Raw genomic sequence first — 534,126 nt, 5'->3', positions numbered from 1 at the left:
AGGTGATGGGCATTTAGGAGGGCATGTGATGTAATGAGCACAGGGCAACTGTGAATGCAACTGATGAATCACTGAACTCTACCTCTGAAACTAATAATACACTATATGTTAATTAACTGAATTTAAGTAAAATGAATTTTAAATAAAGAAGTAAAACTTGGGTAGATACAGGCAAATTGCCCTCTAAAAATTTGTGTCTGTTTTCAGACTACCCCCTCCCCAGGTTTTCCTGTGCCTTCAATGAGGGGTTTAGGGATTTAAAGGTCCCCAAAGTTTTTCATCTTTATTGCTCAGCTAATAAAGTTGTGGTGGTTATTTTTGTTTTCACATGTAGTTCTTTAATTATGAGTGAAGTTGAGTGTTTTTATATGGCTTTTGGCTGTTTATATTTCTTTTTATGTGACTTGCCTCTTCCTGGCCCTTGCCTGCCTTTCCTACTGAGACATTCGTCTTTCCCTTACTCATTTTTAATTATGTTTTGAATATTAGGGAAATTAGTATCTGCATGTTTAAAATACATGTGCTAGGAATTGGAAATGATCTCATGCTACATAATTTCTAATGTCAAAGGGATCCCTCTGTAGGCCTCAGTGTCCAGAACAGTCTTACATCTATGTGTGTGCACCTGCTTGTCCTAGGGGAGCCCTTCAATGGCCAACTGGTAACAGATGGGAGGAGCCAGGAGGAGAGAGAAGACAAAGAGGAGACAGCGGAGAAGGAAGATGTGCGCGGTGGGGCACCTGAAGTGTTCACCTCAGAATCCGCGCAGACCTTCCCAGTCAGGCATCCAGATGGGTTTTCTTCCCATCGACCGGACAATTTGGTGCCAGCGATGCCACAGCCCCCACGGCGAGGCCGAGACCACAACTGGAAGCAGCTGGGGACAACGGAATGCTCGACAACCTGTGGGAAAGGTGAGCTAGAGTGTGGGTGAGGACGGTCTGCAGATCCCCAGGTGAGGAATGTGTGGCTGGGCTCGGGGGACATGGCAAATCCTCCCCTCCTTGAGCTTGGCTAAGAGATGGGTCATTGGTGTGGTATGGTCCCCCCCCCCCCCCCCGCAAGACCACTCTCAAGCTTGATGGTCCATAAAGAGGACTTGCAAGACTCAGAAGAGCTGCTGTGCTTGTGGTTACAACTTATTAGAGTGAAAGGATACAGATGAGTATCCTCAGGGCAAAATGCACATGTGGCCAAGTTCAAGAGAAACCAGGGGCCAGCTGCCAAGTGTCCCACCCCAAGATTGTGGCACACGGATGCTCAGAATTCTGGCGATGATGGGTGACAGCAGGACCCAACATGGCCAACCAGATAAGCATCTCAAGGTTTGATGACCAGGGGCTCATGTGGCTCAGCTACACAGGCATGTAGCCCCCACATGACTGACATTAGCTACTCAGGCTTTAGCACCCAGAAGTCAAAATGAGAGAGAGAGCCTGGCCCAAGATCTCAGGCACAGAAACAGGCACACAGCCAAATCATATTATTGGCATGAACTGTCTTGTCAAACGGACACAGTGTGGTCCAAACATAGAAAAACACTCCTATCAGCAGAATATTCCATGGGCTCCAAGGTGGTCTCCAGCCCTGCTCAAGGGCCAGTCGTGAAGAAGGCCTTTCTTTGGAGTGTGCAGGGTTTGAGTACCCAGGGCCTGCTGAGTTAACTCTCTCCTGCACCTTGTTCACCAAGTTTACGATCTAGAAGTTGATGTGTACTTACACAAATAGCAGGTAAAGCTCATTCTCAAATCTACGATTCCAGAAAAGAAAAGCACACTCACTGGGCTTGAGGTGTGAGCTGGCTTTTACAGTCACCAACACTCACAGCTGCCCACCACGCTCCCTGTAAAATCTTCACCCCATATCGTCCCATTTTTCCTAACCCATCAGCTAAGACCCCAGGGATAAGCCTGCAGCCCAGCCAGGCCAGCTCTATGGACTCCTTGCAGGAAGGGAGACCACACACCAGAGGGAAGAGATGGTGTCTCTCCGAACAAAAGAAAAAGAGTTGCAGGATTTGGGAGAAGATGAATGGAGTTCAGGTGAAATTTAAAGAAAGCCACGTGTTGATAGGCTCAAAGCAAAGCATGGCTGCGTGCAAAGGGGTCAATATCAATATCATCCTGAACTGTGAAGTGGATGCAGGGCCCTATTTCCTTGAAAACTCCAAAGTTAAGGTGGGCGTGGGATGAGGTGTTCCAGAAGCCCCTTAACGAACATCTGGCACCTGGGTTCGAAATTGATGCTGAGAAGGTGGGCTAGACCCGCAGCTCAAGGATATGCCTGTGACCACCTAGAAACTCCGATGCAAGATGCGTGTGGTAACAGCCTCCTGTTTGTAAGGAAGTCCTATTTGCAACCCTATAACCACTGTCCTTGGAGGTGAGGGGACCACAGAAATGGGAAGGCTGTATCCCAAGAAGTCCCTGCTGCCGGGAAACTGTGTGTGATACCAAGACTATTGGTTTGGGGAGTTTTTTCTTTCTTTCTTTCTTTCTCTTTCTTTCTTTCTTTCTTTCTTTCTTTCTTTCTTTCTTTCTTTCTTTCTTTCTTTCTTTTTTTATGAAACTTGTACCCAATGGCACAAAATTCAGGAACTTTGAAATAATTTACACCTGGGAAGTTTTCACAACCGCCTCTAAAGCCTTTATCTTTTTCCCAAGAGCACTGGCTTAGCGGCTTTTGAGAACAGAATTTAGGTGTTGGGTTTTTCATGAGGGCTGGAGCATCTCCTGCCCGGAAGCCCTGCCAGTTCCATGATGGCTGAGAACTGGTGCGCTGACTTATGGAGCTGATCCTGTGCAGATATTATTGTGCTTTTACTGAACACGTGTGCCACGAATGTGGAATGGAGATTCATTGGACTCATCTCTTTTTTAAGCTTTAGAAGGGAAAATTAAATGGCTATAGGATGTGTCTTACCAGAGGCTTAAGGTAATTACACATTAAGGCCAAAACCATTTTAGTAAGGATCCATCCCTGGGAATATAGAGGTAAACAGTGTGAAACGCAGTTGACATAGGAACCCAGGATCCAAGTGCGTTATTACTGAATTTTCCACCACGTAGTTAGTGGTGCGACACCCACCAGAGGAAGCGCATACATTGTGCTAGGTACACAAAGGGAAAGTCATAGAAATAAGAAAAATTGCCATCATGTAGTTTTATATCAAGGATGACATGTGTAGAAGATTCTCTTCCCTTTCATGTCTGTAAAGATCGCCTGGCCCGGCCTTTCCAGTAGGATGAGATGTCGCCGTGATCAGAAACCATCAGGCATTGCCTTGTGGACTGAATAAGATAAAGAGCAAAGCGTATGCCGTTGCCCGCTCACCCTTCATGCTGCTCACACGGTCCTGTATTCACCGAATAGATGCCACATACCCCGAAGGTCATTCAGCGGGTCTCTATCTGTTCTGTATGAGGCATGATGCAGGGACCCTATTTCCAAAGATTCTGGTTATCTTTCCCCAGTCTGTGTGATCCACACTGACCTAAAACATCTGCCTCCCTTACTATACCCTCTGGTGTGGGACCAGCAAACTGCTTACACCACGCAGTCTAGCTCAGATACACCCCTTCTGTGAAGCCCTTCCTGATTCTGCAAGGCACAGGTGGGCACTTATTCCATAGGACCTCACAGCGATTCGGGCACAGTTTTGTCCCAGCTCTGCTTGGCTTAGCTGTCTCCATGCGTGGACCCTTTGCACCGCCTGTGCCTGGGGTTGTAGCCAGCACACAAGGAGTCACTCCTCAGGTGTTTCTTGAATTAATGAATGTATTGTCAAGTGGGGCACATAGAGCTATTGGAAAAAGTTTAAGAGTAGTTTTCACATCACTGCATCCTGGATATGCAAGGCTGTTATTGCCTTACTGTGTTTTATCCATAGCTTAAAGAATGTGGATGGATGTATTCGAAACTGAAGAATCTTTTCTCTAGATTTCCATATTATTTTGTTTAATGTTCTTAATATAGTCTTTCTCCTTTGCATTGTGGACACCACACACACACACACACACACACACACACACACACACGGCATCTGCCACCCAGATGGCTGGGATACGTGCATCCTCTTCTTTACCCCAAAAAACAGCACAGTTTCTCCAGTCCAAGAGGTGCCTTGGAAATAAAACAAGGGCAGAGCTATATTTTCCCCCTGGCCCTCCCTTCTCTCATACTCCTGGCTCTTTTGCTCTCCACTTGACAAATGGCAGCAGCCCATGGATGCCCCTCCTTTGCTCTCTGTGAGGTTTGCTCCCAGCAGTGATGGCTGAACCTGCAGGGCAGATGAGACAACGTGGGTGCACCAGGTTTAGCTCAGCAGTAGTGACAAACATGCCAGGGCCAAGACCTTCTGAGCCTACTAGGTGCCATCTTGCTCCTTTATGCACAACCCAAACCCATACCCTCTGTGACCTCACCATTTGTCCCTACATTTATCCCAGTCCTTCCTGGTGGGGCTCACCAGACCACATGCTTCCATGCCCTTCAACAGCCCACTCACAGTATCACCAGAAAGGGGTCCTGCCACTGGCAGCCCAGAGTGGCTCATACTCCAGCTGGCCATTGCCCAGACCTCTGTCGAGTCAAACTTTTGGTTTGGCTCAGTTGATTCCTGGAGTTCCAAGACGAGGATGACTTCATTTTCTTCTTGTCCCATATTTTGTCCCTCTCTCCACAATGCCTCACCAGCCTCTACGCTGTCCTCTGAATTCACTGACTTGCCTCATTTAATATCTGCAGATTACCTGTGGTACAGTTCCCTCCTCCGGTACAACATTCCTCTGTTCTGATCAACCCATGCAACATAAAACCCAACCAAAATGATCCCAGATTTTTTCCTGCTGCCTGAAGCCCAGCCAGCACCTCACCTCATGGCCTCATTCTTGCTTGCCAGCAATTAGAGGCGTAATTGAATGGCATGCTGTACAATGAAGAGATGGCCAGGTGCCATTTCGAGTGACAGTCTCCCTCTCTGCAGAAATCAAAACTGATTCAAAGAAAGAGACCATTGTGGTCACTGGAGTCAAGAATTATATTTCGGGTGTTTTCTCACCATCAGAGAGAGAGCCTCTGAATTTATGTCCTTGGCTGAACACTGGACCTGGACCATGGACAAGTGTGCTGTAACGGCAGTAAGAGAGTGGGGAAAGGAAGTGGCCATGTGCAAACAGCCCTAAGCAGGACCCATCTCTCCAAGGCACAGAGCATTCCTATGGTAACCTGTATCCTTTTAGCTAAGGACATTCAATTGCTCCCTCATTTGAGTGCCATGTGGTTGGGGTAGTAACTTTTGCTTTCCAGTCCACAAACTTGCCAGCAGAAAAGCTAAACCCACAGGGTCTGAAAGGACAAATAATAAGATTTTTACTTAATCCCTTAATAGCTGGGTCCCAACTGGGTACCCTGCAAGGCGTGAACGGAATCTTACTCATCTTTGTGAGCGAGCACAATGTGCTTAATGTTTGTTGAATTTAATTAAAAATCTCTTCTTAAATGGAAGCAGATATGTCACTGGACAAAATTTAATTCCACAGAAGTTTTTGCTTCCTATTAATTTTACAGTCTGGACCACTTTTTACTCCACTAATGATTATACTTAATTGAAACATTATTTTAAACAGTGGTCTCCAGTTATAGCTACATTATAAATTTTTGTGGCCAGAGTAGTTTTGAGACAAATGATCATTTCAGATTCCAAACTTGTCGGACCAACTGTCAAGCTTCCTACAAGAGCTACCCTCTGGCTCAGGAGTCACACGAGATCCGCTTAAGCGAGCATTGACAGCATTGACACGCTTTTCATGGCTGAGGAAATATTAAGACAATTTATGTTCAAAGTTATCCCTCCGGTTACAAATTAAATTGTATTAAGTTGGAAATTCGGAAACTCCAAATGCCTGGCCCATTAGCAACAGAGCTAAGAGAAAACTGTAGGATAAGTGATGGTGTTTTGCCCCACAGCAATCGTGTAGTGGCCTAGACGGGAGGCTGGCGGGGGGACAGTGTGTTATTTGTGTAGAAACATCTTTTTCAGACAGTTGCATGGCCTGTTCCCCGGTTACCTTTCTCACCCCTTACACAGCCGTTGGTAATACTTCCGTGCTGCCACCAAGGGGCAGCAGAGAGACAGGAAGGCCGAATTTGGGGCGTTTTGTTTTTTGAAAGCTAAAGATTCCACTGAGGGGGGGCACTTGATGGGATGAGCACTGGGTGTTACGCTATACATTGGCAAACTGAAATCCAATTTAAAAAATTAATCAATTTAAAAAAAATAAAGATTCCACTTAACCGATTCTGACTTTTTCTCCAAAATAGATGTACCCACCTTAAACCAGTGAAATTTATCCATTTTATTTTTTTTTTGAAATTTATCCATTTTAAGCCGTGTATTTCAAACAAAATGACAACAGAAACCCTGAGGCATTTAGTATGATTTTTTTTTTTTAGCAAAGTAATAAAAACAAATATTAGGCCCCTGATGAATATCCGTTCGGCATTTTTATTGAGCAGTTGTCACTCTGCTAGGTACTGTCGCAGTGATGAACAAGAATTAGTGCTGTCCCTGAGAAGCTCACTGTCCTCTGGGAAGCAGATCTACTCAAATAATGAAAGGTGCCATTGGATCAGTGTTCCGTTAGGGGGATGTGTAAAATGCTTTACAGGGTAGGGCGAAGCCAGCTGCTCTTCCAGCCCGCCTTCAGTCTCGTCACTTCTCTGCTTCAGCCTGTCTCTTATACACACCAGGCACATGCAGGCCAGGGTGGGGGCACTTTTGCTCCAGTCCAGCTGCCTGGTCATCCCCCTCCCTCCGAGACACACATGCACACAGCTGCCCAAACCCAGCCTTTCTCTAGGATCCAGCTAGACCCTCTGGGAGCCTTTCTCTGTGATGTCTCTGGAAAACCTCCAAACAGTTATCATTTGCACTCATTTTATTTTATTTTTTTTGTTAAAAATTTTATTTATTTATTCATGAGACACACACACACACACAGAGAGAGAGAGAGAGAGAGGCAGAGGGAGAAGCAGGCTCCATGCAGGGAGCCCAACGTTGGACTCAATCCTGGGTCCCCAGGATCAGGCTCTGGGCTGAAGGCGGTGCTAAACCGATGAGCCCCCCAGGCTGCCCTGTGCTCATTTTATAGTCACTCTCCTGCCTAGTGATATCTGGAACTATTACGAAAATTGTTTTTATCTGCCTTCAGCCCTTTCCAACCATGTGACAAATGGCAGCAGCCCATGGAATTCAAGAAACACCTGAGGAGCGTCTCCTGTGGCTACGACCCCAGGTGCAGCCAATGCAAAGTGTCCACAGAGATTATAAACTCTTTGAGGGCAGTAACCATTCCCACTCCTCTTTGCACTCACACTACCTGGTCTAGCCCTTGTGGGGGAGGTGCGTGTAAATGTGTGTGTGCACGCGCGCCTTATTCTAATCCTGTGGCCTCTCTTCATCAGCACCTGGATCTCTGTACATCTGCACCCAGAGCCCAACATTCAAGTGGGTGGGGCCGTCCTTCAGAAGTTCTCCTTGTCCTTGCAGGATCGCAGTTCCCTATTTTCCGCTGTGTGCACAGAAACACCCACGAGGAGGTTCCTGAGAGCTACTGTGACTCCAGCATGAAGCCCACCCCCGAGGAGGAGCCCTGTAACATCTTCCCCTGCCCAGCCTTGTAAGATAGTCTCCCTGGGGAGGCCGCCTGTTAGCGGGTCACTTCTGGCTGCTTGTGCATAGGACCTTTTTTTATTAAAGATTTTATTTATTTATTCATGAGAAACACAGAGAGAGAGGCAGAGACACAGGCAGAGGGAGAAGCAGGCTCCCTGAGGGGAGCCTGATGCAGGACTCAATCCTAGGACCCCGGGGTCATGACCTGAGCCAAAGGCAGATGCTCAACCGCTGAGCCCCCAGGTGGCCCTACATAGGACCTTAGTAGCAGATATAAAATCTGTCTGCATCTGATTTAGAACATGAGACTCGGCCTGGGCATGAACTGCAGTCTGTTGAGCAAGCGCACCAGTCTCTGGGGATGCATGGGGAAGCCTGTAGCCTTTAGCAGTGAGCACACACCTTTGGTGATTGGGAGCAATTATGTGTTAGCCTGGTGAGGGAAGCGGAGAATCACAATCCAGCGTGGCCGGTGTTGTGGGTGAGCTGTGAACAGAGAGAATGAGGGTCACAAATACATGGGCCAGGAGAAGTCAGGAGAAGTGTCTGGGGGGAGGTCTTGGGCTGCTTATTGAATGATAAAGAGGACACGTCCAGGAAAACAGAGGGAAGGGGCCCCCAAGAGGGTCCCGACATAAGTTTCAAAGTAAGAGAAACATTCTCCTATGTATTGTGTGTGCTGATGCCTTATTTAACTAAGTGACAAAGCAGGACATCAGGGGAGGACCGTGAAACTGAGTAAGTAGCTCGTGAAAAATAAAGAATGCTGGGTCAAGGCTCCTAAGTCCCAACCTGAGTTAATGTTCTACAGGGTGGAAAACTAACGTTCGGAGTTGGGGGGGGTAGGGGGGGTCTTTTACTAGATAAAAATCACCTGCACCCTCTCAGTTTTCTTTCATTTTCTAAAACTGGGCCCTCAAAAAAATAAAAAATAAAATAAAACTGGGCCCTCATCACTGGTAGCTAGCATGTCAACCAAGTGACACTCCTTCATGGAGTCCGATGGCCCTAAGCACACCGTTAAGCAGTGCTCCAGGGTGAGGACTGCCCAGAAGGACCCTGATGGTCCTGTGTAGCCGGTGGGGGTCAGGCTGTCTTCTTGCTGACTGAAGGTGACATGTCCCTGTCGCGCTCTCTCGTTCCTGAGCTAGCTGGGACATCGGAGAGTGGTCTGAGTGCAGCAAAACCTGCGGCCTGGGCATGCAGCATCGCCAAGTTCTATGCCGCCAGGTGTACGCCAACCGCAGCCTGACCGTGCAGCCCTACCGCTGCCAGCACCTGGAGAAGCCCGAGACCACCAGCACCTGCCAGCTCAAGATCTGCAGTGAGTGGCAGATCCGGACAGACTGGACCTCGGTACGTGGGGCTCCCCCTCCCAAGACTCACTGCTGTCCCCCCACCCAAGCCCACCGCCAAGACCTCACTCAGGACAGCCCTGAAGTCTCCTAGAGGGACCCCATCCCAGGGGGCTCTGGGGGGGACTGTTTTGCAAACCATAGGATCTACCAATAGCACAATGGAGTTAAGGCTGGTTTGTATCAGCCACCCACAGCCGAATTTAAGGATGAGCCCCTGGGAGCCATGTGCACACAGGTCTCCTCTGTCCCATGTGTCATGAGAAGCCCACTCCTTCCAAGCTTGCACCCCTGTTTTGCAAATGACAGAGCTGAGGCCCAGAGCAACAGGTAGGACATCCAAGGTCTTAGAGAAAAGGTGGTGAAGTGTTCAGGGCTGGGATCCTCCCCACGTAGCATGGCATTGTGGGGGTCTCACCACAGCTGTCCACTCAGGTGGCAGGTGGCAAGGATGAGGGCACAGAGCTCAAGAGCCCCCTCCCCCTGGAGGTAACGCTGCCCATCCCGCTGACATGTTCCTCCTGTTTTAGTGCTCAGTGCCCTGTGGAGTGGGACAGAGGACCCGAGACGTGAAGTGTGTGAGCAACATTGGGGACGTGGTTGATGATGAGGAATGCAACATGAAGCTCCGGCCGAATGACATTGAGAACTGCGACATGGGACCCTGTGCCAAGAGCTGGTTCCTCACCGAGTGGAGTGAAAGGGTGAGTGTGACAGTGGGCAGAATGGGTTTTCTGCAGCTGGGACCACCGTGTGCCCAGCTGATGGGCAGCAAGTGTCTGTTGCAGGCACCCCAACACCACGGAGGTGAATCACTAGCTTAAGAATCCCAAGGGGAATTTCTGACTTTGGGGAAATTCCTTCTGTCCTTATACAAAGACCCAGGGGCTCCAGAGGTGAGCAGTGGATGTGAAAGAATTAGTTCTCCTTCATGCTCCATGTGAATATTAAATACTGAAATACTAAATCAAGTGAACAATTACATCACACCTCTCACGTGTTTGGTGAGTGCCTGGCATCTAAAAGGCACCCAGCAAGTGGCAGGCCCCTTCCTCCTTCCTAACTCAGCACAGTTCACAGACCGTTCCCCTCCCCAGTAGACTGGCCTCCTTGGGGTCCTTAGCATCAGCTGTCAGCGATGACGTCTGAAGCATATTAGTTATATGTGTGCACCAGTTACCTGTGTGCAAGGAAACCAGCAAGAGCTAGAGTTCATCTATCGAAGATAAAACTAGGGGCAACTGGGTGGCTCAGTTGATTAAGCATCCAACTCTTGGATTTTGGCTCTGGTCATGATCTCAGGGTTGTGAGACTGAGGCCCATGTGGGGCTACGCTGGCCATGGAGCCTGCTTGGGAGTCTCTCTCTCTCTCCCTCTCCCTCTACCCCTCCCCTCCTTGCTCCCATGCATGCATGTGCATGCTGTCCCTAAAAAAAAAAGATTTATAAGGATTCTGGAGTTGGGTCATGGTGATGGTTGCACACAGTGTAGATGTAATTTATGCCACTGAAATGTACACTTAAAATGATTAAAATGGTAAATTTTATTGTATGTATTTTGCCACAATAAGAAAAAAGGTGCAGGGAAAAGTACTAAGCAAAATTCCAGAGCGTATCTTGGGGTCGGGAGGAGAGAGCTAGAAGAAGATAATGAGTTTCATTCCTTTTCTTATGGAAGCTCCTGACTGGCTGGCAGTGGGAGAGGCCATCAGGAGATTGCTCTCGGGGCAGCAGACTGGCCCCCATGCCCACAGTTTGGTGGTTTGGGTGTCAGGATTCTCTAGAGCCCTTGGAAACTTGAGCTGTCAACAGGACTGGCTGGCTCTGTCTTCAGTACCTTTCTCTCGGTTGGGCCCGGTGTGCACCTTAGAGTCCCTCACTGTGCTCCCAAACTGTAGTGTGCCTACAGATCACCTGAAAACCCACACACAGTGCCTAGCCTGGGTCAGCGCCAGGAGGTGGGCCCAAGAATCTGCCTTCCTCATGGGCTCCCAGGGGGCACAGAGGCCACTGGTCCAAGGGGAAGAGAGGACTAGGCTAGTTCACAGAACCTTAGGAAACAGCTCAGGAGCCTCCTCTCCCCCCAGCATCGTGTGAACAACGGGGCGACATGTCAAGTTCAGAGGAGTAAATCTCCACGTGTCACCATCCCGCCACATGGGTGGATTCCTCGGCCAGCATCCTTTCTGACTGCTTCTCCCTCTCGCTCTGCTGTCCCTCTGCTTGTGCTTTCACTCTCTCGCTCTCCGTCAAATAAATGGATAAAATCTTGGGGGGGAAAAAAAGGTTGGGCAAAAATTATTTTTATCACATATACAAAAAAAACCTTACATTAAAATGGCTGTATCCTGTAATATAAAAGTTTGTAATACAAACACACAATTTATCATACCAATTGTCATGAATCAAAAGGAACAAGATCATTTGAAGTCTAGAGCACTTAAGTCCTTTTAATCCTTAATACATTATGGGACACCTCATAAAGAATATGCAGGGCCTAAGGTAATTTCATCTACAAATGTTCAATGACTCATACATCCAAATAGACTGAAGCTTGGAAATTTTTCTAAAGGTTCACATTCACTAGAGGAAATGCAAGGTTTGGAATGCTCATGTGAAGATTAAAATGGCTGAAATTATTTTTTCAGTAAATGCTTCCTCATCTTCAGCAATCATTATTCTAGAATATAAAGAGAATTGTTTATATTAACACAAACAGTATAATCAAAAGAAGGCTATATACAAAGATAGCGCAGGACAACTGAGTTTATAATACATCTCAAATATTTCATCTAAAATATTTAATCATCATCCCTGGGGGGCTCAGCGGTTTAGCACTGCCTTTGGCCCAGGGCGGGATCCTGGAGACCCGGGATCGAGTCCCACGTCGGGCTCCTCACATGGAGCCTGCTTCTCCCTCTGCCTGTGTCTCTGCCTCTCTCTCTCTCTCTCTCTCTCTCTCTCTCATGAATAAATAAATAAAACCTTTTAAAAAATAAGAAATAAATAAAATAAAATATTTATAGTTTTTATGAGACTACAGATTTAATAACTTATCTCTACTTAACAAATGGTAAATAGCCATTTTCTACTTCTTTAATGTGTAGTTGCAAACATGTTGTCTCAAAAGAATTTTTCACTTGAATAATATGCACTTCCAATTAAAGACCTAATGTAGTTATGGATAAAAAAATGTTCACTTTTCCTGGTCATAAAGTAACATATAGCATCATAAAAAATATTTAAAAATCAGACGAGCATACCTATAATCTTTTCATTAGCAGATAATAAGTTAAGATTTTTAAACTATATTGTCAAGCTTTTTTCTACTCATACATACTTTACATACATAGTGTTTTTGTATTCATACATATTTGAAGGACACAAATCATAATACTATGTCTATCATTTTGTAACCTTTTTTCACATATGTATTTATTATAAGCATGTTAATGACATTAAAAACCTTTAAATTATGAATTTTTTTAAAGGTTTTATTTATTTATTCATGAGAGATACAGAGAGAGGCAGAGACACAGGCAGAGGGAGAAGCAGGCTCCCTGCAGGGTGCCCGATGTGGGACTCAATCCCAGGACCCTGGGATCAGGACAGGAGCCAAAGGCAGATCCTCAACTGCTGAGCCACCCAAGTGCCCCTAAAGCATGACTTTTAAGTAGACTAAGCTATTGTTTGCCTCCTATAACTGAATCAACCCCTATTTTTATTTCCTCTCCAACAAACACTTGTAAATTTCCCTTTCATGTAAATTTGTTCCGCATCATAACCTAAGTACTTGCTGGATCTAACACTTGTCTTAAAATTCCAAATAAAGGAAAGAATGAGCACTTTATTCTTCTGTTTAGGGAACTTCTTTGTTCTTTTTCGGAAAGATATCTTAAGCCATATCAATTTAGTGCTATGATGTAAATAAGTAGGTAATTTTGCTTTATTGACCCCCAGAACATAACATTATTCCCGAATGTTCCCACTTGGAGTAGATGAGTGGGAAGGGGGTGTGGGTGGTTTTCAGGAAGGTGCACTGGCTTCGGCAGCACTTCCCCCAGGACTTATGTCTTATTATACCTCGAGCAAGCTGCTCTCTGACCCTCTGTATCCTCATTGGTAACTGCTGAATGAGCATTAAAGGGATGACATATTTGAAACCATGACCTCCATGAGATTGGGTACCATGAAATGAGCCTCTGAATCACCAGTTAGCTTCACAAAAGGGTCAGTCCCCAGAAATGACCAGCTGGTGCAGTCTTTCATACGTGACTTGTGGTTTTATATAAAAGTCAACCTTGTTAAGCTTTAGGCTGAGCTATCCCATTTTTTTGCCATTGGAATAAACATGTATTGAGCACCTAATAATGCCAGGCGTGAATGAGATACAGCCTCCACGTAAAGAGGTGAAGGGGGAGAGATTAAAGAAAATGTGATTGAAGTGTACAAATACTTAAGGATCCAGAAGACATCCTGTTGCCCAATTTAAAATAAAATAAAAAATAAGAAATAAAAATAAAAAAATAAAAATAAAATAAAATCAGTTGGGGCCCCTGGGTGGCTCGGTTTGTTAAGTGTCTGACTTCGGCTCAGGTCATGATCCCAGGGTCCTGGGGGCTCAGCAGGGAGCCTGCTTCTCCCTCTCCCTCTGCCTGCTGCTCCACTTGGTTGTGCTCTCTCTCTCATTCTCTGTCAAATGAGCCAATGAAAGCATTGAAATTAAACTCATTAAATTAAACTCTACCTAATTGAGTTGAGCTTGTGAACTCAAACCTGATTCTTCTCTTAAACTTCCAGGGCTATGTAGTCTTTCTGACTCAATGACTCATCATAAACACGTCCTTGCAGTACCTTTAACTGAGGGTGGGCCTTAATCAGAGGCATCATTTACTTCTTAGTTCTGTAAATCAATGGACAGGTTTAAACACATGGGCAACATTTAGTCACAAGAGAGAAAAAAAAAACTTTTAGAAAATCCACCAGCCTCAATTTTGTAACACCTAGTATCTAAGGATGTTTTCCAGAAGAAATAAGATGTTGTACTTTCTGTTACTTAATTACAGAAGATGATGTGTGAACCTGAAGTTCAGGAATAGCCATGAGAGCTTTGTAGTCAGTCCTGAGAGGGCCAATTGGGCCAAGTTTAGCATTCAGCGGTCTATGGAGCGAGAAGACAATCCTCACCACACAGTTGCTTGGAAATTTCATACGTATCTGTGTTTGGTCAGCCCAGAAGTTCAGCGAGGAGCCAGGTCCTTTTACCAAGAGGATTTGGTCCCTCTTGCAAGCACATCCTTCAGGGGCGATGAGTGGGAGTGTTTCAAGGCCTGGCTTTAAAAGGTGGTCTCTGCTGCCTGGTAGAGGCCCATCGTTCCCCTCATTCCTGCTGAGAGGCTTCCCACACCTGGGCCAGTGTGGATAACTACTTCCAAGTTGAAATGCCTTTGTGCTGCTGTTGTGTAATAAGGAGAAATCCCTTACAGGCTCATCCTTCTAAGGCTCTCTCATTGGCACTTGGTCTGGGCACCTTAACATTCTTTTAGGGACACCTGGGTGGCTCAGTGGTTGAGCATCTGCCTTTAGCTCAGGGCATGATCCCCAGGTCCTGGAATCGAGTCCCAGATGGAGCTCCTCTCAGGGAACCTGCTTCTCCCTCTGCCTATGTCTCTTCCTCTCTCTCTATGTCTCTCATGAATAAATAAATAAAATCTTAAAAAACAAAAAAACCCTACATTCTTCTTTTAAATGAAGCACATGAAGGTATGTAGAAATATTCCCAGATGTGAGTATGTTACTTGGTTTGGAAAGCAGAAATTAAGTTAGGTAAATGAAAATTACTTGGGAAGAAATATTCTTAATGTTCAAAACAGGAAGATGACTTAATTTGCCTTGCATTCTTCAGGAGGATTTAAATATCTTGAGTGTTTAAAGCTAGGAAAGAGACCAGATAATATACAGCTGAAACAAAAAGCCCTTTAGCCTAGAACATTCCAATTATTGTAGCAAAGGATTTTGTTGTTGTTGTTGGCTCACATTCCAAATAAGAAGGCAGATAGAGTGCAAGTCATGCAAAGGGTTTGTGAGCCTATAGGGAAGGGAAAAAAAACTTTCCCTCTACCCTAAGTTCTGCAACTGAAGCCTGCATATTCAACTGACAAAAGCCAACACATTTTAGCTAATGTTATTTTTTTGCACATGGCACAGAGAGCCTCATAAGACAGAAGTAAAAAATCCCAAAGACACAATTAGACTTTAGGGCTTTTATACCATTTTAACAAAGATTGATAAATTTTGAAGAAGTGACTAGACAAAGGAAAGGGGTTGGGGCTTCTAGAGGAAATAAAATACAAGAAAGTGGCTTAGAAATATATGGGGAAACTAACTGAAGATAAGGATTATTTGGGTAAAGTTTGTTAGTTTAGACTCATCCTGGCATCAGCTCCCCAACACTGATTATAAAAATGTCCTCTTCTTCCTGATACTAGGTGGAAATTTCCCACAGGAAGTTCATGCTCTGCTTTTAGGCAGGGATAGGGAGGGCAGAGAGCCCTTCCTGGATCTGATGTTTCTCAAGTGCCTTCCATTCAAAATAGGTCAATGTAGTATACTTTCGGGTGACATGTTCTCATCCCCTTCAGGCGCTTTGCTCTGGAGTTTCCTCCTTGAGGAGGCAGGCCCAGCCCAGCAGTGGTCATGTAAATGTTTGGTTATTCATCCAGGCTGTGACTTTACAAGACTAGATAGCAGGGACCCCTGGGTGGCTCAGCGGTTGGGCGTCTGCCTTTGACTTGGGTGTGATCCTGGTTCAAGGATCGGGCCCCACATCAGGCTTCCTGTGGGTAGCCTGCTTCTCCCTCTGCCTGTGTCTCTTTCTTTCTCTCTCTCTCTCTCTCTGTGTGTCTCTCATGTATAAATAAATAAAATCTTAAAAAAAAAAAAAAAGACTAGATAGCAATGTACAAAAATGAAAATGGCGGGATCCCTGGGCGGCCCAGAGGTTTGGCACCTGCCTTTGGACCAGGGCATGATCCTGGAGACCCGGGATCGAATCCCACATCGGGCTCCTGGTGCATGGAGCCTGCTTCTCCCTCTGCCTATGTCTCTGCCTCTCAATCTCTCTCTCTCTCTCTCTCTCTCTCTCTCTCTCTCTGTGTGTGACCATCATAAAAAAAAAATGAAAATGGCAATTTTGGTAAGGAAACAAAGTGGTATGTTTTTCTTTTCTCAAATTTCATTTAAATGATGTCACTTTTGTTTATTTTTTTTAATAATCATGTTGATAAAACAAACATTTTTTAAGGGAATACCCAGCAGAAACCCTTAAGATGGGCTTTGGTTGTACTCTAAAGGGTCACTTTCAGAGTTGGAAGGTGCTGGTGACAGAAGAGAAACAAGCAAGGAAGGACCCAAGTCTGTATTCATTTATTCAACTGATATTCATGGATTTGCCCATGGGTAAGGTGCTGACCTGAGAAGGAAGTAAAGATGCTGCAATAGTCCCTGCCTTCACTGAACCTGCTTATATAAAGGAAAAAGTACGGTAGGACATAAGTCACTTTAATACAAAGGAAGACAGTAGGGTGCACAGTGCCTTGAGAATTCTGAGACTGGGAAGAATATATTTGTCAGTGAAAGGAGTTTTCACAGAGGAGATGGCATTGGAGCTGAGCCTTAATGGATTTTGATGTGTCCTGGTAAAGGGGAAGACCCCTCTAGGCAGATGGAAGGAACAGTATGGACAAGGAACAATGAAGGCTTCATGAGATTGGGAAATGGAGGACCCTGGCTCTGTCCAGCATGAGCTGTATGGGAAAGAATAATGGGAAGTTAGCTTAGAAGACTGAGGTTGACTGAGGTGGTCTTATAGGAAAGCTTGAATGCAGGTGGGGAAGTCCATGTTGGAATGGGATGGCATCAGAGGGATTTTCAGCACAGCATTCCCAGCTTCTGAAAGCCCAGCAAATTAAAAAAGGTGGTGAAGCTAAGCAACAAGCTGTGACCACAGTCCAGGGGAAGAATATTAGTGGTGCTGGGAACTACAGGCAAAAAGAAACAAGACAGGAAAAATGTGGTGAAACCAGAATCTGTGAGACCGGACATTTGGCTAGATGTTGGAAGCAAAAACTCAAAAGAACAGTCAACTTTTGAATCCTTCTAGAGATTTGATCACAAATTGGAAAACCAAGAGTATCAGTAGTGATGGTGGTGAAGGTGGTGCTCCACTGTTTTACGTGTTGTACGTGAGGTGTCTGGGAAGGACTCAGACAAAGAGGTCCAGAAATGTCTGAACATACAGAATGAGAAGCAAAATTAGACAGCATTCCAAAGTATTTCAAGACAGATGAAAAATGCTCCTCAAGCTTTGGGGTATGACAGGAATGAGTTTAGTAGGCCCTAGATGAGGGCAGAGTATGGCTGTAGGACAGAAATCACTGGTGGTTATGTGGCTTTAAGTGAGGACCTTAACTCAGTTTCTCTGCCTTAGAGTGGGAATACAGAACTTGGCCCTTTAAAGCCCCTCATACCATGTATTGAGCACTTGCTATATGGAAAGCACGTTATTCATTACCTGTAATGTGTTCCTATGCCAACCATCCAGATGAGCATGCCAGAGGTGGAAGGGGCTGGGTCCCTTGCCTCAGGCCACCCAGCCAGGAGGGATATTAACACTGATGTGTTTGGTTCCCAGGCCAAGTTGTCCCTCTATGGGGAGCTGTCTCCTAATACTGTCACAGCTGTGGCCTTCAGGGACTAGGACCACCCTGCCTTAATATCAGGCAGCCATGTTGAGGTGATGGATTTCACTTCCCCAGCTTCCCCAGAACAGCCCAGACTCCCCAGAACATGCCCACATGTTCATGCTCTCATTCCTCTGCTGCTGGATATATTTTCAAAAGCAAAAGTCGAGACAGATCGTCTGACAAGTCTATCAGTTGCAACAGTGGGACAGGATATTTGGAATGAAGACTCTCCCAGAAAATCTAAAATGGGGGTTTGACCTACTGATAGCCTACAATGGATGGAGTAAGCTGTGCGTGAAAGTAGTCAGAGACTCCTGGGTGAAAGAGTTGGTAGGGAAAGAGATGTTCAGTCCTCCTCCACATCATTAGAACCTGCGGGGGCCTCCCCTCTAATGTGCCCTTCTCCTGTCTTGCAGTGCTCAGCGGAGTGTGGGGCTGGGGTGCGGACACGCTCAGTGGTGTGCATGACCAACCACATCAGCAGCCTGCCCCTGGAGGGCTGTGGGAACAACCGGCCAGCGGAGGCCACCCCATGTGACAACGGGCCCTGCACGGGCAAGGTGGAGTGGTTTGCAGGGAGCTGGAGCCAGGTGAGTGGCCGGAGCTGGCTGTGTTTGTCTATCCCTGGTAAGAGATGGCATACATAGCAGAGGGGTCAGGAAACAGGATTTGGTGTATCCCAGGTGTCCTGGGTTTGAATCCCAGCAGTGCTACTCGTGGCCCTGGAGAAGCTGCTTACGCTCTTGAAGCCTTGTTCAGGCAACAGTATTTCTTGAACACCTACTACACACTTCTAAGTGCTCGGAATATATCAATGAGCAAAGCAAATATCCCTGCCCTCAGGTAGCTTATGATCTAGCATGGTTTCTCTGTCTATAAAACATTGTTAACAACCACACTGTGAGGTTATTTTTAGAAGTAATGTATATGAAGAATGTAGTACAGTGCCTGACATACAACAAATACACAATAAATCATAACTGCTGCTGCAATTATTGTTGTTAATAAAGCCCATTTTGTCTATATTTGAGTGTCAGATGCACAAACAGATAGGATCCATATCCAAAGGAAGTAAAACCACGATCTCAAAGAGATACCTGCACTCCCGTGTTCATAGCAGCATTATTCACAGTAGCCAAGTTCTGGAAGTAACATAAGTGTCTGTTGATAGATGGATAAGGAAGATGTAAGATAGATGTGTGTGTGTGTGTGTGTGTGTGTGTACATACATTATGGATGTCTTATGTGTGTATACACACACACATTACAGCATATGTATTATGTGTATATATATATATTCTGTACATATAGAATGGAGTACTATTCAACCATAAAAAAGAAGGAAATCTTGCCCTTTGTGACAACATGGGTAGACCTGAAGGACATTATGCTAAGTTAAATAGGCCAGGCAAAGACAAATAGTGCATGGTATCACTTATATGTGGAATCTGGGGAAAGAAAAAAAGAAGCAGAACTCAGGGAAACAGCAGAATGGTAGTTGCCAGGGTCGGGAGGGTGGGGACATGGGGAGAGGTGGGTTAGAGTGTGCAAACTTTCTACGATGAAGGAGTTCTGATTCTAGTATATAACATGGTGACTGTAACTGGTAATACTGTATCACTGAAATCTGCTAAGAGAGTAGAAGGGAAGCGATCTCACATGGTACAAAACAGGCAACTCTGTGAGGTGATGGATGTGTTCATTAACTTGATTGTGAGAATCCTTTCATAACGCATATGTACATCAACTCATCATTTGTACATCTTAAATATATTGCAATTTTATTCATCAGTTATACCTCAGTAAGACTGAAGGGAAAATAGAAGCAGATAAAGGAAAAGTTGAGGTTGTTCCTTATAAAGAACAGATAATACTGAATATTTTAATAAAGTAATTTCATGGATCAATTGATTTTTTTCCTCAGTATTCCAAAATTGAACGCAGAAATGTGGAAAATATCATTCCTTCTTACTGCCCCATTATGATTGCCATTAGTACTTTGAGTTCTAGGACCACTTAGCACTGGCTCTTGGGGCTGGCTGGTTCTCCAAGGACTTTTTGGCTGATGATCATGAATCATACATTATCAGGGTCTCTGGCTCCATCTAGAAGTTGATTTCTTTTAAGTAGCTTTAAAAACAGACCCTGAAAAAAAATTGACTGCCCGTCCTTGTAAGCTGATATAACCCCCTTGGAAAGCAATTTGGCAATAAAAGTCAAGAACCATAAAAATGTTCATTTGCCTTAACCAGTCACTTCACTTCTGGGGATTCATTTTAAGGAAATAATTAACAGAAGGGGAAAAAAAAGGCTTTTTTAAACAGAAGTGTTCATGACAGCAGGGTACGTAGGGATATTACAGTGTATCATAACTCATTAAAATATTATGTAACAACAACAGTGATAATTAGGGAGACGTAGAAAGTACACATGATATAGTGACAAGGGAGAACCAGAATACAAAAATATAGGAACTTTATCTCAGCCGCTGCAAAGAATGGATTTTTATATGAACAACATGGGAAATGTTTTCTTCTCAAATTTCCTTTAATGTTTTTATAATACAAACTGTCAAACATAGAAAATTCAAAAAGGAAGGGAATTCAAGTACCTGCAGCACTACCCGAGTGGCTGCCGGAGTCAGGCATAGCTGATAGCTGGTCCTGGCTCTGTTTCTCTGTGGTTCTTCTGACTTGAGGCAACAACCTCTCAGAGCCTCTCTCCCCATCCAAACATAAGGATGAGAATATCTACTAATCTATATCGGTTCGTTTTCCCCATGTTCATTATTTTATCTGCCAGCTGTTTCTATGTCATTATTGGTAGCAAAACACCTAGGACTCAAATCCCAAAGATAATTCGGAGTAGGCCATATTGCACCAAATATCCACAGAAATGAGGCAAAGGGAAGAGCCCTGTGGGAAATTGTGACAGCATCTACACAGTGAAGATAGGCAGAGCAATTCAACTTGAACGTCTACCAATCTCAAAACCAATCCTACCTCCCCAGAGGGGAGCAGGATTCAGGTTCTTTTTTGCTTGAGGGCCTCCTGTGGATTCCAGACCTAACTCGGAGAACTGAGAGTGATGTGAATTTGGGTGAAGGCAGTGTTTGTTTCTGCTAAGTTTAGAAACATGGCATTTATTACCTGGTTGTCCAAAAGGGTCAGGCTGTGATTGAATGTGACGTGGTTTCAGTCCTGGATTTATAAGGGTGTTGGAGCCTGCTGTCACCTCCCTACCCTGGGAATCTGATGTTATCCCCAAAGAAAATGAAGTAGTGCGTGCTTATTTCTTGACACTAGAATGAGGATAAATGTCCCTTCCATCCATGTGGTTTGAGTGGTAGTTGGCATCCAGAACACCCCACTAGCCTGGTCACAAGTGACCGATCCAGGGTGGACATGTAACCCAGGCCAAGCCTAGGAGAGTCCTTCCCTGGGACTTGAATGTAGACTTAAGGGAAGAGACTCTCTGGGAAGTTGTGAGCACAGGTGTTTCCAGTGGCCTTGTTGAGAGCTTGTGGAGAAAACCAGCCCAAGAGAATAAGACCTATCAAGCTTAGGGAGTCTTTTTTCTATCTAGAGCCAAAGTAGCCCAATTCCTACTCTTTAGGTATTCCACCAATATCTAGATTCATGCCTCAATGGATGCACAGATGTTTCTTTTCTTCCCTGGCAATTCTAGGTTTATTTCACCTGTAATTGTCTTTGTTCTGGGGGGTCTTTCAGTGTCTAGAGCCACTGGGAGTGGCCCTCTTGTCTGCGTGTCTGTCAAGATTTATTTTCACTGGCATCTAAGCCAACATTTCCACTCTCATCTTGGATCAGTGATCCACTAAAGTACACCTGCAAAAAAAAATAAAATAAAATAAAGTACAACTGCAGGGATTATTCAGGTGTAGAAACACACGTAATCACTAGCCCTGCTCAGTGGATGTAGTTATCCCTATTAAAATGCCACCTCTGGCATCTATGCTTTTCTCCATGAATTATATCTTATCTGATATTTGCATTATTCTGATTTCTCATTGTTGATTTTCACCTGGTGTATCTTTGTCAACTTCTTATGTATTTTTTAAGATACATCTTTTGTATGCAGGACTAGTTTTGTCTATTTTTATCCAACCTGCAAGTCTGTTTTTTAAGAGTTAAATTTTAACCATTCACGTTTATTATAATCACTTGCATGTTTGGACTTTTCCCTGCCATCTTAATTTGTGTTTATTATTTATGTTATTGCCATGTTTTCTTGGTCTGTTTCTTCTTTCCTTTCTGCACATTTGTACAAATCAGGTTTCCCTAATTCCATTTTTCCCCCTCTAACATTTTGGAAGTTATATATCCTATTTTTATTCACTTAACAACACTCAGGATTTTATTTTTAATTTTTTTTATAAATTAATTTTTATTGGTGTTCAATTTACCAACATACAGAAAAACACCCAGTGCTCATCCCGTCAAGTGCCCCCCTCTGTGCCCGTCACCCATTCCCCCCCACTCCCCGCCCTCCTCCCCTTCCACCACCCCTAGTTCGTTTCCCAGAGTTAGGAGTCTTTATGTTCTGTCTCCCTTCCTGATATTTCCCACACATTTCTTTTCCCTTCCTTTATATTCCCTTTCACTATTATTTATATTCCCCAAATGAATGAGAACATACACTGTTTGTCCTTCTCCGATTGACTTACTTCACTCAGCATAATACCCTCCAGTTCCATCCATGTTGAAGCAAATGGTGGGTATTTGTCGTTTCTAATGGCTGAGTAATATTCCATTGTATACATAGACCACATCTCCTTTATCCATTCATCTTTCGATGGACACTGAGGCTCCTTCCACAGTTTGGCTATTGTGGACATTGCTGCTAGAAACATCGGGGTGCAGGTCTCCCAGTGTTTTCATTGCATCTGAATCTTTGGGGTAAATCCCCAACAGTGCAATTGCTGGGTCGTAGGGCAGGTCTATTTTTAACTCTTTGAGGAACCTCCACACAGAGGTTTTCCAGAGTGGCTGTACCAGTTCACATTCCCACCAACAGTGTAAGAGGGTTCCCTTTTCTCCGCATCCTCTCCAACATTTGTTGTTTCCTGCCTTGTTAATTTTCCCCATTCTCACTGGTGTGAGGTGGTATCTCATTGTGGTTTTGATTTGTATTTCCCTGATGGCAAGTGATGCAGAGCATTTTCTCATGTGCATGTTGGCCATGTCCATGTCTTCCTCTGTGAGATTTCTCTTCATGTCTTTTGCCCATTTCATGATTGGATTGTTTGTTTCTTTGGTGTTGAGTTTAATAAGTTCTTTATAGATTTTGGAAACTAGCCCTTTATCTGATACGTCATTTGCAAATATCTTCTCCTATTCTGTAGGTTGTCTTTTAGTTTTGTTGATTGTATCGTTTGCTGTGCAAAAGCTTCTTATCTTTTTTTTAAATTGTTTTTAAAGATTTTTTTTAATTTTTATTTATTTATGATAGTCACAGAGAGAGAGAGAGAGGCAGAGACACAGGCAGAGGGAGAAGCAGGCTCCATGCACCGGGAGCCCGATGTGGGATTCGATCCCGGGTCTCCAGGATCACGCCCTAGGCCAAAGGCAGGCGCCAAACCGCTGCGCCACCCAGGGATCCCAAAAGCTTCTTATCTTGATGAAGTCCCAATAGTTCATTTTTGCTTTTGTTTCTTTTGCCTTTGTGGATGTATCTTGCAAGAAGTTACTGTAGCCAAGTTCAAAAAGGGTGTTGCCTGTGTTCTCCTCTAGGATTTTGATGGAATCTTGTCTCACATTTAGATCTCCCATCCATTTTGAGTTTATCTTTGTGTATGGTGAAGGAGAGTGGTCTAGTTTCCTTCTTCTGCATGTGGATGTCCAATTTTCCCAGCACCATTTATTGAAGAGACTGTCTTTCTTCCAATGGATAGTCTTTCCTCCTTTATCGAATATTAGTTGACCATAAAGTTGAGGGTCCACTTCTGGATTCTCTATTCTGTTCCATTGATCTATGTGTCTGTTTTTGTGCCAGTACCATACTGTCTTGATGACCACAGCTTTGTAGTACAACCTGAAATCTGGCATTGTGATGCCCCCAGCTATGGTTTTCTTTTTTAAAATTCCCCTGGCTATTCGGGGTCTTTTCTGATTCCACACAAATCTTAAAATAATTTGTTCTAACTCTCTGAAGAAAGTCCATGGTATTTTGATAGGGATTGCATTAAACGTGTAAATTGCCCTGGGTAACATTGACATTTTTACAATATTAATTCTGCCAATCCATAAGCATGGAATATTTTTCCATCTCTTTGTGTCTTCCTCAATTTCTTTCAGAAGTGTTCTATAGTTTTTAGGGTATAGATCCTTTACCTCTTTGGTTAGGTTTATTCCTAGGTATCTTATGATTTTGGGTGCAATTGTAAATGGAGTTGACTCCTTAATTTCTCTTTCTTCAGTCTCATTGTTAGTGTATAGAAATGCCATTGATTTCTGGGCATTGATTTTGTATCCTGCCACGTTACCAAATTGCTGTATGAGTTCTAGCAATCTTGGGGTGGAGGCTTTTGGGTTTTCTATGTAGAGTATCATGTCATCGGTGAAGAGGGAGAGTTTGACTTCTTCTTTGCCAATTTGAATGCTTTTAATGTCTTTTTGTTGTCTGATTGCTGAGGCAAGGACTTCCAATACTATGTTGAATGGCAGTGGTGAGAGTGGACATCCCTGTCTTGTTCCTGATCTTAGGGGAAAGGCTCCCAGTGCTTCCCCATTGAGAATGATATTTGCTGTGGCTTTTCGTAGATGGCTTTTAAGATGTCGAGGGAAGTTCCCTCTATCCCAACACTCTGAAGTGTTTTGATCAGGAATGGATGCTGTATTTTGTCAAATCCTTTCTCTGCATCTAATGAGAGGATCATATGGTTCTTGGTTTTTCTCTTGCTGATACGATGAATCACATTGATGGTTTTACGAGTGTTGAACCAGCCTTGTGTCCCGGGGATAAATCCTACTTGGTCATGGTGAATAATTTTCTTAATGTGTTGTTGGATCCTATTGGCTAGTATCTTGTTGAGAATTTTTGCATCCATGTTCATCAGGGATATCGGTCTGTAATTCTCCTTTTTGGTGGGGTCTTTGTCTGGTTTTGGAATTAAGGTGATGCTGGCCTCATAGAACGAATTTGGAAGTACTCCATTTCTTTCTATCCTTCCAAACAGCTTTAGTAGAATAGGTATGATTTCTTTTTTTTTTCTTTTTTTTGATTTCTTCTTTAAACGTTTGATAGAATTCCCCTGGGAAGCCATCTGGCCCTGGACTCTTGTGTCTTGGGAGGTTTTTGATGACTGCTTCAATTTCCTCCCTGGTTATTGGCCTGTTCAGGTTTTCTATTTCTTCCTGCTCCAGTTTTGGTAGTTTGTGGCTTTCCAGGAATGCATCCATTTCTTCTAGATTTCCTAATTTATTGGCGTACAGCTGTTCATAATATGTTTTTAAAATCGTTTGTATTTCCTTGGTGTTGGTAGTGATCTCTCGTTTCTCATTCATGATTTTATTAATTTGAGTCTTCTCTCTCTTCTTTTTAATAAGGTTGGCTAATGGTTTATCTATCTTATTAATTCTTTCAAAGAACCAACTCCTGGTTCTGTTGATCTGTTCCACAGTTCTTTTGGTCTCAATTTCATTTAGTTCTGCTCGAATTTTAATTAACTGTCTTCTTCTGCTGGGGGTGGGGTCCATTTGCTGCTTTTTCTCTAGTTCCTTTATGTGTAAGGTGAGCTTTTGTATTTGAGTTCTTTCCAGCTTTTGAATGGATGCTTGTATTGTGATGTATTTCCCCCTCAGGACTGCTTTTGCTGCATCCCAAAGATTTTGAACGGTTGTATCTTCATTCTCATTAGTTTCCATGAATCTTTTTAATTCTTCCTTAATTTCCTGGTTGACCTTTTCATCTTTTAGCAGGATGGTCCTTAACCTCCACGTGTTTGAGGTCCTTCCAAACTTCTTGTTGTGATTAAGTTCTAATTTCAAGGCATTATGGTCTGAGAATATACAGGGGACTATCCCGATCTTTTGGTATCGGTTCAGACCCGATTTGTGACCCAGTATGTGGTCTATTCTGGAGAAAGTTCCATGTGCACTTGAGAAGAATGTGTATTCAGTTGAGTTTGGATGTAAAGTTCTGTAGATATCTGTGAAATCCATCTGGTCCAAACACTCAGGTTTTTAGCATGGAGTTTTAAACTGTAGTGTTTCTATCTGTGTCATCAGTAATCACATCCTCCCCGCAAGGAAGACAGAAGCCATAAGTCCCCACTTATCTACCTCCACTTCCTCAATCCACAATATCTCCAAAAAGATGTTGAGATCATCTGGATCTTAACTCCATATTAATGTTAATGAATTTTATAGAAAATACTGATTTAGGTTTAAAAATAGCTTTCTGCCCTCCAAAGTTTATCTTTTTTATTGACATATAATTCACATACCATTAAATTCACCCTCTTAAAAGTATACAATTCAGTGGTGTTTAGTATATTCACAAAGCTGTACAACTATCACCACTAATTCCAAAACATTTTCATCATTCCCCAAAATCTCTGTCTCCATTATTAACAACAGCTTTTGCCCACTGTGGTTTGTATCTGTCCTGGCTGGGTCTTCTTCCTGGTTCTTTTTCATTTAATTAGAGACCATGACCCAGTAAGTCTTTCAAATAGAATCATGAGTAGTTAAGTTTCTGAACCATCAAATATCTGAAAACATCTTCACTTCGCCCTTTGATATGGTAGGGGCAGGTGCCTGCACTTCCCCCTGGGCACAGTCAGGCCAGCCCCACTCGTCCTGGTCAGCACCTTAGCTGATCACTCTGCCACCATCCCGAGGCCTCCCTCCTGCTCCCCGTATTCTTTCTCGCCTGAAGCACTTGAGCTGTTTCCTCTCTGCTGGGCTGGGCATCCTTCTCTATGTGCCTTGTGAACTGTGATGTGCTCCTTCAATTTAATCCCATCCACCTTTCACCATTCAAATGTTCCCCATAATTTCTGGTCCACCAAGCATGAGTGTCCTTTCCTGTTTTCAGATGTTTCATGCATGCACACATCTCCCGCCACAGGCATCCATTCACTTGTCCCTAACACATGTGTTGTGCCCTCTCTGGCCATTTGGGGTAGAAGGCTGAGATATGTGCTCCTTCTCCCTTAATTACCCAATCTCTTCAAGGACTTTGCCAAATAGCAGAAAACAGCTTCAGATTTGGGTCAAGGTTTGTCGCCTGCTTCTCTGCCAAGCACTCAGCACAGACACAGACCCTCAGAGCAGTTAGGGGTCTTTCAGATCAGGTTTCCAAACCCCCCCTCCTGCCCCCCTCGCTTGACCAGTGAAACAGTCCACACCTGAGGAAGTGTGATATCTTGGCCAAAGACGCAGCTGTTTAGTGACGATGTCTCAACTAGTTTCCATGTCTCCTCTCCTACCCCTGCTGCCCCCTGGGCCCTTACACACATTCTCACTCCCCGTATAGGGGAGGCCAGACTTTCTCCCCTGGCAGCCGGACACTCCTGTCCTTCCTCTAATGCTGTCATTGTGGCATTTGAAAGAGAAGAACAAAACCTAGATATACTCCAAATCAATCATTAACTCACATGGAATAAAATAGGAAAAACAGACCAAGAAGACTTGTTCTCTGGATGTTGTAGGAAGATGTCTCCCCCAAAAGAAGGGCACTAAGTGGAAACTGCTGAGGGTGATGTTCATTATGTCCTGTGTGACTAACAGACCATAGTCTATTGGTTTGGGGTTGCCTTTTTCTTCTGTAGATATGGGTGGGGTTTTCCCTGTTTCTATTTGACAATGTTCCTGCATATAGACAGCAAAGCTAATGTTAAGACTTTCAACTGAAGAAATTTTGAGAGGCTTTTTATAAAGATAGAGTATTTAAAGCCTCTAGAAGTATATGGATCACAGCCTTAAAATTCTGTAATCCAGAAGTATTAAGAGTAAACCACACATGAAAAGAAAAACACTTTACAAAGTAATAGATACTAAATAAAACAATTTGTGAGCAATTATACACGTCATGTTTCTGTACACTAATGAAACACTCCAACATGCGTAATTCTCGGACCCCCCTCTTTGTGTGACTACCTTCTCAAGCAGCTTCCCACCAAGCTGGGAAGTGAGAGGCTTGGATGCCACAGTCAAAGGCTTCCTGCCGGCCACCTGTTGGGTGGGGAGGGCTGACCAACGGGATATTGTCCCCAGTCTGGGATATTCTCAGCTTTGTGTGTCCCAAGGAATTTTAATGTAACCCTTTGTCCTCAAGTGTGCAGGCACTGAGAGACTAAACTCGTTCCCAGTATCCACCCACTGAGGCCAAGCAGATGGAACAGAATGGTAGTCCATTGTGTTATAGTGAGAAGTGATAGAATCTACTGGACAGGAACAACCAAACTGACAGGCTGTTGTGCCCAGGGGGAAGGGGCATCTAAGGAGGTGGCCTGAAAGAAACCATTTCAATCTCACAGAGGGCACCACGATCTCAGTGACCAGCATCCTGGTGCTATAATATAACGCAGGGCACCCACTCTCCATTCCCGACACAGAGGTCTTAGGAAAACCAGAATCCACCCGCAGCACCTTATCCAGCAACATTTTCCAGGTGCCCCTGGGCTCATCATGACTGAATTGATGATAGAAAACACTCAGACGACAAATACCCACCATTTGCTTCAACATGGATGGAACTGGAGGGTATTATGCTGAGTGAAATAAGTCAATCGGAGAAGGACAAACAGTGTATGTTCTCATTCATTTGGGGAATATGAATAATAGTGAAAGGGAATATAAAGGCAGGGAAAAGAAATGTTGGGAAATATCAGGAAGGGAGACAGAACATAAAGACTCCTAACTCGGGGAAACGAACTAGGGGTGGTGGAAGGGGAGGAGGGTGGGTGTTGGAGGGGAATGGGTGACGGGCACTGAGGTGGACACTTGACGGGATGAGCACTGGGTGTTTTTCTGTATGTTGGTAAATTGAACACCAATAAAAATTAATTTAAAAAAATTTAAAAAATTAAAAAAAAGAAAAGAAAAAAAAAAAAAGAAAACACTCAGAACCGTCCCTTGATGTTCTCATCCCCTTTTCGTCATGTGACACCCATCCTTCTCTGATTTTTCTCCAGTGTTCCGTCGAGTGTGGGAGTGGGACCCAACAGAGGGAGGTGATTTGTGTTAGGAAGAACACAGACACCTTTGAAGTGCTGGATCCCTATGAATGTTCCTTCCTGGAGAAGCCCCCCAGCCAGCAATCATGCCACCTCAAGCCTTGCGGGGCCAAATGGTTTAACACAGAATGGAGCATGGTAAGTCATGGCGCTCTTGATAGAGATTGCATTAGTACATCATTCTTCTGCCTTCCTCCCATAGACATCCAGACACCTACTGTGTGTCGGGCACCGGGCTCAGCCCTCGAGTAGATTCTCTACAGTGGTCTACTCTAGACCGTCACTGTTGGGACACCTCTGGACATAGCCTGCTTGGTGGGAAGAGCCGGAGGCTGGGACCATCTTGACCTCTAAACTGGAGAGGCCATGAATCAGTGACTCTCATTCTCACTGTGCATAAGAATCAACTGGGATCTTGTTTGAAAAGATGGATTCTGCGTCCACCCTAGCTAAGGAATTTGCATTTTGAACAAACTCCTTAGTGACTTGAATGCAGGTGACCTTGGACTGAATTTTGAGAAATGCTGTTGCAGAGGATCAACAGCTGAAGGGATTTGAGGATGCTCTTGAGACTACTACACCATGCAGTGATCTCATTGCAAAACTCACTGAAGGAATTTCTGTCAGGCCTCGGGAATCTGTGTGTGGGTGTACTTTTTTTCTAATCTTGCAGACATTATGGATTGTAGATTATGAGATTCATCTTGTTTTTCTCTTTGAATTGGCCACTTGGAAACTCAGAGCCAAAACTGTGGCCCATCTCTAAGAATTTATGAGACCTTACAAAGCGGATTTTGCATGTTAATGTTCCCCAGCTTTTCTCTCTTTTTCCTACTTTTACTTTTTTTTTTTGCTCCAGTCTTCTCACCCTTTTTTAAAAAAATAAATCTTGTAATCCACTAAGTATTTCTTAAGACCTCTCAAATCCTTTTTGTGAGAAGAAAGGATAGTGTGTAGGTGAAGATACAGAGAGAAACAGAATTAATACAGAAATAGGTAATGAAGGAACAAAATGGGAAAGGATGAAAATAGGGATATAATTTTTTTTCAAAAACCTTCCTGGGGTACCTGGGTGGCTCAGTGGTTGAGCATCTGCCTTCAGCTCAAGTCATGATCCTGGGGTCCTGGGATCAAGTCCCACATCGGGCTCCCCATAGGGAGCCCGCTTCTCCCTCTGTCTGTGTCTCTGCCTCTCTTTGTGTGTCTCTCACGAATAAATAAAATCTTAAAAAAAAAAACTTCCTAATACAGAAAACTTTCTAGGGCATCATTTCTGGAGACCATGTCATGGAATGTTAAGGGGAAACAGCGGTTCATTCTGCCTTTTGTCACTGAAGATCACCAAGCAGAGCCTGTAGGTGAGGCCAGAGAAGAGGCCAGAGCCTTTCTCAGAATCATGCAAAGGAGATAAAAGGGATTTTGCTTATGAAATAGATGTATAAAAGCTGAGAATTCTGTTTCCTTACAGTGTAGGCCTGCTCCTGTGATAATAGCCTTTGGGCACAGGTTAAACTACACCTCAAAGGCAAATGGGAACAAAGGAGGTGTTGAGTTTGAAAGGTGTGTTGTCTGCTTCTGGGATATGGAATTCACCTGTTTTGATGTTGGCCACAGCCTTTGAGAATGCAAGAACAGATCTCTATGTTATTTTGCCTTTTGGTTTGGAGGGTCTAGAAAGGGCCAAGTTCACCAGGTCAAGTCAGAGGAGATGACCTCCTAAAACATCTGGCTGGAAACTCAGATGTGCCTCAACTCAACTTAGGTGATAAACAAACTGCAGTACATCCAAGCCACAGAGAGTACTCAACAACAAGAGCAAATGCACTGACATGGCTGAGCTTCAGATGCATTTTGCTAAGTAAAAGAAAGACCCCAAAAGCTACATGTTGTATGATTCCATTTTTATATTCTGAGAAAGAGAAAAACCACAGGAACAGAGACCACATCAGTGATTTTCAGAGGATAGAGCGGGATAAGTCTCACTACAGCACAAGAGGATCTGCTGTGTCTGATGAAACTTTTGTTTGGATCATATTTCCTGCAGGAAATACGCAACTCAAAACTCATAGAACTGTGCACCACCAATAAGTGACTTTTTCTGTATATAAATTCAAAAATAAATAAACTGAAACAAATATGAAATAAATGGCTATGATAATAGCAAAGACAGATATCTTTTAATATGCCTTGTTTTATAAACTTGAGTTTTGAGCTCAGTAAACTGGCATTTAGATTATTATAAAACAAAATTGAATTTGAAAAAAGCAATCCCCAAGAATGGAAAATATAATGAAACAAATTAACCTAAACATGTATCCAGTTGGCAGCATCGGCACTATCACAAGTGGTTTTAAAACACAGTTATATGGGCCTGTGTGACTCAGTCAGTTGGGCATTCGACTATTGATCTCAGCTGAGGTCTTGATCTCAGGGTCATGAGTTCAAGCTCTGTGTTGGGCTCCACACTGAGTGTGGAGCTGATTGAAACAAACAAACAAACAAACAAAAACACCCCAGTACTTTGTCCATCCCTAAGGACCAAGAGAATTATTGGAAAATGTGTATACTGTTTGCAATAATCATATTTTTAGTGAGAGTGTTGTACTGTAATCTGAGATAGTTGGGTGGATAGTGTGTGATAAAGTAAACGAGTAACTTACATTATGATAATATATATGATAATATATATGATAATATGGTAGTGTCTTTCTGTTTTCTTTCTAATTTCCTCAGTATCCTTGAGAAACAGGATTCTCAACTTAGGTGAATGAAGATACAGATGAGATAGAAGAGATTTAAGTGAAAATCCTGTTTTCCTGAATTTGAATTAGCAATATCACTGTGAACTCACAAATTATGGGGGGAAAAAAATCTTTCCCAGTTTTACCCATTTATCCATTGAAAGAGCCTAGAAACAATGGCCAATCCAGTAGCAAAGGGCATGTCTATCAGCCAAAATGTGATTTCAGAATACCACTCTCTACTAAAAGCAGCCAGGAATTCTTAGATAAATAGCTGATTCCAGGCTTGGGACCATATATGTACGAATTAGATTGGAATATCTTTTTATACCACGTGGCAAGGAAGTTCTCAAAGACAATTGAATTCATGCCCAAAGGATTCATGTACCAAGTTTTAGGGGCTCAGATTAGCCACTGAGGAGACATCAGTGAGCATCAGTAAAGATAATCATTGACATAGATTGAATTAAATACATCATATATGTTTGAACCCATCCATTTATAGGAAGTGTCTAATAATAAAAAAAAAAAACTAATTGGAGAATCCACCATTAGAAAACATTAGGGAAACCATCTCATTACTCTGAAGACATAAATAAAGGAAAGTAATCAGGCATTTACTTTGTCTTTCCTAAACAAGCTGAACCAGTGGGTATACCAAAGAGTATACAAATATATGTAGGGATGGGTACAGGGATTACTTCCATTTCCTAGCTAATAAAAGAAGAAGAGATGATAGAGTTTTACCACCATTCTTCAACAACAGGTGAATTAATGGATCCAGACATTGCACATCCATGGCTGCTGACATCCCCAAAACAGAGACAACCACACACATCCAATGAAGCAATTTCACCACAAAAAAACCAAACCAAACCAAACCTGTTAGGGCCTCTTTTATACCCAACTTCCAATCTACAGGAAATGCAGAGGCTAGAGAATGATGATAAACTGTATGATGCATATGCAGTCAGTAAAATCCTGACTATGGGAAACTGTACAAGCCAAATGACTCAATTACTCCAGACAATAGAGTACAAAGGGGGGATAGGCAATGGGAGTGAACCTATAGATTGTAAAGAGCCCTAAAAGCTCTGTCAACCAACTGTAATGTGCAAATTTGATGTGGATCCTGATTCAAAAAAAAAAAACTGTATTAAAAATTTGAGATTCACAAGAGAACTAGAAATAGGAACTCTGAATATATTTTTGAAGACAAGCACATATTGTTAATTTCTAGATGTACAACTTTTCTAGATGTATAACTTTTTAAGAGTTTTTGTGTTTTAGAGCTACAAACTGAAATCTTATAGAAGAAGTGATGTGATGTCTAGATTTGCCTCAAAATAGGAATGGAGTAGACATGAGTGGGGTGTAGATGGAACACAATTGGCCATGTGTTGATTGTTATTGATGCTGGTTGGTGCATGGGAGTTTGTTTTAGTATTTGGTCTCCTTTTGAAGATGTTTGAAACTTTCCAGTATCTGCTGCTCCAGTGTGCTGAGCAAACGGATGGCCAGAAATCTAACTCTCTCCTTTTGTCGCCATGCAGTGTTCCAAGAGCTGCCAGGGCGGCTTCCGGGTCCGAGAAGTGCGCTGCCTGTCAGATGACATGACCCTAAGTAATCTCTGTGACCCTCAGTTGAAGCCAGAAGAGAAAGAATCATGCAACCCTCAGGACTGTGTCCCTGAAGTTGGTAAGTAGGGATTCCTATCTTGGAGAAAATATACACCCTTCTTAGACCCCAGCAAGTTCCCTGGTATGAAAATGCCAAGCCTGTCCAGGTCTCTGTGTGACCTTGTGCATAGTCGTGGGATTCAGGAGGTCATTCAGTATGGTAAGTTTCATAGCTTAAGATGACTGGTCATGGGTGGTGATCCAAGTCACCCTCCCAACTTAAATGTGAATTGATTAAAGTAGTGATTTCAGAGATTTGGTTCCATTATCTTTAAGATCGAAGTAGTGAGATTTCAACTTTTACTATGCAAAAGAGTGTAAGGAAGAAAAATAATAAGAAAGGTCTAAACCTATTTAGAAAAAAAGTTGTTAAATAATAGTTAAAAATAAGAAAACCTTAGTATAGAACCTAATAAGAAATGTGAATGAATAGAAAGACTTACTATTCCTGGATGGAAACACTCAGTACTGTAAAGAGGGGGGCACCTGGCTGGCTCAGTCCATGGAGGATGCAACTTTTGATCTCGGAATCATGAGTTCAAGCCCCACGTTGGGTGAACTTTTATTTTTAAAAAATAAATTTTTAAAAAAATTATGTAAAATTTAAAAAATAAATAAATAAATAAAAATAAAATAAAATAAAATTCTGTAAAATTTTAAAGGATAAAAGATGATTCCTGAGGTTCAATATATGTTCAGATTTATTGCCTTATCATATATTTGAACACATTATAAAATACAGAAATTAAGACTGCATGCTAATTCAGGAAGAGACAGGGGTATGGTGTTAAAATACAGAATTCTGATGTACAAAGAAAGTGAAGTGTGATAAAGGCCTAATGTTAAGGAAGTAGGGAAAGGAGAGACTTCCATGTATTCAGATAATCAAAGATCCATTTGAAAAAACAAAGCAAAACATTTTAAACTTGCTTTATGCCATATATAAACATAAATGCCTAAAGGATTAAGATTCTTGCATTGGGACACCTGGGTGGCTCAGCAATTGAGCCCTGGGCTCAGGGAGTGATCCCCATCCCAGGATTGAGTCCCACGTCAGGCTCCCTGTGAGGAGCCTGCTTCTCCCGCTGTCTGTGCCTCTGCCTCTCTCTCTGTGACTCTCATAAATAAATAAAATCTTAAAAAAAGAAAAAGATCCTTGCATAGAAAACACACTGTAAAAATATCAGAAAAAAATATATATCTTGGGGTTGAGTAAGCCTTCATAAGCTAGACACAAAATTCAGAGGCCTTATTGCTTAATGTAAAACCATAACATAATAAACATTTCTCCTACTAAGGACATTGTATTAGTCAAGGTTCTCTAGAGAACCAGAACCAATAGGATGGATAGATGGATGGTTAAGTGGGTGGGTAGGTAGATAGAGGATAGATAGATAGATAGTTATTCATTTTGAGAAATTGGTTCACATGAATGCAGAAGTGGGGAAGTCCCACAATCTAGCAGTCACAAGCTGGAAACTCAGGGAAGTTGCTGGTATAATTCAGTCTTGAGTCTTGAAAGCCTGAGAACCAGGGAAGTTGATGGTGTAAATCTCAGTCCAAGGCAGGAGAAGATGACATGAAATGTCCAGATCAAGCAGTGAGACAGGAAAGGGGTAAATTCCTCCTTCCTCTGTTTTATGTTCTATGCAGGCCTTCAGTGGGTGAGTCCCATCTACAGTGGGGAGGGCCACCTGGTTTACTGGGTCCATCAATTCAAGTGCTGATCTCATCCAGAAACACCTTCACAGACACACCCAGAAATAATGTTTCATCTGGGCTCCCCATCACCAGTAAAGTTGACACATAAAATTAACCTCACAGGCATCATAACCCAAGTTGGAAGAAAAGGAGAAAAGAGGAAGAATGAGCAATGATTGTGAGGAAAATGTGAAAAATTCCTTATTAGAGTGGGATACAATCAATATAAAAAGAAAATGTTCAGCCAGGAGGAAGCAATAGTGACAGAAGTACCATTGCTGATTCATGCGCACAAACGTATTCCAACTAGATGTCACCTCCATTAACCTTATATTGGCAACACATAATTAAAACTTGCTTTAAATGTGGATCCCAAATTGTTACATAAATTGTTTTTGAAAAGAGTACACTATAATGCAACACTGGAAACACTATATATATATATATAGTTGTCCACTCGTCTCTGCCCAGGCCAGGATAATTAAAGACAGTCCAAATTACCAGATCCTTAGAATTGATTGTACAGTTTGCAAAGTTAGGAGTGATTGGTATAACCAGTTCATGTGTTCTGAAGAGCTGTCACTCAGCTGGCAAACATCTCCTACAGTGTTCTAACTGATATGACACAATGGAAATTTTTTACCAGTCCACTTATGTCTTCTTCATTTGTCTGTAGTGTCTTTTCAAGGAGAATAAAAAAACTACTTAGCGTCCAATCATAGAAAATCTAACTAAGGAGAAAGGGAAACAGTGAGATTAACAAAATACAAAATGTAAGCAAAACCTTGGTATTGTTCGATATGCCTCAGATTTATAACATCAGAACTAAAGTTACTAAAACTGTCTATGCTGTGAGCTGGAATTATTGCAGCACAAAGTATATCCCAGACAGTTGCTCACAGCAAGACTCTGTACAGACTCAGAAAGCAAAGACGGCTCAGGTACACATTTGATTATAATGCTAAAGAAGAAAATCATAAGTGAGTACATGGGCAAGTATATGCGGTTGTCAGTTTTTTTAAATCAACATTCATTTTCATAATCTTTCATGTAATTCCAGAAAGCCATTACTAAATCATCTTACAATTGATACTATCTTAGAATCAAATAAACGCCATTCAGGTAGAATTAAATCCCTAATATACATAGAACTCACTCAAATTAATTGAAAAAGAAAACAAACAGAACCCCTATACCTATGCATTTTCAGTTTTGTTGTGAACCTAAAAAGACAAGTGCTCCAATTTTGTAAAGGATGAAGGATGTGAACAAACATAATAGAAGAGACTGAGCTAGTAATCAGCCTCATTGGTAAATCAAAAAGGCAAATTTTAAAAATAAAGAAAGTCTATGTTTTTCCATAAGATTGGAAAACTTTTTTTAAAAAATTGGACAATAGTCATTGTTGGTAAAGTTGTGGGGGAAAAGTCAGGCTCCTACTTGTAACTGAGTGTAATCTTTTTGGAGAACTTTGGCAATATCCCTCAATATGTAAAGCATTTAGTGTCTTTGACTCAGTAACTCCTCTTTTAGAAATGTATACTAAAGATATGCTCTCAAAACTGCACAGATATACATATACACGAAGAATGGGGCTCAGTAAATTATGTAGAATTAATAAATGAATGAATTATAGAACTTCTTGTAACTCATAAAAGTTGGAAGCAATTACATTTCTGCCAGTAGAAAGAAATGATTAATTATATTACTGTACACCGTAGAGAATTGACGTCTTAAAAAGAATGTGGTAAAGCTGCATGTTATGATACGTAAATATATTAAATGTGTTTGTGAGTAATATCAAAAAGCAAGCAGCTGAAATTATGTCAGTTACTTTCCAAGTTAATCTATTAATTCAAGCAGTGTTAAAATCAAGACAGGGCTTTTCATAGAAAAATCGGACAGACCGTGTCTAAAGTTTACACAGAAGAGCAAGAGCAAAGAACTAATAATAGCCAAGGTAATTTTGATAATGAACAATGTTGGGAAATGTATCCTACCATGTATCAGGACATATTGCACAAGGATAGATATATAAACCAATGGAACAGAATGGAGTGCCCAAAAATAAATCCGAGCAAGTCACAGTGTATGATACATGGTCAAGGTTAACAGTATGAATCCGGGGGGGAGACATGAACCTTCAATAAGTGGTGATGAGACAGTCATTTATCCATATAGGAAAAAAACAAATTGAATTCCTGCTTGTCACCACACACACACACACACACACACACACACACATGAATTTCAGTTGAATTCTAAATGTGAAGGTAAGGTTTTTTTTAACTTTTAGAAGAGAATAGGGGGAAATATATATATATATATATGTTATATATATTAGCATATATACCATATATATGTTATATATATATTAGCATAGGGAAGGATTTCTTAAATGAAATATAACATATATTTATATATTAGTGTAGGGAAGGATTTCATAAATGACAAACACAAATACCAAACCACAAAGGGAAATGTTATGTCTTTTATATGAAACATAAAATCTATTTACCAAATAACACTGTAAGCAAAATCATAAGAAAACCCAGAGGCGTGGAGAAGATGTTTGCAACACATATAATGAACAAAGGACAGGATTTCCTGTAATTGTAAAGAATTTCCATGAATCATTTGCCTTAAGTTAACTAAATCAGCACGTGGGAAGATAGGGAAAGCAATTCATTCATAGAAAAGGAAACTCAAGTGGCAAATATACATATAATGATGTGTTCAACCTCATTGGGAGGTAAGGTCACATCCACCAGATCAGCAAAAAATAAAACACGCAGCATAAGCAAAAGAAAATTGTTGCCCCCCACTTTGGAGAGCAATCTGATGAGATCCGTAGAGTTGCATGTACCTTATGACCCAGCAAGACCCAGAGAGGGGATGTGTGACAGCTGTTTGAAGGAGCAGTATTTGCAATCGTAAAAAAATTGAAGACAACTTAACTGTCAGTGGAAAACTGGGTCAAAATAGTACGATGAAATACTATTCAGTAATGAAAATGAACTCTCTAGGGCATTCGAACATGAACAAATCACACAAAGTCAGCATTGAGCAAGTTGCCAAGGAATATATACAATCTGCATCATTTTTTTAAGATGTTATTTATTTATTCATGAGAGACACACACAGAGAGAGAGAGGCAGAGACACAGGCAGAGGGAGAAGCAGGCTCCATGCAGGGAACCCGACGTGGGACTCGATCCCAGGACCCCAGGATCAGGCCCTGAGCCAAAGGCAGAGGCTCAACCGCTGAGCACCCCCCAGGTGTCCCTACATCTTTTTTTTTTTTTTTTTTTTTGAAGTTGAAATGCCACATAGTGATTCGGGTACCATCATTTACAGTCCAGGTGCAAAGAAAGGATTGGGGATAATAAACACCAAATGGGGGGCTTGATTACCTCTGGAGCAGTGAGGAGAAAGTGGGGAGGTGGTCATGGAGTGAGCTCTGGGAATTGTGTCTGTGTTGGTGAGCAGCCGAGAACACAGTCCTTGGAATTATTCTCTCTACCGAATTCTGTGATCATGTTTCGAAGAAAAGAAAAAAATGTAAGCTCTTGGCCCAGGCTACAAATCCCGATGTGTTACAGTGGGGGAGCGGGATGGGAAGCCAGGCCCACCCCCACCACCACCTCCCACCTCCCCCTCCCCGGTCCGGGCTGGCCCTGTGCTCAGAGTCCTCCCTTCCGTTCTGTGTTGCTGCAGATGAGAACTGTAAGGACAGGTACTACAACTGCAACGTGGTGGTGCAGGCGCGCCTCTGCGTCTACAACTACTACAAGACAGCCTGCTGCGCGTCCTGCACTCGGGTGGCCGCCAGGCACGCAGGCTTCCTGGGGAGCAGATAACCCCGCGCTGCAGCAGGAGGCCTCCGGGCTGCCCCCCAGGCTGTCACCACCCCCACCTGCGGGAGCGTCCACGTCGCAGCCCGGAGCCAAGCCACGGTTGTCCTGTAGCATCACCACAAACTGATGATCCTTCCCGGGGAGCCCTGGCACCTGGGAAGGTGCTGTCGGAAAGCCGAGGATGGCTAGGGGTTCGGGTAGCCCTCAATCACCTCCCATGCCAGCACTTTCTAAGCTAGCAGGTGGGCCCTCTCGGGGCGCTGCCTGGGCCGTGGTGCTACTGGCCTTTCCGCGTCGGGGACCCCCTGGAGAGTGGGGAGAGGCAGCTCCCGCCCTGGAGCCCCGCTCAGCCCTGCCGAGACACCTGCCTCCCAGCGTCCCCTCAGCCCAGCGGTGCCTACTTTCATTCTCAAAGACATGAGGCTTTTTCCTGCCTTAGGACCCAAATATCTCCTGTCAAGTAGTGCTTTATGAGGTCACAGGTGTATTCACAGCTACCAGATCATTAGCGGCTCACGAAGCCCCCAGAACGGGAGCCAGGGACTGAACCATTATCCCCATTTTACTGACAAGGAAACTGAGGCTCAGTTTAAGTGATTGACCTGCCAGGTATATTCCCCTGTTGGGTGGCAGGGTTGAGTCCGACCACAAAAGTCACCCCGAGGCCTGCCCAGAAGCCCAGAAGTCTGTAGGAATCGGCTTCATTTCAAACCAGGTGACCGAGAAATTTCCCACTCGGTGAACAAAGCCCAGCTTTAGAGTTCTTTCCTCTGGCCAAAGGTCAAGACACTATCCTAGGCCCTCAGTTGTTTCTGACGCCTGTTTCTTTCTTCTTTCCCCGACGAGGTCACAGATCCTAGTTATAGGGCTCTGTGCAGGTTTGGTTCAGCCCCATCCTGAATGGAATGGTCCTTGAAACAAGAAGGCCATTGGGGTAGCAAGGTCATGCCTGAAGTCCTGATTCCGCTCCCCAGGGACCTGACCGCCAAGGACCCTGCGGCCACGGAGCCTCTGGTGTCTCTGTACCCTGGGCTCCCCTGCTTCCGCAGCCACCTCCCCAGGCTGTTCACCACTCACCCAGTGGAAAGTCTAACCAAGCTGTCTCCGCATAAAACCTGTGTTTATATTAGAAAGAGTCTTCCTTTGGTTTTTCCACTTTGATTTATGGATTTCTGTTTGTGATTTCTCATCCCTCCCTCCCACTGCCAGTCACAACCTATATCCCAGCATCCCAGACTTGAGCACTAAGATCTGCATTCATGCCACTCGCCAGGGAGAGCGGCCATGGGCTCCCCCAGTGACAGCCACCGCAGAAAGGGTCTTCCCCAATGCCCTTCACCTAACTCTGCAGCTCCAGAGGCCTCGGGCTGCAAGGGAGATGCAGTGCGTATCGAAAGGTAAATGATCTGAAAAGTCAATTAAAAGGAAAGAATATATATGTGGGGTGTGTGTATGTGTGTACATGTGTATGTGTATATATATACATACAGTTGACCCTTGAACAATGTAGGAGTTCAGGGTGCCAACCACCCCCTGCACACTTGAAAACCCATACATAAAATTTGACTCCCCAAAAGCATAGCTACTAATAACCTGCTATTGACTGGAAGCCTTACCAATGACATCATCGATCACCACCTATTGTTATATGTCATATGTATTATATACTGTATTCTTACAATACAGTCGGCTAGGGGAAAGAAGATGTCATTAAGAAAATCACAAGGAAAAGGAATCACACCTACAGGACTATATGGTATTTATCGGGGAAAAAAATCTGTGAATAAGTGGACCTACTGCAGTTCAAACCCATGTTGTTCAAGGGTTACATATATATATTCTCCTACCAATTAAGACAAATACCAAGCTAAACAAATTGTAAGCTTATAGAAAATCTGTCTTATTCAGTACTGTGGTGCTGAGTCTATTTCTCTTTGAAAGCAAGTCTGGGTTCTTAGGAATCGAATTTCTCCCTTGAGCCCTTTAACCCAAAAATCTGCTAATTGGATGATCCCCTAAAGCTTTTGGATGTAGTAGCACTAGCCCAATCTGACACGCTGTGTTCGGTTCCCACTGCCCTTGGGCTTTCAGAAATTCTATCTGGCCTTTCCGTGGGGGTTCTTTTCTTGGAGAGCCCAGCCGCCACTTTGCAAAAAAAGCACACCCATCTCTCCCCATCCGCGTGCAGTGTAACTTGCACAATATGCAGCCGGACAGAGACCCTAATTCCCATGCCCTCCAAGCAAAAAGAGACCAGAGAAGCCATGCCCTCTCCCTCTCACTGCCTACTTTTGCTTTTTATCACAAGAGAAGCATGGCCTTTATGCAGCTGCTCTCAGATCTTGCCCAAGAAGCCATTAAATTGAGAGATTCCTTGGAGGAGGCTTTTCCATGCTGGAGCAACATCAGTGGGTGGAAGGGAAGAAAGGCTGATTTCAGCTCAAATTGAGGGAAAGCCTTCGAGCCATCCAGCCTGCCCAACAGCAGTCCGGGCCACCCTACATGGGCAAGGCTCCATCCTAAAGGGAATTTCTTCGTCAAGCAGGAGGTGAACATCCTGGGTCCTTCCAATTCGGAATTCTCATGACTGGGCTGGCTCAATGCTGGCTTTGACCTCTCTTGGGTGTCCTGTGGCCCCCAAATGCTACCTGACAGTTGTTTAAAAGGACAGTGATCTTCCCATGAGAATGGCCATCCTGCCAATGGCAGAACTGAGTGGCAGCAAATGGGTTAGTGCCATGTCTTTAGGGGGACAAAAGTACCCAAACTAAGTGTCTTTTTTCTCTTCCAACAAATAGTTGGGCTCTTCTTGGAATCCATTCATCTCTGGAAAGACTATGAATTACTAGAACAGGCATTTTAACAACTTCTTGGTCTTTGAAATCCAGTGTTTGTTAAGTTCCTGGTTCCTATGGCAATGTATCAATGCCCCGATAGGGCACACAACACGCCTGATAGAGCTCTCAGGGTGTCGGGTGACACGGTGCCTGGAGGTGGTCAGAGGACAGCTGATCTGACGACCCTCCCTGCAGATAGGCCTCTTTCTCCCTTCCTTGGCGCCCCCTTATCTCAGCCTTGCTTTTCCACGATCTGTCACCCTCTCCTCAGCACCTCTCCATGACCCCTTAAGCGGCCACTTGCAGAATTGAAAGTTACATTTTAATGATGTTTTTCTTTTTCCTGTGTCCTGAATGGCCTCATTCCCTGCTCCGGATTTTAAAATTAGATGAACTGAAGGTGTTACATGTTTTTTCACGAAAGTCAACCAAAACAGCTTGCTGTTTTACTTTCGCTTATTGGAAAAGGACAGCGTGTCCCTTTGCAGCCCAGGCAAAGGCCACTTAGTGCACTCCAGCCTGCCACCCTCACATGGACTCTCATTTTTCCCCTAGAGGAAAGAAATAGCAGAAGAGACAGGCTAAAGAAAGCTTGCAAACCCGGCCACTGGATGGAGTGAGGAGTCCTCTGAGTTCATTAACAGTGAGTCGGCTACACTCTGGCAGAGAGAGAAATCCAGATATTACTAGTACCTTCCTAAGCCAGTGGCTCTCTCCTTTTTTTTTTTTTTTAATACAGCCATTTTAGAATTTGAATATTGGCCCTCTAATGTAAAAGGCATATAAATGGTAAAAAGAAATATGGCTTTCCTTAAATGAAACCTGGAAGGACCTGTATCAGCCTGGTAGGTGGTAGCCAACACCTGCCGCTTGCCGCTTGCTGTTTAAAACATCATTAATGTGGCTCTGATGGGAAGTTGGACACCTTACTGATGAAATTGGTGGATGACATGAAATTGGTGACAGTGACAGGTCCAAAGAGATCTAGGAGACTAGAACAAAACCTGGATCTTAGGAATTCACCAGGAAGCAACATAAGTCTACCTTTGGAATTAAAATGAAAACAAAACAAAATTGTATCAATACAAGGTGGAGATGTAAGAGTTTCAGCTAAGTTCAATGTGAGTCAAGAAAGTGGAATGGGAACACTCCCTCCAAACCACACGCACACACACACACACACACACACACACACACACACACTGAGACACTTAGGCTCCACGAGGAGAAGACATTCGTCATGCCACATTGTGGTTGTGATTGCTGGAATCACACTTGAGGAATATTGTTAGTGTGTAGTGTTCAGATGAGCGCGCCCAATCCTGATGAGGGGTGCAGACAGAAACAGGGGAGAGGACTTCATGAGAACGTTTATCCTGGAGAAGAAGAGGTGTGGGACAGCACTATGAGAGCAACCCTAAGGCCAGGAGGTAAAGGCTGTAGGGAGACAGACGTTAGCCCCTGAAGAAGAACCAACTTCCCACAGGTGAGAGCCTCCCCCAACCCCGAAGGTAGAGGGTTCTCCCATCGCTGGAGGTCTCAGCAGAGGCCGAAGGGCCACTTGTCAGGGATGCTGGAGAGGGGAATTCAAGCACCCAGCTGGGGCAATATGACTTTTGAGGCCCCTTCTAAGTCTAAGCTTTGGTAACTCTGTCAGTAGAACAGCTTAGGGTGAGCCACCTGGTCTGGGGTACTTCCCATTTCTGTGTTGGCCATTTTGATCCCAGTGTCGCACCTCTCACCCGAGCTGAGTGTGGCTTCATGTCCCAGAACCACTAGAACTTGGTCAGAGCTGCCCTGTCGGGTCCTGCTTTGTAGGTGAGTCACCCAACATCCTGATGGCTAGTTCCCCGCCCAGGGTCACACACTTTAATGGGGCAGGACCTTGACGAGACTAAGGCCCTCTAAATACCTTCTCTCTTTCTCAGCTCACCTTGCTTTGCTTCACCTTTACTGGAGCCAAGTAATTCTCTCCACCCCAAACCATCCCATACTCCTGGTTCTATTCCGTGGGTAACAGAGAGTTCCATCGATGTGCTGAGAAAGGTGGCCACGAGGGAGGGGGGACTCCCAGCCAGGTTTCCCAATATCTTCTAGAGGTTGAACCCTTTGCCTCAGTGAGAGGAAAGCCATTCTATTACATAAACCAACTTCCGGTTCCTTGACCCCCTAGTTCAGTTTGTCAGAAGGATATACTTTGTTATAACTTATTATTTTGTTCTTTGTAAATACAAGATGTTTATAGGAAATGTGTATTCTGAACTCTATGGGCAGAATGAGTCACTACACCAAAATAGTTCTATTATTTAGAATATGCTAATTTTAAAGGGACCTAATAGGTATTTATTTACATATACAATCCACATTTGTGTAAAATCATTTGATCCTACTAACCCAGCTTCCTGCAAAGTGGCTACATGATGTCTTATTCTAAGTTCATAGTTACGATTCAGTATCCTGACTAGCCAAATTCTTTGGGTTTTAACATCGAATATAAATTACTCTGCTTTTTGACTCGTTCAGGGGCTTTTATCCCTGGCATCGTACCCGAAACAGGTCTGTTTGCATTGCCACCTTTCCATCTTAAATGTTATGTTTGCTCGTATAATCTGCCCTCGCCTCATCTCCACCCGGAGAAGGGAATTTGAGGGTCTTTTTCATCCCTTCTCTTTGTCTTGCTTCCTTCGTAGCATCACCAACACTAAATTGCTTGGGAGGCCTGGTCAGAGCAGCGTGTGAGGCAGGGTCCACTGGCAGGGGCTAGGAGGGCTTTACAGGGGTGTTCCCAGCTCTGACCACACCTCCAGGGTGTCCTCTGGGACTGCTGGGGTGGGGGTTCTGTGTCCTCCTACCACCTGCATAGCCAAGGAGCAAGGAACCTACTAAATACTCCACTGTCTCCATGTCACCCTTATAAAGTATTGTTTAAGGAGGTGGGGTGGGGTAGAAGGTGAATTATATGAGTAAATGCAGTGTGTTTTCTCTCCGGCAAAAATGACAACTATTTTTGTGTATGACTAATTTATTTTTATTATTGTAAAAATACAATAAACTGGTTAAAAGATCAGCTTCATTAACATGTTTGTGCTTTCTTGGGACTTATTCCACTTCTACTCACGTGGCTCCAAACAGCCCCCTCTAGAAAGATCCGAGTCCTTTAGAGGTCAGTTGGCTTGTCAGCCTGGTTCTGAGCGCTCTGCACAACGTGGGGCCACTCAGAGAACATTGGGACCACTTAGGGGACACCTTCCCTAAGGAGGACGTTAGCCTTTAGGCTGCTTGAGCTTTAGGCTGGTCCTCAACCTCAGCTGTCATTAGAATCACCTGAGGAGCTTCAGACAAAGTGTTCAGGTGTGTGTATCACCCCCAGGATAGCACTTGAGCAGGTGCTTCCTTAAACCTCCCCCAGGGAGGCAGGAAAGTTGGGGTCCACTGTGCAGATTCAATGTGGCTCCAGACCCTCAACTGAATAAAACTTCTCCCAACTTCCCTTGGGCCAACTTCACCCTGGTCTTGAGTTTAGCAAAGTGTTTGACAAAATCTATCAGGCTATCTTGGTGCCTAATAAAGTGAAATAGGACTTAGGTCTTGGTGCCTGTTGAGAGCCATCCTGGACACGAGACAGTCTCAGGTGGCATCTGTCCTTGACTCTGTCCTGCACTGTTCCATCAGTAACTCCCAGAAACTTATCATTGTGCCTAAAATGTGTTCCCCTCCCTCCCACCCACCTTCTCTGCCTGGAAGATCTCCACTTAGTCGCTTTTCTTTTTGATTGTGGTAAAATTAACATAACATAAAATTCGCTATTTTAACCATTTTGAAGTGTGCCGTTCAGTGGTATTTAGTACATTCACAGTGTCACGCAGCCATCACTGGAACATTCTCAGCATCCCCAAATTCCATGTTTGATTCAACACGCCAATCAGAGCCAGACACTGTGCTGTGTTCTTACTAAATCCTCATAGCAGACCCAGGAGGCTGTAATGTTACCCCTTCTGGAAACCAGAGCATTGAGATGCAGAGTCTCCAGTTAGCCCTGGGTGGCTCTAGGAGTCTGCAGTCAGGTCCCCATCAGGATGGGCCTGTGTCTCCCCACCTGCATTTCTGCGGAGCCTGACACGTTCTTGGGTCCCAGCCTATCTTAGTTCCAGTCTCTTTCTCCACATCAGCTCTGATTGGTGGACGTAACTGTACAAGCACTGGACGGCGTGCTTAGCTATTGCTGTGTAGTCACCCAGGCTTGACGTGACGGATATGGGCACAGGCTACGTGTGGAGCTACACAGCTGCCCCGGAGGGAGAGGCAGCAGCCTGCTCTATTCTAGGGGTCAGACCTACGCTGGAACCCTCGGTCGCCCAGTTTTAGGCACCACCCGTCATACAAGTTCATTGACCATCGGGAAAGAGTCCAGAGGATGGTGGTCAGGATGGGAGTGGAAGGAATCTGGAGAGGACACTGTCTTCAACCATCTCCACACATCTCAAGGACACTTGAGGACAGACAAGAAACTGGACACCCAGGAGACCAGCAAAGAGAAGGGACAGAGAGTCACACTTGCTTCCCATAATTGAGAGGCTTAACAACGGGAAAAGACATCTCAACAGACATTGAGATCCTCAAAAAAGAATGATCAGGAACATTTGAGTGTAGGGAAACGTTAAATATGGACAATATTTAAGATGATACCACCGAATCCACAGAAAATTTATTGGATGTGACGGTCGTGTTTGGTCAAGCAGGAGTGTCTGCTGTAGTATTTAGGGATGACGGCCACGATGTCTGCAATGCACTTGCACATCGGCCAGTGACACTGTGTGCATGCACACGTGTGGAAAGAGAATACAGGCAAATAAAGTAAAACACACTTTGGTATTACTAAAAGGTATATGGTATTCCCTATACTATACTTTTCTGAGGTTTGAAATTTTCTTTAAAAGGGGGTGCAGATAAAGAACAGAAAGAGGATAAGGAGAAGAGCTACCATTTTTGCAATGTTTTCAAATTTGTCTAATGATTGGGTGCCTGGGTGGCTCGGTCTGTTAAGCATCAGACTTTTTTTTTTTTTTAAGATTTTTTTATTTATTTGAGAGAAAGCAAGAGAGCACAACAGGGGGAGGGGGAGAAGGAGAAGCTGGCTCCCTGCTAAGCGGGGCTCAATCCCAGAACCCTGGGATCATGACCTGAGCTAAAGTCAGACACCTAACGGAGTGAGCCACCAGGTGCCCTAAGCATCAGATTCTTGAGCTCAGCTCAGGTCTGACCTCAAGGTCCTGAGTTCAAGCCCCACGTTGGGCTCTCCACTGGGCATGGAGCCTACTTAAAATTTTTTAATGATAATAATCACCTGGAGTGCTCATTCAGCCACCGCCCCCCCGTGTGCCTCCCCAGCGGAGAGCACAGCTGTCTGCATGGTGAGCCCGTGCCCCAGGTGATCCTTATCATCACCAAGGCCGGGAGACCCCAACTTAACACTTGCTTCGTGCCAAGCATCATCTAGGTCATTCTTCACATCGCTCTTCACGGCAAGGCTTATGAAGCAAGTACTTCATTTTGTGGCCATTTTATGGATAAATAAAATGGGATTCAAAGAGAAAAAGTAACCTGCCCCAAGGCATGGCTATTCAGCGGCAGAGGCTGTCCTGGGTTGTCTTGAAGCGTCATGTAATGAAATCAACTGGAACTTTTTGTTGTTTAAGTGATGGTGGGACCCTGTTCCCAGATATTCCAGTTGGTTGGAGGTGGGGACCAGGCACTGGTGGTTTTGAAGCAGCCCCAAGAAATACCAGCTCGGACTAGAACCACCTGAGAAGGGTGTGTCTCACTCTTTAGTGTGTATATGAACCACCCGGGATCTTGTTAAATTTAAGATTCCGAGTCGGTGAATGCTGGATGGGACCTGAGATTCTGTATTTCTAGCAAGTGCCTGGGGTGAAGCTGCTGCTTTAAAATTCAAGACGAAGAAAGTTGTAGGTTTTCTTCTCTTTATTGAGAAGTTGAGCCCATGACCTTCTATAGAATTCAGATTCGTGGACTTAATCTACTAGTTTACCCCTTCAAATCAAGGAAATATAGACACTCTGAAACTCTTTTAAGCCCCTATACTTGGGCATCTGGGGGGCTCAGTGGTTGAGCACCTGCCTTCGGCTCAGGGCGTGACCCCAGGGTCCTGGGATCGAGTCCCACGTCGGGCTCCCTGCAGGTAGCCTGCTTCTCCCTCTGCCTGTGTCTCTGCCTCTCTCTCTGTGTGCCTCTCGTGACTAAATAGATAAATATATTTTTTAAAAAGCCCCTATACTCATGTGTCATATATGATTCAATGTTTTCAAACAGAAAAAAACAGACAACCTGGGTATCATTTATGCATTTATTGGCCACATGTAAAAGAAAACCTGGCTACCCTGACTCGGGGCTTTGTCTTTTCTTTTATGACAAGGAATCTGGCTGGATTGGTTAGCACCTCGGCAGTTCCAGGGCCAGCTTCTTTGTGGTTCTCCTGGCCTCTTCCTTGTGGTTACAGGATCACTTCTCCTGCTCCAGCCATCACATCCATCTTCAGGGGAGGAAGGACAGTTGCAGCTGCATTGGCTTCCATTTACCAAGAAAGCCAAAACTTTCCCAGAAACCCCTCCCATACCCGACAGGCTTCCACGTAGATCTCATTGGCCAAAACGGGCTCCACAGCCATTCCTAGTTACCAAGGAAGTTGGGAAGACAGAGAAAGGATTGTCATGATTAGTGTAAACTGACCGGGATCCGCCACTGGATGCTGGACGCACAGCTGCTCTGGACACAGCTGGGGTTCTGTGGGCAGAGACACAGGAGGGGACAAACATGGATGAGGCCCCCGGCGATGTCTGCCCTTGGCGAGCACCAGCTTCCCGACAGGGGCGATCCCAGGTCAAACACCACAACCTCTGCTCGTCTTGGGCCTGTGGAATAGCTGCTCCTTCGAAGGGGTTGAGGCTGTCCACCACCCTTTATTCACAAGCATTTCTTGGGCATGCACCGTGTACCAAGCACTGTTGGGCCCTGGGGACACTTCAGTCCCATGGATTTAACAAAATGCTGTGCATCTACAGATAGGGAGATCCCCCCCCCCCAAGGGGTCAAAGGGAGTGGACGTAGCCAGGCTTCTGACGTGAACGGCAAATAAATGGGCATCGAATTTGGCTCTCCACTTTCTAAGAGCTGTAATGGGTGTTGAGGTACGAATCTTATTTGTCACCGGGCAGTTAGGGAAGTCACAGAGCCTCCTCTGGGCAGCATTGTTTGATACTTGGAGCCACCTTGACAGCTGGGGACTATTTTCTCCACGTTACAACTGGGAAAACCAAGTCTGACCGGATTAGGAACTTTCCTCACGATCACACAGCCCATGACGGCTGAGGAATTAGAACGCGGCTCTAAGTTTCATTGTGTTTGCTTGTTCCTCCGCATGGCACTCGCCCCTCCTCAAGACGTGCCTAAATCCATGTGCAAGACAAAATTCCCCTTTAAACTTAGGCCAGAACATATTCCTCGAGCATGTGGTGGTACGCATTACAGATGTTGCTGTTGATCACTGTGACTTCACGAAGATTCTCGGGCTGGAGGTGGGGAGCCCAAGGACAAGGGACAGCCCACTTCTCTGATATTTACACACAAAGACACACACACACACACACACACACACGCACGCACGCACCGTTGCCTCCAGGGAAGATGCTTCAAGGAACCACCTGTACTTCTCTGCGCTGCTTTCACAAGTGGATTCTAAATATTGGTTCTGGGAAACCAAGAGCAAGTCCTGCTGGAGGCTGGCCAGGGTGGGAGGGGCAACAGCAGTGAGACACAAGGGATCAAATCAGCCTGAGCTTGACGCCCTGTCGGCCTCTACTGCCCCCCACCCCGGCCGTCAGAATTCTTGGCTCCTCACCCCACCTGAGTGGGGCCTGCCTGTCTGACTTTTATTGTCACCTTTGCCCTGTGGGTCACCTGAGCAATGACCCAGGGCCCTCTCATACCCAACTTACACTCTCAGGTTATGACCCTGTTGGTCTTACCTATTGCTACATAACAGACTACCCTCAAAATGCAGTGGCTCAAAACAACAACTATTTTCTTATTTCTTACAATTCCATGGGTCAGGAATTCGATCAGGGCACACCAAGGATGGTTCCCTTCTTCCCCCACGTGATGTCCACTGGGGCTGGATCACCCAAGGTGGCTTCTTCACTCATAGCTCTGGTGCCTCGGTCTGTTGGCTGGAGTCACTGCTTCTCACCCATGTATTCTCAGGGCCTCTCCTTCCCCACGTGGCTTCTTCATGTGGTTTCTCCTTATAGCGTGGGCTTCTCAGGCATGGCAGGTGGAGAAGGAAGAGCAGGCAAGAGGAAGAGAGAGCTACCAGGTCTTGTAAGGCCTGGGCTTGGAAGTCCCAGACATATCCCTTCTGCCTCATTCTGTTGGTCAAAGCCAATCACAGGCCTACTCAGACTCAAGAGAAAGGAAATAAGCAGATCCCTCAACCTGCTCGTGACCTCAGAACTCAGGCATTCTCCCTTGGAATTCACTTTCTGTCACCCGCCATTATGCCTCCTCAGTCATGACGATCATTCACTCATTCAACAAAGATTTAGTGAGCACCTAACTCCATGCCTGATACTCAGGTAGGTGCTGAGCATGCCGAGTGGAAGAAGACTGCCCTCAGAGTGCTAACGGGGGAGACAGAAGATAAAGACCAACAGGTGACTTCTGTGTGGCATGGCGGGTGGTGATACGCATTGTGGGAAATGGCAAAGCTGGGAAGGTGGATGAGGCATGGTGGAGCCGGGCAGGAGGTGATGTAATTTTGAAATGTTGGTGAGGTCCTGAGCCAAGAAAGAAATTCTTGAGACATCTTTGGTGCAAAAAAACATGATTTTGTTAAAGAATGGGGAACCGGACCCATTGGCAGAAAGAGCTGCTGCCCTGGGGTTGGGAGGGGGTGGCTGACTGTATACTCGGGAGTTGGGGGAGGTAAGGAACATGGGTGTCCAAAAGGCGTGTGCAATGCTGAAGAAGACTCACAGGATACTGGGGGCCTAGCTGTTGTCAAGCGAGGGTTGTTTTTCCTTCTAGTGAGGCATTAAGACAGCTGGGACCCGCCGGAGGAATGTTATACTCTGCCCAACTCAGGTCCTTGTCAATAGGCTCAAGGTCATAAAGAAGTTTAACGTGGGGGGCACCCGGGTGGTTCAGTAGGTTGAGCATCTGCCTTCGGCTCAGGTCATGATCCCAGGTCCTGGGATGGAGCCCCACGTCGGGCTCCCTGCTCAGCAGGGAGCCTGCTTCTCCCTCTCCCTCTGCCTGCTGCTCACTCTCTCTCTCAAATAAATAAATAAATAAATAAATAAATAAATAAATAAATCCTTAAAGAAATTTAACTTTGCATACATTCCCTTCTGCCTGTCTTTCCCACATCACTCACGAGGGAGGGTGAGGTTAGGACTCCAGGAAATCAGGGCGTTATGGGTCCCTGAAAGCTAGGCTATTGATTAGAATGCTTTCTCCTCGTGAATCACTAAGATGTTGGTAACCCGATGGAGAATCCTGTCTTGCAGGACTCTAATCTTTAGCAGTTAAAATTTTTTTTTCCCTTCCCTCAGGTTTAGGGCAGCCAGGGGTGCCTGAGTAATGTCACACAGATCCCACCCGGAGGAGCGGAGGGGTGTTGCAGGGTGTCAGCTTCTGCTTTGCCCTCTTCTTGCCTTCTCCGTCATCAAGAGGCGCGATTTTCAAGGAGGGGGTTGGGGGCACAGGCGCAAGCTGGCCACGTGGCTACTTGGATGAGGATGGTCCAGGCAGAGGAATGTGCACGAACTCTGCCTCCATGAGAGCACAGAACATTCAGAAAGTGGAAGAACCAGGGGAGCAGGAGATGGGGTCAGGTGCCCTGGGGGCCTGGGGAAGACTTTGGCTTCACCACAAGTGAGAGGAGAAGCCAGTTAGGGATTGGCGCGGAGGAGTGATGGGGCTTGAGTGAGGCCAGCAGCCTGGCATCAGCTGTGATTTGTGCACGGACATTCACTGTGCCCAAAACACCGGTTTTCCTGGGCTAAACCATCAGCATAGGAGGCAAGCTGAGAAATCCCATTTCGGTGAAAACGTTGATTTAGGAAAGTCCCCTTAGCACAATGTAACAAGAGCCATAAAGCTGACTGTACACCCTTTCACTTAATAATTCCACGACTGGGAAGTCATCCTGGGGAGAGGACTTAAGGAAATGGTGATGTTTTTTCTTTTTCAGGAGTGTTTTCAATAATCATTTTTTTCATTTTGTGTTTTCACATTAATAATAATCTTTTAAAAGTAGACATGTACATATACTCCATCATCTGGTTGACTTCCTTATGGCCCAGTACCACCACTGCGTCCGGCCTGGTAATGTAGAAAAGATGTTGGGGTTTGGAGCCAATGGCCAAGAAAGAATTCTTGGGATGTCTTTGGTGCAAAAAGGTGGTTTTATTAAAGCACAGGGACAGGACCTGTGGGCAGAAAGAGCCGCACTGGGGTCATGAGGAGTGGCCTATTATGTACTTTCAAGTTGGGAGGGGGTTAGGGAGAGCATAAATCTCAAAGAAATTTTGAAACAAGGTTTCCAGGACCTTGAGGGGGCTAGCTATTGTTGGGAAAAGTCATTTATTACTAATAAAACCTTAGTCACGAGACCCTTCAGATGTGTATCAGTGGGCCATGCACTTGGGGGATGATGGCCAACATGTATCATGGGGACTAGAGATAAAGGGAACTTCCCAAGGTATTTTTATATGTTAAAGTAGAATTATAGGATCCTGGGGGTCAGGCTAATATTACCTTTTGCCCTTAGCAGAGTATTCACCCTGAGGCAGCTGAGTCCCTAGAGGAATGTCACTCTGCCTGTTTCAAGGACTTGTCAGTGGGCTGGGAGTAGTGAGGAAAGTTAATTTTTTTTTTTTTTTTTTGGCCTTAGTTTCCTACATCACTGGGAGCAGGTGGTATTGATTTAATGGTCACGAGCGGAGCTAAGACGGACTCAGATATAGGATTAAAAGGTGGATGCTCGGGGATCCCTGGGTGGCTCAGTGGTTCAGCACCGCCTTCGGCCCAGGGCGTGATCCTGGAGTCGCAGGATCGAATCCCATGTCAGGCTCCCTGCATGGAGCCTGCTGCTCTCTCTCCTGGTGTCTCGAATGAATGAATGAATGAATGAATGAATAAATAAATAAATAAAACCTTTAAAAAAAAACAACATAGATGCTCACAAAGCAAAAGCCAGATCGTCTCACAGACTAGCTGCTGGAGACAAAGGACCTGCAGTAGAGCGGCGGGGTGCTTGCTCCTGCGTCAGACCCGAAAGCCTCTGCACCCCACATGCGGCTCCCGTTCCTAAGCCCGGAGTGGCTGCTGGGTTTCAACAGAGCATCATCTCCCATCAGTGCTGCTGCTTCTTATCCCGTGTGCTTGCGGCCGAGTTTTCACTTCATTTGCCATTTCATTTCGATTACATGGTCCCGCCAGGGTTCCAGCCTTCTGCGCAGCTCCATTTCTGTGACATCAGTAGAATTAAACATGAAGTCATTTAATTTGACATCGGAGATGAGTGAAACAGCTCTTTTCATTTACAAGTCGTCTGAACATCACTTGAGCGCCAGCCACGCCGGGGCAGGCCTGAAGACCTGGAAGATTCCAAATGGCCCTCCGGGTGCCCCGGCCCGTCACCCCCCAGCCCGGCTGGTCTTCCCCCAACCAGCTCCTCCCCAGGGCCCCTTCACAGCCAGGCGCCCGACCCGCTGGCCCGGCGTGGAGTCAGGGATGCTCGGCTCATTCATCCTGGTGAGGACCAAACTCTGGGGCCTCTGTCCAGAAAGTTCCCTGGCTCCCAGGCCCAGGGCATCTGCTCTTTGTCATCACAGAGTCCATAACATTTGGACTCTCTCCTGGGCGACCTGGCTTCTCCTCTGCACAACCTGCCCGGAGCCCCCACTTCCCTGTCTCCAGGGCTGCAAGCCGAAGGCGGCCCCTCCTGTCCGCCTGCTAAGGAGGATCCTTTGGGCCTGAGCTGTGATCGCCTGAGCCCGTGGCTTTCACCCACCCCACCCCCAATACCGTGAGATGCGCCAAAGCTTCCCACCGCGTCCTAACATGACAAGTGTCCCTGCTCCGTGTCCCGGACCCTGGCAATCTGGCCCTGGAGGCAAGCGCCTCCAAAATACAGAGAAACCAAGTTCCAGCTAATGGATCCATCACATGAGCTTTTCTTTGATGCTTTGGTGGAAAAACAAAGCTATGCCTTCCACACTGGGTGACTGTGCCAGGAGCCATTGCTAAGAGATCTTAAATCCTCTGCCTGCGGTTGAGAGTACGAAAGATCTTTTTTTCTTTCTTTCTCTGTAATTTCAAGAAATCTCACATCTCTTGGGCTAGAACTTGGAGCCGTTCTCGTGGAGTAACACCTACATCTTGTGGTCTTTCTAGTTATTACCAGTAGATTTAGCTGCCTCTCATATTCTGGTGCTAGGATCGCCATCCCAGATCTTAGACCCCGGAGAGAACTTGGGAAGTCCTCTGATTCCGTTTCCTGTCTTCACACAGGTAAGGCTTATACGCGCCACTATTTATTGTTACAGCCCAGAGAGGGCAGGAGGCTTGTCCGAGGTCACACAGCTAATAAGTAGAGTATCTTACCTCACACTCCTGCATTCCTCTGGCCACTTTTTAGGAAGAGGAAACCCTTCTTTAAATGATTCCACCAATTATAAAGCACAAATGTGAAGGCATTTTGGCTAAAGTGACAGAAGGGCCCACCCTTGCAGCCCCTTCACTCAGCACACCTTGAAGACTATGGTCTAGACCAGGGGCTGTTTCCCTGGTAAATCAATGCAGAAACATTTTTGGAATGCGGGAAAGGTCCCTAGGAAAATGTCATCCCATCCTGAGGCAGCGTATCTGACCAGTTTTCTGTTCTGGCCAGAGCCTATACCTCCTCCTTTAAAACACATTTTCTTTTTAGCATGATTATTAGCAACTTTTCATTTTTACATCTCTCTTCCCAAGAGAGTCTATAAGTTGACTTGTTTGCAATTTCAAGTAAATGTTTTAAACCTCCTAGGACAGAATCAAGGGTAACATTGGAACGACAGCAGCGGGAAGGCACGGAGGTGGGGGGCCTCCTCCACGCCAGGCCCTGGCACGTGAGCAGGTGGGTCTGATGCAGTGAGATGATTCCAGCAGAGGCAAGAGCAGAGGGTCAGAGAAAGGAGCAGCCGACTTGGGGTGGGGGGGTGTCAGGGAAGATCCATATGCACATTTGATCACCTGCTTGGCAGGGAATTATCAGGCGATTCCCTGTGTCGGGCCCTTAAACAGGATGGGCGAGATCTCTGGTGTCAGGAAGCTTACGTTCTAGTTGGAGAAGACAGATGCTAACAGCAAAAGAGACAGATGAGTGGGGTCATTTCTGATCGCGAGTGGGATGCGGGGGGCGATGTCAGAGAGTCTGAGGAGGGGCCCTGGAGCTGTGTCTCAAAGTGTAAGAAAGAGTGAGATTGGAGAGGGAAGGGGGAGATGTTGGTCAAACTCCCAGTTATAAGATGAATAAGTCCTGGGGATGGAACGCACAGCGTGGCGACCACAGTTAACCACACTACACGCGTGAAAGTTGCAGAGAGAACGGATCTCAAATGTTCCAATCACAGGAAAGCAGGGGTCGCTAAGTGAGGCAGCGGAAGTGTTGGCTGCGGTTGATCATTTCTCAATACATAAGTGTATCAAACCGGCACACCTTAAACTTACCCGATGTCATGGGTCCCTTACAACTTAATGAAGCTGGGGAAAAATTAAATAACAAGCAAATAAATAAATCATTGAAATAGCACCGTAATTTAGGTCTTTTTTAAACCAGGCACTCTAATACTCTATGTTGGCAAATCGAACTCCAATTAAAAATATGTACAAAAATCAAAAACAAAAACAAAAACAAAAAACCCCAGGCTCTCTTACTCAGGAAGCTCCAGGGTACCGCTGCCTTTTTCTCCTTCCAGGAGGGGGCGCTGGTGCGCAGAACAGAATTTGCCTCTAGGGCATCACCCTCTGCGCCTTGGCTCCTCAAAAACTACATATCAAGAGCAAAATGAGCACTGGGTGTTATTCTGTATGTTGGCAAGTTGAACACCAATAAAAAATAAATTTATTATTTAAAAAAAAGAGCAAAATGGTCAGTGGAAACAGATTTTAGGGTGGGGGTGGTGGACGCAAAGACAGAAAGAGCAGATTTAGGCTGGTGATTATATCCACAGTCATCAACCACATTTTTTGTGTATTTTTCATATTGAAAAATGTGGATATGTGGGAACGCCTGGGTGGCTCAGTGGCTGAGCATCTGCCTTTGGCTCAGGTTGTGACCCTGGGGGTCCTGGGATCGATCTTGCATCGGGCTCCCTGCATGGAGCCTACTTCTCCTCCCTCTGCCTCTGTCTCTGCCTCTTTCTGTGTCTCTCATAAATAAATACTTAAAATCTTTTTTAAAAATGGAAAAAAAGTGTAATGTGTCTTTAAATTAACATTTTATTCTATAAAACTTCAATCACAAGCAAAATCATAGAGATAATAGTTCAATGAAATACCACGGACCCATCTCCCACACCAGCAACCGCCAACTTCAATTGTTCTGCCTTCATATACCTCCTCCTTCCATTTACTCATTTATCAAACAAAATTTTTGTGCAGTCGTTTTTAAAAAGCGAATCCAAGGCATTGAATCACTTCACCAGTGAATACTTTAGGATCTGTCTCTAACAGACCAGGATTCTTTTTCATTCAGCATAAACACAACACCATTGTCAGAGCAAGCTAAACCTAAAACCATTCCTTAGCATCTTTGTTTTTTAACATTCTATTTTTGAAAGAAGTTCAGATTTCCGGAAAAGTTATCTGAAATTTCAATGTATTAGAAATCTCACCTTAAAATCATTGCGAAGAAAATGACAGATCAGAGTTAGAAATTATCTTTTGGGGACCCCTGGGTGGCTCAGCGGTTGGGCGCCTGCCTTCGACTCAGGTCGTGATCCCGGAATCGGGGATCAAGTCCCGCGTGGAGCTCCCTGAATGGGGCCTGCTTCTCCCTCTGCCTGTGTTTCTGCCTCTCTCTCTCTCTCTCTCTCTCTCGTATAAATAAATAAAATCTTAAAAAAAAAAAAAAAGAAAAGAAAAGAAATCCCCTTTTGGAAACAGACGGCCAAATAAATAAATAAAGATGCCCGAAGAAACATAGGAAGGCATAAAAGAACAGTAAAATAATGCTAATGTCTATTCGATGGTACGTTACCCTAATGATGATAATAAAAGGAAATATGCTAAATTTGATTTCAACCAGAGTGCCCTTGACTTGGCAAAACTGCTTTGCTTCTGTGCACCAGTGCTGAGAGCCTGCAGTATGTTGCACCTTGCTCCTTCATAACAGTTTCCATATAAGCCCTTCCAGAAGGGTAGCCCTCTTGGAAATGAGCCATCATTTATTACATTAAAATATATGCTGTGATTTCCAGGGCAGGATGGCTGAAGGCAACATGTTGACATACCACAGCGCAGTGTGTCTGGAGGATAGTCTACAGAGCAGGTCTCTTAAGGCCCCTGGGAGGTAGCCGGGGAGCCAGAGAGCACATGCAAAGGCCCCCTTACTGGGAGGGAGTGTGCTGGGACCCGGATCCAAGACCCTCGCAGCCAGTGCAGAGCAGGGCAGGGCAGGGGTGCAGCCCCGCCGACAGCACCGGCGCCCCACGTCACTCCACCTTAGGGAGAATTGCTTGGAGCACGTGCAGTTTGTAAAAGGTCGTTCTAAAGAACACATCCCTTGGCTCTGTGGGCAGGCACTGGATATTTGTTACCTCACTTCAGTATTTTCACCAAATTAGCAAATACAGCTAGTAAGTAAGGTCAGAAAATACAGCTTAGGTCAATATCAAAAGTCAGGAAGGCAAATGTGCCAAATTTACGGTCGCACACTGCTCATCTAACCAGTTCTTTTTTAAAAAAAGATTTTATTTATTCCTGAGAGACACAGAGAGAGAGGCAGAGACACAGGCAGAGGGGAAGCAGGCTCCACGATGTGGGACTCGATCCCGGGACCCTGGGATCACGCCCTGGGCTGAAGGCAGATGCTCAATCCCTGAGCCACCCAGGGGTCTCATCTAAATAGTTCTTTGGGGGAAGTTTCTAGAAGCCTGTGCAGCTGTCATGACATTGTCTGGGACCTCAAGATTAAACCACAGGAGACACAGGCAGAGACAGTATCTTTGTGCCCACACAGTGACTCTCGGCCTATCTTTGTCCAGGACAGCCGGGTTTTGCCTTCTCGCCACACACACACTCACACCTTCACATGCGCGCACACACACACACTACAAGTAATCCCCGAGCCATACCTGGTGCAGCCCCAGAGTCATCCCATTAAAAGCCAACACAGAAAACAAAGTTTCCTGGAGAATAATCCTTCACTTTGCTCTATACATTTTATTGCGGTTGGAACCAAAGTATCTGCATCTCGTAGAAAAGCTGAGACCAGAAATGCCAGTTCAAAGAGAGTTTCCGTAGCCCAGAATACCTGCTGTCCCCTTCCAACTTGCCCAGAGACAGAATGTGTCCGGAGCAGGAGGTTTTCTCTATTAAATGTATGAAGGTCGTTTTTGTAAATATGATATTCCCATATTTGATTCCCGTACCCTTGGGCAGATGCATTCTCCTAAAATAACCACCTTCCCTGCCTGGGTTCGGATCCCACCTTTGTCCCCCACGAGCTGTGTGACAGTGGGGGAGCCGCTAAACCTCTCTGTCGTTCTTGCTTGCACACGGAGGACGGTAGTGATACGGGCTGTTGGATAGTGTTGTGTGGGGATGAAGTAAGTTCTCACATCCCAACCCTTAGGACTGCGGCTGCTACATTACGATTTCTTAATAATTATTTCCCATTGTTATTATTATTAACATAGGTCATGTTTATGTCGAATTAGCCAATCCCTTTTAAAAACACAAGAAAGCCTGATCTTGATTACGATGATGATACATGTCCATTATTGAACATTTAAACAACACAGAAAATAATAAGAAAATAAAATAGTAAAATTCCCTTTCAGAAAAATCTCTGTCAACCCTTTGAGCATCCTTCCAAAGAGTTCCTGAGTCTGCATACCGAAGATAAGGTTACATGCCTGCCGGCCTGGGGCTCCTCATGGACGTTTGTCTTGGGCAGTGCTTCCTGCATCTGTAAAAACACTTGGCGAACCGTCTCCCAGAGAACAGGAAATAACATGGATTAGACCAGTGGTTTGCAACCAAGAACAATTTTGCCCCTCGGGGGACATTTTTGGCAATGTCTGGAGACATTTCTGGTTGTCACAATTGGAGAGGAGGGGACACCTCTGGCATCCAGTGGGGAGAGGTCAGGGTTGCTGCTAAACATCCTACAAAGCACAGGACAGGGCTCCTCCCTCCCCAACAAAGAATGATCTGGCTCAAAATGTCCAAGGACCCAAGGTGAGATCCCTGCCTGACGTAGTTTCGTTTCTAGAAGATAAACATTATAACCAGGAGGGTCAGTCGGCTGGAATACGCTGGTATGGTTATAGGTGTTGCTGAACCTTTTTAAAAAAATTTATTCATGGGAGACAGAGACACAGGGAGAAGCAGGCCCCATATAGGGGGCCTGACGTGGGACTCGAACCTGGGTCTCCAGAATCAGGCCCTGGGCTGCAGGCGGCGCTAAACTGCTCAGCCGCCCAGGCTGCCCTGTTGTCAAACTTTTAAAACACTTCTCTACTAGTTTTCAAAGAGCTCCCAACAACCAGGCACCCCTGCCTGGCCCCTCTCCCAGCCTGCGGCTCTGCCCCAGTACAGCATGGAAGGGTCTAGAGCAGGAGAGGACAGAGAAAGGGCGCCTCTGAGGCTCTGCAGGCTGCGCCGGCTACAACTGGTCTGGTGAGGCAGGGCTCAGGCCTGACACTGATGGAGATTCTAGCCCTCCCCTCGGGGAATGAGGGAGCAAAATCGAAGGCACGAGAAGCCTTTCATTCTCACACATAGAAATGCTTCACGGGGATCCCTGGGTGGCGCAGCGGTTTGGCGCCTGCCTTTGGCCCAGGGCGCGATCCTGGAGACCCGGGATCGAATCCCACATCAGGCTCCCGGTGCATGGAGCCTGCTTCTCTCTCCGCCTGTGTCTCTGCCTCTCTCTCTCTCTGTGACTATCATAAAAAATTTAAAAAAAAAAAAAAAAAAAAGAAATGCTTCACAATTGCTTCATAAATATTTCCCACTTTTATTGTTAATAGAAGTAGCAATATTTGTTTCAAATTAGCCCTTCTCTCTTTCTTTTAATGAAAACAGCTTTATTTTCTTGCAATACATACATAATTAATATATTATTAACATAATATATTAATTAATGTATTAATATTATATTAATATATTATATATTAATTTTATATAATTAATATATTATATAGTTAATATAATATAATTATATATATTTTATGTATTATTAAACCTCTGAACAAAACAGCAACATTTCTGTTTGTGGTGAGAATCTCTGCCGCTGGCATCCTTCGAGTAGCTCTGCTAGATACAGGAGAAGCCCACCTCTCGGGGCACCTCTCTTGGTGGGGAAGAAGGGGAACAGAGACCCTTTGCTGCCAGCCATGCAGGACAAAGGAGGAAGAGGTCACCCCCGCTTGGAGCTGCAGGCTGCCTTTGGCCTCTGCCCAGGACAGAAGAGGGAGCCTCCCCAGGTCAGCTCAGACCTTGAAAATGACCCCGGGGGGAAGGACTTCACCAGCCAAGGGCTGGGAAAGCTACGCAGGGGATATCTGATTATTTTTAAGTGTTATCTTGAAAAGAAAAGAGAGGGGCTTTGTTGAGAAGCTTTCCTGCCTGTCTCTGCCGCTGGGAGACCCGAACCTTCCCCTCACTGCTCTAGAGAAACCAACTATTGATGCATTTAGGTCCCACCAAGGAGAGAGGAGCCGCATGACCTTCAGGCAGCAATTGCCCTGAGATGCACGAAATCGGACCGCTCGAGCTGCTTTGCAGCCGGCCTTCGGGCTGTACACCGTGGGCGCACTGCCACACGCGTAGAGATAGACGTTGCCCATTCGCAATGGGCCGCCTCGCATCCCACCGTTGGGCTGGAGCGCGTAGCCAGTTGTCTACGGGCGGCTGTTTTACCAAAATTGCTGCGGGGACCAGCCATATAATTAAATCTTCATGAAATGTTTCCATGGGATAGTTTCCTAGAAGTGGAAGTGATGCCCTGAGCTCCGGAGCCTGTGCACACACCACTGGCTATCCCCTCTCTGATGGCCAAGACCATGGGTGCGGAATAAAGAGGGTTTTAAAGAAATCCCAGAAAATATGTTCCCAGGACCGAATGCCAAGAATGAAGCTTGCCCCGAACCAGAAACCAGAAGATCTTGGAACTGTGGAGACCAGCCTGACCTCATCCCAGAAGTCAGTCAGTCCTCCTCCCTCTGACAGCACCCAGGTCATCTCACAGGCCTGGGACAGGGTGACACAGATATGACAGGTCCCACACGGTCTGGGACAGGGGGCTTTACCTGCCAGAGGCAGGTCAGTTCTGCAGCCTTTTTCGTCCAGCCCCTCCTGGCTGCCCTATCTGCCCCTTCCTCCAGGGAGTCAGGGAAGTTGCTGACCTGTCCCCGGGGGAATAATTGTATTAGTGATAAGGTGGCCTCTGGCGGCTTCGTCAGCAGATTCAAGGCTTTGGGCTGGGTAATCCTTTGGCGTCTGCCCTAGCAGCTGGTGGTCACAAATCGGGGGCGGGCAGCGGGGGGGCACCCCTGCCCCAGCCCCGCCCCGCTGTCCTCCTTCCCCAGCACCCGCCTGGCCTGGCCGCCGCTGGCTGGGCCCGACCTGCCCCAGAACAGGGAGGTGGGGCAAGAGGGGAGCCGGGCTCAAGTCAAAACAGGGCGTGAGGTCAACAGAATCAAGTCCAAACACATTTAAGAACAGGCACGTCAACCCATGCTCGTGTCTTTCATTCTGATGGATTCCAAGTCACACATTCCCACTAGAGAAGATCAGGGAAATAAAGGCAAGTTTAAAATAGGCTCCTGTCCACCGAGTGCCTTGTTGTGCACATGCCCCGCCCACCTGAAACTCTGAACCCAGGCCCTGGAATCTTCCATTGACTGGGGAGAGAAAGGTGACCTGGAGTGAGGTTCAACCCTGAGAGCAAGACCCAGCCCTGGAGCTTCGGCCTACCCCCGCCCCGACCCCCCGGCGGCCCCCTCTTCCTCTGCTCTCTCACCTCCCACTGGCTACCTTCTGGGGCTCCCATCCAAGAGATGCTCAGTCTTCCTCGGGAGCGCCCTGAGGGAAAGCAGGAGTTGGGGGATCGGACACCAGTTTGAGACACCTGTCCCCACCCCTAAGCTCCTCTGCCTCTGCCGCTGTGCGGTCTGAAGCGATTCGCCTCCCCAGCTGTGGGGTGAGGTTTGCGGGAGCTTCGGTGCGATGCTGGGAGTACTTGTGCAGCCTTCCTCTTGCTCGCCTTCGCCCTCGTGCTCCTGGTGGCGCAAAGGTGCCAGAGGACTCCTGACTGGCTGACGGCCCTGTCCCGAGCCCTCCCCTTGCCCCGCTCCCGTTACCCCCGCCGTCCTGACCTTCCCAGGCCCTTGCCTGGCCCGGACCTCCAGCTCACACCCTGCGCTCAGCCTGGGTGCTTTCCTCCCTGGCCGGGCACCGTGCTCCGGGCGGCCCCGCCCACGGCTTGGGCGACCAGCTGACAGACGAGCTGGGGACGGGCTGGTGGGGCGCGTGGGGTTGGTCTCCACACCTGAACCCCGGTGGCTCTGTGGATGGAGCCCCGGCCCAGACCAGGCAGGTGTGCGGGGTCCCGGAAGCCGTGCGTGTGTGAGATGGCCCAGGGAGGCGCCGAGGAGGCCCTCTGGGGTGACTCTGGGGCTCCCCGAGGTGAGGGCCCAGGGAGACAGCGAAGACACGCCCCGAGGTGGGAAAGACAAGCTGTGGGGAGGAGGGATAGGTCAGTCAAGGTCAAGGAAGATGCCCATGGCCCAGGAGGTCAGGTGGAGCTAGAGACGGGGCGGCGGCTCTGAGGGCCGCCCATCAGGAGGGGTGCAGGTGAGCAGAGGCGGAGGAGCTGCGGTGTGGGGCCCAGCCTGGCACCCTCGATCTTCTGAGGCCCCAGAAAGCGGATTACCCCACAAAGCCCCTCAAGCTGACTTCCCAAATCCCCAGTAGTGCTTCTCTGTCCCAGTGAGGGTTAACCCCACCTACATAAGGCCCTCCCCCCTGTCTCCTTCCCATGATCCTTCCAGAAACTTCTTACTGTTCCACTCCTCCTTGGGCTCCAAGCCTGAGCAAGCGCTGCCCCCACCCCAGAGGTGAGCAGGTCTGCTGAGAATGAGGAGGGTGGTGCCCCCCTCACCAACACAGGGCTCCCCGCTCTGTCCGGGGCAGGGGCGGGGTGCACGGGGTCAGAGGGGCAGGGGAAGGAAAGGCAGTTTCCTGAGGATTGCTGTGTGACCTTCTCAGAGAAACCATAGTAATAACAGCCCCCCTCATGTGTTACGCTCTTACTGAGCACCAGGCACGGGAACACTTCGTTTCCCCAACTACACCACAGGAAACGTACTTTTGAAACCCCTTTTCACAGACATGGAAACTGAGGCTCAGAAAGGCTGAGCACCGGCTCAAGGCTGCGGCTGGCCTAAGCCGGAGCAGGTCTTTAAATTGGGCTCTGGGGGCACCTGGGCGGCTGGGCAGTTGAGTGTCTGCCTTCAGCCCAGGGCATGACCCCGGGGTCCCGGGATCGAGTCCCGCGTCGGGCTCCCTGCCCAGAACCTGCCTCTCCCTCGGCCTGTGTCTCTCCCTCTCTGCGCGTCTCAGGAATAAATACGTACATTCATATAAACTGGACTCTGTCTGGGCTCTCTCCACACTCCCCCTGGGCCGGCTGGGTCTGAGGAGGCACAGACTCTGGCCTCGGCCTCCTCACCTCACAGCCACTCTGGGCTTGAGCTGCAAACATGGGGTCTGGGGGCAGGTGAGAGGCCAGCCTGCCTGGGACCGGGCCAGGTCGGGGACAGGAGGCGAGGCCGCCCGAGAGCTTGGAGCAGGGCTCAGGGGCTGCGTCCTCACGCCCTCCCCTTCTGCAGGCCTGATGGCACCTGGAGGGGACTCCACCTTGGGCCACGGGCCTCCCTGCCTCCAGGCCGGCCTTGCACCCTACATTAGACCCATTCCCCTGTGTGATGGGAGCCCCCTCGGTGCTGGATGTGCGGGGAGCCCCCTTCCAGGGTCCCAGGAACCTCGGCCCTAAGCAGCTCCCTATCAAGGGCTCAGGTGGGAACCAGGAGGGTGGAAAGCTGGAGCCACAGAGACTACCACACGCAGGGAGCCTCACAGCGCACGGACGCACACACATCTGCCAGACACACAATTGCTCCCAGACATATGCCCAGGCGCCCAAAGAGATTTACAGTCCTGGGGGGATCTGGAGTCCACACCTCCGCTCAGGCTTCGGCCTTGGATGGCCAGCAGGTGGAGAGCACAGGGCAGAAAGGCGGGGGGAGGGGGACCGGGCAGCCGGGGGGCGGGGGGGGGGGGAGCAGGGGGCCGCGGGCTTGGGGGCACCTTGGTATCACCGCAGGTGCGGCGGTTGATCCCCTGTGGAGACAGTAAAGATTAAGAGGCTCACAGGCCGCCCGCCCGGCAGTGCCCTGGGAGCAGCGTCCTGGAGCGGAGCCGCTGCTGCAGGGGCAGCTGGGGCAGCTGCTGTGTGACAGACAGACAGACAGGCAGGCAGGCAGGAGGCCGGAGAGGAGAGGCTTGGGGGGAAGGAGGGAGAGCACCAGGGCCGGGGGAGGGACAAGTGGAAACAGGAGCCCCAGGTGGGGACAGGGAGGCTCCGCAGGCGGCGGGGCTGCCCCCAACATGGCCATCGCTGCGCCCAGGAAGGCATCCCCGGGCCGCTGGGGCCTGGGAGAGGAGCCCGCAGGTAGGCTTTCCAGGGGCCCGGGGGCAGGGGCCTGGGGCTTTGGGGGCAGAGCTCCCGAGGGGGTGGTCGGACGGTCCCGACACTGTAGCAGGTGGCCTGGCCTGGGGCTGCCCCGCAAGGGGACGGGGCTCCCTCTGGCCGGGAGACCCAGGGTGCTGCCCTGCGGGGGGCGGGTCCCAGGCTGTGAGCCCACCCTGCCCCCAGGCCTGGGCCCCCCGCTGCAGTGTCGGGTGTGCGGGGACAGCAGCAGCGGGAAGCACTACGGCATCTACGCCTGCAACGGCTGCAGCGGCTTCTTCAAGAGGAGCGTGAGGCGGAGGCTCATCTACAGGTGAGGGGGGGGTGGGAGGATGAGGGGATGGAGGATGGGGGGCGGGGCGGCGGGGGGATGGGGATGGAGGGATGGGGGATGGAGGGATGGGGGACGGGGGTGGGAGGATGGGGGATGAGGGATGGGGGATGGGGGTGGGAGGATGGGGGATGGGGATGAGGGATGGAGGGATGGGAGATGGGGGATGGAATGATGAGGGATGGGGTGGGGGGATGGGGGATGGGGTGGGAGGATGGGGGATGAGGGATGAGGGATGGGGGATGGGGGTGGGAGGATGGGGGATGGGGGATGGAGGGATGGGAGATGGGGGATGGAGGGATGAGGGGGTGGGAGGATGGGGGGTGGGGGCGGGGGATGGGGGATGGGGCGGAGGGATGTGGGATGGAGGGATGGGGATGGGGGCAGGGGAGTGGGGGACGGGGGCTCTTGGGGCTCCCCCTCCTGCCCCGCGCCCCCAGGAGGATGACATTCGGGGAGGAGGGACCGGCGCCCGGTCCCGGACCCGTCCAGGGCCTACGGGGGCGCTGACGCCTGGGGGGGGCCCCTGCCGCAGGTGCCAGGTGGGGGCGGGGACGTGCCCGGTGGACAAGGCGCACCGGAACCAGTGCCAGGCCTGCCGGCTGAAGAAGTGCCTGCAGGAGGGCATGAACCAGGACGGTGAGGCGGGGGCCCCGGGGAGGCGCCCCCGGCCCGGGGAGGGGCCCCCGCGCCCCGCTGACGGCCGCCGCCCCCGCAGCCGTGCAGAACGAGCGGCAGCCGCGCAGCGCAGCCCAGGTGCGGCCGGGCAGCGGGGCCCCCGCCTCGGAGCCGGCGCTGGAGTCCCTGGGGGCCCCGCCGGCCCCTGCGTCCGCAGCCCCGGGCCACCACCACTTCATGGCCAGCCTCATCACAGCCGAGACCTGCGCTAAGCTGGAGCCGGAGGACGGTAGGTGCGGGCGGCTGATGCGGGGGGCCCTGAGCACCCCGCCCCTGCCCCTGCCCCTGCCTCGGCCTGGGGCCGATGTCACCAGCCCTCCTCCCACAGCCGAGGAGAACATTGATGTCACCAGCAACGACCCCGAGTGCCCCTCGTCCCCGTACTCCTCCTCGCCCCCCTGTGGCCTGGACAGCATCCAGGAGACCTCGGCGCGCCTTCTCTTCATGGCTGTCAAGTGGGCCAAGAACCTGCCCGTGTTCTCCAACCTGCCCTTCCGCGATCAGGTGAGGGTGGCCCGGGCCACACTGAGCCAGCGGCGTTGTGCAGGTGATGCCAGGGGCCCCTGGAGCTTGGCGACGCCAGCTACATGTCTCAGGGACGTGACCGTTGGGGGTGCTCACCTCTCTGGGCAGAGATGAGAGTGGGGGTGCACCTAGGGCCGCACAGTGCCTATGGAGCCTGAGGTACCCCCCCCACCCCGACAAAGGTCTACCGCCCCCTGCACGTGATAGGGCAGTCTGCACACCCTGAAGAGTGCAAGCGCGACCCCCAGGGGCACAGATGACTCGGACTCCGGGGCTCGGGGTCAGCCTAACCTCCTCACCTGTGCGACCGCCCTGCGAGCTTCTCAAGGCCAAGCCGACTTAGGAAAGGGAGAAGAGGCACGCTGAGGGGTGGCGTGGGCTGTCTGCTGAGCACGCCCAGCCTGGGATGCTCATGGGGACTGTCCCTGAGGCTTCCCAACTTCCACGGCCCCAGGCCTTCCTACATGTTCCAGCAGAGGCTCTGGACGAACGAGGAGGGTGTCTTGGAGTCTGGGCAGCCGGGCCAGATCGTACCGAAGCCCAGAGCTCTGGGCCCCTGGCCACTGCCAGGCAGAGGTCAGGACACGGCCCAGGCATCTAGGACCAGGGCCCAGGGGAAGGTGGCAGAGGCTCAGGCTGAGCCAGAGGTGTCGCATGTCACACCCACTCCTCCCTTGAGCACAGGTGATCTTGCTGGAGGAGGCGTGGAGCGAACTCTTCCTCCTCGGGGCCATACAGTGGTCTCTGCCTCTGGACAGCTGCCCGCTGCTGGCCACCCCCGAGGGCCCCGCCGGCAGCTCGCAGGGCCGCCTGGGCCTGGCCAGCGCCGAGAGTCGCATCCTGCAGGAAACCATCTCACGCTTCCGGGCACTGGCGGTGGACCCCACGGAGTTCGCCTGCATGAAGGCCCTGGTCCTCTTCAAACCAGGTAGCTGAGTCTCCGCCCAAGCCTGGGGCTGAAGAATGGGAATTCCAGGGATCTCCTTCTGCCTCTCCCTGTCTCCATCCACCCCACAGAGACCCAGACGGGGGCAGACTTCTTCCCTGGGCAGCGGCGAGGCACAGGACTGGGCTCCCCCCGCCAAGGGGCCTGGCTGACTGTGGTGGGGGCCGGCAGGGTGGGCCGGGAGCGGGGCTCACTGCTGATGCTTTTCTCCAGAAACTCGGGGCCTGAAGGATCCTGAGCACGTGGAGGCCTTGCAGGACCAGTCCCAAGTGATGCTGAGCCAGCACAGCAAGGCCCACCACCCCAGCCAGCCTGTGAGGTGACCTGAGCCTAGGCCTGCCTGCCCATCTGTCCCTTCACCTCTCTACCCCTCCCCCTCCCTCACCCCCACCTCTTTCACACCATCTCTGGTGTCGCTGATGAGACGGCCTGAAGATATGAGTTCACCCAGCACAAATCCAGCATCTACTGTGTGCCAGGCCCCAGAAGTAGGGATGGAAATGAGCATAAGACACAGTGAGAGCCACCCTCATCAAATAGTGAGGGCTCAGACACCCTACATCTCTATCTACGTATCTATACAGGTGTCTAGGACAGGAGTCCAGGCTGGAAGGTGTAACAGATTGCTGCCAGTGAGAAGGTGGGAGATTGAGCTAGAACAGCACTCTGGGGCCAGCCTGTCCAGGACTTTGGATGCCAGCCAAAGGCCATAAGTGATTTAGTAGGCAGAGGGGAGACACTGCAAATTTTGAGCAGGAGGGTGTTGTACACAGAGCTAGAGTACGGGATATATGACCAGGGAGGGAAGCACACACTGCCATCATCCAGGGGAGTCCATGGAGTCCTGCTCTTGGGGAGTAGGAATGAAAGGGAGAGGACGGTTGTAGGAACCTCCAGGAGGCCGAATGGGTCAAACTTGGCACTTGGATGGAGGGATATAAGGAGCAAGAGAAGAGGTGCTATTTGGGAGAAGAGGGGATCAAGAAATAAATAGGAAAGTCAGGAGGAAGAGAGAGTTTTAAGGGAACATGACGAGGTCTGTTGGAGCTGCAGAGGAACATCTCGTAGGAATGCACTAGGCTAATAAGCCAAACACCTGGACGAGAGCCCGGCCATGGCTGGGTTTGGGGGCAGTAGCTACAGGCTGAGACCGTGGCTGGGGGGTACGGGGGCGGGAGCCAGTGCTCTGAGCTGCCCCAGCGTGGCCCAGCACCAGCAGATGCATTGGAGCCTCGGCAAGGCTGACCCTTGGCCCCCCGGGCATCTGTTGGCTATTTTAGGCCATATTATTTGCATTCTTTGGGGGGCTCTCAGCAGCTCACTCTGGAGAAGTAAGCAAATGCGAGCATCTTCAAATCACCTCTAATCTGAGAAATTATCTCAAGAGGTCATTTCCCTTTAAAAAGAGTCCAAGTATATAAGGAATATACCGTGTTGTCCAGAAAGATTTCTGTTGCTTGGGAGCACGCGGGAAGGGCTGTCCCTTGACAGAGCATCCTAAGAGCAGTCATCCCAGACACTAACACCAGTAGCCCTCCCAGGCTGTGCTTCTGTTGGGATCAGCTCCCAGAGACGTCTGAGCATACTGGTTTTGTGCCCAACTTCCAATTCCAATTCTGGTTAAGATTTCCTATGTCACTTCTACAGCAGCTGAATGCCAACTACACGCAGAACTGAGCAACTGAGCGCTGAGAGAGAGGTTTGGGGTTCCCTAAGTCCATGTGTTTCAGTTTGTAAAAACTGCAATACCCAGGAGGAGATAGTTTTCATCATAACTCAGAACACACACAGACACTGAAACAAAGTTCAACAAAATAGTATCCTAATAGCCTTATTTTGTAGACAGCAAGTTACTGTTTCTATTTTATTATTTTTAAAAAAGATGTTACGTATTTATTCATGAGAGGCACGCAGAGAGAGAGACATTGGCAGAGGGAGAGGCAGGCTCCCTGTGGGGAGCCCTATGTGGGACTTGATCTCAGGACTCCGGGGTTGCGACCTGAGCTGAAGGCAGATGCTCAACCACTGAGCCACCCAGGTGTCCCTATTTATTATTTTTTTTAAAGGCTGGTGGTAATCCAGTAAGTTTAATTTCAGAACCACTGGTGGATGAATTCCTGCAATTTGAAAAACAATTTCTCCACTTAACTTCCTAGTTACTTCTTCCTACAACTCCCTAGCTCAGAAAAACAAGGAAGGAACAAGCAAGAGATGCACAACTGCTGTGCCACCCACTTGGCACTTGCAAGAGAAAGAAAGCCCCCGAGTTGACAAAAACAAGTCCCACAGATCACTAGGAGATGAGGGAAAGCCTCCCACAGGCCTCCATGGAGGGAGTTGAGCATGGAGTTGCCCCACTTAGAAGTGACCTCCTTCATGTTGGGCATTGACCTCTGTTGATCCCTCCCATCTGTCCTTCCCGCCTCCCCCCATCTGTCTTTTGGCTTCACCATCCATCTTCTCTGCACTGGGGACCCTTGCTTGGCGGATGGTTTGATGACTGACTCATTCATTCATTCATTCATTCATTCATCATTCATTTAATAGGCTCCACACCCACCATGGAGAACAAAGTGGGGCTTGAACTCATGACCCTGAGATCAAAATCTGAGCTGAGATCAAGAGATACTCCACCAACTGAGCCACTCCAACAAACTCCCTCTCTTAAAAAAAATTTTTTTTTAAATAGTTATTTAAAACTGCAATTGTTTTTCTCCTGGATGAGTATCTCACGCACCAAAATCATTCCTCAATTTCAGAACACTTTTACTACTGGCTACTCTATCATCCTAGGTGGCTTACCGAGGGAATTTATATTCTTATTCAAATATACATAGTATTAATCATTATATAATTATCATAATCATATATAGGATTACTACATCCTATACAGTATTGATAGAAGTAAATTCTCACTTTACAGTCTTTGCATATAATAAGCTATTTATTCACTGTTTTTATCCCACTGCCCCCATGACTCATGCTCAGAAGCTGATAATAAAACTGATGGTGTCCTCTCTCCTGTTCAGGTTTGGAAAATTGCTCCTGCTTCTTCCATCTTTGAGGTTTATCACTTCTGAACGAGTTGAGCTCCTCTTTTTCCGCAAGACCATAGGGAATACTCCAATGGAGAAGCTCCTTTGTGATATGTTCAAAAACTGAGGGAGGTGGAAGTAAAATGCATTTAACTACTCTGGAAAACAACCTACCGAAGCCAAACGTTTGCCTGCCCTGTGACCTAGCAGTTCCACCTGTAGGTATGTGTACTCAGCAGAGGTGTCCACAAAAAGATATTATAAGAATATTCACAGTAGCTTTATTCGTGATAGCCCCTGACTGTACATTGGCAGTAGGATGGATTAATAAATTGTGGTATATTCATGTAATGGAAAACAGCAATCAAGAATGAACTACCAACACATGTGACAACATGGATGGCTTTCACAGACATAAAAGTAGAACAGAAGAACTTTCCCAAGCACAGGTTCTGCTTATACAAAGTTCAAGAACAGGCAGGACTAACCAGTGGTGGTGGAAGCTGGAATAGTACTTACCTGGGGCGGGGGGCGGGTTGAGAGGTGGGGTGGTTGGGAAAGGGCCCAAAGAAGCCCTCTGGTGGCTGGAAATGTTCTTGATTTTGATCTAGGTGGTGGTTTCACTCATCATAAAAATTAGCTGCGCACTCAAGATTTGTGCACTTTACTGTATTATGTTAAATCTCAATCAGAACGTGAAAAAAATAAAAAATAAAACCAAGAAAACAAATGTGTTAAAGGCTCTCTGTTGGAGGACACCGAAGGAGTGAGCACGGGCTCTTGGATTCCATCTGGCTTCCATGCCAAGGCAGAGTCCAGGTACAACAAAGCCAAGCCCAGCTCCAAAATCTCCCACAGGAGTCAAAACCCAGCCTCTCTCCAGCTGGGGTCCCACCAACCCACACGCTCTCTCAGTATTTCTCTTCCTGTCCTTCCTCACCCCTCCGTAAACAAAGCGAGCACATCTGACTCAACACCAGGCATCTACAGGCACTTTTTTAAAAAACAGATTTTATTTATTCATTCATGAGACACAGACAGAGAGGCAGAGACACAGGCAGAGGGGGAAGCAGGCTCCCTGCAGGGAGCCCGATGCGGGACTCCATCCCAGGACCCCGGGATCACACCCTGAAACGAGAGCAGATGCTCAACCGCTGAGCCCCCGGGGGTCCCCAGGCACTGTTTTAGAAGAGGACTCTCTATCAGGACTCTCTATCACGTCCTAATTCCTTCTGGAGAGTTGCTCAAACCTCCTCCTTTGCAAAGACAGACCCAAAAGACCTAGGAAATGATAGTAATGCAAAAAGTTAACATCCGTTGAGCACTATATGACACACCAGGCAATGAGAAGGGCAGTTATTCAATCCTCAGATTAGCGCTGGGACAGGGACCAGTCATCCCCAGTGATAAATGGAAAAATTGAGGCTTGGAGAGAACTTAAACCCTGGTGTGACTCTGTGACTCTGCTTAACTCTGGTTCTGCCGTCCCCCCACAGACCCTCCACTCCAGAATGGCTGAATGATTCTCTTGCAGTTCCTGTCCTCAAAGAAGAAACTTCTTGCTTGAAGTCAAGAAGGAGATGGTTGTGTGAGAAATCTGTGAAATCCTAGGGGTTTCTTGCCCTTTGGCCAGGGTATGAATTCTCCTAGCTCACAGAGATATCCTGCCTTGATGGAAGGAGGTGGTTTCGGACACTCTGCCCTGGGAATGACAATAGCCAGGCTAGTGCCCAGAGAGGAGAGTATGGCAAATGTTGCCCAGCTTGAGCTCTTCCCATTAGAGCACTTAAACTATTCTTGATCTTCTTTATATATGTATGTAAAGAGAAAGAGAGAAAGTAAGAGCGAGTGGGGATGAGGGGCAGAGGGAGAGAGAGAGAGAATCCTAAGCAGGCTCCACACCCAGCACATAGCCCAATTCAGGGCTCAATCCCACAACCTTGAGACCATGACCTGAGCTGAAATCAAAAGTTGGATCCTCAACTGACTGTACCACCCAGGCGCCCCATTTTCTTGATCTTCCAAAAGCATCAGGCCATTTAATGTCTATAATGCCGTTACACCATCCAGTTCCCTATCACAGGTTTTATCCATAAGGTTTAAAGACTTGCATATAGAAAGCCTGAGCGAAGGCACTGTGGCATGAAAGGCGGCTGAAACAGGACCAGCTAGGCCCTGGACGTCTACCCTACCATCACACGTCTCAGAACATAGGAGTGCAGAAGTGGCCTGTTGGAAGTTTGCAGCCTGGTGTCTGGGATGTGTGAGCACAGCAATTCTACACTGGGAGACTGTTTGGGATCTCCAGGAGGAAGTCTTAGGGAGTAAGAGGAGGTATATAAACTGCATTATCTGTGGTAAACCTGGCATCAATACTACCCTCCCTCCTAAGGTCCGGTCCTCACTGCAGAGATGCCAGGAACTACATTTCCCAGGATGCCTTTCCCCTTCTGGCTTGCTAAAGGAGACAGGCACTCATGTGAGGCGTGGGCCGTAAAGGATGAAGTCATTCTTCTCTGGAGGCAGTTGCAGCCAGCTGTGTGAGAAGATGGGAGATTTCAGGCAGCCTTCTTTAGGATTGCAGTAGCTTCCAGGCATGCTCTTAACTTCGATCTTTTGGCTGAGATCTGTGTTGGCTTCCTCAACCTATGAGAGCTTCTCTGATCTTTGTTTTTCCAGTTCTTCCAGTGTTTAGTGTTAAACCCCTAATTCCTGTATTATGTCCTTCTTACCTGAAATATGCTGAATGGCTCTTGTTTTCCTAATACAATACAGAACTCAGTTGATCTCAGGATTAATTCAACATTTTGCCATAAATTGGCGCACTGAAACTCCAACGGATAACAGCTTTCATTGCACTTAGGGGTGTTGCTAGGAGAGGGAATACTGTGAAAGCTTTTTTGCCTTCAAAGCCATTAATGTCTTTGGTTATGAAGCACACAGAGGCAACCTCCGTGGGCCTATCTGGGCCTTTTTTTCAGCTGCAGTTTTCAGATTGTGAGACAGTCATCCTCTTCCACCCTAGGGACTGTTTAATGGTAGGAAAGGCAGAGAGAGACACAAGGATGCCAAGAAATACTGTTCAAATTAATAAATATAACCTGAGAGTGGAAGCCAGATATTGGGGATGGCTAGTCCTCATCTGGTGGACATCTGTAGTTTTCCTCCACTAAAATTCAAGCTCCACAGGGTTAGGGAGCTTTGTTTGTAGCAATGCATGCAAACACCTGGGACAGTAACTGTGAGTGTTCAGCAAATATTTGTTGGATGAATGGCTAAAAGGCCACCCAGAGCCGGGAAGTGACATACTCAACTAGGAAGCTGAGATGCCCACAGATTCAACAATCAGGTATTATCTGTGTCTTATCTGCTTTCATGCATTTGGGAACCCCCAATCTCATTTAACTTGCTCATCCAATATTTAAGCAAGGGCACTTTTTGTTGGGTGCTAGGGATCTAAGAGTCAGCAAGATAGCACATTTCTTGTCTTGCAAACTTACATGAGTTTTTTGATGCCACAAATACTGGGTGCTGTTGAGAACACAAGACATCTAACCCAGTTCAAGGTGGGGGGGGGGGGATTTCCAGTAAACTGCCCTTTATATGGAGACCTGAGAGTCAGTGGGAGTTATAAGCAGAGTAAACCTGAGGAAGAGAACTCATTTTCAGATGTGAAAACTGACAACCAAAAAGGGCCCAAGTCACATAGTGGCGGAATGAAAATGACAACTTAGGCATGAATTCCTGAGCCCTCTATTAGTAGATGTTGCTACTCCTTCGCTATGAAGAGCTTTTTTGGAGAGGATCCTAAATGTAGACTTACTGTTATCACTGTCCACCTAGCTCTAGGCTGATTAAATGGAGTCTTAAGAGCTAGCAGCTAGCATCTATTACAGAAAACTAATAGCTTGAATCACCTTCACTCGAATTCAGCTGAGTTCCAAAAACTGCTGCTTCTGCTCTTTGTCACTTTGGGGCTCAATCCTTTTCTTAAGCAAAAATCAGCTTTACAAACAAAAATCACTGCTCTTCCTTGGAGTGGAACTGAAGTTTGGGTGGGGGCCGGGATGGTCAGAAAACAAACCACACATATTGCTGCTTCTGGAAGCTTTGTTCTTTAATGAGCCATGGAGTGACTTGTTCATCAAGCTGCTTTTGTGTAGCTATAGCTATACAGTGCATGTTCTGAGTGACACAAACTGCACTTTATACAGGTGATGTCTTGCTCTCCCCCCCCAAAAAAACAAAACAAAAAACCATCCCCAAAGGAAATTACAAAGTGCCTGTTGATTGCATCAGGAATGTAATCAGTTCCGTGGGTGAGATAAATCATTCTTTTTATAGAATTATTCTGTTAAACAGTAAAATGATATATTTCACAGGATATGTCCTTTTACAATACATAGTCTTTTAAAAATTTACACTCAGCATACTTATAAATTACTTTAAATCCATTAAAATAATATAATACTAATCTGTAATCCACACCTTTCCCCTAGTAAATACAATTACTCGGTTCAAAAGGTGCACCTTTTATATGACCTAAGAGGGTTGATAAATAGGTATTAAGTACAAATGAACACCAAGGTGATATGCCCCTTCGTGCAGCTTTCTTGAAGAATTTTAACCAAGAGACCAATAAGATCTAATAGATCCACCTCCATAATCATCATTTTGCTGTTAGCTTTTAACACCAAATCAAATGTGGGAGCAGTTCCAGAGAAAAGTGGGTGGGGCACAGAAAAACAAGGACTCCCTCAAATACCAAAGACTTCTACTACCAAAGCTAGCATGGTGTCATTCGGGGGGAGTGCTGGAAACTGTCACAAAGTTATGGATAGACATAACACATTTGTCAACACAGAATGATTCAAGCCCCAATGCCTAGCTTCCCCACCAAGGGGGAAAAAAGAGGAGAGGAGGTTGAGGAAAGCCATCTGGACTGTATTTCTTTTTAAAATTAAAACTCTCTTAACTTTGAACACATCCTGAGAATTTCTTCTGTATTTCACCAAAGTGCTTGTGAAAGGTACATGTTTGTTAGTCATAGTTAAAAACAAAAAAAACAAAAAAACAAAACAAAACATGGCCCATAGTCACTGAGGTGGGCCTCCAGAACCTTGCTGGACTCCTCCTTCTCTGACAGTGAAAACAACTCTATTGTCATGGAACATAGAAGTCTCCACTAACCTCCCAGCAGCAGGGTAGGAGCTGCAGTTGTTTTCCAAGGCATGAGAAGGTAGGGGCTCTGGTATCCCATCCCCTGACTTCAGGTCCCTCTGTTTCTGCAAGGTCCATATTGGGAACTCCATACCTCCCTTTATGTTTCCAGAAGCCCAGAGTGGCAAAGGAATTAAAATGGCAGGAAGTACAAAGTGCATTATAAACTAAGCATCCCACCTCCCTGATCCTTGCTGTTAAACAAATTTGTTTCACTTAATGATACACAATGTAACCTTAAAATCATACTTCTCTGCTTCTATCACATTTTCCATTATAAGGGATACCTTGGGTTTAATGGGGAGAAGTGAAAAACCTGGCTTTGTTTGGGGCTGGGAATGTGTGATATGAACAAATTGCTCTGTATTTTGGAGCTTGGGCTCCAAATGTGGGGCTGCCCTGTTGCTGCCACCCAGGGATTCTGTTTGTGGCATTTGAAATCAAAGAAAAGTAAAAGAGAAGCAATAGGAAGCACAATTTTTACATATATTAAGTTAAACATCTTCGTCATAAGTGATTGTACTACAGCATCACTCTGTGGTGACACAACTTTAACCGCGGAGAGGACCAGATAAGATCAGATGGAAGAAGATAACAGCACTTGGTTCTGACAGTTTTTAAGAGTTATGGCTTCATCTCTTCATCAGGCCACCAATACCTGTTACACTATCAGAAGAAAAGCTTTCTTCCCTTCAAAGGGAAGGTCCCACACTTGCTCTCCATTCTTACAATTGTGTGGATCTCTCCTCCCCACCACCCTTCACTCTGGCAGTTTGTTAAATGACTAGAAATCCACAAATCTAGCAACCGAAAAACAAGTATTTTTTATTTAATTTTATCCAAATTCAGGTTCAGGTCCCTGAGAAAAATTATAAAGTCTTTTAACATCCACTACCTAGTTCCTATAAAGTGACCTATATGAGTTTCTTTTTTTTTTTAAACTGCCAAAAACTTATTTTGCAAACAAACAAATACAGAAAATCTGCAAAAATTTAGAAGGGAGAACATATGCCAAGATGTGTTCTCCAGGCCGTTCCCTGGGGCCAAAGGAAATTATCCAACAAGGGTAAATCTCTTTTTTGTATGGTATTTAACCAATGTTCTGGAGCAAGTAGAGGGTAGTCAATGCCCAGCAGGACACTACTCTCCCAGGAATATTGAAACAACCTGTGCAGCTTGGCTTGGGGCCCCGGAGCACCAGCAGTCCCAATTGGACATAACCATGCTGAGGGGTTGGGTTTTCCTCTAGGAGAGTCTCCAAAGTTCTGATTTTTAAAAGGCTTTACATTTATTACTCCTCAGCACAAACAAGGCGGCGGATGTTTGTGGGATATAAAATCTAACACTTACTCATAACCATCATCATTCTGGAGATTTAAAAATATTCCTTTCCCTAGCTCATTTCTGAAACCAAACCAGGGAGAGAGAAGACTCCTGCTACCTTTAGCTGCCACTCAGAATGATGTTCTAAGCCTGACCTCCGGGGCTTGACAATAACCACTGAGGCAGTGACATGAGGTTCAGTGTTGTGTAACAGGAGAGAATCTGTCTTAACAAAAGGCTTAATATTTCCATAACTTCAAATCGAAGAAGTATGAAAAGAAAAAATAACCAAAATTCAGGTTACAGATGGTAAAGACTCTTTTTCAGAACAGTGCATGTGGTAGTTAGACAAGATGCATTTAGTAACTTTAAAAATAAACATTTTCACATACTTATCTCAAGAAAGAGTATCATGTTTCATTTTCCATATATTATAAATAGCAAAAACAGATTTCTAATCCCACAAATGCTAAGAAGCTTAAAATGCTATTGTAGCTCAGGTGTATGGAGACACCCAGTGGTGAAAAAGATGGTCTGATTTCTCCCTCAACCCAGGGATAGTGGCTTTCAACCCTATCCAATGGCTCCTAATCTGTGGGAAGAAATTCCACCAGGAGGAGGGAAGCATAAGGTTAAAAAGAAATATGCATCCTATACATATATATTTACAGTAAACTTCAGTAACCAGAATATTAACAAAAATAGCTTCAAGTAGTTCTTGATTTATTTTTTCATCTATTTAATACTGATGGTCTGAGGAAAAGAAGATGATAGCTAGATGGTTATATTAAAATTTTTTCTCTTACTTTTTGGCAGCTTTCTGTTAACACTTATTCATGCAGTGTTGTATATGAATGTTTTAGGAGAAGTGATTAAATGGTCATATTATTTGAGTTTGTGGTGGAATTCCACCAGCAGATGAACAAGTTCATATGTGATCTTCAGTTTAATCTATACAAAGAGGAAAGCCTGGGTGGATTAGGTGTTTAGGGATCACCATGTCTCTGAGACACTTAAAAAAAGATCAGAGGAACCTAATCCTAGGACCAGGAAGTATGAAAACAGGAGGGCAACTGAAACTTCAGCCCATGCAATATACTTGGCAGGAACTAACCAGGAGTGAAACCAGCATTATTATGACACTGAGTATCATCAAAAAACAAAACATGTACTCTCTGCTTCATCATGTGACCAGATGTCTGAGACATGCTCTGATGGCTTCATGGAAACAATTACTTTTTTACTTTCCTCAGAATATAACATGGAGTATTTCTCAAAAATCTTAAAATAGAGGGCTTAGGCTTTTATAAATCCTTGGAAAAAATTATATTCTACCCCAGCTCCTAACTATCCCAAAATAAACCCAAAGGCTCTTTTGCTTTCACTGTTAAGAAAGATTTATATGTTTTCTTCAAATGTCAAAAACCAGTGGTTCTCTCAGGCCCACCATGTCCCTCCTCGCCCCCCCAAGTTCAACACCCATCTCTGGGAAGGAAAAGAGGATGGAGGAGAGACAACTACGAAGACCTCCACAACTGACCCAAATCCCGCCCCAGGTGGCTCTGTTTAGTGAAATCTCCAGTCAAGTACAGCAGCCAAGGCACAGCTGGCACCATCCCCAGCAGGCTTCAAAGAGACCTTTCTGCTTCGGCAGGAGGCCCAAGAAATTAGCACACAAGTTCTCAGTTGTATGCTTGGGCAAGAGACAGGACCACAATTAGGATAGACTATTGTGGACGAGGGGATGAGAAGAGGCCCCAAAGATGAGATGTGTTTACCACTCTGTAGCCATGAAGGGACACACAGCTGCCAGTTCAGACCATAAACTCGTTATTTCCAAAGAGAGCTAGCTGTTGGGTGGAGCTGGAATCTGCGTCCACAGTTTTCCTGCGGCCAGACACGACTGTCCCCTCTGGGGTCTCTTTGGTTTTCTGAGGTGAGTTTTTCACATTCTTTAATTTTTGTTTGCCCTTTTCAGGGTTGAAGGTTCCTCTGCTGATGAATTGAGGTCTGTCTTCCAGGGATTTGGTCTGGCCCAATGGTCCTTCCATTCCCAGGGCCTCCCCAGCTGAGGCAGCTCGGTAGAATGGAGATTTAGAATAAATCTGAAATCGTTTTCTGGTCCCATGAGAAGATGCAGTGTTAGATGAACACAAAGTAGAGACTGAAGAGTCCACTGAGTCCAAAGAGTCTTGCTGCTTTTTTAGCTGCTTTCGTAATTTGCTTGAATGTTCAGACTTGCCAGCTGCCTTCAGGGAGCTAAGGGCTAAGCTTCTCTCTAATCCAAAGAAGAGATCAAAGCTATAAATGACACTTTCCAATTCATCATCCCATAATGAATAGGTTTCACTATTCCCATGTGGTGGGTGAGCTGAAGTCTGAAGGGTCCAGGCTGACCTACTCTGTGCATAACTTGAGAAGTTACCTATTTCTACATATATCATTTGAGAATCAATCCCAAGAAATCTGGAGTTTGACTACACCATTAGAGAGGCCTACAACTGTCACTATCATTTAAAATACTGCCAGGATACGTAGTAATTCTATGTCTCCCTGAGACATGCCAGGTAGTTAAATACCTCTTTTGGTATAAGCCTATCTCTCAGCAGGGCATAACTCCTGCCAACCACCCTTAGAACATGCATCATGGGTCAGTAAGACAATATATGTTGTGATGATTGGTTTTTCTCTGTGGTAAACAGAGGAGAAAACATTACACTGACAATAAAACTACATTGCATTAAAGGCTTGGTCTAATGAACAATATATAATGGAAGCTTCACAAAGATCAGTATATTTTAACTCGTTAGGACTTTGTCACCTGACAAAGTAGTCTCATTCTTGAAAGGATTTTGTCTTAGCTTGGGAATCCTTACTCCTTCCTTGCAAAACAAATCTGGAGTCTTTGTTCAAGTATGTTCACTTACCTGATTTCTCAGAGATGACACCTTCAGACTCAATATTCAAATTTTCTGAGCTATCAGCAGTCCCAATGGAGGCCTCAGACTCAAGAGTTTCATCATCAGAGGCCCGGGGTTCCAGTACTAGCATCTCAAACGTTAGCTCCTCCCTGTAAGAGAGAATCAAGAAATCCACTAGCATTTGATAAGAAGTGGAAGGAAGACTAGTAAGAAAAAAGACCCATGATGAAAGCAATTGGAAGTAGCAAGACAGTAACATTTCCTAGTGTTCCCATTCAAGGTGATGATAAAGACCCGCAAATCACAGTAATGATGAAGGCTACAAATAGCAAAGGCTGGGACCTATAATAGAGCCAAGAGTGAGGTGGGAAAAGATGCTGCAGCTGTTAAGATATTTTGGTAAAATGAATTCTGGGCTGGTAATCAGGAGATCACAGTTTTAAACTCATACATAATGTACTAGGAAAGAACTTTCCTCTCCCTGGACTTCAGCTTCCTCATCCACAAAACAAAGAGATTACATGAGATGATCTCTAAGATTCCTTCCAGCTCTTAAACTATTTTCCATGAACTGGCACTAACTGGCTACAGATGATATCCTCTACCTTAACCACCGAGACCTCTGAAGAAGTAAAACGTTGCATGACCTGTTCTGTCCTTTGCAGCATATGCCACCTCCACTCACAGCATTCTCTCTCTATTCCTCTTCATCAGGCACCCAATACCTCTCACTTGTGCCCTCTTGTGCCCTCGAGTCTGGGTACTTGGCTCCTAATCTGGCTTTCTCATGACTACTTGATGTCACTCTGATCTATGTTAATTAATGTCTTTGTAAAAGCTCACTTCAGTAGTCCACACTGAGCTGCCTTTGAGGCGCCTTTGTGTCACCTTTGTGTCGGCTACCTCTAACAACCTTTCCTCCACATTATGTGGGCACTTTCTCCAGTGGGCAGATCTTAAGAGTTTGTCACTACCTAGAAATATACCAGTCCACAACTGTCCACAACCTCCTTATCCTTCCACTTTTTACTCCCTTTCAGAGCTTTCTTAGCTTTGCTTTCACTCTGCCTAGGTCGAATCATTCATCCTTTAATACTTCCAATACCATTTTCATCAAAACTGAGACCCTCTTTTCAAACCATTCTTACATCAGAGAGAGAGCACCACTCCTGCCTTATCATACTCTGCACAACTGAGGCCCTGCTGCTTTTTTAGCTTGCCTAAGTTCTAGAATTAATCCTGGCAGGCAAAAAGTACTTTAACAGCTCCTATGTCTCCTAATGCATCAAGCTCTCAGACCTGGGATCCTGGAACTTATAAACAAAGACCCCCTTACAATTTTGAAGAGTCTTTATTGTCAGTTAAGAATCAGTACACATACCTTCAAAGAGAACCACAGCATGTCCATCGCCAAGATAGGTATTGATACCTACCCTTACTTCAGTGATGGCAGAGGGCACAGAGTCGACTCTCTGCCTCTCTCCTAAATTGCAACTAATTTCCCTACCTAGTATCCTAGCACCCACTAGATTTGCTGCCCTGGCCATCCAAGTTGGTGGCCCCAGGGCCATATTGACCTTCCGATAATAACCTTTAGAGAGTTCTGAGTAATACCCATTCTTGAGATTTTTTTTGTCTTAGTCTAGGAATCCTTATTCCTCCCTTTAAAGACCAATCTGTTCAATGAGGCTGATGTAGAGCTGTTAGGAATCCTGGCTAAGACTGGCACACCTTGGCCCAGTCAGCCTTCTCCAGAACTGTCAGCTTCAGGTCTCCTGGCTCATGGGGCTTCCTTTGCTAAGGTGATAATTCTTCATCCTGTCACCTGAGTCCAGGCAACATGTCTTTGTCATCTTTGTGTCCCCTGTATCGCAAGAAACAGTACCTGACACATAAATGTTTACTAAATCAGGAAAAATCAAGAGAGCACAGAATGAAGGAAATGAAAACAGGTAACAACTGGTTGCTCCCTTTTCTCCTGGAAACTCACTTCTCTTTCTGCAGGTTCTCAATTTGCTCAGTCAGAACCCTCTCCTCCTGCTGCATAGCTGCTTGTTGCTGTTCAGTGATGTCAGTCTCCCCAGCTGCTTCACTAGTCAAGGTCTCTTCTGGGACATCAGACACAGAGGGCAACCGAACTACAACAGGAGAGGATGGACTTGGATAGTTTCCTCGGCGCAGTCGCCCCTTTCCCTGCAAAGAAAAATACGTGTTAGCAAGCAAATTGAGTGACTGAATTAGTTTTATGTGGCCCATTTAGGATAGCAAGTGTACTTCCATTACACCAGGGGCATGATAGGAATAAATGGAAACATTCTGCAAGGCCTCAGATATTTAGAGAGATACTGTCCATTGAACACATTTAAATTAAGTATTTCTTGCAAGAGCACTAGAAAAAGGGTACTTTGGTGGGTGGGACTATAGGAACAAATTATGCACTGAAGGAGATTCTTCATTTAATCTAAGCTTTATCCATTCCAAACGAAGTATCCACAAATGGTTATTTAAATTTAAATTAGTTAAAATTAAATAAAAGTAAAATTTTAGTTCTGTATTCACACTAGCCGCATTTCAGGTGCTCAATAGCCACAAGTGGCTAGTGGCTACCATAGTGAACAGTACAAGGTACAGAACATTTCCATCATCCTAGAAAGTTCTCATGGACAACACTGCTCTATAACTTTAACCTTGGAATGCAGAATTTCTCTAGGAAGACTACAGAAACATGTCCTGAAAAGTCAGTTTCATTTAACAAAAGTCATTTATATATCACAGGATGCTAGTGAGAGAGATTCTTTGAGAGTACCTCAAGAAATCTTCTTGAGATCAGAGGGAGAAAAAAACCTTATTGCTTTTAAATTGGTTACCTTGTATATGACTTTAGCTTCTGATAATACCAGCCTAGGTATTTCAGATTAAACCTTCTGCTGGGAGCAACTGGACCAAACATAAAAAGCCCAAAATATTCTTGAAGGCACTAGAGAGCTAGTTAACAAAGCAAAAACCAAAGAGAGGCTAGTTCAGTATTCAGGGCTAATCTAAATTTAAGAAGAGGTGGCTGAGAATCTGTGTAGAGCTTTTGACAGACTACAGCAGGGGTTAGCAAACTATGACCCTGGGCCAAGTCTGGCATTGTGCCTGATTTTGTAATTAAAGCTTTACTCAAAAAAATAAATAAATAAAATTAAATAAAATAAAGCTTTACTGAAATACATTCATGCTCATTAATTCACACATTGTCTATGAGTCTTCCGAAGAACAATGGCAGCACTGATTGTTGCATCAAAGACTGTATGGTCCACAAAGCCTAAAATATTTACTTTCTGGTCCTTTATAGAAAAAGTTTTCCAACCCCTGGGGTAGAGAATAAAAACTGGAGTCCAGACCCACACAAGGGTGGACTGCTGCCGGGTAAAACCTCCATGTCTGACACTGGGATCCCTGAGGTTTGCATACTAAACATAAGAATAAGCTGAAATAACAGTCCTTTCGGACACTGTAGCCTAGCTTCGAGTCATCTGAATGGTCCAGAATATTGTAATTCCTAAAACTGCATTATTAAAGTAATCCAAGATTGGTTATGCCCTAGAACCTGACAGAAAAAAAATGGAAATATGCCTTGGAGGAAAGTCATATCATATAGGCCACAAAATATTTTTACAAATAGTTTTTCAAATATTATGTATGACACATAAAGTAACCCAGCACAAAAGGAGACAAGACAAAGTAAATGAAAACTAGTGAAAACAACAAAACCCAGAAACCTTCAATGACTCCAGATATTGTGGCTATCAGACAGACTTAAAATAACCATGCTAAAGGAGATAGACATAGTTGAAACAGTAGACTGGAAGTCAGAAGAAAATATAAAGAATCAAGCAGAGAAAACAAAAGAGGGTAAATTATAGAGGACACAATAAAAATATCTACCACATGTAAAAAGAATACCAGAAGAGGAGGGATCCTATAGAATGCTGAAGAGATACTGACAGAGCATTTTTCAAAACCAACTAAAGATATCAACCTGCTGGCTGAAGAAAGCCTTCAAACTCTAAGGAAGATGAAGAAAAAGAAGTCCATACATAGATACAAGTGCTAAAAATTAAAGGCAAGAGATAATCTTAAGATTGATTGATTGATTTATAAGAGAGCAAGTGAGCATGCATGCATGAACAGGGGGAGGAGCAGAGGGAGAGGGACAAGCAGACTCCTCGCTGAGCACAGAGCCTGATGCAGAGCTCAATCTCATGGTCCCTCAGATCACGACCTGAGCTGAAATCAAGAATTGGGATGCCTAACTGACTGAGTCACCCAGGCGCCCCAAAGCAAGAAATAATCTTAAAAGTAGTCAGGAAAAAATTATACCTGCAACAAGGATACAAAGTTAATATTCAGAAATCAGTTGCATTTCTGTACACTCATAATGAAGTAGCAGAAAGAGAAACTGAAAGAACAATTCCATTTACAATAGCACCTAAAAGAATAAAGTACTTAGTAATAAACTTAACCAAAGAGGTGAAAGACCTGTACTCCAAAAACTACGTAACACTGATGAAAGAAATTTAAGATGATATAAACAAGTGGAAAATACATTCCATACTCATGGATTAGAAGAATTAATATTGCTGAAGGTCCATACTACCCAAAACAATCTACAGATTCAATGCAATCTCTATCAAAATAGCAACAGTATTTTTCACAGAACTAAAACAAATACTAAAATTTCTATGGAATCATAAGAACCCTGAATAGCCAAAGCTATCTTGAGAAAGAACAACAAAACTGGAGGTATCACAATTCCAGATTTCAAGATATACTACAAAGCTGTAGTAATTAAAACAGTATGCTACTTGCACAAAAACAGACACATAAATCAATGGAACATAACAGAGTGTCCAGAAACAAACCCTTGCTTAATGGTCAATTAATTTACAACAAAGGAGGTAAGAATATACAATAGGGAAAAGACTGTCTTTTCAACAAATGGTGCTGGGAAAACTGGATAGTTACATGTAAAAGAATGAAACTGGATTGCTTTCTTATACCATACACAAAAATAAACTCAAAATGGATTAAAGACCTAAATATGAGACTGAAACCATAAAACTCTTAGAAGACTTAGAAGAGAACACAGGCAGTAATTTTCCTGACATCGGCTATAGCAACATTTTTCTAGATATGTCTCTTAAGGTAAGGGAAACAAAAGTAAAAATAAATACTAGGATTACATCAAAATAAAAAGCCTTTGCAGAGTGGAGGAAACCAGCGACAAAACAAAAAAGCAACCTACTGAATGTGAAGATATTTTCAAATCATATATCCAATAAAGGGTTCTATCCAAAATATATAAAGAACTCACACAATTCAAAACCAAAAAACTACAAATAATCTAATTAAAAAATGAGTAGAAGGCCTGAAAGAGCATTTTTCTAAAGAAGACATACAGATGACCTACAGATACATGAAAAGATGCTCAACATCACTCATCATCAGGGAAATGTAAATCAAAACCATAATGAGATATCATCTTGCATTTGTCAGAATGGCTAGAATCAAAAAGACAAGAAATAACAAGTAATAGTGAGGATATGGAAAAAAAGGAAACTTCTTACACTGATGGTGGGAATGTAAATTGGTACAGCTACTTTAATAAACAGTATGGAGTTCCTAAAAAATTTAGCAGAACTACCATATGATCTAGTAATTCCACCACTGGATATTCACTCCAAGAAAATGGAAATACTAATTTGAAAAGACATATGCACCCCTATGCTTACTGCAGCATTAATTTACAATAGCCAAATTATATGAACAGCCCAAATGTCCACTGATAAATGGATAAAGAAGTAATGGAATATTAGTCATAAAAAAGGATGCGATCTTGCCATTTGTGACAACACAGATGGAACGAGAGGGTATCACGCTAAGTGAAAAACTCAGATAAAGACAAATTCGTGATTTCCTTTATATGAGGAATCTAAAAAAACAAAATGAATGAACAAAAAAACAGAATCAGACCTATAAATAAATAGAACCGATGGTTGCCAGAGGGAAGGGGGTAGGGAGATAGACTAAGGGAAGTAGGAGATCCAGGCTTCCAGTTACGGAATGTATAAATCATGGGAATGGAAGGTACAGCACAGGGAATTTAGTCAGTGGTACTGTAACAGCACTGCATAGTGACAGATGGTAGCTATACCTGTGGTGAGCATATAGCATAATATATATTTGTTGAATTACTATATTGTACACCTGAAACTAACATAACATTGTGTTAACTATACTCAAAAAATTTTTAATTAAGTGATGAAATGGAAAGCTATATATATATACATGTACAACAAAGAAGAAACTATTAGGTTCAAAGGTTACTTTTCAACAGAAATAATGGGAGGCAAAACACAATAGATGGTATTTTTACAGTGATGAAAGGAAAAAGAAACTGCCAACCTAGAATTCTACATAGGACAAAACCATCTTTAAGAATGAAGTTGAAATAAAGACATTTTCAGGCAGACTTAGATGGAAATCTGTCACCAATACAATTGCACTAAAGGCATATAAAAATGAAGAGAAGTCACAGGAGGGATACATGAAGATTAAGAAAAACAGTAAATATGTGAGTAATGAATATTGACTGAATAAATATTGATTGCATAAAGCATAAGAATAATGTGTTGGATTTAAAGTATACAGATAATTAAAAATAACAATAGCAACTATACCAAATAATAGCCAAAGCATAAGAAAGTTCTCATATTATGTGAAAAAAAAGATAAAAGTACGAATTAACAGACTTCGACAGTCATAGATTTATGTTGTAGTCTTTAGGTTAACTACTAAAAAAAAAAAAGAGTAAAAAAGTGTAAAACTAGAGAAGAAAAAATAGAATAGAAAATAATCAAAAGGAAAAGGCAAAACAAAACAAAAACAACAAACCCAAAAGGGCAAGAAAGAAAAGGAACATGTATCAGGTAGGAAAAATAAAAAGCACAAAATAAAATAGATTTAAATACCAATACATTAGTGATTACATTAAATGTAAATAGATTATAAGCTCACTTTAAAATCTGAAGACTGTCAGACTATTTTAGTAAAGAAAACCCAAGTGTATAAGGGACACATATAAAACATAAGAATTCATAAAAGCTGAAGGTAAAAAGATCGGAATAAAAAATATAGCATGTCTAATCAAAAGAAAACTGGTGTAGCTATATAAACTCAAGGCAAAGTAAACTTTAAGGTAAGAAGTGTTACCTGCGATGAAGAAAGATATTTCACAATTTACAAAAACTCAAATTATGAAGCCGACAGAAGACTTCCAAATTTGGAAATACCTAAGAAATGGCTTCTGAAAATTTTAAGTAACATACTGGCAGAAATACTCCAAGAAATGCAAAGCTAAAACTGGAACAGAAAAAAACAAATGTGTACACACAGACCAGTAAAGCTACAGAATGGAACAACTTGATAAACATCAGGTGATATAATAGACTATAAAAGATTTAGTATCTAACAATTTCAGAATACTCATTATTTTAAAGCATATACAGCAAGACACTACATTTCCAAGGGGTTGAGATAATTTATCTGACCTTTAAAGTAATTTAAAATAAATTTCCTGTTAGTCTCATCACAAAGAGAAAACTAAAAATCCCTATGTATTCAGAAATTAAGATAAGACTTCATGGACAAAGAAGAAACCACAATGGAAATAATAAATTATTTTGAACAACGGTATCAAAATATGTAAGATACACTTTAGCACGCTTACCTTAAAGTTATAGCCTTACATGCATACATTAGAAAAAGAGAAAGGTTAAAAATTAAAGAGATAAGCATCAATTCATGAAACTAGATCAAGAATAACAAAGTAAACTAAAGGAGGAAAAACGGAAACAAGGATAGGAGTAAATGAACATTAGAAAAAAAAAGAGGCTCAAAATCAAAATGTAACTTTTTGAAATGACTGATAAAACGTTTTAGGACCCTGGCAAGACTGACAAATAAAAAACAAGAACTCATAGATAACCAAAGGCAAGAATGAAAAAAGGGACACTACTACAAATCTTGTAGCTATGAAAAGGGTAAGAGGCTACTATGAACAACTGTATGTCAGTAAATCTGGAAGTTTACACAAAGTGGAGAAATTTCCACAAAAATCCAAGTAATTAATGCTGTCAAATAAGGTATTAAAAATATGAAAAATCTTATAAATTGAATCCATAAATTAAAACCTTTCCAGAAAGAAAACCCTGGGCCCAGATGATTTTACTAGGAAACAAGAAGACAAATTCTTCCACAAAAGTTTTTAAAAAAATAACTCTTCTCCAACTCACTTTTAGAGGCCAGAATTTACCTTGATATCAAAACATAACAAGGATATTAAAAGGACTATTATAGGACAATTTTACTCATTACCACAGGTGCAAAAATCCTAAAAACATACTATAAACTGAATCAAGCAATATATAAGAAGGACATTACCTCAAGACTAAGTTGATTTATTGCAATAATATGTAATGGTGTTTAACATAAGAAATTCACTGTGTGTGTATATATATCAATAAAATTAAAAAGTCTCATGCACAACGAAATACAAATAGTAACAGCAATTCATAAAATTCAACATAAAATAGTAACAACTCAGAAAATCAGGAATAAAAGGGAACATACCTAAAGAGCATCTACAAAAATTCTATAGCAAACATCTTACTTTGTGATGGAAGACTGAAAGCTTTCCCATTCAGATTGGGAACATGCCAACAATGATCCCTATCAGCACTTCCTTTCAACACTGTACTGGAGGTCTAGCTGATGTGAGAGAAAAAAATAAATGGCATAAAGAACAAATGAAGATATCATTATTCATGGACAATATGATTGTAGAGGTAGAAAATACAAAGAAATTCACAGAAAAATATCAGAATAAGTTCAGCAAAGTCACCAGATAAAAGGTGAAAAATACCAAAATCAATTGTACTTAATGAGCAACAGATACAAATATTTTATATAACATTTATAATTATATTAAAAATATTAAAATCCTTGTAATAATTCAAACTAAAGATGCATAAGATTCCTACACAGAAAACTTTAAAACATTTTTGAGAGGAAATGGTCCATATGAGAGAGAAATCATGTTCATGGAAGGGAACAATACTGCAAAAAGGTCAATTCTCTCTAAAGCAATCTGTAAATTCAGTGGAGTCTCAGTAAAAATCCCATGACAATTTTTGTGAAGCTGATTCATGAAGAGCCAAGAATAATCAAAGCGCTTTCGAAGAAGGTAGGATGACTTGTTCCAGCAGATATTTTTAGAAAGTTAGAGTAATTAAAACACTGGTATTGGTACAAGGTCAAAAGAAAGAGCCTAGGAACAGATCCATGTACATACAGACTCTTGATTTATAATAAAAGAAGAACTTCATGGCAGTATGAAAAGAATGCTTTTAAAATTTAATTATTTATTTATTTATTTATTTATTTATTTATTTATTTATTTTAGAGCAAGACAGCAAGCAAGTGGGGGTAGGGGAGGGAGTGGGGGAGGGAGAGAGACAATCTTAAGCAGGCTACTCACCAGGCATAGAGCCAGATGTGGGGCTCAATCTGATGACCCCTGAGATCAGACCTGAGCAGAAATTAAGAGCCTTAATGCTTAACTAAGCCACCCACGTATCCCAAGAATAATTTTTAAATAAATGGTGCTGGAAAAACTGGATATCCATGTGGAGATATAAAGATCACTGCCTTCAATTTATCACATACCAAAAACTGCCTCCAGGTGGACTGGATACCTAAATATCAAAGGCAAAGCAATAAAGTTTTTTTGTTTTTGTTTTTTTTTTTTTTGGTTTTTTTTTAGCAATAAAGTTTTTAAAAGATAATAAAGATGATCTTTATAGCCTCAGGTAGTAAAAAGAATTCTTACACATGACCCTAAAAGTTAAGCCTACATTAAAATTAAGAACCTTTGTTAATCAAAAAGATACCTTTAAAAGTGGAAGAAAAAAGTCTGAAACAGAAGTAACTAGAATTCATAGAGAATTCTTACAGTTCAAAGACCAATTAGGAAAACAGGCAAGAGATGTGAACAGAGCCTTCACAAAAGAGATCCAAGTGGCCAATATACTTATGAAGAGGTACTTAAGCACATTAGAGATATAGCACAAAAATGCAAATTAAACCACTCTGACACATCCATTAAAATGGCTAAAATGAAGGAATCTGGCAATATATGTACTGGGGTAGAACAACTGGGAATCCTCAAACACACACTGTTAGCATAACACAACCATATTGGAAAAAAGTTCGCTATTATGTAATAATGTTGAAGATACATATACCCGTGACCCAGTAATTCCATTCCTATGTATCATCAACAAAATATATGCATATGTCCATCAAAAATACATGCATCAGAATGTTCATAGCAGCATTATTCATAACTCCCCAAAACACAAGCCAAATGTTCCTTAACACTAAAATGGATAAACTGTGGTATACATGTATACTGAGATACTATATGGTTAACAACAATGAGCTACATACATCTAAACACAACAATATGGATAAGTCTTACACACATAACATTGAGTGAAATAAGTCAGATATAAAATACACATTACATGATACCATTTTTATAAAGCTCCCAAACAGAACAAATCTAGAGTGTTCAGAAATACGTACAACGACAAATAAAACAGAGTAAGTAACATAAAACTCAGGTTCCTGCTTACCTTGGGAGGGAGAGAAGGGGCTGTGTTTGGATAGAGAAAGAGGAGAGTCTCTGGGGGTGCTGGCAATGTTCTATTTCTTGACCTAAGGCGGTATTTGGATAGTCCCTTTACAATTATGTATGTATGCTTCTGTGCCTTTCTATACGTATTATATTTCACAATAAAAAGTATATTTTAAGAGGTCCTTTTCAAAGTTAGCTATTTATGCAAATATATCGGTATCTTTTAAATAGCATGGGACAATAAACTGACAGATTTCTGAGTTGATTTTGGGAAGAAAGAAGGAAGACAGGCTGTCTCAGAAACAAACTGCTGTTCTAGTCCATGTGGTGAAGTGGAGGGCAGCTCTCAGAGCATTCAGACTAACTCTTCCAAACTCATGCATTCTAAATCCACAATAGGATGAAAATCAAGAGGATTACAAGATTGCTACTCTACTTTCAGTTCTGAGTTCAAAAAGTAAAGGATATAATAAAAGAAAGGCCCTCAAAACAGAAGATCAGTCTGCAAATTTTACAAAGGATGACTCAGAGGAAGATGGCATTGTGAAACCAGGGCAGAGAACAGAGTTTGGAGTTAATATCAACAGTGTCCATTATGACTGGTCACAATCACATTATAAATTTCAGAAATCTTGATTTTTGATTATTTTAATGAAGTCAAATGAATGACCAAAACATGATGTGATATAAAAGCCTCAGGGAGCTGGAAATATCTGAACTTATTCCTACTACACACTTACCAGTATTCAATAAATGAGTTGCCTTTGTTCAGCGTTCATATCATCTAGCCAATTAAGTAGTTCAACATGGGTTAACTTAGAATTATTTAAGACAGCTGAAGAAAATCAAACAGGCTGTTCAGGCCTAAGTTCTAATCAGTATTTTTTTTTAAGATTTTATTTATTCATAGAGACACACACCCACACACACACAGAGAGAGAGAGAGAGAGAGAGAGAGAGGCAGAGACACAGGCAGAGGGAGAAGCAGGCTCCATGCAGGGAGCCCGATGTGGGACTAGATCCCAGGTCTTCAGGATCAGGCCCTGGGCCACAGGTGATGCTAAACCACTGCGCCACCAGGGCTGCCCTCTAATCAGTATTAAACAAAGATGAAAAAAAGTTGAAATCCCCAAGTTCTCTGACAAGGTCAAAGAGTACTTTTTAAAGTTGATTACATAGAGCTTCTAGAAATATGGAAATGGAAAACTGCTAATATTGTGTTAAAACTGGACATAAATTTGTATACTGTAGGGTTTTTTTTGTAAAATCTGCAAACATACCAAATTATTAACACTAGTTTGAGTGGAGTAATATCTTTTATTTTCTATATTTTTCTGTACTTTCAAACTTTCCTATAACGGCATGACTTTTTTATTATAATTTTTTTTTCAGAGCAACGTTCACTTGCATATTCTTTTAGTGCTTTTACCCGTAATTGGTTTTCTACCATCTATGCAAAAGTCAACAAAGTGAAAAGGCAAATATTTTCTTGGCATTATAATAAAAATAGATTTGACTTCATGGACTCTCTGAAGAGTCAGCAGTTAAGACGCTGAGCAGTGGTTGGTATAATCCTTTGTTCATTTTTCACTAGATAGCTGGTCTTTCTGTATTTATTTATAGGAGCTTCTCCTCATTAATCTAGGGAAAATTAGACCCTGTGATGTGAGTTGTAAATATTTTCTTAGGATGTGTCATTTCCCCTTTGCCTTGCTTACAGTCATTTCTATCATACAGTAATACTTTCTATCTATGCTAATAAACCTATCAACTTTTCTTTTAATGGTTTTGTATAATAGAAAAAACTTCTCCAAGATTACAGGATATTTTTCTATCATAATAGGGATTTTATTAGTTTGGATTGATCACATACTTTATGAAAAATTTATACCCAATTCATTGGGCAAATACTGAATATAAAATCATAAGTTCTTTTCTGAGGAACGTATTTCATTGATATTCCAGCTTAAACTTTAGAGATAAATTATTCTAAAATTAGGATATTGACTACAATTATCTGCTAATGTTGGCAAGTATAGATCTGAAGTCTAATCCAGGTTTCAATATCATACATAATATTCAAATTTCCAATCCAAGTTACTAGGAAAAGCTGGACTACCACTACCAAAGATGTCACAGATAAAACACAAATCTCAAAGATCAGGGAGGAGTTTAAGACAATATGGAGAGTTACCTATTTTCAATTAAAAAAAATTTTGTGTTTTAAATTTTTTCCTTGTCTTTATTTAAATTCCAATTAACATACAGTATAATAAGTTTCAAGTATATAATTTAGTAATTCATCACTTACATACAACACTTGGTGCTCATCACAAATACCCCCTTAATACCCTATTTAATCTCCCCTTCCTGGGACTCCAACGCACTTCTAACCTCCTCTTCAGTAAGCATCAATTTGTTCTCTATAGAGTCTGTTCTTTGGTTTGTTTCTCTTTTCCCCCCATGTTCATTTGTTTTATTTTTCAAACTCCACATATGAGTGAAATCATATGATATTTGTTTTTCTCTGACTGACTTATTTTACTTAGCATAATACTCCCTAGTTCCACCTACGTCATTGCAAATGGCAAGATTTCATTCTTTTTTTATGGCTGAGTAATATTCCATTATGTGTTGTATGTGTGTGTATGCACACCACATCTTCTTAATCCACCAGTTGATGAACATTTGGGCTCTTTCCATAATTTAGCTATTGCAGATTATGCTGCTATAAACATCAGGGTGTATGTGTCCTTTTGAATCAATTATTTGAATCCTTTGGGTAAATACTTAGTACTACAATTGCTAGATCATTGGGTAGCTCTATTTTTAACTTTTTGAGGAACTTCCATACTTTTTTCCAGAGAGGCTGCATCAGTTTGCATTCCAACCAACAGTATAAAACACTGATGAAAGAAATTGAAGATGACACAAAGTAATGGAAAGACATTCCACGTTCATGAATTGCAAGAACAAATATTGTTAAAATGTCTGTATTACCCAAAGCAATCTACACATTTAATGCAATCCCTATCAAAATACCAACAGCGCTTTTCACAGAGCTAGAACAAACAATCCTAAAATTTGTATTGAACCACAGAAGATCCCAAGCAGTCAAAGCAATCTTAAAAAAAAAAAAAAAAGCAAAGCAGGAAGCATCACAATTCTGTACTTCAAGCTATATCACAAAGCTATAGTAATCAAGACAGTATGATTCTGGCACCAAAACAAATATACAGATCAATGGAACACAGAATAGAAAACCCAGAAGTGGACCCACAACTATATGTCTACTACTAATAAAGCAGGAATGAGTATCCAATGGAAAAAAAGACAGCCTCAACAAATGTTATTGGGAAAACTGGACAGTAACCTACAAAAGAATGAAAATGAAACTGGATCACTTTCTTACACCATACACAAAAATACATTCAAATGGATTAAAACACCTAGAAGAGAACACAGGCTGCAACCTCTTCAACACTGGCCTTAGCAACTTCCTCCTAGATAAGCTCCTGAGGCAAGGGAAACAAAAGCAAAAATGAACCATAGGATTTCATCAAAATAAAATGCTTCTGCATAGTGAAGGAAACAGCAAAACTACAAGGCAACCTCAGAATAGGAGAAGATATTTGCAAATGACATATCTGATAAAGGGTTGGTATCTAAAATCTATAAAGAACTTCTAAAACTTGACACCCCCCAAAAACAAAAAATACGGGTAAAACATGGGTAGAAGACATGAAGAGACATTTTTCCAAAGAAGACATACAGATGGCAAATAGACATATGACAAGATACTCAACATCACCCATCATCAGGGAAATGCAAATCAAAACCACAATGAGATATTGCCTCATACCTGTCAGAATGGCTAAAATTAACAACATGGGAAACAACAGGTGTTAGTGAGGATGTGGAGAAAAGGGAACCCTCCTACACAATATATTTATTTCTGAAGTATAATTGTATACAAAAAGTATACAATTTTATATTAGTTTCAAGTGTTCAACATATTAATTCAACAATTCTATACATTACTCAATGCTATGATTAGTTTGTACAGAAAAAATAAACTAGTACTGGATTTCATGCTTTCAAAATGGAAGGAAGTGGGATTCCTTCTTTTTATAAATCTGCTTTATATATGTTCTTAGTAGCTTTTATGTGGATGTATATTTTTCAGACTAGTTGGGTAAATGCACTGCGAGGATAGCTGCTATACCATATGGTGACACTATGCTTAACTTCAAAAGAATCTCATAAGATGTCTTCTTTTTTTTTTTTTTTTTTCATAAGATGTCTTCTTAAGAGGTTGTACCATTTGTATTCCCATCAGTAATGAATAATGAGATTTCTTCTTGTCCCACATCCTCACCAGAAATTGTATCATCAGTTTTGGTATTTAGCCATTCTAATGGATGGACAGAGTATGTCACTGGTGTTCTAATTTGCTTTTCTTTAATGTATAATGCATATCATTTTCCAGTAATTCCCCAAGATGAGCAATTTACACATGCTTATTTCCCACTTATGTATATTATTTGGTAAGATACCTACTCATATTGCCCTATTTATCCTAATTTAGAGTCTCTTTTCTTACTGTAGAGTTTTCCTAGTTATCTGAATATTTTGCATGCAAATCTTTCTTCAGATTCATGTTCTGAAAATACATTGTCCTAGTCCGGTGCTTGTCTCCTAAAAATTGTATTTTTAAATGAACTCCAAGAAACAGAGTAGATTGACTGGTGGTTGCCAGGGGTTGGGGTATGGGTGTAGGGGATATGGATGATAGTGGTCAAAGTGTAAAATTTTCCAGCTAGAAAATGAATGAATTATGGGGATGTAATGTACAACATGCTATAGTTATTAACATAATACTGTATATTTGAAAGTTGCTAAGAGAGTAAATCTTAAAATGAACTCACCACTACCACCACCACCAAAAAAAAAAAAAAAAAAAAAAGTAACTATGTGTGTGGGGTAATGGATATGCTCAGATAACCTTCTCCTGAATTCCTTAACCAACAAAAATAAATGTATGAGATCATAAGTGTTTATTACTGTTTTAAGTCATTAAGTTTTTGGTAATTTATTACATAGCAATAGATGACTAAAACAATAGTAGTCTTTTATAGGTCTCTTAATTTTCAGTTATCCATGACAATCTTTATTTCTTATTTGTAAATTTATGACTATTCCATTTTAATTAGATTAGCTGATTTTTTTTTCAGAGAATCAATTTTATTAGTTTCATCATTTTTTGTTGTTTCTGGTGTAGTTCCTGCTTTTACCATCATTTCCTTCTTTCTCCTTTCCTCGAGTTTATTTTGCTGTTCTAACTTCTTGATTTACATGTTTTATTTTTAAGGCAAAAAAAAATTTCCTGGGCAGTCCCGGTGGCGCTGCGGTTTAGTGCCACCTGCAGCCCGGGGTGTGATCCTGGAGACCCAGGATTGAGTCCCACATCGGGCTTCCTGAATGGAGCTTGCTTCTCCCTCTGCCTGTGTCTCTGCCTCTCTCTCGCTCTCTCTGAATGAATAAATAAATAAATCTTAAAAAAAAAATTTCCTTTGAACATTGCTTTAGCTATATATCCCAGGAACTCAAGATAGTGTTTTTATTGTAATTTTTATTTTTATTTTTTATTTTTTTATCGTAATTTTTAAATTACTCAATAATTTCCTCTTTGCCTTTGAGGTTTTTCTTATGGCCTAATGTTTTCCCATAGATATATTATTTTAATTAAATTTTATTTAATGAAATATTTTATACTAATAGATAATACAAAATTTACAAGTACAGTTTCAATGACAATAAAATAAATACCACACAGGTATGGCCACTAACCAGATATTGATGTGCTATGGCCTCATTTTGAGAATATCCTATGGGTAGCTAAAAAAGTGTACATTTTCTCTTTGTGGATATGTAATTACATGTGTAGTAAGTAGTCCCCCCCCATTATCTGTGGAAGATACGCTCCAATGCCAACAGTAGAGGCCTAAAACCATGGAAAATACTGAACCCTGTATATACTGTGTCTTTTTCCCCATACATACATTACAATAATAAAGTTTAATTAATAAATTAGGCACAATAAGTGATCGACAATTATAACAATGTACTATAATAAAGCTATGTAAATGTGGTATTTCTTTCTCTCAAAATATCTTATAGTGCTGTACTTACCCTTCTTGTGATGATGGGAGATGATAAAATGCCTGTGAGATGGAATTGAATAATGTAGGCACTGTAGCATTAGGCTACTACTGACCTTCTGATACATGTTAGAAGGAGGATTACCTGCTTCTGGACCATGGCTGGAACATGGGTAACAAACCACAGAAAACGCAAATCATAGATAAGCAGGAACTACTGCATATACACATTAGACCAGTCATTAATTATGGTATTTAAGGATATTCACTTTAAACAATCTTTCCTGGTACTAATTATTCCCTAAAAAGGAGGACATTCTGTGGTTAAAAATAAGATTTCCATTCCATCCAACAGAGTGCCTGGATATCTTAGGGTACTCTTTAGTAACACTTACTAGGATACCTGAAGGAGACCCAGGAGGAAATTTCAATTTTATGGTTGAAAAATAAAACTAACATTAACTCTCATTCCCATAAATATAAAAAGTATGATAAAAAGCACCCAAACTTATGTTAAGTACTAAACTATCTGCAATATGAGACCTTTGAGAGTCCTAGCTCATTCTCATGGCCCCACGGTGCTAATGTCTCAGTATACTACCAAGCAAAGCCTATTTTGGTTTTAACTGAAGGTTTCCCTTCTGTGCAATTACATATCCAAGTTTCTAGCAATTCTTAGTTATACAGCTTTTTCCAGAATTAAACCATGTATGTTTTGTACCAACATGTGTTTCATTTGGTTAGTTCAGACTCCTCCTCTAAGATCTAACTCATGTGTCACATCTTCTACAGGCCTTCTCAGTACACCGAGGCAGCAGTACTATCTGATCCCTCCTCCCTCCCTTCCTTTTAGAACATTTTCCTAATACCTACAAATTCAGTCATCTAATCTTATAAATCTGCCATATTTTATCTGAGAAAGTTTATAGATTCTACAATCTACTTTTTCTAAGAATGATATTCTAAAACAGATTAAGATCCTTAATTATTTGATTTGGGTCAGAATTCTGTGACTCCATATTAGGCTTCCTGATTCTGTGAGGCCAGTCTATAAAAGGCTTCTTACCATAACAAAAATACTGGGAACTAAATGCTTTAATGTACAAGACTTAAATAATGTACAAGACCTCTTTGAGGTAATCTTCAGTTGGGCCCTACATTTCCATTTTCTCCTATGGCTTTAAGAGATAACAATATGAGTAGAAGGTATAACAAAGGGCCAAAAGGAATAAGGCCTATGAGAAAGCTTCAATTTCTTCTGAAAATGCTTTAAGCTCATGATGCAGGAAGGATGTGAGAGGGAATGGCAAAGCACAATTGATGGGACACAAAGAAATTCAACACTTTAAGTCAAAGCCCTAAGAGTTAAAAGACAGATGAAGATAGAGATACATTTGTTTGGTGGTTGTAAAGGACTGGATTACACCACCCCTAAGAAGCCTGATGGCTATGTAATGAAAAACACATATGACCCTCACCAAGGAGTATGATACTTTATGAAGATCCAAGGAAAGTATACGTAACTGGGTTGAATACATAAGGCGAAGAAAATATGCATCATCTAAACAGGACTGTATATAACTAGCTAAAGCAAAAATTTCAGAATCTTTATGAAGAAATTGTACACCAAAATAGTACTTTGGGCCAAGATGGAAGATCACTATTCTATCTTTGGTTAAGTCACAAAAAATAGGAAGCAAGGAACTGAATTATTAGACCTCTTCCTGAGGATTCTACTTTCTTGTTAAGAACAGATCCTATATCCGAGGCTTTCTAGAATACTGGTTGTTCTGCATGGTATTATACTTAGGTTAACCAGGCTTGATAAAAAAAAATCCCCCTTTTTTCAATTTTTTATTTTTTTTTATTTATGAGAGAGAGAGAGAGAGAGAGAGAGAGGCAGAGACACAGGCAGAGGGAGAAGCAGGCTCCATGCACCAGGAGCCCGACGTGGGATTCGATCCCAGGTCTCCAGGATCACGCCCTGGGTCAAAGGCAGGCGCTAAACCGCTGCGCCACCCAGGGATCCCCGATAAAAAAATCCCGATGCTTGTAGTTACGGCTCATCAGATAATGAGACTCAGGAAGTACTTTAAACATAGCCAGTATGTGTCTGTGTGTATTTGTCTTGCAGATGAAAAGAAATTATCCACATCAAATATTTCTGTACAATGCAGTGAGCCAGCAGTATTATAGTACTATAGAGCAGTGGTTCCCAAAGTGCACTAGTCTGTGGATTCCTGGCAGAGATTATCTGATATCTTCAAGCCCATTTAAAAGGGCTTGTGATGTCAAAATCATGACATCTCCTTCTAGCAGCTCAAATTACATAGGAAGCCAACAGCACTCATTTTTGCCTAGCATTCTGTACTTTTTATTCTCTAAACACGAAAGTCCCCAGGATCATCCTGTTTGTAAACTCTTGCACCTTCTCATTTCTCACATATAATCCTATTATTCCCCAAACCACAGAAATCCTTAATATTTTCTCACTTCCTACCTTCTGCTTTTTATTCTTCAAACCTAATTGTTACACTTCCTGAAAAGGGTTAAGTTCCCTTCCCAGATATTACTGTACTTCTTCCATTCCTATGCAATTCTATCTACAAGAATTCCCTATAAAATTTTTCTTATTTGCCCCCATCTCAGAGAAAAAGAAGATTCCAAGGCTTTAAAAGAGGTTCTTCTTTCACAAATACACAACTACAATGTTCCGGATTCAACTTATTTCAGTGATTTATGAATCAAGAGCCTCTGATATATGACTGCCAGTCTTTCCTATCTCTAATCTATTCTTCTTCAGAATGCTACCAGTTATCTTCTAAAAGACACACTGATAGTGACACTCCCCTACTTAATCTTTCTAGAGCTCCCAAATTTCCTTTCAAAGCAGCAAATTCAAAATTCTTAATGCTGCACATCTGGTTCCCATCTACTTTTCCAAATTATTCACCCACTTCCCACACTACCTATTCCAACTCTAGCTACATAAGGTAGTTATCATTCACAGATTGTTATTTCATGCTTCCTTCCCTCTGGAATTCTCTTTTCCTTCTTTCTTTTCTCCATTTGTTAAATTACTACTCATCTTTAGACACTAAACTCAAATGACTTTTCACATTGGCAACAATAAAACATATTTCTCATAAATGCATTTCACTCTTGATTTCAGGAAAGTGACTACTGTATTTAATTATGGAATAGTAATGTTTTTCATCTATGAGTACATGAACACTTGATTTTGATTAGTCTATTTATGAATATGCTAAAAAATTACTGCTACCTCTCATAGATTTAATTCTTAGATTCAATTCCATAGATGCTTACTAAATACTAAATAGTCTTAAGAACAGTCTTGTTTTTAAGACTGGGCCTACAGCCTTTACTACAGCTAAATGGAAAAGCAATAGTATGTTAAGTGGGATTTTTCCTCCTGTTCCAAAATTTGTGGCTAAGGCCCAAAGCTGAGAATAGTTACATACTCCCTTTCTTTAAAAAAAAAAAAAAAAGATTTATTTATTTATTTATTCATGAGAGACACACAGAGAGAGAGGCAGAGACATAGGAAGAGGGAAAAGCAGGCTCCATGTAGGGAGCCTGACGTGGGACTTGATCCCAAGACTCCAGGATCACACCCTAAGCTGAAGGCAGATGCTTAACTGCTGAGCTACCTAGGTGTCCCATGTACCCCTTCTTTTAGCTTAAGAAGCCAACCATAGTTGGTATCAACCTATTCTCTCTCAGGGTTTCGTGAGAAGCACTAGTTTACTAAACCAGCTCCTATCATAACAATGATCGTAACACTTTTCGTCAATGTGACTCTAAAAAGGCTACTAAGAAAGAGGAAGTTATTGGACGTTAAGGGGAACACAGATTTTATGAAAATAGGATACTCTCTTCCTCTTTGGAGAAAAAAGAAATTGTAATATCTGAAACCAGGGGGTAAGAAAGTTTGAGGTTATCTAAAAGAAAGACGGACTGGTATTTCATTTTCTATTTGGTTATCTATACAGGCAAAATACTTACTGATTTGCCCCTCTGTTATATACATAAGGGAAGAGAAATAGGGAGAGCATATGGTGAGGAAGTGTCAGGTAGAAAGATAGGCAAGACTATGGCCTGGTTCCTGGGCCTGGTTCCAAGAGGGATGAAAAATGTATCTTTTCCCTAATGTGCCTGCAGGCCCTAAAATTGGCACTGGGAGGTAGATTTGATTGTAAAGTCTTGAGGGAATAAAAGACAGACATATCACAGTCCCATGGTGGGAATGCCACCATCAACAGGTTTAGTCCAAAGATGGAACCAAATCTTCCAAGGGATTGCCAAAGCCTATAGAAATGAGATAGGACTGACTTCACTGTTAGCAGGGTAAATGGAAATTAGTCTACTGACAATGAGCTAGAACAGCAGTGTTCAACAACCAAGAAAGAGGACTGACACCTCAAGAGTAGGACAGCATGTAGAATTTTGCTTCCACTATCACTCCTCCTAGTTTCAACACCAGAGGAAGAAAAACAGGAAAAAGGGAGGTCAGACATGTGTGACAAAAAGAGCCTACTCATCCACCCCTAAAGTTTTCAGCCCCAGATTAAGGTGTATTCTGTCCTAGGAAAATGTTAGATAAGAGTACTGATTCAAGTCTGTCAAGTTATAATAGAAAGAGAACTAATTCTTAAATATTGGCATGAAACTGGAGTATTTAAAAATTGCAGAATAGTGACAAGACGCTAAGAAGGAAATTAACATCCAAATGGAAAGGGGAGTCAGACAGTTAGAGTTGGCAGGCAGTTACTAGGTAAAAAGCAAAACCGATCTGTGTTTATATCTCAGCAAATTGAGATCCTCAATGAACTGGTTATCCATAGATGGAAAGCCTCTGAAATTAGTTTCCATATATATTGGTGTTCTTAGCTTTCCATCTCTCCATTCCTTTTTTGTATATTAAATGAAATCCTGGTATGAGCTCTATTATACTATGGTATTTAAGTCTAGAATCAGTATATCAACTTTCTCACTACCTTTTGCTATTCTTTCTGAAAAGTGGTAAGGAGATAAGACCTCTCCTTCTATGCTTGGAAAGTCACCATCAAAATCACAGATATGAATGGACAAATAAGCATTACTAGTGATGGAGGATGCTAAAAGTAGTAACAGGTATTTCAAGTAATAAAGTGAAGGAGATTGATGAGAACAAAGTTCTTGAGCAGAAATAAATTTGATACCTCAATGCTTTCCATGTTCACCTTTTAATGATCCAAAGAAGAAACCCATAAAGAGACTTATCTGACAAAGAGCAAAAATATACTGTAAATGGACACTGTTCAATTGCATGATACAGAGGAAGATAAGTGGAGATTCCAAAGAAAGAGAGTAAGAGAAAAAGAAGTGAAGGCTGGTCAGGAAGTGGGACCTGAACTGGGGCTTTACATGGAGGGTGGAGGGTGGAGGGTGGAGGGTGGACAGGCATGGATGAGAGACAGAGCGGAACAACTCCTGGATGGATGAGAGACAATAAAGTGGCTGTGATACATTGCAATATTAATACATACCGAGACTGAATTGCGGGTAATGCTCATAAATCTAACTGCAATTAGTACAGGTTTCTGGATTAGGAAGGACATGAAAAGGAAAGCAGAGGGTTAGAATGTACATGTCATTGCCCCATTAAAAGAGGTTTAATCTTTCAATGGACTGAATTTATCCGACTTCTGCAGCATCAGTTAAAAAAAAAAAATTAAAGAAAGCACAGCTTGTCTAGCTGCTTTGAAAAGTAGCTTTCGAGTAAAAGGTCTCCTCCCTTTCTTCTTGGATGGGCACTACCAAGTTGGGCCTTCTAGGACTGAGCTCCTGAAAATTCAGACTGCTAGAAAGGGTTTCACTTTTAAATGGGTTTCTGTTTTCTTTTTCCAGGGGAAAGATTTAAATAGTGTCCTACAATTAATTTTACTTAATACCTGTATCGCCTGGATAAAGTCTATGTTTATGCTTGTTTTAAGAGAAGACCCTTCACTAATTTAATCAAATGACATATTTGTTAGGATTTATTCTGTGCCAGGGAGTTTAAGTACTAAACAAAGAAACAGAGTTATTTTAATGTTAATCTAAGTATAAATCATGAAGATATTGCTGGGTCCCTGGAAAAGCATGCACATGATGACAGGGAAGCCTGCTTCTCTTTAGAGATTTACTGGGGATTTGACTGAGTCTTCATGACTACAATTTTGTTTTACAATTGAGGGAAAGGGCAGAAAATGATTAAACTTCAATGTAGCAGTTTTACAGTTATCCAGACCTTATTGATTGTTGATCAGTAAGAACTGAAGTTGTCTATATGTAGGTCAATGGTTACAAAGGAAGATATTAAACAGAAAAGTGGGCAAATGGAGAAAATAAATGATCATTTTGGTAAGGCTTTTCTCAAAACCTAACAATAAACCCTTAAAAACTCTTTATTTGATAATGATAGACTCATAAGATGGAATTCCATTTCCTTAGGAATCACATTCTTGCATATGATTAAGTTCTCTACATTGCAGGAGTATTGGCAGGAACATCAAAGGTGACATGGTTGAGGGTGAGAACAGATGGTAGAGGAAGTAGAGAAAAAGTTAGAATGGGTCAAATTTTCATAGAAAGGACAGGAAAAGAAAACAGGACAGATTATTAAGCCACCAACATCTTATCCAAACACTTGATTTAAAAAAAATTCTACACATTTATCGGCATATATTTTGTACATATAACTACAGACGGCTAAAAGATCAAACATGAAGCATCCACAGTACCCTGAGATAAAATGGTTTCTTTTTACTCATTCCATGTGAAAAAGATTTCGAGAATAATCTCTCTTTACACCATAAATGCATACTTAAAGCCTCAGGAAGGCTGCGATTTTCCCCTATGATCCATATCTTGCATCTTACCATTGATCTACGAATCAGCGACAGCCTGGTCTTTGCTTTATTCTCAGCAAATTCCAGGCTACTGATGTCTTTGAGACGAGCCTTGTATTTATTCATCTGTTCCACAACAATCAGCTCCACACAGCTGAATTAGGAAGAAAAAGAAGTGAGTCAAATAAAGTATAGCCCCCACAGACTTTTCAGCTAAATGTGGTAGATGGTTGGAGGATGAAAGAAAAATCAACATTCCTTATCTTATGAGCTCTAAGATAAGGTTTATATAATGGTGGCTCACAATTTTGGCTGCACTTTATGATCCATCTGAGAAGCAATTATAAGTTGCAATGCCCAGACCACACCCTAGACCAATTAAATTAGACTCTCTGGGGATAGGACACAAACACCAGGATTTTTTTAAAGCTCCTTTTGCAGCCATGGTTAGGAACCATCACTCTAGATGGAAAGCAGAGTTCCGTTAAAAAAGGCTAAAGTGAAATATAGGAATACTAAAGTACTAAGGCCAAAAGGATTCAGAGCCAGTTATACTAGATTATAGGAAGATACAAAGTGTATGTATTTTGGTAAAATGGAATTTTAAAATACTTTTAGAGACTATAAGCTTTCCTGAAGAAAAGCTAAATTTAAAAAGACCCTTCAAAACAAATGATGAATAGAATTTAAAGAATTTAAAAGAATTTAAAGAAATTTTTCATTTTCAGCATAAGAAAACCTGGTTGAGGTGGTTGAGCTCAGGGCATGATCCCAGAGTCCTGGGATCGAGTCCCACATTGGGCTCCCCTTGGGGAGCCTGCTTCTCCCTCAGCCTATGTCTCTGTGTCTCTCATGAATAAATAAATAAAATTAAAAAAAAAAAAAGAAAAGAAAATCCTGTGGTGTCTAGCAAATTTCTTAAAAACATCTGAATTTATGAACTCATTCACTATGTTTGCCATCTGGATAAAGAGGCTACATGGACTCAGAAATCCCTGGGGTCTTGAGGAGGTAATAGTAACCGGCCTTACGTGGTGGTCTTACTGATGTCCTGCACGCTTTGTAGTGGGTCAATGGTGTCAGGGCATCGAAGAATGCAGGGGGCAAATACAATGGCCAAAGCATTAGCAGACATTCGATTAGTTTCTTCCTGTAGAGCAATCCTAAGGAATAAAAAAAGACAAGTAAAATGGTGATTAAAAGGGAAAATGGTAAGGACTTAAACAAACAAAAGACATGAGAGAAAGAAGATGTATGACATCAACCGCAGTGTACTTGTACGATATTTGTATCAGTTTAAAGGAGACACTTATAGACTTTTCTGCCTCTAGAAAATGCACTTTCACTCTGCTCCTTACTTGAAGCAATATAGGCCAACAGATAGCTTATCAAGGGAAATTTCTGACCCACTGCCATATACCTGATGAACATACCTGAAGAATGCAAAGTAGAGACTTCAAGGTATTCTCAGACAGTTGTATTAGAAATTCATCTATCATTTATCTAGTATTTGCCAGATATTTATCTAATCAAAATAAAGATGGTATTTATATTCAGAGAAAAGAGACCACTCCTGAAGTCTCTTTGGACAATCAATTCTCGAGGACTATCTAAAGCCACCTCCTATGAATTAGGTTCTATCAGGATATATATACCTCCTTTCTACCTTCTAGTTCAGGAAGAAGGCAACAGGCTAGACTACACAGTGCCACTATGAGACTGAAGTTGTTATATGGCTCAAATAGGGTAGAGAATTCCTTGCCCTGCAGTCCAACTCAGTTGAGGATTTCTACTCCAAGGAATTATAAAGCACCTGCTTGAGGTACTGACTTTATAAATAGGAAAAAGAAGATCTGTCAGTTTTTCAAATGAAGGAGTTCCTCACTTACTGAAAAGAAAAAAAAAAAAAAAAACTATTACACATTGCCTTGCTCCTTGAAATTACCTGACTAGATGAAAGATGAGGCGTTCCAGCGTATTGAGATGAGTTCGGGAGAGCTGGTCAATCACAGAGTATACACCACGGATGGTTTCTTTCCTCTCCTGAAGGCCTAAAAAGAGTAAGGACAGCCAGTAAGACTGAATATTCCCTTATATGCTATATCTTCCTCCTGAACAGATAATAGGTAGCAGGGGAGCCTGGCTCTAAATTTTAAAGTTTTAGGAGAGGCAGTTTTATCTGTATCGCAGGAAAAGAGCAGCTCACAGTTACCACACCAATTTTCCTTTGCTTGAGTTCTAAATTCACTAAACAGTCTCCTGAGTTTTAATCTATATCCTAGAAATCCTTATTAGAGCAAGGGGAAAGAGATGCCCTAATTTTTTTTTAGGCATTTTGTGCCAGACTGATTCCCTATCAAAATTAATTGCCATGTAATTTATAAATCAGTCTTAGGGGAATCTGAGGAGTCATTTGTCAGGGCCTACACACTTCTAGGCAGGCCTTCAGCAACATCCTACACATCTAAAACTAAACTCCATCACCTGGTAGGCTTGGCATAAAACAGACAGCAGAGTTCTTGCCTAGATTCACAATTTAAATGAATATAAGCCAGCCCTTAAATATATTTAGTCCTTTAATTTATTTATAGTCTTTAGCCTGTGCTTACCCATAGCTCGAAGAAATTCCTCATAGAGTTCAAAGGTCATGAGTGGATTGGGCAAATCGCGAAGCCATTGTTTAAATACACTTGCAATGACATGTATGTTATAGTCATCCAGGTTTACACTCTCAGCATCTATTTAGAGACAAGAGTTAGACAACAAAGCCAAAACATGCAAAGAGATTCAAATAACTCACTTTAGAAACGATCAGCACCAAAAGAAGGCTTCATGTTTTTAATCAAACCAGTATCTTCTACGATCTAATTCCATGGTTTGGAATAGACTTCTAACTGTGGTAAAGAAACAGCTTTTAGTTTGTTTTCAAAATCTCTTGTAGACTGATAGATACATAAAATAAAAGATCATATGCTTTCATGTTAAAGAACTGTTAAGTACAGCTATAAATGTTTCTAAATGTTTGCTCTCAATTTCTGTACTTAAATTGTGGATTGTTCTATGAGCCACACTTTGAGTAGCAATGTTTTAGATGGCAGGTGGGAAAAAAGCCCAGAGGACATTTTCTGAGAGTAAGGCTAATTTTAAGTCATCTTTAAAGGTGAAAGGACATAAGTGAACATAGGAAATGTAAAGAACCCACCCATACTCTGTTTCACTTATAAACTCCCAACGTTATACAAAAGAAATGACTGGGAGGATATAGGATAAATGATTTTTCACCTGTGCTGACCCAAGGTACAAGAGTCGGCAGCTGCCTTTAAACTAACGAAGATGGCGTCTCTGGTAGGCAGAACATCCTGCTTGACTTTTACCAGGCATTTTCTGCTATTATTTCCATACTGACCAATCTCTCCCTGATTTGCTCATTTAAAAACAAAAAAACTAGAAAGAAAAAGCATGTGGGTAGGTTCTTGGAGACACAGAGACAAGCTTTGTATCAAAGTGTGTTTCAAAACAATCTATTCCCTCTCTAAAGTGGTAAAGAGTAGAAGTTTACAATGAAACCAAAGTCAAACTCCTGTATATGTATTCCAGGGCTGAGGCTATAGCTAGCTCTACACAGGTACATGTTCAATCCACTAATTAACTATGTCATGAATGTAGGAAGGTGAGAACATGCATCAGAAAGACACTTGGGGGACACCTGAGTGGCTCAGCAGTTGAGCATCCGCCTTTGGCTCAGGATGTGATCCTGGGATCCCAGGATCAAGTCCTACATCGGGCTCCCTACAGGGAGCCTGTTTCTCTCTCTGCCTACGTCTCTGCCTCTCTCTCTCTGTCTCTCATGAATAAATAAAATCTTTTAAAAAACAAAACATCAGCACACTGCTCATCATCATCAACAGACCATCATTTAATTTCCCTGAAATTAAAATTTCTTGTTAATTACAGATATCATGACTTCACTCAATAGTTAAGATTTTATTTTATTTTTTTTAAGATTTTATTTACTTGAGAGAGAGAAAGAGAGCATGAGCAGGGGGAAAGGCAGAGAGAGAGGGAGAAGCAGACTCCCCACTGAGCAGGGAGCCCAATGCAGGGCTCAATCCCAGGATCCTGCAATCCTGACTTGAGCCAAAGGCAGACGCTTATTAACCCACTGAGCCACCCAGGTGCCCATAAGATTTTAAATGCCAGCTGTGTGAAGTACCTAATAGTGCCTTGTATAAATGACACACTCAGTATGCATTTGCTGAACTGACCACACAAAAATAAGACTTTTACAAAGCCACAAAATGATTTAAAAAGCACCAAAGAAAAGACTGCATTCTTCTGGCTGCAAGAAAAAGATCAACATGTAATGAAAAGTTTAAAACTATGAAATGACCTACTTAAATAAAAGCAGTTGGTCTTGATTTAGAGAGTGCTATCTTACCTGTATCTAGACCTTGTCGAAGCTCCTTGATTTTATTAGTTGAACCAGACTTTCGGTAAATACCTTCTGTGTACAGTCCATGCATTTCAATGTAGTTTATGAGCTTTTCTACCACTAAAGGAACAGTGCGTTCTTCACTGGTCAAACGGGACAATTCAACCCCAAATTGTCGAGATGACAGCTCTGGATCATACTAAATGGAAGATAAATTTTTGTTTACAAACATATTCAAACATCTTTAAACATGTTTAACCAGTTATTTAAGAGGAACTACTTTTCATTTCCCTGAAGTTTCATGAGCATAGCTTTAGGAGTTGGAAGGAAAGGGGAATTAATGGTTAACACTGATGGTATATATCAAGTCAGGTATTTCATATTTGCAATAGAAATATCACTTTTCTACCTCACAGGGTTATTATAAAGATTAAGTAACTGATGAACAAAAATAGTACAGTATCTGATATATGACAAATGCTCAATAAACTAGTAAAGAAATAATGCTCGTGGGCAGCCCCAGTGGCGCAGCGGTTTAGTGCCGCCTGCGGCCTGGAGCGTGATCCTGGAGACCCAGGATTGAGTCCCATGTCGGGCTCCCTGCATGGAGCCCGCTTCTCCCTCTGCCTGTGTCTCTGCCCCTCTCTCTCTCTCTGTGTCTCTATGAATAAATAAATAAAATCTTAAAAAAAAAAAGAAATAATGCTCGTTGCAATGATTAAAACAAAATAAACTTTAGCCAAACTTCTTGCTATTACTTTGACACAAACATGTATACATACACACATATATAATTTATTTAAATGGCCATCCCCAAAGCATTAGGAATGTTAATAAAGATCTGTGAAAGCAAAAAAATAAAATACTTCAGGGTATTAAACAAAAACTTTAAAATCATTTGATTTGAAACCAACTAATTTAAAGCAAACATGCTAAAAAATAAAAGTCTATTTCTTGAAATTAAGAGAAAAATTAATTTCACTATTTTAAACTAAAAAAAATTTGAGTTTTCTAACTTACTTCACAGTTAGCATTATACCTTCTAGACCCATCCATGTTGTTGCAAGTGGCAAGATTCATTTTTTATGGCTGAGTAACATTCCATTGTGTATATACATCACATCTTTATTCATTCATCTATTGATGGACACTTGGCTCGCTTCTATAATTTGGCTATTATAAATACTGCTGCAATAAACATACAAGTGCATATATCTTTTTGAATTACTATTTTCATATTCATTTGGTAAATACAAAGTAGTGAAATACAAGATCATGTGGTAACTTTATTTTTAGCTTTTTGAGGAATCTCCATAGTGTTTTCCACAGTGGCTACACCAGTTTGCATTCCGACCAACACTGCATGAGGGTTCCTTCTATCCACGTCCTCGCCAACACTTACTTCTTGTGTTTTTGAGTTTTAGCCACTTTGATAGGAGTAAGATATCTCACTGTGGTTTTGATTTGCATTTCCCTAATAGTGAGTGATGCTGAGCATCTTTTTCTATGTCTGATGGCCATCTGCATGTCTTCTTTGAAGAAATATCTGTTTATGTCTTCTGTCCATTTTTAAATTGGATTTTTTTTTTCGTGTTGAGTTGTGTAAGTTCTGTTTGTATTTTGGATATTAACTCTACTAGATATTTCATTTGCAAATAATCTTCTATTCAGTAGGTTGTCTTTTAGTTTTGTTGACTGTTTTCTTTGTTGTGCAAAAGCTTTTTATTTTGATGTAATACCAATAGTTCATTATTGCTTTTGTTTCCCTTGCTTCAGGTGACATATCTAGAAAAATGCTGCTATAGCCAATATCAGAGACGTTATTGCCAGTGTTCTAGGATTTTAATGGTTTCATGTCTCACATTTAAGTCTTTCATTCCATCAGAGTTTATTTTTGTGTGTGCTGAAAAAGTGATCCACTTTCATTCTTCTGCATACAACTGTCTAGTTTTCCCAACACCAATTCTTAAAGACACTTGTAAATTCTCACTCTCCTTTGTCATAGATTCATTAAACTACTGTGGATTTATTTCTGGGCTTTTGATCCTATTCCATTGATCTATGTGTCTATTTTTGTGCCAGAACCACAGTATTTTGATTACTAGAGCTGTGTCACATATCTTGAAATCTGGAATTGTGACACTTCCAGTTTTATTTTTCTTTTCAAAACTGCTTGGCTAGTCGAGGTCTTTTGTGGTTCCATACAAATTTTAAGATGATTTGTCCTAGTCCTTTGAAAACTGCTACTGGTATTTTGAGAGAGATTGCAATAAATCTGTAGATTGCTTTGGGTAGAATGGACATTTTAATGATATTCGTTCTTGCAATCCATGAGCGTAGAATATCTTTCCATTTGTTTGTCATCTCCAATTTCTTTCATCAGTGTTTTTATAGGTCTACAGAGTATGGGACTTTCACTTCCTTGGTTATTTTATTATTTTTGGTGCAATTGTAAATGGGATTTTTTTCTCCATTTGGCAGTAAAAATATATACTCAGTATTTTTATTTTTATTTCAATTTTTAAAATTATTTTTTATTTTATTTTTTTAAAGATTTTATTTATTTATTCATGAGAGACACACAGAGAGAGAAAGAGAGGCAGAGACACAGGCAGAGAGAGAAGCAGGCTGCATGCAAGGAGCCTGATGTGGGACTCGATCCCAGGTCTCCAGGATCACACCCTGAGCTGTAGGCGGCACAAACCGCTGCGCCACCCGGGCTGCCTCAATTTTTTAATTTAAATTCTAGTTAGTTAATCTATATGGTAAAATTTGTTTCAGGTGTCGAATTTAGTGATTAATCACTTACATATAATGCCCAGTGCTCACCGCAAGTGTCCTCCTTCATACCCATCACCCATTTAGCCCATTCCCTGCTCACCTCCCGAAAGGGACTGTTTTCTTAATTTCCCTTCTGCTACTTCAATCAGTAAACAGAAACACAACAGATTTCTGTATACTGATTTCGTATTCTGCAACTTTATTGAATTCATTTATCAGTTCTAGCACTTTTTTGGTGGAGTTGTTAGATTTTCTATTAATTATATTATCAAGTCGTCTGCAAATAGTGAAAGTTTTACTTCTGCAAATAGTGAAAGTTTTACTTCTCCCTTACCGATTTCAATGCCTTTTATTTCTGTTTTTGTCTGATTGCTGTGGCTAGGACTTCCAATACTATATTGAATAAAAGTGGTGAGAGTGGACATTCTTGTCTTGTTCCTGACCTTAGAGAAAAAGCTCTGTTTTTTTCCCATTGAGTATATAATGTTAGTTATGGGTTTTTCATATACGGTCTTTATTATATTGAGGTATGTACTTCTAAACCTACTTTATTGAAGGCTTTTATCATGAATGGATGGTATACTTTGTCAAATGCTTTTTTCTGCATCTATTGCAATGATCATATGGTTTTTATACTTTCTCTTGCTGATATGATATATCACATTGATTTCAAATTTGAACCAACCCTGTATCCCAGGAATAAATCCTACTTGATCATGGTGAATGATTTTTTTTTTTAATGCATTGCTGAATGATTCATTTTCCTGATATTTTGTTGAGGATTTCTGCATTTATATTTATCAGAGATACTGTAGTTCCCTTTTTCTATACTGCCTTTATCTGGTTTTGATATCCAGATAATGCTGGCCTCACAGAACGAATGTGAAGGCTTTCCTCCTCCTCCTTGTTTAGAGTAGTTTGAGAAAAATATGTATTAGTTATTCTTTAGATGTTTGGTAGATTTCACCTGTGAAGCTGTCTGGTCCTGGACTTTTGTATGTTGGAAGTTTTTGTTTGTTTGTTTGTTTGTTTGTTTTTGTTTTTGTTTTTTTTTAAACTACTGATTCAATTTTATTGCTGGTAATTGGTCTATTCAAATTTTCTATTTCTTCCTGATTTAGTTTTGGGAGGCCATACATTTCTAGGAATTTATCCATTTCTTCTAGGTTGCCCAATTTTTCATAATACTCTTTTAAAATCCTGTATATATCTGTGTTGTCAGTGGTTATTTCTTCTCTATTTCTGATTTGGAGTCCTTTTTAATTTTTTTTTTTTTTTTTATGAGTCTGGCTAAAAATGTACCATTTTGTTGATCTTTCCAAGGAACCAGCTCCTGGCTTCACTGATCTGTTCTACTGCTTTTTTAGTTTCTATTTCATTTATTTTTGCTATAATCTATCTTCCTTCCTTCCTACTAGTTTAGGGTTTTGTTGTTCTTTTTTAGCTCTTTTAGGTATAAGGGCAGGTTATTTGAGATGTTTCTTGCCTCTTGAAGTAGTCCTGTACTACTCTAAAACTTCCTTCTTAGAACAGCTTTTGCTGATCCTAAAGATTTTGGACTGTTTCATTTTCATTTATCCCCACGTGTTTTTTAAAATTTCTTCTTTGATTTCTTGGTTGACCCATTCATCGTTTAGTAGCATGTTACTGAACCTCCATGTATTATTTGTGGTCTTTCCAGATTTTTTCTTGTTGTTGATTACTAGTTTTATATTGCTGTGGTCAGAAAAGATACACAGTATGACTTCAATCTTTTTTAATTTGTTGAGACTTATTTTGTGATCTAATATGTGACTATTCTGCAGAATGTTCCATGTGCAATGAAAAGAATGTATATCTGTTATTTTGGGATGGACTGTTCTGTACATATCTTTAGATTCCTCTGGTCCAATGTTTCATTCAAAGTCACAATTTCCATATTGATTTTCTGTTTGTATGACCTATTCATTAATGTAATAGGTTATTAAAGTCCCTTACTATTATTGTATTACTAACAATTACTAATGTTAGTTATTAGCTGCTTTATGTATTTGGGTGCTCCCATGTTGGGTGCATAAATATTTACAATTGTATCTTCTGGCTGGATTGTTCCTTTTATGAGTACATAATATTCTTCTTTGTCTTCTAATAGTCTTTGTTTTACTTTTAAGTTTTTACTTATTAATTTTTTTTTTAGTAATCTCTATATCTAAATGGGGTTTGAACTCATGACCTGAGATCAAGAGTTGCATGCTCCTCTGACAGAGCCAGCCAGATGCCCCTAACAGTATTTGTTTTAAAGTGAATTTTGGGGGATTCTTGGGTGGCTCAGTGGTTTAGCATCACCTTTGGCCCAGGGCATGATCCTGAAGTCTCAGATGGAGTCTCGGGATCGAGTCCCGCATCAGGCTTCCAGCATGGAGCCTGCTTCTCCCTCTGCCTGTGTCTCTGCCCCCCGCCCCCGTGTCTCTCATGAATAAATAAAATCTTAAAAAAATAATAAAGTCTATTTTGTCCAATATCAACTATTGCTAACCTGGCTTTCTTTTCACTTCCATTTGCATAATAAATGCCTTTCTATCCTTTCACTTTCAATCTGCAGGTGTCTTTAAGTTGGAAATGAGTCTGTTGTGGGGAGCATTCACATGGGACCTTTTTTTTTTTTATCCATTCTGTCGCCCAATGATTTTTGATTGGAGCATTTATAGTCCATTTGCATTCTAAGTAAATATTGATAGGTAGGTATTTGCTGTCATTCTGTTACTTGTTTTATGGTTGTTTTTATAGTTCTTTTCTTCTCTTGCTCTCTTCTCTCACAGTTTGCTAGCTTTCTTTAGTGATATACTTGTATTCTTTTCACTTTACTTTTTGCATATTAATTACTGGTTTATAATTTGTGGTTACCATTAGGTTTTATAAATAACATCTTATGCATTTAACAGTCTATATTAAATTGGTAGTCACTGAAACTTAACCCCATTCTTTACTCATCACTACTCCCCGTGTTTTAGGTATATGACCACGTTTTAGGTCACATCTTACATCTTTTGTCAGTCCCTTGACTGATTTTTATAGGTATGCTAATTTTTACTGCTTTCATGCTATTTTCTTATTCCTCCTACTTATGGTCTTTCCTTTTCAGTGAGAGTCCCCTTTTAAGTAGGGCTACTTTAGTGGTGATGAATTCCTTTAACTTTTGTTTGTCTGGGAAATTCTTTATCTTTCCTTTTATTCCAATTCATAATTGGCTGGATAGAGTATTCTGGGTTGCAGGTTTTTTTCTTTCAGTTTTCATTGTATCATATGCCACTCCATTCTGGCCTTCAAAGTTTCTACTGAAAAATCAGCTGTGAGCCATAAGGGGTTTCCTTTGTTTTTTCCATCTCTTTTCTCTTGTCTTTTTTTTTTTTTAAGATTTTATTTGACAGACAGAGAGAGAGAGAGAGAGAGAGAGAGAGAGAGAAATGAGAGGAGAGAGCACATAAGCAAGGCAAGTAGCAGGCAGAACAAAAGGGAGAAACAGGCTTCCTGCAGAGCAGGGAGCCCAATGCGGAGTTTGATCCCAGGACCCTGGGATCATGACTTGGGTTGAATATAGACACTTAAATGACTGAGCTACCCAGGCACCCATCACTGACTGCCTTTAATATTATCTCTTTATCAATATTTTTGGCCATTTTAGTAACTGTCTTCATGTGGACCTCCTAAGGTTGATTTTGTTGGGGTGTCTCTGTGCTTCCTGGATCTGGATTTGTTTCCCTCTCCATATTAGGGAAGTTTTCAGCTGTTATTTCTTCAAATAAATTTTCTGCCCCTTTTCTCGCTCTTCTCCTTATGGGGTCCCTATTGTGTGAATGCTATTATACTTGATGGTGTTCTTGAGTTCCCTTAGTCTATTTGCATTTATTATTATTATTATTTTTCTCTCCCCTGTTCAGTTTGATTACTTTCCATCACTGTCCTCCAGGATGCTGATCTGTTCTGTTTCCTCGAATCTACCATTTATTCTATCTAACGTATTTTTAACTTCAGTTATTATGTTCTTAATCTCTGGTTATTTTTCACATTTTCATTTGAGGATCTCAGTGAGGTCTTCCCCTCTTATCTTAAATCCAGTGAGTATTTTTATGACTTATTACTTCAAATTCTCTATCAGGCATATTACTTATCTCTGTTCTCTTGCTGTGATCTTGTCCTATTCTTTCATTTGGGACATATTCCTCTGTCTCCTAATTTTGCCTAACTCTCTGTGTCTGCTCCTATGTGTTAGGAAAGTCAGCTACATCTCCTGCTCTTGAAAGTGGTAGCTTTATAAAACAGAGGTCCTATAATGGCTTAGAGTGCAATGTCTCCTGTTCACCAGAACCTGGTGCTTCAGGGGTATCTCCTATGTGTTTTGCATGCACCCTGCTAATGTGATTGAGCCATGTTTGCCTTCAGTCCAGTTATCTACAATGGCTTTCTCTGCCTGTTGAGGGCAGGTTTTGGTCCCTATATTGTTCGTGGGCCAGTCTGGGGCCACCATGGGCTTGAATTGAATCAGACCAGGGGCTTGCCAGAGATGCAGTAGCACTAAACTATAGGATGCTTTCCCTGTGTTGTCCCCCGAGAAGCTTTTGTTTGTGGGCAGGGCATGCAATTGTACTGGTGTGCATGGTTATATTTCACTCTCTCTGGAGCAGGAATCACTTTGGAGTGGTACTGGTTCCTGTCATGGCCACTTGCATACTGTCAGGCTCATGGTACAACTTTTGATGGGCTCTGGCCAACGGTATATTGGAGGGGGGCATTTCCACAGGAGAACATGGAGGCAGGTACACTGTTAGTAAGCTAGGTGGAAAGAGTTCTTGCAGCACTAGCTCTCGTAGGTGCCCATGTTTCTAGGCTTGGGGACAGGGAAGGAAATGGCACTCACCAATTCTTCTGTTCTTGGAGAAGTCCCCCAAAGAGCCCTGCCTCTCCAGCACATGCTCTGAGATTAGGAAATCTCCTTCCTATATTCCCTGGGCATTTTTCAAACTACTGCTTCTATGCTGTATCTCAGCAGGGCCGTTTGTTATTCTGTCTCTTTAAATGTGAGGGCTCCACCTTCCAAGTTCCCCCAGAGCCAAGTCACTGTTTTCTAAATTTCCAGGGTTAAGCCCCACTGACTGTTAGGTCCCTCTGGTTTTCAAAGCCAAATGCTATGAGGGTTGATTTTTCCCATGTGAGTACCCCAAGTCTAGGGTGCCTAGTGTGGGGTCTGATCCTCTCCCCTCTACATGCTGTATAGTCCTTTCCTCCCACACAGTCCTGTGGGTCCATTTAGCTCCCACCACATGTCCTCTCTGCCTATCCTCTTCGATCAGCCTCTTCTCTACATTTAGCTATGGAGAACCTGTTCTGCCAATCTTTGGGTCATTTTTCTGAGTTATTTACACTGATGAGGGTGTTACCTAGCTGTATTCAGGGTTGTATTCAGGGGACAAGGAGAGTTTAGGATCTTCCTACTCTGCCATCTTCCCAGGAAGTCGTATCACTTGATTTTTGAATGATAAACAACTTTGTATTCATAGAATAAAAGCCAACTTTATCACAAGGTATTTTTCCCCATTTTTTTCCATTAGCACAGATTCAATGTACTAAGATTTTAAGACCTATATATCTGAAAATACTGAGAGTACAGTTTTTAACCAGAGTGAAATTAAGTTCTAAATCGACATAAAGATAACCAGACAACTAGACAATATATCTATGCTGTGATGTTGAGTGACCTACAATTTTCTTTTATTGTAATATCCTCCTTCATGTTTGACTTCAAGGTTTCACTATCTACTTAAGTCAATTTGAGGGGAAAAAAGTTATGACATATTTACTCCTTTACCATTCTTTAGCAGAGTTTATAGAAAATTGACATTGCTTCTTTTTTAATTACTGGGAGGTAGTCAATGATCAAACTATCAGGCCTGAAATTTCTTTGTGGGGAGATTTTCAATTGCTGACTATTTTAATTGATATGATTCTTCAGATTTTCTATTTATTCTTAGTTTAGCTAAATTGCGTTTTGGTGGGAATTTACCTACTAATCTAAATTCTCAAATTTGTAAGTATCAGCAGAGTATCCATTAATAGCCTTTAACTACTTTTTAATATATACAGTATCTGCACTGATAAATGAATTTTTTATGATAATTTTTTTTAGAAGTTCTTTTTATTGATCACTCTTGCTAACAGCTTATCCACTGTTTTAGTCTTTTCAATGAGCTAAAATTTGGCTTTCTAGATTTTTATCTTGTAACAAATGCTCTTGATTTCATTTATTTCTCTTTATTATCTTCCTTCTACTGCCCTTTTGATTAAATTTGCTGAGGTTATTTTTCAGAAATAGAAGTTCCATTTCTGTCTTTGTATACTTTCTAATTGTATGCATTTAAAATAGCTGTAAGTAGTCCTCTAATCATAACTTTTGATATACCTACACTTTTGTACCTTGTCATATTTTATCATTCAGTTCAAAATCTTTTAATTATAATTTATAAGAATATTGTTTTATTTCCAAGTACCTGACTATTGATTATCTAGTTATCTTTATGTTGATTTAGAACTTAATTTCACTCTGGTCAAAAACTGTACTCTCGGTATTTTCAAACCTCTGAAACTTGTAGGGACTTGCTCTATGACCCAACATATGATAAATTTTCTCAAATGTTCCATGTGCACTTTCAAGTGCACAAGACTGTATGCATGCAGCTGTAGAATGCAGGGTTCAATACATGCCAACTAGTTCAAGTTTTTTCATCTTGTTTTTCATATCATTTACATTCTTACTAAATTTTAGCATGTTAGGTATTGAAGCAATAATATCAAGACTCTTCTGAAGTTAGAATTTTTATATCTCCCTGACAAGTTGACCATTTTATCATTATGAAACACCTTTATATGAAGTAATGTTTCTTGCCCTACAATACACTCTAATATTAGTATAGCAGTATCACCTTTCTTTGGTTAGTCTTTGCATGTTATAGCTATCATTTCGCTTATAACTTTTCTGTATCTTTATAGTTAAGTATGTTGCTTGTTAACAGCATATCATCAAGAATTTTCGGTTGGCTTTAACCTTGTCTTTTAACTGGAAGCACCTTGCCTATTAACAAAGTAATCACCAATATATTTGGACTTGTACCTGCCAATCTACGTATTTTCATTTCTGACCTAATTTATGCTTATTTCTCTCATTTCTTGTCTTTGTTTAGATTGATCAAAAATTTTTTGTTTTTCCATTCTCCCATCTTTATTAGCTTTTAAAATATATATTCATTTGCTATTCTCTTAGTGGTTAAAGACTATAACAAATACCCATAACACATTTAAGTCTAACGTATTTTTAACACCTTAGCCACTTCCCCAATAACCCAGGGACTTTAGAATAGTTTAACTCCATTTACCCAACTAACTTTTGTGTTGTTGTTGTTGTTGTTGTCAGGCATTTTAATTCTATATCCAGTCGGCCTTTTAAAAATGTGGGAATTAAGGGCACCAATTCCCCGCAGAGTCAAAAATCTGCATGTAACTTTGGAGTCCTCAAAAATATAACTACTAATAGCCTATTGCTGACTGGAAACCTTACTGATAATGATAACATAAACAGTCGATTAACACACTTTTGTATGTTATATGTATTATATACTGTATTCTTACAATGAAGTAAGCTAAAGAAAATGTTATTAAGAAAGTCATAAGGAAAATACATTTACAGAACTGTATTCATCAAAAAAAAAATCCATGTAAGTAGACTCATGTAATTCAAACCTCAGTTGTTCAAGGGTCAACTCTAAATTTTAAGTGTCACAAGACATTATTATTATGTTTATAGTCAATATTCATTTAGATTTACAAGTATTATTTATTCTTTGTATTTCTCTTCATTCTTTTCTGCATTTCTGTTTCCATCCAAGATCATGTTCCTTCTGCCTAGAGTACCTACTTAGTATTTCTTTTAGTGCAGGTCTGCTGGGGACAGATTTTTGAGTCTCTGTCTGGAAATGTCTTCAAATCATTTTCACTTTTGAAGGCTACTGTCATAGGGTACAGAATTCTGAGTTAGCTTTATTTTCTTATACCACTTAAAATACGCCAGGACACTGTCTTTTGACTTCCATTGTTTCTGTTGAGAAGACAGTTGTCAGTCTTTCTCACTACTCTGTTAGCAATGTTTCTCCCCACTCTGATTGCTTTTAAGAACTTCGTTTTTCTTTCATTTAGAGCACTGTGCATCTGGTGTGGCTTTCTTTGTATTTATCCCACTTTAGGTTAAAAAATAGTTTATGAACCTGTGACTTGATGTGTTGGCCATTATCTCTTAAAATGTTGCTTTTCTCTCATTTTCTTTTCTTCCTAGACTCTTTTTTTTTTTAAGATTGTATTTATTTATTCATGAGAAACACACACACACACACAGAGAGAGAGAGAGAGAGAGAGAGGCAGAGAAGGCAGAGAGAAAAGCAGGCTCCATGTGGGAAGCCCCATGTGGGACTCAATCCCGGGACCCCAGGATCACGCCATGGGCCGAAGGCAGACACTCAACCGCTGAGCCACCCAGGTGTCCCTTCCTGGACTCTTATTACACACATTTAAGAACTTTTCATCCCTTCCTGTACGTCTCATCTTTATTTCTGTATTTTCCCATTCACTTTCTGATCTCTGCACTTGAGTATTTCTACTGACCTATTTTTCAGTTCACCAATCTTCTCCTCTCTATGACCAATATGCTGCAAAGCCTTTATTTTTTAGAATCTCCATTTGTCCCTGTTTTAAATGTGTATTTTCATTTTCTGATAAAAAAGAATTTTTCTTTTTACCTATTATTTCAACATATTAAAGAATTTTAAGTACATGTCTGGTAATTCAGTAACTGAGTCATCCATGAATCTATTGTCTACTTGGTTTTTTTCTCAGTCTCATATCTAATATTATTTAAAATATCTAACATTATATATGAACAAATTAATAAGTGATGTAATCTCTCTTTAAAGAGGGTACATCCTCTGGAGGGTAGCCAAATTAAGGAATGAACCATCTTAATCTAATCATGGACTGCCTCAGAGCTAGTTTTCAGGTTTTATAAAGCCCAGCCTATCAATGATTCACTCCCTTTCCTAGAGTACAGCTCTTCAGAGGTCTCATTTAGAGTGTAGGGTATTCACTAGAGTCTCTCTTTGAAGGTAGATCATTACAACTCCAGTTTTTCTTTCCTTAGCAATGTGAAACTACAGAAAAATCATTTTTTTATCCAGCTTCTTAGCCTTTTATCCTATGTAGCTTAAGAATTCAGAAAATGCCTTGAAGGAAAAAAACCTCTGAATTTCAGGGTTAAGTCTGGATCATGGTCCCTCAGGTCCTGGCAATCCCAAACTCCACATTTTATCTCCATAGTCCTATGAAATTCCTAAAAGTTTTGCTGACTTCCATAACTCTTGAATGTAGCCCTCTACCCTGAACCTTGGTTTCTTGTGCTACAGCAAAAATGGACAAATTCCCACTAGGAGAAAAACCTCTCACAGACAGATCCATCACTCTGCAATTATCTTCTCTCTAGGAGCAACATCCCAAAAGTCCAATCTGATTGGGCAGCTCTCTGATGTGCCAGCAACAATTTTTTCAGATATTCTCAGCATGGATTAGTCTGCCACAAGCTACTCCATCTTAGCTGGAAGCAAATGTCCCACATTCATTGTATTTTAAGCCTTGAATAAAATTTCACTTTGTACCTTGCCATGATTTGTCAACTAATTTGGAACAGATGCAAATTCTGTACATAGGCTGTAAATAATACACACACATTTATATTACAGTTCAGATTTGCATAGTATTGTCGCAACCATCAATATATGACTAATAAATTTTTTTAATGACTATATATCAATGAAAGCCTGAAATCTTTAAAAAAATCAATGTTTCCTTGAAGATAAAGTATCATAATACATGTTTAGTATCTTTTAGATCTCTACATATCCAAGTAGAAATATACAAAAACACCAATGGACTGCTGGTGGATTTTGCTGTTAATGTTAAAATCTTTAGTTATAGCCGACCACTTTCAAGACAATTCTGAGGAAGACTTATGAGTATTTAATGAAGTAGGCAATCTTTAAAAGCAGTGTTTTAACAAACTATTAGCAGTGAAATCAGTTTAGTAGCTCTTCCAAGTAGTAAAGGTACATATAGTTCCAGGAAAATCCACCCAATTATACAAATATATCTTTCTATATATGTATGCTGGATCATGACACAAAATATATTTCTGTCACTTGTGGCCAAAAAGTTTGAAAACCACTGTTCTATAAAACCATCAAAGAGGACTTGATTTCTTTCACAAGGCAGAGAAGATCAATATATCTGTTATTTATTATTCATAGGTGATAATTTCTTACCTTTTTAGAGCACTTGGCTGTGGTTTTTAGACAGCATTTCTTATGGCAAGCATATTTGCATACTGAAAAACAGGGTAAGAATGCAGCATTTTTAGAAATCTGTTCATCAATGACAAGAACTTTAAAATTTTACTTTATTATAAAAACTTTATTTTGGATTAATTTTTTTCTTTAAACATGATACTGCTATAATATCATATACGTACTTGGTATGCTGTTAGAATAAAAAAAGGGTTTTAACATATTCTATTTAGAAAAATGAAGTTGAAAAATATGCCTAAAATTTCTAACTTCTGTCTCTGAAAAAGCTTTCGTATGCTCCCACCATATTCCTACAGAATATTTTCTTTCTGGCTTGATTCACAAATTAGTCTTTATGCTCTCCTAATATACTTGCTCCACAATCTGCTCAAATGCCAGAAATACTCATTCCAATGGATAAGAAAAGCATCACTGCCAAAGACACTTACTGAAATAAAAACAAGGTACATAGCACATTAAGATAGAAGAGAGGCCTTATAATCTTAGAAAGTTCAGAATAGAGCTCTGAGGAACCAGAACATCAACAGTATCAGTTGTGACTGGGAAGACAAGATAAAGTAAATGTTCAGAAGAGAAATTATTCCTTGAGCAGGAGAGAACAAGGTGGCTAGGCAGTTGACAAGTGGGAAGAAGTAGTAAGAGGAGAATATTGAAATATATTTGACCTATGTCATTTTGCTACACCAGCTCTGGCTCCTGGATATAAACACCTAAATATCCTTGAACTTCTAAAGTACAATGTGGGGTTTTCAAGGCTGAGAGGGAGGCCATATAATTCTGCTGATGAAATCACCAGTATAATCATAATTAGTTAATTCTATTAAGAAATCAAACCAAGCCCACACAAGTCAAAAAAAAGCAGATTTCTTACATTTTCAGGTTTTTTTTAAAGATTTTATTTATTTATTCATGAGAGACCCTAAGAGAGAGGCAGATACATAGGCAGAGGGAAAAGCAGGGTCCCTGCAGGAAGCCCAATGTGGGACTCAATCCTAGGACCCCGAGATCACACCCTGGGCCAAAGGCAGACGCTCAGCTGCTGGGCCACCTAGGTGTCCCACATTTTCAGTTTCAAAACAAAATTGAACCAAACTTACAGGCTTCAGACTAACATTAAACTGTCAAGTTAATAGCAAACTACTTCCTATTTTTCTCTCACTGTTTTTTTAGACTATTGATAATAAAAAAAAGAAACCACTAATGAATGTCAGAACAAGTGAACATTTCAAGCAATAATGGTGATTTCACTGAGGCAAACATGAGTTTCATTCTTGTCCTACTGCACCAAGCCCTTCCTAACACTTCATTCATTCAATTCTGGTCCACTAGTAAGCAAAACCTCACAGAATTACTGAAAGCACCACAGTAGATGTATGGCATGACAAAAGCATAAACTAAAGGTCCTCTGTAAGCCAGAACTAAGGTGACCTATAAAAAGTTTCAACTCACATTCTAGGACTTATACATTCTGATGAAAAGATTATAGTAGAAAAAAGCATCTTTTTGGTTATAATCTAATAATTTTTTCATTACTCATCCAACTATCTACCCAGTAAAAACTTACCAAAACTTGTAATACCAGCACTGCTAGGCACTAGTGATACAGAAGAAACAATTAAGTTTCTGACCTTGCAGAGCATACATTCTAGTGGACAGACTGACAAACAAAACAAATACTTATTATAATTTTGGGTAGTGATAAGCGCTATGACAATTATTAAACTGAGTAAGGGGGACAAGGTGGCATTTTCAACAGGAGAGTAAGGAAAGAGTTCTCTAAGAGGTAACCTTTGAGTCGAGACATAAATTAATTGAAATAGTCAAACATCTGGGAGAAAAGCATTTCAGATAAGGTAAGCCACAAATACAATGAGCAAACAATATCTAAAATACCTGGTCTGGGTATACAAAGAGTATGGTAAAAGGTGGCTGAAGAATCAAGAAGTGTAAATTACTCCTTTATGTTAAAAGAAGATGTAAGTAAACTTAGAAAACAGAAATATCAAGTGGTTAAAAAAACTCCTCAAAACTTATACTGGGTAATAAACACCGTAACAGTACGATGACAGGGCAGAGGTCTTCCCTCAGAGCAGCTCTTTCTCTGGCTTCAGAGAAACTCAAATTGAGTTCTCAGGTTATTAGATGTGGATAAAAAAAAACTCTAGAAGAGTGGCTTGGCTGTGAGTTCAGAGAGAGGGGCCTGGACCCTTCTTAGTCACAAGCTTAAAATGGGACCCCTGAAAACCTGGGGAAGTCAGTTCAGGTCTCTGGACTTTATTTTCCGCTTCAAAGAATGGATGTATGGGCATCTAACAAAGTACATGGGTTCTGCCAGATGTGACAAGATTTTAGAGTAAACAGGAGGTTCATGGTGAAATGTCTGGAATTAATGCGATAAAGCTGGATGAAATCCTTTAAAAGAAAAAAAAAACATCATTCATACTTACATTTGCAAACAGATGCTCGGTCCATTATCCATATCAAAGAAGAGCAGTACTCACAGTATGTAGGGATGCTATACTGGGTAGCCTTAAAGATGTGACCATTGTGTTCTTCCACCTGAATGAAAAAAATTATAGCTATTTATGTTAAAGCCAACATAGTAAATGCTGCCCTAACATGGTCAGCCAATAGGAAATCCTTCAATCCCTTGCTAAGTATTCAATGGACACTTATTCCAGGAATAAACACGATCTTCTGAGAAAATGAATAAAAGCAATACATATGGGTCCTTGTTTTAAAAACCTAACAATCCGGTAGAGAAACAAGACCAACTTGTATGAATATTAGAAAGCAATGCTACAAACATATGAGAGCGGTCTTATGTGACTCTGAATTTAGCATGTAAAATAATAAAAGCAATGGTTCTCAAATTTTATTTTAGCCTCAAGAGCCTTTTACATTTTTGAAAATTATTAATGACCTCAAAGAACTTGTTTATGAGTCATACCTATTGATATATACTATATTCGAAATTAAAACTCAAATAAATTTCAAGTATTTATCCAATTCACTTGACATTAACATTAAACATATTACAATGTAACGTGAGTACATTTTCATGAAAAAACAACTATATAGGTTAAATCAAAGTGGTGACAAAAGGATGGGTATTTTACATTTTTGTAAATCTCTTTTATGTCTGGATTAATAAAAGAAATTCTCATATCCATTTCTACATTCAGTATGTTGGCACTATGCAGTTTAGTTTGAAATACATGAAGAAAATCTGCCTTCATACAGATATGAAATTGGAAAATGGACAAGTAATTTAAAAGTCCTTTCAGAAAATAATACAACATCAAAACTCTACAAATGGTAACTTAAAGGTTAACTGAAATATGGAATCTAAAATCACACCAATGAACTTTGCATCAAATCCGTTGTTCTGGGCTTCATTAAAATGTGCAGTAGCATTAAAAAGATAAAGATAAGCCACAGACTCAAGAGAAAATCTTTGCAAACTGTTTATCTTCTATCTAGACTTCTATCTGGAATATATGAAGAACTGTTACAACTCAATAACGAGATGATTAACTTGATTTAAAAATGGACAAAATGGGGGCCCTGGGTGGCTCAGTAGGTTAAGCAGTTGCCTTAAGCTCAGGTCATGATTTCAGAGTCCTGGGATGGAGCCCCACATCATAGGGCTCCCTACTCAGCAAGAAGTCTGTTTCTCCCTCTGCCCCTCCCCTGCTCATAGTCTCTCTCTTTCTCAAATCTTTTTTAAAAAGTTGACAAAACAGTTAACAGTTTATAAAAAAAAAAAAACTACAAATGGCCAATAGACACATGAAAAGATGCTCAAAATTATTAGTCATCTGGGAAATGCATGATGAGATACCACTGCATACCCACTAGAATGGTTATAATTAAAAAGATAACAATATCTGTTGGTAAGGATGCGGAGAGACCAGAACTCTCAGATATTGCAGGTGGAATTGTAAAATGGTGCACTTACTTGGAAAACAGGTAGTTTCTGAAAATGTTAAATACAGAGTTACCATATGACTCAGAAATTCCACTTTTAGGTTTATAATTAGGAGAACTAACTGAAATCTTTGTCTACAGAAAACCTGTATGAGAATGTTCATAGCAGCATTATTCATTATGTCAAAAAAGTAGAAAATATCCAAATAACCCATCAAATAATAAAAGGATAGATTGACTGTGGTATAGCCATACAGTGGAATAGTATTTCAGTCCTATAAAAGACCAAACTACTGATATACACAACATTGATAAACCTCAAAAAACCATTAAGTTGAGAAGCCATATGCAAAAACTACACATCGTATGATTCCATTTATAGGATTCAATTCTACAGTAAAACTACAGAAACAGATAATACATTAGCAGTTGTCTACAGCTGGGGATGGTAAAGAGCAATGACTGCAAATAGGCCAAAAAAAAAAATCCTTTATAGTGATGAAATGTTCTAAAATTGGAATGATGGTTATGATTGTATAAATTTACTAAGAATCATTGAATTATACTCTCAGAAGAGATAAATTACACTAGAAGTACACTTGTCTCAAGCTTTTTGAAAATTTTTTTTAGTCTATCCTATACTTCAAATGGACATTTCACCTATATATGATTTTACAGTGTTATGCATTGGTTACCTAAAAAATACTGGTGCAATGAGTTATGCAGCTCTTGTAAATGTTGACACATTTAATTATAGACTCTCAAAAGGTCACATTCCTTCATATTACCACCAATCTCATGAGAAAATTCTTTATAGGAAATTTGTCACACTCTCAATGGCAGATACAAGTTTTCCACAATTCTAATCTTTGCTTGAAAGCTCAAATACCACTGTTAACTAATATTGTTGTGTGTTTTCCTTGAAGTGACAGAGTCACTTAGTTCATCTTCAGAAAACAGTTGCCAAGTACCAAAGTCTGAGTGAATATAGCCTTTCAAAAAAGTAAAAGTAAAAAGTGTTTCTATTAACTATGAAAAAAGATGCCAGAAACACATATTGATATAAAAACTTGTACACAAATGTTCATAGTAGCATTACTCCTAATACTCAAAAAGTGGAAAAACCCCCAAAGTCAATAAACTAATCAATGGATAAATAAAATGAAGTGTATCTAAACAATAGAATATTACTTGGTTATAAAAAGGAATGAATTACCATACATGCTACAACATGAATGAATCTTCAGAACAGTATGCTAAGGGAAAGCAGACAGAAAAGGCCAATATTTTATGATTATTTTTTACCAATATGAAATGTCCATAAAAGGCAAATCCATTGAGACAAAAAGTGATTGGCGGTTTTCAGGACTGGAGGAGAGGGGCACCTGGGTGGCTCAGTTGCTTAAGCATCTGTCTTTGGCTCAGGTCATGATCCCGGGATCCTAGGATCGAGCCCCACTCCCCCTTCCCTCTCCCTCTGCCTGCCACTCCCCTGGCTTGTTTGTTCTCCCTCTCTTAAATAAATAAATACAATCTTAAAAAAAAAAAAAAGGACTGGAGGAAAAGAGAATGGGAGTGACTGCTCAGTGAGTACAGACTTTGCTCTGCAGGTGATGAAAATATTCTGGAATTATGTAGTGGTGGTAGTTGCCTAATATAGTCAATATACTAAAATTCATCGAAGTATATACTTTAAATGGTTAAAATGGTGAAGGTCATATGAATTTTGTCACAGTTTTTAAAAAACATTTTTTTAAAGATTGATTGATTTATGAGAGAGAGAGAGAGAGAGAGAGGCAGAGACACAGGAGGAGGGAAAAGCAGGCTCCATGCTGGGAGCCCGACGTGAGACTCAATCCTGGGACTCCAGGATTGCGCCCTGGGCCAAAGGCAGGAGCTAAACTGCTGAGCCACCCAGGGATCCCCTGTCACAGTTTTTTAAAAGGCTAAATCAGTTTACAGTTCAATTGTGCAAGTGATTTTTTTGGAGACAAAAACCATATGCAGCTACTAGAGCATATTTCCCATTCTCATTTGGAGAAACTGCCTTGTTTTGTGCTAAGCTGTCAGTAGTTCACTTATGATTCCTCTTGTTCAACTTAGTGAAAAAAAGGAAAATAACATTGTTATTATGAAAATAGCTTTAATTTTGCAAAATCTCTGAAATTATCTCAGAAACTCCAGCATATTACTTTGAAAACTATTAAAGAGTTTATGTAAGTATAGAAAAAGCATAGAAGAATATACACCATACTGTTAACTATAGTGATGATCTCTGCTGAGATAAAATACCCAGTAATAAATACAGCATGAAATAATTTTAAAAACTATATATGAAAACCTTTAAAACGTTCTTAATGGACACAAAAATAGACTTGCACAGATGAAAAGATATAAAATCATAAAGATGTCAGTTTTCTGTATGTTAATTTATAAATATAAGGTAATCTTTTTTTTTTCAAAGATTTTATTTATTTAAACTGCTGAGCCAACCAGGCTGCCCAATATAAAGTAATCTAAGTAAAAGTACTCCTAGATTTCTTCCCCTCAAGTCAGATGACAGAATTCAAAGTCAATATGGAAAAGTAAGTAAAAATAGTTAGAAAAGATCTGAAAAAGAAAATTAGGGGGGCACCTGGGTGACTCAGTCAGTTAAGCATCTACCTTTGGCTCAAGTCATGGTCTTGGGGTCCTGGGATAGAGTCCTGCATGAGACTCCATGCTCAGAGAGAAGTCTGCTTCTCCCTCCCCCTCTGCCCTTTCCCCTAGTTTGTGTGTCCTCTCTTTCCCCTCTCAAATAAATAAATAAAATCTTTAAAAAAGAAAAAGAAAATTAGGGAGAACTCACTAAAAGCTCACTAGTTCAAGTAGTGTGGAACTTGGCTAATGAATATTCAGATCAATTAGTGGAACAGGATAAAAAGATCCGAGATAAAGGGGAAATTAGCGTGCAAAATGGTTGACATCTCAAAGTAGACAGGTACAGCCAGACTTTTAAATAAATGATGATGGGTTTGGTAAGAGGTAAAATTAGATTTGTAATTCATACAATATACCAGGATAACTCCATGAAGATCAAAATTTAAATGTAAAAAATGTGACCATTAAAGTATTAGAAGAAAATAACTGAAAATTTCTTTATAACCTTTAGGTGGGGGTAAAGTCTGTGACTCAAAATTCAGAAGGCATGAAAGAAAAGAACTGGTCAAATTTCATAAAAGTAAAAATCTTCTACATGGCAAGTAATATTAAAAGGCAGTATTGAGAGATAACTGACAAACTGGGGAAACATATTTACAACTCACATCACAGACAAAAAGTAATTTCCCTCATATAGGAAGTTCCTAGAAATTGAGAAAGAAGACCAAACTCCAATAGAAAAGCAGGCAGTGAACATAAATATACATGCTACAGGAAAAAAAAATGTAAATGGTACTGAAGCATAAGTGATACCCAAGCTCACTGACAAAAGAATAGCAAACTAAAATTACAGGGAGATAAAATACTCCTTATATGCCAGACTGGCAAAATCTAAAAATTTAACAACTCAATGTCATAGCTGAAACTGAGAAATGCGATTACTCCTTCAGGTAATATAGGCAGGACCCTATATTATGGAATTCCAATCCTAGGAATCCCTGTCCATTCTCTCTCACATACACATGGTTATCCAGAAAGGAATATCAGACAGATTTCTATGAACAACTACTATATTAGTTTTCTATTGCTGTTTTAACAAATTACCATAAACTTAGCAGTTTAAAACAATTGAACAATTGTACCCATTCATAACCTCCCAGGGTTTTATAGGCTAGAAGTCAGATACAAGTCTCACCAAGCCAAAATGCCTTTCAGGAAGCTCTGAAGAATAATCTATTTCCAATCTCATTCATACGGTTGACACATTTCAATTCCATGCAGTTTTAGAATGGAAATCCTGTTCCCGTACTAGCCAGCTAACTCAGCTTCTATGGCTATTGGATGCCCTTTCTCCATCTTCAAAGCTACCAACAGCAGACTCCATCCTTCTCATGCTTCTTTCTCTGACTTCTTCTACCCATCTTCTGCATCTTTTTTCAACTACATCTCTCTGACTGACTCTTCTGACTTCCTCTTCTGATTATATTGGGCTCATCTGCACAATCCAGGATAAACTTTTTATGTTAAAAACAGTGAGGTGGGAAGCCTACGTGGCTCAGGGGTTAAGTGTCTGCTTTCGGCCCAGGGCATGATTCTGGAGTCCCAGGATGAGTCCCACATAGGGCTCCCTGCATGGAGCCTGCTTCTCCCTCTGCCTGTGTCTCTGCCTCTCTCTCTGTGTCTCGCATGAATAAATAAAATCCTTAAAAAAATAAATAAAAATAGTGGGATGATTTAGCAACCTTATTCCAACTGTAGTGCCTAGATTGGAGTTTGATCGAATAACCAGGGGACAAGAACTTAAGCAGACTTCTTTATTTAGCCTTCTGTCTACCAGAGACACAGAGTGATTTCCTAAATATATTATTCAATGATAAAAGCAAGACACAAAAGAACATTATGATATTATTATATAATATGCTACATTTTGTGTGAGAAAGGATAGAAAATAAGCATGTGTCTTATTTCTTATATTGAATAAAGAAACATTGGGAAGATAAAGAGGTAACTAAAAGGACAATGGACGAAGAGGGGAAAGGGGCAGTTAGACTCCCCAGTATACACACTTTTAAAAGATGTTTTAACAATATAAATTTATAGGATCCCTGGGTGGCGCAGCGGTTTGGCGCCTGCCTTTGGCCCAGGGCGCGATCCTGGAGACCCGGGATCGAATCCCACATCAGGCTCCCGGTGCATGGAGCCTGCTTCTCCCTCTGCCTGTGTCTCTGCCTCTCTCTCTCTCTCTGTATGACTATCATAAATAAATAAAAATTTAAAAAAAACAATATAAATTTATTATCTATTAGAAAAAGAAATACTCTTCAAAAAGAAATTATATCAGTATAGATTCACAGATTCTTATTTTATTCAATGGATTATTATCATCTTTTCCTGTCATTTATTTCAATGTCAAACTGTCACAAATTTGTTCAGTGGGAGCTCCTTCAGGCTATAAATTAGAAGGAAAAACTCACCTTCTTGGCAAAAATTCAACTAGTGAATATAGAACATTCATCTATAATGAATACAGAACAAATGGAATTTAAATAAACACCATTTGGCAACCATCATAGTAATAACTCATTTTGTCAATAATCATCAAGGATATTAAAACTAGTGGGTAAGAGTTTGAAGGAATATGAGGATATTTACACAGTCTCAAGTATCTTTCCACAAGATACTCATCAATTACAAAGAAAAATAATAGTAAATCTGGTTTTTTTCTTTTTTGAAATACCCTTACTGACATCAAATGTAATGCAACAGATAGATATGATATCTCCTGATATCAAACACTGAAAAATCACAGCATCTCTTCCTTCCGTGGTATGCCATGCCCAAAGTGCATAGCCTGGATTTAATCATGAAGAAATATAAGACAAACTCAAACTGAGGAACAATTTTAAGAAATAACTGGCATTGTTCAACAATGTCAATGCAATGAAACCTAAGACTGAGGGATTGTTCCAGATTAAAATAGCCTAAAAAGGCATGACAACTGAATACAACAAAGACCCTTTGCTATAAAGAGAAAACATTGGGACAACTGTTAAAACGTGAATAAATCTAGGTGAAGAAACACAGTGTTTTTTTTATTTCTCCTGCAAATTTTCTGTAACTCTACAATTATGTCAAAATGAAAAGGGGGCAGGGTAGAGGAGAAGGATGGGAAGGGTATAGAGAAGAGAGGGGAAGGAAAATGGAAAAAAACGAAAATGAAATAAGAAGAACTGGTCAGATCAGTGAGAAGATTATTATGGCTAGATCAAGTAAAGAATAGTGAGAAATAAGGCTGGACAAGAGTACAGGGGAGACCCTGCAGCCCTTTGAAATCACTCATGCATTCACTCATCCAATCAAATATTTATAGATGCTTACCATGTGTCAGGAACTGGAATAATGTTGCTAGGCACATGACTGTCTAAAATGTACATATTCCAGCCTCTTTTGCATCTGTGAACAGCCCCATGAGTGGTTCTGAACAATGAAATGTAATTGTAAGTTGTGTGTGCCACTTGTAGTTCATGCCTAGAGTTATGGGATCCGTCGCCTTTTCCCTACCCCTGTTGGCTGAGATGCAGACCAAGACACTGAGACCTGAAGCAGTGACTTTGAAAACAGGCATTGACAGCAGATGGTAAAAGTTCCACAGCGTACAATGGAAGCAGAAAGAAATAAGTAGCTGTTTCTATAGATGAAAAGGTATCATGGAGGCAGGAGGAGGTAATGATTGAATTGAATACACAAAATGAGCAGGGGCATAAAAAGGAATAGTATGCTTAAGGAAAAATAAGTACTTCTATTTAAACTGGGAAATACACAAAAATAGCCTTCAAAAAATTGCAAAATAAATAACCAGCATTAGAAATTATGCAAGAAATTGTTCTGTGATCATTCAAAATCCAACTGATAAAACTTAGGGAAGCACAACTGAATTATAGCTTAATTCAGAAACAATGTGTATATTAGTAACTACATTTATTCTAGCTCAAGAAGTGATGTTAATAGGATAAAGTTAATCTGCATGAAGTCTATAAAAGGATAACTTGGCTAGAATTGAGTTCTATGTTTGTCTAACATTGTCTAGAGGCAAATGACAGCCAGTTCACAAGAATGAATCTCTGATTTCTTTTGACATTACTATGTACCAACATAAATCAGAGAAAAAGGTTGAAAGGGAACAAGATTTTAAAAGTGACTATTTCTGTCAATGACTGTGTTTTATTCCTTATTATTTTCTCTATATTTCCAATGTTTCTTAATAAATACGTATTGATTAAAAAATGCAAATGTAGGAGGACTCAGCTCATCCTGTCCCACGTTTACAAGTAGGTATCACCTGTATCCAAGTCAATAAACCAGAGAGTGAGTTAACTGAAGACAGGCAGAAGAAACTCCACAACTAAATACAGAGAAGAAGCTCATCTGAAAGGTTAGGAAAATCAGAAAAGTAGAGGAAGGCTTCCCATAGGAGGGAAGGAGCTACATGTGCAGAGAAGGCAAAGAAACGGATCCTTGACCCAGGTAGCTCACACGAGGAAGAAAAATACCCTTAAGGTTTGGCTTTAAAACTCAAAGGAACTGGGTGGCTCAATTGGTTAAGTGCCTACCTTCGGCTCAGGTCATGATCTCGGGGTTCTGGAATCGAGCCCTGCACTGGCCTTCCTGCTCAGTGGAAGGGCCTGCTTTTCCCTCTCCCTCTGCCTGCAACTCTCCCTGCTTGTGCTCTGTCAAATAAATAAATAAAATCTTTAAAACAAAAACAAAAGAGATGAATTCAGTGAGTTTGGAAAACCAATGGGACTTGGGAGTCTGGAGCTTTAAAAGTCAGCTGACGCAGCACTGGATGAGTTGGGAGGGCAAGTGACAGATGGGTTGTTGCTCTTAGACAACCAGTGTGGAGAGGCAACATAAAAATGGCAGTTTACACAGTGCTGGGGGCAAATAGGAGACCAATATATTAATGCTTATTTTGGAGCCTGTTGGGGGACTTCTTTGAAAACCATTTTTCTCCCCTGCACCCCACCCCCAGCAAAAACACAGAGCCACCTGGGGGAGATGGGGCTGCACAGACACTTATAGCCTTGGCCCAGGATCAAGGAAAAAAAAATTTTAAGATTTTTTATTTATTTACTTGAGAGAAAGACAGCATGAGCAGGGGAAGGGGCAGAGGGAGAGGGGCAAGCAAACTCTCCACTGAGCAGGGAACCTGATGCAGGGCTCAATTCCAGGACCCTGGGATCATGACCTGAGCTGAAGGCAGACGCTTAGCCCACTGAGCCACCTATGCAACCCTTAAGGAAAATTCTGTTAAAGCTGCATTTATCCTGCCTAGTCACTGGGTATACTGCTGCTGCCATTCACAACAAGCAGCAGTGACTAGCCACACACTCCTAGCCACTGTGATGCACCAGGCTCAGTGAAACCCAGCCATTATTGCACTGCCACACCCAGCCTCATGCTCCCAGCCATTGCAGCACTTTACGAATCCATCACAAAACTAGTGGCCCAATGCTAATTTTGCTAACAATATGCCCTGTTCCCAAGTTCCCTGGTGGACACATCCTGTCAGAGCTGGCCTGTCTGGGTCCCACTAACACTAGAGAGAGTAAGCATAGCCCACAACAGGCAGAGAGTCTGCAGATCATGGCACTGAAAGGCAAAGTGACTTACACACAACAGCAAGGTGTAAGACACACACATAGGATACTCTCTAGAAGTGATAGGTCTGGTAAAGAGGGGACACTGTACTAGCAGGGCACTCTGATACCTCCTCTTCAATACTTTCAAGAGCAGAAAACATAAGTGACATTCTTGACATAAAAAATTGGACACAGAGAGGCAGACAAAATGAGGAGACAGAGAAATTTATCCCAAATGAAAGAAAAGGACAAGGCCGTGGCCAGAGATCTAAGCAAAACAGATATAAGTAACACATCTGATTGAGAAATTAAAACAATGACACAAGGATACTCATTAGACTTGAGAAAAGAGTGGAAGACATCAGTGAGGCCCTTACCACAAAGATAAGGAATAACATATCAGAAGTAAAGGGTTCATTAAACAAAATGAGAAATACACCTGATGGAATGAACAGCAGACTGGAAGAAGCAGAGGACCAAATTAATGCCCTAGAAGACAGAGTAAAGTAACCAAGCTAAACAAAAGAGAGAAAAAAGAATGCAAAACAAGAATAAACTTATTCTAGGAAAATGAGTGACTCCATAAAACATAGTAACATTCATATTATAGGAGTCCCAGAAGAATATGAGAGAGAAAGGAGGGCAGAAAATTTAGGCAAAGAAGTAACAGCTGAAAATTGTACTACTCTGGGGAAGGAAAAAGATATCAAGATCCAGAGGAAGTACATAGAACTCCCATCAAAATCAACAAAAGCAGACTCACACCAAACCATATTGTTATTAAATATACAAAATACAGTGATAAATAAAAATCTTAAAAGCATCAAGACAAAAGAAGTCAGTAACTTACAAGGGAAAATCCGTAAGTATAGCTAGCAGAAGATTTTCTTAACAGGAACTTTGCAAGCCAGGAGGGAATGGCATGATATATCCAAAGTACTGCATGGGAAAGACCTTCAGCCAAGAATACTCCATCCAGCAAGGCTTATCATTCAGAATAGGAGAGATAAAGAGTTTCCCAGACAAACAAAAACTGAAGGAGTTTGTGACCATTAAACCAGCCCTACCAGAAATATTAAAGGGGACACTTTGAGTGGAAAGGAGAGACCAAAAGTGACAGCATAATGCTAAGAAACACGAAAGCAGTAAAAATGAATATTTCTGTAAAAAATCAGTCAAGAAACTAACCAGAAAAAGGACACAAAATACTTAAAACGTGAGGGAGAAGAGGAGAAAAAAAGAGGGTGAAAGTTAAATGACCATCTACTTAATATGGACTGCTATATCCAAAACAAAAGATGTTACATACAAACCTAATACTAACCATTTATCAAAAGCAACTAATAAACATGCAAAGAATAAAGAGAAAGAAATCCAAATAAATCACTAAAGAAAATCAGCAAACCATGAAAGAGAGAAAGACAAGAAAGGATCAGGGAAAATATTCAAAAATAAGCACAAAACAAGTAATAAAATGGCAATAAGTACATATCTATCAATAATTACTCTGTATGTAAGTGGACTAAAAGCTCCAATCAAAAGACACAGGGTGTCAGAATGGATTAAAAAACAAGACCCATCTAAAACACTGTGCACAATAGACTCATTTTAGACCTAAGACACCTACAGATTGAAAGTGAGGAGATGGACCTAAAGCAGCAGAATACACATTCATATTGAGTGCACATGGAGCATTCTCCAGAAGAGATCACATACTGGGTCAGTCAGGCCTCAACCAGCAAAAAAGACAGAGATCATACCATACATATTTTCTGACCACAATGCTATGAAACTTGAAGTCAACCACAAGAAAAAATTTAGAAAGACCACAAATACATGGAGGTTAAAGAGCATCCTACTAAACAATGGAGTAACCAGGAAATTAAAGAAGAAATAAAAAAAAAAAAAACATGGAAGCAAATGAAAATGAAAACACAACAGTCCAATACCTTTGGGACACAGCAAAGGTGGTCATAAGAGGAAAGTGTGTATTAAGTAATATAAGCCTTCCTCAAGAAGCAAGAAAAGTCTCAAATACAAAACCTAACCTAACACCTGAAGGAGCTGGAAAAAGAATAGCCAATAAAGCCTAAAATCAGGAGAAGGGAAATAATTAAGATTAGAGCAGAAATAAGTGATATAGAAATTTTTAAAAAAAAACAATAGATCAACAAAAGTAGGAGCTAATTCTTTGAAAATATTAACAAAATTGATAAACCCCTAGACAGACTTATCAAAAAGAAAAAAGGACCAAAATAAATAAAATCACGAATGAAAGAGGAAAGATCACTACCCACACCACAGAAATATGAACAATCAGAAGAGAATGTTATGGGGGCGACTGGGTGGCTAGGTTGGTTGAGCTAGATCTCAGCTCAGGTCTTGATCTCAAGGTTGTAAGTACGAGCTCCATGCTGGGCTCCACTTTAAAAAAAAGAAAAAGAAAAAGAAAGAAAAGAATATTATGAGCAATTAAATGTCAACAAATTGGGCAATCTGTAATAAATGGACAAACTCCTAGAAACATATAAACTACCAAAACTGAAAAAGAAATAGAAAACCTGAACAGACCTGGTTTGTTCAAACCAGTTGAACAAAGAAATTGAATCAGTAATCAAAAATCTCCCAACAAACAAGAGTCCAGGGCCAGATGGCTTCTCATGGGAATTCTACCAAACACTTTTTTTAAAAGAAGAATTAATACCTATATTTCTGAAGTTGTTTCAAAAAACTGAAATGGAAAGAAAATTTCCAAACTTATTCTATGAGGTCATCACTACCGTGATTCCAAACCCAGACAAAGACCCCACTAAAAAAGAACTACTGACCAATATCCTTGATGAACATGTATGCAAAAATTCTCAACAAGATACTAGCTAACTGAATCTAATAGTACATTAAAAGGATTATTCACCATGATCAAGTGGGATTTATTCCTGGGCTATAGGGGTGGTTCAATATCCACAAATCAGTCAACATTAATTAAAAAGAAGGATAAGAACCATATGATACTCTCGATACGGAAAAGCATTTGACAAAATACAGCATCCTTTCTTGATAAAAACCCTCAAGAAAATAGGGATAGAAGGAACATACCTCAACATCATAAAGACTATATATATATATATATATATATATATATATATATATATATATATATATATATATAACCTACAGCTAATATTACCCTCAGTGGGGAAAAACTGAGCTTTTCACCTAAGGCCAGGAACACAACAAGGATGCCCACTCTCACCTCTGTTGTTCAACATAGTACTGGAAATCCTAGCCTCAGCACTCAGATAAAAACAACAACAAAAATAAAAGGCATCCAAATTGGCAAGGAAGAAGTCAAACTTTCACAGAAGACATGATACTCCACGAAGAAAACCCAAAGGCTCCACCCCAAAAATTGCGAGAACTGATACATGAATTTAGCAAAGTCATAGGATATAAAATCAACATACAGATATATTGCATTTCTATACCCCAATAATGAAGCAACAGAAAGAGAAATCAAGGATTCAATCTCATTTACAATTGCATCAAAAACCATAAGATACCTAGGAATAAACCTAACCAAAGAGATAAAAGACCTGTGCACTGAAAACTACTGAACACTTAGGAAAGAAACTGAAAACACAAAGAAATGGAAAACAATTTCATGCTAATGGACTGGAAGAACAAATATTGTTATAATTTCTATGCTACTTAGAGCAACCTATAAGTTCAATGCAATCCTTATCAAAATACCATCAGCTTTTTTCACAGAGCTAGAACAAATATCCTAAAATTTGTAATGGAACCAGAAAAGATCCTCAATAGCCAAAAGCCAAAATCCTGAAAAACAAAAAGCAAAACCAGAGGCATCACAATTCTGGACTTCAGGTTATTTTACAGAACTGTAGTAATCAAAACAGTATATGGCACTGGCACAAAAACAGACACAGATATCAACAGAACAGAACAGAAAATTCAGGGGGAAATGTCCACAAATATATTGTAAATTAATTTCCACAAAGGCAGGAAAGAATATCCAATAGGAAAAGGACAGTTTCTTCAACAAATAGTGTCAGGAAAACTGGACAGCTACATGAAAAAGAAAGAAATGGAATCACTTTCTTACACCACACATAAAAACAAATTCAAAATGGATTAAAAAACCTAAGTATCAGACCTGACACCATTAAAAAACACACAAGAGAGCAGCCCGGGTGGCTCAGCGGTTTAGCACTGCCTTCAGCCCAGGGCCTGATCCTGGAGACCCAGGATCCAGTCCCACGTCAGGCTCACTGCATAGAGCCTGCTTCTCCCTCTGCCTGTATCTCTCTCTGCCTCTCTCTCTCATGAATAAATAAAATATTTTTTAAAAAAATAAATAAATAAAATAAAAAATACACAAGAGAGCAAAGGCAGTAATTTCTCTGACATCAGCTTTAGTAACATTTTTCTAGATATGTCTCCTTAAGCAAGGGAAACAAATGCAAAAATACTGGGACTACATCAAAATAAAAAGCTTCTGCACAGTAAGGGAAACAATGAACCAAACTAAAAGGCAACCTATGGAAAAAGAGAAGATATTTGCAAATGATATATCCAATAAAAGATTAGTGTCCAAAATATATAAAGAATTTATAAAACTCAACACCCAAAAAAACAAATAATCCAGTTAAAAAATGGACAGAAGACATGAATAGACACTTTTCCAAAGAAGACATACAGATGGCTAACAGACATAGAGATGTTCAACATCATTCACCATCAGGGAAATAGAAGTCAAAACTACAATAAGATACTACCTCACACCTGTCAGAATGGCTAAATTTCACAGCACAGATGTTGGCAAGGATGTGAAGAAAGGGGAACCCTGTTGCACCGTTGGTTGGAATGCAAACTGGTGCAGTTACTCTAGAAAACAGTATGCAGGTTCCTCAAAAAGTTAAAAATAGAACTATCCTATGATCCAGCAGTTGCACTATTAGGCATTTACCCAAAGGATACAAAAATACTAATTCACAGGGATACATGCACACTGAGCATTATCAACCAATAGCCAAATTATTGAAAGAGCCCAAATGTCCATCCACTGATGAACGGGTAAAGATGTGGTTTTTACTCAGCCATAGAAAAGAATGAAATGTTGCCATTTGCAACAACGTAGATGGAGCTGGGGGGTATTATGCTAAGCAAAATAAGTCAATCAGAGAAAGACAAATGACATATGATTTCACTCATGTCGAATTTAAGACACAAAACAAAGGAACAAAGGAAAAACAAAGAGATAAAGGTAAACTAAGAAACAGACTCTTAACTACAGAGAACAAACTGATGGTTATTGGAGGAGATTGTGGTGGCAGTTATATTAAATTGGTGACAGGGTTTAAAAAATACACTTGTGATGAGCACAGCACATTGTATGGAAGTCACTACATTATACACCTGAAACTAATGTAACACTATGTTAATTAATTGGAACTAACATAAAAACTTAAACACAAAAAAATAGCCTTCAAGACTTTTTAGAGTCATGTGTATATGGAGGTATACATGTACATATACTTGATAAAATAAAAAGTAATTTAAGTATACATGGAGGTATACATGTACATATACTTGATAAAATAAAAAGTAATTTAAGAGTAATTTTGATACATGCATAAACAGATCAAAGAATAAAAAGAGTATTCAAAAAATCCAAATACACTGAGAATCAAGTATATGATAAAAGTGATAAGTGAAAAATAAATGTATTATTCCACAGTGTTCAATTGACATGTTTTTAAAAATAAATCAAACTTTGATCCCTATCTTACTCAAGACTAAAACAAATTCCAGATGATTCATTTTTAAGGAAATTTTTAAAGGAAACAAATCAAACAATAAATATATGAGTGAAAGGCATGGGGAAAGTAAATTATTGTAATAATCATTATTTAGAAAGATAAAAGTGTCGAACATAAAGAAAATGATGGACAAACTTACATTTCTATAACAAATCAAACAAACAAAACAAAATAAAAAACAATTCCACTTGGAATATCCTGAAAAAGAAAGGGAGATATATATATACATTTAAACACTTTAAAAAGGCACAGAGTATTTCTGGAATTAAAAAAAGAAAACTGGTTACAATGATTATTTCTAGGAAGAAGGGCTGGGAAAACAGTTTTACTTTATAATAAATATCTTTTTTTAAGATTTTTATTTATTTATTCATGAGAGACACAGCGAGAGAGAGGCAGAGACATAGGCTGAGGGAGAAGCAGGCTCCCTACAAGGAGCCTGATGTGGGACTTGATCCTGGATCCCGGGATCACGCCCTGGGCCAAAGGCCAGACACTCAACCACTGAGCCACCCAGGTGTCCCTATAATGAATATCATTTTAAATTATGTTTATATGAATTTGAGTTAAAAATAAAATCTAGTTAAAAATTTAAGAGATCATGCTCAACATAACTAGACCAAGAATATCATTGGTGATAACTGGTAACACTGCCTGTTATCAAAATACATTGTAGGAAAGGTTGCACAGAATTTCTTTTTTTTTTTTTTTTTTTAATTAATGAGAGACACAGAGAGAGAGAGAGAGAGAGATAGGCAGAGACACAGGCAGAGGGAGAAGCAGGCTCCATGCAGGGAGCCCGACGTGGGACTCGATCCCGGGTCTCCGGGATCACACCCTGGGCTGAAGGTGGCGCTAAACCATCAAGCCACCCGGGCTGCCCAGAATTTCAGTTTTAAAATAATTAAGTCATGAGGATGTCATGTAGAATATGTTTAATTATACTGTATCACATATATGAAAGTTGCCAAAAGATCTTAAAAGTCCCTATCAAAAGAAAAAATTATTTTGTAACTATCTACAGTGACAGATGTTAACTGAATTTATTGTAACCATTTCACAACATATACAAATACTAAATGATCATGTTGTACATGTGAAACTGTTTTATGTCAATTATGCCTCAACTTTTAAAAGTTAAAATAAATAGGAGCACCTGGGTGGCTCAGTCGATTAAGCATCTGACTCTTGGTTTTGGCTCAGGTCATGATCTCAGGATTTTGAGATCAAGCCCATACTGGGCTCTACGCTCACTATGAAGTCTGCTTGAGATTCTGACTCTCCTTCTTTCTCAGCCCTTCCCCACTCTCTGATGCATACGTACAGTCAGTCTCTTTCTCTGTTTTTAAAATTAAAAAATTTTTTAAAATGTAACTTTTAAAATAAAAAGTTATATAAAGCACCTGGTAGTGGAGTGTTATCAGTCAATTGTCTTAATAAATTAATCAAATAACCAACTAAATAAAAAAGATTCAACTCACAGATCATCTCAGTTTCATAACATAGCCTTGTTCTGTGACGTCTCAAATATTCCCAGATACTAACATTTTATCTCACAAATATTCCTCTATTCAGAAAAACTGTAAATCACACACATGTATGTTATTCTCTTCTACTGGAGCTCTAATATTAAAGTTGTTTTTACTAAAAGTCACTTTACTCTGAATAGATCAAAGGGTACAAACAGAATCAACGAAAGAAAAGTCTTTCTTCACCTCTGGATTCTGTCCAGTTCCTCTTTACAGAAATCATCACAGGATATTAGTTTCCTGTGTCTAATTTCAGATATTTTGTATGTATGTATGAGTACCAATATAAACATGTTTTTTGTTTTTTAAAAATATTCAAATAATAGCTTTCTATCTAGTATTTAGCTCCTTCACAAAAACAGCCTGGAAAAGGGCTTCTTTTACTTTAGTGTTATAGCAGCATTCTATTTCAGAAGTGTATCTAGCTTATTTAACCATTTCCTTACGAATTTAGATTGTTTTCAGTCTCACTATTATTACAAACTACTCTTCAATAAAAAGCCTTGTACATCACAACATGACCAGTGTGGGTCAACATTTTTTGGTTTTCTTTTTAGATATTTGTAGAACTTTATATATACAATTGTTAAAGCACCTTCTCCAAGAAGGTTATGCAAATGATCTCCCAATTCACAGTACTGAGAAAAATCTCTATTTATATATCCTTCCAAAATAGGTAACTAATTTATTTTTAGTTTTTCCCATTGATGAACAAAATAAGAATTTACCATTCTTTCATTTTGACTAACAAGTATAAACATTTATTTGTATATTTCTTAGCACTTCTATGATTTATCATAGTCCCTGAAATAAAACAGCTGTTGAATAAATGACTTGTCCTTATTGTACTTTTTTTGAATGTCATAAGCTTTGCTCATTTTTATGTTGAGGTATTATTCTCTTCTGTATAGACATGAAAAAGACGATTGATTCTTGCAAGACTTAAAGTATATCAAGTGCCTAAACACTACCTGTTAATAACAGGCCCTCTACTTCTCTACCCTTTCCTTAGTATATAATTTCATTTAACCTTCACAAAAATCCTCAGTGGTGGGTGGTATATTATTCCTATCTTATACATGAGTACATTGAAACTCAGAGACTAAGCTAAGGTTACTTAATTGGAAAGTCCTCCTTCAGAGAACAAAAGTAAGCCAGGCTAAGATACAAGCATATGTCCTTTTGTTTAGATACAGGTAGGTATATGTCCTTTTGTTGCTCTGTGCTTTACTGCACTTCACAGATTAAAGAAGTGTGGCAACTCTAAATTGAGCAAGTCAGTACTATTTTTTCAACAACATTTGCTCACTTTGTGTCTCTGCATCACACTTAAGTAACTCTCACAATATTTCAAGGTTTTTATTATTATTATTATATGTTAGGCTGATGTTACTATTGTAAATATTTTGGGGCACCACAAACTGCACCCATCTAAGGGAGGAAAGTTAATCAATAAACCGGTATGTCCCGCCTGCTCCACTGCCCAGTCATTCTCCTGTTTCTCTCCCATTCCTCAGGCCTCTCTATTCCTTAAGGCACAATAATATTAAAATTAGTCTAATTAATAGCCCTAAGTGTTCAAGTGAAAGGAAGATTCACACACCTCTCATTTTATTATTTTTTAACATGTTTCTCACTTTAAATCAAAAGCCAGAATTGATAATTAAGCTTAGTGAGAAAGGCATGTCAAAAGCTGAGACAGGCTGAATGCTAAGCTCCTGTGCCAAACACTTAGCTAAGTTGTGAATGCAAAGGAAAAGCTCTTGAAGGAAACTAAAAGCGCTATTCCAGTGAACACATGAATGATAAGAAAGGAAAACAGCTTTATTGCTGTTACGGAAGAGGTTTCAGTGGTCTGGAGAGAAGATCCCTTAATATTCCCTTAAGCCAAAACCTAATCCAGAACATGGCCTTAAGTCTCTTCAATTCTATGAAGGCTGAGAAAGATGAGAAAGCTGCAGAAGAAAAGTTTCACACTTAACAGAGGTTGATTCATGAGGTTTAAGGAAAGAAGCCATCTCTATAACACAAAGGTGCAAAGTGAAGCAGAAAGGGCTGATTGTAGGAGGAGGAACATTTGCTTCAGGATTGACTGCAGGTAAATAAGACTACAGGTAAATGAAACAGTGCAGAAGGGGGACTACTATACTCTCTCCCCTTGGCTAGATACTACTATTTTGTCAAGAATGAGCAAATCTCTTCTTTTGTAAAGCTTTCCTTCATTTCCCTTTCCATGATTCAACAGACTTGGTACTATTTTCTACTAATGATTTTTTAAATACCTGCCTTCACTGGTAGATTATGAGCTCCTGTTGGGCTTAATTCATGCTTGCAATTACAGACATTATCATAAAGTAAACCACAGGGATACGTAATACAATAGATAAGAACATATAAACAATGGTAAAATATGCTGGAATGTCTTGGGAATGTCTTTTGAATTAGAAGTAGTTATATTTGTAAAATCATAAATAGTCTTCATTCCTCATTTTTTTTTTTAGAAAGAAGAGAAAGTTAAAAAAAAAACCTACGTCTCAAAAGAGATCATGGGTAAATATTGTCACATTTCTGCTATTTTAGAAAGCCATCAGATAAGTCACAGAATCTGAGATATGTCTGCCATTGTAAATTTTTATAAAGACATACATGATAATCCCTTAAGCATTTGATAAATATTCCTTAAGAATATCCACAGAAATACTGTAGAATATACCTCAGACTGCTAAAAATTACTCCTCACCAACATAAGAAATAGATTATAACTTACTAAATCAGTTTCTTTTTTCCTTCTTTTCTTTCTTTCTGTTTTTGGTACCTGATGGGAGAGAAATCCAAAAACTGTTATAACAAAGATGAGCATATTTTCTTACTTCCTTGCAAATGTTGAGATTTTTGCTCAATAGGTAATAATGTAAGCAGCTCTTTATTATTCAAAATAAAATGTATAGTGCTAGCAAACAAATATAAGACAATTTTTAAATTCAGTAAAACACAGTGCCCATAAAAGCAATAGAATAAAAAGGACAATTTAGGGATTTTTATCTTTTTAAACATCATTTCTGTCCAGAAGCCACTCCAACCTAATTTAAATGATTATTTTAGTCATTAACTGAATGATTACTAACTTTTAAGATTACACTTTCCATATTTTGGCTCTAAAAAATTCTCCATCCCAGAGCTAAATATAAAAAGGTATCACATGACACACAAAAAGCTCTTTTATACATGACATTTTCTAATAACCACAGTATAGAACAATATAAACCTAACCTTTAAGATTATAAACAAAGGCACTATATGCCTACTAAAAATCTTCTGAAAAAAAAAATAAATAAATAAAAATAAAAATCTTCTCCTGTATAACACGAAGTCCTTAACCTAAACCTAGAACAGAAGAACTTTCAAGGATTAATTTATATCTGACTACTTCCAAAAGTAAATTAAAATAACTGAAAATAAAATAGGACCCAATTAATAAAAAAGATTAATAGTATTCCTGATACCTAATAATTAGATACCTAATTATTTCAGCTGAAGTACTGAAAGGAAAAACAAACTTTCACTAAACCTGCTATCTCTTCTGTAATATGATTTCATAATAACTATTATGAAATCATTATTTAAAAGAATTGAAGTAAGAATTAAATAAAATATGCAACACTGTACAATTCCTGCCACTTAATAAATGAATGTTATTATGGTTATATAGATCTTCAGAAACACATTTTCCTAAACCTAATTCAAGAAGAAATACAATTTGTGGTTACTTATAGAAAGGCCATCAAATGATACAATGAATTACATCTTTTTTGGGAAAAAAAAGAAAAGGAAATTCATGCAGTGACCTCTATCAAAGTGGAGGATATAATGTTGAGAACACAAAATCATATTTAACTCAGCAAAGAATATATTAATTGCAGAAAGTTTAGATAATATGATCTGATAAACTTATAAGATAGAATTAAGTTTGCTGAATCTAAAGTAGTGCTAAGTGGACCTATTCCGTGTAACGTTTTTCTCAAATATCAAACACTGTCTCAGACTCTTAAGAATTCTTAACTGAATCCTTTTAGAAATCAAACATAACATATTTACCTTTGTGGGTATACAATCCAAAGTCTTGAATTCGTTCATATATTCATCTAAAAACACTTTAAAAGTGTTGACCCAAACTCTGACTGGAGATTCACTCCAATCACGCTGCTCAAGCCTCATGGTCTTTTCCAGAATCTGTTCAAACAGTGCGTACAGGTCTTTATACCTTATGCTTTTCCCATCATCTATCTAATAAGCAATAAGAGATGAAATGTTAGGTTTTATTTTAAAAAATTATCTAAACACAGAAGATATTCAACTTGTATTGGGTAGTGTTTAGAATAAAGATTAGCGTCCTTCCTAACGGGCATGCCCATGATGTCATGTGGTATTTGTAAATGCCCTCTCTACTGTGGAATGTCTGCAGAATAAAACCTATTAAATTTTGGTAAAACACCTAACAGTTTAAACAATGTAACAATTTTAGAAAGTCCTGGGAACTTCTCTATAAGTCTGGCTTTTAAACTATATTTAGCTATAAAGATTATTTGCATCCCTCTTAATTACTATTGTCTCAGAAATGAACCTTGTTTAGATAGTTCCACACTAAAATTGAAAGAATGAATACTTGAATCCTTGCCTAATGATATATTAGGTAACCTTTATTTTATTTTTCCAAAGAAGAGCTGCATGTCCTGAATAACACTGTATTACTTGCAAACGAATTTATATGAGATTACTTTTAACTTATTTAAATAAGGCCTGGAAAAATAAGGCTTTAAAACATCAAAAAGTGTTACATATATTTAGAATTTGTTTCTCCTTCACTTCCTCAAAATAAATTGAACATTTTTGATCTAGGGTTAGAAAACCCTAAAGCTCCACTTCATAATTTTGGCTCTTCTGGGCAGCCCAGGTGGCTCAGCGGTTTATCACCGCCTTCGGCCCAGGGCGTGATCCTGGAGACCTGGGATCTAGTCCCATGTCCAGCTCCCCACATGGAGCCTGCTTCTCCCTCTGCCTGTGTCTCTGACTCTCTCTCTCTCTCTTTCTGTGTCTCTCATGAACAAATAAATAAAATCTTTTAAAAAAATAATAATAATTTTGGCTCTTCCTATGTAATTTAAATATATTGGTGCACCCAACAACCCTGAGTCCCTAATCTAGGAAATATAGGTATGAAGCAGAGAAACACAGATGAGCATAATAAGCAAGCAGTTGAGCAGGATTAGAAAAATATGGCCAACATTGTCTCAATGCAGACCTAGTGATTTGCTATAGCCTGATTACTACTCTTGTTATGGTCTTGAAACTCCTATTCTCTCAGACTGCATGGTTCATGTTTTTAAAAAAGCAAAAAGTCTTCTACTGAGAAAAAAAAAAGTAGAAGGTACACAAGAAAGTTCTCCTGATTTCTCTTTTCATAATGAATTACAGATTGAATATAAAAATGATTAAATAGAAGTTATTATTTTATAGAATATGAAAATTCATAGATTCTAGAAATCAAAGCATAAATTATTATATACTGTAGCATTAAAAGAAACTTTCTAAAACATGACCCATGTCATATAAAATTATGAGGTAAATTTGAAGTGAAATAAACTGATAAATTATATAAATTAGTGAACATAAACTGCTTTAATACCACTGGGGGGAAAATGTGTAATTCCACACATATGAATATTAGAAGCTAAAGCCTAGGCCTAAAAGGATTTTGAGAAGTCAAAATAGTAGAGAGTCACAGAATCACTTCTATAATATGTGAATTCATCATCTTATAAAATTCAACATCTTAAGGTGGTGGGGGTGGGGGGAACTACTCAAGGAAATTGAAGGAAGGTATTAATCTAAGACCAGTCAGTATGCTTTTCGCTACCTATTCCTAAAACAAAAACAAGGAATTTGAGAACTCTCATTGAACACAGTCTCCGTATTACGTTATCTTCCATAGCATTGTCAAATTTTTCCTAAGTTAACTACTGAATATCCTAACACAGTCCAACTTACCGCCAAGGCAGATGAATAAAAGCTGAAGATATTCTGCCGAAATTCTTTCAGGGCTTTTTTAAATACAACATCCACTAATGTGTCTTTCTTGCTGTCTTCATTATCTAGGTCATTCATCTGAAGGCCACAGAAAGAGTTTTTGTACACAATCAACTAATTAAATAGAATACTAACAGCAATATTGATTGGTTCTTCAACTATGATGGTTCTGATGGTCCCGCAAGCCCCTGCTATCACCGGACCCAAGGAAAAGTATGACTAGAGAGGCAAAGTTTTATTACTACCAGATGATTTCTAAGGTCCTTCTAACACTGTATTATTCTACTGTTCTGTTACCAGAAAAAAAAAATTCCAAGTATACAATGACAAGCCTCTCCTTAACACATGGAATATAAGGTGACAATTATGATAAAATATTAAGTCCGCAAAACCCTAACTCCTGTCCACCCAGTCTGAGTAACGTATATCCTTTTAGTTACAACTTTTTCATAAAGAACAGAACACCTAACTTACAGAAGCATATGTAAACTTGATCTACAGGGGCCATATTCTGATAAAAACAAGTATCCCACAGTCAAAGCCACTTATGGACCTAACTCAGCACTCAGTGTACCTTTTTCAGAAGAAATTCATCCATACTTTTTAAATCACTGACACTTGCTATGATCTGGACAGAGTCATTTTGCCAGTGCACAGATTCCAAAGCCACATTGCTGATCTTCACACCTCGCTTCCGCTTTGCCTTTGGAGAAGGTTCTTTGTTCTCTTTGAACTCCTTCCGGCAACTACCAGGCAATTCTGGGCTCAAAGGAGGTGTCAGGTGATACTGAACTAATTCTATAATTTAAGATAAAGTATCCAAAAAACAATTTTAGTGAAAATACTGAAATCTCCACATTCTTCCTTTTAGGTTTAACTTCCTTCAGTAAGTCATCAATGAAAAACAAAATAACAATATTTGTAGTCAGGCAGTTAGACAAATAAAGACTGCGCATTTGTACAGAAAAAAAATTTTTTTTTACATTTTTAAAAATCTAAATTCAATTTGCCAACATATAGTATAACACCCAGTACTCATCCCATCAAGTGCCCTCCTCAGTGCCCATCAAGAAAATGTATTTTTAAATTACCACTTTTCAATGGAAAATGCCATCAAGTCTCCCAAGGGGCTATAGTCTGATACTGAATACCTGGATGGGGGTGTCTTGTAGAACTGAAGCATGGATCCCAAACACCTCAGTCCCAAAGGTAAAAAAGAAGAGTACATATAACCACCCCAGCACTGACTATTAAACCAGTCACAGCTTTACTATATTGTTTGAAAGAATATTCAGCTATATACAAATCCAGCAAACCAGTGAAGTTTGATTATTATTATTATTTCATTGCTACAGTCAAAGCCATATATGCTTCAGTGATATTATCTGTTGTTATCCTGGCAACCTGCCTAGGGAGCCACATAAGTCAACCACTTCTCCTTGGTCTCTTTAGTATTAGGATTTTCTTATACATCTCCCAAATAACTGTCTGAACTTCTCAGAGAATTCCTGGAATGCATTAACTCTGTATATAATATTGGAAAGCACAACAAATCTTCTCTGATTATACCAGGGAAATGGATTCCATATAGGTTTATCATAATCCAGAACTACATTGGGTTTGCCGAAGCCCTACCTGGGGCCTGATAAACCTGCTGGGCCCTTCTCACTTCATGAGGAATGTTCTCATTCCTTTTAAAAGCTAATTCTGATAATGAAGGAGAAAAGTAGCCTCCTACATGCTAAATGCCACCTCAGGCAGAAAGGAAGACAACTCCAATCTCAGATATGGCAGCAGAATAAAAATGATAAACATACAGAATACACGTATGTGCAAATTAGTTATCAATTAGAAGATATAAGTATCTAATCATTTCATTTAGCAAAGTTATTATCTTTCCTAAAATAAAAAAATAATAATTACTAAAGAAATTGTAATACTATTTCAGTACCAAAAACAAGTGATACCTTAATAAATTACTACCCAAAGATAAATTAAAAGCTACAATCTTAATAAATATACACATATATACATATATCCTTAAGAAGCAATGAAGTCTGCTAATAATATATGCTTCAACTAAAGAGCTACAATTATAAAGTCAGTATAGATAGTATAGTATAGCAGATCCTTAATATATATTAGGTACTTAATACACAGCACAGTGGTTAAGAATGTGGCCTCTGGAGCTAGGCTACGTAAATTCAAATACCAACTCTATCAACTATTATATGTGCATAAGGAAATAACTTCTCTGTGGTCAGCTTTCTCATCTATAAACTGGGAATAATAATACCAACTCCCCCAAATTGTGAGGATCAATTGAGTTAATACATACAACATGCTTAATACAGTGCCTTGCACATGGAAAGCACTCAAATATTAGCTGCTATTATCTTAATTTTTACTAATAATACATATTTGTTAAGTGAATGAATGACAGCTAAACTTTTACACTTTAGAAAACCAACACTAACTGAAGATTCACCATCATTCTTAAAGTTGTTGTTGCTTCACCATTTTGTACCATACCTCCTTGGAACTTCTGTACAATGTAACTTTATAATTATCTTTTACTTAAGGAAAGATTTAACAATTCTGGTCCTATTTCATTAGACTATCTGGCCAACAGGATTGCCGTTACAAATACTAGAGGAATAATGAACTCTCAGAAAGAGTGAATAAATTAGAAAATCTCCACCCTCTGTCCATTTTTACCATCTGGAAACTGATGAGCTGGAATCATATCTGAGCCAGCAAAGAATGCCGAAACCTCTGACTGGGTGGCAGCTTTCACTCGGGTAGTCTTCTTCTCCCCTTGTTTCCCTTTGGCCCAGAATCTCATCTTAGCTCTCTGAGGTCTATTTTTAAAAATAAAGGTAAAAATGAAAATTAGTATGTAGCAGTGACAATATTTGTACATCACTGTAAACTATTTAAAGACCTTTCACATGTATTGCTTCATCTAACCTTCACACTTAAGTTTAATCATATTTAATCTTCAATTTCACATTTAAACTTCAATCTGGAAGGGAGATGGTTTTCTTATCTTGAATACAAGATATAATAAGTCCTAGAGATGGGAAATAATTCCCTAAAATCACATGGCTAAAAAGTGGTGAAACTAAAATTCCACCTCAGCTTTTCTGATTGCTAAACTGCTATCTTCTCATAAGGAAGTTTCTAGCTTGGGCTTAGAATATAAACAAACAACAAAGGAAATACTTTTTAAAACATCATTGATAACCCATCACTCTAAATATATTAGTTCACTCTTTTTTGGGGGGGGGGAGGAGTGTGCTAATTTCCTTCCATTCTTTACCCATATGATTGCCCATTTTTACATCACTGTAATTATGGTGAAGATACAATTTTAAACCTTTCCACTTACCATTATATAAAATAAAGGTTTTAATGTGACTCTTTTATATTCAGAAGTTATCATTATTATTAACAAAAGCCACCATTTACTTGAGTTGTTATTTTGCTCCAGGCACAAGTGCTTACATTGGCTTATCTTTATTTATAAAAACAAGTTTACTTTCAAACTACTGTAATCATTTTATAAGTGAAAACCTAGAGACTTAAACATGAGGTAACTCTCCCAAAATTATACAACCAGTGACAAAGCTGAAAATGTCTAACTACTCTGCTATACAGCCTCATTCTTAGTGTTTATATACTCCCTTCACACCTTAAGATAATGATAGCTCACATCTACTGCCCATATATCATGTATCCTAACCCTATACTAGAAGCTTATTTCTGCATTTGTTTTTTTCCTTTGTATATTCACTCAGTCAATAAAAAAAACAGGAGCATCTACCAGGACCCAGGCACTATGCCTTTATGATACGCCTAATTTTCACACCTACTATAATAAATAGGCCTTATTATCCTTACTTTTTATACATGAGCAAACTCAGGCTCAAAGGGGTGATGAAGCTGAAAGTTTAATTTAAATTCCAATTAACATACAGTGTAATATTAGGTTCAGGTGTACAATATAGTGATTCAACATTTCCATACAACACCTGTTGCTCATCACAAATGCACTCCTTTATTCCCATCACCTATTTCACCTGTCCTCTATCCATCCCATGTTTGTTCTCTGTAATTAATAGTTTAGTTGGTCTTTCTTTTTCTCCTCTTTTCTTTCTTAAATTGAGTTTGTTTGTTCTCTATAATGAAGTTTGTTCTCTATAATTAAGAGTCTGTCTCTTCACCAGATACGTCACTTGCAAATATCTTCTCTCATTCCATAGATTGCCTTTTAATTTTGTTCATGTTTCCTTCACTATGAAGAAGCTTCTTATTTTGATATATTCCCAACAGTTTACATTTGCTTTGTTTCCCTTGCTCAGGAGACATATCTAGAAAGAATCTCCTACGGCCAATGTGAAAGAGGTTACTTCCTGTGTTCTCCTCTAGAATTTTTATGATTTCAGGTCTCACATTTAATTTTTAATCCATTTTGAATTTTTTTTGTGTTTGGTGTAAGAAAGCGATAGTTTCATTCTTTTCATGTTGCTGTCCAGCTATCCCAGCACCACTTGTTAAAGAGATAGAACAAACAAATTCAGTAAAGTCAAAGGATACAAAACCAACCTACAGCCATTTTATACACCAGTAATGACGCAGCAGAAAGAGAAATTAAGGAGTCATTCTCATTTACAACTGCATCAAAGCAGTAAGATACTTATGAATAAATCTAATCAAAGAGGTGAAAGACCTGTATTCTAAAACTACAACAAAACTTATGAAAGAAACTGAAGATGATACAAAGAAACGGAAAGACATTCCATGCTTGTGGACTGAAGAACAAATACTATTAAAATTTCTATACTACACCTAAATCAGTTTTCCTCTTTTCTTGTCTCTTTCATCTGTCTCTCTGCTCAACCTTCTAAGATACATCCTCAACTTTCTTTCCAACTATTCTAGTCATTTCTTTATGCTATAACATTTTTAATTTTCAAAAGTTCTTTTTATGATGAATGTTTCTCTTTCATGCACTCTGTTTGGTCCATGTATGCAGTTATACTTATTTATACAGAAGGTCTGTTGATTAATTTCATGTGTCTGTCTTGAAGTTTTCTTTCCCTTGCATAGTTTATTTCTTCCAAGCTGTATTATATCAATTAATTTTCGTTTCTGTGATATAAGGTGTTTCTTCAAGTGTGGTGGCAAAAAGTAAAAAAACAAGATACTGTCTGGAAGTTCTAGTGTGTACTGGTGGAGCTTCCAAACTGGTTTTCCTTGTATGATTATCTGGCTAGTCCATTTAGTAGGGAAAGCCCCTGATACCAATATCTCTATCTAGATCTTTCCTTGAGGGTTGTACAAAGGTCCCAAAGACTTTTTGAATTGTCTGCTTAGGGGATATGTGAAATGTGGGAACTGAGTGGAAGAAAAAGCTAGGGGAATCTTAACATTCAGTATGTAAACATTCATTAAATCTCCTTATTTCAAGTATTTACCCAAGTCTTCAAATGTATCTGAGAACCTCCAAGTACAGAGATCTTCTATTTTATCCTCTCCAGAGAATAAATCTCCAGGTTCTGCTAGGATTGGGGAAGATCAGTCAACCAAATGCTTCTTTCGCAGGTTTATCCAGTTGGTTTAGGATTCAGCTTCCTTCTATTTATTAAGACATTTAAAATTTGTCTATTTACTTTTTGGATTCCACAGCTTTATTATAGTTGTCTCCAGTTGTTTTATTGTTTGTTGTTGTTTGTCCTGCATAGGTTTTGTCATTTTAGCAATTTTGGAGGAGGAAGTAGAAATTAAATTTATATATTTAATCTGCTATGCCCAGCCATATGTTGTTTTACTATGGTGTATCTTTTTCCCAAAATTTGACCTCTAGCATAATCTGGTCTGGATTTGCATTATCATGGATTATACCTCTACAGACATTGAAGAAATGGTCTTTAACAGGATTAAGAACCAAAAAGATTTCAACATAATCTTCAAGTTTTCAGTGAGGGTTTAATTGCCTGATGTAACATAGTAAGAGAGAAAGATATTTACTTGACAAATAATAATTCCATATACTCTTCTGAAAGGAACAGAACTATTTCATGAAGTCTTTTCCAGTTCCATTTATAAAAACACTTAACTCAGAACAGAATCCAAATCCAAAGCTGGAAAATATTTTCAGTCTCATGTGATTTAATCTTTCTCTTAACAACAAAAACCACAGGTGGTATAATGATTTAAAGACTTTACCCAAATCACACTGCTAAACTTATAAAAGATAAAGCTCATCATGTAAATCTGAATTATCATATGCCTGTCACATAGTAGGTACTTAATTTTGTTGAAAACTAGATAAATTTCAAAACTAGCTGCTCTCTCGATTATGCTTTTAAAAAGAGGCTGAGTATAAACTATAGTCAATTAGTAAATAAAATTATATTACTCCTATTAACTCTGTATATACTTTATACCTTATATCCGAATCTGAATCCTTCTGCCTCACTGCCAATTTTGTAATCTCTCCTTGAGACATAGTCTTATGTAGTTTTGCTTCTTCATCAACTGAAGAAAATCGCTGTGATGTCTGTAACAATTACATACACAAAAGACTTTAAAACCAAGTAACTTTATCATAGCACTGTAATTAAAACTCAAGTTACAGAATTGAGAATTACATCCATTAAAAATATATAAAAACACATTCATATTGTTCAGCCATTCACTGAAATAAAAGAACCTACTAAAAACTCTATTAAGTTCCTAGAATAATCTGAAATAAGAGAACTTGGGTCAATGAAATGCTGAACAGGACCTACCAGCTCATGTTTTCTGATAACTTAACAAAATCAAGTAGAAAGGTAAGAAAAAAGTCAAAGCCAACTACAGATACAGACAAAAGATCCAGGATCTGATAAATCTAGAATACTAAATATAGTCTTTCATGCCTCCCTTTATTTGTCCCTGCAATAATTATTTTTATGGCCTAACTTCTATTGTAGATTCTTATTATAACCAACCAAGGATTTAAGAAAGCTAGAACACAGGAAAAAAGAAAAAAAAAAAAAAAACCACAAAAACAAAAACAAAGCACCAAACAATTAAAGATCATTATCACCACCAACAGTCTAAACTATAAACATCTTACATGGCTTTATCAAACTGGGACCTGAATTTCAACCTGCAATTCTTATGCCATTTGTTTACTATGTACCCTTTTAAAGAAAATCCCATTCAGAAGATAAAATTTCTTGTTACCTATTCAAATACTTCCCTAATATTTCATTTTTCTATAATTAAAATACCAATTACAATTGGTATTTTTCTTTAGCCTTTTAGTCTGCTAAAACAAGGACCTGTTTTATCTTATTACCTGAAGCAATCAAAACAAAAGCAAAATCCCAGACAAAATAGTTAAGAACCAGCAGTTATCCTTGAGAGATGGGAAACAAAGAAAGGGAGTCCTTCATCTGTCCCAGCTTAGTGCTGTGAGACAGTTTCCAGGCTGTGACACAGAAAGGGGGAATCTAGGGGAACCCTAGCAGATTCTCTGAATTGAATACACGAAGCTGAAAGTCCAGAGAGACTAGAGACCAAAAGAGACAGTACTGAAGAAGAAAAAGATGTACAAATAAAGAACTCTAAATAAATAAATAAATAAATAAATAAATAAATAAATAAATAAATAAATAAATAAAAAATAAAGAACGCTAGAGCTCTTCAGAGAGTATTTAGTTGAGTACTCATTAACACTTCTATGTCAGACAACTACCCAAGACCAACCAAAGAACCATCTGAAAGGATTAATAGTAATAGTGCTGAGCATTTAACAAAGCCAGTAATATTGCCTGTGCCCAAGAGTCAGAATACATAACTTTATGATTCCCAGGACACTGGGTGAAGTACACGGCAGGACCTTGCCTCAATAGTCAAGAACAAGTAATAGTCCAGAATAAGCCTCAGGTGAACTACTGCTCTGTTTGGGCCTAACAAGCCTTAGTTTTATTTAATAAAAATTGTATATAAAGTGTACAACATGATTTGATTTACATATAAGTAGTAAAATTATTACTGCAGTCAGACTAAACATATCATATCTTCCCATTGTTTGTTTCTTCTTCTTCTTCTTCTTCTTCTTCTTCTTCTTCTTCTTCTTCTTCTTCTTCTTCTTCTTCTTCTTCTTCTTTTTTGGTGGTGAGAGCACCTGAAATCAATTCTCTTAGAAGATTTCCAGTATTCAATATGACGATACTAACAAATCTTAAAAAGAAGACCTAAATGCTTAGGAATAAATTGCTTCCAGAACCAAGCACTGATATATTACTGGGATATAACAGTCTCAAGAATATTAATCAAATACAAAAGTATCCGGCACCGGTGAATCCCTGGGTGGCTCAGCGGTTTAGTCCCTGCCTTTGGCCCAGGGCATGATCCTGGAGTCCTGGGATCGAGTCCCACATCGGGCTCCCTGCATGGAGCCTGCTTCTCCCTCTGCCTGTGTCTCTGCCTCTGTGTGTGTGTGTGTGTGTGTGTGTCTCATGAATAAATAAATGAAATCTTAAAAAAAAAAAAAAAAGTATCCAGTACCTAACAAGACAAAATTCACAAATAACAAGGCATGCAAAGAAGTAACAATATATGACTGACAAGGAGGAAAAAAGTCAATCCATCTCTAGTGACTCAAAACTGACACAAACATTGAGCACTAGGAGATCAAAGCATTGACTAAAGGGAAAGGACTTAAAATTGCATGGGATTCAAGGTGACATATTTTTAAAGGCACTGCTTCTAAGGAATATGAAGGTAAAAAAGGAATGAATGACTGCTTTTGGAGATTGAGTAGTGAAGAGGAAAAGCAGCAGAAGGGGAAAATTTAGAATCTAGCAAGGCAAAACAGAACAGGAAAAAAAAAAATAGAAATGAGCCCCTCTTCCACCCCAATAAAAACAAGGAAGCTATGAAGGGAGTTGAATGAACTCAGGAAAGAAAAAACAAGATGGTGAAGAATAACTTAGAAGATGCCCAAGGGAGAAAAAAAATACAAGGGTGGATTTAAAAGGGCTGAACAAATGCAGGAAGATAATAAAGAACAGAAAGTGGTACAAAGAAAGGAGTAAAAAAGGTCAGAGAGAAGGTGGTTGAGATTGAAGGCAGGAAAAAAAAGAAAAAACTTATTTATAATTGGAGTCCCTGAACAAGAAAAACAAAAAAGTGGGACCCAATATTTAAAACTGTAATCCAGGGATCCCTGGGTGGCGCAGCGGTTTAGCGCCTGCCTTTGGCCCAGGGCGCGATCCTGGAGATCCGGGATCGAATCCCATGTCAGGCTCCCGGTGCATGGAGCCTGCTTCTCCCTCTGCCTCTGTCTCTCTCTGCCTCTCTCTCTCTCTGTGTGACTATGATAAATAAATAAAAATTAAAAAAAATAAAATAAAACTGTAATTCATTAAAGTGTTTCAGAAATAAAGGAAAACTAGAATTTATATAAACACACACACACACACACACATACACACACACACACGAGTCCTGTAGGTATATTAGATAATTCATCTGTGATGATGAACTTAAAGACATATCAGATATAAAGAAAAAAATTCTGAAGGTCTCCAAGTAAAAGGATCAAATAACTCTTTTATAAGGACAAGAGAATTAGACTGGTAACAGACTTACTGAAAATAAAAAATACAGTGACACAAAATAGCATTTTCAAAAAACTCAGGTATGAATCAAGTATGAATTAAAGTATAAATCAACAATTTTAAACACAGCTAAGATGTCCCTTCAAATATCAAGACTACAGAAAGAAATTAGGGAATTCCATATGTATGAGCCTTCCTGATTAATGTATTAGAAGCAGAGCTATATCCAATCAAGAGATAAATATGGAAAAATCAGCAAAATATTTGATGTGATCATTTAATATATTTAATAGATATAAGATAAAAAGCAAAGCTGGGGACTACAGTGAAGAATATGTAAAATTAAATATTCTGACAAATAGAAATAAAAGCCTAAAAAACAAAAGGTAGGGGAAGAGTAGAGACAAGAATAATTCACCAATAGTTGTGTCAAAATAGGTGAGAATTTAAAAAATACTGTTATAATAACTAACTTGAGAGTAATTACTTAAATTAATATATACTAAATTAAGGATTTTTAAAAGTCATATACAAATCAACAGGAAAAGAAACTCCCCTATATCAAAGAAATTTTAAAAAGCAAAAGAGGGGGAAAAAAGTAATATAAACACAGCAAACTTAACATAGCACAATAATAACATAAAACTATCAGAAAGATAAATGAGACTGCATCTATCAGCTATATCAGTAAACAGGAATAGTTTTAACCCATCTATAAGGCAAAAAAAATTTGACTTACAAAATAGGAATCAACTACATTGCATACAAAACACACATCTAAAACTAAAGGATCCAGAAAGGCTAAAAAGAAAAGGATGAGAAAAAGTATTCCAGGCAAATGGAAATATAATTAAGAAAACACAGGCTGTGATATAATGGTTTAAGTACAATTCAACCAAAAGCACCGAATGTAACAAAGGACACTTTTCATTCCAAAGGCCACAACTCAGAATAAATAAGAGGGATCTTTAACACAGCATTCTCTGTATAATGCAGATCAAATGTACAAAAAGTAGTAAGGATACAGAAGACAAACAACATAATCAATAAGGAAGAGATTATGGTTACATAGTGAAATTTTCAGAATACAGAATATACCTACTTAAAAAATGCACATGGTACATTAATAAAAACTGACCACGTATTAACTAACAAAGAAAATGAAAACAGTAAATTTGATCCAACAGAAGCATTACAGATACTCTAATCACAGCACAGTAAAACTAGAAATATAAAAATGTTCTTCCTCTGAAAACAAAGATTTTTATTAAACAAATTTTAGGTAAAAAATAAACTGAAATTACAGATTTTCTAAAAAAATAATTAAAAACTTAATACACAGTATAATAAGCAAGATACATCTAGAGTAGTGAACAGAAGAAAACCCACAGCTTTAATAACCTGTATCAATAAAAATAACTTAAATGAATTAAATTCCCCACTTAAAAGGTAAAAAAATAAGACAGTAAATTTAAGAAAAGGAAATAAATAATAAAGGTAAAGGCAGAAATCAGTGGAGAATGGAGGTGGAGGGAAATTAGGCATAATGAAGAAATCAAAATCCTGTTATTTTGGAAAAGAGTTTAACAACAAAGACAAATGACTAGCTAACTTAAAGAAAAAAAGGAAAAACATAAGTCTACAAAATATGAAATGATAAAAGAGAAATAACCACTGAATCAGAATTTTTAAAAATCATGAGACTAATTTCCAGATTTCTATACAAATAAATCTGAAAAGTTAGATGAAATTAATAATTTCATATAAAAAAATTACTTACCAAAATTGAGTACATTAGACAGAAAGATTACAAGGCTAATTTCTCTAGAAGAAATATAGTTATCAAGGAATTATGCCACAAAAAAGTACGAATACCAGATGGTTTCACAGGGAAATTCTACTAAATCTTTAAAGAGTAAAGAGTTGTGATGCTATGAACCATCCCTAACTTTTTGGGGAGAATAAAATACACATATAAATACTAAGTGCATTCAATAGTATAGCTGCTGCACTGGGACTGCCAATCTGGTTTAATATCAACCAGATTTCCAATTTGTAAGAAACATCTCAAAATTATCGGCTCAGGTTCTAAAATTCTATAAACATCCTCATCCTGGCTTCCCCTTTATGAGAAATTACTAAGACCTAGTCAAGGTAGATTTTCCTTCATTGTAAAATAAGCTAAGCAACTTAGCCTTGCTCAATCAACAGGTTTTCCTAGCTGTTTTTTATGGAGTAAGCAGTGCAGAAAAGGAAAATTCAACACAGGTAAGGACTGGGGAACATTTCAGATAATAACAAAGAGAAATAGGAATATAAGAAGTGACAGAAATTTAGGAGTTAAAATGAGGACTTTATCTTACCAGAGATAAGACAAATTTGGGGGAGCTACTTGGGAAGCCATGCCCATAAAGATGACTGCTTTCTGTCTAGGGATGACAAAGGAAACTGCAATGTTACCTATACCAATCCTACTAATAAGGAAAAGAAATGATGTGACTAACTCATCATCTAGAATACTGAGAGACAAAAAAACTATATGAAAACCACCTTAAAAATATTACATGACAGAACGTGTCATTCTTCCTGGGTAAAAGGCAACAGAGTGGATAGAAGAACTTAGTGAAAGGAGTGTCTGGAGATGAAGTTACTCAAATGGCAGAATTAAAGGCAGAAAGTTAAAAAACAAAACAAAACAAAACAGAAGCCATAAGGAGGGAAACTCCTACTCTTGTCTCTACTCTTCCTACCAGGTAACAACTAATTAATGACTGATGAATTCAGGGGGTAAATGCTCATCAAATCCTCTTCTAGTGATTCATTTATAACTGTCTTTATCTCATTAGATCAGTTATTTCACAAATAGAAAGGTCAGATGGCTTCTTCCAAGATTAATGATTCTCTTTAGCAAATGTCAGAGTGATAGGATCATTTTGTCCAGGAAAAAAAAAAATCCAGTTTTTAAAAATTCATGTGCCTAGAAAATCAAGCCTATTTAAAATCCTGGAGATATGTGAATTTTTTTAGAATTCAGTAGATCCCATTTACAAACAATTAGTCTACATATTCACATTATCAGATAACATTAGAACACAGCATATTTTCAAGATAAACACACAGAAACATTTTAAACTGTCCTACCCTTCCCACCCCCATCCCCTATAAGTATCAATCAGCATATTCTAGAAAGCAAAGCTTCTTCATGCAAGTGTCCACAGAAACAAACACCACCACCTGTTCCTAAGATAGCTAGTGATGAAACAGAAAGACAGCGAGAAAGCTAGAGAGGGGACTATATACACTGTGCGGGGAGGCAGAGTGCTCTACAACTACTGGCATGCAGTGACCGTCAAGCAGGTGAACAGAATCACAGGCAGAGGCTACCCGCTAGGACCCGTACAGGGGCTGAATGCTCCAAGCAGAAAGCCCAACTTCTGGTTCATCTCAGTAAGAGTTTTCAGCGAGGAAGAATTCTACCACCAAAAAGACTAATAAGGTTTGTAACAAAGAAAACTCTCAGGAACAAAACAGCAATTACAAATGCTAACTTTTTCCACAAATGAAAAATCTATGTATACTTTAGAAAATAATTTAAGTATGCTCCCTATTTACACTAAAAAAATTAAGCAATATTTTTCATTAAAATTAGTTGCTCCATAACATAATTTCATCTTTAGCTACTAATCACGCGATAGAGTATGTTTCATCATTTAGAACTCAAAAACGGTACCTCCAAAATGGAGTTATTTTACCCTACACTGAAGAGAGGGCTTTGGCTCTAATTACATATACTAATGTATAAACATAAGATTATTTCCAACTTTTACAATCCTACAGTTTAGTTTAGCTCATTTATCTAATTAAGGGTAATGACTCATTTATCTAATTAAGAGAATTGGTCATACAGTTTTCTGTTTTTATTTTTTCTTTCTTAGACTATTAAGAAATATTATTGAGTTCCCGTCTCAGTGGGGAACCTACTTCTTCCTCTTCCTCTTCCTCTGCCTGCTGCTCCCCTTGCTTGTGTACTCTCGCTGTGTCAAATAAAATCTTAAAAAAAATTAAAACTGGGCATTTCTAACAGAAGATAAAGACAACGAGGATATTCTAGAAGTTAGCAAAAAATGTAATTCTTTGGCACAAACTGTTTCAAACAGTTCAAAGATAAAATATTTAATATTAGAAATCCAACTTAAGGATATGCATGGAAATAAAATGCATGTTATCACTCAATCAATAATAATGTTTTTAGTACATATTAGACATAGAGACCCCTTATATTGTGTATTTTCCAGGGCAATTCCAAAATCAAAAATTTTATATCCATAAATACATTCATACTTGTCAAACTATATATTCCTAATTTTGGCTGAAATATGATGATAAAGTTCTATTCTTAGTCAAATATTTTGACTAAGCACAGCTTTATTCAAACATAACATTCAAATATGTTATAATTTGTGATTATACAAATTCACATTACATACAGCCTTCTACCTGGCTAGGTTGGTCCAGGAAAACATGTTTGGCATTGCTTATTAATTTTTTTAAAAATTCATGTTTATTTTCTATTATTAAAAAATGGGGGAGGGGAAGCAAGTTTAAAGGCCAAAAATAAAATAAAATAAAATAAAATAAAATAAAATAAAATAAAATAAAATAAAATAAAATAAAACAAAGACACAGAGTACCATTATTTCAGTTAAAATCAACTGGATTATTTAACATATACCCTATTCACTAGACCAAATGTCAATCAGCAAACTATGCCCAGAACATCAAATACAACCCACTGCCTGCTTCTGTAAATAGTTTTACTGGAACAAAGCCCTGCCCCATCGTTTACTTATTGCCCAAGGCTGTTTTCACTCCACAGCAGAAGCAGAGTTAAATAGTTGCAACAGAAAACAACATCCTTCCTCTTCCTCTGTAGGGGAAGGACACAACATCTAAAATACTTACTATCTGGCCTTTCACAGAAAAAAAACATGAGGACTCCTGCTCCAGACCTCTTATGACAGAACAGAAAATCTCTACATTAGTGCTAAATTAAATAATCTTATTTTCCTAACTTATGATTTGACACACACTGTTGAAGTGTCTTTTATCTGAGTCCTATCAAATGAAGGTCTGGCTTTGTTGCTGTGTTCACTGAGGTTTCCCATGTACAAACCATTTTACGAGGAAGAAGCTGTGAAGGTTAGCTTTAGATTAGCAAAGGCTATTCGCTATTCCCATCAGATTTGCTTGTGGCCTATTTTTCTTATATTGCTGTAAAATTACCATTTCGGAGTCACTGTGAGAGGCCTGACCCAGGCTGGGTGCAGGCCCTAGCTCAGAGTGAGAAGCTTGGTCAAGGGAGAGAAGGGGCTCAATAATGTCATCGTAATCATCTTCCTCTGTATCCCCCTCCCCATCGGCAAAAGTACCTCTAGTCAAGAAATCGGAGCGCGTCCGCGCCATTCGAGCTTTCTTTTTATGGGCCGGTCTGGCAACCTGCTTGACCAAATGATAAAACAAATAACACAACAATTTTTGGTTTTGGTTTGGTTTTTTTTGGAGATGATGCCAATGAAAGACAGAGAGCTCATGAATTTCTTGAAACATCCCTCCACCCCGCTAGTAGTGTCCTTTCTACTAGAAGTGACAGAGATAACCAAAAGCAATCCATATATATTACTCCAGACAAAGGACAAAAATGGAAGCTAAGTCTACACCTGTTCTCCATAGCCAAGGAAATCATCTTTCACTGCCATTATATGTCACCAAAGCCACTTGCATAAATTGCCTTCTTTTTTTATGCAGTATCTTTTTTGTAGACATAATCTGAAATTTTAGTCAACATTCTCTCCCTAAGTATGACAAACTTAAATCATGGCTTCTTTTGTATAAACACTTGGGAGTAAATGCATAAATGAGATGCTCTACCTCTAAGAATAATAATTTCCAAAATAGGTGAATCTATTTTACATAAAAAATAGATAAAATTTAATACTTACCTCTCCTTGGCCCAGCCCAGTTAACTTCACAGGTTTCCAAGTTGGTTCATCTTGTTTACGGAGTTGAGGATTTCCACTGTTTAAGGCTTCCTTGTTAGCACTTAGAGTAAAACAAAAGAATTACAATTCAATTCCTAGCAGACATCCCACGGCGGAAGTCTTAAAATACAGCATGAAATATAGCCTAACAAACCACGTCAAAGAATTCTAGCAAATTACATAAATACTTGCAGATCTTATTCAATTCCCAAAACAATATACCATTTTTTTCTGCTTACCTAATTAATAGTATCAAGAACTGACATATATAACTGCATTACTAGAGGCCTGTCCCTGATAATCACTTGGTATGTTCCACTCTGACATACATTTAAGAATAATAGCAGCAGAATTAGCTCAAGAAAACTAATGTATTTGATGATAAGGGAAAATGTCACATATCCCCAAATCTTTAGTCTTAGAAGGGACTTTTTATTCTAATCATGATAAAATACCTGATAAGTAGCTACCAAGTGATATAGATTCCATTACTTTGTTTTATACTAAGATGGCTCCTATTGATAAGCAAATTTTTTTTAAAGATTTTATTTATTTATTCATGAGAGAGAGAGAGAAAGAGAGAGAGGCAGAGACACAGACAGAGGGAGAAGCAGGCTCCATGCAGGGAGCCCAATGCGGGACTTGATCCCGGGACTCCAGGATCACGCCCTGGGCCGAAGGCAGGCGCTAAACCGCTGAGCCACCCAGGGATCCCCCAGTTTCTTTCTGAAATCTCTCTGCAGCTTTCATCTATTATCTAAGTTTTAAAACTTTGTTATACAGAACAAAATCAACACTAGCAGGATAACAAATTGTTACCAAATTAAAGGAGGTATGCTATACAGATGGTATAGAGTTACCTTGTGAAAATTTAATTTTGCTTGAATAACCACACAACGTGACTACTTTATCATTAAATTCTGTGTTGAAATGGATATCTGATGAAAATCTGAAAAGAGTCCAGAACTTTCATGGCCCTAATTATCTATATTAACCCAATACCATGAGTCTTAAAATTTATCAACAACATGTTGCTAATCTGTCCTTCGCAGAACTATAGTTCACAAGAATCATACCTTACATTTGAGCTTAGCACGGGGTTTAAAGTAGACACTAACTTATAATACAAGTTGGCAGACTACTTGCTCTATCTTTCAAAATCTTCCAATCTTCAATCTTAATTTTTACAAATGAAGACCTAGAGGCTTTAAGAGGTTTTTCTTGTCCTTTGCCCTATGCAATAAGTCCTTAAACAAACCTAAATAGATGGCAATCTTTGCTAGCTAAAGGCTTCTCAGAGATCTCCCTTTTTGACCAATGTATGATCAACCCCAGCAATCCTAGGCTATCCTAAAAGATTCCTTTTTATTAAAATCTCTCTTGCCACAGTTAAGCCTATTGGCCTTTGATTTGTTCACAAAAGAGGGAAACAATTAACAGGATCTTTGACAGCACCTGACAACCCTAGCCAACTTTTAAATTCATAGCATTTTCTTTAGATTTTCCTATGATTTCTTTTTTGTCTTCCTTCATTAACCAGATGAAGACCACTATGCATTTATCTATGGCATAGAAAGAACACTAAAGTTACTTCCTAATCATGAAACTCAATAGTGATTCCTAATCATGAAACTAAAGTTCTAGTCCCAGCTATCTCTCAGTATGTGACCTTGAACAAGTCATTTCACCTTTACAGGCCCCGGTGATCCAATCTATAACATATGGGAACTGAACAAAATAAATTGAGAAACAACACTTATGATTCTATAAAATGCAACGAGAAGATCTGAAGTATGAATGCTACTTAAGCTTTCACATAAAAAAAAAACCTAATACATAATCATTTTAAAGAAAAGCAGGTCATAATGAGGTAAAAAGCAAACGAGATCAAGTAGCCTTAAGATTGTTTATCTTGGAGAATGATAAAAGGAGTTTACAAGAATTCATAAGAATGATTAATGTTTTTGAAATCTACAAGTAAACTTTCTACAGAACACATCCATGGATCCAATAGTTACACACACACATACAACACATACACACATCACTAAACTTAATCAGAATGACAGGAAATAATGTTTTTAACACTCTGATGAGCTTATATATACTACATAAAGTCTTTGAACTTTGGGGCAATCTCAAGGTTAATGGGCAAGTACAGGACCTCAAGCTGTCCTTTAGTCCAGCAGCATTTCATAATAGCACACAAAAATCCCTGATGGAAAAATATCAATAATCCCTTGCTTATATTTACAAAGTGTTTCTATAAAATCTGTACATAATTTTAAAGACTAAAAGATTAAAAGCTCAAGCTATGGGGTGCCTGGGTGGCCCAGTGGTTGAGCATCTGCCTTTGGCTCAGGTCATGATCCCAGGGTCCTGGGATCGAGCCCTACACTGGGCTCCCCACAGGGAGCCTGCTTCTCTCTCTGCCTATGTCTCTGTCTCTCTTTGTGTCTTTCATGAATAAATAAAATCTTAAAAAATCAAAAAAAACTTTTAAAAGATCATGCTGAGAGAAAAGGTTATTTTTCACAGTAAATGTGAAATTTAATTTTTTTTTAGTCTAAGATATAAAACCTCCTTTTACTTAAACACTGACATTCTCCCACAAGAACTGAAAAAAATCCACAGTATACAAAGACTTAATATAAATTTCTTAAATTTTATCATGTTTGTTGTTATGTTCTACCTAAAAAGTGCTCATGGTGACCACTAGATAAGAAAACTTAAAAGCATAAAGAACTTTCACTTATATGAGGCATCTACTTAAGTAGTCAAACTCTTAGAAAGTAGAATGGTGGTTGCCAGGAGCTTGGGATTATTGATATTTTTCCATCAGGGATTTTTGTGTGCTATTATGAAATGCTGCTGGACTAAAGGACAGCTTGAGGTCCTGTACTTGCCCATTAACCTTGAGATTGCCCCAAAGTTCAAAGACTTTATGTAGTATATATAAGCTCATCAGAGTGTTAAAAACATTATTTCCTGTCATTCTGATTAAGTTTAGTGATGTGTGTATGTGTTGTATGTGTGTGTGTAACTGTTGGATCCATGGATGTGTTCTGTAGAAAGTTTACTTGTAGATTTCAAAAACATTAATCATTCTTATGAATTCTTGTAAACTCCTTTTATCATTCTCCAAGATAAACAAGTTGAGGTAGATTAAGCCACCTTAATAAAATCCTCCAAAGTTTCCCATTTATACATCAAATGTTTACTTCACTTACAGGGAAATATTCATATTGTCCTTTGGCGTGAAGAAAATAACACTAGTAGTTCCATCTCTGGAAGGGTCATCAGATTTGTGGCCATAAGACTGAGTTGGTCTATGGTGTTCTCTTTTTGAAATACGATTATTAGAAAGTTTACAGGCTACATTCAGTTGGGTGCACATTCTGTCTGTCTTGGAAAATTCCTTGTTAGTAGCAGATTGGTATGGGCCTCCTTTCCTTTCAAAGAACAAGGTGACAGGTCGGTCTTTCTGGGATAGGTGAGCAGGAGGACTATCTTTTGAAAGAAGAGCTGCATCTTTTACAGTTACTGATGGAGGCCCTAGAACACTGGGTTCTTCCTTATTTGGGGTATTTAGAATGAGGAGAGAGGATGACCTCTCTACTCTTTGCTTTGATGGATGGAAAGATGGTGCCAGGAGGGACTCCTCAGTTCTCGGCTTTTCAATGGTCTTGAAGGCTTTACGTTCCTTCTCTAAAATATCTGTTTGCTTACGAATCTGTTCCATCATCTCTTTTTCATTCTGTTGCTGCAACTGCTTTTGCCTTTCTTCCTTTTCAATGTTTAGCTTTTCTAACTTCTTCAGCACAGTATTAGAAGAATCTGTATTCAAAGATGTAACAACTTGATTTTCTCCTGAGAAGTGGTACTTTCTGGCTTCTCTGTTGATATCCAAAGTAAGAGATGAAAGGGTTTCTTTACCTTCTAATAGCTTGTTTCTCTGGATACTTGTATCTGGTTGGGAACTTGTTTTCAGTGGGTCTTGTTGGGGAATATAAAAAAATGTAGGCAAACTATTTGAAATAAAAGGGTCTCTCAGCTGTGGCTTACAGGTAATAGATTCAGAACTACAAACCAGTTTTTCCTTCATACTCCCATTCTTCAAATGCACTGAGTCAGAGGGTGTCCCCTTTTCAATCAATGTATAGTTAGTCTCACTTGAGGCACTGAGGGCATTGTCCTGTGAATCAAATTTTGGACTGCTAGGTATTTTAGGTGATAAAAACTGCAAGTCTCCTTCATCTAAAATTATGGACTCTAGTTTGCTCTTTTGGCTTTCCTCACAACTCAGAAGTTCCAAGCTTCCTTGAGAGCTTTCACTGTCAGGTGTACCCTGTAGAGACTGAAGGCCTTCAGTGAGTTCTGCAGACCATCTACGTTCCTCTGAAGGAGACACACCACCAAGAGAACGAACTTTCAACAATTCTAAACTAAATATAGCTTGCTCTAGTTCTCTCATTCTCCGACTCTCTCTTTTGGCCCGACCTACTTTTTTCTGGTGGAGATCCTCCAAGGACTTAGGTCTCTCTCTTACAATCACTTCTTCCTGTAAGTCCACACCACTTTGACTTCTGGCTCTTTCCTGTCGCTTGTTTGGGGACTCTTTCAAGCAGTCCGTTGAACTTTCCTGGCTAATTCGATTACTTTCTATCACAGATTTACATTCCTCTATAGCTTTTACTCTGTTGTCAAAGGAACAATCCTCCCATTTTGAAGGGTCTGATCCCTGAATTTCCAGAGCTCCATATGGCTCAGTATTTGCCAATCCAAGTTCTAGTTTTGTTTCTTTCAGTCTTTGTTCTTTCAAAACTTTAAATCTATATAAAAACAGGAAAAAATGGGTTAGCGACACCTTTTAGTTACTACTGGAGAGAATACATTTTACTGAGAATTTAAGAAATAAATGGAAAGTTCCAGAATTTTCTTTGTAAGCTAACATGGACAAACATTTCATAATTCTATTTCTATGAGTGAGACAATATTTTATCAAATGCATTATTTCTAATAGGGCATTCTAGTCAAAACATAAGTTATTTCAGAAGTTCTCATTTAAAAAATCTTTATTTTAAGATAAACCTTAAGTTTCTAAAGGTAAACACAACTGAATACTGACAATTTTTAAAGACTCAACTGAATGTAAAAGTTAATTCTTAGCAGTTAAAACCACAGACAATCTTCAATCCAATTTAATTCAGTAAATATCTATTTAGCTTCTATTATAGACCATATAATGTGGGTTAAAACTGCTAAGAGTATCACAACCTACTGGAGAAGACAAAACTGTACATAACCAATGCTAATACAAGTTAGACAAGTGTTAGAGCAGAGATACAAACAAAATACTTGCAAAGAGAGAAAGGAGTAATTATCACAGACACAAAGATTACCTTTGTCTTGCTCTGAATCCTCTACATACTGACTGCAAAAAGATAATTTTGTTCCTTTGTTCTTGATACCTCTTACTTTCCCTGTAGCCTTTCCATCTTGCCTGAATACAGACAGCAGCCATGTGTCTCCGCCTGTAGTGCTCCTTCCATCTCTGCTGGATGATGATGGCTGCAGTCCGGAGCTCCAAATACCGCTGCCTCTCCAAGTGAGCACGCCAGGAAGCCTGGAGAAGAGTGGCTGCACTAGTCATAACTAAAGCATCCTTCTGCACAGCTACATTTCTGACTTGCTTCTGATTTAGGTAATTCCTCCAGAATCTCTGTGTGGGAAAAACAATAGAAACTGCTGTCATAAATTCTTATACCGTATTTTTTTCACATAAAAAAGAATAAATTTATTTTGTCAAAAATAAAGGTTACGTGGCTTAACAGTTAAATTGTACACAACTGAAGAGGGAAAAAAAAAGGGTTTTTTTTTCCAGATACGCTTGGTTAAAACAACTCTTTTACTTACATACTATAACTTCAATGAGGTTAATTATGAACTTGATCTAAAAATCTAAAAGTTTGATGCTTTAACAGATTACATTATCTTCTCATGCTATAGTTTGCCAATAATAATGGGATTAAAAAACATTTCAAAGATTAAGATTCTAAAAATTTTCTTGATAAGCAGTAAAGGACCTATGGAGAAAAATGGTCATCATATAAATCAATGAGCAAGAATATAAAACAGATAAATATGAATAAGATACCTATCATCCAAAATGAGTATAGAGCAACAACAATGTATATATATAACTCTCAAGTATCAATCAGGAAACTATCAAATAAAAATAACTATGTCAATAAAAATTAAGGCACATAATTCTGTTGTCCTAATAATATTTTATAAGACACTGTAACTATAAATTCAATTTAATTTAAATTCAATTCCATCAGTATTTATCAATAGTCTATTATTATTTGCCAGGTAATCTGCTGGGTGCTATGAACATTTCAAAAATGAGTAAGAGGGGTGCCTGGATGGCTCAGTCAGTTAAGTGTCTGACTCCTGGTTTCAGCTTATAATCTCATGGTCATGACATCAAGCACTGTGTCAGGCTCTGTGATCAGCAGGGAGTCTGCTTGAGATTCTCTTCTCTCCCTCTGCCCCTCGCCCTCTGCATTCTCTCTCTCAAATAATAAATGTTTAAAAAAGATGAATAAGGGCAGCCTGGGTGGCTCAGCGGTTTAGCGCCGCCTTCAGCCCAGGGCATGATCCTGGAGACCTGGGATCAAGTCCCGCGTTGGGCTCCCTGCGTGGAGTCTGCTGCTCCCTCTGCCTGTGTCTCTGCCTCTCTCTCTGTGTGTCTCTCATGAATAAATAAAAATTTTTAAAAATTTATTTAAAATAAATAAATAAAAATAAAAAAGATGAATAAGACACATTCTCATCTCTGAAGTTTATATTCTTACTCAAATGTTTCACAATAAAATTCTAGTTACTAAAATAAAGGCCAAATAAACTAACAAACATCATGTGAGGAATCCTTTGCTTCCAACCTGGATAATGATGGATGCCTGTCTCAGGTGGAGGAAATGCTGCCTACACAGCAGAACCCTGAACCATCGCTGCAACAATATGATTCTGCGGAGCACCTCTTGGTGAAGCAGATCTTGTAGGTGTTGTCGTTCCTGCTCCTTTAGGAACACCTACCAAATGGACAAAAGATGAGGAATACAGCTTAAGAAGAAATAAGAAATTTCATGAATCATCCTTTCCATGGTAAACTTCTTTAGAGAAGAACAAATACAATGGTAGACATGAAAAGCAGTAATGATAAATATTTCTATCCATTTGTCCAAAGAAATCATTCTCAAAATGAGGGGGGGGGCACTTGACGGGATGAGCACTGGGTGTTATTCTGTATGTTGGCAAATTGAACACCAATAAAAAATAAATTTATTATTAAAAAAAAAAAGGAGACATTAGAATACAGAATGGGAAATGGAAAAATGAACATGAAATTCCCAGTCTTAGATATTGTGATATATTACTCCCTTAGGACACTGACCCACCATCATGAGCCAATTACCGCTGGTAACACGTCATTTTTCATATATTCAAGGATGTTAGCGGGGGGGGCGGGGGGTTGAGAACCATAGATCCTGAAGTTTGATGATGATATGAATAAACCAATAAGTCTTTTTGAAACCCAGTATACATCAAAGGTTTCTTGCTACTCAAGACTATTAATCCGTCGTTTATATACTCTTTCATTCCACTAGGGATATAGGGGAAAACAAATACAACTTATGACACAGACCCTCTGGAAATAGGATTTGCACTTTACCCTTAAGAGCAGCTAGATATAAACAACTATATGTATTTAAGTTGTACAATGTGATATTTTGGTATATGTATTCACTGTGAAGTAATTACCACAAACTAATTAATAAATCCATCACCGCCCACATCTGTCAAAAATTTTAAACTTTTTTTTTTTTAAAAAAGAATAGAGATTAGATACACAAAAAGGAAAACAGTAAACTATAAGGCAAAAGACAGAGGCCTCTACCTGAGCAAAACAAGGAGTTGGGAATAATGATAAATGACCATGGAGGGCAGCCTGGGTGGCTCAGCAGTTTAGTGCCGCCTTCAGCCCAGGGCCTAATCTTGGAGACCCGGGATCAAGTCCCATGTCAGGCTCCCTGCATAGAGCCTGCTTTTCCCTCTGCCTGTGTCTCTGCCTCTCTCTCTCTGTGTATCTCTCATGAGTAAATAAATAAAATCATTAAAAAAAAAAAAAAAAGAACATGGATATGGCAGCGTATACAGGGGCCAACAGAACAATTAATCTTCATAAAGAAGACATTAAATGGTGTGAAGTCACAATATGAAGGTTCTTGAAGGAGAGAAAGATGTTTGAATTTAATGAGGAGGTTATCACAGGACTATTATTAAGCAGGAAGTCAACATAAAAGAAAGAGGTATATTAAGATGATGATTTTCATACTATGGATAGAGTGAGTTAAATGGAATGATAAATAGGCTGATATCAGATAAGGGATCTGTTACTACAAGAAAAATATAAGTGAGAGCTTAAAACAGTAAAATGCAAGCAGTAGGAATGAAAAAAGGGAGAGATGTGAGAATCATTTGCAAGGAAAAAAAGAAACAGAACTTTGTAAAAGGACTAAAGTGAAGGGTAGGCCAAATCTCATTACAGGTTTTAGCCTAAGAACCTAGAAGAAGGATGACAGAGAAAAAGAGTAGTTGATAAAATAAGGACAATAGGGGAATCTCGATAAGGTCACTTTGAGCAAGCTGAGTTGAAGATTACAGTAGAATACTTGGGGAGAGATTGTTTTTAGGCAATTAAAACTAAAGGCAGATCTAGAGCATTTGCCAGAACTCTTTGGTTAATACTGACTATATTAAGTAAAAATCCTGGCCTAATCAATTGCCTTATGGTATCTGGTACACTATCTTTTTCATGAATGTTCTCATGGGCAAAGATTGCTATTATTATTTAAATATAAAAATGCACTCAAATTTGACAAGGACCATATATATTATATTTACCATGGATTTTCCAACTTGATAATTATCTGAATTAAGACTTATTTTCCTGAAGAAATCCTGAATGTTAAATTTGGATGGAATAATATTTCGGGGAAGAAGTACGTGGAAGTGGCTCACAAAATCCTGAAAAATGAAAAGAAAAATATTGTAAAATCACAAGAATATTATATGTCAACAAGGTCCTAAACTAGCTAATTATCCTTTATCGATCCTGCCCTCACCTTGAAACAGACTTAAACCAAGAAATTATTTAATTTAAAAAATTACAAAATAATTAATTGGTAAAATGGGGGTAGGGAGTAGAGAGAAGATAATTTGTTATCAAAGGGGAATGGAAGAAGAAAAAGGCAGAAACTAATTATCCCTTTGAGAAAGCTGTATTAAAGACAAAAGAAAAAGTTATTTAATAAGAATTGAAATTTTTAGCAGAAAAATATGCAAAGGTATCAGCTATTACATGGTATAACTGAGAACGAAGCTTTCCCTCCCAGAAACAGCAAAGAACTTGGTCAGCTGTTAAAAAGTTTCAATATATTTTCTATACCTATAGCAGCAATAGCTGATAAGAATAACTGTAAGCCTGCTGATAGCTTACTATGAAAGAAAATCTTGCTGGGATAACTTTACAGAAAAGGGAATGGAATCTTGTGAACCAGATAATTTTATTGAATTATTTCAATTACTGGAATAATCAGTAGGAAGAACTACTGTATTATGAGTAAACTTAGTACTAGCAAACATTCAGATCAAATGAGAATAGCCAGGAACTAGATTCTATCATAACACAAATTTAGTAAGACTGCTGCCATTCAATAGAAGTGAGTATTCTCTACCCTTTTTCAATTCTGTATACAAAAGATGGAATGGAAATGAGTAAGAGAAATAAATAGGTGAATTCCAAATAAAAAATAAGCAAGACACAGGAATAATTTACTTAAGTGTATATACACTTAAATATCACCATAAAAGCATAACCTGGAAAGAGTATTTGCAGCTGTAGCCAGATTGGCGAATTCGAACCGTCTCTAGCATCCCAGTGTACCGAAGCTGTCGAAGTACCAAGGCATCATTGAATCTTAATGGCAGCTGTAACAAAGGAAATGGAAAAAACGATTAACTTGGACTAAGAGATCTCCCAATTAATGTTTCTCTTATAAGTATGGTTAACTTCTGAATATCTAAAAATGACTGGAGGTCGTCTGGTTAAGACATAGCAGAGGGATGGGAAAGCCTTACCTCCCCATCTGGCAGCTTCAAAAAAGTTCTACCTGCCTGACCCTCGGGAAAAAGGAGAAACCAAGCTTCCAGGCTTTTCTAGTTGCAGAGAAGGAGAGGACCTTCAAAGCTAAAGAGAAATGTAGTTGCCCACAGGAGGAGGCCACATAATCTAGCCACTATAAAAATCTATAACGTACTCGTATACAGTCAAGAGTAACTGTATTTTTGTTTATATTTAAGATTTTCCCTATAATCTCACTCAGAAACCACCTACCCCCCTCTACAAGTGGCCTTAGTTAACTAAGAGCTGACAAATTCTTCTTTCAGTAACTAGTACGAGGTTAGGAGTAGCTTATTTCCTGGGGCACCTGGGTAGCTCAGGTAAGCATCCAACTCTTGGTTTTGGCTAAGGTCATGATCGTAGCGTCATGAGATCGAGCCCCGAGGAGCCCCGAGTCGAGCCCTACATCAGGCTCCTCACTCAGTGGGAGTTTGCTTGAGATTCTCTCTCCTTTTTCCTCTGCCTCTTACCCCACACCCCCCCCGCTCTCAAATAAATAACATCTTTAAAAAAAAAAAAAAAAAACCAAAAACACAAAAGAGTAGCTTATTTCCCTAAACACTTTTTACTGATGATACTGGTAGGACACACTGAAAAGCAAAAAAATTCCTAAAATCCCCAAGAACTGATCTCCTCACTCCGTAGGCATTGATAAGGAAGAAGCTAAAGGAAATCACTCATCACCAGTCACAACATCATGTGACTTGTAGGTATCTCAGTAGGCATGTTTTTAGATATTCAAGATATTGTTTTTAGATATTCAAAAGATATATTTGGAGCTTTTGGTATTTCTCCCTATTCTCTAAATACTATTTTCAATGACTCCCTAAGGCAATCCTGAACATTTTCCTGCAGAGATGGGACGTACCAGCTACCAAGGAAAAGAAATCAAACAAGCAACTTATGTTAAATAATAAGTCAATGTTTATTTAGTACTTATTCTATGCCTTCATTAATTGAACTCTCTGTATAACAAGGTTGCAATTAACTCAAACTTCTATCTAACTGTAAATAAAAGGTTTCCTTTTTTGTTACTAAAGAATAGTTAACATTTACTAAACAATTAGTATGGGCCAGGAACATTCTAAGTACTTTGTAAGTAATGACCCATCTATACTATCAAAACACTATTAGGCTGGTCCTATAATTATAGTATATTCCTACAAAGATGAAAACACAAAAGCAACAGAAAGGGTAAGTTCACAAAGCTTGTAAACTATAGAGTTGAAGACTGCTTCCTAAAAATTAAGAAAGCTGAACATAATTCATACTATGCATTTACAGTATTATAGAACTATACATTTTAGCTGTTCAGGGTGGGAACTATTTTTTCCTATAATGAATATAAACATGATAGATGTTTACACTTATTAGATATATTTTGCAAAGCTCTAATTAGGAGGCCTGTCATAAAAAACAGGAAGGAATCAAGAATGTCCACATTACTTATTTAACAGAGGTAAAAAGCTCTAAGCATAAAAATATGCTAATAAAATTCTAAGAATGATAGCTTATATGTAAACAAGATTAAATCTCAAGGTAACAAGAGCTGCATAAAACTCTTTTTTATGATGGAATTTCATTAACATATTTGCTTCTCAGATTCTAGGAAACACTAAATCAAGCCAATATACATATCAAACAGGCAGGTAAGTACAGAAATTAGAAGAGTATCTTCAGAAAATATAGAATAATGTTTTCCTTTAAGAGATTATTTGCTATAATCTCTTCCACTCCACTTCTTAAAAAAATGTAAAGCCTGATTTGAAGCAAACTGAGCTAGAAACTCTTAATTTACAGGACATTCTTACCTTTTCGGCATTAGAGCGAATGCATTTTACAAAATAGGGTTCTGCTTGACCAAGTGTCTCCATCAGCTTGCTTAATGAGGCCTGCAATACAAAACAATATAATTAGCATTTTCTCCCATTCCAAACTGGCAGAAAATGATTTATAAATACAAACAACAATGTTGGCAAATTATGCTGAAACAAGTGGTATTATACACAGAAAAAGCTTTCTTTCTGAAAAGCAAATTGTGGGTATCCGCATACTGATTAAATTAAGGATAATTAAGGAGAAAGATGTTAATCTTAAAACTGATAGTTTGACAACAGTAAATATTGCAGATATATTACAAAATAATTTGTTCTAAGTCTAGAACAAATTTTTCACTTTTTATCACTTTTCATGAAACAATTTATTCAAACTCATGTGTTCTTAGAGCAACTTTGAAAATCATCCAGTAAGGGTATCCACTAGCTGCTATTTCCCCTAATTTCAGCATTCATATTAGTGAACACTTTCATTCCTGATACTGATAGTTTATACTTTACTTCTTTTTCTCCTGATTAGTCTAGCTAGAGGTTTATAATTTTTTTATCTTTTCAAAGAACTAGCTTTTTGGTTTTATTTTTTCCTATTATTTTTGTTTTCAATTTCATTGATTTCTGTTTTCATCCTTATCATTTCATTCCATCTGCTTGCTTTGAGATTAGTATGTTTTTCTTTTGCTAGTTTCCTAAGATAGAAACTTACGTTATTGAGACCTTTTCCCTTTCATTAAAAGCATTTAGTGTTATCAATGAACCTTGGAGCACTGCTTTGGCTACAAACCTTGATATTTTACTTTCACTCACAGTATTTTTAAAATCTTTCTTTCCTCTTTGACTCATATATCATTTAGATTTTTCCCCCCAAATACCTGGGGATCGTTCTTTCATTTACTGATTTCCGTTTTAATTCCATTTTAAGGTCAGATAACATATTTTGTTTTTTAGTATTCTATTTATCTATTGGCTTCTCTGTTAAATTCCTTCATAGCATTTTTTAGTGGTTGCTCTAGGGATTACGATATATAAACCTGTCACAGTCCACTCAGAGTTAATATTTTATAACTTCAAGTAAAACTCAGAAGCCTTACAACCATATAGATTCCTATTATTATGGTCATACATATTATTAGCAACACACAACTTTTTTTAAGTGCTCTTTTTTTGTCATAAATGTATATATGTAGTATAAGATGCTTAAATCATAAGTATATCTGATGAATTTTCACAAAGGGAGCATACTCTTGTAACCAAAGTCCAACTCAATAAACAAAATAGTACCAGAACCTCAGAAAGCCCTCTTTACCCCATCCCATTGAATTTTAGCAAGATCACTGTACATAAGTTACCTACCTCCACATCTGAATCAAGGGTAACTATTACCCTGACTTCTAAAATGATAAGTTAGTTTTGCCTGCTCTATGACTTCATATAAAAACCAAAGATACACTATGTACTAGTTTGTATTTGTTGCATATAATATTTTGTACATTTTCAGTGCTATCGTAATGACCCATTATATGACGATATCATAATTAAACAATCCATTTAAGATGGATATTTGTTTCAGGTTGGGCTATTATAAATAAAGTTGCTATGGACATTTTTCTACATTATCTTTTAACTATTTTCCAAATACCTGAATCAGTTTATATTTCAATAGCAGTATATAAAAGTTCTGGTTGCTCCATATCCCTGTAAATACTTTCTATAATCAGTCTTTTTCATTTCAGCCAGGCAGGCAAGAGTATACTTAATCTGCATTTCTCTGATGATTAATAACGTGGGGCAGGTATTTAATAGGCTCAGCAGCCTCCTGGATTACATCTTTAGATATCAGACAAAATTTGGCTGTTCAAGACTTCTGCCCATTTAATTAGGGTATCTTGTCTTTTTAAAAACTAATTTGTGGTTTTTCTTTTTTTTTCTTTCTTTCTTTCTTTCTTTTTTTTTTTTTTTTTTGGTTTTTCATATACTCCATATACAAGGTCCTTTTCCAGATGTATTGTTAATATATCTTAATACCTTGCAACTTGCCCTTTCATTCTCTTAACAGTCACTATTAAAATTTTTAAAAAACATTTTATTGAAATACAATTTAAATAATGTAAAAATGTACCTAATATAGTGTACACATCATTGATTTTTAGTAAGTTTATATAATTGTGCAAACACCACTGCAAGTGAGATGTAGGAATTTTCCATCACCCCAGAAATTTCCCTCCTGCCCATATATATGCAAGTAATAACTGCTCCAAAAAAAAAAAAAAAAGAAAAATAACTGCTCCTGCTCACAGTCCCAGAAAACCACCAATCTGCTTCCTGCTGCTATATACAAACTATCTTTGAAAAAAATAATCCTTTTTAGACATCTTTTCCTCTGACTACAAAACCAATATGCAGGTATTGTAGAAAACTTAAGACACAGATATATGTTCAGAGATGAAAAGTCAGCTGGACAGTTATGTAATTGTTATTTAATGTATTACGATTGTATTTATTGCCATATGCCCAGTCAGAATAAAAGGAAATGGATTTCTATGTATAAAACTAAAATAAAACCAGAAAATACCTACAATCCCATTTAGTTAAATACAGATGGCAGCAGAAGGAAGTTTAAAATACATAATATATATAGAAAAAAACCATACATATTATCAGTGACTATATCTGGGCAGTAGGGTTTAAATGTTGGTTTTGTTTATAGCATCAATTTTCTGCTGCCTGTCTCCTCACACTGAAAACGATGAATTAATTTTTGGGATATCCACTACCACAGATACAGGATGAAAAAGAAAAGGCAGTTGACTTTTTCCACCCCTTTACTTCTCTCCAAAATGACCATTATAATATGGCTTTTAAGTAATATGAATCATCTTTCCATTCAGGTATCTTGCAGATCATTTTGACCTTTCAATGCTAATCTGAATGAAACAGGTTCCTTTTTTCTAAAAAAAAAAAATTATAAAAAGGTAAAATAAGAAATAACCTGAAACTGGGCACTGATGCTGGGAGGTTTTTTCTTCTTGTGCAAATGAAGAAGAGACTTGGTAATGCGATCCTGTAGCGTCAGTCTCGTCAGGTGCTTTAAAGAATTTACCTCTAGTAAGTGCTGAAAAGAAGTGAGAAAAATAAAATTCTTCATATAAATTAATTGAAGAACAGGATAAACAAAATTGTAGACCAGTTTTCATTACTACTTATGTATAATGACTGTGGTGAATATGAGAGATTGGATATTCAACATCCATTTCACCCTTCTTCTTTTCAGGCAGAAGCTTTCCAGCTAAAAAGAAAACTGCACTTCTCTAACTGTCTTGCATCTGTGTTCTGGATGTGATTTAAGTTCATCATTTAGGTTCCCACATGTGAAACTGGGAAGGTATACTGGAGTAGAGACTCTGACTACTAGTTCTGTTTCTTCTGACCAGCATGTACACCAAAGTACCTTAGCTTTCTGTGATCCCCAGTGTCCAGTACTACCTTTATGAGTTGAGAGGCAGAACATAGGGAATCTGTGTTGTCACTGCAACTCTGTAAATGCACCCTAAGCCCTGGAGCCAGTCGTCATAGCAGCTTCTTCCTGATTCCTGGATCACACCACAGGTAGTATGTGCATACAAGCAGCAGTAGAATGGCACTTTCCTGCTTCCTAGCTGATTAACAGCTGGGGTCAGTTCTAAACTACTGTTTTAATATTCTGAAACTCTAAGACTTCTAATGATTTTGTAAGTACCTCTTTGAATTAAGTCCTCTTCTAAAAGGACTTAAGACTCCTTTTCTTAAGTCCTATTTTCTTAAAAATATCCACAGTTATTATTGTTATCTGTAACTGAATCCTGACTCAGAGAGAAAATAAGTTAAATTCAATCTTAGGGCTATAGAAGGTAGGCCAGAAATATACACAAAAACCAAAACATCAACCCTATCAACCATGATCCTGATATACTAATTACTAATCTTAATAAGACAGGAGTTATACATAACTAAAGAATACAAAATAGGATATTTAAATAAAGTATTTGAGAGCTTTTATAGCCAATCCCAATTTTAAAAAAATATTTTATTCGTATATTTGACAGAGAGAAAGACAGCATACAAGCAGGGAGAGGGGCAGGCAGAAGGAGAGGAAGAAGCAGGCTCCCTGTTGAGCAGGGAAACTGATGAGGGCTGGATCCCAGGACTCTGGAGTCATGACCTGAGCGAAGGCAGATGTTTAACCAACTGAGCCACCCGGGCACCCCACCAATTACAATTTTTCAAACCATACCATATTTGCGGCAGTGAGTTTGTCCATGGAAAAAATACATCTATACATAAGTACAACCATATGCTATTATTCAAAAAGTACTAAAATTTTTATTGTATGAGAAGAACAGAACTGAATTAAAAACATGACAAATTTAAAAGTCTAAAGAAATATTAATTTTGACAATATAAACACTTAAAAATATAAACCTTCAAGTGGCAACACGTACAATACATATTTTAACAAATGCAACTAAATAAAAATTTTCCAGCAATGACAAAGATTTATTATCTGTACGTAAGAACTAAAACTCATTCCACAATTACAAATAAACAAAAAATCTGAAACAGGCAATCCTCAAAGTATAAATGACAAATAGTAAATGACAATCCTTCAACCTGACTTATGATCAAAGAAAAGTACATTTCTTTTGAAGAGATTTTCTGGGGCACCTGGGTGGCTCAGTCAGTTAAACATCTGCCTTCAGCTCAGGTCCTTATCTCAGGGTCATGGGATCAATGCCTGCCACTGGGGCTTCCTGCTCCATGGAGAGTCTGCACATCCCTCTCCCTGCCTCTCCCCCCAGCTTATTTTCTCTTTTTCTCTAAAATAAAAAAATATTTTAAAAATAAAGAGATTTTCTGCATATCAAATTGGCAAAGGACTAACAAAACCCAGTCTTCATGAGACTGCGAAGAAACAAATATTTATGTACTGTTCTCAGAAATGCAAATCAGTATAATTTTCCTGATAAACAATTCACTTATAGGTATTTACTTAAGGAGATTATCAAAGAAGATCTGAAAGTTATTTCTGACAATATACTTCAAAAAATAGTGAAAAATAACAGAGATATGTTTATATGGAATTATTTTCGTAAGTATGATTTAGCCACACAACTAAATACTATACAGTTCATAAATATACTGTAACCTGTATTTACTGACATGGAAAAATATTTGCAACTACAACTAACAAAATACCCCATATAATTAAGAACAAGACAAGGATGTCCACTGCATCCTCTTGTCACTTTTATTCAACGTAGTACTGAAAGTCCTAGCCCCAGCAATCAGACAACAAAATATAAGAGGCATCCACATTGGTAAAAAGGAAGTTAAACTGATACTATTTGCATCTAACATAATATTATACACAGAAAACTCTAAAGATTCTCATAAAAAACTACTAGAACTAATAAATGAATTCAGTAGTAATAGAATATAAAATTAATATACAGAAATCAGTTGTTTCTATATGAATAGAAAAAAGAAATTAAGAGAACAAGTCCATTTAACTGCACCAAACAGAATAAAATACCTTCGAATAAACTTAACCAAGAAGGCGAAAGACCCATTCTCTGAAAACTAAAATACACTGATGAAAGAAACTGAAAATGACACAAATGAATGTAAAGATACTTTTACATTCATGCTCATGAATTGGAAGAATTAATACTGTTAAAATGCCCATACTACCCAAAGCAATCTACAGATTCAATGCAATCCCTATCAAAATATCAATAGTATTTTTCACAGAAGTAGAACAAATAATCTTAAAATTTGTATGGGACCATGAAAGACCACGAATAGCCAAAGCAATCTTGAAAAATGAAGAACAAAATTGGAGTTATCATAATCCCAGATTTCAAGATACACTACCAAGCTGCACTAATCAAAACTATGGTGCTGGCACAAAAAAAGACACAAGTCAATGGAACAGAATAGAGAGTCCAGAAATAAACTCACACCTACATGGTCAATCTGTGACAAAGGAGACAAGAATATAAAATGGGGAAAAGACCATCTCTTCAATAAATGGTATGGGAAAGCTGAACAGCTACATGTAAAAGTATAAAACTGGACCACTTTCTCACACCATACTCAAAAATAAACTCAAACTGGATTAAAGACTTAAATATAAGACCTGAAACCATAAAAATCCTAGAAGAAAAAAACATAAGCAGCAGTCCCTCTGAACATCAGCCTTAGCAACATTTTTCTAGGCAAGGGAAACAAAAGCAAAAATAAACTATTGGGACTACATCAAAATAAAAAGCTTTTGCACAGCAAAGGAAACCTTCAACAAAATGAAAAGGCAACAAAGTAAATGGAAGAAGATATCTGCAAATGACATATCCAATAAGGGGTTAATAAAAAAGATCCAATTAAAAAATTGGTAGAGAACCAAAGAGATATTTTCCAAAGAAGACATACAGATGTTCAACAGACATATGAAAAGATGCTCAACATCACTCATCATCAGGAAAATACAAATCAAAAGCATGACGAAATACTACCTTATACCTATCAGAATGGCTAGCATCAGAAAGACAAGAAATAACAAGTGTTGGTGAGGATATGAAGAAAAAGGAACCCTCATGCACTGTTGGAGAGAATCTAAATTGGTATAGCCACCATGAAAAACAGTATGGAGGTTCCTCAAAAAATTAAAAATAGAAATACCATTACAATCCAATAATCCACTACTGGTTATTTAGCCAAAGAAAACAAAAACACTAATTCAGAGAGATAATATGTACCCCTATGTTTACTGCAACATTATTTACAATAGCCAAGATATGGGAGCAATTCCAGTGTCAATCAACAGTTGAATGGAAGATGTGGGGTGTATACATTCAAACACACACACATACACAATGGAACTAATACTTAGCCATAAAAAAGAATGGGATCTTACCATTTGTGACATGGGATAGATCTAAAGGGTATTATGCTAAGCAAAGTAAGACAAAGACAAATACCATATGATTTTGCTATATGTGGAATACAGAAAACAAAACAAAGCAAATGAATGAACAAACGGACTTATACAGAAAAAGAGTGATAGCTTCCAGAGGGGAGGGGTGAAACAGATGAAGGGGATTAAGAAATACAAACTTCCAGTTATAAAATTAAAAAGTTACACAGATGAAAAGTACAGCAAAGGGAATACAGTCAATAATACTGTAATGAAGTAGTTGGTGACAAGTGGTGAGCACTGAGTAATGTATAAAATCAATAAATCAACATGTTGTATACCTGAAACTAATACAACACTGTGTATTAACTATAAATCAATAAAAAGAAATAAACAGAGAAATAGATGGGATTCCTGTGACTGATAATTGGATGGAATTTTTTACTTCAGGCCAATATGAGTATTTTTAAACCATATGAAGTTTATAGAGAAGTTATTCATTTGAAGAGACTAGAAAAGAATGTTGCAAATAGCTAGACCCAGTGGTGGCATTCAAAATACTAAAAGGCTAATTATGGAAAGAGCCTAAACATCCATCAACTGATGAATGGCTCAAAAAGATGTGATACGTGTGTGTATACACACACACACACACACACACACACACACACACACACACAATGATATTACTCGGTCATAAAAGAGAATGAAATCTTGCCATTTGCAACAACATGGATAGAGCTAGAGTGTATTACACTAGGCAAAGTAAGACAAATACCACAGGATTTCATTCATATGTGTAATTTAAGAAATAAAACAGATAAATAAAGGGGAAGAAGAAAAAAGAGGGAGGAGAGGGAAACTATAAGAGACTATTAACTATAGAGAATAAGTTGACGGTTGATGGAGGGAGATGGGTGTGGTATGGGCTGAATGGATTATGGGTATTAAGGAGGGCACTTGTGATGAGCACTGGGTGTTCTGTGTAAGTGATGAATCACTAATTTCTACTCCTGAAATCAATATTACACTACACGTTAGCTAACCAAAATTTAAATAAAAACTTGAAACAAAAACCCAAACCTATAAGACTAAAGAGACAGTGAAGGAAAAAAGAAAATAGAAATGAAAAGATAAGATGTTTGATAATGAAAGTGGTATCCCTTTTCTCTACATAAAAATCTTTCATGATAATAATATAATTACAAACCACTTAACATAAATTTTCTTTGTGCTTTGTGGTTTAAAACAATATTTACCACTACCAGAAACCACATATGCTGTGCATTACATTTTCTTAGGTAGCAGAAATAATAACCTCGTATTTTGTTTCGTTTTGTTTTGTGAACTAGAGAATTATGAGAATAAACAGCTCTTTCTCAGTTTTTTAAATTCTGGAATTCATCAAGAAGGTTACAAATGATAGGATTCCTTCTTTGGAAGGGTATAAGAGAAAGGAACAGTAATATTTTTCTTCTTTTAGTAAATTCAATAAATATTTTTGGAATGCCATCTTAGTATATATAAACTACATAGATCAGAGCAGGCAAATTAGAGCATGGGCCAAATCCTATCCACTGTTTTCATATGGTTTATACAGTTGAAAAAATTAAAATAGTGTTCAATGACATGTGAAAAATAATATGAAATTGAAATTTCAGCGTCTAAAAATACAACTTTTACTGAAATATAGTCATACTTATTCAATTACATATCGTCTATAGCAGCATTTATGCTACAATAGCACAGCTAAGTAGTTAACAGAGACTAGAGGCCTGCAAGCCTATCTAGACCTTTACAGAAAAACTTGGCTAACTAGTGCTAATGATAATAAGTTAGATAAGCACTAAATATAAATTATTTAAATTCAAGTAAAAATCAAAATTTGATCTTAATCTGGCTTAAGGATAAATGAAAAGATCTTATGTAAAGATACAATTACTCAATTAAAATTAACATTTATAATTCAGAAGCTTTTCAAAAACTAGAATATGAGATACATCACAAATATTTACCAGAACCATTAAACCTGCTTAACATCAGTTTATTTCTAAAATGGATTTAACTGATTACACAAAATTAATCTTATTTATATAGACTGTTTGCATGAGTAATAAAGAAAAAATAATTATGGTATAGGGCACCAATAGAAAAAGTTTTTCAGAATACTCACCTTTGGAAGGCCAGGCTTGGACTTGAAATTTTTGTTTCTCCTATAGAGACATATTACATTTGAAAAATGAGAAATTATTAGAAAAAACTACTGTACAAGTGAATGATTTTAAGAGCTCTACTAAAACACAGATTATATAACCATTTCCAAGGTATAGGTCTTCTATATGAAAACACTGATTCAAGTAAGCAGGCACCTTTAGGAATGAAAAATAAGCAAGGAAAAGAACAAGAAAAGAGATGTTTGCTCTTTAATATTGGTATAAATAGATTTAAGCCTGGTAATCCGTAATGCAATGCTATATACATTCAAACCTAAAATTTCATTTTCTTTTGGACATTAAAAGGGTTCCACTTTCTTATACCTATAGAAATTTTGTACTTCTTAAAAACTTTATGACTTTCCCCTTTTGGAAATTAAAATTTGTCTTGTGTTCTTTTTTTTTCTTCCTTATATTTATATCAAACTTTTTTTTAATGGATAAAGAAAGAAAAGAAATAATGTCCAAAGTTTACGAACATAAGCTGGGGGGTCAGAAAGATCTGACTGAACTTGAATCTAAACTCTACCTAAATCTAAATCCTACTAGGGTAGGATTTTTAACTTCTCTAAGTCTTGGTTTCATTAATATGATAATATAAAATAATGTAGAATGTAAAATGATGTAAAATGAGGATGATAATAGCACCAACCTCTTAAAGTTGTTATGAGGGTTAGATGCGTTAATTTGCAATTCTGAAGTATACTAAGACTTATGTATATTGAACCTATTAGCACTGTTAAGCACAGACTTAAACAGGAATTAAAAAATCCAATTCAGTCATACATTTAGCTAGTGGCCTAAACATATGCTTTGAAATAGTGTCTGAAATATGTGGATACAGGGAGCTAAGAACTTTTTACTAGTCCACCATGCATAGTCCCATCTGTGCCTTCACACCAATCCTATAATCAGGAAATGAGGAATGGCAGGCTGGATAAAGTTTATATATCACTATATAGAGTCCCAGAGGACTTTACCGCCCAATTTGTTAGGATTGACAAAACTAAAATCCTTCAATTTTAATTAAACTGAGGTTCAAGACTGGGAATCTAAAACGAGCTAACAGTTTTTTCTCTATTTGGATGTAGGGTCTGTCAAAGAGTAATAATAATCTCCAACATCCAACCATGATTCTCCTGGTGAGATGAAAACCAACAAACAAACCACCTGCTTCTTAATCCATGAGATCCACAGCTCTGAATACTACTTTTGATTCACTTATTTCATTCAAAATTCCACTCATGAAAATAATGATTCACCATCACCCCTCTTCTTTCTCAGCCAGAAATCTTAAACCAGTCTTAAATAGCAATCCATATTTTTGATCAATACTAACATAAGAATTCCATGGGCTCTCTCCAACAGTTTGCTACTAGCTGAATTAGCAAATATCCCGTCTTTATCAAGCAAGGAGGTGCCACTTGAAAGTCTGCTCTGACGAATCCCAGTTCTTCCATTCCATCCAATATCAAATGTATCTCTGTAAAATTTAAATACAGTATAATTTGCTTTAGTTAACTGAGACATATCTAACATTCTCCAAATTGCTTAAATAAGTAAAATTTAAAACTTTAAAGTCAAAATTTAGGAAAAAAGCAGAAAATAATTTTTATCAGAGATTACCAATCAATCTAGACTAACCTTTTCCTTGTTCAGAACAAAGAATTTCTATGGATTCTGGCACATTCAAATACAATGTGCACACAGATGAGCACATAATACAGCTAGTATCTTTAAATCTGTTAAACTATTTACAATCAGTATATAATATTATGCATTATACGTAATGTGATGGTTTTTGTCTTTGTTAGATTTTAGAACTTCCAAATACTCCTGAAAGAATTTACAATCCTAATAGACTGTCCCATTCTATGGACTATTTAATTTCTTCCTCGGAGGTCTTATTCACACACTCACTTACTACACACATAGTCACCAACTTACTAAGCATCTTCTATAGGTTGAGCACTATTCTAGCCACTGGAGATAGAGGAGTGAACAAAACAGATAAAATTATCAGTGATCACAATATGAAGAGTTAATAGGGGGCTTTCCAGGTAAAGATAGCAAATTGGCCACATATTTGGATTCCTTCAGAAACCTGCAAAAATGTTAATAAACTAATTTTTTGAAGTAATAAGCACAAGCAAAATATACTAAGAGATAATAGTAACAGTTTTGAAATATGGAAAGCAGATGAATATAGAAAGCAAATTGGCTGTGGGGAAGACTGAGAAGCATCCGTATTTACAAAACTCCAAAACTGGTGGTACCAAGTATCCGTGAAAATGGTGGCAAAGATGGGTTATGAACAAGAGCATTAGTTTAAAGTCAGTTAAACACAGTTAGAACTCCATGCAGCCAGCTGGCCATCCCTCCTCTATCTGTCAGTTCTCTTACTCCATTGGTTCTAAAATGCTGGCAGCTGGGACTATATCCTCCAGGAAGAAAAGTAGAATAAACTTTGTGTGGAATATGAGCATCCCAAAAGGAAAGACCCAAGGATACTGATATATCCTAGACATTGACAATACACCCAATTAATCAGGTTCCAGTTAGCCTTTCAGTATTTCAATAGTGAATATGAACAGTTGACCAAGGTTCAGCAGACAGCTGAGGAAAGGCTCTAGCATGAAACAGAGACCAAAACAATCATGACATAAACAACTTTAAGTAAAAAAAGATTTTTTAAAGCTCAGTAATATTTTTACAGAAAATAGAAAATATTACATCCATAGAATAAGATGCTATGAAAATTTAAAAACTGAGAAACCAGTCACAAAAAGCTCCTAAAAATTAAAAATGTAACACCAATGAAAATGCAGTAGGATATATTCATTCATTTAAAATACTGAATATCAACTAGTGCCAATGTTTTTCTAGCATTTTCACATTATTTAAATTCAAATGGAAGAAAACAAACAATAAACACATAAGAAATACATTGTATGTAAGATAATAGGTGATAAGGAGAAATTTTAAACACAGAAGAAAAATAATGCCAGGATGCTAGTCTCTTTAATAGGGAAGTCAGGAGAGGCCTCATGAGAGGCCTCCATTTAAACAGTGATGTAAAAGAAATAAAAAACAAATCAGTTAGTTATCTGGAAGAAGAACATTCTACTCAGAAGAGTTTAGGACACAGGAATTTTGTTGATGAGTCTGAGATATATTAAATAAACCAGCAAGGCTGGAGTGAACAGGAAAAAACGGTAGACCAAGTCAGAGAGGGAAGAGGAAGCCATGTTACATATACCTTCTAAGGAATGTAAGAATTTTTGGCTTTTATGGGAATGAGAAAGAATGACAAAGAAGACTTTCAGCAAAACACTGACATGACTCAGCTTTTTATTATGAAAATAATCTCAAACCATTTTCACACTATATTAAAATAACAATCTGGAAAACTGAGGGCTCAAGGACAAAAGGGGGGGGGAGATTATTTTAGGAGGCTATTACAGTAATCCATACCAGGGCAACAGCAGTGGAAGGAGTAAGAAATAGTAGATTCTGGGTATCATTTTACAATACTGCCAATGGAACTTGCTGATGGACTGAATGAAGAATGCATGAGAAATTAAGAAATGGAAATTAAGGATGACTTCAAGATTTTTCACTAGTAACAGATTTAGAGATGAAGTAGGAGAGATGATTTTTTATAAAGTAAAACAAAACAAGATGAAAAATCATAACAAAGTAGGTCAAGTAGACTCAAGACCCAACAGAAGAGTTTCTAGACAGATCCTACAAGATTCTGGTACTTAGAAAAGATATCACATACAAAGGCTCAAGAATTAGGAAAAGGGTATCTATAAAAAAACAAACCTATGGTTAATATCACAAAACCATGCTTAATGATAAAAAAAAAAAACTTGGAAGATTTCCCATTAATAGCAGGAATAAGACAAGGATGTGAGCTCTAGCCACTCTTATTCAACCTTGTACCGAAACTTCTAGCCAGGGCAATAAGAAAAAAAAAAAAACGGTATCCAAATCGGAAAGAAAAAAGTGAATTTATATTTATTCACGTATGACATGATCTTACAGACAGAAAAATTTAAGGACTCTATTAAAAACTATTAGAACTAGTGAATTAAATAAAGCTTAAAAATTAAATTATTTCTCTAAATAATAGCAAAGAACAACTGATTATGAAAGCAAAAAAAAAACATAATAGCATGAAAAATATTTATGAATAAATTTAACAAAAGAAGTATAAGATTTATACACTCAATCTAAAAAAATATTGTTAGAAGAATGAAAGCTATTCCATGACAGTATTCCCCAAATTTATAGATTCAACACAAACTCTAGCAAAACAATAGCTTCATTTTTTGCAGAAAATAACAAGATAATTCTAAAATGCATTTGGAAATGCAAAGAACCCAGAATAGCCAAAAACAATGTTAAAAGAACAAAGTTGAAAGAATCACAGCTTCTGATTTGTAAACCTGCTACAAAGACAATACGGTACCAGCGTAAAGAAAGACATATATGTCAATAGAATAAAGTTGAGAATCCAGAAATAAACACTTCTTCAATTGACACTTCTGGTCAATTTAGTTCTGATAAAGGTATCAAGACAATTCAACAGGGAAAAAACAGTATTTTCAATAAATGATGTGGAGGTGACTGGATATCTACATGCAAAAGAAGGAAGTTGGATCTCTCTCTCAGCACATACAAAATCAACACAAAATCAATCATAGATAAAAACTTAAAAGCTAAAACCATAAAACTCTTAAAAGAAGAAAACACAGGGAATAAGCCATTGTGACATAGGCTTGGGTAATGATTTCTTAAATATAACAAAAGTATAACAAAAATGAAAAAATAGGTAAGTTAGACTTCTACAAAATTAAAAACTTCACACTTCAAACACCACCATAAGAAAAGTGAAAAGAGGGCAGCCCTGGTGGCTCAGCGGTTTAGTGCCGCCTTCAGCCCAGGGTGTGATCCTGGAGTCCTGGGATCGAGTCCCACATCAGGCTCCCTGCATGGAGCCTGCTTCTCCCTCTGCCTGTGTCTCTGCCTCTCTCTCTGTGTGTGTCTCTCATGAATAAATAAATAAAATCTTTAAAAAAATAAAAATAAAAATAAAAAATGGTACTCATTTATAATAGTAAAAGGACCACCCATATATCCACTGATGGACAAATCAATTACAGTATATTAATGCCATACAATCATTTTATTGTGATAAAAAAAATACATAATGGGGCACTTGGGTGGCCCTGTTGGTTAAGTATCTGACTTTGGCTCAGGTCACAATCTCCGGGTCCTGGAATCGAGCTCTGGGTTGGCTCCGTGCTTAGCAGGAGTCTGCTTGTCCCTCTGTCCCTTCCCCTGCTTGTGCTCCCTCTCTCTCTCAAATAAATAAAATCTAAAAAAGAAAAAACTGTAACATAAAACTTACCATTTTTTCTTCTTTACTGAGAAATAACTGACACATAACATTTGATCAGTTTCAGGTATGCAATATAACAACTGAATATTTATATATACAGCAAAATGAGTATCAGAATAAGTATAGTTAATATTTATCACCACACCCAGTTACAAATTTTTTTCTGTGATGAGAACTTTTAAGATCTACTCTCTTAGCAACTTTCAAATATACAATTCAGTATCATTTAAGTGTGGTCACTATACTACCCATTATTTTCCCAGAACTTATTTATAACTGGGAATTTGCACCTTTTGACCACTGTCACCTATTTTGCCCACATCTTATCCTAGCCTTGAGCAACCACCAATCCGTTCTCTGTCCATTTTAATATTTTCAATGTATACTGAGTAAACTGCCATTGAGTACATTCACATTGCTCTGTACCCAGCACCAGTATCCATCTCCAGTTTTAACCCAACTGAAAATTCGTATCTATTAAACCATAACTCCCCACCCCCCATAACATGTAATATTAACCGCAACTAAAAAGAATAAACTACAATGCAAGAAGTTGGATAAATCTTAAGTGAATAGCTGAAGAGAAAAGAAGTCATAGAAGACAGCATACTGTGTACCAGTATTTCTGTAAAACTCAAAAACTAGCAAAGCCAAACAAATTATTGCTTAGAAAAAACATACATTTACTGAAAACATTTTTAAGAGCACAGTAATGATAAACAGAAAATTCTGGATAGCAGTCACCTGAGGGAAGAGGGAAAGGGAGTGATTAGAAAGTAATATAAAGGTGACTGCAGTAATACTAATAATCTTCTGGTTCTGAACTTGGGTGGTAGGTTCATTTTGTTGGTATGCTTCCTAATGTACATAGGTATTTTTATATTCTATCAAATTCTACATAAATGTATAAAGACTGAAAAGGAGCTTCCCATTAAATATGTATATCAAACTTATTATGTACCATTTCACATTCCTCAGTCTTACCTCTTACTATAGGTTAATGCTGCTGCAAACAGTGTAACTGTGACTAGTTACATGCACATTTAGACCAATTTCAAACCTTGTTACAGTATTTATAAGAGCTTCAAGAAACAAAAAAAACTTAGGCCTGATTTTCTTCATATTTTTAAGCCACAAAAGTATTTATAAGAATTATTTCTTCTATACTTCCTTGAAAACATAAACCAAAATTACTTACTGTTGGTTTTTTTCATTTAGAGTATTCATGCCCTGGAGATCAGAAAGAGGTGTTCTGGGATTTTTCCGGGCTATACCTAATATATAAAAAGCAGACATTTTCAAATCAATGCTAAAAGAAACTAAACATGAAACAATTTTTCTAAAGACAAATAGAATTAATGTATTTCAACAGTAAATATTTGCTAAGCATATCAAAAATACCTAAATAATATGAACCAAGGGACGTGATTATTACTTACTAATTTGACTTAGGGAACAATGAACCCAACTAGGGAATTAAATAATAATAAATTATATTTCTTCTCTCATTTAAATAAAACAGAAAATGAAGGATAACTAGGCTGAAGGTCTAGAAATGTATAAGCTCATTATTTTAAATAATGATTCAAAGAATTCCTAATGATTCCTTTGCATCATTTTTCAGTAATAGTTATACTGCTGACATGAGCTATAGATTTCAGAGGTCAATTAATATTACATATAGACGCTGAGAATCAAAAACAACAAATTATGTCCAATTAAACATTACCAGTATTTTTTAAGTTATAATTTACTTTAAATCATATGATAAACACTGAAGCTCTCTATACACATAAGGCCATGAATTTTCATAACACACACATAAAAACATTTAATATAGGTAAGACACACTGGAAAGGAAGTGAAAGTATTCAAGATAACAATCTTGTAGGTAGGAAATCCTAAGAAACCCATAAAAAAACTAGTAGGACTAATAAAAGAGTTCAGCACAATTATAAGATAGAAGATCAATATTTAAAAACCAATTGTATTTCTATTCATTTTTTTTTTTAATTTTTATTTACTTATGATAGTCACAGAGAGAGAGAGAGAGGCAGAGACACAGGCAGAGGGAGAAGCAGGCTCCATGCACCGGGAGCCCGATGTGGGATTCGATCCCGGGTCTCCAGGATCGCCCTGGGCCAAAGGCAGGCACCAAACCGCTGCGCCACCCAGGGATCCCTGTATTTCTATTCAATAGTAATAATCAGAAAAGAAAATCAGAAACAATTCCATTAATAACATCAAAATAATACAAAAAGAATAAACTTTAAAAAGTATAAAATGTTTACACTGAAAATTACAAAACATCATTAAAAGAAACCTAAATAAATGGAATGACATCCATACTTATGAATTGGAAAACTTAATTACTGTTAAGATAGTGATGCTCTCTAAATTTATCTATATATCCATGCAACCTCTATTAAAATTCCAGCATTGATTTTTTACAAAAATGAATAAACTCATCCTAAAATTAATATGGCAATGCAGAGAACCCAGAATAGCCCTAACAGTATTGAAAAAGAAGAACACGGTTGGAGGACTCACGCTTCCTGAATTTGAAACATTCCTGAATTTGAAACATATTACAAAGATAGAGTAATTGAGACAGTATGGTACTCTCATAAAGAAATACAAATCAATGGAAAGGAATTCAGAATACTGAATAGACCTTTACATTTATGATCTAATGAATTTTGACAAAGATGTCAAGACAATGCAATGGAACAGAACAGAGAATCCAGAAGCGGACTCTCAACTTTATGGTCAACTAATATTTGACAAAGGAGGAAAGACTATCCACTGGAAAAAGAACAGTCTCTTCAATAAATGGTGCTGGGAAAATTGGACAGCCACATGCAGAAGAATGAAACTAGACCACTCTCTTACACCATACACAAAGATAAACTCAAAATAGATGAAAGATCTAAATGTGAGACAAGATTCCATCAAAATCCTAGAGGAGAACACAGGCAACACCCTTTTTGAACTTGGCCACAGCAACTTCTTGCAAGATACATTAATGAAGGCAAGAGAAACAAAAACAAAAATGAACTATTGAGACTTCATCAAGATAAGAAGCTTTTGTACAGCAAAAGAAACAGTCAACAAAACTAAAAGACAACCTACAGAATGGGAGAAGATATTTGCAAATGACATATCAGATAAAGGGCTAGTATCCAAGATCTATAAAGAACTTATTCAACTCAACAGCAAAGAAACAAACAATCCAATCATGAAATGGGCAAAAGACATGAACAGAAATCTCAGACAGGAAGACATAGACATGGCCAACAAGCAGATGAGAAAATGCTCCGCATCACTTGCCATCAGGGAAATACAAATCAAAACCACAATGAGATCCCCCCTCACACCAGTGAGAATGGGGAAAATTAACAAGGCAGGAAACAACAAATGATGGGGAGGATGTGGAGAAAGGGGAACCCTCTTGCACTGTTGGTGGGAATGTGAACTGGTGCAGACACTCTGGAAAACTGTGCAGAGTTTCCTCAAAGAGTTAAAAATAGATCTGCCCTACGACCCAGCAATTGCACTGCTGGGGATTTACCCCAAAGATACAGATCCAATGAAACGCCAGGAAACCTGTACCCCGATGTTTAGAGCAGCAATGTCCGTCCACAATAGCCAAACTGTGGAAGGAGCCTCGGTGTCCATCGAAAGATGAATGGATAAAGAAGATGTGGTTTATGTATACAGTGGAATATTACTCAGCCATTAGAAACGACAAATGCCTACCATTTGCTTCAACATGGATGGAACTGGAGGGTATTATGCTGAGTGAAATAAGTCAACTGGAGAAGAACAAACATTATATGGTCTCATTCATTTGGGGAATATAAAAAATAGTGAAAGGGAATAAAGGGGAAAGGAGAAAAATGAGTGGGAAATATCAGAAAAGGAGACAGAACATGAGAGACTCCTAACTCTGGGAAACGAACAAGGGGTGGTGGAAAGGGAGGTGGGCAGGGGCTGGGGGTGACTGGGTGATGGGCACTGAGGGGGGCACTTGATGGGATGAGCACTGGGTGATATGCTATATGTTGGCAAATTTTTTTTATTTTATTTTATTATTTATATATATATTTATAATATTATTTATATATATATAAATATATTATATTTATATTTATATTATTTTATTGAAAATAAAAAAAAAGACAATGCAATGAGAAAAGAATAATCTTTTCAACTAATGGTGCTGGAAAAACTAGATATATCCCCATTTAAAAGAATGAAATTGGACCAAAAATCAAAGTAAGTGCTGAATTTATAAAATTCTCAAAAGAAAATATAGGAGTAAATCTTTATGACATTGAATTAGGCAATAAAATTACTTAGATATGTTACCAAAATCATAAGCAACCAAAAATGTATAAAGTGGACATTCTCAAAATTTAAAACTACTGTGCTTCAAAGGACAACAGATCAAGAAAGTAAAAAGACAACCCACAGAATGATTAAAAAAAGTTTGTTACTCTACTATCTGATAAGAAACTTGAATCCAGACAATAAAAAGAACTCTTATAACTGAATAATAAAGACAACCCAATTTAAAAATGAACAAAGGATATGAATAGATATTTTTCCAAAGAAGATATGCGAATTGTTAGTAAGTTTATGAAATGATGCTTAACATCATTAGTCATCAAAGAAATGAAAATCAAAACTATAATAAGATACCACTTTATCCTCACCAGGATGGCTATAATCAGAAAGACAGATAAAAGTGTTGCCACAGACAAGAAAAAAAATTGAAACCTTTTGTACACTGCTGCAATGTGAAGCAATACAGTCATTTTGGAAAGTACTCTGGCGTATTATCAAAAAAGTAAACCCAGTAATTCCACTCCTAATTAAATTCCCAGGAGAATTTCCAGTAAACTGTTACTGAAAATATCTTATGGTCAACTAATTCAGTTAGAACTTTATTTTCTTATATACTGAATTCATTGTTTTTGTTTTATTTAATCAGTTCCTTAGTTATGAGCACCAATTATCCCTATGACAAATTATCATTTTCTATCCTCCATATCTATTCTTTTCTTCTGTGTATTGAAACAAAATCATCTCAGACCTTTCATCATAATTAGCAATTCAATTTTCAGCTATTTTCCACTATATTTTGAGGTCATACAAATGTAGCTTTATTCTTCTGCATGCTTTGATAGTTCTATACCTCTTTTCAAAATCATTCTAATATTTTATTGTCTTGAATTTGTTCTACTGCTATACTGGATTCAAATTCTTAAATTCTTCTATACTATACTCACGGGAAATTTTCTTCTCCTTGGGAGTATTTTCTCTGCAAACACAACAGGGTGTTTCTTTGAGGGTGGTTCTTTTATGCATATTATCTGACCTCCTTATTTCCTTCTGTGTGATTTTCAACATCAATTATTAAATATTTTAAATATTCAGAGGGCATAAGGAATAATAAATATGCTGAACGTTAGCAACTGATCACTCAGAAAATGAAGGCCTGTGCACTTTCTCCTGATCTCATTCCAACAGCTTCAAATTCCATCATGCCCCACTTGCTAGGATGAGCATTTAAAAACCTTTTAACTAAATACATACATACATACCTTTAAAATAGTCATCATAATGTTCAATGACTTAAAGTAGAAGATGGTCTTACGAGTTAACAGACAGCAAAACTTAAAGGAAAACAGGAACTGTAAAAAGGAACCAAATGGATATTCTGGAACTAAAACTGAAATAGAATTCATTCTAGGGACGCCTGGGTGGCTCAGTGGTTGAGCGTCTGCCTTCAGCTCAGGGTGTGATCCCAGAGTCCGGGATCGAGTCCCACCATCAGGCTCCCTGAGAGGAGCCTGCTTCTCCCTCTGCCTAGGTCTCTGCCTTCTCTCTGTCCCTCATGAATAAATAAGTAAAATCTTAAAAAAAAAATTCATTCTATATTCATTCTATGGATTTAAAAGAAGACTTTGAACAGCACAATGAACTTGAAATCAATAAATAAAAATTATCTAATCTGAAGAATGAAAGAACAAAAATAAGAGAAAAATGAGCAGAGTATGAGGAATCTGAGACAGATCAAATATTCTAAAAACATTTAACTGACATCTAGAAATAAAAGAAACTGCAACAGAAAAAGTTTCTGAAACAATGTCAGCCAAAAATTTCCTAAATTTGATGAAAGACAACTGAAGCATGGGTCAAAAGGTACAGCAAATCCCAAAAAGGATAAATATAAATAATATCTAGGAACATCATAAATTACTGAAAACCAAAAAACAATGAGAAAATGTCTAGCAGCCAGAGGAAAAAAGGTACACTAGATATGAAAGAAGTACAATGGGATTACATCTGAGTTTATCATCACAAATAATGTAAGTCAAAAGAAAATAAAATATCTGTAAAGTACCAAAATTTGATAGTTCCTAATGACATTAAACATGTCTACTTTATGACATTATAACCAACCATAAGTTTTACCTGAGGAATGAAAACATATGTACACAAAATGACATGAACAAAAACGTTTATAGCGGGGCTTCTCGCAATAGCTGAAAGCAGTACATTTAACCCTTATATCCATCAAGAAACAAATGATAAACACAAAGTTGTACACACAATTGTTTTTATATACATAATAACTCAGCAACAAACTAATTGTATATGAAACAACATAACATGGGTGTATTTATCATATTGCCTAAGAGAATCAGAACACAAAAGAACACATACTGTATGATTCCATTTCTGTAAAATTTTTAGAAAAGGCAAAACTAATTTATAGTAACAGAAATCTTAAGAGTTGCCTATAGGAAGTGAGAAAACATTTAAGAGAACAAGAATCAATTTTCTGATACAGCTGTATTCTAATATTTTATTTTGAATCTTTTGTGTTCATATGATTTAGGATTTTCTCTTATAAACATCTTATAACTAAGTTTTCTTTTCTTAATTGCATAACTTGTTATTTAACTATTTCATTTGGTTCATTTTAATTTACTGTTATTACTGTTGTTCTTCGTTTTTCTGACTTATTTTATGCCTTGTATCTCCCTAATTATTAAATGCTTTTATCCAGACTTCTACTGAATTATTTCCTTTATATTTTGGTTTCTTTTGTTTTGGAAGTCATATATACTCTCTTCTTTGATTATCCTTGAATTTTTAACATATCCACGAATTCTAAATGGAATTCTCTTCCGTTTTGCTAAAGAGTACAAAAACCTCTGAATGCTTCAATTCTAGTTATCCCCTTCCCATCTCAAATGTCGTTACCCAGTACTTATATTCACCTTGTTTTTCCCCTATTAATCAAGCAAATTAAGTTTTACTACTAAGTTTTATAAAGTAATTGTTTATTTAGATACATAGAACATATTTATCATTTCTTTATCAGATCTCAACACTTTCCAGTGAGTTCAGGTTTTGTCTTTCTCAACTCTTTTAGTAAGTTCTATCAGTGTAGATCTGTTTAGATTACTACCTAACTCTATTTATTTTCACCTTTGCCTGGTATATCTTTGTCCATCCTTTTACTTTCATCATTTTGAGAATCTTGTAGATATGGGATGCCTGGGTGGCTCAGAGAAATGTTTTCTCCCTGGGCCCATGTAAGGATAGAGCCTGATGGTGGGTTCCCTGCTCAGCAGGGAGCCTGCTTCTTCCTCTCTTCCCCACTCCTGCTCTCTATCTCTCTCTCTCTCTTTCTGAAATAAAGTCTTCTAAAAAAAATCATGTAGATATTATTTAACTGAACTTCTTGAAAAATTCATTTGGAGAATTTAATTGATGAGGTTAATCTATTTTTATTAATTTTAAATAGCAGTACTTATTTCTTATATTTTCATATTTTTCATTTATTTTACTCTTAAACTCATTTTTTCCTTTCTTAGTTTTCATTTGTTAAAGGCTTCCTGAGCCACTTTAAAAGATAAAAGTGATTCTATTTTTGTTATTATTATGGTTGTCTATCAGACACACACAATCATGTTTATTTACCCAAATTGATTGACTTTGATAAATATCTATATTCTACCAATTCAAAAGAAATATAGCTCCCTGCCTTTCCTGTAGGCCTCACCAAAATAACATTCTATTTATTTCTCCCATTTGTTTCTCCCATTTTCAAACATGAATTCTGATCATATACCATTTTATTTTTATTTTTGATAGTCTTAATTCCATGCAAAATAGTCTCTTCTATATTTGTCTGTGACTTTTGCCAGGCTTCATGATACGTAATTATTTTTACTGTGGTAAACCTTACATATAGAATACATGCATTTGAAGTATACAGTTGCATAAGTTTTGATAATACTACTACCAAAAGAAGATACAGAATATTTGCATCATCTCCCAAGAGTTCCCTTGTGCCTTTTCTTTGAAAACCCACCACACACCCTCCTGGATCATGGCAACCACTAATCTGATACCCACATAGAGTGCTTTGCATTTTCTAGAATTTGATATATAAATGGTATATAAAACAGTATGTCCTCTTTTATGTAAGGTTTCATTCAGCATATTATTTTAACAATTGACCTATAAAAGTATCTGTGTGAACATATGTTTTCATTTCTCTCAGGTAAATATCTGGGATTGGTATTAATGGAACTGGAAAGTATATGCTTACCTTTATTTTAAAAAACCTGACAAACTCTTTCCCACAATAATTGTACTGTTTTACATTGCAGTAGAGTATATAAGCACTCTAGTTGCTCCACATCCTCATCATGAGTTAGTACTGTCAATACTCTTTAAGTATTCTCAACTTGTTAAAATCCAGCTGTGATAGAGGTTGTTACTGTGGCCTCATTGTGATATTTTGCACTTCCCTAATGACTAATGAAACTGATCATCTGTCACAAACCTATGGATCATTCCTATATCTTATTTTTGAAGCACATGTTCAAGTCTTTAGACTATTTTTAACTGAACTGATAAATTTATTAACTACAGGGTTCTTAAAATATTGTTTTCAAGTCCATTATCAGTCATCAGTATTATAAATTATTACACAAATATTGGTTCCCAGGGTGTGGTATGCTTTTAGTTTTCTGAGCAAGATCTTTTTTAAAGTAGAAATTTTCAATTTTGGTGAACTCCGTTTTACCCTTTTTCTTTTTTTAAATAGTTTATGCTCTAAAGTCCCATCTAAGAAATTTTTGCAAAGATTTTCTCTCAGGTTTTCTTCTACAAACTTAATAGTTTTACTCTTTATGATGAGCTATATGGCCCACTTCAAGTTCAATCTTACTCAGAAAATAGGGTAAAGGTCAAAGTTCTCTTTTTCTTTTTAGATTTTTTAATTTATTTATGAGAGAGAGAGAGCGAGCACGTGCACGCACATGCGCACAAGCAAGGGGAACAGCAGGCAGAGAGAGAAATGGGTTCCCTGCCAAGCAAGAAGCCCAATGCAGGACTCAATCCCAGGACCCTGGGATCATGACCTGAGCCTAAGACAGATGTTTAACCAACTGAGCCACCCAGGCATCCTAAGTCCTCTTGTTATATAAGGCTACCTAATTGTCCCAATGTCACTTGTTTAAAAGACCATGCTCAACCCTACTCGATTATCTCAGTACTTATGTAGAAAGTCAACTGACCTATATGTGTAGATCTTTTCCTGCATTTTTATTTGGTTTTATTGATCTCTTGATCTTTACACTAACAGAGCAATGTCATGATTATTTTAGTCTTGAAATCATATAGAATAAGTTCTCCAGCTTTGTCATTCTTTTTCAAAATTGTTTTGTCATCCTAGGTATTCTATATTTCTATATAAATCTTAGTTATTAGCTTGTGAATTTCTACTAAAAATCTGCTGTGATATTCACTGGAATTGCACTCAATCTATAGATCTAATTGGAGGAGAACATCTCAGCAATACAAAAACATGTATTGGAAAAAAAGAAAAAGAAAACGTATCTCTCTTCATTTATTTAGGTATTTTTCAATTCCTTGTAGTTGTGTACAGGTCTAACACATATTTCGTAAAGTTACTCCTAAGTGAGGTGCTTGGGTGGCTCAGTTGGTTAAGTATGTGACTTCTGATTTCAGCTCAGGTCATGATCACAGAGTTGTGAAATGGAGCCCCTCACTGGGCTCTGTGCTGGGTGTGGAGCCTGCTTAAGATGCTCTCTCAATTAATTAATTAATTAATTAAACTCATCCTTTAGTAGTTCATGTTTTAGTATGTTACATTATTACCCGTTGCATATTAAAGCACTTCAAAACCTAGCACTTAAAAATAACAGTTATAATCAGAGTTTCTAACAAAACCGGTCTCAAGAACTGCTTAGCTGGGTGGTTCAGATAGGGTATCTTCATGAAGTTATAGTCAATTTGTCAGCCAAAGCTGTGGTCACCTGAAGACTGAAATGGAATTGAAAGATTTGCTTCCAAGGTCACTCACATAATTAGTGGCAAGGATCAGTTCCTAACTGTAGACTGCAGGCTTCAGGGGGCTTTCTCACAGTGCTACTCACAAATGGCAGCTTGCTTCTCCCAGAAACAGTGATCTGTGAGAGCTAGCAAGTGAGAAATTACTTAAGGTGGAAACTGCAGTCTTTCATAACTTAATTTTGGAATTGACATACTATCACTTCTGGCATACACAGACCAAGATGGGTAAAATGCAAGAGACTACACAAAGTTGTGAATACCAAAATATGAGGATAACTGGAGACTATCGAGGAGGCTGACTGCCAAAGATGTATAAATGAAATTCACAGATTTCATTTTCCACATGTCCATGGCTAAAATATAGTTTTTGTGAATTTACCTGGTATCCTGTGAGATTGTTGGAATTTACTTTCTATATCAAAGAGCATATTTTAAACTCCTTAGCACTTTCTATATAGATGATCATTTGTCTACATCTTCCTTTTCAATCTATGTACCTTTTATATTTTTGTTGCCTTATAGCACTGTGTATGACTTTCAGTAGAGTGTTAAATCTGAGTGGCAAAAACAGGTATCTTTGCCTTGTCTCAATGTCAGAGAAGCAGTATTCAATCTTTCATCATTGAGTATGAAGAATGCTATAGGATTTTCATGCATATTCTTTATAAAACGGAGATTGCCTTCTATCTCTAGGCTCCTATAAGTTTTTAAATAGGAATGAATGAAGAATTATGACAAAATCTTTTTATCAACTGAGATGTCATATGCTTTTTCTTTTTTAGATGAATAGAGTGAGTTATATTGATTGATTTTCTATTATCAAACCAATCTTTCCTGGAATAAACTCCACTGGATTTCATGTCTTCTCCTTTAATATATTGGTGAATTTAGTTAGCCCTTATTTTGTTAAGGCTTTTTATGTCTATTATTGTGAGGTATGTTGGTCTGTAGTTTTTTTGTAATGTTTTTGTCTGACTCTGGTATTAAGAGTATACTGGCCTCAAGATATGATTTGCATAGGATACCTTGCTCCTATATTTTCTGCAAGAGTTGAAGAGAACTGGCATTATTCTTTCCTTAAATGTTCCTTAAATAAAATTTACTATTAAAGCTATCTGGGTCTGGGCATTTCTTGTATGGGGTAAGACTTTACTTTTGAATCTGTTATTGTTAATAGATATAGGAGTGACCAAATTTTCTATTTTTCCTTGGGCCAACTTAGTTTGACATTCAAGGAATTTGTCCATTTCATCTAAGTTTTTAATTTATTGACACAAGTGTTCATAATATTTCCTTATCTTTTGATGTCTATCTTGTTCATTCCAGTTAACAGTATTTGTGCCTTCTCTCATATTTCTTGATCAGAAGGATAGGACTGCAATACAGCAGCCACTAGCCACATGTGGCTCTCAATTTGATCTGACTGAATCAGATTAAAACTTCAGTTTTCAAATTTTCAGTAACTTTCAGGTGCTTAACAGCCATATGTTGCTAATGGCTACAGTTTTAGAGAGCACAGCTGGAGAACATTTTTATCTTCACAAAAGGCTCTACTGGACAGAACTAGAGCTTTATCAATTTCATTGCTCTTTTGAAAAATCAGGTTTTTGTTTTCACTGATTTTCTCTACTGTTAATCTACTTTGTATTCACATATTGTAGCTCCTCATTTCTCTTTACTCATTTTGGGTCTAAAATGTTCTTTTTATAGTTTCATAAGGTAAAAGCAATCATTTTGACTTCTTCTAATATAAGAATTTAAAGCCAACAATCTTCAGGCAGCCCGGGGTGGGGCTCAGCAGTTTAGCGCCACCTTCAGCCCAGGGCCTGCTCCTGGAGATCCAGGATCGAGTCCCACATCAGGCTCCCTGCATGGAGCCTGCTTCTCCCTCTGCCTGTGTCTCTGCCTCTCTCTCTCTCTCTTTCTCTCTCTCTCTCTGTTTCTCATGAATAAATAAATAAAATCTTAAAAAAATAAAGCTATCAATTTTCTTCTAAACACTACTTTAGTTGCATTATTCAAATTATGGTATTTCCATTCTCATTCAGATCAAAATAGTTTTAAGTTGCCCTTATGAATTCTTTAACTCATAAGTTATTTATAGATGTGGCTTATTTTCAAAATATTTGAGTATTTCTCAAGGGGTGCCTGGCTGGCTCAGTCAGAAGAGCAAGCGACTCAATCTCATGGTTCTGAGTTCAAGCCCATGTTGGATGTAGAGATTACTTTAAAATATATATATATTGGAGGACTTCTCAGGTATCCTTCTGTCACTAATTTCTATTTTAATTCCATTTGGGTCAGACTTAAATTCCATTTGGAATCTCATAGTGGAATTCCATTAATTGCACTTGGTCAGGTTAAATTTTCAATCACTTGTGGGACCATACTGAAGCCTGAGGTTAGGAACATTAAGGCAGGCATTGTCAGCACGGTGAGAGTAAGTTATATCGAGCCCACAGCACTTCTCTGACAATTGCTGATCTTTCATCTTCTTCATAAACATGGCCTGAGGATAGACTGAATGTCAAAAGCACGGGTTCAAATTCAAGTGAGATTCTTCTCTTCCACCCTTTCCCTCTCTTCCTCCTACCATCTTATTCCTTCTCCTTACCAGGGCAGGTAAGGATCTTTGAAAAAGTGGGGCTGCAGTTCATGCTTCCAAGAACTCCAATTTCTCCCCACTCCTCTAATTTCCTCCCTGCCAAGTAACAGAGAACAGTCACTAGAGACAGAAGGTGGGAGCAAAAGAAAAACCACACTAATTTTGTCTTAATTGTGAAGGTCACACACTGTCACTTCTGTCCATTCCATTTGTTAGAAGTGAGTCATTAAGTCCAGCACATGTCTTTTGAAGGGAAGACTATCAAAGAATTTGTGGACATATTTTAAACCACCAGAACAATGCCTTAATTTTTACTTTAAATAGTCATGTATCTTTTTAAAAGAAAATAAAAGGAAATATGTATAGTCATTTATTTTTATACATGGTTATTATTTCTTTTTTTTAATAAATTAATTTTTATTGGTGTTCAATTTACCAACATACAGAAAAACACTCAGTGACATGGTTATTATTTCTGTTTATTTCTTCCAATAATTCATGGATCAGCAAACTAAAAGAGTCCTTGGGCCAAATCAAACCCGCTGTCTGTTTTTGTATGGCCTACATGCTAAGAATGGCTTTTACATTTTTAAATGGTTGAGGAAAAAAAAAAATAAATGGAAGAGTATCTTTGTGACATGCAAAAATCATATGAAATTTAAATTTCAGTGTCCATAATAAAATTTTATTGAAATACAGTCATGCTCATTTATTTATGTATTGTCTATGGCTCCTTTCACAGTGCAGCTAAGATATTTCAACAGAGACCATAAGATCCCCAAAGCCTAAAACATTTACTATCTGACCCTTTGCAGAAAAGTGTACCAACACTTACTTAGTATTCATTCAAGTTACCATCTGATGCCATTTCCCTTTAGCCTAAATAACTTCCATTATTAGGGTGCCCGGATGATTCAGTCGATTAAGTATCTGACTTTTGATTTCAGCTCAGGTCATGATCTCAGGGTCATGAGATTGAGCTCCATGTCAGGCTTAGTGCTGAGCGTGGAGCTCCCCTCACTGACTGCACACTTTCTCTAAAAAATTTAATAAAAAAATAGAGTTTTCTGATTAAAAATAAGAAATTCAATAATCATTTTTCATAGAATATGTATTATGATGACAAATTCCCTCAGATCGCTTTTATCTGAAAACATCTTTATTTTAGGCTCATTTTTTTTAAGGATTTTATTTATTCATGAGAGACACAGAGAGAGAGAGAGAGAGAGAGAGAGAGAGAGAGAGGGGGGCAGAGACACAGGGAGAGGGAGAAGCAGGCTCCATGCAGGGTGCCCGATCAATGTAGGACTCGGTCCCCGGACTCCAGGATCAGGCACCGGGCCAAAGGCAGGTGCTAAACCACTGAGCCACCCAAGGATACCTTAGGCTCATTTTTTAAGAATATTTTTGCTAACTGATAAACACTGTGGATAATACATTGTAGCAACACTAAATTCTGTTATGTTTTTCTGAAAACTTTGATGTTTCTCCTAACAGATGGTTAACTTGTCGGACCCAAACTAAAAATATAGAAATTTTGCCTGAAAGTTGGATTTTGTTTAGGGGTTGGGGGAGGCCAGCAGTGTTTTGGTTTATTTTAAGAGAGGGCAAGATTTTATTTTATTTATTTTATTTTATTTTATTTTATTTTATTTTTTTTTATTTTATTTTATTTTATTTTATTTTATTTTATTTTATTTTATTTTATTTTATTTTATTTTTTGAGGGCAAGATTTTAATTATGCTTTTTGGGTATCTTGCTGTCTCCCCTGCTTTAATAAAATAGATGTTAATCATATCATTATTCCCTTTATTTAATATGCCATATTTTCTCTTGCTTGCTTTCAAGATTTTCTCTTTATTTTTGGTATTTAGCAGTTTGCCTACAATGTTCCTAATAATGGCTTTCTTTTTTATTTATTCTACTTGGAAGTCACTAATCTTGGATCTCTAAGCCAGCTGTTTTTTGTTTGTTTGTTTGTTTTGTTTTGTTTTGTTTTTTAACCAAACAGGAAATGTTTTTGACCACGATTTCTTCAAATATTTCTTTGTCTCTTTCTCTCTCCCCTCTACCTGTGGGATTCCAACTAAGGCAGGAGCTATGCAGAGATACAAAAAGCCTTCTGTCAAAAAAGTAGCAAACTTGCAAATTTCACCCACTGCAGTTTTATCTTTCAAAGGCTGTCTCCCATTTGGTTTGCATGGCTTTGCTGACCAGCTTCCCTGCGTACTCACATCTGTCAGCCAGGTATGGCTGGCACAATTCATACTCTAACTTTGGGTTTTAGCTCTTTTAAGTTTTAGCTTACTCAGTTCCAGGATTTTCCTCCTAAAGTCCAAGTTGTTTCCCAATCCTCAACTTTGTTCTCTGATACCTCAAGCCAGTATGGTGGTGATTTTTCTATCCCTGGGGTAATCCGAGAAGCACCTTGTTCAGAAAGCCACAGATTCACAATTCTTATCCACTACTTACTTACTTCAAAGAATAAACTCTCCCTGATTTCTGCTTCTTTTTTGGTCTTAGTGTTTAGTCTTTTACCAGTGCTTTCAAATCATTTTGGTTTTTTAAAATTTCCTCCAAGTTTTATCATTGCTATCTGTGGAAAGGTTCATTCACCTTGCCAATTATCCATTACCTAAAGTAGTAGTCCCATGGTTTTTAAAAAAAAGTCTCCCAGACTTGAATTTGTAATTTTATACATTATAAAATGTTAATTATTGGTAGCACTATAATAGAAAATGGAATAAACTACCTAAAATAATGGAAAAGTTCCAAATTCTATAGATTTGCATATAAACACAGATAAATGTATAATTTCCTCATGCAGCCTATGTTGTACTTGGGTGCCTTCCTATTCTTTACAAAACTGGAATGCCAAAAAAAAAAAAATTGAATGCCTTCAGGACTGGTGCTGTCAGACTGAAGGTCACGAAAATCAACGAAACAAATAAATGACTTGCCAACTATTTAGAAGTTGAAAATAATTAATTTGAACTCCCAAAAAAGATTTGTAGGTGGTTTTAAATAATGTCTCATGGATTAAAAGATTTAGAAAAGGCAGATAAGTAATTAAAATGAAGACTTTGTATACCTTTTAGAAACAACAACAATAATTAATGTTAACACTTCAGGATGATCTTTTTAAAATGAAATACTTACCTTTGTTCTTTCTAAAATGAGAGAACATTTTAATTGTATTTTTCAAAATGCATCACACATTTTCTTATACCAAAACAGCAGAAATAAGAACTGAAGAAAGAATCCACAACATTTTGCTTTCAGAAATTCTATTTAACATTCTTTCACTTATAATTGGATACTAAAATTTCATGGAACTTTAATCACAAAACTGTGAAATTAACAAAGTAAATGTATGGTGATTTGTAAAAAAGCTCAAAATATAAGTAATTTAGGTCCATTATATGCAAATGCTGAGTTGGGCTTTGAGTATTCTGAAAGATCTATTTTCACTTAGCAGTAGCCAAATAACTATAATCCCACAGTAGGCAAAAGAATCATTTTCATTCAGAATGAGTATAACAAATAGAAAAGAGGAAATGGAAACCAAGGGCATCTTTTCACACTAATTTTATTTAAAAAAAAGAATATCCACTATGATTCTCATTCTTCCTTAAGCCAAAACATTAATGAGGTGGCTTTGCTCCAAATCAGACAGTAAAGTCTGATAGAACTGCAATCAAACTAAGTGGATTAAGCAATGTTACACAAAAGCAACACTGCTGATGTTGAAATTCAAGCATAAGCAAACATAAAAATCAGCCAAAATTAGAAAGGGGCAGAGGAAACTTTTGGCAGTATTGTATATGGTAATTAGCTAGATTGTGTTAATGATTTCACAAATGAATATATATGTCAAAACTTACTCTATGCTTTTACAAGCAATTTTACCTCAATTAGATTTCAATAAAGCTTTTTAAAAAAATTAGGAAAAAAATCGTAACTCATTTTTAACCATCACTCAGCTACTTTAAAGACAAAACTGGAAACTAATTCAGAACCTAAAACCAAGTATAATTAACAACCTAAGGATCACAGGCAAATACTCATCCAAGTTCAAAGAAGAGGTATATCAACTTTTTCCAAAAAAATATAGTTTCAATGGAAATATCCTAAGACTGATCATAGGATTATGTCGGTCACATTGCCTATGCAATTTATGTCCCACCCTGGTGCAGAATGCTCCTGGTTTCCATTTCCAAACAGATATGTGATGACACAGAGTTTATCAGGATTTGCAGCCTTACTGTACTTCTCTTCCTTGCACCTCTGCAGAATCTCTAAGCTCCTCTGGTGGACTGGGTGTTGGAGAAAGCTAAAACTATCCATACTTTTCAAAATTGCACATGGCGCTGTATCATCATGTCCTTAGGAAGCAAATGAAAAACAAAAAATGGAGAAAAGAAAAAGATATTATATAAGCCCAAACCAATAGATAATCAAGGACAATGCTGCCAACTATCTTAAGAATATGTAAAAATGTATCAAAAGTAATATGGGTTAAATGTGTATAACTTTTTAAAATTGACTTGAGGAAATTACACAAAAATAAAAGGAAAACATAGAGGACTTTTTTAGGTATTCAAAGTACCTCATTCAGGTCTGAAAGTGTGAGTTAATATTAAAAATTTCTGATTTAAAATAGTAGGGAAATTTCAAAACAATTTGTATGGTTATTCTTTTGTAACAGACCCATTTTTATCAGGTCTGAAATATAATTAGCATATAGTTGGCAACAATGCAAGGAACAATGATGGAACACCAAAGAGAAATATACCCAAATCAATTTACCAAAAGTTAAATAATTCTTTCACAAATTTTGCAATTTACCACACTTGTAGGAATTCCAACAAGTGTGTCAATGTTTAAAGAGCAAGAAGAAAAGCACCACAGAGCAGGAAAACCCAGCAGCACTTTGGTATTTATAAATCTGGAAAGAAAGTTGGAAAATGTACCTCACCACCACTTAGTCAAGTGAGAAAGAATCAACTATGGTGGGAAAGGGAAGAGAGCATGTTTAAGTAAGAATCAAAGCCCTAGATAAGTGCTACTGAAACAGTGAGTCACTCTAGCAATAAAGAGGATTGGGGGTCGGTCAGTACCATTAATATTAGCAACACATGGATGTAAAAGAGAATAGGCATCTCCAGGATTGGGGGTAGGTGGACATTAAGTATCATTTACTCAAAGAATATCTCTGGAATTAGGACATTTAATTCAAATTTGTGTAGGTTTGCCTTAAAAAAAACAGGGGGCGGGGGGAGTTTAACAACAGGCAGAGATAAAGGAAGCAACAATGAATAAAGTTTCATTAGTGCATTTTACTGTGTAATTAGAAATGAGATACTACCTATGAATAGTTCTCAATGCAGAATTATTTAAAAAGTTAAATAGAGGCAGACAGTTCAGTGAGGTTTGCAAAGCATGGTTTAGTCTAACTATAATTCCTTAAACTAGATGACTGGATCCAGAGACTAAGCACATACATTTTAGCTAAGAAAATAGAATCTTATGATATATCAGATAATAATGTAAATAGTAGGGTTTTTTTTTAAAAAAGTAGATTTGAAAATTATTTTCATATCCAATATTTTTAAAGTAGTCTAATAAACATGATCTCATTCATCCAATGTGGAGAGCTCACAGCTACAAATTTTCAATGTTTCAAAAAGACACAAATATTATCAAGTTACCCATCATTTCTTAGTCAAATATCTCAGTAAAAATATTCTGTGCTGGGACATCTGTGTGGCTCAGTGATTGAGCATCTGTCTTTGGCTCAGGTTGTGATCCCAGAGTCCTGGGATAGAGTCTTCCATCAGGCTCCCTGCAGGCTGCCTGTTTCTCCCTCTGCCTATGTCTCTGCCTCTGTGTGTGTGTGTGTGTCTCTCATGAATAAATGAATGAAATTAAAAAAAAAATTCTGTGTCCATTATCAGTAATCCTGATGGGCCGCTTGATGAAAGAATGCATAGACTCAGATTAGCCTATACTTGGTTAGTTGGTGGTGCTGGTAGAAGGGGACCATTGGAGGGAAAAAAAAAAAAAGACACTGGTAAGTTCTATTTATACCCTATCCAAATTGTAATTTTAAAGAGTTATCACCAGACTTTTAGGCTATCTTGATAATCTGCCAATCAGAAATAATTTTAAGGAAATTATAGTATTAAAATGTTTTATGTAAAAGTTCAGGATATTAAATATACTAAATTAGTAAGCAGTTTGAAGAAATCACTTGACATTACTACAGCCACTGCACTCTTTTATTTAACAAATTGTAGTAATGCCATTTGGATATGTGTAATTTTGTATTTGTGATTATTTTATCTATTATCATCATACCTACCTTATTTTTTTTTAACTTCTGTTCTTTCATTCTGCTTTCTATGCCTTCTTTTAACTCATTATTTTAGACTATAATATTATTTCCAAAACTTAAACTGCTCTTCCTCCCGTTTGCTGTAACAACTCCCTATTAAGGTGGTTAGGTTTCCTAGGATGGTTTATAAGCACATTTTCAGTGAGGGTTATTGTGCAAGGAGTCTCATACTCTTAAAAGACATAATAGTGTTGGTTTATGCTAGTTCCTGGTCTAGTTTTGCTACATTCTTAGCCTGGGATTAATGCACCAAAAAGATACCATAAATTCATACCCCATAGCTATGCATGATAAAGATTAACAGGGCACACTGATTTTTTTTTTAAAGGTAACTTAAGAAAAATCTATCTGAGGTCTAATACAGATTGCTAAGGTCCTTCCTGTTTCTCTGCTCAAGGCCAATGGCAGAAATTTTCAATTATCTTTTCAGTGACAGAAAAGTCCAAGCTCTTTAAAGATATGTCACCACATAACAGAATTCAATCCTAGCTGCTCATTCAAACCTTAAGGCATGGGGATCCCTGGGTGGCTCAGCGGTTTAGCGCCTGCCTTTAGCCCAGGGCGTGATCCTGGAGACTCGGTATCGAATCCCACATCGGGCTCCCGGCATGGAGCCTGCTTCTCCCTCTGCCTGTGACTCTGCCTCTCTCTCTCTCTCTCCGTCTATGATGAATAAATAAATAAATAAATCTTTAAAAAACAAACAAACAAACAAACAAACAAACCTTAAGGCATGTCTCTGATCCTAAAGCAGTTTCTGTAATGCCAACTCCCAGCCCTTAATGGCCATTAAGGATATATCTCACACATGGTAACATCCACCAATTTCACATGTGATGAGCTTAAACAAGTATTTACATCCATGTAGTCTTCAATCAAGATGTAAATATCTCAGTAAGTTATTTCATCTCCTTCATAGCCTTTGCAGAAGCAATCAAGTTATGGTTTCTATCACTATATATTATTTTGTCTGCTCTTAAACTACATGAAATCATATACTATGCATCCTTTCATATCTGGCTTTTTTTGCTCAATATTTTTATAACTCATTATGATACCCATTATGAAAATCAGTAGTTCTGTTCTTTTTTACTGCAGAATGTTACACAGTAGGAATGTATCACAACTTGGTTACCCTTTCTTCCTGGTGGATTTTTGGGTGTTTCCAACAGGGGGCTATTAAGAATAAAGACACTATGGAGCATTCTTTTTTGGGTTTGTGTATAACTGTTCCATTGAAATATAAACAACAACAAAAAAGAAATATAAACCACATACTATACAATTCACCTATTTAAAGTGTACAATTCAATTTTTAGTATAATTCCCAAAGACTGCTGAACCATCACCACAATCAATTTTAGAATACCTTTTTTTTTTTATTTTTTTTTATTTTATTTATGATAGTCACACAGAGAGAGAGAGAGGCAGAGACACAGGCAGAGGGAGAAGCAGGCTCCATGCACCGGGAGCCCGACGTGGGATTCGATCCCGGGTCTCCAGGATCGCGCCCTGGGCCAAAGGCAGGCGCCAAACCACTGCGCCACCCAGGGATCCCTAGAATACCTTTAATATACCAAAAAGAAAACCCATCCTCATTATCTCCCAGCTTGCCTACTCCAGCCCAAGGCAAACAGTAATCTACATTCTCCCTCTACAGATTTGCCTATTCTAGACATTTCACATAAATGCAATCAGACATTTGTGATTTGTAATACATGCAATATGTGGCTTTTTGTGTCTGACTTCTTTCAGTTAACAAAATGCTTTCAAGTTTCATTCATGTTATAGAATGTACTAATACTTCATTCCTTTATATGGCAAAATTTACTCCACAGTAGCTGTATAACCACATTTTGTTTATCCATCCAACAGCTGATGGACATTTAGGTTGTTTCCAGCTTTTGGCTTTCAGGAATAATGTTGCTAGGAATACTGTGTACAAGTTTTGGTTTGAACACCCATTTTCAATTTTGAGGGGCATCTACCTAAGAGTGGAATTGCAGGATAATATGTAACTATGATGAAGTTTAACAAAGAGGTTGCAGTATTTTACATGTCCACCAACAGCATACAAGGTTTCCAATTTCTCCACAGCTTTATCAATATCTGTTATTACTTATCTTTTCTTACTGTAGCCATCCTAGTAAAAGTGATGTGGTATTCACAATGGTTTCCATGTGCATTTCCCTGATGACAAATGGTGTTGAGCGTCTTTTCATGTGTTTGACTATGCATATCTTTTTTGAAGAAATATCTTTTAAGAACCTTTGCTTGTTTTTGGACTGGGCTATTAGTTTTATATTATTAAGTTATGGGAGTCTGTATATATTCTACATACCAGTTCTTGATCATGATTTACAAACATTTTCTCTTATTCTGTAAGTTGTCATTTCACTTAATATGTCCTTTGGGGACAACATTCATCCATTTCTGCTTTGGCTGCTTATGCTTTAGGTGTCATATTAAAGAATCTATTGGTATAATATATATAATGTAATAACATTTCTGGATTCCTTTATATGGGTTTTAGAATTAGCTTGTCAATTTCTGTATAAAAGTACCTGAGGTTTTTCACAGAGACTATGTTGAACCTGTAGATCAAGTATTAACATCTTAAGGCTTCTAATGCATGGACACAGGATATCTTCCCATTCATTTAGGTATTTTTCAAATTTCTTTCAACAGTGTTTTACAGTTTTCAGTGAGCAAGTCTTGTACTTACTTTGTTAAATTCATTAATAAATATTTTATATTTGTGGTGCTCCTGGAGCACTAACTTAATTTTGTTTTCAGGTTCTTTGCTAGTATGTAAAAACACAACTCATTCTGCATACCCATCTTGTGTCCTGCAACCTTAATGACCTCATTTATTACTTCTAATAGATTTTTGTCTGGATCCTTAGGATATCCTATACATAATATGTCGTCTGCAAAGAAAATGGTTTCTTCTTTTCCAATATAAATAGATGTCTTTTCTTTTTCTTGACTAATTGCTCTTACCAGAACTTCCAAGGAATGTTAAAAAGGCAAAAGCAGATATCCTTTTCTTATTTCTGATCTTGGGGGAAAAGCATTCAATCATTCACCACCAAGTATGACACAAGCTTTTGGTTTTTCACAGATACTCTTATTAAGATGAGGAAGTCCCCTTCTATTCCATTTGTTCATTGTTTTTATAATTTAAAAATGAGAAAGTGTTAGCTTTAAATACTTCATTTATGAGGTGATGATGTGATTTTTGTATTACACTTATTTGTCTTTTTTTAAGTTAAAATAATCTTCATTCCTGGGTAAATTCTACTAGATTGTGGTACATAATTCTTTTTACATATTGCTGGATTTGGCTTGCTAGAATTTTGCCACAGGTTTTTGTTGGGAGATATTGGTTTACTATTTTAATTTTTGTGAAGTCTTGTCTGGTATTCCAGGTAATACAGACCTCGCAGGATGAGAGTATTCCTTTATCTTCCATTCTTTGGAAAAGTTTATGAAGTTTTGGTGTTAATTCTTCTTGAAGTTTTTGTTAGGATTCATCTGCGAATTCACTGTTCCCTGGCTTTGCTTTGTAGAAGCTTTTTGTTGTTGTTGTTGTTACTAATTCAGTCTCTCTTGTTATAGGAGCTGGAGTTGGTTGCTTGCACCTTTCTAGGAATTTGTCCATTTCAACTAGCTTCTAATTTGCTGCCATATGAGTAGTGTAATCCTTTCCAAAAATTAGTAATTTGAGTCTTCTCCTTTTCTTGATCTACCTCAAGGTTTCTCAATTTATCTTTTCAAAGAACCTACCTTTGGTTTTATTTGTTTTCTTTACTGATTTCTATTCTCTATTTCAGATCCACTCTTTACTATATTCTTCTTATTCCTTGCTTTGGGTTTATTTCCCTCTTTTTCTAAAATCTTAAGGTAGAGCATTAGGTTATTGATTTGAGATCTTCCTCCTTTTTACTAGAGCTATTTTGAAGCTATAAATTTCCCTCTAAGCATTGTTTCAGCTGCATCCCATTAAGTTTTAGTGTATATTTTTTTCCATTCATCTCAATCTGTTTTCTAATTTCCATTGTGATTGCTTCCTTGACCCACTGGTAATTAAGAAATGTGTTGCTGAGTTTCCATATATGTCTAATTCATGGTATTTTTGTTCCTCTATTCTTTCATTACTTTCTTCTTCTATATTAAACAGACATTTTCTAGTACATTCTTACTTTTTTTGTCATTTATTTCACCGTATTATTTTTTAGTTATTTTCTTAACAAACACCAAAGGAATTATACTTAGCATCTTATAACAATTGAGTCTGGATTTAAAATTACTTAATTCCAACAGCACATAAAAATGTTTCTCTTATATAGCTCCATTCTTTTCCTCCTCCTTTATGTTGCTGCTGTCATACAAATTACACCCTTAAAACGTCACACCCATCAACAGAGTTTTACAATTACTGCTTTGTATGGTTGTCTTTTAAATCGGATTGGAGAAAAAAGTTACAAAATATAAAAAATATATTCATACAATACTTTATATTTAATATTATAGTTGCCTTCAATGACAGTTTATTATTTCATGTGCTTTCAAGTACTGTCTAGTTTCCTTTCATTTCAACCAGAAAAACTCACGGTGGTAATTCTTACAGGGCTGATCAGATAGTAATAGTTGCTCAGGGTTTGTTTATCCATGAATGTCTTAATTACACCATCACTTTGAAGGGAAGTTTTGTTGAATAAAGAATTCTTTTATTTATTTAAGTTCAATTAATATAGTGTAGTATTAGTTTCAGAGGTAGTCAGTGATTCATCAGTTTTATATAATACCCAGTGCTCATTACAGCATGTGCCCTCTTTAATGTTCATCACCCAGTTAACCCTCCCAAGCCCCTCCCCTCCAGCAACCCTGTTTGTTTCCTATGATTAACCATTTCTTATGGTTTGTCTACCTCTCTGATTTCATCTTATTTTTCTCTCCTTTCCCCTATGATCCTCTGTTTTAATTCTACGTATGAGTAAGATCATATAATAACTGTCTTTCTCTGATGGACTTATCTTGCTTAGCATAACATCCTCTAGCTCCATCCACGTTGCTGCAAAGGGCAAGATTTCATTTTTGATGGCTGTGTAGTATTCCATTGTGTATATATAACAACTCTTCTTTATCTATCTATTGAAGGACATCTGGGATTTTTCCATAGTTTGGCTATTGTGGACACTGCTGCTATAAACACTGGAGTGCAGATGCACCTTTGGATCACTACATTTGTATCTTTGGGGTAAATACCTTGTAGTGCAATTGATGGGTTGCAGAGTAGCTCTATTTTCAACTTTTTGAGGAACCTCCATACTGTGTTCCAGAGTGGCTGCACCAGCATACATTCCTACCAACAGTGTAACAGGATTCCCCTTTTTCTGCATCCTTGCCAACAAGTCAGTTTCCTGACTTGTTATTTTTAGCCATTCTGACTGGTATAAAATAGTATCTCAGTAGTTTTGATTTGTGAATACAGAATTCTGATTGACTCTCCTTTATCTTCCTGCACTTTAAATATGTCCAGTATTGCCTTCTAGCCTCAATGGTTCCTGATGAATCAACTGTCAATCTTGTTGCGATTACTTTATACATGAATTACTTCTCTCCTCCTGCTTTCAACATTTTCTATCTCAGGATAATTTAATTATGATGCATCCAAGTTTGGATCCCTTGTAGTTTGCTGAACTTCTTAGATATATAGATTTGTCTTCTCAAATGTCAAGAGTTTTTGGCCATTATTTCTTCAAATATTCTTACTACCCCTTTTTCTGTCTTTCTGGACTGCCAAAAATTGGGGTGCTTTATGGTGTCCCACAGGTCTAAAAGCTCTGTTCATTCTTTCTTTTTTAAGATCTTATTTATTTGACAGAGAAAGAGAAAGTACAAGTAGGCAGAGTGGTAGGCATAGGGAGAGGGAGAAGTAGGCTCCCCATTGAGCAGAGAGCCCAACGTGGGGCTCAATCCTAGGACCCTGGGATCATGCCCTGATCCAAAGGCAGACACTTAACTGACTGAGCCACCCAGGATCCCCTCTGCTCATTCTTACTCATTCTTTTTTCTCTCTGTTCCTTAAAATGGATAATTTCAACTCATCTGTCTTCAAGTTCATGGATCCTGGCCTCTGCCTCTTCAAGTCTGTTGCTGATCTCTTCTAGTGAATTTCTCATATATATATACATAAATTAATATTCTGTATTTGGTGAGACATTGTTCTCTTATTTTCCTTTAGTTCTTTAGATATGGTTGCCTTTGAACATATTTAAAATAGCTTAAAAGATTATATCTAATAAGTTAAAGGTCTGGCTTTCCTCAGCAATAGTTTCTATTGATTCCTTTTTTTTTTCACATATATGGGCTTTACCTTTTTCTTTTTTGCATGTCTCATAATTCTGTGTAGACAAACAGGTATTTAAAAATTGTAACGGACAGCAACTCTGGAAATCAGATTCTTTCTTGTCCCCAGGATTTGCTGTTTGATGTTATTGTTGCTATTGTTTAGGACTTTCCTGAACTAATTCTGTAAAGTTTGCTAGCTGACCAGACAAATCATTACTATTTCTTATTTTACCTCCCAGCAGGGCCACTATGTAGCTCACTCAGACTGCCAATTATACAACTCCACTAAGAACATTTTAAAGTTTTCTGATCACCATAATATACATTATGTAATTGTAACAAATTTATTCTTGAAAAGAATAGTTAAATTGAATTAGTTTTTATTTAAAAGCCTTAAATGGGGATGCCTCGGTGGCTCAGCAGTTGAGCGTCTTTGGCTCAGGGTATGATCCTGGGATCTGGGATCAAGTTCCACATCGAGCTCCCTGCGTGGAGTCTGCTTCTCCCTCTGCCTATGTCTCTGCCTCTCTCTCTCTCTCTCTCTCTCTCTCTCTGTGTGTGTGTCTCTCATGAATAAATAAAATCTTTTAAAAAAATAAAAATAAAATAAACTTACATGGCACTGAGTCCCTTAATTTGGAAGGCTATAAAAAAAGTCAGAAACTAGGTTTGCTTGGTATAAATTGTGCTTGTGTGGCTTGATGAAGAAAAGGAATGTCAAGGAATTCCATAAGAAAAATCCAAGATTTTTTAAATTTACTACCAGGGTATTTATTAGCAATTTAGCCAGCAAATTTAAACTTTTTTTTATAAATTTAAATTTAAAAAATAAATTTAACATTGAGTGGTATATCTTGGCAAATTGAATTTAAACAAAAAATTCTTTAAAATTTTGAAGTATTTTATAAAGATACTCTCAAAGGAACTGAAAATATATTGTATGTCTGCAGTCTACAGCTTCTTTCTTCATTAAAGTATTATCTCTGACTTTCTATTCTCATTCAAAATGTGAACTTGACTACCTTCTGCCTTCCATATATTCTACTTCTACTTAAATAATCTCTAATTCCTATTTCATTTTCATGCCTGCATACTATTTATGGTCATTAAACATTCTGAATCTACTATTTATCCATTTTCACAATTATTGTTAGGTTTTATTTTGCAATGCTACAATTTTCTTATTTTATGGCATCCTTATATCCTAAATCCATCAGAGAACAGTAGGTGGTGAGAGATATAGATGAAGCAAAAATGCTAAATACTGGCACTGACAGCAATATACTATAATACAATTATTTCCTGTAACAAATCTGTTCATCACTGCCTCAAAATACAAATGAATTATTGTTTTTTTTTTCTTGACAAAAAGTGAAACTTAAAGTTTATCCAATGAGACTTCTGGGTTGTTGGTAATATTCTACTTCTAAATCTAGGTGGTAGTTCCAGGATGTTTCCACTTTGTGGTAATTTTACTGAACTATATATTTTTGGGGGCACACTTTTCTATATGTATGTTATATCAAACATATTCAAAAAGTCTATTATATGGATGCTGTATGCTAGCCAGAAAGAAAACCTAGATTACAAAACAAGAAGAATCTAGAAATGGTCAAAGTAGAAATAACACAGTATCATTCTATTGATCATTAATAACATTGTATCTTTGTATCAACTGATAATAATAAACATACAACTATCTTTCACATATAATATTTTAAATGTCAAAGGAACACACAAACAATGTGAATAATCTTTACAGAAAGCAGTGTTTTCAATAGTAAATACAAGAAAAGTTTCTTCTCTTAGTTATATCTTAACAGGATACTTAGCAATCTTTAAAGTTTTCAAAATTGATAAATTCATTGTAATAAACAAAAATGTGTCTTAAATTAAAACTTTTCCTTAAAGCTTTTTACAAAGAGAGTCTCTCAGAAATAATTCTGTAAAGGCAAAGCAGGTTTAATTAATAAATAAATAAAAATTAAATATTCCTTTGATTTAAAAAAAAAAAACTATTTCTCCCTATCTACAAAAGCCCAGTTAATACATATTATAATCTGAAAAACAGAAGCAAAGTTCCATTAAGCTTTTTCCTCTCATTTTAGAAATACAATCTCCCAAATACATGTATTCATTTGAAATATGTAAAAGCTAAACTTAAAAGTTTTACTGCTCATACACATGCCAAAAAGCCAGAGAATTAAATCTGGGAGTCCTGAAAGCACAGATGTGCCCTAGTGCAGTTCTACTGAAGTTTCTCCAGACAGGACAATTATTTTAAATAGCTACATATATATTAGAAAATCCTTACTAGTGGCAATGGTCTAAGGCTAGAACTACAGAAAGCAACAGTGTGATTTCCATTAGGTAACAAGTGCTTATGAAGATGCCTTCCCACAGCCTATAAACTACGATATTTTATGATTTATGGGGATAGAGACACAGTGAAAGTATCCTGCCCCATTCCTTTCCAAATTTCAAAGTAAAATTTAATGAACTGAGTTAAGAATAGAAGGAAAAGAAAATTAACAGTCTTAAATAGATACATGCATTATTATCTGGCTTTGCCCACAGTTTGAAAAAAACCACTAATAGTCACAAAATCAGTCAAGGAAAGAAATGAAACTTGATTGATTACTGAAGTTAGCCTATCTCCACTAGACAACACTACCTCCATCCCAATTTTTCTATTCCCTGATTTATGTTGCCACATTAAATTATGTTTCATCTGTATAAAACCTATTACATAAAAAGAAAATAAAGGTATCAATATTTAAGTCTATATAAGTAAATGGTAAAGTATTATTTCATTCTTTGTTTAAAAAATTTACCAATGTCTTACTAAGTGCCTATTAAACATCAGGGCTTTATATACATTACTCCTCTCAGTATTTATTAATAAAAATGTACCAACACATATATACACACAATTCACTTAACTCGATCATATGAAGTATACTAGAACTAATCAGACCTCAAAATGATGTTAGGATATGGCTAAGAAGACAGAAGAGAACAAAATTATTATGTCTCTACTCCTTAAGAGGGGTAAATAATTAAAAGATGAAGTATGGGAGAATACTAATATCTACTGCTTACCAGTTTTTCTCTGAATGTGTCTTTTCCCAGCTTCCCTGAAAGCAATCACGGCTCTGAAAAAAGCTCTGAGAACTGCCCATCGGAAAACAGCTACAGGATCAATTCCAATCATCCCAGAGATAAATGCACTCTTGCTACTTCTTAGAAGAGCTACAATGTCAGGGCGCATATGATCTGTATTTTTTTCCCGGAAATCCTACATGAAAAAAGTACCAGTGTTATTTTTGAAAAAATTATTAAACCAAAAAGATAATGGGTGACATCTTTGAAAAGTAGCTAAAATAAGGACTTAGAAGCGATTTCTGTTCTAGGTAGCTAACTGGACCAGTTATCTTCTATAAAGTCCCATCCAACCCTAAAACTATTAAATTCTATAACACATTTAAATGACAGTGAATATTCTACAATTTTATTGCAACTTGTTAAATAGAGAGCCTCTCTGAAGGGGTATCATATAAAATGACCAGACAGCTGAATAACAAAAAGGAGCTGGACATAAGACAAGAAAAGAGTTCCACAGCACAGAGAACACGACACCTACTACCTATATAGGTGGCGATGAGTTGGACAAGTTAGGAGACAAGCAGTAAGACCAGGGTTTGAAACATTCTGGGCAAGGATGAGAGTGATGGAAGATTTGGCAAATAAATAGGTTATGTAAGCCTAAGTAAGGAGTTTGTGGATTTTACTCAAGTATAAAGGAAAGCCAATGGAAGCTACATGATTTTTTTTATAAATACCACTGGATGCTGCAGACGGAATGAATTTAGACAAAGAATTGAAAAAGGGAGACCAGCTATTGCAATATTCCAAATAAAAGCTAATGGTGACTTAGACTACATTGGTGGTAATAGATAAAGGGAAAATAGTTTTATTATATTTGGGATATGTTTTGGAAGTCAGGCAAAGAATTTGCTGGTGTGTTAGGGCATGGTGAGAGAATAAGGATATAACAAGATTAACAACTATATTTTTGGGTTTAAGTAACTAAGTGGAGGTGCCATACTGATATGGAGAAATCTAGAAAAACAGAGGTTTAGAGATAGGAAATGAGATCAAGAGATCAGTTTTGTGCAAGTGAAGATTAAAATGGTGAGGATAACAACAGTAGCAAGTAACATTTACTCAAAGGTTACTGTGACACTCTTCTAAGCATCTTATATGTGTTGTCTCATTTAAGCTCATTTCATCCACCTAACAACTCCTTGAGATGGATATTATTCCTATTTTATACATGAAGAAACTCAGTCATGGAGAGGTTAAGTATCTTGGCCCCTGTCACACAGTAAGCAGAACAGGGGATCAAAGAGGGCCACTCATAACCACTATACTCTATCTGCATACAGACATCAAGTAGGCAGATGAATATATGTGTCCGTGAGTCCTACACATACTTCAGAAAATACATGTATTACCTAAGGACTATAAATAAGCAGAACAAACCATCTGCCACTGAGGGATGGAGGGAATAAAATAGAAGAAAATGGGTTAAAATACCCCATAAAAAGACAAAGAGAACAAAAAGCTTACACTCATGGATGAAGATTCCAGACTGATATGTACAGTCTAGGCATTTGGCTATAACCACACCCAGATGAAAGGATTAAAAGTTGGTAAGTAAAATCATTCAGATTTGGTACCACTCCACAGAACAGCTCTAACTCAGAAGTCTATGAAAAGCATGCCTAGTATGATGTTTTCCAGAAGGCAGTTTGGACTCTTTTAGGGGTTTCCTTTCTTATTCTTTGTTCTCCTGGGAACAAGGGAAAAGGGGAAACAAGCCAAAAATCTTGGTCTTTGGCTTGTCCCTAAACACCCTTTGAGCAAAAGTATGTATCATAAAAGTTAGTAACTGATTAAGAATTTCTAAATCCAAATCACCACCACCAATATCATCAGCTAATACACATCAAGGGAAAATGTCAGGCACTAATTAAGCAATATACGTAACTTAACTTGTTCAATTCTAACAATTACTTAATAAAGCAGAATAATTATAAACCATACTTTACTGATAAGTAAATAGAAAGTAAAGAAGCTTGCCAAACAAAAGTCAAGCATAAGAAAGTACTACAGGAACTGAAACATGTGTCTGTTCTACACCAAAGACCATCCCATCCTATTAATACCTATACTGTACGAAAGTAAAATTCTAGAATTCTTTCCCATGATGACTGTCAAATGTTGATGGAGACCTTTTCCAAATGTACTGGTCTCATCTGTCTTCACATTTTCAGATTTCTAAGTATATTTCATAAACTAATCATACTCTTCTTGAAAATTTTCTCTTGGTTTCTATTAACAATATATTTTGGGATTTACTACTTTACTTACCTTTTATGCTGCCCATTCTTAGTCCCTACTGCTGGTTCCATATTTGAAATTCTTAGGGTCTTAGGGTCTGGTCTTACATACTCTTATAACTCAGTCATCTTACATCAGGTAATCTCAAAAACAGTAATGGCTTTAAACATTATCTATATGATGAGGTCCAAATTTCTATTTCTAGCTGAGATCCATTTGTGCATCATAAAGGTATCTCAAATTTAGAATGTATAAGATTAGTATTACTTAAAATGTTTAGAAGCATTCGCCAGTGAAACCATGTGGGCCTGGAATTTCCTTTGTGGGAAAGTTTCAACTGCTGATTCAAATTATTTAACAGAAATAGAAGTCTCAGGTTTTCCTGTAATTCTGATATCAGTTTTGATGATGTGTATTTTCCATGGAACTTTCCATTTAATCTATGTTGTCAAATTTCCATTTAATCTATGTTGGCAAAATATATTCAGATCCTTCTAATATCTGTTGAGCATGTAGTTAAGTCTCCTTTTTCGAGGCACCTGGATGGCTCAGTGGATGAACATCTGCCTTTGGTTCAGGTTGTGATCCCAGGGGTCTTGGGATTGAGTCCTGCATCAGGCTCCCTGCAGGGAGCCTGTTTCTCATTTTGCCTATGGCTCTGCCTCTCTCTGTGAGTCTCTCATTAATAAATAAGTAAAATCTTTAGGAAAAAAAAAGTCCCCTTTTTCTTTTCTGATTATCTGTATTTTTAAGTTTTTTTTTCTATTATAGATTATTCTCTATCATCTTTTGTTATTTTCTGTTATCTTTTCAAGGAACTAATTTTTGGCTTCGTTAATTTCTCTCTATATGTCTGCTTTCTATTGCATTAATTTCTAGTCTTCCCTTTATTATTTCCTTTTAATTTGGGGGGGGGGTTGATTTGCTGATCTTTTTTCAGCTTCTTGAAATGGAAGCTTAATCACTTTCAAACATTCTTCCTAATATATGCATTTAAACTTATAAATCATTGCTTTAAATGCATCCTACCAATTGCTACAGATTCTGCAAATTTTGGTATGTTGTATTTTCATTAATGCTCACTTTAATATTAGCATTGTGGGCAGCTCGGGTGGCTCAGCGGTTTAGTGCCACCTCCAGCCCAGGGAGTGATCCTGGAGACTCTGGATCGAGTCCCACATCAGGCTCCCTACATGGAACCTGCTTCTCCATCTGCCTATGTCTCTGCCTGCGTCTCTCTCTCTCTCTCTCTCTCTGCTTCTCCCTCTGCCTATGTCTCTGCCTGCGTCTCTCTCTCTCTCTCTCTCTCTCTGTGTGTATCTCATGAATAAATAAAATATTTTTAAAAATAAAATAAAATTAGCATTATAATTGTGATTTCTTTTTTGATTCATGGTTTACACAGAAGAATTATTTTTAATTTCTAAACAAAGACTGTCTACCTATCCTTATGACATGCCAAGTTGGTCAGTTTTCCATAATGCTGTTCAATTTTATTACTGATTTTGTGTCTTATTCAGTTAGTTACTAATTTTATATTATAAAATCTAAAATATTATAGATTTTAATATATAATCTACAACTAGATGGATTTTTCTAGTTCTACTTTTGTTCTCTCTTTGGTTTTTATATATTGAATCAAATCATTAGGTACATACAAGTTTTTTTTTTTTAAGATGTTATTTATTTATTCATGAGAAACAGAGAGAGAGGCAGAGACACAGGAAGAGGGAGAAGCAAGCTCCATGCAGGAGCCTGATGCGGAACTCAATCCCAGGACTCCAGGATCATGCCCTGGGCAGAAGGCAGGTGCTAAACCGCTGAGCCCCCAGGGATCCCCATAGTTAATACAACTTTTGAGGATTGTGTCTTCCTATCAAACTGGCCCCTTTTATTATTATGAAATGTGCCTCTTTATCTTTAATAATATTTCTTGACTTAAAGTTTACTTTGTGTGATAATAATTTATTTTAGTTTGGGTTTGCATGGCATATATTTTTCTATCCTTTTACTTTCTATATATATTTTTTTCCATCCTTTTACTTTCAACCTATCTGATAATAAGCATGAATAATCACAGGCCCAAGTGTATATATTGTATGATTCCATTTCTCTGAAATGTAATAACAAGTAAACTAAGGATAAATGAGGATAGTGGTTACCTCTAAGTGACGGAGAATGAGCTGGGAAGGGGCGTAACAGAAATCTGTACACTTTAGATTTATGCACCTCATTGTATGATTTTAAAACTCAGTTTTCTTGTTTTTATTTTTTTTTAATTTTTATTTATTTATGATAGGCACACAGAGTGAGAGAGAGAGAGAGAGAGGCAGAGACACAGGCAGAGGGAGAAGCAGGCTCCATGCACCGGGAGCCCGACGTGGGACTCGATCCCAGGCCTCCAGGATCGCGCCCTGGGCCAAAGGCAGGCGCTAAACCACTGCGCCACCCAGGGATCCCCTCTTGTTTTTATTTTAAACTGCATTTTTAAAATCTTTTTTTTAATTGAGATATAACTGACATGTAATGTATAAGGTGTACAATGTGTTGATTTGATACATTTTTATACTGCAATATGATTACCATTATAGCATTGGCTAATACCTCCATTGGGTCATATAATTATCATTTCTTTTCTGTGGTGAGAATATGTAAAATCTGTTATCGTGGAGACAAACCATAAGAGACTCCTAATCATAAGAAACAAACTGAGAGTCCCTGGAGAGGACAGATGTGGGGCGATGGGTAACTAGGTGATGGACAATAAGGAGGGCATATGATATAAACGCTGGGTATTATGTGACTGCTCAATCACTGACTTCTATCTCTGAAACCAATAATACATTATGTGTTAATTAAATGAATTTAAATAAAGAATTAAAATTTAGGGATGCTTTGCTCAGCAGCTGAGTGTCTGCCTTGGGCTCAGGACATGATCCTGGAGTCCCGGGATCAAGCCCTGCATTGGGCTTCCTGCATGGAGCCTGCTTTTCCCTCTACCTATGTCTCTGCCTCTCTCTGTGTGTGTCTTTCATGAATTAATAAAATCTTTTTTAAAAATTAAGAAAAATTAAAAATCTATAATATAATCATATAAGCTAATCAGACTGAAAAATCATCATGCATATACATATGGCAATGATTTTTTAATATGGTAGTATTTCATAATGAAAAATATATGTTGGGATGACTAGAAATATGTAAACAAATGTTTATATATAATATATAAATAAGTATGGTAGAATAAAATATTATGAAACCATTTCAGAGAAAATTGTATTTACAATATACATCAACAAGCTTAAGGAATATATAAAAATAAATATTATACTAAAATTAATATGGTATGCCTGGGTGACTCAGTGGGTAAGCGTCTGCCTTTGGCTCAGGTCATATTCCAGGGTCCTGGATCGAGTCCCACATCAGGCTCCCCATGGGGAATAAATAAAATCTTTAAAAATAAAATAAAATTAATATAAAACTATTTCCCAGAGGGACACCTGGGTGGCTCAGTGGTTTAGTGCCTGCCTTTGGCCCAGGGCATGATCCTGGGGTCCCAGGATCAAGTCCCACAGCAGGCTCCCTGCGTGGAGCCTGCTCCTCCCTCTGCCTGTGTCTCTGCCTCTCTCTCTCTCTCTCTCTCTCTCTCTCTCATGAATAAATAAATAAATAAAATATTAAAAAAAAATATTTCCCAGGAAATGTAATCAAAACTGAATGGTTTTTGTTTTTGTTTTTGTTTTTATTCATTATAGTCATAGAGAGAGGAGAGAGAGGCAGAGACACAGGCAGAGGGAGAAGCAGGCTCCATGCCAGGAGCCCGACGTGGGACTCGATCCCGGGACTCCAGGATCGCGCCTTGGGCCAAAGGCAGGCGCTAAACCACTTAGCCACCCAGGGATCCCCAAAACTGAATGGTTTTTATAAACATTTTGCTATTTTTGAAAATAAAATTGTATTTTAATATAAAAATATGTATACAAAAAAGAAAAAATTACCCAGGAGTCCACAGTTTCCCATTTTTCTATTGATTTATCTGTTTCTTAATTATCTGTGAGAGTTCTTCATCAATTCTAAATACAATTCTTTCACATTGGGAGTGTCTCCAACTCTGTGGTTTGTACTTTCATTCTCTTAATGTAGTGGTTTGCTTAATGAACTGTTCCCAAATTGATTAAATCCAATTTATCAATGTTGTTTGGATGCTTTTGGCCCCCTGTTTAAGAAAAATTTCCCTACTCTACCCAATGTATTTTTCTAGAATAGATGCTGTCCACTACTCACATGTGAGTATTGAGCCCTTGAAATACAGCTAGTACAAACTGAGACATGTACTAAGTGTAAAGTATGCACTGGATGTTGAGGACTTAGCACAAAGTAAGTTAATATCTCAAAATAAGTTAAATATCTCAAATAAGTTTATATTAATCCTTACATGTTAAAATAATATTTTGATTACTTTGGGTTAAATATATTGTTAAAACTGAAAAAATTAAATTCAAAAATAAAATCTAGCTTCTTAAGAAGTTTGAGGACAATGCTATTATCACAATGTTAATTACAATCGCAATCCTGTGCATTAGATCTCCAGAACTTATTCATCTTCTAACTTTGCCCAAAATTTCCTCTACTCTCCCACACCCCCCAAGCCCTAGGAATCAACATTCTACTCTTTTATTTTTAATGTTTGTTCTAAAATCTGTGACTTTCTGTTTTTTCCATCTCGGGAAATAGCATCTCAAATTCACTCATCAGCTATAGTCAGAAATCTGTTACTCAATCAGGTTCTACTGATTATAACTCCAAAATATATCTCATAATCAGCTACATTTCCTCCATCTCCACTGCCACCCCTGTAGTTCAGTTTACCTTAATATTTCACCTCAACTATTTAAAAAAGCTCCTAATTGATCTCCTAGCTTCCACTCTCATCCTCTGCTGCTGCTTCTCCTCAAAGTAATCAAAGCAATTTTTTAAAAACACAAAAACTTGTTTAAAATCTTTTCATGGTTCCCATAATAATTTCAACAAAAATCAAACTCCTTTAACTTGCCTAAAAGCCATGAAGAATTAACTTGCTATCCATTCTCTAAAATCATTTCATGCCACTATCTCCCTTGCTTACCATAATCTAGTTACACTGGCCTGTTTTCAATTATTTTAACATATTAATTCTTTCCTATCTCATCGCCTCTAGAATATTCATCATCTCAACTCCTCACCAAAGTTAACACTTGCTTTGGGTTAACTCTCAAAATTTAAGTTCTCAGAGAAATATTCATGGATCTTCAAATTCAAAATCCACCATTTCACTACCTTCTCTCCTAGAATCCATTCATTTATCTATAGCAATAGCCCACTCATCTATATTATATATACACACACACACACACACACACACACAATCAAATCATTTAGCACCAAATCATTCCAAACAGCAAGCACAGGGTCTAACACATAGTCTGTACTTAACAGACTCTTCCAAAATAAGTCAATCAGTAACGAATGAATGAGTAAGTGATTTTAGTTATGACTCTCACCTCAAGACCCAAAGAAAAACATTGCTCTACCAGTCTCCACACCATCACTGCCTTGCCTGGGAAATTACCTTAAAACACATGCTTAAACATCAAGTGGTTGAAGGATAACAGGTTCACTAATTGTAATAAAAAAAAAATGGACATAATTATGAAGATTCCCCTCCACAGGAGTCAAAAGTTTCAATATACTCATTATGAGTGCAAGCTCACAAATACCTAATGGTGCATAAAGACATGAAGCCTCTATCAAGCCTCATGGATGTAAAGAAGAGAAAACGTCAACAAACTATATAATGAAATACTGGGTTTAAGATATACTGATGGTATCTATTCTTCAGATTTTAAAAAAATACTATTAGAAGGGACTGATATTGACTTTAGCTGTAGGAGGGAACCAACAAAAATATCACATCAGACAGTAAGTAATATGTTGCAAGGAAGGATCTGAATGTTAGTAATATCTTTATAAAATGTCTCCATCTCCAACTATTACTGATCAAGAGCCTCCATAAACTACAGAAAAGGCAGTGTGACAGGGAGGATAATACAGTAAAGAACACATTTTTACCCTGAAGGCATATTAATGAGAAATCTACTGACCTTTACCCCATATTTTACTTTCCCAGCATAATGCTTTATGATGAAAGCAGGCTCCATCACGGCTGGAAATTCAATGTAAGAATTCTCTTCATGTTGATGCTTAAATTTATCTAGCAATGTTTGATTTGTAGCCTGTGGAAAGCTGAATTAAAAACAAAAACAATAACACTAAAGAAATATGCAGCTGTTAATATAGTCTTTAATGCATTATAATCAATTGCCATCTAACACATTTATAGCAAATTACAAAGACTTTTCACTTATCCGATTCTCTAAAAAGCTAAAAAGGGAGTGTAACAAGGATTGGTGTTTTATAGATGAGGGATCAAAAGTCACAATTTGCCCAAACTCACACTTTGCAAGTAGCAGGACTGAGAAATTAAATCCGGTCTTTAGATATTTAGCTCAGGTTGCACCATGTGGCACTTCTGTAACCCATGGGATAATACGACTCAACTGATAAATTATTTGGGGACAAGAACTTCCAGAAAGAAAATGATCTCTCAATTTAGACAGGTCCTTTAAGTCCACAGTCATTTTCTGTTTTCCTATTTCTCCATATATAAATTAAGTAGCAATTTTCTTGCCTCTACCAGTAACTACATAATTTTATATTGTATCTATTATTATTTCAAATATGCCTCAATGGGTTTATACTCACTGATGAGCATTTTATTTCTAGGGACCATTCAAATCATACTTATTAAGAAACAATTATATGATAGCAAATATAGGGATAAAAAGTTGTTATCCCTTGTTGCATGTTGATGTTCTCCATGTCGATGCTTAAATTTATCTAGCAATGTTTGATTTGTAGCCTATGGAAAGTGGAATTAAAAACAAAAACACTAAAGAAAGATGCATCTGTTAATACATAATCTTTTTTAATAGATTATCATTACATTGCCATCTCACACATTTATAGCAAATTACAAAGAGCTTTCACTTATATTATCTAATTTGATTCTCTTAACAAACTAAAAAATAAGTGTAACATACTGCTCATCCTAACATCCTGCTTATACCTAACTATTCTTATTATATCCTAACATCCTGCTTATACCTAACTATTCTTATTCTACTCCTTCTTTCTAAATTTCCAACTCTTGATTTTGCCTCAGGTCATGATCTTGAGGTCCTGGGATTGAGGCCCACGCCAGCCTCTATGCTCAGCACAGTCTGCTTGTCCCTCTCCCTCTCCTCTCTTTCTCTCAATCTCTCTCAAATAATAAACATATTTTTAAAAAAAGGTTCAGAAAAGAAAAATCACTAATGGTTGGGAATAATGGAAAGGTTCAAAGAAGATACAGAAGGCAATTATGAGCTAAATGTCAAAGGCTGAGTAGGAGTTTCATATAGAAGAAATATCATTGACAGAAAAAGGAAAAAGCAAGTATCCTTCAGAGAATAGTTTCATTTCATTATAATTGAAATAATGATAAATAACGTGACATGAGGTTGCAAAAATGTTGAATACAAAATCTAATGTGTAAAAATGATTCCAAAATTACAACAAAAATAGTTAATTATGTCGTATGTATCAGAATCAGGAAGGAGAATGGGTGTTGGTGTCAGATAGTCATAAGCTTAGATTTTCAGTTCTGTATGTGACCTTTGGCATGCTTTAAGAACGAGTTCCATAAATGAGTAAAATGAGGTATCATAGTGTTAGTAGAATTAAATAACACTAGTAAAAGCATCTAACACTAGCAAGCTGGCATTCTATAGGGAGGACATAAATGTTACCTACTTTCTTACATTGCCAACATTGCCATGTTCTCCTAGTCACCTAGACCTGCTTTTACATTCAAATACTATCGCTTCCTCAAAACATCTTTACCATCCAGCTCTCCTGTCCATTCCAGAACTCTATAGCCATTCTAGAATGGATTATAACTCTTGCAATTTGAAATAGAGAGTACAACAGCCTCTATAGTAGTGTCAGTGACTCTAATCTTACCTAATCAAAATCAAATATCAAAATTTTCCTATAACATTGCTTTAATCATGTATCTCCCCTACTGAGGAAAATTTATGGATCATAACAGCAAAAAGACCAAAACCAAGCTTCCAAGACTAGACCCAACTCAACCTCTGCAAACTTTTGCCTCACTACTTCACAGCAGGGTGCTTCTCTTCAGGAAGGATATTCATCTCACTGTCTCTAATTAATCCTCTGAATAATCAAAAAGCTTATGATTTATTTTTTCTTACTTCCAAATGGAGAAAAGAAATTTTCAAAGGAAGACATATATGAGAACAGTTTTTATTCCGAACAAGAGAGGATGCAAAAGGTTGCAGAAGGGAAAGTGGGTGGGGGGATGGGGTAATTGGGTGACGGGCACTGAAGAGGGCAGTTGGTGGGATAAGTACTGGGTGTTATATGTTGGCAAACTGAATTTAAATTTTAAAATATGTAAAAAAAAATGTCAGATAATATAATATCACAAGCACATTTAAAAAATTAAAGGCATGTGCTTTGGAAAGGAAGGGATCATGCTGTTATTTGCAGATGACACTATGCACCTATCAAAATGGCTAATATACCAAAGAGAGACAAAATAGGAGGTTACTGCCTGATTTCTTTTGCTAATATGCTGTTTATAATTATTAAATCTGTTTTCATGGGAAAAAAAGGATGCAAAGGAAAGCTCTCCATATGTCCTATATTCATACATACTACGTACAACATACCACAATATCAAGCAAAAGAGCTTGGAACAGAGGCAAATCAGACATTATTGTGCATATCAAAGCTCTTCCAACCAGTGTTTCCCAAAGGCTATCTGCCAGGATAGCCTTAGTGCTCCTATGCTTCTGTGTTTCTTTAGCTTTCAAAAATACCAATGCTTTGACCCATTCCTGTGATTCTACTGAACTGATGCTAGGGTGATGATGTTCCAAGTTTCCCAGCTAATTCTTATGAGCAGGGAAGACTGACAAAATCCTTTTCTAAATGAAAGCTCCGATCTTCATTTGTTAAAAGAAGTCTGGGGTGGAAGTCTGAGATTCTGCATTTCTAACAAGCTTCAAGGTGCTGCCAGTCCTGCTGTCAGCAAATCACACTTTGAATACAGAAGGAAAGACTGGTAACACTCCTAATATCCTGCTCATACCTAACTTTGCCCATGTCTACTCCTTTCTAAACTCATACTGCATCCTTTACAGTCGAGCTTAATAACTTGCCTGAGGTCAAACAGCCAACAGATAACAGAGACAAGATTAAACAAAACTTTCTGACCTCAGACCACGTACCTGAAACACTATAAACAATACTGAATGAGGTAGGAACACTGCTAAGGATATATTTCATGTTATATATTCCCTAGAGAACAAACAGTTTTTAGAGGAAAACTACTCTAAGTGGTTCTCAAAATAGCTCTTCCTAAATATGACTAATTTATTTTCAACCCATCTCTGGCAGAGAGAAAACATTTCATGCCTTTGCATCTTCTGGGATATTAAAGCACAGAGCAAAGTGGTCCATTTACAAGAGGAGATAAAAGCAACAGGAATGACACATAAAGTGAAAAAAAAAATAATAGGATTTATAAAAAAATTTTATGGAGGACTGAATATAGAAGCATAACTGAAGGAACAATTAAGAGGTTATTCAGTCCAGGGATGCTTGGGTGGCTCAGTGGTTGAGTGTCTGCCTTTGGCTCAGGTCATGATCCTGAGGTCCTGGGACTGAGTCTGCCTGTGTCTCTATCTCTCTCTCTCTGGGTCTCTCATGAATAAATAAATAAAATGTAAAAAAAAAAAAAAAAAAAGAGTTTATTCAGTCCAGAAGCTCTGGGGTGGCTCAGTCAGTTAAGCATCTGCCTTTGGCTCAGGTTGTGATCCCAGGGTCCTGAGAAAGACTACTGCATCAGAGTCCCTGCTCACTGGAGAGCCTGCTTCTCCCTCTCCCTCTGTCCCTCCACACCATTCATGCTCTTGCACTCTCTCTCTCTCAATAAAATCTTTAAAAAAAAATTATTCAGTCCAATCTCCTACCTACAACAAGACACTGACAGAAAATGCAAAACAATTACTATAATGGGAAATTTTATTACTTTATAAAGCAGCCGCTAATCAACTCTAATGATTACACAGTTCTTTTTTATACTGAGCCAAAATCTGTCTCTGTTATTTCTGGCCATGTAGCTTACCCCCAGTAACTTTCAGGTAATGGCAAAAAGTTGATATTCTCTTACTAGGCAATGTTTATATCTGTGTGAGGTAGCAACTGACCAGGGAAATAAAGTCTTTTATAATAAGATATGAACTCAAAATATTTGACATAAAGAATGACAAGCCAGAAAAGAACCCTTTCCTCTATTCATGTTTTCATTATATACTCAACTACCTCAACTGTTGCTCACAACCACTGAAAGATATATAGCAGACAGCATTATCATTTCTCACCATCAATTCCTTTTTACATCCAAAAAATTAATAACCAAGAATATTCAGAGATTTGCCAAAGGTAATAGAGATGAAATGCAACCCTAAACTTCTCATTCTACAGTCCAAGTGTTACAGAAAAACATTATAGGACAATACTTAAAAGCACAAGCTAATTAGAAATACATGGAGTGTCTGAATCTCAAGTCCCTCATTCACTACCTACCTGATCTTTTTCTAGACTTGCTTAAACTCTGTTTTTTTTGTTATCATAAAATACCTCAGACAAATAGAACTGCTTAATATTTTAACATCAACCACAATAGTGCTCAACAATGAATATCAAAATCATCTATGAAGTTTTCCAAAATAAAATACACCAGGGTAAGGTATGTAAGCACAGTTAAGAACCACTAATCTTACAATTTTATAAAAGATAATATATGTTTTGGGGCATATAAAGCAATACAAAAAACACTTATACACAACTTGGTACATAAAATATTTTTGTGCTAATTACATTTTAATTCATTTAGATTAATGGAAATAGACTAGTGGTAGACGTAACTGTTAGCATTCTCGTTTTCAATATATTTTGCATTCTACCATATTATTTCATATTTCTACCAAACAATTTCTACATGTTTATGGCATATTAACAGAGTGACATACAACTTTCCATACAAACCAGGATATTTGAGAGTAAAAGTAGGCACTTTTAATAACTAAACTGGACAAGCATAAACTTTAGACTGTCCCATTCAAAACTGATGATGGTCATCCCACCTATGACAGTTAATCTCCAATATTTTCTATCCTACTTCAATGGATATAATATTTGTAGATAGAAATCAAGTGAGCTAATTCAGCTACTAAATATTTTTTAGTAAAAAGTGACAGAAAACATATTCTCCACTACTTCAGTTTCTCCAGTTCTAGATTTGCCATCTTATAATTTAACTATAAATAATACTTTATTGGACACTGAAAACACACTGGAGGATGCCATATGAAGTTTTATTTCTGAAGCTTATACGTAAATTTGGTATACTACACAGTGCTGACAAAAGATGTCAAATACTTGGCATATGCTGCTACTGCCTGCACAGTAGTGGCAGACATTACTAATCTATCACGATGTTCTTTTCTGCTAAACATGAAAACTACAAACACATCTCACATAGAACTCAATTCAAGAAGAGAGCAACATGTAATAAAAAAAAAAAATGCCAACAAATTTAACATCAAAGTAACTGCAGAAGAAATCTGGAAAAAATCAAGGAAAAAATGCATTCAATATTAAAATTCATCCAACTTTCCAAGAAACATACTAATGAACACACAATGAAATTCACAAAAGGGAAAGTTTGGCTCCTTATTTGATCATGTAAGAAGAAAATTTAAGACTTAAAAGGACATGAGCCCAAATGGCCAATAACAAAATTGAAATAATCTTACTCACTTGCTTTCTTCATCCAAAAGATGGAGCAGACCTGTTGGTTTCTTGCTAATAAGATTTATGCAACAGGTATTATCAATATAATCTATATTGTGCCAGCTGATACCTTCAGTTCTATATTCCTCCTAGGAAATAACAAATTCACAATTTATTCATCTTGCAAAAAAACAGTAAGTATATGATAATGAAGACTGAAAAGCTTTTGCCAGGCTTAAAAGAACTGTCTAAACTTTTCCCTTTTAAATCTCTAATCTACATAATGTTAGAATGTAGGATTTCAGTTACACAAAACCTTCATACAGTATGTCTATTTTCATTAAAAAGTAGACAACCATATTTTTTGCTACAATGCTATTTGTATGCCACTCAGGTGAAAATTTAGGGCTGGAATCGTTTTAGTCACACTATGAGGACTGCACTAAATAAAAATATAAAATGAAGAAGCCTATTTTCTCCCACAAGACTCTAAACGATCAAAAGAGTTTTTGTTGATTATCAACAATTAATTTAAAGAAACAATGCCTAGGAAAGGTAGAAAACCATCGTCTCCAGTGATCACTGATATCATATGGAGTTCATATATACTTCACTTGGTAAAATAAAACCCTTGGTGGGGGGAACAGCCCTTATTTTTTTATTTTATTTTTTTGATAATAAATTTATTTTTTATTGGTGTTCAATTTGCCAACATACAGAATAACACCCAGTGCTCATCCCGTTAAGTGCCCCCCTCAGTGCCCATCACCCAGTCACCCCCACCCCCTGCCATCCTCCCCTTCCACCACCCCTAGTTCATTTCCCAGAGTTAGGAGTCTTCATGTTCTGTCTCCCTTTCTGATATTTCCTACCCATTTCTTCTCCCTTCCCTTCTATTCCCTTTCACTATTATTTATATTCCCCGAATGAATGAGACCATATAATGTTTGTCCTTCTCCAGTTGACTTATTTCACTCAGCATAATACCCTCCAGTTCCATCCATGTCAAAGCAAATATTGGGTATTTGTCATTTCTAATGGCTGAGTAATATTCCATTGTATACATAAACCACATCTTCTTTATCCATTCATTTCGATGGACACCGAGGCTCCTTCCACAGTTTGGCTATTGTGGACGGACATTGCTGCTCTAAACATCGGGGTGCAGGTGTCCCGGCGTTTCATTGGATCTGTATCTTTGGGGTAAATCCCCAGCAGTGCAATTGCTGGGTCGTAGGGCAGGTCTATTTTTAACTCTTTGAGGAGGGAACAGCCCTTAGAATGTTTTTCAAAAAGGGAACAGCCCTTAGAATGTTTTTTTTTTTTTTTTTTAGAATGTTTTTTTAAAAAATTCAAATTCCAAGATTTAAAAAAGTCAAAGCTCAGGCCTTGAGCAACTATTCAACTACTAAGCCCCTATTGTTTACTTTTCCTCTGTACTGGGAAATAATCTTATAATCCTTGTGATGCTTTTGAACTGTTTTTTCAGAATAAGGCTCCTGAAAATCTAAAGAAGTTTCTATACTGCAGTAATATTTAGGCACCAAGTAAATACCCCAGCCACCTGATGGCTTTAGTATGCACTGATAACATTCATACACTTCTCTACTAACACGGTGGTTTTACAAATTAGCGATTTTGTGATTTTTATCATTCTTTGGGTATTATTAGTAACCTGTAAATAAGAATGGTATAGTATAAACCGCAGTTACTTTAACTGGGAAAGGTAAATGCCTGCGCTCACTTCAGCAGCACATACACTAAAACTGGAACAATACACAGATTAGCATGGTACCTGTTCAAGGATACCATGCAAATTTGAGAAAGGTAAATGCTTAATTCTTTCCTTTTATTTAATAATTTCACAAGAAAGTAATTGCTATATGAAGGTCACCCCAGCTCAGTAATTAAAAAAGGTTTTTTTCCATTTCTTCTTGTTTGTAGCATAGCATGGATAACGAGCATATGGATGCTTGTAAAGATGTTAATAGCAGTCCAAAATCCTTCCTCATCTCCTTAATGACAATTCAGAGCTCCTTGCTAAAGTTAACTATTATCCTAAATTCCAATACCACTGATAAGATTCACTTATTTATAAATCTAATATAAAGAAAATCATACTATACTCTTTTCACGTTTTTTTCAACTCAACATCAGTTTCAGAGACACATCCAGGTTGTAGAATGCATCTAAAGTTCATCCATTTTTTAAAATTCTTTATCTGAATTCAAATTAGTTAACACATAGTGTATTACTAATTTCAGGGATAGAATTTAGTGATGCATCAGTTGCATATAACACCCAGTGCTCATTATATCAAATGCCCTTAATGCCCATCATCCAGTTACCCCATACCTCTACCACCTCCCCTCCAACAACCCCTATGTTGTTTCCTAGAATTAAGCATCTCATGGTTTGCCTCCCTCTCATTTTAATCTTATTTTTCCTTCCCTTCCTCTATGTTCATCTATTTTGTTTCTGAAATTCCACATGAGTGGATACATATGGTATTTGTCTTTCTCTGACTTATTTTGCTTAGCATCCATTTTAATTGCTGTAGGAATTGCATATTCACTCACTTATGCTTTATCTATGGCTTCTTTCTCAATGTAATAGCAGCATTGAGACTATATGTTATTAAAATATGTGTGGTTTCAATCCTTGAAATTTGGCCCTTGTGTTATGGTACAGTCTATGAATTAATTTTTACATTTTGTAAATTTGTAGTTATCTATGTATGTCAAATAAGTATTTGCTTTAAAAATCTATATCCGCAGGAAAAAGAAAATTCTTCTTATATCCTTATTTGATACGGCCTTGGGCCTATGGAAACTGGCATTCTAACCTAAAGGCAGGCAGGATTGAGTACCCATAAACGCACCTGCTCCATCCTCTGGGTGCTTTAAATAGTCTATAACCAGACTGATTTTTTCTTTTGTCTGCTTATTCTGTTCTCTAGTCAGCAAGGTTTGTTAAAACATTCCACTACAGTTCCCCTAGAATTACATGTTTCTTTTTTAGTTTTATTAATTTTTGTTTTATATACTTTGAGTCTAAATCAGGAACCTATAAATTTGGAATTGCACGCTTCCTGATGAACTGACCCTGTCATATTATCAAATATTCTTTTTGATTTCTGGCAATGCTGAGATTAATATAGCAATATCAGCTCTACTTTTGTTCAGATTTACTAAAGCTTCTTCCATCCTTTTAACTTTTTAATATGCTTATATTTAAAGTATCTTTCTTATAAGTAGTAATTTACTTTCGTTTTATATCGAGTCTGATAATATATCACTTCAACTTGGAGTAATAAATCCATGTATATGTAGCACAATCACTGATATTTTGTGGGATTAAATCAACCATCTATTATTTGCTATTTGTCCTGCTTTCCTGATGTTGCTTTTTTTTCTTCTTTCTTGCTTCTTTTTCGACTACTGGAGTTTTTATTTTACTTGTTCCCTATATTAACTTGACATATTTATATTCATTTACTATTTAGTGGCTATCCTAAAATTGTAACACATATCTTTAACTTATCAATGTCTAACAGAAAACACATCTACTAGCACTTGGCGTTTAATACAAAGATCTTAGAATATCTTAAATTCCATGTACTATCTTCCTGATTTCAATGCTATTGTATTCATTTATTTTAGTTCTACATAAATATTAAACCATAATAGATATGGGTTTATCTTTGCCTAATTTAGTTAATATTCATTTAGATTCACCACCCTCCCCCCCTTTTTTATAATGTTCATTGCTCTTTATTCCTTCCTGCATCTCTGAGCTGCAATGCCAATAATTTAGCTACTGCCCAAATAACATACTTTAGTTTTAAGGAAGATATCCAGTTGTCTTTTGTCATCCACTGCTTGCCCTAAAAGCCTGAGTTCCAGTCTTATGGTTGCTTCTTTAACGGTACTTGCTCCCTACTGTCCAGTCTCCAAACCCCAGATGCTTCTCAGTTTACTATGACTGTCCTTGTACTTACAATGCTTTGAATTCATAGAACTTTGCAAATGTGTGCTTGTTGGATTTTTTTGTTTTCTATTTTAAGTTCTGGAAAAAATCCCAACCATTATATTTTCAAAGATAGCAATTTCTCTTTCCTCACATATATCTTTCCAGAATTTCTCTTACATCTATTTTAGACCTTTTCACTATGCCCCATATGTCTCTTATACTATTTGAATTTTCCTTTTTTCATCAGGCTGGGTATTTTCTTCTGGCCTATCTTCCTAATCACTAATCCTCTCTTAAGTTATATCTAACTGTTTTAAACTATCATCATGTTCTTAACTTCACTCTACCTTTTAGTTCTAGATTTTCCTAAACTTAGAATTTCTTTGTAATTCTTTAATAAAAATATTGTTTTAAAAAAATTTCTTGACGTCAATATTACTTTATAGTTCATTTCTGTTAACATCATTTCCTGGATTTCCGATTGTACAGTCTATTGTCTCACTTCTCTTGGTTTCTTTTCATGTTGGGTTTCACTCCATGTGTGTCTTTAAAACAGAATTCTCAGTTAAAAAACTGAATGTTAGATCCTGTATATGAAAAATCATACTGATAATGTTAGCACTAGGATGATCTCTTCCTCCACTGGAGAATAAATTTGCTCCTGGCAAGTGGCTAAAAACATTAGGAATTCTATAGTCTTTTAACCCAATTGGAACTTAAGATTTTAAACTGGGCTTCAGTCCCTTAAATGCGTAATCTATTTCTAGTTTATCTTTATTTCTAAGATGTAACCCTTTAAGGTCTCAAGCAGAAAGTCTATAGGAGTTGCCAGCAGGTTCTTCCTTCTTCTGGAATCTCAAGAAAACCTGTTCAGCTTCTCAGATTCGGCTCTTTCAAAATCAGCACCCCTCTACCAGAATAAAGGAATGTCTTTAGCAACAAAGCAGTCCAAACATGCTGTGCTTGTCAACCTGGGTTTCCTTTTTGCAGATATAAACTCTATAGAACCTCACTTATTTATATATACTCCAATGCCTTCAAATATATTTTGCTCATTCTTTATGGGTATTCTGCAAAGAAATTTGGTCAAAATTTCCTAGTTTGACATCCCCAGAAGTGATAGAGACCCCCCAAAAAACTCACTACATTATACACTCAGGTAAGATCCCTGGCACTATGAATTTTCTATCTTCAATGCCTACCACATAACTGTTACTAAATTTACTGATAAGCCAATGGCTTGAAGGATAATTCTAAACAAGTAAAGGAAATAAGAGAGCAATATTATTAATAATAGCAGCAAATATATTTTCAAATCACAGAAACATCTGGTCTGTATCTTACTCCACATTATCTTTATATATACCTTAATTTAGGACTCAGAATCACACACTCCCACTACCTCAACTGGCTTATGTATTATGTCTTTCCCTTCAGTTATTTTACCTCTCTTCGGTCCATCTTCCACAGTTCAAATCCTCTGCTAAATACACTTCAAATTGCTCCTCCTTTTTTAAAATTCCGATCTTCTCTACATGACATAGAAAACCCACAATTATATTACCCTAGGATATTTCATAAATTTATCTCCCTCCCTGTCTCCATTCTTTAAAAAAAAGATTTTATTTATTTATTTATTTATTTATTCATGAGAGATGCAGAGAGAGAGGCAGAGACATAGGCAGAGTGAGAAGCAGGCTCCCTGTGGGTAACCCGATGCAGGACTCAATCCTAGGACTCTGGGATCACACCCTGAGCCTAAGGCAGATGCTCAACCACTGAGCCACCCAGGCACCTCCATCTCCATTTTTATATCATGTATTTTGGCTATACTATTTCAGTTTCTCAAAAGTACCATGTTGTTTTATGCTCCACAATTTTAAGAATATTGTTACCTTTGTTTAAAATATCTTTTCCCCATTGACAATCTGGTAAACTCAATCTTCTATTCAAAACTATATTCCAGAATCACCCCTGAGAAATTTTTGTAGACTTTCAGGAAGTTCTTATCAACTTCATCCTTTGTATCACTACTTTAACATTCTATTTGATTTTGGCACTTATTATCCAGTAGGACAATTATTATACCTCTCTCCCATCTTGTGGGAGAAATTTTGTGTCTATATACAATTTTTTGACAAAATTTACTTCAGTATTCAAAATTTTCAAGATGTTTCCTCCCAAAGCATATTTGATACCTTTTTATTTCTATCTTTTTTTTTTTTTCAAAAAGTGTTATCTACTTACTGATTTTGTATTCCGTTGGTAGTTAACAAATACTCATTGCATACCCATCTCACTTTAGGTACCAGAGATACACAAATAAATAAAACAGTTAATATTTAAGCTGTCTTAAATCTCTTATTCACAGGAAATCCATTTTCAGTGGAAAAACACAAGAGACAGGAAGAATAAAACAGATGAGATGGCAGAGGTCTAAGGTCTCCAAACTTTCTATAAATTATAGCAAAAGAATACCCATTACATTAAATTACAGAAGAGAATACTGAAACTTGAAAGGAAAAAAAAAGATGTATCTTGGAATCTAAGTCTTCTGACCCATAATTCCACCACACTGCCCAAGATTATAAAATTAAGGGTAGCAAATAAAGATCATCCATGCCTTAGTAGTTCCAAACACATTTTCCATAAACGTAAGGTTTTATTTTCTATACATGTTTTTAGGCAAAGTATTTCTTATGGCTCCTCAATGTCTAATCTACACTTCTAGAAAAGGTAAAAAAAAAAAAAAAAAAATTCAGTAATAGTCAATACCTTTTTCCTTCAAAAGCAATTTACTTACTCTTCTGTTTAATGATCCAAAGAGCAAATGACACCTCGCTTCGTAAAACACAGCACTCAACAAAATGCATTTATCCACCCCTCCAATACATATATCCATTTGCAAAAGATAAAAAATACTTGTTTAGCATGATCTAGCTAAAAGGACAGTAGACTGAGTCAAGTAGACCAATCCCAGCCAAGTTTTGGTTAAAAGCAAGAATCACTGAACCAATGTGCTAAGGTTTGAATGGATACTGGCTTTAGGTATCATCTGTAAAACCAGAATAAAAATAGTACCTTGCCTAATAAATAGTAAATGCTACGCAAATGTTAGTTACTACTGTAACAAATAATACTGCATTATCTTTTAATAGCTCCATCAGAGAGTCTAGCTAAAAGGTGTTTTTTTCGGTTTGGGGGAGGGTTTTAAGATTTTACTTATTTTTCATGAGAGACACACAGAAAGAGAGGCAGAGACATAGGCAGAGAAGCAGGCTCCATGCAGGGAGCCCGATGTGGGACTCGATCCAGAGATCAGGCCCTGAGCCGAAGGCAGACGCTCAACTGCTGAGCCACCCAGGCATCCCTAAAAGGTTATGTGTTTAAAATTTCAAGCATCATCAAGATGGCCAGAACTAGTGCTGCTTGTGCTACTGTTAATCAGTCCTCATAACCCTTTAAGCAAGACAGATGCACTTGAAGCTAGGACAGACAGCAAAAAAACCCCAAGGATAAGAAAGGTCTTTTTTTTTTTTTCTGTTTTGTAAATGTTTTGGTCCTCCTGTTCATTTCATTTCTTCACCATTTCCTTGAGATAAATGTGAACCCTGCTTCTACTTATATCCTCCTATACAAATTGAAATTGTGGGCTACAATCTCAACTTGTTGCTAACTTAAAACTTGGCTTTCAGAAAGAGCTCACGTTTTCTTTGACCCTGCATTTACCATAAACATTCTCGTGGAAACCGATGGCTCACTCAACTCTAAATCAATTTAAACTTCTCCCCCAAAATATCTAATTACTCATTTTGGTCTCTCTACACTATCCTATTTCCCTATATCCATACTCTAAATTAACTCAAAATTCTATTAATAAGCTCTTCTACCCCACGGATAAAGAAATAACACAATCAACTGGATTGAAACTAAAAGACCAAAGCTATCACACAAGCATATTTAGTATTACACACAGTGACCAAGCACATGGCAGCAATTAAAAATCACCAACAGAAACTCAAAGCAAACCCATGCATCTTTTCATTCAAAGGTGTACTCAAGCAAACACATATTTTTTAATCTACTTGAGGTCTACTAAAAAGAAAAGGAAATCCTGTATCATATGGCTCAAAAACTATGCTGATTTTTCATTTCCTAACACAGACATAAAGACTATTAGTTTCTGGGGGACCCTTGGGTGGCTCAGCAGTTTGGTACCTGCCTTCGGTCCAGGGCGTGATCCTGGAGACCTGCGATCAAGTCCCACGTCAGGCTCCCTGCATGGAGCCTGCTTCTCCCTCTGCCTGTGTCTCTGCCTCTCTCTCTCTCTCTCTCTCTCTCTCTATCATGAATAAATAAATAAAATCTTTAAAATAAAAAAAAAAAGACTATAGTATCTGCATGGAAGTATAAGATTTAAAATGCTTGTAACTATGACTCAAAAATTTATATATGTATATACACGTGTGAAGATAAGTGGGTGAGACAATGGGAGGGGGCAAGCATATATGCATTTAGGTACTCACTTGCTCCAATTTAAAAATATGCTGATTGAAGTAGTGTTGTAAACGTTCATTAGCAAAATTTATACAGAACTGTTCAAAGCTGTTATTTTCATAATCTTCAAACCCAAAAATATCAAGTACACCAATGGACAAAGTCTGTAAAACAGGAAAAAAATTAGAGTTAAAAAAACATGTTCAAATTTATTTCATGAATAAATACAATATCGGTAAGAAAATGCTCAAAGTTCTCTTATAGTAGTGGAGAGGCAATTATGGGGGGCCAGTCTTCTACCAAAATATCCCACAAAAGTATTTTAGTTTTATCTTCAACTTCTTCTTTTTATCCCAATTATAAAAATACATCCAAAATTTTAATACATGTAATACACTGTTTACAGAAATGTTTGAAGAAGGGTTAGTAACCTGTTCTCAATCTCAGAAATCCCTAAATTCTAAGAGATAAGAAAGTGAAAAGTACTTCACCTATAGGGAAATAAAAAATAATCTAAAGCTAGGTTTTTTTCCTGGGTCTCCCAGATTATACAAAGAACATCATACAAGTTTTCCTAATTCCATTTCTATAGCCCAACAGAATTCTGCTTTACAAACCAAGCTAACTAGTATGTTTAATCAGCCTTGTGCAAGCTAAGAGTGTAACTGGACATCAGAATATGTGATTTCTTCAATTTTAAAAAGGTCTTTTTAAAGATTTATTTATTTATTTTAGAGAAAGAGGGAGTATGGGGAGTGGATGAAGGGAAAAGCCTCAAGCAGATTTCCTGTTGAGTGTGAAGCCTGACATTGGTTCAATTCCACAACCCATGAGATCATGAACTGAGCTGAAACCAAGAGTCAGATGCTCAACCAACAAAGCCATCCAAGTGCCCCAAATTTTTAAAAAATTTTTATTAAAAAAAAAACCTAAGTTTACAATGTTAAATAGTTATAAAATATTATAATCCCTTCTTCATTATCAATTTCTACTCCCTAAAGTTAACAAAACTCAAATCTTTTATCTATTTGGTATAAAATAGTACAGTATAGTATACAAATGCTTATTCTTTTATGTCTTGGTATTTTGCTTCTACAAATTATACTCTAATTATAGATAATATGGATTCAGCTCTAATACCTCTAAACCAGCATTCTTCTCACCACCTCACCTCATTCTTAAAATACAGTTCCATGACAACTGTATGTAGATGCTTCTACCATATTAAAAAATAAATTCTGGGGTGCCAGGGTGGCTCAGTCAGTTAAGCATCTGCCTCAGTTCAGGTCATGATCCCAGGGTCCTGCTCAGTGGATAGCCTACTTCTCCTTCTCCCTCTACTGCCACTCCCCCTGCTTGTACTGTCTCCATCTGTCAAATAAATACATAAAATCTTTTTAAAAATTAAATTAAATTAAATTAATTCAAGGGCACCTGGCTGACTCCATCACTGGAACATGTGACTCTTGATCTTGGATTTGTGAATGCAAGCCCCAAATTGGGTGCAGAGATTAAAAATTTTAAATCTTGGAAATACATCACAATACAAACCTCCCTCAAAAAAATGGAAAAAAAAAAACTCAAATACACAAGCTAACCTCGCATCTAAAGGAGTTGGAGGAAGAATAGCAAGTAGAAGAGATAAAAAAGATTCAAGCAGAACTCAATGAAATAGAGACCAGAAGAACTGTAGAACTGCCACAAAACCAGGAGCTGGTTCTTTGGAAGAATTAATAAGATAGATAAATCCCTAACCAGCCTTATTAAAAAAAAAAAGAAAAGAAAAGAAAAGACTCAATAACAAAATCACGAAAAGAAAGAGATCACAACCAATACCAAGGATATACAAACGATTTTAAAAACGTATTATGAGCAGCTATATGCCAACAAATCAGGCAATCTAGAAGAAATGGATGCATTTCTGGAAAACCACAAATTACCAAAACTGGAACAGGAAGAAATAGAAAACCTGAACAGGCCAATAACCAGCAAGGAAATCGAAGCAGTCATCAAAAACCTCTCAAGACATAAAAGTCCAGGGCCAGATGGCTTCCCAGGGGAATTCTATCAAACGTTTAAAGAAGAAAGAATACCTATTCTACTAAAGCTGTTTCAAAGGATAGAAAGGGAGGGATATTTTCAAACTCATTTTATGAGGCCAGCATTACCTTGATTCCACAACCAGACAAAGACCCCACCAAAAAGAATTATAAATCAATTTTCTTCATTATCAATTTCTACTCCCTAAAGTTAACAAAACTCAAATCTTTTATCTATTTGGTATAAAATAGTAAAAGTATCTATTTGGTATAAAATAGTAAAATTTGGGGTACAAAAATTCTCACCAAGGTATTAGCCAACAGGATCCAACAGTACATTAAGAGTATTATCCACCATGACCAAGTGGAATTTATCCCCGGGATGCAAGGGTGGTCCAACACTCGTAAAACAATCAATGTGATAGCTCATAACAACAAGAGAAAAAACAAGAACCATATGATCTTCTCCACAGATGCAGAGAAAGCATTTGACAAAAATACAGCATCCATTCTTGATAAAACTCTTCGAAGTGTAGGGATAAAGGGAACATCCCTCAATATCTTAAAAGCTATTTATGAAAAGTCCACAGTGAGTATCATTCTCAAGGGGGAAAAAACTGAGAGCCTTTCCCCTAAGATCAGGAACATGACAGGGATGTCCACTCTCACCACTATTAATTCAACATAGTACTAGAAGCCCTAGCCTCAGCAATCAGACACAAAAAGAAATAAAAGGCATTCAAATTGTCAAAGAAGTCAAACTCTCCCTCTTCGCAGATGACATGATACTGTATACAGAAAACTCAAAAGACTCCACCCCAAAAGTGCCAGAACTCAAACAGCAATTCAGTAATGTGGCAGAATACAAAATCAATTCACAGAAATTGGCTGCATTTCTATACACTGAGACTGAAGACAAATTAAGGAATCAATCCCATTTACAATTGCACCCAAAAGCATAAGATACCTAGGAATAAACCTAACCAAAGAGGTAAAGGATCTATACCCTAAAAACTACACAACACTTCTGAAAGAAATTGAGGAAGACACAAAGAGATGGAAAAACATTCCATGCTCATGAATTGGAAGAATAAATATTGTGAAAATGTCCGTGCTACCCAGGGCAATTTACACGTTCAATGCAATCCCTATCAAAACACCATGGACTTCTTCAGAGTTGGAACAAATAATCTTAAGATTTGTATGGAATCAGAAAAGACCCCGAATAGCCAAAGGAATACTGAAAAAGAAAACCAATGCTGGGGGCATCACAATGTCAGATTTCAAGCTATATTACAAAGCTGTGATCATCAAGACAGTATGGTACTGGCACAAAACCAGACACATAGATCAATGGAACAGAATACAAAACACAGAAATGAGTACCCAACTCTATGGTCAACTAATATTCGACAAAGCTGGAAAGAATATCCACTGGAAAAAGGATAGTCTCTTCAATAAATGGTGCTGGGAAAACTGGACAGCCACGTGCAGAAGAATGAAACTGGACCATTCTCCTACTCCATACACAAAAGTAAACTCAAAATGGTTGAAAGATCTCAATGTGAGACAAGAATTCATCAAAATCGTAGAGTAGAAAACAGGCAACAACCTTTCTGAACTTGGCCACAGTAACTTCTTGCAAGATACATCTACAAAGGCAAGGGAAACAAAAGCAAAAATGAACTACTGGGATTTAATCAAGATAAAAAGCTTCTGCACAGCAAAAGAAACAGTCAACAAAACTAAAAGACAACCTACAGAATGGGAGAAAATATTTGTAAATGACATATTAGATAAGGCGCTAGTATCCAAGATCTATAAAGAACTTATCATATTCAAACACCCAAGAAACAAAAAAAATCCAATCATAAAATGGGCAGAAGACATGAACAGAAATTACTCCAAAGAAGACATACACACGGCCAACAAGCACATAAGAAAATGCTCTGCATCACATGCTATCAGGGAAATAAAACAAAACCACAACGAGATACCACCTCACACCAGTGAGAACAGTGAAAATTAACAAGACAGGAAACACCAAATGTTGGAGAGGATGTGAAGAAAGGGGAACCCTCTTGCACTATTGGTGGGAATGCAAACTGGTGCAGCCACTCTGGAAAACAGTGTGGAGGTTCCTCAAGAAGTTAAAAATAGAGCTACCCTACAACCCAGCAATTGCACTACTGGGTTTTTACCCCAAAGATACAGATGTAGTAAAACACCAGGACACCTGCACTCCAATGTTCATAGCAGCAATGTCCACAATAGCCAAACTGTGGAAGGAGCCATGTTGTCCTTCAACAGATGAATGGATAAAGATGTGGTATATATGTACAATGGAATATTACTCAGCCATCAGAAAGGACAAATACTCACCATTTCCTTCAACATGGACGGAACTGGAGGGTATTATCCTGAGTGAAGTAAGTCAATTGGAGGACAATCATCATATGGTTTTGTTTTTTTTTTTTTAAATATGAAGGCTTGCCAGACCAATACAGTTCAAACTCCTAAGAATGACTTTCAAAGTCCTTCCAATCTTACCGCAAACAATCTTACTCCTTTTTTTTTTTTAATTACTTATGATAGTCACACAGAGAGAGAGAGAGAGAGAGAGGCAGAGACACAGGCAGAGGGAGAAGCAGGCTCCATGCACCGGGAGCCCGACATGGGATTCGATCCCGGGTCTCCAGGATCGCGCCCCGGGCCAAAGGCAGGCGCCAAACCGCTGCGCCACCCAGGGATCCCCATCATATGGTTTTACTCATATGTGGCATATAAGAAATAATGAAAGAGATTGCAAAGGAAAGGAGGGGAACTGAGTGGTAAAAATTACAGAGGGAGACAAACCATGAGAGACTTCTAACTCTGGGAAACAACAAACGGTTGTGGAAGGGGAGGTGGGCGGAGGGATGGAGTAACTGGGTGACGGGCACTGAGGAGGGCACTTGATGGGATGAGCACTGGGTGTTATACCATATGATAGCAAATCAAACTTAAATAAAAACAAATGTAAAAAAAAGTTTTGAATCTTAAATAAATTCCAATTAGATAAAATATAAATATAAAAATTAAATTCTAAAAGTACAAGAATAAATATTTTTATAATCTTGGGATAAAAGAGGCCTTCCTATGTAAGAAAAATCAATAAATAAAACCCAGGAAAATCAAGGAAAAATATGACAGAATTAACTGCCTCAAAATGTAAAACATATGGGCCCTAAAACACAACATAAACAAATATTAAAAGTCAAGAAAAAATATATGCAATATATATCAAACTATGAGTCTGCAATATCCACCATGACCCCGAAAAAAAGAAAAAGACAAAACGAACAACATAAAAATAGCAAAATATATAATGAAGTGATGAAAAACCTAAGATACTCGACTTTCATCTACCATTGAAATAACAGACAATAAAATGGGATAGTCCTCCTAATCAGATTAATAGATGAAAAGATTGGGATCCCTGGGTGGCGCAGCTGTTTGGCGCCTGCCTTTGGCCCAGGGCGCGATCCTGGAGACCAGGGATTGAATCCCACGTCGGGCTCCCGGTGCATGGAGCCTGCTTCTCCTTCTGCCTGTGTCTCTGCCTCTCTCTCTGTCTCTCTTTCTGTGACTATCATAAATAAATAAAAATTAAAAAAAAATAGATGAAAAGACTGATAATATCCAATGTGAGTAAAGGTGTGAGGAAATAGGCATTTTCATACACTACCAGTGAAAGTGTAGTCTATTTTGAAAAGCAATTTAAGTAGCTACCAAAATTCTAAAATGTATATATTCTTAAATCCAGCAATTCATTTGAGGATTTTATCTTGAAGAAACATACACAAAGAATATTTTTTGTACTAAAAAAAAAAAAAAAAGAATATTTTTTTGTATCATCATTTATAACAATAAAATAAATGTAATATATTTTTATAGGGAAATTTATGGTATATAGGTATATTATATAATATTACAAAGTTATTAAAAATAATGAGGTTCCAGATATATTTCAAGACATTTCAGGTTAAAAAAATAAATAAAAGAAACATACAGATAACATAATTCTATGTTTAAAAGCAACTATGTGTGTGTGTGTATATATATATATATATATATATACACACACACACACACACACAGACATGTACATAAGGAAAAGGTCTGAAAAGATACACAAAATGGTAGTTTCCCTGAATAAGGTAATAAAAACATACATAAGGAGGGAAACAGCAAGGAATATAGATAAAAGGTGATTCTTATTTATTACTCTACATTATTCTGTGTTTTTAAATTTCATGTATTATTATTATTTATTAAAATCATTTTCCAGGAAAAATATATAATAACCCAATGTATACCTTCGTATTTTGCTCCAAATCTTTACTATTCAGAAGTGCGTGATTAATCCGAAAAACTATCCAGTCAAATAGAGCACTATATAAAGACTTAGCCATGGAGTTCCTCACAGTCACAGCCTGAAAAAAAAAGAAAAAGGTTAGAGAACAAATGAAGATGGCAATAATCTAAGGCACTATAACAAAGTCTATTTTGCTCTCAATTAATAAAGAAAGCTGGGCAGACCTGGTGGCCCAGTGGTTTGGCACCACCTTTAGCCCAGGGCCTGATCCTCAAGACCCGGAACTGAGTCCCACGTCAGGCTCCCTGCATGGAGCCTGCTTCTCCTTCTGCCTGTGTCTCTGCCTCTCTCTCTCTCTCTCTCTCTCTCTCTCTCACGAATAAATAAAATCTTTTTTAAAATTTTTTTAAAAAAATATAGCTCACTATCTTGAATTAGAAATTTAATGTTCTCTCAATTTAAATAGCCTATAACTGAAGTTTTACAAATACATATACTCACTAATCTACTCCCAACTCTAATCTAGGCTAAAAGGTAAGAAACAAAATGTAGGTCACTCAGTTCAAAATAGTTTGACTGAAAATTGGGGTATACATTTTACCTAGTAAAGAAGGTATAATAGGAAGTTTATAAATAAATCAAACTTGCCAGCAAAAGGACTATTCCAAGCAGAGGAATAAACCTATTGGCAAACAGGCATCACTTATCTGTGGAATCCTCATCAGACTCTTAAAAAATAATCATAGGGGCACCTGGGTGGCTCAGTTGGTTAGGCATCTGCCTTTGGCTCAGGTCATGATCCTAGGGTCCTGGGTTTGAGCCCCATATCAGCCTCCCTGCTTGGTGGGGAGCCTGCTTCTCCATCTCCCTCTGCTGCTCCCCCTGCTTATGCTCTCTATCAAGTAAATAAATAAAATCTTTAAAAAAAAAATCATAGTATCACTGCAATTCCATTCCTGGTTGTCTTCAACTTGTCATCCATTGTAATTTCAAGAATTTCTCCATCCCTAGTAATAATTCTTTTATTACGGAGGAATACAATTTATTTTCTTCCCCTCACTTCAAGCTTTCTCCCATTTATGGAAATTCTCTGTACTATCTGCTCAATTTTTCTGTAAATATGAAATTGTTCTAAAAAAATCTATTATTTTAAAAAATCAACATTTAAAAAGTACTATAACTTAAAAGAGGAGCACATATTTTAGGGAATGGAGTCCTAGCATGTAGAAGAATATAAGTCCTAATAACTTATACATTTATATTTACTATCGAGGGACTTATTTTGAAGCTTTATACTCACGTACATATTTGTATATCTGTCCTACAGTTTAGAGGAAATAGAAAATAATGATTAAAACCTAGAGCTATCGGGGATCCCTGGGTGGCTCAGCGGTTTAGTGCCTGCCTTCGGTCCAGGGATCCTGGAGTCCCGGGATCGAGTCCCACATCGGGCTCCCTGCATGGAGCCTGCTTCTCCCTTCTCCCTCTGCCTGTGTCTCTGCCTCTCTCTCTCAGTCTGTGTCTCTCATGAATAAATAAATGAAATATTAAAAAAAAAAAAAAGCTAGGCTATCTTCTAATCCCAGTTTCTCTACTTATTCAAGGTATGTAACCCTGGCCAAGATACTTAAACTCTTAAACTACAGCTTATACATTTGCAAAGTGTCGATAATACTACAATCTACAACATGAATGATGAATTAACTTCTGAACTTCTGTGAATAAAAAAATGAAAGCTTCAAGTTTCTAGACCAAAAAATAACTACCTAAACCATTTACTGCCACAGGAAAGAGAAGATAGCTATCAAATTCTCTATCTTCAACATCAGAAACTTGAAAATAATTGGAAAATGGTCACGAGTTCTGAGAGAAAACGGAATGTAACCCTAGAACTCTACACTTAAGCAAGTTATCAACAAAGTATCTTTAAAATTCAAAAAAATCAATAATAGATTATATGATGGGAACCACCATTCTATTTTATTCAGAGGGAAGAATGAAGGCAATCTGATCTAATTCAGCAAAAGATTTTAAAACTAAAAACTCAAGCGTAAGACACAAAAGCACAGAAAAAGAAAATATATTAGCATAAAAAATACAAATGGGTTGAATTTTTTTCATGAAAAGACAGATCTTCACATTAAACTAAAAACTATAGGGCAGCCCTGGTGGTGCAGCAGTTTGGCGCCACCTGCAGTCTGGGGTGTGATCCTGGAGACCTGGGATCTAGTCCCACATGGGGATCCCAGCATGGAGCCTGCTTCTCCCTCTCCCTCTGCTGTGTCTCTGCCTCTCTCTCTGTGTCTATGAATAAATAAATAAAATCTTTTTAAAAAATAATAAAATAAAATAAAAACTATAACCCACCTACTTATGCTTTACATTAACCACTATTTGCATAAAGTAGCAGTCAGAAAGAATCCAAATATACCAATATAATACTTATTTACTCCATAACTCCCAATATTATACTTTTGGCCTCTCTTCTCTGAAATGTGGTCCTATCAAAGTTTAATCTCAATAAACCCAAATACCAATTAATATTTTCCCACCCAAATAAGATCTGAGTGTTTCTTATCTCAATGAATGGTACCAATACTCCTACAGTTGTGTGAACCAGAAAATTAGAATTTATCCTTAATATTTCCTTCTTTCTCCTTGCTTCCCATTAAGCAAATCATCACTGGATTCTGTTGATTTTATTGTCTAAATTTCTTTCTTTTCAAATATACCCATTTCTCCCTATCAGTATATCACTATTTTAGACAAAGCAGCAAGCCTCTTTCTCCCCAGTACTACTACTACAGCCTCCAAACTCATCATTCCACATTCATTCTTGCCCTCTATGTTAGACAAAACTCTAAGATGGTTGTCAAGATTCCCATTCCGTATGGGCAGGACAGTTAAATATGATGAATTTCACTCTAGTAACTATCTTATCTTATATGACAAAGGGATTTAAAAGACAACTATGACCCAAAATCAGCTGATTTTTTTAATTAATCAAAGGAGGATTACCCTGGATAGCTGACAATCAGAGAAGTCTCTTAAAAGAGACTGAGCCTTTCCATCAGAGCCTGTGAAGAAGCAAACTGCCATGTTGTGTAAAGGACCACAAGCAAACTCTGCTGAGCATGACTCTTAATCCTGTAACTGCAAGGAACTGAATCCTTGTCAACAACCTGTGAACTAGGAAGAGGGGCCATGCTCTGCAGAGTGGAATTGAGCCTCACATCAAGCTCCTCCAGTGAGGAGCTTGCTTCTCCTTGCCCTCTGTGTGTGTGTGCACTCTCATTCTCTCTCTCTCTCTGTCAAACCAATCAATCAATCAATCAATCTTCAGGAAAAAAATCTAAGACACTTTTTTGCTAAAACATTTTAAGACCTTTCCATAGCTCTTCAGATAAAATATTAAAATCATTAAGGACTGCTCCTTATTTTATTCCTATTGCCCAGTACATTTCTGGACACAAAGATTTTCAAATATTTACTAGACAAATAAATAAATACTCCAAACAGATGCAAACAAAAATAAAGCAGGGTCTACAAAAATCATCTCGGAAAGTTGAATTTAAAGTTAAAAATGTAAATAAACATAAGAAAAATTTTAAGAGAGCTAGGGAGAGGGAAGGGGCAAAAGGACAGAATCTCAAGCAGGCTCCTTGCTGCCCAGCACAGAGTCTGATGGGGGCTTGATCTCACAACCCTGAGATCATGACCTGAGCTGAAGCCAATAGTCAGATACTTAACTGCCTGAGCACTCCAGGAAATATTTTACATTAACAAAAGTTATAAGAGAAATTACAAAAGTACTGAGCCCTTATAAAGTAAAGGAAGGGCAAAACTCTTAAAAAAGGTTTGGCTTTTTCTGTTTAGAAAGCAGCTTTCAAAGTTGGAGACTATGAGGTAAGGCACATGATATAATGAAGAAATGTAGATTTCATGGCACAGTTATAGGAAGAACCCCAAAAATAGGATAAATGGACCAGTGTCAGCCTAGAAACCATTCTCCACAGTTCTTTTTGTTCTTTTAAGATTTTATTTATTTTTTCATGAGAAACACAGAGAGAGAGGCAGAGACCTAGGCAGAGGGAGAAGCAGGCTCCCTGTGGGGAGCCCGATGGGGGACTCGACCGGAGCTGAAGCCAGACACTGAACCACAGAGCCACCCAGGCACCCCTCCACAGTTCTTTCACTAATCTCCACCTCTGTCTTCTAATCTCACATTCCTGTCCTATTTTAATAACTGTCATAGTTTGTGATTTCCCATCACTGTTATTAAATTACACTACGGAACAGTAGGCTTTCAATAATTTTCCCATTCAAATACATCTGAATAATATATTATAATAAAAATGACAATGACAGCAATAAATCTCATCTAGAAGCTTCAGGATACAGATGATACTCTTCATGGGACTAGGTGCGATCACCTGGATAAGGATTATAGAGAAGACAAGACAAAGACTGTGTACTAGAGCACTACATTTTTTAGAGGTTAAGTGGAAAAGAGCAAACAAAAGGAATTACAAATGAGTGGTCAACAATAAAAAAAGTGAACCAGAAGAGAATGATGTTCTGAAAGATAAGAAACTGCCTGAAGAATAAATCATCAATTGGATCAAATACTGCTCATTTGTAAATCTATCTACTATAGATTCACCTCATATTAATAATATAAAACTTAAGAATGGTGAAGATAAAGATCTCTGGAGAAAAATGTATGCCTACTGCTTAAAATCACATTCAATTTTAAGTTTTCACTTATATTCACCTCATATTAAAATATAAAACTTAAGAATGGTGAAGATAAAGATCTCTGGAGAAAAATGTATGCCTACTGCTTAAAATCACATTCAATTTTAAGTTTTCAAGTTGATGGAATGTTCACAACCGAATTTCAAGGGCTCGAAAAATATTTCAATCAACACTTTGTTATTTTCATTCTGTTAAAAGAACAAAAATTCAAACTTCTTTTTTTTTTCTTATTTTATTATTTATTTACGATAGTCATACAGAGAGAGAGAGAGAGAGAGGCAGAGACACATGCAGAGGGAGAAGCAGGCTCCATGCACCGGGAGCCTGACGTGGGATTCGATCCCGGGTCTCCAGGATCGCGCCCTGGGCCAAAGGCAGGCGCCAAACCGCTGTGCCACCCAGGGATCCCTCTGTTAAAAGAACAAAAATTCAAACTGCTAAAACTGTTCCGAGTACTCTGATCTTAAGAAAATCCATTCAGGGGGCAGCCAGTGGCTCAGTGGTTTAGCGCCACCTTCAGCCCAGGGTGTGATCCGGGAGATGCAGGATCAAGTCCCACATCAGGCTCCCTGTATGGAGCCTGCTTCTCCCTCTGCCTGTGTCTCTGCCTCTCTCTCTGCCTCTCATGAATAAATAAATAAAATCTTTTACAAAAAAAAAAAAAAAGAAAGAAAATCCATTCATACCTCTGCGAGCTTATATGGCAAAATAAGCTTTTCTCCCACTGTCACGGTCTTCCTTGTAACTAATGCCTCAAATAGCATCTCTTCTTTAACCTAGAGAAGACAAAACTAAATTTAGTGTATAAGATTTATGACAATGAGTGGAATTATTTATTGAAAATCCAAACAGAGAAAACAATGTTTAATGAGATTAGCAAATATACAATAGAAAAAGTAAAGACAATACATTTAGAAATTTAAATACTGGCCAAGGTGAAAGTTAAATGTTCCACTCACACCACTTCACATACCCCAACCCAAAACAGAGAGGGTAAGACAGATGAGTCTTTTTAGTTAGTTTTCTTTCTGATCACAATGGAGACACATATTTCTTTGTGCCAAATGTGGAAAATACAGAATAGTGCAAAAAAATTTTAAGATGATCAACCATAATCCCACAACTTGCATTCAAGGACTAAAAAGTGACAATACTTCTTGAATCCCAGGAACATTACAATGAGTACTTATTTATGTTTCCAGAGGTTTTATATTTATTTTTGTTAATCTTTAAAATAAAGTTGATGCTTCCTTTTATTTCATTCTCTCTAGAGGTAAATACTATCATGAATTTGACACGTTATTACTTCAGTTCAGGTATCTGTGTGTGTGTGTGTGTGTGTGTGTGTGTGTGTATATATATATATATATAGCATATTTACTAGATGTATTTGCAAATACATCATACTGCCAAGTATATTTAACTCTTATCTTTATGAAATCATACTGCCCATATGTTTTTGAGATCCAACTACATTGATAATTTAGATCAAGCTTATTCATTTTAACTGCTATACAGCTTCCCAGTATATAAATTACTAGTGTTTAATCCATTCTTCTACATGTAGGCATTTACAGTAATTACCATTTTGCACTATTAGGAAGTAAACTGAAGTGAATATTCTTGCATATGAGTTCAAGTTTCTCCAAAGTATAAATCTAAAAGTGGAATTACTATATAATAGCATATACATTTTCATCTTTAATAGCATACACATCACATCTTTCATCTTTCATATTGCCATACTACTGTATTTAGTTCTCACCAATCTGCTCTCTCATCAGCCCTGAGCATTCCTATTTCTTCAAACCTTCACTATACTTGATATTATCAGACTACTGACTTTTGCCACACTGAGGGGCATGAAATGGTAAAACAAGGGTATTTTATAAAAATATTTACACAAATAAAGATATAGCACTCATAAAATTTTAAGTACATGATATAATGTATATCAAGCAAAAAAGATTCAATTATAAGGAGAAAATGAGTTACAAAACAATAGAGTGAAGCATGATCCTGCCACCACCAATTCATGACAGATCAATCTTTTTTCTTTTTGAAGATTTATTTATTCACAAGAGACACACAAAGAGAGAGGCAGAGACACAGGCAGAGGGAGAAGCAGGCTCCTCGCAAAGAGCCCAATATGGGACCCAATGCTAGATCTCGGGAAAACACCCTGAGCCAAAGGCAGACGATCAAAATCTAAGCCACCCAGGCATCATGAGATCAATCATTTTTTTAAATGTGATATCATAAAGGAAATATACCTTCTTTTGGAGCATTCACTGCCCAGTCTTCAAATTCAAAACAAACTGGAAAAAGAATCTGAGGAGCATTACCTTTACAAACTGCAGTAAAACTAAAAATAAATAGCCAAAGTTTAAATATAAGACCTCAAGCTTTCATATTCTTAAAATGTTTTGAAAAACAAAAATATTACCAGATTACACAAGTAGGACGAAACTAATAAAACTAAGAAAAAACTGGGACACCTGGGTGGCTCAACGGTTCACCTTCAGCTCAGGTCATGATCCCGGGGTCCTGGGGACTGAGTCCCACATCAGGCTCCCTGCAAGATGTCTGCTTCTCCCTCTGCCTATGCCTCTGCTTTTCTCTCTGTGCCTCTCATGAATAAATAAATAAAATCTTAAAAAAAAAAAATTAAGAAAAAACTTATGTGATTAAAAAAACCACTGTTTTATTGTGAGGTTAAGCAATTATTACTAAAAGTGAATATTTAAAAATAAATGATCTATGCAGTACAAACTCAAGAAATTTTTTTAAGCAACAATGTGGAGCAAAAGTTACTTCCATACACTTATATAAATTGGTACAATCACTACAGACAGTAATCTGTTCAATATCAGTCAACTATTTATGTGTATGTATACCACAACCTAAAAACTATACTCCTTGGACTATATTCTAAAATAATTCTCACACATGCCAGCAAGGAGACATGTGCAAAAATGCCTATCACAGTACTACCAATAAATGAAAAATTACAAATGACTTCAATTGGGCAGTCCGGGTGGCTCAGCAGTTTAGTGCTGCCTTCAGCCCAGGGCCTGATCCTGGACACCCGGGATCAAGTCCTGCGTTGGGCTCCCTGCATGGAGCCTGCTTCTCCCTCTGCCTCTCTCTCTCTCTCTCCTCTCTGTGTATTCTCATGAATAAATAAATAAATAAAATCTTTAAAAATAAAGGACCTCAATCGCCATTAAAAAAAATAGTTTTACTCATATAATGAAATTTTACAAAGCAACCATGAATCATTATCTAGAATATTTAAATCAGTACTAAAAATGTCAAAAACATAATATGGAATGAAAAAGTTTTAGAATGACATAATAAGGATCCCTGGGTGGCGCAGCGGTTTAGCGCCTGCCTTTGGCCCAGGGCGCGATCCTGGAGACCCGGGATCGAATCCCACATCGGGCTCCCGGTGCATGGAGCCTGCTTCTCCCTCTGCCTGTGTCTCTGCTTCTCTCTCTCTCTCTCTCTCTCTGTGACTATCATACATAAATAAAAAAAATAAATAAATAAAAAGAATGACATAATAAAACATTTACATAAAATATGAAAATATATTTAAAAACTATATATTCTTTATGCAAACATCTATTATGAAAATAAAACAAGAATGAGAATGATAAACACCAAACTTATATGAGTGTTTACTTCTGGCATGGCAGAGTATAAAGTGAGCTACAATTTTGTGTAATATTTTATTACATGGGTGGGGCTGTGAGTACACAGGTGTTTATTATATTGCTTTCTATATTGCTTTCTATATATATTGTGTACTGAGAACAATTAATAATTTATCAGAGGAAGGAGTGTGCCTGGGTGGCTCAGTTGGTTAAGTGTCTGCTTTCACTCAAGTCAGGATCTCAGGGTCCTGGGATTGAGCCCCCACATCAGGAGCCTGCTTCTCCCTCTCTGCCTGCCATTCCCCCCTGCTTGTGTGCACGGGCTCTCTCTCTGTCAAATGAAAATGAAGAAGAAAATATGTTTAAAAAGAAATTAATACATATTAAGCAAAATGGTAGAACTGATATATCTAAAGGCCAATTATCTGAAAATAAGACAACTCTCACTAAATTTAAAAAATTAAGAAATACAAACATAAAACACCACAGAGAAAAAGTTTTTAAACATACAGAATACTTAGAAAGAATGAAAAACAATAAATTTTAAGCATTTAATCAACACATGATTTCCTAGATAAACACAAATCATCAAAATGAACTCAAGCCAGATTTGAAAATCCTAAAAAAAAACTGGTTAATACAAAACAAATGGGAAGGACATCAAATACAGTTAGTTGATCATAGGGTTGTTATCTCTCAAATCTTTAAGGAATATATTATTCTTTGCTAATGATTCTTCTCTTAAATGCAGAAAAAATTTAAAAGGATAAATAACTACCCAATTCATTTTAGAGAGTTGGCTTAATGCTGGCACTAAAACCTAAAAATGATTGTACACAGATCTACCCTCATATGCACAACTGCACAAAACACACTAATCTTGCTTATCTTTGATAAGCTTCCTGAAGAAAATATTACTGAATTCATATTTTAATCAACTTCCTCTGTAATTTCCCAAATGTCCTTATTTGTACATACATGACTTTTAAAATTAATAAACTTTATTAATACATAATAACTAAGAATGAGTTCAATATTTGGTCTACAATGTTTCTCATCTTCACTTAATTGAGAAACAGATACGTGTTAAAATCTATTCTTTATATCGTTTCAAAAGATGTTAAAATATATTCAAAATACATAAATCTGTTAAAAACTGAAGTTTTTGATAATGAGGATGGTTCTAATATGCTCCAAAATATGCAACAAAAATATGCTCCACAATTACCCACAATTAATCTACAGGAGCTTGTTTACCTTTCAATAATTTCACAAGTATATATCCCAAACAGAATTCAGTAAAGAGAATATTCAAAATATTAAAAAAAAATTCACTGCTGCCTGAGGTAACTACAATATTACAAAAACAACTGAAAAAAATAATTTCAGAAACATTTGTTCTTAAAAGCTAAATCTATATTTATCAATGAACTGAATTACTTTGAGAAGGAGAGGAATTAAATTAAATCTTAACTAGAGTTTGCTTTTTAATTAAACCAGTTATTACTCCTAATCTTTGTTTTTTTTTTAATTAATTTTTATTGGTGTTCAATTTACCAACATACAGAAAAACACCCAGTGCTCATCCCGTCAAGTGTCCACTTCAGTGCCCGTCACCCATTCCCCTCCAACACCCGCCCTCCTCCCCTTCCACCACCCCTAGTTCGTTTCCCCGAGTTAGGAGTCTTTATGTTCTGTCTCCCTTCCTGATATTTCCCAACATTTCTTCTCCCTTCCTTTATATTCCCTTTCACTATTATTCATATTCCCCAAATGAATGAGAACATACACTGTTTGTCCTTCTCTGATTGACTTATTTCACTCAGCATAATACCCTCCAGTTCCATCCACGTTGAAGCAAATGGTGGGTATTTGTCGTTTCTAATTGCTGAGTAATATTCCATTGTATACATAAACCACATCTTCTTTATCCATTCATCTTTCGATGGACACCGAGGCTCCTTCCACAGTTTGGATATTGTGGCCATTGCTGATAGAAACATCGGGGTGCAGGTGTCCCGACGTTTCATTGCATCTGAATCTTTGGGGTAAATCCCCAACAGTGCAATTGCTGGGTCGTAGGGCAGGTCTATTTTTAACTCTTTGAGGAACCTCCACACAGTTTTCCAGAGTGGCTGCACCAGTTCACATTCCCACCAACAGTGTAAGAGGGTTCCCTTTTCTCCGCATCCTCTCCAACATTTGTGGTTTCCTGCCTTGTTAATTTTCCCCATTCTCACTGGTGTGAGGTGGTATCTCATTGTGGTTTTGATTTGTATTTCCCTGATGGCAAGTGATGCAGAGCATTTTCTCATGTGCTTGTTGGCCATGTCCATGTCTTCCTCTGTGAGATTTCTCTTCATGTCTTTTGCCCATTTCATGATTGGATTGTTTGTTTCTTTGGTGTTGAGTTTAATAAGTTCTTTATAGATTTTGGAAACTAGCCCTTTATCTGATACGTCATTTGCAAATATCTTCTCCCATTCTGTAGGTTGTCTTTTAGTTTTGTTGACTGTATCCTTTGCTGTGCAAAAGCTTCTTATCTTGATGAAGTCCCAATAGTTCATTTTTGCTTTTGTTTCTTTTGCCTTTGTGGATGTATCTTGCAAGAAATTACTGTGGCCAAGTTCAAAAAGGGTGTTGCCTGTGTTCTCCTCTAGGATTTTGATGGAATCTTGTCTCACATTTAGATCTCTCATCCATTTTGAGTTTATCTTTGTGTATGGTGAAAGAGAGTGGTCCAGTTTCATTCTTCTGCATGTGGATGTCCAATTTTCCCAGCACCATTTATTGAAGAGACTGTCTTTCTTCCAGTGGATAGTCTTTCCTCCTTTATCGAATATTAGATGACCGTACATTTCAGGGTCCACTTCTGGGTTCTCTATTCTGTTCCATTGATCTATGTCTGTTTTTGTGCCAGTACCACACTGTCTTGATGACCACAGCTTTGTAGTACAACATGAAATCTGGCATTGTGATGCCCCCAGCTATGGTTTTCTTTTTTAAAATTCCCCTGGCTATTCGGGGTCTTTTCTGATTCCACACAAATCTTAAAATAATTTGTTCTAACTCTCTGAAGAAAGTCCATGGTATTTTGATAGGGATTGCATTAAACGTATAAATTGCCCTGGGTAACATTGACATTTTTACAATATTAATTCTGCCAATCCATTAGCATGGAATATTTTTCCGTCTCTTTGTGTCTTCCTCAATTTCTTTCAGAAGTGTTCTATAGTTTTTAGGGTATAGATCTTTTACCTCTTTGGTTAGGTTTATTCCTAGGTATCTTATGCTTTTTGGTGCAATTGTAAATGGGATTGACTCCTTAATTTCTCTTTCTTCAGTCTCATTGTTAGTGTATAGAAATGCCATTGATTTCTGGGCATTGATTTTGTATCCTGCCACGCCACCAAATTGCTGTATGAGTTCTAGCAATCTTGGGGTGGAAGCTTTTGGGTTTTCTATGTAGAGTATCATGTCATCGGCGAAGAGGGAGAGTTTGACTTCTTCTTTGCCAATTTGAATGCCTTTAATGTCTTTTTGTTGTCTGATTGCTGAGGCGAGGACTTCCAGAACTATGTTGAACAGCAGTGGTGAGAGTGGACATCCCTGTCTTGTTCCTGATCTTAGGGGAAAGGCTCCCAGTGCTTCCCCATTGAGAATGATATTTGCTGTGGGCTTTTTGTAGATGGCTTTTAAGATGTCGAGGAAAGTTCCCTCTATCCCAACACTCTGAAGGGTTTTGATCAGGAATGGATGCTGTATTTTGTCAAATGCTTTCTCTGCATCTAATGAGAGTATCATATGGTTCTTGGTTTTTGTCTTGCTGATATGATGAATCACATTGATGGTTTTACGAGTGTTGAACCAGCCTTGTGTCCCGGGGATAAATCCTACTTGGTCATGGTGAATAATTTTCTTAATGTGTTGTTGGATCCTATTGGCTAGTATCTTGTTGAGAATTTTTGCATCCATGTTCATCAGGGATATTGGTCTGTAATTCTCCTTTTTGGTGGGGTCTTTGTCTGGTTTCGGAATTAAGGTGATGCTGGCCTCATAGAACGAATTTGGAAGTACTCCATCTCTTTCTATCTTTCCAAACAGCTTTAGTAGAATAGGTATGATTTCTTCTTTAAACGTTTGATAGAATTCCCCTGGGAAGCCATCTGGCCCTGGACTCTTGTGTCTTGGGAGGTTTTTGATGACTGCTTCAATTTCCTCCCTGGTTATTGGCCTGTTCAGGTTTTCTATTTCTTCCTGCTCCAGTTTTGGTAGTTTGTGGCTTTCCAGGAATGCGTCCATTTCTTCTAGATTTCCTAATTTATTGGCGTACAGCTGTTCATAATATGTTTTTAAAATCGTTTGTATTTCCTTGGTGTTGGTAGTGATCTCTCCTTTCTCATTCATGATTTTATTAATTTGAGTCTTCTCTCTCTTCTTTTTAATAAGGTTGGCTAATGGTTTATCTATCTTATTAATTCTTTCAAAGAACCAACTCCTGGTTCTGTTGATCTGTTCCACAGTTCTTTTGGTCTCGATATCATTGAGTTCTGCTCGAATTTTAATTAACTGTCTTCTTCTGCTGACTCCTAATCTTTGAATTCTAGCTCAACAAAAGCCTTAAGGTTGCAATTATTATTATTACCAATTTTAACCAATTACAGGAAATCATTCTATTTTATTTTCTTATTTTATTTTTTAATTTAAATTCAATTAATTAACATATATTATTAATTTCAGCAGTGATTCATCAGTCTTATATACTACCCAGTGCTCATTACATCACATGCCCTCCTTAATGTCCATCATTCAGTTACCCTACCACCCTGCCTCATCCCCTCCAGCAACCCTCCGTTGATTAAGAAATTATCTTGAAAAATAATTTCTAAGAACGGAATACAAGCAGGATACTTATTATGTATAGATCCTGTCAGTACTTGTCTAGCTTCTCAACTTTGAAGATAACTTCTTCCTACTTATTACCAAATCTCCATTCCTAGAACCAGTCCCAACTAAACACAACAAGAAGGATGTTAAGGGGCACCTGTTGGCTCAATCGGTTTAGCATGCTACTCTTGATTTCAGCTCAGGTCATGATCTCAAGGTTGTGGGACTGAGCCCTTTAATGGGCTCTTCACTCAGCAGGGAGTCTGCTTGGGATTCTCTCTCTCTCCCTCTGCCCACCTCCCACTCACATGTTCTTTGTCTCAAATAAATAAATAAAATGTCTAAAAAAATAAAGAAGTTAAGAAGCTTGGGTTCAAAAGTAAGATTTGCTATCAAATCATTTTTGCAATTAGTCTAACTTTGACACTGGTAAGCCTGATTCTCAGAAGTGGATTTCTCCTTTTTCACCAATACCTTGGCTCCTTTTAGAATTACCTGAATTGCTCTTATCAGTCTCTAACCAAAGAAGGAATACTGCCCGAGGACCAGAAGCCTTTGTACTTGCTGAATGCTTAAACATGTAAATAAAACCACTAGCTACAATGTACTATTATTATGACAATACAATACCAAGTGTTTCTGTTGACCAAATGTTGACTAAGATATCCCCTAAAATGCCTGACTGAAATATAGTCTGTTCTCTGATCCCCATGACCTTCAAAATTACCACCTTCAGATACCACACTCCACATCCTGGTAGAACTTCTTTCCAAAGAGTGAGCCTAGTTTCACAGTTCAGTGTGTTTCTTTCTCCAGCCCCTGTCTGCCAGACTAACTAACCCATTTTGTTAAAGTTAATAAGCGACATTCAGGCATGTGCAAAATAATAAGTACTCTAAGATTAGATAAATAAGAAAGAGGCATCCATTGCTCTCAAAGAGCACTTGCCACCTTATAACGGGCACAAACTAGTAAACAATTAACTTTCTGCTACAAAACCAAAATTAAATCATGCTAAGAAGATGCAAATATTCTATCCTAATGTAGTCAGTTTAGACCATTTAAAATAAGGTTAAAACCCTAAAAAGAGACACAAGAACCAAGATTTGAAAGATAGTAATATTTTAACAGAAAAAAAAGCAGGCTATTCATAACTGCAAAAAAATGGGAAGAACCAAGATGTCCTTCAATAGGTGAACGAACAAATAAACTCTGGTGCATCTACACATGGCATTTTACCCAGCAATACAGGGAAATGAGCTATCAAGCCACAAAGACACGTGAATGAATCTTAAATACATACTGCTAAGTGAAACGTGTCCGTCTGAAAAGGATGCATACTATATAATTTCAATTATGCTACATTCTGAAGAAGGCAAATTTATAGAGGTAGTAAAAAATCAGTGGTTGCCAGGGGTTTGAGGAGAGGTACTGAACAGGTGAAGCAGAGGAGATTTTTAGGAATGAAACTATTCTACATGATACTGTAATAGAGAAACGAGACATTATGCACTTGCCATAACCCATATAGCACAAAGAACAAATCTTTTCAGACACTGGAGGATCCTAGGGAAGAATGCAGACCATGACAAGAGAATCTAACTATATGACAAATATATGAAACAACCTCAATTAAAGGAGGAAAAGGTGCTAACCTAAGTAACTGGAAATTAATGGAGTATGAAAAACTAAAACAGGCAAAAGGAATACTACACTTTATACTCTAGCTGATAAAGTCATTTCCAATAGCAGTGCACATATACATAAATACATATACACTCCAATACATGCACAGCTGATCCTTGAACACCACCAATTTTAACTATACAAGTCCATTTACATTTGAGGTTTTTTTCAATAAATACAGTACTATAAATGTATTTTCTCTTATGAATTTCTTAACATTTTCTTTTCCCTAGCTTACTTTATTGTAAGAATACAGTATATAATGCATCTAACATATAAAACGTGTGTTAATCAACTGTTTATGTTATCAGTAAGGCTTCTGGTCAACAGTAGGCCAGTAAGTTTTGGGGGAGTCAAAAGTTATAAACAGATTTCTGACTGCCGGGTGGGGGGGGGTTGTCTCCCCTAACCCCTACATAGTTTAAGGGTCAACTGAATAGTAAAATTGAATAATTAAGTAAATGAACAGCAGAAGGTAGGATATAGCTTCCTCACTGTGAAAATGGGAGTTTATAGATCAGAAGGCTAGAATGACACATGTGATAACGTATTAGTTAGGAACATCAGTACGACCTCATGTTTATCTTTATATAGCTATAGCCGGATATATAAAAACATCTGTAGTATGAATACACACAGGTTCGTAAACAAACACGTATTTCCTTGTTCAGTCAGAGGAGAAGGCCTATAAAAAATGATGCTCCTTACAAGATGAATGAGAAGTCATCATTCCAGGAAGAAAGAATGAGGTACTAAAGATCTTAGTTATAGGAAGAAGTATGGTAGGAAATGAAGATCTCTGGCTCCTATTTAGACATGAAGAAGAAAATTTAATTTACTTTTTTCTCCACTCATCCAGATATGCCATCTTCAGATTACTCTAACCACAATCTTAGTATGAAAAGAAATCTCAAATACAGAAAAACTATCAACGGCTCAGAATATGATAAAGTCTAGAGTAAAATATTGATCCTATCCAGCAAATTGAAGGATTATGGATATCTAGGCCAGAGAGGCAGACAAGAAAACTCAAGCCTTCCAAAGATTCTGGCAAGATCAATAGCAAAAATTCCATCTTTTGGAGAAATATTATTAATAAAAAAGCATTAACCCATTTAAACTTAACCAAATAATTACACAAAATTAAAAGTGAGAAGTTACCCAGTATTTGAGAAATGACAACTGAAATACAATTACTTACTTCTAATAATTCTGAGACAATAGGCAGAACTTCAGGATTACAGATATCTATGGAGTCATCCCGATATGTCTTCTTTTTATAACAGATATTACCCAAATGGAGTATGGCTGAGAGAAGAGAGAAAATCCTGTGAAAACAAAACCATAAATTATAGCTTGCTTATGTGCAGTCTCTAAACTCATTTCACTGCAAAATTCTAATCAAGCAAATTAACCAGGACAAGTATGATGTATTTAGTCTTCATAAAAATAAAAAATGTGGAAATAATAACTGTAATAAATAAGATCTATGTATACTATGTCAGGTATGATGCAAAGTGCTTTACATAACCTTACTTTCAGCACTGTACCACTGGACATAGTTGTTTGAAGAGGATTTGCTATTGCCTGATTCTGTATAGTGTTTCAAAGTCCATACCTTTCTAAATGCTTTTCATCTTGCCTAAAATGCCCTTCCCTACATTGTCTATTTCAGAACAACTGAATCAGAATCTTTAAAGGCAAGGTCTTAGAATCTGTATTTTTTAACCAAATAGCCTAAGTGATTTTTTTATTCTTAGTTCCATTTAAGAAATAGTTTCGTACGTCATACTGCGCTGCCCTTGATAAATGCTTTTAAAACAAACAGTATGAAGCCATTGGGGTATATTACCTAATATCAGGCTTCTCCTGTAAAACATCTACAACTGAATCCTCCCTTCTATTCATTCTTCCCTTCTGTCTCAGAGGAACACATACATGACCCTCTTCCAGTCAACAACAACTAAATCCCTACTTGTGCTCTCTATCTCATGAACTCCAGTTTACCTCAGAACTTCATTATAACTATTTCCTATCTCTTACCTGAATCTACAAGAAGTTTCTATCAAAATAATCTCATCTTCAGTTTTCTGTTACTTTAAAAAACCCATCCTAGATCCCACCTCTCCTTACCTTCACAAACAATCTTATTAAACTGTTAACTCATATTCCTTTTCTTCACTTTGTCATTTTAGTATCATATCCTGACATCTGACCCCATTAAAATATCTCAGAGAAGTTACCAAGGATCTCCATGTAACTAAAAAAATATATATTATATCCTAACTTACCTGACCTCTCAAAGGCATTTAACACAGCTGAACATTCCATCTAAAAGCTCTTCCTGAAAATTCATATATATACACATCTTTGTGTCTTGTCCAATTATTCTCTTATTATAAATCTGTTCTACCTGCGAAATTTTAACTATGTGTTTTCTGAAAATTAGGATGTATTCTAAATAAAGACACTGCTTTAGGAACCAAATAGCCACACTTTCAAAGGTCCTGAATCAACATCTAATTGACAGATCTAATTTTTCAAATAATTTAAAACTGTAAATGTTTCAATCATTAACATGACTCAAGCAAAATACAAGTCAATTATAAAGGAATAATTTATAAACATACTGTGGTCAATTAGAGAGGAAACTCAGTATCAAATGACCCATTATAATGACTAATGGAAGCCAAAAGACATAAAAACACAAATTCATGGGCCACTTACTAAAAAAATCATTTTTAGTAGGAGTTTATATGGCTGCTAATTACATCGTTTTAGAATCTGGGGTTCAACAATCAGCATGTTAACATTTTCTCACACCCAAATATGTGATGCAGAGTCTCCAATAATAATAAATGTTATATAAACAATCTAATATACTATAATAATTCAGTATTTAAAAATTTACAAAAATGAATTTTTAAAAATCCCTGTTCTCAAAAAGTTTAAAATCTTGCATTAGGAGATAAAACAACAAAAATCCTATAATATAAAGGCAAGGCATCTTAAAATACTAAGGGTAGAAACAATGCATAGTTAAGAAAAATTTCATTAAAAAGGGAGAACAGGAGGCACATGGCTGGCTCAGTAGAAAGAGTGTGTAACTCTTGATTTCAGGGTCATGAGTTCAAGCCCCACAGAAAGTGCAGAAATTACTTAAATAAATAAATATATAAACTTTAAAAAAATTAAAATGAAGGACATTAACAGTACTCTAAAGCAAACAAGTTTCGATTTACATACCAAATTTTAGGATGCCTGCAAAGTTATGTTAAAAGGAATGCTGGGTTAGATCTGAGTGCAGTTGAAAATAATGTTGTAATTTATTAGCACAGTCATTCATGAGCAAAAGAGAAGGGAATCATGGTACATATGATATGCTATCAAAAAAAAAAAAAACCTGAAAGTATTTCAATGATTAAAAAAGAGATAAGATGGGTCCCTCAAGAAATGAGGACAATACTGGACATTCAGAACACAACATAGTGTTTTAGAGGACACTATCAGTCTAGTTAAAATGCAAAACTTGGGATCCCTGGGTGGCGCAGCGGTTTGGCGCCTGCCTTTGGCCCAGGGCGCGATCCTGGAGACCCGGGATCGAATCCCACATCGGGCTCCCAGTGCATGGAGCCTGCTTCTCCCTCTGCCTGTGTCTCTGCCTCTCTCTCTCTCTCTGTGACTATCAGAAGTAAATAAAAATTTTAAAAAGTAAATAAAAATAATTAAAATGCAAAACTTGTGTTAGGGAAGATCTGAAGATAATATCTAAAAGATATAGAAAGGTCAAATTATAGGCCAGGCTACTAAGAACATATATTTACCAGTGGTTTCCAATATGGGATACAGTGATATCAGAAAGTATAAAAGACACACAATCCCTTGGTATATGAGAAGTATATATATTATTTTCAACTTATGTTATCTAAAAAAAATGAAATTAAGTTTCACCATCATTTAATATACAGATTGACACTTAGATCCATATATGTCAATCAGTCAAGCGTCACATGAAGTAAAGGGGATATGCTGAGGAAAGACTATAAGTAATAAGGCATGGAGGAACTAACTGTAGGGTTACTCTCATTTACTAAATAACTTTCAGTGAATTGCAGTTTATGTGATCAATTAAATGGGCTTACATATTTACATATTATATTATTTAATTTTAATTTATCTTTCAAAAAAAGATTTTGGCAAATAATCTGCTAGCTCAAGATTCATAGTAATCACAAGCTAACAAGCAAACAGCAGAGCTGTCATTCTTCTACTTTTAGTGTGACTTTAAAAATTGACAATATAATCAGATCTGACATAATTAATTCCCTTTCCCAAAAAATAGTTCTATTGGGGCACCAGGGTGGCTCAGTCTGTTCAGCATCTGCCTTCAGCTCAGGTCATGATCCCAAGGTCCTGTGATCAAGCCCCTCATCAGGATCCTGCTCAGCAGTAGCCTGCTTCTCCCTCTCTCCCTGCCATTCCCCCTGCTTGTGCTCTATCAGATTAAAAAAAAAAAAATCTTAAAAAAAAAAAAAAGTTCTGTTACTATTTTTTTTCTGGCGAGAGTCAAGGTTATTTGTTTCTTTAATTTTAAATAGATTTATTTTAAATATAATTTGCTTCATCTCTATCTCAACATGTTTACATTTCTATTTTGTTTATAATAAAATATGTACAATACTACAGACATAAATTTACAGAGGAAATAAGGGAAAATTATGTTTTACTGATAGGTATGCATGCCTTAGTAAGATTCGAGATCAATGACACAGAAAAGAAGAAGCAATAAAAATAGTATTATAAGGCAAGTTTTTAAATAAGGTCTATGGAGAGACTTCAGGAACACCAGGAACTCCCTCACTTGTATGCAAATATTTATGGATGTACATTTTTACAGGAAGAAGAGCTCCAACTTTCAAGAGAACCTCAAAGAATTTATAATAAAAAAAAAAAAAGCAATTCAAAGCAAGTCTGCTAGAAAAGTAAATGTTCAGAGCAATGTTTAACAAGGTAGGAGGACGCACTAGATCAGGAATATCTGTTAGAAAATTCTTTCAAAGGACCAAGGAAGGTGAACTTTTGAAAAACACATGATGATTTGTTCTCTACCAAGGGTATAAGAATACAATAAACAAACTCACTGTCTTCGTGTCTTGGGAAGAAATCCTACCATTTCCATGGCCAGCTGTAAGCGTTCAAAGTCATGCCTCAAATCTTCCCCCTCCACCGAGAAGCAATCCTGCTTATTTAAGAAAAAGGGGGAAGAAATCAAGATTATCTATTGAAAAGTAAGATAAGCCTCTTCAGAAATACAGTAATTCTAGTTAAGTATTCCTGTGTATAAAAACTAGAACTGGTGAAATATCTAGAGAATTCTTAATACAAGTATGCAAATTAAACACATAACTACCAAAATACCAGTAAGCTACCTTTTTTTCTCCCTTTTACAATTACCAAAGCAAGTTATCTCAAAATAACTTAAGACAGAGCTAGCAATATTATAAAATGTTCTGATGCCAAGTTTGATTTTGAGTGGTACTGAAGAGTTCTGAAGATCCAAAGCATTTCAGAGAGCTCAATTCCACAAACAAATGTTATTTATTCGACAGATATTTAATAAATGCCTATCCTTATGCAAGGTGCTGAACTAGATCCTGAGACACAAAAATAAATTTTAAAAAGATGGTAATTTAGTTGATAAATGGAGCCTAGATTTATATAAAGATGTTTATATTAATATTAGATATAGTAAAAATAGTTCCTAATAAAATTATATAAATATGATTCTCAATTGGCAAAAGAATGTATACATGAAAACCAAAAATCGGCAAAAAACACACATTAGTAAAGATAGCTGTGAACTACCAAATACAAAAATAGTTTGAGTAATCCTTGCATTTCAGCTCCCAAAAAAGTCAAATACATATGTAATCTTTATCTTTGTAAAACAACTTTTTAAAGCCCTTTCCTATATATTCTCAGTCCCTTACACTTACATTTTCAAAACCCTCTTCACATGTATTTACTTTTTAAATATCTATCTAACTGTGGAATGTTGTTGTATAAAGTACTCAATAAATGCATTAACTGTTATCTATTTTATTCACTGCTGATCTCCAGCAACAAGTCAGTGCCAAGAAGAAAGCATGTAATCACTAAAGTAAATATATAATCACTGAATTATTGAATAAGTACTGAATTAAATGAAACATTCCTTTTTGAGAAAGTACTCATTTATATTTTTAAAACGATCAAGTATCTAGCATTTATAATCTGCTTTTGATCCTTTAAGAATGAGTTAATGAATAATATAAAGTTTTAAAGTAAATATAAACACAAGGAGATAATTATGTGTACATATATATAATTATATAAATATTCAATATGGAAGAAAACAGGCTCAGAAGTTAAATAATTCACCTAAATGACAGGGGTGGCCAAAGGAAAATCTGTCCAGTTCTAAATCTTCTGCACTCTCCCAAGCAACCTTAGTTGCTTGAGCTTATTTACTTAACAGGATAACCCTTAATAGGAATTAAATCAATATATAACGGGAAACAAGAGGTCTGTTGTTAAAGGCAATTTTCTCACCACTGTTCTCCTTGGGATTGTTTATGTAATTCTGTACTATGTATGATAATATAGGCAAATTAAGAACAGTCGCTAACAATCCTCTCTTCTTAAAATGCTAAGTCATATAAGTTCTCTTAACTCAGAGGAAAAGTTTAGTTTGCTCCAAATATACTCTGAGGAGCTAAGAGGAAAATACAAACCAACATATCCTCAGATTGACTGCTTGCTTTCATTAATTAACTCGTGAGAAAAAGCAACAGAAATTATTCAAAGTTCAAACAATAATAGATTGAAAATACAATAAGTGATAGGCTAGTGATGAAAGATATACAGGGAGTAGAGGAGTATGGGTACAAAATTCTACAAGGAAAGGATGGATAATGATGACTTTGATAAAGGCAGTGGCTCTGAGAACATGTACTGTATACTTAATAAATAGTAAACACTCTATCAAGCTGTTTAGATGTACTATCTAATTAAATTCTCACAAAAGTTAAAGATCATTTTTATCCCCTTAAATAGATCACAGAAACAAAAGAATTATGTGACCTGCTCAGGTTCTCAAAATTAGTAAGTGGATAGGCCAGTATTCAAGTCAAGTCTGTATGCTTCAGAGCTCAATTCTAAAGCATGACATAGACTAAGTAACGGCAGATCAGTTCATAATGTCACAATAAGCTCTGTACAGGCAATCAATGAGTTTAACCAGTCTCCTACCTACTTTCCCAATGAGCCTTAGTCACTTGATGATAATAGTCACTTGATAATAGGTGAGGGGCAAAACAACATAAATTTTTTCTACTAAAATTTATCAGAATCTATAAATTTAAATGTCTAAAATTTTGCAAAATGTAAAATCTGAAACCATAAATAACTTGATATAGTATGAAAAAATAATGCAATTAAACTTTGTATGAAGAAAAAATTAATGTCCATAATTCCTGATTCCTTTCAATTCTGAAATAGGCTAGTTTTGTAATTAGTAAAGCTTGTAATCACATGCAGTGAAAATTAAAGTCACAGTTCTTTAAAGCAAGGATTAAGACATGTTATATTTCCAGACGGAATCGTTAATAAATTAGTTCATTAGTAGATATAGATGAGTGCAGGTTTTCAAGCCTTTACATCAGACCTCACAACAAAGGGAAGGAAAAAGATTTTTTGTGTCCTTTTTTGATTACAAACTAGTCCTTATAAAACATAAAAATAAAGCTAAATTTATCTTTTCATTTTATATTACATCATACATGCCCTTAAATCACTTAATTAAAAACATAAAATAATCTTATTTCTAGGAATTTCAATTCTTAATTTTTGGAAAGTTACATAAAGACTATAGCCTCTCTTGCTACTAAAAAATTTTCCAAAAAAAAAAAAAAAAACCATACATGTATTCATGTGAAAAGACTGTTAACTGACACATAAAACAGGGAGGCTACAACTTTTTAAAATAAACAATACATACTACTCATAACATGTGAGTAATGAAACTACTAAAAATATGATTGAAAAAATACACCTCAAGAAAAAAACCTGTAGTTATAAGAATCCACATCAATGCTGAAATCAGGAATGCAATCAAAATAAATACAGACTAAACATGAGAAACATAAGAATAAGTTTTTTTAAAAAATGAATTGACTGGTTTTTAATCCACAGACCATAAATATACATATAAATCAATTCAAAAAAATGAAACATTAATTTCTCTTCTTTTCTAGATTCTTTATATTTCAGTTGATTTTCTGTCTAGGTCATGAGATAGGTGCAAATGAGCAAGGTGAGTGAGGGTCCTTTAACAGGAACACAGAATATTTAGGTACTTGTACTGACCGGCTCAGAGTCATAGCAATAATCATCCCAGCTCTGTCTGAGGGGTTTCTTTGTTATCTGAAAGTAAGGCAGATTAGTTAGGTAGAAGTAATGGTTATCATTCTTCTCTAATAATTTCTTAGATGTAATATTCAGTTAGTACTGCTTCTACCCAAAGAGAGTTATTTTGTGTAACAGCATAAAACAAGAAACAACTAGCTAAACATTCAGATTCTGGGAGATCATATATTATTGCAACCAATCCATACTTGCTGTTTTCCAGTGACTCTGAGATTTGGATTAACTGCTCAGTCTCATATTCTATGAATGCTGACTACTTTATGACAAGAATATGCATGGTATGGCCACTGATAACAAAAAGAAATCTGGAAGAAGAGTAATAAGTTCTGGGCTATCAGCTCATTTGTAAACAATTGTTAGTTTTTAAAAAAGTAAATAATCACTCAAATATCTAGAGAGTTTAACAGAGAAAAGAAAAGGCTCAGAAGCTAACTCAATAATTTTTTTTAAATCTCCGTAATTTTATTACAGTAGAAATGCCTAGTATTTTATCAGGAAGTGATATTTTAAATAACTTTGAAATCAATATATTAATACAAAGTTATATTAGTTTATATAAATACATAGTTTCAAAATTAAGAGATATCAGTTACATAGCAATATGTTGGGAAAAGCCTAATATGTTACTTTCTTTTTTTTTTTTAAGATTTTATTTATTTATTCATGACAAACACAGAGAGAGAGAGAGACAGAGACACAGGCAGAGGGAGAAGCAGGCTCCATGCAGGGAGCCCAATGTGGGACTCGATCCTGGGTCTCCAGGATCACACCCTGGGCTGAAGGCAGCACTAAACCGCTGAGCCACCAGGGCTGCCCTAACATGTTACTTTCATAATCTTAAATATACACTACAACCTTTCATCCATCATCAAAATGTCAATTTCCTTACAAAATCTTCATTAACGCATTTATTTCCATAAAGGCATTTATTTCCATGGATATTACATCTTGCCTCAATCAAAAAAGCAAGGAAAAATAATCTGTTATTTAAGTGATGTATTGTATACCAATTCCATTAATATTGATTCTAGAATTTTTATTAATATGAGAAATAATAAAATTGGAAAAACCACTGTAATGAAAAACTACCAAGAAATTACCCTTAATTATGGAAATTTAAGAGTGAATTCTGATTTTCATAGAAAAATACAAATTCTGTAAGTCATTCCTTTTGATGAATTTCATATCAAATAGGACATTTGCTAAATTATAAAAATAATCATATTCTAAGTTAGTATCATAATATCATGCAAAGAGATATATGTATTAGACTTCAAAATATACAAAAAAGGTTTCAAGTAATCCCATGCAAAGGACAAACATTAAATATTAAATATTAGTAACACTCAACATGCTCTTGTCTTTAAAAGGTAAATCACTTGGAAAAGACTAATCCATTTTTCTAACATGTAGGTACATATATAAACAGTTTATTATTCTCTGAAAGAGTCTCACAAAAAGCAAAGGGCACACATATAACTAACCTCTTTCAACTCATATGAATAAATTTTGAATTTGAGAAGCATATCACATGTATTTTTAGACTACATGTGTGAAAATGCTAGTTAATATACATTACTAGATTTGGGAAACAAAGTATTAGGAAAAAAACTTTCCCCAAGAACTAAAATTTAATAATGTCCTATATTTCAAAATACATTTCATCAACTCTCACCTGATTGAGATAATGATATTCTTCCGGTTGTTTAAGATGGAATGCTAATCTTTCTTCTTCACTTGCTCCTGCCAGGAGGTAATAAAATACATGATAGTTCCTATTGGAAAAAAAGAAAAGAGTATGGTTTTAAAATGAACATGATCTATGGTTATCATTTAACAGAAAAAAGAACAAACAATTAGTAACATGTTTCAGCTTTGTTTCATTTTTTAATGCAGAAGTGGTAAGGTCAATATTTTAGGTACTATAAAATGAATGTTTTGAATGCTAAACTCAAAAGAGAGGGGTAAAGGCAAGTATATGGCAAAGGTTAAAACCTCTAAAAATTCTCTTTCCATAAAACCAATTAGAAAATTGGCAAATTTGCAGAATCAACTTTTTCAGAACTCTGAAAATTAACCAAAAGCTTATAGCAATAAAAGATTTACATCAGAAAAACAGCTCAATCTCAGTAAGAAGTGCAACCTTGTAACCTTTTAACTTGCCCTATTCCATTTCCTGTTCACCCCCCAGATCTGGGGTAGCCTTCAAAATCAACAGGTTACAATCATGATGGACACCATAACTCTGACAGCCATCAAAAGAGGACGGAACAGAGTTGGAAATCATTCAGAACCTCATTTTCTGAAAAATATCACTACTTGAACCATCTGGTGGTTCCCTGGAAGACCCCATGTTCAAAACTGTCTTTATTGACCTGACTCAGAACCCAGTGTAAAAACCTTTCCCCCAGGGGCAGGTGTAGAAAATTATAGGCAATTGTTTTAACATGTCAGCTACATGAAGCAATGGATAAATGTGGGGCAAACAATAGGCTAGCCAAAAAATTTAAAGGGAAATGTGATCTCCACACAGGGTTTTAAAAGCTCCAATATATTCCTGGGAATCTAGAAAGCCATGAACATGTGTAAGGCTATGTATGTGCCCACATCTTCAGCCTTCTCAGCAAAAATCAAAGAGGATGCTAAACTCTTACCTCTGGTTGACCTTGAAGGGATGCACAAGCAGGAAGTTAAAATGAAGGCAAAATTATAAAATGGCTACCTGAGTGTTGAAGGCATGGCCCAATACACACAGAAAGCCCTGAGGCAAAGAAATGTTGGGAAATATCAGGAAGGGAGACAGAACATAAAGACTCCTAACTCGGGGAAATGAACTAGGGGTGGTGGAAGGGGAGGAGGGCGGGTGTTGGAGGGGAATGGGTGACGGGCACTGAGGTGGACACTTGACGGGATGAGCACTGGGTGTTTTTCTGTATGTTGGTAAATTGAACACCAATAAAAGTTAATTTTAAAAAAAAATGAAAGACACTATATATTGAACAGAAATAGGCACAGCTGTAAATGAAAGTAAAGCTGAAGGTTGGTTCTACAAAAAAAAAAAAAAAAAAGTCACAATAGAAACAGAAACAAAAAGAACCAGAAATGCTGGAAAAAGGAGAATCTCATTTCTAGAGCTGCCGCATGATTATTTTAAATGTCCAATTATTATTTAAAATGTCAAATTTTCAGGCACCTGGGTGGCTCAGTAGTTGAGCGTCTGCATTTATTTTAGCTCAGGTCATGGTCACAAGGTCCTGGGATCAAGTCCCTCATCAGGCTCCCCACAGGGAGCCTGCCTCTACCTCTACCTACATCTCTGCCTCTCTTTCTCTGTGTCTCTCATGAATAAGTAAAATCTTTTAAAAAATAAAGAAAATGTCCAATTTTCAACAACAATTTACGAGGCATGTAAAGAAACAAACTATAGTACATTCAAAGGAAAAAAACACAATCAATGGTAACCATCCTTGAGGAAGCCCAGGCATGACTTAATATATAAGGTTTTTAACCAACTGTCTTAAATATGTTCAAAGAGCTAAAGGAAACCATGTATAAACAACTGAAGTATAAGAATGATGTCTCATCAAATAAAGACTCCCAATAAACATACAGAACTTATTTAAAAATAATCAAAAAGGAATTGAAGAGTTGAAAAATATAGTAACTAATGAAAAACTATCTGGAGGAACTCAACAGCAGATATGAATGGGCAGAAGAAGGCATAAGTGAACCTGAAGACAAGTCACTTGAAAGTAGTCTGAAGAAAAATAAATGAAGAAAAGTGAACAAAACTTCAGATATCTGTGGGAAACCATTAAGCAGACACCAACCCAGGAACAACAGAAGTCTCAAAAGGAGAGGAAGGAAGAAAAATAATATTTGAAAAGATAACAACCAAAAGCGCCCCAAATTTGATGAAAAAACAGTTCACACATCCAAGAAACTCAACAAACTCCAGTGTAAAGAGATTCACGCTTAGATAACCTCTGAAAAACAAAGACAAGTTTTTAAAGCACCATGAGAAGATATGCCTCATCAAGGAATCTTAATAAAAGATTACCAGCTGATTTCTCATTAGGAGCCATGGCAGAATAACATACTCAAAGTACTGAAGAAAAAAAAAAAACTATCAATCAAATATATAATATACCCAGCAAAGCTATCTTTCAAAAATAAGGGAGAATTTAGGATACTGCCAGATAAATAAAAATTAAGAGACTTCAGAGCTAGCAGATGGGCCCTGTAATAAAGGCTAAAGGGACTTTTTCTAGATGAAATGAATGGAAACTAGGCAATTTTCAATTCAATATGGAAAAATAAACAGCAGTAGTAAAGATAACAATGTAGCTAAATATAAAAGATAGTATAAACTTTTTTTTGCCTGTAACTTTTTTCCCTATTAGAGTTCAAAGACACCAGCAAAAAACAATGACTAATTGGTATTGATGGGTCTACTACTATAAAGATGTAATTTATATGATAATAATAGCACAAAAGAAGGGGAAAGGAACAGAGCTACCGAGTAGCAAAGTTATTTGTAGGCTATCAAAATTAGGTTGTTATTAATCCAAACTAGAATGCTAAAAATGTTAACTGCAATTACCAAGGCAATCATTAATAACTCAAGAAATATGTAATAAAAGAAATGCCAATGGTATACCAGAAAACATTTACACAAAACAAGGCAGTTAATAGAATAGAGGGACTAAAACATCATTAAAAATATATAAAATAGCAAAATAACATTCGTAAATCTTAGCAATTATATTAAGTATAAATGAGTCTGAAGGTTAATAACTGGCAGAAGGGATTTTTAAAAAGCCAATTACATATTATCTACAATAGACACCCTATAGACTCAAAGATACGAAGAGGTTGAAAGTAAAAAGATGGAAAAAATACCACGCAAAAAATAACCAAAAGAAAGCTAAAGTGTCTATACTAACATCAGATAAAAGAGACTTTAAGACAAAAATTGTTGCTAGATGCAAAGGACATTTTATAATGACTAAATGTCCAATTCATGAGAAAGATATAGTAATTCTTTTTTTTTTAAAGATTTTATTTTATTTATTCATGAGAGACACAGAGCGAGAGAGAGAGAGAGGAAGAGAGAGATAGAGAGGCAGAGACACAGGCAGAGGGAGAAGCAGGCTCCATGCAGGGAGCCCGACGCGGATCTCGATCCCGGATCTCCAGGATCACTCCCTGGGCTGCCGGCGGCACTAAACCACTGCGCCACCGGGGCTGCCCAGATATAGCAATTCTAAATGTAAATGCATATAAAAACAGAGCCCCTAAATACACAAAACCAAAACTGAAATAATTGAAAAAAGAAAAAAAAATTCAACAATAGTGAGTGCTGAGATACTGTAACATCCTACTTTCGACAATGAACAAAATAAGACAAAAGATCAACAATGAAAAAGAGGACTTGAAAAATACTAAAAACCAACCAACCCTACCTAGAAGACATCTATAGAATATTCCATCCAACAACAATAGGATACATATTTTCTCAAATACCCATGGAACATTCTCCAAGTTAAAAAATGTTAGACTATAAAAAAAGTATCAATATAAAGGGACTAAAATCATACAAACTATATCCTGATGATCTTACAATGAAATCAGAAATCAATAACAGAAATTTCCAAAATTTACAAATACATGGAAATTCAAAACATGCTTAGATAATAACAGGTTCTAAGAAGAAATCATATAGGAAATTAGAAAAATACACTGAGATACATGAAAACAAAAACAACGCGCCAAAATATAGGAATCACTGAAACAGTGTTCAATGGGGTCTTTATAGCTAGAAATCCATATAAAAACAGCAGAAAGAACTCATATCTAACCATACACCTTAAGAAACTAAAAAAAAAGGCAGCCCAGGTGGCTCAATGGTTTAGCGCCACCTTCAGCCCAGAGCCTGATCCTGGGGACCCGGGATCGAGTCCCACATCAGGCTCCCTGCATGGAACCTGCTTCTCCCTTGGCCTGTGTCTCTGCCTCTCTCTCTCTCTCTCTCTCTCTCTGTGTGTGTGTGTGTGTGTGTCTCATGAATAAATAAATAAATATATATTTTTTAAAAAAGAAACTAAAAAAAAAAATGGGGGTCCTTGGGTGGCTCAGAAGTTTAGCACCTGCCTTCAGCCCAGGGTGTGATCTGATGTCTCAGGATCAAGTCCCACGTCAGGCTTCTGCATGGAACCTGCTTCTCCTTCAGCCTATGTCTCTGCCTCTCTCTCTCTCTCTCTCTCTCTCTCTCTCTCTCTCTCATGAATAAATATATAAAAATTTTTAAAAATCTAAAGAAAAAAAACTAAAAAAATTTAATTTAAAAAAAAGAGCAATTTACACTCAAAGCAAATGGAAGTGATAAACATGAGAAAAGAAATAAAACAGGAACAGTAAACAAATAGAGAAAAATCAACCAAAACTTAGTCCTTTTCAAAGATCAACAAAATTAACACATTCTTATCTAAAGTGACCCAATCTCAGGGGGAGATTGTTATGGTCTGAATGTATGGCCTTCAAAGTCCTATGCTGAAATCCTAGCCCCAAATGGTATTAGGAGGTAGGGCTTTGGGGGTTGATTAGACCATGAGTAAAGCCCTCATGAATGAGATTAGTGATTTTTTTTTAAAGATTTCATTTATTTATTCATGAGAGACGCAGAGAGAGAGGCAGAGACACAGGCAAAGGGAGAAGCAGGCTCCATGAAAGGAGCCTGATGTGGGACTCGATCCCGGGTCTCCAGGATCAGGCCCTGGGCTGAAGGCGGCGCTAAACCACTGAGCCACCCAGGCTGCCCAAGATTAGTGATCTTAAAAAAGATATCCTACAGAGTTCCCTATCTCATTCCACATGAGGACTAAGCAAAAAGGTAGGAGTTATGATCAACATTCTGTAAACAATATACAACCATGCTGGCACCTTGATCTTGGACTTCCCTGCCCCCAGAACTCTGAGAAATGAATTTCTGTTCATTACCAGGCTGAGGTATTTTGTTATAGCAGCCCAAACAAAGATAGGAGTAGACCTCAAATTCAGGAACAAAAGGGGGAACACTATTACCAACTTTCCAGAAATATAAAATAGTATAACGGAATACTATAAACAATTTTTTTTTTTTACCGACAAATTAGATGACCTAGATGAAATAGAAAAATTCCTAGGATGATAAAAACTACCAAACCTGGCTAAAGAAGAAACAGAAAATCTACAGAGACTTATAATAACTAAAGCGTTTGAATTCATAATAAAACTTTCCACAAATAAAAACCCAGAACCAGATGGCTTCACTAGTGAATTCTACCAAACATTTAAGAATTAACCCAATCCTTCCCAACTTTCCCATCTCATTATGAGCCAATATTATTCTAACACCAAAACCAGAAAAAGACATCAGGAGGGGAAAAAAAAAAAAAAACACAGCAGTATCCCTTATGAATACAGACACAAAAAATAAATCCTCAACAAAATACTAGCAATCCACATTCATCAACTATTATACCAATAAAGATTATACATCCATTCACAAAGAGAATCCAGGAAGATACTAGAAAATCAGCTTCTAAGTTCTGGATCTTCACCTCTCTTGATTCTTTTTTTAATCCATGCTATATCCCTATCACTCCATTAAAATGTGTTAAAAAAAAAAAAGTTACTAATAACCTTCTAATAGCAGTATCTTTTAATTCTACAAATCTTTATGACGTTATTCTCCTTTCTAAAAAACTCTCTTCCTTTCAAAAAACCTCTAATTTAGATTTCCTCATCTGCTAGTCACAAAATAATTAACAAAAAGTCTCAAATTCTAGGCCTAACCTGGCAAGTATTCATTAATGTTAGCTATTAATTACTGAATATAATTATAAGGACCACACTAAGCACTTCATAAATGTTATTCCATTTACTCCTCTAAACAACCCTAAGATAGTTTTCCATCAGTGAAATGGGAATAAATATCAAAGGAGCAGCAAAGCTAAATGAGATGCCAAAGGCATATCTAATATCTGGATGTAGGTCTCTTTAATTTCAAACTCTGGCTCTTAACTTTATTTAGTCTCAATGCGGCATGAAGCAAATCATTTACCTCTGACATTTAGTGGTGTTTTTTTCCCCTGATATTTGGTTTCTTCATCTGTAGGAAGTTACATATATCATCTCTAAAGTCCTGTATACCTCATACATTAAAATGAAATTAAGTGCTTTATTAAAAATCTTCTCAAATTAGAAACAGAATACTGAAACATAGGAAAAAGTTCAAAGGTACAATGCTCGTGAAAAGTTAACACCTGAGCTACCACTGTTTTTCTGTTGGGACACTTTGCCTAGAATTTGGAAAGGGTAACATTTCCACATGCAGGCGTATCTCAGAGATAGTGTGGGTTCAATTCCAGATCACTACAATAAAGCAAATCTCAAAATAACATGGGGCAAATAATTTTTGGTTTCCCAGTACATATAACAGTTTACATTTACACTACACTGTAGTCTCTTAAGTGTACAATAGCATTATGTCTAAAAAACAATGTGCATCCCTTAATTTAAAAGCACAATATTGCCAAAAAATACTAACTATCCTCTGAGCTTTCAGCTAGTTGTAATCATGGATCACAGATCACCATAATAAGTACAATAATAATGTAAAAGTTTGAAATATTGTGAGAATTACCAAAATATGAGACAGAGACACACAAAGTGATCAAAGGCTATTGGTAAAATGGCGCCAAAAGGTTGCTGGAGCAGTGACATGCTCCACAGGGTTGCCACAAACTAATTTGTAAAAAACGCAATATCTGTGTAGTGCAATAAAACAAGGTATGCTTATATTCATTAAAAAATCTCCTAGCAAAAAAAAAAAAAAAAAATCTCCTAGCAGCTTCTGAAAAGTACAATGTTCTGCCCATGACAGAAAGAGCAATTACATGAAAACCATGATGCAAGGTTTAAGGTGAATTAAAGGTCATCATATACAAACATCCTAAAAGTTGATACGCATAATACAAATGTTAACGTGATCTAATTATACTAATAAAAATATGTACCGTTCATTATGCTCTTGATAAACGAGTCTGGACTTCTCCAGTAGATATTTTTCAACATAGGCACTAGAAGAAAAATAAAATTGGTTGATATAAATAAATCTTTAAGGTAGATAAATATTTTTTCAAAGAGGATGCAAAAGTATAAAGAATACCATGCAGATCATTTTAGTACATTTACCATTACAATTGTGTTATAAATGCTGTTAAGTGTTATCTGTGTTAAATTCACAGACTTATAAGTCTTTTTTTTTCTTGGCTCTCAATATGCAAAATAAAGTCAAAAGTTCAAAACATAGCACACAAGATCTATCCATGGCATAGACCTTTACTTTTTTTCCAGGCTCATATGCCATTACACATTCTTTCAGATATTATACTTTGGAGTCAAATGACTAAATAAGGCTCAAAGACACACTTTCTTAACATATGCATACTACTGCCACATTCTGCAACGTATTCGTTTATTATTTAATGATTACTCAATAAATGTTCATTAATTGGGCACAGTGCTAAGCAATGTTCAAATGTGGAAACAAGTAATACACTATTTGTTCTCAAGGAACTTACAAACTAGTGGAGGAAATATATAAACAAAGGGCTATCATACACAGTTGAAGCAGGCTTTATTATAGAGCAATGACCAGCATATTATGGATATACCAAGAGAGACAAGGAAGATTCAATCAAAGAAGGAAAAAATTATATAAGGAACAATTCCCAGAGAGGAAAATACAAAGCACATAGTAAACATTCACAAATATCTATTTGGTGACTGACTTAGTAAATGACTCTGAAATCTGAAAGAATGACCAGAAGACAAGGAGAACTGCTTTATGCAAAGGCATAAAAGGAGGGCACTTAACCTCACAGTATCAAGATAATTAATTTATATGGCTAGAGACTAAGACAGACAAGTAGACCAGATGAAGAAGGACCAGTAAACTATGTACCAGAAGAATGGAATTCATCCTGAACGTAATGAGGAACCAAAACACAAATTGTATTTCTGATATATCATTCTCTTTATCAAACCTGTGCCTCTTCAAGTCTTCAATACCTCTTATCCAAATTGAAGCAACTGGTTAAACTCCCCCTGGAAAAGAGGATCCTATGGTCTGAAATTTAAAAGCTTTAGACAACTGAATCCAAATTACATAGCACAAACCTCTTGGAGTCAAAAATCTTGCTTTTGAGCTTTTATTCCCATGAGTTCCTTCCTACCACATGCTCAGTATTTTAGTCACTCCCAATATCCCTCAAGCATGCCATTCACTACCAGCTGCACTGTTTGTGCTCTTCCTCGCACTTCTGATTCTACAATCTATACCTACTCTCTCTCCAACAGGCCCCATTCATTCATAAAATGAAGGTCAAATGTGCCTTCTTTGCAAACTCATTACTACTACCACTACCAGTAATTAAAATGTATCACAAAAAAATAAAATAAAATAATAAAATGTATCACTTCCTCTGAGTTACCTTTATATCTAGTCTAAACTACTAAAACAGGTTCTTATCCGTCTAAAATAGGAGAAAGGGAACTAACAAAAATTAGTATGTTAAATTATTTTGAGTATAGCTGACACATGTTACATCAGTTTCAGGTGTTCAGGCAGACAACATAGTGATTCAACAAGTTTATACATTATACTATGCTCACCAAAAATGTAGCTACTATCCCTCTTCATACCCCATAAAAATATCATTGACTATATTCCTTATGTGGTAATTTTTACCCGTGACTTACTTATTCCATAACTGGCAGCCTATATATCACACTCCCCTTCACTCATTTTCCCATGCCACCACCCTCCTCCCCTCTGGCAATCATCAATTTTTTCTCTGTATTTATAGGTCTGATTCTGCTTTTTGTTTATTCATTTGTGCTTTATTTTTTATAAATTTATTTTTTATTGGTGTTCAATTTGCCAACATAAAGAATAACACCCAGTGCTCATCCCGTCAAGTGCCCCCCTCAGTGCCCGTCACCCAGTCACCGTCACCCCCCGCCCACCTCCCCCTCCACCACCCCTAGTTCGTTTCCCAGAGTTAGGAGTCTCTCATGTTCTGTCTCCCTTCTGATATTTCCCACTCATTTTTTCTCCTTTCCCCTTTATTCCCTTTCACTATTTTTTACATTTGTGCTTTAGATTCCATGTAGTACATTAAATTCTTACACCCACCCTGCATAGCAAATATTACTGCCTATTTTATAAGTGGAGAAACTGATGCTCAAAGATATTAAGAACATGCAGCTGGTAAACAGCAAAATTATGATTTGAAGTCAAGTCTATAATAACTACAAATGGCTCCCTTTTCTTTTTTCTTTTTTTTCCTTTTTTCAACTATACCAACTTTCTCCTAGACATCTCTCCATCCCCTCTAATCCATGAGTCATACTGCTATGTGAATTATTTACCCATAAAATAAGATCTACTCGGGATCCCTGGGTGGCGCAGCGGTTTAGCGCCTGTCTTTGGCCCAGGGCACGATCCTGGAGACCCGGGATTGAATCCCACATCGGGCTCCCAGTGCATGGAGCCTGCTTCTCCCTCTGCCTGTGTCTCTGCCTCTCTCTCTGTGTGTGTGTGACTATCATAAATAAAAAAATAAAAATTAAAAAAAAAAGATCTACTCATGTTATTCCTCTACTTTCACTTGATACTCATACTAAAATAAGTAAGGGTGAGCTGATGTTACGTCTACTTGGCTTTGTTTTTAAAATACATCAGCATAGAAAAAAACTAGATAAACAAAGCAAATATGGCAAAATGTGATAACTGTTGAATCTAAATGGGCATTGTTCTATTATTCACTTCTGTACATATTTGACATTTTTAATAATAAAATTTTAAAAATCTGCTTCCTAGCATCAAAAGGATAAATTATAAACATTACAGCTTGATTCATAATCTGAAACCAAAGCCACTATACTTATCCTCAAGTACACCAAGCCCTTGTTATGATTCCATTCATTTGCTAATGTCAATTCGTCAATTGACAATGTAATTCCCCACTTGTTCTGCTTAGCAATTTTTCAAGACCCAAGATAAAAATCACCTTTCTTTGTGAACTTCTTCAGACACATGCTTCAATAACTGCACTTATCTCATTTACTGTAATCATCTTATGTAAATATATCTTCCAAAAAAAAAACTATAAGAATTTTGATGGCAGAGAACGTGTACTTTTTTTTTTTTTTTTTTTTTTTTTGTCTTCAGTGCTTAGCATAGTGCCTGGTACTCCTTAAATGTTTGCCTAATGAATGATAAAACGAAAGATGAAAATGTTTAATATATATTTGCTAAGAGTTAAAAATTTTCAATATGAAAAAAATGTTTTCAATATGTATGTGTTGACATACTAATCAAGATGAAGATTTTTGCTTATCACTATTGTGAGATAAAATTTAACCTTATCAGATAATTACTTAACATATAAAAGTCTGAATTCCTTTCAAAAAATGGGAAAATCTGCCATTCGTAACTCATGAAATTGTCTTAAGAATCAATGAATAGATATAATGATACTTTCCAAGTTACAAAGCAACATATACAACTATACCTATTAACATCTCCTGTATCACAATCATAAATACTAGAAAAGTGCAACTTGACAACTTGGCTGCCTGCCATCTTTATTAATAAAAGTACCACTGTACCTTTGGAAACATGGTTTTCAAATCAGAAAGGAAATGAGTTTTATGAGTCCTTGCCATTGAAGGACTTATCCTTCTTGTTTTGTTTTCGTTTGGGGGGTTGGAGAATACACATACTTTCGATCAAAATTTTAAAAGTGGTAAGCATAATTAAAATAGTATAAAGGGCAGCCCCAGAGGTGCAGCGGTTTAGCACCGCCTTCAGCCCAGGGCCTAATCTGGAGACCCGGGATCGAGTCCCACACGTCAGGCTCCCTGCATGGAGCCTGCTTTTCCCTCTGCCTGTGTCTCTGCCTTTCTCTCTCTCTCTCTCTCTCTGTGTGTGTCTCTCATAAATAAATAAAATCTTTTAATAAAAATAAGAGAAACTAGCATAAAAAAGAAAAATATTGACCAATCTCACTTATTAATATGGATGCAAGGATCATAAATAAAAACTAGGAATCAGAATAGAACCAATTTATAATGTGCATGCATAAATATGTGTACATATGTATGTGAGTGTGTGTATCGTTGTACTAACGAAGTGGGACTGTTTTCCCAGGAACATAAAATAACCCAATATTACAAAAATAATGATAACACTGACAGATCTCAGAATGAAGATCATGCTAACTAATTTTCAAAGATGCCCAAAATGCATTTGATAAAATGCAATATCATTTTGTTACTCAGAAAACCACTCACAGAAAATTTAAATGGATGACTAATTCATTAACATGATAAAATGTCCTAAAGCCAGTATTTTACTTAGTGGATAAAAGTAAAGTCATTCATATAAAAGTCTGAAACAGTATTATTTGGGATCAGACAAGAGACAAAATAATTAAAGATAAAAGAACATAAAAACAGGTAAAAAATATCTATTTTTTGCAGATATGTCAAGAAAAGGTAAAAGAATAGTAAAACTAATGCAAACAATAAAATAATTCAGTAAGATAACAAAATACAAAATACACCTGCACCCCGATGTTTATAGCAGCAATGTCCACAATAGCCAAACTGTGGAAGGAGCCTCGGTGTCCATCGAAAGATAAATGGATAAAGAAGATGTGGTTTATGTATACAATGGAATATTACTCAGCCATTAGAAATGACAAATACCCACCATTTGCTTCAACATGGATGGAACTGGAGGGTGAAATAAGTCAATTGGAGAAGGACAAATATTGTATGTTCTCATTCATTTGGGGAATATAAATAATAGTGAAAGGGAATAGAAAGGAAGGGAGAAGAAATGGGTAGGAAATATCAGAAAGGGAGACAGAACATAAAGACTCCTAACTCTGGGAAACGAACTAGGAGTGGTGGAAGGGGAGGAGGGCAGGGGGTGGGGGTGAATGGGTGATGGGCACTGAGGGGGGCACTTGACAGGATGAGCACTGGATGTTATTCTGTATGTTGGCAAATTGAACACCAATAAAAAATAAATTTATTATTAAAAAATACAAATTAATATAAAATCAGTAACTTTCATATATACAAACTAGAAGATATAATGTGAGAAAAATCACACTTTTAATAACAAAAAAACATTAAAATAAGATACTGAGGAATAAATTCAGTAAGAAATACAAAAATGTTAAGTACTTCTAAATAGCACAAAGAAGTCAATTATCCCCAAATTAATATATACATTTAACACTAGTCTAATAAAATCAAACCATAAAAAGCATGGATGAAACTTTAATACATAGTGCTAAGGCAAAGAATCCAAACTGGATAGTAAAGACTACATACTATGTGGTTCCAACTATAGGACATTCTGGAAAACGCAAAACTAGAGGTACTACAAAAAGATAAGTGGTTGCCAAGGGTTAATGGGTAAGAAGGGAATGAACAGGCAAAGTACAGAGGATTTTAAGGTAGTAAAACTATTCTACGTGATACTGTGATGGTGAATACACGTCTTTAGACAATTTTCAAAGCCCACAGAACATACCATATAAACCGAACACAACAATGCAAGATGTTATTTATTAATAAAAGAAACTGGAATAGGGTGAAGAGGTATAATGGAACTCTCTGTACTTTCTACTCATTTTTGCTGTGACCTAGAATTGCTCTAAAAATAAAGTCTATTAGTTGTTTTAAAGTTAGAAAGAATATTGCTGGCACAACTAGAGGTACTCTGATTACAGACTGTATAAGAAATGTTATTGTAACAAAATTAAATTTCTTGAATATAACAGCATTACATAGGAAAATGTGGCTGTGATCCCTGTGGGGAGTCAAATTATATGCCCAACTGACTTAAAAATAATCTTTAAAAATGAATGTATGCATAATACGGAGAGAGAAAGCAAATGCAGCAAATTGTTAACAATTAATAAATCTAAGTTACGGACATATAAGTGTCAACACTATTCTTTGAACTTTTCTTAGGCTTCAACTTTTCAAAAGAATAAAAGTTTAGAGAATAAAAATGTAATGTAGACACCAATGTCACTATTCTCATTAAAGAGTAAATGAACAATCTATGGATTATGAAGAGACAAGGGTGAAAATATAAACATACTTCAAAGTCTGCTACTGCTACTTACCCAAGTACAGTGCCAGTTTCTTGGTAATTTACTTGAATAAACTTGCCAAAACGACTTGAATTGTTATTATGAGCTGTCTTTGCATTTCCAAAGGCCTGTCAAAATAAACAGTTCTCATTAATTTCATTTTAGAAAGTGGAAAATCTTGCTTAAGTTGGCTCAAAAAGATAAAATGCAATTCCCTTTAAGTTCAGGTAAAGTAAAAGAGCAACTAATAACTGAAATAAAACCAAGTAGGAAGTACTTTATGCTTTTCAGTAAAATAAATCTTAATTTTAAAAACTTAATGCTCCTTAAAATTCATTTAACTTTTACATTTGAGAACCAGTAAACTTTAATATATTTCTATATGTTTTTAATTCTTGCTAAATTAAATAGGAGCTAGAAACGGAATAATTACATCAAAATAATTCCAATTTGAGAACAGAATAAATGAAATAAAATTTCACTACATAATGTACTATACTTTAACACATCAACTTAAAACAAAACTACAATACTATTTTAAAAAGAATTAAGAATATATAAGCTGCCTGAATTGTTACTGAAGTACACACAATGCAATAAATATTACCCAGCAATATAAACTAGTACATACATCAACATTGATGAATATCGAAACATTATATGTTGAAGAAACCACACTCAAGAGTACATATTGTAATATGAAATTTTAGAAAAGGCAAAACAGTAATAAGAAGAATATCAGAGTTGTCTGGGAATGGAGGCAGGGTTGGAAAATGCCCAAAAGTGGCACAGAGAATAATAAAAATATTCTACAGCTTCATTGTATTATGCTGGTTATGTAAGTGTACATGTATATTTATCAAAAATCACTGAAGTATAAATTTTAAATGGCTATATTTTATTGTAAGTTAGATATCTTAATAAAATTTTTTTTGAAGATTTTAATTATTTATTCATGAAGCACACAGAGTCAGACACACAGTCAGAAGGAGAAGCAGGCTCCCTCCACAGAGACTGATGCAGGACTCGATCCCAGAACCCCAGTATCACAGCCTGAGCCAAAGGCAGACACTCAACCACTGAGTCATACCTAGGCTCACCTCCCCTTAATATTGAAATTTTTTAAAATAAATAATCCCCAGTTGAATTCACACATTAAACAATTTGAATGAATCTCCAAGACATCATGCTAAATGAGAGAAGCTACTCTCAAAATTTTACTTATTACTGTATGATTCCATTCGTCACATTTTGAAAAAAAAAAAACAGCAATGGAAAACAGACAAGTAGTTCCAATGAATTACAGGAGTATCGGAGGGAAGTTAGAGTATATGAAGATAAAGAATATAGTGTGGAGTTTCGAGAAGTTGTGAAACATCTTTGTATTCAGACTGTATAGAGATGGTTACACAAATTAATATGTTTTGAAATTCACAGAATTTTACTGATATTTTAATTCTATTTAAATTTAATTCTTTTAATTTTAATATCTAAATCAGTAAATCATTAAAAAAAATTAAGGCCAAAAAAAAGAATTTCTAATATGAAAATCTGAAGGTATTTATCATAAACCAACACACACTACAAGGAACATTAAAGGAAACCTTTCATGCAAAAGAAGAATATCATATTCAAATATGGATCAATGTACAGAATGGAGACAGCAGAAATGATAACTACAAAAGTAAATATATAAAGTATTTTTTATTACTTAAATCTCTTAAAAAGATCACTGAAACTTAGATAAAATGATAAAGATCTCTGAAAACCCTCTCTTAAGAGAAATAAAACTAAAAAAATTATCCAAATCAACTTTTTGATGATTCTAGAAATTAACCAAAAGCTTACAATAATCCTTTGTAGGGGAATACATAATCAAGTAAAATAGCCAAATCTCAGTAAGAAAAATAGGCATTATTGCATTTTAACATACCCAATTACCATCTCCCTCTCTCTAGTTCCATGCTGAAGAGATATGCAAACCCTGTTTAAAAGGCAGCCTAGTAGCCATTGAAGGATCGAAACAGGGTTATAGCCAAACCCCCATCCCATAGGTAACTGTATATGGCATTTCCCTGGAAAACTTCAAAGAATTATTTTTATTCGACCTAACTTGGAGATCACTCACAGGAGACAGGCTTTCACCCATGTATGTTTCTTAAAAACAATCAGAGACAATCGTTTAAACACTGCAACTGCTTAACATAGCAATAATAGAATGAGGCAAAAAAATGAGGTAACCAAACAAAAGGAAAAAATACTGAGTAACTTGTACAAAAGGGGCGTTTAAATTTCTAAAATATTCCAGGGAACGTAAAAGGTGTTATACATGTGCAGGACTGTGCACATGCCCAGAAATATATACAAGCTCAGTAAAAAGCTGGAATCTCTAGTTGATATTTAAGCTCTATATAAATAGGAGGTATAAAGTAAGGCAGATTTGACAACTGCCTGGTTAAATGCTGACAAGTACCCAAGGAGCACATAGAACTTCACAGAAAATACTGGGATCCTTATTGATTTAGGACATTAAAAAAAAAAATCATTGTCCAATTATTACCTGACCACTAAGCTACTAAATTAAGAAAGAATGTAAAGACCTCACAGGAAAAAGAACAGACTTTACATAATTATTTCAAGTAAGTCATGGAACAACCAAATTGCAATAACAAAATAACCACCACTAACCTGGGAGAAGGGAAAAGTCCCATTTCCAGAACTGCCACACCATATTAAAATAAAAATACCCACTTTTCACCAAAACATTATAAGACATGAAAAGAAGAAAGAAAATACGGACACAGGAAAATTTTATAAAAGCAATAAATAAAAATTATCCCTAACAAAGCCTAGATGTTGCACCTCCAAAGCCACAACACTGTATCAGCTATTTTAAATATTTTCAAATAAATAAATAAATAAATAAATAAATAAATAAATATTTTCAAACAACTAAAGGAAAATGAAAAAGATGCCTTAACAATAGAGAACGGGTAGAAATTATAAAAATTCCAGTACTGGAAAGTACATTAACTACAATTAAAAATTCATTGGAGGGGCTTGGGTAGAGACATAAGCACGTAAAAGAATCAGCAAACATGAAAAAAAGAATAGTTATTATAAGCAGTGAAAGAGACACAACACATACTATATATATAAGTTCCTCAATAAGCATAACACCTAATTTCTCCAAATAAAATTAAGAATCAAAGATAGTGGAGTTATATATTCAAAGCACTGAGAAAAGCCTGTCAATCAAGAATTCTGTGTCTGGTAAAAATACTTTTCAAAATTAAAGGAGAAATTAAGACATTTTAAATAAAGAAAATCCAAAGAATTCATTCAGCAGATGGGCTTTACAAAATGTACTAAATGAAATAATTCAAGCTGAAATGACAGGATACTAATGAAGACAATCTACGTAAAGAAATAAAGCCCACAAATAAAGGTAAATGCAATGTAAAAATAAAACAGCGTATAAATATTCTATTTATAACTTTTTCCCTCCTACCTGACTTAAAAGACAATTCCACAAAATAAATATTTATGTATTTATGGATATACAGTATAGAAACATGCAATTTATATGAAAATAAAAGCACAAAAGAGGGAAAGAGGCACAGAGCTACATAGAAGAAAGTTTTTGTATATTATTGAAATTTGGTTGGTAGTAATTCAAGCTGAATTGTTATGCTAATTGGAATGCTCAAGAATACCACTAAAAAAATTACCAAAAAATACCAAAAAGATAGACAATATTAAAATGGTATGCTAGAAAATATCTCCTTAATATAACAGAACGTAGTAATGGAAGAATATAGGATATAAAAAGAATATTAAAAAAACAAATAGGGATCCCTGGGTGGCTCAGCAGTTTAGCGCCTGCCTTCGGCCCAGGGCACGATCCTGGAGTCGCGGGATCGAGTCCCACGTCGGGCTCCCAGCATGGAGTCTGCTTCTCCCTCTGCCTGTGTCTCCACCTCTCTCTCTATGTGTCTATCATGAATAAATAAATAAATCTTTAAAAAATAAAAATAAAAAAACAAATAGCAGGGGCACCTGGGTGACTCAGTTGGTTGAGCATCTTACTCTTGATTTCAGCTCAGGTCATGATCTCAGGGTTGTGAGAGACAACCCCACATCAGGCTCCATCCATGCTCAAGTGAAGCCTGCGTAAGATTCCCTCTGCCCCCTCTCCCAACCTCATGCACGCACAGGAGTGCGTTCTCTCAGGAACAGAATAATATAATAAAATAACAAACAAGTGGCAGACATATCTTACATTATCAATAATTACATAAGCTGTATTTGGATCAAACATTCCAATCATAAGATAGATAACTGGCAGAATAGAGTTTTGTTTTTTTTCAAGTGATCCAACCCCATGCTTTTCCCAAGAGACATACTTCAGATTCCAAGTCACAAATAAGTTCAAAGTAGTTCTTTATCTACTTTAAAAATTGAAACTTTGGCTAAAACTTTCCTGCAAACATATCAGATAAAGAGCTAGTATTCAAAATCTATAAAGAGCTTAACAAACCCAACATCCAAAAAAACAAAAAATCCAGTCAAGAAATGGGACAGAAGACACAAACACACATTTCTCCAAAGAAGACATACAAGTGGCCAACAGACACATGAAAAAATGCTCAATATTACTCAGCATCAGGGAAATACAAATCAAAATCAAAATGAGATACCACCTCACACCAGTCAAAATGGCTAAAATGAACAACTCAGGAAACAGCAGATGTTGGCAAGCATGTGGAGAAAGCAGAACCCTTACCCTGTTGTTGGGAATGCAAACTCGTGCAGCCACTCTGGAAAACAGTATGGAGACTCTTCAAAAAGTCAAAAATAGACTACCCTACCACCCAGCAATTGCACTACTAGGTATTTATCCAAATGATACAAACATAGTATTTCAAAGGGGCACATGAACCCCAATGTTTATAGCAGCAATGTCCACAACAGCCAAAATATGGAAAGAGCCCAGGTGTCCATCAACAGATGGATAAAGAGGTGGTGTGTACACACACACACACACACACACACACACACCAGAATATTACTCAACCATCAAAAAAGAATGAAATCTTGCCATCTGCAATGATGTGGATGGAACTAGAGGGTATCATGCTAAGTGAAAAAATCAAAGAAAGACAAATACCATATGATTTCATTCATATGTGGAAGTTAACGAAGAAAACTGGATGAACACAGGAGAAGGGGAGTAAAGATAAGATGAAAATTGAGGGAGAGGCAAACCATGAGAGATGCTGAACTCTAGGAAACAAATTGAGGGTTGCTGGAAGGGAGGTAAGTGGGGGGAATGGATAATTGGGTGATAGGCATTGAGGAGGGCATCTGATGTAATGAGCACTTGGATGTTCTATACAATTGATGAATCACTAAATTCTACCTCGGAAGCTAATAAATAAAAAAAAAAATTTAATAAAATAATTTTTTTAAAGCCTTCCTGCAAAGAAAATCACAGGCCTGGATTGTTTCCTATCAATCCTGACACTGATAATGGAGGAAAAAAGTTCTACACAAACTCTTCCAAAAATATAAGACATCCCAACTCATTCCCATGAGGCCAAAATTATCCTGATACCAAAAAAGAAAAAAAAATTAAAGAAAACTATATTTCTCATGACCACATATCAAAAATTCTGAACAAAATTTTACCAAACCAAATCCAGTAATACACTAAAGGATAAGTGGTGTTTATCCCAGGAATGCTGAAATGGTTTACCAATCAAAAAAATCTATTGATATAATTTACTATATAATCTATTTATAATTTATTTGACATAATTTAACAAACTATTCTTTGTAAACCATATGACCATCTCAAATAGACAAAGAAAAAGCATTTGACAAAATCCAACCTGATTATCCATTCCTGAGAAAAATTCTAAACAAGGGATCCCTGGGTGGCTCAGCAGTTTAGTGCCTGCCTTTGACCCAGGTCGTGATCCTGGAGTCCTGGGATCGAGTCCTGCATCAGGCTCCCTGCATGGAGCCTGGTTCTCCCTCTGCCTGTATCTCTCTGCCTCTTTCTCTGTGTGTCTCTCATGAATAAATAAAAAAAATAAAATATTTAAAAAACAACTCTAAACAACGTAGGAATAAAAGGAAATGGCCCTCAATCTAATAAAGACTACACAAAATCTATAGCTATCATCCTACTTAATGTTTAAAGCTAAATGCTTTCTCCCTAAGACAAGAACATTGCTTTTTTACCACTAGTATTCATATTGGAATAATCAGTGAAATCCACAAGGAAAAAAAACAGACTGAAAGAAAAGAAATAAAACTGACTTTTTATCTACAAATATGATTTCCTATATGGAAAATCCAATGAAAACTTAAAAAAAAATCAAAATATTTGTATCTAGCCAGTTTGTAGAATACAAAATCAAAGTGCCAATATCAACTGTATCTCTATATATTAGGAACAATTAAAAACTTTTAAATACCATTTATAAAAGCATCAAAAAACACAAATATAACTTACCATAGATGTTAAAGTTCTCTATATTAAAAACGACATACTGCTGACAGAAATTAAAGGTGACCTTCATAAATGGAGAAACAAACTTCTTCATGGATCAGATGACTTACTATTGTCAGTTCTCTCCAAATTAAACTACAGATTTAACACTATCCCAATTAAAGTCCAAAAAACCTTTTATAGGGAAACTGATAATTTAGTTATAAAATTCATATGGAAGTACAAAGGACCTAGAATATCCAAACAACTAAGCAGAAGAAGGATTAAAAGTACCTAATTTCAAAGATTATTATAAAGCTACATAAGGAAAGTCACATTGCCCTATTATAAAGATAAATGAATCAACAGATCAGAAGAGAGAATATAGATATAAACCCACATATATATGGACAATTTTTTGACAAAGACACAAAAGCACTAAGGTACAGAAAAAATAGTCTTGAAACAAAAAACAGTCTTGAAACAAGTAGACATTCATAGGAAAACAATCTATACCTTACACATATATAAAATAAACTCAAAATGTATCACAGACCTGAATGCAAAACCTGAAACTATAAAACTAATGGGAAAACAAAAACCACACAATATCTTTGCAACCAAAGTTTTTTTTAAATAGGACACCAAAAGCATAAGAGAAAAAAAATGAATAAATTGGGCTTCTTTATCAAAATTTAAAATTCTGCTCTTCAAAAGGTACTATTAAGAGAGGGTTAAATCTGAGCAAAATTTCACCAAGGAGGTGAAAGATCTGTACAATGAAAACTATAAGACGCTAATGACAAAAACTGAAGAAGGCACAAATAAATGGAAAGATATTCTGAGCTCATCAATTGGAAGAATTCACAGCATCAAAATGTCCATACTACCCCAAAGCAATCTAAAGATTCACTGCAATTCCTATCAAAATTCCAATGGAATTGTTCACAGAGGTAGAAAAGATAATCCTAAAATTTGTATAGAACTACAGAAGACCCCAAATAGCCAAAGCAATCCTGAAAAAGAAGAACAAAGCTAGAGGCATTACACTTTCTGATTTCAAATTTTATTAAAAAGCTCTAACAATCAAAACAGTAGAGTACTGGCATAAAAACACACAGATTAAAAAAAAAATAGAGTGCCCAGAAATAAACCCACACATACATGGTCAGTTAAAGTGGGACAAAGAAGCCAACAATATGTAATGGAAAAAGAACAGTCTCTTCAATAAATGGTGCTGAGAAAACTAGACAGCTACATGCAAAAGACTGAAACTGAATCCTTATACCACATACAAAAATCAACTCAAAAAGGATTAAAGACTTAAACATATGACCTGAAACCATACAACAACTAGAGGTTAAGAAATCAGTATTGGAGATGATTTTCTGGAGATGATATCAAAAGCAAAGGCATCAGAAGCAAAGATAAACAAGTGGAACTACACCAAATCAAAACATTTCTGTACAGCAAAGGTAACCACCAACAGAATGAAAAGGCAACATATCAAATGGGAGAAAACACTGGTAAATCACATACTTGATAAGAGGTTATATCCAAAAAACATTAAGAACTCAAACAACTCAAGAGCAAAAAAATGCAAAGAACCCAAATAAAAAATGGGCATTCCTTTATAAAACACACACACACACACACACATACACAAATAGGTATTTGTTCTAGAGAAGATCTACAAATGGCTAACAGGTATTAAAAGGAGCTCAATGGGGATATCCCTGGGTGGCTCAGCGGTTTGGCGCCTGCCTTTGGCCCAGGGCATGATCCTGGAGTCCCGGCATCAAGTCCCATGTCAGGCTCCTGGCATGGAGCCTGCTTCTCCCTCCTCCTGTGTCTCTGCCTCTCTCTCTCTCTCTCTCTATGTCTATCATAAGTAAATAAATCTTTTAAAAAATAAATAAATAAATAAAAGGAGCTCAACATTACTCATCACTGAGAAAATACAAATCAAAACCACTATGAAGTATCACTTAATACCTGTTAGAATGGCTATTGTCCAAAAGACAAGAGCTAACAATTGTTGGCAAGGATGTGGAGAAAAAGCAACCCTGTGTACTGTTTGTGGAAATATTAAAATTGGTGCAGCCACTCAAAAAAAAAAAAAAAGACGTATGGTGGTTCCTCAAAAAATTAAAAATAGAAATACCAGGGATGCCTGGGTAGCTCAGTCAGGTAAGCAATCAAATCTTGATTTTGGCTCAGGTCATGATCTTAGTGTTGTGGGATCAAGAACTTGCTTAAGATTCTCTCTCTCTCCCTCCTCTTTAACCCTCACCCCTTGCTCACACACATATTATGTATCTAAAAAAATAAATAATAAATTAATAAAAATAGAAATAGAAATACCCTATGATACAGCAATTCCACTTCTGGGTACCTGGAGGAAATGAAATCACTATCTTAAAGAGATATCTGCACCCCCATGTTCACTGTATGATTATTAACAATAGCCAAGACATGGAAACAACCTGAGTGCCCACAGATGAATAAATGGATAAATAAGATGTTGTATGTATATATGATGGAATACTATTAAGTCATTAAAAAAAAATAAGAAAATCCTGTCATTTGCAACAACATGGATAGACTTTGAGGGCATTATGCTAAATAAGATAAGTTAGACAAAGAAAAACAAATACTGTATGATTTTATTTATATGGAAGGAATCTAAAACAAATAAAACCTATGAAAGACTGGTGGTTGCCAGAGAGGATGGGGAAGTGGGGAATAGATAAAAGTCATCAAAGGTACAAATTTCCAGTTATAAGATAAATAAGTTCTGAGGCTGTAATGTACACCATGATGACTACACTTACCAGTACTGCATCATATATTTGAAAGTTACTAAGAGAGTAAGTCTTTAAAGTTCTCATCTCAAGAAAAAAACTAAAATTATGTCATGTGATAGATCTTATCTAAACTTACCATGGTAATTATTTCTCAATACATACATGTATCAAATCATGTTGCACATCTTAATACAATGATTTATGTCAATTATATCTCAATAAAATTGAGTAAACATTTTTAAATGATGCTCTTCAAAAAGTAATATGAAGAAAGGGTTAAATTTATATCAAACTGAAGGGGCACCTGGGTGGCTCAGAGGTTGAGCGTCTGCCACTGGCTCAGGTCATGATCCCAGGATCCTGGGATCAAGTCTCACATCAGGTTCCCTGTAGGAAGCCTGCTTCTCCTTCTGCCTGTGTCTCTGCCTCTCTTTGTCTCTCATGAATAAAAAAAATCTTTTAAAAATTAAAAAATAAAAATCATACTGAAAACAATCCAAAAGTCATTGAGACACAGTAAAAGCAGTCCTAAGAGGGAAATATATAGTAAAACAGGCCTACCTCAAGAAACAAGAAAAAGCTCAAATAAACTATCTAAATGTACAACTAAAGGAACTAGGGAAAAAAAGAGAACAAAGCCCCAGGTGAGTAAAAAGGAAGGAAATAATAAAGATCAGAATAAAAATGAATGACATAGAGACTTTAAAAAGTAATAGGAAAAAAAATCAATGAAACCAAGAGTTGGTTCTTTGAAAAGGTAAACAAAATTGACAAACCCTTAGACCCAACAATAAAAAAAAAAGGAAGGACTCAATATCAGAAATGAAAGAGAAGTAACAATTGACAGCACAGAAATACAGAGTTTTAACAGAATACTATAAATACAGAGTTTTAACAGAATCATTCACCATGATCAAGTGAGACTTACTCTAGGGATGTAAAAATGGTTCAATACTCACAAACCAATGTGAGACACCACATAACAAAACAAACATTAAAAATCAGAGATCATCTCGATGGCTACAGAAAAACCATTTGACAAAATTCTAATTCCATTCATGATAAAAACTCTCAGCAATGTAGTGTTAGAGGGCATATACATCAACATAATAAGACTATATATATGAGAAACCCACAACTAACATCATCATATTCAATGGTGAAAACCTGAGAGCTTTTCCTCTAGCCTCAGGAACAAGACAAAGCCTCCTCTTGCTACTTTTATTCAACATAGTACTAGAAGTCCTAGCCACACAATCAGATAAAAAAAAAAGAAAGAAAGAAAGAGGCATCCACATTGGTCAGGAGAAGTTAAACTATCACTATTTGCAGATAATATGATACTACACATAGAAAATCTTAAAGACTCACCAAAAAGCAACTGGAAATAATAAATGAATTCATTAAAGTTGAAGGATAACAAAATTAATACTCAGAAATCGGTAGCTTTTCTATACACTAATAGCAAAGCAGCAGACAGATAAATTAAGAAAACAACACCATTTACTTCTGCAGAAGTTAAAAAAAAAAAAAAAGAATAAAGGACCTAAGTAAGAAGTAATAAAAAAAAAAAAAAGAATAAAGGACCTAAAAATAACTTAACCAAGAAAGTCAAAGATCTGTATTCTGAAACTATAAAATATTGCTGAAAGAAATTGAAGATGACACAAATGGAAAGATATTCCAGGCTTATGGATTGGAAGAATTAGTATTATTAATATGTCTACATTACCCAAAGCAAGCTACAGATTCAAAGCAATACCTAGCAAAATATCAAAAACATGTTTTAAAAAACTAGAACAAATAACAGTGAAATTTCTGTGGAACCAAAGAAGACCTGGAATAACCAAACCAATCTTGACAAAGAAAAAGCTGCAGGTATCACAAATCCACATTTCAACACATTCTACAAAGCTGTAGTAATCATAACAGTATGGTACTGGCACAAAAATGGACACATAGATCAATGAAATAGAATAGAGAGCCCAGAAATAAATCCACATTTATATAGTCATTTAATCAATGACAACAGAAGCAAGAATATATAATAGGAGACAGTCTTTGCTCAATGGTGCTGGGAAAACTGGACAGCTACATGTAAACTGACCACCTTGTAACACGAAAATAAACTCAAATTGGATTAAAACCTAAATATGAAACCTGAAACCATAAAAATCCTAGAATAGAACACAAGTAGTCATTTCTCTGACATCGGCCAAAGCAACATTTTTCTAGATATGTCTCATAAAGCAAGGGAAACAAAAACAAAAACAAGCTATTGGGACTACACCAAAAAACAAAACAATACAAAGCTTTTGCAGAGTGAAGGAAACCATCAACAAACAAAAAAACAACCTGAGAGGGAGAAAATATTTGCAAATGATATATCCAATAAGGAGTTAATATCTAAAATATATATAAAAAAGTATACAACACCCAAAAAAATAATCCAGTTAAATTGGGCAGAGGACTTGAATAGACTTTTATCTAAAGAAGACATACAGATGGCTAACAGACACATGAAAAGATGATCTATAGCACTCATCATCAGGGAAATGCAAATTAAAACCACAATGAGATATTACCTTACACCTACTAGAATGGCTATGATCAAAACACAAGAAGTAACAAATGTTGGTGAGGATGTGTAGAAAAAGGAACTCTTGTACACTATTTGTGGATATCTAAATTGGTACAGCCACTATGAAAATAGTATGGAGGTTCCTCAAAAAATTAAAAACAGAAATACTATATGATCCAATAATTCTACTACTGGGTATTTACCCAAAGAAAATGAAAACACTAATTCAAAGAGATATATGCACTTTTATGTTTACTGCAGCATTATTTACCATAACCAAGATATGAAAGCAACCTAAGTATTCATCAATAGATGAATGGATAAGGAATATGTGGTGTGGATATACAAAGGGACATTATGCAGCCATACAAAAGGATGAGATCATGCCATTTGAGACAGCATGGATGCATCTAAAGGATATTATGCTAAATGAAATAAGTCAGATTGAGAAAGAAAAATACCATAGGATTTCATTCATAACGATCTAGGGGGAAAAAAGAAGAAGAAACAAATAAAATGCAGAGTCAGGGGTGCCTGGGTGGCTCAGTTGGTTGAGCTTCTGCCTTCAGCTCAGGTCATGATCTCAGGGTCCTGGGATCAAGCCCTGCATCTCCTGCTCAGTGGAAAGTTTGCTTCCCCCTCTTCCTCTTCCCACTGCTTGTGCTCTTTCTCTCTCTCTTTCTAATGAATAAAATCTATCAAAAAAATAAAACACTTTAAAAAAAAGAAAGCAAGCAAAAGCAAACCTATAAATAAATAGAACAAACTATAGTTGCCAGAGGGGCACGGGTGGGAGGTTGGGCCTAATGGATGAAGGGGAGGGCATAATAGGCCTCCACTTATGAAATGAGTAGATCACAGGAATAAAAGGTACAGCATAAGGAATCAGTGACATTGTAATAGCAATGTATCAGGATAGATGGTAGCTACACTTGTGGTAAATGTGGTAAACACAAACATGTGGTAAACATAAACGTATTATAAACTGTGGTATCACTAAGTTGTACACCTAAAATAATATAACATGGTGTCAACTATACTAAAAAAAAAAAAAAAGAAGAAGAAGAAGGTGGTTAAATCTGGGAGAAAATGTGTACACACACACACGTGTAGCCACTACACAAAAAACTTTTTTTTTTTACAAAAAACTTTATTTTTTTTTAATTTTTATTTATTATTTATGTATTATAGTCACAGAGAGAGAGAGAGGCAGAGACACAGGCAGAGGGAGAAGCAGGCTCCATGCACCGGGAGCCCGATGTGGGATTCGATCCCGGGTCTCCAGGATCGTGCCCTGGGCCAAAGGCAGGCGCCAAACCGCTGCGCCACCCAGGGATCCCTACAAAAAACTTTCAAAACACAGTAAGAAAACCCAGTAAAAAGTTGGGCAATAAATTGTGACAAACATTTCACCAAAGAAAATATGGAAAGGGCAAATCAACATATGAAAATATGCTCATGGCATTAATCACTATAAAATACAAATTAAAACCTCAATGAGATATCACTATATTTATGTGTGTGTGTGTGTGTGTGTGTGTGTGTGTGTGTGTGTGTGTGTGAATGGCTAAAATTTACAGGAACGACTCTATCAAGGGTTAGCAAGGATGCGGAGTACCTGGAACACACTGCTGGGTGAGAATATAAAATGGTGGGTACAACCACTTTGGAAAAATTTGGCAGTTTCTCAAAAAGCTAAGCATATACCCTATCATATGACCTAGTCATTCCACTCCTAGGTATTTATCCAAAAGACTTTTATAGAGTTTTTATGTGTAACAGCCAAAAAACTAGTAACAACCTATATATATCCATTAATAGGTGAACAGATAAACCAAGTGTGGTCCACCCAGACAGTAGAATTCTACCTTAGCAAAAGGAATGAATCACTGACACTAACAACAACACGGATGAATCCTGAAATAACTATACCAAGAGAAGTCAAACATAAAAGAGTACACACTGTTATGATTCCACTTACATAAAATTAGTTTATAGAAATAACAAACTAATGTATAGTGACAAAGTATGTAAATGGTTTCTTGTAGATGAGTAAGCTGGAAAGGGTGAGAGAAAGGAATCACAAAGAGCTATGAGGATAAGGATAATGGATATATTCAGTATCCTGACTGCGGTGGTTGGTTTAATTAATATATATACACACGTCAAATTTTATCAAATTGTACATACTCAGTATGTGCAGTTTAGTGTATATCAATTATACTTCACAAAATCCCTTTTAAAAAGTAAGTAATGAGCCTGGGTGGCTCAGTTGGATAAGCATCTGACTTCAGCTCAGGTCATGATCTCAGGATCCTAGGATTGAGGCCCTTGTAGGGCTCCTCGCTTAGCGAGGAGTCCGCTCGTCCCTCTCCCTCTGCACCTCCTCCTATTTGTGCTCTCTCTCTCTCATAAATAAAATCTTTCAAAAAAATATTGCCCTTGGGATCCCTGGGTGGCGCAGCGGTTTGGCGCCTGCTTTTGGCCCAGGGCGCGATCCTGGAGACCCGGGATCGAATCCCACATCGGGCTCCCGGTGCATGGAGCCTGCTTCTCCCTCTGCCTATGTCTCTGCCTCTCTCTCTCTCTGTGACTATCATAAATAAATAAAAATTAAAAAAAAAAATATTGCCCTTTCCTTCCAATTCTAAAACAAAAATAGTGTATTCTCTTTCTTTTCTACCTTTGGTAAAATTACTTCTAAAACATTATAGAACTAAAAAATTTTTCCCATATTCTCTACATTTCCAAAACTGAACCCTTAGAATTCAATACTAGGCACAGATGTCAAAGTTGCAGGGATACAAATATACTACTACTAAGAATATATTTCCTAGCCACCTAATTCCACAGCCCAATTACAGACAGGAGTCCTGTCCCTGCTATTTCCCTTTACAAGGTGATGCATATGCCTCCAATCATCCCTTTCTTCATCACTGTGACCCAAAAACACCCTTGAAAAAAATAGTGCCACTGTCACACCATTTAAACTTCCACACTGTCTTTTTTGCTTTCCCATCTTTCAGTTTTCCTTGGTAACTAAAAATGATGTCTATACTTCTAGTCTCATTTTCTCACATCTACAAAATGTTTATGTTTTATTTTTCAAAGATATGTTTAAGAACAGTATTTCTACGCACTTACCTCAAGTACTGGTCCAGCTCCAAGAATAATTTGTTCCACTCCACTGGCAAATCCCTTCTGACTGAGAGCAGTAAGGTGGTGAATAAGAAAGTTTGTGCTTTGAGTCTTCCCAGAACCACTCTCTCCTGAAATCACGATGCACTGATTCTTTTTGCGCTGAAGCATGGCATGATAAGCTACATCAGCCACAGCATAAATGTGGGGCTCCAGTTTTCCCAACTGGTGGTTATCATACATTTTGACATATTTGGGATTATAAATAGGAAGAAACTTGAATGGGTTAATCACTATTAGAATACTGCCAACATAGGTATAAATTTTTTCATGCTTAAAGCGATTTCGTAGGTTTTCTAAAAGAGTTTTCTCATTCAAATCAGGTAAGCTACACAAATCATCAAAGTCTTTCTGCTGAGGCTGTGGGAGAAAACCCCGTTCCATCATCCTGCGACGCTCTTCTGTTACCCGTAGCCATGACTGCAAACTACCATAATGGATTGATCCATCAAGGTTTTTTTCTCTCAGAAGAAAGCGATAGTCCTCTCCACTCAGGCGATTTTCCAGAGCCATCCGGGGCCACAACATCATTCGCTGAACTGGACAGTCTGTGGGGTTGAGTATCCATTCTTCTCCACCAAATTCCTTTACTTCTGCGAGAACGTAACACTTCGTTTTGTCAAGATGAAGTCTGTTTATAAGAGAGTCAATCACCTCAGCAGCTGTGGAGTTTTTTCTGGCAGGAATTGGACAGTAGATAGTCCCTTCTGAAATTGTCCCAGGATATATACGTAATGTATGTTCATTATCCTCAAAGCGTCGTCTTCCTCCATCATTTATATTCATATTGGACCCTGTCCCATCAGCATGGATAGTATGTGTTCAAGACCGTGCAAACCATTTTCATGGCAAAAGAACTGTAACATAAAAGGTGTGAAACATTTAGAAATCATATTACGCAATCTTCACTTTTTGATGCTCAAGAAAGGCTTAAATCATGTTGATTACATCTTTCAGAACATAAAATCCTACCTCTTAGTCTAGAAATAGTCTTGACAAGAAAAAACGGATGTTGGTGAGGTTGTGGAGAAAGGGGAGCCCTCTTGCACTGTTGGTGGGAATGCAAACTGGTGCAGCCTCTCTGGAAAAACAGTGCGGAGGTTCCTCAAGAAGTTAAAAATAGAGCTACCCTACAACCCAACAATTGCACTACTGGGTATTTACCCCAAAGATACAGATGTAGTGAAACGATGAGAAATCTGCACCCCAATGTTCATAGCAGCAATGTCCACAATAGCCAAACTGGAAGGAGCCACGATGTCCTTCAGCAGATGAATGGATAAAGATGTGGTATATATGTACAATGGAATTGTATCCTTTCAGCCATCAGAAAGGATAAATACCTACCATTTACTTCAATATGGATGGAACTGGAGGATATTATGCTGAATGAAATTAGTCAGAGAAAGATAATTATCATATGGTTTCACTCATGTGGAATATGAGAAATAGTGAAAGGAACTATAAGGGAAAGGAAGGAAACTGAGTGGAAAAAATTAGAGAGGAAGACAAACCATGAGAGGTTCCTAACTCTGGGAAACAAAGGGTTGCAAAAGGGGAGGTTAGTGGGGTTGGAGTAACTGGGTAACAGGCACTAAGGAGGGCATATGATGAGATGAGCACTGGGTGTTATACTATATGTTGGCAAATTAATTTAAATAAAATACATTTTTTTAAAGAAACAGTCTTGAAAACATTCTCATCAAGATCACATAATATTACATTTTATCATCCAATCTGGACACTTTCTAAAACAGCAACTTGCCAAAGATTTTTTCCATGTTTTATTACACTAATAATTTAAAATTCACAGTACAAATAAAAAGTATTTTGTCCCCTATTTGAAATGTTTCTAAAGTACCTGAGATTAGAGTCAAGTTCTTTCTTTGTATTTGAAGAGCCTCACCAAAGGCTGAATTAAAATGGGCAGAATAATCACGCAAGTCTAATCACCCTGCACCCAAAAGTTCTTGTAGATAAAGCAAAAACAAGAAAGAATGCCATTAATGAAACCAAATTTTTGAAATTAAAAACAGTAATAGATGAAATTAACAACACAGGAAACAACAAATGCTGGCAAGGATGCAGAAAAGGGGGAATGAAAACTGGAGCAGCCACTCAGGAAAACAGTATGGAATTTCCTCAAAAAATTAAAAATAGAACTACTTTACAATCCAGCGCTACTAGAGATTTACCCAAAGGATACAAAAATACTACTTCAAAAGGATACTTGCACCCCAATGTTTATAGCAGCATTATCAACAACAACCAAATTACGTAAAGAACCCAAACGTCCATTAACCCAAACGTCCATTAACTTTACCCATGAATGGATAAAGAAGAGGTGATATACACATACACAATGGAATATTACTTAGCCATAAGAAAGAAAGAAACCTTGGGGCACCTGGGTGGCTCAGTCGGTTAAGTATCCAACTCCTGATTGCTGCTCAGGTCATGATCTCAAGGTCTGAGATCAAGCCCTAAGTCTGGCTCCCCACTCAGGAGGAAGTCTGCTTGAGATTCCCTCCATGTCCCTCTGCTCCTGCCCCCACATGTGCACACTCTCTCTCTAAAATAAACATATATCTTTTAAAAAGAATGAAATCTTGCCATTTGCAATGACATGGATGGAGCTAGAGAGTATTATACTAAGTGAAATAAGCCAGTCACAGAAAAACAAATACCATATGATTTCACTTGTGTGGAATTTAAGAAACAAAACAAACATGGAGGCGGGAAGGAAAAGCAAACCAAGAAACAGACTCAACTACAGAAAACAAACTGATGATTACCAGAGGCTGGGGTAGTGGGGGGATTGGTTACATAGGTGACAGGAATTAAGGAAGACACTTGTGATGAACACTGGGTGCTATATGAAAGTACTGAAACACTAAAATCTACACCTGAAACTAATATTACGCTGTACATTAACTGAAATTTAAATAAAAACTTGAAAAAAAGTAAAAAAATTAAAAATAAAAAAATTAAACTAGATGAAATTATAACTCAGAGAATAAGAGAAACCTGCTACAGAATAGATATATTATCAAGGACTTTTGGACTCAGACTTTCCACCTCCCCTAAAGTGGCAAGATAAGGCAGGCAACAATAAGATCCTGCCTCTGGCTTGCTGAACAAAGCTGACAGAATTATACAGCAAGGTACTATTATAAATTTTATTCAAACCTCCCTTTTCCTGTTTAACCTTATTTCATAACCTTTACCTATTTAACCTTTTTTCATTCCTTACAAGTATTCTGCATATCCTTCCAATCTTCTCAAACCCCACATATATAACACCTCCAGAATGATTTCAACTTTTGTATCTCACTGAGAAAATAGTGCCTTTTCCAACTCAAAATACATTCCTATTTTCATCTCCTCTCTGCTTTTCCATTCCAGTCTACACAGAAAATAAATTCCACATCCTTTCCAGAGCTAAAAAAAAAAAACATTTCTTATCATCTCCATCAGTAACTTGCCCCATCAAAAAACCATCCTCATGTGTTATCACTCTTTTCCTTATTTTATTTTATCCTTTACCATATAAAGATGCCATGTTATTTTTTTAAAGTATCTTCAGTTACTTCTCTCTCATACTACTGCATATTTGTCTAAGTCCTCAAGTGAAGAAACTGCTTTTTACCTTTTTCCTGAATGATCTTCAAACACAGAGATTATGGAACATATAAAAAGCGGTCATACACATGAAAAAAATGCTATCACTGGATATCAGAGAAATACAAAACAAAACCACAATGAGATACCACGTCATACTAGTCAGATGGCTAAAATGAACAACTCAGGAAACAAGAGATGTTGGCGAGGATGCAGAGAATGGAGCTTTCCTACACTGTTGGTGGGAATACGAACTGGTGCAGCCACTCTGGAAAACGGTATGGAGGTTCCTCAAAAAGTTAAAAATGGAGACACCTGGGTGGCTCAGTGGTTGAGTGCCTGCCTTCAGCTCAGGGCATGATCCTGGGGTCTGGGGATCGAGTCTACATCGGGCTCCCTGCGAGGAGCCTGTTTCTCCCTCTGCCTATGTCTCTGCCTTTCTCTGTGTGTCTCTCATGAATGAATGAATGAATGAATGAATGAATGAATAAAATATTTTTTTTTAAGTTTAAAATAGAGCTACCCTACCACCTAGCACTTGTACTACTAGGCATTTATCCAAAGGATACAAACATGGTGACTTGAAGGGGCACATGCACACCCGTGTTTATATTTGTCCACAATAGCCAAAATATGACAAGAGTCCAGATGTTCATCAAAAGATGAATGGAGGGGATCCCTGGGTGGCACAGCGGTTTAGCGCCTGCCTTTGGCCCAGGGCGCGTCCCTGGAGTCCCATGTCGGGCTCCCGATGCATGGGCGAGTCCCATGTCGAGCTCCCGATGCATGGAGCCTGCTTCTCCCTCTGCCTGTGTCTCTGCCTCTCTCTCTCTCTCTCTCTCTCTCTCTCTGTGACTATCAAATAAAAAAAATTTTTAAAAAAAGATGAATGGAGGGGATCCCTGGGTGGCTCAGAGGTTTAGCTCCTGCCTTTGGCCCAGGGTGTGATCCTGGAATCCCGGGATCAAGTCCCACATTGGGCTCCTTGCATGGAGCCTGTTTCTCCCTCTGCCTGTGTCTCTGCCTCTCTCTCTCTCTCTATGTGACTATCATAAATAAATAAAAATTTAAAAAAAAAAAAAAAATGGATAAAGGGATCCCTGGGTGGCGCAGCGGTTTGGCGCCTGTCTTTGGCCCAGGGCGCGATCCTGGAGACCCGGGATCGAATCCCACATCGGGCTCCCGGTGCATGGAGCCTGCTTCTCCCTTTGCCTGTGTCTCTGCCCCTCTCTCTCTCTCTCTCTCTCTCTCTCTGTAACTATCATAAAAAAAAAAAAATGGATAAAGATGTGGTATATGTATACAATGGAATATTATATATCAAAAAGAATGAAATCTTGGGGCAGCCAGGGGCTTAGTTAAGTGTCTGCCTTCAGGGACACCTGGGGTGGCCTAGTCAGTTAAGTATCTGACTCTTGATCTCAGCTCAGGTCATGATCTCAGGGTCCTAGGATCAAGCCCTGAGTCAGGCTCCCTGCTCAGCAGGGAGTGTACTTGTCTCTCTCTCCATCACCCTCTCCCTCTGCCCCTCCCCACTGCTTGTGCTTGTGCTTGTGCTTTGTCTCTCTCAAATAAATAAAATCTTAAAAAAAAAAAAAAAAAAAAAAAACAGGGGCACTTGGGTTGTTCGGTGGTGAGTGTCTGCCTTTGGCTCAAGTCATGATTCCGGGGTCCTGGGATAGAGCCCCGCACTGGCCTCCCCATAGGGAGCCTGCCTCTCCCTTTACCTATTGTCTCTGCCTCTCTCATGAATAAATAAATAAAATCTTTAAAACAAAAAAAAAAGTGTCTGCCTTCAGCTCAGGTCATGATCCCAAAGTCCTGGGATCGGGCCCAAGTGGCACTCCCTGCTCAATAGGGAGTCTACTTGTCCCTCTCCCCCTGACCCTCCTCCCACTAGTGCTCACTCACTCTCTCTCAAATAAATAAATCTTTAAAAAAAAATGAAACATTGCCATTTGCAATGACATGGATGGAACTAGAGGGTATTATGATAAGTGAAATAAGTCAGAGAAAGAAATACCATATGATTTCATTCATACGTGGAATTTAAGAAACAAAACAGATGAACAAAGAAGGGGAGGAAAAATAAAATAAGATGAAAATTGAGAGAGAGGGACGCCTGGTTGGCTCAGTGGTTGAGCGTCTGCCTTTGGCTCAGGGTGTGATCCTGGAGTCCCCGGATAGAGTCCCACATCGGCTCTCCGCATGGAGCCTGCCTCTCATTGTGTCTCTCGTGAATAAATAAATAAAATCTTTAAAAAAAAAAAAGAAAGAAAGAAAGAAAGAAAATTGAGAGAGGCAAACCATAAGAGACGTTAAACTCTAGGAAACAAACAGGGTTATTGAAGGGAGGTGGGGGGGAAGGGATATTCAAGTGATGGGGATTAAGGAGGGCTCTTGATTAATAAGCACTTGGCTGTTCCATGCAACTGATGAATCACTAAATTCTACCTCTGAAACTAATTTTTTAAAAAAAGCAATCATATATCTACCACCCAATGCAAGAAGTTGAAAACTGCTATAATGACTCCAGATTGGTTTATAAACAAAATATTAGAGATATAGTTAAAGCTCCTTCTTTTGCTCTACAGAGATAACCACTATCCTGAGCTTGGTATTATTCCCATACATGTTTCTATATTTTTATTACATATGTGAGTCTCCATAAATAATAGACAGTACTATTTCATTTTTTTTAAGTTTTTTTTTTAATATTTTATTTTTTATTTATTATTATTATTTTTTTTTTTTTTTATGATAGTCACACAGAGAGAGAGAGAGGCAGAGACACAGGCGGAGGAAGAAGCAGGCTCCATGCACCGGGAGCCCGATGTGGGATTCGATCCCAGGTCTCCAGGATCGCGCCCTGGGCCAAAGGCAGGCGCCAAACCGCTGCGCCACCCAGGGATCCCTTTTTTAAGTTTTAAAAAACTGATGCATGTAAAAGTTCATTAACTGCCAAATAATATGCCATTGTATGTAGGTTCATTAACTGTAATAAATGTACCACAGGGTGGGGGGATTAATAATGGGGGAGGCTATGCATGTGTGGGGGCAGGCAGGGGGTCTGAATCTTCTGTTCAAATTTGTTATGAACCTAACCTAAAACTGCTCTAAAAAATAGACTATTTTTTTTTAAATCCCACTATACGATTAGACCACAATTTATCAATATACTGTTCTTCTAGTGAACACTTAGAATATTTACAATATTATACTATTACAACACTCCTACAGTTTTCATATGCCTTTTCTGGGCTTTATACCTAGGAGTGGTATTGCTGGGTTTTAAGTATCTTCAACTTTACTAGGTATTAAGAAAATATTCTCCAAAGTAGTTGTCCCAACTATTTCACAGCTAATGCAGAAAGCACTCATGTTTCTCTGCCTCCATACCAACAAAAGTTAGTATCATCAGACTTCAGTTTCTGCCAATGTAAGTGCAAAAAGGTATCCCATTACTTTAATTTGCACTTCCCTGATTACCAGAGTGAGAAGCACAACATTTATCCTATCATTTGCCATTTGGACTACGTTGCTTATTCATTTCCATTTTCTGAGTTACCTTATCTTTATTGGTTTGAAAGAGTTTTTCATATATCCTGGATATTAATCATCAGTTAAATGTGTGACAAATATCTCCTACCAATCAGTGCCTTACCTTTCTATTTTGTTTATAATAAATACCTTTTGTTGCAGAGAAGTTTTCGTTTTTAACAGTCATATTTATCAAGCCTTTATAGGTTATGATTTCTTCTTTAATAAATTACAGTAACAATAATTGCAGTTAATTCTTATTATATGTTTATTTGTACCAATAATTTTTCTAATTATTTCACATTTTATTTCTCTCTGAGGGCTTTCTGTTGTTTTGAGAGGGTACATGCTCATGCACACATGTGAGAGAGAGAGAGAGAGAGCTCAAGTGGAGGGAGGCAGAGGGAGAGGAAGAGAAAGTGAATGCATCCCAAGCAGGCTCCACACTCAGTGCAGAGCCCAACTTGGGGCTTGATCCCATGACCCTGAGATCATGACCTGAGCTGAAATCAAGAGTTGAACACCCACTGACTGAGCAACCCAGGCATCCCTCTGAGGGTTTTTTTTTACCATCATCCTCCTCATTTTATAAATTAGAAAACACAGAAAGATTACATAACTTGCCTAAAGTCATAACCAGAATGATAAAGCTGAGATATGGAGCAGGCAGTCTGGCTCTAATGCCTATATAGCATTATCTCCTGCTACTTTTTAAAAATCCCTCTTCATCCTGAGGACATAAAGTTATCATCCTGTATTTTCTTCAAAGTTTGAGGCACCCAGGTAGCTCAGTCAGATTAGGGTCTGCCTTCAGCTCAGGTCATGATCTCAGGGTCCTGGGATTGAGCCCCACATTGAGCCCTGCATGAAGCCCCACATTGGGCTCCCTGGGAGCCTGCTTCTCCCTCTCCCTCTGCAGCTCCCCTGCTTGTACTCTCTCCTGTCAAATAAGTAAAATCTTTAAAAAATATATTTAAAAATTAAAAATAAAATAAAAGGCCTAAGTTATTCTTTTCTCATCTATGTATTTAATCCATATGGAATTTTCATAGGACTCTTGTTTTCATGCCAATTCAGATGAGCAATCTAATCAGTACCACAATAAAAGAGTCCAATCTTTCCCCTCTGATTTATAATGCCACCTTTGTCATGTAGCAAATTCCATATAAAAATCAATGTGCTCTGGGTTCTGTATTCTCTTCCACTAATCTATCTGTCCATCCCTGAACCTATCTTAATTATTATAGCTTTATAATAAGTTTTGATATCTGGAAGGCTTATCACTTCAATTTGTTCTTTAATGTACTTTGACTTTTACCATAAGAATTCTAAGATAAACACGTCCACTACCATGAAAAAATCTTCTGACATTTTGATTGACACTACACTGATTTCATAATACTAGAAAACAGACATCCTACTGATTTTCCATTTATCAACATTATGCCATTCACTTAGGAAGTTTCTGTTATTTCATGTCCACCTGATCTTTTTTCAACCTTAAATGCCATAATTGTTTTAATTTAAGGGATATTACTCATCTCCTTGAAAATACTAAATATAAAATTTGATATTTTTCAGACTAGTATTAAATGTCATCCAGAGTAAACTGCTCTTCTTATTTTATTTCATATTCTCAGCATTAGATAGATGGCTTAATGTGTTTGAAAACTTAGATTTACTTTCTTTTTGAAAGATTTACTTTGATAGAAATTTTCATGTATTTGAGAATCTACCATTTACTACTTTTTTTTTTAACATAACCACAATATCATTAATCATACCTTTAAAAATTAACAATGTTTAACATCATTGGTCAGGATTCAATTTCCCCAGTTACCTCCTAAGTATTTTTCTTACGCTGGTCTGTTCAAATCAGCAGATCTGTCCTACACTAACACTGATGGTATGCACTGAGATGGCAGGTTCCTTGTTGAAAGCTGTTTGTGTTCCCCTGAAACCCCAGGTTTAAGAAGGCTTCTTATAAACTGTGGATTCTGGCAGCAGTCAGTAGCAAAGCTGCTACTTACTGCTAAGCATGATAGGCCCTGCATTACTCCAGTAGATGCACTGCATAACTATAGTCTGATTTCTAAAGGTATACAATAGGGCAAGCCCTAGAACTAAACTCAGAAATATCTTTTTTAACAGAAGAGCCCTATACATCCTGGCCCATGGTTTCCAACAATGAGCCCAATTCCAACAGCATCCCCCGCTACCTCAAAGAAACCCAAACCTTAGCTGCTTTACCTTCCTGGTCTGAGCCACAGCCCTACTCACTGTTTTGTGTTCTACTACTTTTCAGAAACAGAAATGCTTATCATTTTTGCACCCCATTCGTCAACTTGGTTTTCTCTTTTTGCTTTTATCAATCATTGCTGGTCTTTGGAAAAGAGGGGCTGCCTCAAAATATCACTCACAAATACATCTTGATGGCAAGCCATTAGAGTTTATCTAAATCATCTGGGCAATGTTTTAAAAATATACATTTCTAAGCTCAATAATGGATCTGAGGTTGGGAAATCTATGCAGTTCTGTTGTTGCTGTTCCAAAAAAATAATATTTGAAAATCAATGGTTTGTATTTCTACTCTTCACTCTTTTACCACTCTTCACACATGGCAAGTGCTATCAATATTCTTTGAAAATGTCACCAATTCCCATACAGTTGCCAAAGCCAAAGGCTTCTTCTGAATCCTCATCTTAACATGCCACACCATTGCATTTGACCTAGAAAGCCATCTTCTCATTCTTGAAACTGTCCTCACATGACAATTATTTTTCTTGTAATCTTCCTGATAGGCTCACTCTTTTTCTGACTCATTCTCAGAGCTCCTTTTCCATGACCTCACTTTCAAAAAAAAAAAAAAAATGTTCTCCCAGTTTCTGATCCCAACCCCGTGCTCTTCTACCTAGATGACTTTACCTAATCCTCTATCTGTAATTTATATCATTACCTGTTATCTTCGGATGCTTTCGTACTACAGTGACAAAGACCATATGGTCCACAAAGCCAAAAATGTTTACTATGTGGTCCTTAAAAGAAAAAGGTTGCTGACCCCTATTCTAGCATTACCACGAAAGAAAGAAAGAAAGAAAGAAAGAAAGAAAGAAAGAAAGAAAGAAAGAAAGAAAGAAGAAAAGAAAAAAGTATAACTTCCCAGTTAACAGTGTGAAAAAAACAATGGAATGATTAAACAATAATCCAAAAGAAGGCAAGAAAGGAAGGGGGCCGAGAGAGAGTTAGAACAGATGGAACAAATGGAAAGCAAACTACATATATCAGTAACTATATTAAATGTAAATGTTCCAGTTAAAAGACTGCCAACAGATTTTTAAAGTCCAACTATCTGCTATTTTCAATAGACAAATACCTATAATATAAAGATACTCATGTATACCATGTCAATTCTAGACCCAAAAAAAAGTTGGTATAATCAAAATCACATGGAGCAAAATTAAAAAAGGGAAGCTAAGTTAAGTATCTCTTAGGTCTCTTTTAGCCCTTAAATACTGTAATTCTAGGTTTAAGCCTGAGTCAAAGGTCTCTGGATATTGTTGGTGACTGAAAAGTAGGAAGTAAGAAGTTAAGAAAAGAGTGGCAGAAGATAGATTGGCAAGTAAGAAAACTAGTGGATGATGGATGATGGTCAAATCAGCTATTAAGGGGAAAAAGAGGAGAAATATGAGTAAGAAGCACCTGGGTGGCTCACTCGGTTAAGCAACCAACTCTCTTTGATTTTGGCTCAGGTCATGATCTCAGGGTCATGAGATTGAGCCCCACATCAGGCTCTGACCAAGCTCAGCAGAGTCTGCTTGTCCCTTCTCCAGAGCTCTGCTCTTTCCCCCGCTTGCTCTCCCTCTCAAATAAATAAATAAACACTTTGGAGAAAAAAAAAAGTACAAGTGAATCATTTACTAGTTAGAAGGCTTGGGAGCATGGCTTTATTCTATAAATAGAATCAAGTAGAGAAGCAGAAACTGAAAACTTAAGAAAATGAAAGTCTATCTGATGGGTCAAGGTTCTTTGCTAAGCAAGGCTAAATGAGATTTAAGTCAAAGGTCCACAGGTGGCTCTCTCAGAACACTTTTTCTTTCTCTCCAAGAATTTTTGGAAAAAAAGGTTAAGAAACAGCTTTTCGGGTAAGATGTGACAAAAATGCAATGTTAGATGATCTTCATCACTAGAGAGTATACAGGAGCCCAGTTTTCCCTATGGTAGGTCAATGCCAAGTAAAAATCAAATTGGGTGCTGAAGGAAAACACATTTTGTAGTATTTCAATTAAAGAAAAGGTGATGGGACACCTGGGTAGCTCAGCAGTTAAGCACCTGCCTTAACCCAGGGCGTGATCCTGGAGTCCTGGGATCCAATCCCACACATCAGGCTCCCTGCATGGAGCCTGCTTCTCCCTTTGCCTCTCTGTGTCTCTCATGAATAAATAAATAAAAATCTTTTTAAAAAAATGCTTTCAGCTCTAAGTGACAAGAAAAGGTGATGGAAGAAATTAGTTATAACATACTATAACTTTGGTACATGGCCCTTCTAGTGAAAGTACAGTACTATGTTTGCCTTTGAAGAACTACTACCAAATGACTACCCCATTGTCATTTGACCAGTTTCAATGAACTGACCTCATCTCCCAGTTAGGGGGGAAAGGGTGATATTAGTCCTGCCCCAGGCCCAGCTAGTTAGTTTACTGCATTCCCCCTGGCAACAGTGGTTGTTCACTGAAATTCCATCCTAGAATTTTGCTGCAACTATTAGGAAAGAAGCATTTTCTTTTCTACTGCGCTAGTTATCTGGAAAGATGTATATCTAGAACTGTTCACAGCCAACTTTCCTGAATGCACAGAACCTCTATGCGGTAAAAGGAAATAAAATGAATGAATACATAAAGCAAAGCCTTAACATTGTTAGGGCCCGTGAATAAAGCTGTGCCTCAAATAAATACCACTGAACTTCCTTGTTAAGTGGTGGAGTTAAGTGTGACAATCAATTCCTTTTACCCTGAGCCACTTTGAGTTGGGTTTCTGTTCTCTGCAATCAGAGGAACTCACTACAATAGGTACATCTCAATGCAATACCCTTTGACAATATGGTTATCCCTTATTAACCAAATTCCTGATATCTAAAAATTCCACAGCCTATACTCAGGAACCAAATATATTTGAATAAACTTTTTGATACTTTCTTCACAATCATGCTATTTGGTTTCCAAGTTTAGGAAACCAAATAGATTCCAACAGGGCAGTACCAAATTCACTATCCAAACTAAAAATTGGATAAAAAACAGATTTGGATGGTGGTGAAGGATATTTGTAACGTCAGGCATGCAGAAAGATGGCATGGGATGTACAATATATTGTACAAATGAAAAAACTTAAAATATAAAATTGTATATAAAGGCAAACATATATAAAAAGGACAAAAAATTAGACTTTTGAATAATCTTCAAAACTCCCATTTATAATTTTCAACAAAAATAAGTCTGATGTGCATTTGAACATTTGAGTTGAATAGAAAATCTCTGAGACAGGGAACAAACTAATACCTTTCAAATTAGCAAATTAGGGCTTAAAGCGCAAAAAAGTCTATAAAAATTTACCTTACGATAAAGATGGCATCCAGATAAAAAGATCATGGATAAATGACTGATTGGGAAAATAAAATAATTTAAACGATCCATATAAAGAATTAAGCACATTACTGGCACTTATATAGCAATTACACATTGCTGTATCTGTCATAAAGAAAATTATTTAATACTTTTTTTTTCCCCTATCCCAAAGTAGTTATTTCAAAAGTATAGGCTAACAGAGGGAAACAATGCGGTGAGACAGTTGCTGTGGCTGGTAGGGTGTGGTTCAGAATAGGCCAGCTTATGCTGTTATTCACTGGACTGAGTTAGAAGAGACTAATTATAGAGGAAAACTGTGGTGAAGAAAGAAAACAGAAGGAATACAGAGTTTCCTTTAAATTAGAAGTTCAGTTAAAAAGATTAAAAAAAAACAAGATTTTTAATGCCATATTTTGTAACTGCTAATAAAACTTAATTTTCAAAAATCCTTATGGTTGCTTTTATTCTTTACCAAATTCTCAAAGTTATTTCCAAGAAGAAAAAAAGACATATCCATTCTCTTCACATTTGCTTTATCATAAGGATCTACTTATGAATATTAGTAAGATTATATATTATCATTCAGTAACAAGAGGGTAGAAGAATAAAAGGCAAATTTGTGTCTAAAAAATAAAAATCTAGCTTCACTATAGAGAAAATAACTCAAACCTAAAATCTCACCAGTATATATTAAAGGAAAACATTCTACTATCAAGGCAGGGTCCATTTGAGAAAATAATACTGATTTGTATACAGCTGTAAATATCATGAGGACAGTACTATTAAACATTTTGAACTTATTTTACAAAAATAACTGAGAAAGTGGCATTTAAGAGCTAAGATTCACATTTCTTCATTTTTAGTACTTTAAATTTATAAATATGTAACTTCTTTAGATATGTATTTTTATTTTGCGAACTATGTACTTTAGAATAACATTTTTTTCAAAAGTCTCCAAATACCTTTTACAAACCGATTTCCTCCTTTCCCTGGGCACACAGCTAGACTGTATTTCCCAACTTTCCTTGCAGTTTATTAAATGGGACCATGCAAGTGAATCCTTAGCCAATGGTATGTGGGCAGGAGTGATGTACATCCCTTTAGGCTGAACCAATAAGAGCCCCTTAAAAATGGGAGGAGGGACTGTTTTTCCTTGTCTGCTAGAAAATGGAAAGGTTCCAGGGAAAAGGTCTAAGGTCCTATGGGATACAGAGCCACTAGATGAAAGAACCTTGAGTCCCTAATGACCACATGGAGAAGAGTGCTCACCATCACCTCATCCCCATCCATCTACATTGGACGGTAATATAAATAAAAAATAAAATTTTATTGTGTTGAGTCACTGATTTTTGAGTCATTTAACAATAGCAGTTAACCTACCAGGGATAACTTATTATTTAAAAAATTTTCCAGGATGCCTGGGTGGCTCAGCGGTTGAGCATCTGCCTTCGGCGCAGGTCGTGATCGAGGGATCCTAGGATTGAGTCCTGCATCAGACTCCCTGCAAGGAGCCTGCTTCTCCCTCTGCCTGTGTCTCTGCCTCTCTCTGTCTCATGAATAAATAAATAAATATTTTTAATTTTTTTTCCAAAAACATTTTTTTAAATGTTTTCTAAACTTCCCCATAAAAGAGTTCCTCAATATCCAATCCAACAATAAGTACTATTGGTCTGCCTTTATTTATTTTTTTTTTTTTTGGTCTGCCTTTAAAATATACCTGAAATGGGGATCCCTGGGTGGCGCAGCGGTTTGGCGCCTGCCTTTGGCCCAGGGCGCAATCCTGGAGACCCGGGATCGAGTCCCATGTCGGGCTCCTGGTGCATGGAGCCTGCTTCTCCCTCTGCCTGTGTCCCTGCCTCTCTCTCTCTGTGTGTGACTATCATAAAAAATTAAATAAATAAATAAATAAATAAATAAATAAATAAATAAATAAACACCTGAAATCTAATCATTTTTTGCCATTCCCATCTCTACCACCTACTTCATGCCCGTATCATTCTCTCATCTGAATTAGCAAAAAAGTGTGATATGCTTGTATCTATCATTTTAAAGATGGCATCCAGATAAAAAGATCATGGATGCTCCACTAGTCTATTTTATAGTCAACAGGGTGGGGAGGGGGTGTGGGTGAAATCCTCTTTAAAGACAGATCATGTTACCCTCTTATCAAAGACTTCAATGGTTCTCCATAACATAGTTAAATAAAATTATAACCTCTTACTGTGGCCTAACTTCATCTTTCCCTCACTCCACTCCATTCCACCCTCACTGGTCTTTTTCTGAATTTAAGTTTATTCCTGCTTTAGGACCTTTACACTTCCTTCCTATCCCCTCTACCTGGACCTTCTTTCATTCACTGAGGTCTCTGCTCAAATGCCAACTCCTCAGAGAGGATTTTCTTTACTACCCTATCTAAAATAACCCTCTTTCCTCACTCTATTCTCCTTATCCTGATTTATTTTTAATCAGAGAAACTGATACACTACTTAGAATTATTACTATTTATTTGGGTTTTTAATCTACTGGAAGACTTCCCCACTAAAAGGTAAAAGACTTGTCTTTTTTTTCTCATCGTAGGTATCCACAGCTAAAAAAAAAATTGTTGAAATAAACAAATTCACATATGCAGTAATTCATGTATTTCAGAAATCATTTTTATTGCTTAAGGCATTTTATCAACAGCTTTTTCCCCCCTTTTCCTACTTTCTCATCTATTTTCTTCTTTGACTTCCTGTAAGAGCTGTTTTCAACAAGAATTTGACAATGTCTGGCTTTGAAAATGAGCAAATGGGGACACCTGGCTAGCTCAATTGATAAAGCATGTGATTCTTGACCTTGGGGTGTTAGTTCGAGCCCTTTGTTGGGTGTAGAGATTACTTAAAAACAAAATCTTTTAAAAAAATAATTAAATAAAAAATTAAAATGAGCAAGTAACCAAACTTCTTTCCTAAGCAGTTAATCAACTGCTGCTGATACAGTGCCTAACAATATATATGGAAGATGGCTCTTAAGAAAAGCGGATATCGGGCAGCCCTGGTGGCTCAGCAGTTTAGAGCCACCTTTGGCCCAGTGCGTGATCCTGGGGACCCGGGATCGAGTTCCGCGTCAGGCTCCCTTGCCTGGGGCCTGCTTCTCCCTCTGCCTGTGTCTGCGTCTCTACCTCCCTCTCTGTGTCTCTCATGAATAAATAAATAAAATCTTAAAAAAAAAAAAGAAAAGAAAAGAGGATATCCAAATGGCCAATAAAGAAATGAAAAAGAATTCAACATCTGTGGATTAGCCTATTGTTCAAAAATATTCACTACATATCCTCAAGTCCAATAGAGTATACCTCCTCATCCCTTGAACTGGGCTAAACAACAGGACTTAATTTAGAGAGTGGGAGGTCAACAGACATGATGTAAACAAGGTCTCAAAGTATGCTTGCCCAGTTAGCTATGCTTTCTTGCATTGGTGCCACCACTATGAGAACATGCATTTTCTAGCCTATTAGTCCCAGTAGGAAGATGAGATATATAAACAGAGCTTTGCCAGCTGACCCACAAAATCATGACCAACGAATAAATACTTATTGTTGTACACCACTGGCAATTTTCAAGTTGTTTGTTTAGCAGTATTAGTTGACAAATACATTATCATTAGTCATCTGAGAAATGCAAATCAAAATCACAATGTGGGGGCGCCTATGTGGCTCAGTCAGTTAAGCATCTGCCTTCCACTCAGATCATGATTCCAGAGTCCTGGAATGGAGCCAGATCATCCTGCTCCAGCTCCAGAGCTGAGGCTCTGGCTCCTGGCTCCTGGCTCCTGGCTCTTTGCTCAGCTGGGAGTCTCCTTCTCCCTCTGCCCCTTCCCCCTGTTCATAGTTGCTCACTCTCTCTCTGAAATAAACAAAATCTTAAAAAGAATAATAATTTTTTAAAAAATCACAATGGGAAACTACCAAACCTCCACCAAAATGACCTATGTCCACTAAAGCTATATAGGAGAATGTTCATTGCCGCTTAATTCATAAAATAGCCAAAAAATAAAAACATTCAAAATTGCATCAACAATAAAATTAATAAATGGAATAGAGCATTAAAAAAGAACAAATTGCTGATATACACAACATAAATATCAGTGACATAATGCTGAGTGAAAAAAGCCAGATAAAGAGATATTAACTAAGTTATCCAATTTATATGAAGTTCACAGACAAAATAAATCTATGGTTATAAACCTCAGAAGCCTGGTTCCCTGTAGAGAGAGAGGCAGAGCACAAAATGAAGCCTAGTGGAATTTTATAAACAGTCCTTATCTTAATCTGAGTGGTGGATAAGCAGGTATATACATAATTTTTAAACTGTTAAAAGTGAGGGCATGCACTTTACTGTATACCTCAATTTTTTAAAAAAAGAAAAATTTTAGCATAACTAATGAGATTGGTTATTTGAAGCTAAAGTGGTATTCCGAGTTATAAATATTATTAGTCCAGTATTACAATGATTACTGTATAACTTAAGAATGTCTCAAAATTATACTTTACAATAAATACCTGGGTAAAGTATATAAGCATCTAGTTTAAATATTAACCCAAAGATTATTATATCCAAGGATTATGTAATCCTTGGATTATGTTATTTTAACAGTTTCAAAATACACTGACCATTTGCCATTCCACCGGAACACCATGGGGAGACTAAACTACAACCAAAATATGAATCTTAAACAATTTAAAATCTCTACAAGACAGATCTCTAGTTTTTTTAATACACCAATATAATATGGATGGTGTAATTATGACAGTTCTGTGCTTTTAATCCACTTAATTTATTAAAATTCCAGAAGCTTCAAAATGTTTACTCATTCTAATAAAAATCTTCAAAGGCTACAAAAATTTTTTATATTGTTTTACACAAATTTTCTACTCTGTAGAAAAACCTCACAAGTTTACTCATAATTATTGTACAATGCAAAGTTTGACAGAAGAATCCTACAATTCTTTAGACTTCTTAATGAAAATACAAAAATTCTATCTGTAATTAGAAAAAAAGCTATACATGATACTTTCTAGGTCATTTATTGAGATTTCATTTTACTAGCTCAATGATATTTGTCTTCAAGACTATCAAATTACCCTTCCACAGTCCTTACAGAAAGAAAACTGTACTTCAAACAGCTTTCTCCCTAGGCTCTCAATCTCTAAATAATTAATGTATTAAGTGAACACATTTAATGGTTCCTATAAGCTCCAGAATGTGCTACATCTCAGCAGCATTTCACTTCTTTTAAAGTCTGTAACATTTTCATTCACAGCTTTAAGAAATATAATTCTTCTGGGGAGTCTGGGTGGCTCAGTCATTTGAGTGTTTACCTTCAGCTCAGGTCTTGGTCCCAGGTTCTAGGATGGAGCCCCAGACCAGGGTCCCTGCTCTGCGGGGAGGCCTGCTTCTCCCTCTGCCTCTTTGTGTTTCTCATGAATAAATAAATAAAATCTTAAAAAAAAAAAAAAAGAAAAGAAACCAGGCCCCAATTTCATACCCAATATACCACACTTAACACAAATAAGAAACATGATGATGACAATAACAATAGCAACACACTCATTTAACTCTACTATGTGTTTAAATCATTTAACCCTCATAACAATCCTAGTCAAATGTATATTATGATGCTCATTTTACAAATCAAGAAACCGAAGCATATGGAGATTGCCACTTGTGTCAGGTTATAGGCCAGTTAAACGGCAAAGCCAAGATTTGGACCTCAGTGGTCTAGCCCTAGAATTCAGATTCCTAAACATTATGCTACTTTGCCTTTCATAAACTGCTTCATGTTATAGATGATACGGTACATGTCATATTTCTTCTATGAAATCATAAGCTTTTATAGAGCAGAGATCAAATCTTCTGACCCCACTACAGCTCAAGAGAAGTTTTCTTTAGCATAGGAACTGGTAAATAATAAAGGGAAACTAGGAGGCAAAATGGAGTCCAAAGGAAGGCTTCATTGCAATAATGATGTCTAAACTTAATCTTGCCACTGAACTCCAAAACTATATCAACTGTTTAGTCCACATTTGCCAGTCTCCACTACTAGTCCATATGCTTGTTGAAACAGAGGTGTTTTTTTTTTAAGAGGTAGGGAAGGAGCAGAGAGAGAGGAAGACAGAGAATCTCAAGCAGGCACCACACCCATCACAGAGTCCAATGTAGGGCTCTATCTCACAACCCTGACATCATGACCTGAGCCGAAATCAAGGGTCACACGCTTAACGGACAGAGCCACCCAGATGCTCCTTAAACAGAGTATTTATTTGTCTTTACATCTGCAACACAATGTTTGGTACCTAGCAGAAACTCAAAAAATATTGAATAAATATGTGAAACTCTATTATAAAGGGTATAACCTCAAGATAGCCACTATCAATAGAATCAATAAAAGAGATTCATAAGCAATTATATAATTTGTGATAAACCAATTATCAAGCTGTTGAAGTAGAAGAGAGAGCTGGGAAAAATAGTGATAAGACAGCAGAAACACGCAAGACAATAGGAACATATATTATTTATACCCAGCAGTAAACATAAGAACAAAGCAGAGAGACTTATTTTTCTTAATTTACACATTCATAAATTTTTATTCCTTCAGTTATTTCAAGATAATCTTCTTTTGAGCACTTCTTCCATTAACTTTCAATAAGAATTCGAGACTTGGGGAATTCATCTATGGGTTGATCCACTCACAAACTTCATAAATGTCCATATATTTTCAAGTACTGTTGACAAGATAGATATATGCTCAATGACTGTAAAATATAAAAAGTCCATCAAAATCCTGAGACTCCCCAACACTTTCCACATTCTTAAGCCTGAGCAACAAGAATTCAGCACTTATTTAGAAGCATGGCCTAGGAGTATCTTTCAACTCTACTACTTTGTTTATGGAATACCTTTCCATGATATGACATCTTTCAAGTACTTAATGGCTTTTCAGATATGCACACTCTTAATCATTTGAATAGTTTTACAGGTATACTTTAAACTCAGATTTGAATCCTCCATATGAATGATTATGAGGGACTTTTCAGAGTCATGTAAGCAGGAGATCTTTCCGACAGATTATCTCTTCTTGTCCACTTTGGAAGATGTCCCACAGACTTTCTTTATCCCTACTACATTTTTTATTTGTCCTGTTTTTCTACTCTTTACCAATAATCCTAATGTCCCCTTTATTAATTACTGCTCAATTTCTCCATTCCAGATAATTTAATCAATGTTCCAAAACTCTTCAGCAATTCAGCATTCTGAGGACAAACAAAACAAAACAAAACACCAAGGAAACAAATGAACAAAATAACTTTGGATAGCCATAAGGTCTTTTTCTATAAAGAGCCAGATAATAATTATTTTAGGCTTTATGGGTCACATAAAGCCTCTGTCACATATTCGGGGTTTCTGTTTATTTTGTTTTACTCTCTTAAATGTTTAAAAATGTAAAAAACCATTTTTAGCTCTCAGACAGAAGAAAAACAGGCCACCTGCCAGATTTGGCCAGTGGACAGCAGTTTGTCTATCATTATACTAGAGGGCTTACATATGCTATTTTAGTTATCGGTGGCACACAGTGAAGCCTCAGGGAGGTGGTGAGAAACCTGTATAAAATGAAGGAGCCAACTATGATAACATATTCAGGCTAAGAGGAATAGATAATGCCAAATGTCTAAATCAGAAACAAATTTGGCATGGCTGAGGAACAGAAAGGAGGTTACTGTGGCTAAAACAAAGTATTCTAAGAGGAAAATGGTGAGACAGATGTGGTCAGGGGTGAAAAGGGGTTGGATCATACCTCACAGTCTGGAATTTTATTCTAATTGTAATAGTCTCTGGGTGTTATTTTATTTTGTTGCTTATATAGAGAGAATAATTTTACTGATTTATGTTTTTAAAAGGTTACTCCAGTTGCTTGAAAGAGAATGGATTAGAGTAGGGAAGGAAAGAAGGAGTACAAGCAGAGAAACCAGTCAGAAGATTGTTAGAGCAGTCCAGGCAAAAGATAATGGTTGTTGAATAGAGTAGTAATAGTGGGGATAGAAAGAAGTGGATAGATGGGGTATATATTCTGCACTCACTGATGGATTAAATGTGGGTGCAAACACAACGCTTAGGTTTACCTGACTGAAAGCAACTAGGTAAATAGTTGTTCTATTTATTAAAATGAGAAAGCTAGAGGAACATCTATCTGGGTGGCTCAGCGTCTGCCTTTGGCTCAGGACATGATCCCGTGATCCAGGATCGAGTCCCACATCAGGCTCCCTCCGAGGAGCCTGCTTCTCCCTCTGCCTGTGTCTCTGCGCCTCTCTCTCTGTGACTCTCATGAATAAATAAAATATTTTTTAAAATAAAATAACAAAAGGAAAAAGCTAGAGAAAAACAGGTTTGTTCATGTTCACTGATATTGTTTTTGATGTTGGGGGGGGGGGGGTATGATCCAGTATGTCTTTGGCCATGTTAAATCTAGAATATTTACAGGATATGCAAGTGAAAATATTGTGTACGCAACTGGGTATACAAGTCTGGGGAAAAAATGAGGAAAGGCCTAGAGATAAGGCACATCTGATAACCATCAGCATACAGATGACATTTTAGGCAATCTGACTAGATGAACTCACATACAAAGAGACTGTAGGTAGAGAAAAAGAGCTATGACCAAGCTAGTATGGATCACCAATGTTTAGTGGTCTACCGGAAAAAGAAATGGGAGTCAAAGTAGAGCAACTAATAAAAACACACAGTAATAACAGCAGTAGTACTAGTAATAATAGTAATAATGGTAAACCCTTAGAATACTTAATATGTGCCAAACTATTCATTCAAGTCATTCAACCTTAGAACAATTTTGTGGAGCTAAGCAGCACTATTACCATTATTTTCAAATACAGAAACTGAAGAAAAGAGGATAAACACCCTGCTTTAGACAGCACACCTCAGCAAAGGAAAACCATCAGACAAATAAAGGCTCACGAAAGAAAAGTATTTCAAAAAATGGCAAATGAAAAAAAAAGGCAAATGAAGTCAGACAAGGATAGAGAAATTTCTTATGGATCTGAAACCATGGAAATCATTTGTGACCATTTCTGTATCTGATTTTTGTTTATAGCTAGTTGAATCTAGGCATGTACCCTAATCTCCTCATGGGGTTAGTGTGAGAGATAAATAAGTTATTACTGAGTGTTCCATTACCTACCTATAAACACACATCTCATCTTTCCTATTATTAATCATTCATGGGTAGTGATCTATTTTTGTAGTATCATCCTCTAATAATACAAATGTTTAAGACATTGTGGAGATACAGGGCAGCCCCGGTGGCTCAGCGGTTTAGCACCGCCTTCAGCCCGGGGTGTGATCCTGGAGACCTGGGATGGAGTCCCACATCAGGTTCCCTGCATGGAGCCTGCTTCTCCCTCCTCCTGTGTCTCTGCCTCTCTCTCTCTCTCTCTCTCTCTCTCTCTCTCTCTCTCTCTGTCATGAATAAATAAATTAAATCTTTAAAAAAAAAAAAAAAAAGACATTGTGGAGATACTGCAAACCATTTGTTCCCAGAAATTAAACCTCAGCCACTACTAACCACCCAATAAGTGACCTTCCACTGAATTTGTATTTACCTCTAAAGAGGTACTTATATCAAGATCAACAACTTGCAACATTTGCCTGAGACACTAAAAATTATGCAAGTGGCTCTTATAACTAGGATGAATCGGAAAGTGTACCAAAAAAAAAAAGAAAGTGTACCTACCTCAACCAACTACCACTGCAGTAAGGGTCCATTGAACATGAAAAAATCATAGCCGGGACACTGGGTAGCTCAGCAGTTGAGCATCTGCCTTTGGCCAGGGTGTGATCCTGGCGTCCCAGGATCAAGTCCAACATAGGGCTCCCTCCATGGAGCCTGCTTCTCCCTCTGCCTGTGTCTCTGCCTCTCTGTGTGTCTCTCACAAATAAATAAACTCTTCAAAAAAAAAAAAAAAAAGTCATAGCCAAGTAATACATCTGGCTACAGCCATTAGATTTGAGCGTACCCCCACTCTAATAAATTTATTCCACAGAGCCAACATATGACATTTACTCATATCTCAAAGGGAACCTAAATTATCAATGACAGTCTCATAAAAATATTAAAAAAGAAATTTAGATTAGGAAAAGTCACAGAGGGACACCTGGGCAGCTCAGCAGCTGAGCATCTGCCTTCGGCTCAAGGCACAATCCTGGGGTTCCAGGATCGAGTCCCACATTAGGCTCCTTGAGGGGAGCCTCCTTCTCCCTCTGCCTCTGTGTGTCTCTCCTGAATAAATAAATAAAATCTTTAAAAAAAAGGATGGGATCCCTGGGTGGCGCAGCGGTTTGGCGCCTGCCTTTGGCCCAGGGCGCGATCCTGGAGACCCGGGATCGAATCCCATATCAGGCTCCCGGTGCATGGAGCCTGCTTCTCCCTCCGCCTGTGTCTCTGCCTCTCTCTCTCTCTCTGTGACTATCATAAATAAATAAAAAATTTAAAAAAAAAAAAAAAAAAGGAAATGCCACAGAAACCATGTGTTTGATTGAAACAAATATATAAACTAAAGCTGGGATTAGATGTTTAACAATAGTTCACCAAGGTGGACGCCCCTGGGTGGCTAAGTCGGTTAAGCATCTGCCTTTGGCTCAGGTTACGATACCAGGGTCCTAAGATGGAGCCCTATGTCGGGCTCCCTGCTCAGAGGGGAGTCTGCTTCTCTCTCTCCCTCTGCCCCTATCCGCCCTCTCCTCATGCTTGCTCTCTTGTGGTCTCTCAAATAAACAAAACCTTTAAAAAAAAAATAGTTCACCAACGCATTGATTTTTATAGCAAAAGCTCCCTAGGTAACTAAAAAAATAAATAAATAAACAAAAAATAAACAACAACAAACCAGCACTGATATACAGTAATCTTCCTCAATCTGGAGAACTTTTTTTTTTTTTTGAGAACTTTTACAGATCGAATTGGGGTACCTACTAACAGAAACCAACTAACAGGAAATGCCAACAATGACAAGTAGTATATAAATTTGGTATCACAGACTGCTAAAATTAAAAGCCTCTCCAAAAAGTTATGCAAAGGATAGCCAAAAGCAAAGTAAGCTGTGTGACAAGATATTTAACTTGCAATATTATTCACTGGCATTTAACAAAAACTTACCCTTACATCACCTGCCCTTTACTCATAAAAGCTGAAATCCAAAATTAATGAAAATTTAGATATGACCTGACATTCCTGTGCTATAATAAAAAATTAAGCATGCTCTAAATAGTTTGTCATCTTCATTAGAAATGAGAAGGAAAGCAAAGCATAAGGCACACAGACATACCAATAAACTTGTTAATGCTATTAAATAATAGAATACCACCTTTTCAATCTGTACAAATGAAGAAAACAAATACAATTTTTAACTAATTTTTTAATTCAAATTCAAAACATTTTCTAAATCTTTAAGAATAAATAGCCTTGGCATAAATTAACATTGAACTTAGATCTTTATCTGTAAATATTTCCACACTTACAAGAAATTTTAAATCACTCAACTGTGACTGGGCAAGGAACAAGTACTATTTGTTGATTTCTGTTTATCTATAACTCTATCCCTACAATGATTATGAAAGTATTTCCATTGCACCCTCCTCTTTCACTACTTACCTGACCCCTAGATACCCTCTCCAAAAAAAAAAAAAAAAACACAAAAACCTAGTATAGAGTCTGACACCCTGATACTATAATAGTGGTTATAAAACATTAAACAGCATCCATTATTTCCATATGCAAAGAATGATGTAAAATATGCTATCATGACATAAATAAACTAATAATGTACCAATCCATTTTTTTCTAATGTACCAATCCATTAGAACCATCACCTTTATAGTCTTCCACTATGGCTTTCTCTAGACAATATTTAGCTTCTGTTCTGTTTGGATTTATACTACTATTATGGACTAAATTGTATTCCCCTAAAATTCCTATGTTGAAGCTGCAACCCCCGTGTGTGGCTATATTTGGAGATAGGATGTTTAAAGAGGTAATTAGGGTTAAATGAAATCATCAGACCCAAATCCAATAAGACGGTGTCCTTATTTAGGGGCACCTGGGTGGCTCAGTTGGTTAAGTGTCTACCTTTGGCTCAGGTCATGATCCCAGTATCTTGGGATCAAGTTCCACATCAGGCTCTCTGCTCAGTGGGGAGCCTGTTTCTTCCTCTCCCTGCCGTTCCACCTGTTGTTCTCTCTCCCTCCATTAAATTAGTAAATAAAATCTTAAAAAAAAAAAAAAAAAAAAGACTGGTGGGACACCTGGGTGGCTCAGTTGTTGAGTGTCTGCCTCCGGTTCAGGTCATGATCCTGGGGTCCTGGGAATGAGTCCCACATTGGGCTCACGAATAAATAAAATCTTAAAAAAAAAAAAAAAAAAATGACTAGTATCCTTATAAAAAAAAAGACAGACAGACCAAAGATGCACATGCATAAAGAAAAGTCCATGTGAGGAAAAAGGTGGCCATCTGCAAGCCTAAGAGAGACCTCAGGGAAACCAAAACTGCCAACACCTTGATTTTGGACTTTCAGCCTCCAGAGCTATGTATGAGAAAATAAGTTTCTGTTATTTAAGTCCCCCAGTCTGTGGTATTTTGTTATGGCAGCCCTATCAAACTAACACAACTCTACAGCAGTCTTTGGTACACAATTACTAATATACCATAACTTGACACTGTGTTATAATGAACTTTATAGTATACTAACTTTAGTTTTCTGCCATTGCCTAAGAAATACAAGCTCCCCCGCCATTGTGCCTAATATATGTATGGCTTTCTTTCTCCATCAGAGCTTAAAATATTATATCCAAGTTCCTTTCTCTTCTACCTCCTCAACTGTGATCATTTCTGATTTCTACTTATTTACCACAGTCAGACATCTGCTTTCTAACACACTATTAAATATGTAATCCGACATATTTGCCACTTGCCACTCTGACACCTTCTCTCCTCTTCCTTCCCCGCCCCCTGCCCCAGCCCTTTACCTTCTGCTTCACATATACTTCTCAGCCTTAGCACTACTATATCAGGCATTCAGAAGCATTACCAACCAATGAGAGCACTTTTGGCCTATTAAGAAAACAATAACATGCTGCTTTCTATTATTCATCTTATTGCTCATGCAGCTGTTCTTCGAGTTGGGAAAATTCAATGTTTAACTCTATGTAGTTTATTAAAATGAAAAACTCTGCTCTTCAAATACCATCTAAAAAGAGTCCAGCTTTGTTGATTTCCATCAATAAAACATGTGCCAACAGCTGACTTTTCTACTTACATTAATAGGCCTGTGCTCATTTATCCAGTTATCCAGTCTCCCTTCTCTGACCAATGATGTGCATTTCTACAAAGCAGTAGCATTCCAAAAATAGGAGTATGTTCAAAGAAAAGAGTATCCCTTACCAACTCACTCAAGAAAAATGCCTAAAATTTTGTTCTCATTAGACTACTACACTGAACAACTAAGTTAATGGTTCAAAATACTCATCAAATATTACCGTACTGCCTCAGTAGGAGGCAACACGTTATGGAAAAACGAATCATTTTTATTCCTTCAATATCTTTATTTTACCAATACAATATTGCCAGACCACTTACTGAAAAGTTAAATCTTAAAAGTTTTCTTGGGTTTTGATTCTTCTAAAAGGTGTCTTCATTCAATATGTGCCAAAAACTATATTGTGCCTATGACTTTAAGTGGGATTCTAAACCATCTTATCTCTACTTTGTTATGCTGTGAGATAACAATGCTAAAGTAATAACTTACGAAGAATAAGTATTAATAAGAAATTAATAGTTTTAGGTAAAATAGAAGTGCAGGTTAATCATTATTTTACTGCATAGCAATTAGATATATGGCAAGTCACAAAATACTTATCGGTACACCAGTAAAATCTCAACTATCCTGAAATTTTGAGAAGTCATTCTAGAAATCCAACTTTTCCAACGAACTGGAATTTCAGCTCTTTAGGGATCCACAATGTATGTCTAACTTTATATCTTTTTAAGCAGAGTATACTGAATATAATTTACATATTTAAGAATCTGTAATCTTGCAGTAAATGTCAATATTTATATGATAGTGGTATTCACAGAAACTACTGATCTACTTAAGCAAGATTCTCTGTCCCTATCTCAGTATCACCAGATTGGCTTACTTTTAGTTTATAGAAAAGCTTTTCATGCTGTCAGCCTAACAACCTACAAATGCCCCTCTGTTCTCATTGCTTTTTCTAATCCATGTGTCCTTAGAAACCAAATACTTATTTGAATTGTCTAAAATAAGACTAACCTCTAAATGAAAGCCTAAGGAATCCTCATACAAGTACAGAAATGTTAACCATACATTTTCATAAAATTTCCACTAACCATTTAGAGACTTTTCCTTTATTGCAACATAATTTTATGGAGAAAATATGGGCTTTACACTCAACAGAGGGGTTCAGGTCCTACTTTCAGCACTTACTAGCTGTAGTCCTACGTAGATAATAAACTACCCTCCCTGAAAGTTTGCATACTTGTTAAAAGAAATCACCATCATCACCTCATGGTTGCTATGAAGTTAAATGTGACAGTGGATATTAAAATAAAAAATGAGGGATCCCTGGGTGGCACAGCGGTTTGGCGCCTGCCTTTGGCCCAGGGCACGATCCTGGAGACCCGGTATCGAATCCCACGTCAGGGCTCCTGGCGCATGGAGCCTGCTTCTCCCTTTGCCTGTGTCTCTGCCTCTCTCTCTCTCTCTCTCTCTCTCTCTATCATAAATAAATAAAAATTTAAAAAATAAAATAAAATTAAAAATGACATACAAAGTAGGTGCACAATTAAAAGGTCTATTTTCATCTTTGACTCACTTAACATGGCAAATCTGCTCAACTTTATCACCTCTTATACAGTCAACAAAATTTTCCATTTATTTTTCAACATTCTTAAGCTCTCTAGTATCTATATATGTGGTGTTAGTTTCTCCTACCAAACAGCTTGTTAGTATTTTATGCCTTTCTTTTCCTCTGTAACTGAGACTTCTGCATGGCCCAAGGAGCTGAGATCCTTAGGACTGCAGGGAACATTTGGGGAGGGGGGAGGTGTGGGGTAACATGGGAAAGAATGTGTAATCCTAAGTGCTCACACTCTAGATCATGAGTAAACTTTCTAAAGTCAAAGTCCCTGTCTGCTGCCTACTAGCAATATAACTTTGGGGCAAACTAGTCTACCTCTCTGAAACTTAACTTCTTCATATTCAAAAAACAGTATCAATCTCCAATATGGCCAATTTTTTTAAACAAAACACTGAGATTTTAAAAACTAAATAAAATAGAAAATATATATTCTGAAAAATACCAAAAAGCTAACAAGATAGTATGAAGTCATAAGGCCAAAACATAAGAAAGGACAGGAATTCAGAGAGGAAAACAAAGCACTGAAGCCAAGTTAGCTCCTAACTAAAGCCAAATTTCAGCTTTGATTATCACAGGCTCATAAAGATAGAAGCCAAGCCCAGGGCCCAACCTAGGTAGTAAAACTGATAGGAGACCCTAGATCATACAACTGGAACCATAAAATCAATGAAAGAAAAATTGTTCCAGACAGCCCGGGTGGCTCAGCAGTTTAGCGCTGACTTCGGCGCAGGGCGTGATCCTGGAGACCTGGGATCGAGTCCCACATCAGGCTCCCTGCATGGAGCCTGCCTCTCCCTCTGCCTGTGCCTGTGCCTCTCTGTGTCTCTCTCATGAATAAATGGATAAAATCCTTACAAAAAAAAAAGAAAGGAAAAGAAAAGAAAGAAGAGAAAAGAAAAGAAAAGAAAAGAAAAGAAAAGAGAAAAGAAAAGAAAAGAAAAGAAAAGAAAAGAAAAGAAAAGAGAAAAGAAAAGAAAAACTGTTCCATTCTAAACCATCCCCCAAAAACTATAAGGAAAGTTGTGCTGGCACTGAACTGTAAAGGAAATTGAGAAAGGAGAGTTCCTGTCAAATTAGAACTTCTTCAGTAAAGGGACAGAACTAAGTACTTTAAGCTCTGGAGGCCAGAGATTTCTGCTGCAATTACTCAGCTCTTTTGTTGTAGCTTGGACATGGTGACAGACCATATGGAAACAAACAGAGCATGCTGCATTCCAATAACTTTATAGACAATGAAATTTGAGCTTCACAGAATTTTCACATGTCACAAAATACTCTTTTTTCCCCCATTTAAAATCTAAAAACCTGGGATGCCTGGGTGGCTCAGCAGTTTGGCATCTGCCTTTGGCTCAGGGCATGATCTTAGAGACCCAGGATCAAATCCCACATGAGCTCCCTGCATGGAGCCTGCTTCTTTCTCAGCCTGCATCTCTGCCTCTCTCTCTGTATCTCTCATGAATAAATAAATAAAATCTTTAAAAATAAACAAATAAAATCTAAAAACCATTCTTAGCTCACAAAAACAGATGGCACAGAGCAGTCTGCCTTGCACTGTAATTACAAGACACCACCATCACCTAAGCTATCACTCTCCCACATACATAGATTTGTGGCTCTAATGCACATCACATGATGACAACACAAAACAAAACAGGTTACAGGCATTTACAAGTACATGCTTGTGCAAATGTCACAAATAATATCCCAAGAAAAGGCATTTCTGGACCAAGTACAAAGAAAACAAAACACTATGAATGAGAGCAAGCAAACAAAGATTAGAAAAAGATCTACAGGGCAGCCCCAGTGGCGCAGCGGTTTAGCGCCGCCTGCAGCCTAGGGCGTGATCCTGGAGACCCCGGGATCGAGTCCCACATCGAGCTTCCTGCATGGAGCCTGCTTCTCCCTCTGCCTGTGTCTCTGCCTCTCTCTCTAGCTGTGTCTCTATGAATAAATAAATAAATAAAAAATCTTTAAAAAAAAGAAAAAGATCTACAAAAATGTCAGATATTGGAAATAATCATACACAAAACATAAAATAGCTGCTTACTAATGTTTAACGCAATAAACAAGCCTGAAAATATTTTAAGGTAACAAGAATCATAAAAAATGACTTGGAAGATTTGGGAAACAACTTCTAAAATTATAAAGCACAACTGAAACTAAAAATAAAATGGAACAGTGAAGAATTACCCATAATGAAAGAAAAAATATGAAAAAAACAAGATCAAAAATGTTAAGAAAAAGAGAAAAATTAAGATATGTAAATTGGAGTTCTAGAAAAGAGTACTGAAATCATAACATCACATTCTTTAAAAACAACTAGAAATCAGTAATAAAAAGATGACTAGGAGTAACAAACAAATGGCATCTTTCACACCAACATACATCCCATTCCTTTTACAATGCAATATTCACCCTCTTCCCTATGTTTTCTCCCCATTGAACTTGGATGAACCTTTTTAACTATCTCCACCAACAAAATGCAATAAAGTACGGCTGTATGACTTCTGAGGTTAAGTCATAAACAGCAATATGGTTTCTACCTAGCATTTTCTTCCTCAAGAATTCCAAAAGTCATACCAGAACACTTTAAAAACTCCATGGAAAAATCCACATGGAAAGGAACTGAGGCAAAACTACCAAGCTGACTGGTTCCTGAATTCCTTACCCACAAAAATTGTAAATGATAATAAGCCACTCTGTATTGGGTCTAACTTGTTATGCCACAATAGATAACTAAAATACAAGGAAATTCTCACAGAGTTGTAAACTTTAAAACATAGTCCTAAACAACACATGTGACAAGTAAATAGAAAATCTTTTGAACTAGACTATAACAAAAATACTTGTGAGATGCAGCTAAAGCAATACTTGACAGGGAAATTTATAACTCTAAGGCATAATAACAGAAAAAAACAAAAATTAAGGAACTGTATTCAAGAAGATAGGGAAAGAATATCAAAATAAACCCAGGACCAGTAAAAGGAAATAAGAGAAATGAGAAATAAAAGAAAATATATCTTAGAAAGGTCCAGGGGCACCTGGGTGGCTCAGTTGGTTAAGTGTCTATCTTTGGCTCAGATCATGATATTAGGCTCCTGGGAAAGAGCCCCACATAAGCTCCCTGTTTAGGGGCAAGTCTGCTTCTCTCTCTCTCCCTGTGCCCCTGCCCCCACAGGCCCCCACCGCACTCACGCATGCATGCTCACATGCACTCTCTCTCTCAAATAAATGAATAAAATCTTTTTAAAAAGACCGAGAGAACGAAAGGTCCGACAAAGCCAAAAATTTGGTATCTGAAAAAATTATACATTGGCAAACTTCTGGCAAGAATGATGAGGGAAGAAAAAGACAAAAGGATCAGGAATGACAAAGGGGACAAAAACTGTTTTTACACTGGATTATTTAGTGGGGGGGGGGGGGGGCGGGGAATTTGACACAGTGATTCTAAACTATATATGAAAGTGCAATGGGCCAAAAACAGCCAAGACTCTCCTGAAGAACAAGTGCAATGTGGGAAGACTTGCCTTACCAGGTATCAAAACTTATAAAGCTAGAAGTGGCTAAAAGTATGTTACAAGAATAAACAGACTAATAAAACAGAGGAACAAATCCAGAAACATGACTACACAAAGATGGATACTTGATATACATAAGATGTGGCACTGAAATTAGTGTAGAAAAGATGAACTTTTCAAAATCAATGCTAGGACAATCAAGTATCCATTTGGGGTGGTAACAAATGAAACTGGACTTCACATTATATACAAATCTATTCTAGGTAAAGATGAAATTTTTGAAAGGTTAAAACTTAAAAGCTCTTAGTAGATAATATTGGAGAACATCTTATTTAATGTAGCTTAAAAGAGTTTCTTAGGAAACCCTTAGGAAAGAGTTTCTTTAAAAGGGTTCAAAAAACGTTAGCCAATGTTGACAAATTCAACTATATTAAAACTGAGAAATTCTGTTGATCAACAGGTACCACAGACAGTAAAATAACAAGCCAAAAACATAAGAGACTTGTAACAGGTACAACTGAAGGACCAGCATCCAAAACACACACAGAATTCCTAAAACTCAGTAAGAAAAGCAGAGACTAATAGAAAAAGATTGGGTAAACAACTTGAACGCACACACTACAGGAAGGAAACTCAAATGACAATGAAACATGTACAACCTCATTAGTAATTATAGAAATGCAAATTAAAATCATAATCTCAAGATACCATCACATTCTTAAGATCAGTAATACCAAGCATTAAGAATGTAGAGCAATGGGAGGGGCATCTGGCTGGCTCAGTTGGTGGAGTGCGCAACTCTTGATCTTGGGGTTGGGAGTTTAAGCCCCATGTTGTGTACAAAGATTACTTAAAAATAAAATCTTAAAAAAAAAAAAGAGGGGCACCTGGATGACTGAGTCAGTTAAGCATCTGCCTTTGGCTCGGGTCATGATTCTTGGGGGCCCGGGATCAGCCTCATACTGGCTCCCTGTTCAGCAGGGAATCTGCTTTTTCCTCTGCTCCTCCCCCTACTCATGCCCCCACTCCCTCTCTCTCAAATAAATAAAATCTTTTTAAAAATTAAAGATTAAAAAAATGTAGAGCAATGGGAACTCATATACTGTGTTGATGAAGTATAAATTAATATAATAATTCTGGGGCAGCCCGGGTGGCTCAGTGGTTTAGTGCCACCTTCAGCCCAGAGCCTGATCCTGGAGACCAGGGATGGAGAGTCCCACATCAGGCTCCTTGCATGGAGCCTGTTTCTACCTCTCCCTGTGTCTCTACCTACCTCTCTCTCTCTCTCTCTCTGTCTCATGAATAAAGTCTTTAAAAAATAATAATTCTGAAAAACACTTTGCCATTATCAAAGTTGAACATATGCATACCTCACAACCTGGCAATTCCATTCCTACAAATGCTAGAGAAACATGTGCACACTTGCAAACATGAAACAGGTAGAAGGGAACTTATCACTCAATTGTATAATAGCAAGAAAATGAAATCAACTCAAATGTTCATCAAAACTAGAATGAATAAAATATAGTGTAATCATAAAACAAAATACTTCACCACAGTGAAATCTAATAAACTACGGCCAACTACAACAATCTGAAACTCATTTCACAAATCTGAACTAAACTTATTTTACTTATTTATTTTCTGAAGGGGGGGGGCGGAGATGGAGAGGGAGAATCAGGCTCCACACTCAGCACAGAGCCGGACATGGGGCTTGATCTCACACCCTGAGACCATGACCTGAGCAGGTATCAAGAGTTAGATGTTTAACCGACTGAGCCACTCAGGCCCCCCTGAACTAAACCTTAAAATCATTTAAAATCATATAAAATACATATGAAGTTCAAAAACAAGGAAAACTAAATTATATTGTTTATGAACATGTAACCTAAGATTCAAAATTATAAAGCAAAGGAAGAAAATGATAATCAAAAAATTAGGGTATAGGGGGTACTTGGATGGCTCAGTTGTTTAAGTGTCTGTCTTCAGCTCAGGTCATGATCCCAGGGGGATTGAGCCCTACACTGGGCTCCCTTCACAGCAGGGAATCTACTTCTTCCTCTCCCTCTCCCCACCCCATTCATTCTCTCTCATTCTCTCTCTCTCTCTCTCTTTCTCTCTCTCCTTCTCTATCTCCACCCCTCTCTCAATAAAATATTTTTTAAAAGATTTCCACAAAGGAGGATATACATTGGTAAGGGAAGGGAGAGAGAAGGGAGAGGCAATCCTGGTTTGTTGGCCTGGGTGTTAACACAAATATTCACTTCACAATTTTCTGTAAACTTCAAGTTTTATTCATCCTCCTACATATATGAATAAAGAGGAAAAGTAACAACTGCATACAATTGCTATGGTAATTTGCTACAACAAAGCAACTTACTTAAATATGGTACCTAGTATGCACTCAAAAACAAAAAGCTACTATAATTATATAATTTTTGTATCTTCTAAAGTTACTTATGATATTCAAATATTTTGTCCAGTAAATGAAACAAATTCAGATGGTAAAACATTTATCATGATGAACACTGCCTAATAGGTCACATATAGAACTGTGGATTTCCTATGTCATACACCACTCGAAACTAATACAACATTGTATGTCAACTAGCTTCTAAATGAATGAATGAATGAAACAAATTACTTTCCATCACTGGAATAAAAGACATTTTAGATCTGAATGGCTAGGTCTAACTTCTAATTTCTATTTCACAAGCTCCAAAGCTTGAATTCCTTCTATCCTAACAAGTAACCTTCCTCTCCCTTTAGTATTTCTGATATCTTACCCTTTATACTCATAGTATACATCTTACACTACAACAGACTGTAAGCAACTGTCAATGGATGCTTGGAATCTTAAAATCTAAGAGATTTAAGGCAGAAAAGAGGAAAAAGAAAGGCTAATGTTACAGAGGGGAAAGTTGTGGGGAAAAACCAGTGGGAACAAAACTTGAGTTATCTCTACATGCAAACACCCAGGACATCAGACCTTTAATTGTAATGCTTTAAGAAGCCAAGCAGCAGAGGGAGAAGAAGCAAGTAAATCATCCATTGTCTGAACAGGTATGATACAACTGAAGCAGATTAACTTTGGTATCAATTACCTAATACTTAGAGGCAAGAAAGTGTACCTATGTTCCAAGATAGATCTACTTCTGAAATTCTCTTACAAAAATAACAAAGCAAAACAAACAACAACAAATATAGGCTCAAATTATAGGCTCTCTGGAAGAAATCAACTCCTCAATTTACTTGGGGAAGAAACTTTATTTTTTAATTAATTCAGTCCACAGGTACTATTTATTAACCCAGAAGATTAAGCACAAATATCCAACAGATCCAGACTCATTAATAAAATTATGGTATAACAGCAGAGCAGAAATATTATGCCTCCATGAGAAAGATCTGAATGTACCAATATGGAGTGCTCTCCAGAATATATTAAGTGGAGGGAAAAAAAAAAAAAGGTACAGAACAGCATACGTAGATAGATAAATATACACACCCCTATCTTTGGCATATGAAGGGAGAATACACACATCTTATTTTTAAAAGAAAAAAAAATACTGGAATGACTCACCAGAAACTCACAAAAATGATTACCTTTATGGGAGCAAGAAGGAAACTGAAGAGATGGGGATGAAAATGAGATTTCTATACATGCCTCTTCATTTGGTTTCTCCTTTTGAACTATGTATTTCATATATTCAAAAGATAACATTAAACAAAAAAACCCAGGGGAAGCAAACCCTGAAACAAAAAACAAATGGACGACCTAACTACATACATATCAGACTGGTAAGAATCACACTGAGAAAATAATGATTTCAAGTGATTTTTTTAAGATTTTATTTATTTATTCATGAGAGACAGGGAGAGAGAGAGAGGCAGAGACACAGACAGAGGGAGAAGCTGGCTCCACGCAGGGAGCCCTACGCGGGACTCGATCCCAGGTCTCCAGGATCAAGCCCTGGGCGGAAGGTGGCGCTAAAGTGCTGAGCCACCCGGGCTGCCCCTGGAGTGACTTTTAAATACAGTACTAACAATAAGTATATCCTTAGTGGGATATACTCTAAGGACAAAATGAAATACAAAGAAATTTTTTTAAGATTTTATTTTTTTATTTATTCATTCATTCATGAGAGAGGCAGAGACACAGACAGAGGGAGAAGCAGGCTCCAGGCAGGGAGCCGGATGTGGGACTCGATCCGGGGTCTCCAAGATCAGGCCCTGAGCTGAAGGCAGACACTCAACCGCTGAGCCACCAAGGCGTCCCTGTACAAAGAAATTTTAAACTTCCCTAAGTTTATTTATTTTGAAATGACTTTAGGTACATTTTAAATTAATTAATTAAACATATATATCAATGTTAATAAAAACTAAGATTTTCAATGTAAAAGAGATTAAAACTAAACTTAAAAAAAAAGGATTGAAGAGGGCAGCCTGGGTGGCTCAGCGGTTTAGCACCGCCTCAGCACAGGGCGTGATCCTGGAGACCTGGGATCAAGTCGCACATCGAGCTCCCTGCATGGAGCCTGCTTCTCCCTCTGTGTCTCTGCCTCTCTGTGTGTCTCTCATGAATAAATAAATAAATAACCTTTAAAAAAAAAAAAAAAAGAATGAAAGAAACCCCACAACGTTAAATCTGAATTAGAACTATCAATATGGGGCAGGGGCTCATGGGTAGCTCAGTGGTTGAGCGTCTGCATCTGGCTCAGGCCGTGATCCCTCCGCTTCTGCTGCCTCTCTCTCTCTCTCTCTCTCTCATAAATAAATGAAATCTTAAAAAAAAAAAAAAAAAAAAAACGGAATTTTGTATGGTACCAAAGTATCACCCAAACAGATTATTGTGCTTGATGATCACAGCAGGAAAAATACACTTCTACAATGGAGAGACTGCAAACACCAACCTTAAACTTCATAACAATTATATCACTAACAGTGATAGTGTGTACCTCTCATGATATAAAACATGAAACATATCACCTATGATGTATTCTTGCCAAAACTTTAACATGCATCCAATCAAGCCCTTAAAATACAACTTCCAGTTTACAAGATAAACAGTGAACAAAGGAACAAGTTAAACAAAAGCAAAAAGAAACAATCAGGTAATTCTAGAAAAGAGGCCACTCTACAAGGAAATGATCTGATCTTCTCAAAGAAATTGTCAGTATCATAAGAAAGAGGAATGGAGGAAGGAGCTTTTCTAGATTAAAAGAGACTAAAAAGATAACTAACTGCAAGGCAAAAATCTTGACTGAATTCTGGTTCGAAAAAAATAAATTTTAGGGGCACGTGAGCAGCTCAGTCAGTTAAGCGTCTGCTTTCAGCTCACATCATGAGCCCAGGTCATGCTCCCACTGAGTTCAGATCTCGATCCCATGAGCCCATGTCTGGCTCCCCTGCTTAGTGGGGAAACCTGCTTCTCCCTCTTCCTCTGCAAAATCCCCCTGCTTATGTAGGCATGCGTGCTATTTCTCTCTCAAATAAAATTAACTAATTAATAGAATTTTTTTAAAAAGAAAAAGAATCATTTTATGGAACAAATGGGAAAATGTAAATATAGATTAAATATTAAATGCTATTAGAAAATGCTATTAGAAATTAAATGCTATTAGAAATTACTGGTGGGATGCCTGGGTGGCTCAGCGGTTGAGCGTCTGCCTTCGGCCCAGGGGCATGATCCCAGAGTCCCAGAATCGAGTCCCATATCCGGCTCATTGCATGGAGCCTGCTTCTCCTGTCTCTGCCTCTCTCTCTCTCTCTCTGCCTCTCTCTGTGTCTCTTGTGAATAAGTAAATAAAATCTAAAAAAAAAAAAAAAAAAAAAATTTACTGGTATTTTTCTTAGGTATTGGTAATGGCACAGTGGTAACTACAGAGAGTATTTTCTTTTTTTTTCTTTAAGTTCTATTTATTTAAGTCATCTCTACCCCCAACATGGACTCACAATCCCAAGTGCTCAAGAATCACAAGCTCGGGCAGCCCAGGTGGCTCAGCGGTTTAGTACCGCCTTCAACCCAGGGCCTGATCCTGGGGACCCGGAATCGAGTTCCATGTCGGGCTCCCTGAGTGGGGCCTGCTTCTCCCTCTGCCTGTGTCTCTGCCTCTCTCTCTCTCTCTGTATGTCTCTCATGAATGAATAAATAAAAATCTTTAAAAAAAAAAAAATCACAAGCTCTTCTGACTGAGCCAGTCAGGAGCCCCAAAATATCTATTTTTCTTAGGAGATATATACTGAAGTATTTTGAGGTAAATATCACAATATTCACAGATTTCAAAAGTCTTGACAAAAGTATACAAGTGCACATACATATAGAAAACAATAAAGCAAATATGGATAGCTATTGGTAACTTGAATCTAGGGAGCAGACATATCAATGACCTCTGTTTCTAATCATTCAACTTTACAATATTTTTTAAATTTTTTATTATTAAAAAAAAAGGAAGGGAGAACCAAGAAGAGAACTAAAAGAAGACAGAGTTGCAAAAGAAAAAAATATGATCCAAAAATTATTTATAAACACATATCCACAAAAATCACCTGAAGAATTTTCTATTTAAAAAAGAAAAAAAATCCAGAAATCAGCCCACTATCATTCGATCAATATAAGTAAACAGATTTCAAACAAATACTTACATTCTACAAACAGCAATAGTACTACAATCTGTCAATGATTTAAGGAATGTTTGTCATTGGCAAACAGAACATTTTCGTATGATACCTTACACTGAATCAAAATACATTCTAACACATCTACTAAACTATCAGTAAAAAATCAAGAAAAGCATTTCTTTGAAATTTAATTCAAAAATATGATCACACTTAAAAGACAGCTAGCCAACTATCTTTCTAAGATTTACTTCTATTAGCAAAAAACTTTGATTAGCCGGTTATTCCAAATCCCAATGAAATCATTTAAATTCCTGACCTCATCTTTAAATGTAACAGGAAATGAACGCATTTGCTGGGGGGGAAGGAAACCTTGTTCAATATTAACTATGTGCCTAGTGCTTTACATAAAGCATTTAATGATAATCTTGTGTCAGATAAGTATTTCCAATTTGAAAGATGAACATTCTTGAAGCTCAGAAATGTTAGGTGACTTGGTCATAAATGACAGCTTATACGTGATGAGGCTGGAAATTGAATTGAGGTCACTGGAAACCCAGATTTGAAAGTCCATATTCTTTCCACTTAATTGGCCTTAATGGATTTATTATTTACAGACAGAAAAGTCCATCTAAGGAAAAAGTATGTTTTAAAAAATATCTTCAGGGATCCCTGGGTGGTGCAGCGGTTTGGCGCCTGCCTTTGGCCCAGGGCGCGATCCTGGAGACCCAGGATCGAATCCCACGTCGGGCTCCCAGTGCATGGAGCCTGCTTCTCCCTCTGCCTGTGTCTCTGCCTCTCTCTTTGTGTGACTATCATAAATAAATAAATAAAATTTTTAAAAAAAAAAATAAATAAAAATAAAAAAAATAAAATAAAATAAAAAATATCTTCATATTCAAAGAGCTACATAATGTTAAAGAAAAATCAAACCTGAGAAAAAGAAAAAAATGCACTCTAAAATTATTGCTGGTTGTAAAAAAGAACCAATTCTTAGCAAGCCAGCTGTCTATGACATAGGACAGCTAGTACTTTCCTCACTGTACATGTAAAATTACACTCCAGTTGCCCGTTGGATGACCCCACTGCCAAAATATGCTAGCAACATAATTCACATTAAAACTCAGAGGCCAAACACCATTTGGAAAGTGCTTTACATGTTTACTATACACATCCCCAGCAAGTTCACCATTCAAAATCAATAGGCTATTTTCAACAAATATTCCTTGATCTATGATATTCTTTTTTGCCACTATAAAATGACATTATATCTATAAAGAAGAAAATCTACCTAAATGCAAACATCCCACAACCAAATATTAGAATATTAGTACAATGTGATTTTAAATTTGTCTGTTGCACATAGGTATGCAAAAATTATACTTCTACAGCATAAATTGCTTGTTCTTTCTATAGGATAAAAATCCCAAAATTTATGTCCCTTTTATGTCTAAAGATACACACAAAATACATAGAAAAATTTGTATGTTATAGAGTTTTCCCATTTAAAATTAAATCCTCTTTAAACTGGATTAGTGACTAGAACAGGGCATGAGGTGGCTTATGGAGTTGTAATATTCTGCATCTTAATATGGGTGTTATGTTGATGTGTATACTGGGAGAAAAATCATTTGGGATCATTTGGGATCTGTGTACTTTTTTGTATACTTTATAATGTATAAAAAGTTTCCATATATATTCCAAATCCCCAAACTAAAAACCTTCCTTCCTCTATTGTAGGGATACCAAAGAAGTTAAAGCCCAGTGAAGAAAATAGACAAATAATTAGGAATTTCATTAGGGAGCTATGACAGAAGCAAGTACTATGTAGGAGCATGCAGGAGTGGCATCTAACTCAACCTAAAAGAGGTTAAAAAAACAAAAACAAAAAAACACCTTCCTGAAGATATAACTGAACTGAGTCCTGAAGGTCAGATAGGAATCAGCCATGCAAAGAATGGGAGACAGGAAAGACAGGAAAGGAACAGAGATGCAAAGACAAGGGGGAAAAAAGCACCTTATCTGAGCAGAAGCCTAAGTTCAATAAGGGTGGATCAAAGAATTTAAAGAGAGCAAGGGAGGAAAGCCTAGAGAAGTAACAGGTCATGAAGAATCTCACATGCCATGCTACAGTTAAGCTTTATCCTGAAAGAAATGAGAAAGCATTAAAGATCTTTCAATAGCAAAGGACATAATCAGATTTGTAATTTACTACAAATGTCAATTCCAGTGTCGGCCATGCTTGCAATCCCATTTTGTGAGAAATTACCCTGCACACTGCCCCATGCTTTTCACCGTTATGATCCTGCCCCACACCCACATGCACAAATAAACACATGGCCAACACTAAATGGCCAGTAGTGGTCACATGACCCACGTACACAGACTTGCTAGCAGCCCATGAGAAAACAGAGCTGAGCCAAAAAGACTGTTTCTTAGGAATTCAAACCAGAAAATCCCAGGGAGAAGGAAGAAGTTAGCAAACAGGAGCTCAAGTTAAAACGACAGCATCCAGGGGGCAAAACGTTGGCATAGGAGTGACACAGTAGTTACAAGGAGGCAGAAATTAGGAATAAATGGAAACTGGGAGACAGAGGAGGAAAAACTAGAGTAGAGAGAAAAAATAAGCCAAGGAGAAATAGCAAGAGTAGCTAAGACAAGTTAACAATAGAATACTAGAGTGAAATCTGTCTTTTCCTGCTTCTGGTTTTATTAAACTTCTGCTCTTCTTGAGATCAAGTTAACTTTTCCTAGGTTCCCTTGTGCACGTTTCCTTTCAAAAAGCACTCTACTACTTACTGTAACCTGAGTCTCTTCTTTGCAAATGAAAGAGCCTAACTAAAAGATCATTTTAGAACACCTAATCTGGTAGCAGTACAGAGAATGAACTAGAGGGTAAGGCAAAAGAAGAGGCAGAAAAGAGAAAGCAACAAGATCCCTTACAAAGCATTACAGAAGCACAACAGACATTCTGGATTAAAATAAAGTCGAAACAACAAAAATAGAAATCAGAAGTTATCTGAAATATCATGAGGGAGAAATGTTCAGGATTTAGTGATATTGGTAGTAAGGTAAGGAGTAGAGGATGATTCACAGGTTCCTGAAGACTTCTGGAGACCTGAGCGGTGCCTGCCATTCAGCAAGATAGGAAATCAAGAACAAAATTTTTGTTGCAGTTTGTCTCCCTCTACCCCCTCCTTTTTGGAAGAAGAGAAGCAGAGTTTTTATTTTGTACAAGGTAGAAGTGCTTGTGAAACGTGTATCCAAGTGGAGATGTCCATTAGCAGTGATTCACAAGGGCCTGGAGTAAAGGTGAGAGATCTATACAACAGCTCTAGACTTAGGAATACACAAAGTTGATGTTAGATTTTAAAACATGACCCAGGGATGCCTAGGTGGCTCAGAGGCTGAGTGTCTGCCTTCAGCCCAGGGCATGATCTCGGAATCGCAGGATCAAGTCCCACACTGGGCTCCCCGTAGGGAGCCTGCTTCTCCCTCTGCCTGTGTCTCTGCCTCTCTCTGTGTGTCTCTCATGAATAAAATAAAATTTAAAAAATAAAAAACAAATAAAACATGACCCGAAATTTTTTGACTAATATTTATTTTATTTTAAACTAAGTTAATACAACTTAAAAAAAAAAAAACAATGCAAATTAAGAAACTTAATATTCTTGGCAATCATATTTTCAAACATCCTGCACTTATCCACAAACACTGAAGACTGAACAAAGTTCTCTACAATAGTAAAATCCAAATGATTAGAAAAGACGGGTTTATAGTACTAATTTTTACTGAGGTTTTACTTTAAAAAAATTTTTTATGTTTATTCCCTTTCCTTCATAAAACTATATACCACTAACGTTAACTAAGGGAAAAACTTAAATCACATGTTAGAGAGTGAACCTCACTACTGATACTTAAACTATATTACGATTTTTTAAAGAATTTACTCACTTCATTTACTAGTTTTAGACATTCAACTCTACCTACACTGTAAATGTTGGATTTCTGTCCTGTGATCTTTTGTCCTCTCATTTATACCTTTTGACCCGAAAATCTATTACTACCATCCCAGAGGTTAAAGAACTTAAGCCACAAATCCAGCTGCCTCCTGGCCATCAAGATCTGACAGAAGCATAATCACCCAAATCCAACTTCACAAATTAAATTCTTCTTTCTTGACAAAACTAAAAATAAAAATCCCATTCCTCCCTGATATCAATTTCCACTTCAGTGAAAGGCACAAGCTAGAAACCTAAGTCTTCTATGAACCTTCTCCCTAATCCCAAATCCAACAAAATCACCAGGTCCCAAATCCAGACCCACTATCATCATTTGCCTGATATTCCTGCCCCTAAAGGGTCTTCAACTACCCTTTAATCCGCCGTCCTCAATACAGCCACAGTGACCTTTTAAAAAATGCAAATCTGATCATTTCAGTTCCTACTTTATATCTTTCAATAACTTATTTAATATTATAATCACCATCAAAGCTAGTCGCTCCATGGAAACTCAGAGGTTCACTGAGAACTTTAGTTATATCCTTTTTTGTAAGGTCCGTACAAAAGAGTCAGGAAATTTAAAATCCTGATAATTACTTAAGACATACTATCAGCTAATACAGGGACGCCTGGGTGGCTCAGCGGTCTAGTGTCTGCCTTCAGCCCAGGGCGTGATCCCGGGGTCCTTGGATGGAGTCCCACATCGGGCTCCCTGCATGAAGCCTGCCTCTCCCTCAGCCTGTGTCTCTGCCTCTCTCTCTCTCTGTCTCTCATGAATAAATAAATAAAAATATTTAAAATAATTAAAAATAAAAATAAAATCTTAAAAAAGGAGCTAATATATTTCAAAGAAAAGCATATAGCATTGTTTGTGAAAGCAAAGAATAAAAATAATCTCAAGATAATAAAAAGAGAATACTACCCAGTCCATAAACGAAGCATTTCCATATGTACTGTTGTTGTATGATCTCTAGGATCTATTATTAAGTTGGGGCGGGGGGGGGGGGGCTACAGAGTGCACAGTTTACAAGTATTAGTGGTGCACTTTAAGGATATAAACATATTTAAGAATGTAGAGGTTCGTAAATGCTAAGAGATATCACAGGAAGGATATTCCCCACATAAAGATGGAAATAGAGGTTGCTCATCAAGAGTGAAAAATGGGTGGTTGGAGGATATGGGGGAAAGACAAACTTTTTACTGCATACCCTTTTAACCCTCTCAACTTTCGTACTGCGTCTAGTGATCACCTATAATTTCAGTATGATGTTCTCCCTCCTCAGCTTCGCACATACAAAATGAAAATTTTACAAGTGCTCACTACAAAAATATCACAGTGTGTGTGTGTATATATATATACATATATATACACTTCATCCCTACACCAACTTGAAAACCAGGTACTTGATCATTTAGTGCAGCACGACATTTCCCTCTTGGCAACTCAGGAGTTCAACTTCCCACAAACAGAAATCCTACTAGTCCACTGCTGCTGAGACAGACGCCTGTTGGTAGCGAGACCCGGCAAAACACCGCCGGATAACTGGACCTGCTCCTTAGAAAAAGCAAGACAGCGACAGCGACAGCGACAGCAGCAGCAGCAGCAGCAACTTATTACTACGCTAACATTAAAAGCCTTCAAAGATTTAGGAAAGCGAAACTTATTTAACTTATTTTTCCGGCAAATTCAAAACCGACACGTTAAAAAAAACACACACACAAACAACAACAACAAAAAATTCCCTGGTATCATTCAAAAAGATAGATGGATAGATAAAATAAATAAATAAATAAACAAACAAACAAATCCAAAATGTGTAGAAATCTACAGGGAGGCGAAGTAAACGATGCTACACGGGGACACGGTCACCTCCCTCAGGGTGATGGGACCCAAGGCCTGGAGAGGTCCCTACATGTCACACGTCCTGCAGAAGGGACGGGGTGAGAAGCAGGCTGTGTGACCTTCCATCAGCGCGCACAGCCTCCGCCCCGGGCTCCCCTCCCTCCTCAGCCGCCACACTGGATCCGCCAGCCCCGCGCGTGTCGGTGGGTCCGAAGGCACCAGATCACGCAAACGTCCCCTTCAGGATGTAACGGCAAACCCTTGCGACCAAAGAGAAGAGAAAGGTAAGAGGGTCCGCCCCAGGGAAGGCCGCGGCGGTGGGCAGGGCGCACGCGGGGCGACCCCGAGGGAGAGGTCCGCAGCCGGGGGGCGCTCGGGGGCGGCCGACGGGAGGCCCCAGCCGAGCCCCGAGCGGCTCCGAGGGGCGTCCGAGGGGCTGCGCCGGGGCAGGCAGCGGGGCCCGCGGGCCGGCACGGGGTCTGGCCAATCCCAGACACGAGGGGTGGGGTCTCCCCGGGACCCGCTCGCGGGGCGTCTCCGCTGGGGCGGGGCGGGGCGGCCCCGCAGGAGCCCGGGAGCGACAGCGAGACGTGGGCCGGGCCGGGCAGGGCCGGGCCGCGGGGCGGCCGGGGCGGGTCTTACCTCGGGCTCCGCCGCGGTGGCCGCCACGGCCCCCTCCTCTTCGCCAGGAGCCGCCCCCGCCCGCGGCCGCGAGGTCAGGCCGCCCGCGACGGCGGAGGCTCGAGCCGCCGAGGGTCGCCGGGTTCCGGAGGGTGGGCCCAGCAGCCTCAGGGGCCGGGACGGCAGCCGCCGCGCATCCCCCGCCCTGTCAGAGAGACTCCGCCCGGCCCGGGCAGGCGCATCCCCCGCCGCACCCCGCCCGGAGAGCACGCGTCGGGCGCCGCCTCAGCCGCCTCAGCCGCCTCAGCCGCCTCAGCCGCCGCCGCCTCTCTCAGTCCTTGCGGCGCTCGGCTGCCACCGCCAACCGCCGCCGCGTCCCCGGTCCGCTCGGGCCCGCGCGCCCCCGACCCCGCGCACGCGGCCCCGCCCCGCGCGACTCGGCTGCAGACGAGCAGGCGCGCGCGCACTCACCTCCCACGCCCCCTCCCGCCCGCCCGAGCCGGCCGCCCGCCGGCCCGGCCCCCGCACGTGACGCCGCCAGAGGGGACCGCAGGCGCCTGCGCGGCCACGCCCCGGGCCCGTCCGTCCGCCCCGGGCGGCCCCGCCCACACGTCTCTTCCTCACCTTACGGCAGAGCTCGGAACCGTGCCTCAGATTCTCCCTCCACTGGAGAGGAATGTCGCAAGGTCGGGGTAGAAAACTCTGGGTTTGCGACTGTAGCCCTCGCTTTCCGGCCCGCACCGAGGTGCCTGAAGGCTGGCTGGGGTGGTGAGGCCCGAGGCAGGTAAGAAGCCGCCTCCCCTCTTCGGTCGGGTCGGCGGTCTGTCCCAGCAGGGAGCCGCTTTCCGGCCCCCCCTCGGCCCCCCCCGGGGACTTAGCGCTCCGTGTCCCCTTCCCCAGTGGTGGCGCTGGGCTCTGCACCCCGCCCCCTTTAGCCCCCGCCCCTTCGCACACGCCCTCTCCCCCTCTCGTTTCCCCGCCCCCGACCTCCGTTTCCTAGTCTCACTTTTCCATTCATTCCTCGGGGTTCTCCGACTGCCCGCTAGTGCTTTAGGCTCCTGGAAGTCAGGAGCAAATCAAACAGTTTCAGCTCCCTGAAGTGCTGTGTTAGCGTGGGAGACGTTGGGAGAGTCCGCAGTAGTAATAAAGTAAAAATATAACCAAAAAAAAAAAAAAGAAGAAGCGTAGGACCCTCTGAACATCCAAGAGGGGCTCCTGATTGGGTGGAAGGACCGGGAGAAACCCTCCCCAGGTGACCGTTGAGTCAGTCCTAACGGGTTAAAAGGCGAGGTGGTGGTGAGCAGCAGCCGGTCGAGAAAGAGGAGAGGAGATGGAAGCAGAATGACGAGTGCAGAAGCATAGGACAGTATTGGCCGTAGGAGTGAAAAGGTAGAGTAGGAATGAAAAGGTAGAGTACGAGTGAAAAGGTAGAGTAGGAATGAAAAGGTAGAGTACGAGTGAAAAGGTAGAGTAGGAATGAAAAGGTAGAGTACGAGTGAAAAGGTAGAGTAGGAGTGAGAAGGTAGAGTAGGATTGAAAAGGCAGAGTACGAGTGAAAAGATAGAGTACCAGTGAAAAGGTAGAGTAGGATTGAAAAGTTAGAGTACTAGTGAAAAGGTAGAGTGAGAAGGTAGAGTAGGATTGAAAAGGTAGAGTAGGAGTGAGAAGGTAGAGTAGGATTGAAAAGGTAGAGTACGAGTGAAAAGTTGGAGTAGGATTGAAAAGGTAGAGTACTAGTAAGAAGGTAGAGTAGGAGTGAGAAGGTAGAGTAGGATTGAAAAGCTAGAGTACTAGTGAAAAGGTAGAGTAGGATTGAAAAGGTAGAGTAGGATTGAAAAGGTAGAGTACGAGTGAAAAGGTAGAGTAGGAGTGAAAAGGTAGAGTAGGATTGAAAAGGTAGAGTAGGAGTGAGAAGGTAGAGTAGGAGTGAGAAGGTAGAGTACGAGTGAAAAGGTAGAGTACGAGTGAAAAGATAGAGTAAAAAAAAAAAAGAAAAGAAAAGATAGAGTACCAGTGAAAAGGTAGAGTAGGATTGAAAAGTTGGAGTAGGGGATCCCTGGGTGGCGCAGCGGTTTGGCGCCTGCCTTTGGCCCAGGGCGCGATCCTGGAGACCCGGGATCGAATCCCACGTCGGGCTCCTGGTGCATGGAGCCTGCTTCTCCCTCTGCCTGTGTCTCTCCCTCTCTCTCTCTCTCTCTCTCTCTCTCTCTGTGACTATCATAAATAAATTTAAAAAAAAAAAGAAAAGTTGGAGTAGGATTGAAAAGGTAGAGTAGGAGTGAGAAGGTAGAGTAGGATTGAAAAGGTAGAGTACAAGTGAAAAGTTGGAGTAGGATTGAAAAGGTAGAGTACTAGTGAAAAGGTAGAGTAGGAGTGAAAAGTTAGAGTACTAGTGAAAAGGTAGAGTAGGATTGAAAAGGTAGAGTAGGAGTGAGAAGGTAGAGTAGGATTGAAAAGGTAGAGTACAGTGAAAAGTTGGAGTAGGATTGAAAAGGTAGAGTAGAAGTGAGAAGGTAGAGTAGGATTGAAAAGGTAGAGTATGAGTGAAAAGATAGAGTACCAGTGAAAGGTAGAGTAGGATTGAAAAGTTAGAGTACTAGTGAAAAGTTGGAGTAGGATTGAAAAGGTAGAGTACTAGTGAGAAGGTAGAGTAGGATTGAAAAGGTAGAGTACGAGTGAAAAGTTGGAGTAGGATTGAAAAGGTAGAGTACAAGTGAAAAGGTAGAGTAGGAGTGAGAAGGTAGAGTAGGATTGAAAAGGTAGAGTATGAGTGAGAAGGTAAAGTAGGATATAGTTGGTCAAGGTCATAGGCGTAGATTACCCTTTAAAGAAGCATCATTTTTGAGGATGAGTGAGGAGGGGCGAGGATGTGGGCCGAGACATTGTTCTCTTTAAAGATGGGGAGCCTGGGGATCCCTGGGTGGCTCAGCGGTTTAAGTGCAGCCTTCAGCCCAGGGCGTGACCCTGGAGACCTGGGATCGAGTCCCGCGTCGGGCTCCCTGCATGGAGCCTGCTTCTCCCTCTGCCTGTGTCTCTACCTCTCTCTCTCTCTCTCACTCTGTGTGTGTGTGTCTCATTAATAAATAAATAAAATATTTGAAAATAAATAAAGATAGGAAGACTTAGGCGTAAAAGTGTACAATGGAACCCAGAGGTAGACAATTCGTGGAGGAAGGAGACTATAGCATCAAGCACACTCGTGGAACTCCGCCTTGTGTGCCTGTTAGGATAACCTGAGAAGTTGGTTTGGGGTTTCTTAAAAAATAAAACCAGTGCTGCTGCTCCAATTAAACAAATTCAGGGGTTAGAGCCCAGGCATCAGTATTTTTTAAAGCTCCTGAGATGTGCTGTGGTTTGAGAACATCTAGAGGAAAGGATGGGAGAGAGGGAAGGAAGGATGAAAAGAAGACAGGGAGGGAGGAAGGGAAGTTGGTGACCTTGTCTCTAACATTAAGATGAGAGTCATTCGATGAGAGAGTTGGGGATGGAATGAGAAGCTTGAGCAGAGTGATGGAAGTGTTGGATAACTGCTCTGGGAAATGGGAAAGGCGTCATTTCTGCCTTTGCCTTCAGCAGGTGCCATCCCTCAATCTTAATGATGTCCACCTCAGGGCTCTCCTTCCTTTTCCCTAGCATCCACAGCTAGAGATCCGACCTTTAGTGCTCAATCAAGGGCAACTTTATTTCTGTCCCCGAAAAGAGCCAAGTCAATTTGAGATTCAAAGACTTAATTTTACTCCCCCTAGTATACAGTGCCTTGCCAATTGAGAATCTGTCTTTGTTACTCAGAAATCATTTAAGTTAGGAATGAGATATAAAAACAGTTAAGATATAGCCCTGTTAAGATCTCATACTATTAGGGAAAACAGACCTTTTAAAAGAACAATTCACTTGGCAGGCAGAGAGGTCTCTATAAGGCAAAGCCAAAGCCAGTGCATGGCTACTGTCTATTAACTAGGGCTAATCCAGAAACCTGTCTATCTGCCTCCAGATAAGAGAGAGTTACTGTTGTGTGGTATGACTAGGGCTTAATATGGAGAGTAGGGGTGGGGCAGAGATAAAGATGATAAAGTGGGTGTGAACAGATTATGAGGAGCTTTGAATTCCATGCTAAAGTGTTTAGATTATCTACTATAAGCAATTAATAGGTCTTAAAAAAAAAAATGAAAATAAAATAACCTTTTTTTTTTCCCACCATAAACTTCTTTGGCAGCCTGGACAGTGGACCCTATCTCAGAATGTTTTTAAATGCATAAAATAAAATACATAGAAACAAAATCAATTTATTTAAAGTTTTAAAAATATTAAAACAAGTGTTTGGTGTAGTTATATGTGTGCTTTATGTATTAAATTACATCTGGCAGTAGGTCTAATTATGTGATTTCAAAATACTGATGAGTGTGAATTATATTTTGAGATACCTGTACAACTTCAGTAGTGACATGAAAATGTCATGTTTCTATTGGTGACAAAAACATAGGGACTGCTAATAGTGCTGTGGATTATTGCCTATACTTACTGAAGAAATGCTGAATTTCAGCTAGAGAGTATTAAAAATCAAGATGCAGTTTTTCACGGTCCAAGTTTGTGGCACTTTTAATTCTAGCCACATCCTGGCCCGTGGACCCTAGATTTATAAAAAGCTGACTATGGTTTTGAGCAAGAGCATGACAGATCAGATGTGTGTTTCAGAAGGTCCTGGAAGAGTGTTCACTTCCCAGCCTCCGTGGGAGTAAGGCACTGGCTATTTGATTCTCCTCTTGTACCATAAGGGTAGCAGTCAGTACTGTCACCTAATAATTTGGGCCTGCAAGAGTACTGAGCGTGTGATTATATATGTAGGAGCAGTACTAGAAAATACATTGGAAAAGATACATTGGGGCTCTTTTTCCGGAAATCATTGGATGCCAGGGTGCGATTTGTACTTGATTTGGTAGATAATGGAGAGATGATAAAATTTTGGGAGTAGAATAATGTAACTAGAGTTCTGTTTGAAAAATTAGTCTACCAGTAATGTGTAAATGAGATTGTCAAAGAGAAAGTAGGAGTGAAGAATCTGGACCAATAAATAATTAAAATTTTTTTAACTAAATTTTACTATAAAGTGATCTCTAAAGCATCTGCTAAGTTACTTTTTCCTCAGTATGACTGAGTGGTCTGAAAAAACATAGATTGGATTAAATCACACACCTTTCAACAGAGATGTGCACACCAGTATGGCAGTCAGTTAGCAGTTTACATGGTCTAGAGGCTAACCCATTCTTTTATATTATAAGTGATAAAGTTAGTACTTCTCATAGGCTATGGCTTTACCACATATATAGGTTCCCAGGTGCTGCTAAGGCCTTCCTTGGTTAAATTCATCTACACCTGTAAGTCCTATATTTCAACTTCTTAAGGTCAAGATTGCTCTCTCCTTGTCAATCCCTTAAACCTCTTGGAAGAGTAAAATGCATTAGCAAACAAAAAGGAAGTCCTAAAAGCCCAGATAACCCATCTCTTTAGAAACTGATCAGTACCAGAATATGCAAAAGTTACTGTCCAGATTGCAGCAAGTCCCCAACTTGTGTGCATTTTTAAACATATTCAAAAAACTAGGGATCCCTGGGTGGCGCAGGGGTTTGGCGCCTGCCTTTGGCCCAGGGCGCGATCCTGGAGACCCAGGATCGAATCCCACGTCGGGTTCCCGATGCATGGAGCCTGCTTCTCCCTCTGCCTGTGTCTCCGCCTCTCTCCCTCTCTCTCTGTGTGACTATCATAAATAAAGAAAAATTAAAAAAAAAAAAAAACTATGGGGTGCAAGTATTACCCAAATAAGTAATGTAAACTTAACTTTCAGAATCAATTTATCTGAAAGACTACCTTCTTCAGCATGACTAGACTATATTGATTTTGTCCATCTTTAGGAGACCATTTGGGTAGTGATATGGTTCAGTACAGACTGAGAATAAAATTTATAGATAGAGGTTGAGTTTCATCTGTCTCCTTTTTAAGGGAATGGGGAGATGGGTCTATCTGCAGCAAGAATACTTGTCATTTATGAAGCTTTTTAAGAATCTTTAGTACTTAAAAAAATTTTCTGAAATTTCCTTTCTTTGGCTTCTGATTAAATGGCTATCCCTTCCCCACCTTCATGTGTTATAAAAGCACTAGAACATCATCCTCATACTGAAAAAAATTGTCCCAATCACAATTATTATTTTTGAGCATCTAAATTATAGGTTTAAAAACTCAAGGCAAAAAAAAAAAAAAAAAACCACACACACACAACTGGAGGCCTCTTCCCTTATGGCCAATGAATAAAAATACTCAGTGTGGTAGATTCAGTTCCTTCAAAACAATAGCTTGGGGATTTCTGGCCTTGGTTGGCTCTGATTTTCTCACTAGTATTTGTTGTAGCAACTTGGCACTTTACGTTAGCAGCTAAAATAAATACTTGCTGGAAATGTTTAGCCCTACTTAATAATATGTAATTCAAATTTGGTCAGATAACTCACAAATATTTGTGTTAATTGACATTTAAAGACAAATTGCTAAGACAGAACGTTTTATATGTATAATTGGGTCACTTCAGATCCTGTTTTCCTAATAACACAATACAGTAAAACATAAATGCATTATTTCTTTTATTCATTCCTTAAATATATATTGAGCCCCTACTATGTGCCAAGCATGTTTTTGAAACCCATTAATTAGGAGTTTATAATAACAATTTACCTCTTATGAAAAAGTGATTTACCAGGCTTTGAAATGTATAGGACAAATAAGATTAAAAGATAATAAGTTTTTCATGCTCTTTCAAACTGTGTTTGCATATAACTACTGAACACAGTGGTTATTTTATGAAATCAGGCAGATTATAACTTTATTTTGATCACACTTTATTAGCTTTAATTTGTTAATGCATATGATAAAATAAAAATCTGTCCATTCCTTTATAAATATTATCTTACTCAGACCTCTCCTGAAACCTATTGTCCTCCACACACACACGGTCTTTACAACCCCAGGCATTTCAAATTTTGCAGTTGTATAAAGTCATTTCTCAGAAAATTCTGAGCAAAACACAGCTTAAGGAAAAACTGGTGTTTATATCAGGTTTATAGTAGGAAAAAAAAATTTGGTATAATTACAAATGGAACCTTTGAGTTAAAAATGGTAGATTGAGAATAAAATTATATTCATGGTCAATGACACCTTAGCCATTGATAGCCATACCTAGTAATAGCAGTAAATAGAGAATTTTGGTTCTAGAAGAAATCCCAAAAAGTCACCTGATTTAGCTCCCTGACCCAAGGCAGGACCAAATGGAATTTGTGGCAGTAGAGTTAACAAGCGTCATCATCATACCAAGCGCTTTTTCTACTTTGAGAGCTGAATTCCTCTACTTGTAAAATATTGATGTCAGAGGAATATTATTCAAATTTATAAATAATTTATAAAATTGAGAAATCTTCCTATGTTTATAACAATTTTGCGTTTCAAAATGTATTTTACTTCTGTATCTTGTTCAGGAAAAACATTTGTTAAAGTTTCTCCAGTTTGTCAAGCACTAAAGAAAACAGGGATGATTAAAATCTGATAATCTCTGCCCTCAAGAGGGATATATAAATCTGCCCTCAAGAGTGATATATAAATCTTGATGGTAATTTTTACATTCCACTTTATACAAATCTTTAGATGGTTTAGGCTAGCATTAAAAGGAAACGTTTAATAGGGGAAAATTGAAACCAAAAAAAAAAGTTTGAACTTCCTTCCTGAAAATATTTCTGCTTATGCTGCCATGAAAAGCACATTTGGTCTTGGATTTTATTCTTTTTGTGAAATCACAAATGGAATCATACATTAGAAGTTGGACATAATCTAATTTTAGTAAACAGATTAATTTTACATCTTTGTGTTTGAAAGTTTATAGGAGAAAGATTAGACTTTCTCTGGTTTTTTTTTTTTTCCAAGGGACAGAAGTAAGACCACTGAGTTGAAGAAACAGGCATATTTTAGGTCAGTGTAAGAGTGGGAGGTGCACATCTTTTTTTTTTTTTTCCTGAATGGAAATAGCTGTATTTACTGGTTATGTGCTCATTATAAAAAGAGAGTGAAAAAATAAAACAGTGTTAAAAGGTAGAAGGAAAAAAATTAAGTATTAATTATCTTTTAAAACAATATTTAAACTGAATGGCTATCATTCTTGATTATTTTTGTGTATATTTTTCTGGTACAAATTTTTATATAAACTTCCTTTTTGTAGCATATCATGAACGTCTATGTCAATAAATTTGTATCTACAACTTTACTGTTTAATGGCTGACAATATCATTGTTTGGAAACTTGTTATTTAAATTTACCAGTCCTCTTTTGAACTTTCAGATTCTTTTTTTTTTTTTTCAGTTATAAACATTCCAGTGATGAATATTCTTGTTAAATTTTTGTATACATCCTTAATGTTTCCCTGAAGATAAATTTCTGAAAGTGTAATACCTACATGTAGACATTTCTTAAGAATTGGAATGTAATGGTAAATTACCCTTCAAAAAGCTTGCATTTGTTTATACTGCTCTAAACAATGAGAATGCGTATTTTCCCATGGTCTCACAGCAATGCTAGTTATTATCAATTTTCCTCATCTTTGCTGATTCGATAGGTAAAAAATGAAATCTTGATTTAACTTGATTTCCTTTGATTACTAGTAAAGTGTTGAGTAACTTTTCATGTGTTTATTGGCCAGTCACATAAGTGTATTAAGCCCCACTTTCTTCTAATATTTTTGTTTTCTTTCTTAACATTTAAATTTTGTTCCACCTAAAGTATAATTTGACATAAGATATGAGTTAGGGGCAGCCTGGGTGGCTCAGCGGTTTAGCCCCGCCTTCAGTCCAGGCATGAGCCTGGAGACGCAGGATCAAGTCCTGAGTCCGGCTCCCTGCATGGAGCCTGCTTCTCTCTCTGCCTGTGTCTCTGCCTCTCTGTTTCTGTGTCTCTCATGAATAAATAAATAAAATCTTAAAAAATATATATATGAGTTAGAGCTCTAACTTCCTTCTTTTATCAAATGTTTAACAGTTTGTCTCAATACCATTTATTCAATAATTCAGCAAGCATATCCCAAACTTCTCTGCATAGATGATAAGGTGTCAATAGATACTCTGTTTAACAAAAAAAAAAAAGTGTCTCATGGTCAAATGAATTTGGGAAAAAATCAGAACAAGAAAAATTACACTTCTTTATTGCAGAACGTCTAGCCTCTAACATGCTTGTATGCCTTATGACTCTCTAATAAGGAGTTTTAGTATGCAGCATTTCCCTAACTTAACCATATAACCTTATTTTTTTCTTTCAAGAAATACTTCTGAGGGGATCCCTGGGTGGCTCAGCGGTTTAGTGCCTGCCTTTGGCCCACGGTGAGATCCTGAAGTCCCGGGATCGAGTCCCACGTCGGGCTCCCGGCATGGAGCCTGCTTCTCCCTCCTCCTGTGTGTCTGCCTCTCTCTCTCTCTCTCTCTCTCTATGTCTATCATAAATAAATAAATCTTAAAAAAAAAAAAAAGAAAAGAAATACTTCTGAAATCTGTGGAACTGTGCTGTCCAAAACAGTAGCGATAGCCACATGTAGATATTTAAATTTAAGTTTAAATTAATTAAAATTAAATATTCAGTTCTACCATCACACTGGCCACATTTCAAGTGCTCAGTAGCTACATGTGGCAGATAACTACTGTATTGGACTTTGCCAGTAAGGAACATTTCCATAATCACCAAAAGTACTATTAGCACTCCTTTAGAACATAGTTCATTGGAACAAACATCCAACCTACTGTTTTTTTCCTAATGAACCAGCAGCTTCTTCCCTTACTTATATCAGCAGGTAATCAGGTTGACTCCTATTGAATTGTAAATTTTCTCTTTAAGGTAGTTTTTATTACCTTCTATGGAATTACCTTATTTTTTATAACAAATACTCAAGTAACGTACATTTTAAGGATTTTAATATTAATATGAAAAAGTAGTCTCCTTTTGTTAAAATTAAGCCTTTGTTTAGGAAGTGTTCTATACTGTGATTTCAGTATTAGTTTCATTTAGCTACAGAAGTTGGAAGATACATAAACTGTAATTGCAGGGCTTGTGTATACTGACAACACATTAACATCATTGCTACACTCTGAGGTTGAGAGAACAATTTTCTCTGGAGTTAGCATTCACTCTTATGCCAAAGGTAGAGCACAGAGTCATGCACTTGCTAGATCTGTCCTTTATAATTTTGTGGCTTTATAAAAAAGATAACATGCTTTATTTTCAAGAAATTTCTAAGTCTCATTATACCACCCCAAATAATAGGGAGTAAGGAAGAAACTCCTTTTGAGAACTTGTTGTATGTCAGATGATATGTTGACTGTTTTCACTCATGTTTTTATTTTGTGTAACAACCCTGTAAGGCAGGTGTTTTTATTACCTCATTTTACAAATGAGTAAAATGAGGCCTAGCAAAAGAATAAATAGCTTGGCCAGAGTCACATAGATAGTAAATGGCAAAATCAGAGCCTGGACTTTTCAAAGCCTCCTAACCCCAAAACCTAGAACTATATAATTTGTAGGACTTTACAAACAAGACTGTGAGGAGCTTATTGTCTCCCTAGGTTCCAATCTTCCTTACCACCCACCAAGACCAAGTACATAGGTCTTATGTCTGAAGGAATTTATTATTAACAGAGGAGAACAGACAAAACACAAAACCAAAGCAGAACTGGGAATGTTACAGACAACACAAACATCTTAAGAGGCCTTATTTATCTTGTTTTCCCTAATCTGTATGTTCTGACTCCTTTTTGTTTCAGTCATCTGACAAACATCTGTACCTTAGCTATGCCAAACACAGTGCTTACTATATAGAAAGGAAATATCCCTAGGATGGTTCTAGATGGTTCTTGGTTCTTTTGATAGGTCCCTTTCTGTCTCCGTTTTCTCTACCCCATTGATAATGGGATCTTCATCCCTGAGTCACCCCAACTAAAACCCACAGACCATTTCCTAATTCTTCTCTATCTGCTGTTCTCTGATCACTTACCTAACTGAATCTCAGTCTAAAGTACCTTTTCCTCCTTGCCTCCCCATTTCTACTACCATTTCCCCTGATTTAGGTCATTTCTTCCTATACCTTTACTTTCTTTCTTTTTTTTTTACCTTTACTTTCAATAAAAATCTACTTGATCTCTTCTTCCAACTTCTCTCCCTACCAATTAATCCTATATACCCTGGTTGAATTAGTAAACTTCCTAAAGCACCAGCCTTGCCATAACAGCTTCCCTTTGCCTCAGTATAAATTCCAAACTCTTTCACCTGGACTTCAGTCTGTTACCATTTAGCTTCTAATAATCATCTTCTAACCCTCACCTGTACCCTTATTCTTTATTTCTAGCCAGACTGGACCTCCCTTCTAAAGGCATTTCCCTTCCTCTCTCTCACCTTTTTTTTTTTTTTTTAAGATTTTATTTATTTGTTTGATAGCACACAAGCAGGGGGAGCAGTGGCAGTGAGAGGGAAAAACAGGCTCCCCACTGAGCAGGGAGCCAGACACAGGGCTCCATCCCAGGACCCTGTGATCTATGACCCAAGCCAAAGGCAGATGCCCAACAGCCTGAGCCACCCAGGTTCCCCTGGAAATACTACTTTATATCTTTTAAAATTTTAGTTAACAATGTTTCTTCATTTTATATTGACAAATACTCTATGATATGATAAAGGTGATGTATTAATATTCTCACTTTACAGAAGAGAATACTGAGGCCTAAAGAAATTAAGTGGCTTATCTATGATTACATGGCCAGTGAGTAACAGAACTGAGTCTAGAATTCAAATCTTCAAGGATGCCTGGGTAGCTTAGTAGTTGAGCATCTGCCTTTGGCTCAGATCGTGATCCTGGGGTCCTGGTATCGAGTCCCACATTGGGCTCCCTGCATGGAGCCTGCTTCTCCCTCTGCCTGTGTCTCTGCCTCTCCCTGTGTCTCTCATGAATAAATAAATAAAAGCTTTTAAAAAAATAATAAATAATACTCAAGTTTTCAGATGTGAAGTTTAGAGTATTTCTTGGCTAACGGTGGTTTGGCCAAAGGCTAGTTTAGTTTCATTTGCTTTAGAATTGGTGGAGTTAAACCATTGCAATCATGCAATCATTCCATCCTTGGAATAGAGCTAGATCCTTGATCGACCCATTGTCTGTGTTTTGGGTATTTTCAAAATCAAAGCACTAAAACTTTTCTGAAGGAAATATTGGCTACTTCGGTCACTCCCTCCAAGATAGGGACCTCCTGTCTGTAGTTGGGTTGGCTGTTAAGATGTGGGTCTGATTTCAGCTGACAGCATAGAGAGTAGGTCTCCCAAGTATTTGCCAGGAAGTACAATCTGGCACTCGCCATTATGTAGTATTCATTAAAAACATGGGGGAAAGATTGAGGGAGACTTGCCTGATGCACAAGCACTTCCCTTTTCATATTCATTTACTCTTAAGTGAGATCAGCAAGCTGAGTAACTAGCCTCCATAGACTTGGCTTTTACTAGATTGCTGTTTACTCATTTACCATCAGGCTAGATGTGAGGGATCATTATTAAAAACAATCCTCTGAAACTGCTTCATCTATTATAAAAATATGTGGGACATTATTCATTATGATATACTGTGTCTTTTATGAAAATTTCTCTAAAGAAAACTGTCTAACCTTAATACAAAGAATGCTTTTACCTTTCCTGAGCAGTCACTTTGTTTTTACCTTATGGACATTGTGAATGTTTAACTTAACGCTCTCTGGTTAGCTGCCAAAAAGCTTACAGCCAAATTTGTGGCCCACCCATAGCAAATGTGCTCTATGCCTCGTTAACTTTGTTCCTGGCCCTCGTTTATGTCTCTGCTGAAGTTATTCTCTCTTCTTAAGAAAATCTTAACTCATGCCATCTTTTTTATATATCTATGTTAATATGTATATTTTTTTCTCATCAACAGTCTTACATTGTTTCTGAAGTAGTTCAGATTTACAATATACTGTATGCACATAAAACCATCTTTGGTGCTTCTTAGTTACCTCATTTACTTTAGGCTTTTTTTCTTGAGGGGTATATTTATTTTTTGTATAGGTTTTGCAGGGTTTTGAGTATAGGAAAATGGTTGTGCCACAAAATTTTATTATTTTACTAGTGTAATCAAGTGGTAGTTTACTTGGTCTAATGGCCAGAATTGATTAAATTGATTATTCTAGCCCAGTCTTTCATAGAAATGGTATTATTCTTACAATATGCTTTGTTTTCTACTCTCTACCTGCATGTGACTGTTTATTGCTTTGTGATTTTTAGTGATGATGTAATGCTGTCAGGTAATGAATAGCTGTTAACTCTCTAAGGCTCAAATATGTTACCTTTCACATTTACCAGACTTCTTTTCTTTGTTATAAGCACCTTACCTTGGGTGGTCATGAGTGTATTAATCTTACTATATAATTTATCTTGTTCTCTAAATTAATCATGCTTTTGTTTGGACAAGATAATATGAATAGATACTCGTTTCCAAACCTCATTTCCTTTCATTGGTACGGAGTACTATCTAAATTTTCTGATATTACTAATATCAATTAATAATATAAATACTAATAGTACAACATTTTATTTTGTTTTAATACCTTCAAGTAAAACTAATTGGCCTTTCCTACAACTCACTGAGGCATGCAAAACAGACACATACTCTTCTTACAGAAAACAAAAGCAAGGACAAAATCATTTAAATTCTTTGATAGAACTGGGGCTGCATCCAGGTCTCTTGATTCCTGTGCCTAACTACCTTTCAATTTACAAAAGATTTTCTAACTTTGATTATAAACATTTCATAGTCTTTATCTTACCACTTGAGGTTAAAAATGGGAAATGGGCTAGGACATATTACATCACTCATGCTCACAGCTGGGCAGAACAGGGCATGATTTTCATTTGTGTTACTCTCTCAATTTTCTGTTCTCAAAATTGTGGTTCTTTTTAACTACAACTCTAATCACTGTCACTTTCTATTGTGGAATGAGGAAGCAATATTTTTATCTTATCTCTTGAAAATTAATGTTGAAATGGGAACTATTTCCTTTGTTAATGAGCAACGTTTTTCTTTACAATCTTTGAAAATTCACTTTACTGTAAAATAATTTGCCACTATTATCATGCATATTCACTAAATGGCCAGATAATATGGTTAATGCTAAGAAGTTTGGTAAATGTTTGTTACAATTTTAACCAAACTCTGTATTTAAAGAGGAAATTAAAAATTCATGCTTACTGTTTTAGCATGAAAATTTTCCAAAGTTTTATTCTAACTAATTACTAACATACAGCACATTAGTTAGGGTCTCTTGAATGTTTACTCTTAGTCAGGGATTGTTGGTGAACACTTTACAATTATATTTAATCTTTACCAAAACTCTGTAAAAGTAACTCCTATTTATTACTCCCATTTTACAGCCAGGTATCATATTCAACAGTAAATATTATCTTCTGCCTCTCCTTCAGCTTCTGGAATTTCTGATTAGCCCTGGTCGGTACAAGATGGACCCTGTAGTCTTAAGTTACATGGACAGTCTACTGCGGCAATCAGATGTCTCACTGTTGGATCCTCCAAGCTGGCTCAATGACCATATTATTGGATTTGCCTTTGAATACTTTGCCAATAGTCAGTTTCATGACTGCTCTGACCACGTCTGCTTCATCAGCCCCGAAGTTACCCAGTTCATCAAGTGCACTAGCAACCAAACAGAGATTGCCATGTTCCTTGAACCTCTGGACCTCCCCAACAAGAGAGTTGTATTTTTAGCCATCAATGATAATTCCAATGAGGCAGCTGGGGGAACCCATTGGAGTTTGTTGGTTTATATCCAAGACAAAAATAGCTTTTTTCATTACGATTCCCATAGCAGAAGCAACTCAGTCCATGCAAAGCAGGTAGCAGAGAAACTGGAAGCTTTCTTAGGCAGAAAAGGAGACAAACTAGCCTTTGTTGAAGAGAAAGCCCCTGCTCAACAAAACAGCTATGACTGTGGGATGTATGTGATTTGTAACACTGAGGCCTTGTGTCAGAACTTCTTTAGGCAACAGCCAGAATCACTATTGCAGCTACTCACTCCTACATACATCACAAAGAAAAGAGGAGAATGGAAAGATCTCATTGCCAGACTTGCCAAAAATTAGCTATCAAAGTATATCTATGACTTTTGAAGTCTTCTCTTTCTGCCCATCCCCATTTATTGGATGGCTGCAGTCTCAGTGCCTGAAAGAAGATGCCTAGTAGAGGGAAGCTTAGTGTTCTTATTTTTCCCTGAAGAATGTCATTATCCAAATGGAAAGTTTCACTTTAACCCTAACGTGAGAGGAGTGTGCTCTGTGAAAATGTCTTGAAGTTATGCATCAAAACCTTAAAACTACGCTATCTTAACGTTTAATTAATTCCCTTTTTGTCTCCCTTATCCACATTGCCTTATTCCAAAGGAAAAGCAGCGATCTTTAAAGAAATCAAGTATATGTGAAATCTAGAGGAATTCAAGAAGAACATTACAGAAGAAGCAAAAACTTACTGCACAGCCTACAGCCTACGTATTTAAAGAGATCAACTGGCTAGAAGCAGGTCAAGATCTAACCTAATTCAAGATCTAAATATTAGAATCAATTACTCATTTCTGCGACATCTCTTCCATTCACCATGCTTTCTTGGCTATCTTTGTAATCTTTGCAGATCCTTGATAAAGATGATCTTCCCCCATCTGATTCCTGGACTGCTTTAAGAAAAGGGGAATCTTGAGTAACTTCATTAAAATAAATGGCTGTTGGACCTTTTAATTTGCTCAGTAAATGGGTCGGCTTACTGCTCTGCATTGATAACAGCTTTTCTTAACCTCCTCTGTTAACAACGCACACACTCCTTCCTTGTATCCAAAGTTTTGTGGTTTTAAAACTTGTAGCTGATAACTTTCCAAGGTTACCTGTATTGCTAATAAATATTACTGCTTTCTGATAGTCATAGTTTTTCCTTTCCTTTCTATCCATAATCTGGCAAAATTGTTTCCAGTTATGTCATGGTGATGTCAGGATTATTATTGTAGCTAAAACTTGCAAGCTAAAAGTTGGTTTGTTTTTGCAATTATAAAGCAGAAAAAGTGACCTTTCTCAACCCTTCTACTTAATTCAAAATGCAGACGATGTTGTTTTTTAAATACGGAACCAAGAATAAAAAGAAATGCTATCCCTCCTAAATCATTGTTGTGTTTTTTTCTGAGTTTCAAATAATTAACAACCAGATGATATGCTGGGTACACACATTAATTCTACTCCTAACAAGAATTAGATTGCAATGTATATGAGACTTGAAAACCAAAGATTAGTTTCAGCTGCAAAATTTATTTCGCCTCCCTCCCCAGCCTACCTTTGCCCCCAGCCCTCATGGCCCAAAATAACCTCACCACTCAGTAACCGCAAAGGCAGTAACTCAGTTCCTTTTCGTCAGGGAGGGAAAACACAGTGTAAGTAATACAGGTTACATAGCAGGCGGAGTGAACTAGAGTTAAAACTGAAAGTCTGAGAAAGCTACAAAAAGTTTCCATTTCAAGTCCGTATGTTTTAGATACAGAAGAGACCTAATGAAAACGGGAGCAGGAAAAAGAAAAGATTAGGAACTGGCATTCAAACATAGAGGTGAAATAGGGAGGGGAGGACAGCAAGAGGAGTGACATAGATTGCTGAGGCCATGAGTGTAGATAAAGATAAGACAGCAATATCATTTCAGTAACTGTTGACTTAGGTATCTAGTCTAGATTATGAACGACTCAAATGCTCTCTGGGAATAGTCCTTCTGATAACACAAAGTATGTCTGTTTAAATGTCAGCTTGTCTCCCTCTTACAGGTCAATCCATATGAGAGCAATCTTTCCCAACTCCCTAAAAGTCACACCAGAAATAAATTATTTTTTGAACAGAACTAGTAAAATCTTATAAATAAATAATAAAATCTAAGGTCTCCTTTTCTAAATATATAACATGGTTGGACTGTGCCACAGGTTAGTCTTCTATAAAACTTGTGAGTATGCCATTTGTGTTAGCATTATAAATGACAGGTTTGGGACCTCTGGGTGGCTCAGGGTTGAGCCCGAGCCTTTGGCCCAGGGCGTGATCCTGGAGTCCCAAGATCGAGTCCCACATTGGGCTCCCTGCATGGAACCAGCTTCTCTCTCTGCCTGTGCCTCTTGCCTCAATCTCTCTCTCTCTCTCTCTCTCTCTCTCTCTTATGTCTCTCATGAATAAACAAAATCTTTAAAAGAAAAATGACAGACTTGAAAAAGAGTTTACTTGTAGTATTTCACTAGGTACTATAACAGCCATAAGCTGTGCTCTTGCTTGACCATACACCATTGATAATATGTGATACAAAATTGGGAAAAGCTCTTTTGTGGTACTGTGCTTCCTTTTCTCTTAGAGTCAGAAGAATCCAGTCTGCAAAACTCAGCTTCAGAACATTCAAAAGGAAAGCAGGTTTCTCAGAATTGGATTGAGCAATTACTATACTGAACTCCCTGCATTCAAACACCCTGATGTATTGCTCCATTTGTATATTCATACTTGTCCATCCTATGGTGATCAAAAATAAAAATAAGTGTCAGTGGGATTTTTTTTTTTTTTTTTTAGTATCGCTAACACATAATGTTACATTAGTTTTAGGTATACAGTGGGCTATTTAATACTGTTCAAATCCTAAGTATTTCTCCCCTTTGGCTAGATGGCTATTAAACTTCGTAATCTCTAGCCCTAATCAGATCAGAATACTTTAAAAATCACATGTGGATTATATTTCTGATATGTACATTATTATTTTTACTATAATTTTTACTATCTCCGTATTGACCATATGTTTTAGTACATATTTCATTGAAATGACAAAGTAGAATTTCTCAGTCATGTGGTTATTTTTCCCCCCATCACTTAGAAAAGGGGAAAATACAGAAATTACATGTTGCTGTGGGAAAGAGCATGAATGTATCAATCAAATTCAAGCCCTGTGTGTTATAAATGTATAAGCCTCAGGCAGGTTTAAGATTGAGTAGCCTCATCTGCAAAATCAAAGTAGTATGTTTAAACAGGTACCATAAGGATTAAGTATCATATGTAAAGCCACACTAAAATAAACCTATTCCCATTCTTTCTCACTGCCCAGTTCATTTTAAATCCAGCAACAAGTTTTGCATTGCAAACTAAAATAGCTGTGTAAAAATGGCCTGATAAATACTATTATGTACAAAAGAGAAAACTATTCAAGGATTCTAAGTGGCAACAACTAATCTTTGTATCACTTTATAATGTGCAAGTTACGTTATGTTACTACGTATTATTATAATTATATAATCTCATTTAATTGTCATGGTTTGCCAGGTATCATTATTCTCTTCATAAATAAGAAGCTAACTCAGCAACTCAGTCACATGAGGGTTTCCATCTCCTTCCTCACACTCTTTCCACCTATTCCTTTCTCCTTTTCCCAGAAATGGCCAAAACTCCTTGCTTGAATATTTTAAATAATCTCACCTCACTTTATAAATTTCATAAATTCAGCTGGCATATATCACAGAAAGCAATAGTGAGAAATTGTCATGTCAACTGCGAGGTAGCAGAATCTCTATAATAACTGGCTTTGTTTTATATATTAGGTCATATTTGGATCAGCTCCTGACATTGATGTACTGATCTGATGTATTTTAAAAGCCCTACATTGTACTTCCTTTCAGATTCCACATATATGAAAGATGGGAAGTAGAATGAGAACAGTAGCCTGAGCAATCTCATAAAGAGAAGACTTGAAGGAATTTCATTTCATATAAATGAAACTAAGGACAGATGGAGCACTCTGTACAGAAGTGGGGAAAATGAGACAAATTACTCTAAGGAAAAATGAGGCCCTAAATGCATATAAACAAAGTTTTCTTATGCATAGTTAGAGAAAAACTAACATGTCAGAGTTTCAAAGGAAACTTTGGTGTCAGTAGTAGGGAGGATTTACCAGTAATCTGGACAAAATTAATCTTAGATGCTGCAGTTTGTGTTAAAAAACAAGAAATTACTTCATGGCTCTTTTCCCTCTGTGTACCCAAATGAAGTATCCTCTATTTGGAAGAAAACCCTTTCCTTCATGACACAAGCTAGATAAAGGTGTTCACTGGGTTGTGCTTCAACAGCCCACTCATGCCAGCTCTCCACTCCTGTTACCTCAGTCTTCATTCCTCAGACCTGTAAAGCCCTTACCTCCTCCTGTACTCTGAAACTTCACAGAGAAAATAGAGACTACCGTGAAGTCCTTCAATTTTCCTGACACTATATCTATAAACTTACCTGTATCTGTACCCATTTTTGAGCATTCTTCACTCCTGTTGCAATAACCCTCTCAGCAAAAGGCTAATCCCTGTGCAAACAACACATACACACACACATCATCATCATCTACTCCCTCTGCTGGCTCCTTTCCATCAGCATCTAGATGTATAGATGTGTTAAATCTCTCTATCTTTAAAAATAAATAAAAGCATGATCTCATGTCTTCCTCTAGATATTGACCTTTTGCCCCCCCCCTTTAACAGCGAGATCTAAAGTGTCACAATTTCTCACCTCACTCCCACTTCTCAACCACTTTAATCTAGATTCTGCTTCCACCACTGTATAAAAAAATGCTTAATAAGATCGTTTCTGGTTCTTATTTTATTAGTCTTCCTAGCAACATTAAAGCCTCCTTTTCAAACCACTCTTCATTTAATTGATGTGATGCCTAGTTTTCCTAGTACTTCTCTGACCACTCTTTCTTATTTGCCAGTTTCTTTTCAACTTGGTAAAGATTCTCAGGGTTTTGTCCCAAAAGCCCTCTTCTCCTCATTCTGTACATACTTCCTAGGCCATGCCCCAGGCCAATGATGAATTGGGCACTTCTGACCTGTACTGCTCTCCTGAACTCTTCCAAAATTCTACCTGTATATCCTTTTACTAGGCATCTTCCCTTGGATATTTCACAAGCAACTCAAACCCAGCAAATTCCAAAGCTCAATTCATCTTCCCACATCATCAAACCTGCTCTATCAGTATTCCCTATGTTAAAAAATGACATCACTGCCTACCAAGTTCTAGCCAAAAATTTAGGAGTCATCCTTGACTTGTCTCTTTCTCACACATTCCACATCTATCAATCTCCTGTGTTTGTTCCACAACCTAAATATCCTTTGAATTTGTATATTTCTTTCTGCATCATCAATGCCACCACAACCAGTCCGCTGTCATCCAGACTGCCACAATAGCTTCTAGGGTACACTTTTAGTATTCATGCATACTCTCTGTCCCTCAGTCTATTTTATATTCTGCCAATATTTTAATGTTCAGCATAATCTGGCTCCTTCCTGCTTTTCCTGCATCTTTATGAGCTAGACCACCCTTGCCCTAGTTTACTGTGCTCCAAATCTGCAGACCTTTTTTTATTTTTAAGATTTTTAATTTTTTTTATTTGATACCACAAGCGGGGAATGGACCCGCAGAGGGAAAGGGAGAATCAGGCTGCCCGCTGAGCAAGAAGCCTGATGTAGGGCTGGATCCCAGGACCCTGGGATCATGACCTTGAGCCAAAGGCAGGCACTTTAACTGACTGAGCCACCTAGGTGCCCCTTTGCAGACTTTCTTATAGTTCCTCCAACATTACCCGTTCTTTTCTCCTCTTAAACCCTTCCCACCTGATGTTTTCTTTCCCTCTAATTCCCCCACACTCTTCATCAAAGAATCTCCTATGTAATCTCTTACAGACTAATTTGTTTTCAGTGTGCCCAAATCGTATGTAATTTTTGGTGTTATATCTCTCTTCCCACTGAACTGTAAATGCCCTGAAGGCTAGGGACCATGTCTGATTTATTCATCATTGAATCCCTGCTGTTTAAATAGTCCCTGGCACATAGACACTGGTTGTTATTTGCTAAATGAAAAGATGCAAATATAAAAGCAATTTATCAGAAAGAGCCCATCATCTTTCCATGGCATGGCAGCAGGAATCAAAACGCCATGTTATCAGCATAACATTTCATGCTTGCATAAGAGCAAGCTATCGTGGGGGAGGGAGGTTGATGAACTTAAGCAACCTGACAGAAAATAAGAAACTCATGATACATGTAACTCTAACATGGGCATCTCTTTGATTTATTTGCTGATTTGAGGTTTTCACATTTTACATAGTTGTAATCCCTGCGTAAGCACTTCTTTCCTTTTCTTTTCTTTTTATTTTTTTTCTTTTTTTTGAGTAAGCTGTATACTCAATGTTGGGCTTGAACTCACGACCCCGAGAAAAAGACTTGCATGCTCTGCCAGCTGAGCTAGCCAGGCGCCCCATGTGTAAGCAGTTTTAATTCTGCTTTTTTACAGATTTCTACCCTAAATCATTGTCTATTTATGCTTAAAGGCAACATGGGATTACATCAAGTTAATAGGTCATGATTTTCTTAGCCATTTCCTGACTCCTAGGCTTTTTTGTTAGTTCTAATGTTGTTCTGAATAGCAGTGCTACAAATACTCTTCATAAATAACTTCATTTCAAATTATCTACTTGAGGAATTTAAGAGTAGAATTGGGGCATCAAAGCATATGAGCAATTTCTATGCCTTCATATAGGCAGCCAGAGAGTTCTCAAAAGAAAGAATCAATGTATAGTACCATTAAAAATATATGATACAGGAGCACCCATGTGGCTCTGTTGGTCAGGTGCCCAATGCTTGGTTTTAGTCCAAGTCAAGATCTCATAGTCATGAGATCAAGCCCCCAGTGATTCTCTCCCTCTTGAGCTTCTGTCCTCCCTCTGCCCCTTTACCTGCTTGTGCACACAGGTGTTCTCTCTCTAAATACCTGAATTTTTAAATATATTATATATATATATATATATATATATTATATACATTATATATACACAATATATACATAAATGTGTGTGTGTGTGTGTGTATATATATATATATATATATATATATATATATATATATATAAAACAAAACCTAAACCTATTTCCATGTAGCCCTACCAACATTGGATTTTATACTTGGCTTAAATTTATTTCTTGAAGTTTAAAAAGTAATAACTTTTATTGAGCTCTTTCTATATGCCAGGGACTTCTAAGGATTTGACATGAATTTTCCCATTTAAAAATCACCATAGGGACACCTGGGTGGCTCAGTGGTTGAGTGTCTGCCTTTGGCCCAAGGCGTCATCCCAGCCGGGATTCCAGGATCGAGTCCCGCATCGGACTCCTGCATGGAGCCTGCTTCTCCCTCTGCCTGTGTCTCTGCCTCTCCCTGTGTCTCTCATGAATAAATAAAATCTTTAAAAATAAATAAATAAAAATAAAAATCACCACAAACGTGTATGGTAGATACTATCTACCTTTTAGAAATGAGAAAACTAAGGCTTAGCATTGTTGCCCGAGTTAAGTAACTTGATGAGGTTTAAGTGCAGATGTACTGATTCCAAAACCTGTACTTTTAACCACCATAATGTTTGTTTAGTGATAGTGGTTTTTTACATTTTATTTTCTCAAAAGGAATAACCTTTCTGTTTTCAGGAATATGGCATAATGTACTTCTAGAGACTTCATTGTTTGTTGAGGTAAATATATAGATGGATTAGATGGACCTTTTTGTTGAGAAAAGTCAACTCCCTGGGCTTGGCTTGAGTGGGTCGGGGGGATATAAAGAAAGATCAGTTACTCCAAATATAAAATAAAAGAAATTTGAATTTTCATTGGATGCCCTAGGAAAAGAGAATGAGGCCTAGGTAAGAAAGAAATGGAGAGATATTGATGAAAAGAACTGAGATGGAGTGCCTGCCAGAAACGTAGCAGGAGGCAGTGGCGTGCTGGAGATGGCCAGTGAGAAGTTTCCCAAGATAGTGGAGAATGGCTTTCCATTTCTTTTTTTTTTTTTTTTTAATTTTTATTTATTTATGATAGTCACACAGAGAGAGAGAGAGAGGCAGAGACACAGGCAGAGGGAGAAGCAGGCTCCATGCACCGGGAGCCTGACGTGGGACTCGATCCCGGGTCTCCAGGATCGCGCCCTGGGCCAAAGGCAGGCGCCAAACCGCTGTGCCACCCAGGGATCCCTGGCTTTCCATTTCTATGAGCAGTCATGTATACACTGACTTTGAAGTTGTTTTCTGCTTTGTGCTGTAGCCTTCCATTAACTCTAAACCTCGTGTGTAATTTGGATACACCCAACCATCTTGGTGGTGGGTCATTTAGAGGAATGAGGGAAGAGGACTAGCACATCACGGGCAAGAGAGCAATAGCCAAAGGAACAGGAGACAAGCAGGCTGCATCGTGGTCTGACCCAGGAGATAGGGAAGTGACTTAGAAACACTTGGGGAGGGATCCCTGGGTGGCACAGCGGTTTGGCACCTGCCTTTGGCCCAGGGCGCGATCCTGGAGACCCGGGATCAAATCCCACATCAGGCTCCCGGTGCATGGAGCCTGCTTCTCCCTCTGCCTGTATCTCTGCCTCTCTCTCTCTCTCTCTCTGTGACTATCATAAATAAAAATAAAAAAATAAAAAAAAAAAAAAGAAACACTTGGGGAAATTGAAGTCTCAGGACTTCCCACAATGGTTGGAAGTGGGGCTGAGGCCACTTTTGTATTGAGAATGAGCCTTATACATTAAATTGTTTGGAGTTGCCCACGTTAGAAACTTTGGGGTTGCATTCAAGTGAAAAAGTACTTTTGTTGAGCCACAGTAAAAGAAATATGATTTATTAGCAGCATTTGTCAGTCCTTTTTTTTTTTTTAAGAGAAGTTTGCCTTTTATTTTAATTTATTTATGATAGAGAGAGAGAGAGAGGGAGGGGCAGAGACACAGGCAGAGAGAGAAGCAGGCTCCATGCACTGGGAGCCCGATGTGGGATTCGATCCCGGGTCTGCAGGATCGCGCCCTGGGCCAGAGGCAGGCGCCAAACTGCTGCGCCACCCAGGGATCTCTGTCAGTCCTTGATATACAGTAATTAGCTTCCTGATCTCTCATGGACAGTGTGCCACAGGGCTCAGTCCACCATCCTCTCCTCTGTGGACAGATACTCAACCCCTTGGTGATAGATAACTCATCCAATTCTGTGCTCCTAGATATACCATCCCTAGGTCGACAGTTCCCAAATCTGTATCTCCCAGACTTCTCTCTGGAACTCCAAACCCGTATATAGCCAATTGCCCACTTGACATTCCCCACTTGTATGTTTAAAGCTCATCTCAAACTTAGCATGTCCAGTATTACATTTCTGATATTCCTTCCTCAAACTCCAGCACTCATGGCTCTTTCTCCATCTCAGTTGGTGGCAACTCTATCCATCCTTTCAAGCTAAAACACAGAGTCATCCTTTATGACTCTTTTTTTCTGTTGTATTCCCATCTTTAGTTTGACAAGAAAGTCTGTTTTTTACTTTCAGAAAATACCCAGAATCTGCCTATTCCCACCATCTCTACTTCTACCACTCTCGCCAGAGCCACCATCATCTCTCACCTGGATTGCCACAAAAGTCTCAAACTGACCTCCCCGCTTCCACCCCCACCAGCCAAGGATGATCCTTTTATTTTATTTTATTTTATTTTATTTTATTTTATTTTATTATTTTATTTTATTTTATTTTACTTTATTTTAAGGGTGATCCTTTTAAAACTTGTATAGTAAAAGCTTGTTATTCACTCCTGTGCTTCCCATTTCATTCACAGTAAAAGCCAAAGTTCTTACAGTCTTCTGTGATCTCCCCACCCCCTGCCACCCTGCACTACTCCACTGATACCTCTTTGACCTCACTTCCTAGTCCTGCCCCCTTGTTGTCTCTCTTCAGCTCCACCTGCATCCTTGCTGTTACTGAATAAAGGCAGGCACCTTAGAATGTTTGCATTGGCTATGCTGCCTGGAATTCCCAGTGTGTTCTCTCGCTCCTTTTACATCTTTGCATAAATATCAGCTTTTCAATCAGACCTTCCCAACCATCATCCTCTTTTATTTTTTAATTTTAATTCCAGTATAGTTACTGACTCTCTGTGTCTCTGACTCTCTCTCTCTCTGTGTCTCTTATGAATAAATAAATAAAATCTTAAAAAAAAAAAAAAGAGTCAGAGACACAGGCAGAGGGAGAAGCAGGCTCCCTGTGGGGAGCCCAATGAGGGACTCAAGTCTAGGACCCCGGGATCCCAACCTGAGCCAAAGGCAGATGCTCAACCACTGAGCCACCTGGCATCCCTCATCAGCATTTCCAATCCCAGTTATCTTGCTTTATACTTTTTCTTTTTCCCTTAGTATTAATCACCTTCTAGTATAAAATATAACTTATTATAACTATTATAATTTATTATCTTTGTTGCTTATTGTTTTACCTCCCTCCACTCACCACTAAAATATATAAGCTCCATGAAGCTAAAGATCTTTATGTACCTTATTCACTACTATATCTCAAGCACTTAGCATCGTGCCTAAGTCATTCAGTGCCTAACTCACTCAATGATAATTATTTGAATGAAAAAAAAAATGAAAATCCATCATCCCCAGGGACAGAATGAGAATCTCAGTCCGCAATTTTGTACAACATACATATTTTCCCTTAGACCATGGATCAGCAAACACTTTATTAAATATTAGTAAATATTACAGACTCATAGTTCATAAGGTCTCTGTTGTAACTATGCAACCTCTGCCTTGGATGCTCTAGGGTGGCCAGAGACTGTGTATAAATAAATGAGTGTGACTGTGTTCCAATACAACTATTTACAAAAATAACCAGCCAACCAGTGGGCTGTACTTCACTGATTCCTCCTTTAGACAAAGACATATCTCAGTAAATCATAACTCTTCCTTGGCAGGCTAAGCTCTACCCATCGACTTTACTAATTGCCAAAAACAAAATTTCAGAAGGGTGAATGCAAACCCTAGCAAAATTACATATCAGTAGCTTCTCTGCCTGCAGACAGATTGGGCATTCCTTACTCAAAGTGGCTGTTGAGCAATATAGGACTTGGGGGTGGAAGGTAAGCAGAAAAATACTGATATCAACCACTTTCTGGCTAATGAGTAGAGAACACATTATCTGTAGCTTTGGAGTATCCTCTAGAGGTTTCTAATATGCAGAATGGTCTACTTCTGAGACCTCTTTTCTCTAGGCCATTAAGTTCTTTGGCATTGATGATGAATTTCCTGTGGCAAAGAAACCACTTTTATTTTTGTCAGCTATTCTAAAAGTCAATAGATTGACCTAGGTGACTGTGAAAATATATGCCCATATTCTGAGGCCCGAGCCCTAATCTCCTGCCATCTAGACCAGTGATTCTCAATTAGTTTTGCCCCCCAGGGGACATCTGGCAACATCTGAAGATGTCTTTGGTTATCACACAAGGGGTGGGGGTGGGGTGCTGCTGGAATGAGGTGGGCAAAGGCTGAGGATGTGGCTAAGCATTCTACAATGCACTGAATAACCCCTATAACAAAGAACTCTGCAGCCCAAAATATCAATAGTGCTGAAATTGAGAAACCATGATCTAGATATTCTGCCGGACTTTTAATCTGCTTTGTACTCCACTACCAAACCAGTATTCCTAAACCACCAGCTTTATCCATCACTCCTAAGCTCCAGTAGCTCCTCATTGCCTGAAAGATCAAGTCTTTCCTTCTCATCCTGACATTTAAATCCTGAGGGATTTTGCCCACGTATGTATTCGTTTTCCAGCAGGAACTCTGCTTTTCCTAAGCTTTCATCTGCACTATCCTCCATACCATCATCCTTTTACCAATGTTATCTCCAAACATGTACCTTGTGAGGATCTCTTCTGTTCCAAATCTTACTCATTCTTTGAAGCCCACACATGCTGCACACCCCCCTGCCAATGAGTCAGTCTCTTTTTATACCACTCCCTTTTGTACTTCTTATGGCTCACGTGTCTTACACTGTCACATAGTTCTTCCTTCTATCTTGTTTCCTCAGTAAACTCCCTAAAGGGTTCCATATTATATTTCTGGCCTTTCAGTCTCAGTTTGCACAGCAATAAGATGTGAAAACTGTATTGTTTTATTGAGGGTTTCTTGTATTGAGAGTCAAATGAGATGAGTATAAAAAAAAAAACACAAAAACACCTTGTACAGGGCCTGGTACCCAGTTAAGTGCTCAGAAAATTATATTATCATAGTATCTATAGTAGTATACAGTTGGGCACTCATGGAATGCGCTTAAATCTTTTAATGGTAGTTATGTACTGGAGAGAGCATGCATTCAGACTAGCCTGGTATTTGGAACTAACAGCAAAGAAAAACTTGCATCAGAAATTCTACACCAATTAACACGCCTTCATGCTAGAGTGAATCCAAGATCAGGGGGTGTCACATTTTCTCAAAGTGGTGCCTAAGCCAACCTTTATGCATTTAACAAGTTAATGAATAGCTCATGAGTAACACTTTGCCCACTCTGGCCCAATTTAGAAGGCTACCAATAGGACAGGATGTCAATATGCCACATTCTGCTTTGCCAGGGTCCCAGCTGTATCCTCCCTAAGTGATTCTGCTCTCAGCAGTTGGAGGGTCTGATATCCCTAGAGAAGTGGGCACCAGTGGAATGAGGCTGTAGAGAGGTCCTGGCCTTTTCCCCAAGTGGAAGAGAGCCTTGTCTCAGATTCTATGAGAAAAGAGAGTGGGGCATGGTATTCCGAGCAGCCCAGGTTTGGCTTTGGGCCAGGCACTGAGTGGCAAACAAGAAGGAACACATTCCGGGAAGGCAAGGAGCCCTGCCAACACAAAGGCAGCCCAGCAAGCTGGGCCTGCTGGGCGCCAGGTGCTCCTTGGCTCTGTGGAGGTCAGGCACGCAGGGAGATGCACTCAGGTTTCTCTGGATTATCGTTTCAGAGGCTTAAACACTTCCCTCCCTCTCACTTTAGGTGGACAAAGCAGTGTTAACTTTCTAAATCTGAATCCTTTCCTCTGGGGTCCAGCCCCTTCATCTCTGCATAAAGGTAGAAGAAACAGTGTTGTAGCCTCTGGAAATTGTACTTTGCTGGAGCCTGGTTTCTGTAATTCTGTGTCCTGAGCAAGAGAAGATGCTACTGAAAGCAAGGGCAGGTCAAGGAGAAGTGCTGGGATTTCTATGCCTTTGTTGAAAGAGAAGCTGAGCACCCCCACCTCCCCCTCCACACCTACCCATCCCCTCCCCCCAAAAAAACACCCACCCCTTCCCCACACACATGTACACAACACAGGCTGGGTCTTGACACCTGCCAGTTCTGCCTCCCTACTGGCCTGACCTTCAGAAGGTCTGGGGAGCCCTTGGGAACGCGCCCCCTTCTCCGTCTCCCCAACCTCTCCCCTCCCCAGGAAGGAAGGGGGAAAGGAAAAGAGAAAGGATCAAAGGCTACCGTGGAGGAATGGCCACAGGAGCTTGCCAGAACTTCCCTTCTGCCACTGGATTGGCCATGCCCTGGACTTGAACCACACCTGGCCCGTCTTCACCGCACAAGGGGACAGTTGGGGGACGGTGGGGGTGGCAGCATTCTTCCAGGAGGGAGCATGAGTCTGTTCCTCTCCTGAGGCTCCTGGTCCTGCTGGACTTTGCTGCCACCTAGTGGCCCACATGCCATGTCGTCCCCTTCAAAGGGCTCAGCCTGGAGATCTGGCTTCTGTCCCCGCCTGAGGCAAAGCTGAGAGCCTTCTGAGAAGCTTCTCCACCCTAGGACACCTGTTCACCCAGAGAGAAGCAGCCCAGGTTCATGACCTCACCCAGCTCGATAGGGCCCCAGTGCCATGGCCACCAGGTTGAAGAGCCAAGGCCAGCGGGCTGGGCCCTGGGAGTCGGGGTGGGGGCAGTCCCCTACCCACAGGAGGCCCCCATGGGGTACAGTTCTCCGGAGCGCCCCTCATTCCTGAATGCCCTTTTCACTAGAGCTCCTGCTCCTCCCACGACCCCTCCTTGTCTGGCTACACCCGTGTTGTAAAACCCTTGCTCCTGCACAATACATGTATAGGTACATAATGAAGAAATGTGTGTGTGTGTGTGTGTATACACATATCCCTAGATACATGTATTTATTTCTTCAGTTTCTCCAAATTTAAGGCAGTTGTTTCTTCCCTACAAAGTTAGCTTATTTCAGGGGCACCTGGGTGGCTCAGTCGGTTAAGTGTCTGCCTTCTACTCGGGTCATGATCCCAGGGTCCTGGGATCGAGTCCTGAGTTAGGCTCCCTGCTCCATGGGGAGCCTGCTTTTCCTGCTCCCCCTGCTTGTGCTTGCTATCTCTCTCTGAAATAAATACAATCTGAAAAAAAAAAAAAAAAGCTCATTTCAACTTTAAAAATACAGGGGCACCTGGGTGGCCCAGCGGTTGAGTGTCTGCCTTTGGCTCAGAGTATGATCCCCTGGGGTCCCAGGATCGAGTCCCACATTGGGCTCCCTGCATGGAGCCTGCTTCTCCCTCTGCCTGTGTCTCTGCCTCTGTGTGTGTGTGTGTGTGTGTGTGTGTGTCTCATGAATAAATAAAATCTTTTTTAAAAAATACAAAGATTATATGCTGTCTCTGTGATGCTGCTGCTATAAACCGGTCCCTGGAAATAAAGGAAAGGGGATTTATTATGTAGATTATTAACCGTTTTTTCCTGCATATTACATTCACATGTTCATTTCCTCCAGCAGAAGAAAGCACTTGGTTTCAGCAGCCACTGATCCTCCAGACTCCAAACTTTCAGATCTGAGCAGTAATACCCAGGGAATGTATAAAATCCAAACTTCCTTTTTCTGCCTACCTCTCCAACCTCGTGTGTGTGTGTGTGTGTGTGTGTTAAAATACACCTCAAATTTACCATCTTAACCATATGTAAGTGTATCGTTCCATACTGCCATGTATATTCCCATTTCTGTGCAACCACCATCAGCATCTCCAGAACTCTGTTCGTCTTGTAAAACTGAAACTCTATGTCCATTAAACACTCAGTCCCACTTCCCTTCCCCCCGCCCGACAACCACTATTCTACTTCTGTCTCTATGAATGTGACTGTCTAGGCACCTCACAGAAGTGGAGTCACACAGTGTTTGACTTTTTTTTCTAAAGATTTATTTATTTTAGAGAGAGAGAGAGAGGAAGAGTGAGCAGGAGGAGGAACAGAGGGAGAGGGAGAAGCAGGCTCACTGCTGAGAGCAGAGCCTGATGCAGGGCTTGATCCTAAGACCCTGAGATCATGACCTGAGCCAAAATCAAGTCAGTCACTCAACCAACTGAGCCACCCAGGTGCTCCAGTGTTTGTCTTTTTTGTGACTGGCTTATTTCACTTGGCAAAATGCCCTCAAAGTTCATCCATGTTACGGCATGTGTCAGAATTTTCCTCCTTTTTAAGGCTGAATAACATTACAGTCTATGCATATGCCACATTTTGTTTACCCAGTCATTGGTTAATGGACACCTGGGTTGCTTCTACCTTCTGGCTATTAGGAATAATGCTGCTCTGTACATGGGCGTACAGATAGATAACTCTTCAAAAACTGCTTTCAGTTCTTTTGGGTATAGAGCCAGACGTGGTATTACGGGATTTTATGGTAATTGCTTTTAATTCTTTGAAAAACTGCCATCCTGTTTTGCACAGCGACTGTACCATTTTACATTCCCACCAGCAGTGCATAGGGCTCCAGTTTCCCCACATCCTCACCAATACTTGTTTTCTTTTTGAGATTAGCTGTCCTAATGTGTGTGAAGTGATACCTGACTGAGGTTCTGATTTGCATTTCCCTAATGACTAGTAACATTGAGCATCTTTTCATGTGCCTGTTGGCCATTTGTATCCCTGCTTCAGAGAAATGTCTATTCAAGTTCCTTACCATTGTTTTTAGATTTTACTTATTTATTCATGAGACAAAGAGAGAGAGAGGCGGAGACACAGGCAGAGGGAGAGTTAGGCTTCCTGCAGGGAGCCCAGTGTGGGACTCGATCCCAGGACTCCAGGATCACGCCTTGAGCCAAAGGCAGATTCTCCACAACTGAGCCACCCAGACATCCACCCATTTTTTACTTGGTTGTATGTGTTGTTGGTGTTGACCTACCTCTCCAACCTCTCTCCACATCACTCCCACCTACCCTAGAGTCATGCAGACAGTCTCTCTGTGCAGAGACACATGCGTTCTTTCCTACCTTTTGCAGTTACTGGTCCATTTACCACGCAACGCTCCTCCCATGGCTGGTTCCTCATCCTTTAACACTGACCTAAATGTCACTTCGGAGAACATCTCCTGAGTCCCCATCTACAGCCAACTCCCCATTTACTCTCCTATCACCATTTCTTCCCTTCATGGAACCTAATCACAACCTGTACTTACCTTGCTTGTTTACATATTTACTTGGAACCTAACGTATACATGGAGCATAAGTGCCATGGGGACACAGAGATACAGCCTGATATGTTCACTATGTCCCCAGTGCCTCCAGAGGGGGCATCCTAGGGAAAAAGAAAGGCGATATGTCCCAAATTGAAACTTAACCTCCCTAATCTAGGCTTGATGTCATGTAAAAGGGACATGGGAATTTTCTGGCTCTGAGCTCTGGACTTTCATTCCTGAGTCAGAAGCACAGTATCATTTGAACCAGGGACATTGCTTTGGAGCCACCCAAGAGAAAGAGGAAAGCATTCTAGGTGTCCCCCCAACAGAGGCAGACGCCTAGGGAGGTTGTGGCCGCTATTCCCCTTCCCAAGACGCCTCAAGTATGAGGCAGCCCAGCCCGGCTAGTGTTGTGAGATTTGCAGAGTACTTGAGATTCTGGGAATGCCTTGGGTTCCGTCAGTCTCGTCGGTGCCAAATACGTCAGTACAAGTACCTTTTGTGAGTAGTCAAAAGATTAAAAATGAACTTTTCATACCACAGGACACTAGAAAAATCAAATTTTTGTATTTTAAAATATTTTCAAAGGCTAATGCCCTGCTGGAACAGCCCAAGGATAGTTGAACCAATCTCTCGGGGAATCAGAGGAGCATCAGCCAATGTGAGCAGGTCTGTATAAATACACATAATTTACAAATGAGCACAATAGAAAGGACACTGGCCCCAAAGGACCAGGCTGAGGAGCAATAGAGAAGCAGAGAGAGGACCCTCCAGAGTGACAGGCACATGTATACCACTGAAATCCCTGGACCCCAGAGGACCTCCAAAGGCACCTACCCTATAGCAGGCCTCTTGTCCTTTCTGAGCCTGGGGCATGACTGGAGACTAGATTCACCAGCATGTCGGCACAGATACCCAGGACTTGGCACCTCTGGTGGCGTCTCATGAGCCTCTGGCTCCACCTAGCCGGGCTCAGAGAATGGACCTATTCTCTCTGCCTTTCAGCAAGGACCAAGGCGGGGAGGCACTGGAGCAAGTAGGATTAGCTCCCTGAAAATGTAATAGAAGGGCGTGATGGGGGGGCTGGTTCCAAAAAAAGATGGGGTTTTACCCCGTGGGGGTGTGTGGGGAGAACGGAATCATGATTTCACATGACACACCATTTCACATGACACACATCACACCATAGATGTGGTGCAAGCAACCCCCAGGCAGGCTTGAAGATTTCCCCTAGAGCCTGAGGTAAGGGTGGAGGCTGAAGAGACCATCAGTCTAAGCTTAGGGACTTGTCACCTACAGACGGTCCCTCAAATCCTCATTTGGGTTTGTCATAAACAGGACAATCCTGACTCCCCAATAACTAATTTCCACTTGAATTTCTCCCTGATTAACCTCTCAGGGGTTTGAAGAAGGAAAAGGTGTTTCTGAGACCTCTCACCCCATCCATCACCAGTGACTTCGCCTGATACCTCTGACCTCCCCACTAAGGCCCTTCCACCCCTCCAAAGGCACTGTCGCAGCAGGGAAGTCCCAGGGAAAGCAGGCGGGTTCTGAGGCACAGAGGAGCTTCTGAGAGCAGAGAAGGCCTTGGCGGAGACGGAGGAATCTTGAAGGCAAAGCCACCGCTGTGTCTACTCTTCCCATCCTCTACCTCCCTTGTCCCCAGAGGTATCACACACAGACCCTCGCCCTGGTCCCTGCACTGTACCAGGCCCACCTGGGACACTCCCACCTTATTCATGGAATGGAGGGCCCTCCCTCGGCCTGCAGCTCATTGCTTGCAGGTGACATGAGTGACCTCTGCCCCCTGGTAGCCCAGCTGCCCAGCCACACCTCCCCAACGGGCTGCTATTGGTCATGACCTCCCAGGCAGGCAGGCAGGCAGGAAGTACAAAGCAAGAGCTCAAATCAAAGCCACCGACATCCCCCCCCCAGCCTCTCCTTCCCGCCTGGGGCGCGCCTGAGAACTGTTGGGGCACACCAGGGGAAGGCGCAGTACCAGGGCTGTGACCACAGTGATCAAAGGCCCTGCTCCACCCGTTTCACCAGGAAGTGGCAGCTACTTTGGCCAGCCTCCTCTGTGAGGGCCCAGGACGGAGCCTCGGCACAGGGCATGAGCTGCCGGGGCTGGAATCCTAGCTATACACCCTCTTCTCCTCATTCGTAGCTTCTCCCGCCCCCACTTCCCCAGTCTGTCTTTGGCCTGACAGGTGCCTGGCTCCTCAAAGAGGAGCCCCTTGGGCCCCAGAACAGGGACTCGCAGGGGCCCAAGTGAGAGGGAGCACAGTATGTTGGGAGAGAGCAGAGCCCCGCTGGCAGTCTGGGTTCGGGCCCCTGTCCCACTACTGCAGTGACACGGTGGAGAGTGGCATTCCAGGTACCCAGACGTGGCCTTTGTCCCTTGGTGGCTCCTAGAGCTCTGCTTCTATGCCAGACTGTTTCCAAGGAACAAGTTAATTTTCTTTTTCCAAGTGCTTGCTGAAGCTTAGCATACAGAATTTCTCAGCTGGTTCCAAGAATCTGGCTTTTTGTCTGAGTCCCCAAATTGTAGGAGCTTTGTAAACAGGAGGGAGAAGAGTGGGAGGGAGGAGAAGGATCTGAAGTATTTTCCTTCATACTCAATGTCAGCACAGCAGCAGCATAAACCACGGGGGTCCCTGGTAGAAACTCAACACCCAGAGCATTCTTCTTGGAGAAGCCAAGGTGGCTGTTACCTGCACACAAGAGATGCCCAGATCAGGGAAAGGGACTAGAAGGCAAGCAGACAGGTCAGTAGAGCCTTTCTCTGCCCCCCTCCTCCCTCACCCCAACAAGAGCTGGTCAGGGTAGGACCTGTGTACCCTGCACACACTTGCTTGGGGCCATCAAGCCAGCTCAAGGGCAGGGCCAAGTCCAACCAGGACAACACGCAGCATGGCCATAGGTATTAGCTGCGGTCCCTCACCCTCAATCCCCGAGGCATTAGGAAGAAACAGAGCATCACCTGTGCCCAGGGACCTGACCATCCCAATTCAGAGAGCACAGCTGTTGTTCCAGCCGGGAGATGCGGAATGCCAGGTAGGATGAAGACATGACCAAGAAGCAGATCCTGGAGAAAGAGATAAAAAGGAGATCTTATCTGTAAAACGGGCATTTTTAGAGGCTCACCAAAGAGGATGGGGACTAAGCTACTTCCTGCAACTAGAGGAAGGAAAGAATCCTTTGCCCTTCAGCTGCGTCCAGGCCGGGATACCTTTGTTCCCAGAGGCTGTGTGGGGGTCCTGAGACTCGCCCCCACGGAGGTGTCCTCGAAGCCCAGCAGGAAATGTGGGCCCTGAAACGGAGCCCACCTTCCCCCTGACCAGCCACGTTGGTCCTGGGCCTCTTCTTCAAGGCCACTAGGATCATCCCCTAAAGTGGTAGGTCCATTCTCCCAGCAAGGGAGGTTGACAGCTGGCACTCAGCCAACAGAACCAGAGGAAAGTCAGGAGGGAAGGGGAGGCGAGGCCAGGGGCTTGCCATTCATAAAATGTCCCACCACGCTCACCACTCTGCTGGCCCGTAGGTAGAATTATAGGCAAGTCTGCACTTCCAAAAACATGGCTCTGAAGGCATAGCAGGAAGGCCATGGCTCTCCCCTAGCCTGTCGGATGGCCCTCTCCAATTTTGTCAGCCCTCCCCCTCCCCAATCCCGTGCAATTTTTCCTTTTTTTTCAACAGCTTGCAGGGGAATATCCTTCCCTCTCTACTGTGCACCCTTAACTCTAAATTACAGGGGTGCATGAATAAAAACTGGAGACACTCTGTCGTGCTGCAGACTGGCCTGCTGTGTAGCCTCCAGACACACCCAGGAGCTTTCAGTTGATTTAGGGCCTTCCCTTCACTCGGACAGTGACCTCCCCACACACAGAGGCCCCTGCTCCAAAAGCCAGATACCCAGGCAACTTTGGCCCCCGGCCCCAGTATAGTCACCTACAGCACAAAGATGATCTTGAGGAGCTGGTAATCCCAGAGCCTCAGCTCCCCGTCGCTCCTGGGCTCCTCCTCCAGCTTCTCCTCCTCACAGACCGCATTCTCTGCGATAGGAGAGCAGTATGGCATCTTCCTGGGGCAGGAGGCAAGAGCCCAGCCCAGCAAGGAGCACACACACCCCTTCCTAGCCGCCCCGCCCCCCATTCTCTCAAGCTGCCTGGCCTCTTGGCTTTCCCTTATGGATTAGGATAAAGTAAGAAACAGTTCTCAGAAGCCTTGCTGGCTGTGATTTCTCCTTTTGCAGAAGTGGGGGCAGGGAAAGCCTGGTCTTTGCAAGCAGTCACGAGGAGCAGCACCCTGAGCTCACCAAACCCTGGAGGCTTCCTCGAGGGAAAGAAGCTGTCCACGGAATCCATGGATGCCCGAGGGATACAAGGGATGTTGTCTGGGAGGGATAGGGACCTGGAGGCAGGACACACTTTTCTCCACTTCATCTCAGGGATGAGGACTTCCTGCAGAGAAATCAGGAAAAACTGTCTCTCTGTGAGCCGTGGGATCTCACCTATCCTAAGGGGCCCACACGAGGTTTCGCGAAGCTTTTTGAGATATTGCCAACATGGATACCAAGTGAGCATGACAGCAGGTACCCAGAAGGAGGGAAACCACTGCCATAGCAACCACGTGTCTCTCTTAGCTGCTCCCTTGCTATGACCACCCATTCTTCCAGGGAACAATGTCTTTGAAGACCGCTAGTACAGAACCACAGTGGGATCTAAGACATGAGCTAACCCAGGTATGTGCTCACATCCACTGAGTCCAAGAAAACTTGGTACAATATATCTTAGGTGGGATAAATCCTTCTAACCCAGACTTTAACCCATCACTGACCTTAGCATGGGGTACCTAGGGTGCCTATCAACAAAAATGGGATCATCACCTCTGTCCCTTGCATAGTACTGTGCATACTGTATGCTTGACTCAATGCTTAATGGCTAGTTAAGGAGGCTTTGAACACCCTGGGGTCATTTCCATCCCTGTCACTGTTCTAGAGACTCAGCTCTGCCTACCCGGAACCCAACAGCAAAGGAAAATGCTGGGACCTCAGAAAATCTCAAACGAGTCTGTCTGGGTTCCACAGGGATAGCCTTTGGAGTTCTTCCCCAAGGACACCTCTATCCCCTGGAGGGCCCTCCTGACTCCGCCAAAGAGGATAGGTCACTGGTTCTGTGGCTGTACAGGTGTGTGATCCAACCTCGGCAGTGTCCAGGGGCCTGGACATCTCTTCTGCTCAGAAAGTCAGCAGATCTGCCCAGAGCCTAGTGGCTCTGCATGGAATGGAGTGTTTCAGGTCTAGGGGACCCCCTGGAATAGTGTGGCCACTGGCTCTTGAGCCTGGAGCCCCATTTCTACATTGTAGGCCCCTGCCTGAAGCCCCAGAGCCATGGGCTCTCTCACACCAACAGCTTCAGCTCTCACCAGAGATTCACACTCAGGTTCCTCTGGAAATTCTCTTACACTCAGGCTCTTCTTGCTGGAAGGCTAAGGAAGAAAGGGAACAGGGGTGATTTGTCCATCTGTAACGGCCAAGGTCAGGAGTGACGGGCTATTAGCCCTCTCCAAGAGAGCTTTACCTCCAAATAAGCCACCTTGGGTCAAGATGAAGCCTAGCTCCCAGAGTTTGCAGGGGTGCCCTAGTTAATGCTGGAGCAGAGGGCAAGTCCACGGCAAGGTGCTTCCCCACGCTGCTGTCCCTCCCCACTGTCTCACCACGGGCATACTGGAAAGGAGCCACATGCTTCTGTCCGTTCACGGCCTCTGACTCAAAGACACATGCTCATAGACACTCGGTCCAAGGACTAAGGTCGGATCCGCTGGGCTTGAGCCCGTTACTCCCCTCGCCCTGCCCTTGGTCCCTGTGCTGGAAAGATGGGCCAACCACTCCCAACCACCTGGTCCTAAGACCTCAGTCTAGGCCTGAGCAACCTCTCTGGCCCAACTCCTGCCCCTGAGCTCCATACCTGTAGGTGTGTGCAGACCCTCCTCAGCATGTCATATACACTGTCCCGGGAAAGCAGTGACACAAAGACGTACTGGGACAGAGAAAGAAAACAGAAAAGGGTGGGGTAAGTACAGACTGGAGAGGGTGCCAGAATCAGGATCCCGGGGCTGGGACAGGAGACTAACCAGCGGGGGCTGGCCCAAGGACTCACTGACCTTCTGGCTGGTGTTGGTGGTGATGGCCAGGCCATTGGGAAGGAGCCGCGCCATCTTGTGTTTTTTGATCATTTGGACAGACACCACGGGAATGACCACCTGAGGGCGGAGAGGCACGGGGGTCTCAGGACTCATGCCCAAGGACATGGTCCCTTTGCTTCCTGCACAGGGCCCCAGCCACAAGCGGCCATCAGCTGAGCACGGACACCATGGACAAGCCTGCACCTATGTGGGAGGATATGGAAGCCTTCCACGTCTCATGCAGGCTCCCCTTCCAGTTGTCCCACCACCCTGCCCCAGGCCTGGCAGCACACTGCTCTGGGCTCTCACCCTATTATCCAAGAGGCCAAGGGTGGTTGCCCTGGTGATCCCCATACTCTGGTAAGAGTTCCCTGAGCTCCCACCTGGCCACAATTATGGCTCCCCCAAAATGAGACATCCCACTCTGATACCGAAGGCATTTCAGAGGCACCCATAGGCAGAATAAGTTGGCTGTGATCTGTTCGGCCAGCTCTGGCCAGATGTGGAATCTAGATTAGGGCCCTGCTTTGGAAGGGGTGGAACTACTTCCCTGGAGACCAGGTGGGATGGCTCCCGTGAGAGGCTTCCCCAGGTGCCTGATGCCCGCCAGCAGGGTAGGGGGTGTCTTTCCCCGCTGGAGCCTCATGGCCCACTGCAGCCCTTAATCACTTATTACTACCTTTATATCCTTGCCAAAGAGGCTGGCATGGAAGCAGAGCCAGTTGGGGGAGATGTAGAGCCGGCCCTGGAGAAGGAGGTCCCTCTGAAGGGCGCAGGAACACACTGGGGAGTCACAGGAAAGAAGACGGCTATGAGCAAGCCAGCCCTGAAGCCCCAGGGCCTGGTCCGACACTCAGGGGTCCAGGGCCAAGCCTCAGGGACGGCCTTCCTCAGACTCCCCCTTCCCTTCCTGGCCCCAGGCCCCAACCCACCCATTCCACCAGCACCCCGAGTCCTTCTTGAGAGTCTTGACTGCCCCACCGGAGCCCACTAAACTGCTAGAGCTTTCTTCCTTCCCTAAGCCGGGGTTCCTGCTCCCTCAGGCGGAACTCCTTGCCCGCTGTGGACAGAGGGCCTCGATCGTGCAAACGCTCGCACACGCTCACTGTGTACTTCTGTTAGTATCAATGACTGTTCTTTCCTGCTCGGCCTCTCAGTGAGAGGAAGCCCTGACATCGCCTCAAGAAAACTTTCATAAATTCCATCTCGTATCCCCAATCTCCCCGGGCTTCTCATACTTTTGAAGAAAACAGGTCCAACCACATCCAAAGAGCAGCCAGTTCCCATAGCAAAACTGTGCCTTGGAGGCTCTGGAGGAGAAGACCTGGGCCTCAGGCACTCCAGGCCCCTGTCCAGTCGCACCAGGGGGACAGCTCACCTTTGAGAACCACCTCCTCCAAGGGGATGTCCTTAAACAGCTTGTGGTATTGCTGGTTGTATTTACTCAGTAGCGTCTGCAAACACACAAGCCGGGGCTGAGACGTCCTGGGGGATCGGACCACCAAGGGGCCTGCGCCAGCCACCGGGGAATAATGCCATCGGGGACACAGTGGGGGTGAGAGGCTGAGTTCCAAGCCCAGCTTGTCTCTCGGTGGCGATGGCTGGAGGTCCTGACGGGGCAGCCTATCACCGGGGGACGCCCCACGGCCACCCAGGAGGGGACACTGGCTCAGGTTTCCCTTGGTGACAGATCTGGCAGCCAAGGAGCCAACCGCCACTGGGTCAGCCCAGAGCCCCTCCCCTGGTGGGAGCGAAAAGGCGGCCTCTGCACACTCACCCCTTCTCGGCCACACTTCTTTATCTCTTCAGCCTTCAAGCCTTCCGGCCAGTGCAGACTGCAAAGGAGACATTCCATTCCAGGGACAAGGAACCCTCGAGATCTGCCCATGTATCCTCAGTGCCAGGTCTGCCCTGGCTTCAAGCCAGAAGCTTGGGGGAGAGATTGAAGACTGAGGCCCTTCCCTAGGAGCCACCACAAGGTGATAAGCCACAGCCCCGGGGAGGGCCCTCCTGCATGTTGGGGGCCCTCCTCCCCGACAGGGGTGGACAGCGGCCCCCCAAGACGGGGGCCTGAGCCTGCATCTCCCAGACGCTGAGGAGCTGCCCACCCCTGGGTACCACAGACCCTCTCCCGCTTCCCTGGCAATGGATAAGCAGAGGAGCAGAGCCAAGGATAAGTGGGCAGGAGACGTGGGGATGGGGACCAGTTTTGCAGGGGGTGGAGACGTCAGACCCACGGCCCGGGGCCTGGCTCTGGGCCATGACCCCCGCAGGCCTGCCCTCCTTGCAGCCTCCTCCCCGCAGCCTGGAGCTCAGCAGACTCCCCTGAGCTGATGGAGGCTACCAAGGCTGAGGGAGAGGGGTGGTGCTGGGACGCAACCTTGGCCAGGTTGGCCTGAGGGCAAGGTGGGCAGGGCAGAGGCTGGTAACCCGAGGGTCCCAGACTCTGCTAGGTCGCCCCGAGCTGGGACAGGCCCCAGAACGGGAGGAAGAGGTCCCCATTCCTCTGGGTGTTGTGCCCAGCCCAACACCTGACGCAAGGTCCCCTTTCTACCCTTTAACCCCTCTGCCCCTTTCTTTCTTTATTCTTTTAAAGACTTGATTTAAATGCCAATTAATTATTAGTCTCAGGTGTACAACATAGTGACTCAACCCTTGCTCATCATGACAAGTGCTCACCTTAATCCCCATCACCTAAGTCACCTGTCCCCCCACCCCCCTCCCCCCTGGTAACCACCAGTTTGTTCTCTAGAGTTCAGAGTCTGTTTCTTGGTTTGTCTCTCTCCCTTTTCCCCCCTTTGCTCATTTGATTGGTTTCTTAAATTCCACATATTAGTGAAAGCATATGGTATTTGTCTTTGACTTATTTCACTTAGCGTAATAGTCTCCAGCTCCCACCATGTCACTGCAAGTGGTAAGAGTTCATTCTTTCTTATTTGCCCCTTCCCACCCCCAAGCCGGATGTACATCTGACTGGGAGGGGCCTCACCTGGAGTCCAGGGGTGCCTGAACCCTGGCTAGCTTCTCTGAGCAGGACACAGGGCTCTTCAGAGAAGCCGTCTTTCCATGCATCTGTTGGTGGCTGAGCAGAAACAGGCCCATGTCAGGAAGGGGGTCTGTGGAACAGCTCTAGGGGAACAGCTCCATGCCCAGGGCAGCTCCTCCGCCCGCACCCAGACCAGCCCTGCCATTCAGGCTGAAGCTGCAGGTGTCACAGTCCAGAGGCCAGCAGCTCAGGCAGGGGTTCTCGGGCCTCCAACAAAGAAGGCAACCACATGCCGCCTTTTCTGGAAGCCTGCAGGTCAGTTTATGCCCAGACGGGAAGGAAAATCAGCCTACCTTGGTGGAGCACCAGGCAGGCAGGCCATCGGCCGCACCCTTGAGAAAGCACAGTGGGAGGGAGGACTCTAAGATTCGCTCCCGGCTGAAAGCAAACGTTTCTGAGATGCCTGGGGAGCACTACCCTAAGCCATCGGGATCTGGGAAAGGATGCTGAGCACGGGAAGCCGAAGCAGCGGTGGGGAACTGGTGCCACAGATGGTGTGGGAGGGGCTCCAGTCAGCCCACAGGTGACTACGGGCTGGGAGGCAGGGGCAGCCCCACACCATGAAGTGGCCTTTGGTGGCCTTCACCTCGGCCCTGAGAGCCAAACCATCTCAAAAATGTCCCAGACAGAGGACCCTGGAGGGAGGAGACACCATCTCCCCGGGCAGGTGGGGTTCCCCAGTGGCTTTCGAGTTCATGCCTCCACTAAACAGCTCCACAGCCCCTTCCCGCCCCTCCAGGGAAGACAGGCTAGGGATCAACACATCAACTGAGAGGGCCGGAAGCTGATGGGAAGAGAGGGCGGCCAAGGAGCAGGGCCAAGGCAGGGCCCTCAGTGGTCACAGGTAGGGTACAAGGCCCCGGGCAGATGAGGAGCCTCAGCAAATACGGAGCTGGGGGCTGAGGCCTGTCACTACGAGCCCCGGGTCCCTCTCGGCTCTGTCACCGGGCAAGTCAAGGTTCTCTTCTTCAGGAACAGAGTTTCCCACTCGGCCGAGATCTGCCAAGACCCTCACAGATGCCTTAGTCTGCGCCCCCTACCATGCTGTGTACACAGGAGGAAACTGAGACCCGCCAGGGGACCAGCTGGACCCAGTGTCACACAAGGAAGAGCCGGGTAACCTCACCGCACAAAATCAGCCCATCCACCAGCCACAGTCACAGGCCTGGTGACCTCTGCCTTTAACCTTATGGAGAATCTTGGTACACACACTAACGTGGGTTTCCTTAATCTTGCTTTAAAAAGTGACACGTTTTGCTAGAGATTTGACCCTTTTGACTCGCAAAGGTAATTACTATATTTATGTGGTTCCCTCCTTTCACATTTCAAGAGGGTTTTCTCTCCCCCCTCTTGATTTTTATTATGCTCATTATAGAAAATATAAAAAGATTTAATACATAAATATGATGATCAAAATCACACAGAAGGAAAGGAAGTCTTCAAAATCACCCGTGGAAAAGATTTATGCATAAATACAGAACCTTTGTGAATGGAATTATGCATTATAATATATATATCTTACTTTTGTTGCTTAATTAACGTGACCTGATGAGGATTCCCCGTGTCCCCGTCCATGACTGAGACAGATTCTCAGAAGTGTAATTCGTGGGTAGAGAGTGCACCTTTCTCGGGCTCTTTACAGCCACTCACAAAGTGCTTCCAGACGCTCTGCTGGTGACCACGGCCATCAGCGCGACATGAGGGCACCTGTTTCCCGACATCCATGGGATGGATGGCTCCCTCACCCTGGCTATTCTCTTTTTCTCACTTTTGCAAATTTGATACGTGGAAATATGCTATTTTCATTTCTCTTTCCGCTCACTGATGGGTTGAGCGAGTTTTCCCACGTATGCATATTAACCACTGGACCTTCACCTGTGAATGGTCTTTGAGGTTCCTCACGTTTGCCTTATTGATTTGTATTAAATGCTTTCTCGAGAATACTAGTCCTCAGTTTATCATTTTTGTGAACATCTCCCCCAGTTTGTCATTTGCCTTTTAGTTCTGTCTCTGGCTTTGTTCCATGTTTGTTTGTTTTTTGGGTTTTTTTTAAAGATTTATTTATTTTTATTTATTTATGATAGAGAAAGAGAGAGAGAGAGAGAGAGAGAGAGAGAGGCAGAGACACAGGAGGAGGAAAAGAAGCAGGCTCCATGCTGGGAGCCCGACGTGGGACTTGATCCTGGGACTCCAGGATCGCACCCTGGGCTAAAGGCAGGCGCCAAACCGCTGAGCCACCCAGAGATCCCTTTGTTCCATGTTCATGTGGGCAGATTCCAGCCGTGTCTCCCACCTCTTGGTTCCTCACTTGGTTTGAGTGCTTTGGTTGGAGAGGCCCCCAAGGCGGAGCATGTATAAGTCCAACCACTGAGCCCTCGGAGAGCTGGACCCCGCAGCCGGTGAGCTCTACTGGGCCGTCAGGAAAGACAAGGACATGGGGCCCGCTCGGAGGAACACAGTCTAACCCAGAGGACCAGAGATAGAGCGAGACCCCAAGAAGGACCTTGGCCATGGTGTCAGAGGCAGGGAGCCCGCTACTCGGGCACTGGAAAGGGTGATTCGAGGTGTCAGGCCTGCAGGAGCTCCGAGAGCACACAGAGGGAGAGTCACAGAAGGGCTCCTACAGAAAAGGAAGCCAAACTTACCAACTGGTAGGACTATCACCTAATCATGCCTGCACGTGGGTTCTAAACTGAACTCATCCTTAGGTCCAGTGTGACCTTCTCAGGGGGGCAGGGGGCTGCCCTTGGCCCTCCCCCGGCCTAGTGGGGAGCCCCCCCTGCAGGCACTCATGGCACCCCAGTCCTGGCCTCCCTCTCGGCACCTGCCACACTGGGTCAGCGCTGGAGTCGCTCATCTCTGGGGCCTCCGGCATGGCAGGGACTCTGCCTCCCCCGTCACCAAAGGCCCCAAGCTGAGTGCGATGCCAGCATGCAGCCACCCATCGGAGGAATGACCGGGTGGGGACAGTAAGTGAGGCTGGAGGAGAGACGGACCAGAGAAAATCTGAAGAAGGCTGTGTCCATTCCCATAGCATCTCCAGGAAGAAAAGAATGGTGGGAAAATGCAGCCACTGGGCGGAAATGACTCTCAGATATCTTTATACTCGGGCGAGTCCTTTACGCAGCATGAGCGGGATGGTTACAAGCCATTCCTACCTGCCCATCTGTGAAGGCCAGTCCCTTCTGTCCTCATAATGCCCTGCTACAGAGACCCTGCCCGTGGCCAGAACGTACCGCTTTCAACGTCACCAAGCCAGACTTTCTACCCATTAGCCTTCTCCCCCACAGGGTTTAGACAAGTCAAAGTAAAAACGTGGGAGCAAAGTCAGATGCGATGGTAGGTCTGGGGCACAATGGTCGCCCTGCCGCAGAAGGCCAGGAAGGAGGCCTCTCTAGCAGGCAGCTGGAGAGTGGGGGACCTGGGTCCCCCCGCCCTGCTGGCAGCCTCCGTGCATTTCCACACACACCTCCTCGAGCCAGCTGCTCCCACCCCGTGTGTTGTGAACCATACCCTTGCTCACGCAGCCCCTCCCACCTCCACACGTGCACTGTGGGGTGACAGCAGAAGTCCCCAAGTCCAGGTCTATTTTTGCAATCAAAGCCCGGCCCCCGTATCATTATTGTCATCAAGGGAATGCAACAGAGGAGATCCAATACTCTGGACATTAGAGGGGGTAGAAAAGGTGGGGAACCCCTCAGAAGGGGCACTTTCACCGGCTAAGCCTGGTCCCAGGGCAAGAGGCCTCTCCAGGGCACACAGCGGGCACCTGTCCTGCCCACAAGCCTTCCTTCCTTCCCTCCACAAATACTGAGCTTCTCACATGTGAGCCCAGTGGGGGGCCGACCACTTGGGGTTGCTGAAAGGGCAGAGGTCAGCGGCTAGCAGAGCTGGGGCGTTCTCAGGCAGTGGAGAAAGGAGGGCCACAGAGAAGGCAGGAGAGGAGAGAAAGACAATGAGGAGGGAACCCAGAGGTACTGGGGTGCAGCTGCCTCCTGCAGAACTGCGGACCACGCTTCTCGGGACCCCTGACGTGCACTCCCTCTGGATGCTTCCCAGGCTCAAAATACTCCCACCAGGCGGCCACTCCCAAATCTGAGCCTCAACCCTTGACACCTCTCCTCCTGAGCTCCAGCTCGCCATCTGGATGCACCCACCAAGGCGAGCTCATTGTCATCCCCCCAGATCTGCTCCCTCTGAGCACCTGACATCCCTGGAAGGCTCCTTCCACCACAGGTGCCCAAGCCGGAACCCCAAGCTCTCTCCTCCCCGCCCCACAACCAATCAGTCCCCAGGGCCCCACCAAGCCTTAACCAGACCCCATCTCGCTGCGCTTGCCTCCGGTCCCCACCATCCTGACCCCGAGCTTGCTCACATGCCCGGCCCTCTCCTGCATCTGCGCCCACAGAGCGCTGGGCCCAGATCTGATCCTGCGGCCTCGCGCTGCTTTCCCTCTCACCTCCTGCACAGGCCTTCCTGCGCCTCCTGCTCCCCTTGCCAGCCTCCCTGCAGGTTCACCTGAGCCCCAGCTTCCGCCCACCGTGTCCTCCCCGGCCCTCCCCAGCCGGACATCCTCCCCACCTGGAATTCCTCCCCACACTCATCCACCCAGGGAATTGCACTCGTTTTTCAAGCCCCAGTTCAAATATCATCTCTTCCGTGAAGCCTTCCCTGATTTCCCCCCTGCAGAGCCGGTCAGTCCCTCCTCTGCAGTCCCCTCTGTCCTGCTGTTTGTCCCAGCACTTACCACACTGGCCTGAGCTGGTCTGTTTATGCATCCGTCTGCCCCCAGGCGACTCTGAGTCCACCAGGGGTGTGTCCTATACATCTCTGTGTCCCCAGCACACAGCAGGCACCCAGTGTTTGCTACCAAGAGGGAAGGAGACAGAGAAAGAAAGAGGGTGACACTCCAAGAGGGAGGAGGGGAAGAAGAAAGCAAGGCAGTGGGAGGGAGAGGCACCACTCGGAGCCCCTGGGCTCACGGAGGCCCTGGGATCACGAGGAGAGGCCCAGCACCACGGGGTACCCTGTCCCTGCTGCCTGGCTGGTCAAAGGGGTCCCCCGGGGTGGGGTGGAGGAAGGCGAGAGAAAGCGGATGAAGGGGCTCGGGTGGGATGGGATGTGGTGAAAGCACAGGCTGGTGGAGGGGACTGACTCCCCACAGGGTTCACCCCCCCGCATGGCCCTGGGCTGGCCTGTGCCCTCCAGCTCCCCTAGCAGCCCCGGGCAAACTTCCCCTGGCCCCTCTGTGCCCCTGGTGGGAGCTGCACCCAGGCCCCAAGCCTGAGCCCCGGGGCATGTGCCAGCATGGGCAGCTCCCCTGGGGCGCCTTGGCACCTCCCAGGCTGCTCCTCCCAGACGTTCAAGGCACTAGAGCATCCTCTGGGGCCTGGCACCCCTGCAGCGGCCAGCCCTGGGGTGACCCCCCCGGAGACACCTCTTCCAAACAGAAAATACTCCTCACCAGCACATCCCCGAAAGCGCAGAACGCCAGCACCCCCAGACCCCCCAGATGGCCCGTCTCTACTTTGACCTGCTGCTCAGCACCCAGCTCCCCACCTTCACAGGGAAGAGAGTCCATCCCGCTAACTCCGCTATGCAGCCTGCTGGGTACCTGCTAACATGACATGGAGAGCTTTCTTAGAAAACAGAGGGCCGCCCGGGTGCCTCCGTGGTTGAGCTTCAGCTCAGATCCTGACCCCGGGGTCATGGGATCGAGTCCCGTATCAGGCTCCCTGCATGGAGCCTGCTTCTCCCTCTGCCTGTGTCTCTGCCTCTGTGTGTGTGTGTGTGTGTGTGTGTGTGTGTGTCTCATGAATAAATAAATACAATCTCTTAAAAAATAAAAAGCAAACAAACAAAAATGATGCCTGAGCCCGGTCTCAGACCCATTAAGTCAGAGCCCCTGGGGTAGCAGCTAGGTAACTACATATTTTTAACTTATTAAAGAATAAACTGCCTACAGAAAAGTGCACAGAAAATCAGTGTACAATCCAATCCATCTCACCAACAGAACACACTTGGAACCCAGCCCCCAGAAACTCAGCCCTTCCCCCGTTCCTTCCAGTCTCATCCCCTCGCCCAGGCCCACAAGGACAGCCACCCTCCAGGTCTCCACGGCACGCGCTGCCTCCGCCTCTGCGGACTTTCTGTGAATAGAATCACACCACGCACACTCTTTCCCGTGGCTTCCTTTACTCAGCGATGCATTTGTGGGGTCCGTCCATGGTGTTGTGTGCAGCTGGAAACTGCACTTTCACTAGTGTTTAGACTACCATTCTGTGGACATGCTACAACTGATTTATTCATTGGACACTAGATGGGCATCTGGGCAGTTTCCAGAGTGGCCAGGAACATTCCACCACCTGTCGTGTGGACACAAGTATTCATTTCTATGGGTAAACACTTGGGATTGGAATTGGTGGGCGGGTTTCAGGCTTTTCAAGGCTCTCAGGTGATTTGAAACACGCAACCAGCGTGAAGAGACCACTGGATGGATCCCGCCCCCCAACTTCTCTCCTTTCTTTGCAGCTCAGAGGGAGAAGCATACCTTCTGGGACCCAGGGTGAATCCTCTGACCCTTCTGTGCCTTCACCCTGCCCCTCTGGATTTCCAGGACACCCTCAGCAAGACAGGAATCACATTGTTCGGAGAGATTTCCTTCATCGGTGAAGGTCACGGAGCACATTTACTAGGTCATGCCAAGGAAGCAGGAGCAACTTTCCATGTGGCAGCGGCTTGGCTCCGTGTCCTTCCCAAGAGCCTCCCTATGTCCCTTTCTGACACACAGCCCAGAAGCTGCTTGACAGGACCTCTGCCAAAGGGAAACTGGAAGAATGTTGATAGAGTCAGGCTTATCCTCAGTACTCTAAAACCTGGAGATAAAAGGCAATCTTCTTTTGCAAAAATAATCCTATGATTTCTGACATAGAAGCTGCACCTCGCTTTCTTTTCTAAGCTGATATTCCTCATCTAGGACAACTGCTTTGCTGTTTCTGCTGACAAGAGGGGAGAAAACCCCACAACTGAATTCCATCCTGGGTGTAAGGGGGGGCCACACGCTGCTCCCAATCCGGCTGTTGGCTCAGCAGCCCTGGCAAAGGACTGAGGTGGGGCAGGTGTGAGCCTACTTCTCAGGAGCAGGTCTGAGAACACCTGCACTAGGGATGCACTTTGACCACCGGTGGCAGCTTGGAGATGAAAGGGAATGGGAACACCAGGTGCCCTGCCTCCCGAGATGTCACAGTCTGCACCCAAGGACCCTGGCACTCCAGACCTACACAAAGCCAGCTGCGAGCTGACCAGGGGCCTCTCTGGAGGAAAAGATGATCTTTTCCGATTCTACTTTTTTTTTTTTTAAAGATTGTGTTTATTTATTTGACAGAGAGAGAGCACAAGCGAGAGGAGGGGGAGAGGGAGAAGCAGGCTCCCCGCTGAGCCAGGAGCCCCATGTGGGGCTTGACCCCAGGACCCCGGGATCATGACCCAAGCCACAGGCAGACGCTTAAGCAGCTGAGCCCCCCGGGGGCCCCTCTGACTTCATCTCTAATGGATCCTAACCAGGGCAGAGCAGGCAGGAGGTGCACAGCCAGAGGCCGTGACGGGCAGGAGGGAGGTTGCTGCAGGGACCCTGGAGCGGAGCCCCTGGTGCCCCCAGCGCCCCTAGAGCTGGCCTAGAGCGAGTGAAGAGGGGGAGAGAGAAGCGGGAGGGGGGGCGGCCCCAGGTGGGAGGGTCAGGGTCTGCCCCCCTTGCCGCTGTTACCCTTCAGTTCTGTGCTGGTGCCCCCAGCACTCGCAGCCAGGCCCGTAGCCCCCCTGCTTTGGCCAAAGCCCTCAAACCAGGGCACCACCATGATGTCACCTGTTGCACTCGCGTGGGACAGGTGGCTCTGGACGCAGGCTCAGCCGGGCCCAGTGACAGAGGCCTGCACTCACTCATGCCCCGTGAGCCCCCCACGGGGAGGGGAAGGATGTCCAGCCCAAGTCCAGCCCCCTCAGTGGCGGGGGCCCCTGGGGAGAAGCAGGGGACAGGTGTGGCTGGGACCTCCAGGCAACAGGCCGCCACGGGTGCAGGACGCGGCTCAGGTCGGAGGAGGGGAGAGCCCAGCAGGTAGGGCGAGAGCTCGAACTCCAGCCTGGCCGACGCCTGCACCCTCTCGGGGCCCGGGGTTCTGCTCTGCTCTCTGCCATAGCCCCCCGGACATTGAGGGGGGGGGTGCTCGGGCCTGGTGCTGTGCTCTCTGCTGGAGCCCCCTGTAGACCTGGGGATGCTCAGGGCCTGGTACTGTGCTCTCTGCTGTAGCCCCCTGTAGACCTGGGGGTGCTCAGGGCCTGGTACTGTGCTCTCTGCTGTAGCCCCCTGTAGACCTGGGGGTGCTCGGGGCCTGGTGTTGTGCTCTCTGCTGTAGCCCCCTGGACCCGGAGGGGAGGGAGGGGGCTCAGGGCCTGGTGTTGTGCTCTCTGCTGTAGCCCCCTAGACACGATGGGGGGTGCGGGGGGAGGCCAAAAGAGGTCTGGGCTGAGATGGCCACACAGGGCCCCCTGTGGGAAGTGGGGTTCCCTGGATCAAACTCCTTCCCCTCCCTCACCCCCACCAAGCCTTTATCTTCTTTGCTCAAAGAACTAAACAAACTGGGAGAGCTGGTCCTTGTGGGTGGCCGCATCCTGGGCGAACAAGGACCCCTCTGAGTTCTGCTGCCAAGAAGGACTCCTACCTACAGGCATCTCGGAAACTCCTGGGCCTTCCACCCAATAGGAGCTGAGAGGCCAAGGCCAGGCTGTCCCCGTCCCCCACTCTTGGCGGCCAGGACACTGCCCACGGCCCAGGTCTCTCTATGGAGCCCAGAGCTGGTGAGCCAAGCCCTTAGCTCCTTGGTTGACCAGCCCCACCCTGGTTAAAGGCCCCCAACTCCCCTCTTCCCTGCTCTCAGGCCTCCTCCACCCAGGCCTGGCTCTTGGGGCACACTAGAAAAGGCCCACGTCCTCACAGGGACAGAATTCAGGATCAAAGTGCTCAAGCTGACTCCTCTCGGGCACTGGGAAGAGTTGCTAATGAGCTGCCCCCCCAGCTCCGTCTGGGCGCTGCTTAGCCAACGTGCTCCTGCCCAAGCTGAGAACTCCTCCCTCTCAACTCTCATCCCCCAACACTGGTAGCTGCGGGCCCCTCCCGCCTTGCCTCCGCACTGGGTGCGCTCAGATGGCTGTATTGCCCATTTATGTGGCTGTCTCCCCACTAGTCTTCCTTATTCATCTCTCACCCTTGGGCCACACACAGCTTCAGGCATGCAGTAAGTGCTCAATAACTGTGTCCTGAATAAACAAAGGCTCCCCGCTGAGAAGCTCCTCTGTAGTTGGTTCAGCAGCACTGGGACCTCGGGACCCAAACACAAGGCCTGGAGGGAGAGCAAGTCACTCCAGTTTGCTTCTGGCTGCCCTCGAGCCCTACCCCCGCCACCCTCCCACCCCCCCACTCCCCCACCCCCACCCCCTGTCACCTTCTCTGGGTCTGCTCCCTTGTAAAATAGGGGCAAATCCCCAGTCTGACCTGCAGATCCTCAGGGCTGCTGTGGGGATCTGAGAGGCTAAGGCCTCCCCCCAGAGGGGGGGGTTGTCTCAGAGCCTTGCCGGCTGAGCCTGAACCCCCCTGCCTGCAGCACTGAGAGCTCTGTGTCCCCATGCACCTTGCAGGGTGCCTAGACGTCCAGCTGCCCCGGGGGAAGCAGGCACAGAGGCACCCACAGAGCTCAATGCTTGAGCTGCACCTCTGCACCTCTCCCCGGGGCTGCAGCCAGACAGCACCTGGGCCCAGCACCCCACCTCTCCTCCCCCGCCTCCACGGGAGGTCTGAGGCCAGAGCTCAGAGGCCTGCGGAGCGAGGACAGTCACCAAGGAGACAAACAGGACAAAGAGCCGAAGCATGGACGCTTAGCTCCTGGGATGTCCAGGGTTAGCCCGGGCTGCACCGTGGAGCAGGCAGCTGGTGCTGCGGGGGGTGACCGGCCTGCTGCGGGCCTCACCCCACGGCGCCCTGCTGCTGCAGAAGCATCTGTGCGAGCTGCCACCCCTGGACGCAGGCACAGACCACTTTTTCTTGGCCGGCCACTTAGGGCCTGGCCCTTTCCAGACAAGAAGCTGGTCATTCAGGTCTAAACACAGACTGGCTTTCATTAAGAAACAGAGCACCCCTGTGCTCCTGGAGGCTGCCCTGTGCCGGGCCTGCCCAGGGAGGACCCCCAGGCAGCCCCAGCCACCCAGCGCCCCCACTCAGGGCTGCCAGGGGGCTTGGCTGCTCCCGGGACAAGTCCGCTCCGTCCAGCCATGGATACCACCCAGCGCACCCCATTCCCACCAGCCTGTAACACCCACCTCCGGATCCCTGTCTGTGGCCCCAAGCCTGGGGGAGTCGGGGCAGGAAAACAGAGAGGCGGGCCTGGAAACCCCTCTCACTGCTATGGGGGCTTGGAGAAGCCACTCCCTCTCTCTTGGGCCTCAGTTTCTCTCTGCAAAGGGGCGAGAAAGCCTCAGCCCAAGAAGGAAAGCAGATGTTGTCTGAGGGGAAAAAACAAGGCAGAGTTAGGAGCTGGGTGAACTGCAAATGGCCACTGACCATCCTGTGGTCAAAGGGTCTCCTCTCCCAGGAGAGGCTGGCAGGATCATGGTCCTTAAAGGGCCGCCAGCCTCTCTGCCTCCCAACTGCAAACACCAGCTCTGTGTCAGTGCTGTGTATACTAGGAGGGATAAGGCAAGCTGCTATCCCCGAAATGCCTGGCGGGAGAGGCAGACATGAAACAAATATTTATACAAATCAACACATAATTATAACTGTGTAATCTACGCTATGAAAGAAGAGCACAGTGTCCTAGTTGGACCCCTGTCAGGGAGTCCTGACTCAGCATTGGAAAGCAGGGAGGATTTCCCTAAGAAGCAGTGGCATTTTGAGCTGATAGCCAATGTATGCTGATCAGATGGGGGGCGGGTATTTGGAAGGAATTAGAAAGGGGTCATTGTAGAGGGTTTATGATGGGTGTGCAAAGGCCCTGAGACCAGAGGTGTGTAGCATGTATGAAGCACCTAAACAGAGCCTTTGTGTTTAGAGGGTGGAAGTAGTGAAGTGGTGAACAATGAGGCTAGCGAGGTTGGCAGGGCCAGATCATGCAGGGGGAACCCCTGTAAGGGTTTTGGTCATTTTCTTAAAAGCAGTGGGGAATCAATAAAGGGATTTAAACAGGGAAATACACTATCAACTTTGTATCTTAAAGAGATCATTCTGACACATAGATTCGCTTGAAAGTAATCCAAAGGAGGTGGGGAAGGGGGAGTAAAGGTAAGTATTGATGAAACAGGGACAATCTTCTATTGATGGTTATTACAGCAGGGTGATGGATACATGGGGATCCATCCTACAACTCTCTCCTTTTTTTATGTTTAAAATTTCTCCATGGAGACAGAGCAGTTAGGAGACCGGATTCCAACGGAGAGATGATGTCCCAGACTTGGTGGCAGTGGTGATGGAGGCCAGGGATGGATTCAGGATATATATTTCGAAATAAAATCAACCTGGCCTGGTAATCCACTGGATGTGAGGTATAAGAGAAAAAATATCAAGTATGAGCCCAGATATCTGGCATAAACAAGTAGGATACTGCTCTGTTTTGCTGAGATGAAACAGGAAAATACATCGGAAAAAAAAAAGGCATATTCGAAGAAACAACCTGAGTTGTCTTAAAGTTCTGTGAGAAACATTTAAGTGGAGATGTCAAGCTATTTAGGAATAAGGAGCTCAGAAAAAAGGTCAAGGATAAAGGGATAAATTTCTGAGTTACTGGCCCAAGAATGAGTGCAGGAGCTAGGAAAGTCAATACACAAAGAAGAGAAGCTATCAATAGAGGTACCAAAACCAAATAGGAGAAAGATTAGTGTTTTCAACAAATGGGACTGGGAAAGCAAGATATTCACATGCAAAAGAATTAAGTTGGACCCCTAGCTCACACCATATATAAAAATAAGCTTTAAAATGTTAGAGCTAATACCACAAAACTTTTAGAAGAAAACAGGTGTAAATCTTTGTGACCTTTGATTAGGCAATGGTCTCTCAAGATATGATATCAAAAGGAAATAAAAAGAAAGATAAAATGAGCCTTATCAAAATTGGAAAACTTTGTGTTGCTAATGATATCATCAAGAAAGTGAAGACAACCCACAGAATGAGATAAAATATTAGCAAATCATATATCTGATAAAAGACTAATATCCAAAATATATAAAGAACTCCAAAGATAAATACCGTGTGATTCTACTTATGAAAAGTACCTAGAGTATCAAATTCAAAGAAACAGAAAGTGGAATGGTGGTTGCCAAGGGCTGGAAGGAGGAGAAAGTGGAGACGTATTTAATGAATATTTCAGTTTCGCAAGATCAAAAATTTCTGGAGACCAGTTGCACAACAATATGAATATGCTTAACACTACTGAACTGTATAAATGCACTAGAAATGGTTAAGATGATAAGTTTTATGTTATGTGTTTTCCTTGACCACAATTAAAATAAAAATTTTTTAAGAAATATTTTTTTTCCTAAGGATTTGAGGGAGAGGGAGAGAGTGTGCACACATGTGTGCGGGAGGTGGGGAGAGGGGCCCAAGGAGAGGAAGAGAGAAACCCAAGCAGACTCCACGCTGAAGGTGGAGCCCGATCCAGGACTCAATCTCACCACCCTGAGATCCCCACTGGAGCCCAAACCAAGAGTACATCACTGAGGCACTAAAAAGAACTCTTAAAATTGAATGATATAAATTAATTAATTTAAAAATTTTTTAAAAATGAATGCTAAAGACAAGTAATCCAACTAAAAATGGGCAAATGTTTGAAGAAACATTTTCCTCCAGGTGATGTCAAGTGACCAATAAGGACATGAAAAGATGCTCAACATCATTAGCCACTGGAGAAATACAAACCGAAACCACAATCAGATATCACTTCACGCCCGCCGGGAGACCATAACCAATATTAGGTGTTGGTGAGGACGCAGAGAAATTGAACCCTCATATATTGCTAGTGGGAATGCAAAATGGTACAACTGCTTTGGAAACCAGTCTGGTGGTTCCTCAAACGGTTAACCATAGAGTTACTATATGACAGGGCAATGGCACTCCTGGGTACACGCCCGGAGAGAACTGAAAACGTGTCCACACAAAATCTTATACAATAAGGCTCGTGGAATTATGATAATTAGCCCCCCAGAATGGAAACAGCTCAAATACCCATCAAGTGAGAACAGAGAAACTGCGGTACATCCCTGCGGTGGGATAGTACTGAGCCAGGAAAAGGAGGGAAGGACTGATTCAAGCTACAATATGAAAGAACCTTAAAAACCCTACACACCAAGCGAAGGAAGCCAGTTAGGAAAGACCCCGTGCTGTAGGATTCCGAGGACGGGAAGTGTGGAGAACTGGCAAATCCAGGGAGACAGGAGATGAGTGGCTGCCAAGATGCTGGGGGAAGGGGAAATGGGAAGTGACTCATGTGCATAGGGTTTCTTTTTGGGGTGACAAAACTGGTCTGGAATTCAACAGTAGGGAGAGCTGCACAACTGGGGGAACACATGAAAGCCACTGAGTTGTACACTTTCAAAGGGTGGATTTTGTGGTATGTGGGTTAGATCTTGAGGAGGAGGAGGGGGAGGAGGGGCATCTGGGACCCAAAGAAGCACCACCACTTAAGGATCTGGGGGGGAGAGGCCCCCAGGGGACTAGGGGAGAGGGAGCCGAGAGGTAGGAAGAAAACTAGAGGCCATAGAGGGAGTTGCCCTGGGAGCCCAGGAGGGTTTCAGGCAGGGAGGCGGAGGCCGGGCCCTGAGCCCCTGCACCGCAGGGACCCTGCTGGCCTGCTCCTCCTTGCCTCTCACCCAGGCTGGTGGGTGCCCCCGGGACACCCAGCGGGGACAGGCCTCTGAGAGCCCCTCTGGTCCCCTGTGCCCCCCACCCCAGGGTCCAGCCGCGCCTGCATCCTCACCTGTGGAGCCTCTCCTCCCCCCGGGGCACCCGCACCCCGAATGCCACACCTGGGGCTGCCGTGCTGCTGATGCCCCCAGCTGCCAGGGTCCCGGGGCCAGAACCCCGACCTGGTCTTAGGGCCTTGCAAGGCCTGGGACCTCTTCCTCCGGGGGGGCGGGCGGGGGAGGCTCCTGATGGTCTAATGGGTGGAAACTTCCAAGGAACCCCTGCTCTTGCCCTTATTATCCCACAAGGTTCTGGAGGTTCCAGCCAAGGCACAAAAGCAAGAAAAAGAAAGAAAAGCTTTAGACGCTAAAAAGAGAGTGTTTTAAATTTATTTTTATTCTCTCTCTTTTTTTTTTTTAAAGTCAGCTCTATACCCAGCATGGATTTTGAACTCACCACCCCGAGATCAAGAGTTGCATGCCCCACTGACTCGGCCAACCAGGAGCTCCCCGAAAAAGAGAATTTTTATTTGAAAGATGGTAAGATAAACTATCTAGAGGACACACAATCAACTGAAAAAAAAAAGAAAAGAAAAGAAAGTGGCCTAGACATTCTTATATTTGGACACTGGGTTAGACAGGGCTGTGGGAGGGATAGACACATACTGAGCTCCTACGGAGTTTATTATTCTAGGGATTATAAGATCTACATAAAAGTCAATAGTTTCTCTATAGACCCATGATAAAATCTATCTATCTATATTTATTTATATACACATATATATTATAAAATATATAAACATTATAAAATATATTGGGGAAAATGATTCTATTGATATGGCAACAATACATATAAAACATCCAAGAATAAACTTTTACTATGTAGAAAGTCCACAAGAAGAAAACCACAGACATTTTTTAAATGACATAAAAGAAGACTTGAATAAAGTCATCTTCTTGAGTGGGAAGATTCAAAGTTTTTTTTTTTTTTTCAAAGTTTTTAAAGAAGTGAATTTATTTCAAATTTAACGCAAGGGCTTGCCCTACCAGATGTCCAAACAAAGCGAGAGCAATCACAGCTAGAGCAATCAAAATACAATGGTATTTACTGCCTTAGGAAAGATAAACAGTTCCTAACAGGGAGTCCAGAACATGATCTATGGATATCTGAGAACTTAGTACCTGATAAAGAAGGTGTTTCAAAATAAGTAAGAGAAGAATGGATTGTCCAATAAATGATATTGAGGCAATTGGCTATCTCACACCATTCACAAAAATAAATTCCAAGGAGATTAAACATCCAAAATTTTCTTTTTTTTTTTTTTTTTTAATTTTTTTATTTTAATTTTTATTTATTTATGATAGTCACAGAGAGAGAGAGAGGCAGAGACACAGGCAGAGGGAGAAGCAGGCTCCATGCACCGGGAGCCCGACGTGGGATTCGATCCCGGGTCTCCAGGATCGCGCCCTGGGCCAAAGGCAGGCGCCAAACGGCTGCGCCACCCAGGGATCCCCAAAAATTTTCTAAATAAAGAACTAAAATAAAATACAGGAGGACATGAACATATTAGGAAAGATCTTTCTAAGCAAGATGTAAAATCCAGAACACATAAAAGATTTAATTGCATAAAAAATTAAAAACTTTGGGATCCCTGGGTGGCGCAGCGGTTTAGCGCCTGCCTTTAGCCCAGGGCGCGATCCTGGAGACCCGGGATCGAATCCCATGTCGGGCTCCCGGTGCATGGAGCCCGCTTCTCCCTCTGCCTGTGTCTCTGCCTCTCTCTCTCTCTCTCTCTGTGACTATCATAAATAAATTTTTAAAAAAATTTAAAAAAAATTAAAAACTTTGTATATCAAAATGTAATAAAAAATTGATATTTTTAAACATATAATGAGCTCATCCAAGTCAGTAAGAAGATGTAAACGATCTAATAGAAAAGTGAGCAAAGAATATTGAACAGGCAAGTCACAAAAGAAGAAATATTTCTCTTAACTATCTTATTGGTAAAACTTAAAAAATTACAGTGCTCAGTATCACCAAGGATGTATCACAAATCTACAGATCCTTTGAACCAACAATTCCATCTCACAGAAACTTGGTATAAGGAAAATAGATGGACAAGTAGGCAAAAATTTATATTCATATGGTTAACAATTATATGAAAAAAGTGGAAATGCCTAAATAATATTTTATCAATATCATAGATTCCTGTGCAATTGACTAAAATAGTGGAATATAGTTGCATGTGCTCATAGAAAAAAAGTTCAATATGTGTTGTTTAGTGAAAAGTAGGTATAGATTAGTAAGATATAATTAATCCATTTATAAAATTTAACCTTCTATACCTAAGGGTATTTATCAAACCAGAGTGATTCTATCTCGTGTGAGAATTATAGGGTGATTTTTACTCTCTTTAATTTCTCTTTTATTTAAGCTTATTATAACAGGCATGTAATACTTTCAAAATCAGCAAAAACAATAAAGATTACTTTTTTAATATTTAAAATAAAAGGTAGATATGATATCTTCTTTTTTACTTATTAAATGCCAAAGGCCTAAAAGTTTAATAATATCTACTGTCAAGGGATCCCTGGGTGGCGCAGCGGTTTAGCGCCTGCCTTTGGCCCAGGGCGCGATCCTGGAGACCCGGGATCGAATCCCATGTCGGGCTCCCGGTGCATGGAGCCTGCCTCTCCCTCTGCCTATGTCTCTGCCTCTCTCTCTCTCTCTGTGACTATCATAAATAAATAAAAATTAAAAAAAAATATATATCTACTGTCGATCAACATGCTAATGAATGGGCAGTCTTACCCAATACTGCGTGGTAGGGCAGGGTGAGAAAAGGTACATACATTTCATATGTAGATACCCATCCCACCCATAAATTCAACCTCTAACAACCTATTCTTAGAAAACAACTGGACACAAATTTAAATGTATCAGAATGTTCACTGAACTGTAGTTAGAAGAAAAAAAGAACAATAGGGCATGAACAAATTGCAGTTTATTCATGGAATGAAAGGCTGGGTAACAATTAAACTGATATTTATCAAGTTATTTATTAAAACTAAATCTCTATGAAGCCCTAACTTTATTCTTAAAAAGAATAATATTACATAACATTGGGAAAAGCATTATATAGAACAGCATGCATAATAAAATATAAGTGGGAAGGATGCTCACCAAAATTCCAACAATATTTTTCTCCATGAGTTGGGATTTTAGGTGTTTTTAAAATTTTTCTTCTTTATACTTTCCTGCACACTTTGCCTGAATTTTATGATCACAATGAAGTACTTTCATTTGATGGAAAGAATAAAAAGGAAGGAGAAAGAGATAGCAAGAAAAAGACTTGTTTCAAGGGCACAGCAATAATAATAAACACCTCTGAAACTCCAAATTCCTAACACCTCACTCTTCTTACGTGAAAACCCTCTAAATCCAACAGAAAAAGAAACCTTGATTTTTAAAATGGACTTTGCCAAATCCCCACATGTGATAACACTGCACAAAACTAAACACACACACACACACACACACACACACACCAGTGTATGTAAAACCAGTGAGATCCAAATAAGGTCAATGGGTTATATCAATGTCAGTTTTCTGGTTGTGCCATGGTGCTCTCATTATACAGGATGTTACACTGGGAGAAACTGGGTGAAAGATATGTGAGATCTTTGCATTACTTCATACAATTGCATGTGAATCTACAATTATCTCTAAATATAAAATTTATTTCAGAAAAATGAACTTTGCACCTTTGAAAGGAAAGCAGACCTAAAGATTTCTTAAAGCTGGGGCTGGATCCTTAGAGAGGCCTGGTCTCAGATTCTCAAAGGTGGAAGCACTGCAGGGGAACTAACTTTTGGTGGCATCTCTCTCAAGCCATTGCACAGCCTGAGAACCTTTGAAGCAAGCCAGATGTGACTCTGTCTTATGGATAAAGAAAGGGAGGCTCAGAGCCAGTAGTAATAACTCAGGAGAAAGGAACTGAATCCAGGTCTTTAACTAAGCCTCTTTTTATCATTCTATCACAGGGACTACATATCTGAGAATGACTTAAAGGAAAAAAACAAACAAACAAACACCTCATTCAGTGTTACCCACATCAAGGAACTTGTTATAAGGAAATAAATAGTCCAGTGGATTAAAGAAAAAAAAAGGTAAAGTTGCAATCAGGTACAAGGGATCTAAAAATGTGTACCTACATGTGAATATCATCCATCAGGTGTGTCATGCAGAAAGTTCTGTTAGAAAGTTCTTTCCAACACCCAAATGGACCTTGTCCTAACTAATGATCCTTCACCAAGGAACAAACCTATGTCATCCTGTCCCTTCCTTAATAAAACTAGATCTCCACTGTTAGTGCTATACCTCAGTGACCAAATAGTTAAAGAAAGGGCATTTCTTTATAGAAAGATTCAAGCTAATAGATGGTGAAAAAGTGATAGAATTAGAGCAACATCATTTTAAAGTCCTAATGAATAATGTGTCTAAGGGAAATAATCATCAGTGGCCACTAACATCCCCCAAGACAAAGAACTAGGTCTAATGATCCTGTGCTAACCTAACCCCTCCAGTGCTTAATACCTTCTTGAATCTGACCAACCCCAAGTTATAGGAAATACAGGGCTCACAGGAACATTTTGAACACCATCAACAAACTGGGAAATGGTATTGGACAAATAATCTGATTTTTTTCAACAAATAAATTGCAAGGAAGGGGCACCTGATGGGCTCAGTCAGTAGAGCATGCAACTCTTGATGATCTCAGGGTGTGAGTTCAAGCTCAATGCTGGGTATGGAGATTAGTTAAAAATTTCAAGGGAAAAAAAAAGAAGAAATGGTAGGGGGATCTATATATTACATTATAGAGATATAGATATAAAGATTCAATATGTTAACCAATTGCATAAACCTCATTCAGATCCTTATTAAACTAAATAATGGTACAAAGACATTTATGAGACAATGGGGAAACTTTAGATGCTAACTCACTGGTGATTCTAAGGAGTGACTGTTATTTTTTAGGTGTGAAAACAGTATTGTAGTCATATTTTTTAAAGACTTTACCTTTCAAAAAAAAAAGATTTTATCTTTTATAGATATACACTGAAATAGCTCTGGATCAAATAATACCTTAGATTTGCTTCAAAACAATCCAGGTGTGAGAGAGGAGGAAGATATATATGAAATAAGGCTGGCCCATAACTTGATAATTACTGCGTGATGGGCACATCCTGCTTATTATACTAGTCTCTCTTTTCATATACGTTTGAATTTTTCTGCAAGAAAAGGATTTAATGATGAAAAATATAAGCATTTTTCAACCTGTTTGGTAGTCAAGGAAGCCCAGTATGAATATAAAGTCTGAGGTATTGTCACTAGGTTGTTTTATTTTATTTTTAAGTCTTTTTAAAAAGACTTATTTATTTTAGAGAGAGAGAGAGCTGGTGCATGGGCCAGGGAGAGAGAGAGGAGAAGTAGCTTCTCCACTGAACAGGGAGCCCAACATGGGCTCAACCTCAGGACCCTGAGATCATGACCGGAGCTGAAACCAAGAATCAGACACGTAACCGACTGAACCACCCAGGCGCCCCTGTCAGTGAGCTGTTTTAAAATAACTTTTCTGGATAGTCCTTCTAAATTCAAAAATTATTTTAAAAAGCACTTTGTGTGGCTCTGGTTGGTATGGGCAAGTTTTGAATAATCCTGTTAATGTTAACACAAAATAGAAATATTTAAATTTTTTTCTGAAGAGACAAAGAAAATCTTTATAACTGGTCCCAGTTGTTTGCTCAGACATACCACCCATGCTGCTGCTCTGACCCTAAGTCAGAGGAAAAGAGATGCCAATGAAATAAAAGGCCACTACGATTTTGACAATTATTTAATATACCATCAATGTCCCACATCACCCTGTTAGAAGGAAAAGGAATTCATGTTTGATTTATTTATTTTTTAAAAGATTTTATTTATTTATTCATGAGAGACAGAGAGAGAGAGAGAGGCAGAGACACAGGCAGAGGGAGAAGCAGGCTTCCTGCGGGGAGCCCAATGTGGGACTCGATACCAGGACCCCGGGATCACGCCCTGAGTCAAAGGCAGACGCTGAACCACTGAGCCACCCAGGTGTCCCAATTCGTGTTTGATTTAAACTCACTTTTTTTTTTTCAAGATTTATTTATTTATTTGAGAGAGAAAGTGAGAGAGGGGGGATGAGGTAGTGCAGAGGAGAGGGAGAGAGAGTCTTAAGCAGACATCGTGCTGAGTGTGACATGGGGCTCCTTTCCAGGACCCTGGGACTATGACCGGAGCTGAAATCAAGAGTCAGACGCTTGACCAACTATGCCACCCAGGCGCCCCCAATTTAAACTAATTCTTTATGTGTTTCCTATTTCAGATTAAAATAGAAATAGTGTGGGGCACCTGGTTAGCTAGTCAGTAGAGAGAGTGACTCTTGATCTCAGGGTTATAAGTTCAAGCCCCACATTGGGTGTAGAGATTATTTAAAAAAGGAAAAAAGAAAAAAAGAAATAGTGCCCGCCAGAAACACATCTGTTTCAAAAACTCACCATGTGATTTTCTAGTGGATATTAAACATCACCTGAGGAAACATGCGGTTAATTTAAGACTAGGACTTGAAGAGTGGCTCAAACTCCAAGGGTTATTAAAACTCCAGTCCTGGAACACCTGGGTGGCTCAGTGGTTGAGCGTCTGCCTTTGGCTCAGGTCGTGATCCCGGGATTCTAGGACTGAGTCCTGCATCGGGCTCCCCGCAGGGAGCCTGCTTCTCCCTCTGCCTGTGTCTCTGCCTCTCTCTCTGTCTCTCTCATGAATAAATAAAATGTTAAAAAAAAAAAAAACTCCAGTCCTAATATAGACCAAACAATTTCTTAACATTTACTTGAGACAGCAAGAGAGAGAGAGATGAGTATGGGGAGAGGGGCAGCAGGAGAAGAAGAATGAGAAGCAGACTCCTTGCTTGGCAGGGAGCCCGATGCAGGACTCGATCCCAGGACGCTGGGATCATGACCCGAGCCAAAGGCAGATGCCTAACCGACTGGGCCTCCAGATGCCCCTATGACCAAACATTTCCAGAGCAGTAAAAATGTGTCGATGTGGTAGGGAGAAGGGAGGAAACAGCTTACCCTGTAGAGGCTTACATTCTTGGGGGAAAAAACCCTTCCTTCTGGAATCTGTGCTATAGCAGGCAGGTAATCCTTGGAGGGAGTGGGGGTTAGCTTCTTATCACACAGGAATCTCTGTTCCCAGGGGCTTCTGGTCTCCCCCTCTTCTTCCCTTCCTACATTAGTAAACACTTGGGGGATTAATCAAAGCTTCAAAGGTTGGTGATGACAAATGGTGCCAGATTGATGCCCTGCAGTCCAGGTGAAGAGCAACACAATGGCCCAGACCGACTCCACCCCAAACTTACACTTGGCACCAGAGATAGCTGCAGTATTGTGGGGGCTTATTTTCACTTTTCAGGAAAGGAGACAAGCAAGTTATGAACCAACTTCTGATTCCCAGAGGAAGGCCCTTCATGCTGGTTGGGTGGACACGGTATGTGGCCTTCCGCGCCCAGGCTACATCTTAACCAGGTTAGGGACTGGGCAGAGCCACCCAAGAGGCGCTAGTAAGATCAGCGGGAGCCTGGCTGGCATAGACTCATGTTGAGTACTCCCCACCTCACCTCGGGAGTCCTCTGGGGGGGATGAGCTGGCGCACAGGTCTTTCTCTCTGCATGGAGCCTTTGGGGGGCTCACCTAAGTTCAGAATTTTGAAAGCCACCTGTAGCATCAGGGCATGGACAGGGCCAGGGCTGTCCAGTCTAGGCTAATTCAGAAACCTCTCCCTAAGGCAAGTCAGGAAGAACTTCCATTTGGTCCCTGCGGAAAGTCCTGGAAGCTCCGTGACAGCTTCCGTCAGCTTTGCCCTCTGGACCCGGTCCTGTCCATTTGCTCCAGAGATGCTCACCGCTGCCCTGGCCCTGTCAAACCCTCACCTGTGTCGATCAGCGTGGGCCGGACTCCAGCCAGCACAATCGGAGCACAGGAGACGGGGTGTGCTGGTCCCCTCACTACGGGGTCTAGTCTCTGAAAAGCGCTGGACTTTGGAGCCAGCTAGAGGCGCACCTGGGGCGAAGACCTCACAGACCCCGGGCGCCTCTCTCAGCGCTGGGAGCCTGATCCCCCAAGGACGGGACACCCTTACCCAGGAGGAGGGGGGAGGCGAGCAAAGAAAATCAGGGTACATGACAGCTGGGTGGAGGCCCACCGGCCTCTGAAAACAGGTCAGGGGGGTCCCCGAGGGTGCAGCCGGGCGGCCCGGGGCAGGACCCGCACGTTCACCCGCTGCCCCGCGCTGGCGGCCGGGCCTGGCTGCCTCCGGGGCTCAGGCTGCGGCGCTGGGACCTGCAGCTTCGCTCCGGCCGGTCCTCCCCAGCAGCCCCGCCCGCGGCGCCCGGGACCTCCGGGGCGGAGACCACAGCCCTTGCCTACCTGAAGCAGCACCTCCAGCCTGCCCAGCCCCCTTGCCCCGTGCTCCGCGGCAGGAACCGTCCCTCCTCCCGACGCGACTTTGGATCAGTCTCCAGGCGGAGGGGCGGCCCCTGCAGCGCGGGTGCGGCCGAGTCGTGCCCGGACAGCTCCGAGCTGCCTCGGGGCCGCGGCGGGCCGAGCCGGCGGGGGGGGGGGGGGGGGGGGCTCCGGGACCAGCAGGAAGCGCCCGACTTGGGGTGAGGGGCGCCAGGACGAAGGACCCGGCTCGGCTGCGGACCGCACGCACGGATAGATGGACGGACGGACGGACGGACGGACGGACAGCGACGTCCTGAGGCCGCGCGGGCTTCCCCCATCCCCGGGACGGAGCACGGGGCGCCCACGGCCGGGCCCTCTGCCCCCGCCAACACCTCGCAGCCCCCGGAGGCGCCCGGGCCCCCGCCGCGCCGCGCAGCCCTGGACACCCCCGGACAGCCCGGGACACCCCCGGACACCCCCGGACAGCCCCGGACACCCCCGGACAGCCCCGGACAGCCCCGGACACCCCCGGACAGCCCCGGACAGCCCCGGACACCCCCGGACAGCCCCGGACAGCCCCGGACACCCCCGGACACCCCCGGACAGCCCCGGACAGCCCCGGACACCCCCGGACAGCCCCGGACACCCCCGGACAGCCCCGGACAGCCCCGGACACCCCCGGACAGCCCCGGACAGCCCCGGACACCCCCGGACATCCCGGGACACCCCCGGACACCCCCGGACACCCCCGGACAGCCCGGGACACCCCCGGACACCCCCGGACACCCCCGGCCAGCCTCGGCCAGCTCCGGACACCCCCGGACAGCCCCGGACAGCCCCGGACAGCCCCGGACAGCCCGGACAGCCCCGGACACCCCCGGACAGCCCCGGACAGCCCCGGACACCCCCGGACACCGGACACCCCCGGACAGCCCCCGGACAGCCCCGGACAGCCCGGGACACCCCCGGACAGCCCCGGACAGCCCCGGACAGCCCCGGACAGCCCGGACACCCCGGACACCCCCGGACAGCCCCCGGACAGCCCGGACACCCCCGGACACCCCCGGACACCCCCGGACAGCCCCGGACACCCCCGGACAGCCCCGGACAGCCCCGGACACCCCCGGACACCCCGGACAGCCCCGGACGACACCCCCGGACAGCCCCGGACAGCCCCGGACACCCCGGACAGCCCCGGACACCCGGGACACCCCCGGCCAGCCCCGGACAGCCCCGGCCAGCCCCGGACACCCCCGGACAGCCCCGGACAGCCCCGGACACCCCCGGACAGCCCCGGACAGCCCCGGACAGCCCCGGACAGCCCCGGACAGCCCCGGACAGCCCCGGACATCCCGGGACACCCCCGGACAGCCCCGGACACCCCCGGACACCCCCGGACAGCCCCGGACAGCCCCGGACACCCCCGGACAGCCCCGGACATCCCGGGACACCCCCGGACAGCCCCGGACACCCCCGGACACCCCCGGACAGCCCGGGACACCCCCGGACACCCCCGGACACCCCCGGACAGCCCCGGACACCCCCGGACAGCCGGACACCCCCGGGCACCCCCGGACACCCCCGGACAGCCCCGGACACCCCCGGACACCCCCGGACACCCCCGGACAGCCCGGGACACCCCCGGACAGCCCCGGACAGCCCCGGACACCCCCGGACAGCCCCGGACAGCCCGGGACACCCCCGGACACCCCCGGACAGCCCCGGACACCCCCGGACAGCCCCGGACACCCCCGGACAGCCCGGGACAGCCCCGGACACCCCCGGACACCCCCGGACAGCCCCGGACACCCCCGGACAGCCCGGGACACCCCCGGACACCCCGGACAGCCCCGGACACCCCCGGACAGCCCCGGACACCCCCGGACAGTCCTGCAGCGGAGCCCAAATTCCGGTGGCCCGGAGTGCCTGCCCCGCGGCCAGAAGGGGCCCAGGCGCCGAGACCCCGCGGGCCGCAGCCCCTTACCTGCCCGCCTCGGCGGCCTCGCCCCGGCTCGGAGCGGTCATCGCGGAGCCTCCCGCGAGCGCCGGAGACCCCGCGGCCAGACCGAGCGCCCGGCCCCGCCCCGCCCTCCCATTGGCTGCCGGCGCGGGACGGCCCCGCCCACAAGTGGCCGGCGCGGGACCGGCCACGCCCACTTGCTGCCGGCGCGGGACGGGCTCCGCCCATTGGCTGCCGGCGCGGGATGGGCCCCGCCCACTGGCCGTTCCTCCTCCTCCGCGCTCTGCCGCGAGCTCCGCGCGGGATCCCGACCACTGGAACCTGCAGACCAGCGAGGCCCGGCGGACTGGCCCTGGAGGTGCACCTCCGCCCTGCACAGCGCAGGCCTCCGGCCCCCGCCGGCCCCCTCCGGGTTCCTCCTCCTCTCGGCCCTACCAGTCTCGCCCGGTGCCCTCTGCAGCACCCGGCCCCCGTCCTCCTCTAAGCCCTCTTGAGCTGCAGGCTGGGCTTCAGCTTCTCCCCACCCGAGGGACCGAGCACACAGGCCAGCCCGGAGCCGGGAGCCGTCACGCACTTCCCCGAGGTTGATCCCGTGAGGGGACTGACGGCCCGGAACCGAGTGGGGAAGCAAGACGGGTAAGCCGAGGGCTGCGATGGGACAAGGGGCTGGGCCTCGAGAGCGAGGCCAAAGCCCGCTTTCCCCGGGCCAGGTGGGCCCTCGGACCATTCCCTCCTCCCGCCTCATAGGGCTTGGTCCTTGGGAGGGTCCGCAGAGGAAGGTGCAAGCTAGACAGTTCCCTTCCTGAACCTGTGCCACCCCCCTGGCCCCGCTTTATCATGGGGGCGATGGAGGACAGCGGCAGGCAGGGGAGGCAAAGGGAGCAGAACCTGTTCTCCTAGAGCGCCCTTGCTTTAGGGCCCTTCATGTATCAGACCTAAGGGGAGGTGCAGGGCAAAGGCCGCTTCAGCTCCCCCACCAAAGCAGGGCGGAGGGGTCCTTGTTGCTACACTCTCTTCAGTCCAAGCAAGCCCATAAAATGTCCCAGCTGCAGCCTTTATAGACCCAGCTACCACCTCCTGGGGGCACTGAAGGGGGAACCTATCTCAGGACTGTCAGCTCCTGCTTTCCCAGCACCTCTGCACTTGCAGACAACAGCAGGGCAGGCGGCCTGGGTCGCCACACCACCAGGAGCACAAGGTTCTTGAGGTTCGTCTCCCCCTCCTCCCAAACCCCCTCTACCCCCTGCCCTTCCCCTGCTCCTCACCCCCCAACACCAGAAAAAGAAAGGAAATGGGTGCTTCAACTGTTGTTTATTGACACACAGGTAGGCTCTATAGCAACAGGCCTGGAGGCAGCTGCAGGAGTGGGGGAAATGAAGGGTGGAGTGTTTGCCTGCAGCAACAGCTGAGCCTAGGAACAGAAGGGCAGGTGGGAGTGGGGGAGACAGGGGGGTGGAGAAGCAAGTAAGGGCCTGAGCCAGTGTAACTGGAACCACTGCCCTGGGCTGCGATACTTGCCGGTGGTCTCTAGACCCGGCCAGGCCAGGGTTGGGAGTTCTCTGCGTATCCATTTTCTATAGGAACCGAATGGAGTACACAGAGGAGGAGAAGCAGGAGCTGTTCTGGGGCTTCCAGTCCTGCACCCTTCCCTCGTCCGTTGCTGGGGTGAGGTCACCTGATGTGCAGCCCAGCTCTGGGCCACCTGCACTGAACAGGGTCCTAAAAACGTCATGTTTTACAGAGGCATTCATCTTCCCTGGCATCCCAGCCCACCAGTGCCACATGACAACCCCCGAGTGAGCACTACAAGCATTGCTGGCCTAATGGATGGGTTGGGGAAGGGGGTGGGACAGGGGCTGGAGGAGGGGCTCTGGGGCCCGTCACGGCACAGGCACCACACGCATGGTATTGGTGAAGCCGGAGCCAGGGCGCCACCCGGTCAGCACAATGACCACATCTCCCTTCTTGAAGAAGCCTCGGGCCTTGCCTGAAAGAAGAGAAGAAAGGTCGGTGAGGAAAAGCAAGCCTGGCAGGTGAGCACCCGGCTGACCCGCCGCAGGCCTGGGTGACCGTTACTGCCTCCCACCACAAGGTGGCGCAAGCCGCCCAGCCCAAGGACCAGGGAGGCCCTGACTCTTATCAATTGAAATGGCAGCTGCCAGAGACCTTTGGACATCATTCATTTTATACTCTAGAGGGTGGAGTAGTCCCTCTCATGCACGGACGTCCTACTTTTATTAGGGACAAAGGCCATGAGTACATGATCTGTGTGTAGGATACCCCATGATGTAAAGCTCTAGTTTTTTTTTTAACCCTCAACAAGGAGCAGGTGCCCAAGAAGGGACATTCCTGACTATCCAGGATCCTTTGCTTTGGGCCCCGGATGGGAAGACAGAGAAGTGGGCAGCTCAGCCCCAGAACTCCAAGGCTGCTCCTCCCTCCTGGGCTTAGCCCAGAACTTCAGGGAATGGGAAGGAGGATTCAGAGAACGTTCCCTGGGAAGACAGCTAGGACTCTTGCACACTCCAAGGTCAGCGTGTTCCCCTTTCTCTAGGATCCCAGGGAGATCAGTGCCCAGTGCCCACCCCTCCAGATCCTAGCCCTTGCTCCCAGCCACGCACCAACATTCATGGCCAAGTTCACCCGGAGGTCCACGTCCTCAGCCCAGGCCTCCTGCACTGGGTCCTTACACACCACAGGGAAGATGCCGCGGTACAGGTGGGCCTGGCGAGCAGTCTGGTGGTTCCGGGTCACAGCGATGATGGGGGCACGGGGGCGGTATCTAGCCACCTGGTGAGCGGACCTGAGACAGGATGACGGCCAAGCAGAAGAGACCATTAAACAGTGTTCCAGAGCCTCCCAGAGCCCCATGGGGCCTTCAGCAACAACTCAGCCTCTAATCCAACTCATTCTGCCAGCATCAGACTGGCGACTTCAGCATCTGCTCCCCGTGCCAGGGCTGCCCCTCGTCCTCTACCTTCCGAGAAACAGAATCCGACTCTTCTTCCTATGCTATCTTTCCACTTGGCTTCTTCCCCCCTCCCCACAGCCCAGGGCCCCAGGATCACACCGACCCGGCGCGGTCAGTCTCACCCACTCACCCCACACGACTCAACAGTTGGCAGAAGCCCCTCCTCTGAACTTTCCCATCCTGGCACAGATACAGCCCTGCCCAACCTCACCAGCACCCATTCCTCCTGCTGCCAGCAGCAGCTACAAGCCAAGCAGCATGTGAATAGCACCTGACTCTTGGCATCTGCAAAGAACAGCAGCAGAGCTCACCAGCCCCCCAGGGAACCTACAAAGCCAGCCCTCTCTACTGCTGTGCCCTCTCCCCCAGCCTACATGGCCCCCAAGTCCCTAAAACAGTCCTAGCAACCCGGCTCTAGAGCTAAACCTGGGTATTACCCAGGAGGCCAGACCAGGAGATGGGAAGGTTAATGTGGGAGGCTCTGTCTGTGCAGAGTCCCCTGGAGGGTAGAGGGCCCCTCTGGGCCCCAGTGCCACATGCTTCCTTGAATACTTTACACTTGTGGCTGTAGACAGGTCTCAGGAGCTGGGGAGGGGCTTGCTTGCAGGAGGCACGGCCTCAGAAGGCAAGCCCTAAGGACACCGACAGGTGTCCGGGAAACTTAAGCCATGTCACAGCAGAGGCTGCCCTGCTAAAGGCCTGGCCCCCATACAAGGCTTCAGAGGGAAGCAAGTGCTGAAGTCGGGACTGGTTAGAGTGAAATCCCAGAAGACTAGAGCTAAAAATAGCCAAAGAGCAAAGGCTGGACCTTTCCACAAAGGTCAACCCTGATGGTTGGAACTGTTTATCCGGAGCCCTCTGCTGAGGTAATCTGCACAGATCTCATGTCCCAGTTCTACAGGCAACCCCACCTGTCGCTCCTCCATGCTCAGGGACCACCAGCCTGACCCCATCTCTTCCCCTTCCAGGAATTCCTGTGGCCCTGCAGGCAGGGATGAGGAGCACACTCCCAGACTGGGGCAATGACAGAGGCTGACTCCATGTCCAGATGAGGAGAAGATACCAAGACCAAGGCCAATCAGCAGCCTCAGCTCGGCGGCACGACACTAGGGTGCCAGCAAGATGACGTGGTAACCTTTCCTAGGCCTAAACCTGCTTGCCTTTGGGGCTCAAAGACAGACAGGTAGGTGCACCAACCCAACAGCACATCAGTGAACAGCACTAATCTCCCAAACTGAACTTTTAAAGGGCATATAGTGGCTAGAATGAACAAAACTGCTTATCAATTACTTTCTTAAAAGATGAACTTTCTTTCTTTTTTTTTTTTTAAAGATGAACTTTCAAATAATCAAGTGAGCATGTGCAGTCAGTCTGTTGTTCTGCAATTAAGTCTCCAGTCTAACCTTGGGTCCTCAGGACCAGGTGGCAGGCAGAGGGGCTTACCTGGGCTCAGGGCCATCTGAGCCCCAATCAACGCACGGCTCTCGGGACGCCCAGGGAAGGTGCCCCGAGCAGGGTGTGCCCTGGGAGCCGCTGCCACCTCCTACCTGCCAGACTTGGTGAGCACGATTATGGCCCCGCTGCAACACTTGAAGGAGGCCTCCACGGCGCCCACGGCGGCGGCTTCTGTGGGGTCGCTGGTAATGGGCGCCAGGCGGCGGAGTTCCTCAAATAATTGCAAGTGGTAGATGGCGGCCTCTGCCTCACGGGCAATCTAGGGGAGCAACATCCGTCCAGAGGGACAGGAGGGGGACAGGACTGTCAGAGCTGTGTCACACGGGAGACGGAGGGGAAGAGGCTCACAGACAGCTGGTGAGGGACGTGTCCCCAGACAGGAGGCCAAGAGGCGACGGACAACTGGAGCCGCGGAGCCGCGCGAGACCAAGGTTCATGGGAACTGGCCCATCACCAGGTGCCTGTGGCAGCCACTGTGCCTACCGAGCCGGAGGCCCTTGCGGTCCTGCCCTGCCCTGACTCCCTGGCTGGTTTCCTGCAGACGAGGAGAGGACTGGAGCCGGGCCCCAGCTGCAGGGCTGCGCCCCAGCCGTCTTCTAGATCAGCTGGATCAAGAGGCTGGTTATCCTACAGAGTTACCTGCCCTCGGGGCCCTACCTGCCAGACTCCGTCAGAACTATCAAAGCTGCTGCTAAACACTTATAAGAAGCCTCCACGCTGCCCATGGCCATGGCTTCCATGAGGTCTGTGGAGTGGCTTGAGCCTCGCACAAGTTCTTCAAACAGCTTGCGGTGGAACATGGCTGCCTCAGCCTCACGAGCTATCTGTAAGGTTTGGAGGGGGGAGGAGAAGCAAGAAGAGGGAAGGAGGAGGGAGAAAAACGAGAGACAACACATGGAAAGACAGAATGGGGAATTAATCAGAGGAAGGTAACCTTAGGTTAATTGGCTAAATCTGTCCTTCATGCAGATGCGAAGAGGCAGCATGATGAAAGCCCAACTGCTCAGGGATGGCTGGAGAATTTCCAGCATAAACTGCTGCTGTTTCCTCTCCAAAAGAGGAAAAATGGGGTCTTCCATTCTGGAAGGATTTTCTGATTGGGGGTGGGGGGTAGAGGGAGACAAGATGGCGGCAGGCACTGGCGCCTTGGCATAGGAACATGCCCAGGCTGGACCCACGCCGCTCCCTGGCAGGACCTGACCATGCTGCCTCATGACACAGCTTACAGGAAGGAACAGGCCCTCCCTCCTCACATGGCTGTCTGGTTACCACGGGGCGTCTTGCCTGGCTTCCATGCATACATGGAGCACTTGCTTGGCCTTTGCATGCGGCTGCTAGGAGCCTTTCCGATGGCCTGCCATGGAAACGCGCGGAACAGCGCTGGAAAGCTGGGGTCAGATGAAGCCAAAGCCACACAGCTTAACCGAGGTCCAAGCACAAAGGTGGGGAGATGGCAAACTTGCAAGGGGCACACTCAACAGCCATGTGAAGGGACAGAAGCCTGTGGAAGCACACAGGTGAGTTTAACAGAGACGCTTGATTACAACATTAAGGATTATCACAGTCATGAGAAAGCCATTCCGTTATAGTCACAGACCACCTGCTTGGATAACATCAGGAAGTAGAAAGAAAATTTAAGCTTTGGAAGATTGGAATCTTAGAGAATGACGGGTGCGAGAAAAATCAGTAAGAACATTCCATTAATTGGACGGTAAAGGCAGGTACGAGACAGGATTCACTAGGTTAAAGGTTTTCTTTCTCCTCTAAGAACGGAGTGCATGCAGTCAAAGGACAGGAGACCAAGCAGGAAATGGGACGTACCTGAGACGGCCTAGCCCTGAGTTATGGATGGTTAATTGCCTCATTTACACAACACACGAGAGAAAGCAGTGAACAGTTAAGAGAAGCTCGGTGTTAACTGGGGACGTGAGGAGAGGCCACCTCACCTACACCTCATCACTTATCTTCTGAGCAGTGCCATCCAAGCCCTGGGGTTCTCTCTAAGGTGTGTCTGTCTGTCCAGAGGAGAAACTGGTTATGGAAAAATAGCTGGAATTCAGAGGCCAGAGGGAGAGTATTAATCTCTGAGCCCGGTACAGGCCCCTGATGGAGACGTGGCCTTATCGCCTGCTAGACGGAACACTACGTACAGGACAACACTGGCCCTGCAGCAAGCAGTTCTGGGTTCAAACTAAGGCTTTATCATCACGTAATCCTCATCCATAAGTTGGGGTGACAACTATCACACAGGGGATATACGAAGATTACATCAATCTACACAGGCTAATGACTGGACACACAAAAAGTGAATGAGGAAAGGAAGAGACTTTGTGTATGGGGAGGTTACATCTGGGAGAGTTCGGGGGAGGCGGCATCACGCAAAGGGCACGGGGTCCCTCTGCTGATGGGAAAAGGAATAGGACAGTCAAGGAAAAACCACTTCAGGATGAGGCAAGTTTGCAGAGCTCCACACACGTTAAGTGCTGACACTGGACTACTGTTAAAGTGAATGTGCAGGCCTCTGCCTCCCAGGCCTCAGGAGCCCTGGTAAGTGAACCCTGGGTTAAGTCTTCCGTGTGTCTAGAGCAGGACCAGACAGGGCCAAGGAACTGAGAAGGAGCCAGGCAGTGGCATGTGGCCAAGCCCAAGAGCGTCAGAGCTAGCTAGCTGCCGGGGTGGGAAAAAGCTGCCTCCAGGACTCTTCCGGAGGCTCTCCCTCCACGCCCCAGCAGGCTCAGTCGCCTTTCACCTGCCTCTACTTGTGGACTTGCTGCCAGTCACTAAACCCCACCATTCAGCAGCTCAGCGAAGCAGGCCCCACTGCAGGCGCCATGCAAGGCCAGCTTGGTCCCCTCACACACACGAAAGCCTCCAGTGCAGGCCCGGGGCCCCTGGGGGCGGGGGGAGACACCTGATGTGGCCAGGTGAGGATGCAAATGGAAGCCAGACAGGCTGGCAGGGAGCAGGAGCCCACGGCCTCTTCTGGGTCCTCTGGGCTGTCCAGAGGAAGAGGGACAAGTACCGAGGTACTTGAATCATGGGACAGATTCACAACCTCGAGGCCAGAAGTGAACCGTGCTAGACTGATGAAGGAGGATGCCTCCAGGACAGGAGGAGACAGGAGACGGAGCGTGGACAGCGAAGACAGAAGAGAAAGAAAACCAAGACACCCCCTCCTCCCCAGCACACACCTCCGCAGTCTCGCTGTGACTTAGAGGATCATAAAAGGTTGTGGGCACAGAAGCCTAAAAGGTGTTGCCTCGTAACAGAGCCTGCTTCCACCCAGCCCGAGCCTGCAAACATGGGGAGGCCCGAGGAACTCACCAGGTGCTGCATGCGAACAGCCTCCAGGGGGTAATCCCCTTTGGCGGTCTCTCCAGACAGCATGATGCAGTCAGCTCCATCCAGCACTGCATTGGCCACATCACTGCCCTCAGCCCGGGTGGGACGAGGCTTCTTGATCATGCTCTCCAGCATCTGCGCAGAGACAGAGCATTAGTGAGATGTGGCCTGGGCGGTCTCCAGAAAGGAAGGACTTACAGGCTGATTCCCTGGATCCTGTGTTCGTGCAAAGAGTACGGCTTTGTGTGCATGCACGAGGGGAAGGGAGGGTGCATGTGTGTTTGAGAGGCGTGGGGCAGGGTCCTGGGAGGAGACCAAGCAGCACCCGCCTGGGAGTGTGTGAGTGTGGGGAGAGGCACATGCCTGTGTCGCACAGATGACAGGCTTGCCCGCTCGGTTGCACCGCCCAATCATCATCTTCTGAGCAAGGAAGACCTTCTCTGCAGGAATCTCAATGCCTAGATCACCTCGAGCAACCATGATGCCATCGCTGGCTTCCAGGATCTCATCAAACCTGACAGGACAGGGAGAGAGAGAGGTTCTATGGAACAAGGCCGCAAGTGCAGTGACGCACAGAGGTTCTCCTGGACTCTGACTCAGCAACCCTTCACCAGGACAGCCGTCCAGGACCTCACTGTGGGCACAAAGGGGATGGGGTGTTCCAGCTACCTGGTTTCCCAAGGTGGGCTAACAGTACTGCTTGCTGGGCTGCTTTAGCACTCGTATGGAGGTTCCACGAAGGGGTAGGGGAAAAGACAAGGTTTCCTCCGAAGCCCCCTGGGTTTGTTTCCTCTCCCCCTGCAGGTCACGAGGCCCCGCCTAAGGCACCTCTCTACCACCCCCACTGCAGCCAGCACTTCCAGGGTTAGCTGACTGCTCCTGACACAAAGGTTTGTGGCCTTCCAGCCAAGGACACTTGAGGGCTGCTGTTCCTTGAGGTGGGCCCCTCCAACCTGCTGAAGGCATGAGGACATGTGGCTTTGCCTGGCCTGTGGCCAAGGACAGCTGTAGCACCCATGGTTTATCAGGACAGAAGGTGGACTCCCTATTGCCTGGTACAAAGGCCACCCACACAAAGCTAAGGATGGCAAGATCGAACAGCAGGTAGGGCTGCCCCTGCGCCCTCTCCAAGCACAGGCCTAATCCACCCAAGTAGGTCTGGGGTTTTAGTTCTGGTGACTTATGTTCCTAGCAGGGAGCTGCAGAGGAACAGATGTCACCAAGCTGGCCATACTCTTTTAGCCCTACTTGGGGATACTGGGGAGGAGGTGAAGTACAGCTAGGACCACATACTTTCCTCCAGGAAGCTGGGAACATGCCAGAACCAGCCCAGTCAGCAGGCCAGCTGCCTTTTAAGTGAAGACAAGGACACCATGAGCTTCCACCTATCTCCCAAGTGAGGGGCCAAACAAGAGCACCTTCCTAACAGCCTGCTGTCTTCTTCCTTCCACTGGGAAAAATGGGGTGGAGGTGTAGGATGGGGGGAAATGTCCTCTTATTCCAGCAAACATAGATAGCGCTTATCAGGAGGACAGCATGAGGGCTCCTGCGAGCAGTGACCCCCCCATCCACTCCAACACTGGGCCCTGGGCCTACAGAACAATGTCAATGACCTCTGGGGTGCATCGCCATGCCAATCACCTGGGAAGATATATATGTATTTTCTTAAAAATACCAATTCCTTGGGGCCCCTGGCTGGCTCAGTTGAAAGAACATGCGACTCTTCATCTCAGGGTTGTGGGTTCAAGCCCCACATCAGGTATAGAGATTACTTAAATAAAATTCAACAAAAAAACTAAGTAAATAAGGGTGCCTGCATGGCTCAGTGGTTGAGCATCTGCCTATGACTCAGGGCGTAATCCTGGAGTCCTGGGATCAAGTCCCACATTGGGCTCCCTGCATGGAGCCTGCTTCTCCTTCTGCCTGTGTCTCTCATGAATAAATACATCAAATTAAAAAAAAAAAAAAAAAACCTTATGTAAATAATTAAAAATGCGAATGCCTTCTCCTCCCCAGTGGGTCTAGCCTAAGCTAGGGAGTTTGCACTCTGATGGGTAGGTCGCCAGGTTTGGGACCTGGGTATCCATGGGATACAGTCTGCTTTCTGGAATGCCGGGCTGGGGCTGAGGGGCAGGGGGCGGTCAGGGCACCCACCTCCGAACTCCCTCATGATTCTCAATTTTGCTGATTATCTTGATGTTCTTCCCTTTCTCTCCCAGGACCTTCCTGACCTCATGGACATCAGCCGCCTTGCGGATGAAAGACGCAAACACCATATCTACGTCCTGCTCCACCCCAAATTTCAGATCCTGGATGTCCTTCTCTGACACAGCAGGCAGGTCCACAGCAGCCCCAGGGAGGTTCACACCCTTCTTGCTCCCCAAGGAGCCACCGTTCTCCACCTCCGTCACCAGGAAGTCAGCACCTGTACGAAATGGGGGTGGAGGGATGGGAGCACAATGTCCAACAGGAAGCAGGCTCTCCCCAGCAGGGTGAACTGGAAAGCAGCACATTGTGGGTGCTGGAGCCACTATGTCCAGAACTCAGATCCTAACTCACTAACCATATAGTCTGGGAAAGGTCAACTAACCTCTCTGCGCCTGATCCCCCCCACTGTCAGACAGAGATCATAATACCCACTCATAAGGTTGTTATAAAACGTGAACAAATTACCATGTAAAATACTTGGGATAGTGCCTGACACGTATCACACTGAGCGATGGAAGGTAGGAAACCACAAAGACACAAACAGGATGGGGAAAAAGAAATCTTCTCCTATGCTCCCCAAGAAGGTGATTAAGTTGGGCCAAAATCTGTTGTGAAGGACAAGGAATTACAGAAAGAAATCCTGAGAAAAACTAGCCTTAACCTTGCTGTCAGCCAAACAAACTTCCCACTTTCCTTGGGTCAAAGGAAATTTAGGGCTGGTTCTAGACACTGAGACATTGCCTCCAGTACATACCTTTCTGCTTCACCTGCAGAGAAATAAGCCCATCGTCCACGTAGATTTTGCTGCCCACTTCCACCACCTTGCAGATATTCTTGTAGTCCAGCCACAGGATGTTCTCGTCACATTTTTCCATGTAGGCATTGTCCAGGGTGATCTTGAGAGTGGCTCCTTTCTTCAGCTCTACCTCTGCAGTCCCGCTCTACAGACCAGAGAATAAGCCAGGAGTCCAAACCACAGGAGCCGGGCCCTCTCCGAAGGAAAAGAAAAGCTCTTTCCTCCAGGGAACATGCTCCAATCCCAGCCATGAGGAACAATAAAGCTTCTGGCTTTGGAAATAAATAATCTTTTCCCAAGGAAGTGACCCAAGAAAGAAAGACTTACAACGAACCCACAACATCATCGTCTCGCTATGTAACGATAGGGGAAAAGCGACGGACAGACTTGGAAGGAGGTTCTCAGAGTAAAAAAAAGATTCTTCTTTGTACCATTTTTTAGCAAAGTACACCAAATCAACTCTCTGACACAGCAGGCAGGTCCACAGCAGCGCCGGGGAGGTTCACACCCTTCTTGCTCCCCAAGAGCAAGAATAGAATTTCCAGATCTGCACTGCGAGGAACACGGCCTCCAACCGGGACGCACGCCACCGAGGACGGCTCTCTAGGGCCCACTGCCTCCTGCACCTTCCCTCCCACTGCCCCCAGATACTCACGCCTTTGATGAGGCCAGTTCGGATCTCAGGGCCTTTGGTGTCCAGGGCCACAGCCACTGGCCGGTAGAGGATGGGGTCAGAAGCGAAGCTTTCTGTGGCTGCACGCACGTTCTTGATGGTCTCTGCGTGGTACTGGGGGAAGGAAGAGGACAGCTGTGCTCCCACCCAAGGATCTGGAGCCGCGGCTGAAGCAGATCACTCCACAAAGGCCTGTGATGTTCCATACCTCTACCCTCCTGTGTCTGGCGTTAGGGTCATCCACTCACTGAACACCCGCCACTTGCTCATTTCAATCGCCTCGTTGCCACCCACTCCTTCCGTGGCACTCACTCACTCACTCAAGGCCAAAGCTTAGAAACCCGAGAATACGGCCAACAAAGCCCACTACAGAGATGGTGTAAACATGGGTCAGCATGAAAGAAGTCTGTCTCCCTTACGCTCACGCTCCCTTGGCAAGTAAATCAGACCGCAGGAGAAAAAGACCTTGCACTAACGTGTGTGTGGGTGATACTGGCCGGGCAATCAGTGTCAGAGTCCGGTGGGAGAGTTGGCAGTTCTGAGCTTTTCCCCTATTGATTCCAACTACAATTCAAACTCCAGAGTTATTTACTTAAGCTTACAATAGCTCAAGCTAAATAAGCCATCGCCTAGGGGCCCGCAGACCTGGTTTTCACAATCGCTTTCTGGAGTGGTCTAGGGGAACAGAAAAATGCGCCTCTCTCTGAACCAAGCGCCCTGGCTTCCAGCCTTTTCCCCAGCCTTTTCCCTTTCCACTCGCCACGACTGGACTGAAAAAGGGACTCAAAGCCAAGACGTCACCAAGCTCTTAGTGTAGCCACCAGGACGTTGCTGGTAACAGGGGCACCCAGTTCAGCACTTGACAGGCCTTGTCTGCCCTTCAGCCTGCCCGGGAGAGCAGCACCCATAAGGCAGCTGAGGGGGGAGCTGGAATCAGAGTCTCATCTCCAAGGACGGTGCTGCCTGAAGCTGTCTGTGTCTGAGAATCTTCAGCTTCTATTATAGTCTCTGATGAGGACCATGGCTTGTTCTCTGGGGGCAGATGTCCGTACTAGGAGTTCCGAAAATATGTCTTTCTATGGCTAGCTTGCAATACAGAATACAAATATTCTGTATAGAACAGAATATAGAGGTAATTTATTTTAAAGGAGTAGGTGTTTCATTGTTGTCAGATGCCTTTTCCTCAGAGCTGATGTGAAAAGTAAAAGAATCCATGAAGTCCTTAGAACAGAGGTGAGCACCTAGTTATCACCATCACCTCATACTGGCCACTCTATTTCATCCCAGTGTGGACTTTATGTTCCTAGAATAAAATTTACATGGTCACAGGGGAAGAAATTCCTTTAACAGATGAGTGGATGTGGACTGTTGGATTTTACCCTTTGCTTTCTGCTTCTAAGTGAGAGGCCCCAAGAGCTAACCTGTCTGGTTGCAGTACTGTCCTCATCTCACTTCACTATCACGGTGTGTGTTGGCTTCAAAGAACATATTGGGAAGACTTCTAGGCTCTGGAACAGCATGACAAAGTTCCTTCGAGGGGAGACAGAAGTAAGCCATCAAGTCCTATTGACCTGGGATGGAGCTAGAGCCTACAGTCACCTTTTCGAGATCTTTTTTTCTTTTTTCTTTTTATTTATTCACGAGACACACACAGAGAGAGAGGCAGAGACACAGGCAGAGAGAGAAGCAGGCTCCATGCAGGGAGCCCAACGTGGGACTCGATCCCGGGTCTCCAGGATCACGCCCTGGGCTGAAGGCGGTGCCAAACCGCTGAGCCACCTGGGCTGCCCACCTTTCCGATTTCTTCAGGCTGTTAATCTATACTTTCTACCTCTTGGACTTACCTTTTCTTGGAGGATAGTTAACTTCATCTCAACTTACAGAAATTAGAGAAGTCTTTTTATGACTTTCAAACGCTCTCCTAATATATGGGAAATAGTCCCTTTTCATGGTCTTTTTATGCATCCTCATTCTTGACCAGGCTTTCCAGAAGTTTGTTTCACAGGAGGTTATTTTTGGTTTGTCAAATTCATTTTGTTTTACCAAGTTATGCTTTAAGATCAGTGCTTTTCTTTTATCCCTTTTAGATTATTTGGCTCCTAGTGTTTTAAGTATTTCATTAACTTTCATTAAGACTTTTGCTTTCCAAAAAGTACATTTAAGCCTGTAAGTTTTGTTTGCGGATGAAGTAGGGGAGTGACAGAGGGAAAGGGAGGATCCTAAGAAAACTCCATGCCCAGCACGGAGTCTGATGTGGGGCTTGATCTCACAACCCTGAGGTCATGACCTGAGCTGAAATCAAGAGTAAGATGAAAAAAAAAAAAAGAGTAAGATGATTAACCTACTGTGTACCCATGCCCCTGAAAGTTTTCTGGAGACTGAAAATTTGCATAAAAAGATATCCCAGAAAATATGGTCTATATAATTTCCATTTTATGGAACTTGAGGAGTTTTGGTGGCCTAATAACTTACTTAATCATAAACATTCTAAATCAACACGTGTTTTTGTTCTGGGGGGGGCATAAAATCATCTGCTATGTACAAATGAGATTATTAGGTCTTACATCATTCAGATCCTCTATACTGTCATCTTTTGGTGCATTTCTGGGAAGTGTACTGAGTCTTCCACTATGGCTGTGGTTTTGTTGGATGTTACCAAACGGTAAAGAGTTCCATCCATCAATACTGTCCCTGTGGAAGGTTCTAAATTTAGGCTGTTTAAAAGTCAGTGTCTCCGGACGCCTGGGTGGCTCAGCGGTTGAGCGTTTGCCTTTGGCTCAGGCCGTGATCTCAGAGTTCCGGGATCAAGTCTTGCACTGGGCTCCCTGCACGGAGCCTGCTCCTCCCTCTGCCTGTTTCTCTGCCTGTCAGTTTCTCTCATGAATAAATAAAATCTTAAAAAAAAAAAAAAAAAAAAGTCTGTGTCTCTGGGACCACACATTGAGTAAGAATACCTCTTGGACATATGAACTGCCCAAGGGGGTTAGGGACAGTGCGGCAGGCAAAGCTGTCAGAAAAGATCAGATGCAGACAGTAGACATCCCTCTGTCAGTGTGAAGGAGAGAAAACTATTTTAATGCTCTGTTTAGAAGAGTATTTAAAAACTATCAAGAGCTGGGAAAGCAGATTGTAGCCACTAATCAAAGGTGGGTATTAAGTAAGAACTCGGATATGCGGTCAAACTGCTTATGTGACATTATAGGATATCAGAACAATTTCAGAGGAGTTTTCAAACCCTTGATCCCAGAGACAACTTTATTCTAGTCAAAAACCTCAAACAACAGGAACTTGGGCATTTTTGTTTTTCCCAAATCCCAATTCTAATCTGGGAATAAGTAAGCAGAGATTATCTCCAAATGGCTCTTGTTTTTAAAAGTCCAAATCCCCGAGCCAGCCCCCCTGTCCAGCAGGTGTAGCAGACACCACACAGCCTTGCCATTTTGGAGCTGCTGCGGTGTTAATTTACTGGATGGGAGAAGCCATCAAGCCTTGTTAAAGGTCAACTTCTTCAAATCTATTTCTGCTGCTTCTGCTGCACCCAGCAGACCCTGGCATGGTCCGGCAGCAGGGATCAATGGTGAACTGGTCCCCACTGATATCTTTAGCTCTCTCTCTGGGCTGAGCTAACCCTTGCAAGAATTCCTGGGGACTCCTGCCAAGGACCCCGACTTTGGAAAATTGCAGAATGTCACCACGGACGTGTCTTAACCTGCCTGAAGTGCCGGCTGAGCCCAGCTCCTCTGAACTCAGTGAGGCCCCCATGACATTTGGAGGCCAGCTGCCTGCCAGGCCATAGGCTGTTTATGAAACTGGGTTAGGGAACCCATGCTGGAGAGTCTCACATTTCCAGAAGGAGAAGTTCACCTCCTGGGCTGTACTTCCTGAGGCTTTATTTTTAGTCTAAAGACCAGCTTCCAAATGCCAGAGGGCAACCCCTCACCACTTGTCCTTACAGGGCAGCTTTTTCTTTATTCTGAACAGAAAGTATCAGAAGTCATGAGAAGGAAAAGTCTGGCGCCTTCATTACTTCTTTATCAACACCACTTTGAAATCCCACAGCTTATGATGGAACCCGATGGGTTTTAAAAGGAATTGTCCCTCAGGGAACCTCCACTCCTCCCTCAAAATGAGTTTGCGAACAGGAGGGGGGATGGAGCATATCCCAAGAGTTGCCACCTGGTCCCTGGGTCAAGTCTCTGTCCATAGGTCAAGTCAGCTCATACTCAGCCTCAGTACAGATCCTTTCCTACCAGGCTGCTGGGGAGTGTGCTGACTCTATTTTAACATGCTAGAACCCGTGGGAAGAGAGAGGCTAGGAACAGTGTTGATGAAGTGGGGTACTGTATGCTGGATGGTGTGATTACATTGGACTCGGTCCTTAACTTGCAATGGTATAGAAACTCTTCTCTTGGACCTGCTCAGTTATCTTGGGTCTACACTCAGCCAGAAATCAACCTTCAGGGTGATTTTTTGGTTCATCACTGCAATATGAACAGCTATAGAAACCCAGGGGTAGGAGATGTCAAGCACTGAGGCCATGCTACCTAATGGCTTACAGGGTTTTCCAGTAGAACCCTTCCACACTCTTTTTTTAAAGTTATTTTCCCAGCAAGCTCTACACTCAGTGTTGGCCCCAAATGCTCACCTCTGAGATCAAGAGTTGTATGCTCCTCTGCCTCAGCCAGCCAGGTGCCCCAACCCTTCCACACTTTTGTCAGTACACGAGTGTGAGAAAACCATGGCCAATAACCAAATAGGTCATCTTTGGATAAGAAGACTTGGCCAACTGGGATGGCAGGAGATGGGGAAAGGCTGATAGGATAGGCCAGTGAAGACACTCGTCCCGCTGGCTGTAAAACCCAGACTTCCTCTTGCCTAATTCACTATGACTAAATGAACCACACTGCCACCCAATTTCCTACAGGCTGCCCCTATGGCCAGGCTGTCCAGCTGAGGCTCACCTCGTGAGTTCCATGAGAGAAGTTCAGACGAGCCACATTCATTCCAGACTTAATCATCTCCTTCAACGTCTCCACCGATCGGGAAGCTGGTCCTAGTGGAGGGGGAAAAAAAGTTTTAAAGCCAAAGTGTTAAATATTCAAAGGAGGAATAACACTTTCAAGTTTGAAGAACTCTTGATATCCTTTTCCCCTAAATTTTCCTCCCAGAAACAGCTCAACATTCTTTCAAAAGCATATACATGACTAATATTATGTTTACCCACTTCCCTGAGCTAAGGGGATGCTTTTGCTATGCCCCTGAAATCCTACAGGCCCCCATCTAAGAAGGCCTAAGTAAGACTTGGCCTTGAAGCCTAGCCAGATGTCCAACCACAGAATCTTGGTTGCACACAGCAAGTCAAAAAGATCTTCCCCAGGGATCCCCGGGTGGCTCAGTGGTTGAGCGTCGGCCTTAGGCTCAGGGCGTGATCCTGGGGTCCCAGGATTGAGTCCCACATTGGGCTCCCTGCATGGAGCCTGCTTCTCCCTCTGCCTGTGTCACTGCCTCCCTCTGTGTCTCTCTCATGAATAAATAAAATCTTAAAAAAAAAAAAAAAGGATCTTCCCTAGATTTCTGAGATGCTCCTAAAAGATGTGCTAAGGAACACACTGTCTATATTCTGCCTTTAGCAGCAAACACAGAGCATGCAAAATTCCTTATTGCAACTTCCTAGGACCGGAGTCCAGAGTTCCCAAAGAACCTGTGTAGCATCTCGCTCAGCACCCAGGTTTGCTACATTTCTTTTGTCTTTTCAGGGAAGATCACGGTCATATGAAGCCCCTGTTTTTTGGGGGGAGGGGGCGCAGCGGGGGACACACCCACGCACCAATGGTACAGATGATGCCAGTGTTCCGGGCCGTGATGGGCGGGGAGTCGATGTCCAGGCGGCACATGTGTTCCAAGAACGTGTCAGCCATGGCCGCGTGCAGCTGCTGGGTCTGAATGAAGGCTGTCCCGACATCACTATGGGGCTTTGACATGGCTGCTGAGGTCCTGGATCCAGGGGAATTGAAGAGAGAGTATCAGTCTGAGAAGCCCAGGTGGTTAACAGATCTCTTAGCACAAGAGGCTGTTTCCTGCTTACACATTAACTCAATAAGCACACTCTGCACGAGCCACAGGGAGCCCCACCATGCTCTGGTCGCGTGGGCACTCAAGTCGGGCAAAGGGTTCACATGACCATGAGCAAGTGGAAAGGACCTCAAAGACCAATTTAAAACCTCGTCCCCAACACACGTACTTCCCAAGCATCCGCTGTAAGCAGATCTCCCTAACAACGGGCTGGTATCTGCTTTGACAGCTTTGCTCGTCCTCCTCCAAACAACATCTCACAGGCATCGAAGGAAGCTACCTCCAAAGGAAGGCGTGACCAACCTTCCGGCGACAGAAAGCACTAACTGCTAGTTTAGTATCTTGGCAAATATAAATCTTTGTATGAAAAGCTATCTCAAAGCTATAAACGTCCGCTATGGGGTGGGGCATCCATAGTGGTTTTTAATAATCCCCACCCAAACTCAAAGTGATTTTCCTGGTTGTAAAGACAATCATCATCCAGGCAGTCCTTTGACCTCTGGAATCCTAGATTTTCACTAAGCCAGAGCAACATGTAAGTTCATTCCTTGGCTCACTCTGGCAGGAGAGCCGATCCCAGTTCACTGACAGATAGTAAGAACCACTCCTTGGACAGGAAGCAGAGCTGACCCAAAATCCCGAGCGCACTTTCACCCCAGGAGTCTGCACCTGAAAACCACAGCTACTTGTGGTCAGCAGGACTTTAGGGACGTGCAAAGCAATTTGCATAAAACCAGATAACCCCAATGGCACTGGTCGGGTTCTAGACGTATTACAGCTACTTTAACAGGACAGTTACACCTGAGGAAATCCAGACTGCTGGCCAAACCCTCTCCCCCACCTGATTTTCTGATACACCATCCCGATTCCCTTTCTGACAAGCACACCGCAAAGACCATCTGTTTCAGGTAATTAACCAGACCAGGTCACTATCCTGACAACTGTCCCGACCTTTGCTTCCTTCACTACTGACAGCTAAACTCACTCAGCCGGTTAGTTTGCTGATTATAGGGACCTAAGAAGCTTCCAGGCTGGTCTGAAGAACCATCAGGTAAGGATGTGAGTCAGAAGCTCGACCCTCCTCATCCCAAGGCTGTCCCTTCTTCAAGTTCTTGGACCAAGGGTTACTCCTAACACCCTGGGAGCTTCAAGGCTTCAGCCCAGGCTCCTGACCAAGCCTCTCCTCAGGCCTGTCCCAGCTCCTCCTAACTCTCAGGGCTCTGAATCCAGGCACGGCCATACATGCCACTTTTACTTCCTCCTCCCCCCGCCCTTGACTTTGGGGCCTCTCGGGGTAGCTTGCATCTCAGCCCATATCTGCTACCTTCAAGAATTCTGATACACGCCCAAGAAGTTCTGTGACCAGTTGTGAGCAAAACTTGTCAGCTAGTGAAAACGGATGGCTACCCATCCTCAGCTACAGAGGCTAATACTTCAAAAATGGGGAAATAAGATATTGGCTAACTATTCCACACGGCAAATACACTGCTCCTTTCAACGTGTGTTTCCTAACTCCCTAATACACACCAGGCACCAAAACGAAAACGTTTGGAGGTCCTCTCCTCTGTGACCTACCTGTTATCTGTTGGCACCTAGTACTGTGGAGTGTTCCAGTGTTTGCTGAACAACCTTTCCGTGTACCTCAAAGCTTGTCAAAACCAAAGTTATACCTCTCTTCCCTCCTTCCCCAAATCTGAAGAATTTATGAATTACTAGAGGGCCTGCCTCGGCAGCCAGGGTTTCTTTACTGGCACTCGTGTGGAGTCAGGGCTCCTGTGCCTTCAGAGCACATGGCGGGGCTGAGGTAAGTCTGCCTGTTAAGAGAACATGACTAAAGAGATGGCACCAGGTGGCACACCCAGCCAACTGGAACACAAAGGCCTAGCTGTGGCCGCCAAGTGGAATCATCATCCAGTCTGAGGACTGAATGAATAAAACAAGATCTTCAAAGAGTGGATTGGAATAATTAACCTGCATCTTCTTAAAAATCACCAGCTGGAGCAGCCCTGATAGCCCAGCGGTTTGGCACCGCCTTCAGCCCAGGGCGTGATCCTGGAGACGCGGGATAGAGTCCACATCAGGCTCCCTGCATGGAGCCTGCTTCTCCCTCTGCCTGTGTCTCTGCCTCTCTCTCTGTGTCTGTCATGAATAAACAAAAAAAAAAAAAAAAAAAAAAACACCAGCTGACAAAAACCAAAAACAGAAACATAAAAAACACAAAAACATAGTCAGCTGTCTCTTCTCTAGACCCGAGACAAGAGTGTTTCCTTGCAAACAAAGACCTGGCCGGGGCTACTGGTTGTTGGGTCATACCTTGTGTTCTCGGGGCTTGGGCTTCCGGTGACATAATGTCCTTTTTGTGGCTCAGGGTGGCTCCTTGGCCCCACTTGCAAAGACCGCTCAGAGCTGAGTAAGGTTTGCTCTGCAGAGCTGTACAAGGATCAAGGTAGAAGCTGAGTGTAACTGAAGTTCTTTGGAGCAATGGAAATATGACCTTAATAACTAGGTAACCAGATGGTAGCTGCTCCCGGAGACGACTTGGCTATGTTACAGAGAAAAACATAGATATGGGATGCCTGGGTGGCTCAGCGGTTAAGCGCCTGTGTTCAGCTCAGGGCATGATCCCAGGGGCCCGGGATCGAGTCCCACATCAGACTCCCTGCATGGAGCCTGCTTCTCCCTCTGCCTCTGCCTCTCTCTAATAAATAAATAAAATCTTAAAACACACACACACATAGATACCTCCAAGGAAATACCAAGAAAATGGTAACAGAAAATTTGCAGGTAAAGGAAGTTCTTGCTAGCTCTATGATGCTTTATCTCCTCCTGAATACCCAGATTATTTTCGCTCTAAGTTCCCTTTAAATCTGTGGTTAATTAACATTTCACTATTCTATACAAGAACCTGGTCAACTCCCAGTTTTTGAGGGAGAAGGGCTACTACACTAAACACGCATAATAGGCCTGGAAGTCTATCTACCCATAAAGTAATGGCAGGTCACCTGGGTGGTAGGATTACAGCAAAATGTTTTCTTCGCTTTACTAATAAATTTACTGATGTGAAATATTTTTGTATTAAGAAAAATCACAAATGTACCTCTTCTGAAAATGATACATTTATAAGTTTCTTGGTAAAAATGTTGGAATCAAAACAAAAATGAAGCTTAGCTTCTGGTTTCATTAATCAACCGCCTCTCTATGCACTTCAGGAATACTCTGCTTAAATGTGGCAGAGGCGAGATAACACGTCTCAGGCCCCAGATCACAAAAGCATTGCCAGACCATTCCACTGGCTTAAGAAGGCCAACTCTGATCCACTTAGAACACCAAAGAAAGAAAGAAAGAAAAAAAAAAAAGTTAACATAGACCACAGGACAATTCTATGCTCCAAACCTGTTAGTTATGCATCCAAATCCAGCAAACTTCTTTGCCTGTTTAGTCTGTCCTCAAACTTCACAGCATAATTTTTGTAACAAGGATATTCTGGTACAGAAGGGCTGTCTCCAAGGCCAGGAGATGCCATTAGCAAATACAATTATATTGCACTCAAACAACAACCCTATTTTACCACCTCAATTTAAATCTGAGGTTTTGCAAGCTGATTTTCTGCTCACCCAGCCTATGAAATGTAAATAATAATAATAATAATAATGAACATTTATTTGGCATTTGAATGGATTTCCACACCAGTAATCAGAAAAAAAGAAAAAAAAAAAAGCTTGCTTGTCCAGACTCCTACAAGATCTCAAAGTGCCCTTAGACACGTCTACCAAACCAGAGTACTCAGCTCCCAGCCTCTGATCCCCCCTTGCTGGAAGTCAGGGCTCTGCTGCCTGCCTCTCAGGTCCTCCTGAGTACCAGTTTCCCATCCTGCCAACCACCACTACCTCAAGTCCTTGCCAAAACCCCCGAGGACTCTCCCCTGGCCCCAGGGCAGCAGCCAAAGCCCTGGTTTCCCCGCGGGCCTCTGGGAAGAGCTCCCTCCCTCATGCTGGCCGTCTGGACAGCGCCTGCCGGGACACGCAGCCAAAGGGGGCCCGGCTGACTCACTCTTGCACCCTCCTCCCGGGAGGCACAGACATGCAGAGCCAACCTCCAGCCTACAGTAGAAGCCCGGCGTATCCACTGACGGTGGCAAATGCCATGCCCAGGTACGGCAACCTTATTCTTGAGCCTGAGCCCCTGCAGTAACATCTTCCTCAGAGCCATTTCTCCTCTGTGAGAAAGGAGACACCGTGAGAAGCCTTACCAGCCAAGGGGATGGGGTGGGCACGGTCACACCTGAGCTCCACAGGTCCCCGGCCCACCTTTCCCTTCTCATCTTAAGCAGCTCCTGGTTCTCCAAAACTATAGTTTCCTTTGTGCCAGACACAGGTCTTCGGCCACGCTCCAGAAAACACAAGGGGAGGGAATCACGTAAAAGATACGACATGCCACTTCTTAGGGCCAGTACTGTTGGCAAGTTTGTGCCGGGAAAGATTCACGCTTCACTCCACTGATTCTTTCACAAAGGCCCAAATCATTCTGCCCTAGTAAACCAGCCTGGCCCGTGAGCTGTATGCACACAAGCCAATTTTTACCCAGCCAGGGCTCTCCGCACCAAGTTTCCTCTGACGCTGACCTCGCCACACAGAGTAACCCAACGATGATGGCACCTGATGCCCACAACTGTGGTCCTTGCTCTGTCATCAATATGCTACCTACACCTCCAAGTCTCCAAGCTAGCATGATGAAGGCCTCTACATCTTCAGAACAGACAAGGCATTCAGGCCAGCGTGCTCTCTAGAGAGTTCCTAGATGATGAAGCAATAGAATTCCCAATTCCCAAGACTGACCCCAATCTGACAACACGATCAAAACAGGTGCCAGGCCACCCACAGAACCTAGTAAGGTCTGCACCGAATGGCTGTTTGCCCTGATAAACAGAGTAATGATATCGTGCATTTATATATGGAGCGAGATATGGAGGAGGGAGCTGAGGTTCCTTCAACCCTCAGCATGCTCCCTAGCAGACAGCAAAGTCTAGCTCACCTGCTTACATGAAACAAAATGAGCCCACTTGCAGGTTCAAGTAAAATTCCCTTGCTTTTATTTATTCAGGGATGTGGTTTTACAAGCAGGAGTCTCAAGTCATATTTCAAAGTAAAGTGGGATTAGGGCACAAAAGTAGATACAACACGGGCCCAGCCTCCAAAGAACCACTCCACTCCAGAGCAGGAAGTCCCAAGACAGAGAAACCTCAGATGTCCTTGTTTGACCACAGAAGCTCTAAGCAGAGAAGTGGTTTCAGCCTGAAGAAGGAAGTTTGGATGAAACTTTTGTTGTCCTGTGTTACCACGCCTCCTTACTAGGCTTAAAATAGTGAGGCAGTGTTTTAGGGCATGATATGCATAGTTTGGAAGTAGCAAGGGACCTGGGACTCTAGGTTAGAGCCCTTCAAAGTCTGATACACAACCAGGATGGGTGATAGCCTCCGCAAAGTGAGGTGTTCTAGCTCAGCATTTAAAGGAGGGGTTGTCCTGCACCATAGCTGGAGGGAGAGAAGGGGAGGATGAAAGGAGGAAGGGCAGTCCCAGCTCTCCAAGAACACTGACCTAGTTAGTACAACTGGTCTTCCTAAAGTGACTTTCACAGATCTGCTTCTATTTTGCTTTATTTTTAACTGAAGAAAAAAAAAAAAGGAATATTAACATCTGTATTTCTACCACCCAGAACTGACTACTAACATTTAGCCAGAATTCCTGTAGACTTTTTTTGTATCCTTCTAATCCATTTAAGCATCTATATCTATACTGATCCCTATGACACCGTTTTTCTAAAATGCCCTCAGTACGATACTGTACAAATAAACATCTTGCTTTTATCAGCACATATAAGATCTATCCAACGGGTACATAGATCTAGTTAATTCATATAAACGACTACACCGATCCGCTGCACGACTACATCGGTTATTTATGCATTCCCTTACTGGTTGGCGATCCAGTCAATTTTCCCCCTATTATTCAACGCAATCAACAATTCTCCTAGTACACGGCTGTATGTGCAAGTGTGAGCTTCTATATATATCCAGAAATGAAATTCCTAAGTCACAGGGTATGTTTATTTTCTATTTTGCTAAATATTGCTGAAGGGCTCTAACGTGGTTATATCCATTTACAACCAACCAGCAATGTGAGTTCTTGCCCTCTAACACTTCTGCCAGCATTCAATATTGTCAGAGCTTTAAAATGTAGACCCTCTGGATAGGTGACATTAACCTGTTTTCTAATGTCATAACAAAAGAGGAATACCAGTTATCAAAAGCCTCTACTTCCCTACCTCTAACGAGATTAAAACTCCCAGGGCTCCTTCAAGTTGCCGGTGGTTTTGTCTCCTATACCGTGACTGATTCACTGACCGGGTTAATTCTTTTGCCCTCGTCGCTGGAAACACGGAAGACACTAATTACCTGAAGTTAAAGAAGTACTAGCTGTAGGTCGACTTCAAAGGCTCGGAAGGAATGGGCGCCTTTCCAGAGACCTTTTCGAACTATATCAGCTAAGCTGGCACTGTCACAGCTTGGCTTGGCATCTCCCCCACCACGGCCCCTGCCTAACTTCCAAACATAGCTTGCTGGCGTCAGGGAAGAGAGGCTTAGAGCTCCCCAGAAGCTTTGCTATGGACAGAAGTGGGGGAGGTAAGTCTCAGAGGCCGCCGGAGGTACTGCAGCCCGGCTGGCCCTCCTTCCTGCAGGCCCTCCTTCCTACGTGCAGAACGGCACAGACCGCTGCAGGGGCGGGCGCCGCACCACTCGGTGGCTCTGCCAACACCGCCCCCCTGAGCTGAGCAGTCACACCGAGAGGCCCACCAGATGTTGCACACCACCATCCACTACCCACCCTGGCTCACCTTCCCCCAAACAGCTTCCTTAACAAAGCCCCAAACAAGCAGACTATTCATTGGTCTAGTCTGAGACTGGCTCGTGGTGAAAAACCCAAGTTCCCAGAGCATGCTCGCATTAAGAACGCTCTTTCTTTAACTCTAGTCCTGGCTGGACCAGAACTGAGGTTTAAAGTGATGACTCACAGTCCTGGAGGACTTTTAAAAATGTTTCTTTTTTAAAGTAATCTCTGTACCCAACATGAGGCTGAAACTCACGACCCCAAGATCAAGAGTCCCGCTTTCTACTGGCTGAGCCAGCCAGGCTCCCCTCATACAGGATCTCCCACCGAGCAAACCACTTCTACATCTCCCAACGTCCTCAACAAGGCTGCAAGAGAACTTTGCTCAAACGGGCGACTCATCCTTGTGGGGTACCACCTAACTGAGATTTGACTGTAGACGTTTGGAATGATTCAGAAATAAAATGTCAAATGAGTCATTTTCCCCTACCTTGAGCTCAGTCTTAGCTCTTGGCCAAAATAACACATCCTGACATGCCTTCATACAAGCTGAAGCAACATAAATTAGAACCAGGGTAGTGTGAGTTGACAATGCAAGAGTTGGGTTTTTCCTAGCTCACAGCCATTTCCTCATTTCTTTCACTGCCTCAACATTAAGAAACACACAGCTTTAAGAAATAAAATGGCTTTTCCCGTGACACCCCCCACCCCATTAATGTCACAACATCCAAGACACAGAAGCAACTTGTACAAGGTACTAGCTCTGTCTGGAGTCCCCCTACCAAATTGGCCAGGTCACTGGCAAATTATTAGACACCCAAAAATGCTTTCTGTTAAACTATGAATTCAACACCAAAATTATTTACTCCTAACACAGTGCTTAGAATGAGAGCAGCTAAACTAAGACTGCAAGAGACTAATGTCCGTCTATTTTGACTCAAGTCAGAGGTGAGTTCAAGAACATTCTTTCAGTCATCATTATTCATAACCATAACAGCCCCCCCTCCCACAAAGAACTGCCGTGTCCCCTGGGTAAGTCTCAGGAATGCAGGTGCATAGACTACGTTACTTGGGCACAGGCCTGTGTCACGCTGCACCTAAGCTCTTAGAGGAGTACAGAGAGCCGGGACAACCTGGACAACCACTTTTCACTTAACTGGGGAAAATGTGTGTTTCACTATTTGACTCACTAAATGAAGAGAAAGGACTTTTTAAACCTGTGAAGACCACAATGTAGTTTCCCACTCACCCAACAAAGAGAATTCTCTCAAAAGCAGAGAGGTTGAAAGGTTGAGTCATCTTCCCCCAGAGGCCTCCCCACTCATCCACAAACCTGGTGATGGGCTACATACCCCTCCCCTCAGGACAGCCCCACTGCATTTCCCAACAGCATCTTCAGGCATCAAGAGAGTAAATTATTTGCTCACAATGCCTCAGAGCAGAAGTCCTGACCTAGGATATCCTCTGTACCCCAGGGAGTGGCCGCACCCTCAGTACTACCAACAGGAGGCCACACTGTCCTTGCCTCCAATCCCAACCTCGCGCTTGACCACTTAGCTGAGCAAATTCTAGAACTCCACCCGGAGCAGGTGGGGACAGCGGGGGAAGAGTGCAGCGTGGGGGCTGCAGGTCTGTTTCTAGTCTTACAGCCCAACACCAACGGCCAGAATTCTGACCCTCCTGGCCTTCCTTTGTCTACTAACCTCAGGAGACCAAAGAGCCCCTGTAGCCGAGCCGGGAGCTGCAAGGTAACCTTTATTAGTTACTTTGTAATCACTGTACCAGGATCCCTTAGGGGATTGGTTTCCAGGAGATGTCTAGTATTTAGAAACCCTGATTTAGGAATTAATCCCAAGATTAACTAGGAGTATGTGTTTGGGGATGGCAAGGAGGAGATGAGCCCTCGTGCTGAAGTACAGTTTATGTAATTGTGCTCAGTGACCGAGGAACACATCCGGAGTCATCTCTTCTGGACATTTTCTCACTAGAGAGGAGACACTGCGCCCAGTGTGAACAGTAACCCATCCTTTCAACAGTCAGGAGCAAAGAGGTTACTCGTCACACCGGGGACCCCCTGCACCATCCCTGTATGCTAATGAGCCAAATTCGATTCTAAACGCCTGTTAACTTCTGTCCACCGTGCCCAGACCTTCATCAGCTCTGACTGATCCGCGCCTTGGGTTTGAAGAACACGGATAAAAAGCGGAGGAACGCAACGCCGTTCCACCGGGCTCTTCAATGACCTTCACAGCGGAAGGTCCTTCCCGGCTTCGAACCCAGAGAGCGCGGCCCCCGCCCAGGGCACCGGCGCCGCAGCCCGTCCGCGGCGCCCGGATCCTCCCGAGCCTTGCGCGCCGAGACCCTCCAGCGACCACCCCCCGCCCCAGAGCAGCTCAGCACCGGCTGCACCGAGGGGAGGCGGTCCGTGGCGCCAAGCTCCCCCGTGCTTCCTCTGCGCCCCGAACCCGCTCCCACCCGCTCCCGGGACCGCCGGGCTCCAGGCTCCGGGCGCGTGGGTCCCCCGAGGCGGAGGCTGCGTAGGTCCCCGGGCGGGGAGGGCGGGGAGGGGCCCCCGGAGCAGCGCGGCGGATCGGGGCCCCGGGCTGCGCCCCCGACCGGCCCCTGCGCCTCCGCGGGCACCGGGGGGCGGGGCGGGGGGCGCCGGCGGACGAGCCCGGCCCCGAGGGGAGGAGCGAGGCCGCGGGCGCGGCGAATCAGGGCGCGGAGGACAGGGATGCGGAGGAGCGGACGTGACCAGGCGGGGGAGGGGGAGGGGAAGGAGGGGGAGGGGAAGGAGGGGGAGGGGAGGCCCCAGCGCGGGTGGGGGAGGGGCGGGGGCGCGGGAGGAGCACGCGGCGCGGGGAGGCGCCGGGGCAGCATCGGAAGGACGGGGACCCGGGCGGGGGCGAGCGGGGCTCGGGGGGCAGGAGGGAGCCCGGGGAGGAGGGTTTGCTGCAAGGAAGGCGGTGATGCGAGCGGATCCAGGCGGCGGCGGCGAGGCCAGAAGGGAGCGCGCCCCGGGGCGGGGGAGGACGCGGGGGCTCTGAAGGGCAGGCCAGGCCGGGGCGCCAGCCCACCCCGCCCCCGAGCAGGATGCCCGGGAGCCCGGGCGCGGGGAGCCCGGGGGGGACGCCCGGCGCGGCGGCGGCGGCCCCGCTCACCTCCGGCGCGGTCCGGCTCGAGCTGCGCTGCGGTGCGGGCGCTGCGGACGGTGCAGGTGCTGCGGACGCTGGCGACGCGGCGCTGCTGTGCGAGGGGCGGCCGCCGGGGCGCCGAGGTTATCCCGCCGCCCGCCGCAATCCCTCCGCCGCCCCGCCCTGCGCCCAATCCCGGCTCCCGGCTCGCCGGGCCCCGCCCCCTGCGTCCTCGCCGGGCCGCTCGTCGTCGGGAGGAAGCGCGGCGGGCCGGGCGCGGCGTCAGGGTGCCCTCCGGCGGACTACATGCCGCGCGGAAGGACACGGCACTCGGCCGCCGCGCCGCGCCTGCCGCCCGCCAATGGGGAAGTGGCGAGCGGCAGGCCCCGCCCCCGGCCCCCAAGCCCCGCCCCCAGCCCGAGCCCCCGAGCCCCGCCCCCAGCCCGAGCCCCCGGGCCCCCGGCCCGCCCCTCCCCAGCCCGCGGGGGCGCCGCCGCGGCGCGCACCGCGGACGCTCGCCCGGGAAGCTCGGGAGCCGAGGTGGGGTCCGGAGGTGGGGCGGGCTGGAGCCTGGTGGGGTGGCCGGAGGTCGCCGGCGGAAGAGCTCGGGAGGGCGGAGAGGGCCTGCCGCGGGGGTGCGAGGCCGTTTTGTTCCGAGGGTCACAGGGAGGACCGGTTGGGGCTGCAGTCCTGGGAAGCGAACGGAAGGTGTTCGTGTTAGTGCACAACTGACCCATCAGGAACGAGATGTGGAACGTTACGGCAGATAATCTGCAGGAATCAGCCCTTTTGTTTTCAATCTCATGGTTTTCGATCAATGTCGTTGGAGCTTTTCTTCTATTTTTCTCCAAGGTATTTTCCGATTTCCCCGGTGATTGGTAAACAACCGGGGATGTCAGCAGTTATCAAGGATACGGCAGCTAACTCCTGCCTCCATTAAGCCGAGTTTTGAGAACAATGTCGCCTCGTTAAAAATCATGACTGCTCTCTTAGGGTCTTGTCCTTTCTTGGAAAATGATACCAATTTGTGTGACCTGCTCAAGCAGGCACTTGGCTTGGAGCTGAATCACAGGCCTTTCATTCTGCTTCTCTGTTAGTTCAGAAGTTCAGATAAGCCAGGAACAGAAAAGGACAGCCTAAAAGTAAGTTTGTTTGTGATAGAATCCTTCAGTTTTCTTCTGGAAGCCTTTTCTGGTCCCCTTGGTTGTAGATAGGACGTTGGTTGGCCCTGAGCTAAAGATGAAGGAAAAATACTGGCAGGTGGGGGTGTCAGTCATCTGGCCAGTGCTGGAGGACATTGCATTTTAAAGTTCTAAGTCTGGACATAGTCCCAAGATTGAAATGCAAACGTATTAAACTGGAGAGTCATAAAAAATGTCATCCATGAAACTCTGGCAGAGACTAACCCAGTATATCCTTACACAGAAATGCATAGTGAAAATCTGTCACATGGAGTTTAAGGTGATTGTCATTGTTTTTCTGAAAAGCATATTTAAGAAAGTTCGGATTCCATCTTATCTTAGTTCCAATTCTACCCACTAGTTGTATGACCATATCCTATAATTTAATGTGTAAGAGCCTAGCCCCTTAAAAGTAAATTGAAGACCATTCCTGCTTCATAGGATGGAATTTGATCAGATGATGTGTGTGAGTGAGTACTGCATGGTGCCCAGCAGGCTTCCTCTTTTTTGGGAATTGATCTTGTGGAGGACGGTCCTCATAACTAGTGCCAGAACATCTTCTGAATTCAAGTAACTTCTCTTGGTCATCCTGAATCCCCACTCCTTTGACCCCTCAACAAGTATCCAGGAGGCTATGTGAACCTGGGGCGATGCTGCAGCAGAATACAGAACACCCCCCCACCCCCGGCCCGGAAGCTCCTCCCCAGAGCCAGTCCTTCCACTATGCTCTCTAACCTGGCAGGATGGGATGAGGAGGTGCTAGATTCACTGGACTGGGGTAAGAGTGAGGGTGCAGATTGCTAGGTTTGGATTCATGGCCACAGAACCACAAAACCTGGGATTAAATGGTCTAATGCTCCAAGGTCATTTGGAGTCCCTGGTGGGATAAGTGTGTCAGCAAATGGTACTGGACCCAAACCCCTGGGGTCCAAAGACAAACTTCGGCCCTGGTGAAGAGGATGAGGTTTACAGGCTTTATCGTTACATGACCTCTAGGCTTCTGCCTGAAATGGCAGTGTTATTTCTCTCGTAGACCAGTACGGATTTCCAGGGCAGCCCACTGGCCCTGAGCATCAGATTTAAAGCAGAAGTGCTTATCACTTTAGACTTTATATGCCCTCTCCAGAGCCAGACCAAGTGGACTTAATTTACTTCTATGCCTTCCTTTTGATTCCCAAGAGCTCTTCCGGCTCACCAGGGTGGCACAAAAATCTCATTTCCAGAGTTCCCCCACAGAAAAATTCTGGAAGGAAGAGAAAGTTGAGCTTTTCAAATTAGGGATAATGAGAGAACAAGCTGTCTGTGTGGGAAGGGGAGGGCTTCATGTAGGAAGAGACATGGAGGGTTGATTAGGAGATGGGTATGGGAAGGCCATTCCAGAGGATAAGAAAGGTAAAGAATGTTTCCTGAATGCAACTGTGTATCTAGTTCCCCCCTCCTGAGGAAATGCCTCATCAGCATTCAGAAGCAGGAGGGAAGCTTGAGGAGTCCTTCATTCCAGTGGAAGTATTGCCTCAGCCAGGGTGACCCTGTCAGCCTACGTGACCCACTGCAAGTCTTTCTCTAGCCCATGACTCTTAGGGCTCACAGGACAAAACCTCCCCAGAGTACTTTCATCCTATCCACCATGCCAGTCCCAGGGAGGCTCTCTCCTTTCTCCCTCCAAGTGTAGCCACAGCTGGGCTCACTAAGACCAAGTGGGATCATAACCAGACCCTGGCCCCAGAAAGTAATCGAGATTTGGAAGACCAAGAAAGGCAGCAGTGAACAATGGACCAAGGGCCCCCTTCCCCAGGAATGCCTCCTGATGCATTCAGTCAAATTCTGTGTTTCCCTTGTCACCATACCTCCAGTCTTCATCTCCGTGCTCACTGGCATCCACATAACCTGACCCACTTAGCCTAGAAAGGACAGATAGGACTAAGGAGACTTTGGTCTCTCTCCTAGATAAAATATTTTTGTAGGTAATGCTTTAACCTAAAGGATGGCATCGCTGGCCCCGTGGGGGGGGGGGGGGAGCAGGGGGGTTTTCTGAAATCTCTGTGGAATGTCCTATATTCCAAAGAGAATGATGCCCCTACAGATGAACTGGAGCCAACTTTTAGTCCCCCCCCCCTTTCTGGGGAGGGGTACTCTGGGTGGGTTGTGTGAGCCGCAAGGCTTCCTCCCCACCACTCCCAAGGTGGTCCAAGCTGAGACATCTTCCAAACCTCCATGTCAGAATCCATCCTGTGAGAAGCTATTAAGTAACTCAGTTATGACTCAGCACCAGGCTCTGCCTCTGCCCACTGGCCAGAATCAAAGGAAGAACCAAGCAGAAGGCTCCTCCCCTATGGATGGCCACATCCTTACCACAAACTGAGTCAGGACCACACCCTGCCTGTATGGAAAATTACAATGAGAAAAAAGTGAGGAAAGTTAAACTCCAGGAGTTTTAGAGTTCTCAATCTAGCCATTTACTCTCCACCTGGAACTGAGGAAGATAGCTCTTTCCCCGGCCCTAGCCCTGACTTAGCATGTCCAGGACTAAATGTAGTAAGGCTGCTTGAGCCCAGGACTATGTGAAAGATAGGCCAACTGTCCATTTCTGTGTGCAGTGTTTGTACTAGCCTCGGCCGCTGTGAAGGATGATGTTTTGTTCAGACCTGGCTTTCACAGGCCCCACCTCTCTGGTACTGCAGGCCTGGACCAGAGAAAGACACGATCCACTCCTCCTGCAGGCTGTGGGAGGATCCCTACTCAGAAACCCAGGGCCCCATCCTGCAAGTTCCTGGCAACGAAGGCACTGTTCTTAGAGAAGTGCCATAGGTTTTTATTAGATTTGTTTTATACCATATAGGTTTTTTAAGTTTTTCAGATATGATTATGTATGGCTTTCAAACTTCTCAGATTCTGAGTCCTGTTGCTTTTATGTGGAACACTATAAAAAGGTGTATTTAAGGTCATTACAGTTTTATTGGCATAATAATGTTATATGCCATTTAAAAAAAAAAAGTGACATCCATGGGACTAGCTCAGATATTTGAGTGTTTTCTGGTCATATATACTATCTGTGCATTACTTCTCTTTCTGTCATTTGTTAGTGCTTGCTAGAGCAGATACCACTGATAAATTATAAGAAATGCTTATAACGGAGAACAGTCCATTAACAGTTTCTGAAAATTGAGCAAAAATGTCGCCACACCACTGGACTGACCAAGGACCTAGGCTGAGTGCTGGAACACCCGTGGGTGGGAGCAGTATGAGACCCTCTGAGGAATTAAAACAATAGCTAAGAGCTCAAGTTCTGGAGTTGGGCAGTTCTGGTTAAAAACCAAGCACTGCCACTAACCAGCTATACAACCTTAGATACGTTATTTAAGATCCCTAAAGCAAACCTATCTTTCATCTTTGTTATCAGGACTAAATGAAAAAATTATTTGCAAAGTTTGAAAGGCTATCCAGCCTAGAGCTAAAAGAGTTCTGGAGTTAGGTTACCTGTTAGTCACTAGCTGTGGAATATGAGCAAATCAATTATCCTCTGGGCCTCCGTTTTCTCACCTACAAAATGGGAATGATGGCCCCTATATCATAGGCTTGTGTAAATTATATTAGTCCATACACGTAGAGTGCTTATAACAGTGGCAAAGGGTTGAAAGTAAGCAAAGGGTTAGCAAATTATTAAAGTGTTTACTAGTATAATGCCTGGCACCTACCCAGTAAGAACTAAAAAATGTTAGCCATCTAATTAATACTATGCAGATGAGCTGCAAGGGTCCTCCCGGGAGACAGAAACTTCAGTCATAGTGGGTTTCCTGATGGGGCCATTTACTTAATGGAAGGGTATTTCACCCAGACCTGAAAACAGAATGGGACAGAGAGCCTTAGGAGACTTATAGAGTCAGAGTGTAGCGGTCTTGAATGGGTGAGGAGGGGATCCCTGGGTGGCTCAGCAATTAAGTGCCTGCCTTTGGCCCAGGGTGTGATCCTGGGGTCCTGGGATCGAGTCCCACGTCAGGCTTCCTGCATGGAGCCTGCTTCTCCCTCGGCCTGTGTCTCTGCCTCCCTCTCTCCCCCCCTCGTTGCTCATGAATAAATAAACAAAATCTTAAAAAAAAAAAAAAAAAAAAAACAGAGTGAAGGTAATGAAAGACAACAGGTGGTGCTGGGTGGATGTTGTAAATCAAGAAGCTGTAACAGAATAAAAACACTAACTTGAAAAGCCAAACTTACTTCATGTTTTTTGTATTCTCTGTGCTTATAGTCCTCTTTTTTCTTCATTAATATTTCATAAAATATTTGGCAGTGTCCAACTTGTCAGAGAACTAACTTAGGGTTAGACGCACATGAGGCATAGCCTGAAAGGCCAGCAGTAGGTTGGGTGGGAATTTCAACGGGGAGATCGAATTCACTGAAGCAATTAGGTCTCCTCAAAAGAGCCATCTTTCCTTGGAGAATCTGGACTTGGTTTCATTAAGGGAGGCTGCATTTCTCTACATGTCAAATTAGAGACCAAGCCAACTTCCTGCACCTGTCAGCTATTGCCCCCTCACCTCCCTTATCTTAAAGAAATTAGCTGGGAGGAGGAAGAGAGTAGACGCCCAACCCCTGAGACTTAGAGCAAGGAAGAGTGGCTAGGTTAAATGCAGAAAGCAGAGAGAGATCCTTAGAGTAGGAAATCTGAGCTGCTTTGGGCTTAACAGTCCTTAAATCTTGAGGAACAGGTATCAGTGGTATTCTATATCCTTGAGTTTGTGTCATCTGCATAACTGGTAAGTTTCCCTTCTTCATCCGTTGATAAAAATGTTGCCATATCTGTAGTACACTACACTAGATGGACTCGCCTTTGACTCCACTCAATGTAATTCGTTCCGACCCTGAGGATATTCAGCTGGTGGGGATACTCTCCCCACCCAACACCCCATTTGGGGGCTTGAGGCTGGTGCTGGGCCAAGGCTAGTCAGACCACAGTGATCATATCCAGTCCACAGCACCTTCCATTTTATTGTTTTATTTACAAACAGGGTGAAGTCAACTGGGAAAATCAGGAGTAGGGAGTCATTCTGGGCCATCCAAATGTGGAGTGGTTCCTGGGTCAGTCTCCACCATGAAGGCCGCCTCTTCTATCCTTTTCCTGCCCCTTGGTAACGGCCCCTTGATTCCTCAGGGCAGCCTCGCACACTGCTCCTGAGCCCTTGTATGAGGGCAGATGGATCCTGGGGGAACAGGGGTGGTACGAGGGCTGGGGCCCCCTCAGTTTGTGTAAACCTGAGTTCCGATCACACGCATGATTTCCTTCTGTATCTTGGGGTCCTGAGTATTAATGTTGGCATCGCCCACCTGACCATCCTCATATCTGCCAAAGATAGGGCAAGTGTGAGCATAAGAGGGAGAACAATACCAGAATAATGTCAACCAGTGGAATTATTTTTGGAGGTGTGGCCATCCCATCCCAGAAGCCAAACCCTTTCTTGCTACTCTTCTGGGTAGAAAAGATTCAGCTTAACCAGATAAGCTGACTTTGATCAATACCCATCCCTGTCATCCACAGGGAAAGTTCCAGTGCCAGCTCCACTCAGGTAGCCAGGGACAAGTCTTGAATGACAGAAACAGACTTTCCCAGTAGTCACAGCATCACACCCCCACCCTCATTTCTCAGAGCGACCCCCTAGGTACACTCCTAGACTTACACAAAGAAGAACCGTGTGCAGACATGGTCAGACACAGGGCACACCCAGATGTTCCCATGCTTCTGGAGGTCCTTAGATGTAATCACTGGGAAGAAGGAGGCCAGAAGTTATAGATATAATGCTTAAGTCACACAGTCTAGGCAGGGGAGGGAAGACATGATACGTCAACACCACCCTCAGCTGGATCATAAGGTTGGGGACACAGAAAAACAGGGACTGGGTGAGCTACCCACCTTCACAAAGTGCTATACAGTTTAGATTCCGACTCTGCAGGAACCTCGACTGAATGGATCGGGTCTGGAAGAGAAGGAGAGCAGAGCCAAGTGGACTGTTACGGCTCTCCCTAGACAGGACAGTTAGCTGCTGATGGCTAGGGGCATAGGTCAGGGATATCTGGGGCTCCCCAGCCACCCCACCCCCCCAAATTTGCTTTCCCAAAATCAGTCTGGATGAGTCCATAGCTTCCATCTTTACATTTTCACGTCACTGCATTTAAACTCAGTCCCTGCTTTCATACTTATGACCGAGGCTATGTGTGACTCTGGAAGTGTGTTCATCTTAGAACCTATCTGATTTCTTCAAATATTCTTCAGACTACCCACCTCCCCCACCATGTGTTTCCCCATCCATCTATGTAGCCTAAACTTATCCCGGGGGAAGAGATCTGCCTCACCAGAGCAGTGCCAACTAGTAATACCTGTGGGATGGTATTCATCCTGTTATATCTCTGGACCAGCTCATCCTTGGAGGGCATCCTGTGCTGTCCTTTTCCCATTCCTGTCACAGAACAACAAATTCAGTTCACTCACCCATTCCTCAGTCAAGTATTTACTAAAGTGCATACTATGTGCCAGGCATTGAGCTAGACATGTAGTGAATAAAACAAACAAGGTACCTGCCCTGACGCAATTTAGTCTGATGGAGACTAGAGGTAAAGAACAAGTAATTACAACACGGTATGGCAAGAGATGTGATGGGGAGAATCTAGAACAATGTGGGGCTAGAGGAGGGGAACTAGCCTGCCCTACCAGTTTGAAGAAGGCTACCCAGTGACAGCTAGGAATAATTAGTTAAATGAAGACGGGGAAAGTGTTCTGGCAGGGGTAACAGGGCATGGAAGGCCTGGAGGAAGGAAGCAATGTGCCTTAGTTTGTATGGAGCATAGTCAATGGAAGGGGAGTGGCAACAGACAATGTGGAAGCATGGAGCTACGATCAGATCAGGCAGGCCTTACAGGCCGTATTAAGACAACTGGAGTTTATCCTGAGAACCTCAGAGAGTCACTTAAAGGTTCTAAGACAGGGGAGGAACACATGGAATGAGCCAGGAATGAGGGGCCCAGGAGCATGGTATCAACACCTCGGATCAATGCCAGGTTGAGCAAAATGAGCGAAGAGGAAGCAAGCAGAGCAAGTCAGATCTGCTCTAGTCTCAAACTATAAACCAGAGTCACTTAAGAGATAAGGCAGAGATCACAGCAGTTAAGTAATGAATAATTTTCCACAAGTAGCCATAATGGCAACAACCTTAAGCATCCTGTTTCCTTCAGAAGGTCTTTCCAGACTTGAGGAAGTGATGCCAATTCCCTCCACGTTCCCCCCTACCTAAATCCATAAATCCTCCACCATCCTTATCTCCCAGTTTATAACATTCATGGACTCATTCTAGATTTTTCTTATTTAGAGACAAAACAGTGCTTGTGTGCTCCTACTCCGTTTTTGGCCTGTAACTAGGACTTAGTCTTTGTACTAAGCTTTCTCACAGGCCTGGCCTTAGCACAGTGTGTGTGTATGTGTGTGTGTGCGTGTGTGTGTGTGTGTGTTCCCTTCTGTTGGAGAGGGAGAGGGATGAAGATGGGAAATGATGCTATCATTATAGGCTATAAGCTGGGCCTCCTATCTCAAAACTCTGCCCTGGAACTTTCTACTACTAATCCCACTTTGCTTCGATTCTTGGTTTTATGATAGCCATGGTGCAGCAGTGGGGATGAGTGGACCGACATTCCTCATTGCTCAGGCTGTCAATTTGTCATGCACTTACACTAAAATCCCATGACAGATTATGGCCTTAACAAAACTCAGGGCAAGACTTAAACTAATTAATTTCTTCCTCCTACAGGACACTTACCACCCCTCTATGTTTACTTTCTCCATTAGCCTCAACTAGGTTTAGCTCTGATTCCAAACATCACGACCTCCTCATCTTGGGTATTTCAGTGCAAGATTCTGAGTGAAATCCCCACCCAAGTTCTACCCTAGAGGATAAGAAAGAACAATCTGATTTCTATGGCTGATCTTAGAGATGGCACTTATGATATAATCCAAATCCTGTCCCATCCCAATCCTGTTGCACACTGTCCTGTCCATTTTGACCCAATGATCTTTCGTCAAGACCAGAACCTGAGAATATGGTGGCTAGAATCATCCCTGGATGCTTTGTATCCAAAGTATTCATGTTTCAGAAATCTCTAAACAGAACTAAACAAACAGATGTTTACCATCTCCTTTCTCACTGGCCCTCATTATAACCTGCACACAATGGCCAAGTCATTGGAGTGGAGAGGCTCCACTAGCCAAATGGATGTTCTCCATTCATACTGGCTCCCAGAGGGCACTGAATGCCACAAAACTAAGGATACCCTGAAGAAGAACAGAGAAAACCAGAGTAGAATAGGGTAGATGGAAACATTTTAAGAACGTAGTGTAGTAACTACAATAAACTGGACATCTGTACGCATCTCCCATTCTAGAGATTCTCACATATCTGTGGGCCCTCAAAGACGCAGTCGTTCAAGTAAAGCCTACCCAGTCAGTCCAATATAGTGATAAGAAAACTGGCCTAGAAGTTAGGAGGCCTGGATTCCAATCCTAGCTCTACTACTCCTAGCTATGTGACCCTAAGAAAGTCATTTAACTTCTCTGTGTATGAGCTTTCCTATCTGTAAAGTAATAAAGGATTGGATGAGATGATCTCTAACTATTAAGAGTAAAATCCTATGCCATTTTGTATGGATAATCAATGGACCTTTGCAAGAGGGAAAGGGATGGTGTCATAGGATGTTGTTATGTCATCGGTAAAGTAATAAAGAAAGATAAGGAGTCAACAGAGATTCCTGGCTTCATTTGGTAACTAAAGGGTCTCAGGTACTTAGTAGGAAACAAAAGTCAGTGAGAGGGGAAAGAGGGAATGAATAGGGAGAGAACAGACAGGAAACAAGAGTTTCACGGGCATCAAAAACCAGGAGAATCTCACTACTCAGAAAATAAGAGCTTAATGAGGGAAGCTCAGGCTTGGACAAAGATAAAAATTGAGAAACCTGGACAAAGAAGCCAAATAGACTACCCCAACACAACCCCTACTTTGCACCTCAGGCACACAGAGTAAGATTCATGCACACATTCAATAAATATTTATTGGGCACTTACCCTGTGTAGATTCATCACCAGGTTTGGTTCATGACATACTATCATTTATTTATTTATTATCTATTTTACCTATAGACCCAACCTACAAACTAAATCCAAGAACCAAAACATTACTAGTGACTTATATATAACTATCTGCCTCTCCTTGGGAGGTAACCACTACCTTGAAATTTCTTTAGTTTCATCACACATACCCACATATACACCCCTAAATGTTTAACTTTGTATGCTTTTGAACAATATAAAAAAGACATCATAGAGTAGTCTTCTGGGCTTTCTTTTTTTTTTTTTAAGATTCTATTTATTTGAGAGAGAGGAAGAAAGGGAGTATGTGCTCGGGGTGGGGGAGGGGAGCAGAGGGAGGAGGGACAAGCAGATTTCAGAGTGCAGAGCCTGACATGAGTGAGCTCCAATCTTACAACCCTGAGATCATGACCTGAGCCAAAACCAAGAGATGGATGCTCAACAGACTGAGCCACCCAGGTGCTCTTGGGCTTGCCTTTTTAACTTTTTAACTTTTTATTCATTTTTAAAGATTTTATTTTATTTATTCATGAGAGACACAGAGAGAGAGAGAGAGAGGCAGAGACACAGGCAGAGGGAGAAGCAGGCTCCCTGCAGGGAGCCCAACGTGGGACTGGATCTGGGTCTCCAGGATCAGGTCCTGGGCTGAAGGCAGGGCCAAACCACTGAGCCACCAGGGCTGCCCGGGCTTGCCTTTTTTAAACTCAACTAATTACTAAGATTTTTCCACATAGTTGAGAGCCACTGTTTATCCATTTTCATTGTTAAATAATAATCCAGGGGATCCCTGGGTGGCTCAGCGGTTTAGTGCCTGCCTTTGGCCCAGGGCATGATCCTGGAGTCCTGGGATCGAGTCCCACATCAGGCTCCCTCCATGGAGCCTGCTTCTCCCTCTGCCTGTGTCTCTGCCCCCCACCCTGTCTCATGAATAAATAAATAAAATGTTTAAAAAAAAATAATCCACTCTGAGAATACACTAAAATGTATTTATTTCTTAATCTGATAATGAGCATTTGGGTCATCTGCAAGACTTGCTATTGCAAACAGTATTACTTTGAACATTCATGTACACCTCTGGGTGTATGTAGGCAGGAATAAAAATGCTGGGTCGTTGGGATAAAATGTTTTAGCTCTATAAAATTTAACACCAAGTTGTTTTCCAAAGTGGCTGTACCAGTTTATATCCCCATAAACAATGAAAGAAATCCTGCTGATCTACAACTTCTAGAATCATTAAAGGTATTACCAGATTTCTTAATTTTTGCCAATCTACATGGGTGCTAAACAGTAAGTCATCTTGGTCTTGATTTTACTTCCTTGATTAACAGTGGTTGAGCAGGGGTGCCTGGGTGGCTCAGTGGTTGAGCATCTGCCTTCGGCTCAGGGTGTGGCCCCGGGGTCCTGAAATCAAGTCCTGCATCAGGCTCCCCAAAGGGAACCTGCCTCTCCCTCTGATTATGTCTCTGCTTCTCTGTGTCTCTCATGAATAATTAATAAAATCCTTTTAAAAAAATAGCGGTTGAGCAGCTTTTCATATTTTTTGGTCATTTCTTCAGTGAAATGCCTGTTCATTTCATTCACCTATTTTTCTATTGGATTGTCTTTTTCTTATTGATTTTCAAGCATTTTAAAAATACATTTTTATTACTGATCTTTTGTACTTAAGTGTGTTGCTAAATGTCTTCTGGTTTATAACTTCATTTTCTTAAGATGTCTTCTGACGAACACAAGTTTTTAGTTTTAATAAAGTCAAATTTACTGATCTTTTATGACTTATAATTCTTTTTCAATTCTCTGGATAATTTGTATACGACTACAGTAATTTGTTTGGTTTGGTTAAGGTTTGGTTTAAGACTCACTTATAAAACTTATCTGGGTTTGGTGAGTTTTTTGGTTTGTTATTTGTTAGAGTAGTTTAAAATTTAGAGACTCTTCTAGTTCTGATTCTGGATCTAAGTTTTCCTACCTTTATGACAGTTATAATTACTGGAGAATACTACATAATCTATAAAGAATCTAACACTGTTCCCTTTGTATGTCAGACACGCAATATATGGTGGATATCCTTTATACAAAGACTATATAGAATAAGAAAAACAAAAGAAGACTGAAAAAGAACTAAGACATGAACCTGGTACACTGTGAGCCTCGAGTCAGATTCATTTTCTGAACAGAACAAAGCTGGACTTATCTCCTGACTAAAATATGGGCTTCATTCATGCCTTATCTTTGGAATAAAAGGCTTTCACTTCCATCCAATGTAACTATTATAATATTATTATATAATTATAGACAGTTTATATTTTAAAAGGTAGATGACAAGGAGAACAATGTCCCCAGACATGTAAGAAAATGGAAGATACTCAAACCTTCAAGTGTATTCATATATCAACTCACATGCACATGGATACGTACACTATCTATAATAATGACAAGCTACTGCTAACACCAAAAAGTGGTCTATGAAAAACCTCGTTCCAATCTCCCAGTTATTCCCTAACTTAATCTCAGAGCCAAGCCTCTACAATGAATAAAACCATCCCCATGGAGAAGAGGACCACCTAAGGGAAAGGGAGATAATTGGCCTTGCCTTCTAAAGAATCTAAATTTCTAGTAGGAGGAGGGAAAAAGACAGACTATGTGTCTATGACTGGGGAGAGAGCTGACACAGACCAAGTGTCCATGATGAAGGAAGAGGAGATAGCATAGATTATGTATTTACAAAATGGATGCGATGTAAATAGAGTCAAGGTGGCCAGAGAGTGTTTCTTACCTGAGTATCCAAAGGAAATACTGGAGATGGGGCTCAGGTAGATGCCTTTGCCATAGGCTGCTCCATGCAGCTTGCAGGGAAACACCAGGATGAGCAATATGAGCCTGGGCCCTCCCATGGCTGTATATTAGGCAGCCACAAGGCTTATCCAGCCCTCTGTCCCTCCAATTACCTTCTTACTCATTCAGATAACGCTAGGAACTTGTTCTTGAAAAGCTACTTGGCTGAAAAGTGGATGCAGGTTAACCCCTTTGCCCTACTAGAAACCGAGGTCTTGGAAAGTGAGGAGTGGCAGAGCCACTGAGTCAGTCCCTCAGAATCCATACTCCTGTCTCCAGGCCTTGGTACATATTCAGATTCCAAAAAGGGAATGATAGAACAGGTAGCCAAGTGGAGAAACAATAACCATTCCTTGGAGTCTCACAGGGCAAAGAAATAAGCCTTTTCTATCAACTTTTTGAATGAACAGTCACATAAATTTAAAAAAACTGTTTAATAGGTTAATTTATCACAGTGGCTGCAGTCAGCAATTCATATTCCTGCTTATTGCTACAATCCCATTCCCAAAACCACCAAAAAACACAGCCTGGGGTCAATTATACGAAAGCCACATTCATGCTATACAAACAGTTCCAACCTCTTTCCTAGGGAAGCCCCCGGCAGGCTAGATTTGAGGATGCTGAAGCAAAAACAGTTGACTACTCTAGAGCAGCCTTCCCTAAAATTGAGTAGGGCAGGGAGGGGGTGGAGAGAAAGGGAAAGGGGCACAGCCTCACCTGCAGTTTGGTGTAGGATGCATTGACCAGCCCATTGCGCAGGATCGAATGCCAGTTCTCAATGTGGGACCCACTGTAAGGAGGGTAGAATACAGGTCTCCTCAAAGTCTGAGGTGCCCAGAAGCACTTCCAAGACTGCCACTCCCACCCAATCTCACCCACACAGGACACCATGATAGAGCAGATACACCTAGTGATGCACATGGACATAGCCACAGGCATGCAAAATATGTGCAGCTAACCCTCCATTTAGTTTCCAGTCCCATCCTTTTTTCTGTACTTCAGCTAGTCCCATCCTAAATCCCCAAATGTTGGTTCAGTATTTTCATTTGTCTATTTTCCTGATACTTCAAGTTAAGCAGATTCATCTCACACTTGACAAGCTTATCACTGATCCCAAATACGGCAGCCAGTCCTGACTTCATGTCTGTTTTAAGAAAAGGGTACCACCATTCCCTTCATAATATCTCTCTCACTTTCTCTTTCTCCCCACAAACAGGCATAAATTGCTCATTTCCTTCAAAATACCCTTCAGACCTATCTCCTCTAATCTGTTCCTTCAACCACAGCTTTTTATATGTAAATGTCATTTCTCCTCAACCTACAACATAAGTAGCTTGAGAGTAAAGACCATATCATATGTATCTTTCTACCTTCCAGAGTACCTGTCATAATAATAATAAATATCTGATTGGCTGATGGATATAGATAACACACATATACCTCAAGTGAAGTTGCCCTCCCATCCCCCTAAATTATTTGTTGTCCCCCCACCCCCAGTCCCCACGCTCCTCACTGGAAGGCAAAGGTGCTGCCATAGAGCTTCTTGGCGGTCCGGAACCGAGCCTCCTTGGCAGGAGGGCTGCTCAGCAGGAGGAACTGGTGTGAGGTGTGCATGAACTTCAGCTGCTGCCCAGGGTGGGGGTCGGGTCAGGAAAACAGAGAAGAAATGGAGATCAGGGAGGGAAGGGTTGAGGATAGGGAGCAAATCAGGTTTGCCCTGACCCCAAATAGTGAGGATATGCTTAGGTCCAAAGACTACTGTTGATGGACAGAGCCAACGAGACAAGTCTAGAACCAATATGGTTAGCTGGTTTGACCTCCCTGCCCCTCACCAGAAATTTAAAGAGTTTATTTAGAAGAAGAATGGTCACTTACCCTGCTGAGAGGTAGTTTGACAATGTGTGACCTGTTGCTAGAGATGATCCTAGCATAAAACAGAAAAAAAAAAAAAGGAATGGAAAGAATGAGTGTGTGGCTAGACCATCCAGAACAAAGCAGAGCCTTGCTAAACCCCTGAGAGAACAAGCAAGGATTCCAGGGCTATCTGAATTGTGTGAAATGTTCAGATTACTATCTGGATATTCCTGTGGGTGGTAATGCTTGGGTAGAAAAGCATAAAAGGGAAGCTTCTGACCAGAGACCAGCTAGTTACTCGGTAAACGATGGATGAAAGAGAGGGGTGGTAGGGAGACTGCTACATCTAGGGAAAGGAAAGGATAATACAAAAGGAAGAGTACATAAGATCAGCTACAAAAATTTAAAAAAATGTAAAAAGTTAGCAGGGATCTGTATTAGCAGGGTGACAACTTGTTCTTAGGATTTAGAGACATACAACTGGGGCTTAAAAGCCATCCTATCGAGCTCAAAGGAAGCCTTCAGGGCTCTGGAGGATGGGAGAAAGAAAAAGAAGAAACTACAACAAACTTCCTGAGGATTCAAGGACAGACTGGGCTGTGTGTAGGCTGAACTCAGAGAACAGGAGAACAAAGGCATAAAACAGTGAGGGCTCAGCAAGGCAATGTTATCTCGTGTAGTGGACAGTTTGGTTCTTTGGGCTTCACTCATTTACTGGTGATGCCATCCTGGATAGTCTATGCCTGGCCACATCCCTCATGCTCTGAGAGAGAATGTTGCATTGAGAAAGCACTGATGTCAAAAGCTGACTAGGGAAAGAGGGGAAAGCTATGTCAGGAAAACAACAGAAATCAAGATGAGGGAAGGAGGGCAGGCGGTGGAGGGCAGCAGAGAATGCTCAGAATCTTTTGTAGAAGGGAATAATAATAGTGCCTCAAGGCTCTGGACAGTGTACATCAACAGGGAAGGTCTTGAGACAGGTCTTGAGACAGGTCTAAAGGAGTAGAAGAGGGAGTCAGACCTCTTTGGATGCAGAGAAAACTTAGTTGAAACAGTACTAATTCCTACATGCAGAGGTACTTAAAAACCTATTGGGAAACAAGATATACCTAAAGAGAACCTGAGAAATGGTGTCAGAATTTGTGAGCTCTTGGGAGGTTCCGAGTTCTTTTCCAGAAAGCAGCCAGAACATGTATAACTTCAGGGAGGATGCTAAAAAACTGCCTCTAAAAGAAGGTGCAGGTTCCGTGTCTCATACTATACACACCCACACCTCCCCTCCAATCCCCAAAGGATGAACCATTCCATCTGTACTACTTACCACTGCAAGAGAGGATGGGCCAAGGGATCCAGTTTATCCATCTGCTTCTTAATTTCTAAATATGAACCCTGTAAGACAAAGGCCATAAAGTTATCTCCCAGGAGAGGTGGGAACCCTCCCACTTCAAACAGACTGACTATCAGGGCCCAGGGCAAGGTAGGCACTGAAGGCCACACAAAGGCAAGAGGAGATGGTTCCCACCCTCAAGGAGCCCAGTCAAATTGGGAAGACTCATAAATAAATATGAAAATGACTGAAAATGCTTACAAAACAACATGCAGGTGGGTCTCCCTCATTTTATGCAATTCCTACAACCCTAAAAAGTTGACTTTAAATCAAAAATAAATAAAATCAATGTCCCAGAAAGATCAGGCTAAGGAATCCTGTGGTAAAGTTTACATAAAGCAGAGAGTCTTTCTGACAAATCACCCCTCCTAGGTATATCTTATGTGTTAATCTGAACTGTGATATATAGGATTTGCTGAGAAGAGGCCCACCTGTAAATGTGAGTACAAATGAATGTCTATTCATGCAGAGATTGCAGACGAGGGGTGGGGAAGTCTGGTGAGGGGCAGCCTTGAGTCAAAGGATGGTCACTGCTCCATGTTGCTGCCCCACCCCTAGAAGGACAGAAGATGTAGGCCCCTGGGGCGAGTTCCTTACGTCCAAGCCCCCTCCTCACCCTCCCAACCCTGGGCAGAAGTCTTTCCCTCATTTCTTTCATTCCCTAAGAATTATGGGGAAAACATTAAATATGAACAACTCATGAAGGAACTGGCAGCAAAGATAGAGGCTGAGAGAGACATCAGGAGTGAGAAAAGAGGAATAACAGAGAACAAGAACTGGGAAGGCTGAAGGGGGAACACTAAAGAAAATACAGTGAGGAAACAGAATAGCATTTCTAAATCTTTACTCCACTCCCATGGATTCCAGGCACAACAGGGCACGTAAGCAGGACAGGCAGAGAGCAGAATACCTGGGTCATCTCCCGGATGGACATCACACTATCCAGAGCTTTCTGAAGTCGCTCATAATTCTTCTTCTGTGGGGAATCAATGGGAAGAGAAGACCCAGATGAAGAAAAGTGGAGAGGAAGATGTGATGAAAAGAAGGGCCAGATGTACAAAAGAAGTCTAGGCCCCAGAGAAACAGTATAGCATGTCATGGAAAGAACACAGATTTAATGTCAGACAGTTCTGAATCACATGCTAGTTCTCTTTTACCAGCTGGACGTAATAGGGGAGGTTACTTAACCTCTTAGAACCTTGGTATCTCTGTATGTAAATGAAGATAAACATTCCTGCAACACTCACAGAGATGTTCTGAAGACATTATGTAATAAATATATTAACATTATGTAAAGAACCTATACAGTGCCTGATACATAGTAAGAAGGGTAATGGTGAGGTACTCTGCTGTGTACTTGTGATGGTTAATTTCATCAATGGTTAATCGGTTAATCGAGTTGATCTGACTGAGTCACGGAGGGCCTGAATATTTTGTCACACATTACTCTCAGTGTGTCTGTGAGGGTGTTTTTAGATGATATTAACCTTTGAATCAGCCCTCTGAGTAAAGCAGATTTCCCACCCTCATTTGGGTGGGCCTCGCCCAATCAGTTGAAGGTCTGAAGAGACCAAAAGGACCAAGTATGAGGGACCTCCCCCTGCCTGACTGCTGAAGCTAGGACACTCACTGGCCTTTTTCTACCTTTGGATCAGAATTGAAAAATCTGCTCTTTTTGGATCTCAAGACTGCCAGCTTTTGGATTGTAATTGACAGCACTGGCTCTCCTGGGTCTCCAGCCTGGCAACTGCAGAACCTGGGAGTTCTCAACCTTCTAACTGCATGAGCCCACTTCCTTCTAATAAATCTCTTTTGATATGTATCTCCTATTGGTTGTTTCCCTGGAAAACCCTAATACAGTACTTTGCATATGCTATCTATCACTTTTACAACCATCTGCAGGGTAGGTATTACACCCTCTTTACAGATAAGCAAATTGAGGTTCAGAAAGGTTTAGTGGCTTTTCTTACACCATTAAGCTAGGGAACAACAGACCCGCAAATGGAATCCAGGTCTGCCTGGCTCCAGTCTATATTCTTCCCTAACATAACACAATAATATTAATTCTTCCCACCTCCTTCTAACAAACTCATTTATTCACAAGAGCTAAAGCTTGGGGTTTAGAAGTTCCCGAGAACCAAGTGTTCCATTCTTTCTGTCCCGCATTCCACTGAATAACGGCCCACAAACTCCCACTACTTCTTATCGTTTCTTCCCAAGCAACAATACCTTGGGGTTAAAGGCCAGAGTCTTGGGATCAGTGGGGTCCACCACAGAGGGATAAGGCTCAAAGATGATGCTCTTTCTAGGGGACTCCAAAGCTGCCCTACACATGGCCACCAGCAGATCCACCACCTTCAGGGAAAAGAGAGAAAGGGGGCAGAAACTAAGGGATCTCCCAGAGCTGGGAGTCACAGTGTCCAGCAGGGGTCCACCTCTCAAGAGGCTCTCAGCACTTCTCTCTGTTGTTCTTTTTAAAAGCAAACATGCTTATGGTCTTTTCATTAGAAAATACAGGCTGTTCATAAGAATTCAATTAACAATCAATTAAAAAGTGACTAAAGAAGATAAAAATCATCCCCCTATCCCCAAACAAATCTCATTCCTCACAAGTACAACTGTTAAGTCTGATGTCAATCCTTTTAGACTATTTTTCCTATGGAAACAGTTATTTTATTAAATAGGCAACTGAAAAAGAACTATATTACACATACTATCATATTTTCTTTTTCATATATGTTATAATTTTCTACCCATAAGTAATAGCTATATAGTATTTCCACTGTAAGGACATACCAGGATTTCTTTCACCGAACCCCCACAGATGGAATTGTATCCGTGCTTTTTTCTATTACAAACAACAGTATTGTGAACATCCTTACATATGAAAACATTTCTAGAGGTGAAATTGCAAGAAGTGAAATGCTAGGTTCCCTGGCCTTTCTTGATTCCAGTTCGCCAGCAGCTTTTCCTTCTTCCATACCTCTGCTCCAGTAGCGACCTCCTCCGCAGCTCCCGACATGACTCCCAGTGTGTAGAAGGAGAAAACACACAGCTCACGAGTACAGACAGCTGGCTGAATGGACATATTAAACAGACAGTAGTGGCACACGGTATGCAGTAAGAAGGTGTTACAGGGAAAGAAGGAAAAATCTGACCTCAGACAACTCTAGAATGAAGTAGGAATTTGGGGCTCTCTATATCATGAGAAAATTATAAGTAAGTCTTAATTAAAATACCTTACTTTTTTAAGTTTAAGAATTAATGCTGTCTCTTCTATGAAGCCTTCCATGACTTCCTTAAGTAGTTAGATGCTCTCACTTGTGAGCTCCTACAACATTGTTCGTATCTTTTCTACATACTTATAGTGTGGTATCTGTCCACCCACCTAGACTTGGGAGTCCTTGAGAACAGCATCATATGCAATCATCTTCATCAACACCTGACCCCTATTTTTAAATGTTGAATGGGGATTATATCTTCAAAAATATCCATATATCCTTATCTTTCCAAATAGGACTGCTGAGATTTGTTTTCTGAGAAAAACAATTATTTCTAGAGTCCCAGAGAATAAAGACAGAATTCTGTCTTTACTACAGACCCAGGAAGAAAGGAATAAAGGAGAGATGAGGAGTGAAGGAGCTTTAGCTAGGGGTTCAAGGAAGATGGTCACAGATTAGGGCATATACCTTAAGCATGGACCCATTCTGGAAGACATGCTGCTCGTCACACACCACACAGTACTCATTCAATGTTGGAATCCTCTGCTCTGCATACTTCATGATCTTGGGAGAGAAGAGATTGTATCAAGTCTTTTGGAAATACAGGCACAGATATGGGAAATAATTTGAGCTTCTTTTCCAGCTACTCTCCCTCTTCCCAGCTCTGTGCCTAAGGCAAAATCTATTCTTGGGCCCTGCACTTAGTTAAATTGATGGCCCAACTCGAGAGCTACCACTTTATATCATAGTAAAAATGAGACCAGCCATGGTAGAAGAGCTGACTTAAGATCTTACCCCTCTACTACTTAATAACACATGTAACTGGGGCGCCTGGTGGCTCAGTGGTTGGGCGTCTGCCTTTGGCTCAGGGCGTGATCCCAGAGACCCAGAATTGAGTTCCACATCGAGCTCCCTATGAAGAGCCTGCTTCTCCCTCTGCCTGTGTCTCTGCCTCTCTCTCTCTTTCTCATTCCCTCTCTCTTTCTCTCTCATGAATAAATCAATAAATCTTTTTTAAAAAAATAACATATGTAACTTTGGGCAAATAGGTTAACCTGAGCCTTGGTTTCTTTTTTTTTTTTTAATTTTTTATTTATTTATGATAGGCACACAGTGAGAGAGAGAGAGGCAGAGACACAGGCAGAGGGAGAAGCAGGCTCCATGCACCGGGAGCCTGACGTGGGATTCGATCCCAGGTCTCCAGGATCGCGCCCTGGGCCAAAGGCAGGCGCCAAACCGCTGCGCCACCCAGGGATCCCTGAGCCTTGGTTTCTTCATTTACAAAGTAAGATATTATTCACCTCAGAGAAATGGGGATTAATGAGATAATTTTCATGAAAGTATTTTATAAACATTAACAGGTACTAACCAAACTATTAACCTTAGTTGAAGTAATTACAGATTGTCCCTCTGAGATAGGTAAATATTCAGTCCATGATTACATGGTAGGAGGCCTGAGAAGCCATTTCAACTATCCGGAACAATCAGCCTGTCCACTGGTCAAAACCAGAGATACAACTCTGTTGGGAAGAGAGCACAAATCCAGAGCCAAATGGCAATATCCTAAACAATTTTTTTAAGGTAACATATAATGTTTTATTAGTTTCAGGAATAGAATTTAGTAATTCATCAGTTGCATAAAACACCCAGTGCTCATTAGTAAAGAATTTTCTAAAACACTCTGTCTAGGGGCACCTAGCTGGCTCAGTCTGTGGACCACACAACTCTTGATCTCAGGGTCATGAGTTCAAGCCCCACACTGGGTATACAGCTTACCTAAAGACAAAACCTAAAAAACAACAATAATGAAATAAAACCACACTCTGTCTTACCATGACTCTTTCTACCAGGTATGCTTCTGTATAAATCAAATTGTTCCCATTTCACATACTTTTGGGCTGGGAAAGGGAGATGAAAGGGCTTCTCCTCACACAGATGTACCAAATGCCTACTATGTACCCAGTTTGGTGAATGGTCTCCTTGATTATGCAATAACATAAAAGATTCTCTTCTCAGACCCTCAATGCCAACAAGGGAGATGTGACACATACAAATTAATTACAACTCAACTGTGGCACATATACAGATTAATTACAACTCAAGGCAGCATATGGTACACAACACAGAGGTGCCATACAAAATAAAAAGCACCTTAAGAGTTCAATGAGAGAAGAGATCACTCCTACCTAATATGGTTGGAGTACTAGAGAAGAATTTTATGGCAAAGGTAGCATTGAGGCTTGACTGCAACAAGCCAATATGGGCAGGAAGGCCAGAGATAATGATGTGAACAAAGATAATACAGATGGAAAAGTGAGAAAAAGCACGCCCAGGGAATAAAGAGATATTAAAAAAAAAAAAAAAGACCCAGTAGTAGCTGAGCAATGAAAGAGGAGGTATAGGGAAAACTGAAGGTCATCTAAATGAGGATGTTGGGGATCATAAGGAAATCAGTGTCAATCCCTCTCATATCTTGACACCTATGCACTTAAAATTGGCACTTGATCAGACATGGTCTGTAAGCGTCTTCCCAATAATGCCATAAGCTTCTTGAGGATAGGAACTATGCCTTCTTTTCTGCTATCCACAAATGCTTAGTATGGTTCTGGGAGCCAAGCAATTCAGGAAATATTTAACTGAGGAGCTGGGAGATGTTAGGGGAACAGATGGGTCAGAAAACAGGGGAAAGGCTTAGGAATGAAGCTTTGAACTCAATTACCTGGACAAGGAATCCATATTCCAGAGTGGGGATGTTCTTGCAGTGACCACTGACCTGATGAGAGTAAAAAGACAGACATTATGAGCCTTCTATGAATTTGGTGTCTAGACAGACCTCACACTCAACACCTAAGATTCTCCTAAAGTAGCTTCACCCTAGCTCCGATTACTGTAAATAATCCCAAAGCTGGAGAAAGAACCCTTAGATATTTTTGCCACAAGTACATGAAAAGGGCTCACCTGTCCTTAATCTTCTTCAAGGTAGATAAATAGGTTAATATAGCAGCAGATGACCAAGTCCTAACCACAGCCTAATAAAATCATGCATGATGCCTTGGGATACCCAAGTTCAGACTCCCTGATTCATGGCCTACTATCAGAGAAGCTTGCCAGACAGTTTAGACATGTTTTCAGCTATTAAAAAATGTGCTCCATTCTGCCCACTCATGGTACCTGTCCAAGTTTGATTTAGGATGCCTGAAAAACCATACCCCCACCTGATTTTGAGAAGCTATCTCCCACATCTCCATTCCCACCCTCCTGACACCCAAGTCAAACCCTCCCCAGCCCATGTACCAAAGGAGAGGTCCGTGCTGGGGGAGGGAGGCCCACGTGCTGGGGGCACAGGAGACCTGCCTGGGGGCTGGGAGGGTAGCCAAACACCTCCACTTTGGGGTTCTTCATAGTGCAAGAGATGGAACGGTTCATGAGGCGCCCAACTCGAAGCTCTGGTACACCCAGTTTGCCTTTCAGCATGGAGTCCTGTATGATAGGGAAACTGGGAGACCTGGAGAGAAAGCAAAGAGAAGTGATGAAACCAGGGATTCAAAATGAGCCCCTTAGAAGAACACTGACTCCTAGGTCAGGATGGGTGAAGCAACTTAAGCCAAAGAAGAAATCCCATCTGAGGAAAGTTCCATTGGATGTTAAACACCTTTAAAACAAGTAGATCACAAACCTGAATTGATTTTTATGTCATTATTTGTGTGTTCTTCAGATTAGAACATGGAAGACAAGCAAAGGCAAAGTCTCAGTCAATTTCTATAGCATCTAGGCTAGGTATGGAATGATCCCTTGGACAGGATGCCTATTTATTTGGGGAGGGTGTGTGTGTGTGGTGTTTATACACATATGATTAATTTTTTTTAAATTTTTATTTATGATAGTCACAGAGAGAGACAGAGAGAGGCAGAGACATAGGCAGAGGGAGAAGCAGACTCCATGCACCGGGAGCCCGACGTGGGAGTCGATCCCGGGTCTCTAGGATCACGCCCTGGGCCAAAGGCAGGCGCCAAACCGCTACACCACCCAGGGATCCCTACACATATGATTAAGTGCTAAATACTATACTGAGCAAGTGGTTGAAGCCCAAAGAGCCTAATGTCTGACAGTCTGTCAAGAATAGTGCCTGGGAAACTACAAATCTGGGTCTGTATTTGCCTTTGGGAAAATTAGAGGCACCAGTGGAGAAAAATGTAGGCCTGGGACATAGAACGAGACAATATTTATTTCCAAAACCTAGATAATGAATCAGTGTACTTTTTTTTTTAAGATTTTATTTATTTGAGACAGAAAGTACGTGTGAGAGAACACAAGCAGGAGAAACAGAGGGAGAGGGAGAAGCAGGCTCCCTGCTGAGTAGGGAGCCTGCTTCAGGGCTCAATCCTAAGATCTTAGGATCATGACATGAGCCGAAGGCAGATGCTTAACTAGCTGAGCCACCCCGGCACCCCTCAGTGTACCCTTTCATGAGGGCACGGAGTTGATGCCTATACTCAGACTCTGCTTTCTCAGGAGAGGTAATAATGGATGAGGTTCATAAAAAGAAAAGTTGGAAAAAATTAGCATACAATTCTTCAAATACATACCATGAAAGGACAAAGTATGAATACTGGTGTCGGAAGTACAAGGATAAAGACACTTGGGGGACAGGGCCATGTGGGTGGTGTTAATAGTTAAAGGTGCAGAATTTGGAGAAGCTTGGGAGAAAGCAAAATAGGTAAGTTTACATAATCAAGCAAGTGGAGCTGGAGCTCAGACAAGACCACCATCATTAGAGATGAGCTGCTCCTGGAGCAGCACTTACTTGGGGATGGGTGAGAAGATGCTGAGGCCAGCTCGGAACTTCTTGATGGTACCACTTGCCTTGAACCAACTGTGCCTTTTTTCCTGCTGGGTCTTCAAGAAATCGTTGCTGAGATGTTTCCATTGTTGGGAAGTGAACATACCCAGGATCCTAAGAAATCAAAGTGAATGGACTTACAAAAGGTCAGGCAGGAGAGGAAGTCAAGAAATAAAACTATGAAAAGCAATTAATCTAAAATTCAGACCCAGGAGCTGTAAGCTAGTTGTGGTAAGGGAATGTGTGTCTGAAGACCCCCTGATAATGACCTTAACACATGGAAATGTACTGTCCTAAAGTACCTCTTTGCCTAAGGGGTAAATACCCACTCCCATTACCTAGTCTAATGGACCAGAACAATTCTGGGATGATTTGCCTTTAGTGGAAGATTTCAAAGATGAGCTTTCAATGGCCATGAACCTGAGAATTTATTGCCAAGAATGACCATACTGACAGTGGAACAGAGTACCACTGTTGGTACTCTGGATGGAATAGAGTACCACCCTCCATTTTGGGAATAGTGAAGAAAAGGAATGGGACATGAGGGGTATAACATTGTTAAGCAAAAAATTATATCCCAAACTTATGGCTTCCAACTTGAGCTGAGCCCCCAACTAGTCTTACCAATCCTTTCACTTGTCTTTGATCAGTCCTCTCTGGCTTTACTCTATTATTCTAAATCCTTACTGCCTTCTCTAAGCTCTTCGCTTCACCTACAGCTGATAACCTCTTCCTTCCTTTTTTTTTTTAAGATTTTATTTATTTATTCATGATAGACATAAACAATGAGAGAGAGAGAGAGAGAGAGAGGCAGAGACACAGGCAGAGGTAGAAGCAGGCTCCATGCCGGGAGCCCGACGTGGGACTCGATCCCAGGACTCCAGGACTGCGCCCTGGGCCAAAGGCAGGCGCTAAACCGCTGAGCCACCAGGGATCCCGAACCTCTTCCTTCTTAACAGAGAAAACTGAAGCTGTCAGTTACCAGCTTTAATTTTCCAAGCCTGCTACAAAATCTATCTCCATTTCCTCTATTTCAATTCCTCCATTCTCTGGAAACAAGATAACCCTTCTATTAATTCCTCTATTTATTCTCTAGATCTCAGCCACTTCTTGCCTCTTTACGGATCTTGATTCATCAATCATCCCCCTCTCCTGTCAGTTCCTTTCTCAAACTCTACAAAAAGTTTCAAGTTTCTGCATAACCCCAGTCTAGCTATATCTCTCTCTTTCCCTGCTATCCTCATCCAAATATCTCAGTTCACACTTATTGTTTATACTTCATTGCTAATCACTCACTTCCCAACTCAACTGCAGTCTGGTTTCTACCTTTGCTACTCCACTATGATTGCTCTTACTCTGATGCTAAATCCAACAAAATCTCTTATGTTCTCCTTTGACTTATCCTCTCTGGCCTCTTCCCCTCATTGTAGAAACGCTCCCCCTTGCCTTCTGACACCATTTGCTTCCTATTCTTCTCCAACCTCTCTGGACTGCCTTCAATGTTCTTTCTGTGCCTACTCTGCAGGTTTCTTGAGTATTTTGCCTGGATGTTGAAGAGTGTTCTGCCTTTGATTCTATTTTCTTTCCATTTTATCATGTTCTTCCTTAGCAGTCTCCTACTTTATACCAGTTGTAATCTCCACCCATTCACTGAATATATTTTCAACCCTAACTTCTGTTACATACCTAACCATGTACTAAGTACCTCCACTTGAATATCCCAAGATTATCTTTTTCTTTTTTTTAAGTAGGCTTCATGCCCAGCATGGAGCCCAACTCAGGGCTTGAACTCACGACCCTGAGATCAAGATCTGAGCCTAGACCAACAGTTGGACACTCAACTGACTGAGCCACCCAGATGACTCCCCTCAAAGTTATCTTTAAACAACATGTTTAAAATGGAACTAATTATCTATCCTTATCCCATAAACCTGGTCCTCTTCTCTTCTTATATCCCTATTCAAATTGGTGGTATTACAAATTACCCAGACATATAGGTTGGAAATCTAAGAGTAATTTCCCACTATTCCTTAGTTCTTATGACCATATATGACATATCCAAATCAACATTCAACTCTTAGTGATTCTATACTCCAGAAAGCTCTCTAGTCCATCTTTCACCTCTATTCTCACCTACAGCCACACTTTGGCTCAGGCCCTCATCATCTTATGTCTGGACTTCTACAAAAGCCTCCTACTAAACTAGTTCTGGTCTCTTGTTTCACCATTTCCTACTGATTTTACACAGTGCTACCAGAATCGTTTCTCTAAAATGAAGTCTGGCCACATTCTTTCTTTGCCTAAAATCCTTCAATGTTCCTGCTGCCTACAAGATAAAAGCCCAAGATCCTCTCAGATTTGGACCCCTTCCTACTTCTCTGGCTTCAATTCCTACCACTCTCCCCTTGTATTTTACTGGCAATATTTAACTACTTGAGCTTCCTACACACATGCTGCTTCACCTGACTATGTCCTTGCAAATATTATTCACTCTCAGAGTCTGTCTGTATGGGCAACTCTTATCCATCCTTGAAAACATGAATCATCTCTGTTTCATTCATTCACTCAGCCCTCCACCCACCATTAGACAGACTGAGTCACTCCTTCCTCTATATTCTTTCTATATCTTATATGTTCACTTGTGTTAGAACATGTATCCACTAGATTCTACTCACTGAATAGAATATATAAAGAATCTACAATTCATTTATTTCTCTTTGTACACCAATATTAGCAAGGCACTGAACATATTACATAAACTAAAAACTGTCTGAGCTGCTAGAGCCCCACTCTGAGAATACCACTAGAGAAAATGTGAAGAACATTACCCTAATTCTAGGGTTGTACTTATCCTTAAATGGCAAGTACTGATGACTCCCCTCCTTACCTCCAGGAAGTCTCAAAGCCAGATACCCCAGAACCAGAGGATATCCTACCTAGCCATAAATTTTGCTTTCCAAATTTAGTCTTTCTTAGGAATATATCAGAAAGATATTTTTGGGAGGAAACATTCCATCTAAAGGTCTGCCTGTTCATCCATATGTCCATCTCTTCCCCTTATATGTCCATCATCAGAAAGATCAAAGTTCTTACTTTTTCAGCTGAAGACCCAGCCCAAACCCTTCCTTATTCGATGGCTGGAAAACCTCAATTGATGGTTCTGCAAAGAGAAGGAAAAGCTCCTAATATGTACAATCTATTTTCCTGGGAGTCTAAAACTCCAGTTCAGGGGACAAGCTTCCTCAGATTCTAAGCATACTCTAACCAATAGTGATGGAGAGGCAAACATCTGAGGCAGAGGGTAGATTCTGGGAACTGTCTGACCAGGTTAAAATATTTTAGCTTCTATGAGGAAGTTGGAGGGAATGGAAGGAATAAATAATATCTGGGGACCAGAGAAAACAATTTCATCACTAAGAAGGCCTTTAGGGGATGGATATCAGGCAACAGGGAATGGAGATACCAGTGACAGGAAACTGAAAAGCCTCTACTAATGGCCTGCAAACTATTTCCAAAGGCTTCATTCCTAGCTTTTCTCTGGCTCAGTTAACTTAGAACTTTGGATTAGGCCACACTCAAAGCATTTACTTGCCCAAAGTCAGTGCCTTTACCTGGTCCATCAAGGTACTGGGAGAGAGAAAATCGCAGCCTCAACACAATAGGTTCTGTTCGGAGGACTTTCCAGGCTGTAGAGACTTCCTCCTACAAGAGTAAAGGAAACAATTTCCCATTTAGCAAGAGAGAGGAATGGACTTGGGAAGTTTCCCTATATGACACGCACATGCACATGACAGTACACACCACTGTCTGCTGATGGTCTAGGAAAGACAGGGATGAAGAATATGTGCTCCAAATACAGCACTCAGGAACAAGACTCCTGGCCTACATGACAAAATCCACAAGTCCAGCTAGACATGTTGTTGGCAGGTACTAGCACCACTTACATCGAGGAAGCTGATGTTGATGTGGAGGTCAATGTCCACGTCATCGATAGTTCCATATTCTCTACAGAGATACAGGGGAAACTCATTAAGGGAGAAACAAGACTGAGGAGGAGGGAGAACTGAGCCTGGGGCCAGGGGAGAGGGAAGAGTGGAAGGTAGCTCTGTATCTAGACTTAGTTGCAGCCTGAGGCCACTTATATGATCAGGGCTTTCTCCAGGCCAGAAGCCCTTCTTACCTCAAAGGTCAAACTATCAGCCTAGAGGGATCTAGGATAAGAGTAAACCTCTAAGAAAAGCGGCTATACTTCCCTCATCAATGTTTTCAGCAAAGCTTAAGTATTCTAGGCAACTCCGGCTATCTATCACTAAGCTCATAATTTATCCATGTCCACAGACACCTAATGATACCATAAAAGGAAAAAACCTCCAGCCTTTTAACAGCTTAGAAAGAAGTGGCTTGCTCCTGAAGTGGAGTCCCACCTGATGGATACAGAGTTCTCACTGTAGATCTCCTTCACGGCTTCAATGTCTGCATCAAGCTGTGGGTGTCGATACAGGTCAGCTGCACAGCTCCCCTGAGTCAGCAGCAAAAACAGTGGGGAGAAATGGGGGGAGGGCAAAGAGGCAAAAAGAGATATGAAAAATAAAAACAATATGAACAAACACCAGGAACAGGAAAATCAAATGGCAGCAGTACATATAAGCAAAAGGCTGCTTCTGTGAAGGAGCTCATGATGGTGGCCCTAGCCATCCATCGTTGGCACCTAAGTCTCCTGCCATCTCCACTCTAAGAAGTTTCAGTGGACCAAATAAATGCAGGCCTTGCTTGAGAACTACACAGCCTTAAGCCTGCATCTTTTCCTCTGACCCTGGCCAGGGATACTTAGGCATCCCTTCTATGAGAACCCAGAACAGGCTGAAGAATATAGAATTTAACTCAGATGGTTCTGTGTGAAGAGTTCAACATTCCTCTTCAGGATTCTGTCCTGGGTAGTGATAGCGTGCATGACAGCATGACCAATCACTGGCAGGATAATCTTTTAAAAATTTGACCCTAATGAATGAAATGATACCCACTAGCTAGTAGAGTAAAAAAATAATTATTTCCAACCAAGAACACATGGGTAGCTTCCACATAGGTCTCAGGCAATAGCAAGGATATGAGATCAGCTCTGCTGAGACAATGCTCAGACCATACGAACATTGTATTATATCATTTTATCCCTGCTCCAGAATAATCCTTCACTACTTGTTGTATTCAGAGACACACACATTTAGACTATCCAACATGGTTTTTAGGGGTTGTAATCTCACCTGAACTCCATAGAGAAACTCCTCTGATTCATTATCTCCCTCCGAATCATCATCATTCCAGAACTGGCCTTTGATGTCCTAGTGATGAGAAATAATACAACCCTGGTTGGATCTCTATCATCCCATGGAACGGAGTGGGGTGACAGGAAACAGACTCCCACAAAGAATGGGAGGCCTCTTAGAATGGAATAACTGAGGCCCTATTCCCTTTACTCCCTTTGCCTCACCCTTTGGGAACATCTGTCTCTTCCAGGATCTGGTCATATCCATGGCCTACCTCTGACTTGTGAGGGATGGAAGAAAACGGAATTTTGGCCTTCTTGAGTGTAGGTATGATGATTAAGGCTCTGGTAGCCAATGAGGGAGAGACGCAGACTTCAACATCAATGTTGATTCCTAGGCATATCTAGATCTAGTGCAAGCTGGCCCCTTCTAGGATCATTACTGCAAAGAAGCTACCACACATAGCTAAGCTCTCTTGTCCTATCACTCCCTTTCTATCCCTTACTAAACTCTCCCCTCCCTTTCCAAGAAAATCTACCTGTACACACACCAAGTAACACTCTCTCCATGCTCTTTCTGTTAATTCAGATAAACACGCTACCTTTCAAAAGGGTAGGAGGGAAAATACCAGGAAAAGGTGAGGTTTGCACTTGGTCCCATCTATCCCATGAATGATCAGATGGGAGAGGTGGGCAGTCAGTTCTCACCATTGGGTCAGTGGGTCACACACACTCCCAGGTCAGTGCTAGGCAGCACCCCTCCATACCACCAGCTGAACCCAGGCCAACGGGATGGGCATTTAGGAGGCCACAGAGGGAGACAAAGGAGGGGGTGATGTCAGGGGCTGACTGGAGATCTGCTGGGGAGGTCAGGCTCTGCTGTGGTGGTGGTAACAAGTCACTCTCCTGTGGAAAGTAGACAACAATTGGTTTCATCACCACTTAACAGCTAGATGGTATTACACAGGCACACATGTTTATGGATACACTTTTATTAGACATATTACAGACACTTGCATAGAGACATACTTGCATGCATGTACACACACTTGTACACATAGTTCATAAGGATAATGAACCGTGAAAGCACTATACAAACATAAGACACTGTTGTTCCATTTGAGCTCAAGAGTTGGGATTAGAGCAAGTTGGGACTGAGCTCAAGAGTTGGGATTAGAGCAAGTCTCTAGATCATAATGCTAGATCAACCCTTGAAGTCAAAAGTGATGGTGGTTAAGACCAGATGATGATAAGCTACTCTATCTAGTCCGTTCATCCACAGTACCAACCCTCACCAGAATCAGATTCTTCTGGGAATCTTTACTTCTACTTATGTACTCAAATTGAATCATCATGACTTATTAAATATCATTACCACTAGAATCCTTTATATGACAATCAGAGCTAACTTAAAAAGTCCTCAATAACACTGAAAATCCCCTACTAGACATGGTCTAAGTTGTCATGGCCAAAATACCCTGGACTAGTCTTGGAACCTATTCCCCAAATAAAAATGCAATAATGATCCCAATTGTCAGAAAAACACTAACTCCTAGCCATTTCACAAAATTAAGAACCACTATCTAGGCCTTCCTGGTTCTGCACATATCTGTCTCACTCACTCCAACCTTAAAAGGAGGTGTTCTTGGTCTCTAATATGGTTCTACTGAATCTTAGGTTTATAGATCAGACTGGGATCTATGGATCTGCAATGTCAGCATCATCTGGAAACATTTGAAATGTAAATTCTCAGACTTCTATTAAGGCCTACTGAATTAGAAACTCCAGAGATGCGGTCCAGTAATTTATGTTTTAACAAACCCCCCCAAATTATGCCGACATATAAAATTTGAGAACCACTGTTCTAAATCCTTGTGTGTTCCAGGGGCCTGTGGTCTGTTCCCAGATACCAAGCTAAGCCTGATAACTGACTCAGGACGGGGACATATGGCACAATGCCAAGGCAAACACTGATCGCAGCACCTGACTCATCAAAAACAATATGGGAGGGATCCCTGGGTGGCGCAGCGGTTTAGCGCCTGCCTTTGGCCCAGGTCGCGATCCTGGAGACCCGGGATTGAATCCCACGTCGGGCTCCCGATGCGTGGAGCCTGCTTCTCCCTCTGCCTGTGTCTCTGCCTCTCTCTCTCTCTCTCTCTGTGACTATCATAAATAAATAAATAATTTAAAAAAAAAAAACAGTATGGGAAATTACAACTGAAGTTCTTAGAGATGAAATGGCCAATATCTGAGATTTACTTTAAAATATTACTCCAGCCCAAAAAGGGCATTAGGGTGTATGTGTGTATGTGTCTGTGTGGAGTGGGCAGGAGGGAGATGAAATAAATACGGCATTATATTAATGATCAATCTGAGTGATGGATTCATGAGGGTTTCTTGTCCTCTACTTTTGTGTATAGTTGGAAAATTTCATAACTTAAAAAAAATCATAGGCTACTCTTGTACTTTTTCAGGGGCCCTGAAAAGTCAACTCTAAATGTGAATAGGAAAATTATCCCTGAAACTCCACAACTGCTTCCTTGCTGTTCTTCAAACATATTAAGAATATTCCCACCATAAGGCCTGTCCCTGCTGTTGCTTCTTCTTGGAACACTTTTCAGATATCCATATGGCTTACTCCTTAACTTTCAGATTTCTGCTCAGAGGTCATCTTGACCATCCTCTATAAAACAGCAAAACCTCAATACACACACACACACTAGCACTCTCTATGCCCCCTACCCACTTTATATTTTTCCACAGCATCATGCTCTGACATACAAAATGTTTATTTATCTTCCACCAGAACATAAGCCCTGTGGTGGCAGAGGCCTTGACTCTTTACTGTCTATGTTGTCAGTCCCTCAACTCATAATGAATGAACTGTCTGATACCTAAACCAAAAGGGAGATACATACAAGAACTTAAATGTGTCTACACATAGACAAAATCATACAAAAAAAAAATGAATTTAAAAAGCAAGACTCCATTCACCTTCAAGAGCAGCTGAGAACCAAAATTATGAAGATCTGAGGGCTGAGCTGGGTTTGTGAGATTTGAAAATAAACAGTCAGGTGCTGATCTGGATGATCACAGAGGAATAAAGAGGGAGGCACTAATGTCCAGCTTGGGCTGTCTTGGGCTGGGTGGTAGGACGTTGGCAGCGTAGGCCAGAAGTACCAACTTTCTCAAGGTCTTTGTCGCCGTAGAAGTCAAGAGAAACTTAGCCTCTCTCCAAGGGCTGTTGCTGCTTGGTTTCTGCTGTTATCACAAGGAGAAAAAGTTCAGAGGGGATTTTTCTCGTCCAGGGAAGAAACAATTCAAGAGACTACCATCTTTTCCAAACCAGGCTGTTTCAGTGAAAGCGACTCCCTTCTACTCTCAACACCCATTCCCCAAGAGGTAGAAAATGGGTTTTAAAACAGTGGGAAAGGGGGAAGTGGTGGGTCATGACATTCGCATAATCACAGACATCTCAAAGAGGCGTAAGCCCAAAAGATGATCTATCTCAATGCTTTCGTATGTATTATACACAGAATACTCAGGTGTAGGAGGGCAGCCCGGGTGGCTCAGCGGTTTAGCACTGCCTTCAGCCCAGGGCGGGATCGTGGAGACCCAGAATCGGGTCCCACATCGGGCTCCCTGCATGGAGCCTGCTTCTCCCTCCACCTGTGTCTCTGCCTCTATGTGTGTGTGTGTCTCTCATTAATAAATAAATAAAATCTTAAAAAAAAAAAAAAGAATACTCAGTTATAGGAAAGCTGAGCAAGTGGCTTAGCATCAGTATAGTGGAACTGGGACTTAAGGACATTGGACAGGTCCTAATTGTAATTGCATCCAATTTTTCTTGCGATGTGGTTATAACTCATGAAAGGAGTTGTTGAATGAATTGAGCAAGAAAGACCTATCTGATCCGTCTAAATGAGGCGAAGGAGGGAACCTTTCAAGAGAGGCTGGGCCAAATACAGACTGTGCGAGGGGAGCGCCTCCACTCTCTCAGTTCCGGGTGAAGTGTGGAGCTCAGAAGACCTCACGGATTTGCACGGGAACGGGCCCAGTGTAAATGCGCCCCAAGTCTGGATCACAAAGGTCCTCCCCCGGGTCCACGGGCACTTCTCGGTTGCGACAACTTCTCGTCTAAGTGGAAGCAGCCTCGGATCCCGACATACAGCTGTGGGCCTGACTCCCTGCTTTGTCCTCCCGGGGAAGGGGTGCCTCCGCTCCAGGGCGAGCGCTCCGTCCCCGGAAAGACTAGGCCACGGAACAAAGAGCGCGGGGTGGGGGTGTGTGGGGGGGCCGGACACCCACGGGGAGGGGCGATTCCCGAAGGCCAGCGCTGTCCCCGGGACGCCGGCGGCGGGGGAGGACGAGGGGAGCCCCCGAACCCTGCTGCCCTCCGCGCTTCCAGGGCAGGCCCCGAGGCCTCGCCGGGGCGAGCCGCACGGCTCCTCCCCGGGTTCCCCCGGAGACCCCAAACACGCCCAGCACCTGCCTCCCGGGAAGAAGCTCTGTGCCCGATCGGTGCCGCCGGCCGCCCGGCCTTGAGCGCAGCCTGTCAAGCCCGGGAGGGCCCTCAGCGCCACCCGGTCCAAGCCCCTCACTTCATCCACCCCGGCCGAGGCGGGGCGGGCCCCGCACCCTTCCCGCGGCCCGGCCGCCCCGCCCCGTCCCCGTGGCGGCCGCCCCACAGGCCGGCCTCGCGAGTACTCACGGCGACCCCGGGCCGCGTGCGGCCGCCGCCGAGGGGACGAGCGGCCCGGGACGCCCCGCGGGGGCGGAGCGGCAGGCCAAGGGGCGGGGGCCGGGCCGGGCGGACGAGGTCGCGCTCCCCCCACGCCTCGTCGTTCCGTCACGGGCGCGCAGAGCCAGTCTGCGCATGCTCGCGCGGCGCCGCCGCGGTCACGTGGCCGGCTCCCGGCCAATCGCCGCGTGGCCTGCCCCCGGGCGCGCCCCCGCCCCGGACGCCGGGCTTCCACGCGTGCGCGGGCCTCGCCGGCGGGGGGGCGGAGCGCGGGGCAGCGGCAGGTGGCGCGTGCGCGGAGCTTCGGGGCGGGTGCGTGGGAAACCGAGGGGTCTGGGGGTGCGCGGAGAGCGCTCCGGAACAGGCGGTCGGCGCTGGGCGCCCCGTGTGGCCGGGAGGAACGAGCAGGGCCGACCGCCCCGGCTGCCTCGGCTGCAGCTGGAGACCGAGGAGGGCTTCCCGCGCCCCCGCGGGGCTCCAGGACCCCCCTGGTTTGCAGCGGTGGAGTCAGACATCCCAGCGTTTCCTGAGGTCGCCGGGAAGCGCTCTGGCTTTCCATGAGAACGATCTGGGTTCTGAGCTCGGTCGCGGCAACTTCCCGTTCAGCCTCGAACCACGCCTTTCACTTTCCGACTCAGCTTTCCCATCTGTCAAGTGGGGGCACAAATACCTTGTAACGGGGTTGTGGTGCTGAGGGTGAACTAAGGTGATAGCTCGGGCCTTTATGAGGTTGCTGTTTTGCAGGCTGTAAAGGGTCAAATACCTGCAGTGTCCGACGGTTCAACATAATGCATGCAAGAACCTGCCAGTAGGAAGCACGAGAGCCCTAATTAGGGCCGTTGTAGTTGATCTCAGGTATGGCCACATCTCCCTTCCTCCTTAGACTTGCATGTCAGGGCTCCCATATGCCCCTCTTTCCCATCCGCACTAAGGGGGAAAGGCTTACCTTGGATCTCCTCTCCTTCCTCGCTGCCTCTTTTTAGCCGGATACAGCAGGCCCAGGGAAAGCTTTGCCCGCAGTGGTAGAGGCAGATGCTCAGCATCTCCTTTCTGATTCCCTCCTTATGAAGCTGACTCCCTGGTCCTTTCACCTTTCTCTCAGCCTGGGCCACAACACGGTCTTAGCATCAGGTTGTTATAGCCATAGCTCATAATAACCGAAAAAAGTGAGCGATAGAAAACAACAGGACTTAAAGCCTTAGTCTTAGAGTGTAGAAGTTCAGAGTAGTTGGGGGAAGGAGTTGGCTCTGTTCCCCTACAACAGTTCCCCACAACAAAGGCCCTGTAACAGCGTTTAAAAGCCTGACAGCGTTTGAACACAAGCACTTGGGGGTAAACAGAGGGGGTGGGTCCCTACGAGTAAAATCTCAAAATCTGGTATTTCACAACCTTCCAGGCTTTCCCCCTCTTCACCCCCTCCCATCTCACACCATCAGCTCTTCTACTCCTTATGAATCACATGAATCTTGACTGACTCATGGTTTATCAGTATCTTCCTGCTTCCCTTCTATTACTATCCAGTCAGATCCTATGGGCAGTTACTTTTTTTTTTTTTTTTAGGTTTTATTTTTTTCATGAGAGGCACACAGAGAGAGGAAGACATAGGCAGAGGGGAGAAGCAGGCTCCCTGCGGGGAGTGTGATTCCGGACTCCATCCCAGGACCCCAGGATCACCACCTGAGCCGGAGGCAGATGCTCAACCACTGAGCCACTCAAGTGTCCCTGGTCAATTACTTTTATCACATTTTTGTTAACATGCTTGCTCTTAAAATCATAATCTTGGATTATTCCGGCCATTAATCTCCTCTCCCCTCCCCCCCTCCCCTCCTCTCCCCTCCTCTTCCCTCCTCTCCCCTCCCCTCCCCTCCTAAACCAAGATAAGGGAAATCACCCAATCCTGCAGAACTGTGCTCTTGAGTGGACACTGTTTAAGTCTAGCTCATTAACCCTCTTCTTTGGGATTTATATTTTCCACACTCATCCTCCAGATCTGTGGGCTCCAGGGCCATGCTCGTTTTGTGTGACCCCTGACACTGTGGCTGCAGCTTTTTTGAACTGTGAGTGGATCCCTAATCCAAGTTATGCTGAGTAAGTGTTTTCTCCTGGGAATCTTGGATTAGGGAGGAGAAATGGGTTATTCTAACTGGACTGGTTTCTTGAACAGAAGAAATAAAAACTCAGGAGCTATGGTAAATTTACCTCCACGAGGAGATGGGAGATGGAGAAAGACTACCTTCAGGGAGAGAATGAACCATCTAGAGGCCGAGACCAGAAATGATGAGATTGGTCTCTGGTTCTTGAAAGCTTCCCAAGCCCTTTGTGAGACCCTCTGACCTTGGGGTCTCTGATTCACATTTATCTAGAATAAATCGTGTAAGCTAACTTAACTTATACTCAATGCAGAGCTACTACAAACTCAGTCTCTTCAGTTGTGCCCACAGTGTACCCAGCAGTCCTTCTACGGGTCAGCTTCTGTCACCATCCCCCAGTCTGCTTCACAGAGAAACGGAAGGCAAGGGGGAGGAAACTGTCTTAGTTTCCAGTTCCCTCCAAGCATTTGACTCTCTCCCGCCCTTTCTTTCTCAGAAAAGGTTTCCCTTCAAATCCAAGGTTAATCCTTCCACTATGATGTGTAGTTCATTCCCTTTTCATCTCTTCAGGAAATTTGTTCCTTCACTATGCCTCTCCTTCATGGATATTCAACTTTTCCCTCTTCCCTATTCTTTGATCTCAGCACATAAACTTGATCAACTGGGCCCATCTAAAACAACAACAACAACAACAACAACAACAAAAAAAAAACACCCAATTTCAATCCCACCGACTACTGACTGTTGCACATTTTTTTCTTGCCTGCAGCAAACTTCTAGGGAGTAGTGGGACTCTCCACTTCCTCACCTCCCATGTACTCTTTAAACCTAGTGCTTAAATCTGGTGACCTTATCCCCAAATCCCTACTGAAAATACTTTCAGTGAAGCTGCAAAGGACTTCTGAACTGAAAAATCCATTGGAAATGGATTAATTTATTCAACCATTTGATGTCATTTGGCTTTGTTGACCACCTGGATCCTGCACCCTTTGTTAGCTCCTAGGGGCTACCCAATTCCAGTTTCTTCCTACACTCACATGGGCCCTCTGCAGCATCCTTAATGGACTCCTTTTCTGTCATTCACTATTTATAAATAAGAAAACAAGGGACCCGGCTGGCTCAGGTAGCAGGTAGTGCATGCAACTCTTGATCTTGGGGTTGTAAGTTTGAGCCCCACATTGGTTGCAGAGATTACTTAAAAATAAAAATCTTCCCTAAAAATGAGAAAACAGTTTATTCCACACTGATTTCTCATTTCTTCACTCTTCCCATTGACCTCAACAGCACCCACCTGAAGTGGACCTTGGTAATTTGGGGCTTCTCAGAATCTGATTCCCCTTCCTTCTTACAAGTCTTGGAGATAAGCAGAGCATACATTCCATGACAGACATCAAAGGGGTTGGCAGGTAAGACAGAGGTATGTGACCAGGACCTGGCCAAGTAGCCCCCAGAAATGTGGATTCTGGGGTAAATGATTCAGAGAAATAGAATTGTGGATAATTCACCCTGGCAGTGGCCACAGCAGGGTCAGCTCTCTCCCATGGTTTGAGCTATAGGGGGATGGGTACTAGTGACATGGTGACATGAAGCATCCACTGATGATGAAATCTCTAGTACTCTCACTCTCTGGTTCTGACGTCTAACTTTGGCTTTTGTTCTGGTGGACTGGCCTCCCATTGTTCCCACTCATTTCCCAAGCTTGCATGTCCTGCTTGGCGATACTATGACCCACCCAGTGCCCTTTCAACAAATGGCTTTTCTGTTTCAATCATCCTGTGTGGCACACTGACTGCAGGTGACAAGGACTCCCAAATTTATATCTTCCTCCTTTCCTTCTTCAAGTTGCCTTTTGGATAACTTGCTTTTAGACAACTCCATTTGTATGTCTCATAGGCAAACACATTTTCTTGTCAGCCTGCATCTCTTCCATGTTCCTAGCTTCATAAATGGCATCTATGACTAATTTCAGCCTGAACCCTGAAAGAAGCATCTTAGACTTCTCCCGCCCTCATTTAAACAAGACCAATTTTACCTTGTAAACATCCTACATCTTAAAGCAATCCCGATGTTATAATCCTGCTCTTCCTCACCAGGATTGCACTATCGTCCTAACTAGACCCTCTATCCTAGTATCTACTCCACTGAATCCACTTGGCGGTCCAGCAGGGTCTTCTTAAAACCCAAATCTGATCATGGCACTCCTCTATTAAACCCCTTCAATGGCTCCCTCCTACCTCTGTGATAAAACTGATAACCCTTTCTATGGATCTGGCTCTCACTACTTCTTCACCTGCATTCGAAACTCCAGCCAGGTCAAAGCACACATTCTTACAGACCCTGCAGGACATGTCTTCATAAATCATAAATCCTCATTGGGACTGAGAGTCACAATGCCATTTCTGCCCCTCTGTCTTCCCCTCCTCCCCCCAGAGATGGATCCGTGACCCATTGGGCCAGGCAGGGGACTCCATCACCTTGCCCAAAGTGATTAGGTCAGGCATGAGTTCGTGGCCTAAGTAGAGCCAATCAATGTTCTCTTCAAAACTCTCTTGCTTTGGAGGCCACAGTGCTAGGAACATATGAGACTGAAGTTGCTGGCACCCAGCTCTCTCTATCACATGAAGAAAAGTGTGTCTGTGGCAGGAAAAGGAATGGGACCAAAGCACAAAGAGAAGCAGAGCCCTGAAAGATGGAGAGAGAGATAGCCCATGACACTTATTTGAACCCTTGAATTCAGCCTTGCCTAATTCCAGCAATACACTACACCTCTCAGTTCCTTCTTGATTAAGCTGGTTTATGCTACTTTTTATCACCTGCCACTCAACCACTTCTAACACTAAAATGGAATGGGGTGTACAAACTCTAAAGTGGTGGAACCGAAGTGAAATGGGGCCTGCGGGGATCTGATGATCCTTGGCTGGGAGGTTGGACATCCATGTTATGTAATATCAAATTAGCTGGTTAAATGATCTTCTATTTTATCTTAAGATTTGGGTCATGCATCCATCCTTGATGGAGATCTCGGGGACACACTGGAAAAAAAAAAGTCTGGATGTTGAAGTGTGCTGGCCTCTTAAGATTTTCATTAGGATCCTGCAGTTCCGCTTGCCTCTGTGCTGCCCGAACCAGAACCAGTTTTGTTCAGAGTTACCTTTTCTGCCTGTGGCCAGCAAGCTAGACTGCCAAGGGTCATCATGTCTCTTACAGATTATAAAAGCCAGATCCTCTTCCTCGAGCTAAAGTGAGTGAAAACAAAGGCATAGATACAGGATATTCAATAGAAGAAACTTGAGCTTACAGCCTAAGGAATTCCAGAGAAAAAGTCTGATCCTCCATACCACACCTGAATGCATCTTTTTTTCTCCCAAATTAATATTTATTTATTTATTTCACTTAGAATTCAGCCAGTGCTAGGGATTCTGGTGCCTGGGATGTTGGCTGTAAATCCTGTAGGAAAATGTAAGATATACTGGTCACAAACCTCATGTGCCTTCTTGAACTTAAGTCCCCACCTACATCAAATAGCCCCTCCACTTCCACATCTGTGGTAGAAATGCCACATAACAGGCCCTGGAATCTGACTTCCCAAACAGCCATCTGGGGGTAAATGATGCATCTCATGGGACACCTGGGTGGCTCAGTGGTTTAGCGCCTCCCTTCAGCCCAGGGCGGGATCCTGGAGTCCGGGAATTGAGTCCCACGTCGGGCTCCCTGCATGGAGCCTGCTTCTCCCTCTGCGTGTGTCTCTGCCTCTGTCTCTCATGAATAAATAAAATCTTTAAAAAAAATGATGCATCCCAGAAGTACAGTGGAGGTAGCTCTCTGTGGGATACAATTTGACCAGAGGGAAATGAGAGAGGAAGAACATATGGATACACCCCCTCTCAATTCTCTGCTGTTCCCAGGTGGTTTCTCCTTGCAAATACGATGTGCTTAGAAAACAACACTGTCAAGTGACCTGTTCTCTCCTCATGGCTCATATGATGTCACCAACATGTAATGCATTATTTTGCATTTCTTGTCAGGAAAGATGAGAAGCTTCATCTTTCCTGACTCATGTCTCTCCTCCCCTCTCATCATCCTGGACTTCCATCTCCCCAAACAGTGTGAGCACTGTAACCCCTGCTTCAGAATCTGTTTCCAGAGCTAAGACATGGAGCCATAATCAGAGCTCCCATCCCAATATTAAGTCCCAATAGTGAGATAGCAAGAAGGTCCTTGCTGTGTAGACATGGCAGATTTCCTGTTCAAATGCAGAGAATCTAGCCCAGACTGTGGGCTTCCTGTCCAGAGCCCAGGGCCAAGGTTGGAATGGGAATGGGGATGGGGATGGAGGGGCCAGGCCATTTCTAGCCTATCCATAGGAGAAGCTGAGGCTCATTTCACAGGCTATCTTTGTGTTTCCCTGCATTTTCTTCCGGGCACCTTATACTTCTCTTGGGAAATGTCAGACCCAGGCTTGCAGATGCTCTGCCTTCTGGGTCTCTGCTTTCAGACATCTAAAAGGCAGGAGGCCAGAGCCTGGAAGTTCAAAGTCCCCTCTACAGATAGCCAGGCAGTTAAAGGTTCTCATTAACCCAGGCTGCTGGAGGGTGGAGAACACTGATAGCAGTGTGTAAAACTGGGGCTACGGAGAGAAACGGTGGCTCTCTGCCCTTTCTGAGTTTGCGCTTGGCACAGATTTGGTCACCTCTTTGTGGACCCCACATGGCTCAGCAGCTAAATAGCTGCTTTTCCAGGCTGAGCCATTGGCTTTTAGCTATTTAGCATTGGCTTTAGCTATTTAGCATTGGCTTTGAACTCCCTGAGTCTATGAGGTTTCTTCCTTTGCTGGTTTCCCAAAAACATAAGGTTGTGTGACATAATTATATACATGTGCTGGCCATGAGGGGAGGCCCAGAGGCCAAAAACAGCCTCTGAGTCCCTGCTGGATTTGGCTGTGTCACAATGCAGGCAGGTGCGCTCAGAACAGTGGTTGCCCAAAGATTACAGCCGAAGCTAGAAATTATGAAGAGCGATCCTGTGATCTCCATGTCCTTAGCACTTTCTTTGGGAAGGTATTCCATGCATCTTATGCTCCACTGAGGCAGAGGCGAGACTCCAGTTCTGGTCAGAGCACACAGAAAATCCAGAGCTGCTTCCAATGTTAGAGATCATTCATCATCTCAGACTAGAGGTCTTTTCTTCCTACGACACCTACGACTCCTTCCTAAGACACCCAGGAGAAAGAAATTCCAGAGGCCCTGCCAAAGGCTGTAAAACCTCATAGTCCCCAAGTGACACAAGTTCCCAGAGGGCCCGCAAATTCAACATCCACTGACAGACTCCTTATAGGACTGCTTTGGTGATGTGGCCTCAGTGTAATAATGGACCATGGCCAGAGGGCGAGGAATAGAGCAAGCTGCAGGTTGGCCCAAATGAATGCTTGTATGGTTCCCTCCTACCCTAAGCATCTCCTTGGGGCTGAGGCATAGGAGCCAGTACCACTCAGGGATTTTGACCATCTGGTCAGGGCTCCTGGAGCATGAGCCAGCCAAGTGTTGAATAGATAATGTTTCTTTGGGGGCATGAGCAGATTAAGATTTACTTATTACCATAGACAGACCATTGTGGAAACCATGAAGCTGATGGGGAAGGGAACAAAGTGTGACCAATTGCTAAGAAACAGAAACCACAAGGGCCTAATCCAGGTTCAAGGACGAAGACCCAGCAAGATTCTTGATGATGGTTACTAGCTCACAGAGGGCCCAGAAATCAAATCAATTGGTTTGAAAGGAATTATATCACCAGAGAATCCTCAGCCCTGGCATACAGGGCTCTGAAAATGCATAACCTCTAAGGCAATCTTTGGGTCTGAAGCCATGTCCAAAGGAAAGAAGGATGCTTCAGTTCCAGAAGAAACATCTTCTGAGGGATTCTCATAAAGGACAATAGATAATAGAAGGTATTTCCCAGTGGAAAGGGCTAAGAGTTTTGTTAACCAAGAAATTCACTCCACTGTCCAGAAAAATGTACTGTATGCTATAGGTTAGTGACCAATGTTTTTTCTTCTCCCCTGTTCCAAATGGACAGCTAAATCAATCTTTTAGCCATAGATTTTAAAATCATAAGTTACATCCAGACCTGATCAAGAATTGCACATCACAAAGGGACCCTGAACTGAGGGTTCCCTAAGGCAATTAGACATGATTCTGCTTTGTCTCCCATTTTTATTGGGCCGAGGATCATTTCACTGTTGGGCAGGCACATTTTTGAAATTGTATGTTTGTCAAGAAAAATATAGGTGGCTGCTGAGCAATAAAGGGGTGGAATACAGTGGATGTGTGCTGCTTATCTACCCATCATTCCTTCAAGGGCCCATTTCTTCTCTCCACGTGATCCTGATGAGGTTGTCAATTATGGTGGCCTACTCTTTCACCCTAGAGGTAGGCACATGTCCATTGCGGCCAAAGTCTTCCCTAGGACTTTAGAGCTAGAACCAGTGAGGCCGACATACAAAAGGAAGCAGATCCAAGACATGGGAGACATCATCAATTGAACCTCTAGATCCAGCCATGCATGAGGGTAGACCCATCCTTCGGTTTATCAGTTGTGTAAGCCAATTAATTTCCTACTGGATTAAACATGTTTGAGTTGGGGTTTTGATACTTGCAACTGAAAGAGTCCAGACTAATACATGCACACACAACAGAGACACACACACCATGTTGTTCAAACTCATTGGATATTGTACAAGTCTTGCATGATCTTAAAGGGTCAGCAAACTTTTTGTCTAAAGGATCAGATAAATATTTGTTTTGTGGAGGCACATATGGCCTCTGCCTCATACTCAATATATGTTTTATTTTTATAAACTTTTAAAAATATAAAACCATTCTGTTTGTAGGCCATACAAAACCAGGCTGCAGGCCAGATTTGCCCACAGGCCAGACTTTGCCAAGCCTGATGTAGACCCTGCCAACCTCTGCAGCATCACAGTCTGCCAGTCCCTAACCAAGTGCCATTTCGGTTCAAGTGTCTCGATATGACTCGGGGATGAGTTAAGGTTCAGGGTAGAGATGGGAATAGGAAGAGGGTCTTGTCTTGGTGCCTGCCGTCTCCCACCTAATCGGCACTGAATACATGGTAATCATTATTATTTCTCAGTAATAATTTATCAAAGTGATGCAGCTGTCCAAACAGCTTTGTTCAAAGTCCCAGTTCATCCCTGAAGACCCTTCTCTTCTTCAACTCCTTTAAGAAATCTTTCTCTGACCTCCCTTCCTAATCAAGTCTGAATTAGATACTCTTCTGCTGGTGATCATAGACCCTGTGTGACCTTCCATCATAACATGAATTGGTCAGTCTTTCCCACTGACTCTGAGCACATAGAATGCGGCTGAGCCCTAGCTCCTAGCACAGGGCTCAGCACCTGGCAGTGAACAGCCTCTCTGCCACCATGAGAATATATTTGAAGGCACAGGTGCTCCGTACATCCGCCTGGGTCCAGGGTGATCAGTCTGTGTGTCACCGTTGTGCTGGTGTAATGATGCCTTCAACGCCATTTCCTCTCTTGATTGGAAATAGTTTGTTGATACACATTACAGCTTACCTGCTCATGTGATTACCGTATCTATTTTTCATCCCATTCCCTCCAAAAATGAGTCAAAGACAGAGGAACAGGTGGAACAAGTTTTCTTAGAAATGGTTATGAAGGAGGAACCCTCCAACCCCACTCCCCCACATCCTTTACTGTCTGATGTGATATCAGATCAGAGGCCTCCAGCCTCAGTGACATCTGGGGGTCAGAGTGCCCCCCACACAGCCGGGGCCCCACACAAGTTTGATGCATGTCTATGAGGTGGAGGGGAAATTAACCTCCTGGGAAAAAATATGTGCAAGGCCCTGCAGGCCCAGGACAGGCTGACCAAGGCAAGATGAGTCATGGTGTTCTAAGCTGAATCTTTTGCCCATCTCACAGAAGCAGGCAGGAAGCACCACCATTGATCAGCTTTATATGGCACCCACTGAATACAACAGATAGACAAAGACAGACAGACAGAGCACACACCACTTCTAAGCTGAACACTGCTCACCATCTAGAAGCACCTTGGATAAGCACATGTGAGACACTCTTGCATAGGAAAGATGTACTTTGTAAAGGAATGAAGAAGTATTTTGGCAAAACATCTACTTCCCTCCCAGGTCCTGGGTAAAGAGGGACCTCTAAATTCTGAAGCTTCTACATATTGAAAATTATCCCCTTCTCAATGGCAGTATATACAGTAGCAAACCTTCCAAGTCTGTTGTCACAGCCCTCTATGTATATCCTGAACCTACTTTACCAGTGGGAAAACATAGACTTGGAGACAGAAGGTGGCCTGGAGCAAGGGGATACCGGGGCTGGCTCCAGGTGAGGGGAAACAGGAGATGTCTCGGCTCAGCCAAAGGCAGGGCCTCTGTCTATCTGAATGGGGAAGGGAAAGGTTGGGGTGGTTCAAACTCCCTCTTTCTTCCTATCTGGGGAAGCAGTGGTTCCATGGGCAAGGCTGTCAAGAAGGACACTCCTGCTGGCTAGTGGGTCCCGCAGGATGGGAAAGATCTCCTGGGACCTCTTTGGGGATTCCCTCTGAGTTGGGGGATTGTGGGGTTCACTGCTTCCATAACTCTCTTTGTTGCCTGCATGGGAGCTTAGACCTTAAGTCCTTAATTATTTTAAAAAGGTGGGGAGAGGGGGACAATTAAGAGGGAATGAGACACATAACAATCTTTCCACAGCCTCCCTCTGCCTAGGCTGGGGCTTTTACGGGTCTCCTTCACCCTGTCTCCTAGGGATAGTTAAAGGCAGCTTGTATGAGACTCTATATTGTCTTTTCATTTCTCCTGTGTTTTTTTCTTTTCTTTGTGTTTTTTGTTTCTTTCTTTTAATTTATATAGATATATATATTCTTTAAAAAGCAATAGTCCTTTGGTCCCTAAACTCTAAGGAATGATATGATTTTGAAAGAAGTAAATCTGGGCTTCCCTCGCGGAGAAGCCCTTGGCACCCCCAAGGCCCTCCGCTGGTCCCCCTAGACAGCCAATCCTCAGCCAGCCCCAGCCGCCTTGCCAGCCTGCGCTCTATGCTGCAGGCCCAGGACAACCCACTTGATGAAAACAATCCTTAACTTGGCCTGAGCCCCAGGCACCGGCCTTGGGTCTGATCCACCTCCATCTGTGGCTGCTCCTTCAGGAAGGGCCGCTCAAGCATTTCTGTGCTTTTCCTTTCCTTTCTTCTCACTCTTCAGTTGCTGTTGTTGGGTATTTGTTGATAAGGAGAGAGGAAAGAGAAAATTAAAAAAAAAAAAAGCAAAAATCATCCTGGAGGACAAGACCAGAAGAGTGGCTTGCCCCGGCAGTGACATCTCTTCCTGAGGAGCAGAGCTGCCGCAAGGGCAAGGCAGCAGCCTGGTCCACTGAAGTGACTTTGGGGCCTCCTGGCAAGGTGACTCTAGCCTCTCCAAAGGGCTCCCTAGGGTGACACAAGTGAGGCCAGGCCACGTGGACCTCCTGAGGCAGCAGATCTCTAGAGGTGCAGGCAGCTGGCCCTGCCAGAAACCTAAGGGAGCTTGTCATTGCTCTCCCCATCACCCACCAGGCCCTGCGGCTTCTGCTTCTTTAGCTTCTTTGCTTGTCTTGTTATCTCTAGCCTCTCCATCATTGGCCCGGCCCCTGCATCTCATCCCCTCTTTGCTTAAACTTCCCAGTGGTTCCCTACCTACAGTCTTCAGGATAAAGTCCAAACTCGAGCCTTCACAACTTTTCTAGACTCATTCTCCACCTCCCTGCCATCCCCCCACACAGCTTCTCTACTCCCATGTCCCCCTGCAACTGTCCCTGGAGGAGAACTAACTGGTTAGATCTTGCCATAACGGCCTCTCCAAGACTGTGGGGGCCAGACATTGTTTAATTTATCTCCATCCTTGGACCGAGGGAGAAACCCAAACTCTCCAACTGAGGGTTCCTCCTTAACTTCTGCCCCTTGTCTCCCAGACAGAAGGTGGGTGCTTCTAACATCTCCAAAGGAACATCACAGCTGACATGGCCTCCATCACTCAGGCCCCATCCACCCAGGATCCACCATGGACTCACCTTTTGTTGGCTGGTCAGTGAGAGAAGATCAGTAAGGCCGATTGGCATCCTTGGGCCTCTTTAGCTGGACCTTGAGCCTCTTCATGCCAATTTGAAAGCCATTCATGGCCTGAATAGCCGTCTGGGCACTGGTTGGATTGTCAAAGCTAACAAACCCTGGGAGGTGTGGACAGAGAGGTCAGCTGGAATCTCAGCCTGGCAGGGCCTCCCTGCTCTCTGACCAGCCCCCTCAGGCCAGTTCCATCAAATACCCCTCCATCCTCCATGCTTGCACGTGCACGTGCAAATGCACACAAACACACACTCATACTTAGATAGGCGAACAGCCTAAGTCTCCTAAAGGTGTAATTCTTGGAAGGACAGGAGGCAATTCTGAGAGCGTGTGTTCGGGGCAGGGAGTGTGCTGGTTGCACTGTTTCCCTGTCTTTCCTTGGCAAGGGTTGATTCTCTCCCTCTCCAGCTCCCATTCTGATTCTCTAAACTGTGGCTGGGGTGGGAGGAGCTCTCTGGCCTCAGACCCAAATTCTTCCTGCTCTGCTAGACTCTTAAGGCTGACCTGGTCAAACATCTTTCAGACACCTGACTTCCCCAGGTGAACCTCAAAATGGGTTTGTTCCTGGTCTGGGCTTAGCCTTGTCACTGGTCTATGAGCCTGCTTCGTGCCATACACTCCATCTCCGGGAGCCATCGACTTATGGAGGGACAAGCTTGGGGACTGCAGTCCATCTCCAAATTCGGAGTGGGAGAGGCCCATGGATGGGGTTCAGCTCACCGAAACATTTGCTCTGGTTGGTGGCTCGGTCCACAAAGACTTTGGCAGAGACAACAGCTCCAAAGGGCAGGAATGTCTGTATGAGTTCTGCATCACCAAACTCCTGAGGCAGGTGATAGATGAAGAGGTTACAGCCTTCGGGGCCTGCAGGAACAGCAGCAGGCTGGTTCAGGGGAGGGACCCTGAGTGGAGCCCCACCGGCCCTGATCTCCAGTCCCCTGTCCCTCACCTTCTCTTTGCTGCTGGGGCAAGGCTGAAGACTGCTGGGGAAAAGCTGTGCTCACTGGGGCATAGGCCGACGGGTAGGCTGCTGGAGACAGAGGTAGTAGGCAGTGACCCCCAGAAGCCATCCCCCAAGTATGGCCCCATCTGCCTGGCCACCTTTGATCAATTCAGCCCAGCCCAGGGAACCCTCACCCCTTAGGTCGTTCTGGGCCCAGGGGTAGGGGGATGGGAGGGTCGACTCCTCAGAAGAGAGCCTAGCCCGGCCCCCCCAATCTCCCTATTCCTTTCTGGGGCCCTTCGAACCCCCCAGGCCGCGTAGCGCCAAGCGAAACCTGCGTAGTGGTGCATCCCAGCGTAGGCCTGCTGCAGGGGGTCAGCCACACCGGGGCTCTGGGCTGGGGAGAGAGGGGCAGGAGGCCCACGGTGAACGTGGGCGGACGGGCGGGAGGTGGAGGGGCGCTCTGAGAGGCCGCAGGCAAAGAGAAGTCCCTTCCCCAGACGGTAGCCGCCGCCCCCCTCCGCACCCCACTCCGTTTCGGGGAGATGCGGGCGGAGTGGAGGGCCCACCTGGGTAAGGGGAGAGCCCGTTATTGTAGAGTGTGTCGGAGCCCGGCTGCCCGTTGGTCTGGGGAGTCAGGGGGCCGAATCCATTGACCCCGATGGGCGCTGGCAGACCGGGAAGGGAGCCGGGGCCGCCGCCTGGCTGGGAGGTGGCTGCTGGGGGCGGAGGGGGTGGGAGAGTCAGGCCGCGGCCCCGCCCCGCCCCCGGACCCCGCCCCCCGGGACCCCGCCCCGCCCACGGGGGCCCCGCCCCTCCCCGCCCTGTCCCACCCCCCGGGCCCCCCCCCCGCCCTCTCCCACCCCCCGGGGCCCCGCCCCGCGCGCAGTACCTGCCGCAGGCAACAGCGGCGCGGCCACCAGGCTGAAGGCCGCCACGTGCTGCATCTGGGCCGCCACCGCGGCCACCGGGCCTAGGCCCGGGCCCTGGGCCGCCGCCAGCAGGGCCGCCTGGTGCTGCAGGATCTTTGGGAGGGAAGAAGGGCGGGGGTGGACCTCAGCGGCGGCTGCGCCCCCGCCCCCCCCCGCCCGGGCGGGCACCCACCGCCGTGGTGTAGGCTCCGCACGCCCCCAGCGGCAGCGGCGCGGGGTGGAAGGCGCCCAGCTGGCCGGCCATCTGCTGCATCCGCCGCAGCGCGCGCTCCCGGTCGGTGTCCGCCAGCTTGACCACGAGGCTGGACGAGGCGCCCTGGGTAGGGCAGGGGAGGCCGCCGTGACCAGTCCAGACCCCAGCCCCGGCCCTAGGCCAAGCGCTGAGCCCATCAGGCCCTGTGCTGGGCACCGATGGCACGTGGGGAGGAGAAGCCCGGCCCCACCCCGCCGGCCTCGCCCTGGCCCCGGGCGCCCGCCCTCACCGCCATGGTCCGGCTGCCGTGCAGGCTCTGGATGGCTGCCTGAGCTTCGCCCTGACTCCCGAACTTCACAAAGGCACAGCCTGGGGCGGAGGAGAAGAATTGGGCGGCTCAGGCCACGGGGGCCAAAGGCTCGCGCGGCCCAACGAGGCAGGGAATCCCAGGGTCAGCTCAAGTCACCTTTGCTGGTGCCGTCAGGGCTCCGCAAGACGGTGCACTCCTCGATATGGCCAAAGGGCTGGAACAGGCGCCTGACGTCCTCCTCACCCTGCTGCTTCCCCAGCATCCCCACAAACAGCTTTCGGTCCTCTGGGGACAAATCCAGGAGTGACCTGGAGACCCTAAGTCCTCTTGGACTCCCCAGAGTAGCCAGAGGAGCTTAAGAAGGCAGCTCACCACAGTCCAACTCTGGGAGGAGGTTTAGGGAGTGAGCATGCCCTGGGCTACAAGCTTGGGTTTCCTTAAGGAGCAGGATAATCTGCAGATCGATCTGGAGGAAAAGAACTCAACCCAGATCCACCAGGAAAACCTGGGTCCTGGGAAAAAAACAAGACTGATTTCGCTTTTGTGGAAAGTGATTGAATCGATATCTTGGGTTGGGTACAGCCCTGTATGCATCTTATTTATGCTTGACCTTTCTGTTCTGAGAGTTTGGGAAAGGCAGTTTGGGACCCTTTCAGCCTCAGCCCTAAGGATGGGGGGGGGGGTGTCCTCAGAGAAGGCCTTTGTATTCAGATTGGATTAGGACAAAAGAAAGTACGCCCTTGCTAGTCAGCTGGAGGGCAATGCCATGAGTGCCCCCTTCCTGCTCAAATGGAGGAGGGTTCTGGGCCAAAAACAAACAGCACAGAAAATGGTCGTCTCGTCGTACTGCCTTGTCCCCAGATGTTGAGCACTGCAATGATGAATCTCCAAGCCTAGCACCAAACTCAGTTTGGGTGCCTCTCCCAAAGGCCTAAAGAGGGCAGGAAGCTTGGGTTCCTGAGCCTCTAAGGTTAGCATTACCCCCTACACCTGCTAAGCCCTTGACCCCTTTCCTAAACTCCCATGCCAAGCTTCCAGGGCCCTCACTGAGCCCTGCTGCCTACTTTCCACCTTCCCTGTGCTCTTGCCCTGATCTTTCCCCAGGCGTTCACACTACAGAAGTACAGATTCTGTAGACTTGGATGGCCACCCGAGGTCAAGTCTGAGCTCTCCCTGTGTTCTCTCTTCCTCTGGGAGTGTGTTCCATGGAGAAAGCTGGAGAACTGGGGCTGGAAACCAGGGCTTAGTTGCACATCTAGCCAGTCAAGGCCTCAGGAGCACTGCCCAGGAACCCACAGTAGAGGGGTCCAGACCACAGGGCCTGCTTTCAAAGCCCTGCTCCTTTCTGCACCAACATAACTCTCTGAAATAGCATGAGGCTTCACACAGGCAATGTAAGTTAGGAGAGAAGGAGTGGGTGAGAATCTAGCTTTAGGTTTCACCTTCAGATCCTGGAGGCCAAGAAAACCCATCCCAAATTTTTATTCCTTGATAAACTTGGCTAGTCCAATGGGGAGCCTCGGATTCTGAGTGCAAGGGACACAAGGCTGGGAAGACTCAAAGACTGAAGCCTGGGTGGCAGAGAAAAAGAAGAACAGACTGCCTGGCACCAACAGGGGAGGCAATCTCCAGTAGGGTGATGTGTGTGTCCGTATTTTACCTGGAAGGTGTGGGGTTCAGCCGAGGCTGCCCTGAGACCTTGAAGTGTCAGTCGATGCTGTGTCTGTGTAGGGAGTGGGGGCTGTGCTTAAATGGGACACGCATAGTGTGCTTCAGCGGATCCTGCCCCTCTCCAGGGGATTACTGCCCAGTGATACCAAGGGGGAAGGGATATAAAATGTACTTGTGGCTGGGATCCTAGAGGAAGTGCAGATCTTCTGCGGTGAGAATACAATCTGGTTAGTGTGCTTCACTTCTGGGAATGTTAGCCACAGAGGAGTGCTTTTGGAACAGATCACTGGTTTCTCAACCTTTTCAAAAAGCTGCGGAATCTGTTCTTCTAACAAAAATATTAGGATGACACTAAAAAATGAAAGACAAGTGGAACTGCTCTGATGGAAACTAGAAAGGTGGGGAGTGGGGGTGGGGCTGAAGTTCCTCTTGCTTCATCTTCTCCTAGTACCCCCTAAAGGGGGCTCCAAGGAAAGTCCTTTAAAAACCACTGATCTAAAAGAGTGTAAATAGAATTCCACATGATATATGAAAGAGGGACATGAGATCATCCTCTTCAGGAAACCAAGAAGACAAAGAAAGAATTGCTTGATCAGTCTGCTAATGGCTTCACTTGACATTGGAAGACAGGCCTGATTCGGTCAGGGAATCAAACCTCAGAAGACTCACTGTTGTGAGCTATGACACTAAGGAATGCCCCTGTGTCTGTCTGAGGCCCAAGAGAGGCTAGAGAAGATCCTATGGCCTCCAGAGTCCCAAGGCTTTAACAGGGCTTCATGATGTACTAATTTATAGTGCAGCTGTGTGGATAGGGTCTGCAAGATGGTGATGGCACACAGCTAAGATATCATGGCACAGGGACTGACATCCAAGCAGCCCTAGGTAGGAAGAGCAACGTCAAGGCTGAGATGGAGCCCCCAAAACAGGAAATAGGATTGTGTGTACAGTGGTTTGATCTTTATCTGCTCTTCCTCTTGGTGCTCTTTGCTGCTAATAGTCATTAGTTCAAGCCCATGCCACAGACCATGAAATTCTCTGAACATTCTTTTGCAGTGCCAAGTCAAGAATTTTAATTTTCATGAGAAGGCACTGACCCCATTGTCCTGGACTACTGGGCTATACAGAATTTTAAATTGAAATGAAGCTGGGTTGTAGGCTGGGCTCTAGGCTGGACTCTATACTGCCTGTTTCAAAGGTATCACCTTGAATGCTGGTATTCTTTATGCTACTTTACAGGGAGCTTGATGATTTTTGACAGCAGGATGATCAAGGTCACAATAACCATGAGTTTCAGGTGATCCTAAATGGTGAGATAAGTTTCTCAGGAGGCCTAAGAGAGTAATAGGCTAGACCTCCTAAGAATAGCCCCCAAATACACAGCCCTGAAGGTGCTAAGGGCTGATCAATGCCCCCAGAGAGAGATGATGATGGAGACCCAGAGTCCGAGTCAGTCCATTCCCACTTCCTCAGGAAAGGCACTAAGATACTGTTCAAGAAAGGAGGCTCTGCCTCAAGCTGGCCCAAATGAAACTGAGGTGCTCGAGTTTCTGGTTTATGGACTCGTACTCATTTACCTTCCTGTTGGTGGGATGTTGTGATTGTAGGGACTGTATAGGAACAAGGTTTCAGCATTGGGGTACCAACCACCAAATACATCCTAAAAATACTTGGCCACCTTTCAGTCCAAATACCAACCCAGGGGATACGACTGGTGGCAGCACATGGAGCAAAGCATCTTTCCCCTGATGTTCTTAGTAATGACTCCAGCATAAGGAGTCAAGGAAGCCTGGGAAAGTCAGTGAGGAAATATCCAGGGCAGAGTCTTCTGGCCTGATCTGATAAGTACCAAGAAGAGCTTTAATTTCAATAAAATAAAATAAAACAAAGCAACAACAACAACAACAACAACAACAAAACCCTGTTAGAACTAATAAATCCAGCAAAGTTGTAGAATACAAAACCAACAAACAAAGTCGGTTGTGTTTCTATACACTAGCAATGAACAATCTGAAAAGGAAATTAAGAAAGCAGTTTCACTTATAATAGCAACAAAAAGAATAAAATACTTAAGAATAAACTTAAACAAGGAGGCAGAACACTGGTATCCTGAAAACTATAAAACATTGCTAAAAGATATTAAAGACACAAATAAATGGAAGACATCTTGTGTTCACACAAGACTTAATATTATTAGATATCACTACTACCCAAAGGAGATCTACAGATTTAATGCAATTTCTTTTCAAAAATTTCCATTAAAATCCCAATGCCCCCCTTTTTTTTGCCTTTAGAAAATGGCAGAAATAGAGAAGTCCCTCCTAAAATTCATATGAATCTCAAGAAACCTTGAATAGTCAAGACAATCTTGAAAAAGAAGAAAGTTGGAGATCTCACACTTTCTGATTTCAAAAGTTACTACAAAGCTACAGTAATCAAGCAGTGTGACACTGGCAGAAAGACCTGCAAATCAATGGAATAGAATAGAGAGGCCAGAAATAAACCCTCACATATATGGTCAAATGGTTTTTGACAAGAGTGCCAGTCTTCAACAAATGGTGCTGAGAAAAGTGGATATATACATGCAAACAAATGACATTGGACCCTTTGCACCATATAGAAAAATTAACTGAAAATTAACCAAAGACCTAACTAAACACCAGTGCTAAAACTATAACAATCTTAGAAGAAATGGGAAAAGTTTATGACCTTGCATTTGGGAATGATTTCTTAGATGTGACACCAAATTCACAGGCAACAAAAGTAAAAATAGATAAAGTGAACTACATCAAAATTTAAAACTTCTGTGCATCAAAAAAAAAAAAAACTTCTGTGTATCAAAGGACACACTCAGAGTGAAAAGACAACCTAAGGAATGGGAGAAAATATTTGCCAATCATACATCTGATAAGGGGGTAATATCCAGAATAAAGAGTTCCTACAACTCAACAACAAACGCCCCCACATAATCCTATTAAAAAGTGAGCAAAGAGCTTAAATAAGCATTTCTCCAAAGAAGATATACAAATGGCCACTAAGCATATGCAAAGATGCTCAACATTACTAATCATTAAAGAAGTACAAATTAAAACCACAATGTAGGGGTCCCTGGGTGGCTCAGCACTTAAGCATCTGCTTTCAACTTAGGTCACGATCCTGGGGTCCTGGGATTGAGCCCCATATCAGGCTCTCTGCTCAGGAGGGAGCCTGCTTTCCCTCTCTCTGCTGCTCTGTCTGCTTATGCTCTCTATCTCTCTATTAAATATATAAACAAACAAACAAATAAATAAATCTTAAAAAAATAAAGCCACAATGTAATATCACCTAACACCTATTAGGATGACTGTTGAGGGGCAGCCCCGGTGGCGCAGCGGTTTATCGCCGCCTGCAGCCCAGGGCGTGATCCTGGAGACCCTGGATCGAGTCCCACGTCAGGCTCCCTGCATGGAGCCTGCTTCTCCCTCTGCCTATGTCTCTGCCTCTCTCTCTCTCTCTGCATCTTTATGAATAAATAAATAAAATCTTTTTTTAAAAAAAGGATGACTGTTGAAGGAGAAAAAGAAGGAAGAGGAGAGGAAGGAAAAGGAGAAGAAGAAGGAGAAGATGGAGGAGGTGGAGGTGGAGGGGAAGGAGAAGGAGGAGAAAGAGTAGAGGAAGAAAGAAAAGGAGAAGATGGAAGAGGAGGAGAAGAAGAGGTAGAAGCAGGAGGAGGAGGAGGAGGAGACCTTGAAGGAGAAGAAAATAGCAAGCGTTGGAAAGAGTGTGGAGAAACTGAAACCTCTGTGCACTGCTGGTGGGAATGTACAGCCACTATGGAAAACAGCAGGCAGTTCCCTCCAAAATTAGAAGTAGGATTACCATATGATCCAACAATACCAGTTTTGGGTATTATAACCAAAATAATTGAAAGCTGAGTGAAATAAGTCAATCGGAGAAGGACAAACATTATATGGTCTCATTCATTTGGGGAATATAAAAAATAGTGACAGGGAATAAAGGGGAAAGGAGAAAAAATGAGTGGGAAATATCAGAAAGGGAGACAGAACATGAGAGACTCCTAACTCTGGGAAACGAACTAGGGGTGGGGGAAGAGGAGGTGAGCAGGGGGTGGGGGTGACTGGGTGACGGGCACTGAGGGGGGCACTTGATGGGATGAGCACTGGGTGTTATTCTTTATGTTGGCAAATTGAACACCAATAAAAAATAAGTTTATAAAAAAACAAAAGAATTGAAAGCTGAGTCTCAAAGAGATATTTGTACACTCATGTTCACAGTAGCATTATCCACAACAGTTAAAAGGTGGAAGCAACCCAAATGTCTTTCAACCAATGAATGGATAAACAAACTGTGGTGTATTCCTACAGTGGGATACTATTCAGCCTTTAAGAGGCAGGAAAACCTGACACATGCTACAACGGGGATGAACCTTGAAGAGATCGTGCTAAGTGAAATCAGTCAGTCACAAAAAGACAAATACGGCATGACTTCGCTTATATGAGGTATCTTAGAGAAATCAAATTCATAGATAAAGAAAGTTGAATGATGGTTACCAGGGGCTGGAGGAGGAAATGGAGATATTGTTACAATAGGTACAGATTTAGAGCTTTGCAGGAGGAAGAAATTCTGGTGATAGTTTGCACAATAAATGTGAATATACTTAACACTACTGAGCTGTACACTTAAAAGTGGTAAAGGTGATAAAGTTTATGATATTCCTATTTTACTACAATTTTTAAACTTTTTTTTTTAAATTTTTTTATTTATTTATGATAGTCACAGAGAGAGAGAGAGAGAGAGAGAGGCAGAGACACAGGCGGAGGGAGAAGCAGGCTCCATGCACCGGGAGCCTGATGTGGGATTCGATCCCGGGTCTCCAGGATCGCGCCCTGGGCCAAAGGCAGGCGCCAAACCGCTGCGCCACCCAGGGATCCCATTTTACTACAATTTTTAAAAATGAAGAAGTGCTTCAAGGAGGACTGAAAATAGGTACATAGACCAAGAAAGAACAGAGACTCTATTGTCCCTTCGTCCTGACCCAGGAGAACCAGGAAGTAGGGAAGAAAGGCAGACAAGCCTGAGATTCCAGGTTCTTCTGAGAGAGAAGAATCTCAGCCTCCAGATTGCGTTTTCCTTGTGTAGGCTGTATACCTGTACCTGAAGGGCTTGTCAGAGGATTAAATCCATTGCCATGACCTAAAAGTGTTCATGATCAGCTTTGGGTGATCCGCTCGGAGTCAAGCTGAAGGGCAAGCACCTCCCTTTACCTTCAGAGGTAGAATTAATTTCAGGAAGTGAAACGTTAACTTGAGTAGTCTCAAGCTCTACTGTGAAACCTACCCAGTAGGGTCTTCACTGGAGGAATACTTTTAGGAATTAAATAAGTATAAGGATCAAAGACAGATACGAGTGTCAACTGACCGGCATAACAGTTGTAGTTAAATCCGTATCTGATTAGGTCAGAAAATATGTCCCGGTATTATGAGATTCTGAAAATTCCAGCTCAAAATTTAACTTTAACTCAAAGTTTAGTTGTTAAACACTGAATGAAATAGAATCCTGGATAAAATTTGGAAAAATGGCTCACCTAGTTAGATAATTATATATATTTATTATTCAGAACCCAGGCTGGTATTTAAATAAAACGATATAAATTCAGTTAGAAATTACCTAAACTAATTATAGGATGGTGATAGGAGAGTTGATGTGATAACAGATAATTGGTCTCTTCAGTTAAGCCAAATTTCAAGATTTAAAAAGAGATCCCTCCCTTCAGAGAATGTTTTAAATTTTAAAGTTTAAAAAAGCTAAAGTGGAGGGATCCCTGGGTGGCGCAGCGGTTTGGCGCCTGCCTTTGGCCCAGGGCGCGATCCTGGAGACTCGGGATCGAATCCCACGTCAGGCTCCTGGTGCATGGAGCCTGCTTCTCCCTCTGCCTCTCTCTCTCTCTCTGTGACTATCATAAATAAATAAAATTAAATTAAAAAAATATATATTTATAAAAAAAAAAAAAAAAGCTAAAGTGGAAAGAGTACTTGGGTTGATTACTTAACCTGTATCTGTATCTCAGGCATCCTGGAAACACAAATATGTGCTAGGTTAAAAAAAAAAAAGTTGGAGAATGGAACAAGCAGAGCAATTCCTACTGTGATTTATGAATTTATTGATTTTATGTTATGAAATTTGAAGAGAGGAAAAAATATATAAAGAATTTCAATGATTTTGAAGATTTTGCCTTAGGACTAAGGTTTTCCTATACAATTGGTACCTACAACTAAACTTATTTTTTGTGCCTCCATTGCAGAAATAATGTAAGTTAGGAAAAATCAACCACAGCCTCCATGCTGAACAGCAAGTAAAACAGGCTTATTTAGTTACCACTGTCTGAAGGATTTGGGGATCCCTAGCCCTGACCTCATATAATTTGGTGTTAACATTTTGAAATACACGACCCTTTAATTTTTATCCAAACATTTTAATGTTTATATTCAAATAAATCCAAATGCTGAGGAGAAAACTTTCTGGCACTATGTTTGTTTGATGTAGAAATGGGTGCCCTTATTATAATTAAGATATCATTTAGTTTTGGAAAGTTCGGTGCGTTTTCTTTTAAGAGTACTGCTCAATACCACAGGATGCAAAATATAGGCACCGAGTATGGAGCACATGAACAGCATGGAAATTAGCTGCAGAATTTATGGGAATTGGCTGAGATCATTAAAAGGCTGCTATTAGGGGCACTTGTGTGGTCGGTTAAATGTCTGCCTTTGGCTCAGGGACCTGGGATAGAGCACCGCATCAGGCTCCCTGCTCTGCCCCTTCCCTCATGCTCATGCTCTCTCTTTCTCTCTCAAATAAATAGAATGGCCATGGAAGAAGAGGACTCCAGTACCTTCCATCAGGCAGATCCTGTTGTGATGCTACTATTATTGCACTATTAATGCATTGTAAGCATTGAATGTACAAGGGTTACTAATAACTTCTGAAAGTAATACGACATGCAGTATGTTTAAAACATAGGTTATTTCAACCATAAACCTCATGTCTATTGATCAAAAATAAGAGAAATACTACTCTGTTGCATTGGCACCAAAATTCAAGAGAGAGAATTAAAAAGCTCATGTGTGTACAACAGAGTGCTCCTATATGTAGATGGAAGAAAGGGAAGTCTTTGGGCCAAAGAAGCAAAACTGATAGGTTTGGTTGAGTTCTCACAGTGCTGGTAAACTTTTAAAAATTGAATCAGTTGCCAACATTTAATATAATTAAAATGTAAATTGTAATTAAGTCGTGTCAATCTCATTCGTTTAAAGTTCTCTACCTGGCTCCTGTAGCATTTGAGTTGGAGATCCCTGTTTTGGCAGGGTGTGGGGGATCAAATAACCCCTTCCGGAAGAAAATGGTGGAATCTTAGAAGGTTATACTATTTGCCTCGATACCCTTTAGACTATGTCTGCATTGATACCAGTATTCTCAATGTGATTTTTGGGATTGCAAAGATAAGACTTGAATAGGGCAAGCTGTACCACACTGGTGTCAAATGTTCCGTTTCAAAAGCAAAATCCAATACCATTCGAAAAGCTCTGTTTCTAAAAAAAAAAAAAAAAAGAAAGAAAGAAAAGCTCTGTTTCTAAAGCATTAGTTTGTGTTTAAATTCAACAGAGAGCTAAACTCAGAAGAAATATGTAACACTGAAGAAAAGGAACACATTCTGATTAGTAACAAGATTATCTAACACAGATCAGTTGGTAGTTAAATACTTATAAATTGTAAAGGCCCAACTGTTTTTGCAATACTTAGTACATATGTCTCCTCTCTCCTGAAAATGTAGCAGGGAATGTTTGGTGACTCTGAGTGGGAGGAGGGAGGACTTGAGAGATCTGGCCATCTAAACCTGCTAGAAGGATTATTCATGGATGCATTTGGAGTATATGCTCGTTAAGAGCCATCATTTGTCAAGAAATACCCGTGTAACACATAACTACTAAAATTATGAATCCTACTGCCAGGCAGACCTCTATTCAACTAGATTTGCTTTTCCTGCTCTCTTGAGCTGCTCTGAATCTGAACAGGTGTATATAGGTGGGCTGCCACAGAATACAGAATTTGTCAATGATGTGACACCTGTAAAATCTGTGCAAAAAGGGGAGGAAAATGATAAAACTCAGGCTGATGCCACTGCATGGGGCTCAGATGATGAGGACATATGGACCAGGCCAAGCAGAAACATCATCCGAAGCCTCCTTTGTACAGCTGCCCTCACCCCAATGAGATGTGTTGGACTCCAAACAGCAAGAGTGCCCCCAGTATTGTGAACTTAGTTCTTGAACCAGATCCAAGTTGCATCATGTTCTGAACTCTGTGCATGCTATCCCCTTTGCCTAAACACCTGCTCCCTCTCCCCTCTTTTCTCTATTTGACTACTTCCTGTTCATCCTTGAGATCTCAGCTTGAATATTACTACCTCTGGGAGGCCACCTTGATCTCCCAGACTAAGATAGATGCGCCCTTGTTACTATGCCCACAATCTCTCCCGGACTTGAAAAGCACTGATCACACTGAATTGTAACCCCATGTACTATCCCTTCATAGCTCCAGAGCTCAATGAGGCCAGATGCCAGGTCTGCCTTGCTCACATCTCTATTCCTAATGTGGAATAAGTTACTCAGAAGACAGGATGAGCACTGGGTGTTTTTCTATATGTTGGCAAATTGAACACCAATAAAAAATAAATTTATATATAAATAAAGTTACTCAGAAGATGTTGGTTGGATGGTTGAATAAACTACAGCTTAAACTGTCTGCTTCTTAGCTCACTCAGGTACTCTAAGTTGGACTCTGAACTATGGGAGTAGTTAATGTTTGTGGACAAGGCCTAGAAGATGGCCAGCAATGGCCAACAATGACCCTGATGCCTAACGGAGCTTCCCAAAAGGCAGAAAATCTCGGGACAAGTGAACCAGAGGTTCTGTATGGAGGCTGGAACTTCTCAAAAACCTGTCTGGAAAGAATGAGGTTGGAAAGGAGGCTACGTGTGAGAAGGGGAGGAGGAAACTTGGAAATATCTCTTCAAGGCAAAGTAGAAGTGATAACATCTTGACCTGAAATTGAGAATCAGAGACCTGAGGTCAGATAATCCATAAAGATAAAGGAAGAATTTCATGGAAGAAAGAACTCCACAAGAGGCCCACAAAGCTTCCAGAGCCCCTTGTGGGTGTAGCCAGTGAACATGAAGTCTGAAAGGATGTGCAGAATTAGGAATCAATGAAGACCTGTCAATTGGGTTCCATTCTCTCCCAGACCATGGGCAGCTTCTTCCATCTAACAACACCATGACTGATCTTAGGTAAGGCAGGGAGAGAGTCTCATTCAAGGGAGAGAGTCAGCAGACATCAGGGCAATAGGCAGATATCCTGGAATGATATAAGACCCAAGGGTGAGAAAGACGCCAAAGGACTGACACCAGAAGCCAGCATCACTTTTCCAGTATGGAAGCTGGCTGGAATGTAGCTGGTTGTCAAAAGGCACAAGCTTTCTACCCCTCCTGTTCTTTTTTTTTTTTTCCCCCTCCTGTTCTTAAGGAGCATCGGTCTTTCTGCACTGGTAAACAGTGTTGCTAAAAAAAAAAAAAAAAAAAAAAAAAAAAGACCTTCGAAGACTTGCCATGCTCCTCACCAGTATAGAGTCGATTCCTTCATATGGCCTGCAAAGTCTGTCTTACCAGACTCATCTTTTACCATAAGTAACTAGGCAATTGCAGTGAAGAAATGAACGGCTCCAATCCAGAGTGGACTGGGTCCTCTATGATCAGAAGAATATGAAAAAAAAAAGAGAATCATTCCAGCCTAGTTTTTCAAACAAATCTGGAAGTTCCACCTGAAAAAACGAGAATGAGCTCTCTCCAGGGCAAGGTAGCAAGAGCTCCCATCCTCTACCTCCAGTACCTTCCTAGGCTCTTCCCACCTTTTTTGTGTGTAGGGACCCTGGGACCCCGTTCCTTCTCAGGGAAGGGAAGAGCTGGAAACACTGAGCTGTTTCTGGTGCTGAGCAACTCTGGGCCCCACTTACCCCCTGACCCAAGGAAGCTCTGGTAATAAACCATGGGCAAGACTGACTCGAGGAGTAAGCCCCCCACCCCCTATGTGGGCGACACCCTGAGGTTTGTCACACAGGGAAGTTACCTCCTCGGCCCTCACTGGCAGCCGGCTTCACTTGGATCGGACGATTCATCTGAAAGACATTGGACCAAGACACCCAGTCAGCATGACTACCTGGCCCTGAACCCAGCTTCTCCTCCCCTGGATGCCTCAGGATCTAAGCCCTGGCCCCTTTGAACTCTGTACCCCACCACTCTTACAATGGACTATAGATTTTCTCCAAGATTCTTCCTTAAACTGGGGAATTCAGAAGGTGCTGAAACCTGAAGGGTGGGGTGATAGGAAGCTTGGTGGCAAGCAGGATGGACTGTGGTGGCAAAAGAGATCCTGCTCTGGGCTCTGGGCTAGGATTACGTGAGCCCTGTCCCTCTGGCTCCTGGGCCTCCTTAAAGGCTTTGGGTGAGAGGAGTTGGGTGGGAGGGTAGAATTGACACTGAAGATTTGTGTTTTGTTAAAACTGAGACTATAATTCTATATGTCATTTAGATTAAACAATCTGGGAATCCGACTTTGTGCTGTCTACCCCAACTCTGCCTTTTAATGGTTGTATGACTTCAAGCAAGCCATCCTCTCTCGGATTCAGCTTATTAAATGAGGGAAAACCTTCCCCAGCCTCTATGTCACTACAGTTTCTACACTCACCTACTCAGGTCCCTCCCTGGGCCCCCCTTCCCTTGAGGATGCTGGCATTCTCCAGGGCACCATCCTCGGCCCTGCTCATCCCGCTGTTCCCATTCTTCCTGAATAGTCTCGCCCACACCCACAGCCTCAGCTACCATCCTCACAGGGCTGACTCAGAGCTCTGCATCCCCAGCCCACACCTCCCTCCTGGGCTTCAGATCCATGTACCAGCTACTTGCTGGACATCCTGACTAGAAAGTCCCACTGGCATCTTCCACTCAACACACCCGCACCAGAGCCTATCTTTTTGCCGGGACCTGATCCTTCCAGTCATCCAAGCTAGAAACCTGGAAAGCAGCTTGACTCTTCCCTTTATCCCCTCCCCCACCAACCGATTTCGCCTTCTAATTCAGGGGTTCCCTGATCAGGGCTGGATAAGAATCACCTGAGAACCATACCAGACTCTCAAGTTGGGGGACTGTATAATTTGTAAAAGCTCCTAGGTGATTTCGACATACACCCCCACACATTCCCATCCCCCAACCACCCTGAGAGAATTCATGATTGAATCCCCATCTCACCTTCCTCTCATGGGTGTTGTGGGGATCACATGAGATAATGGGGACGCAAAAGGTCTTTGTAAACTGCCAAGAGCTGGGTGCGTAGGATGTGAGGAATTATTGTTGGGGGCAGACAGCTGAGTGCCGGGAGGAAAGAACAGCGGCCTTCCCGTTCATGGAGGAAGGGGTACTGATGCCCATCTGGCCTGAGAAGGTGATGATCTGACCCCCTCCCTTCAGGAAATGCACTGTTTCTGCACCAATCAGGGCCACTCCATCCTCTACCAATGTGCTCGTTGCCGAGACAACAGGCAGCTTCCTGTTACCATAGCCACAAGTGCTACCTAGTAACCATGGTAACGCCCTGGCAGTCACAGTTGAGCAATTTCCTTTGGATCAAATTTGGGGGTGGGGGAGTGGGGAGGGCTTATTTCAAAAAAAAAAAAAAAAAAAGAGGAAAGGAAAACAGGCCAGGCCTGTACCAGCACAATCCCCCTCCCACCCAGGGCTCAGGTTCTTATACGCTCTGACACACCCACCCGCTGGTGGTGGAGCCCCTGCAGTGTACCAGGTTGTGGGTGGGGGCCGAGACACCGACAGGACTCAGGCTGCAGTCTAGAGGGGATGACAGATCAATCCAAGCAGATCAGGGCGAGCTGGACAGGTCTGGATTGGCCGGGACCAGGGACCAGGAGGAACGGGAACCGTCCCTGGGCATGGCCACCTGTGATTGTGGAGGAGAGACCAAGAGACAGAGCCATGGAGAGCAGAGAAACAAGGAGGATGAAGAAACACAAGAAGACAGAGATGATAAGAGAAAGAGACAGACCCAGAAAGGGGCAAGGAAAGAGAGATATACTGGTGGATACGGGAAGGAAACGAAGGGATACGGGGTCAGGAAGGAAACACAGGGAAGGCAGGGAGGAGTATGGCAGGGGAGGAGAAACGGGTAGAAGCCTGGGGTGGGGCGCAGTGAGCGTGAGCAAGACCATCATTATTTTATTAGTTCTTAAATAGATCCTGAGAATTTCTCTCTGGAACCTAGAGTGACAAGCACATGTGACAGCAGTGGTTTCCATGGCAGCTGCCTAACCGGCTGGGTTTCTGGAGAGATGGAGCTCATGGGGGACACCCCTTTCCCCCTCCCCCACTCCCCCACTCTTGAATGGAGCGTGGGCCTCAGGTGGTATATACATGTCCCATAGACCTGAAAGACTCCAGCCTCCGAGAGTCTGGGCACCTAGGCTTTCCACCACTCGGGCATGCTGCCAGCATTTCCTGGGAAGAGCCCTGGGCTGAGCCCTTCATGGGAGACAGCAATGACCCCTAGGACTGTCCTCCCATGACTCACAGAGGGGAAGATGATGCCACCATTTCCTAAGAGCCCACTATGTACCAGGCCGTTTCTGGGACACTTTACATACATCGCCTCTAAATTCCTTCCAACTGCTCTGCAAGGTAATACCACTGTCCCCATCGTATAGCTAGGAAAGCTGAGGCTGAGGGAGTTAAATCACTTGTCCAAGTTCACGTGGTGGGTAAGTGGTTGAGCTGGGATTTGTCCCCAGGTCTGTCTGCTGCTGAAGTCCATGATTTTACATTGTCTGCTCAACTCCATTCTTAAGACATGAGCACAAGTAACGAGGCACAGAGTGACCAGGGCCTTAGGAGGAGTGCAAGGGAGAGTGCTGTAGGAGAGGCTGACTCCAGCTGGAGAGATTGACACAGGGAAAGCTTCACAGAGGAGGCAAAGTTTGACCTGGGCCTTGCAGGACTGGGGTCATTGGGTCCTGTGGCGATAATGGAAGAGATAGAGCTGGAGGCTGAGCGCTCCAGATGGCTGGGGGATGGAAAGGGAGCTGCAAGTCTGAAGGAGTCTGTGGCTCCGTCACTGGCAACTTCTCTAAGGTCTTTGAGCCTCAGCACCCACATTAGTAAAAGGGGGAATCATGATCCTACCTTGCAGTGTTGTGTTTGTTTTTAATCGAAGGGTGTGAAACTAAAAGGTAGCCAATGGCCAGACTGGGGCAGATTGTGAAAACCACCATAAAGAATTTTGACTCTATTGTATTTCAAAGGCAACAGGGATCCAGGGAAGGATATTAAGTAGGGAAAGATCCCATGAGCCGTCACTATGCAGAAAAAAGATTGTAAAGGGAAAGATCAGAGGTGGGAAGATCAATGATACAGGTAAGGGGTGAGGGTGACCTGGACCAGGGCAGAGGAATATGGACAGATTCAAGAGGTAGTTAGGGTGAATTAACAGGACTAAAATCCTATTGGATGTGGGAACTGAGGGAGAGAAGGAAATATTGGCTGACTTCTTGGTTTATGGCTTAGCTGTTGAGGAAGTTGGCAGTTTGGGAGTTTGGAGATTCAGGGAAAATCCCAGGGGAGGAGCCCGAGAGGAAGAGGACAGAGTTGGGAAGAGTGGTGGTTCTTTGGTCGCCACTGGGAAGTGGTTGGGGAGGACACCTGGGATTTAGGTCTGCTCTGTGTGACTGGAGGAGAAAGAGAGCTGTCTGCATGAACTACCTGAGCAGCTCTATCCTGCCTCATTCTTGCCACAGCCAGGGGAGAGATGTGGAAGTAGGGTGAGGTAACCCGGCTCCCCTTTGAGGAAAAGAGGGCATTGCCTTCTTGGCCAAGAATTTGTCATGGGACCTCAAGTGAGCTCCTGCCCTTGGCTGAGTACCTATTCACTTGAGAGTTTCCCATGTAGATAGAGTCCAGGCCCACATCTGCTTCAGGGCCCAGCCCTAGAGGGGAAATCAAGGGAGAGAATGTCAGAAAGAAGAGAGAACAGGCATTAGAGTGGGGAAGGTTGGACGCAGCACAGACATATATGAGGCCCTGGTACTTTAGCCCCTGCCAGCAGAAGGGAAGGCAAAGCCCTACACTCTTTCCCTGCTTGATACGCCTACAATTCCTGCCTTGGGCTCAGCATTACCCTCTTTAGACACTTCTGTCTTGATGCCAACTATTTCTTACACTGAGCACTTGCACTCTCAACCTCTTGAGAGCCCCCACCATGGGAAGAATTTATTAGGATTACTGGTGGGTCTACAGAGAGGTTTATAGATGCAGGGAAGAGAGAAGCAGAGAAAAAGCAAACTTCACCATTTTCAGCTCTTTGTTGTACCTCACCCCCTCTTCTAATTCAATCCACTGCCAAGTTCCACTAGTTCTAGGATTTATATGAATACCCAAAATAGCTCTCAAGTCTATCTTCTCCTCCCCATTTCTGCCCTATCCTCAGCTCTAGGCCAGCATCATCATTCAGCTGCACTCAAGCAACAGTGTCCCAAAGGATCATCTGCCTCTGATGTTGCTTCCTCTCTAACTGAACCGTCATACTGTAGCTGGACTGAGCTTTTAAAACCAGTCCTTACTCTTCCATGATTAAAATCCACCCATGGTTCCCCATTGCAAGTCTCCCAACAAAGCCCAAGATCTTAAGATTGACAGCCCAAACTTGTGAGTCCTGCCTCCCTTGCTGCCCCAAATACACAATACTCTCCCCTCACGTAGAGCCTTGGCCATCTTCATTGAACACCTTTCCTGCCAATTCTCAGACTGTACCCAGAATTCCAGAAGTTGCCTTGTCTTTTAGCTTTCTAGACCCTCAAGTGTGATGAAATATGGTCATAATTGGGCTCAGGTAGCATTTCCTCTCTCTCCACTCCTGATGCTTCCTATATGTGCCCAGATGCAAACCGCACTGAAATGCAATGACTTATTTATGGGCTGGAAAAGCTACTTGAGGGCAAAGGTTCTGATTTACTCACTAGGCTCATGCTAGCACACACAGTGCCTTTGTGTGAGTTACAAAAAGGCACTCCCCCAACTTTGTGGATGAATTAGAAAAAAAATGTGCCTCTTCTTTTGGGCTGACACAGCGTTGTGATAATATGCATGGCTTGGTCAATAGAGCATGGCTGAATTTTAGCTCCCACTTGCCCTTTCCACTCAAGCTGTTTTGTGCAGGGCACAACCTGCAAAAGCAAATGAACTCAGTTATGTCTGTCTCCTTCACAGTGTTTGAAGGGATGAATGCCCAAGGGAAAGGAGGTCATGAGCAGGGAGGGAGAAGTAGAGGGGCACCTTCTGGGCTAAGGTTGGTCTCTCCTTCTTTAGGTATATTTTGGAGCCTAGAATGAGGCTGTAAGAAGTAGCTTTAGCTTTATGGAAAAGGAGCTACAGAAGATGGAACAGACCACTGAGGTTTCAAGGAAGTCCTGAATAGGGAGTCGAGTTTTGATAGGTAATAGAAATTAGCAGGGGCATGTGGAAGGGAGCCAAAGGGAGGTCCCAGTCCAGTAGATACTATGAAATGTTCCTTAGGGGTTCAGGCTTTTTATTTGGGAAGACCCAACCTTTCCTGCTCCCATAGTGACAGTCCTGCCTGTCTTTAGTAGGAGCCCAGATTGAAGTCTTTCCCTGCTTCTCCAGCAGATGGCAGCTGTGCCCAGGACCCAGGGCCTACAGAGAGCTGGACACCCTCCTCCCTTCATGCTAGTGGGCCTGAGGCCAGGTGACTAAAGCTGCTGCTGCCCCTGGCAGGCCCAGAGGAAAGATTGATGGCACGGACATTGCTTGGGCTGGCCAACAGAGCCATCGATTTTCATTTAGGAGAATAATTAAATATTAATTTTCACTTTGTTAAGCTGGAGAAGGTGAATAAAGCCAATCCTGGCAGTACAAAGCCAAGGCCATGTTGGAAGCATCCAGATAAAAGGGTAGGAGAGGGCAGATGTACCCAGTCACCATCCCCTCCAGAACCTTAGACCCCGTCTACCACCAGCTTGGCGTAGGTAATAAGTGTAGTGTGGTTAAGTGAATGAGTTCTGAAGCCAGACTACCTAGATCTTCCCAGATCTTCCTCCGAGTAGCTACATAACCTTGGGCAAGTCAATTGTTTCCTTTGACTGAGTTTCCTCATCTGTAAAATGGGAAGGCCAATAATACCTTCTTCATAGAGGATTAAATGACTTTGAACAGGCAAAATGCTAGGAACACTGTCTGGAATCAACAAATGCTATTACTATTATTATGTCTCTTTTCTCCTTCAGAAATTATTCCACTAGGCTAGAGTGTCGTAGGTCTTATCTTAGGTGCCCTCAGCCTTATATGGTCCTCCCTTCATGGAGCCATGTGGCTGGTTGAAGAGGGTTGTTTTTTTGTTTTGTTCTGTTTTTTTTAATCCCAAGTTCATCTTAATTTTTTCAGTGCTCCCATTTGCTTTTAGGATAAAGTCCAAATCCCTCAGCCTGGTATCCAAAGTTTCCTCTTCCACCACTGCCCTCTGGTGGATCTTCTCTCTGGCCTGGCCCATGCTCACATGGGCCCTCCTCCACACTCCCAACCCCATTTCACACCCATCTTGTTCCTTCTGTCTCTGCACCTTTACCATGCGGTTTCCCACATGGAATGTTACAGTTTGTCTCAGTGACTTTCAATTTTAGCAGCAGAAGTCATTTACTCTCATGGCTGGATGAGTAATAACTTCTACTACTACCCCTACAAATGCTGCTGTTACTATTACTACTACTACCACCAGCGGCTAACCTGTATTGAGTGCTTGTTGTATATCAAGAACTGTGCTGGGGGATCCTTGGGTGGCTCAGCGGTTTAGCGTCTGCCTTTGGCCCAGGGCGTGATGCTGGAGTCCTGGGATCGAGTCCCACATCGGGCTTCCTACATGGAGCCTGCTTCTTCCTCTGCCTGTGTCTCTGCCTCTCTCTCTCTCTGTCTCTCATAAATAAATAAAATCTTTAAAAAAAAAAAACTGTGCTAAGTACTTTACATGAGTCCGTTCACTTAATTATTATAACAATTCTATTAATTTAGTTTTACATATGAGGATGCTCAGGCTTAGAAGTAAAGACTTTCCCAAGGTCACACACAGAATTAGGGAGTGGTAGGGCCTGGATCCACACCCAGGTCTTTCTGACTCCAGAGTCTACACACAAGAGTCTTGGTGAGGGTAATATTTTGGTGTTTCTTGACGCTAGGTCTTCAAGAGTGAGCCTCATGTTGCTTCAGTTACTGGGATTGGTCCTACCGCCTGATGGTCCGCTAACAACTTGATCAGCTCTAGGTAAAGCTGGTGCCATTGCTGGACAGCTCCAATTCAGAGAAGTGATTCTTTATACTGAGCTGAAATTAGAGTGCCTGTTCCTTTTACCACTGATCTTGATCCTGCCCTCTAAAGCCACCCATAGAAAACCAAATCCCTCTTCAGAAACTGAAGATGGTTGCCCCTACCTCGACAGTAATATTTATTGAGCTCTTACTCTGTGTCGGGTATTTCCTAAGTCTCAATTAATCTTCATGATAGCACAGTTGAGCTAAGTGTTAGTATAACCCACTCCTTATAGATGAGGAAATTGAAGCTCAAGAATCTAAGTAGTGTATCTAGAGACACAGAACTGGAAAATGACAAATCTGGGATTCAAATCTAGGTCTGTGATACTCAAAAAGTAGTCTTTTTAATAATTATTTTTATGATATCTCCCTACTAAAGTCCCCATTAAACCTATCTTCTCCAGCCAAATATCTCCAATTTCTTCAAACCATCATCCATGACATATATTTTATGTCCCTATTCCATCCTGGTCTCTTTCTGATAGGCTAGTGATCCTCTTAAGTCTGAGGCTTAAAACTGGATATAGTCTCAGGCTTGGCCCATCCAGGGCATTTGAATAGTGCTCTTGTTGTAGACACATCACTCCTTTGACTCTGTCATATGATTTGCTCTTGGTGAACCCACTCTAGTTCCTAACAATCACCACTCCCTTCCTGCCACATGGTCTGTAGGTCCCACTTTGCTTTTTGTCCACTGATTAGCCATTAGCTAAGGCCATACTAGGGGCCATTGATATATAATGGCCTCAAATCAGATCCTCTTAGCTTTAACCACGTGTTTGTGAGGAAAGGAGGGAAAGCAATCTTGATGAGTCAAGGCACCCAAAAAAACATTACAGGAAGAGGACAGAGGGAAGTGCTCTTAAGGACCCTAGAACAGGAAAAAATAGAATGCCAGCCCAGCAGAGTCTGTACCCCATGTATCTGCTTATATTCTCACACCAGGGACAAATGACACATTAAGCCATGATTTTAGCCAAGGCTGACAAATTCTAGCATAGCCCACAACACTGATGCCTCTCTGAAAAGATAGGGTGAATACTTGGCCCAAGTGTTAAGTCCATTTCTTTGAGTCAGAAGACTAAATATAACAAAGAACCTACAGCTAGCTGTCCAGGGCACAGTGAAGCTCCCTCCTAGAGAGGTGGTTCTGCTTCTAGTTCCTTGTCCCAACCCAGCCCCTACATGCTACTTTGGCATGCACACAGGGCATGTTCCCAGCCTGAGGTGATCCCCACCCCCCAACCCGGGTGGACTTACCCCTGGCAGGGTCTTCTGCTCGTGCAGTGCACTCTGGGCCTTGAGAGCAGAGTCCCGGGCGCAGTAGGTGAGGAAGGCACAGCCTGGGGAGGAAGAGGCTGGCTCAGGGGGTTTCCTGAAACCCCCAAATACTCTTCCTGGAAAGACCCCATTAAGTGACAAACTCAAGGCCACTCTCCGTTAACAAGGGCACTGCTCTGAGAAGCCTTCTCTGCCTCCCACCTTCTCTGAAGGGAGAGTCTTCATGTGTCTGAGTCCTAGACTCTGGCTCTCTCTCATTTGCTTCTGGCTTCTTGCCTAGGGAACATGTGTACCCACATCCAGCCACATGTTCATACAATCCCACATCTCCCCTCCCCACTCCAGCCCTAAGTCCAGTTGGGGTTAAACCTTCCTAAGCGGCTTTGCCTTCAGCTTTAACCCCAGCCTCCCCCTTCCTTTTTGAATTCATACTCACAGACTCTCCCAGAGTCAGCCTCAATTCCTTCCCAACTCAGTTTCAGATGGGAGGAGGCAAAAAGGAGGAGGAGGTTTGGGAGCCAAGCCCAGGACTCCACAACTTCTTCTTAAGGCCTCCCTCCTCCAAGTTTGAAGCTGAGGAATGGGTTAGTTTGAGGCTTGTATGAAGGGGCTACTTTAAGGACTTTCTGTAGAGAGGACCTTTCAGGGACCTCCAATCCTATCCAAGGAGCTTGATCTGTTCAGTCTCCCAGTGCTCCCAGTGCTTCAAGATAGGGCCTGTTAAAGGGTTATTGTGCCCCCAAATCTTACTTCTCTAAAAGAGCCAGTGGTTCTGGGACAGAGAAGGAGACTGGGTTGAATCAAAGGATCAGTCCTACTTCTCTTTAGGTTCAGCCTCAGAAACTGTAGCCTGCTAGGAAGCACTGAGGCAAGGATCTCCTCCTTTCCAACAGCCATTGAGCACTCACTCATTCAGAAAATATTTGTTGAATACTTACTTATTATGGTGGGGCATTATAATGGGCTTGGGAATGAAGTGATAACAAGACAGACACATTCCCAGCTCTCACGGGGATTATGTGAAGAATCGTGAGGGGCAATAATTTGAGTCCAAAGGGTTGCGGAATGCTTCAAAGAACACACGGAGTCCTCAATAACAAATAGGGCTTAACCAGGTGACAAGATTATTTAAGGCTGAGGGAATAGTCCATATAAAGACTGAGGCAAGAATTTGGTGTCTTGGGGAAATGGCTGGAAGACTAGTTTGATTGGAGACTGGTGAAAGGAGGCAGAGTGGGCAGTGAGGTGTGCAGGGATCAGGTCACCTATAACCGTGTACACCTCAGTTGGATTTTGAACTTTCCCCTAAGAGCAATGAAGAACCACTAAAGGATTTTAAGTGGGGATCTGACATGGTAAGATCTATGCTTTCAAAAAGAGCCTTTTGAGTGTAGAAAGGAGAAAGGAGGAAGAGAAAGTGGATGTGAGAAGCTATTAGGAACTTCGTGAAGTTTTCCATTTAGACCTCAACAGACGAGTGAGGCAAATGGGAACTTTTTCTCTGATGTCTTCTGTGTGGCTGCCCCCTTAAGGTGTATGGCTCCCTAGTAGTCATTGAATTAAAGGGACCTTAGAGAACAACTGGGACAAACTCTCATTGTATCACTAGGGAAACTGACCCCAGAGAGTGTGTCAGTAGCAGAATAGGGGTTGGAATCTTCTAATTCCTAGGCTGATGTTGTTTTCAAAGCACTGCGGCTGATACCCTCAGTACCCCGCCATCAAAAAGAAAATGAGTCACTCTGGCTTTTGGATATCACTGTTTTTGGGGAGAAAGTGAGGAAGATGTTGACGTGGAGACCCTCCCCAATCATCTTGCAAGCAACTTTGCCTTGGAGAACTTCGGGTTGGTTTGGGGATAAATCACCAAACAACTGATTTTGCTTACATCTCTGCTCCATCTTCTGCCACTAAGCCATATCAGCTGACGTCAGAACTGGGCAGGGCCTGGGCCCCATCTGAAAGACTCAAGGGCCCAGTTGCTGCCCAAAGGAGCCCCACGTGGACTACCCGGGATAGCGGGTGGAAGAAGGAGGGGGGGAATGGAAAGACAGAGGAGCATGGCTTGAGGGAGAGACAAATGAAAATATAAAATAGGAAGAATTAGTGCTAAATGGAGAGGGAGAAAAAGGATGAGGGAATAGTCCAGAGACTGATGGTATTCGAGTGAGAAGAGTGAGGATTAAAGGTATCTTATACACTTCCCTTATTGTACAGATGGCCCAGAAAGACTAGCTTGTGCTTACATACGGAAATAAATGTCTAGAAAATAAGAAAGCAAGTAGCTATGGATGGATGGACAGCCAGGCAGTTGGACCGCATTAGAAGGAATCTGGATGATACAGTCTTACTCTTTCATGCTCCCTTGAAAGTAACCCCACCCCAAAGTGTGGAAGATGCACCGCTACCTCACTGGTCCCAGATCTTCTATGGGCATTTTCGTGAAGCCCCTGTGTAAGTGTGCCTAGGAATTTCCCACGGCCTCCCAGTTGAAAAGAGGTGGCAGCCTGATTCTCTCAGTCCCTGGGAAAGTATCTTTAGCTGCTACCCAGGGCCTAGCACTTTTCTCCCAGGAAAATCATGGAGGATAGTTGGTGACCCTTCCCCCTCAAATCCTGAAACCAAAGCATGGTGAAGATGGGGAGTGGTAGAGGTGTTTCTCCTCAAATAATTTCCTTCCCCTGCCCATGTATGACATGTGACTCTGGCTCTCTTACTCCAGCCCAGCCTGGACAGACTTTTCTGCATGTAAACAAGCCTCCTCCCTCTCTCTACAGGAAGAAAGGGGTGTGGCTGGACAGGACTGTGGTGCCTGTCTCTCTAGCAAGGGCAGGGAGAAAATCCCTTCCGCCTCCTCGACCTGACCCACCCTGAGGCTCTGGTCCACAGGCTCTGCTCCAGGACCAGCCTGTGAAGGAAGGAGAGCAGGCGGCCATAAAAAGGATTGGGGAGGGGTAAAGATGAGGCACCAGAGTGGGGGAGATTAGGGGATAAAAGAAGTGTGGGTTCAGCTGACAGGAAACCTGAAATGAGGGGGCAACATGGTGGCAGATTTTTCCCAGCTCAGGTCAGCGTTCTGGACTCAAGTCAGAAGAAGCAGTGTTGGAATTCTAGCAGGGGGCTGGAGAGATTGGGTTATTGTTGAATATAAGGGTAGAATTTGGAGCCGAGAGCCTCCTGGGCTGGGGGGGGAGGGGGGGATTGGATTTTGTGAGTTAGCCAGGCCTGGATTCTTAGGAAAGGAAGATTTTGGGCTTGAGGGGGTGGTGGTTAGGTTAGCAGTCTGCATCAAAGGAAGGCTCTGCGAGGTTGGCTGGGCTTGGAGGCTACAATGAGGGGTATGAGTCCAAGACGTGTGTGCAGGTGGTGAGGCCTGAGTGGGCTGGCACCAGACTGGGGCAGGCGGTCAGAAATGATTGGGTCTGGGGCTTGGGAGATTGAGGGTGTTGGAGACCCAAAGGTCAAACAAGTTTCCAAATCCGAGGATTTGGGATGTCTGACGAGAGGGATGGAAGGAGGTCCAACTGAAAGGTCAGGACTGTTGGGATGTGAGAGGTGAAGGGGAGGGAGTTAGAGGTTAGAGTGGAGAACGTGTCAGGGGATGAGAGTGATGATCAGTGGGAGGATGTGAGAGAGAAAATTCTGGGTTGGGGGGTTCTGTGACCCGGGGAGGAGGCAGGGCTGGAGCGGGGCTGGTACCGGACTGCTGCTGGACTGACTCTAGGCAGGGCTGAGGCTGGGGCTGCAGGTGGAGGCTGGGGTTCGGGCCGGGCCCGCTCTCATCGGATTGGGGCAGGGCAGGGCAGGGCAGGGCTGGGCTGGGCTGGGCTGGGCTGACCCCGCGCACCTTTGTGGAGGCCGGTGAGCCGGTCCTTCAGCACCGTCAGCTCGTAGATGCGGCCGAATTCCTCGAACAGCGGCTTGAGGTCCTGCTCGTCCAAGCCCCGCGGGATCTGCCCCACGAAGAGCTTGATGGCGTCGTGGTCCTTCATGGGCACGGCCGGACCCGCGTTCAGCCCGCTCATGCCGAGGCCGCTGTCCGCGGTGCTGAAGCCCAGGCGCGGGCCGGGGCCGGCGGGCGGCGCAGACCCTCCGGGCGCCGCGGCCATGTCCCCGCCCGGTGCGCCCTCCCGCCGGGCCCGCCGTCCCCTCCCCGGACCGGTGGCGAGGGCCAGGGGGGAGGGGGCGGGGTCCGGGCCGGGGGCGTAGAGGGGGTGGGGCGGCCCGGGAGGGGGCGGGGCCGGGCGGCGGCGGCGGCGGCGGCGGCGGCGGCGGCGGGACGCTGGGGTCTGGGCCGAGGTCCCCGCGCGGCGCTCCGCGGGCTCCCGCCCGAGCTCTCCCGGAGCCGAGCCCCGCGCCCCAGCCCCCGTGCTTGGTGACGTCAGGCAGCCGGCCGCCGAGGCTACGCAAGCGATTTGCATAATGAGGACGCAGCGACCAATCAGCGTCGGAGCCGCCCGGGCTCGGCCGGGGGCGGGAGGGGCGGCGGGGCTCACGCGCTCGCGCTCGCCATGGCAACCGGACCCTCGGACGCCGCGAGTGCGCCCCGGGTGTGCGGGCGTGGCCGCGGGGAAGGCGCTTCGTCATGCGTGCGGCGGCCCGCGGCGGCCGATGCCCGCCTGGCGCCCGGGCCCCGCGCAGCCTCGCGCGCCCCCCGCCGCCCGAGCGTTTCCTGCGGGGCCGCACGGGGACCCCGTCCGCCGCTCCCCCCCGCCCCGCAGCATCCGTCCCCTCCGCGTCTGCGCCGCCTGAGCCCCGAGCCTCAAGCGCCTTCGTCCCCCCCACAAAGTAAAAGTGAAAATGAATCCTGTAAGGAGACACGAAAGAATAAAACAGAACTCCCGACCGCTCCTCGGACGCGGAGAGCGAGGCAACTTCTGAGATTAGCCGTGTTCGCTCGGGGGCCTCTTCCATCCCGATTCCGTGAGCTCCTTTGCCGGAAAAGGGAGGGGCGGGTCTGAGGGTCGGTGGGGGGGGGGGAGGAGAAAAGGAAATAGACACACCGTGCATCTAAATATTGGAAAGATACAGATCAAGTTACAGTTTGTTGCATATTTTCGCCTCTTATTTTCACAAATACACGTTTACAGTAAAAATGAAGAAAGAGCACCGGGGAGGCTCTGGTCCTGACCCTGGAGTCCTGGGGTGGAGTCCCCAGTGGGCTCCCCCGCGTGGAGCCTGCTTCTCCCTCTCCCCGTGTCTCTGCCTCTCTCTGTGTGTCTTCCATGATTAAATAACTAAAACCTTTAAAAAATAAAAAAAATGAAAAGTATGTGTAAAGCTGTTTTTTATATGGCTAAAAGTTGGCAAAAATACCGGAGCCGATGGAATCCCATTATTGTTGTTTATGTCTGAATGTTCTCTTGATAGGCTAGTGATGTCTGAACGGAAGAATCAATAGGGATAAATGGTTTATAAATTCTATAATTATTTCATAAAACTTTGCTCTGCTTTCTTTCAATAAAATTGCTACCCTCTGCCGATCGACTACTCCAAGAAACTTAGCAGCAGTAGCAATCGGAATTAACAAAATACAGAAACATTCAAATTCAGAAATAAATTGTGATTTTTGTATTTTTTTTACTTTTAATAAAAGCTCCACCTTTTAGTTACCTAATTATGAAATGCATTATCAGAACATTTCACTTTCACTCAGTTCGACAACATTTCACTTTCACTCAGTTCGACGTATTTTTTAACTTCCTCGAAACTTCCTCTTTGACGCCATGGATTATTTATTTATTTATTTTTTTAAATTTTATTTATTTATGATAGTCATACAGAGAGAAAGAGGCAGAGACACAGGCAGACGGAGAAGCAGGCTCCATGCACCGGGAGCCTGACGTGGGACTCGATCCCGGGTCTCCAGGATCGCGCCCTGGGCCAAAGGCAGGCGCCAAACCGCTGCGCCACCCAGGGATCCCGCCAGGGATTATTTATAAAGCGTATTGTTTAGTTTCCAAGTGTTTGGAGACTTTCCTGTTATCGTTCTGTCATTAATTTCTAGTTTGAGTTCATTTTGGTCAGAAATAATCAGTATGATTTCAATTCTTTTACGTTTGTTGAGGTTCTGTGACCCTCAGAATATGATCAAACTTGGAAGATTATTTGTTGGTGCTTGAAAAGAATGTACATTCTGTTGTAGTTGGGTGGAGTGTTCTATAAATGATGATTAGAACCTGTTGCTTGATGATGTTGTGGAGTTCTATATCTTTGCTGACTTTATGGGCAGATGCTTCATAAACTCTTAAGAGAGGGATGCTGTTGATGTATCCAATTTTACTTGTGAATTTAACTATTTCTCCTTTCAGTTCCGTTAGTTTTTGCTTCACAGATCTTACAGTTTTGTTGATTGGTTCCTACAAATTTAGAATTGTTATGTCTTCTTGGTGAATTGACTCTTTGATCATTACATAATGTCATTTTCTGTTCTAGATAAGTTTCTTGCTCTGAGATCTGCTTTATCTGTCCACTCCTGATTTATTCTGTTTAATGTCCGCATAGTGTATCTTTTGCCATCCTTTTATTTTCAGCCTACCTATACTGTTACATTTGTTTTTTTTTTTTAAGATTTGATTTATTTATTCATGAGACACACACACACACACACACACAGAGAGAGAGAGAGAGAGAGAGAGAGAGGCAGAGGGAGAAGCAGGCTCCATGCAGGGAGCCCGACGTGGGACTTGATCTTGGGTCTCCAGGATCAGGCCCTGGGCTGAAGGCAGCGCCAAACCACTGAGCCACCTGGGCTGCCCCTATACTGTTACATTTGAAGAGAATTTCTTGTAGACAGCATATAATTGGGTCATTTTAAAATCCAAGCTGCCAATCTTCATCTTTTAACTGCTGTATTTAGACCATTTATGTTTAATGTAAATATCCATATGTTAGGGCTTAAGTCTGCCACTTAGTTTTTTTGTTTTCTTTTTTCTTTTGCCTTCCTAAAGGTTATTTGTTCCTTATTCTAGTATATCATACATAATAAATATAACAGTTTGCTGGTGTTAAGATTTTATCAGTTCGAGTGAAGTATAGAAAACTTACCTACTTTTAAGTCCTTTTATATTCTCTCATTTATGGTATAAGTGACTTAAATATGCCCTCTTCATACTTTGAGAGGCACATAAGACAATGTTATTCAAGAACAATTTGAAAAACTCAAGAGGAGCAGTAAAGCTTCTTGTATACACCCATACTTTTGTTTTTTCCATTGTTCTTTCCTTGTTTCCAGACAACCCAAGATTCTTTTATCATTTATGTATAAAAAAGAAAACTTCTTTAGCCATTCTTTGAAAGGTGTTGTATTGGTGACAAATTCTCTAAATTTTCCTTAATCTGAAAATGTTTTGATCTCTTCTTTCCTTAAGGAACTTTTTGCAGATATAAATTCTAGTTTGACAGTTCTTTTCTTTCAACACTCTTCAGATGTGCCACTTAAAAAAAATGGCATCCATAGCCTCTCATGAGAAATCTTTTATCATTCAAATTGTTTCCCACCACCACCACCATAGGTAAGGTGTCATCTCTTTTTTCCTGCTTTCACAATTCTATCTTTGTCTTTAGTTTTCAGAAGTTTGATTGTAATGAGTCCTTTCCTTTAGAGAGAGAGAGAGAGAGAGAACATAAGTAGATGGTGACAGAGGGAGAGAGAGGATCTTAAGCAGGCTCCATGTCCACTGCAGAGCCCAGTGCTGGGCTTGATCTCATGACCCTGAGATCGTGACCGGAGCTGAAACCAAAAGTCTGACACCTAACTGAACTACTCAAGGTGCCCCTGACTATGATGTGTTTTGTTCCTTTTTAAGATTTCATTTTTTCGGGATCCCTGGGTGGCGCAGCGGTTTAGCGCCTGCCTTTGGCCCAGGGCGCGATCCTGGAGACCCGGGATCGAATCCCACATCGGGCTCCCAGTGCATGGAGCCTGCTTCTCCCTCTGCCTGTGTCTCTGCTTCTCTCTCTCTCTCTCTCTCTCTCTCTCACTGTGTGCCTATCATAAATAAATAAAATAAAATAAAATTTAAAAAAAAATAAAAAAAATTAAAAAAGATTTCATTTTTTCATGAGAGACAACAGAGAGAGACAGAGACAGGCAAAGGGAGAAGCAGGCTCCCTCTGGGGAGCCCAATGCAGGACTCGATCCCAGGTCTCTAGGATCATGCCCTGAGCTGAAGGCAGACGCTCAACCACTGAGCCACCCAGGTAACCCCTATGATGTGTTTTGATGTGCATTTCTTTGGCTTTATCCTCTTTGGCTTTGCTTTGATTCTTTAATCTATAGATTTTTGCCTTTTGCTAAATTTTGATCATCTTTAGCCATTATTTCTTCAAGTAGTTTTACAGCCCCTTCCTCTTTCCCAATTTTCTCCAGGATTACAATGACAGGAATGCTAGATTTTTTGTTATAATCCCATAGATCCTGAAGCTCTGTCGAATTTTAAAAGTTTATTTTTCCCTCTGTTATTCAGATTGGATAAGTCCTTTTTTTTTTTTTTTAAGATTTTGTTTATTTATTCATGAGAGACAGAGACAGAGAGGCAGAGACACAGGCAGAGGGAGAAGCAGGCTCCATGCAGGGAGCCCGATGTGGGACTTGATCCCAGGTCTCCAGGATCATGCCCTGAGCTGAAGGCAGACGCTCAACCGCTGAGCAACCCAGGCGTCCCCAGATTGAGTAAGTTCTATTCTACCTTCAAGTTCACTGATTTTTTTCCTCTGTTTATCTACATTCCAATGTTGAGCCCATCTGGTGAGTTATTCATTTTGGTTGTGGTATTTTTTCAGTTCTCAGTTTTCCATGTGGTTCTTATTAATATCTTCTATTTCTTTGCTGAGAATTTCTATTTTTTAAATTTTGTTTCAAGTGTATTTGTAATTGCTTGTTCAAGTATTTTATGATGGCTTTTTTTTTTTTTAAGATTTTATTTATCCTTGAGAGACACACACACACACACACACACACACAGAGGCAGAGACATAGGCAGAGGGAGAAGCAGGCTCCATGCAGGAAGCCCAATGTGGGACTCAGTCCTGGGGTTCCAGGATCATGCCCTGAGCCAAAGGCAGATACTCAACCACTGAGCCACCCAGGCATCTCTATGTTGGCTGTTTTAAAATTTTGGGCAGTTAATTCCAGTATCTATTTCATCTCAGTGTTGATTCCTAATATGAGTCTCTGGGTATTTTTTTATTTTTATTTTTATTTTTTTTTATTTATTTATGATAGTCACAGAGAGAGAGAGAGAGAGAGAGGCAGAGAAAGAAGCAGGCTCCATGCACCGGGAGCCCGACGTGGGATTCGATCCAGGGCCTTCCGGATCGCGCCCTGGGCCAAAGGCAGGCGCCAAACCGCTGCGCCACCCAGGGATCCCATCTGGGTATTTTTTTAAATGAAACTCTTAATATTTACAATTTCTTTTTTAGCAGGTCTCCTTTGACCCTACACTAGTTGAGAAACAGGGACACAGCCTTGTTACTGACAGGTGGGTGTTTAAGTTCAGGTTTCCTACTAGCTCTCAGCTGAAACCACCCTGAATGGGAGGGAACGGGGTCTTATTACTACTGTATGGAGGTAGGAACTCCTAAATAGGCCCCTTAGACACCATTCCAGCAGGGAGGGAGATGAGTCCCAGTTTGTCTTCAAGGAACCCAGAGAAAAGGAGCTTGTTAATATTGGGTAGGGTTGAAAGTCTTACCTCCCCATTTGACCTCCTCTGACACCACCCTGGTGGTGGGAGGAGAAGGGGTACCTTTTTACAGCCATAGGCTAGACTAATTGAACTAGTCTAGTAGAACTAATTGCTGGGATGGTACATGGGCATGGTGTTTCAAAGCTGCCCTGTTAATTTCAATGTGCTTGCAAACAAGTTTAAAAACTACTGCTTTAGAATTTCCTTTAGTGAGGAATCTGTTGGTAGTAAACTTTGTCAAGCTTATCTGGAAATGTTGTATTTTGGCCCATGTCTTGAATGATAGGTTAATGAGTGTACAGTTATTTTCTCTCAATGTTTTGAAGATATTTTACCATCCTTTGGTTTCTTTTTTTGCTTACGAGAAGTCAACTAGCAGTCAACTTGTCATTTCTCTGCAGGTAATTGGGTTCTTTATGGCTGCTCTTAAAATCTTTTCTCTTTTTTACTTGTTTTTTTAATAATCTTTACTTTTGAAATGCATTTGTGTATAATTCTTTTTCTTTAAATTGCTTCCTAAATTTCTTGTGCTTCCTAAATCTGCATATTTATATTTTTCTTAAATTCTAGAGAATCCTCAGTCATTGTTTTCTTAATTAGTGTCTTTCTCCCCTGTGGTATGATTTTCTGTCCAGGCCTCCTTACCTTCCCTTTGGTAAAGAATCTGTTGTTATAGTTCCTGGGAGTGCTGTGGGCAGGCAGCCTTCAGGTGTCAGCACCTTCAGAGATTGCTTCAAGTCATGTCCCTTCCAGGGCAATCCACACCCAGTGACTGATCAACATAAGATTATAAGAGCCTACATGTCTCAGGTCATATCAGAACAATTCTGGGGATCCCTGGGTGGCGCAGCGGTTTGGCGCCTGCCTTTGGCCCAGGGCGCGATCCTGGAGACCCGGAATCGAATCCCACGTCAGGCTCCCGGTGCATGGAGCCTGCTTCTCCCTCTGCCTGTGTCTCTGCCTCTCTCTCTATCTCTCTGTGACTATCATAAATAAATAAAAAAATTAAAAAAAAAAAAATCTTTAAAAAAAAAGAACAATTCTGAAGGCCAACAGTTCTCCTGTGGGGTCATCTGTATTTGTGGCCCTGAATTATAGCTCATCTTCTCCCTCTATCGATTCCTGCTTCCTCTCACTTTCCCTTTTATGGAAATTGACTCCAATGATGCTCCTTAATAAACATCCTGAATGCTAAACTTGGTCTAAGAGGCCACTTCCCAGTGAACCAAACCTTCAGTATTCCATTCTTTCTAGTCACTCTCTCAGAAAATCTGATTAGATATGTCAGATGGTCTCATTCTCTCTCCCTAACTCTTTATGTCTTTCACAATTTCCATCACCTTGACTTTCTTTGATGCATTTTGGGCAATTTCCTAAGAACTATTGTTTTATATTAGCTCACTGATTTTCTTTTCAGCTTTTTTATTATGAATTATTATTTTAAGATACTTCTTTACAAAAGTTTCTAGCACATTGACTTGGAAAAATTTAATAAAATGTGTTTTAGGAAAAAAGCATGAAACTGATTTTTATTTTTTTAATTAATTTTTTTAAAGATTTTATTTATTTATTCATAAGAGACACAGAGAGAGAGAGAGAAAGAGAGAGAGAGAGAGGCAGAGACACAGGCAGAGGGAGAAGCAGGCTCCATGCAGGGAGCCCAACATGGGACTCGATCCCAGGTCTCCAGGATCACACCCTGGGCCAAAGGTGGTGCTAAACTGCTGAGCCACCCAGGCTGCCCATAAAACTGATTTTTAAAAGGCTTAATGTTTTGGTATGGTACATCGCTTCCATTCAAATATCTGGTGCCACACAAATATCTCATACTTCTTCATGAGTCAATTTTGTTAATTAATAATTCCTTTCAAAACTTGTGCTGCAGTGCTAAATGTTTTTGCACAATACTTTTATAAAAAAAAAAGATTTATTAATTTACTCATGAGAGACACACAGAGAGAGGCAGAGACACACAGGCAGAGGGAGAAGCAGGCTCCCCGTAGGGAGCCCGATGTGGCACTTGATCCCAGATCCTGGGATCATGCCCTGAGCCTAAGGCAGATGCTCAACCACTGAGCCACCCAGGCACCCCTATTTGCACAATACTTAACCTTATGTATCATTTTTTAATCTCTTCTCTTCCTGTGCTATATCTTGTTTTTCATTCCTAAAGTTTTTTTCTTTTTCCTTTTTTTTTTTTTTTAAGTAAACTCCATGCCCAGCATGGAGCCCAACATTAGACTTGAATTCACAATCCTGAGATCAAGAGTGGAATGTTTAACTGACTGAGCCATCCAGGTACCCTCCTCTCTTTTTCCCCCCTTGATCATGGTTTACTAATGTTTGCATTGTCCAAACAACGGTCTTTTTGTATTATTGACTAACTCTGTTGAAATTTTTCATTGATTTCTATATTCATCTTTACTGAATTTTTTACTACTTACTGCTTGGCATAAGATAGGGATTGGTTCTCTATAGCAGCTAGTTGCAACTACTCTGATTTTACTGATATACCTGGTATTATGCTGATTTTACCCTATACACGCATACCTTAGAGACACTGCAGGTTCAATTCCACAACACTGCAATGAAGTGAATATCACAATAAAGTGAGCCAAATAATTTTTTTGTTTCCCAGGTCATATGAAACTTATTTTTAAGGGACGCCTGGGTGGCTCAGTTGAGCATCTCAGTTGAGCATCTGCCTTTGGCTCAGGTCATGATCCCTGGGTCCTGGAATCAAGTCCCGCATAGGGCTCCCCACGGGAGCCTGCTTCTCCCTCTGCCTATGTCTCTGCCTTTCTCTCTGTGTCTCTTATGAATAAGTAAATAAAATCTTAAAAAAAAAAGTTATATTTAAGATTATACTGTAATCTCTTAAGTGTGCAATAGCATTATCTTTAAAAATGCATAATTAAGCGTACTTTATTGCTAAAAATGCTAATCACTATATAAGCTTTCAGCAAGTCATAACCACTGATCACAGATCATGATAGCAAATACAATAATAAAGAAAAAGTTTTAAATATTACCAAAGTTGGGCAGCCTGGGTGGCTCAGCGGTTTAGTGCCGCCTGCAGCCCAGGGCATGATCCTGGAGACCCAGGATCGAGTCCCACATCGGGGTCTCCGCATGGTGCCTGCTTCTCCCTCCACCTGTGTCTCTGCCTCTCTCTCTCTCTCTGAATAAATAATAATAATAATAATAATAAATATTATCAACTTTACCAAAATGTGACACAGACATGAAGTGAGCAAAAGGTATTGGAAAAATTGTGCCAATAGACCTCCTCAAGGCAAGTGTGCCACAAACCTTCAATTTGTAAAAAAAAAAAAAAAAAAAAGCATAAGAAATATATGTGAAGCTGTGAAGCACATGAAATTAAAGAGTAAGATGATGTATGCCTGCATATCTTCTCTGTAAGATACACTGAAACCATTCCCACTTATTGCAGTAATTTTTTCTGGTTTGAGATTTCATCTTTAATCCTAACCCATTTCATTTCTGTCTTAGAGAAATTACTCATACATAACTTTAATCTGATACTTTTATTTTATTTATTTATTTAATCTGATACTTTTATGTGCTCTAATTATGGAATATATGTAATAATATTTATATAATTTGGGACAGCAGAGGGAAGCTGAAACTTGTATTTAGCTTGCCAACCTGATAAAACATTGATTCTCTGTTTCTGGGATGTAAAGTTCTACAGATATGTAGTAATTCAGTTATAATTTGCATATCCTCTATATCCTACATCCGTTACATGGAATATCATTATGGGAGAGGTAGGTCACATTCTCCCAGCAACTCCCCTAACAGCTTTATGTCTTCCCATTTTGCACACGTGTATTTTTCAACCAGTTCTTGTGTTATATGGTTGGAGAGTTTTAAGATTTATAGAGGTTATGTCTGCATTGAGAGTGTACCCTTACAACATGAAATTATCCTCACAATCAGGTCTCAAATAATTTGCATTTAATTCTGATTTGTTTCACCATCCACACTCTCTTTTACTTCGAACTTGGTAGACATATCTTTGACCAACATTTTGTTACTTTTACAGACCTAAAAAAGAATGAAACACTGAGATTGACTAGATAGTAGTAAGAGCTCACTGTTCATAAATTAGTGTGACTGACCTGTGGATGTTGAACAGTAACAGTGAGAATCAATCCCTGAGACAGGAAAGGGATGTGATGAGCAACAGGGCCCAAGCTGAGCGAGGAGTTTTGTGCTTCCCCATCTATTTGTTGTGGTGATAACCATGTATCAAAACAAAAACAAAAACAAAAACAAAACCCAGTAAATGTAATTATTGAGTAAGGTCTTATGATGAAGAGGACAGCTTGTCTCCAAGGAGGTAGCCTGAGAATCAGGTGGAGGAATCTGTAATCCAATTGGTAATGTCTCCAATCAAATCCCAGGGAATGCAGTAGGGTTTCTGTAGGACCTAGTTTGCTCAATAATCGGGGGTGCTGGGGCACCTGGGTGGCTCAGTCGTTGAGCATCTGCCTTTAGCTCAGGTCGTGATCCCGGGATCCTGGGATCAAGTCCCTCATTGGGATTCCATAGGAAGCCTGCTTCTCCCTCTGCCTATGTCTCTGCCTCTCTGTGTCCCTCATGAATAAATAAATAGAATCTTAAAAAAAATCAGGGATGCTGGCCTATAATGAGTTTGATTTTGTTTTTTTAAAAGATTTTATGTATTTATTCATGAGAGACACAGAGAGAGGCAGCGACTTAGGCAGAGGGAGAAGCAGGCTCCATGCAGGGAGCCAGATGAGGGACTTGATCCTAGGACCCCAGGATCATGCCCTGAGCCAAAGGCAGATGCTCAACCACTGAGCACCCAGGTGTCTGAGTTTGAAAGATTTAAAGTTTGATCAATGTAAAGGGTGTGACCGCAGGGTGGCAGTAGCACACGATGAGCTTTATTTGCTTGGAGTTTTCACAGGTTTGCAAGGGGCATTTGGGGGGGGGGGGGGTGATACTTCTCAGAGCTGGAGACCTTCCAAGGGCAACTGCATGGGAGCCACCAGCCAGAAGGGGAAGGAGAACAAGAGAACTCCTGAGGAGAAGACCAAAAAAAGGGGTTTACAAGTCAACAGTGGCTTGGGGTCTTTGTAGCCCTGGGGTTTATCTTATATAAATAAGCTTTTTAGTGTCAGCTTCTGTTTCACAGACATTATGAAGATCAGTGAAATAAAACCTCACTTAGAATGGAGTCAGGAGACCAGGAGGGGGAGCGCTCATGCTCCTAGATGATGGCAGATCCAACAGGAAATGACATACTTTGCAAGTCAATACTATTTTAGCTACTACTGTATTACCCCCAGAAGGAGGAAAAAAAGGTTTTTCTTTTCTCGGGGAACAGCCCAGCCAATAAAAGACTGTTCACAACTCAGCCAATGAAATTCCACTTTACTTCAAACTCCCATTTACTCCACTGGTTTTTTGTTTTTTTTTGTTTTTTTTTTTAATTCCCAGTTTTACTCCACCACCCTCCCAACTGCCCCTTCTTCTACAAAACAGCGTTCCTCTCCTTTGTTTTCCGTACTTGCCTATGGGCTTGCTGTAGTTTGCTTGTCCTGAACTGCAATTCTCTGTTATTCCCGCATAAACTCAATTTTGATGGTAAATAACAGGCAGTTCTTTTTGAGGTTAACATTACCTAAAGCGGGCAGGTTGTAAATGGCTAAAAATCTGCTTATGTGAATGCTCTTTAAAATAATTCAGTGTAGGGCAGCCCCAGTGGTTCAGTGGTTTAGCGCCACCTTCAGCCCAGGGCGTGATCCTGGAGACCCGGAATGGAGTCTCACATCAGGCTCCTTGCATGGAGCCTGCTTCTCCCTCTGCCTGTGTCTCTGCCTCTCTCTGTGTGTCTCTCATGAATAAATAAATAAAATCTTTAAAAAAAAAATAATTTAACGTAAAAGTGTTGCCAGTGGGCTTTGGGGCCAGTAGGTCCTCGTCTGTCTGAAGAATCATACAACATTGCAGCTAGTGAACAGAGACTGTCTTTGGTTAAGTGTCCCAGCCCAGGCACTGCAGATGGGTATTACCATTTCTTCTATGTTGGTCAACCCGGGTTTGTTCTTCCGGGTGCATGTGTGTCTCTTCAACCTGTAGTTTGATTTGAAGTCTTTTTATATCAGAGAAATATTATTAAAGTACATTTTTAGTACATATTCTGTTCCATTGCTTTGGTATTCCTTTTTAGTAAATCCTGTCATACATGTGTTAGATCTTCTTTGACTATCTTCTTTTTCTATTACTTTCTCTCAAATTCATTTTTCATTCTTTTATTTTTTAAAGAGTTTATTTATTCACGAGAGACACACAGAGAGAGGCAGAGACACAAGTAGAGGGAGAAGCAGGCTCTTTGCAGGGAACCCGATGTGGGACTTGATCCCAGGACCCCCAGGATCAGGATCTGAGCCAAATGCAGATGCTCAACCACTGAGCCACCCAGGTGTTTCTGTCTTTTTAAAAATGTCCTTTATTTTATCTTGTTTGTCTAAAAATATTACACATTTTCATTTTCTCTTGTGTTCCTTCTCATTTAATTTCAGAAATAATTTTCAGTTCATTCTTTCCTGAGTTCTGTAAACTGCCTTCTAAAAATCTCAATTTTTTTCCTATTATCACATTTCTGAAATATTCTAATTCTTACTTACGTGCTGATTTTTACTAGCTTTTTTCATTTTCTTAACGGTTTTCTTCTTTTTTTTCTTTCTGGATAAATCCTTCTGTCATGTTTTCATTGTCAATGGGGACATTGCTATATTCTCTTCTTTTTTTTTATAATGACTATGTATGAGATTCAGCTGAGATCAGTTTCAGTTGCTCATATTTAAGTGCAGGGAGCTTTTCTGGTTATGAAGAACAATGGGAAGAATAGATATTTTAGCTTCAAAGCTATAGAGTTTTCTGTATTTTTCTTTAATGAAAATATGGCTTCTGACTTCTAAGATCTGCATCCTCCACTATCCCACCCACTTTTATCAGGGCCTTCTCTGTCTTTTGCCTTGATAGTCTCTACCCAGGTCTATTTGGATTCCACTCTCATCAGTTTCTCCTCAGTTTGGCTTTGTCCTGGAAGGAAGTTTTGATTTGTTACTATCAAGATATTTTAAGTGCTCAGACCACTTCAACATCTCCAGAAATTACGGAAGATCCTTTTGCATTCACCTGCAAATTGAGTCTGCATGACTTTCTCCCAGTTTTGGACTAATTCTCAGATTGTACTTAACCATTTAGTTCCTGTCAGTGATTTGTGGATTCTCTTATTCTCAAGAATATTATACCCCTCAGTACACCTGGGTGGCTCAGTGGTTGATGTCTACCTTTGGCTCAGGGTGTGATCCCGGAATCCCCAGATCAAGTCTCACATCAGGCTCCCCATAGGGACCCTGCTTCTCCCTCTGCCTATGTCTGTGCCTCTCTCTGTGTGTCTCTCATGAATAAATAAACAGTATTTTTAAAAAAGATTTTACTCCTCATTGCCTTCCCTTGCTTTTTTCTGCATAGATATTGAATACATTTTGGTTGTATAGGCATTTATTCATCCCCAAATGCTAGTATTTTGGGGGATTGTAGAGTGATAACTTGTTTTAAAAAATAGTTTTATTGAGGTATGATTGAATACATATTTAGAATATATAATTTTTCAAAAGATTTTATTTAAGTAATCTCTACACCCAATGTGGAGCTCCAACTTACAACCCCAAGATCAAGAGTCACATTCTCTACCAACTGAGCCAGCTAGGCACCCCTAGAATATATAATTTCATAAGCGGTGACATATAAACCTATGAAGTCACTATGATCAAGATACTGAATAGATCCATCACATTCAAAGGTTTAAGTTGTGCTGTTATTTCCCCCTCCTGCTCCTTCCTGCCTATCCTATCCTCAAGCAATCAATGACACATTTTTGTTGCCGATATAGATTAGTTTTTACTTGCTATTGTTTTATATAAATGGAATCATACAGTATGTATCTTTTTTTTTCCTGGCTTCTTTACTTAGCAAATTATTTTTAGAATCATCCATGTTGTTGTGTGATTCAATAGTTCACTCCTTTTTATTGCTGAGTACTATTTCATTGTATGTATATACCACTACTTGTTTATTCATTCACCTTTTGATGGATGTTTGAATTATTTCCAGCTTTTAGCTATTACAAGCTAAGTTGCTATGAACACTGCTTATAGACATATATCTATTTTTCTCTTGCATCAATATGAAGGACTAGAATGGCTGAATCATGTCACAGGTGTATGGTTAGCTTTTTAAGAAAATGTCAAACTGTTTTCCAAAGTGGTTGTTACATTCTCACAATGTATGAGAATCCAAGTTCTTCCGGAACATTCTTGTCAATGGTTTTTATAGTCAGTTTTAAAAATTTTAGCCATTCTGATAGGCATGTAGTGATATTTCATTAATTTCCATTTCTCTAATGATTGCTATGTTGAGAATCTTTTCATGTGCTTATTTACAATCTACCACAATCTTTTCCGCAGTAAGAAAAACTGGATTGTTTCCTTCTTGTTATGTTTTGGGGGTTCCTTAGATATTCTTTAATCAGTTCCAGTCCTTTGTCAAATTTATGCTTTGCAAAGATTTTTCTGCCAGGCTGTGGCTTATTTTTTCATTCTTGTAACAGTAACTTTTGAAGAGCAGTTTTTAACTTTAATTTATATGATGAACAATTTATCAATATATAATTTAATGGATAGAGCTTTTGGTAGCATATCTAAGACATATTTTTTTATTTTTTAAAATTTATTTATGATAGTCACAGAGAGAGAGAGAGAGAGAGAGAGGCAGAGACACAGGCAGAGGGAGAAGCAGGCTCCACGCACCAGGAGCCCGACGTGGGATTCGATCCTGGGTCTCCAGGATTGCACCCTGGGCCAAAGGCAGGCGCCAAACCGCTGCGCCACCCAGGGATCCCGACATATTCTTTTTTAAAAAAGATTTTACTTATTTAACTGACAGAGAGATAGAGCCAGAGAGCACAAGCAGGGGGAGCTGCAGGCAGAGGGAGAGGGAGAAGCAGGCTCCCCACTGAGCAGGGAGCCCAATGTGGGGCTCAATCCTAGGACCCTGGGATCAGGACCTGAGTCAAAGGCCGACGCTTAACCCACTGAGCCACCCAGGTGCCTGCATATCTAAGACATCTTTGCCTAAGCCAGGACACAAAGATTTCCCATGTTCTCTTCTAGTTTTATAGCATTCAGTTTTGCATTTAGGTCTATGCATCATTTTTAGTCAGTTTGTATACGGTGTGAGATATGGATTGAGCTAATTAAAAATACACATGTATTTTTGCATATGGATATCCATTTGTTCTAGCACTATTTGTTGAAAAAGGCTATCCTTTCTCCACTGAATTGCCTTTGTCAAAAATCAATTATATGAATATGTGTGTATTTATTTCTGGACTATTTGGCCCCCTTGATCTATTTTTCTATCTTTATGCCAATGCTACACGGTTTTGACTACTATTGCTTTACTGTAATTTTTGAAATCAGTGTGAGACCTCCAACTTTGCTATTTTTCAGAGTTGTTTTGGTTATCCTAGGACCTTTGCATTTCCATATAAATTTTAGAATCAGCTTTCCAATTTCTACAAAAAAAGCCTGCTAAGATTTTGCCCGGATCTACACATCAATCTGGAGAAGAATCCATATCTTAACAAAACTGAGACTTTTGCTCCCTGAAGAAAATATGACTTTTTATTTATTTAGGCTTTTCTCTCAAAAGTATTTTGTAGTTTTCAGTGTATAAGGTCTTTTATATATTTTGTCGAGTTTCAAATTTTTAATTGGAAATGGTATCTTTTTTTAAAAACTTCAATTTCTAGTAGTTTGTTGCTTGTATGTAAAAATGTAACTGATTTCTGGATATTGATCTATACCTTACAGTGTTGCTAAACTCAGACATTAGTTCTAGCGGCTTTTTTATAGATTCGTTTGGATATTCTCCATAAACAACCACATAATCTGCAAATAAAGACAGTTTTACGGCTTCCTGTTTAATCTGTATGCCTTTAATTTCTTTTTCTTGCCTGATTGCACTGATGAGAACTTCCAGTACAATCTTTTTTAAAAGGTGTTTTAGTATTTCTCTTTTTAGTTGTATTTCAAAATAAATTATCAAGGAATAATCACAGAATTAAAGGACCCAACAAAGTTTAGCTGTATCTAGTTGTTTCCTCTTTTTATGTATGTATGTATTTATTTAAGATTTTATTAATTTATTCACGAGAGACACAGAGAGAGAGAGGAAGAGGCAGAGGCACAGGCAGAGGGAGAAGCAGGCTCCATGCAAAGAGCCCGATGTGGGACTCGATCCCGGGACTTCAGGATCACGCCCTGGGCCAAAGGCAGGCACTCAACCGCTGAGCCACTTGGGTGTCCCCGTCTTTTTATGTATTTAAAAAAATAAGATACTGATGGAATCCAGATCTCTGGCAGGGAGTTCTTTCTCCTACATAGTGGCAATACTCATAAGATCATGTATGATATATAAACTCTTCCTTAGGCACTTTTGTTTTTAGTATACACTATATTACTATTACATAAATGTCTATAGCACACATCTGCAATAAGAATTACCAAAACTGAAGTAATATAATTTATAAAACTGGAACATTTGGTTCTCCTCCACTACAATCTTGAATACAAGAGCCAAGAACAGAAATCCTTGCTTTGTTCCCAATATTAGGGGAAAACATTTAGTTTTTCATCATTAAGTATGATGTCAACTGTAGATTTTTTTTGTTTTAGATTTTTTTTGTCAGGTTGTGGAAATTCCTTCCTATAAATATATCGTTGAAAGCTTTTATTATGTTTTCTATTTTATCCAGTGCTTTTTCTGTGACTGTTGAGATTAGAATGTGGGTCTTTTATTCTATTAATATACTGTACTATACTAACTAATTTTGGATGTTTCTTTTCTTTTTGGCATGTGGGTGTCCAATTGTTCCAGGACCATTTGTTGAATAGAATATGCTTTCTCCATTAAGTTACCTTTACTCCTTTGTTAAAGATCAATTGATTATATTGTGTTAGTCTATGTCTGAGTTCTCTGTTCTGCTCCATTGATTTATTTGTCTAGTCTTTGGCCAAATGCCAAACTATCTTAATTATGGAGACTGTAGTAAGTCTTGAAATTAGATGTTGTCAGACCTCCAACTTTGTTCTCTTTCAATATAGTGTTAGCTGTTCTAGGTCTTTTGTATTTCTATTTAGCTTCAAATCTTGTTAATGTCCATAAAATAACTTTATGTGATTTTGACTGGGATTACATTGAATCTATAGATCACATTGGGAGGAACTGATAACAATATTGAATTTTCCTATCCAAGAACATAGAATACCTCTTAAATCTTCTTTGATTTCTTTCATCAAAGTTTTGTAGTTTTCCTCATATAGATTTTGTACATATTTATTCTTAAATATTTAATTTTTTGGTGCTAATATAAATTGTGTTGTTTTAAGGTCAAATTCCAATTATTTATTGTTGATATATAGGATAGCAACTGACATTTGTATATTAGTCTTGCATCCTAAAACCTTACTCCAATTTCTTATTAGTTCTAGGAGTTTGTTGATTCTTTGGAATTTCCTTCATAGACAATCATGTCATCTGCAGTTTTATTCCTTCCTTCCCCATATCTGTATCTATTTCCTTTCCTTGTTCTTATTGCATTAGCAAGGACTTCTAGTACAATGTTGAACAGGAGTGGTGAAAGGGGGAACACATGTTCCTCTTGGGAAAACATCTAGCTTTTCACAATTAAGTATGATGGTAGCTGTAGGTTTTTTGTAGACGTTATCAAGTTGAGGAAGTTTCCCTCAATTCCTAGTTTACTGAGAGTTTTTATCATGAATAGGTTTTGGATTTTGCCAAATGCTTTTTGTATATCTGTTGATATGATCATATAATTTTTTTCTTTAGCATGTTGATACAATGGATTACATTCATTGATTTACAAATGTCGAGCTAGCTTTGTATCCTGGAGTTAACCTCATTGATTATGTTCTGTAATTCTTTGTATACATTGTTGGATTTGATTTGCTAATATTTTGTTGAGTATTTTGTATCCATGTTTAGGAGGGATATTGGTTTGTAGTTTTCCTTTCTTGTAATGTTTTTATCTGGTTTTGGTATTAGGATAAAGCTTGCCCTGTACTTTTTAAAAGATTTTATTTATTTATGACACACACACACATACAGGCAGAGGGAGAAACAGGCTCCATGCAGGGAGCCTGATGTGGGACTCGATCCCAGGACCCCAGGATCATGTCCTGAGCCAAAGGCAGAGGCTCAACCACTGAGCCACCCAGGCATCCCATGCCCTTTACTTTCAAGAAGAGACTGTAGAGAACTGGTGTCAGTTTCTTCTTCAAATGTAAGTGAAGTTAAAATTCACTGATGAACCCATCTGGGCCTAGTGCTTTCTATTTTGGAACAATATTAATTATTGATTCAATTTCTTTAATACATATAGGCCTATTCAGGTATCTAGTTTTCCTTGTGAGGATTCTGGTAGGTTGTGTCTTTCAAGTAACTGGTTCGTTTCAACTAGGTTATCAAATTTGTGGGCATAGAGTTATCTATACTGTTCCTTTATTATCTTTTTAATGTCCATGGAGCCAATAGTGATGTGCCTCTTTCATTTCTGATAAGAATAATTTGTGTCTTTTTTTTTTTTCTTGGTTAGATTGGCTGGAGGTTTACTGATTTTATTGATCTTTTGAAAGAAATAGCTTTTGATTTTACTGATTTTTCTCTACTTCTATTTTTCCTATTTCATTGATTTCTGCTCTAATCTTTATTATTTATTTTCTCTGCTTACTTTGGATTTTTTTCTAGTTTCCTGAGGTGAAAGCTTATTGATGTTAGCTTTCTTCTTTTCTAATATATATTCAGTGTTGTAAGTTCCTAAGTACTGCTTTTCCTGCATCTCACAAATTTTGATAAGTTATCATATTCATTTAATTAAAATATACATATATATTTTTACATGGGCTCCATGCCCAGCATGGAGGACATGAATTCACAACCCTGAGATCAAGACCTGAGCTGAGGTCAAGAGTCGGGTGCTTAACTGAGCCCCTCATTTAGTTTAAAATATTTTAAAATTTTCTCTTGACCAGTGTTATTTAGAACTGTTGCTTCTCAAATATTTTCGGATTTTTGGCTACATTCATTACTGGATTCTAGTTTAATTCCATTGTGGTCCGAGAGCATACATTGTATGAGTTCAACTTTTAGAAATTTGTTAAGGTGTGTTTTATGTCCCAGAATGTGGCCTATCTTGGTAGATGTTCCATGTGAACTCAAGGGGAATGTATAGATCCAGTTGACTGAGGATGCTAAATTATGTTAAATAATGTTATGTCACTAATTTTCTATGTGTCAGTTACTGAGAGTCTTCAATTAATAAAGTTGAAGACTCCAACTATAATAGTGCATGTGTCTTCTTGCAATTTCATAAAAATTTCCCTAATATAATTTTATGCTTTATTGTTAGGCCATACACATTAAGGATTATGTCTTCTTGGGGAACTGACTCCTTTATCATCATGTAATGCCTTCTTTTTCCTCCTAATATTCCTTGCTCTCAAGCTGGCTCTGTCTGAAATTAAAAATAGCTTTCCAGCTTTTCTTTCAATTAATGTTAACCTTGTATATCTTTTTCCATTCCTTTACTTGTAATCCATCTGTGTCTTTATATTTAAAGTGAGTTCCTGGGGATCCCTGGATGGCTCAGTGGTTTAGCGCCACCTTCAGCCCAGGGCGTGATCCTGGAGTCCCGGGATCGAGTCCCACGACGGGCTCCCTGCAGGGAGCCTGCTTCTCCCTCTGCCTGTGTCTCTGCCTCTGTCTCTCGTGAATAAATAAAATCTTTTAAAAAAAAAGTGAGTTCCTTATAGATAACGTGTAGTTGAGTCTTTTTTAATCGTCTCTGGCAATTTGTCTTTTTAATTGGTGTGTTTAGGCTATTCATATTTAAAGTGATTATTGATGTTAGATTACTATCTAACATGTTTGTTACTGTTTTTCATTTGTTGCCCTGCTTTGTTGTTTCTATTTTTGGTATTTTACTCTTTTCCTGCCTCTTATGGTTTTAATTGGGCATTTTATGAGTATATTTTCTCTCCTTTATTAGCCTATCAGTTACACTTTTTTTTTTACACTTTCTTTTATAACCTTTTTAGTGGTTGCCCTAGATTTTGTGAAATACATTTGTAACTAATGCAACTCCACTTTTAAAGAACACTATACTTCTTCACAAGTAGTATAAGAGCCTTATAACAGAGTATTTCCAATTCTTCCCTCCCATCCTTGATAACATTAGTCATTTATTTCATTTATAGGATACAATAATCAAATACATTGTTGGTATCATTCGGAACAAACTATTACCTGTTAGACCAATTTAGAATAAAAAGTAAAATTTGCATTTTAATTGGGATCACACTGAATCTATAGATCATATTTAAATCCTTACAATTTTGAGTCTTCTTATTCATGAACATGTTACCTATCTACATCTGGGTCTTCTTGTATTCTTCAGAAACGTAATAGTTCTCTCTATAAAGTTGTATCTTTCATTAGATCACATAATTGTTGACTCCTATTACATGTGTTGACTCCTATTACATGAAGTATGCAGTTACATGAGGCGATATTACTTTTTTTGCTTAAACCTTTTTTTCCCTTGCAACTAGAGTCCTGACTATGACAAGTAGAATGTCAGGGAATGATGGAGAGGTCAAGAGACACATCATTTTGAAAGGGAGCACTAGCATACCCTAAGTGAATTTGACAATGGGGCAATTTTGAAAAATTAAAAGCAGAAAACTGACATATTATGCCTGTTTGTGTGCAGAGAGAAAGAAGTCATCCATAAGGAAAAGATTTGAAGAGCAAAGTGGGAGGAAATGAACTCCATCCCAGATATAGCCGAGTACCCAGCTTTATCTGAGTGGCTGAGTGTAATGTCCAAGAGCAGGATGAGTGCAGTGTGGGCCAGTGGCCAACGGCCAGGTACAGTGTAAGGTACAGTTAGCCAGGGGAGCCTCAATCCATACTGCCTAAGTACAAATCCTGACTGAGCCCAACTGTGTAGCCATTTAATCTGTTTCCTTGTCTGATGATGATAAAAAATAAAAAGTGAGGATAATATTGATACGTAAGTCACTGGTTAAGATGAGGGTTAAATAAGTTAATATCCAATAAAGTACTTATAACATTACCTGACACAGAAAGCACATAAAAATGAAGAAGCACTGTTCCCCTAGATAGATCTTCACAAGCATCTTCATTGAAATTTCTGATTTATGTGAGTCTAGATAAATGTTCAGTTTTCTTAAAATTCCTATGTTCAGTATTTTCTCTTTTATATTAGATTATCCAGACACTTCCAAAATGCTTTCTCTTACATTCAGCAGCACACCAGGACTGCAGAGATGCTCCTCTTCTCAGGCCATGTCTGCGGGCCAGCTGGTCTAACATACACACACATTCACTCTGTCTCCTCTTTTGGGGGTGCCTTCTAAAACATTCCTAATTTGTTACAAAGTGAGCTGTAAAAAAAATTTATTAACAATGAAGAAAAAATCACAGTTAAGTATCAGATACTCCAAAGGAAATGAGATTTAAAATTCTAGAAAGCGGTTATTTTGGGAAGGGAACTGGGACTGGGAAAGGGGACATACATAACATCTCTTTAAAAAAATCCGAAGCAAATATAACTACCGAGATGTGATAAATTTGGGTGGTGGTTATACTGTGTTTATTATTTTATTACCTACATTTTTCCATTTGTTTGAAACATTTGAAATCATGAAAAAATGTCAGTACTGACAGAGAACACATAACATGGATGTGGTTAGAGTATAGTAATTACTGTGAAAATAAACAAGACTCATGGACCATTTCATTTTAAAAATCTCTTTAAAAATGATGGACAACACACACACAGGACTGCTACAAAAAGGATTTTTAAAAACTGTGGACTGTGAAGATTTATATACAGAGTGAACAGTAATGAGAAAATTCAACAAGTAAACATTTCACTGAAATTGGTTAATATACATTTATGTTTTACACTTATTTATTAACAGTTGGAATAAAAGAAGACTACTTTTCAAATTTTCAGAGTTTATTTGTAAGAAAAAATACAGAATGATTTTAATAGACAAAGTATCCACTTCCTATTTATTTTCTTTCTTAGTGGGGAAACACAATTGTCATGGCCTGTATTCATTAATCTTACAAGTGATGTTGACAAAAACTATAAAAATCTAAACCTCAGAGTGCATTAATGTTACCACGTGTGTATATGTACATTAGTATGAATTTTTTTTAAAAAGATTTTATTTATTTAATCATGAGACACACATAGAGAGAGGCAGAGACACAGGCAGAGGGAGAAGCAGGCTCCATGCAGGAAGCCCTACGCAGGACTCAATCCCGGGCCTCCGGGATCATGCCCCAAGCCAATGGCAGACGTTCAACTGCTGAGCCACCCAGGCATCCCAATATAAATTAAGTACAGTCTATATCCACAGAATAGTCCCCCCTCCCACATTATCACTAGGCCTTCCTAACCCCTTGCCATCCTCATCATTAGTGCTACGGAGCTCCGATGCCCTCAAGCCCTCTGCTTTCCTATCCCTATGCTAGTGCACTAATGTGCACTTGAAAACCCTAGATTCCAAGGGCGGGGTAGAGGAGGGGTGGGTGCTATCTGCCACTCGATCTCAACTCCAACGGAAGAGGGGACACTGCATGTCCTCCCGGTCTCCCTTCACTCCTTTATTTTTATCCCTGTTAGGCCTCCTTTGCATCCTCAGTAAGCAGCACAGGAGAGCAGCGAGGAGTCTGCACGTAGATGAAGAATCAGCCTAGGCACTTGCCTGCCCCCTGGTGGAGCGCAGGGAACACCGCAGGCCGCAGCAGGGGGCCCTGTGCTGGGCGGGGCACA

General features: G+C 41.0%; 8 protein-coding genes, 1 long non-coding RNA gene and 1 other non-coding gene across 33 annotated transcripts in view; 5 read left to right on the top strand and 5 right to left on the bottom strand.

The window, feature by feature from the left end:
* Positions 1 to 44,857, top strand: part of THSD4 (thrombospondin type 1 domain containing 4) — a 582,162-nt gene extending 537,305 nt beyond the window's left edge. For all 3 annotated transcript variants that reach the window (XM_041743611.1, XM_041743613.1, XM_041743612.1), the window contains exons 11-18: positions 639 to 914; positions 7,550 to 7,679; positions 8,827 to 9,031; positions 9,561 to 9,734; positions 18,190 to 18,363; positions 28,935 to 29,114; positions 33,271 to 33,415; positions 38,814 to 44,857. In XM_041743611.1, coding sequence (XP_041599545.1) covers positions 639 to 914; positions 7,550 to 7,679; positions 8,827 to 9,031; positions 9,561 to 9,734; positions 18,190 to 18,363; positions 28,935 to 29,114; positions 33,271 to 33,415; positions 38,814 to 38,956 — 1,427 coding nt within the window. In that variant the 3' untranslated portion in view covers positions 38,957 to 44,857. The remainder of the gene's footprint in view (positions 1 to 638; positions 915 to 7,549; positions 7,680 to 8,826; positions 9,032 to 9,560; positions 9,735 to 18,189; positions 18,364 to 28,934; positions 29,115 to 33,270; positions 33,416 to 38,813) is intronic.
* A 19,846-nt stretch (positions 44,858 to 64,703) lies between these two features.
* Positions 64,704 to 70,864, top strand: NR2E3 (nuclear receptor subfamily 2 group E member 3). 2 transcript variants are annotated; one of them, XM_041745049.1, is made up of 8 exons: positions 64,725 to 64,816; positions 65,021 to 65,147; positions 65,701 to 65,804; positions 65,884 to 66,072; positions 66,172 to 66,347; positions 67,053 to 67,296; positions 67,528 to 67,633; positions 70,344 to 70,864. In XM_041745049.1, the coding sequence occupies exons 1-8, from the start codon at positions 64,753 to 64,755 to the stop codon at positions 70,474 to 70,476; spliced, it is 1,143 nt and encodes a 380-aa protein (XP_041600983.1). In that variant the 5' UTR covers positions 64,725 to 64,752; the 3' UTR covers positions 70,477 to 70,864. The 2 variants fall into 2 exon arrangements, with proteins under 2 accessions (XP_041600982.1, XP_041600983.1); XM_041745048.1 differs by having other exon boundaries at positions 64,704 to 65,147.
* A 3,581-nt stretch (positions 70,865 to 74,445) lies between these two features.
* Positions 74,446 to 346,092, bottom strand: MYO9A (myosin IXA). Of its 6 annotated transcripts, none has more exons than XM_041746477.1 (43): positions 345,978 to 346,092; positions 300,947 to 301,857; positions 285,949 to 286,043; positions 279,748 to 279,810; positions 272,364 to 272,463; positions 270,629 to 270,685; positions 267,364 to 267,461; positions 263,424 to 263,550; positions 252,677 to 252,766; positions 247,234 to 247,350; positions 240,866 to 241,000; positions 232,395 to 232,516; positions 226,544 to 226,685; positions 218,100 to 218,295; positions 206,509 to 206,628; positions 190,429 to 190,504; positions 185,160 to 185,303; positions 183,781 to 183,820; positions 177,648 to 177,770; positions 174,638 to 174,718; positions 172,523 to 172,633; positions 171,548 to 171,670; positions 169,525 to 169,674; positions 167,980 to 168,299; positions 165,808 to 167,409; positions 162,539 to 162,638; positions 161,823 to 162,038; positions 153,372 to 153,484; positions 149,638 to 149,780; positions 147,494 to 147,717; positions 146,881 to 146,997; positions 144,931 to 145,119; positions 143,603 to 143,650; positions 123,702 to 123,813; positions 121,213 to 121,274; positions 108,050 to 108,242; positions 106,221 to 106,349; positions 105,557 to 105,662; positions 104,643 to 104,774; positions 103,642 to 103,765; positions 81,804 to 82,006; positions 79,820 to 79,962; positions 74,446 to 79,170 (listed from the first exon to the last, which is right to left on the bottom strand). In XM_041746477.1, the coding sequence occupies exons 2-43, from the start codon at positions 301,784 to 301,786 to the stop codon at positions 78,707 to 78,709; spliced, it is 7,890 nt and encodes a 2,629-aa protein (XP_041602411.1). In that variant the 5' UTR covers positions 301,787 to 301,857; positions 345,978 to 346,092; the 3' UTR covers positions 74,446 to 78,706. The 6 variants fall into 6 exon arrangements, with proteins under 6 accessions (XP_041602411.1, XP_041602413.1, XP_041602412.1 ...); XM_041746479.1 differs by having other exon boundaries at positions 161,823 to 162,035; XM_041746478.1 differs by lacking the exon at positions 345,978 to 346,092 and adding an exon at positions 345,375 to 345,506.
* Positions 234,104 to 234,207, top strand: LOC121485969. Its single transcript, XR_005986462.1, has one exon. It is a non-coding gene; the product is annotated as a U6 spliceosomal RNA (small nuclear RNA).
* Positions 344,715 to 361,616, top strand: SENP8 (SUMO peptidase family member, NEDD8 specific). Of its 3 annotated transcripts, none has more exons than XM_041746485.1 (2): positions 344,715 to 345,016; positions 359,883 to 361,616. In XM_041746485.1, exon 2 carries the CDS (start codon positions 359,919 to 359,921, stop codon positions 360,555 to 360,557), a length of 639 nt encoding a protein of 212 aa, XP_041602419.1. In that variant the 5' UTR covers positions 344,715 to 345,016; positions 359,883 to 359,918; the 3' UTR covers positions 360,558 to 361,616. The 3 variants fall into 3 exon arrangements, with proteins under 3 accessions (XP_041602419.1, XP_041602417.1, XP_041602418.1); XM_041746483.1 differs by lacking the exon at positions 344,715 to 345,016 and adding an exon at positions 345,999 to 346,137 and having other exon boundaries at positions 359,835 to 361,616; XM_041746484.1 differs by lacking the exon at positions 344,715 to 345,016 and adding an exon at positions 346,003 to 346,137.
* A 15,717-nt stretch (positions 361,617 to 377,333) lies between these two features.
* Positions 377,334 to 410,482, bottom strand: GRAMD2A (GRAM domain containing 2A). Of its 5 annotated transcripts, none has more exons than XM_041744584.1 (12): positions 410,415 to 410,482; positions 385,910 to 386,002; positions 384,698 to 384,755; positions 384,299 to 384,374; positions 383,600 to 383,703; positions 382,900 to 382,998; positions 382,704 to 382,775; positions 382,162 to 382,224; positions 381,053 to 381,197; positions 380,690 to 380,789; positions 379,718 to 379,822; positions 377,334 to 379,448 (listed from the first exon to the last, which is right to left on the bottom strand). In XM_041744584.1, the coding sequence occupies exons 1-12, from the start codon at positions 410,453 to 410,455 to the stop codon at positions 379,445 to 379,447; spliced, it is 960 nt and encodes a 319-aa protein (XP_041600518.1). In that variant the 5' UTR covers positions 410,456 to 410,482; the 3' UTR covers positions 377,334 to 379,444. The 5 variants fall into 5 exon arrangements, with proteins under 5 accessions (XP_041600518.1, XP_041600515.1, XP_041600517.1 ...); XM_041744581.1 differs by lacking the exon at positions 410,415 to 410,482 and adding an exon at positions 396,332 to 396,378 and having other exon boundaries at positions 384,698 to 384,849; XM_041744583.1 differs by lacking the exon at positions 380,690 to 380,789.
* Positions 410,483 to 411,684: 1,202 nt separating this feature from the next.
* On the bottom strand, positions 411,685 to 438,102 carry PKM (pyruvate kinase M1/2). 2 transcript variants are annotated; one of them, XM_041743963.1, is made up of 11 exons: positions 437,953 to 438,102; positions 427,663 to 427,829; positions 426,797 to 426,888; positions 421,818 to 421,949; positions 421,121 to 421,307; positions 420,313 to 420,583; positions 418,522 to 418,672; positions 418,141 to 418,293; positions 414,909 to 415,075; positions 413,012 to 413,193; positions 411,685 to 412,377 (listed from the first exon to the last, which is right to left on the bottom strand). In XM_041743963.1, exons 2-11 carry the CDS (start codon positions 427,814 to 427,816, stop codon positions 412,271 to 412,273), a joined length of 1,596 nt encoding a protein of 531 aa, XP_041599897.1. In that variant the 5' UTR covers positions 427,817 to 427,829; positions 437,953 to 438,102; the 3' UTR covers positions 411,685 to 412,270. The 2 variants fall into 2 exon arrangements, with proteins under 2 accessions (XP_041599897.1, XP_041599896.1); XM_041743962.1 differs by lacking the exon at positions 414,909 to 415,075 and adding an exon at positions 415,474 to 415,640 and having other exon boundaries at positions 437,953 to 438,101.
* A 5,962-nt stretch (positions 438,103 to 444,064) lies between these two features.
* On the bottom strand, positions 444,065 to 472,462 carry PARP6 (poly(ADP-ribose) polymerase family member 6). 8 transcript variants are annotated; one of them, XM_041744836.1, is made up of 24 exons: positions 472,330 to 472,462; positions 470,613 to 470,876; positions 468,327 to 468,524; positions 467,617 to 467,694; positions 466,783 to 466,877; positions 466,303 to 466,363; positions 465,970 to 466,060; positions 465,452 to 465,518; positions 462,323 to 462,472; positions 460,813 to 461,023; positions 460,238 to 460,291; positions 457,987 to 458,082; positions 457,281 to 457,373; positions 456,527 to 456,652; positions 455,208 to 455,273; positions 454,232 to 454,299; positions 452,932 to 452,980; positions 452,570 to 452,682; positions 451,774 to 451,846; positions 450,998 to 451,067; positions 445,473 to 445,552; positions 445,009 to 445,072; positions 444,776 to 444,860; positions 444,065 to 444,441 (listed from the first exon to the last, which is right to left on the bottom strand). In XM_041744836.1, the coding sequence occupies exons 3-24, from the start codon at positions 468,327 to 468,329 to the stop codon at positions 444,339 to 444,341; spliced, it is 1,896 nt and encodes a 631-aa protein (XP_041600770.1). In that variant the 5' UTR covers positions 468,330 to 468,524; positions 470,613 to 470,876; positions 472,330 to 472,462; the 3' UTR covers positions 444,065 to 444,338. The 8 variants fall into 8 exon arrangements, 7 of the variants coding, with proteins under 7 accessions (XP_041600770.1, XP_041600768.1, XP_041600767.1 ...); XM_041744834.1 differs by having other exon boundaries at positions 470,613 to 470,879; positions 472,330 to 472,459; XM_041744833.1 differs by lacking the exon at positions 472,330 to 472,462 and adding an exon at positions 472,107 to 472,245 and having other exon boundaries at positions 470,613 to 470,879.
* Positions 472,463 to 472,561: 99 nt separating this feature from the next.
* LOC121484947 lies at positions 472,562 to 475,185 on the top strand. The gene is made up of 3 exons (XR_005986160.1): positions 472,562 to 472,671; positions 473,104 to 473,214; positions 473,920 to 475,185. It is a non-coding gene; the product is annotated as an uncharacterized LOC121484947 (long non-coding RNA).
* A 7,241-nt stretch (positions 475,186 to 482,426) lies between these two features.
* On the bottom strand, positions 482,427 to 511,554 carry CELF6 (CUGBP Elav-like family member 6). Of its 2 annotated transcripts, none has more exons than XM_041746720.1 (13): positions 511,268 to 511,554; positions 507,400 to 507,482; positions 498,836 to 498,884; positions 487,146 to 487,274; positions 486,969 to 487,048; positions 486,659 to 486,802; positions 486,447 to 486,579; positions 486,124 to 486,273; positions 485,889 to 485,951; positions 485,561 to 485,641; positions 485,332 to 485,475; positions 484,560 to 484,715; positions 482,427 to 483,718 (listed from the first exon to the last, which is right to left on the bottom strand). In XM_041746720.1, the coding sequence occupies exons 1-12, from the start codon at positions 511,527 to 511,529 to the stop codon at positions 484,588 to 484,590; spliced, it is 1,446 nt and encodes a 481-aa protein (XP_041602654.1). In that variant the 5' UTR covers positions 511,530 to 511,554; the 3' UTR covers positions 482,427 to 483,718; positions 484,560 to 484,587. The 2 variants fall into 2 exon arrangements, with proteins under 2 accessions (XP_041602654.1, XP_041602655.1); XM_041746721.1 differs by having other exon boundaries at positions 486,124 to 486,270.
* Between the last annotated feature and the right edge of the window lie 22,572 nt (positions 511,555 to 534,126).

The sequence above is a fragment of the Vulpes lagopus genome, chromosome 2, assembly GCF_018345385.1.
Source record: "Vulpes lagopus strain Blue_001 chromosome 2, ASM1834538v1, whole genome shotgun sequence".
NCBI lineage: Eukaryota > Metazoa > Chordata > Mammalia > Carnivora > Canidae > Vulpes > Vulpes lagopus.
The sequence above is the reverse complement of the archived record's forward strand: the minus strand, read 5'-3'. Positions and strand labels throughout refer to the sequence as shown.

Excerpts from the sequence above, each read along its gene's own strand:
- NR2E3 (XM_041745048.1), top strand. The coding sequence starts at position 64,753 with ATGGCCATCGCTGCGCCCAGGAAGGCATCCCCGGGCCGCTGGGGCCTG. Across the intron at positions 65,148-65,700 it reads AGGCGGAGGCTCATCTACAG|GTGCCAGGTGGGGGCGGGGA; the intron begins GTGAGGGGGGGG and ends CCCCTGCCGCAG. Across the intron at positions 66,073-66,171 it reads TAAGCTGGAGCCGGAGGACG|CCGAGGAGAACATTGATGTC; the intron begins GTAGGTGCGGGC and ends CTCCTCCCACAG.
- GRAMD2A (XM_041744584.1), bottom strand. The coding sequence starts at position 410,455 with ATGACCGCTCCGAGCCGGGGCGAGGCCGCCGAGGCGGGCAG. Across the intron at positions 384,756-385,909 it reads CAGGCACCCCTGGACTCCAG|TCTGCACTGGCCGGAAGGCT; the intron begins GTGAGGCCCCTC and ends TCTCCTTTGCAG. Across the intron at positions 383,704-384,298 it reads GGAGGAGGTGGTTCTCAAAG|TGTGTTCCTGCGCCCTTCAG; the intron begins GTGAGCTGTCCC and ends GTGACTCCCCAG.
- CELF6 (XM_041746720.1), bottom strand. The coding sequence starts at position 511,529 with ATGGCCGCGGCGCCCGGAGGGTCTGCGCCGCCCGCCGGCCCCGGCCCG. Across the intron at positions 487,049-487,145 it reads CCCTGACGGCACCAGCAAAG|GCTGTGCCTTTGTGAAGTTC; the intron begins GTGACTTGAGCT and ends CCTCCGCCCCAG. Across the intron at positions 486,274-486,446 it reads GCCGCTGTTGCCTGCGGCAG|CAGCCACCTCCCAGCCAGGC; the intron begins GTACTGCGCGCG and ends CTCCGCCCCCAG.
- PKM (XM_041743963.1), bottom strand. The coding sequence starts at position 427,816 with ATGTCAAAGCCCCATAGTGATGTCGGGACAGCCTTCATTCAGACCCAG. Across the intron at positions 418,673-420,312 it reads AATCATGAGGGAGTTCGGAG|GTTTGATGAGATCCTGGAAG; the intron begins GTGGGTGCCCTG and ends CTGTCCTGTCAG. Across the intron at positions 412,378-413,011 it reads GAACTTGGCCATGAATGTTG|GCAAGGCCCGAGGCTTCTTC; the intron begins GTGCGTGGCTGG and ends CTCTTCTTTCAG.
- SENP8 (XM_041746485.1), top strand. The coding sequence starts at position 359,919 with ATGGACCCTGTAGTCTTAAGTTACATGGACAGTCTACTGCGGCAATCA.
- MYO9A (XM_041746477.1), bottom strand. The coding sequence starts at position 301,786 with ATGAATATAAATGATGGAGGAAGACGACGCTTTGAGGATAATGAACAT. Across the intron at positions 286,044-300,946 it reads GAGCTGGACCAGTACTTGAG|GCCTTTGGAAATGCAAAGAC; the intron begins GTAAGTGCGTAG and ends TTATTTTGACAG. Across the intron at positions 241,001-247,233 it reads ATTTGGAGCAAAATACGAAG|ACTTTGTCCATTGGTGTACT; the intron begins GTATACATTGGG and ends CCTGTTTTACAG.
- PARP6 (XM_041744836.1), bottom strand. Across the intron at positions 461,024-462,322 it reads ATCTTCTCACCCATCCCCAA|GTCTCCCAGTTTCCCTATCA; the intron begins GTAAGTGCTGCT and ends CTTTCTCTCCAG. Across the intron at positions 451,068-451,773 it reads CATCCTACACCAAACTGCAG|CTGCATGGAGCAGCCTATGG; the intron begins GTGAGGCTGTGC and ends TTTCCCTGCAAG.